The sequence below is a fragment of the Heterocephalus glaber genome, unplaced genomic scaffold (assembly GCF_053883595.1).
Source record: "Heterocephalus glaber isolate CG9 unplaced genomic scaffold, H.glaber_assembly_v1.0 deba00000331, whole genome shotgun sequence".
NCBI classification, from domain to species: Eukaryota; Metazoa; Chordata; class Mammalia; order Rodentia; family Bathyergidae; genus Heterocephalus; species Heterocephalus glaber.
Genome location: NW_028258142.1, coordinates 36,402,231 through 36,978,946, shown reverse-complemented (window position 1 = coordinate 36,978,946; position 576,716 = coordinate 36,402,231). Strand labels below are relative to the sequence as shown.

At 39.9% G+C, this 576,716-nt stretch overlaps 1 protein-coding gene and 3 pseudogenes across 7 annotated transcripts; 2 read left to right on the top strand and 2 right to left on the bottom strand.

Annotated features, from left to right (window-relative positions):
• Positions 1-65,101: 65,101 nt before the first annotated feature.
• LOC101720819 (serine/threonine-protein kinase 17A pseudogene) lies at positions 65,102-66,399 on the bottom strand (annotated as a pseudogene).
• Positions 66,400-185,794: 119,395 nt separating this feature from the next.
• On the bottom strand, positions 185,795-202,783 carry LOC147830106 (uncharacterized; annotated as a pseudogene).
• Setbp1 (SET binding protein 1) lies at positions 202,094-559,094 on the top strand. Of its 6 annotated transcripts, none has more exons than XM_004855072.4 (6): positions 202,094-203,297; positions 223,906-224,560; positions 378,910-378,963; positions 455,532-458,988; positions 530,180-530,350; positions 553,746-559,094. In XM_004855072.4, the coding sequence occupies exons 2-6, from the start codon at positions 224,075-224,077 to the stop codon at positions 554,357-554,359; spliced, it is 4,782 nt and encodes a 1,593-aa protein (XP_004855129.1). In that variant the 5' UTR covers positions 202,094-203,297; positions 223,906-224,074; the 3' UTR covers positions 554,360-559,094. The 6 variants fall into 6 exon arrangements, with proteins under 6 accessions (XP_004855129.1, XP_087049359.1, XP_021092245.1 ...); XM_087193225.1 differs by lacking the exon at positions 202,094-203,297 and adding an exon at positions 203,804-203,938; XM_087193233.1 differs by lacking the exon at positions 378,910-378,963.
• Positions 419,644-455,521, top strand: LOC106010269 (NADH dehydrogenase [ubiquinone] 1 alpha subcomplex assembly factor 4 pseudogene; annotated as a pseudogene). The gene is made up of 2 exons (XR_015442769.1): positions 419,644-419,740; positions 420,479-455,521. The product of XR_015442769.1 is annotated as an NADH dehydrogenase [ubiquinone] 1 alpha subcomplex assembly factor 4 pseudogene (transcript).
• Positions 559,095-576,716: the final 17,622 nt, after the last annotated feature.

The window sequence follows — 576,716 nt, the reverse complement described above, 5'->3', positions numbered from 1 at the left end:
TGTGCCTTAACAAAACTATCCCAGTCCTTCCCTCTGTAACAAATTTTGAGTTTTTGTTCTAAAACTTCATTAGTCCAAGCAAAGTCTCCTGGAAACTATTTCATTCTTCATAACCCATAACCTCAGGGAGAAGCACACATTCTCAAAAAAAAAAAAAAAAAGGAAAAATAGAAAGTCTTATTGTGGCTTTCTGTGACTCTCTTATGCTCAATGCAGGTGCCTACACAAGGCTGCCGAGCTTCAAGTTCAAGGCTCAATTCCTCTTAGTGCTTTTTCTGTAAGCTGCCCCTTTCTCTTCCTGAGAACTTATGGACTTTAAGGATTATTAGTGAGTAGATATAGCAGTTCACAGACTACTTCCGAAGGACCAAATTCCCACTGGTTGTTTTGTTGAAACTTTCTTTGTTGTCCAGCTCAATAAAGGAAGTATACAATATAGTGGAAACAGCATTTCAGGAAAACTGGGTTTGATTCTCAGCTCTTCTACTAATCAGCTACATGACATTGGGAAAGACATTTAACATCTCTGGAGCCACTTTCCTCATCTTTGTTTTTTAAAAAGTTGACTTTATCTCTGTGTTCTCATCCAAGTCCACTACTTTGTGTTTATAGGTCTTTTACTAGTCTGATAAATATTTATTTTCTGCTCCTTTTAACAAACTTTATGTTGAACTCTAGAGATGTAAAAATACATAAAGTATCTACTTCAAAGCATGTAATCTAATTGGTATGAAATCTGTATGAATAAGTAAGTGTAATATTTACCACAAGTCTTATTATCAAGGTTCCTTGATTATGAGGAAGTAAAGTAGAGTAGCAAATGAAAAATTCTTCAGATTGTGAAGAGAAAGTGAGTGGTGAGTATCGGATTCATTGGATTGTATTTACTTTTCCATTTTTCAGTTGTCTCAGAAAGACTATGTGAGAGTATTGCATGTAATTGTGTATATATATATATATATATATATATATATATAGTCATTCTTAGTGATAACTGTTAGATAGTTGAGAACTTACTCCATGCTGGTGAAAAATTTGATGTTTAGCATTTATCATGTGTTGTCACTTTTAAATTTAAAATATCTGTGGGGTAGATACTTAATTCTAACTGCTGAAATAAACCCCAGAGTTAAATATCAACACATAATAAATGGCTAAACCACAGTTTAAAAATTCAAAGTTTGAGTGGCTTTTGTTGTTGATTTCTGACAATTTACGGCTTAAAATTCAGGCTTCTATCTTGCAATGCTGCCATGTTAAATGCACGACCCCCCTCCCCCGCCGCCCGCCCCAGATTGTTGTTGCAGGGAAGACAGAGAGAATCAAATCTCATCTCATAATACTTAGTTTCTATTTTCACTTTCAAAAATATTGAACTACTTACAGGGTTTTTTTCTCATTAAGTTTATTGGTACATTTTAGGTATACAATATGATGACATTCATCAGTGGGATCTTGTACTTTTACATGATGTATCTTGGTTCTTATTTTTTTCCCCATTCCCCTGCCCTCCCTTCATCCCCTCCACCCCTCCATATTTACAAAGACTGTTTCCATTTTTTCCTTTTCTCATATTTTTCCTTTCCCTTCTTTCCTTTCCCCTACTCCTCTTACATGTTTTTAATACTCATACTATTTCATTTATTCTTGTCTTTGCACATGCTATAACTTTAATCTCAAAATAATTTTTATTTTTCTCATCATATAAAATTCCTATTATACTTTGATAGGCAATACTCTTGCACATGTTTTTTTAATATTGTATACATTTTCCACCACTCTAGGGAATTTGGTCTTCCTTGTTTGGTGAGAAATAGTAGAAGCCAGAAGTCAGACAGACAGACAGACAGACACGTAACATCTTCTCCCCCAATATACATTGTTCTCATTCAATTGAATATATCAGAAACAAATCTCATCTTTCACCTCACTTTTTCTTTTATGACCCTTAGTATTTGTTGATAACATAATTTTTCTTTTCCGTGATCTACGGTCCTGATTCCTTCTGCCTTGAAACTAACTTCTTAACGGCCATGACAATCTTCTTTCTGCAGCATGGCTCACATACATTCTTTCTTCTCATTCCCATGACCTTGGTCACAGGCACGAGTCAGATCCTTGCCACTTGTTTCACCAACCATTGTAGTTGCTCTATAATCTCTAGCCACTTCCCTCTTCAATATATATTACTTCTGTTCCTAAGTATATTTATTTTTAAAAATTTTATCTCCGTAATGGCTTACAGAGTGAGAAACTGCTTAATAAATTACTTTGTCCTGAAAATAAGGATAAATATTTATTAAATAATCCTATTGACTACCCATGTGTACTTATAATAGGGATATTACAGGGGAACATATTACATGGGTAAAATGTGGAGATATTACCACAAATAAATTTGCAATATTCTTAGAAACTCAAAGCTTTCTAGAATACTGAAAAATATTTAGATGTAACTTCAACTTTTGTGTGAGTGTGCGTATCTACATTTATATGCCTACATAAACACACAAATGCATGCACATGCACATATAGATAGAAAAATCTATCAAGTAATAATAAAATTATCCCATACCTAGCCTTTTCTTCAAACAATGTAAAATTTCTTAGGGAGATTTATTTCATAAGCCTACCTAAAAGCATGCCTTAGAAAGTAAATATGAAGGAAATATACAATAAAAAAGTCTCTGATCAAAAGGAGTGAAATAAAATTCAGTATCCTTCTGTCTAAAAACTATGTGTATGTTTTACTGATAACTTTTTTCTCAATTAATGAGCATAAGTTCAAAACTGCACAAGGCCTTCCTTTCAAAGAAGTAAATTATGAAGAATTGCCTTTAAAAATTAATATTCACATCTTCAGGTGAGAAGAACTTTCAAAGCTTGGTTTGAAATCATAAATTATTTTTTCAAATACACAGAGAAATTTAACCATCTAAAACCATAAGACTTCTTTATGTAAAATATAGCAATATAAACTGAAAGGTGAATAACAAAATCAGAAATAATACTAGCAACATAAATAAAAGGGCTAATATCATCAATATAAAAACAGTTGTCATAAATCAATAATATTCCAGGAGAAAAATGATCAAGTGATATAAATATATAATCCACAGAAGAGTAATTATAAATGACTCATGAATGCAGAAAAAATATTCAATCTTACTAGTAATGAAAGGAAAACAAATTAAAATAAGGTACAATTTTTTACCTATCAACTTGACAAATATCTAAATGATAAATAGTGTTCAATTTTGGTGAGACTGCAGATAAACAGATCTCTCACATAAAGTTACTGAATGTTAGAATTTGTTTCACTTTTCCATAATATATCTGGTCTTCTAACTCTACTTACTAAATTATATTCTAAAGAAATAATTACAAATTTATAATATATAAATATAATAAACTTATAATATAAATTTAAAATATATGTAATGATTTTCATATTGCTATTATTTATAATAGTGAAAATAGAAATAACCTTAATGGGTTTTTTGTTCTTGTTTTTGGGGGGTTTTTCAATTTGTTTTGTTTTTTTGGTACCTGGGAATCAAACTTAGAACCTTGCACTTTCAAAGCAGGCAGCAGAACCACTGAGCTAAATACCCAGCCCCTGGAACTAACCTTAATATTTAAAAATAGGACACTGATGAATCTATTGTAGACTGTTAAAATGACTTAGATATATACAACTTCGATATCAGCAGATGTTTATGATACACTGATGAGATGGCAAAACAAAATAAGTAGAATATTAATCCATTCTTGAGGAAATGTATTTGTTAATAAAATTGCAAAAAGATTAATATAGACAATAATTAAGATTAATAATTGTAGAAAGATTAAATCTGAAAGATTCATTTATTAGTGATTATTTTCTTTGTTCTTATCAGTATTTTAATTTTTAACATAAGCACAGATTACTTTTATAAAGAATATTTAACTAATGCCATAGCTTTGGGATGATAGAGATTTAAATTTAGAAGGAATTATTAAAATCTAGTCCAACATGGAGATTAGTTTAATTCCCATTGCAAGTGTCCCTAATGATGATAAGAGTGCTTGTCCTGAATATTTTAAATGACTAGGGGAAAAATACTCTACATTCGAATTTGGAATCTTTATTTTTTTCCAATGCTTTTCTATCTAATAGTCTTAGTTCCATGTTCTGGACAATAGCAGAGAAATCTACCTCTTTACTTATATGACAAATCATCAATTCTATATTTTATTTTATTTAAATTCTTTTATTGGTACATTTTAGGTATACAATACACTTACATTTATCATTGGGTGCTTGTACCTGTACATCATGTATCTTGGTTCTTATTTTTTCCCCATTAACTGTGCAACCTTCACCACCTCCACCCTTCCCTATTTACATAGATTTCATTTACATTTTTTTTCTTTTCTCATAATTTTCCCTTTCCTTTCTTTCCTTTCCCCTTCCCCTCTCAACACCCCTACACCTTTGGATCCTTTTCCTATTTCAACTTATCAATTATTCATTTTAATCATTTTAATCCTTACTTACACTTTCAGTTTCTCACTCTAGAGAAACTATTTGGTATTCACACATGTGTGTCCTATTTATTTCACTTAAGAGTATGCCCTCAATATGAATCCATTTAGCTATAACTGTCTCTAGTTTCTTGTTCATTTTTGGCTTAGTAGTACTCCATCTTATAAAAAAACCCCATATTTTCTTTATCCAGTATCCAGTTTGATGGGCACTTGGGCTGTTTCCAAGCTTTAGCTATTATAAACTGTGCCGCTATAAACATAGGTGCACATATATTGCTGTGGTATGATTCTTTTAATTCTTTGGGGAAGATACCCAGTAGGGGAATAGCTGGGTCAAATGGGACCTCTAGTCCTAGTTCTTTGAGGTATCTCCATACTGATTTCCACAGTGGTTGCACCAGTCTGCACTCCCACCAGCAATGGAGAAGGGTTCCTTTCTCCCCACACCCCTGCCACCATTTGTTATTGGTTGATTTCTTGATAGCAGCCATTCTTTCTGGGGTGAGGTGGAATCTCAGTGTTGTTTTCATCTGCATCTCTCGAATGACCAGCAAGGTTGAACATTTTTTTCATGTATTTATTTGCTGCTTTTATTTCTTTATATGAGAAATGTCTGTTCATTTCAGAAGCCCATTTTTGAATTGGGTCTTTGAATTTTGGGAGTCTGATTTTTTTCAATTCTTTATGTATTTTGGATAGTAGACCTTTGTCTGAGGTACAGCTGCTAAAATTTTTTTTCCACATTGTAGGTTGTCTCGTAGTTCTGTTGGTGGTTTCTCTTGAAGTGCAGAAGCTTTTTAATAAGATGAGATCCCAGTTGTTGATTCTTTCTGTTAGTTCCCATGCCACTGAGGTTTTGTTCATAAAGTCTTTTCCTATGCCAATGTCTTCAAGAGTTCTACCTAACTTATCTTCCAGTATGGAAGACCCAAAAAACTAGGCCAAAAGAATTCTAGACCAAATTGACAGTTTCAGTAGAGTAGCTGGATATAAGGTCAACACTCAAAAAACAATAGCCTTCTTATACACAAATAGCAGACTCACTGAGAGAGAAATTCGGGAAAGAATTCCTTTTACAATAGCATCCCAAAAAATGAAATATCTAGGAATCAACCTCACAAAGGAAGCAAAAGACCTCTACACTGCAAACTACAGCACTCTGAAAAAAGAGATCAAGGAGGACATAAGAAAATGAAAAGACATGCCTTGTTCCTGAGTAGGAAGAACCAATACAGTGAAAATGGCCCTACTTCCAAAACTGCTACATAGATTCAGTGCAATCCCAATTGAAATTCCAACAGCATACTTCACAGACCTTGAGAAAACAGTTCAAAAATTCATTTGGAACCAGAAGAGACCTAGAATAGCAAAAGCAATTCTTGGCAACAGAGACATGTCTGGGGGTATCACATTCTCCAACTTGAAACTATACTACAAAGCTACTGTGATAAAAACAGCATGGTACTGGCAAAGAAACAGACCTGAGGATCAGTGGAACAGATTAGAAGATGCAGAAACAACTTCAGACATACTCCGCCACCTCGTCTTTGACAAAGGAGCCAACCACCCTCATTGGAGGAAAGATAACCTATTTACTCAATGGTGTTGGAAAAACTGGATTTCAACCTGCCAAAGATTAAAACTAGACCCATACCTATCACCATGAACTTAACTAAGATCAAAGTGGATTAAAGATCTTAATATTAAGACAGAAACAAATCATCAATTCTTTGAGTGAAATGATTGTATTCCTTCTTGCTCATCTTCACAAAGATATCAGACCCCATGATAGGAAATATTATACATGAGAAAGAACTTCTGAAAAGGAAAATACCTCTTTTTAAACAAAAATGATACCTTTAGACTTCATGGAAAATATAGAACTTTCTGGAGATTTCATAGATTAAGCTAAATAATAATGACCAAGGAAGAAAAAGATTGGAAGCTTGAGATCCATAAGTTTAAATACAGTTTCCTCTTAATAGTTAAATATCCAATTCAAGAGAGGAGTATAGAGGAATTAAATTTTACCTTCCTTTTCTTGTATGCTTACACTGTCCCTCCCCTTCTCCCAGAATTCTTTGCTGTTTTAGGAAATGCCAAAAAAAATTAAACAAAGCATTGTTTTGTTGCTGTTATTCAAAGTTTTAATAATGCTTCTTTTTTCAGTTTGTTCATTTTTATTCCATGAGCTACTTTATATGCAGATTTCAAATCTCCAATTGTACTACAAGCCATGTATGTAAAGCCAGGAATGTACCTTACTCTCCCTATGTTTTTTGCTTCATAAAAACGCATACTATACATAGAACAAAATACTTTGGCTTCATAAGCAAATGTGATGGTTTTTTATCATTAGTGATGACTCCTTCTGAGAAAGCATCATGCTTCTTGCCCACCCCATGCATGAAAATCAATATTCTGACCTGTTGGCACACTAGCAGGAATAATAAAATCATAAGCTGTGGTTAGTATTTGAGACCTTACAGAATGACTCCTAATTTCAAATTATGAACTGAGGATTTTCAAACCCTGGGATCTACTTTGATCCAAAAGCTCAATTTGTTTTTAATTTCCTCTTGATCATTCTAACTGAAGAGAATAGCCACAACATCATCCTGTTAATGCGGCTCCTTCACAAAAGAGGTAGCAAAAAAGAGAGCAATTAGTGTTTCCAAAGAGTTTCAGAATTGCTTTCCCTGTTCAGCACAGTAAGGACTGGTTGAAAACTGACTTAGTGAAGAGCTCAGCCAGTTAGTTGACTCAGGATCCTCCTGTGGGGGGCCCTTAGTGCACAGGGCCTGATCTGACTATCATGTTATATACTATCACATCCCTTGCTAAGACATATCAAAGGAACAAGATTGGAGGAAAAATACATAGTAGACCAAAATTATATATCAAATTATATATCATGTACACCACATATTTACAGTAGCAACCTTCCCCTCATCATTTCTGTCACCATGAAAGTATGTATCTAGTTCTATTCCAATGTGTATCTCTGAATATATGCTAATTTAAACAATATATTTGCATTTTCAGTAATAAATACTTCATTATTAAAATAGTTTCTGGAAAAACATTAAACAATGGCAGGGCCGGGATTTAGCACAGTGGTTCCATCATCTGCCTTGCAAGCACAAGGACCCAAGTTCGATCTCCCATACCAAAAATAAATAAATAAATAAATAATGGTTATTACTGCAAACTTGGAAGGCTCTCAGTTGACTTTGAATTAGGGAATCTTCTAAGCCCTTATCAAATAATGTTTTCTTATTCAAGATCACTTGGAATGGCATCACGAAACAGACATACCCTTGGTCTGAATCAATTACCTAATTATACTGTATTTCTAATTCATTTAGCATAAACCACTAAGTTGAAATTCTCTTTGCTAAAATTTTAAAGAGGAAGTCTGTCATTATGAATGCAGTGCTAAAGGAAAAAACATATGGTCATTTTTGCTACTCTGACAACTACTTCCACTTCATGCCACTGCCACAGGACAAGCACCCAGTATCAATCTCCTCCCTACAATGCCTAGATATTAGCATGTCTTTAGAGGCAAGAAAAGTACTCAAAATTTGCTAACAAAAGAATAATACTAAATGGAGATAGAAAACTGACTCCATCCTGAGCCTTCAGCAAGGAAGTTAAAATCAGTGATATGAAGAGGTTCTTGGTAAAGGACATGTGATCAGGAATAGTGAATAGTCAAAGAATGCTTGCCTTAAAAAGCCTAGGGATTATTGTTTTTAAAATCTTTGACAGTCGATTTAAGCCCTTGAGTGTATCACCAGCCACATCACATCACAATTTATCAGCAGATTACTATAGAAGATGCATAAGATATCTCAGGGAATGGTGAAGCAATACTGAGCAGCTATTGTTCTCCTTTTATTAATTAATAGCTTTCCAATGCATAACTTGTATATATAACATCTTGGGTATAGTTAACTATCAGTGGCACCTGATTCTCATGCAGAACTAGAATGTATGGTCTATGAGAAGTAAAATGCACACAAATTCTCTTCAGCCTCCTCCTCATGAATGCCACATCCTCCTCAGAACCAAGTCCATGACTGACAAGCCCAATGGAGAAAGAGCAGAAAACAGGAAAACATGTATTACACATTCCCCTGCATTCATCAGACCGCCCTTCAGAAAGGGGAAATAACAAAGAGTGAATGGTGGGAAGTCATTTTATCTGCTAGAAAAATATGCCCTGTTCCCTACTCAAAAAACAAGTGGTTGTGAAGCAACCACATTATTTAAAGCTACAAGGCAAACAGGAAGAGGCAAACCAAACACACAGGCTCTGAAACTTCCCACAAGCATGCCCCTCAGCTGGGCTCGTTTGCAGGCGTGATGGGCATGCTGACAGGCACTAGTGCTTGCTGTGAACTCAAAAACTTTCTTGATGAGAAAGGAAAGAGGAAAGAAAAGTGCCAGTTCCTCTTTAGCAAGCTAATGATTCCTAGAATTAACCACCATCAGTTTAAGCACTGCCATCTGAGAGAGAAGCCCAATGCAAAAACACAAGCTTGAAGTTATAAACACTGCTAAAGAGTAAGAGGTAGAAGGCTGCCTATAAAACTCTGGAAAACAGCAGTACTAAAAGTTAATTGGGAATATGAATGACTGGAGTGGCTCTAGAAATGCAATCATTGGGACTCATAAAGTTTACTTGTTGGGCTAAAATAGTCCTTAGTTTTGAAATGTGTAATAGGAGTGGACAGGCATTCCAGGACAATTATATGGGATGACACCTGGCCTCAGATCTTTTTAGTCACATTTTTAAATACCTAGAGCCACATTCCATGTAGCTCTGAGCTATTATTTTGTTGTTTGATTGATCGGCCTCAGGACTGAGAAGAGAAAAGGATGAAAATTGTGACCAAAAAAGCAATTTAGATGTTTTGTAAAGCTTTACAATAGCATAATGAGTTTAGCATTAATGTCATCACTTTATAAGTGAAGGTTCTCCAATTGGAGTGACCGGCATGTCATCAGGAGTCAGTTGGGACCTGGTCTACTTGACAGCACACAGTTGTTTCTTTTTCCTCTGAGCTATAATGTAAGACACACAGGAGCTGATGGAGGGACATGCAGCATGATAGTGACTTTTCACTACAGAGAAAGAGAATTTCTTTTAGTCTAGAGCAAGCAGTCATGGAGGAAAGTGTTCTCCTTGCATACAGCAAGTTTGAATCCAGATTCATCAGAACCCACAAACCTTCCTTGAGACCCTCACCTTCCAAATCTGGGTTTCAGGGAAAAATGCACCAGTTGGCTGACAGTGATATTAATGTATGTTTTCCCATTTCTCTCACTCCTTTGACAAGATGTAGTGTCACAGAGAACCAAATTAACACACCAGGAGGCTTTGTCATTAAAGAAATACAAGTGTGCTGTGATTATTGCTTGTCAGAGAGCAGAGTGTGTGGTGCAAACAGCAAACCTATTCTCAGAACTAATATTCTTGCAGACAGCACAGCTCCATCTCAGTGTATCTTGAATTGGGAGATGGAGTGTAATTTTTCAAATCTTGAGGGATAAAATGATTTCCAAGCTAGGTACTTAAAGGTATAGCCAGCCATAGATCGCAATGAAGACAGCTGTCAATGTTGCCATAATTATGAGAAAAAAAAAGAGAGAGAGGGAAATATGAGGGACAGAGAAGAAAATCACAAGAAGCATTTCTACCTCTGTTTATATGAACAGAATATGCTATTTGTGAGACTAAATCAGAAAGACACTTAAATAGAAGGTTAAAATGAGATTATCTGAAGCAAGTTATCAAATAAAAACAGGCAACTTACTGAAAACACTGCAAGAGTCTTCACTGTATTGTAACTGTTGTTTACTTTGCACTCAAATTAAGGTGTTAATATTTTGGCAACTTTTAAAAACTATATTTACAGTATATTTGTTGTTTTGCTATTTGATTTAAATCTATGAATTACAGAAAATAGGTGCTAGTCCAGGAATCAAATATCCAGGCCCCCTTGCATATATTTCCCTGGTTCATCTATTACTCTTTGATAAATTATTTCATTCCTTAGAGTCTCAGTTTTTCCATCTGAAAATAATAATAAAATAATATGTGTAATGACAACTATACAGAGAGAGTTGTGCATATTAAATGGGACAATTAATAAGGAATTTCATTGCGATCTCAGATCTGCCCTTCCTAGGGCTGATAGTTTCTCAGTAAGCACCGAGATAGTGGAGTCACATTGATAGCTTGCAGAAAAGGACAGGTACAGGAGGTGGGAAAGGACATATGTAGCTATAGTTGTGTCAGAAATGTACCTGAAATAGCAGTCATTGAACTCATCAAAAAAATTGATTCAGTGTTTTACTTACATCCCAGAAACATGACCTGTACCAACATCACATAAAACATAAAATAAAAATAAACAATTCACTTTATGGTCTCAATTAATTGTCCCACAAACCAATGTAATATTCAATCCTGGATGAAAATAGATAATTACACCCATTACAACATAGTTCGGATCTAAAAATAATCTGAAAGATTGTAACCAAAAGCAGTGATTCAGAGGAATCTTTATGTCTCCAAACTAAAATTCTTCAGGTTCCCATGAGAGACAAAAATGATCTTCTACATAATGACCAAATAGTAGAGAACAATGACTAGGGAACATGTACTGGCCAATTGTGCAAAGAATAATGGTTAAAAACAAGTTAAGAATTATTTAGTCTTTCTCAACCAGCAGAGGAAGTTTGTAGGGACAGAACCCAAACCTCGAAGAATCAGGTTCCAGAACTGGTGTCAGGCAGAATGGTTAGGAGACAATCCATCACAACAAAAATGTATTGAGCAATTTGTACCCATAAAATGATTCAAAAAATTTTTTAAACCTAACAGTTATATTGTATTTTACTCAGCCCCAAACCCTACAAACATGTCAGTCCAGGGAAAAACAATGGTGGTTTACATAAAGAGAGGAAGTTGCAAAAGTTTAAGAAAATTTTGTAAGGGTCACAGGGATATGTCTAAGAAAATATTCTTTAAAATTCTTATGACCATAGTCTTCAGTTGAGTTCCATGGGAAAGATTTAAATTTAAATTACTACATTGGTACAAAAATATGAACATTTAAAAAGAGTTTGTGAAGATGATGCTACAGCAACTAATTGGCTATGATTGTCACATGGAAATATAAACCAGCAAAATGAATTTCCAGGGCATTCTTAACACATACCCATTGTAAGATATACAGTAGAAATGGAACTCATTTCATATTCATGAAGCTGGAACAATTATTTAGGCAAACTGACCATATATATTCAGAATATATCGCAACCAGAGAGAAATAATTAATTTTTTTCTCTAGAATCGGAGTGCATATCTTGGACAGGAAAGTAGTATTCCTTAACAATAGTTCCCTCAATATGTTTATTTCTCAGATTCTCTCAGCTTATATGATGGATGTGAAATCTAAGTAATTCAAAAGTCAAGTGTGTAAAAATCTATAACTCTATTCCTTTATAGCTGAAATTAACCTAAATCTCAATTCCCACTTCCAATAATGATAGAAAACTGAGTAACTTAAGTCTAACCAGTCTCTTTGAGTTTATAAAGAATCTCAAAGGAATCAATTCTCAGTGTTTCCATTCTCTTTAAAACAGAGTAAAATTCCTTCTGAGCCAATGTTTCCAATTTTGATAGAGTAAAATTTATCAAATTTACTTTTATGTTTACTATTCTTGGGGTCACTTTTAATGTCTCTGTCTAACTCAAGGTCATGGAGACAATATCCTGTGGTTAATTTTGGATAGGATAGTTTTTGTGCCTGAATCTGAGCTTCATCTTGAATTACTTTTAGTGTGTGCTGTGATATCTGAATCAAAGTTCACCTTTTTTTTTCTATGAGTTTATCCAGTTGTTTTGACACCATTTTGTTGGAAATAGTTCCTAAATTGTTTGAGCATCCTTGTCAAAATATTGACTGTGTAAATTTGGGTCTATACCTAGATTCATATTCTGTAAAAGATGTGTAATCCAGTAGTTTAACTAGCCCAACCTTATTCTTTCCCAAGATGTGATATGGATTATTTTAAGCCTTAGATTACTAGAGGAAATGTCTATATCAACTTTTCCAACCCATACATGTAGCATGTCTCCATTTTTTCATGCTTTGAGTTATGTCCTACAAGATTCAGTGTCAATTTTCTGCATTCCTTTCATTATATATAATGGTTTATATCTACTTGTCTCCCCAAAGCCTCCTGCACTCAAAGTTGGGGCTTTTGAAAAGCGATTGAATCATGGGAGCTTATAACAGACCTGCTATTAGGAGTTGGGGTCTGGTTAGAAGAGGCAGGTCACTAGGGGTGTGACCTGGAAAGGTGTATCTCCCTCCTTGCTTCCTCCCTCCCCTCTCTCCTTCCTGCATTCTAGGTCCTCAGCAGCTATTCCTCAGCCATAACCCTGTGCTATGCTGTCATGTTTTGGAGCCAGCAGATATGGACTGAAATTTCTCTGAACTGTGAGACAAAGTACACCTCTCCTCCTTTAAGTTAAGAGTGTTGGGCAGGGGATTTAGCTCAGTGGTTTCGCTGTCTGCTGTGCAAGTGCAAGGACACGAGTTTGATCCCTAGCATGAAAAAAAAAAAAGACTATTGGGTATTGGTGCCTCAGTGATGAGAAAAGTAACTATGACAGTATTCATTTATAAATTTTTCATATGTGCATATGTCCATATAATTTTCTTCTAAATCTTTGGAGAATAATTTGCTCACATAATGCCCCTTTATAGCTAAATGCTTTATTCGGAATGCCTTTCTAAAATACACATAGCCACAGCACTCTTATCAAATCATGAAATTTAAAAATTGTACAATATGGTTTATTAATTTTCCCAATTGTGTTCTTCATAGTAAAAATCAAATTCCAGATTAAGTTTCCATCCAGTTATTATCTCTTTTAATCTAAAACAAAGCTGTCTAATAGAATTTATCTTGACAATAAACTGTTGCATATTTGCCCTGTCCAATGTGTTAACCTCTACCCATATGTGGATAATACTCTAAATGTGGATAAAATGTGAGAAATTTATTTTAAATTTTTACTTAATTCAATTAATTTATTGAGACTTCACTAGTCACATATTAATGGTGGCTATTGTGAACATTTCTGGGATAGTTCTTCATTTTTTATTGTTTAATACGGCCTTGATATTCTTGGTAAGGTTAGATATTTCATAGACAGTCTCTCAGTTTGAGTTTGTCGGATGTTTTTTCATGATTAGACTCCAATTATGAATTTTGGGGAGAAAAATGTTGCAAATCATATTGTGTTCTAAGTACCTCATATCTAGAGGCCCTAAGATATTGATTTTAATTACTTGTGATTTTTCTTTCAGTTACTTAGCTGACAGTGTTCATCACTGTTAGTTAAATAGATTTCTCTTTGTATTTAAGAAGTATCTTAAAGCAGGGCATGGTGGCAAACACCTGTAATCCCAGCTACCAGAAATGCTGAGGTAGAAGGATTTCAGGTTACAAGCCAGACTGGGGAATTATTCATATATGTGTATACATATAATATGCTAAATTTTTAATAAATTGTGCCACACAGAAAATGTTCGAAACTTCTTCTTTTTGAACTCTACCTTAATTGACTACATGTATATATAAATATCAGATAATGGTTTTTTTCCCCATTAAGTTTATTGGAACATTTTCGGTATAAAATACAGTTACATTCATTATTGGAATCTTGTACCTTTACATGAGTCTCTTGGTTCTCTTGTTTTTCCCCTTCCCTTCCCCTCCCTTCATCCCCTCCACCCTGCCCTATTTGCAAAGAATTTGTTTCCATTTTTTTCCTTTTCTCATATTTTTCTTTTCCCTTTTCTCCTTTCCCCTACCCCTCCCACTTCCCCTGCTCCTTTAGACCTTTTCTTCCTGTTACACAATATCAGTTATACATTTTTTAAATTAAAATATCAAGATCTGGGAGACATTACCACAGATTTTACAGAATTTAAAAGGATATAGAAAGCATATTATAAAAATCTTTTTTGAAATAAATTTGACAATTTCTAAGTACCTTGGAAGGCAAATTAATGAAACTAACTCTGGAGGAAATATCAAATCTGAATAGCACCGATTAAAGAAAGTATATTCCTAGCTTGAAATCCTACCTATATGAAAACAGCAGGCTCATATACATTTTAACTGTTAAATTATATCAAACACTAAAAGCCAAAAAAAGAAGGAACACTTCTCCCCTCATTTTAGGAACTCAACATTGTGCTAATCCTAAAACTGGATAAAGATAATAGAAGAAAAAAGTATGAACATAGAAATTTGTTTAACAAAACAAACTATTAGAAGTCAGATCTGGGAGTATGTAGAAAGTGGTTTTGTTATAGGGATGGCAGTGTTGGTTCAGCATTGGAAGATCCACCCCCAAAAGTCATCATTTTAACAGAGGAAAGGAAAAAGCCATATGATCCTGTCACTAGTTGGAGAAAAAGTATCGGTCTAAATTCTACAGCTGTTCATGGTAAAAGCTATCAGGAGACTAGAAGTAGAACAGAATCTTCTCAACAGATTAAAGACATGTACTCCATACTTCCAGCGCGAATGCCTTCTATGAATGGAGAAGATACAATGCTTTCTCCTTAAGGTGGAGAACAAGGGCAGATATGCTTACTCTTCATCTGTCCATTAAACTGTGAAACCTAGGCCCCACCAAAATAGTCTGGCAATAAAATGGCACAATTAGGATTGGCAAGGTAGAAGCAAAATCTTTATATGTAGATGAAATGATCTACAGAGAACATACTAAGAAATCTCTAGGAGCCTCTAGAACTTGTATTTGAATTTAGCAGGATTAGAACACACAAGGTATATATAAAAATTCAGGTCTGTGTATACTTGCTATAAATGAAGAATTGGATATTGAAATTTAAAAGTTATGTAGGAGTACAAAAGACCTAGAAAAGTTAAAAAAAAAAAAAGACAGTCTTGGAAGACATTTAGTACCTAATTTTAAGACTTCTTCTAAAGCTACAGTAATCAAGGTAGTGTTGGTGTAAGGAAAGACATATAGATCATTGGAATAAAACAGAGAATCTAGAAATAGAACCACACATATATGGTCCATTGAGTTTTGAAAGATTATTTAACATTAGCATTTTATAGAATATAAACTCAATTCAAGAGCTGAGGAAGAGATAGTGTCTTCAGTAAATGGCACTAGAGCACCTGGTATCTGTATATAAAAAATTAACCTCAACCCTTTATTTCCATACATGAAAATAACTTGAAGGGATCTATGAACCTAAATATGAAAGCCTAAAAGTATAAAACTTTAAGAAGAAATTATAAGGGAAAATATTTATGAATTCAGGGTAAGCAAGAACTACCTAGGATACAAATCCATGATGTATAAAAGAAAAAAAAATTGATGAGATTCCATCAAAAGTTAGAACTTTAAAAGACCTCATTAAAATGAAAAGTAGTCCTTAAACAGACCATATTTACAATGCATATAACCTATGACCAGAATATATAAAGAATTCTTAGAGCTCATTAATAGACAATCCAATTAAAAAGTAGACATAAGAAGATGATAAATAGCCAGTACAGCACAAGGAAAGATGTGCAACTCTAGAATCAGAAAAATACTAATCAGTACAATAACAAGATTGAATTATACACTCATTAGGGAGATGAAGTTAAAAGTTTTAAAAGCCTTGTCATGACTTTTTCTTTTTGTTGGATTCTCCCCCTTTGCGTTTAATTTGTCATGCCCAATGGATTCATTCTGCTGGGTTTCCTGGGGTTGTGATCCTCATTGTCTTTTCCTAGGGTACCATCTAAAATTTTTTGGAGTGCAGGTTTGATATTCACGAAGTTCCTGAGGTGCTTTTTATCATGACAGTATCTTATTTCTCCATCAATTTTGAAAGATAGTTTTGCAGGGTACATCAATCTGGGTTGGAGGCTGTTTTCCTTTAGGGCTTGAAATACATCACTCCAAGCTCTTCTTGCCTTGAGGGTTTGCATTGAGAAGTCTGCTGTGATTCTGATGGGTTTTCATTTGTATGCGATTTGTTTTTTTTCTGCTTGTAGAACTTTGTTCTTCTGTTGAGTTTCTGGAATCTTAAAAATTATATGCCTATGTGTAGATTTTTTTTGATCAAGACTATTTGGAGTCCTATATGCCTCAATTATCTGTGTGTCAAGTTCTTTTCCCCTCCTTGGGAAGTTTTCTGGCATCACTTCTGTGAACACTTTTTTTATGTCATCTGCACTCTCTCCTTTCTTCATTGACTCCAATCAGTCTTATGCTATTCTTCTGTGCATCGTCTAGCAGCTGCTGGATTGATTTCTCGTGTTCCATTACAATTTTAAAGCAATTTTTCTTTTCCTGGTCACTAATTGAAATCTTTTCTTCTATTAGCCTGGGGAATTTAGCATGACCCTGTCTCAAAATAAAAAAAATTTAAAAAATGGGTTGGGGATGTATTGCAGTAATTGAATGCCCCTGGGTTCCCAGTGTCCCCCCCCCAAAAAAAAATGAATCTTGTGCAGAGATATTTGAGACTGCATAAATATCTTTGACTCATCAAATTTTCATGTTACTTTAATATTTATCAATGATTCTTGTCTAGGTTATTACCACAACTTTTAAAATTGCTTTTCCCAAAATTCCTAATTATCATCTGCTGAAGGATTCATACAAAATAAATTATTCCACCATTACCATACCAAAATTCTGAATTACCTCAAACATGAATTCTCTTGGTGCAGAATTATTGACTGAGAAGGACATCAACTAGAATAGGTTGAATGTAAATATATCCACTGAAATATGTCAATGGAAAAGATTACAGAATCCAAACTAATAAATGTCATTAAAATGAGTAAAATAATTTTATTTGAAATAATGTGTTGTTATCATTATTATCCTCATCTACTTGCCATTTTGGTTGTGCATATATGTACAAGATATGATTATCTTGTTTAATCCTTAAAATAACCCAATAAGATAATGTTGTTAATAACCATTTGCAAATGAGGAACCTGAGATTAGGGAATCATTAATGTCTTAGATCATACAAGTGCATCAAAAGTAGTCCCCCATGACTGAATGTAAGAGTGTATGTATTCATCATTCTAACTTTATTGGAACTTTTCTATTTTTTTTCTAAAACTTAAGGCTATAAGAATTAGTGTTATTTTTTGAGATTTTCAGTTAGCTGGTTTCAAGTACCAAACAAGTAGCTGAACTGGCATTTCATTTGTGTAAACAGTGTGTTCAAAGATAGAAGTTGAGTGTTATTAACATGAAAAAAAGAAGTCAAAGCTGCTGGGAGATATATCTGAAAAAAAGACCAGAAAAGAGAAGCATTTAAGTTATGCATAGAAAACAAATTCTTTCAAACAGATCTTTTTCTTGAAGGGTGAATTTCTGAGAACATAATGATATTTCTGGCTTCTCCACTGAGCCACATCATACATACCAAAAAATACAAGACTATTTTCTACCCCTGCCACTCTCATTCTTTAGATATTTGCCTATATAACTAGTACAAGGCACTGATACTAGCCTGAATTAGTAATATGCTTGAAGAGAGAAAATATATTTACATTAGATTTCTAAAAGACTTAACTAATTTTTAATTTTGTTCAAAGACCAATTATATGATTTGTGTAGGTCTGGACCTTATCAATAAAAGGATTTCAGTTCAATGATGATGTAGGATTATGAAATGCTCACTGGGTTGCCAGTAGGGTGGAAAACACCAAATCACCCCACTGCAGACAGGCAGGTCTCCGGACACGGTCCTGAGGTCGCCAGTTGTGACACCAAATCAGCCCAAGACTGTGCAGCAATCCACTGGATCTCCCCCCGCTACTTTGGCCTCTACTCTGTGCAGCCACCTGGTTCCACACTACAAAGACGCAGAGGACACTGGACGACCAGACCACTGTACTGGAGCTAATCAAGTTCTCAGCATTTAAAGAATTCTTCCCCAGAGGTAGGGGCTTCTGAGCCACCGTCCCACTGCTCCTGGTCCAGAGGAAGGGGCTGTCCAGCCACCATCCCTCCCACTGCTCCCAGCCCAGAAGAAAGGGCTTTTGGGCTGCCATCCATCCCACCACTCCCGGCCCAGAGGTAGGGGCTCTGAGCCGCTGTCCCACTGATCCTGGTCCAGAGGAAGGGGCTTCTAGGCCACCAAATGTCCCAATGCTCCTGGCCCAGGGGAAGGGGCAGCCCAACCACCATCCCTACCACTGCTCCCGGCCCCTGGCCCAACTCTCCCAGCTCAGAGGAGGTGAGCCATGTGGACGCCAACAGCTCCCCCCTGCCCCCCAGTCAAAATGAGAAAACACAGAAATAGGTCTCAAAACCAGACTTCCAGATCTCCTACAGCAACCCCAAAGGGAAATGAGATGGAACACTCTGATACTCAACCACCTGGACCCACTGAACTGGCAACAAAAGGGGATCTGGAAAAATGAAATCAGAAATAATTTCTCAGATAACAGGAGAAATTGTGCTCCTAGTGCAAGACATGATTAATAAAACTAGAGAGGAGTTGAGGAACATGATAGAATCCCAACATAGGAAACAAATGGAATCCTTAAAACAGATGCAAATAGATTTCCAGGAGATGAAAAACTCCATTGAAAGTCTACACAGCAGAATGAGCCAATGTGAGGACAGAATTTCAGATATAGAAGATAAGATTGCAATTAATGACCAGGAAAAGAAAAATTGTTTCAAAATTATAAGGGAACATGAGAAATCAATCCAGCAGCTAATAGACGATGCAAAGAAGAATAACATAAGATGGATTGGAGTCAATGAAGAAACAGGAGAGAGTGAAGATGACATAAAAAATCTCTTCACAGAAATAATGGCAGAAAACATCCCAACCAGGGGAGAAGAGCTTGACATACAGATAAGTGAGGCATATAGGACTCCAAATAGCCTTGATTAAAAAAAAAATCTACACATAGGCATATAATTGTTAAGATTCCAGAAACTCAACAGAAGAACAAAGTTCTACAAGCAGTTAGAGAAAAGAAACAAATCACATACAAAGGAAAGCCCATCAGAATCACAGCAGACTTCTCAACACAAACTAGCAAGGCAAGAAGAGCTTGGAGTGACATATTCCAAGCCCTAAAAGAAAACAGCTTCCAACCCAGATTGATATACCCTGCAAAACTATCTTTCAAAATTGATGGAGAAATAAGATACTTTCATGACAAAGAACACCTTAGGAACTTCATGAATACCAAACCAGCACTCCAAAGAATTTTACACAGTATCCTGGGAACAGACATTGAGGATCACAACCCCAGGAAGCAAAGCAGAATGAACCCATCTGGCATGACAAGAAATTAAATGGAAAGGGAGAGAACCCAACAAAAAGAAAAAGTCATGGCAATGATAAGTCAATATGTTTCAGTTATAACCATCAATGTTAATGGTCTCAATTCACCAATCAAAAGAAACAGACTGGTAGAATGGGTCAAGAAGCAAAATCCAACAATATGCTGCAAACAAGAAACACACTTAATTCAAAAGGAAACTCATAGACTGAAAGTTAAAGGGTAGAAAACAATACTCCATGTGACAGGAACCCTGAAAAAAGCAGGAGTAGCTATCCTCTTTGCAGATCAAGTAGATTTCAAACCAACACTGATTAAGAGAGACAAAGAAGGACAGTACAGCCTTGTAAAGGGAAGAATCCAAGAAGAAGAGATGACAATCATAAATATCTATGCACCAAACACTAGTGCACACAACTATATAAACCAAATATTAACAGACATGAAAAGTCATACATGCACTAATGCAATTGTAGTTGGGGACATCAACACCCCACTGTCCCAATAGATAGATCAACTAGACTAAAAATAAGCAATGAAATACTAGAACTCAATCAAACTCTTGAACAAATGACCTTAACAGATGTTTACAGAGTCTTCCACCCCACAAAATCAGAATACACATTCTTCTCAGCTGCACATGGGTCATTCTCCAAAATAGACCACATACTCATGCATAGAACATGTTTAAGTAAGTGCAAAGGAATTGAAGTTATCCCCTGTATATTATCAGACCATAGTGTGATGAAATTGCAGATCCATAGCAAAAGAAACTCGAAAAATTTCATAAACATATGGAAATTGCACAACACACTTCTAAATAACCAATGGGTCATAGAGGAAATTAAAGACAAAATTAGACAGTTCCTTCAACTAAATGACAATGACAATACAACATATCAGAATTTATGAGACACAATGAAAGCAGTCTTATGAGGGAAATTCATAGCAGTGAATACACATATTAGGAAAACAGAACGAGCCCAATTACACGACCTGATGCTGAACCTCAAGCTTCTAGAAAAAGAAGAGCAGGATAAACCCAAAGCTCATTCAAGGGAGGAAATTACAAAGATCAGAAGAGAAATCAATGCAATGGAGACTAAGAGAATGATACAAAAAATCAATGAAGCCAAGAGTTCGTTCTTTGAAAAAATCAAGAAAATTGACAAACCCTTAGCCAACCTTATCAGAAAAAGGAAAGAAAAAGCCCAAATCCATGCAATTAAGAATGAAAATGGTGAAATTACAACAGACTCAGCAGAAATCCAGAGGATCATCAATGTCTACTCCCAGAACCTATATGCCAATAAGATGGAAAACACAGAAGAAATGGACAGATTCCTAGATACATATGAATTACCAAAGTTGAACGAAGAAGACCTAAAAATTCTAAACAACTCAATATCAATCAATGAAATTGAAAACGTAATTAAAAACTTACCAACTAAGAAAAACCCAGGTCCTGATGGCTTGACTGCTGAATTCTACAAGACATTTAGAGAGGAACTACTGACACTACTGTTTAAATGCTTCAATGAAATTGAAAGGGAAGTACTACTCCCAAATTCATTCCTGGAAGCAAGCATCACCTTGATCCTCAAAGCAGAGAGAGACCCAACCGAGAAGGAGAACTATAGGCCAAACTCACAAATGAACATAGATGCAAAAATCCTTAATAAGATACTGGCAAATCCAATGCAGAATATCATCAAGAAGATCATATACCCTGATCAAGTGGGATTCATCCCAGGGATGCAGGGAAGGTTCAACATACGAAAATCAATTAATGTAATACACTGTATCAATAGAGTCAAGGACAAAAATTATATGATTATCTCCATAGATGCAGAAAAAGCATTTGACAAAATCCAACATGCTTTTATGATAAAACTCCTATAAAAAAATTGGAATACATGGTCTCTACCTCAAACTGATAGAAGCCATCTATGAAAAACCAACAGCCAATATCATACTAAATGGTCAAAAACTGAAATCCTTCACACTAAAATCAGGAACAAGACAAGGATGTTCACTATCACCTCTCTTGTTCAATATAGTTCTGGAAACATTAGCCACAGCAATTAGACAAGAGAAAGAAATAAAAGGAATAAAGATAGGAAATGAAGAAGTCAAATTGTCATTATTTGCAGATGACATGATACTATATATAGAGGACCCCAAGAACTCCATCAAAAGTCTTCTAGACTTAATAACCAAATTCAGTCAAGTAGCTGGTTACAAGGTCAACACATAAAAATCAATAGCTTTCCTCTACACGAATGACAGACTCACAGAGAGAGAAATAGAGCAAATAATTACTTGCACAGTAGCATCCAAAAACTGAAATACTTAGGAATCAGCCTAACAAAAGAAATCAAAGACCTCTTCACTGAAAACTATAGCACTCTGAAAACAGAGATTGAAGATGATATCAGAAAATGGACAGACATCCCCTGCTCCTGGGTAGGAAGGATTAATATAGTGAAAATGGCCATACTTCCAAAACTGCTATACAGATTTAATGCAATTCCAATTGAGATCCCAGCAGCATACTTCATGGACCTTGAGAAAACAATCCAAAAATTCATTTGGAATAAGAAGAGACCCAGATTAGCAAAAGCAATTCTAGGTAACAGACATGGCAGGGGGTATCACAATCCCCAACCTGCAACTATACTACAAAGCTACTGTGATAAAAAAACAGCATCATACTGGCAAAGAAACAGACCTGAGGACAAGTGGAACAGATTAGAAGATGCAGAAACAACATCAGACACACTCAGCCATCTCATCTTCGACAAAGGAGCCAAACACCCTCACTGGAGGAAAGATAGCCTCTTTAATAAATGGTGCTGGAAAAATTGGGTTTCAACTTTCCAGAGATTAAAACTAGACCTATATCTCTCACCATGCACTAAACTAAAATCAGAATGGATTAAAGATCTAAATACCAAAATAGAAACGCTCAACCAGTTGGAACAGGAGTTAGGTAGAAGTCTTGAAGACATCGGTGTAGGAAAAGATTTTATGAACAAATCCTCAGTTGCCCGTGAACTAACACAAACAATCAACAGGTGGGATCTCTTCTTATTAAAAAGCTTCTGCATGGCAAGAGAAACCACCAGCAGTGTGAAGAGACAACCCACAATGTGGGAAAAAATCTTCACCTGCTCTTCCTCAGACAAAGGTCTACTATCTCAAATCTATAAAGAACTTAAAAAGATCAGACCTCCCAAATTGAAAGACCCAATCCAAAAATGGGCATCTGAAATGAACAGACATTTCTCAAAGAAGTAGAAATAGCAAATAAATACATGAAAAAATGTTCAACATCACTGGTCATTCCAGAGATGCAAATGAAAACAACACTGAGATTCCACTTCACTCCAGAAAGAATGGCTGCTATCATGAAATCAACCAATAACAAATGCTGGTGGGGCTGTGGGGAAAGAGGAACCCTGCTCCACTGCTGGTGGGAGTGTAGACTGGTGCAAGCACTGTGGAAATCAGTATGAAGATACCTCAAAGAACTAGAACTGGAAGTCCCATTTAACCCTACTCTTCCACTGCTGGAGATCTTCCCCAAAGAATTAAAAGAATCATGCCAAAGTGATATATGTCCACCCATGTTCATAGAAGTGCAGATTGTGATAGCTAAAACTTGGAAACAGCCCAAATGCCCATCAACTGGAGACTGGATAAAGAAAATGTGTTTTTTTTAATAAAATGGAGTACTACTCAGCCATAAAAAATGAGAAATTAGAGACATTCATAGCTAAATGGATGCACATTGAGACCATAGTCTTAAGTGAAATAAATAGGACACACATGTGTAAACACCAAATAGTTTCTCTAGTGTGAAAAACTGAAAGTATAAAAAAGGATTAAAAAGATTACAATGAATAATTGATAATTTGAAATAGGAAGAAAAGGTCCAAAGGGGTAGGAGAAGTGAGAGTGGATGGGGAAAGGAAAGAAAGGAAAGGAAAAACTAAGAGAAAAGGAAAAATTGGAAACAAAGTCTATGTAAATAGGGAAGGGTGGAGGGGGTGAAGGGAGCACAGGGAATGGGGAAAAGATGAGAACCAGGACACATCATGTACAGGTACAAATACCAAATGACAAATGTAAACGTATTGTATACATAAAATGTACCAATAAAATATTTAAGAAAAATAAATAAATAAATAAATAAATAAATAAAAAGAAGAATCATCCATATACTTAAGTATTTAGCTCATTTTAGTTTCAGTGGATTTTTGACACACCTGCTATTCCCTCCATGTGTCTGAATATTATAGTTGAGAATAGCTGGCCTCATGACTGCTGACAATTCCTCCACTTTAAGTATTCCTTAAATTCTTTCTTGACATTGATTTGATGACTGGCTACATGAACATGCCGTGCAACATAGTTATATAATAAATAACTGGGACAGGCTTGACTATTGTATTTATTAGCTCATGAAGATGTTTTAAAATAGAAGGGTTTTTGGTAGGAAAATGAAAATCAAATATCAGTGTCAAGGACCAGGGATGTAGCTCAACCCAGTATGCAAGAGGCCTTGGATTTAATCCCTATAACAGCAGAGAGAGAGAGAGAGAGAGAGAGAGAGAGAGAGAGAGAGAGAGAGAAGAAATCAGTATCAAGAGAGGAAACAAAATGATAATGTCAGAAAAGACATTCAAAGCTAAGTGGATGCACATTGAGGCCATACTCTTAAGTAGGGGAAGTGGGAGGCGTAGGGGAAAGGAAAGAAGGGAATGGAATTAATATGAGAAAAGGAAAAAAATGGAAACAAAGTCTTTGTAAATAGGGAAGGGTGGAGGGGGTGAAGTGAGGGCAGGGGAATGGGGAAAAAATAAGAACCAAGATACATCACGTAAAGGTACAAGATCCCAATGATGAATGTAACTGTATTATATACCTAAAATGTACCAATAAACTTAATGCAAAAAAATGATAATGTCAGAAACATGGCAGTCACCCTTAATGGAAAGGACATCTTGAGGTAAAACCATAGCTAAGTGGAATAAAAGACACTTGGAGTCCATTTTCTGCCCAACATGGTAGTTCTCAAAAGAGTGATATAATATGATCTTAGATAAAGGGTTCAACTCTGGTGTTAAGCATGAACAAACAATATGATAAAGGCAATGAAAGCTACATGGAAGACCATTAGTAAGGAAGAAGAATCACGATGTACATAACTCCACAAAGGTTGTTTTCTGCCCAAACTTCAATTATAGAATTCTGCAACCCACAGTATTATTAAATTTTTCAAGACAAAATAACCTCTACATTAAAGAAACAAGACTTAAGGAAGGTAATCAGAAATCAACTTATTCCTCCAATCACACCACTCCCACCCAGACTTTAAACCTCTCTAGTGCTTCACTGATAATTCTTACGCTATACAAATTGCTTATTGAGTGCTTCTAGCAATACAAAATGAGCCCAATTTTGTAACTAAAATTTCCAATCTGATAAAGCTGCAAACTGGCTTTAAAATGCACACCTTTCCATTTCACACTGCTGCAGACATGAAGCCTACAGCTAGCCAGGGAAGTGGATATCATTAGTGCCTTAAGCTTTTCCATGAATCTATTCAAATTCCTTCCATTTGGGTTCAAGTAAGGGGCAAGTCACCAATATCTATCTCCAAAATGTCCTCAAATTATCAACTCCTAACCATTTTCATGGGTGGAAGGATTAGAAATTGTATGTCTAATTGGTGTTTATTTGACAATCCTGCATCCCTCTGTCACTTAACCAATATCTATTGAAAACTATTCATGTTAGTCTGACACTGTGTTAGCTCAAAGTATCGAAGAGACATGAGACAAAATTCTTATTCAATTTGAGAGTATTGTCATGAAAATGAAACAAAAAATTTACAGGAGAATGAGATCATTAGTAGTAGAAATAGGGAAGTTTTTATGAAGGATATGCTTTATTTATTGTGACTTAAAGGAGAGATGGATTTCCAGCAGCTATAATTGAAGGAGAAATTCCTTTATAACCACTGACAGAGTACAACTATAACTAATTGGTCAAATGGTAAAAGAACCAGATATTTTAGAAAAAAATTAATATGTACTTGACCTGTGCTATATGGAAATTATTTACATTAGCACATTTTTACTTTATACCTGCAACATTCAAATAATCTATTAATTGTAAGAATACAAAAACTGAGAAGTTAGTCCCTTGGAGAAGGACAGATATGTTTTCCCTAGCTCCTGGCAGGTAGATCATAGGCACTTCATTGAAACTCAATCAATTACATATTTTCCCTGAGACTTTAATTGGGATTCAATAAAGCAAAGACACAGGGAGCAAACTGAATGCTTCTAGCAACGGTAATGGCATTCATCTCCTGGCAACCATGGCAGTGACAACTTCTAATAATCAGGCCTAGTGTTGTAGATCAGATTCTTTCTGTAGCATCTTCTTGGAGGTAATTCTAGCATACTTCACTTGTCTACTTTGGCTTCTTCACATTTTCTGAGGTTGGTTGTTAAGCCTTTCCAATTATTCCCAGAGTTATCCGGTATCCTTTCAATAAATTCCTTCTTGGATTAATTTACTCGTTTTGTCTGTGTTGTTTCCAATCAATGACCTTGGTGAATAAATGTGTCTTTTATTTCTTGTTCTTTCCTATTGACATAATAAGCACTTAATTGTTGAACTGTACAGAACTGAAAAGTTTCTTGCCAAATTCTGAAAGCTTTTAAGTCTTTAAATAGACTATTTTGTTTTTATTTTTTAAAAATACAAATGGTATTTTTAAAATAAAAATGGTGTTTTAAGAAAAACATCATCTAGTAAAACTTTTGTGTTGATGTTCTCAGTATTCCCTTTTAAAATTCACCTATTTCTGTGGCTTCAGAAAACATCTCCTTACAAATAATCTTTATTTCTATTTATGTTTTTCTTTAATGTTTTCAGTTCACTTTCAAGTGCTTAATGAATGTTTTCATTTGGGTGTGCTGCCAGCACTTCAAGGATATCATTCAAAAATTAAATTCCTCAATTTATGTCCTAAGTCAAATTTTTCTTGACTTTCTTATTTTTCTTAATTTCATGACAAGATCTAAAGCCTTAGAGTCACCCTTGACTCCTTTCTCTCCTCTTGATTCCTTACCAAACCAACTACACTTTACTTCAGTGTTATGAGCTTTTCTGTTGGTCTCTGAGTCTTCAGAACTTTATCACTCTTATTATACTCTTATGGGACTTAATATATCTAAATCACTTTGTGAAATGGCCAGAAGTAAAAAGCTAGAAGGAAAAATACTAGAAGGAAGGACTAGGCTATTATTCAGACCTATCAAAAAGGATTTGGTCTGACCATTAGAATGGAGAATTTTAATTTCAAGGATGGCCTTGAAAAAAGATTTCATAGAGTAGTGGTAATAAACATGAGGCTCTTACAACTATAAGGAATTAAATGATCATGGTATAAAAGTTGGGACTGTAAATGCAGGCAGTCTCTTGAAAATATTGAGAAAAATCAATGACAGAAAGGGGGACTAGATTTCTGGAAATGTTGTACCTATGTAGTGATTATGAAACATGAAAATTGGAGCCAGACTGCTGGGGTTCACGTCCTAGGATCATTATTCCCTATCATAATCATCAGCACACAGAGATCACCACTCTGTGCCTCAGTTTCCACATCTGAAATGGAGCTAATAGTGGTAATTTCAATAAAGATTAAATGAGTTTACATGGATAAAGCACTTCTGAGAAGGTCAGAGGGAGAGAAAAGCAACTCAGACAGTATATTCATTACTTCAGGGAGAAGATGAGGATATGATAAACACTTAGTGTTGTGCAATCCAGATGTTGTTCTGCCCTGGCAGAGATAGTAGGCAGATTGTCTAGGTGCAGAACTGAAGATAAAGGATTTTTTGCAAACGTCACAGGGATGCTTAGTAATCACTTTGGTCTTGGCTGAGTAAGAGAGACTTAGTTAGACTACTGATGATTTCAATCTTTAGGTCCTCCTCCATCCATAAATCAATAGGCATGCCAAATCACAGGGACCCAAACATGAGCTTCTGTGATTTGCTACTTGTCCCTTTTTGTCAATGGTGGAGTATAGAGTGTGTAGTTAACAAAAAGAAAGAATAAGGGATAAGATGTAGGCATACATTTACATGGCTTAATATTCTAGAAGAGGCCTCATAAAAGTTTTGTTTAAAACCTATGGGCCTTTCCTCAGTGTGGTTTGGAAATATTTATGCATCTCAGAGAGGTATGTAAATTGGAGAATCACATCACATTACACACAGATCTACACTTTATCTGCTCTGGAGTTGTCAGATTTGACCCTTCCCACCAGGAAAATGTGTCAAAGAACTTCAGAGAAGCAAACAGACCATGGGCCTTAAAAGGTGATCAGTTCACTCTTTTTCATTCCTACCCCACAAGTCAGACTTGAGCTATATGCTGGTCCTGGGATCAATTCAGTTCCAAATGTCAGTGTCTCACAGGCAACAGCCACCACCCATTATTCTGTACAGGGTGGCTACTGAAATGGCAATGCCTCTGGATGGAAATCAGAAAACACTACAAACAATGCCTTATAAGTGAGAAAACTGATAACCTCTTACAGAGCTTTGGCATCTGCCTATCTCATTTCCTTCTAATAATAATTCCTCTGTTCAAGGAAGATAGAGTTCACAAACCCCATCTTATAAATAAGACAATTGAGGTTCAGAAATACTTCATACCTTCCCATAATTTGTATTATGCATTAAGACAGCCTCTATGAACTGAGTTTAGTTTCTACTTCTACAAAGGAATACAAAGCAAGAAAATTCACAACCTGCTAACCTATCTTAATATCTATGCAGGCAGGGATTGAAATCTAATAATCTTTATATTCTCAACATTTATCCCAATCACTGACACAGGATACTCACTCAGTTTAGATACCAAGTATATAAATATATCAAAACCAAATCAAATTATTACATGCTTCTTTGGGGTGCTGCAATTCTCACCCAAGAAACAGACTCAATTATACTCTATTGTTTAAACTAAAGGGCTGCCAGAGGAAATATTGACCCAAATAATAGGCAATTTCATTCCAAAAATATATTCATTCTTTGACTAAGGCTACAATGATTATTTCTCTAAGGATAGATATAGTACACAGAATATATTCGCCTTTACAAAGTTCCCCAAGAACGGGAATTGTGTTATCCACTTCTTTCTGTATCTCAATACATTGCACAAACTTCTACAAATACTTGGCACAAAAGCAGTTCTAGAGACAACATTTAAAATTATGAACACTTTTCATTAATGACCTAGAACTCAACCAAGTCATAATAATTTCTGGGCAAAGGGAATATGCATCATTTTGTACTGAAAGCTGTGGGAAAGACAAGATTTTCAGACAAAGCAGTTTCTTTCTGTATGCTTACTTGTTAAACAAATTATGTTAACAAATACACAATATGAAAAAGTAAGTACAGATGTGGTTTATAAAAGTTGTAAGATTTCAGGGAAAGAGATGGACATGGTACAAGTGTCAGGTCTTCTTTGGAAAAGTGGTGTTGAGACTCATCAAGAAGAATGCTCCGTCAAAGTTATCAAATTTGATCTACTTTCCTTATAAACCACCTGCATCCTGGAGGTACTCATGCTCTGGGAGGTGGTAAGCCTTACTTTATTAAATTTCAGATACAATAGTTTTGCAAATCATAACACTATAACCATATTTCTTTTTTGGTGGTAAATTTTTGATTTTACATAAATCCCTCAAAAACATGACCACCAGAGTCTAATCATCAAAATATGAAAAGGAAACAGAAAGAATTGGGATGGTTTAATGCTTAACAGCACCAAAACCTGTCAGAAAGTGATTATGGAGGACACATTGACCCATCATCCAAGTAATCCTGTCACACCAATCACACAAAAATCCCACCAAACTGCGTCATCTGGACACACAATACAATTTCTATCCTGAATCCAACACATGCATATAAATGCTCCAAAATCAATTTGAATTTTCTCCTCTTTTTTTTTGTACCAGGGACTGAACTCAGGGCCTTGCACTTGTGAGGCAGGCATGGTGCCACTCAGCTAAATCCCAGGCCCAAGTTTTCTACTCTTATGGGAGGTAGAAAACAATATTCACTAAACAGCTAATGGTCTCTCTCTTTCTCTCCTGAAACATAATTTCAGTTTCATTTCTTCAAAGCCACTAAGGTATCAGTTCAGTCATTTCCCAAACAGCTCTTTGCATCCATATTTTTTTCCTTTTCTTCTTTCATCTTTCTGTTGGCAATTAACTCTGTTAGAAAGTAATGTCTAGGTATAACTTTTGAAGTATTGATAACAAATACAACACTGTAGATATTGACAATTCACCCATAGCTATAACATTAAAAATAATTATTTTCAAATTCCACAGCAACAAAATATTAGAGAAGTCTTACTGCTCAGTGATTTAAGGTATTTAAGGGAAAGAGACACAAGCACACAAAGCTCTTGGCACACCATCCTCTCTCAATTCTCTCTGTCCCCAAAGCTTAACATTTTGCACAAACTCATCCACTTGACCCTAGAGCTAAGAAACAGAAGGAAATCCACTACTTTGAACATCCTTTACTCCCTCCCTCCCCTATCTGAGCTTAGTTTCCAAAGGCTAACACAAAAGGCATATTATATGTCATCAACTCCATGGCCCAAAGGTACCTGACTTGGAACTGGGAGCTTGTCCAGTCCAGACAGAAGGAAAATATTACCCTCCTATTTAATGAGCCAGTGCTGAAGGATTAATCATTAAGTAAATAGCAACAAGCCAGGAGGTTTGCAGAAGGGACAGAGCCCCACCCCATGTTCTCAACTTTTCTGGGATTCAGAACGGAAATTATTACAGGAATAGTTTGGAAGGGGCTTCACTAACAACCACCTTTCAGGACAAGATAGAACAATGTGTGAAACCTCAAGTATGATCCAGCCAAGAGGGAAGCTCATTGTCAAAGCCCTCCAGAGAACATAAGTTCTTTTTGTCTACCAGCAGGCATCCAAATGCACAATGGATAAAACCTGGAGAATATTCACGCCCTGGCCATGTGTTGCTGTGTGGCTTCAAGAAAGTCACTTAACCATTTTGAGCTTTGGATTTCTCAGCTTAAAAGTAGATTATGTTACCATTATTGTCAGGTATGCTGTGACTATTCACGCATGGAAAATAAAAGTCCTGCCACATGTCCTTACTGTGAGGTCATATTCAAATAAATGCTGTCTTTCTTAAGAAAAACGACTTCTGTAATCTGAGCCAGGAGACCTGAGGCATTTGCCTGTACCAAACAGAATATACGCCTTCTCTTAGGAGCTAGAAAAGGCACTGCTTTCATGAATAGTCTCACCTTGGTGCGGCAACATGCATGGGCTAGTCTATGCAAATAGATGGTGTTGAAAAGATATAGATATTTCAGGAAACCTGTTACCTCAAGGGTGATTCCCTATTTTAAGAAAGAAGTTAAATAATAATCTTTATCTGCAATTGATTTCATCTGTGCCATGTTTTAAATTTACCTATTCATTTGTAGTTATAAAAACATTTACTAACCATCTAAAGTGTGCTGAGCTCACTACTCAATGCTATAGAGAATAGAGCAAACACAATCTCTGAATTTATGGTAATTTAAAATATTATACTTAAGGAAAGAATAGCACAAATAAAAATGTAAGTCAAGATATGAAGTAGAAATGTGAAGGGAGAAGTGAAAGCTACATATGCAAGGCAGCGGGAGCAGAATAGTTATTAGGAGGCTGTCTTCCTGAGTTCAGGGTGAGCTGGAGACAGGAGGTGAGGGCCTCTTCAGTGCTCATACCTGATAACATGCTGGGGGCCAGGCTGTCAGACAGCATCACTTGGGACACCAATGCCAATGGTGAAGTGTGCTGAGTCATATGCACTGTCCATTTCCTCCAAGACTCACTGGACACTCAAATGGCCTCAGCTTCAGAGAATAGCCTGGTCTGCAATCCCACTCCTCAATCCTTTGCTCCATTTCAGAGGAAGCAGAAAGAAAGCTGTCATAAAGAGTCTTTCCCATAAAATACCATCAAGAATGAGGAGGACTACTTGATAGTTTTGAAATTTCCTAAAGTGTTCTTTGTAGGATGGTAATTGTTTAAAATATGATTGAACTGCCATGCCAGGTGAAGGGCTTTGACAGTGCTGGGCACAGCACAGCTCATGATGGTGTCATTTCCATCAGAAAAGAGAAGCACCAGAAATCCATTGCCACCAAGGAGCTCTACATCAAATATACAAAAGGTTCACTAAAATAATCCTAAAGTCTGTGCACTCTACGTTATGGCAGGAAGAGTGAATGACAAGTCTGCAGGAGTATGGAAGAGTGAAAGAAAAGGAAAAGATTTTGATGCAAGATCAACCATCAAATGACAAAACAATATGAATCTACTTTAGTTGACTTCTCCCTACCTACCTTTATGTTTTGAATGAGAGCACTCTCATTTTTTCCATCCAATCCTGGTGGCCTTTGGAGTCCCCATTTCATCTGTCAACATTTTGACTCTGCCAGTTGTGAAAGAAAAGTACCGTCCTGAATAGGAAGGAAACCAAACATGGAAGGTTTCATAAAGGGTACCAAAAAAGGTAGCCTCTTTTCATAAAGGCTACCGAAAAACAAGCAAACAAAACTGAAAAAGTTAAATAAAATGTATATGTATGAAAGAATGTGATTTATTATTAGATGAATAGATTAAATAATACATGATCAAATTGCCCCCAAAATGCAGTATTGCCATTGTCTGGGATCAATAGATAAAGTATTATAGAGGAAAGGAGAGACTAAAACCCAGTCTTGAAGAATATCAAACAGGAGAATGAATCAAGAGCAAATATGAGGGCAATCCCAGTAAGGAGAACAGTTTTCTAATTTAAGCAAAACTGTATAGATAGGATGAACCTTACTTTTGTGAGAGATAAGTAGTAGCCAAAATGATTTCCTGTCTCTAGGTCTTCAGAGTATAGTCTGAGTTTTGAACAGCCTTCTAACTGCATCCTCTCATGCTTTGTACCCTTTCATCCTCGTCTATATGTCATTTTGTCAGGAAAGCTTCCCAGGACACTTAAGTTGGGACAGTCCTTTTATACTCCTGGCATAATAGTCATCATATATACCTCCAGCCTATGCTCTTAACATCTGTAGTGAATCTGTCATGTCCACCTATATGTGCCCCAAGCAGTGTTTAGCACAGAATAAATTTTAAATGGATGAGTGAGCAGATGATTATCAGACTTTTAACACTAAGATCTAACTGCAAGAAGTAACATCACTAATATAAAGGTGAAAGATGTTTCAAATCCTCCAGAAATCAGAATCAAGGGGGGCGGGGGATGACATGCAGAAGACAAATTACAAAGTAACATTATGAAAGCATTTCATAGATACCCATGGTACTGCTGAAAGTATGAAAGGAGGCATCAACACTGCTAGGAGGGTCAGGGTAGGCTGCATAGAGGAGGTGAGCTCTTCACTGAAACTTAAATGGTAGTTCTCACTCTTTAGCTAGCAGAGGGGAAAGCAGAGGATTTGAAACCTGAGGAGTGTAGTGAGCAGTAGATTAAATAGGAGCTTCAGTGATGCTTTGAATTACAGTCTTTGTTTTATCTACAGAGACTCACAGCCAGAGCATATTGTCACAAGCTAAAGTCTAAATTGCTTTAGATCACAAGTTCTCAAAGGGTAAGAATCATGACTCTGGTAGGTTCCCTCAGAACTTCATGCCTCTTGCACAGTGGGTGTTCAATAAATATTTAATAATAATGAGTTGATTAATTGAAAGCATTCATTTTCCATATGCACGGGTAGAGCTCTCTTTTCACTTTAATTGCTCTTGCATTAATCATCACTTAGTAGCATTTCTTAAATAGCAGTTTCATTCCTTGTTAAGTGCTCTGGCTGCCTGAGTTTCTAGACCTCAGGTAAGTAGCAGTATAACACCACTCTCACTTTAGGTAAATGATTTTGTGACACTTCCTATGTACAACTGAAGCAATAGAATTCTGGAAGCACACTTGTTGAAAAATAGCATCTGAATGGGTATTGGAGAGGACACTTGACACTAGAGAATGTGGGGGTATCCTGGCAGGAATCAGGAGCAGTTTCTCACACAGCAGAGGCCAAAATAAAATCAGAACAAGTCCTTCCAACAAATGTGTGAAGGAATGGTTGGGCTCCTGGCTGGATGGTAGCATCCACGGAGAAATCCAGGACTAACATTGCTGCTGTTGTGTGTGTTCGGGTCACAATGCACTCCACACAATGGAGGAGAAGAATGGAAGCTCACCCGTATGTCTGAGCATCTCTGCCAGCCAGAGCAACAGTGATCAGACCGCTTAGGCCCTGAAAGGCCAGTCTCACCTCAGCTGAGCAAAGCATAAAAAGCAGCCATGACTTGGGCCAGGATAAACCTGGAGGCCGGTGCCCCGTGGCAAATCTCAGCCAGGTAATGAAAGAGAAGTACAGAGGACATGAGAGCTGGTAAGCAGAAGGAAGCAGGAGAGGGAGAACATGTACTGCGTTCTCATGAGCTTCAGTGAAGAAAATGTTTAAGAAGCAAGAAGGTCAACTACTGCCTCTGAGACCACCCAGAGTCCAGGAGTGAGCAAGCGATCACTACAGATCAAGGATGAGACTGGGACTTTCAGGCAGGCTTCCTGGAGGATCTTAATTCAAACTAATAGGTGTTAAGTATTACATTCCCCTCCTTTATTCATGCCATAGTACAGCCTGTTATGCATAAAACATCCAGAGCAAAATTTTCTGAGTACAATTCAGATTCTATCACTCTCCTATGTAAAGCTCCCCAATGGCTTCCAACAGCATCACACCATGATTATCATAGCACAGAGGTCTCAAACTCAAAGAGTCTAGAGGGACCAGACTGTAAGTGTTAAACATATGTTATGAGATTGGAGGAGCCTCTAGGAATTAGAGAATGTGTGACCCATTTAAAGAGAGCTGATGCTGTTTGCCTCTAGCCATGTGTTACCATGTGAAAATGTGAACCTATAGTTGCTAGAACTCCTAAGTTTTCAGCACAACCTGAATATCCAAATTTTCATGTGATATCTAATTCTGGAATATTGGATCAAATTTATAAAATATAGCTCACGCCAAGAAAAATGTGTCTGCATGATTGTTCTGTCTTCTAGCTGCCAGTTGACCTCTTCTGGGATAGGGCTTAGGCCATTCTACAATTAGTGTCAGATAAAATTATTTCATGCTTGCACACAGGGGTTAAAATTGTCGGAAATATAATCAGTGTTGTGAAAAGCAAATGGCAAGGTCAAAGGGCTCTGCTTATATTAGGCAAGGTTAGAGGGCTCTTGCAGAGCCCTCTGTTGGCACTCAAGCCAAGACACCGCAGCATCTCCCCAGTATCTGAGCATTGGATAATAGCACACAGAGGGGCAGTGTTGGCACTTTGGGATAAATAAGTGGGTTGGGGGTTGCAGTTTGGGCATTCGTTCTCTAAAACATTCACTATCACTGCCCTAGAGTGTTAAAGAAAGGAGGTAGAAGGGGAGATAATTCTGTGAGATGAGACCACAGGGTAACTGGTAGGTGTCCTTCAGAATCCAGAGGCGTGTTAAGAATTTGAATTTTGTTCTATTTTTATTGCGAAGCCATTGGAGAGTGTCATGACCAATGTCTTTAAAAGATCACACTGGACATTATGTGAAAAATTGACTTTAAGGACAAAGAATGAAAGATGTAGGCCTTCTAGAAAGTAAATGCAGTAGACTAGGCAAAAGATTAAAGTATCTTGAGTTGTGTTTAACAGTGACGAGTTGCTATACAAATGCTGAGGCATATAAATGAGAACATAGAATAAAGGATTTTAAAAATCAAGGTCAAGTATTGAGAATTCAATTCTTGAGGAGAGTACTGAGGGTGCTAGTCACAGAATTGATGTGACAGTAGAGAATTAACATATTGGGTTACTTGTTTGTTATCTATTTTCTCCCATTGAACATAAACATTATGAGAAATTGTTTCTTTTTTTCTGGACCATATCACTACTACTACTATAAGATAATTAAGCATCTTGACGAAAGGCACCATGCTAACTTGACTTTGAACATGCAGTTATTAGCATATCATAGTCTGTCAATAAGTGATTAAAGAATGCAATGAATAAATGATAGAAGAACAATGTATTGGATAAAACAACCTGGATTTAATGGAAAGACATTGGAAGAGTAACAGGCAACAAAGTTGCTGCAATAATACAGATTGGAGAGTTAAGGCATTAAATTAGAAGAAAGAACAGAGCAGAGAAGAATAGAATCTGTATTTCTGAAAGAAATCAACAGAATGTGGTGACTGTGGTAGCCCATTGATTATAAAGGATAAAACTGAGAAAGAAGTAAAAGATGATGGTGATAGATATGGTGGATTAACAAGTCATATTCCTTCCACTCCCTCCTCATATTCCCTATCCAGTGTGTTTTCCTGGCCTGCAGAATTTAGAGAAGTAAAAAACACATTTTCCAGAGGCCCTTGCAGCTAGTGTTCTATAGGTTTAGAGGTTTGGTGATTTACATGACAATGGAAAGCATAACTGAAGTAGAGACTTCACCGCTTGCCTTTGTTATTCTGATGGCAAGAACAGCAGAGGAGACATTAGGTTTTTTAATCCCACATTTAGCAGAGGGCTCAGGGTCTATTAAATAGGTACATGTGTGTCAAGAGTCAAGGAGTGGAACTTTCATCCTGCTCATGAAGATTAAAGCTGGTTCGACTGTGGTCCTATGACTGACAACAGTAATGGCACCTTAATATAGTACTTTGCTAGCCAGGGATTTACCTCAGTGGTTCCATGCCTGCCTCACAAGCATAAAGGCCTGAGTTTGATCCCTGGTACCCAAAAAATTATACAGTACTTTGCTGGTGATGACCACTTCTAGGCCATACCAGCTTTGAGATTATGATAGTATTGATTACCATGAAGAATCGTCAGCTTCTTTGGTGGGCAGAAATAGTATATTGGTTTTGGGAGCTATTGCTAAAAACATAGCATATATTTTATTTCTTCAGCCCCTCTGGTGATTCTGTAAGTCATTTAATTCATCATAATAAGCCCCTTATTACTTAAATTAGCCAGCATGGTTACTGTTCTCTATAACTGATCTATAAGAGATAATAAGAGTATTTATGGATCTGAATCTAAGAGACTGGGACAGTGGATGAAACATGATCAGAAAGGAAAATTAGGAAGATGAGAAGATGACAGAGTCAGAAAGACAAAGAAAATACTGTCTTGTCTTAGAGGAGTTGAAATATCCAGTTTGATGGTGAAGGAAGCAGAGTCAACACAAGATAGAAAAACTACAGTGCATCTATAGGTAGCAAGGAAGTATGAATAGAGGAACAGTCTGGAAGATGAGCACAGAAACACTGAGGAGCCTGTACTGGCCAGGGTAGCTCTGGAAGCAGGCAGTGAAGTAGGAGTGCCTAGCAGGATCACTGAAAGAAGAAAGAGTCATTGGAAAGCATTCTCATAGCAGTTTAAGTGAATTCAATGTTCTGTGTTACGTTTGAAAACTGTCATCAAAAGGGTATGTGGGATTGAGCCATTGGATACACTGGCTCTCCTGCTTGCTCCATGCAATACAGCAGAAATGCACAGAATCACTTAGCCACCAACAAAACACAGAGCATTTAGACAGCAGTGGGACAAAATGCTTTCTCAACAGAACTTGAATGATCTAGGAAAATCCCATAGAATGAGGTACTGGAAATTGTTTTCTAAATGAAATATCAGAATGATTTAGAGATTTACAGAACTATTTTAGGTTTAGCAATGTCCTTGGTTTCCAGACTGTTCTTGCCAATGTTGCATCAAGGATTACACAAAAAGAGTATAATAGACATGGACTAAAAGAAATAGAGAAAGGAACATGGCTATGAATCTGTGTTTGTGGGTAGGGTTTGCAAGGATTTATAATTTTTCATTTTATCTATCTGCTTGTGTATTTATTTGTTTGGGTTTTTTTTTTTTTTGCTTTATTTTTACCCTGACCCATCTCACAAGGCACTTAAGAAAGAATTATGCATGATATAGCCAGTGCTTTTTGTACTTTTTTTTTTAATATATGTGTTGGTGATCATTATCTAGATAATGTACACAATCTGTTTCCCATCCCACATCTTTGTCTATGCTCTGTCTCTACTGAATTTATGAAGAACTTTTGATAAAAAGAAAACAAAATATGCAAGCATCAAAATATTCACCACTTACAGGCATCATTCTGATGTAGAATATTGTATAAATACTCTATTCAAATATGTTCATTGTGGCAATCCCACCACCTCCATAAATTCTGTTGTACAAGAGAAAACACACACCCTTTCAATTTGATGTTCTTGTCTGCAGTGACTCAAAGGCAAAAGCTACAGGCTACAATTTGCTGTCAGGCTGTCAGGCTCCGAACCTTTTGGGTGGGCTGTTTCATTTGTCCTTTCTAAAGTTGTAATCTCTGGAATATTGGGGTTACCGAGACTTAAGTAGAAGAGAAACACAATGCTCTAAGAAGAAAGAAGGAGATTAATTTTTACAGCTTTCCAATGTGTGTTAGCATTGGAAACACAATAGGACTCTCTAGTTTTCAGTTTGAGAGTTGTGAGAAGCAGTCTTCACAGGACCCACACACTTTGCCTGCATCCAAGCATCTCTACAAATCCACTTCTTGCAAGGATTATGATGATGATGGCTCTGTTTTAGGTTAAACTATGCCCCTTAAATTCATAGTTTTAAAGTACTAGTCCCCAGTACCTCATAATGTGATACACTTGGAAATAATTTCACTGCAGTTATAATTACTTAACATGAGTTATAATGGAGTAGTGTGGGTCATTAATCCAATTTGACTAATGTCCTTATAAAAAATAGAAATATAGATATCAACATGCACATAGGGCAAGTGCCATGAAGATAAAGACAAACATCTATAAGCCAATGAGCATTAAAGAGTACCAACAAACTAGCAAAACCTAGGAAAGAGGGATGGAACTAATCGTCCCTTGTAGCCCCTGCTGGCACTTCGATCAGGCACTTTTGGATTATAGAACTGTAAGACAGTAAATTCATGTTGTTTAAGCCAGCCAGTCTATGGTAATTTGTTATGACAATTCTAGGAACTGATACAGACAAAGATTCTGAGCATACTCACAAATAACTAATAACACTCCCATACACTATATAATGCTTTTTTTTTTTTTGATACGGGGGATCAAACTGGGGACCTTGCGTTTGCGAGTCGGGTGGTGGAACAACTGAGCTAAATCCCTGGCCCCATTTTATAATGTTTTTAAGTTTCTTTCCCAAAGACAAGAAAAAGGTAGAACAAAGTTTTGGGTTTTTTTAAAGAAACTGATGAAAGTGATATAACATACCCCTCATCTTAAATAAAAAAGTAATGAAAAAACTGAGACTAGAAAATTTCATAACTGACTTTCTGGAGATTCTGTGACCATTGATCCCTCACCTATGTTAGGAAAATAGGAGGAAAGGGGGTGAATCCAACTCTCAGATACTCGCTGTTCTCCCAGGCCTGGGTTACAAGGTTAGTAGTGCATCTTCAACAAGAAGATGCTGAGCCAGGCACAAGGGTCACCCTTGCAATCCCAGCACTTTGGGTGGGTCAGCTAGGAATATGGCACAGCAGAAACATTCGGGTGGAAAGGCATGGCAGATGAAAGTGGCTCGGCTCATGGCATTCAGGAAGCAGGGAGAGAAGATCCAAAGAGAAGGGGAACCAGCAGCCAGACCTAGTGCCCAGGGTCAGAGTCATGACCTACTCACTCAACTAGGCCCTACATCTTGTTTTCATCACCTCTCAATAATACAGATTATGATTTCATCAATGGATTTAGCCATGATGAAGTAAAAGTCCTTGTGATCCAATCAACCACCCAATGCCCATTAGCTTACAACTAAGTCTTAGCCACAGTGAGTCTTTTGGGGGCACATTTTAGATAATAATTATAAAAGAGAATAAGCAGAGCATGTAGTTTTGCTCCAAGGAGGGCCCATGTGTTGGCCAGAGTTCTTTGTAACCAATAGAAGAGAATTCTGGCTTCAATAAACACAAAGAGAGAGGATTTGGATTATTCAAGTGGTTTAAGGAAGACTCAAGAGATCAAAATAGACCTCAGAAAGCTAGGAGCCAAGCCTGTTCCTAGGATTTGGGAAGCAGGAATTGTTAACAGAATAACCAGTTCCAACAGTTTCTGATTCCATGAATCACTTCATTTTTAAGACAGATTCTAGGAAATCTTATTTGATCAACCTTAGTCCCACACTAGCCTCTTTGCTAGGGAGACCAGTTCATCTAACATATATTTTGTTTAAATCACTTCGTGGGGAATAGGGAATTCTTCAAAAATAAAGACACTGAAGTGCTGACACTAAAGTAAGAAGTGGCTGCCAAGTGGCGCAAATAACAGATGTCTGTAAGAGGAACTAGAATTGGCTGGGAAGATGGGGAATACTCCTGAGAGGAAATGAACAACAAACATGCTGCAGAAAAGTAAAAGTTGGTGTCAAGGGTTTAAGAGAAGAGGAAGGGAATGGAGGTGCTGTGGGCTTTTGGAGAGCAAGGACAAAGCCAAGGAACAAGGCCTGAGGACAACAAGTAGAGACTCTCCGGGGAGTGGAAACAAAAGGAAGAGGGCAGTCAGCTGGATTGAGTAAGGAACCCCTTGGCTTCTAAGCAATGCAAAGAGTGTGGGAAAGAAGGCCCGGGGAAACCCACGGAACAACTGGATACACGACTTTGTGGCAACAGTGAAAAGAGAGACAAATAATGTGGCACAATGGATAAAAGTAAAATGGTACACTGTGTTTGGCACATCATTAATACAGAAAAAGTATTCATTCCTTTATGCTTACATAACAATAATAGAACAGGAGAGGCTAGCACCTTCGTCCCATGAAGGTGTCCCCTGTCTGAGACATGGGATAAGAAATGCTATGTGAACTGCTTGGGATATAGTAGACATTTTTCCTGTTTGTTCTCCACCTCCATACCCATCCTTACACTAATTTAAATCAAAACACTGCAAATATCACCTGACCTAAGGTAATTATGCTAAGAACAAAATAAAAAGACAATAAAAAATAGATATGAAGATGAACGAGTAGTTTGAGGGAAAAAGAGGAAGGAGTCTAGAACCCCACAAGTTTCTGATGTGGGAGGATAAGTAGATATTAGGATTATTTGGCAAAATGGGAAAGGGGGTTTTATGGGAAAGGTGATAAATATGCTTGGTTTGGGCATTTTGAGGGTAAACTATCTCAGATATGATTTCGTATTCAGTTTGGAAGGCTGGGTGCCTTGTCAGTGTGCATGTGACCTGAACAGCCCTGAGGTTTGAACTGACAAAGAAGGTACCGAGTTATGGGAGCTTCTGAGCTATAAATCACACTTACCCTTATCTTCAAACCCTTTATCTATGCTGTACTTCCTAGGGCATACTATTGTCTCTCTATTTAAATCCCCGTGGACATCTCTGACATGAAGATGTCCCTACTAAATTGCCTTTCCAAGAGGAGAAGAAAAATATTTTTTTAAAAAGGAAAGGAAACCCTCAGGGAACATTTAATGCCTGAAAAGCATTTCTCCCTGAACACCTGGACTTTCCGGGATATAAATAGGTTCTAAGTCTTTTGAAACTAAGTCGGGGGGACCTGGATCCTTATGTGGCCTCCAGAGCCAAGTCAAATCTCAGCACTCCACACAGTGATGAATCATCAAGAATGGAGGGAAAATCAAATTGGAACTGTGACTAAGCTTGAGGAGTAATTTTTTTCTTGTTTATGATGTCTTTCAGATCTCACAACATCTGCTTGATGAAAACTTAGCTGGAGATTTTTTCCTAGCTAAAAGATTTTCTAATTTCTTATACTAGTAACTGTACATTGTATAATGTTTCCCTGTACATTCTACTCTTTACAAGACTAATTTTATATTTCTTTAATTTCCCGTTAACCTTATTGTACATATGCTATCTTCTTCATTTGAAATGAAGCATCATACATTCTGAGTGGTTTCCCTAAGGACACTCCCTGGTTGTACAGGTCAAAAGGAACTGGATGCTGGGGTCTTTCATTCTGAGGCCAGTGCTCTTTCCAATGCATCTCTTCCATGTGTTTGCTTGGAGCTTTCCCTTCTCTTAGAGCAGACACTCATCAGAGCGTATACAACACGAAAAGCAGTGCAATCGGTGAGAAGGCTCTTAACATCCACCTGCTCACTCGTCCAGAGAATACATGGAGCAGCTCAGGCAGCACTGATTACAAAGGTCAGTAGCCAAAATGAGGCTGAGAGCTTCACTAAGCAATAATCAGGTGCAGGCTCTTTTCTTTCTCTTAGAGTTTTTCAATTTCATAGGGCAACATGCTCAAGTGTATGAATTGACCCCGTGGAGTACTGCAGCTTCGTGTTTATGATACTCATATTTTAAAAGTATCTGTGACCCAGAGATCTATAAAGTGATGATATTAGAGAGGATTTGCATCCCACCACATGAAGCAACATGGGGAAACCTGGAGGACATTATGCTAAGTGAAATCAGCCAACCACAAAGAAACAAGTATGGTGTAATGTCACTTGTAAAAGGTACCTGAAATAATCTAACTCACAGAAATAGAGAGTAGGATGGTGGTTGCCAGGGGCCAAGGGTAGTGGAAATGAAAGTTGTAGTTCAAGGGTATAGAGTTTCAATTCTACAAGATGGACAACTTCTAGAGATCTGCTATATAAAATTATGCCTATAGTGACCAAGACGGTTGTACACTTAAAATTTTGTCAAGAAGGTAGATTTATTAGGAGTTCTTACAATAAAAAGAAGATGCCAGGGAGAAAAATATATCACCAACAATTTTAATTGATAACCAAAGAAACCTGGACCTACAAAAGGGAAGCTACTTGCTACACAGCCACAGTGGTAATCAGTGGCAGGTTTGGTAGTGGAAGGGCAGCCTACCGATTCCCAGCCCTGCTGTGTTTCCACACATTGCAGAACATATAACAGCAAAAGATCCACCAAAATAACTGCATTCATTTCTCATTAATCACGTCAGAAGGAAAATTTAACAAATAAAATATCAGAAACAGCCCTCAGGGCACCACTCCAAAGCAGGCCTGAGAGTCTAGGAGCCAGTGATCCCAAATTCTGAGTCAGAGCTTCTCAATGATTCAGTTTTCAATGGTGGATGCCTTGAGCTTCTTACCAAATCTTCACGAGTATTCCCAAATAAACAGGCCGACATGCTCAGTGCGGACCAAAAACCCAGATAGCCCGCTCCTGTCTGTTGGTCTGGGATGGCTGAAAGTAGTTGCTTGTCAGGACTGATGGATACATATAAATAGATGTCTTCTACTCACCTGTACCTGCATTAGAAGAGGTCTAAGTAGGCAACTCACTATTATGGAGTGGCTCAAGGAGCAGGTGTCCAACTCCAAAATATACCCACTATTATGTAAATGTCTAAAATTGCAAATAATTTTAGTTTTATTTTTAAAAGCTTTCTTTGTCTTTTAAAAACCACCTCACAAAGTGTAAATCATCAGAGAACAGAAATGAGATGTACTCAAAAAAGTAAATGCTGCTGGATAATGATAGATGGCAATGAAAAGGAAGGGACCTGTGGAAGTAGCAGAAACTAAATTCATAGGATTAATCTGTCTTTAACTTTTGTTGAGCTCCTAGTAGATACCAGTCACTGAACTAGGTGCTAGGTAAACAAAGATGAAGGTACTGCCTCTGCTCTCAAGTTCAAAGGTTTCATAGCTAAACAAAGGAAAGAGATATAAACAATCACAACACTGCAGTAACATTTGGATCTTAATGGTACTGGGTGCTACTCTGAGAAAGCAGATGAGGCCATCTAAAACTCTTCAAAATGCAGACTGTACTCTCAGAAGAAGTGATGCTTAGGCTGATTTTTATAGATAAGGAGAACCTTACCATGAAACAAGAATAAGTGGGCATTTGAAGCGGAAGGAGTGATGTACCCAAAGGCACAGAGGCAAAATACATTATTTATTCTTAGGAATAGTAAGTACTTCAGGATAAATATAATGACAACATTACAGAAATTCATTTTAAGGTAATCAGCATCGTGTTTTGTTCTCTACTGAGTGGAGTCCTAGGGCATGGGACTAATAGTGCTAAAACTGAGGAAGTTCCAGGCAAACCAAAAAATGTCAGTCACGCTATAATGATCACAAGGAGAAGGATGCTTACATTTGGAGCAAAGTAGTAATGCAAATTGGATAACAGAAAAAGTACAAGTCAGAAACCCTGAGATCAGTCTTGGATTTGCCAATACTTGGAGCCCTCCTAGAATCAAATTTCTGACCTGCCCTCTGGCAATGGAGCTCTGGTAGAATTTCAAATTCAAAGGTCTGAGGGAGGTGCCAATGAACTGTTAAGTAAATATCCTCCTTGAATAGAACATTCCACAAAATGAGAACCCTAACAGTATATACCTCTCACACATATGTCCTGTAAAGCGTTCTGCAGAAGAATTTTTAAAAAATACCCACAGGTGTAAGAATCTGAAAGACTACTACTGCTACAGGGCAACTTACACTAGTCATGACTATAATTATCACTGCCACTTCTTCAAAACTAGCCTTCAAAACTAGGCACCACTCTATGGTAGGCATTAAATAATTTTAAAAGCAGTCATCCCTTGTTTGTCATGACTGTATAGGTGCACGTAACATTGCAATGATCTAGTGTTGCCAATCTTAGTTGCATGCTGGATCATCCCAGATTGGCTTATTCATTCCTTTCTTTGCTGAGTCAATAGAGTGTAATAATACTTTTGCTAACTAATGAAGAGGAAGGAGAATAATGTGGTACACAAACTTATCATTTCACTAAACAACTAGGTAATTTAGGCAATTACTTCCCTGAATTAGTAGGAAATAGATCAAAAATCTAGAATTACTTTTGTAATTATTTTAGACCAGTGCTTGGATTACTGAACAAGCTCTAGACTTCTAATTCAGTTGTACAGTATATCTATCCATATTAATCCCCAAATTCCAAGAATAATCATGTCTACATTGAACGTTTACTGACAAGAAAAAACATAAAAGAATGATCAAATAAAGTTAGAGGGGATAAAAGGTAAGGTTAACAGTTTAGTGAGTTAGCAGAAGAGGGTTAAAGAGGAGTCATGTGGCTCAATAATTGATAATCTAACTAAAATTAATGCTTCGGGGTGCTATCCAGGAAATCTTATTTTATGTGAGTATTACTCTGAAGCAATATTTGAGCAATCTAAACTGAATTTTCTTTTTTTTTTTTTTTTGGATCTTTAAGTTTCTCTTTTACTTCTACATTTAGGAAATCAGCTCTGCAATCCTGGGAAAAGTTCTAAAAAACAATCAGTTCCCTTTCCAACCCCAGTCAGTGATTATTCTCAGCTTCACAGCTTGTAGCCTCTGCCAGGAAACGATGCAAGTGTTCCTTCTCAAAGCAGGTGCAGCAGCCTGACAATAATCCAATAAAAAACCTATTAGCTCGGTCTCCATGACACTCCTGGTATCCATGGGACCCACAATATCTTTAATGTAGATAATAAATCCAGACCATTTCCTTCTGCAATTGCTCCCTATATGGCTCCACTCCTAGGACTGTTCTACTAACCTTTTGTTACTACATTTTCTCATGAATGCTGAATCACTCTCTAATCTTTGCCATGAAACATGTGCAGTCCCACTCAGTGAAATGGATCAATCTGCTTGTGCTGGCCAATTGCAATTGCTTACTGGGCCATATCTGTAGATTGCAAACAGCAGGACTAAGACTGACCAAGTTGTAAATTATCAGTCATGGGTTGACAGTTAAGTAATGATGGGTAAAGAGGGAACACACAGGAAGTTAGTGACCATTGGAGTCACTGTGTGCATCTCTGAGTAACTGCTCATATAAGCTCCAGAAAATTCAGAATGATAGATGCAAACTCAGGGAAAAGTTCTCCAATTCATCCTACATATTGTTCTTTCCTCAGTATTCCTTTTATCAAATATCATCTCAATTCAGAAATCTTGACACCAAATCATTATTTCACCCTGGATTCAAGACTTTCATCATGAGGCATTCTGTATCCACCCAACCCCAACCCTTACTGGGCCCTTTTTAATACTCTGCTTAAAGATACAAAATGCTCACTCCTAAATATATATCATGCTTATTGTCTTATCCTTTCGTTTGCTGGACTATTATCTCCATAAAGGCAGGAACCAAAGTTCCTCTTCCCCACTCCCATATCCTTAGCACTTCATATAGGATTTGGCATCAAATATAAGCATAATAAGAATTTATTTTAGTAATTTTTGCTTTAAAATTAGTGTTCTTTCCCTTCTCTGTATTTTCCTATTTACCAAAGCCCTGCATAAGCCTTAACACTTTTTGACAGATTTTCTTAGGCTATACTTGACTGTATTGACCTCTATTCATCAGAGTCCAATTATGTTATAGAGCTCATGTGTCTTAAACTAATGACTTTGAACGTATTAATACTCTAAGAATACTTAAAGGTGATCTTGACCAACACTTTATTTTTTATAAATGAGGAATTTGAAGACATAAAACATATCTCAGAGCATTGGTTCCCAGATACCTCCCTGATGATATAAAACTCCACAGATCCTCAAGTATCTTAGACAAAATGGTGTACTATTTACACATAACTGCTGCACATCCCCCTGCATGCTTTAAATCATCTTCAGAATTTGTATCACATCAAATATAAAGTAAATCCAGTGTAAATACTTCTTAGGGAATACTTACAAGGGAAAAAAATCTGTACATCCTCAATCAGTAGTGATGCATATTTTCCCTCAAATAGTTTCCATTTGTGGTTGGTTGAGTCAGGGGATGAGGAACCTGTGGATATAGAGGACCAATTGTACATCAGTTCTTTAAGTTTACACATTCCATCACAACCAAGTCTGGAAGCAGACATGCGTTTATGCATCCCAACTGTTATAACTTGGTCTGGGCTGCATCAGGAGACTGCCATGTCTTAAAAAGTTATTAGGTGCCAATCTTTCACAAGAACAGGGCAGATTCCATCTTGATGTTTGATAAATATGGTTCACTGGCATGTTTGTTTTCTGATTTAAAAGTTTGGGATCTAAACAATAAAACTGCAGGATCAATGCTAAATAATTTTAAACGTTGTTATATTTTCTCTTTGTTTCATGTTTAATGAAAAATTAAAGTTGCCTCAAATCTGTGGTAATTTGTCTTAAACTAACAAAAACATCTGGGTAGCTATTAAATGTCTTGCAAGCTGAAACAAATCAACATCTACTCAGAATCAATGATCCTCCTGGGAGTACTTCCATTCACCAGCTCTTCCACAAAATGTAACTTAGGATTATAATAAGAACCTGGGAAAAGAGAAAGGCATGGGAAAAGAAAAATGGGTGCCATTTAATCAGAGGAGAAGGAAGTTCCCAAAAATTCACTGAAAATATTAGATAATACTGTTCCCTGAAAGAACATGCTATGTACACATACAAGGTCCTGACCTTGTACATATTGTATCAGAATAAAAGTGCTAAATAATAAGGTAGGTTGCCAAAACCCAAACTCAGCTACATAACAAACAGATGAGCTAGGTAGCCTTAAATGGCCTGAGCATTTGTGAATATTATTCAGATAATTACAAAAAATCTTTGTAGCTGTGCTGACTGGCAGTTTGCAGCTATCCATTTCCTCTCCTTCCTGGAGATGCAGATCATTTCCATTTCCACACTTCCCTTGAGTTGTCTGTGGTTGTATGGCTCAGATCCAATCCAGTGGAATGAAAATGGAAATAATCTGCAGCATCTGGTTGCTGATAGTATCTACATAGTCTTCTCTGTGTTCTTCTACCTTCTGACTAATGGCCACACTAGATTAATGTTAGCAGACATAGGTGGAAGATAGCAGAATTGTCATCCTTCTCAGGCCCTGAGTGTGTAGAAGAATCACCCTCCTAACTCCCACAGCACCCTTAGACAACTGTTGCTATTACTAGGCGCACTGAAATTTTGGGGTCTATCTGTTACTACAGCTTAATATACCCTCACCAGTTAAAACTCATTCCCATGTTATAAGGTTGTTGTGAAGTACATTTTTTTTGAAAATTATAGGAACATAGTGACACAAATAGGAAGCATAATTTGTCAGAGTTACACATGCATCAATTATCTTTCTATGGTTTTTAAAGGATCAAAAAAGATCCACATATTTCATACTCACATCAATATAAAACAATTCATTACCTTGGTGAAGAGGAATTAAATTTTTTAATGTAGAAGTTTTCAAGTAATACATATAAAATTCCCTCAATCGTTTTATTTTGTTTCTATGATAAAGTCACTTTTAAAACAAGTCAGATTTAAAGCAGGAACTATATAAACCTTATCTCTGGTCTTGATTTCGTTTGGCTAATGTAAATTCTGGCCAAAAGAAAGAAGCAGAATGCAAAGTTCTATTAGGCAGGGGATTTAACCAGAAGCTTCAAGAACTGTGAACGTTCTCTTTAGCTTCTAGACTTTGACAAGGGAGGAAAAACCCTTCTCAGTTCCTCAGAGGAGGTTACGATAACACGTTTTGTTATATGTCTTACTTGTAAATGGATGCTACATGCCAGAGTCAGTTCATTCCTTACTTGATCTCCATATGATATAATTTAGTAGGTAATATGCTGATAACTAACACCTCCTGTGGTAACTCACAGTATAAAAAATGCTTATATTTTCCACTTGGTCAATGGCATTACCATCAGATCTTCACATTTTAATTTGAATCTTGCATAGAAATCACTTGTTTCTGGTTTCACAATATCTCTGTTTCATCATGTGTCTTTCATTTTTTATAAACAGCATTTCAGAAAAACTTTTTAAAGCCCATGTCTGAATTCCTGAAAAACATGCCCAATTTATCTTAATTGAAACTCTTTCCTTAAGAAGCATCCATCCTACCTCAAAGACTGACAATTAATTGTGAACAAGTAAATGAGAGAAATTTGAAAACTGAAAAAGTACTATGAAGAAGATAAACAGGATAAGATGATAGAGAGACATGAGGGGTAGAGGTGAATTTTTCTAGCCTTAGTGACAAGAAGTCCTTGCATTTTGGCTAAGATCTTACCAATGGCAGCGGCAGTTGTGCAAAAGTTGCAAGAAATAAATTTCAGGGAGGAGACATGATCTGTGCCTTTTGCCAAGAATGAGTTCCTTGCGGTCACACTAGAAAAAGAAGGTGAGTGTTGCTGAAGAGTAGAAAAGGATGGATAAAAGGAAAAGAGTGAGTGAGGTTACAGGGGTATTCAGAGTTAGATTATCTGAAGTCCCTCAATCAAGATAAAGACCTTGGGATGTATGCTAGGTGTGATGGAAAGCCAACAGCTGGTGCTAAGCTAGGTTTTCTATTTTGCAGGAGGCTACTTTGGCTGTGGTGTAGAGAATGGACTGTAGATTAAACAACAATGAGACAAAGGAGACATGTTAGGTCCAGGAGAGAGTTTTTTATTATATGGACTAGGATTTTTCTTGTGAAGGTGGAAAAAATTAAGTGGATTGGAATATATGTCAGTCCCTCTGATTTCTTTACAGCTAGGATTTTTTTGTTTTGTTTTGTACACATTTAACTTTAAATGTGTACATTTTACAAACTCTATTTAAGCTTGGGTCTTTCCTCCAGGCTCCACGCTCCCTTCTCATTCTCCAAGATCACTTAGTATTTGAATACCCATGCAGTGAGTGCTGTGGCTTGGATGTAGATTGGTACCCCCAAAGCAGCAGATATTCAGAGGTGGGGCTTGTGACAGACGACTGGATTATGAGGGTGTTATTAGGGAGTGGTGCCTGGTCAGAGGAGGCTGGTCAAGGGCAGCATGACCCAGAAGAGTTTATCTCCCTCCCTGGGTCCTCCCTTCATTCCCTGCTTCCTGGCCACCATACATGACAGCTTCCCTCAGCTAGACCCTTCCTGCCTTGGAGCCACCCTACCATGCAAGGAACTGAGACTTTCTTGAAACTGTGGGCCAAAATAAACCTCTCTTCCTTTAAGTTGAAAGTGTTGCGTATTGGGTCTAAGTGATTGAGACAGTGAATGTTGGTGTATATAAGGTAACATAGACGGCACTCAACAACATCTGACAAGTAAGTTCATATATAGTTCTGCTAATTTCTATTGTTTTTATTTCACATGTGCTATCGTTTTTATTTCATAGGTTTGCAATGCTAGTACAATTATAATCCTCTAAAAGAATAGAACTCTTTTTAAGGGAAGAGGAGGTCTTGACATAATGGCATACTGCTTGACATATATACTTAAATTTAATTTGATATTTTTCAAGTGAGTGAAATGAATTGGTAAAAACAACAATGACATGTCAAATATTCAATTCAGAAAATATTTACTGGATGTCTGCTATAGATTCCTCCCAAGGCAAAAAGCCAACAGGGATATGTTGAATTTTTGTTTTAAATGTAGCACAATAGTAATACATTCATGCAGAAGCAGAGGATTCAGTCCTGCTAAAGATGAAGGTTTTCTGAATGATTCGTGAAAGTTGAGGTTGGCTAAGTATGCCGAGGCTACATTATGAATGACTTCAAAAAATATTGGCTTTCACCCTGCAAGAAGTGCTGAGAACTTTTTTGAGTAGGCAACTCTCGTGACCAGTGAGTTAACATGTTGGAAACACTTATGTGGTGGGTGGGCCCATAATTCAAGCACAGTAGAAGACTCAAAACTGGACAGAGCAGTACGTATCAATCACTTGCATAGAAAGAAGTTTTTAAAAGTAGCTGATATATTTTAATGCCTACAATTTCTTTTGTGTTAAGAATGCTTAGAAATTGTATCTACATAGTCTTGTGTTAAATCTTGCAGAAACTAGTAAACTAATCATTATCTCAATGTTGTTGAAGAACTTGAATCTCAGAGAGATTATATGATATCCAGAGTCACAAAAGTTGAATGAGAAAGGTAAGAATTAATATTAGTGATAATTCAAAGACCTGTACAGGAATTGGTGTTTAAGTGTATGGTCACAAGAGAGGAAGCTGAGTATCTTTGTGTGCTCTCAGCATTGTTATACCAGAAAATAAGGAGTTAGCATTTACTTGTCAGAGCCGAATTTTTTTAAATGGAGTCTATTCTCCATTTATTTGCCATATATTCGCAGTTAACTTTCAGGATAACTTCCATCCTAATATTCTTTCCCAACTAAACATGGTTCATTTTACCACATTTATCTACAAGTGATCTTTATTTGGAAATATCCAGTATATCTTTCAAAAACAATAATTTTGTACCACAGAGAGTAAAAGATTCATTGTATTTTTCTTCTCTAGTTGAATATGCATGGACAGTTGGCTACCAAACCTAAGTTACAGAATTTTATTACATATAATTTAGTACTAAAGAATCAGAAACAAAAAGAATCAGAGGCAGTGTATGCAGTTTGTATGATCGTTGTTTCTATTGTTTAGCAGAAAATGACTGTAAGTTTAGAACCTAAAATGTAATTCATTTTTTATTATTTTGAACTTTTTTGTATACATTTCATTTTGTAGCATAAATCTAGGCACCTGTTGCTTTTGGAGAATCTTTACTTCAGTTTGTGAATGCACTATCCCTTACTCCTCAGTAAAAGTTAATTACCATTTTCATATTGCAAAGAAAAAATGTTGAAGTACTCATTGTAAGGTTGGAAATGGAAGGACTCTTTGTAGTGTCTCAGGTGTGTAATTCAGAATGGAAGAGCTGGTGCAGAGGTGCACATCTGTGATCCCAGCATTCTGGATGGAAGAGGCAAGAGGGTCCCAAGTTCAAGCTCATCCTGGGAAATTTAGGAGACCTTATCCAAACAAAAAAGAATGAAAGAAAAATCTTGATATCATGATATTTTATTCCTATCCACACACTAACAACCCACCCTTCTTTACAGATATGTCCAAGGAAGAAAATGAGTCTCTGGTTTTTCCACCCTTTGTCCAATTGAGGTTAAATTTCCCCAAACTATGTGTTCTGGTTTATATGAGTCTCTACATGTTTTTTTTCTATGACCATAATTTGTACTTGTAATAACCCCAGCATATAAGGATACAAGGATTACTATTCCCATATAGTTTCCAAGTTCAGGGACCTTGCCTAAAATCCCACAGATGGGCCTTGGCAAATCAGGTCTCCAGATATCTTGTTCATCCATCCTCTTCCTCCTAAACCAGGCAGCCTCTGAGGCTGAGCTAACATTTTTCTCAGTTAAAGTCATCCACATTAATTACAGCTGTTTTTCCAAGTACATGGATGGGGTAACGAACAGGTGTCCTTAACCCTAAAGAGGAACAAAGGCACAACCTCAGAGAGTGACAACGGGAAGCATCTTTGAGGCAATTCACAGCATTAGGCCAGGCCTTCTCTGCTGTGACAAATGGAAGCCAGACTGGGTAATTACCTCTGATGTTGATCCCTGTAGATAGCTACTTTCCCCGAACCCCTCAAATCACTTTGTCCTTAGAAGCATTTTCTTCCTTCTCTTACCCTACATTTTCTGACTAATTGCATGGTAAATGCTTTGAGGGCAGGGACAGGGTCTTCATTGTCCCACATAACTGGACTGATTGGCTCAGTTGGTGCTAATGAACACAAGAGTGTCATTTAGGGTCACAGAGGGGAGAGAAAACCATATCCATGATGTACCAGAACCTGTTAAAGGTTCTCATTTATAGATGCTTTTGGGTAAGTGCAGATGCTCACTAATACATTTCCTTGACTTAGTCAAAATTCAACTCATTCTTCAAGATCTTATCATTCCATCCTCTTCATGAAACATTCCTGAGCACACCAAGTGGATTTTCCAATTTAATAGACTCTCCTAAGCTATAGATAACTCACTTTTGGCCTCAAGCCATCTCCTGCATTTTACTGTTATTTTATTGCATCTCAATTAAAATTAAAGGCCAGAAGCTATTTTTTTTTGTATTTTCCTCCACTCATTCCCCTTCTTTCCACACCCTCACCTTCAGCAGATATGAAGGCCTGGCACATTTCCCTGGCTGAAAAAAATCTTTTGCCCAGATTTAGTCATTCTAAACAGACTTATAAAGGTAAGGGCAATGAAGAAGTATAAAACCAAATTGTTGAATATCATTACAGTTTTGACTCCTGGTGCAGAGCAGACCTTTGCCCTTTAGAGTTCCACAGCAGTGGAAGCTCCACCACAGCACACATTGATCCTTCCTCCCATCGCCATTTTGACTTTCTTGCCCCACTGGACCATGAGATCTGGTTAAGCAGTAAACAGGCATTTCTCATTTTTCTTTGCCTCATGATCTAGCAGAGCATCTTAATTAATAGATCAAAAATCAACCCAACTATTCAAAGACTGCTTCCCTTTGTACTGTTAAAGGGATTCAGGGAAGAGACTGAGCAGTGTGGATTTGAAAAGCCAGGTAAGGTTGCATGGCTTACTGGGACCTGAGAGAGTCTTTCATAGATGAATAAAAAATAAGGGGACAGAGAAAGTGAGTGACACAGAAAACCATGCCCTCGAAGTATTGGTACATTATCTATGAGGCATCAATAAGGACACTAAGACATATTCCATCATGGCTAGCTTAAATGAATCCAGATAATTCTATGAAAATTGTTGACAAGAAATTGTCTCGTGTGGTAAAAGTGTTTCCATGTTAGGATTACCATGGTGTTGACACAGAGTTATGTGGCCTTGGGAAGTCGGGTGAACTTTCTTAATCTCAGTTTCCTTATATTTAAAATGGAGTTAGTGATATTTGTCCTACTTCTCTGAAGGTGAAAGTGAAAAGCATATACAATGATGTCTATAAATACTGAGAAAAGCACCAGGGCAAGTGTGAGGAATTATCACCTAATTTTCCCGCTGATCTTGGAAGGAAATGCTGCTTTCTGAGAAATGTGTGCACCCATGGAAGCCACTTGCTCTCAACCCTTTTTCCCAGAGTCAAAGCTCCCAAATCATAAGGCAACAGGTGCAACCAACCTTCACAAAAATATGGTTCTCTTTTCCCTTTCTTTCTCTATCACCCTGTAGAATTTTGGGTCCAAGGAATACTCACAAACATCAACTTGAAATGATCTCTTTGGAGGGAATTACACTCTTTCATGCTGTAAGAAATCCATTTTAATCATCATTATTTCTCCATGCAGAAAGAGGGTTCTTTCATAAAATTTGATGAATAAGTGAAACTGCACACCAACAGACTTGGAATTTATTCATTAGTTAATTTAGTAATTTATATCAAGAATGTATCCAGGTAATTTAGGAAATGGCTCCTCTTTCTTGTGATTTAGATTCACTAGTTAATTGGTTTCTCTGCCTGATTGCCAGTAGAGACACCTACATTCCTTATAACCTGCATGTCCATAGATAGAGTGAAGTTATGAATTTGATATGCCTCAGGGGGTGGGCAACCAGCCTGTGTGCACAGGGTTCCCTTGGATTCATTTCCTAGATTACCACTTCAGAGAAAGCCAGGCTGTGACTATCTACACAGCACCTACATTCAGGAGCTATTTAGGTTGTGCGTCCAAACAATCCATTGATTCAGTTGCAAGTATCAAGAGTTTGACTAGATTTCTGGGTGTTTAATGGAATTGATCAGTTGATGCACTTTAACTTGATCCATTAATGCTATGGAGTTAGACTCATTTTTGAAAAATATATATTCCCTTGAAAAGACTGATGATTAATTTTAATCACCTTCCCACAAATAATCAGCTTAGACCAATATAAAATAAAAAGGTTGCTTTAGAAGCCAAGAGATCTCTGGGCTTGTCCAGTAGACAAGTAACCTTCCTTGTTATCTAATTATTTGACCATAGAAAATGCATTTACCCTCTATACCCTACCTTCTCTCCTCATCACCATGCTTTCCTTCACTTCTCACTTCTTACCTCTTGTAAGTGACAACTGTAAAGAAATAGGTCTTAAATTTGTGTCTTATGAACTTCTGAAGACTAATTAGGGTTCTCCTCACTGTATCATCCTTGTTTGCATAGGCTTCAAATATCTAAGCTCCTGCGACTCATTCTGTTATATGTGGATTCTGTCTCAGAGAAATAAAGTGTGTGTGCAAGTGTCCCCAAGAGAATTTGCATTTAAGCCTCATACTTGACTCTGGGTAGAAGCTATACTGGTGAAGAAGCAGAAGACTAAGCAAAAGACGAAGATGTGAGAATTTATGACACTTCCATAGAACTAGATGTTGCTCAATTTATCTGGATCATAAATTGGGAGAAGATATGAGGCAATAGTTGGAAATGGGTAACTAGGCAAGGTCTGTGACATAATGGCTCTCGTGTTTATTTAATACATGATAGATTCCACTGTATTCTAAGGCTTATTTTAAATGATAATAAAAGCCATTACAATTGAACATCCATTCCTGAGCCTAGAAGCTCCTCATGGCTATAAATGCAGAAGGGGTGCCAATGACAAGGTGGTTGGAAGGAAAAAGAAGTCTGTGTTCCAGCGGGAATACTGGCTGGGAAGTTGTCAGACCAATACAGAAGAGCTCGGGGCCTAAATAAAAGCAGTGAGATGGACGGGGAAAAGGAATTATTTTCCTTGGCATGGCTATTACCTGAGAAACCAAAGGCGAGAGCCTCCACCCTTGTTTCCACATGACACCACAGCTCCCTTGTCCTAATTTAGGATTGTGGTAAATTAGAGTATATTTCACATTATTCACTTTTCTAAATTAGCTGTTACAAAACATGTCAGAGCTGAACTCCAATTAATGAACCCGCTGCAGGCTGGGCTAGTTTTATGAGATATCATAAGAGGTTTGATGATATGACAGCCATGGGGAGGCTCCAGGGCCCACAGGGACTCCTCAGTGGATAGATCCACGGCAAAGCTGCAAGCTCAAGCCCAGCTCAGGCAACTTAGGGAGAACTTGCTTCAAATTTTTTTTAAAAATAAGTTTTGAGAGAGGCAGGGAGAGAGAGAGAGAGAGAGAGAGAGAGAGAGAGAGAGAGAGGGAGGGAGAGAGAGAGAAAGAGAGAGAGAGAGAGAGAAAAGAAAAGAAGGAAAGAAAGAAAAGAAGGAAAGAAAGGGAAAGAAAAAGAAAAGGTTGCCTTGTAAAATATCAGTGAATTATAAAACATAATACACATGCTCATCTGCACTATCATTATGTAAGCACTGTGGTACTACATAATGGTTTTTTTTTATTTTATTTTTTTCCCCATTAAGTTTATAGGTACATTTTAGGTATAAAATGCAGTTACATTCATCATTGGGATCTTGTACCTTTACATGAGTCTCTTGGTTCTTATTTTTTTCCCCTTCCCCTGCCCTCCCTTCACCCCCTCCACCCTGCCCTATTTGCAAAGAATTTGTTTCCATTTTTTTCCTTTTCTCATATTTTTCTTTTCCCTTTTCTCCTTTCCCCTACCCCTCCCACTTCCCCTGCTCCTTTAGACCTTTTCTTCCTGTTACACAATATCAGTTATACATTTTTTAAATTACAATATCAAGATCTGGGAGACATTATCACAGATTTTACAGAATTTAAAAGGATATAGAAAGCATATTACAAAAATCTTTTTTGAAATAAATTTGACAACTTCTAAGAAGTACCTTGGAAGACAAATTAATGAAACTAACTCTGGAGGAAATATCAAATTTGAATAACACCTATTAAAGAGAGTATATTCCTAGCTTGAAAACCTACCTATATGACAACAGCAGGCTCATATACATTTTAACTGTTAAATTATATCAAACACTAAAAGCCAAAAGAAGAAGGAACACTTCTCCCCTCATTTTAGGAACTCAACATTGTGCTATTCCTAAAACTGGATAAAGATAATAGAAGAAAAAAGTATGAACATAGAAATTTGTTTAACAAAACAAACTATTAGAAGTCAGATCTGGGAGTATGTAGAAAGTGGTTTTGTTATAGGGATGGCAGTGTTGGTTCAGCATTGGAAGATCCACCCCCAAAAGTCATCATTTTAACAGAGGAAAGGAAAAAGCCATATGATCCTGTCACTAGTTGGAGAAAAAGTATCGGTCTAAATTCTACAGCTGTTCATGGTAAAAGCTATCAGGAGACTAGAAGTAGAACAGAATCTTCTCAACAGATTAAAGACATGTACTCCATACTTCCAGCAAGAACGCCTTCTATGAATGGAGAAGATACAATGCTTTCTCCTTAAGGTGGAGAACAAGGGTAGATATGCTTACTCTTCATCTGTCCATTAAACTGTGAAACCTAGGCCCCACCAAAATAGTCTGGCAATAAAATGGCACAATTAGGATAGGATTGGCAAGGCAGAAGCAAAATCTTTATATGTAGATGAAATGATCTACAGAGAACATACTAAGAAATCTCTAGGAGCCCCTAGAACTTGTATTTGAATTTAGCAGGATTAGAACACACAAGGTATATATAAAAATTCAGGTCTGTGTATACTTGCTATAAATGAAGAATTGGATATTGAAATTTAAAAGTTATGTAGGAGTACAAAAGACCTAGAAAAGTTAAAAAAAAAAAGACAGTGTTGGAAGACATTTAGTACCTAACTTTAAGACTTCTTCTAAAGCTACAGTAATCAAGGTAGTGTTGGTGTAAGGAAAGACATATAGATCATTTGAATAAAACAGAGAATCTAGAAATAGAACCACACCTATATGGTCCACTGAGTTTTGAAAGATTATTTAACATTAGCATTTTATAGAATATAAACTCAATTCAAGAGCTGAGGAAGAGATAGTGTCTTCAGTAAACAGCACTAGAACACCTGGTATCTGTATATAAAAAATTAACCTCAACCCTTTATTTCCATACATGAAAATAACTTGAAGGGATCTATGAACCTAAATATGAAAGCCTAAAAGTATAAAACTTTAAGAAGAAATTATAAGGGAAAATGTTTATGAATTCAGGGTAGGCAAGAACTACCTAGGATACAAATCCATGATGTATAAAAGAAAAAAAATTGATGAGATTCCATCAAAAGTTAGAACTTTAAAAGACCTCATTAAAATGAAAAGTAGTCCTTAAACAGACCATATTTACAATGCATATAACCTATGACCAGAATATATAAAGAATTCTTAGAGCTCATTAATAGACAATCCAATTAAAAAGTAGACATAAGAAGATGATAAATAGTCAGTGTAGCACAAGGAAAGGTGTGCAACTCTAGAATCAGAAAAATACTAATCAGTACAATAACAAGATTGAATTATATACTCATTAGGGAGATGAAGTTAAAAGTTTCAAAAGCCTTGTCATGACTTTTTCTTTTTGTTGGATTCTCCCCCTATGAGTTTAATTTGTCATGCCCAATGGATTCATTCTCCTGGGTTTCCTGGGGTTGTGATCCTCATTGTCTTTTCCTAGGGTATTGTCTAAAATTTTTTGGAGTGCTGCTTTGGTATTCATGAAGTTCCTGAGGTGCTCTTTATCATGAAAGTATCTTATTTCTCCATCAATTTTGAAAGATAGTTTTGCAGGGTGCATCAATCTGGGTTGGAGCCTGTTTGCTTTTAGGGCTTGGAATATGTCACTCCAAGCTCTTCTTGCCTTGAGGGTTTGCATTGAGAAGTCTGCTGTGATTCTGATGGGCTTCCTTTGTATGTGATTTGTTTCTTTTCTCTAACTGCTTGTAGAACTTTGTTCTTCTGTTGTGTTTCTGGAATCTTAACAATTATATGCCTATGTGTAGATTTTTTTTGATCAAGGCTAGCTGGAATCCTATATGCCTCACTTATCTATATGTCAAGTTCTTTTCCCCTGCTTGGGAAGTTTTCTGCCATCACTTCTGTGAGCAGTTTTTTTATGTCATCTGCACTCTCTCCTGTTTTTTCATTGACTCCAATCAGTCTTATGTTATTCTTCTTTGCATGTCTAGCAGCTGCTGGATTTATTTCTCGTGTTCCTTTTCAATTTTAAAGCAATTTTTCTTTTCCTGGTCACTAATTGCAATCTTTTCTTCTATATCTGAAATTCTATCCTCACATTGCTTCATTCTGTTGCACAGACTTTCAATAGAGTTTTTAATCTCCTGGAAATCTGTTTGCATCTGTTTTATGGATTCCATTTGTTTCCTATGTTGGGATTCCATCATGTTCCTCAGAGCCTCTATTTTTTCATCTGTGTCCTCTCTAGATTTATTAATCATGTCTTGCACCATGAGCAAAATCTTTGCTGTTATCTGAGTAATTATTTCTAATTTCATTTTTCCCAGATCCTCTTTTGTTGCCAGTTCAGAGAGTCCAGGTAGTTGAGTATAAGATTGTTCCATCTCGTTTCCCTTTGGGGTTGCTCTAGGTGATCCAGAAGATTTTGAGGCTTGTTTATGTGTCTTCTCATTTCCCCAGGGGGAGGGGGGGTGCTTCTGGCACCCGCGCGGCTCACGTTCTCTGCCCTAGAGGCTTGGGATGGCGGTGTGGGGGGTGGGGAGATTCCTTCCAGGTGCTGGGACCGGCTCAGCTTCTCTGCCCTCAGAGCGTGGGATGACTATGTAATGTTTTAATCATCTATTATTGCAACAAACCACCCCTAACATTTAGAGGCTTAAACTAACATTTAGTATTTTTTTCACATCTGTGGGTTAGCAGGCTAGATGATTTTATTTTTGCCGGTCACAGTCATTTGGCTACCAATATCTCATGGCTTGTTAAAAATTACTATCACCTATCTTTTGTTCATCTTTCATGAGACTTTTAATCGGCTAAAATATTAGACTAGATTTCTTCAGAACATGAGCTCTCAGATGTCCAAGTGTGAGACCAGAAGCCATGAGATCTCTTAAGGTCTAAGCACAGAAGTCACATAACTTCACTCTGCCACATTTTGTTCAAACAAATCACAAGGTCAAACTAGATTGAAAAATGGGAAAAGAGCATATGCTTACATTTGATGAGACTTGAAAATAATTTATTACATGTGAATATAATAAAAATAACAACATGGTCTAAAGTTTTTTTCTCAGGCCAGGATCACACATAAACTTTAGAATGTATTAAGATCTAGGCCTAGTATCTTATTTTAAACTTTATCTTCTGACTCTTCAGATCCACAAAGATCTGGAGTACAAGCCTTCTTCACCACTCCTTCCAGAATTCACACAATTGTGAGATGGCCAGCTGAGGAGCAAGGAAGCAGTTTTGCAATGGGTATAGCACACTGTGAGTTCACAGTGAGGCCTGGAGTCTCCCTGTTGCTATCACACCACCAGACACCTTGTAGCATCTAACAAAACTTCAGCCCAGCATGCATAATATACTGCAAATATATAGTAATAAAATTTTTTAAACAGAAGTCCCTAAATGATAATAAAAAGCTAGCTTCATCCAAGGGTATTTGCATGTTTATCAGCAGTCTGCAATGCTATAAATCAAAGTATGGAGATGGGAACACCACTGCATGTAGGGTAGAAGATATTTTGGATGGAAATGCTTTGGCTCATACTCTTGAGCAAAACAGGGAGCACATTTTGGGTTTGTTTCTGTTCTGTTTTGTAAATGGGGTGTGATTTCTATGCAAGTGGAATATCTTGAATAAGCACAAAAATTAATTTTTGTAAAAGCTATGCAATTCCACTCAATATTGATTTTAGTTACTCCCTGTTACCATGAAAACTCAACTAATTGACGACTTCCATGGCTCCAGATAGAAGGTCACTTATTTCAGACTTGATGTCACATAATTCAAGTTTGAGTCAGGATCCACTGTCATGCACTTGGGCACATGTTATCTCTTCAGGTGAAAAGCTGAAGAGTCAAAGAGCCAGTCAGTCTTAGCTGAGCTGCAGAGGAAGTGTAGACTGTGATTTTGGAGGGCCAAACAGGCCCCTTCACCTAGACTTCCCTCACTTGCACACCTGAAGCCTGTAACCCCTGCTCCTAAGATTCATTACCTTGAGCTTTAAAACCCACAATTTTCCTATCAGTGGGCATGGCACAGATGAAACCTAAATGTATTTCTGGGCTCACAGATCACAGGCCATGTTCCAGCTAAACCCTTAGCTGAGAGGAGTGTTTCATGAACTGATGACAAGTTTCCAGGGACCTATGATCCCTGCAAATATATGCAAAGCTTCAGATATCATTGTCTCTTCCTCCTTCCTGTCTCTTTGGGGCATGACAGAAGCTTAAATTCCTACAGATGTATTTTCCTAGAGAAAAACCAAAGCTTTCATCCTGATCAAGTCCTTGATTCAAAAAGATAGGGTGATAAAAGGCCTCAGGATGTGATGAAGTATGGAAGCAGCTCAAGATTAGCTGCTGGAATGCAAAAGATGATCAAATCTGAAGAGGGAGAGACAGTGACCTTGAGACCAAATTCCCTGTGGCCACAACTTGGTAGAAGACTCAGGTTAGCTTATAATCCCAACTATCACTTGCAGTAGTCCAGACCCTGTCCCCACCATTGTGGAATCTCTAATTCACACCCCAAATCCCCAGCCTAGAGATATTCCTGTTCTGGAAATACCTTGGGAATACATTGGAATACCTTTCAGTATTCATATTTTACATAGTTTAGAAACACTCCAGAGAAGGCTGGACTATTCATATAGATAGAAAAACTGTTTTATTTCTCATATGTGCCTTTTCCCCTCTTACCTGATGATTTGGGACAGAGAAAATCTTTTCTCATTGTTGCAGGGATGGGGAGGAGCAGGGGGCTGGTTCAGGTCTGACAGCTTGGCTCTGGCAGGAAGGGAACAAGTGGGGCAGAGACAGATGGGACAGACCTAAAGACCATGTCAGAATGACAGTAGCAAAAGCAGGCTATTCACAGTAAATATACTACTTACTTGTTAACTGGTCACTGAGTCCTTCAGAGAAGCACAAGGCATAACTTTTAGGGGAGATTGATACCCATCCAACACCAGTAACTGGGCAACATCCACTCACCAACTACCTGCCCCTGAAGGCACAAGTAATGCCTGCAGATTATCTTGTCCTTGTGTCTCACTATAATGCTTCTACCACACATGAATTCACATATATTCACAATCTGAAGGTGGACCAAAAGAAAATGAGGACACAAAATGTCACTGAGCCTATCACATATTTTTCATATCTTAAAAGTCATAACTGCTCATTATGGAAGATACTGAAAGGTAGACCAAAAAGAATAAAAAAGTATTCATACCTGTACCACCAGAGGTATCCTCTAGGTATATCTCTCTCCTGATGGGACACAAAATTGTACACACTGCATACTAACTGCTCCAGGCTACTCCATTTCCAGAGTAGCAGGAACAGATCTTGGAACAGTGCTCAAAGATAATAAAATGGACAATCAGTGTTTCCTGAATTGTCACCGTATGCTCTATGATTGGTCTCTTTCAAACATACTAATGAGTGCTTCACATTAATTGTATTATATGGTCAAGCAACTTTGACATATGCTGGATTTGACAAAATACATGTCTTTATCACTGAGTGATTAATATAAAATGTACACTGTGTGTTCCTAAGACACAGAGGTTAGGAATTATTTCTCAGATGTAGTTTGATCATAGAACTATGTTAGTCAGGTTTCTCGTCACTGAGACACAATAACCAACACTCACAGCTTAAAGGAAGAGAGGTTTAATTTGCTCACTGTTTCAATTCCTCTTCCACTGGCTTGGAGGCAGACAAATCATGGTGGAGGAATGTGGAGAATCAAAGCTGTTTAGTTCATGGCTGCCAGGAAGCAGAGAAAGGGAAGATTGCCAGAGCCGAAGGGATGAGGGACCAAAGCTGTGTTAAGGTTTAGATCTATAAACCACCCCCACAAATTCTCATGTGTTCAGAGATGAGGATTCTGTTAAGGTGATTGGCTCTTGGGGGTGCTATACTCATTTGTCATTCATCCACTCATGAGTGCTGCTGTGGGAGGAGAGGATGGAAACAAGAAGGTCACTGGCAGCTTGACTGGAAGGATATAGCTACCTACCTGGCTCCTCCCTTCTCTCTCTGGCTCCTAGCCATCATGATGTTGTTGCCCATCAGCCTAGGGTCCTTTTGGTCCATTCAGATGGAAATTGTGATTGGCAAAGTGCAGCTCTGCCAGCCACTCTGCTAGTCGTCCTGATGTCACGGAATGACACCAGATAATGCTGGATGCCAACAGTTGATAGAGCCAGCTGCTGGTCACTGCCACTGCTGGCCACTGCCTTTCGATGCCAGCTTGACTCTACCATGTACCATAGCTTGACTCTACCAGGTGCTGGTCTCTGCCACTGATTTTTGTTGATCCCTGGTCTCTGGAGCTTTTCAGTGCTAACAGCCCCTAGAGTTTCTTGCTCTTTCCTTGGAACTGACTACTGTCCACAATGTTCAGAACAAAAATCCAAACAGATTTATAGGACTTTTGGATTTCACACTACTGGAGAAATAAATCACAAGCAGGTTTACAGGACCACCAAAGTGAGTCTTTATTTCAACAGGGCCTATGCTGCCAGGGGGGATATTACACTGGAGGGAGTCCTCAGCTAACTGGAGAAATGTATAGGGAGTGTTACTTATGTAACAGCTACAGAGCTGTGATTGGTCCAAATACAGGCCCATGGTTCCAACAGGGCTCCAGGACAGCCTCAACTGTTACTGCAGTGATCCCTTGAAGGGACAGGGCTAAAACCAGGGACTCTTGTGGAAGTCTAGCTGTAGAGGTTGGGTATGTTAACACTAACACAGAGCTTTCCCTTCCTGGTCTTAGACACAGCCAGAGTGCCCTCTCCCTTCTTCAAAAAGACAACAGTAGCATCTGAAGTGGCTGGAGCAAGGGAGAGATGCTGCCCTAATAGTCACACTGCTCTCCTGCTGGACTAGACTACAGGAGAGTGGCTGCTAGATAGTCAGGGAGGACATTGAAGCAAGTTGTCCCAGTCCGGGGGTGAAAAGGGAGGGAAAAGGGCAACAGCTGCCAGCCAAATCACACTCCCTCCAGCCTGCACAGGAAAAATAGGAGAATCACGTACTTCACACCTGTCTCAATCTGAGCAGCTTTCCTCTGCTATGCCCCTCGGCCATGCTGTTTCTGCCTTAGAGCTGGCAGATTATGGAAGAAACTGTGAGCCAAAATAGATCTTTCCTTCTTTAAGTTGGGGGGTGGGTACTGTGTTTCAGCAACAACAAAATGACTAAGACATCACATCTGCATGTCCCAGCCAGACACACCCAGAAATGTGCTCAGCCAATCAACTTGAAACTCTGCCCTAAATGCCACGGAGCCCTTCTCAAATACATTTCATTTGACTTCTGCTTTATGAATATTTTTTAAAATGTTGAAATAAAATCAAGGAAAACAAATTCTGTGGTCAATTCTGCTCTATCTCTTTCTCAGTATTTGATGGTAGTTATCTACTGTGTTTCTCTGTAACAAATAAACTCTAAGGTGAAAGATCAGGTATTATCTCAGTTTCTGTGTGTATCAAGAATCCAGGAATGGCTTCCCCAGAGGCCCAAGACCAGGCCAGCATCTCTCAGTAGGGTGCAATCAAGTTGCTGGTTAGGGTTACAGTTATGCCAAGGCTCAGCTGGAGAAGAGTCTGCCTCCACTTCACTCATGTGGTCACTGGCAGAATTCAGTACCTTTTGGATCAGTGGACTGAGAGCTTCAGTTTCCACTGGCTGCAGGTTGGAAGCTGCCCTCAGTATTTTGCCATGTAGACCTCTGTGGCTTGCTTCATCATAGCAAGCACATGAGGCAAGAGAAGTGAAGAAAGAGGAGAGAGAGAGAGAGAAAGAGTGTGTGTGAGAGAAAGAGAGAGGAGGGAGGACACACAGTAGATGTAACTCATTATCAGAATGTCTTGCATTTGCCATATTTTTTTTTGAAGTGTAATTTTGGCACTTTTACTTGATTTTTAAAGTGAATACAAGTATCTTTGCACACAAGTTCTCATTCTAGAGAAACAGGATGTTAAAAGGTACAAACATCTTTCTTCTTAAAAAGAACACAGAAACAGATAGCTTTACCTGTCAAATCCTTGGTTGGAAATTTTATAAACCTGGTTTGATTCACTTAACTCCAAAACTTTTACAAAATTATTTTTGTTTCTGTCAGTTTTACCTGGCTATCTACTTCCAATATACATACATTTGGCCAGAGGTCCATAAATAATATTAACATTTTCAATGGAGAAATCTTAAAGTTTTAAAGGGAAATACAGCTCAGTAAAGAAATTCTCCTGGAATTTCTTGTAGCAATGGTTCCTCAAATTTAATTCATTTGGAAATGGCTTTTTGCTCCATTTTCTCTTTTCAGACTGTCTGCATTGTCCTAAAGTATATGAAGTAACTACAGTTAACTCCTCAGTCACAAATGGTCCCTCACATTCTGGCTTCTCAGTTTCTTCATTAATTTCAGCCACAGAATCACCTTCTTGGAGGATGTCTGCTGCTCCCACTGTTCCCTTCACCTTGAAAGGACTGGGAATATTGCTTGGTGTCAACCATGGGTGTCTAAGACATTCCTCAGCAGTGGCTCGATCTTCAGGTTTCTTAAGTAAAAGTTGCTTGATGACATCTACAGCTGACTCAGATACACCATCAAATTCTTCCTCAGAATAGCTTATATTTATCTGTGAGATGTTCAAGAACGTTTCTTGTTTATTATCGCCTAGGAAAGGCAATATTCCTGTAAGCATGATGTATGTTAGCACTCCAATGGTCTACACATCTGTTGCCATGGTGATAGGATCATAACTAAGAATTTCAGGAGCCACATATTCAGGAGTACCCATAATTTCTCAAAGCTCTTCACTATTCTTCATTAGTCTTGAAAGGCCAAAATCAACTATCTTAATGTCACCCAAAGGAGATTCACTGGTCAGCAGAATATTCTAAGGCTTCAAATCAAGATGAACTACATCATGAGTGTGTAAAAAGTGGACACCTTCTAAAATCTGTCTCATGAGCCTCTGAACATCCTTTTATTTAAAGGTTTCTTCTCGGTCTGCAACACACTGGTCAAAGATTTTGCCCCCAGCAGCGTATTCCAGAACCAAGAACATTTCTGAGGGAGTCTCATATACTTCATGTAAACTAATGACCCAAGGATTGTCCTGTGCTAGTTCAAGTACAGCAAACTCATGAATTATCTCCATCCGACAATCTTGGCCTTTTCTTTTTTTTTCATGAACTTTGCTGCACACTCTTTTCCAGAATCTTTCTTTATATATTTGCTCACTACGGAAAATTTTCCCCTGCCCAGGCTCAGGCGGTGGCCATCCTGGAAGGGCGTGGTGCACACCTCCACAGATCTCCCTCAGCAGTCCATGAGCCTGGAGCAGTGGTGGTGGGCCTGCCTGTACCAGAGCCTGAGGCGGTGGCCGACAAAGAGCCGCCGCTGCCTGGCTTCTCTAGAGCTGCCATATTGCTTTTTAGAAACATACCACTAGGTCCAGCCCACGCTCAAGGATAGCAGAATACAAAGAGCTTGACTATCTGGAGGCAGGATCACTGGAAACTGTTAAGAAGCAGCTTGTCACAACTATTAATAAAGATCACAGGATCCTCAACTTGGTAGAACATATGGAGATTATCTAATTTCTGTATTTAAAGTTAAGAGAACTGATGTCCTGAAAAGATAAATGCATTTCCCCAGATCACAGGGCACAAGGTGGCAACCATCTCCTAGCAGGGACATCTGAGGCCTAGTTTGGTGCTTTTTTCACTATAGCCACTGCCACCATGTCTATGTCTGTAATATGGGGTGATGACTGGGTTGCCCTCCCCCTAAACAGCTGTGAGAAAACAAAGCGTTCAAAGATGTGAATATCTTCTAGAAAGCATAAAATGGCAAAAGTTATACTATTATCCTTATTATTCCTCTGGCAAGTGCTTAAGCTAAAGATCAATTAAATTTGTGAGATGAAATAGTAATCCTCTGTTCCCTGTTTATTGTATCAGTCCTAATAATCTCAAGTTTCACCCTGTGAGGATCTTTCTCATTAATGACAATACCTGTTCACCATAAAACCATGATGCTTCTTCTAAGCATCCCCCATGTGAAAAGAATAGATCAGGGATACTGTAGAAATCTAAGCATTGTGGCATCTCTTGGATCTCAATTCTACCTAGAGCTAGAAAATCATACCATGAACTAGAAAAGAGGTTCACTCCCACCAGAGTCCTCCAGGATCCCCACCTACGCAGGACTTTCACACACACCTGCAACGTTACCTCACCTAAACCCAGCGCTCTCATTTGTTGAGGATCTGTGTTGTGCTGACCACTTTTTCTAGCGTTTTTTATGTATGGAAAATCTTGATATTTGAACACACACTGAAGTCTATATACGATATAAATGAGAAAAGAGTAGGTTCAATCCCTTGGCAACTTCATAATCAATGGACGAATGAAGAATTGTCCCAAGGCGTACTTAACATCAAAATTTAAGTTCATGTTCTTCCTTGTGTCATTATGAATTTTCATTTTCCTAGCTGTATTCCCCATCAATCCAAAGCAGTTTGAAGGAAAAACGTTGCCTTCTCTGTAACCTCAGTGTCCAGCACAGTGTTGGAATTAGTATCAGTAAAATAATTAATGTGCATTGCCCTTTTTAGGCACATTTATCATTTTACTGTCTTTCTAGATCTCTGAGGGCAATATCATGCCTTGTACTTCCTTCTGCAGCTAGGACAAGTACTCTAGTGGATTTTTCTTCACCCTCCCTGTCTCCTCATGAGTGCCAGGCTATGACCCCAGGAGAAAAACTCCAGTTCAGTGACTTGTTGTAGAAAAGATTGTTGGTGCCAGAGATCAAACAGCTTATCCCAGGGATCCCACATATACCTGCCAGGGGACAGCTCTGGGTCACACTGTTACTAAAAAGAATAAAATGTGCATCGCAGTGTCTGTCTTTGCATGCAGAGCCTGGTGCTTCATACCAAGAACTTTGGTCTAATTTATCCCAAATTGTCTCCTCACACTTCAGAGAAGGCAACCTCTTCTTTTAGATTCCAGATTACCTGTTAGTGTAAAGACAGAAAAGTGAATCAGGAACTTTGGGATAGTCTTTATACTTTCTCCTGAGTCTTATTGTTCCAAAATATTTACTCTTCCAAGAGTCTGACATAGTACCTGTATAGCCTCCTCAGGCTCCCTATATTTAACCTTATGTGAGCCTTGAACATTAGCCCAGGTCAATTATATATATAATTGAAGTGTTTGTTTATAAAGCTTTCATCACAATCCACAAAACAACAATATTACTTTGTCAGTCCACATTACCAGGGAAAATCTTCCTGCTGTTTTCCCAGCTGTCACTAACGTTCATTCACCTTGTCTCTAACTTCATGGCTCCTCGCACTAGCTCTCTTCCTTCCTGAGGTAATTGAGAACAGGAATCTCCCAGTCAAGTCAGTTCCCACTCTTCTAGCCAAATGTTCTTTATTTCACTTATTCACTGGACTCACAAACATCCCCAGAGTTTATAATAATCCAGGGAGTCACTGAATTCCAATTTAGTATTTCCTTTGCCACTAAATTCATCTCTTTATTACAGTTGAAGTCTTAACAGTATGCCTCAGTGCCAGATCATATAACATTTATCTCACAGCTGAGGTGCAAAGAGGATATTCCTCAAAATATCTTGCCTTTTATCCAGGAGCTATAAATATCAAGAAAAAAAGCCTGGTTAATTTAATGTCAGCTCCTGGCTCCAGCTGTGCTGTCTACAGTTATGATAACACCCATCATCTGTATCATTAAAGCCCAGGTAAGGATTTATTCAATGCATGTAAGATTGTGATAATACCCTCGTTCTCTTTGTGTAAATTTTCAAGAGTATTTAGCTATTTGAGGTAAAATGTTAAAGTGGTTTTACATTAGCCAACATTGACATTGAAAAACCCTCATTTGCTGAAAGTTATTCAAATATACAGAATAAAGAAGTCAGATCAGACAAACTCCAAGAGAGGAGACCACCCAAAACCAAGATTAGCATCTGATAGAGAAGAAATGGCAGCCTCCTAGGTCCTCCTGGCACTTTGCTCTGAGGTAGCTTTGTCTTTCCCTTTAGTGTACCAGCCTCTCATCTCGTTCTACATAAGAGGATCCTCCTGCACCTTCACATCAGTGTCTAGCAGCAGCAGACTTGGGGCATTTGAGGGTTGGGCCAGGGTTGGACCACTGGATCCTCATAGCACATAATCCTGTTTCTCCCCTGGGCCTGTTTCGGACAGCTGGGCTTTTGGTCAAGGAACATGTTCAAGTAGGTACAGAGCATTTTATATACACAGCATGTCTAAATATATAACCTTTTTTAAAATTACAAAGACCTGGAGAAAATGCAATTTTAAAAACTTGAAAGCTGTGGGAAAAAATGAAAAGTAAGTAATTGTTTTCATTTTTTTATGCCCTCTAGGATTGAAGCCATTTGGGTTAGTTTAGGAATGTAAAATTGATCATTTAATACTTAAAACACTTCTAAAATTCTGTTTTGACATATTAAATGACATAGTCTTCCTAGGTTTAGGAAAATGAAATTATATTTAAAAGAGAATAAAGAATACTGAGTCTTAAAATAAAAAAATGAATCACTATTTTTTGTGTGACTTGTTTCATGTTTTACTTCCAGACCTTCCTGTCTTCAAAAACAACACTCTGTTGTGCTCTAAACAAGACAGTTTAACTAAACATAAAACAGTTTCAGCAAAACTTCTTACTTTACATTCACTATATTGTTAAGTTTCATATTTAAAGTGAAAGAGGTGACTGGTACTCACTTATATAACAAATAAGGAAAACTACTTGATTTTTAATACTCAGCTCTGACCTTATTTTTGCCATTTATTCACTGTGTTTAAAGAAAGTCTATCAAGCTCTCTAAGTGGTGGTTTCTCATTTGGAAAGGGAATCAAGAGTATCTTTCATATTTGCTTTGTAAGCTTTTTATGAGTCTCAAATAAGTTGATAGAGAATTTCCTTAGTGAATGGTAAAATCTAATTTAAATTATTCATCTTCCAGTACCTACACTAAAATGATGACTCTCTTGACATTGTCCATAGTAATTAGTAAAGATCAAATGTATTGGTTCAAGTTTTGAGCACCCTATGTAGCCAACACTGAATTAACTGATTTCACTCTAGAACTAAGGTGAGAGGAGAGCTTTTCATCACTGCCCCCAGTAACCAATAGAAGAGTTCAACACAGTAGATGACAGAGTCTATTTTAATGCATAATATCATTGTATCTGCCCCCAAATGGACAGATTCAGATATTTTTCTTTTAGTCTTTACATCTTCTATTTCTTTTTCTTGCCTTATCACACTGCCTAGCATTCAGCAAAGTATTGATAATTTTGCTTTCCCATGATGTTCATGAAGATTTCAGAATGAAACACCCCTCACTTTACATTGACATTTCAATTTGATTACATTTGGGTAATGACTTTTGGCATAAAGACTACTGAAATGATTTTGTGTTTTTCAAAACATCCTATTAGAAGGCACAAAATGCTATTAGCAATATCAACTTCAATTACCTTAAGTGGATATCTGTCAGAATTTTTCACTATAAAGTTGTTATGTTTTCATTAGTAATTAATAAATATTTTAAGAAACATTGAGGCAAAGTAAAAATCCTGTTAACCCTCAGACTTTGACTTATTAACTTCATTCTCTGATAATTTTGACCTCAATTATAATAATGACGGTTGCCACAAAGTAATTTCCTGGGTCCATCTTTTTTGCTACATTTTGTCATTGGCTTTCTACTGTAAGGATGAAATTTATCACTTTGTTTATCATTTGTTTATTTTTATAGAAATATGACTCATAGATTCTTATTCTATTCGCTTATAATTATTTACTATCATTAGTGGTTTTGAGCTTAAATTGACCCAGATTTGGCCAGTGGGTTCATTCTTGTGTCCTTTTGATATGTCACCATTATTTTGAGTGCTTCTTTACTTTTTTGCCCAATGAGACATCCAGACTTGTTTTTATTTTCCATCTCCAGTCCTGGATTCAGTAATTTTTCCAAGGAGCCCTGTGTTTGGTTGGTGGAGAATGATACTAGATGCAAAGTCCTCAGCTATGTATAGTTATTGTTACTTTATAGTTTTTGATTATGTATTTTCTCATTCCTGCCTTTATTTTTTGATTGAAATATTTATTCCACTTGCTTTAGATATTATTATTAACATTTTAATTTGTTCTAATCAAATTTTCTTCCTGTTTCTACTCTTTTCTTGCCTTCTTTTGAATTAATCATGTCTTTGTTATTCCATATATTCTTTTTACTTCATTAAATAATTCATGTTTTCATTATTATTGCTGTAGGCGTTATCTTAGAGATTATAATATCCATCCTTCCCTAGTTAGTGTATAATATTTTTTAAAGTTGTAAAACTAATATACTCCTCTTCTCCTGTGTTACTGTTTTCATGAATTGTCAGGACACATATATTTCAAATCTCACAAGATATTCTTATTGTTTTATGCAGTAAATATTTAATTAGATTTCCCTGCATATATACTCTTTTTAGTGTACTTTATTTCTCTTTACAAGCATTTTCCTTCTGTGAGGAACACTCCTGTAGTATTTCTTTTAGTACAGGTGTCCTGGTAATAAATTATCTCAGATTTTGTTTGTCTGAAATGATTATTTCATATTTATTTTTTAAAGGATTTTTGATGGGAATAGAATTGTAGACTGAGAATTATTTTCTTTCTGATACCATCCCACTGGCTTTCTGAAGTTTATTCTATTTCTTTTTGTTAGTACTTTGAAGGTAATCTGTGTTCCATCTCCGCCTGATTTGAAAATTTTCTGTGGTCTCACTTTTTTGCAGTTTTACTGTACCAAGTGTTTGACTTACACACCCCTTCTAATATGTCTCAATATCTTATAATGTAGCTTACTTTATCCATGCAATCTTTAGCAAGATAATCAAGTCATTAGGATAGACTCTAATATGACTGGTGTTCCCTATGAAAGGGGGAAATTCAGACACAGAGATGGAGACTCGTGATGCCTATGTTATGATGTCAGTTGTGTGACAGAGCAAGTGTGCCAGAGAGCTTGTTTTTATAACAAAGCTACTCTCCTGATAATCCATTCATCCATAAATGGCTGCAAAAGACACACCATTAGTATATTTCTGACTATTAAGTTTCCATATATGAATTTGACAGACAAACCATAGCAGTATAGTTTTCTTTTTCTTGCCCAGTGCAGAGGCCAGTGCACCATCAGATAAGATCATAAGATATCTATGCAAAATAGATATCTTAGTGATTGTAGCATTTTGGAATTTAGAACTTAATGTCTTTGACAAACTCAGGGAAATTTTCAGACATTATCTCTTCACACATTCTCCTACTATCCTATTCTCTCTTTTTTCTCATTCTAAGAAGCTAGTGTATAATAGATATCTTCACCATAACCCATATATTCTTACTTTTTTAAATTCTGTAGTTTTCTCTTTTTTTTCTGTGTTCTATAATTGAGATATTTTCTAACAACCTATTTCTTATTCTCTAATTCTGTTTTGGCTGCTAAAGTACACCAATCTATTAAATTCTTAATTTTAGTTACTGTATTTTTGATTTCTAGGATTTCCTTTTCATGTACCCATGCCAGTTGACTAGGTAAATTACTCTATCTTGAATATATTAATTACAATTATTTTAAGACTACAATAATTTTAACCTGGATTCTCCATTATTAATTTTTTTCTCTTGGCTTTTGGTCTTTCAGTCTTGTTCAATGCCTCATCCTGTAACTTTTGATTGAATGTTTGATATACTTCAGAAGAAATTACAGTGACATGATACAACACTGCCTTTCTTCAGATAGAGTATTAGCATACAAGACTGACCAATTAAGGAGTGACCTGTTTCAGGCTAACTCTTTCCTCTTGGGCAAATTCCTTTCAGGTGTCTCTCCAAAAGTCAGGGTGTTTGAACACAGGGGCCCCATCTTCCTTAATGTATTGTGAATGCCAAACCTTGACTCTAGTACCACAAGACTGCTAAAGTCGAGTCACGCTGAAAACACCAAATCAGCCCGCTGCAGACAAGAAGGTCTCCAGACACAGTCCTGAGGTCACCAGTCATGCTGAAAACACCAAATCAGCCCACTGCAGACAGCCACCTGGTTCCACACTACAAAGATGCAGAGGACACTGGACCACCAGACCACTGTACTGGAGCTAATCAAGTTCTCAGCATTTAAAGAATTCCTGCCCAGAGGTAGGGGCTTCTGAGCTGCCTTCCCACTGCTCTTGGTCCAGAGGAAGGGGCTGCCCGGCCACCATCCCTCCTACCACTCCCAGACCAGAGGAAAGGGCTTTGGGGCTGCCGTCCATCCCACCACTACCAGACCAGAGGTGCCAGAGGTAGGGGCTTCTCAGCAGCCATCCCACTGTTCCTGGTACAGAGGAAGGGGATTCCGGGCTGCCAAACGTCCAGCCACTCCCAGCCCAGAGGAAGGGGTTTTTGGGCCACCATCCCTACCACTGCTCCCGGCCCTTGGCCCACCTATCCCAGCTCAGAGGAGGTGAGCCGAGCAGATGTCAACAGCACCCTCCCATCCCCATAGTCGAAATGAGAAAACATGTAAATAAGTCTCAAAACCAGACTTCCAGATCTCCTACAGCAACCACAAAGGAAAACAAGATGGAACACTCTGATACTCAACCACCTGGACCCACTGAACTGGCAACAAAAGGGGATCTGGAAAAAATGAAAACAGAACTAATTTCTGAGATAACAGGAGAAATTGTGCTCCTAGCGCAAGACATGATTGATAAATCTAGAGAGGAGCTGAGGAACATGATGGAATCCCAACATAGGAAACAAACGGAATCCATAAAACAGATGCAAATAGATTTCCAGGACATGAAAAACTCCATTGAAAGTTGACATAGCAGAATGAGCCAATGTGAGGGCAGACTTTCAGATATAGAAGATAAGATTGCAATTAGTGAGGAGGAAAAGAAAAATTGCTTCAAAACTGTAAGGGAAAATGAAAACTCAATCCAGCAACTGCTAGATGGTGCAAAGAAGAATAATGTAAGTCTGATCGGACTCAATGAAGAAACAGGAGAGAGTGGAGATGACATAAAAAAAACTCTTCACAGAAGTAATGGCAGAAAACTTCCCAAGGAGGGGGAAAGAACTTGACATACAGATAAGTGAGGCATATAGGACTCCAAATAGCCTTGATCAAAAAAAAATCTACACATAGGCATATAATTGTTAAGATTCCAGAAACACAACAGAAGAACAAAGTTCTACAAGCAGTTAGAGAAAAGAAACAAATCACATACAAAGGAAGCCCATCAGAATCACAGCAGACTTCTCAACACAAACCAGCAAGGCAAGAAGAGCTTGGAGTGACATATTCCAAGCCCTAAAAGAAAACAGGCTCCAACCCAGATTGATGCACCCTGCAAAACTATCTTTCAAAATTGATGGAGAAATAAGATACTTTCACGACAAAGAGTACCTTAGGAACTTCATGAATACCAAACCAGCACAAAGAATTTTACACAAAATCCTGGGATCAGACATTGAGGATCACAACCCCAGGAAGCACAGCACAATGAACCCATCTGGCATGACAAGAAATTAAATGGAAAGGGAGAGAACCCAACAAAAAGAAAACGTCATGGCAACGATAAGTCAATATGTTTCAGTTATAACCATCAATGTTAATGGTCTCAATTCACCAATCAAAAGAAACAGACTGGTAGAATGGGTCAAGAAGCAAAATCCAACAATATGCTGCACACAAGAAACACACTTCATTCAAAAGGAAACTCATAGACTGAAAGTTAAAGGGTGGAAAACAATACTCCATGTGACAGGAACCCTGAAAAAAGCAGGAGTAGCTATCCTCTTTGCAGATCAAGTAGATTTCAAACCAACACTGATTAAGAGAGACAGAGAAGGACACTACATCCTTGTAAAGGGAAGAATCCAAGAGGAAGAGATGACAATCATAAATATCTGTGCACCAAACACTAGTGCACCCAGCTCCATAAAACAAATAATAAAGGACATGAAAAGTCATGTATGCACTAATACAACTGTAGTGGGGGACCTCAATACCCCACTGTCACAAACAGATAGATCAACTAGACGAAAAATAAACAATGACATACTAGAACTCAATCAAACTCTTGAACAAATGAACTTAACAGATGTTTACAAAGTCTTCCACCCCACAAAATCAGAATACACATTCTTCTCAGCTGCACACGGGTCGTTCTCCAAAATAGACCACAAACTCACTCATAGAACATATTTAGGTAAGTGCAAAAGAATTGAAGTTATCCCCTGTATATTATCAGACCATAGTGCAATGAAACTGGAAATCCATATCAAAAGAAACTCGAAAAATTTCATAAACATATGGAAATTGAACAACACACTTCTGAATAACCAATGGGGCAATAGAGGAAATTAAAGAAGAAATCAGACAGTTCTTTCAATTAAATGACAATGACAATACAACATAACGGAATCTATGGGACACAATGAAAGCAGTCTTACTAGAGAAATTCATAGCAGTGAATACGCATATTAGGAAAGCAGAACGAGCCCAATTAAAGAACCTGATGCTGCACCTCAAGCTTCTAGAAAAAGAAGAGCAGGACAACCCCAAAGATCATACAAGGGAGGAAATTATAAAGATCAGAGGAGAAATCAATACAATGGAGACTAAGAGAATGATACAAAAAAAATCAATGAAGCCAAGAGTTGGTTCTTCGAAAGAATCAACAAAATTGACAAACCCTTAGCCAAACATATCAGAAAAAGGAAAGAAAAGGCCCAAATCCATGCAATTAGGAATGAAAAGGGTGAAATTACAACAGACCCAGCAGAAATCCAAAGGATCATTAATACCTACTTCCAGAACCTATATGCCAGTAAGATGGAAAACACAGAAGAAATAGACAGATTCCTAGATACATATGAACTACCAAAGTTGAATGAAGAAGACCTAAGAAATATGAACAACCCAATATCAACCAATGAAATTGAAAATCTAATTAAAAACTTATCAACTAAGAAAAGCCCGGGCCCTGATGGCTTCACTGCTGAAATCTACAAGACATTTAGAGAGGAACTACTGACACTACTGTTTAAACTCTTCAGTGAAATTGAAAGGGAAGCAATACTCCTGAATTCATTCCTGGAAGCAAGCATCACCTTGATCCCCAAAACAAAGAAAGACCCAACTGAAAAAGAGAACTATAGGCAAATCTCACTAATGAACATAGACGCAAAAATCCTTAATAAGATACTGGCAAACAGAATGCAGAAGATCATCAAGAAGATCATACACCCTGATCAAGTGGGATTCATCCCAGGGATGCAGGGATGGTTCAACATATGAAAATCAATGTAATACACTGTATCAATAGAGCCAAAGACAAAAACCGTATGATCATCTCCATAGACGCAGAAAAAGCATTTGACAAAATCCAACATGCATTTATGATAAAAACCCTATAAAAAATTGGAATAGATGGTCTCTACCTCAAACTGATAAAAGCCATCTATGAAAAACCAACATCCAATATCATACTAAATGGTCAAAAACTGAAATCCTTCACACTAAAATCAGGAACAAGAGAAGGATGTTCACTATCACCACTCTTGTTCAATATAGTTCTGGAAACATTCGCCAAAGCAATTAAACAAGAGAAAGAAATAAAAGGAATAAACATAGGAAATGAAGAAGTCAAATTGTCATTATTTGCAGATGACATGGTACTCTATATAGAAGACCCCAAGAACTCCACCAAAAGTCTTCTAGACTTAATAACCAAATTCAGTCAAGTTGCTAGTTACAAGGTCAACACATAAAAATCAATAGCTTTCCTCTACACGAATGACAGACTCACAGAGAGAGAAATAGAGCAAATAATTACTTGCACAATAGCATCCAAAGAACTGAAATACTTGGAATCAACCTAATGAAAGAAATCAAGACCTCTCTTATGAAAACTATAGTACTCTGAAAAGAGAGATTGAAGATGATATCAGAAAATGGAAAGACATCTCCTGCTCCTGGGTAGGAAGGATTAATATAGTGAAAATTGCCATATTTCCAAAACTGCTATATGGATTTAATGCAATTCCAATTGAGATCCCAGCAGCATATTTCATGGACCTTGAGAAAACAATCCAAAAATTCATTTGGAACAAGAAGAGACTCAGATTAGCAAAAGCAATTCTTGGCAAGAGACGTGGCAGGGGGTATCACAATCCCCAACCTGCAACTCTACTACAAAGCTACTGTGATAAAAACAGCATGGTACTGGCAAAGAAACAGACTTGAGGACCAGTGGAACAGATTAGAAGATGCAGAAACAATGCCAGACACACTCAGCCATCTTATCTTCGATAAAGGAGCCAAATCCCCTCACTGGAGGAAAGACAGCCTCTTTAATAAATGGTGCTGGAAAAATTGGGTTTCAACTTGCCATAGATTAAAACTAGACCTACATCTCTCTCCATGCACTAAACTAAAATCAAAATGGATGAGAGATCTCAATATTAAAATAGAAACTCTGAACCAGTTGGAACAGAGGTTAGGTAGAACCCTTGAAGACATTGGTGTAGGAAAAGATTTTATGAATGAAACCTCAGTTGCCCTTGAACTAGCACAAACAGTCAACAAGTCAGATCTCTTCTTATTAAACAGCTTCTGCACAGCAAGAGAAAATACCAGCAGTGTGAAGAGACAGTCCACAATGTGGGAAAAAATCTTCACCTGCTCTCCCTCAGACAAAGGTCTACTGTCTCGAATCTATAAAGAACTTAAAAAGATCAGACCTCCCAAATGGAAAGACCCAATCCGAAAATGGGCATCTGAAATGAACAGACATTTCTCAGACAAAGAAGTAGAAATAGCAAATAAATACATGAAAAAATGTTCAACATCACTGGTCATTCAAGAGATGCAAATGAAAACAATGCTGAGATTCCACTTCACTCCAGAAAGAATGGCTGCTATCATGAAATCAACCAATAACAAATGCTGACGTGGCTGTGGGGAAAGAAGAACCCTGCTCCACTGCTGGTGGGAGTGTAGACTGGTGCAACCACTGTGGAAATCAGTATGGAGATACTTCAAAGAACTAGGACTGGAAGTCCCATTTGACCCAGCTATTCCACTGCTGGGGATCTTCCCCAAAGAATTAAAAGAATCATACCACAGTGATATATGTCCACCCATGTTCATAGCAGCACAGTTTGTGATAGCTAAAACTTGGAAACAGCCCAAATGCCCATCAACTGGAGACTGGATAAAGAAAATGTGTTTTTTTTATAAAATGGAGTACTACTCAGCCATAAAAAATGAGAAATTAGAGACATTTATAGCTAAATGGATGCACACTGAAGCGATACTCTTAAGTGAAATAAATAGGACACACGTGTATAAATACTGAATAGTTTCTCTGGTGTGAGAAACTGAAAGTGTAAATAAGGACTAGAATGTATAATAGGTAATGTGAAATACGAAGAAAAGGGGCAAAGGGGAAGGAAGTGAGAGGGGTAGGGGAAAGGATAGAAGGGTACGGAATTAATATGAGAAAATGGAAAAATAGGAACAAAAATCTTTGTATATAGGGAGGAATGGAGGGGTTGAAAGGAGAGCTGGGCAAGGGTGAAAAATAAGAACCAAGAGAGACTATGTAAAGGTGCAAATTTCCAATGCTGAATGTCATTATATTGTATACCTAAAATGTACCAATGATTAGAATGAATAATCGATAATGCAAAATAGGAAGAAAAGGTCCAAAGAGGTAGGGGTAGTGGGAAGGGCAGAGGAAAGGAAAGAAGGGAAAGGAAAAATGCTGAGAAATGGAAAAAATGGAAATAAAGTCTTTGTAAATAGGGTAGGGTGGAGGGGGTGATGAGAGGGCTAGGAATGGGGAAAAAATAAGAACCAAGACGCATCATGTAAAGGTACAATTCCCAATGAGAAATGTAATTGTGTTGTATACCTAAAATGTATCAATAAAAGAAATTTTTTTAAAAAAAGACTGCTAAAGTCGGTTAAATTTTGGCCTCTTAGCAGCAGGTTTTTGTTTTGTTTTTTTCTTTTTTGCATGATTTCTGAGAGCATTGCCTGCCAAACGTTTGCTTTGGACTACACAAATGTCTCAAGGGGAAATTGTAAAAAAAAAAAAAAAATCAAGTTCTCCTCCCTGTGGTTTCCTTTTCTGCAGGTTCTTTCTCCTCCTTTAAAGGAAAATAGCTGTCTTGACAGCTCTAGACTCCACATTGTGCCCCCTCACACATACACAGTAAGCTGGCCAAATCTCTAGGCTGCCACTTTCTCTTTGCCATTGCTGCCAAGGTATGTGAATCAGTAAAGGCCCCTCATGAGGAGAAAAAGCAGCCATAAATGCCAAGCTCAGTTCAGTGCAATTCTCTTCTCTTCAGGCTCATAAACCTTAATGCCTGGTTCTTCTATTTGTTTTGTAATGCTGCAAAAGACCTACTTTGTTTCCCTCTCCCCACTCCTTAACATAGGTCATAGATTTCTAGGTGGAAAATCTTTTCTGATACCATCATTACCATCATAGTCGAAAGTACAGTGTTTCCTCTTTTTACTGGCTGCTTTAACAATGGAGATAATCATCTCTGCCTGCTTTTCCCATGGGAAGATCTTAAGTTAATTGAACTTGGAGAAAAGGAAAGTAGTAAGGGGAGGAGAATTATTAATTTAAAATTTTATTTGCCAAATCTTGAGTATTCACTTTCTGAAAGACATTGTTCAATAAAAGATAAAGGAAAAAAGAGGAGAGGGAGGGAGGGGAGAAAAGAAAGGAGGGAAGAGAGGAAGAGAGAGAGAAAGAGAGTGAAAGAAACTTCCTAGTTCCATGAGGCTTTCATTCTAGTTAATTTAAATATATTGGGAAGTAAATAAAACTTACAGATAACTACTACTCAGAGAATTAAAATGAGGTGAAAAAACACTACTTGGAAAGACTTTCTAAGGAGAGGATATTATTAAATCTGGGATCAAAATGATGAGAAGTTTGCAACTATCTTAATATCAAGTGGAATAACATTCAAGTGAGGAACAGTTAAAGGTAAGTCTTCTGAGAGAGAGTCGAGTTAGCTAAATACAACTATTAGTATTAACAATCTTCCTTCTTTCTGATGGCCTTCTAGACCCCGCTACTGGAGAAGCAAATAGGAAACTGGCTGGCAAAGGAGATTGTGAAATATAACTTGAAGATTCAGCCCCAACAACACAGAGTAGAGTACAGAAGAATCAGTGTGGGCTAAGAAGCAACAGTTAAAAACTTCCTTTATGAAAATGAAGATATTCTCCACCTCTTCACAGAAAAAAAATTGATACAAATTTCCAGAATTCATTGTTCTATCTTCAGATGATATTATTTATAGCTAAGTCAATTTATTCTAAAACCTAAATGATAAAATTTTAAATTAACCATAAGTGATGCTTCTTATATGGAAGGGAAGGGCCAGGCATGATGGCACATGCATATAGTCCCATAACTCAGAAGGCAAGAGCAGGAGGATTCCAATTTTAAGGACAGCTTGGACAACATGAAAAGTTCAAGATCAGCCTGGACTACACAGTAAGACCCTGTCTGAACAAAGAAAAAGGAGAATGGGAAGGGAAATGGACAAATTTAATGTATGCATATGAAAAAACTGTAACTAGTCACGCAATTATACTTGATATTACAATATTCATGGTTCCCCACCTATTATTGTGTTTGTGTTTTTCTTACTCTCGACTATCATCACAGCTGGATGGGATCTTTTATTTGGGGACAAACCAACCTGTCATTCTTGAAGGCTGTAAGTTCTATCTGTATTTGGTTACTAAGTTTTAGTATTGGGGAACTGAAGCACTAAGTGTCACCCTCAGGAAACCTCAAGTTTCAAATATAGTTACCTCTGTCTATAGTGGGGAAGAATTCTTTTCCTCCTTGGGAAGAAATCAACCAACCAGTAAAATATGGTTCTTCCATTGCCTATTGATTATGTAGCATAAATGTCAGGTATCAGCCTTACCTTCCAGTTAAATCAAATTATTATTGTTTCTCTAGGGAAGTTACTTGTCCATTGACAGCTGAGGTCTCTAAAGTTATACAGCCAGGAAGTAAAAGTCATGCTGCTACCTGGACACTAGTGCTTCACCACCTGTATGCCAAAGAGGGTGCAGAGTAAACATAGAGGAATGCACAAAGGAGAGGAACACTGACACTTTTTTACAGCTCTTTGATGTTTGTCCTCTATAGATGAAAGATGCAGTAAGAGATTTGCCATTGACATGGGCTCCCTGATTTCAGCTGAAATGATAATATCCCAAAGAAACAAAGCTCACACGGAATGTGTATCTTCCAAAGACAAGATAGGCGCAGTCACCACAGGGGCAGCAGAAAGAGTGGCTCCGAGAATTGTGCCTGGATTGTTTCAGGTAACTAAATGATCATGCTTTCTTTAGAAATAGGCAGCTTACTCTAGCTATGCTTGATCTATATCTTGCCATTCTTATAAGCACTTCCTGAGCTTTTAATGTGAAGTCATCACTTAACGTTGTAAAGAGACATTAGCGGAAAGAAAATAGAAAATACAAATGAATTTTACCCTTATATATGCTACTAAAATTGACATGAACATGGGTAAGAAATTTCTCTTCATCTTTCATAATTTTAAAATGAGAATAATGAAATGATATAAAATGATAAAAATAGATGTGCATATTAAGCACCTACAATGTACCAAGTATTGTTTTAAACATTTTATATAAATTATCTCGTCCAACCATCTTATGAGATGTGTCCTATTGTTAAACCCATATTGCAGATGAAGCAACTGAAATGAATAAAAGTTACTAATGAATCAAGCATCAACAGCTGATTCATCAAGTGGTGGCTCAGAGCCTTAATCTCATGCCACTGAGTACATGAATCCTTTCTGTCTCAGTTTTAATGTCTGTGGTTTTCTTTTCCAAGTCAGCACTGAGATCTCACAACAGCCCAAGCTGATCTCCAGGAATGACCAATTTTAGAAAAACAGAAATCAGCTTTCTGAAATTGGGCTGATTGTGTAACTTAACTCAGTTGGACTAAATTGTAAGTATTTTTTTTTTACCAGGCATCCTTGCTCCACAGGCTTCTGGGCACTAGAACAAAAATAACCAAGTGCATAATGATCACAACTGGGACAACTTGCCCAAACAAATCTATGCCAAAGCACACAGGAGAGTAAGGGAAATAATTCTCTCTCAACACCCCTACACCCCTACACCCCTAATCATTCTGGGACACTTCATAAATAACTGCCAATGAAGAGACATAGTGATGGATAGGTGAAGGCTGGTGGTCACAGTGTGTCTCAAGGGATGACGCTGGCTTGAATGTGGGACACTCATACTCTTAATTCCTGCCTGACTCTAAACTTCTGCAAAATGATGAACTTGCTATTATCATCATGGAAAATTAGCACTAAAGGAATCACCAGGTTCAGATTCCAGAGTTGACACGTGAGAATGGAAGCCCAGTGAAACATAGCCATTCCCAGAGCTCAGCCATTGTCACTACCCAGACTTCTCTGTCCACACAATATCCCACTGCCAACCAAGTCCCTCGTTATCTAAACATCAATTTTCTCACCTGTAGAATGGGAATAAGCTGACCTAAAGTTAATACTGGAGAAGTTGTTTTTATAACCATATACATAGAAATGCCAGTGGTCTGAGGGTTTGGAATGAAAAATGTTCCTTCTCCCTGGGTGATCATTTCCACAGACTTTAGCAAAAGAGTGCCCTAAGGCTCTCCAGAAACCTCTCTGGAATTCAAAGAGAGACACACAGAGATTAATCCATGAGGGACAGAATGAAAATATGGGAAATTTTTAGTAGACAGTGAAAGAGTTTTTTAAAAGCTCAAAATATCATTTGATAAACCACAGATATTCTCAAGGGGAAAAGATGATTACTTTATTTCTTGTGTTATCGAAGCCCACATCAGACAGAGCACTTTAGGATGTATCAGGTGGGGTGATCTGCCATTAACAAAAGTTGTCCAAGGTGAGATTTGAATCCATGGACTTTCTGCTGTGTGTCTTTTCTCCTTCTCAGTCTAGAGACAACTATTCCCATAGGGACTAACTGTTCCTGATGACTTCAGTCTGCCAAATTTCAAATAAGGTGTGTTTGGGCTAATTGTTGTCATTTATTGTACAGCTACTTTCTCCTACCTATGACTTGACATTTCTTATAAACCAGAGATAGCACCCAGTGCTTAATGTGTATTATGCATGTAGCCTATCCAAGAGCATGATAAAGAAGGTTAGTGTATGTGACTGAAATGTTATTATAACCTTCATTTACTTCATGAAAATACTGAGGCCCACAAAGGTTCTTGAAAGAATCAAGACCGAAACAAAGACAATCTAAATATACTATCTGCACTGCTCACTCTCTCATTTTTCCTTCCTATGTGCAATGGACAAATCTCATGAGTTACTTTGCAAATGTATAATACTATTTTTACAAAGATTTGAGAAGTTTTCATATTGGTAAAATATTAAGCTCATTCTGTATAGTTTTAGAAGGAAAAATTAGGCTCAGTGACTAAAAAGCATAGCCAGATATCAGCTGAATGTAGAGAATTTTGTGTTAGTTGGTATGGCCCAATAAATGGAAGTAGCTATAGTGTACCCTGAGTTAGGAACTCAATTCGTTCTCGAATTGAACTTGAGTTGGTCAACTGAAGGCTCAGGCTCCTCTACATACCCTTCGAAGTCTCTCTCCTGCACACAGGCAGATCTCAGTGTCCTTAGAGAGATATTGGCCCAGGATTTCCCAATTAACTCCACACAGGAAAGGATGTGGTAATGTTCCTTCCAGAACTCTTTAAGGGTTAAATCTGTATTTGAGAGCATCTGGAAACACAGTGGCTGGCATTTGAGTCATAACTGAAGACTTTGTTTGTAAGTTAAAACTAACATTCCAGCTGTAACCCAAGTTGTTTGTATGTCAGCCTGGTTGTAACTTGAGGGTCCACTCTATTTTGTAAGTGTAGCCACAGAAATTACTGTTCCACATTGCCAGGAACCACACCTTAGGGATTTCTGTTCTGAAGCCCCAAAGTTATATGTCCCCTGAAATGTCTCAGTTTGGTGACCAGAAGATATCAGTAAATGACAAGTGAAAATATTCTTTGTCTAATACAGCTTTCCATGGAGATTCCACACCAACAGTGGACTGACCAACCTCCTAAAACACTAATTGAGAAGAAAAATAAAGCAATAATGACAAAAACACACAATTAGTGAATTGCAGAACAGACTTTCTTTTCTGGGCTTATTCTTTTTTAAAGTCATCATACTATCTCGTCTGAAAACTTTTCTCTATTTCATTCACTAAGTTGAATTCTTCCTTCTTCCCAGGCCATCTCAAGTCTTACCTCTGTCACAAAGAGCTTCTCTGGACAGGATCAGGCCTTGACACTGGCCCAACCCACTTCTGCATTAAACTCCAGCAACATTCCTTTTTGAAAGTCAGTACTCCCATATTGTAAAAAGCCCACAGAACAAGAATATTCAAGAAAAAACTTCAGAAAAAAATACGTATCCTGAAGATAAATCCTAAAACAGTTACTGCCAACTTAAGAGAGTAGAAAATATGACACCCGATCTTCAGACAGAACCCTAGCAGTCAACACAGTAGCAGGCACATTGTAAGTATTCAAAAATATCGATCAAAGGAAAGAAAAATAGATGGAGGAGGGAAGGAAGGAAGCAAAAGTGGGCTAGGCACATTTGTGTGATAGTGAAGAGAGTCGACAAATAATAAAAATAATGAGTATCTATGTTGGGCAATGGTATTAGGACAAATGGTCAGTGTAGGCACCAATTCTGAAGAGCCCTGAAAGGCTGGATAAGGCCTGGAAGCTAGCTGTAGAGACATCTGTAACATTTTGGACAGCATTAATGCTTTTTTCATCTTTTCTATTAGACTGCAAGTCATGTAAGAGTAGGGTTTTCAGCTTATCCCTCTTAATAACTCCAGCTTATTTAGTTTAGTGTGTGCAATAATTGCTTGAAAAATAACTAAATGAATAAATAAACTTATGCCTGCTTGAGACATTACAGAGATTGATTTTTTGTACTTAGCCAACATTCTGGTTCTCACCAAAATGTTGGCTGTTCTCTCACATAGAAAATCCAAGGTAATGTGACCACTTCTCCAACTTGATCACTACAAAGATAAATTTAATGAATTTTCCCCTCTGGAGAGTATTTATCATTAGATCCATCTCACCTCTCCAGTGCTATTTCAAAACCCCTAGTCTCAGGCTTCATAGGGAGCCAATTTCCAAGACTGAGTCATGCGCTTGGAAGAGAACCCAGTGGAAAGCTTCACAATTAGAGAATTTGAAAATGTACCCAACCCCTGACAAAACATTTGTATGAATAGTGTTTTAGTCCATTTTTTTCTTAGTAGATTACTCTTAAATCAACTATAGCTTGTCCTTCAGAAGATGTGCATAATGTATTTGAATTTTTTTAGAAGAGTAAAAAGGGGTAGGGAGAAAGAGAACTTGATCAGACAGTCCTAGCTTTAAACACTGTCGCTTCTACTCACTAACCCTTCAGTTCTACACAACTTTCCTTCTTCAGGACTCTGTTTCTCTATCAGTAAAATGACAATAATGCTGCCTAAATTTCTGTACATTGTAATATCAACATTTATGCACATCAGTTCTAGCTATATGTATATGTATATAACTTTTATATAATATTTAGTGTAAATATTAACAGGTCTTAATCTAATAGTAACATAGATGTTTGTTCTAAGGGAAACAACCCTACCTTCCCTAAAAAAATGTTCCCTTCAATTTCTTACTCTATTCTTCCATTAAAACATAACTTTCTCCTTTGCCTTTTTCTTAGAATCCAGCATTTGGCAAATAAGATACATTTTTAGGCTAATACATTAATAGAACACTCTTATGTGATGGAACATTTCCATTTTAACCAGAAAATTTTGGATATCTTATCCTTAATAATATATTAATTTTAATATTAGTAAACTGGCAAATCTGGGTTGGTGAAAAGCCAGTAGGAAAAAATCTTGGGTTTAAAATTGTTTGGGGCAGCTTTAAGTCCTTAAAATTTCCTCTGCACAATTGCCTAGCTGGCTTGGGTAATCAGAATCTCATCACTGGGCCAAAGCCAACAAAATGAGTTTCAGTAGAATAAACATGAAGTCCTACATTTAGATTTCAAAATATCAACTTTACAAATAGAGGATGGTAATTATTTTGGTAATACTTATGTGCAAAAGATATGAGTGTTATTTGACCACAAGCTGGTGTGTTTAACCCTAACATAAAATGAGGTCAGATATACATCTGAGAAGTTGACACTATTTGATGGTCCAAGATGACTCTACTGGGATGATTAAACTCTATCTAGAGTAAGGGTAGAATTCAGGATGCCCTGTCTGAATGGCCAAAACAAGACAATGAAAAGTCTAAATGTCATGTCAAATGAGATTCACCTGATGTAAACAGGTATTGAAAACTAAAACTTTATTATACATTGGATCCTCAAGTTACAACCGGCCTGACATATGAACAACTTGGGTTAATTAGATTAATGGAAGATTCATCTACCTCTTGTTATCTATAGGATGTACCCAGGTAAACATCCAGATCTCAGCTGTATTGATTTACCACCAACTTGAGTTACAACCAGCCCTTGGGAACTGATCAAATTTGTAAGTCAAGGGTCCACTGTGAATGATTAAAGTGTTCTTATAAGGAAGAGAATAAAAGGATGTGCTCTGTGACTTCAAAGGACAGAACTAGACTGTCACTAGGAATTGTGGAGATATACATTCTGCTGCACATAACAACGTTCTAGTAAGTAGAAAAATCAAGAAATGAAATGCTCTGTTTTACACAGAAAATATTACTTCTGTCTGCAACTTTAAGGGCTAGTATAGTTGTTGGCACATGAAGAGGAAAAAAGGATATAAGGGAAAAAAAAGGAAAAGAGGAAGAGAAGAAGAGAGGGAGGGAGAGACAGAGGGACAGAGGGAAGGAGAAAGAGAAGTTGGCAGCCAGAACCAGCAATTTCTGCTCTCAATTGATCAGGAAATTTTATCAAAGGCACTATACATGCCTTTGCCAGAAAGATTCCTGTCACCACCTGGACCACATCTGCTTTAAACAGACTCTCAAAATGAAATTCCACTTAAAACTTAACCTATATTTGAAAGACAGGCCATGACAAAAGTGTTGATTTTCCTAAACTGAAAAATTAAAAAGCTTATAAATGTTTATATATGAGGTATGATAAAAACACAGTGAAAGTATAAGTTAACAATTTGAAATTTTTTCAGTAAATCGCACATTGCCATTAATCCTCTTTGAAATATCCCCTACACATACACAAACACACACACACACACAAACACACACTTCAAACACATTTATCCCATCACTCTTCCTACTTTCTGCAGCAATTCTGTAAGTCTACTTTCATGAGTGTCTTTTCGTGGCTACCTTGATGTACTGAATTAATTAAAAATGTTTACCTTTCATAGTCATTTTGACTTCGGAGAACAAGAAGAAGTCACAATTTCTGTCAAATGAAAACATTAAACTGTGTCTTCATCTACTTTATTCAACAGACTTGGCACCATGAGACTTCTGGCTCTTCCCCCACATCAAAATGACCCTTAAAGATGAATATTTTGAGTCTATTCAGGACATCAAGGAAACCATGACAGTGCAACTAAACACACACAAAAGGACGTCTAGAACTGCTCCAGAAAGTGGCAAGAACAATGTGATAAAAGTGCCCAAACCAAGGGGAGTATTTTGAAAGGGATTAATGACAATGAGTTTTTTTTTCTCTAATGAATTTTTAATATTTAAACATTCACTGTATTTTTCAATCACACCATATATATTTATTTCAGATATATTTCTATTGGAAATGTTAGACATAGCACAGTTGCCTTACTTCAACTAGGAAAATAAATAAAATAGGCATAAGCCATTATTCTGTAAATCTTTTTAAAATAATAGTTGGAGCCATAAAATATAATAATTTTAATACAACTATATTTTCTTAGACCTTAAATTATATCCATTCATGTCCTAATATTCAACAAAACTTTGTTGAGTAAGATACTGAGTTTATTTGTACTTTGAGGCTTTACATACATAGTGTAGCTCTGAATCTAACAAGGAGTTATTATTACATTTAACAGTGTTGTGATATTAATCTGTTTTCTAGATGTTAACAGACTGGAAACAAAATTGCCATTCCATAAGAAACTCTTACTGACTTGAAAATATACCTTAATGATCCACCATCTGTTTTTGATAGACCTGAAGACTGTTAGTTGTTTGGTAGACTTCTGCTTGATTGAACTAAATTTTTATTTTTAAAATATTTATTAGTAAATATTTGCAATACTTAATGATGATATTCATCATGGGGAATTGGTGCATGTACATAACACATCTTAATTCCTTTTATTTCCACTTCCACTCCCCTCCTTTCCTCTTCCCTCCATCTCTGATCCTTTTCCCATTTTCAAAAGATCTATCTCCCTGTTTCCTATTGTCTTTTATTTTATTCATTATTTATACTTCAGGTTTCTATATAAGGGAAACCATGCAACATTTAAGTTTTTGTATTAGAGTTAATTCAATTAATGTTATTGTTTCAAGATGCATTCCTTTCCCTAAAAATGACTCTATTTTATCCTTTATGGCAGACTAGTAATCCATTGTGTATAAAAACCAATTTTTCTTTTTTTAATTTTTATTTTTATTAGTACATGTTTACAGTACATAATGATTTCATTCATTGTGGGAAGTTGGTACATATACATAACACATCTTAACTCATTTTATATTTCTTTCCTCTACCCCCTTCTCCCCCTTATTCATCTGCTGATGTACACATAGGCTGCTTCCAAAATTTAGCTATTGTTAATTGTGTTTCTATAAACATGGGCATACACGTATCACTGTAATATAATGTCTTCAGCCCTTTCGGGAATATACTTAGAAGGGAAATAGTTTGGTCAAATAAAGTTTCTAGCTTTAGTTTCTTTAAGAATCTCCAAAGTGATATCCATAGTAGTTTACTAGTTTACATTCCCACCAACAATGGACAAGCGTTCCTTTTTCTCTGCAGACTTGCCAGTGCATTCTTTCTAGAGTAAAATGGAATCTCGGAGTTGTTTTAATTTACATTTCTCTAATAGCTAGAGCTGTTGAACATTTTTAATGTATTTATTAGCCATTTGTACTTCCTTTGAGAAGTATCTATTCATTTAGTTGCTCAATCCTTGGTTGGGTTTTTATTTTGGATGTCTATTTTTTTTAGTTCATTATATAGTCTAGATATTAGTTCTCTATCCAAGGGGTAACTGGTAAAAAAAATTTTCCCATTCTGTAGATTTCACCCTGTTGGTTGTTTCCATTGCTATGGAGAAGTTTTTGAAATTGATATAATTTATTTGTTGATTCTTGATGTTATGTCTTGTGCAACTGGAGTTCTATACAGAAAGTCTTTGCCTATGCCTATGTCTTCAAGGATTTTACATATTTTATCTTCCAGCAGATTAATGTTTCTTTATAATATTTAGATCTTTGCTTCATTTTGATTTTAATTTAGTACATGGTGAGAGTTATAGGTTTAGAGTCAATCTTCTGCATGTGGATAGCCAGTTTCCCCAGCACCATTTGTTAAAGAGGCTCTCTATCCTCCAGTGTGTGTTTTTGGCCCCTGTGTCAAAGATCAGATGGCTCAATGTGCCTGGAGTCACTTCTGTATCCTCTATTCTGTTCCACTGATCCACATGTCTGTTTTTGAGCCAGTGTACATGCTGTTTTATCATTGTTGCTTTGTAATATAACTTGAAATCTGGGATTGTAATGTCTCCAGTTTTGCTCTTCTGGCCCAGTATTGCTTTTGCAATTCTGGGTTTCTTCTTGTTCTGTATGAATTTTAGGATGGCTTTCTTTAATGAAGAATGCTCTTGGTATTTTGATTAGTACATTAAATCTATGTAACAGTTTTAGAAGTATAGCCATTTTCAAAATTTTTTTCTACCTATCAAAGAATAAGGGATGTATTTCCATTTTCTGATGTCTTCTACAATATCCCTTTTCAGAGTACTACAGTTTTCATTATAGAGGTCTTTCACTTTCTTTGTTAGGTTAATTCCTGAGTATTTAACTTTTCTTGAAGCTATAATGAATGATACTGTTTTCCTGATTTCTTTCTTTGTGAGTTCATTATTAGTGTACAGGAACACTTAATTTTGCATGGTGATTTTGTGTTGTGCTACTTGGCTCAATTTGTTTATTAGTTTTGGGAGTCTTTTGGTCGACTTTTTTGGGGACTTCTCTGTGAAGAATCATGTCATCTATGAATAAGGATAATTTGACCTTTTATATGTATCCCTCTTATTTCTCTCTATTGATTGATTTCTCTGGCTAAAGCTTTGAATACTATACTCAGTAGTGGTGGTAGTGGACATCTTTGTCTTGTTTCTGATTTTAGAGGAAGATATAAGTGACTTTTAGATTAAAGAACAATCTGAGAGGTGGAATCAGGAAATCTGGATTTGGATCCCAGATCCACTGATTTATAAAAGTGTTTGATCTTGAGCAATTCAGAGCTCCCCTGAGCACCAGTTTCCTCATATCCAAATTTGAACAAGTTTTTCTCCCAACTTACCTCTCTTAAAAAATTACCTGAGCTATCCTACATGAACACAATTACACACAATGTTTATAGTGCCCAAAAACATTTTTAAATAAGCGTAAGTATCATTGTCCCTGTACAAGTCTTTGAGCAAACAAAAATATTCTTACTCCATTCCCAAGGAACAACATGAGATTTGGGTTCCTTCTCAAACTGCCTTCTTTGGAGGCAACCACTATTAACACTGCTGTGTTGCTGAGCAGGAACATCACACAGAGATAGTAATGGGAATGGGAACAAGCTCAGGGATAGATGTTCTCTTTTGTTGGGAACTAAAACATTATTATAAAAGAGCAATGTTCTGCCCATTTCAGAAATGAGTTTGTTTCTTTAAGTTGTATTTGTCTTTAGTTTCTATTATGCTTATCTTTTAGTTTTCAATAATGAATTTCAAAAGCTGCTTTTGATATTTTTTATCACTCCACATAGCTGGCAATTTAATTGAAGTTTATGTAGGCTTCATACACTCTGCGAATCCAAGAAAAATCCTGATTCTAAGGGTACTTTTATGATACCAAACTTTGTGCCATTATGGGATAAGGCAATGCCTGCAGAGTTTTATATTCTGACTCTATTCCAGTCCCCAAACTAACTAGCTGAATAAAGCCCCCATAAAAGACATTCACATTCTAATTCCAAAACCTATGTAAATGTGTCTTCCCATAACTATGACAATGTTAAAGATTTGGAGACAGAGAGGACCAATGTAATCACCAGGGTACTGCTCTTATAGGAGAAGTTCTGGAGATTTAAGAGTGTGAAGGAAACGCTGATGCCAAATGTGGGTCAGAGTGGTATGGGGCCATTGAGCCAAGGAGTTCAGATGACCTCCAAAAACCAGAAAAGGCAAAGTAGCAAATTCTCCACTAGAGCCGCAAAAAACAAACAAACAAACAAACAAAAACAAAACAAAAGCACAACCAACCTTACTGTCACGTTGATTTTTATCTCACTGAGCTTAATTTGTATCTCTGGCCTCCAGAATTATATGAAAAGAGATTCTTGATATTTTAAGCCATTAAATTTATTATAATTTGTTCCTCTCCCAACAGGAAATTAACATTCTAACTGTACAAAAATGTTTATATGTCTAAAATAAAATAGTTGTCTCAAACATCTAAATATCTAACATTAGTTCTCACATCCTCCAGGCAGGCACTATTTTACATTTGAGAAAATCCAGTTTTTCTTATGGCAGTATAGTTAGTGGTTACATTGATAGTGTTTTGCTGTTTGTAGAAATAAGTTTAAATTGTTTGTGTTTTGGTTTTAGTTTCTGTTATGTTTATTAGTCTAAAGAAAAGATTATATGCTTGTACTATTTTTTTTTTCTGGAACAAACTAAAGGAGGAAATTCATGAATGAATGTAATGAAAAAAGTACTGGATTTGAAGCCAGAGACTTGGTCTTTAGTCCCGCATTTGGTAATGAGTAGTTACTTCAAAAATCACTACCACCCACCTCCATATTAATTTCCTAAGGCTGCCATTAAAAAATGCCCAAAACAAAAGGCTTCACACAATAGAAGTTTATGCTTACACACACATTTCGGGAAGCCGGAAGTCCAAGATCAAGGTGTTTGCTTCGTGTGTTTAGTTCAGAACCTCAGAGAATCTGCCCCATGCTTCTTCTTAACTTCTGCAGTTTGCCAGAAATCCTTAGCATTCCTTGGCTTTTAAGTGTATCATTCTGACCTCTGACTCTATCATCATGTGAAATTCCTCCCTGCTGTCTCCTTTGTATGTTTTCTCCTCTTATAATAATACTTACTAATCATTAGATTTAAGGTCCACCTTAATTATGACCTCTGTATTTGGATTCTCCAGAGAAGTAGAAGCACTGAGATGCTTGTGTCTACACATAGAAAGAGATTTAAGGAATTGACTCACACACTTTGGAGGCTAACAAGTCCCAAAATCTGCAATTGGCAAGCTAGAAACCCAGGAGAGCCAATAATACAGTTCCAGGTGAAAGGCCAGAATGGCTTCAGATCCAAGAAAAGCCTATATTTCAGCTTGAGTCCAAATGAAGGAAAAAACAAAACAGTATCCCAGGTGGAAGGTGGGAGGTAGTCAGGTAGTCCTTCTCCCTTGCATGGGAGAGGGTAAGGTTTTTAAAAACTATTAAAGTTAGAGGCCAGCAACTGATTGAATGAAGCCTGCCTACATTAAGAAGGGCAATCTTCTTTACCCAGTCTATCAATTTGAATGTTAAACTCATCTAAAAAGACTCTCTAAGAAATATACACAAGAACAATTGACCAAATAGCCCAGTATGCTGTAACCCAGTCAGGTTGACACATAATCTTTACAATCGACTCTATTTCCAAATAAAGTCACATGTGAGGTCTCAGGTAGATGTGAATTTGGGGAATGCACTACTCAGTACTCTATATTTACCCTCTCCATTTCCCTTGCTGGGAAGTCAGGGTCTGAGCAAGGTCTTTACCACTGCAGTGCTACTGGAGAATTCTCTGCATGATAGAGGCAGATTCTCTTGGCAAGGTGCTCCAGGGTCTGACAAGATTGGAAAATGGCTGTTTTAGCAAACTGGACAGATTTCTTCAGCCCTGGCCCTTGCTGAGCTCCACATCATAGATGAGCCCTGTGAATTTTCAATAGAGGAGACACTGCTTTGCTTTTCCAGAACTTGTTTTTTCCTTTTTGTCTCTCTCAATGTATGTCTTATAACTCTGAATCCAGAATTTCTTGGGACCCATTTTCTGAAACACTAGACTAGCTCATTAATCCCCAGAGAGGCTTCAATTTCCAATAACCTGTGGTTCCATAAATTAATTAGTTCTCCAACTTCCTTTAAAGAAGAAAAATACGGTCGGACTCCCAGTGTTGGTTTCACTTATATTTATTATAATGTTACTTAAATATGAATAAACATAAAGCTACCTATAAATCTGTTATGCTTCTGGCTCTTACGGAACTATAAAACCCAAACAAATGTGCAAACTAATTTTGAAGAAAATCAATAAAATAAAAATTAACATCAATTTTATGTCACGTTATTTTGCTGGAAATATCACCACTTATGATGCACATATAGTATGTTCTGTCCTGTGATGTTCAGTAAATCTATTACAAAGAGCCACAGGTGACCGGATACTTTCACCATTTTTTCTCTATTCAAATTCTAGGAAAGCTTTATTTGCACAGTTCCCAGGGTTACCATTTACCTTCTTATCCTGGTGGGAGCACACCATTTAAATATTTTTATACTTCTGTTCTTAATACTTATAAGCATTAGACAGTTCTCCTTTGTACTAATGCAATAATAAGCACAAATAGAAGTGAACCCATGCAAATTGTGCTTAGGTTTACAAAGTGGCAAATCAAAAAGCCTAAAGTGTCTTTGTTTTATATAATCATTATCCTTTTACTAAAACTGAAATTTTAAACTAAATATAAAAATAAGAGATCACCTGCAAATTCCTTCAACTTTTACTGATTTGGGGCACATTTCTAAAGTGCCATCTACAGATGCTTATGTTTCACTCACCTGAACCAAAAACTGCCTCAGTGGTTAGCCTGAATCTTTCCTTGTTTCTCTTCCCATGAACCATAGAGTCGATAACACACATGAAGATGACACTCAATCACAGATCTCAACTATTTCTCACTATTGAGGAGACCATGACCATTAGTTCTCCTTTGTATGACTTTAGGAATAACTGTGTGACTTCTGCACTCACAATATTACCTACAGGAAGAAAGGGATGAACTCTAGCAATCTCTAAAAAGTGAGTCTTAGAAGGCATGCACACAAATCTCATTAATTCAGACCAACCTGGTCTATGAAATGGCCGGCAGGAAGTAGAGAAGTCTAAATTCAATTTTTCTCTTCATTATTTAGTAAACATAACAAATCAAACTAGCATAACACGGTGTTAAGAGGCAGAGGTCCTTAATGGGCTGTTTTAATGAACAGGTAAGAACAGTTTAAAATTAGCACAATGATTGTTTTCTTGCAATTGATTCTCTGTTACTCTATTAAGCACTTTAATTCTCTGCAATCTTGTTTATCCCAGTAATTTGCTAAGAAAACCCTTTCTTTCATAGGTGGAGTAGAAGCAACATTTAGCTCAGTCTGGTCCAAGTAAGCAAGAGTTTCAAATTAGTAGCATCTGATTTAATTAGGTTTTACTAATAGCTAGTCGGGAAAATGCATTAACTTGCTTAGCCCACTAGGGGTTCCCTTTGTGTTCTGACATTAATTGCTGCCATTTACTTCATTGCCTGTTGCTTCCTTCCTGGCTGCCTTCTCATTTACAATAGTGTGGGGAACTTTTTGACAAACCTCACTCAACCTCAACAGCATTTCCAGCCCAGCAGATGGTGAATAAAAGGTGATTTAGCTGTCAGTCTGTGTGATGAGATTAGAGGGTCACCAGAAGGCCACCACACCAAAAGCACTGCTGCCTTTTTGTCCCTGCAGCAAGTCCTGAAGGAGCCATCAAATCTATACACTCACCATTCACATTACTTCTTGAGGATTGTTACAGATTTAGCGTATTTTTCACAGTGTCCCAGTCTTTCCTATTTCCACAGTGCCTTGTCTCTTTCTTATTGCTGGGACAAAATACCTGAGGCCTTCAACTTGAAGGAGGAAATGTTGACTTAGGCTCACTGGTAAAGTTCCCTGGTTGGCTGGCTCCAAGGCAGAAATGGGATAGTGAGGAGGCATGGCAGAGGAAAGCTGCTCACATGACGGCAGTGAAGAAGCAGTGAGCAAAGGGAGGAGCCCTGAACCAAGGTATGCACTTTCAGATCCCTCATCCTGTGACCTGCCTCCAACTAGGCCCTACCTTCTAAGAGCACATTTAGCTCTGAACTCATTTATGAATTAATCCACCAATGAGTATAGCGCCCCCGGGATCCCATTACCTTTTAAAAGCCTCCCTTCTATACATATGAGGCTTTTGAGGGACATTCTAGATTTAAACCATAACACACAGTATTTCTTCTGTCTTTCTGTAAACTCTGTATTTCAGGGTATTATATACCCCAGTTTCTATCACATTCTGTGAAGGTATGCCATATATTTGCAGCTAAAGAAAATTTGGAGGATAGAGATTACTTTTCTCATGTGTTTGTTCAGCCCTTACCTTCATCCCAAGCTATTAACACAATATTGATAGACCTAGAACAGTGATGGCAAACCTTTTAGAGACTGAGTCCCAAACTGTGACACAAAACCCACTTATTTATGGCAAAGTGCCAACAACACAATTAAACCTGACTACTGGGGTTTTAGTTTAGAAACAACAACTCTATCTTACTAACTTTTGTCTTAAAAGAAAAACACAATAACATAACTTCACCACCACTGACCTGGGATCATGATATTTGTTCTGTAATACTTTTAAAGTAGTTTAGACAGTATCTAACACTTAAGTTCTCAAGGGAAATTAGAGAAAAAAGTGTGAATACTGCCATCACTAACGTTTAGAAAACATATATTTTCTGATTGTCCATTCATTTCACAAGCATGATTTGTGCTCCTACACAGAATCAGCCATGGTGCCACAGAGGAGGAGCTATAACAAAGAAGAAAAATGTCCCTATTCTCCCAAAGGTTTCAGTTGGCAAATCTGGGTCCTGTAGCTGTAATGAAGTGAGCTCATTGTGTTCCTTGATCTTCACCTCTAAGAAATCATTTTTTTTTTAATGAGAGGGAGAACATAAACAGTGTTTGAAAGAACATTAACAGTGTTTGGAAAAAATTTATATTCTGGAGTATTTCAACCAATCGCTAGGATTACTTTTTCTCCTGACTATAATATTAACTTTTTTTTTTTTTTGTACCAGGGATCAAACTTGGGACCTTGCACTTGTGAGGCAGGCACCAGAACCACAGAGCTAAATCCCCGGCCCTCCTAACTATAATATTAATAATCTTAACTAGACTCAAAGAACATTTATTTGATTCTCCTCTGGTTCTAAAAATACAGTGACCTGAATGCCAAAAATCTGATTTGTAATTTTCACAGCTGAATCACATCTATTTCCTTCCAATAAGATACTTGTGCACACTGTCACGTGCCCAGCCGCTGTCCAACCTAAAGCCCAGCAGCTCTCTGAGGAGAAGTCAGGGTAGCTTAAGTTTCATGAATAGCAGGACTGAAAAAGAACATCTCTGAAGTAGAGGATATTCAATCAATAGACAGAACGTTCGAGTAGAAAACTCTTAAAATTCTTTCCAGTCCCAGATTCCTTCATGCTAGGAGTCTTTTGGCTCAAGAAATGTGACAGACATCCTAGGTAGACTTTGAAGGTGAGCCAGGTGTTCTAATTTCCAGCTTTTGATTTTATAAAGCATTATTTGCTGTCCTGGGTCTGTTCTTCAGCTCAAGAAATAAAATAATGTTGCCTTTTCATTAAGGAAAATAATTTACAGGGCAAACAGTAACAGGTTAGCATTCCATTTACCTAAGCACAATCCCCAGGTTGTAGGCAGCATATAGATATCCATAAGTGTATAGAGGTAGTCACTGCTGGAAAGCTAAGAGCAGCCCCTTGAGAGAAGATTTGGCCCATGGACAATATCACTTTCTTTTGATTTGGGAGCATCTGAGAGGAACAGGCAGCAACCACCTCCCCTGAGCTTTTCTGTAGGTAAAGAATAAAGACTTGGAACAATTTAAGAGTGGATGAGATGATGGCTTTTCTGTGGCTAGAAAGTTTACTGGACATTTTTTTAAAGGCTTAGTAATTTCTCAACAGTAATTCTACATGTAGGTGATTTAAAAATAGGCATACATGAAAAATACGAACCTGCCACCATCAAGAACACTCTGGCTCAAGCAGCCTGAGGCTCCTCGGCTGTGTTCTGGTTCCTGCCCACAGCACAGTGAGGTCCCGGGAGTGGCTTGGAGCCCCACCTTCATCCGGTGCTCCGCTTAGCCATGCAGGCGCCCTCAAGGCCCAAAGCCCCCCCCCCACCTTCCTGCTCTTCAGAGGCACAGGGGATTATACTTCATATAGTTAAATGTGATAGATTAGTAACTACCACAAATTATCATTTTCTAAACTGCACTTGATGCTATGGTATTGCTGATTGTAACATTTGGCCTAACGTTGTGATTGATCTAATCAGTTTTCCTTCCTGGTATAAGGAAAATAAAATAGCCTCAGAGTCATTAGAGCCTCAAAACCTAAACACAAGCCATATCTGGAAGACACCTCTGAAAAGCAATCATTCCACGAGGGTTTTAAACACAAGCAACAAAGATACCTGCATTAAGCAATTTTGAAATATCAACCCAGGAATTAAACCAAGGACAGTACCAAAAACAAAAATGAGAAGACATTTAAGCAACGCACAAATGCAGGCTTCCCCACCACAAAAAGGAAATTCTGGGGGAAATGAGGTAGAAAAGTCGGGTAATCAACCACCTGTATACCCTGAACTGATAGCACAGGAAGTAACAAAGCAGATACATGAGGCTCTAGAAAAATTCAAAGCAGAAATAATCTCCCAGATAAATACAGAGATGGTGAGCAGAGTGAAAGACATGATTAGAGGCTCTAGAGCAGAAACAGACAAGAAAATAGATGAGATCAGAACCATGCCGGAAGCCATGAATGGCCAGCATACGAAAGAAATGGAAACCATGATCGCCCAACATAAGAAAGAAATGGAATCCATGAAACAGATTCAAACAGATATTCAGGGGATCAAAAACTCCACTGAAAGCATGCAGAGCAGACTAAGAGAATCTGAAGATAGAATATCAGATATAGAAGACAGGATTGCAGTTAAGCACCATGAAAACAGAGATTTCTTAAAAATAGTAAGGGACCATGAGAAATCAATCCAGCAGCTGCTAGATGATGCAAAGAAGAATAACATAAGACTCACAGGAGTCCGCAAAAAAAAAAGGAGACGGTACAATTGACATAAAAAAACTGTTCACAGAAGTAATAGTAGAAAACTTCCCAGACAGAGGTGGAGAATTGGACACACAGATAAGTGAGGCATATAGAACTCCAACCAACCACGATCAAAAAAAATCTATACCTAGACATATAATAGTCAAGATCCCAGAAACCCAACAGAAGAACAAAATTCTACAAGCAGTTAGAGAAAAGAAACAAATCACCTGCAAAAGAAAGTCCATCAGAATCACGGCAGATTTCTCAACACAAACCCTAAAATCAAGGAGAGCCTGGAGTGAAGTATTTCAAGCCCTAAAAGAAAATAACTTCCAACCTAGACTGTTGTATCCGGCAAAATTATCTTTCAAAATCAATGGGGAAATTAGATACTTTCACGACAAAGAACACCTGAGAAATTTCATGAACACCAAACCAGCACGCCAAACAATTTTATGCAATATTCTAGAAAAAGACAATGAAGGTCACAACTCCATGAGGGCGAACAGAGAGAAGACACCACGCAAGTGTTTGTTTACACCAATTTTAAAATAAAGTTGAACAAATCAAAAAAAAAAAAAAAAAGAACACTCTGGCTCAAAAAAACAAAAGCTCTCCAGCCAATCTGCAACTAGAATAAGGGCCAAGGATTATGGTGCATGGAGCACAGGTGTTTAGGAAGTCTGTATTAGAGAATAAAAGCATGAAACTGAGTTTAAATCTCCACTTTGCCTCATGTTAGCTACATAACTAATCACTTAATCTCTCTGTATCCTGATTTTCCCATTTTTATAAGATTAATACAATTCTTCAGATTGTTGCTTTAAGATGAAATGAGATTAAAAATTGTAGTGCTCTTTTTACACATTTTGGTACTTCACATTATAAATCCATTTGGATTTCATACTACATTAATCTGAAACAATCACAATATGAAAATTCACTAATTACCTTTAATTTGATCCTTTTATTTTATATGAATAAGCCATGATTTTTAAAGAGGACAATTTTCCAATGATAAATGTAAATGTATTGTATACCTAAAATGTACCAATAAAAGAATTTAAGAGAAAAAAATAAAAAATAAAAAGAGGACAATTTACCCAAGATGAAATAGCCAAGTAGTCTCAGAGACAGAACTGTGAATGTTTTGACTTCAGGCTGTATTATTTATTTGGTATCATGCCCATGTATATTAGGGCTACATATATACATCTGAAACAACTCCAATTTCTGCATGGATCTAGTCTCATAGCTCGTTCCTTATTAAAAGGACAAGTTTCCAAATTGTGTTACCCCCTCTATAAAGTAAAATAGCTTTCATTGATCGTGCATGATCCTGTGATCTGACACCTGTTTCATCATCTGACCCCTAAGATCATATGTGTGTGTTCTAGATGAAGCTGCCTTATATTTCTTGGAGTCAGTCACTGGCTGTTCAGTGCTGCCTGGAATGACATAGCTGAAATTCATTTATTGGTGTATTATCTTTATTGTTTAGTGAGACCTTTTAATCTCTACCCCATCAGTCATCACTGAGAAATGAAGAACCACATCAAGATAATTTGTGCGCTCCATACTACTCTCCCAGGATATAAATCACTGGATCAGTCAGTCCATGATCTTGCATGGGTCAGCAGAAGTTCTTGGGTTAAAGAGTAAGAGATTTTCAATGGAAGGATGACTGGGGAAGCTGGACTTCTGCCTCTCCATTGTCCATCTTTTTATGAACTGAGATGTCAAGAAATTTAGGCCGTGGGCCCATCTGAGAAGCTGGGCAGGTAGATGAGAACAGTCCTACCTCAGAGAAGGGAAGGCCCAATTCCCTGATAATCTTTCATCATTTAATCCCTGGGAACACATGAATGGCTTCTTCAACATCATTTGCTTGCTAACTTATTTCCATTTGGGAAGCCTAGTACTATATTGACTATATATTATAAGATGAACCCTTTTGCTTCAAAGCTTCAAACTAGGACCCATTACTCCAGTGTCAGCAACTGTTTTGTGCCTCAAAAAGGAAGGAAAATTAAGTCATTTGAATTCTAAATTACTTATGCAAGACCATAAGGATGAACTTGCCATCCAAGCCACCAGAGGAAAAATTAAGTTCTTCATTATACATTAGTTTGTGAGTTTTTAGGCTTGAGAATTCTTCCTTATTGTCATTATTAATACTAAATTTCATAGAGATTAGCATCTGCTTTAGTGACACTAAAGATGAATTTTGCCCCATGTTTTGAGTCTCTTTTTTGATTCAGAAGTATATGAGCCTATGCTTATAATTATCCATCCAATTAACAGCACTTCATTTGTTTGTTAATGTCTCCCAAGCCACAGCTTCGACCCTGGGTTCTCTTTAGTGCCAGTGTTGTATTTAAAACTAAGCATTAGACATTTAAGGATAAATGCCTGAAGATAATCTGCTGCCACCTTAAGCTAATATATTTAATATTAAATTTATATTTTCTCCAAAGCATTTCATACTGTATCGTAAAGTAGCTACTGAATGAATACTTGCTGGGCAAATCAATAAAACTCTTCCTGTTGGTCTTGATATTAACATTCGTCATTCTATCATTTCCCAAGTTCACAAGCCTCAAATATGTTGTCTTCTTTGACTCTGCCCTTTCTATGAACCTGAAATCCAATCAATCACAGGTGTGTCATTCTTTGAGACACATACATCTTTGTCAACACAACAATCTTTGTAAGATTTAGGCATCTTACTATTTTGCAGCTTTTTATTGAACTTTCTATTCTGAATCTTTCCTTCACTGTAATCTATCTTTTTAATTAATCTCTAGTTGCAATCTATACTTTCCATTGAGGATTTCCCATTTCTGCAGTTTTAAAATGCACTGGACAGTGTTTTAAGATCAGAGAGAGGTGGTTTTTTTAAACTGCTTTGCAGTCCCATGAGAAGGCACTGGGAGCCCAGTGGAGCTTTCAGGGCTCTCATGCCCTCTTCCATGAGAAGTGATCTTTTTACCCTTACGTGCATATTGAGATCTATAAAAGTTTGCTTTAAAATCTTCTACACTGGAAAAACAATTTTGAAAACCAATGGCTTGAGTGTAAAAGGTAAAATTCCTCAGCCTGATATTTAAGACTTTCTCAATCTAGCCCCATACACCTTTGCAAATACAGCACATTTTATTTCTCTTCAAATTCAGTTTTCTCGTTGACTCTCTCAAAAAATCTTAGGTACTTCCACCTTTTCCTGTCATCACTTTTTACTGAAACATTATCCATCTGTGATTGTTAATAGTTCTCTGATTCACCACCTATTTCTACTTTTCTACCCTTTTAGTATAAGAAAGAATTGCACTTCCTAGGATCAAGCCTGTGGTTGAGGCCAATGACTTTTGAGTGTAACTGACATGGGTCACTTACAGAGTAAAGCATCAGTTGCCAGTTTTAGAAGGTTTGAAAATCTGCCCTCTCGTTGTGCCTGGCAAGACTCCAATGAGTGGTTCCACCATCAGCCTTGGTCCCAGATTAAATATGAAACTATGGAGAACCACCAATGATAGAATGAATGACAAACAAACATTTGTTATTCTAAGTCACTGAGACTGTAAGATTTTGCTGAGTCATTGTGATCTTTCCTAAGAATTACTTTTTCTTCAAAAACAAGCTAAAATATTTTTCAAGGTGATTAATGAAAATATTTTATTATCTACTCTGAATTCACTGCTTCTGCTCAAGAAAAGTGCTTTCCAATGAATTTATATCTGTGCCACATTAAGTAGCCAGTCCAGAAAACTCCAAGAACATTTATAATTACTCATACTTACGGCATTTATATCAATAGCCTAGTCCACATTGTTAAGTTTTTTATGAATGTAGACACCTGTGTTTCATATAAACTATAAAGTCTTCAACATGAATATCCCCTAGTGTAGATCAGGGTAGAAAGAATATTCTACTATGTGCTTCTCTCCCAAACTTAAAGTATTTATTCCAGATGGAATTTAGTTAGTCAGAGTCTGTTGAAGAAAGTAATCTCATAAAAATGTAAACATATACAAACTCAAAATTAATTATGTGTGGGTAAGAGGAGAAGACAAAGTATCTCAAAGGCTACTTGAGATATTTTTCATTCACTGCTGTCCCTTCTTACTTTCCTACCTATAAAATCCCAACTCAAGAAAAAAAAAAAAAAAGAGCTTTTAAAGGTCTACTAAAAGTTGAAGTTGGGATGGTGACCACACCCTGATATATCTCACACTTTTCTTCTCTGTGAAGTCCAAGATTATGTCAACTTCAACTTTCTTCTGTTATGTACTCCCCAGGTGTCCAGCCCAAAAGTGCTTAACAAGCAGCCATTTGTGGACTGATGAGATTGTTTTTCAATTCCCCCGTGAGAACAGAATCACTTCTCTGAGCATATTAGTTGAAGCATACAATTGATAAATGCCCAGAATTCCTAAAAGGAGCTGATAGTGACTTATACTTATTTTATAATAATAGCATACTCGGTGTTGCTTTAAGCATTTTATATGTGTTAATTTAGTACAGTACAGTGGTTAGTAGAGATGTCTAGGTCCGGTTGCCAGATTGGGAATCCTTGCTCTTTAATTACTACCTATGAGACCTTAGCATGCAGTTCTTCAACTGCAAAATAAGGTGACGATCAAGATTGTGTCTACCTCACAGGGTTGTTGTGAGATTTAAAGAGGTAACCCATACATAGGTGGTAAAAAGCAGTCCACAGTACAGTTCTCATATGCTGTTTGGCCAGGCAGAATAAATACTTGTGATCTAAAGGATTTTGCAGATGTGAAATACAACCGCAAACATTTCTGCTTGTTGAGAGAAGCCTGTTGGGAATGGGTCATCATCTTCTATGGAGATGAAGGACTAGGCTCCTGACAGAGGTTCCTGTGTCTGGCTGTTGCTGCTGCTATATTGCATTAGAGAGTTCTTTTCTCACTCAAGGGACAATCATAATATACTTTGCATTTCAGGGTATTTCATCCTAGACTTTCAAGGACTGTGATAATAACTCTCCCAGCATTTGTTTCCCACCAATATAGGCCAAGCTATCACCGGATAACGCTTTATGGGAATGGCCCAATGCAGTTAAACAGGACAAGAACCAGGTTAAATACAATTCTCCAGAGAGGAAGAGAGGATGTGGCTCTAACCTGCTATAATTGCTTTTAGAGCATAAGCAATCGCTGGGATGGAAAAGACAGACTGTGTGGAAGGTGTGTGCCCTGGAGATACTCTCAGGAGATACTCTCAGTAGGAGATACTGTGTCATCCAAAGCTGTAGGCACAGCCTGTAATTGTTCCACCTCTCAGAACATACACAAGAGGCAAGTCAGAAGTGAGCATCCTGGCTTGGACAGGGCGTTTCCAGGTTTGGGGCATGCGAATGTGAGGATGGAAACTTTCCAAAGGCTAGCTTGCAAGGTGGGGAGGAAAAGAAAGTCATCCACCTTGCAAAGGGCTCTGCTTGGTTGATTTCTTCTTCTGTATTGGCTGCCAAAAAAGTGTGTGTGGCAAACTCTGAATGGTGAATGATAGTCCTCTTCTCCAACTCACGGAGTTTACAATAGGACAGAACAGAAAATAGTTGTGTTTTTGCAGTGTATTTATTCTGATAGTTTAACTATATTACCACTTTGAACAATTAATATAAAAATCAATACTACTGATTTATAACTTCAGCTTTCCAATTTGCATTCCTTAAGTAATTTTTCCCAAAGTCATATTTATACACAATTCACACATGAATATGACATAATATATTTAACCTCCTCCCATGTTTAGGTTGCCTCTAATTTCTTAAAATTGCAGAAAGCAATGATAAACATATCTGGCCTCATATTTTTATCATCATTTATGTTTATTTAGCACAGATTCCTGCTAGAGGTATCTATGAGTTAAATGGTCTGAGTATTTTAAGGTAAATTACATATATTTCTTTTTCAGAAGCAACTGTATGCTTGCACAACTATATGTGAAAGAGGTTAGTTTGTCCAAGCCTCCTAGATTTAAAGGAGAAAGAAAAAGAGAGAGATTGATGAAATATATATAAAGAAAAGTTAAGCTAAATTAAGTAGCTGAAGATTCATCCACATGGAACAACAGCATGCATTGTATAATGTCACAAAACTTTAAACACATTGCAAGTCTTATAATTGATGGGGGGTAGGAAATCAATGAAATTGGCAATATTCAAGGAAATCTCTAAGAAGAAGCTAATCTTAAATTGAACTTGGAAGCATAGTTAGTATTTATTCAAATAAGCACAAAAGAAAAACATAAGCATACCTTGGAAATGAGAAAGGTTTGGACAAAGATAAGATGCCAAAAAGAGTAAGAAACATTTAGGGATTTTTTCCCAATGAACATTTATTTCCACATCAATTCAAACAATATTTACTTAATACATAATTGTGTACTTGGCAGAGAGGTAGGTGCTGAAACTACAAGGATGAATAACACACCTTTGGTCTCCAAGTGAAATAGCCTCCTAACTGGCTCCTCTGCCTCCAAGCTCAATCCACCTCTATCCATCACTGACCCAGCCATCAAAATATCCTCCAAACTGTAAAACTGTTTGTATTACTCCTTGGTTTTAATCCACAGATCATTTTTATAGAATTGGGAAACTTCAGTGGCTTTGCAATGCTTTAGGATAAAATCCAAAGCCTTTAATGGGGTTTTTGTGGCTTTTTTCCATCTGGAGGGTCCTACCTCTAACATCTTGCTTCTCTCTTTTCTTTCCAGAAATAATGTTTCTTTCAGTTTTTTATTTTTAAACTGGTCAAATCCAAACTCTTCACACAATATGTAGACTCCTGGAATTCACCAATGCTGTTTCTCTTGAAATATTTCCCCTTGGCCTCCATGAAAGAGTCATATCGTCTTCCATGTAACTAATTTCTGTTCATCTTCTAGCTGTCACCTGTGGGAAGTCTTCCTTTGGCCCTGAGTCTGAATTAGGTTTTCCTGCTATGTATTCTCAAAGTAACTTCTACTTCCTCTGGCATATCTCTTACCACATTGTATTTGCATATTTTCTTTCTCTTAGCTCCCTCAAGATTACAGTCTCTATAAAAACACAAAATTTGTCCTTCATGCTCACCTCTAATTTCCTAATATTGCATTCTGCACATAGTATTTTCTCAATAAATATTTATTGATATATTTTCAAGTGAATTTCATTGCAGGAGGTTGAGGTAGTGATGTCAACTGAAAGTCTGAAACATGGAGTCAAACAGCTAGCACAGGTTCTAAACAGAACAAAACTCAGGCTCAGAAATCGAAAGTTTGCATGTCAATATAATAATGTATTCAGTTTCAGTAGATAATGTATCTGAAAATGAGCAAATTCCAACAAGATCCTAACTAGGAAGTATCAAAGTAATATTCAGATCCATGGGCCATCTCCATCTTTCTAGCTGGATGACCTGTGCAAATCAGTTACATCTCTAACCCTGAGTTCTCTACACCGTAAATAAAGAAGCAAATGATTCTCTCCCATGGTCATAGTAAAGAGTTAAAGAAACCAAAAGTGCAGACCACAGAATATAGCATCCACCCAACGCTCACATTCACTCAAGGTTTATTTCCAGCCACCTTTCATTTCTTCCCCTCATCCATGAAGAAATTTGGTCAAATCACTTCTTATTGGGTTTTAATGATCTCCACTGCAAACGTAAGGTATTGGGAAAAACTAGTCATTGGCTGAAATAGTCCAATCCAATTATTACCAAGCGAACTTAGACTGAATACCTCTAAGGGTATGCAGGAAAGCCAGCTTCTTTATAAAGTTACCCACGTGATTGTACAGCAGTCAGTCCAGCTCAGAACTGTAGTTCAGTGTGTTGGAAATGCTAACTTTTTCCAGGTCTAACAGGCAACAGTTTCATTTTTTTCTCTCTTTTTCTCACATGGAAAATGTTCATTCAATCAATGAGAATATGACTCACCTATCTGGCACTTTTTGTTCCACCAGCTGAAAACTATGCCACAATTAGCAGTGAAGTCCATGTGTGCGCGTGTGTGTGTGTGTGTGTGTGCACGAGCGTGCATGTGCGCATGTGTGTGCATATGTGTGTGCATGCTGGTGGAAGAGGAGGCAGAAGCATGGAGAATATTCTGTCTCTCTCAACACTTCCATTCCTGACCAGCATGAGTTAGATCTCCAAACAACGAAGCCACAGCACTATTGAATGCTGAGTCACTCCTGGAAAATGTTCTTAAAATGGGGACAAAGTGAATGTGTCCTTTATTCTTCTGCTGTTATTACATCAACATCAATCACACTGGCACATTGGCTGATGATCATTGCCCTACTGAATCACCACCAAAATATATGGTCATGGAGGACTGTCAGAACCAGAAAAGGTTGGTAGAGACAAAACCAAGGCCAGTCAGAGCTCAGTTTTAGCTTAAACAAGAGCACAAATAAAACAAAAGCCCATAAAGAAGGAGTTGAACATACCTGCTATATCAACAGAAAACACAAATAACTGAATGAGGCATAAAAGCAATTCAAAGCCCATGAAAAAATTTCAGCACAAAGTTTGTAGAATTATACAGTAAATACTTTCAGTAATTCTATAGACACTTCTTGAGCCTCTTCTATGAGGCAGATGTTGCACAAAAATTGTGGGTAAAACTATATTAAGACATAGTCTGAGCCTTTAAGGAACTTTCAGTTTATGAATAAAGAAACTTGAAAGAATAGTCACAAAGGACTACTTTGTTTTAACCATATTATAAATGGCATCTCCACCAACTTATTTAAGAATTCTGCATTGTATATTATTATTCTACTGAGGTTCTGCTAGTTTTCATAGCTTACCCAATATTTAGACCTCATATAAGGAAAGCTGGAGGATAACTTCTTTATCAATAATAGATGGGCTATTAAAAACCATCACATATTATACAGAAAATACTCGTGAACATTTTTGCCCAGTGAAAACTATACTTCAAGTATTTGTCAAAGGAATAACTTCATTATCAATCATCAAGCCTGATAAGTTTGTCTGTGACAAGGCAGAAACTTACTGGTTAGTTGAGTTTTAAGGTCAACACTTCTGATTCTCAAAATGCCATTTTCAATGTTAACCCTAGAATGAGTCATTTCCAGCCATGTAAATGTCTTCTTCCTTCTTTTCAAGCTGGAATAAGCAAAGAACTTTCCCCTCATTCACATTCACATGTTGGGTAAAATAACAGACTCCAAGGAGTCCTGTAGAATACGAGCAGGATGTCGGCAGGCAAAGGGTCATGCCAAAAAAAAGGGTGGGACACAGACACAAAATTCACCCAGTGGCTGCAAGTACAAAGATCCATATATTCAATTTCTGCCTTTACCAAAAACAGCAAGAAAAAGACATCCCAAAACTAACAATCTATCTAGGCTAATAATTGGACAACCAAATATTCACATCTTCTCCAAACACTTCTAAAAATTCTCATTACCAGACCTGGAAAGAAATAGAAATAATCTTTGTGTCTGATTTAAAATAGGTTTCCTGATTCTCCTGGGCTTCCACGTTTAACAGCTCATTCCACAAAAACAATCTCTCTTCCCTCTCTGCTTGGCCTAGAAAGTTTCTGACTTTATTGGCTCATTTTAACACAGGTACTGCCCCCCTTGAAGTGACCTGTCATCACTGAACTTTCAATATATGAATCCCAACCACTCCCTTGCCCCCAAATTAACTGAACATATCTCTCTGTTTTGACTTGCATTAGATCTTAGATCATAGCTACTAAACTAGAAAAGGTTGCATTTCACTTCCTGGCATTATTGGACAGGTTGAAAATCATACCCACCCTAATTAGCACATGAGTTTCTGGATTTTAAGTATGCCAGGCAAAGGGAGATATAAAGAATGAGAGAGAGGGAAAGGAAAAGGCCACTAAGGGAAAGAAATTGAAGGAAGGGACCACGGATACAAGGAATTTGAATGACCTCATTTTTGTATCTAATCAGCAGAGGTGTTTTTTTTTATTTTTGGTACTGGGACTCGAACTTGGGTCCTTGTGCTTGGGCAGCAGGCAGCAAAACAACTGAGCTAAATCCTCAGCCCTTATTTTTGTATCTAAAGCAGGTACCACCTAGAGAATTAACTTGTAGAAAACTGCTTCAATAATTAGCCTTACTTATTGGTTAATAGGAAGAATCATTTCTGTTCTTTCTTACTAGTTCCTCTTTTTCACTTGTTTTGAGTAGTGGAAACACAACAGGTTTGGAAGGTTGGGAGGCACTAAAATATCTCTGGCCTTGCCATCAGCCATCAATGGCAGTCAAGGCAAGTGTAATCCATCTATTATATAAATGGACAAGAGAAAATAAGGCTTTGTTTGAAAACTTCTAAGCTCAGCTTTACTCTCATAGCAAAAAATAGGAAACATATATATGTAAGTATATATGTATGTATATATATGCATATATATATATGTATATCTTGTAGACATATAGGTATGTATCAAATGCTTTCAGTCCTCCAATAAATAAAAAAGGCCTTTTAAGAAAAAGAAACTCCTCTCTAAACTCTCCATCCCAACAGATTCCTGTGTCACCCACTTTCTTCCTCCCTCCATAAAGCTAACACTAGTGCAGAACCAATCTCTAGCATGCTATCTAATACATCAGAAGCAAACAGTAAGTCTTGGTTTTAAACTCTGCCTCTTTGCATTCTCTGTCCTCCCTACACACCCCCCTTCCTCAGCCCTGTAAACAGCCCTGTCCTAAATGAACCTTCCAGGCCAGTCTGATGGTAAAGGAGAAATGTTTATCTTGGAGTATAGAGATAATTGACAATTAGAAAAGAGGACGCTTTTAGCTCCTCCTGGTCAGGGCACTGTGCTTCTGGACAAAGTGCTCTTTTCTTTGAAGCAGGGTGGACTGCTGAGTGACTCAGGCAGGGATGTGTGCATGTTTATACTTGGAGCTTACCAGAGAAAAGCATCGGAGCTTTCTGGCACAGATTTCCCTACTGGCTGGGGCCAAGGAATATCAATAACTCACAGCAGACATAACCAAACGATTCCAGCCTCTCTTGATGAGAATCCCCAAAGTGTTGTCCTCACTGTGTTTGATTGCAGGTGCTGACATAGCATAGAACTCAGAATGACTTCCAAATCTTGTGTTAACTGTCGCCTTGGAAGGATGCTCCAGACACAAGTGGACTTCCCCAGACTCGGATCTGAAAAATGAGGGAATTTTTGCAAAATTGTGTTTCATTTTCCTTTTTGAAAATTATCATTACACTCCCCTGAACTAAGGTATATCATGTAAAGGTACAAATTCCTAATGATGAATGTCATCATATTGTATACCTAAACTGTACCAATAAACTTAATGAATAAAAAACTTATTTCCAAAACACTATAGGATGTGACATAGTCTAAACTGAATAAAAAGGAAAAAAAATCACATAGAAATAATTATCATTACACTATATCTCAAGCATGGCTTGCTCTATTATAAATTCATTTTTATTTTGTTTTTTGGGGGGGGGTTTGTTTGTTTTTGCTGATTTCTTTTACTATTTTCTTTTCCTAACCTTGGAACACATACTATTACTCTCCTCAATAAGAATAACTATTCTGTGTTTACTGAGTTTTCTTTCAGCTTTTACATGATCTTAAAAGCAGATATATTTTATATAAATTCATGTATTTTCAATTGTTAGAAGTTTTTGTAATATGTCCCTTATTCTGTTTCTTGCTTTCTTCCCTTACTCTATTTTTCAAAATCATTCATACTCTGTGTGCATTTAATATATTACTCCTAACTGCATTCAACAGTGTCCATGTACCCCATCATTCCGCTCCCATTCTCTGTGTTTTAATGTGTTCTCCAAAAATCATGTGTTGGAAACTTAGTTCTCAGGGCCACAGAGTTGGAAGGTAGGGACTAGATAAGAAACAAAGAGGCAATAAGGGTCAACTGAATTAATTAATACCATTATCACCAGAGAGTGAGAGGGTTTATTATAAAAGGGAAATTGCTCCACTTGCTACTGTGATTGGGTTTATTATAAAAGAGGTAATTTACTCCCCTTTGTATTTCCCTTCCACCTTCCATGTTAGAACACACCAGAAAACCCCTCACCAGATACAGGCCCTCAATCCAGAGTTTACCAGCTTCTAGAACCATGAGCCAGTAAATTACTTCTCATTATAAATAGTACAGCCTCAGGTATTCTGTTATAGCAGCACAAAACAAAAACATCTCATAAGTCCAAGAGTCAATAAATCACTTTCAAAAGAAAATTGAAGAAGTGAAGATTTGCCCTATCAGATGCCAATACATGCTGCAAAGCCATAATAATAAAAATGATGCACACAAGGATCAAGAACAGACAAATAAGCAAAGCATGGTAGCACACAGCTATAGTCCCTGATACACAAGAAGTTATAGTAAGAACATCCTTTGAGGCCAGAAGTTTACTATCAGCCTGGGCAGCATAGTCAGAGACCCTGTCTCAAAAAAAAAAAAAAAAAAAAGAGAGACAAATGTATCAATAAAGAATCTACAGAAAGGGCTGGGGATTTATTTAGCTCAGTAGTTTTGTTGCCTGCTGCGCAAGCGCAAGGACCTGAGTTTGATCCCCAATACCAAAAAAAAAAAAAAAAGAATCTACAGAAAGATTACTGCATCTATAGAGACTTGCTGTACAGTAGAAGGTATCATAAAAATGAAAAGGGAGAAACTTCTCAACTATATTTGTAAAAATAATTAGGTTTCTAACATTTCAGTGTAATATGGTTCACAGAAAAATTAAAAGCCTCCTCTTGGCAAGTAAAAATATAAAATGACTCCAAGGAAATGTAAATAAGGAATTTTGTAACGTAAGGACAGAAAGATGCTTTTTTTTTTTTTTTTGCAGTACCAGGGATTGAACTCATGACCTTGTACTTTCGAGGCAAGTGTGGTGCCACTGAGCTAAATCTCCAGCCCCCAGAAAGATGCTTTTAAAAGAAAACTTAAGCAGCCACAGAAGTGTGGTCCTGTAGCCACAGATACTCAGGAGGCTGAGGCAAGAAGATGGCTTCACCCAGAATTCAAGGCTAGCTTGGACAACATAGCAAAATCCTACGGATAGAAAGAAAGAGAAGCAAGGGAGAGAAAGAGATTTGAAAGAAGGAAATTTCACAAATGCAAATATAATTCAAATATGGGTAGTTTATGAATAATTGAGTTTATCTGTTCAATGAAAAACACCAGTGAAAAAGTTATTTTCTGTATTTTCCATTTGGATAGTGAATAGGAAATTGTTACATATGGCTTCTTTTCACTGGACCTGCTCGAAATTAAAAAAAAAAAAAAACACTCATTCATCCTTTCTGTTCAAAATTAATGAGCAAATCAGCCTTCACTCTATTCCAGCTCTGTGTGATTTTACAGATATTGACTAGAAAGAGTTCATGTTTTCAATCTAGCACAAACTAGTCACCTTAAAAAGGAAAAGAGAGTCAGAGAGTGATTTCTTGTTGTAGCAAGCAAGATTGTGCATATGCAGTGTTTTAAGGCATCAGAAAATAAAAACCTATTTCTTTCTTTTCTGTCCTGGGCTGGATACTAAGCATGCATGGAATTCCTCACATAGTTCCTCTGAAAGAATTCTGAGCTTGCAAGACTAACAGAGTTGGCAGTGTAGTAGCAGCAGGGAAAGATGGATGAATTCAACATCAATTTTATCTTCACTCTCAAAACAAGGTTCCAGAAAAATGACTATTTGCTATTTAAGGTAGCAAATTCCTTCCAAGCTTCCTTAGCAGCACAGATAGAATAAGAACTCATTCAATCATAGACACTGAGAGCTAGAAGAAAACAAGAGGGATTAACAAATCCAAACATCCTCCAGCAAGGAAACTGTGGTAGGGTGTTCTTCAATGCCTTGCCCAACATAATAAAGCCAGTTCACTGATCTAGGGCTATGACCCAGATAGTTGTCTCTTTGCCCTGTTTCCATTAGCTGAGATGCCTCAAAGTACTAAAGTGCTATCGCATGGTTAGTTGTCAGATATTTTTAATTTTTAAGTGAAACAGTAGTAATTGACATCTGTCAGACACCATTCAAACTAGCTCGAAGTAGTTTATGGTGGTTTCAAAGTGTAATTGTGTAACATTGCTTTTGATGACATCATACTTTGAGAAGCTTAATTTTCACCTGTTCTTGTAATTAATAGCAAGTACAACGCAAAAATCACCATGTACCAAGAAATGAAGATGAAGGTTTCCAAAGTTTGAGAATTTGTATAGTATCCAAAATGCACATGCACACACACATATTCCATTAGCAAATAATTGTGCATATTTAAGAATAAAATTAAAATACTTTTGTTCATATACATGTTTTTAAATAGCTACTAAGCTGTTAGAACCAATATTTAAGTTGTTCGAATTTTAATATGTAAGTTATTTAATGTTTATTTATTTATTATTTATCTAATAGACAGTATGTTTAGGCATTTTTTTTGGCCCAGGTACTCCTTGAAAAAATTTCTGAATTATAAAGGACATTGAGAATAAAAAATAAATAAATTGACAGGCAAAAACCAAAGGAATCTTTTGCCTTATTTTAGATGGTGAGAGGAGAAACCTATTCTAGTTGCAAAGATATCTCTTTAGAGAATTTGAGGCTTGGAATGGGGAACTTGGAAAACTCTCACCTCAACTTCAACAAAGTACCTTCTTATTTACTTGTTACACACTTTGCACATTTCTATCATATTCCATTGGGAAAATGGATTGAGTGACTAGGAGCAGATGGACTGAATTCACTGGTATAGAAAACTGCAACTGGATTGGGATCAGGAGATAAATAAATTGTTCTTATTAAAAATATCAGATAAACCATGATCAGTTTGCTCCTAATCAAGAAGTTCATGCTAAAAACACAACACCGAGGAGAACGAGAGCAATCAAAAAGAGAGAGAGAGAGAGAGAAATAATAGATTAAATAGAAAGCTGCTCAAGCTTAGCTTCAGCTCCCAAATTGATTTAGATTCAAACCCACCAGCCCTTACTGGTCCCAGTTTGATTTGGCTGTTACTAGTGCTACCATATGTCAATTCACTTGAACTTGAAACTTAGAATCACTAAATGTTTCCTCTGCCCATCCTACCATTTACAGCCATTTCAGGTAAAAATTTGTATACATCTTACCTGAACAATCTCTCTCATACCCACTCTCTCCTGTCCATGACGATGAAGCTTCCTGAAGTGAAAAAGGCAACATGTGTCAAGTAAATAGATAGAGAAGATAAAGAAGAGAACTCAGGAGAACATACTTAATAGCAGGTGAAAGAGGGACTCCATCTAAAGAGATAAGAAATCAGTTACCTACAGAGAATTATCATGGAATTCAGGGTTATGGTTACCAGTGGATGAAAGGGCAGGAAGTAACAGGTTGTCTGGCAAGTGTCACATTGTGTTCCTATGATGGTAATCACAGAGAAAAGGAAAAGAGGCAGGAAAGTTATGGCATCTAAAAAAATCCACACCCAGTTGAATATAGAAGAGATTCATAGGATGACTTCAGAACACTATCATCTAGAGAGTAAAATATTTATTTTGAACAACAGAAGAAAACAGAAATGAGTAATTGAACATTTGTATTCTTTCTACATTCCTATAAGGCCTATCACAAGTTCTGGAAAAAACTATTTAGAAGGTGTTCACGAGGCATCTTGATGATAATGAGACCTATAGAAACTTACTATACATTTATATAACCCAGTTATAGTCTGTGTTGCTCAAAGGAACAAAAATTTGGAGTTCATCAAGAACAGTTTTGGACATAAGGAGTATTAACGCACCATGATACTCTGGATCTCACCATTCAAACATTGGAAATTGACAATTTGTAGGCTACTTCTAGCCCACAGTATTCTTTAGTTAAAAAAACTTTGTGTGTTTTGATTGTGAATCTTTTTTTCTTTTTTTGGGGGGGGGGGGTGTACTGGAGATCGAACTCCGGTCCTTCTGCTTGCGAGGCAGGCGGTGGAACCACTGAGCTAAATCCCCAGCCCCAATTGTGAATCTTTTACCAACAACTAAAACTCAAGAGACTTCACATAAAAATCTTCAGTTCTAACTTCTCTTTAAAATATCAGAATGTTTTTCTGGTGTAGACTATTATTACAGTGATATCAATCAACCATACTGAATGAGAGTTGTCCCCTGGAAGGCCCAATCTGGCAGGATTACCCACTGACACCCCAGGACTGGTTATGATGTATGGGTAATATGGTTTTTGCACCTATAGGAGAGCCATCTATACATTCTACAGATGAAGAGCATCTTGGAAACCACAGTGAACAAAGACCCAACTCAAAACCTGAGTACTATAAGACACAGAAATGGTCCTAACCTATCACATCTCAACCCAGATATATTTGGAATTTATGGAACTCAGGCAGGCTAGAAAAAGTCCTAAGCGATTGATGACTCTAATCTCAGGCCTATTGATTATCTTTGGGTGAGATTTAACCAATGTGCCCAGTTTCTCTCATCTTTGCAGCTATGGTAAGGCTATGTGCCCTACTTACTCCCTAGGGTTCCACTTACAAAGACTGAAATCCATTACCTTTTTTTAAGTGTTCTCTAAAAATACAGAAGACCTTATAATTTGTAGAGCACTGGAGTCAACCAAAAGTCATATAGCTAATTCCAAGTTCTATGCCCAGTTCCACCACAAGCCAGTTTTATGAACTTTCACAAGTTTCTTAAACTTTGTGTTTGAAATGCAAATATTATTTTCCACGATCTTTGCAAGGTTATTCTCATTCATCATTTTTTAAATGTTTTTCTTGAACTAAAACCTTTATGAATTGGGCCAAACCCAAAAGTGAATTAAACTAATATTGAAAGAAAATGAACTATTGGGCTGGGTCTCGGTGTCAGCAACACACCAAGATGTTGATAATGTACAGTCATTTGAAACCTCAGTACCTCCCAGCTTGGCCCAGAGCAGGCCTCATCAGGAGGAGAGAACCAGAGCAGAGTTGGAGAGGAAAAGTGGAGATATAAATGACCAGAGAAGTGCTTCCAGGGCGCTGAGTCAGCCAAAACAGAGCCTCCTGCAGAGCTCAATGGCTCTTTTCTCAGTTGCCTGGAGCATTGGCTGGCGGCTGCCTGGCACTGCCTGCCGGGAAGACAATTTTTAGTCTATCGATTCATTTGAGCTGGGCAGTTTGCCCTGGTACTTAGGCACTCAGACAAACATGCCCTTAATCACTGGCAAACCCAGCGATGTAAGGAGGGCCAGTGGCTCAATCAGCACCTCAGGCTGACCAGAGGAAAAGGATGATCTATAAAGCTCAGGGTGTCAGTCTCTGGGAATTCACCAGATCTATTATATTTTATTTTTTAAAGCCAGAGCCCTAATTAATCCCTGACCTTGAGGTGAGGAACATTCTAGCTCAGGAGCACTGCACTCTTTCCTTTGCCTTCAGTAAAACCAAGAGCAGCTATGGAGCAGGGTTGCAGGGGGAACTTTATTCACACTGTCCCCTCTGCTTGTCCTCCTGGTGTATTTATCCTACTGTGTAGACTCTTGTGTTGATTTCAGACCCTTACAGTGACTCTTCTCAATGCCTTGCTTACTGACTTCTACTTGCGACCATCACAAAATACGGTTGGATGTCTGTTTTCTATTTATATCCTCAGTAAGAATTCCTAAAACTGTAGACATCTCTTAATTATTAATCTCTGGCATCTAGCAGTTTCAGGTGTAGAAAACACCCTTGACTCCTTAATTGCTTACCTGAAGGAAAGAAAGAAAGGAGGCAGGGAGGGAGGAAAAGAAGGGAAAGGGGGGATGACTACTCTGATGAAAGTGAAAGCAGAGAGAATAAAATGGTATACCCAAACTTATGACTGAACTCCTTGAAAACTGTGCTAACAGCAGAACTAGGTGTCTGAATCTATATAGCTGGTTAAATCAGGTGTCTAAATAGTCAGTATAGTTGTTTGACAACCAAAAGTAAAATCATGTGAGGTCACTAGCATACAAACATTTTGAAAGCTTGAAGCATGTTATACACACAAGGGATTACTAAAGTCCCTATCACTACTGTGAAAGGATTAGCCCTACTTCCTCTCATCAATGGCTCATTTTCTTGTCCCAAGCCAGAGGCTGTATGTCTCAAATAGGAAAAAACAAGAAAAGATTATCTCTTTCCTCTCCTTTCTTATGCTGTAAATGAAATTTTTTCATGAACAGAAAACTTCTGATACAGACAGAGATTATATCACATTTTAATAATAATTATGGGAATTCCTTAATTGGACAGAAAATTATTGTGAGTCCCAAAAACATTTCATGTTGGATTCTTATGAGAACTTCTTCTGAAAGACCAATTGGATAGGACAACTTCAATTTCAAGATGGTCAAACTGACAATCATGTAGGTTAAGTGACTTGCTCAAATTATATAGTTGGTAAACATGAGAAGAATTCTAAGCACAAAGTAAATATTGAAACATATTTGCAGAAATATAGTATTGGAAAGTATCTATGAAGTGAACAAGCCCAACTTCTTATATAGTACCAAAAATCCTTCTAAAAAGGGACACACTTAACAACAGATAAGTCACTTAAATAGCCTTTATTTTCCAGGAACATGGAATGATTATTTTCTCATAATCGTTACTCTCAGAAATTAGATTTTATTGTATAAGGGAGGTAGTAATTAGCATGTATTTCCTGAGGTTTTATGAAGACAATAATTGATGATGTGTATAAAGTTTTTAGCAACACAAGCCCTAGCACATAGTATTTAGTAAGTGTTGGCTCTTATTATTCTATAATTTTTGGTCTACTTTTATTTTTTTCTGGAACCTCTCTAACCTTTCATATCTTTTTGTTTCAGATTCATTGTTTTAGGGACAAATCTGTTTTCATGATTCTCTGAATTATGCTTGGAGGAGTGGAAATTGTTGGTTTTACTCTTAATCTCTGCATCAGAGAGACTCAGAGATGTGAAGGATCGACAATAGCTGAATCAAAGACAATGCCTTCTGAGAAACCTAGATGCTTTCTTCCAGGACCTAAAAGGTGACTATTTGGCAACTTGACATTTCAACAGCATGACTGTATAGCTAGCATCCAACATACTAAAAAATGTATATAAAATTACCACAAAACAGCTTTACAGTGACAACTAGCTCAGTACTTAAGAAACTCTGATTCAAAGAATACTACATATCATGTCTTCATTATGTTTTTTAAAACAATTTTTAGTGAGAACAACCCAGAATGTAGCAAAAACATTCACTGGAATATAGAAGTTATTTGAATTCAAATTATGTATGGTATTTATGTAATGCCTTCCATTTCATTTTTCTATTTATGTTTATTTGTTTAATGCCATGTTATTTAAATTTCACATGAATATAGTTTATGAGAAAAAAGTACCATACTCGGGGCTCCTGATCACAATTTTACAGCAAATGCATGTAATCAAGAAGAGGTTGAAGATCCCAGTGAGAAGCCCTCATGGACCAGAGCTGCATGGGAATGTGCAGATCCCAACCAGGGTCCTGCCCTGAAAAGAGCTGCACAGGCCCACAAGTAAGAGCCAGAGGCCCACCCCAATTCCATTAGTAAGTGCACACAGATCCCAGTGAGAAGCCTGCAGGAACCAGAACTGAGGGGGTGCGTGCAGGTCCCAGCTAGGGCCCCACCCAGACACCAGCAGATTTGGCCCACAGGCCCCAGCCAAAGGCCCACCTGGAAGAGAGCTATACAGGAGGTCAAGCAACAGGCAGAGGCCCACCCAGATACCATTGATAAGTGCATGCAGACCACAGCCAGAAGCCTGCTCAGACACCAGTAATTTGGGTGCACAGCCCCCAGCCAAAGGCCCTCCCAGACAACAGCTATGCAGGGGGACAGGCTCTAGCCAGAGGCATGCCCAGATACCATCCCAAGTGTGTACAGCCCCCATCCAGAACCCCGCCAAGACAACAGGGCAGCACAGAGATCCAGAAGGCCACCATTCTGAACCCAGGAATTGGTACAGTGGTAAGCAGCAGAGAAAAGGCTGGTGGCTTGCTGAGAATTGAAGATCACTGGGCAAGCAAAAAGTAGCTTCAACAAAGATGCAGCAGGGTGCATCTGTTGAAATGAGAACACATATAAACAAGTCTCAAAACCAGACATCCAGATCACCTAAGGCAATTCCAAAGGGCAAGGAGATGGAACAATCTGATACCCAATCACCTGGCCTCACTGAACTGGTAAAGAAAGAGGATCTAGAAAATATGAAATCAGAAATAATTTCTAAGATAATAACAGAGATTGTGTCCATAGTGCAAGAAATTAATAACTCTAGAACAGACATGGATAAAAAATAGAGAAATGAGGAACATATGGAATCCCAGCATAAGAAACAAATAGAATCCATAAAATAGATGCAAACAGATTTCCAGGAGGTTAAAATCTACATTGATCATTAACACAGCAGAATGAGCCAATGTGAGGACAGAATTTCAGATATAGAAGACAGAATTGCAATTAGTAACCAGGAAAAGAAAAATTTCTTTAAAACAATAAGGGACCAAGAGAAAACAATCCAGTAGCTGCTATATGATGCAAAAAAGAATAACATAATACTGATCGGAGTCAATGAAGAAACAGGAGAGAGTGCAAATGAAATTTAAAAACTGTTCACAGAAGTAATGGTAGAAAACTTCCCAAGCAGGTAAAAAGAACTGAACATACAGATAAGTGAAGCATATAGGACTCCAACAAGCCACAAAAAAAATCTATCCCTAGGTATATAATATTAAAGATTCCAAAAACCCAACAGAAGAATAAAATTCCACAAGCAGTTAGAGAAAAGAAACAGATCACATACAAAAGAAAGTCCATCAGAATGACAGCAGACTTCTCAACACAAACCCTCAAGGCAAGAAGATTCTGTGTTGAAGTATTTCAAGCACAAAAGGAAAACAATCTTGAACCCAGATTGATATACCCTGCAAAACTATCTTTCAACATTGATGGAGAAATGAGATACTTTCATGAAAAAGAGCACATTACAAACTTCATAAATACCAAACCAGCACTTCAAAAAATTTTAGACAACATCCTAGGAAAACACAATGAGGATCACAACCCCAGGAAGTCCAGCAGAATGAATCCATCAGGCATGACAAGAAACTAAACGTGAAGGAGGAGAATCCAAAAAAAGAAAAAGTCATGGCAATGATAAGTCAATATGTATCAGTTATAACCATCAATGGTAATGGTCTCAATTCACCAATCAAAAGAAATAGACTGGCAGAATGAGTCAAGAAGCAACATTTAACAATATGCTACTTACAAGAAACACAATTCAAAAACAAACTCATAGACTGAAAGTTAAAGGGTGAAAAACAATACTCCGTGTGACAGGAACTCCCAAAAAAGCAGGAGTAGCTATCCTCTTTGCAGATCAAATGGATTTCAAACCAACACTGATTAAGAGAGTCAAAGAAGGACACTACATCCCTGTAAAGGGAACAATCCAAGAGGAAGAGATGACAATCATAAATATATATGCACCAAATACTAATGTGCCCAACTATATAAAACAAATACTAATGGACATGAAAAATCAAATAAACACTAATACATAAGTAGTGAGGGACCTCAATACCCCCACTGTCACAAATAGATAGATCAACTAGACAGAAAATAAACAATGAAATATGAGAACTCAATCAAAATCTTGAACAAATTGACTTAACAGATGTTTAATAGAGTACTTCACCCACAAAATCAGAATACACATTCTTTTCAGCTGTTCATGGGTCATTCTCCATAATAGACTACATACTAGCTCATAGAACATGTTTAAGTGCAGAGAAATTGAAGTTATCCCCTGTATATTATCAGACCATAGTGCAATGAAATTGGAGGTCAATAACAATAGAAAACACAAGAATTTCATAAACACATGAAAACTGAACAACACACTTCTGAATAACCAATGGATCACAGAGGAAATTAAAGAAGAAATCAGACAGTTCCTACAATTAAATGACAATGACAATACAACATATCAGAATCCATGGGACACAAGGAAAACAGTCTTATGAGGGAAATTCATAGCAATGAACACTCACATTAGGAAAACAGAGCACGCTCAATTATACAACTTGATGCTGAAACTCAAGCTTCTAGAAAAAGAAGAGCAGGACAAACCCAAAGCTCATACAAGGGAGGAAATTATAAAGATCAGAGCAGAAATCAATGCAATGTAGACTAAGAAAAGGATACAAAAAAAAAATCAATGAAGCCAAGAATTGGTTCTTTGAAAAAATAAAATTGACAAACCCTTAGCCAACTTTATCAAAAAAAGGAAACTAAAGACCCAAACGCATGCAATTAGGAATTAAAAGGGTGAAATTACAACAGACCCAGAAGAAATTCAGAGGATCATCAATAACTACTTTGAGAACCTATAGGCTGATAAGATGGAAAACCGAAGAAATGGACAGATTTCTAGGTACATATGAATTACCACAGTTGAATGAAGAAGACCTAAAAATTTAAACAACCCAATATCATTCAACAAAATTGAAAATATAATTAAAAACTTACCAGTGAAGAAATCCTGGGTCCTGATGCCTTCACTGCTGAATTCTATAATAGATTTAGAGAAGAGCTATTGCCACTACTGTTTAAAGTCTTCAATGAAATTGAAAAGGAAGCAATACTGTCAAATTCATTCCTGAAAGCGAGTATCACATTGGTCCCCAAAGCAGAGAAAGACCCAATCAAAAAGGAGAAATATAGGCCAATCTCACTAATGAACATAGATGCAAAAGCCCTCAGTAAGATACTGGCAAACAGAATGCAGAAGATCATCAAGAAGATCATACACCATGACCAAGTGGCATTCATCCCAGGGATGCAGGGATGGTTTAACATACACAAATCAATAAATGTAATACCCCATATTACTAGAGCCAAGGACAAAAAACATATGATCATCTCAATAGATGCAGAAAAAGCATTCGACAAAATCTAACACACATTCATGATAAAAAAAAACCCTACAGAAAATTGGAATAGATGGTCTCTAACTCAACCTGATAAAAGTCATCTATGAAAAACCAACAGCCAATATCACACTAAATGGTCAAAAACTGAAATCATTCAAACTAAAATCAGAAATAAGACAAGGTCCACTATCACCACTCCTGTTCAGTGTAGTTTTGGATACATTAGCCACAGCAATTAGACAAGAGAAAGAAATTTTTTAAAAAGATAAGAAACAAAGAAGTTAAATTGTCATTATTTGCAAATGACATGATACTCTGTATAGAAGACCCCAAGAACTCCACTAAAAGTGTTTTAGAATTAATGAACAAATTCAGTAGAGTAGCTGGATACAAGGTCAACACACAAAAATCAATAGCTTTCCTGTACATGAACAACAGACTCACTGAAAGAGGAACTGGAGAAACAACTCTCTTCCCAATAGCATCCAAAAAAATGAAATACCTAGGAACCAACCTAAGGAAAGAAATCAAAGACCTCTACTCTGAAAAGAATAGCACTCTTTAAAAAAGAGATCAAAGAGGGTATCAGAAAATGCAAAGACATCTCTTGCTCCTGGGTAGGAAGAACCAATATAGTGAAAATGGCCATACTTCCAAAACTGCTATATAGATCCAATGCAATCCCAATTGAAATTCCACTAGCATACTTCAGAGACCTTGAGAAAACAATCCAAATTCATTGGAAACAAGAAGAGACCTAGAAAGGCAAAAGCAATTCTAGGCAACAAAGACAAGTTGGGGGACGGGTATCACAATCTCCAACTTGAAAGTGTACTACAAAGCTACTGTGCTAAAACAGCATGGTACTGGCAAAGAAACAGACCTGAAGGCCAGTGCAACAGAGTAGAAGATGCTGAAACAGCTCCATACACACTCAGCCACCACATCTTTGACAAAGGAGCCAAACAAACTCAGTGGATGAAAGATAGCCTCTTTAATAAATGGTGCTGGAAATACTGGGTTTCAGTTTGCCAAAGATTAAAACTAGAACTATATTTCTCATCACGAACTAAACTAAAATCAAAATGGATTAAAGAGTAAAATATTGAAACAGAAACACTAAACCAGCTGGAAGAGGGGTTAGGTAGAACTCTTGAAGAATTTGGTATAGGAAAAGATTTCATGAACAAAACCTTCATTCCACGTGAACTAGCACAAAGAATCAACACAGGCCATCTCTTTTTATTAAAAAGTTGCACAGCAAGAGAAACCACCTATGGCATGAAGAGACAATCCACAATGTGGGAAAAAAATTTTAATTGCTGTTGCTCAGACAAAAGTCTACTATCTAAAATATATAAAGAACTTAAAAATATCAGACCTCCCAAATTTAAAGACCCAATCCAAAAATGGGCATCTGAAATGAACAGACATTTCTCAGAAAAACAAATAGAAATAGAAAATAAACCTATGAAAAAATATTCGACATCACTGGTCATTTGAGAGACGCAAATGAAAACAATGCTGAGATTCCACCTCACCCAGAAAGAATGGCTGCTATCATGAAATCAACCAATAACAAATATTGGCAGGGCTGTGGAGAAAAAGGAACCCTTCTCCACTGTTGGTGGGAGCATAGAATGGTACAACAACTGTAGAAATCAGTATGAAAATACCTCAAAGAACTAGCATGGGAGGTCCCATTTGACCCAGCTATTCCCCGACTGAGTATCTTTCCAAAAGAATTAAAAGAATCACACCACAGTGATATATGGGCACCCATGTTTGTGGCAGCACAGTTTGTAATAACTACAACTTGGAAACAGCCCAATTGCCAATCAACTGGAGACTGGATAAAGAAAATGTGGGAGTTTTATATATATAAAATGGAGTATTATTCATCCATAAAGAATTAGAAATTAGAGACATTTATAGCTAAATGGATGCACATTGAGGAGATACTCTAAAGTGAAATAAATAGGACAGAGATGTAAATACCAAATAGTTTCTCTAGTGTGAGAAACTGAAAGTGTAAATAAGGATCAAAAGGCATAACAGATGTTGTGAAATAGGAAGAAAAGATCCAAAGGGGAAGGAGAAGTGGGTGGGATTGGGGAAAGGAAAGAAGGGAATGGAATTAATATGGGAAAATGAAAAAAATGAAAACAAAGTCTTTGTTAATAGGCAGGGGTGGGAGGGGTTGAAGGGAGGCCAGGAGAATGGGGAAAAAATCAGAACCAAGAGAGATTATGTAAAGTTGCAAATTTCCAATGATGAATGCCATTATATTGTATACCTAAAATGTACCAATAAAATTAATTTTAAAAAACAAAAGGTTGAAGTCAATTGTTTATATTAGTCCTAAGATTAGAAAGTGTTTAAAGGAATAGCTATGCAACAATATGCATCATTATTCATAAAAGTAGAAAAGTTATTCTTTTAGTATAAATAGGAGTTATTTTATTCTTTTTCCAATATGAATTTGAAATTTGATAAAAATTGGATCAGTTACCTAAATCTGGATTATCTGCCTCTCTTTATACAAACTAATGTATATTTATTATGATTATTGTGAAGAAAGTAGGTGGAATATCAATAAACTTACAAAGCTGATGGAAATAAAGTAGGTGGAAATAAACTCTGAGCTGATGGAAAACCAAATCAGAAATCCATCTGAAAATCTTGCCTTCCTTTATAGCAATGGACCAGATCTTAGCTGGATCAGCCAATGCTTTCACGTGTTTTCATGGGACAGACAGAGGCCAACTGCCATGTAACCAAGTTCCACACCTCACTTCCTTTAGGCAGTGCTGTCATGTGCATGGTTCAATTCACACTTTGAAGTCTGAGACTATTCTGCACACTTGCCCTCCCTTTAGAAATGTGGAAACAAACTGTGAAATATGTCTTTCATGCTTCTTGGTCATCTCAACCAGAGATTAGTAGGTACTCAGGACTTTTCTGAGGCATTTTTCTTCCAATGGCAGGATTTTCTTTTCTTCCCTAGAGACTGAATTATGAAAAGCATCAGGTGGCATATAGAGTTTAGCCTCACAGTTCTCTCCTGAGACCATAGAGATAAGAACCTTTCAAGAGTATTTTGAAAAAGTATACTACCCTCTTGACTCCATTCTAATAATGTCCCTGTGATCCTGGAGTTCTGGCCTGGCAATCTGAAACATGATTTGCTGCAAAAATACCCTTTCCCAAATGAATGACTAATGCAGTGTTTCCTAAACATATATGAGTCATGAATTTGATGGCCAAAATGATTCTGAGTGGTCACCAAAATATTTCATTTTCCTTCTAGGAATCTGGAAAACTATATCTCTTAACATTTTTAGATCTAATTGAACTATGTGATGACTTATGACTAATACAATGTTGGCAAAAGTGGTATAAGCACTTTAGAAGCCCTAGGGTATTATACAGAATAGTCTACATTTTATGCCTTTTATCATTGTTAGGTGGGTGAAGGCAGAATACTGTGCAGAGCATTGAAAGATGCTGTAGAAAGAAACTCATACCTCACTTACTCCTATGGAGCTGCACATGCTTTCCAAACTTACCCAGCTGAGCTGAGTTGGTTGTGAGTGAGAAAAAAATGTTTATGGGATTTTGAGTTGTTTGTTACAATATCTAAAACCTTTAATTCAAATTCCTTGAAAATATGGTGAAAGACATGTTTCCTCTTAACAGAGCATTCCAAATATGTACATACATACAAAATGTGATGTGTAAGGTATCGGTGACTACCCATGAACTTCATAACACTTTTAATTGGAATACAGCCTCAAATGTAATGTCAGTGTCAATGTAAGTACCATCCTATCCCTAGTAGTATGTTGAACATCTTCTACCATCACATCCTTCATAATAATTATCTTAGGTGTAATTAATTGATGGTCTCCCTCACATCATACCCTAAATAACTTGAAATCCATGTTAACTCATCGCCTGACTCAGAAAAGAGAGATGTATAGATAAGTGAAACAGAAGAGACAATGATATTCCAGGAGCCCAATAATGCAGAAACTCTCAGTTCACACTGGGAGAGACTGACTGAGCTGTTAGCATGGTATTGGTTCCCTAGGACTGAGGATGACCATGAGCAGTGGAGTTCAAATGATCAGATTTTTCTGACTTCCGCATTCAGATTTATCAACTTCCATGTTAATAAAGCAGGATTTTTAAAAATAGATTCTCTGTCTCTTTTGTACTGCTAGACCTGGGTGGGTTTTGCAAAGTTGTACCTGATATTGGGAAACAATTAATAAGAAACCCACTCTAGCACTAATATTGTTGCTTTCCATAAACATGCTCACCTATAACTTCACTCTTTCTGCCTTACGTTTTTTCACCTACCTTGTATTATAATCCATATCTGTGTTACAATGTCCCTTGTTTCTCTAGCTCCCTCAAGTTAATAATGCTTCCTTGTATTAAAAGCAGTGTTAGTATCAATGATATAAATAAGGCTACATTTTTCAAAGATATTTATAGGATGTGGTTTGAAAATCTTCCAATCTGCAACTTTATTTAAATGTTTTGTATAAATCAATGTGTATTCACCATATATCTGCTTGTTGATGAGTTATTTAATTATTTACTGGCAATTTGAGAAGCTTCCTTTACCACCAAATGCAATGTGGCACTATTGACAGTTATAGCTAAACTGCGATGGCTAGAAACTCGGGCTTTTCCAGAGTTCCTTTCCCTCAAATAGTTCTTGGAATCACTGCAGAGACTTATACATGTCAAGAATCAGCAAGCCCAATCAGGATCATCCACAGCCTAAAGGCCCCATTTCCTCCCCAGAGTGGCCTCTCCAAGCTGCATTAGGCTCCACTGCCTGAAACTGCCAGGGGACATGGGAATCTGTCCAACCTTACACTTCCGAGCCTGGAATGAGCCTGCTGCCCAAAATCCATGTGACAACTCTTCTGACAACAGATTGTCCTTTCGCCATTGTAGTGCTCTGGAGATGAAGGCTGGGAAGGAGTAGATTCACAAGCAAGGGTCATGAACCCAAAAGTGTAGAGCTTTTGGTAGTACAACTCTGAATCCATATATGTACTGTTAGTCAGCTTTCCATTATTATTATCAATTTACAAAGAGAAAAGATTTCTTTTGGCTCACAATTTTGAAGATTTCAGTCCATTATCAATTGGACGTGTTGCTTCTGGCCTGTGACAAACTAACACATCTTGGTAGGAGCACATGGCAAAGCAAAACTCTCCCCTCATGGCCAGGTCACAGTAGTGAAGCAGAAGAGACTGGTATCTCAAAATTGCTCTCAAGGGTCTGCCACCAAGATCCTAAGATTTCCCACTAGACCTCACCTCATAAAGGTTTTGTCACCAACCAATAACACCAAGTTGGGGAACAAGCATTTAACACATAGGGCTTTGGGGACATTTAAGATCCAAATTCTAGCACATACTCAGCCACATTTCCCAGAAGCACTGGCTCAGAGCAAATCCCAGCTGTAGCTGCCATACTGTATTCAGAACTTGAATTTCCTGGGACCAATTCCTCAAACTCTGTGTCCATATGTTCACACAAATGCATAGGAAAATGGTGTCATTTAACTCTGTTCCCATTACATTCAGTGCAATAAACTCTAGCATGGATGTAGTCAGGTTAACTTCTTAAAAACGTAATTAAATGCTTACAGAGTATCAAACAATAGATACAAATTGGTAGTTCAATAATGTGATTTCCTTTAAATTTCTTATGAAAATTAATTTTTTAAATCATGATGCATATTTTTATTCTCAGGAAAAATAATGCATGGTCATTTATGTATGTGCGTATGCTTAAAATATTCACTTATTTTCATATGCTAAAGAAGAAACCATTATCCAAGTACAAAAAGAAGTCAAAAGAAAGCCATGCTTCCAAGTCTGTTGATTGTTAAGAGGATATTGTCAGTCATCCACAGTACGTGGGGACAACCCTGCAATCCCCTCATTTTAGGCTGAGTCAGGGGGATCCCGAGTTGGAGACCATACTAGTCTACATAATGAGACCTTGTCTCAAAAAAAAAAAAGGAATGCACTATCTTATTGTCTATTCTACTGTCTTGATAAATTAAAAATTTAATGTTATCTTCATAATTTTAACCACTGAAAATTTACTTTGTCCCTATGAATGAACAATGCATGAATCGATACTATTGATACTGCTAACTTTATTTTTCTAATGTCTAAGGAAAAGATTTGAACATGGTATGAAAATGTCAATGACAATGAAATTTATGTTCAAATTTTATTCACTTCACATAGACTATAGGCACAGACTATCAAGAGGTCAGATTATTTTGAATACAAAGAAATATAGCTTTGGAGTTTAGTGATCTCATTTGTATTCACAGCTGAAGAATAGTTAACAGTACTGGATTATTCAATAATCTACTAGAGGGATAGAATACACTGTAAGAAACCTTATGAATTTTGGTTAGCATCCAAAAGAATTTGAATAACAATGTAGAAATGTGTACACCCTTAGGTTTTCCTTATCTATTCATTATTTATGTGGTAATAAAACAATAGTAATAACTTACATTTTTGTAGTAATTCATTTCAAAGCACTGTCTAAACCATTGTCTCATCTGATTTTCCAACATCCCTGTAAGTAAAACAAAATTAATATGTAGTTTTAAGATAAGGGAAGAGAATTATAGGCAAACATCATGAATTTTGTTGAAATCAAAACAAACAGAAAAATGGATGCCAGAAATACATTCTACAAAATCATAGTTGAGGTATTTATACCCTTCACCCCCTCTAAATCAGATAAACCAAAGTTTGAATCTGGCTCTAGCTTCCTGAGTAATCTTTGGCAAGTTAGTTATCATTTCTATGCCTCAGTTTCCTTTTGTATACAATAAGAAAATTTCTCACAACTTCATTAAAGTTTTTGTGTAAATTTATATAAGAACATATATGTAAAAGTACCAGACCCTATATAATGCTCAACAAATATTCATTGTTTTTCTCTCCTTTCTTATTTCAAGAAAACCCTAGTCATACTGTCATAATGACCTTAAATATAAATCTCTAGAAGAACCACAGTCGAATTAGGCAGAGATTAGGTTGGGTATTTATGTTGGGTTAGATATCCAGTGTCTTTGGGTCATCTGCTGCCTATTTCTGACACTTCTCTACCTTGCCCAACTGCACCGGACAGACTGCTTCATCTGCAGTTTTCTTCCAGGGGAAACTGTCTCAAAGTATTTACCTCTTTCCATCCACCAGGTCATGGAGTCCCTTGGCATGAATCATCCCAGTCACCTTGATTTCAAAGACTAATGTAGAAAAGTAATCTTTTGGTTTGGGTCAGGGCCCTACACATTTCCAGATCATTATATGGCTTCTAATTCCCACCATTTGGGAGTTTTCTGGAGATTTCAAGGTTCCATTATTGTCATAGGTGGCAAAGGGGTCAGTGTAAACGTAAGTAAGTGGCCAGACATAAGATACATGGGTCAGAACTTTTATCAGCTTCTAACTGTTGAATCAATAAAGCCTTTTTCCATCTCTCTGAGCCTTCTGCTCATAATATTTATAATAAAGAAAATACAGATATATAAGATCCACCTTTCCAATGCTATGAATTCACAATACAAATTTGCTTCTCAATTTGGGGCTGAAGAGTGTGGAAGAACAAAGCCACATTAATTTCAATTTTAAAATAAAGTAAGATGAAATAGAAAGCTTCATGCGGTGAAAGGATTAATGACATCTGTCATTTGTGAAGGTGTGAACCAAGTTGTGAAAGATTTGTCAACCAGCCAACGAGAACACTGGAGAAAGCCCTAGATGATGTGGGGAGATTTGAGAGAGTGAGCAGGCAGAGCGTGAGAGAGGAAGGTGGAGGCAAGCACACCTTCAAAGAAGCCTGAGAGCTGCCTCAGGAGAAAGAATCAGCCAAGAAGTCGGCATGTCCCTCCTGCAGAAAAATGTGCCTTGGACACAAAGAAACCAAAAGGTCTGGGCTGGCCTGTTCATCCCAGGTCCCTCCTTCTGCACAAGTGTCTCCCACTCATCATCAAATCATTCACCTTAATACCACATCCCCTAATATTCCTAGGGGATCTTATCAGAGGCTCACAATGAGGTATAACTTGACAGTAGCTTAAGAGCTATGAGGAAATCATAAGAGGGCAAGACTGCTGCACTCTAAGCATGTGGAAGGAGAGAGAGCCCTGGCTTTAGGGAGCCCCTGTTTCATTGAAGATGATGTGCAAACTGTAGCACATACATTTCACATTATCCTAGTAACACCACGAGGAGGTAATTATTGTCTCCAACTTCCAGATGAGGAAAAAGAGACTCAGAGATAAATAATTTTCCAGTGGTTACTCGGCTGGTAATTAACCCCTCTAACTTTAAAACCTACACTAAAAGTTCATTACATAATTACTCCCTTCCTATCGTACCTCCCAATACATGCAAATTCACAGAGTTACAAAATAAGGTTTATTTGGAAAGCATTGTCTAGGCCTTCTCCACACAAATGAGAAAAGCTTTGGTTATGTGGGGTGTGACAGATTAAGATGTGGTCATGATAGGCTGAGGCCAGAGTGGAATTAGTCTTGGAGTTTTAATGTAATGTTGTGAATGATAGAAGACCATTGATATTTTGGTGGAAAACAAGAAAATTGTCACCTAAAAATCCTGATGGACTCTATCACAGTAGTCTTTGGATAGAATTCTTTGTCCTTCCTCTTTTTCAAATACATTTTTATTGTTAATTGACATATAGTGCCTGTACATACTTATGGCCTACTGTGTGACATTTCAAAGCAAGTATATAATGTAGAATGATCTATCTCCTTAGACATGTATTCTTTCCTCATGTTAGGAACATTCAAAATCCTTTCTATTTGACATTCTGAATTCAATTAATTGTTGTCAGTTATACTTATCCTACTGTGCTACAGTACTAAGCACACAGTCCTCCTATCCACCTCCACCCCTGTTCCCATTAACCTTCCTCTTTCTATCTTCTCTCTCTCACATCCTTCCCAGGCTCTGGTAACTACTACTGTCTTTTCTACTTCTATGAGGTCAGTGTTTTTGCTTCTGCCTACAAGCTAGCACTGCCTCTTACCTCATTTGAGGTTTATATAATTTTATGAGAATTATTATTCTTCATAAGCAATATCAATTTGAACAGGGCAAGATCTTCCCAGGCTACCAGTTATTTAGATTAAACCACTTGGGCACTGTCATCAAGGTATCAGGTCCAGAGGTCTCAGATGTCCGAATCATTCTTCAAGATGAAAGAGGGAAGGAATGCAACTTCAGACACTCTTGTTTGTTTTACACATCACATTACAGTCAGGAAAATGTTCCCTTCAAATAAATGTTCTGTGGTGAAGACCTAATCAGGAAGGTCCTGCACCAGTTGCACTCAGTGAGTCTTCTCTTCCCCATCGGAATCCTGGACTTACATTTCTTTCATGTTTTAGGAACCATACCTCCGCTTTCTAAACCACAACCTACCTGGTGTAAGTTCCATTTTCTTCCATTGTGCACTGTAGCAGAAAATCGGAAGCTCGTGTATAAAAAGATAACAATAATAATAATTATGAGACCAGCTCCACATGACAATACCAATAATAGCTTTCAAAATCCTTTGAGTGTAAAAGTCTTATTTGTTTTATGAGCCTCCACGTGGAGCTTGTCTTAAAAATAAAAAACATGAAAGGTTTCTTGCAGCTCAGATTTCATAAGAAAAGAATTGTATCCTTAATTAAGATTTATGGGCCTCTGTAGGGCCCAGCAAGAAGAGAGAAATGGCTCAGAAGTGTAAAATCTAACAGTTAAAAATGGGGAAATATGATTAAGAGCCTTTAATTCCTCCTGTCTCTTTTTCAGGGCTTCCAGTGGCCCCAGGCAAAAATAGGCACTTACTGTCTTTAAAGCAGCATTATTCTTGGCATAAAGTGTTTATGAATCAAGATGAAACTCGTAAGGAATAATAATATCAACCTTACTTAAAAGGCTTCTCTTGGTAGAAACAATATTTGGTTTAATGGGAAAAAATCCTAAGAGAAAAAATATGCATATAATGTTATATATAAGGGATTATGCATATAAATTGACATCTTGCCTGGTGTTACTGTAGCATTTTCCAGTTTTCATAGCATTATATGCTTGATCTCATGGATCTTCCTAAGAATGCTAAGAGGCAATTAGTGAAGATCCCAAAAGTTCTACTCTGAAAGTGAAAATGCTTTTTCAAGATCTTAGGTTACTTATTCAAAGTCAGGAAATGGATATAAATAGAATTTTGAGTCTAAATCCAGTGATCCAAAAGTTTTAATCTAAATTCATGCGCACTGCATGATGTTGCAGTGTTCTTCCTCTAAGAGTATATTTGTGATATCATTTCTATATCATGCATATATTTTTAAAGTTTTTAAAACATTTTTTTTCGTACCAGGGATTGAACTTGGGTTTGAAAAACATAGTGAATAAACCCTAACACCATGCATTTCAATGTTCTAAATATCTAAACTGAAAAATAAAGATATCTTGTATATTGACATTGAAAAGTAATTATGAATAAAATAGATACAGAAAATGCAACTCACCAAAATTCAGCTCAAGTCCCCCTCGACACATTCCTTGTCAATCATAATTGACAGCAAATTACTCCCAAAATACCTGTAACTACTATTGCCCTTACCATTATAGAAACAATTAATTGTCCCATTCTATGTTTGTTACTTTATCAAAAATTATTCTAAAAATAATTATTCTATCTTTCCATTACATACAAATAGGATAAAGTACTTTAGAGAAGATATTGTGTTATTTGTTACTATGCTAGCTAAAGTTGGGAATGTTGTCAACCTATGGTTTATCTAGTAAATAGGACTTACTTTAATTTTTAAAATTACTTCCTTAATACTTCAAGGCATGCCCTTTTTATGTCATACTTTCATACTATTACATAAACCGCCCCTTTCATGACTGCATGCTTTTAATAATTCATCACTGCTAATCCATGTTCTCAAATTCAAGTTCCAATATAACCTTATTGCTACCATCCACATGATCATAGTATCCCTTCCAAAGAGAAAGGAAATTTTTTTGTGGGGGGTGCTGTACCAGGGATTGAAGTCAGGACCTTGCGCTTGCAAGGCAGGTGGCAGAACCACCGAGCTGAATCCCCAGCCCCTAGAAAGAACAATTTTTGTGAGTGTTGATATCCAGTACTGGACTTTTTGACCCAAAGACAAACATATCTGGAGATCACTTTTTAGCGACTTCAACTTTTTAGAGAGAATGGAAGCCAAAAAGTAGATGAAAGAAAAGTTTTTCAAAGGGCAGTCAATATCTTCATAATCTATAAAAGCAGTCTTTATGCCCTCACCACTCTCTCCTGATAATTAATTTTTTGAAAATTGACTTCCTAAATGTCCTAAGAAAGATAATTCCTAAAGTGGTATCTCTAGCCCTGAGATTATTCCAAAACACTAAACATAAAGATTCATCTACTTGAAAGACATTGCCACCCAGCACTGCAAACCTAGTACATCTAAAATTGCATTCATGACTGTGTTTCCTAAATTTGTTTTCTTTACATTCTCTATCAGTACTTGCCCAATTCATTCTTCCTCTTGCAAGAACCCATATATTTCTATCAATGACCCTGCCACTTTTCAGTGATTTGATTGAATCCCATTTCCTAATTGCAGACTCATGATCCCCATAGCTAAAACATTATTTCAGCCTCTTTTGAACTTCTAACCTTTTATAATTCCAGTTGTCACCCAGGTATCTAACATGGTGATCTTTATGAGGTCCAAAGAAATGCCTTTTTTATCTCATACTTCAGTAGTAGTATACAGATATCTAAATAAAAAATACTTAGAGGAAGCAGATTCCAAAGTTAGTTGTATATGATGATCTTGTGAGATGCACAAGGAAAGAATTAGAATTTTAATTTATCATCAAATTCAAAAATTAACCACATCAATACATAATATATAAATTTCCATATTGAACACTGTGTGAAATTCTCATGTCCTATTTATTGTAGAGGAATTCTCAGGAAAGAGAAGAAACGTTTCAAAGTGGGAGCCTTGTTCTTTTTTTTTTTTTTTCAAGTCAGGCTGCATGCTGCAGTTTATTTGTACTTTGTTAAGTGTGTTTGTGGATAATGTTGTCTAATGCTGACTGTATTACTTCAACAATAAGGTAAACAAGCTTAAAATATTCTTGGCAAATAACCATGGGTTGAAGTTAATTGTAATAATGTAAACACAAAGGAATAACAGGAAACTGGAGCTAAAATAGCTATAGGCAATATAAACTCTTCACTAGGAACATTATCAGTCAGAAACAATGGATCATTTCATTAGGCCTATTTGAATGCTATGGCTTTTATTTAGATATCCCCCTAAAGCCTAAAGCATCTAAAGCCTCATGCAGTCATAGCTGGGGCCTTTTGGAGGTGGTCAGATCTAGGGTGTGTGCTGCTGGGATTAAGAATGTGATGCTGGGATTGATTCACGGTGCAATGCTAGGATTAAGCCTGCCCCACTCTGATTCTGAGTGCTGCCTGCCCTAAGGGTGGGAAGCCTGGATAAGATATAAAGGACAGAAAGGAGGTTACTGCTTTCATTTCTTGTAGTTTGCTGCCTTGGTGTCTTCTACCTTCTGCCTACCATGAACTGTTTCTCCTCTGCCATGCCACCCGGCCTTGGAGCCAGCCAACTATGAACTTTAACCTCTACAAACTGTAAGCCAAAATACATGTTTTCTCCTTTAACTTTGGGTATGGGGTATTTTGTCTCATTAAAAGGAAAAAAGGTAACTAAGGTGTGCAGTATATATTTTCAACTTCACTTTAGTAAAAACAGATCCTTAGGTTCTAGGTATTGATAGTTATGAAGCCATCGTATTTAAGGAGATCTTTTATAATATTCTATATTTTACTTTGCATCATTTGAAAATTATATCTTGAGTATCTCTGTAATGTTAACAATCTACCAATACTATGGAAACTTTTTAATTTATGAGTGAATCACTATTCATATGTTGTAGGTGCTTTTTGTACTATTTTGTTTCATTTTCCAGTAAGGACCCACAATGAGATACTTTGAGACTGTTGCACTAGAGACCTGATTCCATCATCATAGGCCTTTGGACAGCTCAACAGTGGAAAGGTGCTGGTGTTGGTGGTAGTATAAGTGCCGGGAGACACAGATATACCAATAAAAATCTCAGACACAAATATCCAACAGTACAACACATTCAGTTTATGTACATTTTTTTCTCCACATCATTCCAGAGCATCAAGATCAGAAAGCATTAGGAAAGCATAGAACCAGAACTTCTAGGCAGTGATAAGCCTTATTTGTTATGTCAAAAATCTAGCTTCTGCTTACCATGACCACCTCATTAGCTCTAATAAGTTTTCTCCCTTGGAACCCTTTGTATCCCTCCCCTTTTTCTGACTATACTTAGGGTCACCCTGGATCATGGCCATAATTTAATATCTATGAACTCAAAGGAAAATTGTAAAAGTCCTAATTCCTTTCTGCAAAGAGTCTTAGCTTCCACTCTATAGTTTCATGGAAAAAATGTGGATACGATGCTGTCTTCTAACCTCCACCTAAAGATGTCTGACACAAATAAAAGTACAAGTGATGAAGAAGCTAGACTCTTACCTATTCTGTCAATACTGAGTCTCAATTTCTTTATAGGTATGGAATAGTTCCAAGGATCTTTTCATTGTCTCAGTGATAAGTTCCATGGAGGACCAGAGAAAACAGCATATTGTACAGAAAGGTTTGGGCCAAAATCTTAGGGAACAAATAGTTTGGGTTCACCTCGCAATTGTACCACTGACCTGATGTACTAACTTTAAATAGTTGACAAAGTCATTCTAACCTCAAATTTCTACTCTCTGAAATGAATTTAAAAAGAGGCTCTGAGAAGTTCATATGATAATACGTACAGGTTAATTTATAAGATAACACAGTTAACCTTTACATGACATCTAATAATTGTCAGCATTAGGAATTGTTGATATTATTATCTATTTTCATAGTTTCCACAAAATACCATGTTTCTCCATATTTTTTGCTTAGTGGATAAATTAAGAAATATATGATGAAGAAATATATGAGTAGATAAATAAATAAATGAAAATTAAAGTGGTTTGTAGTTCGTATGTGTTCTCTGCAATGCTTCACCATATTGCAAACATTTTTGCTTCCCAATTAATATAAAATGAACACAATAATGAAAGAGAATAACTGCTTCTAAGAAGCCAAAGCATAGTTTCTTGTGTTAGGTTTACTTTTTGTTTTTTTTCTTTTCTTTCTTTTTTCTTTTTTTGGTTAACCTTAGGTTTCCATGACTTTAAGAAAAATGACAAGAATAACAGACAATAAGAATCTAAAAAGTGACATGTTCCCTTCCTCCCTATATAATTTTAAATGTATGTATTGCCTGTTTTCTTCTGGAAAGGAGTTGCCTATATTCTTCCAACGTGTTTTTAATCTTCAAGGAACTCCCAGGAATGATTCTAGAATTTTTACACTGATATGGACCCATTCTCAGCATCTCTGTGTGGAAAACCACCTCCAGTGTTCCAACTGCATGGTTTCAATCTAAAAAAAAAAAAAAATCAGAAAATGTCTAGGCTCAAACAGAGCTCTAGGGACATGTTGAGAATACCAAGCTGAAAGTAACTGAAAAGGTGAAGACATTGCAAAGTATAGCAATATTAAACACATTGCAAGAAACAGCTAAAGATGTGACCAAGATATTCAGTGTCATAAACATACCACTTGAACATTGATTGTTTCACTTCTTGAAAAATGTGCTCATTTCACAGGTGTGAGAGCACAGAGTGAAGGTAGGGAAAGTATCTTTTAAGTGCACAGAGGAGAAATATGAGGTACACAAACAGTCTTTAAAAAGCATGTCTGAATCTTACAAAGTATATTAAAATATGTGCATGTATTGAGCCCCTAACTGGGTGTTATATCACTAATAATATGTGGCACTAAATCCATAGATAAGATACCCAGGTATCATAAGGTACACAAATGTGGGGGCATCAATAAATGTGTTTGCTTCTACTTGTGATCCTGATCCCCATCCTTCTAAATGCATGTGGTGGTAATACTATCTTTCATTTTTCCTTCAGGAAAGAAGAAGGTATTAAAGGTCTCTGCTATCCAGTTAGTCATAGCAAATAAAATGAGCCATTGATGTGGCTCTCTCCCCATACCCAGCCTTTTCCTCCAGCAATCTAGGCACCAAAACCTTAGAAACGGTCAATTAGTATATCATTCAGGATGGGAAGATAGTGCTTTGATGACAAACACCTCAATAATCTAAGTGTCTATGAGCAACAAAAGTTCATTTCTTTTCCACAGTGCATATCCATCTTGGGTGGGCAGAGGGTTTAGCTCCACCACATGCTCATGTCAAGCCCGAGGCTGATAGAACAGACATTACTTCAATGTTGACAGGCACCATAGCATGTAAAGAGTGTACTGTTGAGACTCTTTGGTAATTAAATTCTTTGTCCTGGAAGTGACATAAAACAATTCTTCTCACAACTCATTAACCAAAAGTAGTCACATGTTCTCGTCCAACCATAAGGGGACAGTAAATTTAATCTTCCTTGTGCCTGAAAGAAAGAGAGCCAGAAATAGCTGTGAACATCAAAAGACTTCCTCATCCAGAAAAGATGAATAAATTTCCTGTTATAAACTTGAATTTACCACCATGGGAAGAAGGGTGCAGGGATAATAGAATCTGATCTTTGCCCTCAAAAAGCTAACAATATTTTTGGAGAAACAGAATATCCAGAAGAAAACAATAACAGTTATCTCATAGTAAAGACATTCACAGCCAGAATGAATATGAAACTTCAAATTCTAGAATACAAGGATAGCATATAACTTCCTGTTTCATATGCTACAAACTGTAACAGAGATTTTGAAATTATACTCTTCAGATCATTAATGATCCCATAATACTAACACATTCCACTTTTAAATGTGTTTAAATTACTTTTTTAAAAAAAGCATTATGTTTTTGGATTTCTTTCTCTTCACTTCCAATACAATTAGCAAAATTCCTTTCATAGAGATTATTTTACACACACAGTGCACACAATAATTTATGCACTTAATAAGAACTAATGAATAAGCAAAGAGAAATGAAAAACAAAAGACTCTAAGAAGCAACACTTGACAGTGAGATAGTCTTGCTCTGAGTACAAATATATACACAATATTCAAGTTTTTTCTTCTACACTTCTGCAAAGTTTTACCTGTCAGGTTTTTGGACTATATCAAAACCAAGAATGTGCAGTTTCAAAGCACTGGCATATAAGAGAAGTGTAAAGAAGAGAAGAATGTATTTTATCTCAACTGCTACAAACCTACTATGCTCCTTGGGAAAGTAAGTTTTACTGTTTTGTCACCTGTGAATTGGATAGTAAAACTATACTTGACCAAGTGTAGTGCCCCACCCTGAGCCTATATTTCATTTTATGGAAAAGCTATTTTTAGCAACTGAAAGACACTAGAAAAATCATAAAATACTAAAAAATGAACTAGTATGACAGGAAATCATAGATATTTCTAAATAATAAAGATTTTTCTATTTATTGCTAAATCATACACAAAAATTTCTGTCAATTTATTTGATTTTTCTTTCTGAATTCAGTTTTTAAGGGAGAAAATGTATCATTCAAGAGATGCAGATGATAACTACACTGAGATTCCACCTCACCCCACAAAGAATGGCTGCTATCATGAAATCAACCAATAACAAATGCTGGCGGGGCTGTGGGGAAATAGGAATCCTTCTCCATTGTTGGTGGGAGTGCAGACTGGTGCAACCACTGTGAAAATCAATACGGAGATACCTCAAAAAACTAGAATTAGAGGTCCCATTTGACCCAGCTATTCCCCTACTGGGTATCTTCTCAAAAGAATTAAATGAATCATACCACAGTGATATATGCACACGCATGTTTATAGCAGCACAGTTTGTAATAGCTAAAGCTTGGAAACAGCACAATGATTAACTTTCTTTGTTGCTTTCAAATGGAAGGAAGAGTATCAGCTCTGAAAGATTGTATGAATGTAAAATTTCTTTTTTCATAGGAATAAAGGATGTATTAGTTATTGGAGACATATTATATGTTGTGAAATATAGAAAAAAGTACCTAAAATGTGTTCAGCATATTCAATGAACAGAAAACTTACACACATGAAATTAGTTCATAATTTCAAGAACAGGTAAAAAAAAATAAAATATGATGTTTTATGTGTTTATACTCTAAAAGAAAAAGAAGTTAAGAAAATGTTAAGGAGAGGACTACCCAGACTGACTTCTAAGGTACCCCCCCAAAAATTGAGAAACACATGGATCATGATCTGAAAACTTTTGAAGCATAAGTTGTATGCCAATAGAAAAAGGACTTAGGGAACAAAAGAAGACAAAATGCTAATACTGATTGAATGAGCAACATAGTAAACATGTTCAATTTTTAAAAAGTAGAACTCCTTCCTAGCAGGATGGGGTAGTTTGTGAGGTTTCACAGAGAACAACTAGAAAAGCATATATAAAAGCATGTATTTAAAGCTATCAAAACCTGCCAAAGCAAGGATGATTACTTGAGCCAGATTTCCAATGAGTGAGAATGGGAAGGTAAACTGACAATCTGCAGCTACTCTTTCCCTGGAAGTACTGGCTGATTTGGAAGCAGGAGAGGAGAAACATCCAGTCCAGTCATTGTCTGGTCAAAAGATCACCACTTGGGGCTGGGGATTTAGCTCAGTGGTTCTGGCACCTGCCTCACAAGCACAAGGTCCCGAGTTCGATCCCCGGTACCAAAAAAAAAAAAAAAAAGATCACCACTGAGGATAAGGTACCCACCAGAGTTGGTAAATTCACAGGACTGAAGACATTCATACACATCTAATTCATCCTTCAAGATTTTAGCCAAATTCTGAAGCTAAAGAAGAATCTGTGGCCTCTGAAAAGTAGAGAACTTTTGTTAGTATGGAAGTCATAAGGACAGAAAGATCAGAGTTCAGGAACCATATCTCAGTCAAAAATTCTCTGAAGAATACATCCTTGGAGAGGAATGATACAAGCCAAGTTGAGCCTTCCAAAAACTTCAACCCAGACTTAGTTGAATGATCAGCCACCACTGAATCTGCCTAATAGTGGAAAGGCTGAATCTCAGAAGGAAAATAATGCTATTTAAAATTATTAACAAATTTTATATATGATACTAGATATTCAATCAAAAACCAAGGATGTGATGAAAATTAGATCAACATATTTATAAACTGAGGAAAAACATAATAATAAACAGGCAGATAACATAAATACTGCCATTGAAAAGGCTAAAATATTTGATGTTAAAGTGATAAATATATATATTTAAAATAGTCAAAGATAGAGGTAAAATAGTTCATGACAGAAAATTTTACAAGAATCAATTTACAAAAAAAAATAGAAATTCCAAAGCTTAAAAATAAAATTCCTTATAAGAACCCAGAAGTGTAATTAAAATACCAGTATGCCAGCACTGGATTAAATAGATACAGATATAGGTGACATAGATATATAAATATAGAGAGCATCCAAAATGAAGCAGAGAAATTAAAAACAATGAAAAATACAGAAAAGTACATAAAATCTCTATGAACACACTAAAAACAAACATAATTAGAGATTCAGAAGAGGAAGAAGGAGAAGACAGACAAAACAATATTTGAAGAAATCATCAATTATACTTTCACAGACTAGCAGCAAACAAGTAAAAAGTATCTTAAGTATACAACTTAGAATTCATAACCACATCAAAATCATCAAATATCTAGAATTAAATCTAGCAAAGCATATCCAAGACACAAACATCATAGACTATGATGTATTATTAAGAGAAATAAAAGAAAAACATAATAAATTGAAGAACATCCCCTGACCATGCATTGGTATATTCAATAATGTAAACATTAATTATCACAAAACATTCAAGAAAGTCAGTTCAACACCAATAAAATTTCCAACAGGGGAGAGAGAAAAAAGAGAAGGGAGAGGAGAGAGAGAATGTGTGTGTGTGTGTGTGTATGTGTGTGTGTGTGTGTGTGTGTGTGTAAATTGACAAGCCTGCACCCAGAAGAAAGCTCCCCCGCCACCATCCCAGGCTCCTAGGGCCAAGAAGGTGAGCTGGTCCCAGCACCCGGAAGGAAGCTCCCTGCCTCCAACCCAGGCTCCTAGGGCAGTGAAGCTCAGCCAGTCACAGCACCAGGAAGGAAGCTCCCCTGCTGCCAACCCAAGCTCCTAGGGCACAGTAGTTGAGCCACATGGGTGCCAGAAGCACACCTGCCCCCCTCAGTGGAAATGGGAAGACACATAAACAAGCCTCAAAAACAGACTTCTGGATCACCTACAGCAACCCCAAAGGGAAATGAGATGGAACACTCTGATACTCAACCACCTGGACTCTCTGAACTGGCAACAAAAGAGGATCTGGGAAAAATGAAATCAGAAATAATTACTCAGATAACAGCAAAGATTTTGCTCATGGTGCAAGACATGATTAATAAATCTAGAGAGGACACAGATAAAAAAATAGAGTATCTGAGGAACATGATGGAATCCCAACACAGGAAACAAATGGAATCCATAAAACAGATACAAACAGATTTCCAAGAGATTAAAAACTCCATCAAAGGTCTGTGCAGCAGAATGAACCAATGTGAGGATAGAATTTCACATATAGAAGATAAGATTGCAATTAGTGAGGAGGAAAAGAAAAATTGCTTTAAAATTGTAAGGGAACATGAGAAATCAATCCAGCAGCTGCTAGAGGATGCAAAGAAGAATAACATAAGACTGATTGGAGTCAATGAAGAAACAGGAGAGAGTGCAGATGACATAAAAAAACTCTTCACAGAAGTGATGGCAGAAAACTTCCCAAGGAGGGGGAAAGAACTTGACATACAGATAAGTGAGGCATATAGGACTCCAGTTAGCCTTAATCAAAACAAAATCTACACATAGACATATAATAGTTAGGATTCCAGAAATCCAACAGAAGAATAAAATTCTACAAGCAGTGAGAGAAAAGAAACAAATCACATACAAAGGAAAGCCCATCAGAACCACAGCAGACTTCTCAGTGCAAACCCTCAAGGCGAGAAGAGCTTGGAGTGATGTATTTCAAGCCCTAAAGGAAAACAGCCTCCACCCCAGATTGATGTACCCTGCAAAAACAACTTTCAAAATTGATGGAGAAATAAGATACTGTCATGATAAAGAGCACCTCAGGAACTTCATGAATACCAAAGCAGCACTCCAAAAAATTTTAGACAATACCCTAGGAAAAGACAATGAGGATCACAACCCCAGGAAACCCAGCAGAATGAATCCATTGGGCATGACAAATTAAATGCAAAGGGGGAGAATCCAACAAAAAGAAAAAGTCATGATAAGGCTTTTAAAACTTTTGACCTCATCTCCCTAATGAGTGTATAATTCAATCTTATTATTGTACTGATTAGTATTTTTCTGATACTAGAATTACACACCATTCCTTGTGCTATACTGGCTATTTACCATCTTCTTACGTCTACATTTTAATTGGGTTGTCTATTAATGAGGTCTAAGAATTCTTTATATATTCTGGTCGTAGGTTATATGCATTGTAAATATGGTCTGCTTAAGGACTACTTTTCATTTTAATGATGTCATTTAAAGTTCTAAATTTTGATGGAATCTCATTAATTTTTTTTCTTTTATACATCATGGTTTTTGTATCCTAGGTAGTTCTTGCCTACCCTGAATTCATAAACATTTTCCCTTATAATTTCTTCTTAAAGTTTTACACTTTTAGGCTTTCTTATTTAGGTTCATAGATCCCTTCAAGTTATTTTCATGTATGGAAAAAAAGGGTTGAGGTTAATTTTTTATATACAGATACCAGGTGTTCTAGTGCCATTTACTGAAGACACTATCTCTTCCTCGGCTCTTGAATCGAATTTATATTCTATAAAATGCTAATGTTAAATAATCTTTCAAAACTCAATGGACCATATATGTGTGGTTCTATTTCTAGATTCTCTGTTTTATTCCAATGATCTATATGTCTTTCCTTACACCAACACTGCCTTGATTACTGTAGCTTTAGAAGAAGTCTTAAAATTGGGTGCTAAACATCTTCCAACACTGTTTTTGTTTTTGTTTTTGGCTTTTCTGGGTCCTTTGTACTCCTACATAACTTTTAAATTTCAATATCCAGTTCTTCATTTATAGCAAGTATACACAGACCTGAATTTTTATATATACCTTGTGTTTTCTAATCCTGCTAAATTCAAGTACAAGTTCTAGGGGCTCCTAGAGATTTCTTAGTATTTTCTCTATAGATGATCATTTCATCTACATATAAAGATTTTGCTTCTGCCATGCCAATCCTATTCTAGTTGTGTCATTTTATTGCCAGACTATTTTGGTTTAGACCTATGTTTCAAAGTCTAATGGACAGATGAAGAGTAGGCATATATGCCCTTGTTCCCCACTTTAGGGAGAAAGCATTGTATCATCTCCATTCATAGAAGGAGTTTTTGTTGCAAGTATGGAGTACATGTCTTTGACCTGTTGAGAAGGTTCTGTTCTCCTTCTAGTCCCCTGATAGCTTTTACCATGAACAGCTGTAGAATTTGGTCCAATACTCTTTCTCCAACTAGTGACAGGATCATATGGCTTTCTCCTTTCCTCTGTTAAAATGATGACTTTTGGGGGTGGATCTTCCAATGCTGAACCAACACTGCCATCCCTTTAACAAAACCACTTTCTACATACTGTCAGATCTGACTTCTAAGAGTTTGTTTTGTTAAACAAATTTCTATCTATCTTCATACTTTTTTCTTCTATTACCTTTATCCAGTTTTACAATTAGCACAATGTTGATTTCCTAAAATGAGGGGAGAAGTGTGCCTTCTTTTTTCTGCTTTAATTGTTTGATATAATTTATCAGTTAAAATGTTTATGAGCCTGCTGTTGTCATATAGGTAGGTTTTCAAGCTAGGAATATACTTTCTTTAATAGGTGCTATTCAAATTTTATATTTCCTCCAGAGTTAGTTTCATTAATTTGTCTTCTAAGTTACTTCTTAGAAGTTGTCAAATTTATTTCAAAACAGATTTTTGTAATATGCTTTCTATATCCTTTTAAATTCTGTAAAATCTGTGGTAATGTCTCCTTGATCTTAATATTGTAATTTAAAAAATGTATAACTGATATTGTGTAACAGGAAGAAAAGGTCTAAAAGAGCAGGGGAATTGGGAGGGGTAGGGGAAGGGAAAAAAGGGAAAGGAAAAAATATGAGAAGAGGAAAAAACAATGGAAACAAGATCTATGCAAATAGGGAAGGGTGGAGGGGGTGAAGGGAGGGCAAGGGAAGGGGAAAAAAAAAAGAACCAAGAGACTCATGTAATGGTACAAGATCCCAATGATGAATGTAACTGTATTGTATACCTAAAATGTACCAATAAAGTTAATGGGGGGGAAGAAAATAAATAAATGAATAAATAAATGGATAAATAAATAAATAAATAAATTGACAAGCCTATTCTAACCTTGATAGTGTCATGGTCATGCAAAAAAAAAAAAGGACGAGGATAGCATGATCTTAAAGTATAAATATATTTCTTGGTCTTCAGATGAAGGATTTATGCTTATATATGGCAAAATTTATTCTAATATTATAGTATGTAAGAAAGTGTGCTATTGACAGAAGGATAGGAAAGAAGAACAGAATGAAGACTCCAGAAACTGACCTACACCTAACACATGATCTAATGTATGACAAAGATAACATTATAGTACCTTGTTAAAACAATGGACTTTTCAATAAATTGTGCTTACAGGCAAAAATATGTCATACGTAAAATATCAAACCTAGAGGCACTGTATATTTAAATGTTAAAGCAAAATCAATAATTATTTTAGAGAAAATCATAGGGTGATATCTTTATGTCCTTGAAATAAACAGAGATATGAAAAGTGCTGAAAAATTCTAATATATTGGGTTAATTAGATTAAATTTAAGAATTGTGTTTATGAAAAGAAGTCATTAAGAGTTCAAAGAAAATCAAGTGAGAGAGTATTTCGAATACTGGAATCCCAAAAGATTCATCCCTGGCATATATAAAGAACTCCACTGCATCAATAGGAAAGACAGCAGGAAAATGGACAAAATATTTGTAGAAATACTTTATGAGATCCAAATGTCCAAATGTTAAATTAACATATAAAAAGTAGTCAATCATTAGATATCAAGGGAAGACAAATTAAAACTAACATAAGATACAACACACAATGGATAACATGAACAAGTACAGATAAAAGATCCAATTGTAGATCAAAAACCTGGAACTCTCAAAACTCACTAAGGGGAGTGTTACTTATCAACAGCCACTTGAGAAAACTATACCTACTAAAGCTAAAGAAGCCTTATGGAGTTTTACTCCAAAGCATAATCTTAATGGAAATGTGAACAATAGGTTTACAAAAAGACCTATACAATAATAGTCATAGTAGAACTCTTAATAATTGCCCAATATTGTAAATAACAGACTCTGTAAACAGGAAAATGAATATATACAATATAACCCACGATAATCTATGCAGCCATGAAAATGATTGAACTAAAACTACATGGAACTATGTGGATGAGTCTTATGATACCAAGTAAAAGTTAAATTGGTGTTTTGTATAAGTTAATATATGTGTGTGTGTGTATATATATATATATACACATATATAATTCAAACACAGGCAAAATCAACCCACGATGTCAGATTATGGTCTTCTGTGGTCTGTGATTAGAGCCCCATGAGGGAAGGTTTTCATCTGCTCATGATATTCTGCTAGTTGTTCAGGATGCTAGAGATAAGTGCATGTTCACTTTGGGGTTTACGTCCTTTTTATTTTTTTGGTGGGAAGGGGTTGAGACAGGATCTCACTATGTAGTTCAGGCTGAGCTTGAAATCACTATGTAGCTCAGTCTGGCCTCCAACTCACAGTGATCCTCCTGCCTCAGCCTCCTGAGTGCTGCGATTACAGGCATGCACAACCACGCCTGGCAAAGGCTTGATATTTGACTTTTTTTGAGACAGAGTCTCACTATGTAATCTAGGCTGACCTTGAACTCACTACGTAGCCTAGGGTGGTCTCAAACTTGCAGCAATCTTCCTGCCTCAGCCTCGTGAGTGGTAGGATTAGAGGAATTCACCACCATGCTCAGCCCCTTTTCTCTTTCTATGATAGGCTTCAATAAAATTTTACTTCTAAAAAAGAATAAATGGGAACTTTGCAAAGGCTGCATTTGAAAAATCAGAGAAAAAACTTTGGTTGTTAAGTAAGTAAATTCACATTTTTAATGACACAATTTATCACAGATATTATTACAGCTTTACTTCTTAGAGCACATGACAACCTTAAAAATCAAAATATTTGTATATATATGAATCAAGCCTTTTTCAACGCCAATTGAGAGTAAAACTGCATCATTCTCAATATTCATGTGTTTTATCTTCCATGTCACATACTTCCCCTGGAGTTCCATATTCCTAATCAAAACATCAACCATCTTTGTTATATGTGTTACTGACAGAAAAAAAATTCTCTTACTAACTTCTCTGTGCCAGGAAGAAGTATGGTAAGAGCATTTTTGGTTTACAGCATTTCACAGAATATGTATTTCAAATGGGATCCGTATGTCCCAACAAGGTTCTATGTCATAGCTAAAACTTCTACCTTGTGATATTTTTAAAATAATTTTTTGGTACATCTTAGGTATACAATATAATGACATTCATCATTGGAAATTTGCACCTTTACATAATCTCTCTTGATTCTTATTTTTCCCCCTTCCCCTGCCCTCCCTTCAACTCCTCCATCCCTCCCTATTTACAAAGACTTTGTTTCCATTTTTTGTTTTTCTCATATTAGTTCCATTCCCTTCTTTCCTTTCCCCTACCCCTCTCACTTCTCCTTCCCCTTTGCACCTTTTCTTCCTATTTCACATTATCTAGTACACCTTTTGATCCTTATTTACACCTTCAGTTTCTCACACCATCTACCTTGTGATATTGCCATACATGCTAGTACTAATATTGACTTTCCAAAACACTCTTAATACTTTATAGTGTACCATGTAGTATTTTGTGAGTTTATCTGTTAAGCAGAAAATATATCTAAAAAGGATGAAAGATTTTAAACAGTTTTGAGAGGTCAAAGCTAACCATACCTTGAACACCATTCACCACAGGTGGTCAATGGCCATATACAAAATGTGAACCCAAATTCTGGGGCTCCCAGCATTCTTTGTTCATGCTCTGCAAACCCTCCTTCTACCATTCCAACATGCCATCATAGATCAGGAAGAAATATAATCTGAGGAAGCCACTGCCTTAGCAGTAATACCAACAAAACAAATTGAATCTACAATGAATTAGTGCTTTAATTAAGACAGGGCTGAATTTGATAGGGATCTGTGTTTTCTTGGCCTATAGGAACTGATACTTATATTCTGTGCCAAAGAAATTTCTTTTATGAAAGACGAACATTACTTACGTATTGGCCTCTTCCTGTAACCTCTTTTAAAATCTAAATAGCCCTTAAAGGACTAATATATTTAGTTCTGAATACTTAATGTAGGCTTGATTATCAGATTACTTTCTTCTTGAAGGACAACCTAAGACCACAAGACCATGAAAATTATACATGGGGCACTAACCAAAGGTTAAAAAAAAAAAAGTGAGAAGTGGAAGGGTAAGTTAGAAATACAAACACTGTCTCCTTCAAAATTATCTCAGGAGCCAAAAATAAAGGAAAAACATACAGACTGCTGTTCTCTGCTTGTAGCTGCCCCTGGAACACAAGATCCCTTCCCATGTGGCATTGAGGTTGATATTAAAATTATAATAAAATATCCTGAATCCCTTTCGAACCTAAAGACTGACTTTTAGGCCCCAGGGGTTCGGCAAAGATGAAAGGATGGGAGGCCTCATCTGTCTCCATTGAAGCTGGAGCTTATAGCAGCCAGGCCTTTCACCCCATATCTGACAAAGCGATCCAAAAGCTGTTTCCAATCCTGCAGACCAATCTCCACTCTCACAACACTGTCTGCACACAGACTTGGGAGTTGCCAGCTGCCTTGATTCCAATGATGAAGAGAAAGTTCTTTCAGTGGGCTCTGTTGCCCATTCTTTGATCCAGTTTTGTCCTTGGGCCAGTAGGTGGACTAAACCACCCCTAGGAGATTATTTAACAGATGGCCCCAAAAGGCAGATTCTTCCTTCCTTTATAAGGAAAAAAATTTATAGGAAAGTAAATTTTCTGTAAAAATACAAATACAAGGAGGAATAGCAACTCATCACCTGCCCTGAAAACCTTTTAGTGAGTTAGTCAACTCAAACTTGAGATAATTAGTGCACTTAGCACTAAGGACAGACTCAAGGTAAACATCAGCTGATAGAGTTGGGAGAGGAAGTGTGAAAAAAAATCAGGACTATGTAGAGTAAAGCCTAAGAAGTCTTAGCATTCCCATATTTAAAAGAATAAATGAACAGAGTAAGAAATAACAACACTCAAAATTTCCATGAGAAAAAAACTTGTGAAATATTTTGATAACTGTCCCACGAAAACTGATGGAGACATATGCTTTGAACTTGGAGAAAGTTATCAAGATAACTGTTCTAGAATATCATCAGATTTAACTCACACAAATTTCTACTTGTCAGATAGTCTAATTCTGGCCTTTGTGTTCCCAGAAATGCCAATTCTCATTGGAATCCATGCCTTCTATTGAGTTAACCAGGGTCTGAAATTGACAGTCCTGCCTCCTTTGCTTCTCTGTTTGTAGATTGTGGGATTTTTGCTTTTTTTCTTTTTGTCCCAGCTCCACTTTCCAATGTGTGCTTTTTCCTAATTTCTTCTTCCCCCTTCCCAAAGAGAGACTTTGAAGGAGAGATAGAGAAGCTGAGAGGTTCACACAGGGTGAGAAGGAGCAGAAACCCTCAGCCTTGCTTTGCTGAATCTGGATATCCATCCTTCTGTTTGCCTGTCCCTGCCCCATGCCCCCAGCCAGCACTCAGGAGTAAGAGCTGATGCTATTACCCAGATCTTCAGGAAAAAACTAGGACCCCATCTATCTATTTTTTCTGGAGTTGGAAAAATGAATGTTCTCATCAGTCCAGCCTGAGGAAGTTTAGAAATTTTTACATAGGACTTTTTCATGAAACAAATGGAAAAAGAAAAGCAAAGAAATACCTTTGTTAACAGTGTACAGGTGTACTTCACTAATCAACCTCAAGATCAATTATTATGGTCTGAATGTATGGAAAAAGAAAAGCAAAGAAATACCTTTGTTAACAGTGTACAGGTGTACTTCACTAATCAACCTCAAGATCAATTATTATGGTCTGAATGTATCCTATCCCCCCCAAAATTCAGAGTTGGAACCTCCCCACAAAGTGATGGTATTAAGAAGTAGCATCTTTGCAGTTCATGCCACCATTGTCATCATTACTGGCTGCCTTGCAAAGAAGAGAAAGGCCCTGCCCACACTGCCACTGCCACCACCGGCCACTTCATGCACCCCTACAGGAGAGAGGCCAAATTATCACATCCTATCTGGCTCTGCTCTTGAGCACAGGGCAACAGACGTGACAACCTAAAGACCAACCTGATTGAAGATGAGACCAACCTCCAAGAGCAGAGATTTATTCACTCTAGAACTGAAGTGGTAACCTACCTCAGTGATCTGGTGAGAGACAGCCTTTGGAGACAGTTTTAGAGAGGGTGAGAGCTAGATAGAGATCTCCTGAGATCTTCCAAGAAGGTCAACCTCAGACCAGGAAGACCACAGGGCCTGTATTCTGTGCTGGGAGACCAGGTTTGGGTGGGTGTAACCTTCAGAGGCAGTGGATCTGAAGGAGATGGCATTTAGTCTAGTGACCTGCTTGAGCTTGTACATAACTGCCTACAAGCAGCAGAAACTAATGGTCTAATTTACTATAGATCAATATCTGGGTTACATAAGTGTCTACACTAAGATCATAGCTCTCTTTGCTTTGGTTAAGGGTGATTCCTGAATGGTTCATAGGATTTGTAAGTATCCAGTTTATATTTAACAATAACTTTACTATTATAGCTAAGGTGACATAGTTGTCACTGTCAGTTGTTTTTCTCTGTACACCTATATCTGGATTGCCTGGGGGTCATAAACAATACTGTATTCCATTCCTGAAGAACTGAGTACCAGGCCAGAAAAGCTGCAAACTCTATTTCAGAAAACAAACAATAACATACAAACATGAGAAGACAAGGCAACATGCCTCTCCAACTTCCAACTCCCCCAAGACCAATCCAGGGGTCATCTTGGAGGAGGAAATCATAAGCCACACAGCATAAATATCTGAAAAGACATCAATGGATGTAACAAACAGTTCAATAAGATGCTTTTTGAATTCAAAGAAGAAATAACTAAAGAGATAATGATCCTAATGAAACAAGCAATCAGCAAGTCTAAAAATGGTGGCACTAAAGGAAGAGATAAAAAACATGAATTCCCAGCATAGAAAGAATGGGAGTCTATAAAAAGTTCTGAATAGAATCCAGAAAATTAAAACTACAATTGAAAGTCTGGGCAGCAGAAGCAACCAATGTGAGGATAGAGTGACAGATTTAGAATACAGGGCTGTAGTAATCAATTAATGAAAGATACCTTGTAAACTACAAGAGAATAAAAAATGGATCTAAAAACTGCTAAATGACTTAAGAGTAATTGGAGTCAATAAAAAATCAGAAGACAACGCAAAGGGCATAAAAGTCCTTTTTACAGAAGTAGTAGGAGAAAACCTTTCAGACATGGTAAAACAATTTAACACACAGACAAGTGAGGCATATAGAATCCTGAATGGGCATGATCAGAAAAAAAAAAAAAAACACTCCCACATTACATCATAATTAAAATAACCATAATCCAACACAAGAATAGAATCTTAAACACTTTTAGAAAATAAAATCAATGAATCACCTATAAAGGGAAACCCATCAGAATTACAACAGATTTTTGAACACAACCTTACAGGCAAAGAGAGCTTAGACTGCGCTGTTTCAAGTCTTAAAAGAAAATAACTATAATAGTTAATGTGAAATAGGAAGAAAAGGTCTAATGGGGAAGGGGAACTGGGGAGGGGTTGCAGAAAGGAAAGAAAGGAAAGAAAAAATATGAGAAAAGGAAAAAATGGAAACAAAGTCTTTGTAAATAGGAAGGGTTGGAAGGGTTGAAGGGAGGGCAAGGGAATGGCGAAAAAAAATAAGAACCAAGATATATCATGTACAGGTACAAATTCCCAATAATGAATGTCATCGTATTATATACCTAAAATGTAACAATAAACTCAATGAAAAAAAAGAAACAAAATAACTTTCAATCCAGACTGATATATTCCGCAAAATTATCTATCAAAATTGATGGAGAAATAATATATTTCAATGATAAAGAGCATCTAAAAATTCATGACCATCAAACCAACACTCCAGAAACTTCTCAAGAATGTCCTAGAAAGAAACAATGAAGCTAACAATCCCAAAAGGTCCAATAGAATGAATGCATCAGGGAGGGTTAGCAATTAAGTAGAAGGGAAAGAGTAAAACACCAACAGGTAAATAATACAATGACAGGAATAAGTCAATGCCTATCAATTATAATTATCACACTGAAAAGTCTCAATTTTCCAATCAAAAGACACAGATTAGCAGAATGGATCAAGAAACAAAATCCAATGATATACTATATTCAAGAAACACATCTAATCTAGAAGACTGTGAATTCTTGAAGGAAGCCAGTAGCCAAGTGAGACTGGTAGACCTCAGAACTGTAGAACTGTGTTCAATTTCTGTATTAACCAATTATTAACTCTATTAACTTGGACACATTTCTTATCTTTTCTAAACCTTAGGTCTTTAATCTTTAAATGGTAATAACTTGATATCCATTTTATAGAATTGTTTCTAGGACTATATGAATGGCAAGGTATAAAAATACAATTAGATACTATATATTTCGGTAGGATTACTTACCTAAAACTAACGAGTACTATTGGTAGAATGAAATTTCACAATCTCACTTTTGTTTTCTATTACCCTTTAAATTATTTCACCCAAGGATGTGCTGGTAACTGAAATTAGTGCTAGTGTTATAAGTAAATTTTCCTGTGTGTTGAAAAAAAAAGAAACACATTTAACCCAAAAAGTAATTCAGAGACTAAAAACCAAAAGATAGAAAACCATATTCCATATAACAGGAAATCAAAAACAAGCAGGAGTGGCTATTCTCTTTTCAGACAAATTGGACTTTAAGCCAAAGCTGATCAAAAAAGAGCCAAAGAAGGATGTCACATATTGGCTCATGGAACCATTCAATAGGAAGAGATAACAATTATAAACATGTATGCACCAAACCACAGTTCATTAAATTTCATAAAATGTTCATGGATCAATCAGATAAACATCAATACAATTATAGTGGGGAACCTCAATGCCCTACAATCACAAATGGGTCAACTAAACAAAAAATCAACAAAAAACATGAGAGTTGAGCCAATTGGACTTAATAAAAATCTAAAGAATGTTCCATCTAACAATAGAATACATATTCTTTTTGGCAGCACATGTTACTTTGTCCAAAATAGACCACATATTAATAAAGCATGCTAAGTAAATACAAAAGAATCAAAATTTTACCATGCACATTTAGTAGTGCAAAGAAACTAGAAGTCAGTAGCAAAAGAGGTAGCATTTTTGGAAGATAAATAGGTGTTGCATGTTCTAGCCTCATAAAGGAAATTAATGCCCTTATGAAAGAAGCCTGAGAGAGTTTGTCCACCACTTTTACCTTGTGAGGACAAAGGAAGATATCATCTTTGAGATGCAGAATAAACCCTCAGCAAGGGGCTGGGGATTTAGCTCAGTGGTTCCGCTGCCTGCCCTGCAAGCACAAGGACCAGAGCTCAATCCCCGGTACCAAAAAAAAAAAAAGAATAAACCCTCAGCAGATACTGAATCTACTGATCTTGGATTTCACAATCTCCATAACTGTAAGTGATAGATTTCTGTAGTTTCTAAGTCAGCCAGTCTAAAGTGTTGTATTATAGCAGCTCAAGTAGATGAAGACACTAATAATAATAGGTTTTTTTTACAGCTAACCTACAAGTGGGTGGATGCTGAATAGCTCCAAGCCCTGCAGACCACCAAGTAGCTTTTGGTTGGCACTGCCTCCAGCTGTGATAGGATCTGGACCCTCCCAGAACCTTGTATCATTGGTTCAGTATGTAAACATCCTGTGCCACTTCTAGCTCTGAGTAGGCTGTAGTTGAAATCTCTAGTCTTGAAAAATAAATGTAGTATTTGTGCTTCAGGGTGTCTGTCTGGCTTTGAAAGACATCAAATTATCTTTTCAGCTAACACTTTCATACTCCTAGTCTCTGACTTCTGTATTTGTAGTCATTCTTTTAAAACAGTTTTCTCTGGTGAATTTTTGGGAGTCCATTCACTCACCTGTAATTTGGCTTCCACACATACATTAACACCTAAGTTCACTGACAATAATGTCTGAAGCCTGGGTGTCTCAAACCAAGCCCTCTGTCACTACAGAAATGTCTCCAATTTCTTATTGTTTTAAAGCAGTACTTCTATTTGCCATTCTCTGGAATTTAGTGAAATATGGTATTCAGATCTGGGCACCAATAATTACTGACAGATGTCTCTAGAAGATTCACAGAGAACTGTGTCTACATCAATGGACGCTTTACTGCAAGGGCCTATTTGTCACATTGGAAAGGATTGGTAAGGGAATTGATACAGAGTTACATTAATCAAGGTTCAGTCATGGAAGCAAAACCATCATGGCCATCATGAAATAAGCATCTTATTATAAGAATTATACCTTAGATGATTGAGGGCATCATTGAGGAGGTAAAGGTCCAAAAGAGGGAGTGAATGAATCAAAGAGTATCATAACTGAGCCATGTTGTAAATGAATGAACTGTGGATTGCATGAAAGACTTCATAGAAGAGATTCAGGAATTAAGCCAAGCCTCAGGAAACTATTAGGGTAAGAATAAAGAGAAAAGAGTGCTTTGAGCTGCTTATATTGGATCTCAACCGTCACTATATATTAGAATTACCTTGGGAGATTTTTTAACTTCCTTCTGTTCAGTATTCACCCCAAATCAATTAAATAAAGTCTCAAGATATGGGGCCTAGGTGTTGGCATTTTTTCAGAGCTCCCCAGGTGACTCTAATCTTTGGGCAATGTTTCTAATAACCACTAAACTAGGTGGAGCAAGATGAGCCGGGCTCTCATTATTTTAATGTTATAATAACACTTAACACCTGCAAGGTCTTTTCATGCCCCGGCATTTAACTTGAAACATATATTAATTACTTACCAGAAGGAAATCCCAAAGGTCTTCCCTTGGCCCCAATCATAAGCAGGAACATGAACAGCTGGGGGCTCTATCCATGCCTCTGCTGGCAAATGCTCACAGCTGTGCCTCCTGCCCACCCACAAAGCAGAGGATGGCAGCGCTCTCCCGGGAGCTCCTACAGTACTTGTTCATGCATCTGCTGTAGGTGCCCATGGATATGCAGGGCAATATGTCTGGTTCTCTTTAGTTTATCCCAACAGATAATGTAGCAGGCACTGAGCCTAACTCACACTTGGATTCACAGTAGTAACTAGAGTGTCCAGTGCTTTTTGAGTCACTAGAAAAATGAACAAACAGATGAGAAAAAAGTTAGCCAAGGACATGCATTCAGCTTCCATATCCCTTACATACTGAAGATGTTCTCATAAATTCTCTGATCTCCTGGATCTAGATCTTGCCAGAATAGGCAGACAATACTTTCTAGCTCTCTTATGTCTTTACTCTCCTCGTTAACCTTAATGTCTTTCTGATATTCATCTATGAAATGCAGACAACATCCTCAGCCATCCCAGTTCCTCTGGAAGCACCCACATACCTGACAGACCATGATCCCCACAGCTGTTTAGAATGAATGCAGAGCCTCTAAACTTCTATCTATATCCCTTAGTAACCATTAGACTTCCATTTATTTATTTATTTATTTTTGGTACCGGGGATCAAACTCAGGTCCTTGCGCTTGCAAGGCAGGTGGTGGAACCACTGAGCTAAATCCCCGGCCCTAGCCTTCCAATTTATATAAAATGTACTGATAGAATACTTCATTTATAGTCAAGATACTTCAATTTCCATTTTGAAACAGTTTGCCCTAATGTATAGAGTGTTTCTGTGGTTAATACGAAAATGAAGACATATCTGCGTCCAGCAATTTTAGAGGTGTTTCATGTCCTTTGTACAGGATTTTCTTACAAACTTTTCAGTGACCTTCTTAACCTTCAGTTTTGTAACTGGTTCTGTTTGATATTGTATTTTTTTTGGTCAGGTGTGTTATTCTTATCTCTTGCCAAATGTAGAAGGTTCTTGAAGGCAGGGCAAGGCTTTTTTATTTCCCATACATCCATCATAACAACTAGAAACTCCATGAAAGAATGAGCTTTGTTTTGTTCACTGACAGGTCTTCTTCTCCGCCTTCTCTGTCCCTGTACCTGGGACACTTCTGAAAAGCGACAGATACTAGACAAACATTGTTGCAATAATGATAGTAAGATAAGATGCATTTTTATTGTTGTATACAGTCTGCTTGACTTAATAATTAATATTGATTCATATCTGTTCTCAAAACTACTCATGGACAAACCTCCAATTTAACCCAAGTACACCACTATAACTCAAATGTTCCATGCTGTATTTTTTCTTAAACCATATCTAGAATACCTGACATTAAATGCCTTTAATCTGACATTTCTGACTACATAAATGAATCCCCTACCTTGTAATGCCTTTATGCCACAAAGTATCACTTTCAATGAGATATCATTAGTTCAAAAAGATGCTTTTGTCCTTGAAGCCCAGCAGAAGCCACCACATTCTTTCATTGGTTAAGCTCAGTTACATATTGGAAAGAAAATAATTTACACGTGAGTGTGCATAAGGCCTTCACTTGATTTCATAAAGTGTCTACATTTCTAAAGAACTCTTCTTAGCCCTAAAGAAATTTTGAGATGAGACAAAAAGAAGTAAAGAGTTGTAAACTGACGACCTTTGGGGCTAGGTATTTACTGGAAAGGCTTTGTTATGATGAATGAGAAAGCATTTGTTTTCATTTTAGCAATTATTTTTCTAAATCTCAAATTTTTATTGAAAAGATGATGGTATGCCACCAAAACATCAATTTTTAAATTTAAAATCTTTTTTTCTCTATTTGGGAAGGATTAGTACAGTGGCAGCTAAGAGAGACAAGGGCTAACTGCAGGAAGTCATTGAATCCACACGTGGTTAAAAGGTGAATGTGTAACATCTGTCACAAGCTATTTTAGTGTTCATGGAATGTATTATGATTAAACAATAATTTGTTTCATGAAAATCTTGCTAAATTTAGATTATTTGCCATTAAGCATTTTCTTTCTCAGAGGAGTAATTACACAAATAGTATTCTGTATTCCTCAATATTTGGAATTACCAGTTTAATGAATCACTATAGATCTTTCCAGTTCTTACAGACCAGAAAATAGACATTACTCTAAGTATAGAGGGCTTTAAAGAAGAATTAGGGACTTAACTTTAAATGACCTTGGAAAGAAAATTCCATGGAAGCCTATGCTAAGTATCTCAGCCTAAACCTCCAAGGCCAATAACTCATGACAACTTGCCAGAAAGTCCCTTAATACACAAAATCTCTATGAAGCTCTCACAAACATTCTCAGACTGCAGCAGTAAAGACTGATTCTCAAGAGCTTACCATAAAATTGCTATGGTTTTCACATTTACTCATACATCTGGCTGCAGTTGTTTCCCCAAACTAGAGACTCCCAGTTTTCTTTTGTCTACCCATTTTAAGCAACTGGTAAATACTAAATTAAAACTACATATGAAAGAGGATATTGGGAAAGATTTACTTCGGCTTCTCCTCTGCATTGCAGGAGACACCTTAGCAGAGTATAGAATTCATCCCAAGTTTACAATAGACAGTCTGGCACAGAAAAGCTCCTTTGTTGACTTAAAATCCCAATACAGCCACTTTGCCCACTTTTAGATATCAAATGAGAGACTGACATCTAACAAGGTAGAATAAACTATACCTTACAAAACAATATCTGCTGATTTTTCTGCCCCCAAAATAGACACTTTAGCTTTCATTTTTTAATCTCAGGCTAAATTTCCTTTCATACATTATAATTTAATCCCTGAGTTCTAGATCATTTCTAACTATCACAATTTTTATTAGAAAGAGATGATTGGAAATGGAGAGAACTAGTATATATATAAAGCACAGTAAGGCAAGAAAGAAAATATGTACAACTACAAAGTTCTCATTCCTCCAACTGATGATAAAGCTAGAGTAGTTTAATAATTTTATTCTTAAACCTTACATTTCATGTTCCCTTTGCCCTCAGTCAGCAACTCAGTTGGTCATGAGTCAATTTTTACCTGGTGGGATATGTGATGGCAGATGGTATGGGAGATACTCATTGAGGGTATGGAAAGCAAATACAAATCTAGGCTGCATCTATTCTGGTGAAAATAAACTGTTGTTCTTTCTCCAACAGAAGAGGTTCGATCAAACCTTCTGCCACCAAGTGACTGGCTCTTCACCCAGGGAATGGTGCCATGTAAAGGTGCCATTGTCAGTACTTTCTGTAGGAAGGTTTAACATTTAGAGCAGACTTCATGAAAAAAAGTACAGTAGAGTAGCCAAGCAGACTTAATGAAAAAAAAGTATCATGTTTTGCTTGTGCAGAGCACCCATTCTGCCAGCATGCACATACTAGAGTCATGAGACCACTGAGCGATGGCTAGGGTCTCTGGGGAAGAGGGCTATCTGACAAACAAAACAGTCCTCCACCAGACCTTTAGGAACTACTTCTGCTTTTTAGAGGACTTTTAAATGAGATGTAAATATGGCCCATATTCTCTACCCATTATCTGAGAATCTTACACAAATGTTTACCCAGGCTTTGTTATGACCAATATTTTAGACTTTTTTTAAACTAAATCCATGACTATCTAGCCAAACCCTAAGTAAACACAGCCACATTTCCTTTGAAAAAATTTTTAAAAATGCAATGCTCAAAATTATCCCACTTAGAAAATTTATCTTCATCACAATTTTTAGTCCTGTCTGGAGTGGGGTTGTTCTTCTCAGCTATTCACTTTTTGGGTGGTGTCACCAGGTTATGAACAGTCAGAATAAAACAGATATATATTTTCCCTTAGACACCTCTTAGTAAAGAACTCCTCATAGACCCATGAGAAAAAAATGTGTTTGTTGAGGAAGAAGTGTCGCTGACACTAAAATAAACACTTTTATTACCAACCCTACCATAAAGAATTTGGTAAAATAACTTAGAGTTATGACCATAGACCTCAAGAATCTTTGAAGTGTCTACTCTTGCATTTCTTAGAACTCATCTGTACACATGAAAAAGCCTGAGTTATCCTTCTGAATGATGAGAGACATACAGTCCAGGCACCTCCATTGCTCCAGATTGCAGTCTGTTAACAGCCACACATGTTAATGAGACAATCCTAGATCATGAGCTGACCCTCCTGGTGACAATAGTTATATGAACAAATCTAGCAGAAATTAGTTAAACTGGCCTAGACCAGAGGAAATCATCTAACTGATCCATAAGTTGTGAAAACTGTAAGATAAATAAATGGTTCTACTGTAAGCCATTGTATTAGTAAGACCTTCCTATGAAATTTGTGTGAACGCCTCCTTGATCTCACAACTCTTGCATCCTGCATGTCTGTAGAACCAGGATCATGTAGGTAATGCCATGGTCTATTGTCAGTTGGAGCAATAGCAAGGCCCCCTTGGAACATGGCTGTAGTGGTATTTAAGTATGCTTAGATGGCTGAGCACAGTGAAATGAATCCCACAGAACCAATTCCTTAGGTGGCCCTTCTCTAGTAGGGATCCTAGGGACATGCTTCTCAAATGAAAGTAATATGTTTCTTTGGTCTCTATCCTGTGATGGATGGGGTCTTGTTGATTTCTTAGATACCCTCAAGGCATATTCTGTTTCTGTAAAAATCATTTGGCTTCTTTTAAATGGCACTAATCTCTTCAAAAAGCACACCTCCTTTTGCGCCAACTTTACACATGGTTTTTTGGGGGCCAAATTTAAGTTTTAATTGCTCTGCTCTACTCTATGATTCTCTTTGTAGATCTACCCAAAAGCAGCTTGGAGTACCCATGCAGCTAGCAGTACCTTTATCACTGAGCTGCCTGAAATGTCCTGAATCAGATCAATTAGTTTGTAGCCCTTAAATTCAGCCTTCTGTAGTCTCAGGCATGGACAAATGGAGACCTTTTGTTTTTGTTTTTGTTTCTGTTTCTTTAGTTTTTGCCAGAGTATAACATGCAGGTACTTTAGTCCACTTCCCAAGTGTGCTCATTCCCCAAAACCTCCTGAGTCTGGCCTTTAATGTCCCAGGTCCTATTAGCATTCTGTTCTTCTGAGCTCTGGCAAGAATCTCCCATCAAACTCTGCTTACAATATTCTAGGGCTTGTCTAGCCTGCATTCCAAATCTTTCCAAAATTCTTCTTCAAATCAGTTCAAAGGTTTCTGAGCCTCATGGTCAGGAACAGTCAGAGCAATAATCCCATTTCTCCCGTACTTATTTTCTATATTAGTCAGATGTCTTGTTGCTGGATGAACTACTTGACACCCACAATTTAAAGCAGAAGAGGTTCATTTGTTTCACAGTTTCAGGGGATTTCAGTCCATGGTCAGCTTCTTCCAAGGCAGCAATATCATGGTTGAAGGGTGGTGCAGAGTAAAGATGCTTATCTCATGGTGACTAAAATAAAGAAAAAACACTAGAGCAAAAAGTCATCAGGGACTAGATGTATGATTTAGATCTGGAATATCCACCAAATCTCATATATTCAGAGGTAGGGCTTTTGAAAGATGATTGGATCATCAGGGCATTCTACTCAACAGTAATGAATACACAACTGAATGTCTCATTAGGAGATGGGGCCTGATCAAAAGAGATGAGCCACAAGAAAGCTATGTCACCCTTCCTGGATCCTCCCTTCTCTCTCTGCTTCCTGGCTACCATGACATGAGCAACTTTTCTCCATAATAGGCCCTTCCACCATGTCAATTCTGTGTTTGACTCTGCCAACCATGGACTGAAACTTCTGAAACTATGAGAACCAAAATAAACCTCTCCTTCTTTAAGTTGTGGATGCCAAATATTGTGCTTGAGCAATGAGAAGGTAACTAAGACAGTACCCAATGCTATGCCTCCATGAACTGCCAAGACACCAAAAGTGTGCTTTACTAACCTGTTTGACATTTCTTAATCCAATCAAATTTATGTATCAGAATTTCTAGTCACAGCCATTAAGTTTGGGGTTCCTTGCCATGCAGTAAAAGAAACTGATATAGAGTTAGCAATGTGTTCATGTACTTCAATTACATATTGATATTTCTCAGTACTAAATATAGATCTCCTCCCTACTTCTTTTGAGAAAGATTCATTCCTCAAGTCCTCTATAAATTCTAGAAACGTACATTTCCATGAAATTATAGAATGCCCTTGAGTATACCAAAATTCATGACATTGCGGGTTATATAGTAACTAATTAAAAGTGGATAGTTCATGTCACATACCTACATAGCTTCCCATGCTTAAATATTTGTTTCTGTCAGGGCCCTGTAGAAACCAGAGTCTGCTTTTTCTAAAAGAAATATATCTATTTAAAAAGAACAGCATAACTTTGCTCCAAGCTTTAAGAATTTAGGCTAAGACTCTCCTGTTGGGATTACTAGCATTTCCTATCTTTTAAAATCACTTTGAGTGCCACTAGATCTGCTTGATCCTATAGCTCAAGAATCAGACAAACTTATGCCTGGTACAGAGCCTTTTTTCTATGTGGGCCCAATTCAAAACCTGCACCAGATAAATGGATTGGGTTAGCATGGATTTAGATAGTATATGTTATGTCTGGAATTTATAGAGAAGTCCAAGTGTGAATCTTTCTAAGAGGGAATAGGCATGAGAAATAATAATTTGTTCCTCATTTTGCAAGGGAAATCTCAACAGGCTCTAAATCACTGAACACCTAAAAATTTCCTCAAAACATATGATACCTGAAATTTTAGGCTTGTTTTCCTATCTTTTGGCATGGACATGACATACCAAAACCTCCAGATATTTTTTACAGTATAATCATCATTTCCAAGGTACATGGCATAACTAGTCTTATGGAATAGCACCATGTTCTGTGTAATGGTGAGACAATCAAGGTCCCTGTGGGATAAACCATGAAAAGCATTGGTACAGTCTGAAGCAAGGGTAAAAGTATACTGATTTCCATGCCAAGAAAAAGCAAACTCTTTCTAGGATTTTTTTTTTGTCATCAGGTACATAAAACAGCAAACAATTATCAGAGAAATAGTTGAATACTAGGTATCAGGAGTTTAGTTGATTTGATCTAGGAAGAAAGAAAGAAAAAGAAAGAGAAAGAAAGAAAGAGAGAGAGAAAGACAACAACACAACTAAATCTGAAATAGTAGGTACACTTGGAACTGCCACTTAATTATGTTCACAAAAATGTTATTTTTATTCTCCAAATCCAATCAGTCTTTTAAAAAGACCAAGTAAACATATTTAATATCTCTAGCCACACGACTGAAATTCTCTTAATTTTGTTTTGCTCTTTTGTTAGAAATAAACTGTGACAATCTCGTGTATCATTATAGCTATCTTTCTACAGATAAAGAAGCCCAAATGAAAGATTTTTGTCCCTTCTTGAGTATTTCTTTTCCAATGATGCATTCAGAAACTGAAAAAATAGCTATTAGTGTTTTGGGCATCACTAAACCTATTCTGAGAACTTAAGCTAAAATTCCACTTCTACTTAATATTTATAAGCTTTTCTACATTTGCAGAATACATTGGTACTTTGAACTTCCTAGAACTAGTAGTATCAATTCACATGCCCAGTAATCAGTCACAATATTTGTATATCCCAAACGTGAGTCAACTTTATTAATGACTCAAAGCCAATTTTGGGAAGACCAGGAAAATCACAGTATAAATCTTGGCAGTGCAACAAGAGTATTTCTTCAAAGTTCACAACTTTCCCTTTATTTGAAAGCTTTGAGATATGTTAAAGAAAGTTAAGAAAGAGAAAGTTATGCCTTAGAATTACATGAGAAACCATAACTTTCTACTGTGGTTCCTCAGCTGCAATTCAACATTACACCCTTTACTCCATAATCCATTCTCACACATAAATTACTATAAATTGACAAAATATCAGAATTCTCTTTGTTTATATAGAACTTTCTCTCCATTCAAAAATTATACTTTATCTTATCCTCTTGGATTTAACCAGAATTTGAGTCTAATTATGAATCTAAAGGCAAAGAAATGTGGTGGGTCGGTCTTACAGAGAATTATCAATCATTTGTAAGGTGGACATCTCAGTTGACATCATTGTAGGGGGTCGGGCAGGAAAAGAAGCAGTAGTGCTTCTGCTGGCAAGAGGGGTCTGGCAGATTTGGGGTGTTCAAGGTACTCAGATTTATTAAAATTTCCCCATATGATTTCAAACGTGCACACCTTGGGCTACTGCATACCTTGGGCAGTCTGTGACCCATCTTGCACTCAAAGTTATTACTACCTTACATTATAACCACATTAGAGAATCAATTTGACAGATTGATCCTTAAAGTACTATTACCCTAGAAACACTTGTACTTTTTAAAATTTCTATTTGTTGAAGTTTAACCAAGAAGTAGAAAGCACACTAAGTGCAAAGAGCTGAAGTCAGAAACAGGAGCTTAACTAATAAAAGAGCTTGGAAGCCCAGATTGGGGAAGATGATATTAAAGATCCTACCTGATCTACCAAAGGAGAAAACTTTGAGGACTCTCTAGAAAACTATCTCATTTTTCAAAATTCCCTGAGAAGATCATACCATATCTCTTTGTTCTCAGTGGTGAGCCAAGTGGTTCTCTAGATGTCTTCAAGAAATTATTGTAAATACCTTATGAATACCTAGTTCATGAATCTGGCTGAAATTACTTAATGAATAGTTTCTCTCTAAATGATTGTCATTGCAAAACTCTTAACTGAGCTTCAGAACAGGGAGTCTGAAAAGAAGAGTCTCTCACTTTCTATAATGTAGAAGGGAAGAATACATATACTGAGTTTGCGATAGACAATCCACTATCACTTTCATGTGATATACCATTAAGTCATGTATTAGAAAATGGATTCTACATCCTATAGTTCACCCTTACTATGTCTCACCTGCCTAAATCTTACCCAGGCACCTACTAAAAAATGGGAAAAATTCCCATGCACTTACCTTGGCTATCTTCCTTTGTAGTCCCGCATTTCAAAAGAGAGACCTCATTAAAAAAACAATGTTTCAATCATCTCAGTTATTAGTGGTGATGATAATATTTCAATGAATTATCATGGCTCAAATCAAACTAGAAATGTACTCACAGAGTGAAAACAGAAGCCGATATTTGGAACATGGTTAAGGCACATGAGTACTTAGATTAAATTTAGCTAGACTCGAGTGTGTTGTTTTAACATTGAGTTCACCTGGCATGGGATATAGGCTAAAAGATTAAATTGGAACCCAAAGTGATTCCAAGAATTAAAATTAAATAAATTTTCTTGTTTAGGGATTTTAAACTTGCTAATCAGCCTGACATTACTTTCAGATATTTATTAATTCTCTCTTCTAAAAGAATATTTATCACAGCATGTAAATAAACCACAGAAGAGTTTTGCTTTAGAGATAGCAGGAGAGGGCTAGGGGGACACTGTTTACTTTCTAAAATCTATATTGTGTATATATAACTTAATCAAAGTAACATAAAGTAAGTAGAAATAGAAAAAGGGTTTGATATTTGGGTTTAGCCAATGTTTTTCTTGTCTGTACGAATCCAGTGAGTAGTACATGCTTAGAAAGCCATGTTGGGAAGGATTCTGACTTTAAGAATCCTTAACTGGGGTTGGGAGAGTACCATGATCAATTACTGTACTTATGTCAATGATAGGTAAAGAGATAGGTAAATGATGGTGGCATACACATGTCGTGAAAGTCTTGCTGGCCTATCAACAGATTCAGCCACATATTCTTCCTTGAATTATGATTTTTGTGTCACTCAAAAATCACCTGGAGAAAAGCAGGCCATGTATTATTATTCACATTTTATAAAGGTGAATTCTGAAGCTTGGAATATTGAGTGGCTTGTCAAAATCTTACCTATGCAGAAGCCATAGCAGAAAACACCTCTCTGGGACACGCCTCCTAGGGCTTTTCTAATAGTCCATGCAGAATGGGAAGAACTAGTGTACCTATAACCAAAACCAAGGGAAGGCATGAGAGTTACATTTTGAAAATATTATAACTAGTTCCTCCACAAGCTAAGACTGTGTTCAGCATCTGAAGAAGAAAATTACAGAGTGTCACTTGCTCATTCCTGTTTCTGGCATTTGAGGTCAGTGCATTGTTTATGGGGACACACCCAACTGACGGCTGAATGCTGACTTGATGACTAAGGGCCTCTGCTGGCAAAGGAGGAGAGGGGATTAATAGGGTGAAAGAGAAATAACAATGCTGACCTAATTCACAGGGATATAATTAACAAATTAACCATTGTAAAGTACTTTGAAAACAAAGTGTGATATAAATGCTAACTAATATTACTAGCAAAACTAATTTTGCCTTGCTATTCTGTACCAAATTTCCCAGAGTGTTCACCAGACATGCTTTGCCCTGCCTGCACAGTTCTGTGAGGCAGCATGTCAAAGATTTCAACCAGATAGTACACTCATTTTTCCCACACCTACTCTTGATCTCCTTGAATTCACTTTCTCATCTTTTTTTACTGGCCTTCACTGCACAGAAACCATGAAAATCTCTTTGGTTCACTTACTGGCATTCCACAAAATGTCACTAAACCATAAGCAATTTCTCTTTCTCTATGACTGTTTCTCCTTTGTGGCTGTTGAATGTACCTGAGCACAGAAGCCATGCCACATGCCAATGGCTATTCAAGAAATGCTAATAATATATTACCACCTAATAATTATCTGGCCCTTTTGTTTCTGTGAAGCATTCTCCAAACTATTGTCTCATAAAAACTGTATGAGGAAGGTAGGAGAGGGCTTGTCATCTTGGATAGTTGAGTCAACTGTTATAATAAGTGCAGTAACTCTCTTAAGTTTCTGGTAATATGGGAGGAGAGATTTAGACATCCAACTTTATAATTGCATAAGATTAGCACGGTGCCTGATACACCATAGGCTCTCAATGATATTTGCTAAAGTCACAAATGTGTGAAAAGAATGATGAAGAAATGAAAGCTCATGTTGAAACCCTCAACCCAGTGCTCTTTCCACATAGTTCCAGTGATGCCATCTTCTTGCCCATTTCTGTGTAACAGAACAAAGTTCTATACAATAATATATATACAGCCTAGAGAAACAGTGCTGGCATGAGCAAGTTCTGTGCCAATTCCAACAACAATCTTTTGAGACTAACAGGAGAAGGTGCCATCAATTCCTGTGGAATTGATGCTCCATAGCCACGATCCTTCAGGGAGGAATAATGTTATTAGACATTTACCATTATTATCAAAGAGCATTTTTTGAGGGCCAATTATAATAACAAGTTTCATTTCAAACTGCTTTGCCATTTGAAAAGTACTTTCCCACTCATTAGTCCATTTGATCCTTCTAATAATGCTATGGAGAATGTGTCATCATTATCCCACATTTTATAGATGAGAAAAATGATCTAGAAGGAGGTTAGGTAACCTGCCTAGGGTTATTTATCTCAAGAACAGCAGATTTGGTCTGAATATAAACCTCCTGACTTTGAAATTAGAACCTACTGACTTTGAAATTCTACTCTTTGCATTATTTTCCAAAAATAATAGATCCATTTCTAGGAACATTTCCAGAGAAATGTGAAATTCACACCACCTCAATCACCTTTGCCCACATCTTCATAAGCCCACCTACTAACCCCACATTTCCACAGCATTGGGGTACTGTGTTTGACCATTGGTGATACGCAACTGATGAACTTGATTACATTCACTTCCAAAGCAAGTGCATGGATTTATAGCTTGTTCATAGATGCATTTTCTTTCAAGATGCACTTTTAAAAAATAAGATGTTCAAGCTTTATGTTTTAAAAGCATGTTGTCTACCTAATTATGAACAAATGACTAATGGATATATTTAGGAAATTAAGCAGAGGGAGCATTTGGATGTGCAGAGGCCAGACTGAGAAAGGACTGTCTCCTTTTTGTGAATTGCTAATCCAAATGATTGGATTTTCAAAGCTTTAATTTCGTTTCAATCTTTTCTGTAATAAGTTCTCAACTCTTTTCTTATCAGCTTGCAGGATGCTGCAATGTGATGATAAATGAGAATGAATGAATTTGAAAATTATTCAATTAATCTCCAATCTGTGCTTTCAACAAATTCACCTGAGACAAAGTGGGCTTCACCCTTTCCACCGCAGGTAAGAGGCATAGGAACAACAAAACTTCATCTCTCCTCCAGATCAATTACTTCATGTACTAGAGAATATCCTAGTTTTAAACTTTGCTAGCATTTTTTGCTTGTTGCTTTTTGTTTGTTCTTTTCTGTTGTGTTTTGTTGATAAAGTAAAGCTAACTTACCAGCGTGGACCAATAAGTTTTTTACTTGTAATTCAATGTAATTCAGACAATTACTAAAGATCTGGTTAAGGGAGTTATATTCTTCCACCCTACTCTCAAGCTTGCTGTCATTTAGTTTAGAGAGAGAGTCATGTGGGAGGTGGAAGAAATACTCAAGTTTGAGAATCATCACTAGAAAACACATTGAAGGTTGGATGCTAACACATGGAAACCACTGGAAGCAAAGTGTATCACTTTTTTTAAGAAAAAAATCACAGTAAAATAAAACAGACTACTTAAGACTTAAAATAACCTTTGTGCTCCCACACTTGCAAAAGCAGAAAATAGGCATCAACTACCAAGAAGCTCTCAAAGAGGACAATCTCCCACACCAACTTCAGATGTAGCCATGAAAGAAAAAGTTCAAGGGAATGACCAAAAACAGTTCACAAGGAATTTCTCCCAGAAGCATAATCAATATCTTGCCTAGAAATTCTCAATCCCTGTTACAAGGATTCTTCATGAAGGATGCCCAAGAGAATTCCATAACTATTGGGGTACTCTGCAGGTAGGAATCTTTGCAGATATCACACTGTCCTTGCTCCACAAAGTACATTGAGGATATGTGGAGGAGGGTGGAAACTGGAGCATAGAAAACTTGAATTTTTTGGTCTCTATTCCATAGGGAGTCACACAGGGACCTCGTGGAGAGAAACTGAATCATGTGGAGATCCTAACCTTAGACCTCCAAATGTTGTATGGAAGAATGTTTGGGAATTTCTCCCATGGATGTGGAGGAGTAGTCTATCTAATGGCTCTTGAGTACCTAGGGGAGGAGGCCCACTCAAAAGAGGTACACACTCACTCTTACTCATTTCTGCTTCAGCCCTAGGAAGACTACGTGCACTCTGCAGCCACCCTTGAAATTCCATAGGGCTATGCTCCAAGTTTCAGCCAATAGGATAGAATCACATGCACCATGGCCAGGCCTGGCTCATCTTGTGTCTCTCTTTTCCATTGACTATCCAGAAGAGAAGGGTCCAATAGCAAAAGTGGCACCACAACCACAAGGGTGGAAGATAGCCCACCAAACACAGTGGTGAGAAGAAATTCACTTGTATCACATTTAGATTTTAGAATGTCATTGTTTTGAAAGTACATACACTAATGTAATGTAATGTGGAAAAAAAGAATTCAGACTTCTTTGATGAAACCAAAGAAGGAAGATCTCTTTGTTGTTTGATCTTCTAAGAAGGATAATACTAGCTTAATGGATATGTCATGAGAATGAAATTATATAATACCCGCAAAGTATTTAGCAAAATACTCAGTACAAAATAAGCATAATTGGTAGGTTGCTTTATTAGCTATGAATTATATGCAGAGTAGTTTTCATGGATGCAATAAACCATGTCTCTGAGAAAAGAGTAGAATTAAACTTCTTAAAGGCAAACTTTATATCTGATTCATGATGAATGTCTCAAATGCTCAAACACGATCTTCACACTTAATTGTGGGTAAGGGTGAATTGCATACAGTGAAAAGGGTAAGGAAGAATAAGAAAATTAATGATATTAAGAAAAAACAAAGATTAGAATGTAGATGATATTAATAATTTAATTCATTTATCACTTGGTGTGATATATTTGTGGTTTTGAAACTACAGTATATTGAGAAAATGCTTATTCTCAAATAAACAAAGCCATATCTTAATAGTTTTCACAAATTGACCCTCAAAATGTTAGAATATTGCCTGAATGGTGCCAGGGTAAAATAAAATTTATGAAATGATTTTTGTACAACCTCAAATTATTTGAGGATGACCCTATGTAGAAATCCACTGATAATTTCTTACTTGGATATATTAGGAAGAGACATGAACACTCACGGTTAAACATAGAGGAGACTTCTTTACGTCATTTGGGTATAGTACATAGCACCTATATAAATACTTTTTTCTAATCTTTTCATATGATGCAAGTTGAAAACAGAATTCAGTATGACAGATACAGAAAAAACAAATTATAGCAGCAATGTTTTGAAAATTCAGTCTTATAATTAAAACTACAGTGGAACATAATCTCTCAGAATTAGATTTTTATATTAATGCTATGTTTACTTAAGTGTGCATTTGTTACCTATGAAACATGATAAGATGCAATGGAACAGATACAAATAGACGTACATGTCACTACATTGGACTAAATGCCACTGGTTCAAGGAGAAATTTTAGCTCTGCTGCTCCCTTCCTTGCAATTTCTTGGAAACTTTCAGCCTCAACCTCATTTCCTTCTTCTGGATAAATGAGTGACCTTTGATGTCTCTTGGTGCTCAGGATGGATTGCCCAGGCACATTTCCAAAAACTCTACATTCTTTGGTGAGAAGATGTGATCACTTCTCATTGTGGAGCCTTGTTACTAATTCATGTGAATCATGGAAGAGGAGAGCTGTGGGTGGACCTCGTGTTTCATAAGCAGTCACAGCAGTGAGCAGGGTGGAGATTGGGGCCGGGATCCAGGGCCAGCAAAACTGGGAAAGGTGCTGATGGAAGGATGATTCGCTCTTGGCTTCTGGGAGGGTGTGTTGTCAAAAAGTCTGGGCTACGAGGCTAAATGCCAATATACATATTCTTTCCTATGGCCTGACAAGGAGACAAGCACAGATTCAATCAAAACTTGTTTTAAGAATGTACTGAGAACACTGGCCCTGCACTCTGGGAACTGACAGCCTAGGGCAGATCATCTTGGCTCCAGCTCCAGTCCACCTATACTTCCAGAAAGCAGATATCCCTGAGAGCAGACAGCTTGGGAAAATTGGTACCTGACTACCAGGTAAATATTGGCAAATACTACATAGCTACACAGGTCAAAGGATATGCTCCAGAAGGTCAGTTGCACAGCACCCGGTAGTAGTGAGAAAATTGTCGTGGTCATGGAGGGTTAATAAATGTGGTCTTACTGAGAAGAAAACAGCAAAGGAGGAAAGCGATGTGAGGAAGTAGTCTTCACATTACTCCACTTCCCTTGAAAGTTAAGTCTTTTCCTCACAGGTTCATTCATTCATTCATTTCTTTCTCAACATTAGTTAAGTACTAATGAGATGGCTAAAATAGTCTAAACACTGGAGAAATAATAATAATAATAATAATAACAACAACAACAAGCATAGCTCTGTCCTAACAAGTATGAAGTGTACTATTAGTAGGAAAGCAGACAGTATTAAATTCTTTAAAAGTAAAGAAAAAAATGTGGTTTGTCAGATGATGACAGGCTCAATGGAGGGGAAAAAACAAACAGGAGGCCACAGAGTCAGAAAGGTGCTGTTCTCCAGAAGATAGTCATAGAAAGTTGCTTCTGAAAGAGGATCATCTGAACAGAAACCGGAAGGAAGGGAGAGAGAGAAAGGCTAAGTGGATAACCAGAGATGGAAACCTTCCAAGCAGGGTGAGCCAAGGCCAAGGCTTGGTGGGTGTGTCCTTGCTGGTGTGTGCATCTTTGGATGACTAGTGAGATGTGGTTACAAAAGTCCAGTAATACCAGGCATCCCGGGCAGTCGATGCTCTGTGATCATCTATCCCCGAGAACCAACAAGAATTCAGTTATGGTGGCCAGCACCCCACCAACCTCCCCTTTGAAGCACACTCAGCTCTCTGCCTGAGGATTTACCTCCAGAGTCTGGCAGTCTGCTCCCCGCACCCACTCAAATGCACACAAAGTACCAGTTTTAAAGTACCAACACATGGCTGGGGATTTAGCTCAGTGGTTCTGCCTCCTGCCTTGCAAGCAGAAGGTCCAGAGTTCAATCCCTGGTACCAAAAAAAAAAAGTACCAACACACAAGTTTGAAGCTGACCTGGGCCAAACAGTGAGTTCAAGGACAGCCTGAGCTACATAGTAAAACAGTGTCTCAAGAAAACAAAAAATAAAATTCCTAAAAATTAGACTTCTTTTTTAAAGCACATTATAATTTTAAGTACTTTATGTATTGCCAAACACTCTACCATGAGCTTTAACTAATTTATATTCATATGTGATTGAGTGGTTTCCCTTAATCATGAGCAATACTCTCATGTTCTTTTGGAGAGAGAGAAGGGGGAGAGGAAAGGAATTTTGGAGCCTATCACAATCCTTCTATTTCCTCTAGGCTTAATTATTTGATTTTAATTTAATTTGATACTTAATTTTTGGAACCAATTGATTATTAGAATTTAATTAATTGAACATTTCCATGTCTATTAGGAAGACTCTAATATATAAACTGTTTAATATTCTTTCCTTAAAATGAAACAGAAAACTACCACCACTCACAAATTCTGTACCAATTTTCAAAGGATTCCTAGATCCATTTTTTATTATTTAAAAAATGATATATTTCTTATGAACATAAAATAAACCAAGGTGACTTCTGTAATTTTAACAGAAAGTCATTTTCCAATAGAGTATTCTATAAAGTTCCACAAAAACAATGCATATATCTCATTTCAGAAACTCAGATATCATATTGAAAAATAAAACAGAATAGAGGAAGCAGAAACAACCCCAGGCACATACAACCATTTCATCTTTGACAAAAGGACCAAAAACATGCACTGGAGAAAATATAGCCTCTTTAATAAATAATGCTGAGAAAATTGGATATCCACATGCAGAAGATTGAGTCTAGATCCATATATCTCACCATGTACTAAATTAAATCAAAATGGACCAAAGATCTAAATGTTAAAACACAAACACTCAATTTGCTATGAAATAAAATAGGTACTACTCTTGAATACATAGGCGTAGGCAAGAACTTTCTAAACAGAACATAAATGGCACAAGAAATAATACTGAGAATCAACAAATGGGATCATCTCAAATTTAAAAAGCTTCTGTGCAGCAAAGAAACGATCCATAGAGGGAAAAGACAACCTACAGAAGGGAGAAAATTTTTTCCCAGCTATTCGTTGGACAGAGAACTAACATCTAGAATACATAAAGTGCTAAAAAAATTAGACTCCCCAAAATAAAAGACCCAGTCAAAAAAGGACTACTGAAATGAATAGACATTTCTCAGAAGAAGTACAAATGGCCAATAAATACATGAAAAAATGTTCAGTGTTGCTGCCCACTAGAGAAATGCAAATTAAAACTACATGGAGATACTATCTTATCCCAGAAATAATGGCTATTGTAAAAACATCTAATAATAACAAATGCTGGGGAGGATGTGTGTGTGTGGGAATTCTTCTACATTGTTGGTGTGAATATAAATTAGTACAACCACTATGGAAATCAGTGTGAAGATTACTCAAAAACCTCAAAATAGAAATCTCATTTGACCCAGCCATATCAACCAGTGATCAATAGAAAAGCAGTTTAATGTAACATATATAAATACATAAGGATTTACCAGGTAGGTTCACAGTGGCCACCCACAGAGTCAGGTGTGGAAGAGGGTTAAAAGGGCTGTCTGAGCAATGGAAATCTGAAGGATCCAGTCAAAGACTGAAGGCTGGAATTCATTATAGAGTCCTCCTGTGCAAGTCCATATCTGGAAGCTGAAGTGTCTGCATTGGAAGGCTGAAGACTGGTCGAAGCCAGTTAACGACATCCAAGGTGAAGGTGAAGACTGGAGTTCCTCAGAAGAAAGAGAAGCAAGGCTTCCTTCTTCTCCCTTTTATCCTATCCAGGCTACAAGCCTATTGGTTGCTCTCCTCACACCCAAGGTGGGTCTTCTCTCTTTATTAAATCCCTTCAGCCACAGCCAGAGCTATACTGATCCAATTATTTGGGCATTTCTTACTCAAGTTGCACAATCAGTTAACTATCACACCAGCTATTTCCTTCTAGGTATCTTCCCAAAAGAGTTAAAATCATTATACTACAGGAAAACATGCATACTCATGATTATAGCAGCATAATGTGTGATAGCTAGATCTTGGAAATAGCATATATGTCCAACAACAGATGAATGAAGAAGGAAAATGTGGCATTTATACGAAATGGAGAACTACTCTGCCATAAAGAAAGATAAACTTGAGGCATTTGAAGGTAAATTGATTCACCTTGAGAACATAATGTTAAGTGAAATAAATCAAACATGCAAGCTTAAATATTGCATGATTTCTCTTATATGAGAAACTCAAAAATATATATATATATATACAAATAAAGAGCAAACTAGAAGGTAAATAAATAGGAAGTAGAGAGAAGTTCAAATAATTCCCCAAAATACCTATTCCATTATTTCAAAAATATTTAATATATATACTAACTTGATTCATTTATACTAGTAGTTTCTTAGTTCATTGAAAAGAAGCTTTTCTGCTATCATCTGTTTCTTCTTTGTAAAATAGTCTTAATTTGTCTATGTCTTATACTCTGAGTAACTTTTTAAGATTATGATACATGGTCTATGAACTATTGTTACTCATTCTTTTGTTATGAAATTTCATTTTATTTTTTATAAAAACGGAGATAGTGTTTTCATCTTTGCCAATCCATTTTAGAAAAATAACAGCATTTTGTGTTGTTTTAATTTACATAAATACCTGTAATAACTAGTAAAAACAAAATAAATTATATTTGTATATATGTGTGAACACACAAATATAAAATGTATGTTTATACTCATAAACACACTTTGTTTTCCTATCTTTAGCATTTGCTCCATGTTTTATTACAATGGAATACCTCTTTTTATGGATTTAAGAAAGCTTTTTCATAGTAAGTATTAACTCTTTTGCAATGAGGAAGGAATCAAGGAAAATAATTGTAACATGGTAAAATTTATTTACAAAACTGAATCCTAGTTTTATAAATGTATATCCTTATTGTCATTTCTTTTCACTTCAATTTCTTGTAGAAAATTTTAATTGTTTATGCTTAATATAATTGTTTTAATACCTAAAGTACTCTATGATTGGTTTTATACTGATAAAGGATTTTAGAGGTATTATGCTGAATTTTCTTCTAGTTAGATTATGGATTAATTTTATGGCGTTTGGATTTCTACTCTATTTGGAATTGTTTTCATGTAAAATATAATATTCAGAGTTTCATTGTAATATATTTTATTTTCTTAAATTGATAGCTACCTACATCAATGTCATATGCTGAATAACAAGAATAATAACAATAGCTCACTTTTAAAAAAGAATTTCCTATGTACCAGACCTTGCTCTAAATACATTTATACACATTAACTGATCTCTCAATTCCATCTTGTTTGAAAGTGTCCTTTTCACCATGGAGTAAATTATTTTATGTCTTGGGCCTGTTCCTACTTTCAAATTTGATCTCTAAAGCAGATGTTTCACAAGCAGCTAGAAAGAGCTTCCCTGCTCTGATCTCAACAGGGTGAGCGATCTATACAGTGAAGGAGGCAGTTTAAAGCTCTTTGAGGCTGATTTTTTTCACTCTTTGCCATGTACCTTTTATTTGTGCTCATAATTGACAAGGTGTCATGTCTGATTTATTTTAGTTTGGCTATTTTTTCTCCTTGTAAAAGTGATACATATTCTAAAGGACGATATAGAAAACCTTGAAGACTACAAGACAGATATAATTCAACCATTTTTAATTTTTTAGAGGATTTCTATCAACCATATTTCTTGGCATAGGTAGAGAGGGAAATGGGTTGTTTTTCACAATGGTGATTATATCATATAATTTACTTTTGTTCATATAACGTATCATCATCAAAGTTTTCAGTTAGCACGAAGCTTTAAGATTATTATTCTTTTAATGAAAGTACCATAATTAATTATTATTCTAATAGACATTTTGGTTGTTATATTCTATCTATGTAAAACTACAGTGAATATCTTTCTGCATAAAGTTTTCCTGTATTTAAAATGATCTCTTGGGCCAGAGATTTAGCTCAATGGCACTGCACCTGCCTGGCAAGTGCAAGGTCCTGAGTTCAGTCCCTGGTCCCAGAAAAAAATTAAAAATTAAAAATATAAAAATAAAATGATCGCTTTTGACATATGTTTCCACAAATGAATACATAGGGACAAAATCCATGAATGTCTTAAGAATGCACACTATAAAATTATTCTCCAAAATACTGTGTCAGTGTGCATTCTCTCCAACAAATAAGTGACCCTGCTTCACAAAGTTAAGTAGATATTACATGTGATCACTTTTGCCTCCAATTATATCAGTTGAGTTTTTACTCCACAGAGACTAATTATAGGCTCTTTTGTTTTGATCACAAATCCCAGCCCTAATTTAAGCCATTTATTTTAGAAATTTGGAGAATTTGTCCTAGCTATACAGGAGGCTAATTCCTGATGCACAGCTGAAAAGGAAGCACCTGTCTCCATAATCCAAAAGGTTTTAGGCCTAAGTGTAAGAATGACGTTCCCTGGAGTTCTGGGTATGCAAGGAAGGCTCCATGGTTGAGGATCCAGATGTTCTCAGGTCTTTGCCATCATGCTGGGGAAAGATAATCTCTCAGAATTCAAGAAACAAAACTGAGAAAGTCGAGATAAGGCTAGTGAAACTGGGCTGGGTTTCATGGAAGAGACTATTTCTACAGAAAAAAAATAGACCTCTGGACAAAATAGCAGTCCAACTCTCAAAGAAAGGACCATGACTATGGAGTTGAGCCAATATGAGAGAATAGCAATTCTGGGACCAGGGTCCAGCTCACTAACTCCTGAGTCTCCCTGGAAACAAAGGCTTTTCCATTGAATCTTTAGGGGACTTCACTTAAAATTCCACTAACCTAGGTCACTAGTATACTTCTTCCTTTACCATACTTGCTTTGGGAACCTAAATGAAGATAAGCTTACAGGTGAGAATGAAGATGGGAGCCAGTTCTGAAAAGCAAAGAGGCTGCCTCAAAGGAAAAGAGGCAAAAGACTGCAAAACATGCTCAGTTTTCATTTGAATACAGAGCATTGCACTCAAAATGCCCCCAGTAGGTCTTCACAAATTGAAAGGATCTGCAGTAAACAATCTGAGCCCTCACCCCCACTAGATATTTTAGTGGCCTTGGACAAATTTCTTAAAGACTCTGTCAAAGATTCTCAGTTCTTAAATGAGGACCAGCCTACAACACTCATTTGAAGACAATGTGAAAATAAATTGTGGTATAGTCATGAAATGGAATATAGCTACATAACTGTGAAAATGAAGGGATAATGCCTGTATATCAAAATAATGCATCAAAATATAAAAGTTAAATAATTCCAAAATGATATTGATAAATCTTAAAAATATAAAACTGATGAAAAAGTCCAATTACATGTAAAATAGTGTTCTTTTTAAATGACATTCAAAATGAAACGACATATTCTAAACACCACAATTTTAAATATACATATATAATAAAACTATACTTTAAAAAGAAGAAAATTATAACACGAAATTCAGAATACATATCATATTGAATTGGTTGGGGGGAGACAATGTGCATGATAGAGGAAGGAGCCAATATAGGCAGATAAGAGTTTCTGCTAATATCCTAGCTCCTAGGCTTATAGTAGATTTATGGAGGTAATTATGGATGAATTAAGTAAATGAATAAGCCAAGAAATACTATCTTACTGATTTTATTTATTCATTCAACAAGTATTTAATCAATATCTATTATGTACCACAGTTACAGCTAAAACAAAGCATAACCCATCCCTTTGCGGAACTGACATCTCCATTTGGAGAACAGGGAAACTAAACATATAATAAGTAAGTGCACATTATAAAATACTATTTGTACTCAAGGAACTGCTGAGCACATTTCTCTACAAAAAGCTACAGAGTGATTCACTTGTGCTGCACAATCTCATTTAATTATAGAATGGTTCGCTTGCTCTTGCATGAGGTTAAAAGTTTTTCCCCTAGTTTCTTGCTAAATTGTTTCTATATTATCTACATTTTAAAAATATTTTGCCCATTCCTAAGAAAATGATGCGCACACAGAAGATATTCAGTAAAGCATTAGATTAGAATGTATAAAATTATCTAGATTAAATAAGTATATGACCTGCCTATTTAGTGCTTTGGAAACTATAACATCTCCACAAATGCAGTGCATTGTTAACTACATTAATATGAACTGGGATTATGTTGTGGGTGAGGTATTACTAATAACTCATTCTATGTATCAAGTGACAGAAAGGGGTGATCATGTGGGCACTCTGGAACATCCTTGGAATTTGGGAGGCTTGGCTCTGCATTACTGGGCTACCAAAGTCATTTTCTTGAGCCCCTGAGACCCTCAAGGGGAATGCTGAGCCTGCAGGGAAGGATTGCTGTAGGAAAGGATTGTTCTCTTGCCCTTCAGCAGGAGTTAGCTGTGCATGTCTTCTTCAGCTGTGAATGTTCATTATTTCTATTTGTACCTGAGCTTATATTTATGGATAATCTATTGAAGGAGGAAATATGGCTCAGGTGAGTGGGAATGACAGGGCTGTATTTAATAGCTACAGGAAATAACCTTCTAACGGCCAAAAGAGTGTCATATCTCATGGTTATGATGTCTTCAAAGGGTGATATTTCTGGCTGTGTCATCATAGCTGTGAAAAGCATTTTCTCAGCATCTATGAAAAATGGGAAGACAGTGGAGTGATGGAGGTGCACTCCAGACAGGTTAGTATTAATCACACCAGCCCAGCCTCAACTTCTGTCAACATTTAAGGAAATCCAGTTAGGGTTAGGGGAAGGGGAGGGCAGGAAAGATACAGACTTCCCAGTTTTCAAAGTGAGTGATTGGTTCGGGGTTATGTAATGGGGACCTTGCCTTGGGGACACAACTTAGTAGAGCTGGTGTCCTGTGATTATCTCCACTTCTCGTCTCCATAGCGCCATTCTTCCAACTCCTTATTCCACGTCTAACATCTTACCCCATCTATGAACCCTAGCAGAGAATCTCATGTTTCCAGTCCACCCATCAATGGGAGCTTGGTTTCTTCTGATGTACTTACAATTATGCTGGATACTCTGGAAATTATAATACAGAATCCTGACCCTTTTCCTCAGGTGATACTTCCTCCAGAAATATAAATTATCTCACTTTACTTATTTTGTAACCCTTGAATAAAGACACTCCCTGCATAATGTAGCTCAGAACATATTTTTGATAAAGGGTTGTCTCTGAGTTTTAGCATAATATAATGATTACGTTAGGACTCTCAATTCATCCTGTCACCTCCACCAGTGCAGTTCCTGGAAACATCCCCCTTTTTTCTACCTTGCTACCTTCAAGACCTAACATAGGTCATACTTCTTTCATGACTCTCATCCATAATGCTTTCTTCCTTTTCTTATGAGTTTTTATTTATAGCACCCTAGCATAATCTATCCCCTACTTTTGACCCTGATTTTTATCACTATCTTGGTACAACAAAAATGTCTTGTTTGTTGAGTATTTCTCACATTTTATCCCTGAAAATATACAGGAGCAAGGGAGTACTGTGGATGTCATTGTACCTCCTGGCCCAGATTACATTTGGTTAGAGCCTCTTGGTTTGTCAAATTTGATTTCTGGTTAGAGACCTAAATCACCTTCTTTCTTAGTCACACTTTGAATTTAGTTAACCATTTTACTCTTACTGTATCAATAAGAACAGAAAAGCTTTATTCTCCCCCATTTAGCATAAATAAGGAAAATTAGGCTTGGGGCAATTTTTTCTTGTTGAAATTCACATATACTGCATGGAATGGTGTTCTTTTTCCACTTTTTTCTCATAAAGATATGCAACGGTATCATAAGGTAATGCAAGAAAGAATGTAGATGACCTTATGCAGTTCATTTCTAAACCATAAAGTTCTCAGCTATAGGAAAGATCTACAAAAATATCCCTACAAGGGCATATTCAAATAAACCAGACAAGACATAGACATGTGAAAGAATAGTTTGAATAGGTCCCCAAGTAACTCTGGTACAACTTCCTTGTCCTACCCACAACCAAGCCCCTTAGTCCCCACATACACTCGAAATCCCTATCATTATTCAAGAAATCCATAAAATATGGATGAGTACTCTGTTCCTATTGTGGAATTAGATCAACATGCATGATTTGATTCTTCATTATTGTTTTATTAGTATAATGATGAGGCCACCAATAAAAGTGACTGATCACTTTCCACATAAACAAACTTCTTGGATCTGGCCCTGCAGTGTCTCTGGTCAGCAGCCACAGTAGTGGCCTGACTATTTGCAGACTGACTAGGGCCCTCCAAATAATAAAGGAGGAATGTTGACCCGAAAGAACTTAGCTACACATGTCATCCACAAAATATGCAATGCAGAGGGTGCATGGGCAGTTTGATGCTTTTTGAGAACTTTGGCAAAATATCTTGTGGTTTTATTGCTGAGGAGAGTTGTATTTATGCCAAGTGGATAGCGGCAAAGTTGGCGGGGGTAGGGGGTCATCATGCCTGTGTCTCTATAAACAAGAGCTTAACAGGAATTAGGATCTGTTCCATGGCTCTAAAAAAGCATATCATTTACCAAGATTCATGGACAACAACTGAAGTATTTTCCCCTTAAAGCCATTTGCAACTTGTAAAAATCATTCATCTTTTTGATTTCCCAAAATCTAAACAAATAGGAATAATTCAAGTAGAGAGCCTGGTGGAAAATATTACACAATGGACTCCATGCATGCCTAAGCCTTCAATCAAAGGCAGGACAGGTAACCTGGTTCTATTTATTTACTGGGGTTTCCATGAGCACATAAGAACAATATCCCACATACTGTGAACCTTTCTTATTTCAAGTTATATTTGAGTATATTTATTCATCTCAGGCAAGACTTCTCTGTTAAAGTTTCTGTTTCTAAAGAGCCTTTGGGTACTGAATACAGTGAGCTTTTAGCTGTTCATGAAAATATTCAGAAAATAAATAATTAAAGAGAGTTAATTTTATATATACCCACATATTTAACCATCAATATTTATTTTCATTTTAATCAATTTTCATGTAAATATTCATTCTTACCTTTTCAACCTAGAAAAGAAGTACTTTTTAATGGGCATGATTTGATACAACTAAATCTTCACAATAAATTGGGGTATATAGCTGTGTATTCCCAGCATAAAGGTCTCAAGTGCTATGCTTTTAAGTTCTGAATCTGCTATGACTCACTTCTCTGACCCTAATCTGTCACTTTTGTTAGGCAGCATATCTGGCTATGTCATAACCTTCTCTAGTTCTACTCTTAACACTGACATAAAATCCAAGCCAAGTTGGCTTTATGGAGGCTTTCAAGTGACTCTAAGACTCAAGTTCTCAAACCTTCAAATAAATATTTGTGGAATCTATTTTGCTACCAAGAGCCATTGTTTGCTTCTTTCAGTTTCTATGTTGTTTTCTAACAGTGAGATTAAAAACAGTGAAATTTGGGCCAGGGATTTAGGAGAGTGGTTCTGATGACTGCCTCGAAAGCATAAGGTCCCAAGTTCAATCCCTGGTACCAAAAAAACCAATGAAATCCCAGATAAGTGATGCGTTCCTAACCTTTGTAGACTATATTTTGTACATATCTACTGGCTTTGTAGAATTTTCACAATGACAGTGAACATAGAAACTATCCAATAATAGCTATCACTGTGAAAAGTCTAGAGAAGCCAGCTTCTCAATCTCAATAGTCTCAAAGGGTACTCACTACAACTAGGATGGGTACCACTCCTGTCACCATCTGTAAGAGTGGCGACTGGGGTACTCAGAAGTGAAGGCATTCATCCAAGATCACAAAGTTCTAAAGTGAGATTTGAATACAAATATAGCTTGTGTCTAAGGGCCATGTTATTTCCACTGTATTATGCCATGGATAGTAGTAATTCAAAAATTTTAAACTATGGCAAGATTACCTTGAGTTTGTATTTTCCAGTGTTTTGGCTAAATGTTATACTTTCAGAATACATGGTAACCGTTCCACATGATTTTTTTAATGGCCACATAACACTATTACTCCAAAGCTACTGAAAATAGCCATAATGGAGAAATTCTTCCCATCAGAAAATAGAACAAAGGGGCATAGGTTGCTGAAGTAATTCTGGATTCCCCCCCCTTCCTCTCCACCTCCATTTTGGGTAAAAAATACATTTTTATGATTCAAAAAACAAAAAAAAATTTTCAGAAATTATAAAATCAAAAGGCAATACTACTAGACATAAAAAATCAAATAAACACAGATAAAATTGTAGTGGACCTCAGTACCCCACTTTCACAAAGAAACAGATCAATTAAACAAAACAATTCAACAAAGAACTATCAGAGCTGGACCACACCTCTGAACAAATGGATTTAATAAATATCTAGAGAGTGTTCTACCCTTCTACAACAGGATACGTATCCTTCACAGCACCACAGAGAATATTCTCCAAAACAGGTCACATATTAGTACATGAAGCCTGATTAAATAAATACAAAAAAATCAAAATCATCCCATGTTTACCATCAGAGCATTGTGCAATCAGTTGCACTGTGCAATCAATTGCAGAAGAAACCACAGAAAATTTATAAACACCTGGAAACTTAATAACATACTCCTGAACACCCAATAGATCACAGAAGAAATCAAGCAAGAAATTAAACAGTTTTTAGAATCACATGACAATAACAATACCATACTATGTGACATAATGAAAGCAGTCCTAAGAGGGAAGCCTATTTCAACCAATAGAAAAGCAAAGTGAGCTCAAATAAAAAGCCTAATGATGACTCTCAGGATACTAAAAACAACAACAGCAATCCAAATGCAAACCAAATTTAAGGGAGGAAATCATAAAGATCAGAGGGGAAATTAGTGAAACTGAGACTAAAACACAGTGCCAAGAATCTATGATTTGAAGAGTTGGTTCATTGAAAGAATAAGCAAGATGGAAAAACCTTTAGCTAAACTTAAGAAAAGAAAGACAGAAAATACTCACATCAATGCAAAAAATGAAAAAAAAAAACCCGAAATCACGACACCATCAAAGTTTAGAAGAGAGTAGCTATCATAAAAAAATTATGCTCCAAAATATTAGAAAGTCTTGAAGAAATAGATAGATTCCTAGACCAATACAAATTACCAAAACTAAACCAAGATATAAAAATTCTGGAAAAATCAATAACAAGCAAAGACATTCAGGCAGTAATAAAAAAAAAAAGTCTATGAACTAAGAAAAGCCCAGGAGCTGCTAGATCACTGATGAATTCTACAAGATCTTTAAGGATGTTATAACACCTATACTCCTGAAACTCTTCAATAAAATTGAAAGGAAATTGGTGCTTCAAAATTCATTTCTGGAAACCAGTGTCACTTTCATCCCCAAACAAGACAGAGACCCAACTAAAAATGAAAATGACAAGCCAATCTCCTTAATGAACACAGATGCAAAAATCCTCAGTAAGATACTGGCAAATAGAATGCAACAAGTCATCAAAAGAATAATACATCCTGATGAAGTAAATTTCACCCCAGGGTTGCAAGGATGGTCCAACACATGCAAATCAATAAATGTAATGCACTACATAAACTGAAGCAAGGACAAAACCTACATAATTATATCAACAGATATAGAATAAGCTTTTGACAAAATCCAACACCTATTCATGATAAAATCCCTGAAGAAAATAGGTACAGAAGGCCCTTACCTAAATCTGATAAAAGCCATTTATGACAAAACACTGGCCAATATTCTATTTAATGGGGGAAACCTGAAAGCTTTCCCTCTATCTAAAATCAGGAACAAGACAATGATGATCCTAGTCACCACTTCTGTTCAACATAGTCCTCAAAATATTAGCCAGAGTAATCAGGCAAGATAAAGAAACAAAAGGGATACACATGGGAAAGAAAAAGTCAATGACATGATCTTCTACATAGAATATTCAAAACATATCACCAAAAGACTCCTAGAACTAATAAACAAATTTGGCTGGGTAGCAGGATACAAAATCAACATGCAAAAATCAGTATCATTCCCATTCCCATACATCAGCAATGAACTCACTGAGAAAGAAATTAGAAAAACAATACCATTCACAATAGCATCAAGAAAAATTAAAAACCTAGGAATTAACCCAACCAAGGAAATCAAAGACTTCTACAGTGAAAATGACAGTACTCTGAAAGATGAGATTACAAAGAACATCAGAAAATGGAACGATATCCCCTTTTCTTGTGTAGGCAGAAACAATATAGTCAAAATGGCCATATCCAAAACTGATATATAGATTTAATGCTATCCCAATCAAAATATCTACAGCATTAGTCACAAAACTAGAAAACACAGCCATAAAATTCACATGGGACCAGAAGAGATTCAGTGGCAAAAGCAATCCTGAGCAACAAAAGTAAAGCAAAAGGCATCACAATACCTGACTTCAAGTTATACTATAAAGTGATTTATAAAAATGGCATGGAATTGGCAAAAAAAAAAAAGACACATGAATCAATGGAATAGAATAGAATATACAGAAACAACCTCAGATATATTCAGCTAGTTGATCTTTAACAAAGGGGCCAAATACACATGTTGGAGGAAAAATAGCTTCTTTAGCAAATGGTGCTGGGAAAACTGATTATCCATATTCAGAAGATTCAAATTGGGCCCATATCTGACACAATATACTAAACTAAAATCAAAATGGATCAAAGATCTAAACATTAAAACAGAAACACTTAACCCATTGGAAGATAAAATAAATAAAACAAGTCAGAAGTCAGAGGTTAGGCAAGAAATTTCTGAACAGAACTCTCATTAAATAACAGCAAAAATCAACAAATGGGATTATATCTAATTAAAAAGCTTCTGCACAGCAAATGAAACAATCAGAAGAGTGAAGAGACAACCTACAGAGTGGGAAAAATTTCTGCCAGCTATGCTTCAGACAGAGGGCTGATGTCTAGAACATATGAAGAACTTTAAAAATTAGACCCACTAGGGCCGGGGATTTAGCTCAGTGGTCCCGCCTCCTGCTTCACAAGTGCAAGATCCTGAATTCGATCCCCAGTACAAAAAAAAAAAATTAGACCTACCAAAATAAAAGAATAAATAATGAATAGTGAAATGAATAGACATTTTTCAGAAGAAGATTTGAAATACTGTGCAATCATAAAAATCAGTTACAGAATATTTGATGATATGGGGAAATGTTTGTGTTGAATAGCTAAATAAAAAAAAGAAATCAAATAATAAATGCTGGAGAGGTTTTAGGGGGAAAAGGAGCCCTTTTGATAGTTGGTAGGGGTACAAACTGGTACTACCACTATGGAACTCAGTATGGAGTCCTCAAAAAACTAAAAATAGAAATCATTTGACCCAGCTATTCCCCTTCTAGGTATCTTCCCAAAAGAGTTAAAACATTATATTTCAGTGATACATGCACACTCATGTTTATAGTAGCACAACTCATAATAGCTAAATCTTGGAAGCAGCCTAAATGTTGCTCAACAGATGAATGGGGGGAAAATGTGGTATTTATACACAATGGAGTACTGCTCTGGCATAAAGAAAGAAAAACTTGAGTCATTTGTAGGAAAATGGATTCACAATTCACCTTGAGACCATAATGTTAAGTGAAGTATATCAGAAATGCAAGCTTAAATATCACATAGTTTCTCATATATGAGCACTCCAACATATAAATAAAGTACAAAGAAATCAATAATGATGAAAATGAGTAGAGGGAATCTAGATATGGAGAGAGTGAGATGAGCGGAGAGGGGGAAAATACCAGAATTTGCCTTCCTTCTCTTTGTCTGCATGCTCACCTATCTCTGTCAGCCATGGCACACTTGTACATGCTCTGAGTACTTATTTGGCCCCATAGAAGTGTTTCATTTCAAGAAATAGCATAATATTTACTCATCCATCACTTATTTTACTAACAATATACTTTGGAGACCTTTCCCTATCACTACCTGGGAGTGAAACCTTTTTAGTTTCAGTTACCCTATCTTATGATGGTAACAATGTATTTGAGCCTTCTCCCATTGATGGAAGTTGGTGTTGATTTTCTTTGTTTTCTCTTACAAACAATGATACATGAATTATTTTGGACAAAATTAATTTTGCACCTGTGACAACTATGTAGGAACAATTCTGACAAAATGAAACTCTGAGTCCAAAAGAAATACACTTGTAGTTTTGGACATTCTCCAGTTGTCTTCAAAATTTGCCTTTCCACTATAAATGAGAGTGCCTGTTGCCACACAGCATGGCAACAGAATATACTATCAAACTTTTAGATTTTTCCCAATCTGGTCAGTAAAAATTATATCTGAGAAAAATTAAATTTTAATTATGAGGGATATAGAGAATCTTTCCTTATATTTGAGACATTTACATGTAAAGCATTATGAACTGTGAACTGCCTATTCATTTGCTTTGCCCACTTTCAATCAGATTTTTACTTTTAAGTTGTCTAATACTTATCTCTAATCTGTTATTTACCTTTTGACTCTGTTTATGATAGGGTTTTGTCTTTGCCATACAGACCTCTTTTTAAAATAACATTACAGTATTTTTAATCCTCTCTTTATAGTTTCTGGATTTTGAGTGTTGGTTATATAGAATATATTTGACACATTGGACACTTTCTGGATTTGATGGTGTCTAAGATTTCCCTGTAGTGTAAAGCACACAAGAATATGACTCAGTAGCCGGAGGATTAAGCTTAGGTGGGCACTCATTGCTGGGAAAAGCAGCAAATTACGTGACCTCTGTGGATACCAAGCTACAGATTCAACCATTATCCAACCTCTTGTTTTTTGGGTGGATTAAGTAATTAGCTTGTTTGGGAAAGAGAAATGCTTTTATAATTGAATAACCAAATTAATCCTTAATTGATTGAGAATAAATAAACCCAAGCAATTTAACTGTGCAATAGTTGGGTCGGGATGCCAAAACAAAATACCATAGATGGCATGATTTAAGTAAATAACAGAAATTTCTTTTCATATACTTTAGAAGCTCTCACCATGTCCTCAAATCTTCAAATGGTTGAAAGAGTCTCTCTCTCCTCTCCTCTCCTCTTCCCCCCCCTCCTCTCTCTTCTTTCCTCTCCTCTCTCTTCTCCTCCCCTCTCTGTCCAAATTCTTATACAACCACAAACCCTCAAGATTAGGGCCCATCTTTATGAACTCATTCAATCACTATTGCCTCCTAAAAACACATGTTCAAATATAGCCACAATGAGAGTTAGGGTTTCAATATATGAATTTCAGAGCTCAGATAATTCCATTCATAGAAAACTGGATAAACAAATCAACCAACTTTGCAAATCAGAAGAAAAATTCCTTTAGATACAGATCAAACATCAAAACATTAATCATTCAAAATCATTTGAATGACCACATCAGAGCAATAAAAAATAATCCAGAGGTTTGAATCCTGAGGTTTTATCATAATTAACATATATTTCGCATTGGTTTGGCTTCCTTTTTTAAGACAGACTATAAATGAAGATGGAGACTACAGGACTTTTCCAAGAAAAGCATATTGAGAGAGTGTGATTGAAGCCCTGATGGACACAGAACAATCATGCCTAATGCTGTCCACCTGCTCCTCTCTGCACCAGGTGAGGGTGCTGAAGAAGCCTGGCTCATCACCCCTGCAGACTCTCCAGGCCCACACCATGGGGCAGTCCCAGGTTCCGGAGGCTGTTTTCAATCCACATGACAAGCAGAAGAGCCAAGTCTACAAGTGTAGTAAAAATATTATGAGGCTTTCCATCAGCAAAATGCAAATATAAAAAAGTAACAATATTCCCTTCATCCATTAATTTTATAATTCTTTTGAGACAACCTGTAAAGTTTTTTGTCCTGGTTTTATTTCTCTCTCTTTATATGCACACATAATATTTCCCATTTATTCTTTATGTTTACAGATAGTCTCCTTGCTCCATTACTTTCTTAAATCAGATGAAAATTACTTGCAATGTTTCCAGGGATAAACAGGAATAAAAAGAGAAAAAAGTGGCAAATTGGACACCCGAGACATTAAGCAAGACATTGTCACATAGTTTAACCATCTCTTTCTGAGGCTTGGCCAGACCTTGATCAAGCTGATTAGACTGTGCAATGACCAGTCTGTTGATTAAAAAAATAACAGTTGATACTTACTGCACTTTTGCTTTCAGAAGTCTGCAACATTCGCAAGCTAATTTGATTATGATATTGAGTTGAGTTAATAAGTAGGCTAAAATTTTACCCTCATTTTCTAGATGGCTATGGACCAGACAGGCCAACATACTTTGTGTCCCACTTACAACTTGTATTAATCACTTTCCTGTTGCTGGTATACAATGCCCAATATCCACAACTTAAAGGAGGAGTGGTTTATTTTGTCTCCCACTTTCAGTCCATGGTCAGTTGGCTCCAATGCAGAAACTCAGTGGCAGAGGGGCATGGCAAAGGAAGAGATGCTCAACACATGGCAGACAGAAGCCATGAAGCAGAGAGAGAAAGGAGGAGCCAGGGAAGGAGATACACCCTTCTAGGTCATGTCCCCACTGACCACCTCCAAGATCCCACCTCTTAACAGTATGTTCAACTACTGAACTCATTCATGGATGAATCCACTGGTGAGTTCAATGAACCCATGATCCAGTCACTTTCCACCCACATGAGGCTGTGGGGGACACTTTAGATTTAAACCACAACACAGCTGTATTATGGTTTACATATTATGTATTACATCTTGCATATTCGAACTAATAGATCATTTTGGCATGTGCTGCCTGGATTTAGCCAGAAGCTGGTTAAAATTGCATGGTTGACCAAACTATTGTTAGTCAAATATAGTCTCAGGCAATTGCTACAGAAAATGGTGTTGTAGATCTGTGTAGACAACTACTGTTATGGCTTGTGTGTAGATGTTCCCCCAAAGTCTCATGCAGTCATAGGTGGGGATTTTTCAGAGGTATCTGGATCTAGAGTGCATGACATTGGAATTAATTCATGGTGCACAGCTAAGATCAAGGGCACTAGGATTAAGGGTGTGAGTTTTGCCCACCCTAAGTAGCCTGGATAAGATATAAAGGATAGAAAGAGCTCTGGTTGACCCTTTCTTGCTTTGCTACATTCTCCCCACCATGAACTGTTTCTCCTCTGTGGTGTCCTCCTGCCATGGCACCCTGCCTTGGAGCCAGCTGATTTATGAATGAAACATCTACAAGCTATAAGCTAAATAAACTTTCCTCCCTTAATTTGTCAGTGTCAGGTATTTTTTTCTCAGCAATGAGAAAAGTAATTAACACAGCTACACTAGTCATTCTGATCAAATTTATTCCCAGAATTATCTGAGTAGGTTGATTCAAAAAGGTAGTTCATACCTGTGTCTATGTAGACCAAAGAGATACCAAGAAACTAAATCAGTGAATTGTAGATTTCTGGTCAGATTTTTAACTGCCTTGAATTGCTAAAAGTTAGCCAAAGTTGGATCTCAATATATAGCTGCCTTATATACATGTCTTGCTGGCAAGCTGAGTGTTCTATGAATAGTCTTTTAATTAAGTAGCCATATGTAGGGCTGGGGATTTAGCTCAGTGGTTTCGCCGGCTGCTGTGCAAGCGCAAGGACCCGAGTTCAATCCCAGGTACCAAAAAAAAAAAAAAAACAGTAGCCATATGTATTATGGGTCCTGCTAGAGAAGGCAGAATGGAGGAGCCTGGTAAGGTGGGGTGATCTCAAGGGGCATAAAGAGGAATGACAGACATGTATGACAGGTCACAAAGATAGAAGGAAACCATGAAGAAGGTGCCAAAGCCTACATACAACCTAACCACACTGTGACACTCAGTTGCTCTTTTCAATGACAAAAGTTCAGGCAGTTGGAACCATAAAATCTGAACCTTTAAAATTCCTGTATAGTTATCATCTTTCTTGTGACATTTGTACACTCCATTATTTTTAAAGAATTTGAAAAATGAAAAGAAGAAAGGTATATTTGTCCATGCCCCCCACCTACCCAATTAAATACTTTGGTAGCTGTAGCATTCTTTCCTCCAGAAAGCAGTTGCCTTATGCTAGTATTGGCTTCTCCATGTGTCCCACTGTAGAGATTCACCCAGGACTGAGCTCCAAAACCCAAGAGTTCTCCTTCTTGCTCTCAGTCATCTAACCATGCTAGCCTGTACCCTGTTCCTTTCCCTCCGGGCTTGGTTTCTAGATTTCTAAAGATTCAGGGAGCTAATTGGGTAGACTTACTGTGCCAGTGTGTCATTAATGGATGCCAGTGTGCAAATGACTTCTCCCTTTATTGTCTCCTGTGTGATTTGTATACTTTAGCTGTGAAATGCCTTCTGGAACTCTGAAGTTTGACTCAAATGGAAATATAGACCATTGTGAAAGCCAATACAGAACTCCTTGGGGGCATCTGCATATCACATGAAATAGGCAACCACTATTTGCAACTAACACTGTCAGCTCTATTATCCAGAAAGCAACAGCCAGGGATAAAAGAGCCAGAACTCTAACCCAAAGTAGTTACTGACAGGCCTGGATAAAACTTGGTTTGAATGGTCTTCATAAACTAAGATAGGGCAGGCAAACATTAAGGGTGAGCTATGGAAGTCTCACAACAGCCCTGGCCTGAAGTTCTCTGAACTTTCTTTTTTGCATGGAGGAAATGGTAACAGCTGAATTAGGTCAGATCTGCTGCAGTGGCTTAAATAAAATAACAAAGGCAAAGGCTTGTTGTGCAAAGAATTACAGGACACATGCAACCCCCTGAGACTATCTATGCCCAGCCATCCATCTCTGGCCAAGATGAACCTTAAATGTGTCCCAAAAGACATCTGCCTTCACCATGATTCTAGGCTTAAAGATTATGATTTTGGATGTTTCAGTCTCAAAATGGCTGGCAGAATCACCAGTGTCTTTGCACACCCCTGGCTGGTGGGTGAGTGATAAAGGGACAAAGCTCCAGCTGCTCCCATGACTTCTGGTTGAAATTTTGACTTTGGAAATGGGGTGTACATGATATTTACTAAAGATACCACATGGGTAGAAAAGCAATTCATTTTTACCCTTAATTCTACAATTCATTTTTAGAATTTCTCCCCTCTTTCTAGTCTAGCTGTTCCTAAAAGCCCTTGTGATCTCAAAATAGAAACTATTAATGTTAAAGGATTTCAGCCAAAGCCCATGTTCTCCGTAACTTTCAGTGACTACTTAGCCTCCCTCTAAGGCCTTAGGTGACCATCCCAAGTCACCCAGGGAGTCACACAGGCCTTTTTGCCCTTTTTAGGATTATAGATGGATCACTTCCCATTATTCTCTTCCTATAGATTCATACAAGCCATTGTACTGCCTCAATGTTGAGGCTAGATGTTTTGAATTCAGCTTTATCTGGTCTGTGATTTGCTTCCTCCTTTTCCCTCTCACTGTTGGTTTTTCCAAGGAGTTCCCCAAAGAAGAAAGCTAACAAGGCATGTAAGGGAATACTAAACTGAGACTCCAGAAACTGTTCCAAGAAGTACTCCCACACATTTACCTTTTCTACCAGCCAAAGCAGGGTAGGGCAAGTGCTGTGCCACACCCCACAGGGCACAGGCAATAAGAGGGAGGAATTAACACTCTTGGAGATACATAGGGCAGTCATTAACAGTCTAGGATGGATTTATTAATACCATTCCTAGTTTCCCTTTGGAAAAATAGAGTTCTCTGAAGTGAAGGGAAAAAACAGAAAGCAGGAAAATACTAACTGAAAAAAGAGGATGGTTACAGGTGTGAAACATAGAAAGCTGTTGGAACTCCTACAGTTCTTGGAGTTCTCAGGAGTGGGTCTCATGCTGCCTGGAATCAATATTTTACTTCAAACCCTAAAACTTTACTTATGGTTAATACCACAGAACTTTTGCCATTTCGGTATAAGACTCTGGCAAACTATTGATTATTTATTTGTTATTTATTTGTGAATTAACATTTTATTTCAGAGCTAAAACAAATTAGTATTCCCTATTGGCCAGTTCTGGGCCCTATGAGACATTAACCTTAGTGTATAATTTTCAGGTTTTCATTTTAGGTAAAAACTAATATTTTAACATGAAATCCCTGTGACCATATCATAACACATTGAAATTAATCAATGGATAGTCATTTCACTCAATAAGATAGATAACTTGAGCTAGGAAGAGCCTCATAAAAATATGAATTCTTCCTAAAGAACCAATCAAAAGCATGTGATGAGTATTGACTTTAGAATTCAAGTACAGTGAAATCCTACCTACTCTGTCCAATGTAATCATTAAAATATGGAGAAGTCATTATGGCTACAATAGGAGTTTATTCAGGTACAAGAATATTAACATGATATCCTGATGAAAAGTTTTGATTAGATAGCAGTGATTTAGGCAATGAGTAAAAATGGGTGAAAAAATTCTAACAATAAGAGTTGTCGTTCATATGTAATCTGGGAATATGATACTGTACTGATACAAAGCTCAAGATGTCAGCCTCCTTTTACCTTCTTCCTTTTAGTAGATCTTTTCAACATCTTTGTCAATAGATTAGCAACTGCATTATAGGTGCTGCCTTGGAAAAATTCCATGGGCCACATTTAGAATTACCAATTGACCAGAATCCCTGATCATGTCTTGACTTGACGTCCTGAATCGATTCAAAACATTTACTTTTCATGGTCATTTTTACTTTGGGGAAGAGCCAGAAGTCACATGGTGGCAGATCCTGTCAATAAAATGGATGAGAAAACACAGTAATGTTTGCACAATTCTGCCTTTCCATTGGATGGCACTCCGCAGCAGCATTTATTATATTCTTGATCACATCTTGTAAAGTCACAAAAGAGGGCTTCCAAGACTGCTTCAGAAAGTGTCAAGAATGATAGGATAATTGTGTTCAAAGTGAGGGGGAGTATTTTAAGGAAGATTAATGGCAATGAGTCTTTTACTGTAATACATTTTTAAATTTGATATTCACCATATTTTTGTATTACCCCTTGTGCCTATTATAGCCAGATGTGGAAATCTTTTCCTCTACATAACTAAAAGATTACTATAAGTCATCCTAAATTTTAACCTCAAATTTTCATTAACCAGAGACATGCAGCAGGATGCAGAGAGCTGGAAGAATATTAATAACAGAATAGAGGGAAATGCAAGCTGGAAAGGGTCTGGTGAGAGGTTCCAATGAATCTGGTACCACCTCGCTGAGAAGATGATGAAATAAACTATTCCCTCACCTGGCCAGGACTCATGCATGTCTTAAGATGGTTTGCTTCACTTCTCTGAGCTTCTCTTTCCTACTTGACCCTTGGTGTGTATGACCAGGCAGGAGCCCATGTTACTTCAAGGTGGAAGGGATTAGGCAGATCCGGTGAAAGAATATAGTCACTGTAGGAAGATATTGGTACTAAATACAGAAAACAGTTCAAGCCAAAGGTTGTTGGAGGAATCAACTCTTAGGAACCAGTTGTGGAAAGGAGAAATCTATGGCCAGAAAAATCTTTAGCAGTACTTGATATCCAATAAAGATTTTGAAACCACTGCTAGGAGGTGTTTATTTCTCTTTCTTATACACTTAAAATTCCCCAGGCAAGACAGAACCCTTTTGTTTACAGAAGTAATATAATAATTCTGATTTTTCCCAAGATAACCAATTTACCCAGCTAACCAAAGGCTCATCCTTAAGTAGAAGCTATTCACTACTGTAAGTGAGATAATCCTTTCCACATAGAAGGACCTATTCATCAACATCTCTCAACTTGCTGCCTCAATTTTTCTGGCTCTTTCATACTTCTTCACAATAGACATACTGATTGCCACATAAATTTCAACCTCGTTCCAGACATCAAACCAATCTGATTGAAGGAAGAACTCCAGTAGTCTCTTCATTCTCTCTTTCAACAAAAGGGACACTTGGACACTGGTCCGTGTATGAGCAACTTGCATGCATAAGTGTTACATATTCACTCCCTACAGGGTAAGCTATCCTTGCACTGATCATGGGACACATGAGTCACTATCCTATAGGGGCTCCTTTTTCATCACTAGACTTCACCCTCCCTCCACTTGAGTTTCAGAGCCAGAGATACCTTCTTGGACCTCACTACTCCAAATGGGGTTTGTTGGTCTTCATTTTTGCTTTACTTTTTATTATGTCCACTGTTTACAAAAACCTGCCCTGCTTTCACCCACTTTGCCAGTCCAAGTCCCTGCCCCTTTCAATCTCCTCCTTCTCCTAGTGCAAAGAGCAGATCTTTCAGATTCTAACTGTAAAGTTTTGCCAACATATTCAACCTACTTATTATCACACCCAACTCTTTATCTTGGAGCCTTTATCTCAGCTGTGACTAAACACAGATACCATTATAGCCTTGCCCTACCCATCTCATTGATCCACGGCTTTCAGGGAGCTGTTTCCCCAAAGTCTGCCCCACCTTCTTAATAAATATAGCTCTAAGCTTTGATCCTTTTCACACCTGCCCTGGCACAACTAATAAATATGAATCTTGAGATAAGAAATACAACTACCTTTTATCAGCCTTGTGTTTCACACTTTTGAAAAAAGGCTTACTCACCACTTTTAATAAGAAGCATACTTATTTGAAGCATATAGTATATAAACACGTCAATATCATATCTTATGCACTAAAGCTAAACAAAAATAAATTTTATGAGTTTGCTTATTTAATTTCAACTTGGTTCTCTCAAACCTGAGCATGTTGGTTACAGATGATCAGCAAGCACATACAGGTAGTTTCAGCAGTCAAAGCATTACACACATTCTTTAAAGGAGAATGGATCACTAAAACCAGTTTTTATTTATTTCTTTTTATTTTGTAGTGGTACTAAAATTGAACTCACCTCACGCATGCAATGCAAGTGTTCAACCACTGAGCTACATCCCCAGCCTGTCTTAATTTCTGTTTTGAAATACATACCTTGCTAATTTGCCCAACCTGGCCTCTGATTTGAATTCTCCACCTCAGTCTCCAGAGTAACTAGGATTACAGGCCTCTACCATCATATTTGGCTAAAAAAATTTTGAGTGACTTGAAGAAAGAGTGGTTTGTACAAGAAAGAAAAGTATCTAGGTAATGTGGGAAACACTCCCATCTTATGCATCAGGCACTGTATTCAGTGTTTAATTTGTCTCCTTGAACAGGAGAAGGAACTGACTGCTGAAAATTTAAGAACTAGTATGGAAATACATATACACACATGCAATTTAAATGACTAAAATAATTTTCAGACAGGGCTTGAGGGCGTTCTTTTCAAGCATGAGGATTTCTCCCCAATTTTTATTGACAAATGATGGAAGTTGATTATAGACAATGTGATGGGTATCTGCAGTATTGTTGTTGTGGCTTGTGTCTAGATGTCCCCCCAAAACCTCATGCAGTCTTTTTCAGAGGTGACTGGATCTAGAATGTGATTGATTCATGATCCAATGCTGGAATTAAGGGTGTGTGATTACTAAATCAGTCCACTGATTGATTTAGCACTGCCCTAATCCCAGTAGCCTAGATAGAACATAAAAAGGGCAGGAAAAAAATCTGCAAAGGTCCCTTGTTGCTTATGATACCATGGGGGCTCCATGAATTGTTTCTCCTCTGCAATTCTGTCTGCCATGCCACTCTGCCTTGCAGTCAGCCAATTATGGACTGAAACATCTACAAACTGTGAGCTAAATAAATCCTTTCCCCTTTAACTTTGGGGGTCAGGTATTTGTCTCAGCAATGAGAGAAAAGTAACTAAGACAACTGTCCATGAGGGAATTTACTCACTTATAGTACTGTGGGATATTCCAGAAGTAGATGACACTGGTAATCAACTGAGCATCAGTATAAGCAAAGTTGCATGTTATTATTTTCAGTCATCATTTCTGACCGATTCAGAATCTTACTCTTCTTTGTATACTTCACAGTGCCTGCCATTTTGCCCAGTAGCTTGCAATATTAATGGGTGGATGGATTCTACATTGTCCACTATAAATATATGACGCAATAATTGATTTTGCTTTATAAAAATGTACAATTATTTTCAGGAAGGCTTCACAATTCCATACAATGGCTTATTCTTAGCTCCTTAACATATTTTTTTTGTTTTCTCCTCTAAACCATTTTATTATTATCAATTATTATAAGATAAAAATTTGTATAATTTGAGTAAATGTAAAGAGAATATTGGTCTAAACAGGTAGCATTCAACCCTATTTTCTTTCCTTTGGGCCATAATTCAGATTTAAAATGGGCAATCACAACATGTATGACAAATTATTTTCTTAAAGAAAACATGCCCACATTTCCCTGCCGTGAAGGATCACTAAAGTACCCATTTGCTGAACTTCATAGTTCTCTTTTTCCTAGTGTGAATTGGTCTGCCTAGAGTATAATCAAGTCTAGCATCTGGACTTAGTCCAGTGAGCTAGTTCTTAAGCTGGCCTTGTTATCTGCATGTTTATCATGTTTGTTACTTGCATGTTTATTTTTCTGGTTCTCAGCTTTCTCTCATCTCTACAATGAATTGTTTAGTCTAAATGATCTCTAATGAACTGGGAAATCTATAATTTGAAGTTTCAGTGTTACTGTGATTCATTTAGTTTAGAAAGCTGAAATCAACAAACTCATTGAATACATTCTAAAGAGGTGACGTAAGGAATATCCAGGTGTTTCTGGGCTGCTTCCTGGCTAGACAGACTTGAAGTAGAATAGCTGTAAGGAGCAATGGATAAGAGAGTTGGCTCTGGAGTCAGATTACTGGGCTTCAAGTCCCTGTGCCGATAACTACTAGCTGTGCAACTTTGAGCAATTTGTCTCAGCCTCCCCAGCTGGTTCAGATCCATGGAACTTTTGCTGAATCATTTGGAAATGAAAGGACATTTTTTTAAAGATCTGCCAGGTATCAGGATTTAGTGTGTCATAGCACTATATTTGGTAAGTACACTGGCGTGAGCAGTTTAACTATCAAGGAACAAAGAATGACTGTATATTCAGATCTGAGTCTGGAATGAACCCATTGTCCAGGAAACAGAGTTCAAGTTAATGTTTGCCTGCAGCTATCCTCCTCCCATTCTAAAAGCAAACCTTCCCTTATCTAAGTTTTCTAATGCTCATATGACATTAATTAAGGCAAGAGCTAACTCCAATTAGCAAAAAAGCTGCAATTCCACATGCTTGTAAAATACTCCATAGTGAAAACTGACTCATTCAGATAGATTGGCTACCCAACTTCTCTAACTGTGCCCCATTTTTTAAGGGAAATTCAAATTGTCTGTAGAAGTTTATATCTTAACCATAGTTTACTCAGATTTCTTTCTTTTCTCAACTCTTAGGTTTACTGCACCATATGAATAGACAGCAATTTAAAGATCATCTCATCTAATTCCTTTCCGAAAAAGAACCTCTCTTAGATGTCCATATTTGTCAGTAACTGGCACAGTGCCATAGTATCTCTTGTATTCTTTTCTTACTGGTTCACATGTAATCTTGTATGCTAAAACAAACTGCAAGCTGCACGTGGGTTAGGAAGAGCTGTGTACAGAGACCTTGCCTGCTATTCATAGCTACAGCTGGCCTGGGGCAAGATGTTAAGACTGAACCATAACCTGTTTTTTCTTCAACATCAACTATTAAGAAACGGCGGTGGTGAAATAACAGTTTGGTTCTAACATTGCATGAGTCTCTTTTAATAGACTATAAGTTCTCAGGAAGAATAATACATCTTAATAGTTTTTATATCCCTATTACCAGGTTCAGCCTAAATACAGCACGTCCTCAATAAATGTGTATTGATATAAAAAGTATGTTATGTATCTTCTCTACCCTTGTAGCACCTAGCATAACATTGGCTACATAGGTGGTTTGTGTACATCATCTCATTTAACTGCATTTAATCTGCACTATACCCCTAAAGAGTTAGTGACACTATCAGGATCATTTTTCAGATGAAAAATCTGAAACCCAGGTAGGGAACTTGACTGATTTTCCTCAAGGTAAGCCAAATTCAAATCTGTCTAACTTTAAGTCCAAGTGCTTTCCATGTTTCAAGAGGACTCTGGTATTGCAAATCTTTAAATTTCCTGAGACTTTTTTGATTATCATTCTAAACACCTTTGGATGTTCATGACCTACAGTTCCACTGGAGAAGGGCTTGTGGCTGGTGGGTCAGAGATATACTAGTCCCTGGCTTTAGCCATGGTGTGCATCTCTGGGGACTGGGAGGCAGTCTGGTATCTTTTAATGAGGAAGTTGATCACAAAATTGATCACCAATAAACTTAAGGGTTGTTATGGAGGGTTAGAGATACCCAAGTCAATCCAAGCCAAAGGTATAAAGGAGCAAAACCAAGAATCTTGCAGAGTAAATTTATTTCTCAAAACATAGAGCAGGATGATAGAGAGAAAAACAAGTGAGAGTCCACTGCCACCTTTGAGAGGGAGAATTGCTGTTCAACAACTTCCTGCTTCTCATGAGGCCTAATGATTTTTCCTATATATATGTCTTCCATGAGGTTCCCTTTATTTATTTAAGAAACTCCCCTCAATTTGAAGAAGTCATCCATATAGTACCTGTCTGCCCATCACTTTGTCTTCACTGGCCCAGGTATGGGGGACTTTTAGTCAGGGGGAAGAGTCTTCACTGCCCCATGATTTTCCTCCTAGATATCCTTGGGCTCCTATGACATGCAGTGATGTAAACTTCTCCTAGGTGTACTATGAAGGGATTAAGAACATATCAGATCTTGCTGTAGATGCCAGGCACTCTGAAGTTCCGGTAACAATAGATCTACCAAGGAACCAGAAAATGAAAATCCAGAAGAACGCTCCTCCTGACCTTATTGCATTTCAGATAGTGAGAGTCACTGTCTTGGAGGGTTCTCACAAGGAGCCATGTGCCAGGAAAGCTTTTTAAAGTGAATTTCCTGTAGCTAGGGAGGCACAGGTTCCAACGTTACAATCCAGTTACTGTCTGACTTAGGTTTCCCTTCCTAAAACAATTACATTTGTTCCTTGAGGCTAAGCAACCACAGCAGCATCAGAGAAAGGGGCTAGAGTACAGAATCCCTTCTAAGTGGAGCTAAAGAGTGGGGGAAATCAGGAGTAGAAATTACCTTCCAATATCCTAGAGAAAGACAGGTATAATATGTGCTTCAAACCTGGTAGACAGGCTATATCAGAGGTGTCCCACATCATAGTTCAATAATCAAAACCAGTATTTGAACAAACTCATTTAACTTCTTAATGTAACTTGACACATGATGTTTCCTGTGAACATCTTAATGATTGATTTCTTAGGGCAAGATTGTGTTTTTCCAATTACAGAAGAGGAAACTGAGGTAGAGACAATTGTAACTGTGTTCTCAGCTCTACCTCCCAGTTAATGTCAGAGCAGGACAAAAATCCAAGACAGCTGCTGGTACCCTTGTTTCCCTGTTTGCTTGCCTGATTGGTTCATTTATTTATGATTCGGGACTGATGTTTATCTAATATGTGTGGTTGTATAAGATGGTGCTAAATACTGAAATTTTTATATAGCTGCTGCTCCAGGCCCACTCTTCTACGCCCCTCACCCTGTCACTCTGTACTCCTGAACCTCCACAGGATCCAACAACAAATTGGATTTCATCTGGCTGGGCAGAGCCATGTGCCAATGTCCTTCTTGATGAAATGGTTCCATGTCATATTGGTTATTAAATATTTTTGACATTAAATTCATGCTCCAGGTACAACTGGACTCCAGGTACAATTTTATCCAGTGAAGATACAGCAATGCACTGCAAAGTCTTGACCCCAAGCATGCCAGAGCCTGTGCATTGGGAGAAAGTAGAAAAATAGTCAGATGATCTTTCCTGCCATACTCTGTAAGGCAGGGAGCTCATCACTATGTGAAACAATATGTGATCATCTTAGATCTAGTTGTAGTGTTTTTCATTATATAGAGCAGAGATCTACCTCCCCATAACCTCAGCTGACTGGGGCTTGTGATGCCCCCCAGGGCAGGGTCAAATAAACTAATCCCTATTTTCCCTGATGCTTTTCTTGCATTTGACAACAGCTTTCATATACTCCTCTGACTTTTTCCTGTATACTTTCTCCTGCTGAGACTCCCTTGTGTCCTTGAATCAAAGATGAAGAGATTTCTATAGCTGTCTTGGTTCTCAGAAGACTTTAGAATTCTCTCTTTCTTCTTTTTCCCAGAAGTAGAATCTGAGGAACACAGAGATGAGACCACCTGCCAAATAAGCTTAAAGCTAAGTTTTCTTAATGATCTGATGTATAGTCTTTTTATTGCATCATGAAACACATTTCCAATTTCTACATTTCCAGAATTGCTCCCTAACTCTAAATATGGTACAGTCACTCAACACTTCATTATGCCTATCCTCTCCTTTAGTTGGTCACACTTTCTATTAATGCTACCTAACCTGAGTGGGTAGAAACTTTACTGGCATCCAGATCACAATGTTAAGGTATTGCACTTTCAACTGAATCAGTGATTCTCAAGGCTGACTGCATATCAGAAGCATCTGGAGCATTTATCAAAAATATCAATGCTAAGTCTACTCAAGAGTGATTAAATCAAGATAGATCCCAAGCATCAGTAATTCTCCCAGTAAGTACTGTTTTACAGTAAGTGCTGAGAAGCACTGCATTAGAGAATACTACCTCATTTTCCCAAAAGGTGAGAATCAATATTATATTTAAACCCAGGAAGGGAAGGTGATTGGTTCTGAGCATTTGATTACACTATGTTAGCTCAAATTTTTTTTAATAAAAGAAGAACGACTGGCTTGGCCTCCTTTCTTTCTATGCTCAAGAGATATAAACTGATATAACCTGCTTTTGTACTTTGACCCATATCTTGAACTTCTTTCAGGCCTGAAGTCCCCAAGTCTTGTAGGATGTGAGTATCCTGAATAGATATCTTTGCATTATCTCTGGCTTAGGGCCTGTGCAAGAAAGAGTCTCATTATAAACATCTTACAGCAGGGGCACACAGATGCCCAGAGCACAAACAGTCCAGTTGGCAGCAATCAGCTTTTTGGTGATGTCAAACGAGTATTTGTTCTCATCCTCATTTATTGACAATGTCCATGCAAAGCACAGCTCGGTCCTCATAAATTTTATATTTGGTTGGACAAATAGGTTACAGATAAATAGATATATGTATGCAAAAGGAGAAAGGAAACATATATATATATATATATATATATGTTAAATTCACAGAATAAATAAGTCACAGCTTTGAAGGAGACATGACTTTTTGTTGTTGTTATTTTTTGTCTTTTGATTTTTTTGGTACCAGGGATCATACTCAGGACTTTGCACTTGCGAGGCAGGCATGAGAACCACTGAGCTAAATGCCCGACCCCACTACTTTTTGTTTTGCTTTGTTTTGGTACCAGGGATCAAACTCGGGTCCTTGCACTGGCAAGGCAGGTGGCAGAACCACTGAGCTAAATCCCTGGCCTGAAACATGACTTTTTACTACACACCCTTCCTGTCAGTTCTGCATCTGTGCTTGATCCACTTTGCAAGCCTCACCTTTCAGATACTGCCTTGCAATAGTGTAGTTGGAAGTTTGCATGGGAATCTTTTCCACTAGTCTTGATTTTTTTGAGGAGAGGCACTGTGTCTTTCTCATATTTGTATCTGTAGTTGCAACCACAGTAATTGATACATCACCCTGGGCTATCAAATAATTTGCTGAGTGACTGCATGACCTGACAATGGATTGTGCATGACGAAGTGGTTTATGTTGTGCACATCCTCACAGGTGCCCAGATCACCCCCTTTGATTTCCTCAGTAGTTCCAGGGCCCAGTAAATTGGTACCTTAGAAGTGCCTAGCACTATTTGCAGGTCTACTTCTTCACCTGCTTTAGACTTTCTATGTTTCAAGGCTTAGTTCTCAGGCAATCAAACAGTGACTTATGAGGAAAAGAAGATTAAAAAATTAAAGATTAAGCTAGAATTTGAAGACAGGACTCACTGTATGTATGTGTGTATCTATCTATCTATCTATCTATCTATCTATCTATCTATCTATCTATCTATCTATGTTCCTTCCCCTTTTCTGAAGTCTCATAATGAATGATAGGCTATGTGGAAGGAAGGAACAATGGTTGAGAAGTCAAAGTACATAAAATCTACTTATGACTTTCACTTTTTTTTTGACTCAGGACATTTCATTCTTTCTTAGCTTTAAGATGATGAGATTCCACTAGGTTATCTCCTGGGTGAACTTTCATTGCAGTATCATTCTTTACACTTGCTTATCGTCTATTACAGTGATTTTTAAATAAAGCACATGCTTCTTTATCTCCTTACAATACTACAGGAAGGAGGACTCATATATGACTACAGAAAGAACTTGGGCAACAAACTTCCATCCTGATTCAGATGAACAACAGCCAGTCATATGCTTGTTGGTGAAATCTTGTAATTTCTGGGACTTGCTTTCTCCACTGGAGATGTAGGAAATGGCCCACATGCTAGCAGAGTCTTCTGTGAGCCTTAGTTTAGGTTTCAGAAATCTGGGCGCACAAGCAAATGGGCAAAAGTTGTCTGATTACAAATGTTCAATTTACATTGTATTTTGTGCCTTGATTTCTACCTCCATCACCAGCCCATGTGCTCTGCTGATTTTTTTCTAGTTAAGCATTATTTTCCTACTAAAAACAATGCTCCAATATAAAGGCCAGCTGAGGACCTACTGAAATGTTACTACAAAAGAGATCTTGCTGTAAAGAGTAACAGAGGAAAAGTTGGTAGCCAATCAGAACAGTCCTCCGGAAAGAAAAAAAGAAGAAGAAGAAGATAGTGAGAGCCCTAGGGGAAGAAGGAGCGGGGGAAGAAGGACCCTTCAGAGTCAGAGGGAACCCTGACCAGGATGAATGTCTGGGGGATCCACCTACCCAATCTCTCTGGCCCATTGCACTGCAACACTCCTCTGGAGAGCTGCAAGAGTGTAGAGATTCTGTGACAGAATCCTGACAGCAGCCAACCCACCTGTGCAGTGAGGGGGAAGCCTCCCCACTCGGTCCAAATGTCCTGAAAGTGTCCTATAAAATGTGACAGTCAGGAGTCCTCTCGAAATCTGAATTCTATCTCTAGCTCTTTAAGCAGACCAATCGCAGACTGTCGTGAACCTGTATCTGTCCTATGTTGTCTTGTAAGGTAGTCCTGTCTCTGCGGCCTTCCGTTCCTCAGTTGCCCTGAGAAGGCCCCCTTCTGCAGCCCAAATACAAACACTCAGAGAGGCTGAAAATATCACATTTTGTTAGCACTGAAGACACTGCCGAGGTCATGCCCAGCCCCCTGTAGGGAACTGTATGTCGATGTGCGTTGTCTGTCCACCCTTTCATCAAGTGTCCAGTTGTCGCAAATAACAAGCAAGTGCACACTAGCATCTGAATGCAGATAAGTCGCTTAACAACAACAAAAAATAACCCCCTGAAAGTGAAATGTAATTACCAGGGTAGAAAAAAATTGCACCCAGTTAGGAGAGCCTATCACATCTCACGTCTCATCGCGCAGGTCTCCCAACACTGCTCCTGTTGTGTCAGACAGTGGCAGTGTTGAGCCCGAGAACCCGCGCCCAGCCCGTGGCGGTCCCCGCGGTCGCTCAGTCTCCGCGGCCGCCTCCGACTCGCCGGAGCCACTGGGCCGCGAGGGCGCTGGGGAGCGGGAGGGGCGCGGGCAGCGGCCAGGGTCCCCGACGGGCCTCCACAAACTGTGCTCCTTCTGCCCCGGCCACAGCCCCGCTCCTTCCAATTGACCGAATTTCACCAAGAGCGGGGGTGGAGGGAGAGGTCGCCCCCCGCTCGCTCGGGCCCGCGCCTCCCTCAGCTGCAGCCCAGGGGGGCGGCCCGCGCTCGCCGGCCGAGCCTTGCGGGCGTCCGTGCCCCCTCCGAGGCGGGTCGCGCGGGGTGGCGGTCCCTGCCGGGCTCCGCCGCGCTGCCGCTCCGACCCTGCCCCCTCCCCCGCCCGCCCGCCCGCGCCCTCCCCCTTCCTTTCACCAGGACTCCGGGACTCGGGAGAGGGCGCGGGAGGCAGGCACACGGGCCCGACCCCACTCCGGCGCGCGCTGGGGACGCGGGCGGGCGGCGAAGGGACACGGCGGGGGCGCGGGGCGGGCGCGGTCATGCAGCGGTGGCGGCGGCGACAGCACTAGCGACCGCGGGCAGACGAGCCAGCGAGCGAGCGGCGGGCAGGGCGGCCCGGCGCCGCGGACCGAACTGCACAGCTCAGCAAAAGCGTCCTCGCCCTCCGCGCGCCGCCTCCTGCGAGCCCCGGCCCGGCAACATTTTTTAAAGCTCCAATCCATCCTTTGAAGAGAAGGGGAAAAAATAGCATTGGTCGGAGAGACGGGGATATATGTGTGTGTGTGTGTGTGTGTGTGTGTGTGTGTGTGTGTGTGCGCGCGCGCATATATATGTATATAATTTTTTTTGGCTCCTGCTAAAATTAGCCGGGCTCGCCTCGCGCCCGTGTGCGAGTGTGTGCTTGCGGGCGTGTGTGTGAATGTGATTACTCCAGGACTCCTCGGGCTCCGGAGACGCCATTTTCCCCCTTGATATCTCTCTCCATAAATCGGCGGCGCGGCGGAGGCGGCCGCGTCGGGCGGGAAGCGCGGGGTCGGCCGGGGCGCCCGACGCTCACCGCCGCCTCCGCGCGCCCGGGGGCCCCGGCGCCCCCCCACCTCGAGCGAGGGCGGCCCGCCCCGCGGCTCCCGTTTGACAGATGCTCTTCGCCATGGAGTTGCCGCGGCAGCACCTATGGGGGCTCGGGCGATCGACCAGAGCCGGGATCTGAGCGGAGCCGGAGCCGCCGGGACATGGGTGAGCACGCGCGCGCGGCGACCTTGGCCCGGGAGCCCGGCGCCCAGCCTTCTACCGCCCCGCCGCCGGCCCCGCGCGCCCGGGGCCCGGGGGCGGTGTGTGTGCCGAGGGTGCAAAAGTTCACGTCACCTCGCCGGGGCTTTGACTTTGTACCAGGGAGGAAGGAGGAGACGCGGCCAAGGGGATGGGATGCCGGTCCCCGCGAGGCTGCCCGGGATGGGTGCGAGTCTGGCCGGCCCGCGGGTGGGCAGCGATGCTGGCTCAGTCGGAGTGGCCCGTTGGTGGCGGCGATGGTGGAAGCGTCGGGCCGGAGGGCTGGGAGCTTATTGAGTTTCGCCTAATCTGATCCCCCCTTCCCGCCCCCTGGTTTTTGCACCCTCCCTCGGTCCTGCGCCGGCTGCCGGGGCTGGCGGGTTTGGCGTTGGTGGAGTGGACTCAGGAGGCGGAGGGGGGAGGGAAAGGGGTGGGAAGGCGGCAGGGTATTTTTTTTCTCTCTTTCTCTCTCTTTGTAACTTGCAGGTTAAGTGGAGCTAGAGAGCTACATTGTAACCTAGTTGGATGGGGGGGGGGGTGTGTGTATCAGAATCTAACGTGTCGTTAATAGAGAGAAGAACAGGCAAGAAGTGGTCCAGCCGGCGAAGGTTGGTGTACGCTTGTGTTCGGCTGTGTGTTAGTCTTTCTCTTAAAAATCTTAATGGTTTTGAGTGCTTTTCTGGTGCTCTCCGGTTAGGGGATTCTGAAAAGACAGGACTCCCCTTTAAAGCAGACGAATGCACGCATTGTTGTGCGTTTCAGGAGAAGCAGTGTGCTTGGGAATTAAAGGAAGGCTTCCCCGTTCGGTGGTTTCCAGTGGGAAATCACTCCGGAAAGGAAGCCCTTCTGTATCGATTTATTGTTTTTGTCTTCCCAACCATTATCTCTTTGAGCAAAATATTGTCTGAGAAGTTCCACAGAGACAAAGTCAGGTAAACTAGACTGGGCAGATCTTTGGCAAGATGGTGATAACGGTGATGCTGTTTGGGGTGTCTGTTTGTGATGGAAGCATTGTTGGGTAATTGCAATTTCTGATCGGTAGAGCATGCTGGTTCTAAAAAAATAAGTTACTGCGAAATGCCTTCTTCCAGCCCCCTCCCCTACACATTACTGTCACCCCTCCTCCCCGACCCACACTGCTTACTACAATTCTGAAATTGGATCCAACTGGAAATATTTTCTTTGGCGATGGGAAAGTTGTGCAGTTGGAATTAGGAGATGAGGCTAGAGGTACTGAGAGCATGTCTGTGTGTGTGTGGGGGGGGGGGGTTCTTATTGCCCCCGGTGCTGTTTTTATTCTTTATGTGTCTGTGTGGGATTCTCAGCGTGTATATCTGTTTAAAAGGGCTGTTGAGGGAAGGATTTCCGATTTGTTTCCGTTTCAAATAAACTGTCCTGATAATCTCATGGATGACGTTTAATACTCAACGGGCAATTTGTGTGTCTCTTTAACCCAGCAGAAACTGTTCTCCTGAGGGGAGTTTATTCTGGGATTCTACAGCAGCTCCGTGGCCTGCCCAGCCCCCTAGACGCACCTTTCCCAGTAAAGTTTGGTTGGAGTCCAAGGTCTCTTAAGGAAATACTGATATTAGTTCTTTTTCTTTTACATTCTTTTCTCTTCTTTTTCTTTTCATTCCTTCATTCTTCATGCTGCTTTTCTCCTTTTCTTGTAGATTTGCACTAAAAACTTTCATAAAGTAGTTGTCACCAAAACTCCCAGTTTGGGTCCCATCCCCTCACTCCCCTGTAGTTCTCACAGGTAAATCTAGGTCTCATCTGGATTCAGTTCCATTTGCCAAGCGTACTTGTGTGTGTTTTAAGAGGAGGGGGGTGGTGGAGTAAAAGGACTTGGAGAGGAAGAATGTTGTCCATGCAGGCCATATCTGCAGCGCTGAGCCCAGACCAGGGTAGCATAACTTCACTTTGTACACCCCAGTTGGATGTGTTGGCTCTAAGATGGGGGGCAGGGCCAATGGGCCAGGGGGCTTGTGAGGGAGGAGAAAGTTTGTAGCTTCAAGATGTAGCCAGTTTACAATCCCTGTTCCCTCCCTCCCTTTTCTCTCCATTTTTTTTTTTCTTTTGGCTTCCACTGTCCTTAAACTCCTCGAGGGAGGGAGTCGGGAGTCGGGGTCTCTTTTGCTCCAGTGTAGGATTCCCAGGTTTCAAAGGAAGTTGAAGGTGTTACATTTTCTTCTGCGTTTAATCTCCTTGCCTATTACCAGAAAAGGGTGTTAGGACAGAGGGTTTGAAGCAAATCAGAAGAGGAAGAAGAAAGCAAGTTGAACACAGAGCATTTGAAAACTGTAGGGAATGTGGCCTCAGGAGACAGGGGGGCCAAGTACTCCTAGTGCACACAGGCACTTCCTCCCACATTAAGAAAAACCATCCAGGTCTTGAGAAGTTGAATTGGTGTTAGAGCTGGGCTGTGGGAGCTGTAGCCACTGTAGTAACCCGAGTTGAGCTGGGGGAGGTGGTGAGCAAATGCAGTCTGGAGCCAGAGGAGGGAAAGGGACTTGTCTTTCATAGCAGGGAAAATAGATGTGTGTCACTGGAATAAACAAACTGGAGGTGGAGGAGGGGATGGCTTGTAGTGAATGTGAGGAGGAAGGGTTGTCTGAGAGGCAGCAATGTCTGTTAGGAAGGGGGCCACTTCTAGCCTGGGAGAAACTATCAACTGCCTTATATGTTCATGAATGGGTCAGGCCAGGGAAGGCTTGTAATCTGATCTTTTGCATGTTAACATCAGAATGTTACATAGGATGGCTCTGCGGGGAGGCCCAGTTCTGGACTTCTTGCAGGGAAAACCTGCACATATCCTCCAGGGAACTGAACAACCCCTGGTACCCTGAGGGCTTCTGGTTTTGAACTTGCATTGCTTAAGCAAGCTACTTTGTAAATCACCTAATTAAGTGTAGGTTGGGGAAGAGAAGAAACCCTGCTTGGGATCTTTGTAGAATTTATTTGAAAATGGTCAGTGGGGAGAGGCAGAAGGCTAGATTTTGCTGAAGAAGAAGTAAGTAGGTAGATACTTCCCCTGGGTTCCCTATTCCTTTTCTGCTGTTATCTTAACTTTGAATTCCATTAGGGGCTGAATCAATACTTCTTTGGCACAAAAAGGTACATCCAGGAAAGGAGAGATATTGCAATATGGCCATTATTTTTAGTTGTGTGTCAATTTCTGTTCTGAAGCTTCTGTATACTATGCAAAAAGAAGAAGATGAGAAATAACTAGACGGATGGGACATCTTTCTGGGTTCTGTGGAGACACTGAAACTTGGCTGGGCCCTGGCCTCCCAGAATGCCAGTTTTTCCCTTGGAGACTTGAAGTTTTAATTGAAACCAGAAAGCTATTGAAGGCAGATCCAGCCAACGAAACTCTGTTTTCTCTGAAGCTCAGGGATGGGAAAAAATGATTTTTTGCTGATGGCATTTCAAGTTGCTTCAATTTTGCTACTTCCAGAAGAATGGAGGAAATTATTATTAACGCATTGCATTAACATTGTAAGGAGTTGCAGTACCCTAAAGATGGGATGATGGGATTTGATTTGTTCTGGGTCCAGGGTATGGGGGTGTCCTAGAAGAGGGTGGAGGTAGAGAACGCAAGAGGCTGCTCTGGTGCTGGAAGATTAGCAGCTTGAAAATGCCTGTGATAATCAGGTGACAAAGGGAAAGGGTTTAGTTTGGTTTACAGTTTTGGAATTTCCACCCCTGATAGCTATGCCTCAGTGCTTTAGACCTGTGGGTAGTGTACATCCACAGTGGAGCAAAACTGCTGCTCTTATGACAGAAAGCAAAGAAGAGAAAGAAGAGACTGGGGTCTCCAAATCCCTTTCCAGGAATGCCCCCAGTGGCCCACCACTTAGGAAGACCTCCCACTTAGGCCCTACCTCTTAAAAGCTTCACCACCTGCTTCTAGTGCCACCCTTGGGATCAAGCCTTTAATATATGAACTTTGGGGAGGGGACTCAACATCCAAACTATAGCGCCCTGTGAGCTTCCATAAGATTTTGAGCTAGAATTGAGTAGCAGTGCCACCATCATGCCTATTACTATCAGTTTTATACTTTGTCTAGAGCTGTTTCTAAAGGCAACCCTGGTATTTCATGGACTATTCATGAAGTTGCAGACACTTTGACCAGTCAGGCACTTGGTAAGTGCAGAAAAGAAAATACCAGGTAACCTACAGAGTATACTTCATGACTACCAGGGCTGATACCTACTTACGTTATTGCTTGACTCTGGATTTTCATTTCCTCTTGCACTCATCCTTCTACTGGGTTTTGATGCCTCCTTAAACACACCAAGTTAAGGCTAAAGTTTGGAGGGACCATACCCTTGGATGCCATAGTCTAAATTAGCAGCTTTTACATTTCTCATCTAGAAGTTTCATAGGTTCGGGCCAGAAAAGCTTTCCATTTAGAGATGTTTTACTCCATTACAGGGTAACTTTTACAGTTGAGAAAACAGTTTTTGTAAGTGGTCCTTGGCTTAGATGCCAGCAGTTGACTTCTTATCCTGTTCAGAGCAAATGATGCTAGGGTCAAGTGAAGAATGTGGGCAGCCCTGAGGAACACAGGATTCCTTGGGAGGAAGCAGCCATCTCTTCCCCAGGAGCTGATGATGGATTTTGATACACAGACCATGTAAAGCAGTTACAGGCAAAGACAGCTGAACTGACCCTCAGCTAGGCAGAGGGCAGGAGATGTATGCTGAGAACTTTGTCAGATTGGGAAAATGTTTCCCTGATCCATTTTTTTCTTTTCTCACCCAGAATACTCCCTTTATACGCATGGAATTTTGTTCCTTTCAAAAATATCTTCATATCACACCTGACCCCTTGGTTCTCTTGAGGAGGGAAGCCAAACATGCATATTATCCCCATTCAAAAGATAAGGCCCTGGATACACTGGGTTGCCTGAGATGACACAAGTAGGTGGCCGACCTGGGTCAGACTGCTTCTGTAAAGAGTGAACAGCTTCACATTGGATGTGACAAGATCTGTGTTGGATCTTGTCTCTACTACTTCCAAGTTAAATGACCCTCCCAGCAGGTTCTTTAACCTCTTTGAACCTCTGTAACCTAATCAGGGAAATAGGGACAAAGATGACTTCACCTCCTATTTCCTACAGGGTGGAAGAATTAAATAAGACGAGCTAATTTCTGTGACTGAACTCTGGGAGGATTTCCAGGAGGCATCCTGGAAACTGGTGCCTGGGATCACTACTGTATGGCCATAGTCCAGAGATGAACAACTCCTTGGAATGATCAGAAATGCCACAGGGCCCTGGGTGCTCTAATAATTCAACTGATTGAATGGTACCTATGCATATGCTGATAACTCAGATGAATTATTTTATATATATTTACTTATATATGCATATATGTTGCATTTTTAGATGCCTACTACACAGTGTCTGAGACTCAAAGTCTTATGTGATGTCCAGTTGGACTCAAGGAAGTGATGGTGCTCAGGAGATGCCCTTTAAGTAAAGAATTAGGAGAAGCAAAGGGAAAAAAATGCAACTACACAGAGAAGAAAGGAAAAGGGAAGAGAGGGGAAAGGAGGGTCTCCATCAAAGTACCATAGCGTTTGAGCAGTAATGTCCGGGACATCGTGTCTGTCCTCTCCAAAGAAAAGATTTATTAACAAGGTTATGTCTACCCTGGCAAATCCAGGAAGTTCTCTGAAATCGGGGAAGTTCACAGAGTCTGTTGGCTCCCGACTCTCCTTTTCCCTCCTCTCACTCTTTCCCCATGACACCTGGCTAGCCCTGTGGAGCAGCCTGCACCGGGTGTCTTGCAGTGTTTTGGAGTGAACGCCATTTGACGCAATGCACAAAGCCCTGCTCCTGTTATACTGGTTTCCTCACTGACCCTGGGCACCCTGTCACCTGTCACCTGCCCACTTTCACATCTGTTATTGCCACCCTCTCTCTGGAAGGCACCCTGACTGGTCCCTTTTAACCAGGGCATCTACCTCTTAGGACAACCGGCACCACCCTGCCTCCTCAGTGGGGACACATTCACTTCTCACCAGCTCTCAGCCTCTTGTCCCCAGTTGCCAGAGTACTTCAGTTTAAAGCAAATGCCTGGCACCCAGTTATGCTGCTTTGCTGTTTGTTTCACCTGCCTCACCAAACTGAGTCCTTGAAGCAAGGGGCCAAACTTGTCCTTCCAAGTCCTGCAACTATTCACGATTGGGTTTTGTTGCATGAATGAATCACAGCATTTATGTAAAAACAGAATATTAAAAATAAGTGTTACTTAAGATGTACTAAAGCCTGGCAAATGAAGCAACACTATGAGGACCTCTTAGAGTAATAACTACTTAGGTTAATGGCTTTTTGTATTTTTTGGCTATCATTCAGGGAAATTCACCCAATCTCAGTTTTTCCCTCAGAGAAGAGGTAATATTTTACCACATGTGCATCCTTTCAGTCACTGATTCATTCATTCAATCATCAAATATTTATTAAGTGCGTGCTAGAGTCTCGTCACTACTCTAAAACACACAGCTCCTGACTTTCTCTGAAAATCCCAGTTGTGTTTCTGTCCACTGCACTCATTTTGGCACTTAACCATGCAGTTGCCTTTGTGGCTCAAGTCCAAGTGCTTTTCTACTCCTCAGTGACTGGGTGAGCCTGACCACAATGGAAAGTACTAGAAAAGGCTGAGCAGAGGAAAGCACCCAACAGGGAAAATTCCATAGAGAGGCTTGAAAGTCAGGCTGCAGGCTGGTCTGGCCACCAACTAGCATATGATGTGGGTTAAGTTGCTTTTCTTTTCTACTCTGCCCTTGACCTATTGTAAAGTGAAAAACTTAGGGTTGATATGGACAATCCCTTCTGAAATTCTGGGACACTATAGCTAGATGTGCTTTTAAAGTTGACTCGAAGTTCAGAGCACTTCAGACCCTTTTAATGGGATCCCAATAACGGCTCGAACCAAACCCACTGAGAGTTAATGCACTTTGCTTGGCATTTGATGTGGTTGAGTTACTGAAGGAGAAGGTGGTGCCTTGGGGTAAAATGAATTGGGAGAAACTGCTCAATTAGAAAAGAACAGGCTTATAGGAATAGAGAGAGAAGGGGATGGTGAGCTCCATGAAGAGAGATGCCACAATGAGTCATGAGGAAGGAAGAAAAGACTTAAATTATCCTCACTTCTTTTAAAGACTGGTCCACTTTAGTGAAATAATTGAGTTGAAACAAGGGAGATGGTACCAAGTCAGCTTCTAGAAAGTCCAGAGTTAGTGTCTCTGTCGGGACCTAGCTACTGCTTCCCGCTTCCTATGTCCAGTCAGCATCTGGCATCTCTGGTATTGATTCTCTATTCACTGCATGGATTTAGGGTCTCGGCATCATTTCCTCATATGGATTCTAAACATCCTCAAGTTATAATGCTGGGATATCCTTTCCATCCCCATAGCACCTGGTCTGCCCTGCCACTGGAAGCCACTGGCATCCTGTGTTCAATATGGACAAAGTATGGCTTTGTGTTCACTTTGAGCTTAGAACACAGTTTGTTCAAAGCCAGAACCCTTTATGATGATGTTGGATTGGGATGGGATCTGAAAAATTGACTTTAACCTAATTCACTGTGAAAGTTCCATAGGGTTTCTGAATCACCTTGGGACATATCAGTTGCATACTTAGGAAAAGAGAGCCTCTTCAGACTGCTAAGATGCTGCAATACTTTTACCCTCAGGATCTTGCAAAGGATTTGCAAACGAAGAAAAAAAAAGAAACAAGCAAACTGTGTAAAAGCAATTTGTTCATTATTCCTTCTGTTTGCCAGCGATTCACAGCCTTGTCAGTAGAAAGGAACTGCATGGAGTTTGAGCGTGGACTTGGAAAGACGTAGAGATTGGTGAGACTGAATTTGATGGATCCAATGTAGTAGCCTGAAAATGCTCATTGAAGACAAAGGGGCACCCATACACTTGTAGCAAGCAGAATAATGAAATCTGGATAACAAGTCCTGTGCGGTTGGTGGTAGCTATGTCCATGACCTATTGTTATTTGAGCAATGAGATCTTTGATTTTTTTAAAAGTATTGATTAATAGCAGTGGCGGAAAAAAAGATGATTTGATGTGAAAACTCTGTGGGCTTGCTTTCTGCTTGTTACTCTGTACTCTAGAGTTCTAGTACCATCAGTTTTTTGATCCACAAATATTTGTTAAAGTCTGAGCATTGCACCTCTGTGAGCCATTGTGCTGGATACTCTTGGGAGAAAAGGTCTGCTGTGGGATGTATCTTTTGCCCTTTGAGAATGGACAGTATATTTTGAGAGACATGCTTAGTGTAAAGGAAAACCATCACTCTGCAACTAAAGTAGGAACATGATCCCAAGTGGAATTTTGCTACACTTTGCAGAGCTAAAGTATAATCAGGGAAGGCTTCAAAGTGAATATGTTTGAGATTTGATGGAAGAAATGGGACAAAAGAACATTCCTCATGGGTAAAATACCTTTGGCATAGGGTCAGAGGTAGGATGAAGTTTAAGTGTGAATTTGGAATCACCTCAAGGAAACAGATGCTAATGGTGAGTGTGTACTGCATTTGGTGGGACGGAGTAACATAAAAAAGGAGGTCCAAATGGTTGATATTGAAGATCAGACACCTTGCTGCTCTGAAGTCTTCTGTCCATAACAGAAAAGAAAAAGCCCAGAGCCCTCTAAGTTGGATAGAATCTACTTGCTTGGTGTATTCATTCAAACTACCAACTTTTCAGCACCCTGATTCAGCTAAATTGTTTTGCTCATTGACATTAAGAATAATGCAACCTGGGCCGGGGACTTAGTTCAGTGGTGCCACGGCCTGCTGCACAAGCGCAAGGACCCGAGTTCGTTCCCCGATACCAAAAAAAAAAATTCAAGAATAATGCAACCACACTCTGATGAATGCCACAGGACTCCCAAGAAATGGAGGACAGGATGAAGTGTCTGCCCTTAATCTGGGTGGGGGATGTCCTAAGGTTTCTTGAGAAACAGCGGAGGAACGGTTGTCACCTATTAGGCTGAGTACTGAATTGTAATAAGAGCCCAGGGGGTCACAACCAGGGTTGGGCAGATCAGAGAAAGTGTCAAGGAATGGGTGGAGCTGAAGCTGAGTCCTGAACAATGGGACAGGACAGTCTTGGGTAGGGGCAGCAGGGAAAATGATGTACTTGGGATTGAAAAGGGAGAAAGAAGACAGTTCAACATAAGGCTCTGGGTGTCAGGGAGGAAGACAGCTCGATGGAGTCCTGTAAGAAACATGCCAAGGCTCCATCTCCCCAGACCTGAGCTGAGCAGCTGTGATCACAGTCATCCAAGTGCAAGAAGAAAGGCCTGAGGAGCAGGAGAGAGCCACTCAGAAATGTCAGCACACAGCACATAGGAAGAATCCTACCATCAGACCATCTGCCTGTGCCAATAGGTCCTGTACAACTCCAGTTTATCTGTCTGGAATTCAAAAGAGTTGTCTTTAAAAGAAACAAAAAATTACATATTAGCATTTGGACTGAGGATTGGCCAATCTGGCATGTAAAACTCTATGATACTGTAATTTTTCTCCAGTTTACTGTACAATAGGAGAAAGACATAAAGTTGCAGTACCAATGCAAGACTTAAAGGACAGCTCCATATAGCTAGAGAAGAAACATCACAAAGGAAGGGAAGTGAAGCTAATATTTGTTTAACTCTCTGGTATACCTAGCATCTCTTACAGCAGAAGCATAAATATGTGTCAGATTATACTTTATATTCAAATGTTGGTGAACAAAGCAATTCCTGAATCAGATGGTTCAGAAGTTGAAGAACTTGATTTAAGACTGAACAAACAATAAGATCAACAAGAGAGGGTTTTGAAGAAAGACTAAGGAATTTATGCTCTGTTTAGTCATTCGGTTTTTCCTCACCCATGGCCTCCAAGTAAGTTTGTTGTGTTTACCCCAAATTTACAAATGATTAGTGGAGGATCCGAGTCCAAATGGCCACTAATGCTTGTTATTTGGAGACTAGAGGCATCATGAGCCAAATGACAGTTGGAGTCAGACAGACGATCTCTGTGATTTCAACAAATCCTTCAACTTCAGTTTTCTTGTCTGTAAAACGGACACATTACTGGGTTAAGTCAGATAGTAAACTTGTGGTTAAATCAGATAACACTCTTAAATCAATTTTAAAGCATGAAGCTTGTTCAAAGGTAGGATTATCTGTTTTGCCATGAGGATCTTCTCTAGCTATATTGAGCTGTCTTATGCCATGAGGATGCACTATGGTCACAATACTTCCTTATAAATCCATCATATTTAACCTATGTTGACACTGTACTGTATGTATTTTTAACTTCCTTTCCCTGTACGATTCTATGAAGATAGAAGGAAGGACAAGTGATAAATGTGATGCCCAGAGAGTTGAAATGATGTGGAAAGTCAGATGCCTCTGGTTTCAGAACTTGCATATGTAGAAGCAACTATGAGCTTTTGATAAAAAGCTGGCATCACTTTGTGTTTTATCTATATTATGATACAAAAGAGACTTTGGGAACATGTGCAATCATGCACAGTTAACAATGGGGATGCATTTTAGAACTGAAATGTTAGGCGATTTTGTTGCTGTCCGAACATTGTAGAGCATGCTTACATAAACCTAAATGATCTATGTCAGTCACTTAAGATGATCCCTTGATGCAATCAGGAGATGTGGTGCAGGAGACGGATGAGGGTGCTTCCAGTGTAACTCGGCATACTATTTTACAGTCAACATTTTTTAGTAGAAAGAGTTGACTTGAAAATAATAAAAAGGCTAGAATAGCAACCAGTATCATAGTCATTTATTATCAAGTATTATACATCGAATATAACTGTATATTCCATACTCTTATATGGCTGATGGTGCATTGGGCTTATTTACACCACCAGCATACAAATAAGGTTGTACTGTGACATTATAACAGCTACAACATTGCTAGGTGATGGAAAATGTTCAGCTCCATTATAATCCTGTGTGATCACAATCTTATATGTGGTCACTTGTGGAATGAAAAGTTGTTATTCAGTGAATTACTCTATCTGGAGTTGATTGTGGGTCAGACACAGGCGATGTGGGATCTTGAGCAAATTACTAACCTCTGTGGACCTTCATTTCCACACTTGTACATTGAGGACAGGATCTTCTTTATTGTAGAGCTGTTGCATAAATTAAACTGATAATAACTATAAAGGGTTCACCACAGGCCATTGGTAACATTTACACTTTTTTAACTACAAGCATGCTCTTCCTGTACTGTGTGGATGAACATAGGCAACAGGTGGAAGAACTCAACCTGAAAACCTGTGAGCTGGCCTACCAGTTCTATAGAGATCTTTTCCCAGGAGCCAAGACCCAAGGCTCATCCTTTTGTGTTGTGTAGCTGGTTCCCAGAGGAGGCAGTGTTTTTGCCGGTAGACCTGGAACTGTTGATTAATAAACATTGCCCAGCCTCTGGTCTCAGAAGTTTAATTCCTCTTCTTTTCCCTGTCATGGAGACACCCAAACACAGGTCTAATATCATATGCTTACTTTTGTGTTTACCTCAATCAATCCAGCTGGGCAGAGCTGAGGAACAAGTAGGAGCTGATAAAGAGGTGGAAAGAATCAGCCCTGCCTTTGAAGAGCTTCTAGTTGTCAAGCAGAGGCAAGTCTAAGTACCTGGGAAAACTAGGCTGAGCTGGAAGGGATCACAGAACTCACTCATGTTGCCCCTTCATCCTAGCAATAACCATGGGGAGACTAAAGGAGAAAATGGAACTTTCTAAGGCTTTTCACTTCCAAATGGCAAGACACACCGTAGTATTGAATTTGGAATTCCTGTCTGAAAAAAGTGCTATTTCCTCCATGAAAGGAATGGGGAACAGGAATATAGCAGTACTCACAAAGCAGCAAAACACTCAAGTTAGCAGGTGCAAATTGAATGGGGTTTCTGTGCATCCCACTGTGCATAGAGATGTGGGAGGTTGGTCCCTCAGGTCGGTCCCTAAGGTAATAAAGTGGGATCTGAAAAGAGAGGGCAGGTCTTAGTCAAAGGCTAGCCTGGGTGCCAAGACTATGGGCTGAATCAAATTTAACATAATATGTGAGCACTTACTATGGTGATCTCAATATGTCCTTTCATAATTACTATCTCATTTAATCTTCAATTACTTCTCAAAACAGCCCTTGAAGTAGGATTATTACCCAATTTCCAATTGAGACTTGAGCAGATTAAAAATGTTTCCCAAGAACAAAGTTACTAAGTGGGGAAAAAAAGAGGCTAAGTAATCTAATCTCAGCATATCAAGTCCCTGCTACTTCTTTTCAAGAAGAAGATGGTCTGGACAGTTGTTGTACAGTGACTCTCTGTGTTCACTCTGCTCTGAAATGTGTGGAGACCTATTTAAAACATGACCCCTTCCTTCACAGAGCTCTTGATCTTGTGGATAAGATAGACAATTAAATGAAATATTGAGACACAGTTTGCCAATTACTTTAATGACCAAATACCCTGGAAATAAGAGCAAGATCATCTCTGTGTGTGTGTGTGTGTCTATGTGTAGGGGAAGTTGTAATAAAGGTGGGTTTTGCCATCTGTATGAACAAGGTAAAATGACCCTGTGACCCTATTCTTGAGTAGTAACTTAGAGATAACACAGTGGAGAAAGAAAGAACAGGCAGCCAGGACCTAGTAGGGAATTATATATAGAATCATATATCAGTGGAGCTCATGAGATGCTGCTGGAGAATGTGGTGGATGAAGGACTCAGGGAAAGCTTCTTGGAGGAGGTAAAATGTGATCTAGGACATACCAAAAAAGCCACTGAATAGGAGATTTTTCCTTTGCTGTAAACCACTGTTGTATCTGCAGTGTTGGAGAGCTGTCTTTAGTCTTGTTGATTGAGAGATGGGTTAGGTCTGGATCACTTGATCCGTTTGCCATTGTTTATGGAACATTTATTCTGGAGCATTTCTGCAGCAGGAAGGATTTCAGGAAACATCACTCAGACATAGGCACCTGAATCTAATGGTGTCTGGGTGGTCTTCGATCCAGCCTTTCATTTGGCATTCTCTGAATGAAGAAACTGGAGTTTCTGTACATGTAACAGGACTGTGCCAGTCTCTGGGGGTGGTGTGGTGGATACAGGTCTGACCCTCAAGGGTTTCCTGTCAAATGAAAGAGGCAAAGGTAAAACCAAGATTGGCACAAGTGTTACCTTACATAATAAGTGCTAGGAAAGATATGTTCTGTGGTACAAAGGCACAAAACAGGGAGTCCTGACCTGATTTGTAAAGCTCAGAAAAAAGTATTTGACCTCATCCTGAGCCATGAAGAGGTGTTAACTTAAGGAGCAGGAGGAGGATCCCAGGTGCAAGCAGAGGTGTGTGAAAAACTACTTATGACTCTCGCCGAAATAACTCAGCAGACATAGAGAAGTATGGATAATCACTTACCCCCAGTGCCAAAGCCAGTCTTTTGCTATAATCTGACAAAAGATTTTTATAACTATAGGCCAGTGAGCATAGGTGGAAAATACAGCTGCTTCCCTGTACTCATATAATCAGGTAGGATCACACTCCATCCTTTTATACCATTTTCCCTTACCAGATCAGATATTCACAATTTCCAGGCATGGGGATATGGTTCAGTGGTAGATCACCTCCTTAGCATGCACAGGGCTCCAGAAATGATTCCCATCCACCCAAAAAAACAAAATGAAACACACAAACACAAAGAATGAAATTCACAGTTTCCGTCAACTACAAAAATCGACAACCTCTGGGTGTATTGCATGGCCAGCTTTGATAAAAACAACTGAAGACTCTCCCCTCCCTAAATCATATTCTCAAAGGTTACACTTTTGAAAAAACAAAAGGGCAGGATTGGAAAGGGGGGAGTTTTTGGGGAAAGAGCAGTAGGGCAGTGACTTCTGGGTGGAGATGTTTCTTCAAGAAAGTCCTGAGGGAGACATAAGAAATTGTCATAGTAATATTGTGGCTCTTAGTTGCTCTGAGCTTCAAAAAATCTGGCAGAAGAATCCCCTTCTAGTTCAGCCAAACAGTAGTGGATTGACATCTACTGTCAGCGCTGTTCTTGTGAATGTTTAACATCCCCTTCTTCAGATTTTTCATTAAAGCTCTGATTTGTAAAGTTTGTCAATTCCTGCGGTGAAACACTCCTGCTGTGGCTGATTTTCAAGCCTCTGACTTGATGCCACTGAATGTGCAGTTGGGAAGAGAGACCGTGTGGGCTCCTGTTAACTCCTGGGACTGGGCTTCAACACACCTTAGTCCATTAGAACCCAGGCATCCCTTGTGACAGCAATACAGGAAGGTTTGATTGGCTTCATGATGGATTCAAAGGCTACTCCAACCCAGACCAGTGGCTCCTCTGTGGCCAGTTCTTCTCTGTATGACTCTCCATCAGAGTGAGTTAGGAGACTCTCCAATAGGAGGCCTGAGGGGGAAAAACTAAACAAGACAAAAGGAAGAATAAAACGGGATTAACTATAACAACAGCAAAGTAAAAATATTCTAAAGCTGCCTGACATCTTCAACAGGAAGAAACATGGCATCAGTAGAATAGAGTCTAAGGTACCCAGGAGGAGCAAGCTGGGGTGAAAAAGCAGCACAGCAGCTGAAAGAAGGATGAACAATGACAAGAAAGATTACAGGAATACAAAATGGGCAACTGCAGAATTAAAAAACCACAGTGAACTCAAGGCAAAGGGAACGTGTAAAACACAATTAACTTGGCATCGCAGAAGACAGATTAGGGTATGTTCTCCCAAAAGGCAAAAGAAAGAAAGAAAATCAGAGAGATGATAATAGAAATGGAGAACAGAAAGGAGAGTTGTAAACAAAGAATTACGAGAAAAGAACTTAGGAGTCAAATCATTGAATGGAATAAATAAAGGAGTAATAAAAAAGAATGTTTCTGAACTAGAGAGAACCTATATCTGCATATCCAAAAGACTTGTGGTGTTCCAGGAAAATTAGGGGGAGGGAAATGCACACTATACTCACTTTATGATTAATAAAATTCTAACACAATGAGAGAGAAAATCTGCAATTACAAAGGCAGAAAACAAAGTGCCTACAAAGGAAAACTGCAACCAGTCTCCGTTTTCTCTTGCTATAGATGTGAGAAGATATTCCAGTGAGATTTGAGGCAGTAAGTTCTAACTTGAGAATTACAGAGTGCATCCTGTGTCTTCCACATGTAAAGACGGAGGGAGTGCTTGGTGCTGTGCTGATATTCACAGTAGGGAGCCCAGGGAGGGTCCAGGATGAAAAGCAGCATGGGAGGGAGGGGTGTTGGAAAAGGATAGCAGTGAGGCAGGGACTCTTTCTGGATTTGTAAATGTTTGACTTTAAGATCTTGGGAGGTGTATGTGTTATTTTAAAATTTATTTTTAAATAAGAAGCAAAGAGTTCATATAACAAAATCAAATAAAAGCTGTAAGTTAGTGAGGGAGGTCAGAAAGGTGTTCTGTGTTTTCATTTTGTCGATGAGATGCTGAGGCTGAAACCAGGTTTTGAGGACTCCCGAGAGACAGAATGAGGTCTGGAATTGACATCTTTTGACGCTTGTTGAGTATGGCAAGGACTTTGTCTGTTTCTACCATATTGTCCCTTTAGAAAACATCAGTCAGGGTAACAGTGGATTGAATGTGGATGGTATCCAAGAGCCTAACAGAATAGGGAGGTGGATGATTCTGGAATCCCAGCTCGAGTTGTGTTTTTCAGTTATTAATTCAGTTACCCAGCGTGTCTGGAGTATTTGCTATGTGTTGGGTACTGTGTTGGGTGCATGGATGGGTAAAATGCAACTGATTCTTATTTTCAAGAGACTCAGAGAACTACTGTAAGTGGCAAATACTTTCCATGGAGAATAGCTGACCAAAGGTAGTGGGTAAGCCCACTGACCAGACCACGTATAACACACTAGTTGTCAACTTCCAGCTCTTCAGAAGCACCAGGAGGACTCTGGAAAAGCCAGAGTGCCTTCCTGACTAACTCCACTGAGCCTTGATTTAGTAAAAGCAGATTGAGAATTTGCTTTCCACCAAGCTCCAGGATAAGTTAGAGTTCCCCAGGCAGCAGATGGAGACTATGTTTTAAACAAGGAAAGGCATCTCCTATCTTGCAAATTTTGGAGAGATATATTCTTTGGGAGTCCTTTGGATATGAGGAATGTCTAGGAGAACAAGATTCTCCCTGGCCACTTAGAGAAAAAAACGCTATAGGCTCCAATAATTGAAATACAATTTGCAGTGTTCCTGTATGTCTGTGATGCGCAGAATAAAGTCACAAGAGTGTCGAGGAGGGAAGAGGCATTGATTCTGCCCTCCTCCCTTCATTGTTGAGTAAAGTGTGGGATAAGGAACTCAGAGTGGCTTGTGTAGCATCTCGCTCCTTGTGAATGGCCGAGCCAGGTGTAGAGAATAAGTTCATACACTCCTGTCCCAGTATTCTTTCCAAGATTCCCATTCCTCCCTTCTGCTGCCTTGGGGCCTTCTGAGCAGTTATTTCCCAAGCAAGTTTATTATTCCAGTCCCCCCACCCAATCCCTGCAGGCAGCCATGGTAGGGTTAACTTTGTTGGACTGGAGGCCCGAGCCAAGTACAGAGTGTCCATTGTGTGCCGCCCCCTCAGGAGGAGTCTCATACTGCTGGAATGTGACAAGGCCAAGCATTTTCACCTTGCCTGGCTTCCCCAGTTCTGAGTATGTGAGTGTGTGCATGTGTTCACATGTGTGTGCCAACCAGGGTGCTTCTCAAGAGGACTGGCCATTGTCTGTCAGACTCACCAAAAAATTGAACTGTGAATTTAGGTTGGCAGGTACTTGCTGGGGACAAGGCTGAAGGAGAACAACAGCTTTGTGTCCCGGGGAAGTAAACAGACAGGTTAGGTTTCTTTGCTTTTAAAAGCTTGTTTATTTTATTTTTGGAAGGTGAGGGGCTCATGTGGACACAAGAAGCTGGGTTATTATTCTCAGGACAGGGAGGGAATTTGGCAGGGGCTGCCTTGGTGGATGGAGCTAGGGTTGGAGGAGGTTGAATCTTAGTACTTTGAATAGCTGTCAGGGGGTGAATTCATTTTCATCCAGAAAGAACCTCTTGAAACCTGCAAAGTGCCCAAACCCATACTGGGTGCGGAAGTGAATGTAGGCATTATACAATGCAGCAGACCTCAGCCTGAGAATGAATTGAAGTTGTTACAAAAACAAGATTTGTGTGCTCAGAGCAAGTAGTGAACAATGCAAGACTGGTATTTGGTGGCAAAGTGTACAGCTAGGTGCAGTGTAAGTCAGATTAGGGAGTGAGTACTGTCGCCTGGAGTTTGCAAGATGTTGCCATGGAGAAATGAAGACTTGGGCATGACCTAGGTATGGGAAGGCTTGGGATCTGTTGCTCATTCATTCCTTCATGCAACAAACATTTAGAGAGCATTGCACAGATCAGTGGAATGGAATCCAAGAACTGAGTCTGGAAAACTATGAATGTAGAAAGAATACTGTACATGTAATGCTGCCATGGAGACAGGTGTGACTTGAGTTGACAGGGCAAATTGAGGGCTAATGAGCTGGGAATCTGGACTCTTAAGGCAAGACCAATATGGAATGTTTGGGATGGATGTGTTCCTAAAAGATGGGGGGTGTTTAAAACTGGATTACTGTTTTATCTATAGTATACATTATAAAAAATTCCCACTGTCCTGGTTCAGGTCCTCAAGCAACTGGAGTCAAATTACAGCAGGGGGCCAGATTTTCTAATGTCCACCCTGCCTTTGATCTCTGCATATGGTGTGGAGCTGGATTATCTTTTTAAAGCAAGAAGGTGTCCCTACAGACAACCCTGCAATGGCTTCCCATGATCTATTAGATAAAATCCAGACTCATTAGTGTGCCATTCAGTGATGTCCGTGATCTGACTGTAACCTTTTATTTGCTGCCTTAAGTCTCATCAGTCTCTATTTTGCACTACACCCCTTAGCCACATCAACTTTCTGCTTCCTGATCATAACCCTGGTGCTCCTGAGATATACCTTGCTGTGTGCTCTTCCTTCTATCTGTCCTGTCTTTCTTCTTTTCACCCTACCCATAAAGAGCTCATGATCAAAACCAGATCTTGTGCTGTCCTTGAAATCTGCCTATGTTGTATCCTATCAACATGTATCCTGTGCATATGGAAAATACTTTCCTCTCCTGGCACTTCTGTCCTGTATTATAGTGCATATATATTCTGCAATGATGAGAGCTGTTTTTCAAGTCTCACTTCAAGAGTGTCTTCATTGTGCCTTAGGGTCTTGACTTGAGAAGAACTGAAAAAAAATTGAATTGAATTGAATTTTCTCTGGATCTCTTACTACTTAAGTTTTAGATTTTGGAAATTTCTACATCTAATTACTGATTCATGTAGTTAAATATAAGAATCTCTGAAATGAATCACTTTTTTAAATGAAGATAGTTTCTTAATATTAATAGTACCATCACTTCATATCCCCATCCATTCATCTACAGTTTCAGTATTGCCTTTTTTTTCTCAACATAAGATCTACCACCTGCATTGTCCTACTCTGGCTTGAAGGTCCAAATGGATTTAGCTAAGGAATTTCTTAGCAGTCTATGCCTCACCTTTGCCCTGATCGAAGGATAACTTTTTCGGTAGAGAGTAGGTAATTATAGCATAATACTGGTGATTTCCACCAAAGGGCATAGCCTTGAACATTACTACCCTTAGAAAATATAGTTTGCAATTTGTGTGGCTCCAGGGTGCAGACAGAGAAGGATCAGCTGGACTCTCTTCCCTCTTGAGAAGCAGGGACATGCTGTAAGGCACCTTGATGTCACCAGCAGCTATTGTAGTACTTGTCAGTAGTAAAAAAGACCTATATGATTTCCTAAAAATCAAAATGTTTTGGGCATGTACGCAGATCAATCCTGATGAAACAAAGAATGTAATAAATAAAAGAAGCAGTAATGTCATCTGGTCAATCTACCAGCCAGGGAGGACTTTACCCACAGGTGGCTGTTCAGGGTTTGCTGAAAGCATCAGCAAAGCATCCCATTCCCACTAGGGCACCCTCATCTCTTCCAGAAAAATTGTATTCTTTGGATTTTCCCCTAAGTGGAAGAGGCTGTAAATGTGCCTTTTGCAGGGCTGGGCAATTTCCAAGAGCAGAGCATGTTCCTGGGCTTTCGCCCTGGGGAGAAAGCCAATGTGCCCTCAGCCACCTTCCTGTCTGGCCTCTTCATAGGGCGGCAGCAGAGGGTGTGGTGATTCCAGAGGGAGAGACAGGGACCTAATCTTCAGGGCTCCAGTTCTTTGCTTTTCTTCGCGTGTCTTTGCAGGCATCTTTGGGCACTCTCTGGGGACACATTTACTCACCAGGTCTTTCAGTGGATGGGCTCAGAAGTAGACACCTCAGCTGTATAGCAATGTCCTCCGCTAGAACTGGAGAGTGCTCAGGAGATGAAGCATGCTTGGGAGGGACATGACTTGTACCCAGAGGGTAGGAGGACACGATGTCCCCAGTTTTGTGAACCCTGAGGGCTCTAGGATTTCTCTTTAGAGTACCTTCTTTTTGGACTTTGAAACAATGAGTCAGAAACTGGGAATAATGGGACATGGGTTAGTAAGAGGCATGATAGTGAAGCTGGTTCTGTGATGGTTTGCAGAGAACCTGATTGTTTTTTTCTCTTTTACTGTTGAGGAAGGCAGAGATGAAGATCTTAGGGGATTCCTGACACCCATGCACTTTCTTTCTCTTTCTCTTGCTGCTATTTATACACAATGTCACTTCATGTAAGGCATGAGAAAGAAATTAAAATTGTCTAGAATGGCTATTTTTATCTGAATAGATGAAAATGATTATCTTTCTCTATTCTGATGGAAATATGTTTTCGAATTTGTTCTGCATTAATCATAGTGTTATATGTGATTTCCCATTGAGATCTTTTTGTTTTCTTTTTTTGAGCTTTGCATTTGTTTTAAGAAACAGAGAGAAGACTTTGCATAATTGAAATAATGCACAATAAAAATGAGATAGAAAGAACAGTTAAGAGGTCCACTAAATAAATGTCCTTCCTCTAAGGAGTGGAAGCTTGGCCTAAGCAGCTGGGGGTTTTGATCAGCACTGCAAACTGTTCTTCACATGGGAGAGGGAAGTGCTGCAAGAAGCCACTCAGTTGTGGTTCCCACAGACCTGAACATGAGTACTTGAGACTTCCCTTTCGTCACGGCTGGTTTTGCTAGTGACTCAGCCAGCTGTGGCTTCAATGTAAGAAGCCTCTATCTTGTTACTAGCTGAAAGACTCGCCCCTCTTATCTTTATTTTAGGGCTTACAGTCATAAAAATGCATAACAATACATTATGAAGGCATGTGTGAGTCTGTTTGCCCCTCCATTCCAATGTAATGCAATTTGGGGATGTGCCCATCCTGGTTGAATTTCTTTCTATCATTTTTTTCCTGATGCTATAGATAAGTGAAAAGAAAGTTCTGGAACTTAGATCGACTAACTTTTAGGGTCATGCTCCTTCCTGCCACAGCTAATTATCTCTTTGCTTTTCAGTTGCAGATCTGATCTCTTCTGAACACCTCACCGTGTCTCCATCCCTGGGACTCTGAACCCAGCAGCTGGACTAGTTTGCTCTTGGAATTTTGGGTGTCCTGTCTTCTCGCTTTCCTTTTGCCTGTCTCCCTTCCCCCTCCTGAGAACTCCTGAAGACTGTAGGATTGTCATGGAGTCCAGGGAAATCTTGAGCAGCTCCCGGCAAAGAGGGGGTGAGTCAGAATTCCTGCCAGTCTCCTCAGCCAAGCCCCCAGCTGCTCCTGGCTGTACAGGAGAACCTTTGCTGTCCAGTCCAGGACCTGGAAAGAGCATTCCAGTGGGGGGAGAACGCATGGATCCAGAGGAGGAGGATGAACTGGGTTCAGGGAGAGATGTGGATTCCAACTCCAATGCAGACAGTGAGAAATGGGTGGCAGGAGATGGCTTGGAAGAGCAGGAGTTTTCCATCAAGGAGGCCAACTTCACTGAGGGGAGTCTGAAGCTGAAGATTCAGACCACAAAGCGGGCAAAGAAACCCCCAAAGAATCTGGAGAACTATATCTGCCCACCTGAGATCAAGATCACCATCAAGCAGTCGGGGGACCAGAAGGTGTCCCGTGCTGGGAAAAATAGCAAAGCTACGAAGGAAGAAGAAAGAAGCCACTCCAAAAAGAAGGTAGGAATCCCTGTCTTGTAGGCTTTTGGTTTCTGTTTTTGCCATTTTATCACCAACACTTAAAAGTCTGTTTATGCATTACTTATTTACTCCTAAATTGTCAATCTTCTTAATGGAATACTTATGACCTCCAGAAGAAATGCCTCTGACATAATGCTGGTATAATATCAAATTTATTATTATGTTTTCTCACCTAAAAACAGCTACTAGAATTATAATTCAAGAGTATTAGTTTTTATTATAAAGCAGCCAGTTGGATAGTTCAGCTCAGCTCTTAACAGAAGTTTGAAGTTTTTAAAAATTTTCTGACATTTGTATCTGTTCTCATAAAAGAGTGGGATGTTGAAAAACTGGTCAGTCAGAGCAGTCAAGAGCTGTGAAAACTTCCTTTTGGTTTCAATCATTGCTACTGTCAGTCTTTCTAAGATGAGTCGCTCATCTGACCCAGAAAGCCTGGTCTTCACAGTAACTGAGGCTCCTGCAGGGCTGAAAGATGAGCGTCCTAAAAGCCCTAATGAGCTTTGGGTGGAACTAGAAAAGGCAATGGGCAAGCAATTGGCCTGAATCATGGATTTTGAAGGCTGCATATTGAAAGAACTTGGTTGTCATTTTCCTCCCGAAAGTCAAATGAGGATGTGCAGGGCTGACTGAGGTGGTTGGTGGTGTTAGTTTGTCAGGAATGAATGGGTCCGTGTTTCACTGAATTTATTTTGGGAGCTTCAGCAACCTCTGTTCTTGGAGGAGTGTGACACTCAGCTGTAATAACAAAGGACTGCCTTAGTGTAGAAAGCTTTTATTTTCAAGAAACTTTAGGGGCCTCGGGATAGCCCCAAAAGATGCATTTGGTTGACAGAATTTTGAGGTTCTAGGTGGTAGGTGCTAGTCAGAGTCTTTGTCTCTCTCCTTGACATTTGCTAATTTATGTTAGCTTTGGCCACAGTAGATATTTGGCACAAATGAAGTTATCTCTTGCCTGATAGCCCAAAGGTAATCTGTAGTGTTTCTGTTACCAGTGGTTTTTTGAGCCATGGGATAGTCGTTTTCTTTTCTTTTCAATTTTTAATTGTTATTAGTATATGTTTGCAGTACATAATGATTATGTTTATTGTGAGTAGTTGGTACGTGTAGTCATTTTCAATAAAACCACTAAGAATCACATTAATTCTTTAGTGTAGGACTGTGTCCATCCTCATGGTAAGTGGTTTGGCTGATTTGTTGCATTTAAAATCCAAATACATGGGCTAGAAAAGACTTTCTAAGGAGACTTAACTCCCCACAGTACCCAATAAACCTGTCCTGGTTTTAAAATCAGAAACCTTGCATCCAGCAGTCCTCTTCCAGCACTCAGAAAACCAGGACTGTTGGTCACTCTACTTTGACATTTTGGAGCACGAAGGAATCTTTAGAAATTGGCTTTTTAAAAAATTTTTTGCCAGAACATAGAGGCTATGCTTTCCTTGCCCCCATTACAACTTTGCAGTTCTTTCAAAACCAAAGTCATCTTGACCCATGTAGAAACTTTTGAGATTCTTGGAAGAAAATGCTACAAGCTCTACTTAGAATGTGAACTGTTGCTTTGGAGTTGGGTCTTTTCAGCCTTGAAAATGAGTACCTTTGTGCCTGGCCATTGAGATGTCCAGTTCTTCCTGTGTTGTTGGGATTTTGTGGGGGTGGGGACAGTCTGGAAAACTTATTTGTGCTAACTCCTTCTCCTGCATCGCCATTACCATCAGGACTGGAGCAGCTGCTCACAGTTTCGAGTGTACAAACCCAAATTTGCTGCCTTATAAAGACAATAAGGTTTTCAGATCAGTTACCACCTTCTCTAAAGTCATACATTGTTTCCAAATATAACCTTCTGTCCATTGGAATAATGCTGTGGAATAATGCTGTGGAATTTGTGGCATAAGGGTGATTTCAAAACCAAAATGTGCAATGGACTTTAGTTTTTGTGGCTGACTTTCTTAGGCTGGTCATTCTCACCCAAAAAGCACAGTGCCCTTTGAGGGTTTTCCTGGAAAGAGAGATGAAATCACTTATTTGAATATGTGATTTACCAAGAAGTATTTCTATGCCTGAACAAATGGAGGGAGTAGAAAAGACAAAGGCAAAGGGCTGATTTTCAAATCACAGGGCTATTTTATAACACTATCATGGGAGTATCCAACACCACCTTATAATTCTTAGAAGCTTGCTTTTCACTGTGTATCTCCATCCTCCCTACTTTTTTAGTGCCTATTTTTATTAGTACATGCTTTCATTACCTCATGATTATAGTCATCTCAATTCTTTCTTTAATCCCCTTTTCCTCTACTTCCTCCACCTTTCTCTACTCTTGATCTCCTTCCCATGTGAAAAAGATCCATCTCCATACTTCCTATTATCTTTTATTTTGCTCTTTATAAATATATTTTGAGTTTCTCTTATAAGAGAAACCATACAATATTTAAACTAGTGTGTCTGATTTATTTTACTTAAAAGAAAATGTGGTATTTATACATAAAGGAATACTACTGTGCCATAAAGAAGGATAAACTTGAATCATTTGTGGGAAGGTGGATGTACCTTAAAACCTACATATCTTTATACCTACTACTGTTACTTTCCAGCAACAAATGAGTAAAACTATCAGCAGTGAGTTGCAGTTAGTTGATAGACGATAAGAGCATTCTTTGATCTCTATTGGATCAGAGTATTAGCATTATTACCCTTTATTTTCCTGTTGCTTTGCACCTAGAGAGTAAGCAAAAACTGAAGCTAGACCTTAGGAAGTGCCAACTTAGCCAATCATTTGTATGGAAAAGTTTGAACTCACAGAATTTATTTTGTACAAGTGGGAAATATATGTTTAATAGTATGGATAGAGAAAGTATGAAGATGGCATTTTGTAAGTAACAGATTAACATCTAACCTTGAAATCAGATCTTCTATATCAGTTATTAATGAAAGGAGCCCCCCTTGAAGAAGTGCACAGAGGGTGGTCCCAGGAATCAAGTGTTCTGTTAAGAGCTGGGAAGAAGGCCTTGTGGACCTGGTTCTTGAACTGGTGGGTATTCCTGCTTGGAAACCATCTAATGTGTGTGTTGACTTTCAGCAAAGGTTGGACAACTATATGGGCCACATCCAGTCCTTGTCCTGTTTTTGTCCACCCCACACGCAAAGGATGATTTTACCTTTCAAAAGATTAAAAGAAAATCAAAAGAAGAGCAATATTTTGAAATATATTATACTTCTTTGAAATTCAAATTTCACTGTCCATAAATAAAGTTATATTGTAACTGAGCCAATTCCATTTGTTTACATTTTGTCTATGACTGCTTTTGCATTGCAATGGCAGAATTAAGTAGTTGTCACTAAGATACTGTGGCCTGAAAAGCTTAAACTATTTACTGTCTGGTGTTCATTAATCCTTGACTTAGGGGAAAACAGAGTTTCGAGGTAACATGGGTTTTATTTTTGTTTTGTTTCTAATGACTCATCCTCCAAGTTTGGAGGCTGGGAGAAATTGGGTGTTAGATTATGTGCTTTTTTTTTTTAAGTGAACCAATTAATTTTGTTCAAGTGATTGTTAGACAGCTTCAGGCAAAAACAGCTTATATCAGATTCCACATGATTTTCTTTTTCCTCAGTTTTTGTAAAAAGGAAACTGTAAGAAAATAGTAGTGCAACTTACACATCACACGCTAGTTCTCTGCTAGTTTAACTCTAGCTGTACAGTCTACAGCTTTGGGATGAATGGAGTCCATGTTTGACATCATGTAGGACATTAGTCTGTATTTTAAACCTAGGACAAACCCTCCAAACTGGGGTGGCACTGTAGATGGTCAGGGAATTGTAACCTATCATTTAAGTGGTGGGATGTGAGGATGGAGCCAGGAAAATACCCAACACTGGCTCCAAGATGCATGGACTTTTTTTATATATATATACAGGGGATCAAACTCGGGACCTTGAGCTTTCAAGGCAGGTGGCAGAACCACTGAGTTAAATTCCTGGCCCTGCATGGACTTTTTAAACTAGGGTATAAGCTTCTCTTTGGCAGGAAAATGGGCAGGGAATTGAGATGGCCTTTAGGAAGGTATTTAGGACAAATGGATGTACTTGAAATGTGAAAGCAGTATTTGGGAAGAAGTAGAGGCTGAGGGATGAGCTCAGAGGATACTCAAGGGCTTTGTGAATGGACTGCACAAGTTCACATTGTTCCTTGTCAGAGGACCAAAGCTATAGCATCTTCAAGTTACTCAGGTAAGTGACACAGTAGCGTACTTATTCTAGTTCCCTTCTAGGTCAGTCCATAAACACAACAGAGAATATTAAGAAGAGTATCTAGCAGCAAGTTCGGGTACAAAACATCAGCATCAAAAGTTTAAGCAGAGACAGGGTTTGGAAGATGCTCTTAGCCAGGCAGAGCTCAGCGCCCTTCTCTTCCTGAGGTCTGCAGGATCAGAGACACCTGTCTAGATTTGATAGTGAGAGAAGGAGAGGCCAGTTTGGGTGGACTCTATTTGTCACCAAATGGCTTTATGAGTTTGGATCTGATGTATAACCTCCCTGAAGCCCTGTTTCCTCATCTGCCAAGTAGAAATACAATTTCTACATGTTATAACTTGAAAGCACATTTTTGCAAAAAAAAATGGCTAATTTTATTCTGATGTGAGCATGTATTGTAATAATAGTGTCAATTTTCTAAGCGATATGCTAGCCCCTCTGCTAGCTGTTTTTTCTTATAACAATTCTTATAACAATTCTCCTGGGAAGATATTTTTTTACAGATGAGGAAATTGAAGCTCAGATCACTTCAAAAGAGTAAGTGTTGGAATGGGCAAAGTTTGCCTTTGAAACCAATTCTGTTAGACTCCAAAGCCATTGCAGCATTTGAGTTCCTCAGGTACCACATGGCATAAAAATAAACGATGGTTGGAAGGTAAGGACCATGGGCACATTTCCCCCACAGTTTCCCATGTTAGCTAGAGTGGTGGGATCATAATCTGAATCCTTTTCCTTAATTTCAAGCCTTTCAGGATATTCAAGGGGACTTCAAAACCCAAGTAGTTAAGGCCTTATTTTTTCCTTTATTATGGTTAGAAGTTTACTTGCTTTTGATGAAAATACAAGTTCTATTTCATTACTTTGGACTTAATTTTCCCTCACTGTCAACTCCCTTAGGAAATAATGATTTCCTCCAATAGCAAGGGCTTCTACTTTACATCCATCAGTTGCCTGCCATGGTTGGAGAAATGTGCTCAGGGTTTGTCCTTTGCAGCTCCTAAGTCATGCCCCTAGGCCACCACGGTGCCTGTGAAGACTGGTGTTCTGTCCTGAGTGCAGCCCACTTGCGAAGGCTGACAGGTCTTGCTTTTATTTACTTAGTCCTCAGACAGCAGCTTCTTTGTGCCGGACACCTAAAGGATGGGTAAGGGAAAGGTGTTTCAGGTGCTGTAGATGGAAAACGAAGTTGGTACTGGATTATAGAGAGTGGTGAATAGCGAATAAATAAACAGGCTGGATTTAACTCTGTAAATAAAGGGGATGCTCTGAACCGGGATGGTGGATGGTTTGGGGCCTGTGAAGTGGTACAGAGATGCTTAAAGTGGGAGATATGAGAAGGAGCCTTTTGGAAGCATAGTGAGAAGGGACTGATCCATGATTATCCATTTTCACTGAAAGGTGCTAAGTAGCACATTCCTCTCTTGATAGCAGTTTGGTGTACCAGGTAGGTGAGTAAGAGGCTGTGGGATGCTGTGCTGGCAGGGGATGAGAGGGGCTTGCTTTGGCAGGGGCTTAGATGGCCTGAATATACATGGTCTCTGCACATATACATGGTGTTGTCCTTCTTCCATGCTGGTGGGTGGCCTGGAGCATCTCAGAGAGCCTTCCCCTCCTTGTGATTCAAGTGTCCTTCCCCTGTCATCATTTTGCCTGTTCCCGTCTCTGCTCATACCTCCCCGTGTCGCTGGATCAGGCTTGGCCTCTCTTCTGGGGTGGGGATGTGGTGTTTCTAACTACTGGAAGCTCGGACTTCTCCTCCACGGCACTGTCACCAGGCTGAGAGAGCAGATCTCAGCAGCGTTTCTTAACAGGAGGCTTCATTACCCCTCTTGTTTAATTTTTTTGTACAGAGTTAAATTTTTTCTTTCTGTTTAAGCAGCATATTCCTGTTTATGTAGGACAGAGGGTGGTGAATGACTGTTGGGGTGGACATTAGTCTCCCCAGGGCAACAGGAACATTTGACAGGTGAGGCCAAAGGAGTGAGAGGAAGAAGGTCCAATGTGGAGATGGGTGCCCTGGGCACCCGCTCCGCCTCCACTATTAACAATTCCACCAAGAATTTTTTAAAGAAAGAATAAAAACAAGAGCAGCTTTTGACCTCTAACACCTTATTTCCGTTCTCAAACTAGAAACTTTAGGAGTCATTCTGTGTGACTGGGCAAGTCTTTCTCTTTAAGAATCCCGGTTACTATAAATGTAGATGTTTAAACTCTGGTTAAAGCCACTGTTCCACCATCAAATTATTTCTTTTTTGGCCAAAATATCAAAAGGCCTGAAGTCATGGTACAGTAAGTGTCAGAGCTGAGCCTGAAATGTGGTGAAATTTAGCAAGCTTGGATTCCATGAAGATATTCTGGAATATTTTTTTTGCCATCCCCCCTTTACTTTACCTGTGTATGCTATCTTCTGGGGTTTAAAACATTGATCTGGCCTACTTCCCTTTGGTTTGGCATTCCGTTGGCAGTCAGCTCCTCTTTGGATTTCTCAGGGATGTTCTTTGGTGAACTCTGCCATTGAGGATCAATGTGGCACAGTAACCAGCAAGAAAATTGAGCTCTGTTCAGAGAAATAACCCTTCTTTCCTTTGATCAGGGTAGTTTGTTTCTTCTCTGAAATTCTAGGAGGAGACTATGAGATATGTTGGAAAGAACCTCTTCTCTGAGAGAGGATTTGAACTTGGATCCTCATCTCAGGATGAGCTTCCTCTGCTCTGGCCTGCAATAGAACTTGGGCTCCCACACTTGCAGGCTCTCTGACCTCAGGCCCTTTCCTGACTGCCTGAAAATCAGGGGCAATGGCAGCATGCCATGGTTGATGACATTGTGAGAATGGAAAGCACCCTTCTGCACTGAAAACTGCCTATAGGCCTTGCTCTGATTCTTGTCCATCACCTCCTGCTTTCTGACCATGCATAGGAACTTCCTGAGGCCGAGCACAGAGCCAGCACACAGGGCCCTTCAGTGGCGCTGGGCACCAGCAGGCTTGGGCTGTCTTGAATGCCCTAGCTGTGGACAGTGCCAGCATCTTACTTTTGATGCCCCCACAAGTGTTGGCTAGTAGAGCCTATCACTAATGCGTTTTTTGGGGGGTTTTTTTTTTGGTGGTGATGGTGGTCAGGATTGCTATGATGATTTATTTAGAGATGGTTCAAAGATCTTTTATCTTTGTGGCCATTTATCTCCCAAAGCAGGATTACTACTGAGCACAAAGCTTGACTCAAAATTAAAGTTTTAAAGTGGTGTCAAAGGAACCACCAAGTAGGGTTCAGCTGATGGCTGCTACACCGCTGCCCTTTGCAGAGCAGCCCTCCCTTCTCCATCACTGCAGTTTCACACCCTCAGAAAGTCCCCTGATTGCTGCATTTCCTTTTTGATTTTTAGCAAAAGTCAAGAGAAACAATCCCTTCTTTTCCCTCCTCCTCCATCCTTCGACTCTTCCAATTGCTGCAATTTTAAGTTAAAAACAGCTCACTGTCAAAGTTCACTATGTGCAGCACCCCAGACCATCACCCACCTGCCATCGCTTTGCTCAGGAAGCACCGGGTTTTACCAGGGGCATCGGGGTGGGGGGAGTGTAGGGCTGTGGCAGGGAGGTTCTCAGAGTTGGGTCAGAGGCCCTGGTTAGGCTCCTGTCCATTAAACAAAGACAACGCTCAGCACTAGGTGTTGAAACCCTGCATTTGGGGGGGGCGGGGGTTGCCCACAATGAACTAACAATTCATGTTATAATTTGCACAGGGCCGACACTTTGGGGAATGGGTTTCAGCTTGTCTGCCCACAGGGTGACTTGACTTGAAGGCTGGCCATAAGGCTCCTGGCACTCCCCCAAGGAGGAGGAATCAGTGGCTGCAGGGAGAGCTTGCCAGAGGAGAGGGCGGAAGTCCACAAAGCCAGGTCCTTAGGAGATATATGGACAGACAAGGCTGCAGACCACACAAACTCTCAGTCCCACACTGCCATAGCAAGTGTGCACAAGAGTCTGAATTATGTGTCTGCTGGGGGAACACAGCAGATTGCAAGCTAAGGCTGCCATCCCCAAGTGCCAGAACCTGGAGAGCCAGAGCTCTGAGTTGCAGGAAGTGTGGAGGCTGGGTTTCTCAACACAGTATTTCTGCAGATCTTGCTCTGGTAAGGCAAAGGTATCCTTATGACCTTCAGTGGCGTTTCTCTCTGAAGTCACAGGTTGTTAGGTCATTTTTTTGTTCTTCCTGCCTGCCTGTCCCTCCAGAGCCAGATTCCCTGGTTCCCCATCAGCCCGTGACCTCACCAGGGAAAACAATGGAGGCCTTTGTATATTATGAAAAGTCCATGCAGTCCCCACCTTGAGAGGCCACTTGATAATCATCATTAGTATCAAATGTAGCTTGCTTCACTGTGTTTTCTAGACCTTTATTGTGTTTTATCCCAGATGGGCTGCTTTGCTTCTCAGTTTCTAGTTGATTTCACAGTGAGGAACAAGAGGTGAAGGAGCCAGTAGAACATTCTGGAAAAGAGCCTGACAGTGGCTTTGTTCCTTAAGGTGGACCACTGGGCCTTGCTCAGTGAGAGATGATCATCTGCAAATAAAAACTTGTGCAGAGGTGTGGGCAGTTGTGTTTTTGAGGCCATGTAGTCCTTTAGTTTAGTGATGTGATTGAAGTCCCAGCTCAGGGATTATGGCACTTTTCATGGCCTAAAGCAGTTGATTCTCATCGTGGATAGGGGTGTAACTGAAGGGCAGCTGTACGAGTGTCCAGTGAGACCTTCCATCCTTGTCGTTTTGGGGTCAAGGTAGTGGAGACTGATTTATTTGGGTGTGTGTCTCTTCCTTGCACTGTCACCCTCTCCTTTCTTGAGTGCTGCCATTTAAATAAATGGCTAGGTTTTGAGGGCAGTGGGCCATATGGAGGAGGTTGGGAGGTGCTGGACCAGCACCAGCTCAGTAAGCAGAGGCAGGAGCTCTGAGTCAAGGGAAAGGAATGGGTCCACAGTTGCGTCACTTGCAGAATCATTGGCATCACAGAAAGTAAAAAGAGCCTCCAAGCATCTCTACTGCAGCAGTCTCTTAAATGAGGAAAACGTACTTTCCAAGATGCCTAATGTGCAGTTACTTGGCTGCTGATCAGAGCCCTTCCGTGAGGAGACTTTCCACTTCTTACGGCGTCTCTTGTTTTAGAAAGATCTTTCTTGTAGTGCACTAAAGGCATCTTCTTTAAACCCTAAATAGTTCCACTTCCTGAAAGTGTTCTTTGGATTCCTGAATCCAAAGCACCCTATTCTTGTACTAGGAGGATTGGTTTGCCAGTGTCTCTTCTCAAAGGCACAGGTGGGAAGCGCTCACAGAACAGAGTGCGGTACCAGGAGGTGGTCCAGTCTGCAGAGTGCAGGAGATTGTTACTTCTGCTGCTGAAGACACAGCTATGCCAGCTTCCTGGCAGCTTTGCTACTGTTGATGTGCACTGAAATCAAAGTAAGGAAAACACCAAATAAAGTGACCTATGCTATTTTACTCATTCAAACATCATATCCTGGATTCTCTGGGCCAAAATTCAGGTCTTTGCATTATTATAATTATTCCCGTTTCTTCCTGCTGAATAGTTCTAGGCAGAGATAGGGATCAAATGTTAGCCAGGTCATTTAGTTTGGGTCTAGGAGCTGCACAGCAGGCACGGAATCAGGGCATTCATGACCTGTAGCTGCCCAGCCAGTCAGAACTCCTTTTCTATGCTTTGTCTTGAGTGATCTCACTGGACAACACTATCCACCGTCGCTGAATCTGGTTTCTCCTTTATATTAACTGCCTTCTTTGTCTTAAAAAAAAAAAGAGTTGATAAATGCATCTTGTCAAAGTAAAGTATTTTCGTTTCAGTTACGTTGTAAGCTCTCTGAGGACAGGAGTTACATCTTTTATTAAAATAATAGACACTTATTTTATTTCCCCAGCCTAGATGTTAAACAAGGGCAGATAGCTCTGTGGAAAGTACTTTCTTTATCAAAGCAGCTTCTTCTGCCTGGTCACCCCAATGCGTTCTGCATTCCTTCTTTAAAAACATCTGAAATCTTTCCTCTGCCACCTTTTTGTGCTCCCAGCCAGGTAGACTGTGGCAGAGCTGAGGTACTGAACTTCTGCCCTGATCTACGGAGTTGTAGGGCATGTTCAGACCAAGTGCAGTGCAAGTTGTAGAAGATCTTGTTAGGGAGAATTGACCTCAGGACACTTAGGGAAAAACCCAAGGCAAAATAATAAATATGTATCAAAATATGTGTCGCAGACAGTGCATACTATGGAAAATTGATAGCACACATCACCTTGATCTGGCACTTTTACCAGACATACCCGCCTATTCCTGCCAGTCACTTTCTGGTTTGTTTTTTGATACTTCAGTGAAGTAGCTGTTAACCCTTCTGGTTTTATAATCTAGAGGAGCAGACCCTGAGAGTTTTTCAAAAGGTTTCCTAAGATTACAGGTAATTGCTGAGGATTATTGGGGACTCAAATACTCAGGTACCCTGGTTTCCAGCAGCAGGCCTTATTACTGAAACATCCCACCATTTCTGCCTTGCATACCTTAAGGGGAGACTAGCTGACCCCATGCAGCCCTCCTGATGGTTGCTGCCACTCAAGCCCAGGCTGTGAGTAAACGTGAACATTGCACCTTTGTCCCAGAGACTTACTCCCTGCTCCTTACCTGGACTGGCTGCAGCCATGGCCCTGCTGGAAAACCCTCCATGGGTCCCAGCCACAGCAAGGTGTTGGCTCAAATGACACGCTGCTGGCACAGCACAGGGCTGTGGGATAACAGGTTCACTGTGACCTAATCTAGAAATAATTTACAGCGTGTTCTAAAGTGTCCTAGTTTTGAGTGAGGATGAAGACTTCAGTGAAAGGCTCAACAAGTCTCCAGGTGCACTGCCTTTGGGGAGGGTGGCTAGTCCAAGCTCGAGGTTTTGAGTTCAAGTGCTGACACTGCCTTTAACGAACAAATTTGTTTTCTCATCTTTAAAGAAATATTAATAATACTGCTTTGCATTCTACATATAATTCTAAAGATAATCTGAGTGAACTGCTGTAAAGAGGTTCTTATACGTTAAATGGGAAATAGAACTGTTACTATTCTTTAAAACTAGTAGGTTTCTGACAAACAGTAGTCTGACATTAAACTTTTCCATTGCTTCTTCCAACATTCCCCTCAATGCCTGGCCTTTCTCCTCTGCTCCTAATAGAGCCCCCAGACGTGGCTCTGATGGACAACAGCTGCAGGTTGGAAGTGGTCAGCCGCTGAGCCCAGATACCCGCCACATGGTGTAATTGCCCTTTGTGAAATTCTAGGGTGAGAGGTCAGCCCTCTTTGCCCATCTTTGTCACTTCTCAGTCAACTGTATCCTGGTGGCAGTTGTGCTATCCCAGCATCCTTCCCCTGCCCCCACTCCCCTCCTGGAGCCCAGGAAAAAACCATCTGCTGAGTTGGCTTTCAGAAGATTTTTTTTTTTTAAATACCAATTTCCCTTTGTTCTGAGGCAACCTCCAATCAGGGCTGGTGTCTGCCAGGTTTGGCGAAAGGCTGGTATTGTATTTCATGCTCCCAGAGGAAAGGTTGTCCACTTGCTTTTCTTTTTGATTCGATTCCCTGCCATTCTCCAGGACAGTCAGAGGTTGCAGCTGCCACCGTCAGCTGTAAATGAGGGGAGTCCTTGTTTAAGAACCTCTATGTTAATCCCTTGGCAGGGGGAGAAAAATGAAAACACAAAACCCAAAAACAATACAGAGAAAAAAATTAAAGCCACTACTAACGAAGTCTTCCTGTTCCCAAGTTCCCATGGTGCCCTATGAGTCCACCCAGCTCCTCCTGCTTGTTTTAGGAGAGGTCCTTGGAGGCTTTTGGACAAGCCTCAGGTGTCCAGCCTCGGAGATTTCCTGGTTTCTTGCTGAAGAAAATGACCTGTGCGTCTGAAGCGTGGGAGAGGTGTGCTTTTGTGGGCAGCTTGAATTACTGGGCAACCACCCTGGCTGTACAGGTTGCTTTCCTGAACACAACAGTGGACATCATTTGGATACTTAGAGTAGCTAGACCCCTGCACACATCTGCCACACAATGTCTACCAGATCCTCTGCACAAGCACAGTGTAGATGCTATTGTTCCCATTCCATACATGAAAGCAGCAAGGCATGGAAACATTCAGTAACCCACCTGGGTCTGCAAGGCAGCCAGGATGCAGTGTCTGCTATATGCCTCCTTCCCCTCCCAGGCAGCTGACCGGGGCTCCCCAGGCAGCACCTATGTGCATGACCCACAGATGAGAAACAGGAACCCTCACCTGATGACCTCACCTTCTGGAAGACCTACAGTGAAGACTTTTCTCATTCCTTCCATTTATCCTTCTGCAAAATGAGACCCAAGAGCTTGATGCCAGGGCAGCCAAAGAAAGGGTTTGGTCAAATCTTGTGAGAGCTTCACAGGATTTTCTACTCCTGGCACTCATGCTTTTCTCTTTTTTTCTGACATGTTTCTCCAGATTACTAGAGTTTCCCTTGGGAGACTTGGGAGATGCCTGGATGTGTTCCTTCAGGCTATCCTGTGACTCTGTAGCCTGTGGCATCTGCCCTTCCTGCTCACACAGCCATCTCTACTCAAGGGATGTCACTTTACTTGTTCCTTCATGGTGATAAGAAGAGGGGTCAGGGAATGAGCACATAATGGATTCAGTATATTGATTAACACCCATAAAATTCATAAAACTGTTCTTCAATATACCACTTCCTCCCTCCTTTCACTGTTGGGTTCAGACAGCAATCCAGAAAACTTAGAACCTGATGATTCTAGAGCAGAGTAGAATAGAAAACAACACCAGAGGCGGGAGCGGGGGAGGGAAAATGGGGGGGGAGGTGAGAGAGACCGGGGTTCAGAGGCTTTTCTTTCTCTTAGGGCATGGTAGTTTTATACATGACTTAAAGGGTTTTTTGTATATGTGTGTTTGTGTGTGTGTAAGAGCATTTGTGTGTATTTTAACTTCTTAAAATACATCATAGGTTACTATTAATGTGGAATATCGGAAATATGGCAATGTCACTGAGCAACGAACTCAACTTTGCTGTATCTAATCAATCTTTCTGTAGCACCTTGCCATATGAAATGACAAGGTTCTTGCTGAGTGCTCTTCCATGCCATCCTTTTCTAATGCAATCTATGTATGAAAGCAAATCTTGTCTGAAGTGGTTCGGGAGACATAGCAGTTAGCACATAGACTTATTGGATGAGATGAGGAAGGTGGTAGGTAGTGAATGTCCACAGAATAGGGGGGCAGCAGGCTCAGCCTCGTGGGCTCAAAAACTGCCCTTCCACTCAGTCTTACCAGCTAATACAGGCTGCACTTGGGTTCGCCAGGGTCCTACTCCAGATTCCAGTTTCACCTAAGGTTGCAGATCTCAGAGCTGTGAGTACAGGAGGAGCAGCAGAAAACAGCATAAAGAACATCTGACTTCTGAGCAATGGGCTCTACTGAGCCTGAGATGGATGCCCTAGCAGAGAATCACAGAGCTTGGCTGAGTAGTACTTAGATGTCCCTACTGATACTAATTATCCCATATAAAGTGCTATCTTCTCCAGCACCAAGTAATTCATTAATTTATTCATCCATTCAATCAAAGATGTTTTCTTCAATAACTGTTGGATGCCAGGCAATGTTATTGAAATACATCTGGGTATTGTTCCTTAGATATTTCATTGGGGTAATGTCTGATATGTACGCTACATCAAAGTAGAAATCCAGACAGAAAGACTTCTCCATAGCAACTCAGCTGGGAAGAAGCATATCAAAGACTTTCAAAAAAGTACCTTGCAAGTGACTGGTAGATTTGATTGAGTGATAGGGACAGTCTGAGCCTAACTGAAAAGAAAGGCAAGAAGCACCTTGAAGCAGAGTGAGATGAGATGTAAGTGAAAGGCATCCATTCTGGTGTTCATGTGAAGACACATGTGGCTTCATGGCATTGATGCATTTCATCTATAGGATGTCTGTGAGATGCCCAAATAGAGGGAGGAAGGGAGAATAGCAAGTTTGGCAAGAAAGCTGAAGGAAGATACAAGTCACACATTTTGCCAGAGGAACAGAATCCAGGAGAAGCATCAGAAGTGACAGAAGTACTGATCTGAAAAACAATGGAAAGTAACAACAGTGCAACACTCCTTTCTTGGAGGAAGTCAGGTGTAAGAGTGGAGGGCCAGCAAAGGCTGGGCACTCCCAGGGGAGGACAGCAGGGCCAGCATCTGAGAGAGAAAGTGTGCACGGATGGAGGACAGGAATGACATGGACTTCTGCAGGGCATCAGCTTTCAGGTGCTGGGGGAAAAGGGACTGCCTTCAAAAGACTCATAACTCTGAGGGAACTCTAGAAGAGGAATGGAGAGTATCCTAGAGAATCCTAGCCTGCCATTCTGGGACCTTTGCAAAAATGCTTGTTGTTCCAACCAAGGTGCTAGCAGCTTGCTACTAGTATCAAAGCCACTGTTGACACCTTGTAAGAGGCCACTGTGCAGGTGGGCTTGGACTCAGCCTGCCCCAGGCTGGCCAGCTGTGTCCACTCCACCTCCAGGCAGGAGTGAATGTTCAACCTTCTGGATGCCTGCCTTTCCTTCTGACTTCATTCCTGAATGACAACTGACCTTTGCTCCCCATTGTCGACTTGCAGCATTTTCCTCTCTCCCTGGGTCCTGACAAAGGGAGCAGTGGCTGCTTCTGCTCATCTTCTTTAATGGAGGGAAATATTTTTGGTCCTTGAAGCTTGTCCTTGTGAGGAAAGGACAGTCAGAGATGGGGACTGCAGATCACAGTGGACAGCTTGCCGATGCAGAGGCCAAGCAAATATATGAGGAGATGAGGGCTTCCTGGACATCTGTACCCTTCCTTCGTTTTGTTTCTCCCAGGACCTCAGCAGAGGAGTGTGGTGTGGGTCTGTGTGCCTGCAAGTGAGAGTTCAGTATTGCATGTGCACATGTGTGCGTGTAAAGCCTCCGCTGATACAGTAAGTATGAGTGTGTATGATCAGATAGAGAGAGCACTGACCTCAGAAGCAAGGGCTTTGTCTCTGCCCATAACCACCTTTTGTATAATGACCAAGGATGAAAAAAGAGGGAACTCATCACATGGGTGCTTGGAAGGGAGAAGAGCACAGAGCCATTGCTGTTGGTTGATGTGGACTTCCTTGACATTTTGTTGGAAAGGTCAAGCCCAAGCGTGATTCTTATGCTTTGCCAGATCCTAGGGGGTGTCCAGGGAGTAAGTCTGAGGAAGGATGCAGGAAGCTGGGATGCTTGATTGGACTTTGAAGAAAGTATAAGATTTAGCAGGATAGGAAGTGGCAAGGGAGATTGCTTGAGCCATTGTGCAGGGCATAAAGAACTTGTGGTGTGCCTTGGGTGTGGTGAGCAGACCAGACCAAATCTGAAGTGGAAGATAGCCTTGGTCGGCCAGATTTGGGAGACTGGACTCTAAGTACAGCAATAGAGAGAAGAGAATGAAGGAAAATGCACAGAGCTGCTGCTTTGGGAAGTCACTGCACAGCCAGCATTGGAGGGGAGTGAGCCTCGAGACAGAACCTAAACCTATGGCAGCACCCTGAGAAGGGCACAAGTGCCCTTGGCTTTTGAGATCATGCTAAGAGGCCTAGAGAGCCTTCAGGGAGGCGAGAAGGAGTAGCTTTGAGCATCTTGATCCCTGCTACTTGGAGAAATTCCATCATTTTCTGAAGAATTCATTGATTTTTTTTCTTAAGAATTCATAAGTGTCTTACTGACACTTAGGGAAAGCTGAGTGGAAGGGCCTTGAATAAAGAAGAGTTCAGGTATGCACAGAGGATCCAATCCGTCCTCTTTTCTTGGCACTTTATTCCCATTGGTTGGTAACTCTTGTAGAGCACACACAGGAGGGGACTCCTCAAACATACCTTCTTTTGATATATAAGCTAAAGTTTACTTGCTGTATTTCAAGTTGGTTGTCACCAGTAGTGTGGGAAGGTTTGGATTACATCTTATCGACTCTCTGTCTGTTTCTAGACCAGCTTGTTCTGTCTACATTGTGCCACTCATTCTTGTCCTATTGCTGAATTCTCCAGCTTGGCACAGGACCCAATAAATCTTTTCTACCCTTTCTCCAGATAATGCTTTCAGGGAACTAGGCAGTTGGGGAAAGCTAACATATGTTCACTTCCACCACAATCTCCTCTTCAGCCTATTTTAACCACTTTAAATGGGACCCATCCATACACAGTGTAGATGAACAAGTTGCACTTTTTTATGTGTTAGAAAGGGACACAAATGCAGATGGTCATGATGGGGAAATTTCCCCACCCTCAGAAGGTTGGGGAACAGGGCAATGGTGTGAAAGAATGAATTAGTTATGGCAAATCTTGTTAGTGTCCATTGTAAGCAGAGAAGCTAAGCCATCTGTGGCCACTTGCAAAATTGTTCCTTGTTTGTTCAGGCTCCCCACTGAAGCAAATCTTTCTGGCTTCTGATAATTTGCATATTGTCACTTGTTTGCCAACTAGAGGGTGTCTGGACATGTGTATGTTAGAGGGCATCTGTGGGGACATGTATGTGTGTGCTGAAAAGAACCCAGTGTTGGTATGCCTCTGGGAGCTGGCTTTGAGTAGGTTCTGGGCTTAGAAAGAGAAGGGAATCTCAGGGTATTCTGTTTGTGTTCATTTGACACATTCCTAGCTCACATCTCCACTTGTCTACTTGAGCTCCCATCCCTTCCTGCTCACCTAGCCCTCTTGCTGCCCTGATTTTTGCATAATTTTGTCTGCATCTTCTGTGTTTTGTGTGGAAAAGAGGCAGAAAGTGGTTAGGCTGTCTCTAGGCTTAGAGTGATATCTTAAGGTAATATTTCCCACCAGTTTGGCTGACTCACTCTGTGCTGAAGATACTGTTGTTCCATCTCCATTCATTCTCCATGAGTTTCCTATAGACTGTCTGTAAACAAGTAGTGTCCAGGTGCTGCAGGAGTCCACACACTGCATGGCTACTGTGACTCATCCACATGATGAGCATTGGATGCACCGGGAATGGAATGAACCAGGCTCTCCAGGACCTGTGTGTAATTACCTGTACTGGGTCTGGTAGCTACTGAAGGCCTTGCACTTGAGGGCTGTAGAGGACAGATGATTATGTAGGACATGCAGTCAGAAGGGCTCTTGTGCTAGGCTTCTAGTGTGTCCAAGCTGGCCAAACAGAGTCAAACTGAAATCCTTTCAAAAGTAAACAGCAGAAATCCTTCTCCTCCTCACCACAACCACCTCTGGGAAGGATAATGTAAGGGGTCAGAATCTGGGACAAGAGCTGGAGTTCCTCTTTGTTATATTTCTAGTAGCACCAAAAATTAGCTTTATTTGTGGCTTTGACCACTTAATTGGCTGAAATTTCCTAGCGCCTTAATTTCACCCTTGAGAAATGGGCTTTTCCTTTTCCTCTGCCTCTCACTGTCTTATAAGGGAAGCAGATTCTGACTATCCGGAAAGTCATTACTTTCATCTATTTTGCAGATCTCTTTAGACTATCAAGCAGTATTCTTCATAGTTTTATAAGAAGGTCAAACTGGTTCCCATTGCCTGATGGAAACACACAAAGAATGTGAAAATAGAAAGAGACCTTGTAAATCCTCAGAGCAGGTGAAGACATACACCCCAGATCAGTGGAGTCTTGTGATCTGTCTAAGACCACATAGCTAATCAGTGCATGTCTTTGGTGAACAAAACAAAACAAGTAACATTTTTCAGGTCAACACAATGCTGAATGTTAAAATAGGGACAAGACACTCCACTGCTGTGGCTAGTAGTGGCTTCTGCTTGAGAGTCTGCCCTGCCTGTTTGCTTGGCCCATCTTATTACAGTTTGATGTTTTTCTCTTTAACCCTCCTGAGCCCACCATGCCTTTCCCCAAGAAAATCAGATAAAGGAGGCTTTTATTTCCCAGCTGCCCTGTCCATACAGCATTCAGAGAAGAGGGGCTGGTGGTGGGGGTGGGGAGAGGAGAAAGCATTTGTCTTTCAACATTGGTCTGACAGGAGAGTTTCACTACCAGGCATTTTGAGAACCAGCTAAATAATGGTCACAGCCCAGACAAAAGATAAAACTGACCCACTAGTTCTGCAGTTACTTGAATGTGATTCACCCTGCATAATACTGCCTGAGACCTGAGTGTCTCCTTATTAACGAGCCAAGAGACAGAACAATTAATTAAAGGGAAGGAGTGCTATCAGACAGGAAACTAGTCTTTGCAAAGAAAAAGTCCTGAAATGTTTCCTATCTCCCTCAAATACAGAAACACCCGGAAATGGCATTGCCCACATACTGTGGACCCGTGTGAGGAAGGATGAGGAAGAAAGAATGCTAGTGGCCCTGAGCCAAGATGTGGGGTTTGAGAGGTTAGCAGGAACCGGGGAAGTTGCAGTGATTGGGAAGAGGGGCCAGGGAGAGGCAGAAAATTATTATTTGTAGTTTTGCTAAGAATGAGTGTTGGGAAAAGTTGACCAGCAGCTCTGAAAGCCAGCCAGTGTGCCTTGAATGTCAGCATCATGCCCAGTGGAGAGAGCCAGGATGAGGTGCTGGGAGCCAGGACTCGATGAGAGTAAAGGCTATGTAGCCACATGCTGGGGGCCACATTTAGGACAGTGAGAGTCTGAGCCCATTTACAGGATGTCTCCTGAGTACTGTAGGGGCTGATTCTTCTAATCGTATTTGGATGACACAAGCCAGGAGTACTCTTGTGCTTCTAATCGCTTTAAGGGTACAACTATACCTCCACTTGGATAAACTTAGTAGCTGGGGTGTCAGGGTAGTGTGGAGTGTCTAGGCTGTTAAGATGAGAGAGGTAAAGGCGGGAGGATTTGAAGAGAGCAAGGTCAAAGGTGAAAGGACAGGGGTTACCAGCAGGGAAAGGGCCAGGATTGAAATATTTGCTGAAGGCTGACAGGCAACAGAATGGAGGCAGACAAGTGGCAAATTCCTGTTTTCTCTTCTAATTGAGAAAATATTTTGAGTGGTATTCACTGAGACTGCATAATAAGTAGGGGTGGGGGCAGGAGGTGGAGAAAAAGAGTATGACTGTGAGAGAAGATTATTAAATTACTGGTGGAAGCCAGTTCATGCCGTGGTATCCATGTGCCACCTTCCCTGGTCTCCTTGTCCGAGCAGCTCGACATTCATTTCTTCTTTGTTGACTCATTCAGCACACGTTCGTGGAGAATCTACTGTTAATGAAAGGCTTGGTAACTGCCCTCAGGAGGTGGCAACAGACAAATGGACAGGAGCCTGGTCCTCCCTGGCAAGGGTGGGGAGGTTCAGGAGCAGGTGATTCCAACACAATGTGACATCCTTGATTTGATGCTGCTATTGTTTTCTTTCAACACCTAAATCTTGTAATCATCAGTGTCTGCTCAGAGTCTAGTGACTGATTTTATATAATTTCACTTCTAAGAGAGAATATAACGTGATTACAGCACTAGGACTGGCTGTGCCAGGGCAGTGATTCTTAATGGGGTTGCCCTGCACTGCCCAAGGAATTGTGTACAACTCTGGGGCGGGGTGTGTGCCCAGAGGGAGAGCCAGGGTTTGCGGAAGTGGTTAGGAAATAAAGCAGCTGTGTCTTGACTCAACCACAGCCAGCTTCTCCTCCTCCCTGCTTGGCCTTGCTTGCTCTTGCTTGCAAGAAATAGTTGTAGTATTTCAGGAGCATAAGCTTATTTAGCTTTCTAGGCTGGCAGTGAGGGGCAGTGCTGGTGATTTACGAGGTCCTTTTTGAATTAAAGGAGCATAGAGCTGGGAGGGCCTTGGGGTCATTTTCCAGAGAGGGAGTCCCCAGAAGTTAAGTGACATCCTCATGGTGCCATGTGAGGTTCTCCCTAGGCTGGGATCCCTACCCCTACCCTGGCCCCTGACTTCCCAGCCTACTCTGGGTACACTGCCACCTCTTCCAGGAAGTGATGACTCAGAATATTTTCATCAGCATAGCTCACCCACCCCCCTCCACTTTCTTCCCACAGACACCAAAGCCAGTTATAGATTCAAGCAGTTTCAATCTTAGACAATTTCCTTTTTAATTTAGAAATCAATGGTTAGAAAAGGGAGCTAGGGTGTGACTGGTGGCTAGGGGTGCAGAGGGAGGCCAGAGAAGCTTCAGAGGGGGTGGACTTCTCCTGGCTCTCAGATGGCCTGAAGAAATCAGAATGGAGAACCTTCGTTGGACCTTGAGAAGGTCTGTAGAAGATTCCTTCTGCGCTGATGTTCTTTCACATTTTAGTTCAGAAAGGAATCTCTTCCCTTCCCATATGGGAACTTTTCCAAAAATTTCATGTAATTTTTAAACTTTAACAACTAACTTGTGTGAGTTTTAATCAACAATTTGTAAGTGATATTTCGAGATTTTTGGATTTTAGTTCTGTAGTCCTAGGTATGTATTAGTTTTTTTCTAAAGAAATTAGAGACTTTGCTTTGTTGCATAGCCTAAAGTTTGAAATCATTGATAATAGCTCATGAATTATTGAATAATAGCCATCTTTTGAGTTCTGTATGGTAGGCAACCCTCTATGTGGGGGTTGCCTTTACTTACCAAGGTACATGTAATCCTCTCAGCAATTGTAATAGGTAAATCTTATTTTTCCTACTTTCCTGGTGGGTAAACTGACATTGGGGGGTTAAATAGCTTGACAGTAGCACAGAGTGGATGTATAAGAGATTTATAGCACTGGAAGTCAGGTCAGTCTTATTTTTATAGTTCACATACATAATCCCAAAGCTGTAGAGAACCTTCTATTCACAATTAAGAGGTTATAAATTGTAATAATGTTACTTTAAAAATTTCATCAAGTGTTTGAGTCCAAATGACCTGAATTTGAAGTTTCTTGAATTTTTTAAAGTACACAGTGGCTTCATAAAGGCTCTGTTTTGCCAGGAATGTCGCTCAGCGGCACAGAGCCTTCCTGGCAAACATGAGTCCCTGAGTTCTATTCCCAGTACAAAAAGAAAAAAAAAAAGAAAGAAAGAAAAGGCCCTGTTTTAACAAATGCCTCAAGCCACGCAACCATGGCACTGTTACACGATTTGCTTTTAGAATAATATGTGGAGAAGAGCTCAAGATGCAAGGGCTGGCTAATCTGTCTGGTGTGAGCCATGTATGCCCTCTGGTTTCTTCCTTCACATTCTGGGGTCAGCAAGGGAGATGAATCCCTTTGTTGTCAACCTTGCCTTCTGTGGTGAGGGAGCTGTGGAGATAACAGCCATCAGAGGATCTGAAAGTTTAAAGCCTCATGCAAATGCAAAGTGAATGTCAACAGCTATTTTTTCTTTTTTAACAGTCTCAACTTCCTTTAGTCTCACTTCTCAAACTCTTCTCCTTGAAGTGCTTTTCCAGAATGTTCATTTGGTAACTCGAGTGAGGTCAGTTTAGTTGGAACATTCAGCTATCTCAGCGTTTTAGCTCTCTGAAAGAGTTACATGTCTTTGACTCAATTGCTTGGTCATGATGTGTGTCGGAATGTGTGTGTGTATGTTTGTATTTGTGTCTTGATATACAAACAAAAACAGTCTTTTAAAGTTTTCCTGTCAATGTCCTCATTCCTTTAGGATAAGAAATTATGACAAATGATGTTCCTGTGGGTTCCAGTCTTGAGGTAGGGCTTTCGCATCCTACCCCTTTCATTTGAAACCATCTTAAGGATTTATTGCCAAATGTCTGTCTTGGGTGTTTCATGACAGTGCATTCAGATGGCTTCTCAACCTAAGTTCTAGAGTCAGTTTGTGCAGTGCATGGCCAACTCACCTTTTAGTCTGTGAAGGAAGTAGGCAGATTCTGTGCACTGCAGAAGGCTGACAGATGAGTGGATTTACATTTCCAGAATGTTCCCTTCAACCAAGAGTCACTTAAACAACCACTACTGTGTCTTCAAGGCCTCAAAACACCTAATGTGAAATTCTGCCACCATTGTAAAATCAGATTCTTGAAGGTGAAAGGGACTCTTTCTGAAGTTCTCAATAAACATATTTCCAGCCATCTCTCTTTATTAGTGACCTTTCTGTTGTTGAACACCTCTGGGCTTAGATGGTCTTTCCTTGTTGGGTCAAGGTATTCCTCTTTGTAATCTCTACTCAGTCTTCCACATAGGTGTTACCACTTTTCTAAGAATCCAGTCTAAAACCATGAGCAATTGTGTCCAGCAGAAAAGAGACTTCATTTGAGGGGAGGTCCTTAAAAGTCCCATTCATGAATTCCATTGCTTGCTCTGCTGTCATTTATTAGATTCACTCTGGAGAATTAACAAGGGCTACCACAGGAAGAAAAGCAAATTCTTCTCTTCGCTCACTTAAGACTCATTACTTAGAAATATGCTAATTCTGAGAGACAGAATAATGTGCCTTTACTCCATTGTGATTGCTTTGCACAGCTTGGCTACTTTATTCAAATTCCTGTGTTGAACTGTCTGATTTATTCCAGAGAGCAGGACAATCAGAAGATAGGCAGAAGTATAAACCTTCTGAATGTTTAGTGGCTATTCACTATTAGAGACAGGTGTTTCTCCAAACTGGTCATCTCCCTGGGTATAATTACATTTCTCTGGGCTAAATTTAATTGCAAACTATTAAAAATTACAGAAGGCATGGACGTTTGGAGAAAATGTCATTTTTTATTTCATGCACAAGTAATCAAGTTAAAGTATTTCTATTTTTTAATGTTCCATAGTTACCATTTATTTATTCAGCTAACATTTGATGGGTGTAAATTCTATGGTAGTCATTATACTCAATATTAAGGTTATAAAATCAAATAAGTTACATCATCTGCCTTTAAGATTCAGACAGTCAGATAGGCAAATAAAATGGTAATTATAAAAGAATGTACTAAATGTAGTGACTAGAAAAGATAACCCTCCAAATCAGATTGGGAGCAAGAAGAAAAAGCTTTTGGGATGGAAGGAAGCTAATCCTTAGATCAAGTTCAAGGGACAAGAGGAGTTACAGGAGAACAGGCATTCCAGGAGGAAAACAACCACAGGCTCAACAAGCATAGGTCGTGGAACAACAGATTGGTCAAGAGGAATTGCAAGTAGTGCTGTTAGGGTGGATGATGACGACAGTGTGTTGCTAGCAGAGGTTAGGACTGAGCAGTGGGACGAACACAAGAAAGAATGAACTAGTATTTGTTGCATCTGTACTTATTGCCAGATAGAGTCTAAGCCCTTGTATTTTATGGAAACTCCATAAATCCCTGGAAGATAGCTGCTATTATTACCTATAACTTACCTGTACCAGAACTGAGGCACAGGGACATTTAGCCATTTGCCTGTTACAGAACTAGTAAGACATAGATATTAGATTTGAGCCTATGAAGTCTGGTTCTTGAGTTCATTCTTAGAATCACTATTTTAGTGGCCACATATACAAGGTATTACTTCTCAAAACTCTGATTTATTCTAGACATGGGAATGACATGTGCAGAGTTATGTTCTAGAAAGGTCACGTGGAGAACCATGTGGTGAGCAGATCATAGGGTAGAAGGACTTAAGCAAGAGAGGCCAGCTGGAGGCCTTTGACATTAAAGACCTGAAACACACTGGTGACCAAAGACATCATCAGAAGTGAGCTGATTCAGAAAGCATTAAGCTGGTAGAATCTGTACTACTCAGTGGCTAATGGGATTAGTTGTTGAATGAAAAGGTAGCATTTAAGATAGTTCTTAGGGCACCAGTCTTAAAGAGGGGCAGGTCTGGAAAAGGATGCTGGGGCAATTCAATGTGGGTCCTGTTGATTGTCAAGGGCCTGTGCAACACCGATGTGGTGATGCTTGGTAGGCAGTTGAGTGGCTGAGTTCTGCAGAATAGTTTAGGCTTTAAGATCCTAACAGTTAAAATCATGGATGTGGCATAACTTGCTTGGAACAACAGCTAATGTTGGGCTGTGGAGAGATCTTTGGGGATTACAGCCATTTAAAAGATAATCAGAGGAAAAAACCTTCATGAAGAATGTTTTGTCCAGAGCAGGAGAAACCCATGAAGTCTCCCAGAGGTTGTGATTTGTGTTGCACAAATGTAAGCAGCACAGGGTCACTGTGACTTTTGAAAGAATGCTGAAAGTGTAGTTGTGGGTTCAGAAGCCTGTGAGGAAGGGGATGAGGAAACGGTTATGCAGACCAATCTTTCCAGAAGCCTGCCTATGAGGTGAAGTGTAGTTGTGCAGCAGCGAGTCCCCTTCTTTATAACACATCATGGAACACCTGCAGAGGTCTGCAATAGTGAGACAGGTACATGACCTGCCCTTGGTGCATGGGTAGCACCAAATTTGCTTGGACACATATTGAATAGGACTCATCTTGTTATGTTCAGTTTTCTGCTGGCACTAGGGAATTTGAAGAATACTTATATGAAGTAATGTAGATTCTTCCCTCAAACAGTTGTTATTCTAGCTGCGACAAAAGACAAACATTGAACTAAGAGTAAAAATGAGCCAAACTACCAGTCAACGGGCTATCAGAGAAGGGAGAGGGCAGAGTTTGCCAAAATCCTTGGGGATGCATCGAATGAACTCTGTCCTCAGGGACAGAGCCATGGTGGGTCCTGGGAACACAGTGAGAGCTGCCATATGGATATATCGATGGGATAGTGTGTGAGGGTTGTGGAAAGGAGGCATTGAGAAGCTCAGCTCTTTCCTGGACTGTGTACCTTTTTTCAGGTCCCTTTTTAGGAATTTTGTACATGATCATAACCTGCGTGGCTTGATCTCTCCATCCAAGAGGCTCTAATATACTGAATCTGCCTACCAGGAGAAAGCATTTGACACCTGCCACATGTTATCCTTGCTTCATTTTTTAGGCCCTCAACAGCTCCTCTGTCTTTCATCATTCTGTTGAAACAAGAGCACCATCAAGGGGACAATGAGGAAATCTATGTGTGGAGTGGAGGAAAACAGAGGCTTAGGTAGTGTCAGTGATGCCCATAATAGGGTCCTACCCGGATTCTTTGAAGAAGAGACAAATGGTGTTCTGTTCTACTACTGTGTAAGAAACCACCCTAAAAACAAAAAAACTGTCCATGCTTTCTTATGTTCTCAGTGCTGTTGGTCAGGAAGTGGGCATGGCTTCTGCCCCTGGATTAGTAGGAACTCAGCAAGGGTATCTGGGACAGGTAAATTTGCCAGGCTTGTGGTTGGGGTCTTAGCCCTAGCTTTGGCCATTTTGCTCAGTGCTTCTGTATGTCTTGTTTCTGCGAATGGGTGCCTGGGTCGGGAGAGCTGGAGCAGCTGGGGCTGCCTGGCACCTCTCTCTACATGACTTCTCCATGTGGCTGGCTGGAGTTTCCTCAATGGCATGGCAGTTTTAGGGTTTCAGAGCTCTTACATGTTGTCTTTTCTTACATGTTGTCTTTCGGAGAGAAGCAGGTGGGAGCTGCAAAGGTGCTTATGTTCCAGCCTGTGAATTTCCAAATGTCACTTGCGCCACATTTTCTTGGTCAAACAAGTTACCAACTATCAGGCTCTGCAGAAGCCCTGTTTTCCCACATGGCCCCAGGTAAGAAAGGTATTACTTGTTTGATTAAATGTGCACCTGACAGAAAGTAAGGGCCACAGAACAGTTTAAGAGATTGTCACAATTAGTGTGAGGAAGGTGTGGTCTGGTGGCCAGAAGAACCCTGAATTGGGAGCCAAGAGACCTGAGTCCTGGCTCAGCTTCATCTCCATCTAACCAACCTTGCAGTAGCTTTGACGTGTGGATGAAAATCCTGGCCACGATGGTTTCATGTTTTACTTACTGAGCCCCTGGGGTAAATGGAGTTAGGTTTGATTTTAAAAGACAGGGGAATAGTTTTTTGCACACACACACACACAGACACACACACATTACATACCACACATCGTCATATTATCTATAAACTAGAGACAAGTTTGGATGATTGACTACAGCTAGACAGTTCATGTCTCTTTTGCTCACCAAACACAGCCTGTCCTGACACACTTTCCTCATCTATCATCTGTGTTTCTTACCTGGTTCAGGTGAAGATGATATGCAATAAAATGTTCCCTGTTGGTTCAGAGCAGACGCTTCAAAAGAATTATCTAGTGGTTCTGAGGATTTGCCTTGATTAGAGTCAGAACTTTCATAATATCCAGATAAGGCTGTTTCTTTCTTCCTTATGCCATGTTCCATCCTATTTTTACACACTTTCCTACCTAAAAACTTTTACTAGTTGATTGTGTGTGTGTGTGTGTGTGTGTATGTGCGAGGTGTGTGTTCTCAGCATTTGGGTTGGTGCTGTCTAGCGTTATTTGATATATCATGTGCTTGTGTGAGTATGTGAATGCACTTAGCTCTCTGAATGAAGGGTTTAGAGTAAAAGTTGACCTAAAAAACTTATTACTCATGGACATAGATGTTAACCTATCCTCATTTTGGGTCTTGAATTAGCTGTTCTTTATGCTTAAGTTGATATTCTTGGAATTTACCTTAAAATGAGCAGTCTGTGGGATCCTGTTTCCTTTAACATGCTTCAACTTGACTGGCAGCAGCTGACTGAAAGCCCTTGCTTCTTTCTGCACAGACAGTCAAAAACTCCTAGCTCCAGAAACTTGGTGGGCTGAACAGGTGTCCAGTGAAAGAGGGAACCCAAAGCCTATGTCCTGGTGGATAAATAAGTAAAGATATCTGTCAGAGTCCATTGAGTGCTCTTTCTTCCCCATGCATGGATAGGAGAGACCATATTATACATAGTGTTTGTTTAGATTCTTACTGCTAAGAGTAAGTGCTCTGTAAACATGCCATATTTAGCCATTGCTGCATGTACTGCTGCCTTTCTGAAGTCTTTAATTTAATGAAATGAATTACTTTAAAAAGATGTGCTGTGCAGCCTCTTAGAACATTAAACAAGAGCAGTTCAGGTCTTTTCAGGAACCTGAAGCCAAGGGATGGTTTGTTTTTTTTTGGTCTCCAGGAAGAAGTGACACAGAAGGAGGAATTGACCTTTCTACTTTGGCTGAAACCCACCAGGTCCCTTCCTGGTGCTCACATTCCCCAAGTGTGTAACTCAACACCTGTCTTTCTGTAGGCAAACAGAGCTCACAGTGACAGTGGAGCCCCTCCTGCCCCAATCCTGCCAGCAGCTCAGCACCTTTTACCTATTATTTCAAACCCTGAAAAACCAGAACCGCAGAATAAATTTTCCCCAAGGATTCTGATTTAGGGCCAAGAAAAAATTTAATCAGAAAAACAACTCCCCCAGGAGGTCCTGGCCTTGGCCCATCTCTCCATTTCTAGCTCCAAATCTAGAGGAGCAAAGGTGTAAGGATTTTAGAGAACTTTAAGACTCCCTGTGGCTCCCCCTGTGCAGGAGAGGGAAATGTGGGCTGAATGATGTCCTCTCTTACTGTCTGAATGCTAGCCCATCTGAGCTACACAACACCCCCTGCTATTTCCGTCTGACATGGCCAAGCTGAATCTCTCGTAAGTAAATAATTAATTTGGAAGTTGGGGATGTCAGTGGAAAAGTTGGCAATGAGGACTCAAATAACCAGCCCCAAAATGTGATAGCTGCTCTCTGGCACTCTGAGAGAAGAACTGTCAGTTCTATTAGACCTGGACAGTCCTGTCTTCCAGCCTGTCTCTCCACATTAAAGTCAACCAACTGTATCTCTCCATTTTTGGATCACGTCGCTGTTTCCAAACACTTGTACACATTTGAAAGGCTGGTGTTTTCTTTCTTAAATCCACCAGGCCTATGCACGTCTCCATGACTCAAGAGATGAGTCTGGCCTCCAGTATCACTGTGGATATGGGGAGGGGTCAGGCTGTGAATAAACCATTACGTGACTGATTCTGTATCCTTTTCTTTCACCACAAAAACCTCAATTTCCCTTTTTGTGGAAAATGAAAACCCTCTTTCAGTGCCCCATCAGTGAGACTGTGGCCATTGAATTACATGACATCCCCAGGAAATTTTAAAGATTAATTGGCTTTGGGGAGGTCTGGCAGGGTGGGACGCTTTCCCTGTCCATGAGAGAAACAGAGGTATCCACTTGCATTCCTTCTGACCTCACTGCCAACTTCCAGTGTAGATGAGGAAACTGATGGGCCAATGAATGATTTGTGAATCCACAGACGTGTGGCTGAGAGGCCCTAAGGGCGTCAACCACAGGATCCATTGGGTCATAGAGTTCCCTTGCTCCCACTGCAATTCAGGGCTTCCATGGAGCTGGGGGAAGGAGTGAGTGATGATGGGGCCCCAAATCACAGTTGGAAGCAAGCAAGGACAAGAGCAGGAACTACAACTCAGAGAGCCTCCACAGGCCTGGTACAGGAGGCTTTCTGTAATGCTAGGATGACATCATTTCTGGAAGGAAATAATAGAACAAAATCAGACAGAGGCAATATAAGAATTTGTAAACTGAAAATATGATATGAAGGTAAGATGTGATGCTTATTGGTTGAAAGATTTTCCTTGCCCTTTAATGCATCTGCATTTGTCATTCATGAACTGTTAATTAAATACAAACTCCGATTGTCTCAGTTTCTTGTCGGGGCCTTCCCAGGACTGCATGTATATCACAGTTATTTGCTATTCCAGCTCTCTTGTATACTCCTGGACTGTTATAGAGTAATTTAGACCCGTATAAAATGCTGTTGCTTTTGCAGGACATAAAAAGTTAAAAAAAAAAAAAAAAGCAAAACAAAACTTAGTTTGGCATTCAAACTATTTGAAGACTTATCTCTCACCACTTTCTGAATGCTCTGTTCATTCCCTGATGGGACTTCCATACTTCTGTTTACATTACACTGACCTTAAATGTCCTCCCAAAGCCTCATGCACTTCATGGAGCTTTAGGAAGGTAACTGGATCATGGGGGAATGATAGACACCAGTGAATCAGTCCACTGTTGAGTTTATAGCTAAATGTGATGTGGGGAGGTGGAAACTGGTCAGAGGAGGTGGGTCCTGTGAGGGTGGCCTGGAAGGGTCTGTCTCCCTCCTCGTCCTTTGATCTCTCCTTTCTGCCTGCCATGCCATGAGCAGTTCTCCTCTGCCGCACCCCTCTGCCAGGCCACCTAGCCTTGCAGCCAGTGCACTATGGACTGAAACCTCTACAAACTGTGAACCAAAATAAACCTTTCCTCTGTTAACTTAGGGGTACTGGATATTTTGCCCCAGCCACAAGAAAGCAACCAAGACATTAATACTCACCTGGCCATGGAAAGTCCTTTCCCTTCCTAGACTCCCCAGCTTGTACCTTTCTTACTCCTGACCTTCTACAGCACCTATCATCAGCATCGGTTTTTTATGACAAAATATTACACTTACTGTTTTGGACTATTTAAGTTTTATTTATTTGTTTACTTTTTAAGTTTCTCCTATTTATATTAGGAATTTTGGGGGAGACATAAAGATTTAATGTACTAGCACCCCTCACAACATTTAGTATGAAACAAGTACTTGATAAATACTGATTGAATTTATATTATTAAATTTTAGACATTATAGAAAAGTAGTGTGTTCAATTCTTATTCCTAAGAAGTTTTGTATCCAGTGAGTACGAAGAGATGGGTTTATCTGTACATCTACATAGAAATGTTAATGGAAAGCCAAAACTCAATAAAAATTTTCAGTATTCATTTAGAGGAGGAGTATTTGTGTAGGTGAAGGGGATTTAGTACCCAAAGATGCCATCATCCTAAGTCAGAATACCATAATGGGGAGGACTGAACTCCTCATGGCCTCCTTCCCCAACCCTCCCACACCATCCCATTTAATGTCTGTGGCAGCTCCCGCCATGTTTCCCAAATCCTCCATGGCCTCATCCTTGAGGATACAGTTCTATCAAAGCATCCCTAAGGTCTCCAGCACACTCTGACCTCTCCTTTCTCTAATAGTGTGTTGGGAGGATATTTCTGTCTCCCTAATGACATCAGCCGACTATGATATTTTGTTGCAAGACACATGGATGGTGGTATAGATTGTATCATATTTCACTCCGTCCATTTCCACACTATTTTCAAATCATCATATATTTCAATTATATATAGTATTGTTATTGTATGTATATATTTTATCACTTTAATAACTGACAACTTCATCAAAGCAGAGGTCTTGAGTTACATTCTGCTCATATTCCACAGTGCATTTAGAACATTTACTATGTTTTTTGATAACTGGCCCACTGCCACCATAATTCTGTTTCTTGAGGAGTTTTCACAGCTTTGCAGTTTTTTAAAAAATTTTATTTTATTGGCACATTTTAGGTATACAATATAATGACATTCATCATTGGAAATTTGCACCTAGCTTTGCAGTTTTTGAAAGGAAAGTGTTGCTGGGAAGGAAGAGAGATTTATCTGGAGTTGTCTCAAAAGCATTTCCTGACCTCCACTGTGCCCCGGGTATCCTTGATATCTCTGTGCTTTGTACTGCCTCTCTTGGACACATTTTGTTGTCTTCCTTCTTCAATTCTTTGTTTTCTCATTTCTATCTCTAAGTGTTGACCACCAGCCCAACATACAATAGACACTTATAAATCTTTGTAAAAAAATGAATGATAAATGAATTAGTGGATGGATATTGAGCTCTTAGGAGCTCAAAGTAGGAAGGGGTGAGAATGACTTGCAAGTCTGGCAGGTTGCAAGTCAGTCCAGGTGGTCTGAGCTGCGTTTGTCTGGGCCAGGCCTTCTGGAAGGCCCATTTTCATTACCCAGAAGAAACAGCTTTTTCTACACTATAGAGCCAAGACTTCTTGGCTGTCTAGCAAAGCAATGACTTAGTCTCTAGAAGTACAGTGGAGCAGTGGTTGAAATGGGTACAGCTCACTCAGACACAAGTGCTCGGTATCGGTTACCTCTGAAAAGCCAGACACTGGCAGGCTGGGATCACACACATTCTCTGTCCTGTCTCTGTCTCTGTCCACCCCCCACTACTGATTACTGATCTGGCTCATAAATACATTGTGCTTATTTTATATTATACAAGCTTGGGAGAGGCCACAGATGTAGTGAAAAGTCCATTAGGTTTTAAGTTAAAAAACACAGATTCTATTTTCAGTTCTGGTTTGTGTTGAATGTTACCTTAGAAAAATCCCTTCATTATTCCCTACACTATAGGATAAAGGCACTGTACTACATGGTCTCAGAGTTCAAAGCTAAGAAGAGATGGGTTTCCTAAGATAGAATGGCTTGCCTTTTGTATTGCTCAGCTTTTTCTTTGCTGGGACAAAATATCTGACACTTGCAACTTAAAGGAGGAGAGATTTATTTTGAATCACAGTTTCAGTGGGTTTAGTTCATGGTCAGCTGGCACCAAGACAGAAACAACATGGTGGGAGGCCCTGGTTGGCTCCAGCTATTTACCAGTTGGCAACTAAGAAACAAAGGGAAAGAAGGAGCTAGGAACAAGAATACAACCTTCTAGGTCACACCTCCAGTGATCACCTCCAGCGAGGGCCCACCTCCTGGCCACACATTCAGCTGCTAAACCCCTCAGTGAATGGGTCCACTAATAAGTGTAGTGCTTCCATGATCCAATCATATTCCAAATACATGAAACTTTTGGGGGACATTTTAGATCCAAATCTTAACACTTTTGAAAGTAGTGAGCTTTCAATTGATAGAAGTTCTGTATCAGGGATTCTGTGTCTTGGAAGTGAGGTTGTGTTGTTCCTTTTAACCTGATTAGGGATCTTTCAGCTGATATAGAATCCCATTAGCATGTGTCAAACTGATGTCAGAGAAGAAAGAGGGATTATATGTTTTTCTCTGTGCAACCTACAAGTGAATTAATATCTGCTTTGCTATTTTGTTAATGACGTTCTCCTCATTGTCCATCACTTTTCAGTGATCTTTTTTGGGGATCATCGGTTAACGATCCATGCATTGAAAAGCACACATAAATCCACATGTCTACACACATACGCACTTTCTCTTCCTGCACTGAGACCCTGGTCCTGGGTATGCTTTGTGGCTTGCTGGTTTAATCTGCTGTTGAAAAAGGGCCCAGATTCCCTGTGGTGGGTGTGTCCCTCTGTTGGAGACTCAGGCCATGGAATCTCCAGGGGCATTTAATGATTCATTTGCCATTGTTAGGAGAGTGACTTCTGCCTGGTAGTCAGGTGAGTCTTGTGTTGTCATTTCTTTCCACTGAGTCTTTGCAATCCTGTGCTGATGTTTTTGCTACCAGAGACCTTTATTAACATTAAAATATTTCAAAGCTCCATAGGCCCCAGAGGAGAATGATAACAAAGTCACCTCCACTATATTTTAGCCCATTTTCTTGAAACTATAATGACATGTGTTCATATTTTAAATGAATGTATTAATGTTTTTAAAAAGAGAATGTATGGATATACACATATGCAAGTCACTCTTGTGTTAGTTTCCTACTGCTGCTGTAACAAATTTCTACAAACCAAGTGACTTAATGCAACACAAATTTATTATTGTACAGTTCTGGAGGACAGAAGTCTGAAGTGGGTCTCTCTGGGCTGAAACCCAGGTGCTGGCAGAACTGTATTCCTTCTAGAGGCTCTAGGGGAAAATCTGTTTTCTTTTCTTTATTGTCTTTAGAAGCTGCTGTCAGTCTTTGGTTCATGGCTCTATTCTTCCATCTTCAAACTGAGCAATATCAGGCTGTGTCATTTTCACACTGCAATCTCTCTTTTCTACTTCTTCCACTTTAAGGACCCTTGCAAATACGTTGGGCCCATCTGGTTTAGCCAAGGCTGTTTTCTTACTTTAAAGTCAACTGATTAGCAACTTTAATTCCATCCACAAACTTAATTGCCTCCTGCCATGTAATATATTCATAGGATCTGGTGATTAGGGCATGGAACATCTTTGGGAAAACATTATTCTGCCTATTTCACCAATTTTAATAGTGCTAATAACTTGTATTAACAAAACATTAAAAAACAATCTTACCTTGATCTGTGACTACTCCTTTAAGCATAAGTCTTTCTTTATACTTGAAATGAAAATAATTACTTTTTATTTAATTCAATTTGCCATCATTTGTAGAACCCTTGGAGTCATAACACCTCCAAGACATGTTTTAATAAAAAGACACTTGTTTTCATTCATCAGAGGTCCTAGAAAGTCTGTTTTTCATTATGAGTGATATCGAAATTTGGATTTAGGTCCTTTGTGTTTGAAATTTTCTGAAAAAGACAATTTGGTCACACTACGTTTGGACAAAGTATTCAAGAGAGTTTCACAGTTTGTTTATTAAATTCACAACCCCAGTGCACTGAGTTATACTCCAGTTTGAAATCTCAGTAGATGTTGTTCTGGTTACTGGGGAAAAACTTGACCTTATGGAGCTGCAGGTATATACATACGGAGTGAAAAGGTTATCATGTCAGCATGTGTGAGGATTAGGGAATAAAAAGTTCAAAGAATTGGCTTTGATCAAATAATAGTGACTGTGTAGAGTTGCTCCAGAATTCTGGAGGGGGAAGTACTCTTGTTTATTGGGAGTCCTCACAAGTCTTTGGACCTTATGTCCCTAGGGACTGTCAGGGAACCCTCCCAGAGACAGATTAAGGTTAAGCACTTACAGATTTGGCTAACTTTGAGTCTAGAGAGAATAAAAGGTTGGCTATTATTCTAAAACGGGGACTGTGGCCAGTAGGATTCTGAGGATTCCACCCATGCTAATGTTACATCAACTTCTCTTGGCATTTTGAAGTGAGAATAGGTGATGTTTCATACTCTGCTGGCAGCTTGGAAAGGTTGTCTTTTTCATCTTCACACTAAGGACCACATTATACATTGTTACCATTACAATGAAAAGGAAAAAGCAAAAAAACTGGATCAGGACAGCTGAAGACTGCCACTGCCTGACCCTTGTGATCAGTTTGCAATGCAAACATGAGGCAATGCCCAACCTACCACAAGAATTGTAAAGACCAAGGGCCAGAGATTTAGCTTAGTGGCACTGCGCCTGCCTTGTAGGAGCAAGATCCTGAGTTCTATCCCTGGTACCAAAAAAAACTGTAAAGACTATAGATGAGGCAGCTGTACTTTGAAAGTGTCAGGTGTCAGTTGAGTTTTCAGTACTTGAAAAGAAGGTGAAACAGAAAGGAAGGAGTAGAAAGCCTCACTGTGCTAATCTGAGATGATTCAATTCAACTTTTGGGGTCTATTTTTTTTAAAAAAACACATCCTATAAATGCACCAGGAAAGAATAAGTTGTCTCTGGCTTTGAGTCACAAATCCTGTGCATTAACTGGTGTTTCCTAGTGGAACGTCATTCATGGGGTTGAATTCGTAGACCATCAAATAAAAGCATCCATGTTTTAGCTCAATGGTGCCACCAGCCACCTCCCTTTGCAAGTGCAAGGTCCTGAGTTCAATCCTGATAGCCAAAAAAAAAAAGCATCTATGTTTGGAGGGTAGGATAAGTAAGTACAATTTGTATGGTCCCTTATCAGTTCAGTTCTCATCTCTAATTATTTTTAATTTAGTGTTTTGTCATAAATGATATTCTACATGTACTAAATTTTATGGGATGGCTCTTTAGGGGAAAAGAAATTTGTACTTGAACAAATTTGAATTTACACCTTAATTTCTCTGTAGTCTTAGGAATGTGAAGTCTACAGTCTTGCATATCTTGAACAGTAGGGTAGAAGACCACAAGGTTATGGGGTATTAAAGCTAGAAATGATTTCAAAATTATCTGCTCCAGAGGTGTATAAAAACCTTAAGGTATAAATCTAGATTCATTTAGGACAATACCGTATTTATATTCATTCAGGAAATAGTTTTTTAATGCCAGACCTTGAGCGTGGTGCTAAAGACACCAGTGTGGAAGACCCAGTGTTTGCCTGTGAGGAATTTATGGTCTGGAGAGAGGGTGGGGCTTAAACAATTAGTGCTTAGTGCAAGATGAACGTGCTGGGTCTGGCTGGTAGGCGGTAAGAGGGATGATACAACAGTAAATCGGAACTATCTGTAAGATTGCCTGGGGTTGGGAGTGGGAGAGTGAGAGAAAGCTGAGTATTTCCTGTATTTGCTTTTAGATAAATAAAATACACTAGATCCCATAAGAGACCATCATTCACTTTCTGCCCCACCGGGGCCCCTTTTCCTTTCCAGTGTCTTGCCACTCTATGACCTTGCCAACCTAAGATCTATTTTTTACCATCATCTTTCTTATTGTTATTATTTATGACGGTCATTGTTTTAACTGCTCCAAGGAGATAATTGGCTTAGTTGCTAAGGCAACCCAACATATTGGGTATAAGAGCAGCAAGCATAAAGGGTTTGCCAAATTGCAGGGCTGGGTGGGAGGTGTGGGGTGGGAGAGCAAGAGAGCTCAGCTGTGGAGCTTGAAAATAGCCATGTTCAAATTATCTCTGCATTTCTTCCACTGAGGAGCGTGAAGCCACTTGGAATCTAGTGCCTGCCAACTCCTCACCCACCCCTGATGCTTCCTATTTTCAACCCAGCCAGTGCACTCCTTTGCTAACCCTCAGTGCTCAGCCAAGAGCTTTCTTGGGTTCCAGTTCACAGACACAACTCCTATTCTGTCTGTTGCCAGTAAGCCCTGGAAATTCTATTGCCCCCTATTTCTGGGGCTGCCAGAGCTGGGGGGGATGCCACACACACAAATCCTGTGTGCCCACCCCCCACACCTCCAGGCAGTGCACAGTGCCCATTTCAAATTGACCTTAGTCCTTGGTGGTCTCACTCAAGGCTTGAAGTCTCCACGCTAACTTGGGGAAGTTGTGAACAGATGACAGTGACCTTTTAAATTTAAATTTTTGAAGACTGAGACACCTTGGGGAACTGTTCCCATTAAGTAGGTAAACTGTAGCCAAGGAGAGAGAGGTTCTGCAGACAGAGTCATGTGACAAAGAATGATGTAGGCCTTGAACCTCAGGCTCTTAAATGCTGTCACCTGATACCTTTATCAGTGCCATTGGCGTTGGTCCTTGGCTGCTGACCATTCAGTCTGTCTTCTGGGTAATTTCACATCAGTTTCTGTGTCCTCTAGGTAGCTCAGTTTTTCACTCCTGTTCCTTGCCCTCTTACTTGGATGGAGCACATGTCCTAGCCTGATCTTTCTGCCAGGGTGCAGTGGCAGAGAGAACGATGGGGCAGGAAGATGCAGCAGACAAGTACAGCGCACCGGCTAGCTTTCCTCCGTGTCATTTGGCCACCCAGGAGAAGCTCTTGCCATGAAATAGGATAATGGGCAGGGGAAAGGGCAAGATGACAAAAGAATCCCTTCCCAGAAGATCTGAGTGGTTGTTAAGACGTCTTTCTGTTCTTCTTTGCTGCTCACCAAGCACACACTTAGCCCCAAGATGTCTGTGGGGAGGGCAGCTGCCGCTGTGTCCTTAGCAGCCTCCAGGGTGTCTTCCTAAGTGTGTCCCAGGGCCCTCTGCAACAGCATAGCCTCAGAGTGATCTATCTGAACAGGTTAAATAAACAGGTCTGTGTTTGGGTTAATTATCACTGGTTCTGTTGCTCTCCATTACTGCTCCATCCGGGACTCTGGCCAAGGAGCAGATGGGAGAGGCTGCATCACCACCCCAGCCTCCTCATTGTGTCTGGCTCTCCCTCCTTCGCGTTTTCTCTTTCTCCTCCTTCCCCCTCCTTTCCTTGCCTCCCTCCCTCCTTCCCTTATTTTCCTCCTTCCCTCCCTCTCTCCCCTCCTCCCTCTCCTAACCCTGCTCCCCTGCTTTCCCTCCCCTTCCTCCCCTTTTTGCTCTCTCTCCCTCTTTTTCTCCCCCGCTTCCCTTTTTGGCTGAGCAAATAGGCCAGATGGCGGTGAGGAGAACAGACAACAAGTGAGGCATGGCATATGGGGAGCTTGTTTAATTTCAGCTCCTGTAGGGAAGTAGATTGGAGGAGGTGAGCTCCAAAAGCAGAAAATGGAAAGGGAAAGGGTAAAAAAAAAAAAAAAAAGAAAAAGAAAAACAACAACAACAACTGACCCTTCCAAGGGGGAAATTGGATTTAATTTACTATTGTTGGCCAGCAGAAACAGTTTAGAAGGAAGTGGATTTAAAACAGAAAGCTCCCCTTTTGAATTTTGAAGGTTCGGTGGCCCCCACCTCCAGTTAACCTCCTTGGCACCCCCTCTCCAGATGGCCCAGGGGTCTGGCTCTGGTCTGGGAAGGGAATAGGGGTGCTTAGGATTTCTTGTATAACATAGCAAATGACTGGTTGCAAATCGAATTAAGGAAGAAATTTGACCAGTCACATAAGGAGAGGGAAAAAATACAGATGTTCTTGACTAAAATAAGGATTCAAAGGAAAAGCTAGTCCCCACTTAGCCTTCTCTCTCCTACTAGTCTTCTCTCTGAGTTTAATGAACCTTTGCAGTTTGATTTTGCTGTTCCCATGAGCAGCTGCTTGTATAGCCATACCTTGTCCTATTGACCCTGGCTGTTCCCTTTGCTTATTTGAAAAGTCCCGCAGAATCTCCAAGTAGAGTGTAGGGACTTCAATAAATGGCCCTCCATCAGAACCCTTTGTTTTCAATCAAAATTTACTGAACTCTCATGGTGGGTGCCAAAAATGTTAAATTTAAAGGGAGATGCTGGCCACATCTAATGGCATATGCCTTGGTCACTTCAGTATGAGCATTCCCATAGATCAGTCAAATGTCTTCTGCCACCCCCAGCACATTTCCACTCTGCCATTGCTGTGGAGCCACATTCTGAGAGCAGGTGGATTCCTGACATCCAGGGCAAGCTGTGTGACCTAGCTCAGTGCAGGGTCTCAGGTGTCCATGTCTCTGGGAACTAGGAGAGACTAGAAGCCTTAACAGCGACCGGAGGAAAAGAAGAATACAATCAAGGCTCCTCCTCTGGAGTGGCACCCCCTCAACCCATCCCCCAGCGCCCCCAGGCAAGGGCTAGGCAGCTGATGGTCCACAGCTGATAACCGGATTAGGCAGCAGAACTGGGCAGATGAGTACCCCCAGAGGCCCTGCCTGGGAACAGAGGCTCCCTGGCCTGGTGTGGGGGATACTACTGTCAACACCCTAAGCCGCCTCAGCCAGGGCCACTTGCATGTGTGTTCACCCTACTGTGCATGCCCTGGAGCCAGTGGGAAATGCTGGAGATGGCAGTTCACACAGGGCACTGCTGCATAGGTCTCCAAGCCAAGTGCTACTGTAGCCCGCACCCACCCACAAGTGTTGCTTGCTGTGGATTCCTCGGCAAGGTGACTGCTCAAAGCCAGGCCAGAAGCAGCCTTCTAATGATTGTAGCCCTGGCTGGGTGAGCCAGAGTGCAGCTACTGTGTGCCCAGCGGAGGAGTCGCCTGTGGAGCCCAATCCTCCTCTTTTAAAAAGTGTTTTCTGGGGTTTTTTTTTGTTTTGTTTTGTTTTTCCGTGCTCGCTTTCAGTGACAGGCTAGTGGTTTGATCTCCCCTGAATGCTGTCCCCTCATTTGGGGCTTCGATTCTGAGAGGATTCGAGGCATTGTCCAGGGTGGCGGGATGTCGGATTGATTTCGGTGCCTTTGTGTGGACGTGGGGCTCCTGAATGAAGCTGTTATACGCGGCTGGGGCTCGCGGGCAAGCTGTCCGGCTGCAAGCTGGGCCTCCCTTTGTTGTGGGGGCCGCATTGAGCCCAAGGAAGAGGCTCATTTCAGGGTGATTTACTACCACCCAAACACCAGCTGTCTGTTGTGGGGCCGCTGAGTCGCCATGCCCAGGCCCCTCTTGTGAAGCTCTGAGTCCCCACCCCTCACTTTAGGCACTTAGGCTAGATTCATATTCATATTCATATATATTCATTATATGCATTTGTGCATGCATATATGTACATTTATGTATGGATATATATGCACACATATGTAAATACACATACATATTCTTTCTGCTTATTTCTTTTTCTTTTTCTTTTTCTTTTTTTGCTTATTTCTTTTTTAATAGAGTGCCCCGAGCTGAGTGAGGGCCTCAGGGGGAAAGCTGCTGGTCTGGGAGCTGTGTGACAAGAGTTTAGCATCAGCTCTGTGCCTGGTCACTTGTGACCTTGGACAAGTCATGTGATCTCCCAAAGCTCTGATTTCTTCATCCGAAAAAGTGATTTTGACTGGAAGAAGGTACTTCTGAATTGTTTGAAATATTAAGGTATTTCAAAGTTGTGAAGCAAAAGAAAGAGGGTGTCTTATTCCCCTAACAAATATGTAAAGCATTGTTCAGTGAAATATAAAACCAAAAAGAATGACAGGCCAGGGTTGTACCAAAAAACACGAGGCCTGTCCACATTGGTGGTGACGGAGGTGGCAGGTGCTAGTGAAGCAGCAGGAGATCCAGTGGAGAGGAGTTTAGAGTCTAGAGTCGGGTCACCAGGTAGATGGGAGCCATGTGTGGTGTTTGAAGTGCTGAATAAGCACCACAGGTGTGCTCAGGACGATGCCTTGGAAGAGGAAAGGTCTTCAGGGAAGCCTCCCAGAGGAGGGGGTGAGAATGTTTTGAAGTTTAGAGTAGTCTGTAAGGGGGCTGGCTAGCAAAATTGTTCCATGGATCATGGGTGGTGTTATAGTCCCTCTGCTCTTGCTATAACAGAATACCTGAACAACAGAATACATGTTCATTTAGCTCAAGGTTCTGCAGGCTGGGAGATCTAAGAGCATGGTACCTTCATTTGCTAGGCGTCTGGCAGAGGTCTTACTGCTGCCTCACAATATGGCTAGGGGCATCACATGGAGAGATGAACTTTTGGAGGACACATTCACAGCAGAGCAGACAGCCAGGGTAGTAGTGGCCCTTCTTTCTCTGGCAGCATTCCTTGACCTGGGAGGTCCCTTGCGTCCAAGAGTGGAGAGAGTGTGAATGGAGACTGGAGACATGATCAGATGTGTGAGGCAGAAGCGTCAGTCACTCTACGGCTTCTTATTGGGTGATTTGAAGGTGATTTTGTTGTTGGCCACAAAACTAGAAGGCCACATAGAAGGCAACTAATAAACTCAAACAAAAAAAGTGACTAGGGTTGGGCATGGTGGTGCACACCTATAATCCCAACTACTCTGGAGGCAAGTTTTTGAGGCCAGCTTGGGCAACTTAGTGAGACCCTGTCTTTAAATAAAATTTAAAAGGCTTGAGGATATAGCTCAGTGCTTCCTAAATTTAAATGCCCATACCTCAAGAAAGGGTGGGGGGGGTAGAGAGAGACAGAGACAGAGACAGAGAAAGAGAAAAGCAGAGTCAGAGACAGAAAGAAATAGTGACCTAGATGTTGGGCATCACAGGAGACAGACAAATGCTCTAAGGGAAGACAGTGTTCTCCTGACCTCATCGGATGCAGGGAATTGGAGAGCAAGGTATGGATCTGCAACAATGGCCATATTTCTATAAAATAGGACAAATAGTAGCACACAATTCATAGCATGTAATAAACACCCAATAAGTGTCATCTCTAATTACTATTATTGCTCTTTGGGTAACTAAATGAATGATTACCTTTAGATCATGTTCCAAAATAGGCAATACAGGAAAAGAAACAGACTTTATTTCCAGGGAGTGGTATAAAGAGCAGAATGATGTGTTTTTATTTATTTATTTTTTTGGTTCTGGGGATCAAACTAGGGTCCTTGCGCTTGCGAGGCAGGCGGTGGAACCACTGAGCTAAATCCCCGGCCCATGATGTGTTTTTGACATAGCCAAGATTATACAAGTGTAATCAAAGGTAATATTTTGGCAATAGGTTTGAGTTTAAATTGTCTTTGTTCCCTCACAATCTTTGGCTTAATACTCAGAACCTACAGGGTGTTTAATAGATGTTTGATGAACTTATACATTAATATGTATTCTGGCTCTTAATCAGAAACTATGGTTTAAAAATAATCACTTATTCCTAAGCTATAAAGAGAGTACCAGTCAATGCAATGCTCTGAGAACAGTGGAGTATGGTGGAGTATGGCGAATGTGGAGATGGTGGTCAGATATGGCTATAAGGACAATAGGAGAGCCATGTGCACATGTGATGGGAGAGGATTCTGAATATTGTTGCTGCTGTATTAACACTGCCTAGGATAAAGAGGAAGCACAGGTGGAGCATTCTGTGGAGGCACATAGCATCTAAGTTGTGTTGAAGTAGCCACATGCCTTTACACAGTGTCTGATGGCCAGAGACAGACCTTGGCATAGCAGTGAGCCACATGCCAGCCCCAGCCTGCTGGTGTCTAAGGCTCTGCCCCCAGCCCTTAGGGAAGAAGGACGTAGTTGACCTCTTGAGGGCCTCTCTAGATGATGACCCAGTCTCCAAGGCCTTGCCTTTCCCCTCATTTCCTTCCCGGATACCTTCATGACCCACCAGAGTTTTGATATTGGTTTCTCCTTCATGTGGGTTGACAATCTCATGGGCTCTTAAAATTTGAATTTAGAACAACTGTAGGCTGCAGGAGATATTACAGCAAGTGCTACAGCCTTCCAGCATACCAGAAAGAGGGGACTGAGAAGAGCCTTAGAAATTCCCAGGAGAAAGTATCCTGCTTTTACTGAAGAATAAAATATCTCTAGCAAAGGGAGAAGCTGATGATGGCCCAAGCCATACTGCAAATATTTAATGGTCAATTATTGTGCATCTCCATTCCAATATGTATTTTAAACCAAAAGTAAAAACAAAATAAAATATTACTTGAGTTCCCCCCTTCAAAAAGGAGTAAGAAATGATTATTTTGGCAACCCACTACCCTTAAGGTGAGGCGGTCTTTTCTCAATTGATGTGCTAGATTATTCATAGAGGAAGGCATGTACTCAGATGCTAGCAACCTTCTCAACAAAAATAAAGATCACACAGTATCTCAGTAACCTCCTTGCATTGCCTGGGCTGGTACGCAAGAGAAATATACTGTTGACAGAAGCATAACTTAAGAGGGACATTTTACACCAGTTTGCAGTCCAGCAAAGGAGAACATACAAAGAGTATATGGGCTTAATATTTTTAAAAATTGTAATGTGCAGTGTTTTCTAGACTAGAACCAAGAAGTCCAGAGAATGAGGTCTTGCAAATCTGTCTCTGACACCTGGCCTCCCAGTTCGGAGCTTCCTCTGCTTTTTATGTGCTGCTTCATATTGCTATTTTTATGTGAAATTGAATAGGTTAACGCACTTCTGTGTTTCTTACTTTTTCCATGAGAAGAACGAATGACTGTATTTTACAATATGTGGTTTGTGGAACTCAGTTATTCAGAGTGTTAAGAGATGGTAAAGGCTAGAAAGGATTGGATGGGCAGAAATGATGGGGAAACACCTGGTTTTAGAAAGCTAAACGGATGTCTTTGCAGTGCAATGCTTCAAAGTCTTTAATATGTTAATGAGCATCCTGGATTTCCAAGTGTAGTGGAGTTTACGATGTTTCACAAGTTTATTAGGTCACAAGCTGATACCTGCTAGACTCCTGGAACCAAACTCTCAACTCTGATTCCTGTGCAGTCAGTGGTCCTGGCAGAGAAGCTCGGACCTGAGGTCAGTGGGCCTTAGTAAAGATGCTGCATTAACCCTCCTGCTCTAGGAGGCTGGGGAAGTTGGGGAGGCTGAGAGAGCCCTGGGCACAGCAGAAGATGACTGGGGAAGGGACCATTGTGAGATACCGATTCCACTGAGTGTCACTTGTCCTGCCTCCCTGTCCCTGAAAAAGGAAAGAAGGAAAACAAAAAGGGACAACCATTTCACTGCTTTCAGAGATCTAGTGCCCTAAGGAGAGGGGAGCAAATCTCTTTCTCTGAATTGGGATAAAAAATGATTTTTTTGTTTCTTAATTAGGAACAACAAGGCTTAGAAATGTAGGCCGTGCTAGAATGAGAATAAGAGGAATACATGTGAACCTATGTTTACTTTTCCAGGGGAGGAAATGGGGACCAGAAAGAGGGACAGCAGAGTGTTACCTTTGTGTCAGCTTTGGCCTCATTGCTTTCTGTAAGAAAACATCAGGATGAGTCCTGATTATGGTTAAATCTCGGGTAGCTCAAGAGGCTGTGATTTTGCAAAGGGTGGACTGATGACATGAGCTCAGTCTAAGGTGCTTGGGATGCCCCTGGGAAAGAGGGCTGTATGTGCTCAGGGCCTATGGCTGTATGCGTGTTCTTGCAGGCACATTCCAGGAGCAGTGCAAGTAAAGGGAGCTGTGTCTTGAGCTCATTTAGCCTCCACTTCATTGGCTTGGTATTCCTGGACCTTGGATCCAGACCTAGAGATCAGCCTCTGATAAGCTGCTTTTGGCAACTTAGTTTGTGTCTGTTATTTATCGGGCAAAGCAGGATGGATCATGTAACAAGGCATATTTTCACTTGCTGCCTGGGCATGTGGGAGGACATACAAGTAGACACACAGACTGATGGAGAAAGGTGGTGAGCAAGTGTCTCACAAAGGCTCCTGGCAGACTGTTTGCTTGTTCTCCTCACCATCCGCCTTCCCTCATTTTCTCCATGACACAGAGGCTGCCTGTTTGTCAGCAGAGTTTTCTGGGTGTTTATTAAGGGAAGGCATCATGGTAATGCATACTGCAATGTGTAATGCACAGGCAGCAGCAATTTGGGCTCTCTCAGCCTTTACCTCATTCAGAGCAACGTATCCTCAAGACAGGTGCTTAACTACACTCATGACCTCTACATATCAACCTTTAGCTCTGCTCCACTCATTACCCTTATCTGAGACTTAAAAATAATTGAACCCATTTTATAAAGGACAAAGTGAGGCACAGAAATGCAAGTGATTCTCTGGCCTTCGGGGAGAGAAATTGCAGTGGAGCCAGTGTGTACCTCCAGTGTGTATCTGATATTGTGATTAAGGATTAATCCCTTCCTTGCCCAGTACATCAATGTCTCAGGCTGCTCACTGCCTATCTCATTGTTTTTCAGGAGAAAGGTAGTGAGTTGGAAACCCAGACTCTGGGAGGTGGAGTTTATTATTGAACTCTGGGAAAGCAGTTTCCTCTTTTAGTGAGAAAGTATGGAGGGCCTATGCTGTGCACAGGGACTTTTCCAGGCAAATGAAGACAAGGTGATGTAGGAGTGGCCTGTTTCCTAATCAAGCTTGCAATTTGTGGCATAAAGCCAAACATGAAAACTACAATACTGTGTATTGTCAAACCTAAGATATCTAAGATGATTTCAGAGATGTTGGAAGTCGATACCACTTCTAAAGCCATCTCACTGGGGGTTAGAGCTTCAGTATATGAACTTTGAGGAGATGTAAACAGTTCTCAAAAATTGTGAACCAAATTAAATTCAGTTTGGCTTCTGGAACTTTAATCAATGGACAGATTGAGCAGTATTTTAGGGTTCAAGTATGACAGTCATCAGGTAGATGTTTGAAAGGACATGGACACCCAAGTTGGCTTTTAATCATGTCAAATCCTACTGGATCTCTGGGTTTCACATTCCAATTTCACTCCACTTTCACAGAGTTCCACTGTGAAAAAGAAGAGAAGAAATGATCCTTCCCCTCAGAAGGTTTCACTAGGGCATTGACAACTTAAAGTTATAAACAATTTTTAAAAGCAAGAGTAGGTAAGACAGTCTGTATTATAAATGTGAGAAGGTAGGAGGTGTTCAGTGTGAGCTACTTGAGCAGGACCAGGCCTTCTAGGGCAAGTGGGAATTGTGCTGAACCTTGAAGGAGGTGGGGGCTGTGATTATGGTTGGGCTGATGGAAGGGAAAGGCATGAGCAAACATAACCACATGAGGGTGAGACAGGTATGGGGGGCCAGCAAGAGGTGTGGCCAACTGAGCAGGGTTATTAGCCTTTAGTTATCTCCTGTGGCATGTGGCAAACTGTTTTTTGTATTATGTTTGGTAGGTTGGTTGTTTCAGGTGTAGTGAGTGCAGTGTGTAGACATGGGAAGGAGAGTAAACGGAAGAGGGTGGGAGAGCGGAGAGGGCCTTTCACATTGGCACCGCCACTCTGCTCCCCACAGCCAGCCACTGGGAGTCTGTGCAGGGCAGGTCACACACTCACACTCTTCAGTTGTACGAGTTTACTACTCACATAGTGGCAAGAATGAGAAGCTATGAGAGAAAGAGCAGAAAGCTGGAAGGAGGGAAAGTAAATGAGGGAGTCTTATTGGCATGGCGAGGGGCAAGGAGTTGATATTTGAATCAGTGCTTATTCTTTGCTTTACATACACCTTCCTCTTTTTCTACCACAGTTTTGCAATTAGCCATATATGACTTGGCTTGTAATTTTTATTGCCATTTGTAGTTATTTTTGGATAGTATTGTTATTTGATGCATCACTCTTTTGGTTATTTTATGTATTTTAATTTGATTCATTTCTTCCCTAATGCCAGGTACATGAGGTAGGGACTGTGTTTCTTTGTATGTCAAAGTGTATGGATAACAGTTTTCTTTTTCTTAGTAAATGGTGAATACTGCTGACTTAAATGCATTTGGTAAATAGATGTATTAGTCCACTTAAGCTGCTGTAACAAAATACCGTAAGTAGGGTGGATTAAATGATAAACGTTCATTTCTCACAATTCTGAGATCAGGGTGCTGGCAGATTGGCTCCCTGTGAAGGACTCTTTTCCTAATTAGCAGAGAGCCACCTTCTCCTCATGTTCTCACATGGTGGGGAGAGAGCATCATCTCTCTCTCTTCCTTTTTTTGGAACACCACCAATGCCATCATGAGAGTTCCACCTCATGACCTCATCTAACACTATTCACTTCCCAAATGTTTCACCTCTAAATGTCATATTGGGGATTAGAGTTTTAGCATATAAACTTTGGGGGCACACAGTCCAGTCCATAGCAGCATGATACAACTTCCAAATAAAGGAAAAAGAAAAAAATATATAGAAAACTATTTGTGTGTTTAATTTTGATTTATTCTATAGATCACCCTCTCAATTCAGCTAATTTACTAATTGTGTATAGGACACTACAGGACCCTAGCTCTTGAGTCCTTGGCCATTGGAATGTTAAGTTATGGTCAGTACTTGGGTAGTCACAGGGCTATCTCATCCATATTGAGAAGCCAGGGTAGATGTCTCTAGATGGTAAGAGGCAAAGTGTGCATGTCATGGTTAGACACATAGGCAAGAAACAGGAATACTTCTGAGGAATGTGTCAATTCTTGGGGAATGACCCAAACAAAGTGCTGGTGGGGAGAGATGGAGCAAGTTTCTGCCCTCCAGTAGTGGTGACTCTGGACTTGACAGATATCAGTTGCTATGTCTATGTCATGGAAAAAAATGAATGCTCTTGACACATTGTTCATATTTTATATATTGCCTAAGGGCCATGTGGATACCATGAGAATGCTGTGTCTCTGATAGGAAGCTTAAACATATTTAACAAAAGCTCAACATTTACAAAGAAGGTTAAACAGAAAAAAGACAGAGGTAGAAGCATCACAGAGAGTTAAAGTTGACTAATCCGTGGGGCTTTAAATTTATGGTCCAAGACCACTGTGAATACCCAGATAGGCTCTCCTAACCTTTCGGAACTGGATGCAGAATTTGTGTGTCTGTGCATCTGAGCATTTCCAGGAGTAGCTATTCCTGACACTTTCTGTGACTTCCTTCAAATTTTCAAGATGGTCTGGGATGGAGAAAAATTAGGAATTACTACTGCTTTCAATCCCAAATCTGTGGGTGGAGAAACCAAGGCTTAAAGAGAGCTAGTGGCTTTTTCAAGGCCTCCCAGAGCTGCAGCAACTATGCAGATATTTAGTTTACAGAATAGCATTCTCTCCACTATTACTTTCTGACAGATCAAGAAGTCACCTTTGCTTGCAGATTATTTCTGAAATCCTACTAAGAAGGAGGAGCCACTAAAAAGAGATTGGAGATTGATTTCCTGCCAAAGTCTCTAATCTACCTAGGCTGCTCTTGTATTGGGACCAATTTGAACCCACCACAGGCTAACCAAAGAAGAACAGGGACTTTGTTCAATGAATGATATAATCTTAGAAGGATAATCTGGATATATTTATAAGGCAGATATGAAAATGGGCACTGAAGGTATTTGCCCTCAGTTGACATCCCAGGTGTGTGTGTGTGGGGGGGGCAAGTATGGTTTGCCTACTGCTATAGTAATGGCTGTGCCTAGCCTTTGGTAGAGTTGTATATTAGAACCAGTGCCACCTCCAAAATACTCAGAACACCTCATTGTTAACCCCCACCCCCACCCCACCATTATTTCATTCTCCCACATGGAAGAAAATCCCTCAAGTTCTTTCCAGAAGGGTATTGTTCTCCCTACCCTGTGACTGATGTGTTGGACTATCTATAAGCTAGATTGAAATGTCTTAGGTGAACATGTCATTAATTTTGTGTTGAAGGTGAGCGGTAGTGTCCTGAGTGGAAAAGAAGGTCAGGTGTCTAGGAAAAGAATAGCAGAACACTAAACATGCTAAACATGATGTGTATTAATTAGACCAGAAGCATAGGGCAAGGGAGGACTAGGTTTAAGTTAAGAAGTCTGGAACATTCAGATAGACAGGTCTCTTTATGTCTGTGTGCTTGACCTCTTAAAATAAGCACCTCACACTCAGAGTAATGGACACAAGAACATGTCATTGTTTGGCCCCAGAAATGGAACTCCATCTCAAGAATTTATCTAGACCCAGCCACTCAGACCAATGTGATTGTCGTCACTCTCTCCACCTCTTTGTTGCTCTTGTATCTCAACTTCACATGTTCATCCCTGCCCTTGGTGACCAACTCATCTTAGAATTTAAATTCCTCTCTCAGCTATGATCCTGGAATTCACTACACACAAACTGGTAGAAAATAACTGGTAAAACGTACTCCATTTTTAGGCTGCTGATGATGGGAGACTTAATCAATAAGTTGATATAGATCTGCTGATCAATACTCTATTGTGGACTCATTCTTGAATTTCTTGAGCCCATCCTCCAAATGTCCCATGCTTGTAATGCATGAAAAGTAAGAACTATTATCATGTTTATAGCACATGAGTCACTAAATCTTCAGTGTGCTTGTTTCATACTCTGAAAAATGAAGGGACTTGTGTGAGAATAACTTTTATGAAAATATCCTTCAAAATGAAAAGTTGACAGGTGTTAGATTAAAAATGAGGACTGAGCAAAATTCAGAGATTAAACAAGAACTGCTTGGTTAAAAACAGTTATATAAGTTTCTTTGTAAGGCATCTTTCAGAACCTTCCACGCACTAATGAGTCTCATGAGTGTCCAAGCCTGAGAAGTAGCATGCTGTGCTCCCCAGACTTTATGTGATTAGGGAACACTTTGAGTTAAGTGAAATATTCCACAGTACTCCCTTTGAGAAGAGCTGAACTAGTTGGTTTCGGGCAGAAACTTTGGGGATCTCTGTACTGCCAAGTGCAGTCTTCATTCAGAGTGCCTGGGGACTGGCTGTGAAGGACAGGTTTCTGCCCAGCCATCAGCCAGGCTGCAGTCACCACTAGGAGAGCTTGTCCTTCTGCTGTGGCTGTCACCAGGTGGAGGGCACCTTCTGACCACGCCTGACATTGAAGAATGAGAGCAATTCCCTGAAAACGTCTCTCCCAGCGCCCCTCCCCTTCACTCTCCTTCCCTCCTGCGCAACATTCAGGGCCTCTGCCTAGCAAAGCTCATTAACCTCTTTAATGATACAGTATTCTTTTTCCATATAAACCCTTGTCCTGAAGATTTGCCATTCTGCATGCTTCCCAGGAGGAGGGCATTTACTCCTGGGCTGATCCGTGAGTTGGATCTTGTCCCATCATGTGGAGTGCATGACTGGCACTCTGTGTCCGGTGGAGAAGTGCCAGCTAGGGCTCTGGTGGACAGTTGTGTGGGGGTCTTGAATTGTCAGAATGACTTCACTTATTCACAGATGCTACATTTTGGTGCTCACAGATTGTTTCAGTGGTCTAAAGTCATTTCCCAAAATGCATATTTGGCATTTTAAACTCTTCTTAGAGGAGAATAGGATATATCATTCAGTTCACCCATCTGACTTCTGAGCCATCAAAGATCTGATTCATTTGTTAGGACAACTTCCTTTAATGTTTTAGAGGGTTGGTTGGTGAAAAGAGTTTGTGCTTCTTTCTGAAATCTCTCCGAGGACCCTGTTCCCTCTGCCTTGGGCCTGGCTTTACGGCTCCAGTTGGGCTGTCATCTCAGTTCTGCCATTTACTAACAAGGTGGGTTACATTGGGCCAGTCACTCAGTCTCTAGTCCCTTCTGTCAATGATTTAATGATCTGAATGAAATACTCTTAAGCTTCATCAGTGGTTTCCCACTTACCTGCAGTGAACAATACAGCTGTATCCACGCTGGGACACATTCAGCTCGTGGTGTCGCAGAGCCTGTCTCACTGCTGATGCTAATTCTCTAGAAATGATCTGTCTACCAGCTAGCCACAGGTGCACACACACACACACACACACACACACATACACACACACTCACACACGGGTTTGCATGAACTTACATACTCCATATCCCCTGCACTGAATCACATTGCATTATTAATGAGATTTTAATAGCATTATGTTAATAATAATGGCTAACATTTATTCAGCACCTTCTGTATGCCTCCCTCTTCACTATCTGCTTCATCTGTAATATCTTAATCTTCCCAGCAACTGTGAAGGAAGTAGTTAACAGGTGAAGAAGGGGAGACTTACCAGGTGTTAAGCAACTTGTCTGAGGTCATGCTCCTAGGACTTAAACCCTGATTCCAGATCCCAGGCTCTTAAGCACTCTGGTAGAAAGTATAGGAAAGCTGGCCGAGGATTTAGCTCAGTGGTTTCAACGCCTGCTACGCAAGCGCAAGGACCAGAGTTCGATCCCCAGTACCAAAAAAAAAAAAAAAAAAAGAAAGAAAGTACAGGAAAGAAATTTACAAATTCTACAGTGCTTTGTAGATCTGGTGCTATTACAGTTGCTGCTAAGCTTCTCACAATTCAAAGTGTGCCACAGGGTAAGGAGAAGAATCAAAGTCCTGAGGAATCCCAAGAGCATCCTTCCTATTTATTGGGGAAGTGCGTTGTGACCAACTCATATTTGGTTGAATATGTGCCTGCTCAAAATGTTTCAGAGGCTTCTAAGTGTGAGGAGACTGAAGGTGTAGCATGACTATGAAGAGAGAAAGAGCTGGGAAATTCCAACTCCCAATCTCCTCCCATTAACACCCACTTAAACCCCTGTCTTATTTGGACTCTGCGCTAGAGACAGGGTACAAAGACTTTTGAAGATCATGTCAGGACACCAAAAAGCTTAGAGACTGAGAGGACATACTCCTAAGCTTTAGCAAAGTTAAGGAAATGATCAAACAAATCAGTTCTCAGATTATTCCCTTCACTAACTGGTGCTGTTTGGGGGATAAGTTAACTGTAGCTGAGAATATATCTAAATCCTAAATTCCAAAAGTCACAGGGCCAATGGAGATTTTAAAAAAGATTTTGCTGCATATTTAGTACATTGCATTGGTGAACCATTGCCCATCCTTGAAAATCTATCCTTTCTGACTGACTCTGTCTCCTTTCTTACTTGGCTTTCTTACTTACTTCTTTCTCTTTTCTTACTTGACTGCTAGGCAACTATGGACCTGCACTTCCACCTATGTTTTTCGCATTAGAAAATGCAGACTTAAGTGAAACAACTGAAAAGGCTCCCTGTGGTCCCAGGGATGCCTTCAGGGACCACCACAGATGCTGTATTTGTGTGAACCTGGCTTGCAGTAACTACTTTCTCTATAGAAAAATCTAAACTCTGGCCTATTCAAATTGGCAAATATCATTGTTCTTCCAGTAGTCCATAACTGATGAGTTAGGTCCTTCTGTGTCATGAAAAGGGGACCGACCACATGTATTTCATATGTCAAAATGAGCTGGCATTGGGGTCGGGGCAGTGGGGCTGTGCCCAGGGCATGGAGGTGCCAGCTGCTCGATTTCATCTCTGAAAGCATCGTGCACTATCCCTGTCTCACATCAGGAGGTATATTTTCAATCTGCAAACCTTTATGGCTCTGTAGTTGCCCCCAAGAAATGTCGTCTACAAAGCTTTACTGTGTGTGGGATACACTGGACAGGTAAAACATAATCCCTCACTGAAACCTTAAATTATCCAAACTGAAAGAACTTTCCGGGTCTAACTGGCCTTTCTCACTGAGGTGGTTTGTTTTCATTTGCTTCATTTTTCCTCTTTTGGCCTTTGAGCTGACTCTTGTCAGTTTCATTCCTATTTAAAGTTAGTTTCACCTTTCAGTTCCCTCGGCCTTATAGAGTTTCAGTTCCCCATGTGGTGTGTGGGGTGAGGTGTGGAAGGGAGGTTTGTAATTAAGTCTAAAATAAGATTTCCCTGAACTATAGCAAAAATATTGGACAATGAAAGAAAGGCAATGAAGAATGAATCTAGATCTTACAACATTATCAAATCATTTATTGGAATCCTTTAAGTCTTGCATTCTTTAAGCTATTACACTAGACTGTGGCTCTCTAATCTGGCTACAGATTACAATCACTAGAGAAATTTTGTGAACAACAACAAAAATACCAAAAAAAACTTATGTAAGATTCTTATCCCATCTCAATTAAACCAGACAACTGAGAAGGGTGCCTCAGGGCCTGGTACTCTGCTCCAGGTGTGGTAATCTGTCTATGTTACCAGGGTGGTAATAGCTGGCCTACAGACTGGCTGTGGGCCTGGCATCCTTTTCAGCTGAACATTGAAAGGAATTGTTGTCATGGTGGTGGCCCTGATTAGAGCAGCAATAACAACAGTAGAGCAATGTGAATCCATGACCTTGGAGGATAATTATATTTTCTGTGGATCCCCATCTTTTTTCTTGGTAAACATTTGGTGGTTCTCATTGTAAAGGTGACATCTAGGATATTTTCAGCTTGAACTTCCCACTATTGCTCATCAAGATAGAAGGAAACTACTCTCCTCAAGCCTCAGATAGCTCTCCTTAGATGGGGAACAGGGGAAACTGTGAGTGTATCGCAGAGACCTGAAAAGTGTCCTTGCTCAAACATGGTCAACCTAACCTTTAAAATGTCACTCAGGGCCCAGCTCTGCTTGATAAATTGAAATCTCTATGTAACTATGGCCAGCACAAACCAAATTCAACATCTCAGTCCACTGATCTAATTTTTAATTTCTAAGAAAGGCTTTCAATCCCAACGTTTTTCATTGTCTTTAAGTTTGTTTATTTATTTATTTATTTTTTTAAATTTTTTAATTTTTTTGGTACCAGGGCTCGAACTCTGGTCATTGTGCTTACGGGGCAGATGGCGGCACCACTGAGCTAGATCCCCGGCCTTATTGTCTTTAAGTTTAAATGCTTGTTCAGAACCATTGCAGTTTATACACCTCCTCTTTCCTTTCCTTTTATCTCTTCTCTGGATCTTGCCAACCCAAACATCACAGAACCACAGAATTTAATGTAAATTTCAAATGTTCTTTGGGACAACAATGTATTTTTCAGTATTTCAAAATCAATAAACCTGGACTTTGTGGTTGTTGTTGTTTGTTTGTTCTTAGGGGGATGCAGAGCTAGGGGGGAGTGTATAAAATGTTTTGTAATACAAAATACATTTCAATAACATTGTATGCTGGTTTCCACCATGCCATTTTCAGTTAGAGAAATAAAGGAGTCTCAAATACGATTCCAAGTATGTTTATGGTATCAAACACATTTACATCCTTTGCAAATGGCTGAGAAATTTGATATAATAATATCCATTGTGCAAGAGATCTTTTCATATTGAAGCAAAGTATGAAAATGGCCATAACATTTGTGAGCGTCTACTTTTTCCAGGAATTGACGTAGATGATTTACGTGGACTCCACTCTAATCCTCACCACAAAGTCGACTGTATTATTTTATTTTACTTATAAATAAAGCTAAACAAAACTGAAGTTTGGCAAGATTTTAAAACTTGCCCAAAGTCACACAAGAAAACAGCAGAGCTGGGAATCAATCCAATCAGTCTGATCGTAGCTTTCTTCCAAGCACCTCCCTAATTCTGAAGAATTCACTGGCCCCAGTCAAAGGAACAAGTTCTTGAAGGAGGGCATCAGTGTGTTGTAGTGCTCTTATTAGGTCTATGCTCTGTTGGGCCAAGATGTTTCCTAAGATGATTGGTCATGTTTTTGCTAGAGACCTATGCCATGTATGTACTGCCTTTGAATAGAGCTTTGGTAATCATTATTGTATGTGATCTTCATGATAACCATATTTAGTAGTCAGAGCCATTGCTTTTTCCTCTTTTTGCCCTGGTGAGCAGAAATCAAAGCAATGAGAAATCTATTGCCCTGTTCATATTTATAAAAATTTTAAGTACCAGAGCCAGGCCTTGGGCTCATGCTTTCTGACTCTTGGTCCAGTGGTCTTTCCCTTGCAGTGAATAAATGTTAGCTCTTTGTGTGTGTCTGGGCCTCATTTTTGCACCCTGGCTGACCCAGGCCAGCAGAGGCGCAGAGGTGCCTAAATTAGAACTATTAGGTAATAAGCTGGGCTGGCTGGCTAGACTGGTCTTTCTAGTTTTACCTCTCATTGTAGACAATCCATGGTTCCTTCTATCAAGCTTCTAAAGCTTTTTTTTGGGTCCTGATTCAGGCTCTACTTACTTCTTTTCTCACTCTTGGCAGGCTCTTCTCTCCTGTCTCCACTACTCTAGCCAGATCCTTGCAGTTTTCTCTCTGGGCTAGCTCAGGATCCACTTCCTCAGTACCTTTCCCTTGACAGCAGTCAGTTCTTAGTATCTCCCCAGGCAGAGTTTCTATGGTGTTGCTATCCGAACAGTAGAACTTATTAAGAACGTAGCACATATAAGTTTGCATTTTGTTCAGGTCTTCAGGTATATATAAAACTAGGGATATTTGTGTATTCATTTCTGTGTGCCAGCTATGGAGAGGAAGATGGGGGTGGGGTGCTTAGCATGGTTTCAACCACAAGCAGGTCATAAGAGTGGGTCCGTTTGCTTTTCTCTGGCTTACCAAAGTAGTATTTTCCAGATCACAGGACATAGTGTGATATGGAAAGGAATGAAGTGTGCAGGAATGGATCAGGAGTTTCCCACTGAGGCTGGGAATGTGGGAGTAGTGCCCAGAGAAGGCAAGGGAGTGCAAACCTTTTTCTGGGGTGACTGAGCCAAGTCCTTCAAAGCCTATTTAACAACTGTGTCACCATCAGTGATTATCACTGTCCTATAACCACTTCTAGAGTGGATCTGGGGTTAGATTTAAAGGTCCCAAACTGAACTCAAATATTGACTTGCTTTTAGCTCTTAAGCCCCATCACTGTTATGAGTCATTCATTCATCCTCTAGTCACTGAGCAAGGCCCAGTGTCAAATTATACAAAGGATAGAGGGGTGGTGAAGATGCAGTATTTGCCATGGAAGAAATGTTCAGTTAGTAGGATGCAAACAGTTATACACATGCGCACACGCACGCGCGCACACACACACACACACGTATTAAGTTATGCATGAGCAGCAGAAAGAGTAGGAATTTCACAGAAATCTTCACTGAATTTAACAGGGCCTCAAAAGTGTCTTAAATAGCCAGAGGTAGAGAGAAATCCTGCCAGTTTATTAAGGAACTGTTCCAAATGTTGAGGGAATATGAGGAACTACATGGCTTAAAGTAAATGAGATAGTTGGCAATTGAGGATATTGAATGCCAAGTCATAGAAGTCAAACTTGCATGGGAAGAGGACATACATGAATGGGACAGAAAAATGTGGCATAATACTAAAGAAAATATCTAGGTGAGTGTCACAGTGTCTTCATTTTAAAGTGGAAAGAGGTACCGTAATTGCTCACCTCTAGTCCTTCTGGCATGTGTGAGGAATTGGGAGGTGATGGCATCAAAATGTCTGTATCGCTTAGGGGAAAGAAAACATCACCAGCAAGACCTGAGTCTGAGGTTGGTGGCTGCAGTATGGACTTATGTGTCTCCTGTGAACAGTTTGGAAACATGGCCTTGGTCATTTAAAGCAGTGCAACTGTTTCTCCAGTATTTCTGATACCTACTGGAAGCCAGAATTTGAACAGTCTTTAGAGAGAGAGTTCTAACCTGATGATAATATTGAATACTATCTGAACTCTTAGCTGCATTTGACACATTGATCCCACTCCACTCCTTGAAACACTCTTCCCTTGGCTTCTGGGACACCACTCTCTGTATTCTCCTCCCAGTCAGTGGTGGCTCTTTTTCTGAATCTGCATCCTGGACCTGTCAGCTGAACTCAAAACTCATATCCATTCCATTTTCCACTTGGATGCTAGAGTGATCATTTAAAGTTCAGTCAAATTAAGGTGCTCCTCTGCCGTAGACCTCCACCAGTGCTCCTCATGTCATTCTGTACAAAAGTCAGCTCTTTGCTATGAACTGTAGAATCTTAAGTGAGCTCACTCCTGTTGCTTGTCTGGCCTCCTGTCACTCTGGTCTACCTTACAGAATAATCTAAGCAACAAACTGCTTTAGATACTTGGGATATGGTGTTTCTTTTGCCTTGGGAGGCTTTCCCCAAGATATCTACCATGCTTGCCTTTGACCTCTCTACTTGAGGATCAGTTATCCATGATATCCTCTTGACTACTTTCTATAAAATAGCAAATACCACCCTTTCTGGCTGTCTCTATTCTTCTTAACCTGTCTCATTTTTATAGCTAGCATTTATCTCCAAATGATATTCTATACATTTTGATTGCTCTTTTGTTTGTTATCTGGTGCTCTGTGCTAGAGTAAAAGCACTTTGAGGGCAAGGACTCTGTTCTGCTCACGATGTCTTTGAAGCCAGAACACAGTGCTTGGCGCATAGTGGATGCTCAATAAATACGTGTAAAATGATTTGGGCAATGATCTCCTCTAAAACTAGAACTCAGAAGAGACGCTCTGTGTTAGGATCTGACCCTGAATGAATCTTGTTAAAGGTCACAAGGAAGGACAGTCCTTAGGTAATAAATATTGGGTGAAGACCATGCTTGGCCTCAAAAATAGGTTTTAGGAAGTTCATAGACCACCGATACCTTACCTATCAAATAGAAATAAAATCACTTGAGGAGGTAGATATACTTTTTCCTCTCTGGAAAGAATGTAGACTTGACTCCTCTTCCTTTCTTGGAGAAGAATGTGTGTTCAGTCAATTTCTTTTTCTCTTTCTTTGGCACAAGATAGAAATGTAGAGGCTGTGTTGTTTCCAGCATTACCCACGCATTTTGTAGGTGCATGTGAAGGCACTCAGCTTTATTTTGGCGCTTTCTTATTTTATCCCCTCTTGTTTATGTAGTTCTTTTTGCTTTGTTTTAAAGTGATAAATGGCCAGCAACTTCCCTGAACCCTGTGGAACTAGTATCCAGGCTACAGAATAATTATTTAGTGAATGGTGAGTCCAGCTTATGTTGGCGCAGATCAAATTAATCATTATTAATCATGCCCACTCTGACAGTAACTTCATCCTTTGCAGAAGTGCTGCTCTTTATTGAGAAGTAATAGCTGTGAAGAATGAATGAGGCCCAGTTACACATACTACAGTTTCCCCCATTCCTCAGCAGGAGTGATGGCGGCACATATTCAGATTTTAAAAAGAGACCAAAACAAACAGGCACCCATGAGGCATCTCACTACTGCTGTCTACCATTCTAAGTCTAGTATTAGAGAAGAGAAGGAAAAAGAAGAGAAAGGGAAAAGACAGTATGTTGCCTGCTCAGTGGGAACAAAATAAACAGAATAATACTCTGGGAAGCGGGATTTTTAAAATCAGCACATAGTAGGACTAAATCACAAACTTCCCATCTTGGTTTCTCTGCCAACACTCAGCTCTTGGGATGGCAGCCTCTAAACTTCTAGGGTCCTTTCTCTCTGAAAGGTCCTTTCCATGTTTCAGTGTGTGGAATAACTTTTAAGAACAAGATCTACTCTTTGCCCAGGGAAGGTTGATAGGGAGCCTACTGCTGAGCTTCAGTACAAATGGAAAGATAGGATATTTGGAAAACAGAGCAGAACGAGATGGCCAGACAGTGACGAGAGAGTCAGGGGCCCCTGGCTTCAGTTCTCATTGTATGTCTTTAGGAAAGTCCTTAACTTCTTGGAGACTTGATTTCTACACCTGTAAAATAAGACGGTAATATGGAAAACTAACCTTAAAAAGAAAGGATGATCTGATACACACTATAACATTGCGAACCTTGAGGACTTTATGCTGAGTGGAGTAAGGCAGTCACAAAAAGACAAATACTATATAATTAAGCTCATATAGTGGACCTAGTGGACCTAGAGAGGGAAAGTCAAAAGGTGGTTGCCAGGGGCTTGGAGGGAAGAAGGCCTGGGGTATTTTATTGAATGGGTGTAGATTTGGGGTTTTGTAAGACAGTAACGGTTCTGTGAATGAGTGATGGCAATGGGAGCGCAACAATATGATTGTACTTAATGCTGCAGACTGCACACTTAAAAATAGGTAAGATGGTCAGTTTAATATATTGTACCACAATTTAGAAAAATTGCAAGTGGAAAGATAATAATCTCTAAACAATTTATCTTTTAGTATTGATCTGTCATAGTCCCTCAAAGGGGTGAGGAAGCCTAAAGCTAGAGACAGCTTTGGAGGCCTTAAGAGTTATCGAGGAATCTGTAGATTACAGGGGAGTAAAATAGATAGACAGGTGGAATGTGCTTGTTAAAATCTGGTGTGTTCACAGTGGAGTCACCCATTATGATTTGGGACCCCAAATGCATGTATTTCTAGTTCATTCAGCAAAGGATAGGAAATCAGCAAACTCAACTCAACAAATTGACATTCACCCTCGGAACTCTTTATCTCCTTAAAATGGTTGGAAGAAATTATTGTGAAAAAGAGATTTATGCCAGGAGTGATGGCACATGCCTGTAATCCTAGCACTGGGGACTCTGAAGTGGAAGGATCACCATGAGTTTGAGGCCAGTCTGGGCTATATAGTGAGTTTAAGGCCAACCTAGACTACATAGCAATACCTTGTCTCAAAAATCAAAACAAGAACAGAGAGAGGGAGGAGAGTGAGAGAGAGAGAGAGAGAGAGAGAGAGAGAGAGAGAGAGAGAGATTGATTTAATGGGTTACTGATTTGCATTAAATATTATATATGCTGATAACATTAATCTTCAAAGTAAGTCACCATTCCAGCATGGTAATTCTGGGCTAAGTGCACTGTCTGATACAGTGTAAAAATTCTGTCACTGTTATGTCTTTAAAAATTTGACATCATCACTTACAGAGTGTATAGAAAATGGGAATAAAATGAACTAACAGAAAATTGTAGAGTCTGTCTTACACAAGTCTTTAATATACTCATTTTTTTCAGTTGGACAATCTGCTTTCCCAAAGTTCACAAGCTGACAAGTTAGAAGATAGTCTATCTTCTCTTAAAATGGCTTAGTGTCTTAAAAACTTTCAGTGAGATGAAAACTTGGAACTCTATTGCATCATGCTTTATCACAACCCTTAAACTAATGCTTTGGAATGTTCTCATGACTTGTGTTTCCCATAATAGACTATGAGTTCCTTGGGATCAGAATTCTTGTCTCTTTTGCCTTGGTGTCTCTATACACAAACCCAGTAGGTGCTTAGTAAATGAACCTTAAAATGCATAATGGAGATCTGTAGATTACTCCCTAAGAAGAGAACCTGAACTTTTTGTCAGCAATATATAATCTTCTAGAGTCTGAAAGAGGCCAAGTGTCACCTCTCATATGTGATTTGGGGAACCCTTGATACCTCAGATTCAGATGTTGATTGCCAAAAGTTTCTGAATTGGTCAGAATTTGTTCCTCTGATCCTACTCTAGTCATAGGAGTTTAGCATTTTGGCAATTTATTTATTTTACATATTAGGAGTAAAAGTCTTTCCTAAATATACTTTGAAAGGCACACACACGCTTAAAATGTTAGGAAATGCTTTCACTGTGTGTGTGTGTGCGTGCGTGTGTTTGGTGTGTATTATGTGTTATAGACATTGGGTTAAGGTGTAACTTTTTCAGATTTTGTTATTTCCTTTAACTCACCATTAAATTTTCTTCCTTTTTTTTTTTTTTTTTTTGGTGCTGGGGATCGAACTCGGGTTTTTGTGCTTGTCCAGCAGGCGGCGAAACCACTGAGCTAAATCCCTGGCCCTCTTCTTCCTTTTTTAAGGACTTCAACTACTTACAATACAGATTACTTCATTAACATCCATCAAGACTAGTTAAGGACTTTGTAACTGTTTACCAAGTTTTGTTTTGTTTTGGTACCTGGGATCGAACTCAGGACCTTGCGCTTGTGAGGCAGGCGGTAGCACCACTGAGCTAAATCCCTGGCCCTTTACCAAGTTTTTTGGTGATTACTAGATGTTTTGCTCTTTTCCTTACAAGGAGATTTGGGCATCCTGTTAGTGGATTTATAGGGCTCATTACTTAACCATATCAGACAGTGAATTGCACAAGAAACATAGTTTCTAAATCATTACAAACCCTGTAAAATGTATAGAGATGCATTTATCAAAGACTGTTACTTGAACTGTTACCCCTGGTTATTTAAGGAACCTTCTGCAGTAAGACAAAGATTTCTTGCTCTGTAGTCACTTTCCATACCCATATGGGGGTGATGAGTAGAAGGTAGGTTGACAGGCTCAGTTCCAGAACAGTCCTGTGAAGATAGGTGGGTATTGGGACCTGTTGGATACAACACACCTGCTGGTGATTCCCCTTTGGAGGGAGATGCACTAGGAAGAGTGTAAGAAAAAGGAACAGCTGGAAGGTCAGCTGAATGGTCGCAGATGAGCCAGGGAGCTGGAGAGAGTGCTGAGTCTTTGATTTGGTGCACTAGATGGCCCAGAAAAGGAACTCCTATGGTAAGTTCAAGGGGCTCAACAATTGGGTACTTTTCCTGGGGAACTGATAGAGCCATTACATTTAAAATATCTCCACTTTTTGTTTTTACATTATTTTGTATTGTTTCTCATGTTAGTTCCACCTGTGGGAACTTTGGACTTAGTCTGAGACTGTTGGTTGGTATTTAATGTTGGTGCTAAGAACTGCAAGTCTCTTGGGAGCAAAAAAGGAAGAAGTCCTGCTATTATCTTCAAACTATAAGAGTGTCTTTTAAAAGTATACTGTTATCTCTGTTGTTACTGGATAGTGATTTCATAGCAATGTGTTCATTGGAAGAGGTGCATCTGGATTGCCTTGGCTCAAGCCTAGTCTTCCTGGAAATTTCTGATCTTCTAAATTTGCTACCCTCTTCTTCTACCTTATGTGCAATTCAGTGTCTGGAAATAGGTCTTGGAGAGACACTAGCACTGTCTTATACCATGCTCTGTCTTTCTGCCTAGTGGAGTGGCAAAGGCTGCGGGGTGACAGGCTGCCTTGCAGGTACTCACATACGTGTGCAGCTGTAGTAAAGCCTTCCTTTAGCATTAGGATCTGCAGCAACTGTATTCTCACATGCCATGTAGACTGTGTAAACAGAGTCACAAAGGCTCATAAAGACATTTTACTGTAGAAATCTCTGAATCCTCACTCCCAATCCCACCATCCAAAAATAGCCCTAGACTGTCTCTAACTCCTAGTGGATTCTGAAATTCCTTCTAAAGGAAGAGGAAAATGTTCTTCCTGTCATCCTTCTTTGCCTCCTGTGAAACCAGCTGATAAATAACTCGCACAATGCCAATTCTATGGGAAGGATATTACCGGTTTGTTTTCAAACAGAAATATCAGTATTAACATATATCAATGAGAATTGTTTCTATAGAAGTAACTGAGGGAAAAGACTGAAGACCTTGTGTCCATTGTGGACAGGTGAGGGAGAGCATCATGCCCAAAGAAAAGAAGGCAAGTGTTGCCTAGAAGTCTGGAGCCTGGTAACTAAGCCCCTCCTTGGTTTGCCCAAGGATAGCCCTGGGGAACAACATGATTATATGTCCTCATCTTCACTTGGTGCATGACCTGTTAGTCATCAAGCATGCTTTTCTTTTACTGACTTTATATGATTTGTTTTTACTTACCAAGTTTTTCATCTTTTTATTGCCTTCGATTTATCCTTGTAGCCTAGAATTTTATTATTGTTACACTGTCCTTAGGACTTACAGTGGCCTCATTTTTTTATCTTTCTCACTTGGATGCTGCATACATGAGAAATTTCTCACACTATTTTTGTTTTTATTTGTAGAACTTGCAACTTGTTTATTCTACAGCCTTAATTATTCGGGAATAGCCAACAAAAGATTTTAAGCCATTCCTTCAAAAGATTTCAATTATAAACAATACTGATGTAGATGTCAAAGTGCTCAGTAAATCAGATCCCATCAGAGAATAAGGGACACAATATTAGCAGAATGAAAGCAGTCACAAATTTCACACAAAAGATGGTAACAGGGAAAAGTATATTGTAGAAAACCTTCTGGCAGTTTGGCAAGGCCTGATGATGAAGGTGTGTCCCCAGACCCAGGAAGGTCTCTTAAACACCATGTGGAGGAGGGTTGTGTGGTGCTTGGGATGGGGGACACTGGGTAACTTGTGGTTCATGGTGACTGTGCAGTGGTCTGCTACATACTGAGACACTTGTTCAGTACACTGATTTCAATAATGTTGATTTCCAATTTCTTGTATATCCATTTGCAGACTGCATCAGAATTACTTGGAAACTTACAAAGCATAGATATTCATGACACATTTCACACCTTTTGAGTCAAAACGTTTGAAAATGAAACTGAGGAATACACATGGACAACATGTATGTATAAACACACATGTATGCATACACATACATAAACAACACACACATGCACACACACTTTTAAATTTCCCAGGTGACCCAGGTAATATTAGTCTGTTTTTTGTTACTATAATGAAGCTCTTGAGGGTGGGTATTTTATAAAGCAAATGGATTTATTTAGATCAAATGGAGGTTCAAAGTCCACCATGGGCCTGACCCCATTTGTTCAGCTTCTGATGAGGACCTCATAGTAGACACCATCACAGTGATGAAAGTGTGGAAGGAAATCACATGACAAGATAGGAAGCCACAGATTCAGGGGTCTGACCTGCTCTTTTATGAAAACACCTGAAATAGATTCCATGAAAACTCTATTAGTCCCTTCCAAGGGACTCACAGTTACCTAACCACCTCCCTCACTGGGGACCCAGCTCCCAGTGCATGAACATTTAGGGGACACACACAGAGGTCATATTCAAGTAGCCAACATGGGAGCCACAGGGGGAGCAGGCAGACAGCCTCTCTGAGAGAGCCTGCAAGTCAGCCAAGCTCAGACCAGCCACCTGATCAATTCTCTTTAACTGCCTTGGATCTTGCAAAGAGGTCTTTTTATCAATGCACCCCACTTCCACCCCCACCCCACCCAGGTGAAATCTCCATGGAACTGAGTGAGGGATAAAGACACCCACCATGAGGAAGACACAAAGATACCACTCATCTCAGGCTCTCCTGGCTCTGTGGGACCATATCATGCCTGGGAAAGAGCAAACAGAAGGTGGAGGCAGGGTTGTGCTCTGTGTCCTCATCAGCATGTGGCCCTTTCCACTCTTATCAAAATCTGCTTGGGTATTTCCTGCTGACAAGGCCCTGGAGGCACAGAGAGAGCAGAGGCTGCCTGGGCAGGGAGTGGAGGGAGGAGGATTCAATATCAGCTCTGTGATCCCCTTCCCGACCCAAGAGATAAATATTGTGCTTTACAGCTTCTGTGATGGAGCAGACTTCCTATGTGTATGATTCCAGGAAGAGAGGTAATAAAACCTCTTGATACCTTCCCTCCCTGGCAGCATTTATTTGTCTAGCAGTCAGGCTGGGTGCTGTTCCTACAGTACTGGCGTTAGGTTGACATTTATTTTGACCTTTAAACTTTACGCTTTTCCCTTCCTCCTCCTCTCCTCTACACAGGCCTCCCCACCTCCTGTTGTTTCTCAGCATGTGAGTTTGATCTTCCACGACCTGGGCTTTTCCAAAGGTTGACTCTCTGGGGTTGGGATTGGGCGGAGTGCTGGCGTTTCCTCTTTTCTTTGCGCAAGGGTCATAGCATGACTGTAAAATTATTGTCTGGCAGCAGGGAGAGCTGCATTTCACATGTGGGGAGTGCTGAGAGTTCTGTTTTTTCTTTAAATAAGAAAAGGAAAAGAAAATACCTCCAGGACTCACATCTGCCTGGGGAGTGCAGGGCTGGGCCTCCTGCATTGGTTGGAGGTCCTATCCTCCTCCTTTGGAGCCCTGCCCTGCCCAGCGGGCACTGGGAACCAACCGCATCCTTGGGATTGCTGGTGCTTGTCAGGGAGAGGACATTCTTGGCTCAGCTTCTTCAGGTTATGGGCTTATTTATGTGAGAGTATAACCCCAGGGCGGAAGGAAAATTCCACTCTTGTGCAGTATGATGTCTCTGTTCCTGGTCACCCTCCCAAGATATGATCTGTTGTGGGCTTTGGACTTGGACTGACTGGACTGGAATCCAGCTCCACTAAACAACCTTCGAAAGTTGCCAGTTCTCCACCTCACTTTTCCTCTCTATTTAATGTGATTCTTGTGGACATTTAGGGAATTAAATATATAGACACATATAGGAATATTTGGAAAATTACAGGGCATCTTCAAAAACATATGAAGATGGGCTGGGGATTTAGCTCAGTGGTTCCACTGCCTGCCTTGCAAGCGTAAGGATCCGAGTTTGATCCCTGGTACCAAAAAAATAAATAAATAAAGATTCCTCCTTCGCTATCTCTTACTTGAAAGAATCTTTAATTCTATTGGTATTTTCAGAGGTCATTTGAACTCCTGAAGTTATAAACTATACCCTTTTATGCACCAATATGTAGGAGAGGTTAATTTGTTCTTTAAATTCCTTTTATTTGTTTGTCTGTTTCTGTTGTACTAGGAATTGAAGTCAGGGCCTTCTCATTGAGATACCTTCCTGACTTCTCTTTTAATTTTTATTTTGAGAGAAATTCTCTTAAGTCACGAAGTTGTCCATGCTGGCTTTGAACTTATAATCCTCCTGCCTCAGCCTCCTAGAGTGCTGGGATTACAGGCATGTGCCACAGTGCCCACCTTCCTTTTATTCTCATGGTATCTGTTGAGAACCGTATACGCTTTGTACTGGCCTGTAGAATGGATTGCTTTTTTCATTCATCTTCCTTCTTTACCTTCCCCTATTAAATCAGGGTTCATAATTATCCATCTATGACATATAGTGATTTTAAAAAAGAAGAAGCAACTGTCTGCAGAGGCAGCATGCTCAGTTAGGACCCTTGGTCTCGCTACTGCATATGGAATGGGCTTGTGTGCTTTTCTCTGTCAGTGTCAGTTCTGCTGTGAGTGATCTTTCCTTAAAATGGACATACATGTAAGGGGCCTCTTGGCTTTGATCCTACCTAGGAAGTCTTCAGTGTAAATATGTCCCTAAAAGTCTCCTGACAAGGTTGGTTCATAGCCAAGAATAAGGAAAGGGGAGTGTGTGTGCTCGGGGGGAGACACTGCTGTGCTGGGTGGAGAGCTGTGGGGTCTGCTGAGGACTGATCTTTTCCTTCATGACAGATAGCACACTGGGGCTTTGTTTCAATGCATTTCTGTGACATCAAGAGAAACCACTAGGACCCTACAGAATTTGTTGGGCTAGCTAAGGAGAATGTGGTTTTAAGGTGGGTTCATACATAAGAATCAAAGTAGATTAGTGAATCTCTCTTTCTCTCTGTCTCTGTCTGTCTCTGTCTCTCCCTCCCTCCATCCCTCCCCCTCTTTGTATTCATTTCTTTCCTGGCATGATCTGGTGAGGTGAAAGGCATAGTTCGTAGGTGACCCATTAACATTGTCCTCTTCTCTTGCCATAGCCACTTATAGGTGCCTGAGGATAACGTGGGCATTGAATCAGATTGAAAACACAAGTGTGAACCATTGGTAGGTCATAGTTATAGAAAGCTAATATGAGAAAGAGGAAGGGAGGTACAAGATTTATGTACCTGTTCCTGCTAGAAATGTGCTTGGTTTGCTCTGGGCTGAAGCTGTGATTTTGAAGACTTTATTCTTAGAATGTTTACCATTTCTTACCTAAATGTAGGCATGACTGGTCACACAGTAAGAGGAGTCCCAATAAGAGTGAGGCCGAGATCACAGAAAATGTCCTACCTTGAGAAGTTTATTAAAACACATTCTCCTGATCTTTATTTTTGGAGGTATTCTCCAGAAAGCAAGAGTATGTCATATGTACATGTAAGAGGGTCTAGATTTATACATCTTGCTAAAGATATGCAAAAAATGTTGATGCATCATCTCTCTTAACCTATTGAGAACCATTGATATAAAGGATGACCACTAACTAGGACACATGGAGGTATTTGGCAAGTGTTATCAGTGCCGAATGTGACTCAGTAGTAGATAATTTGTGGCTAGGTTGGGAACATACAGGATTATAGGAACTTGGAATTAGAGATAACTTGGAGGTCATCTAATCTAACTCTTTCATTACACTCTAAAAGATATGCTTCAACCTCAGTATGAAAATAGCTAAACAATCTGGAAGGACCCGTGCTGGGATTTTGAATTTGGCCATCTGATCCCAGATCACACACTCTTAACACTTAGGTTCTGCTGCCTGTCTCGAAAGCGCAAGGTCCTGCATTTGATCCCTGGTGCCAAAAAAAAAAAAAAACCAAACCACTTAGGCACCCAGAAAAATGTTGGTAACCTCTCAATATGGGTAAGTTACATGCCTCTAAGTACTTAACAATATTTTCATAGGATTCTGCACTTTTACTTGTGTTTTATCATGAGGCAAAACTTCAAAGTTGGTAGAATGCTTTGCAGAGAGGATAATGGCAAGGTTCCTAGGGATAAATTTAGTTTTTTAAAACTTTCCTGGAAATGGTAATGAAAACTCTCAGAACTCTAATATTTTTAAGTCAGTGTACCTTGCCTTATTATGAAAGGTCGTGTCAGACATTCAAATATTTAGCCTGTGGCCTACATCTTTTTTCCTTCAAATTGCTATTGGGGAAGTAATTTCAGTGCTTATTGATTTCAAGTAATTTTGACCAATTACTTCATACAGGCTTCGTGCAAGTTCCAGTATCTACAAGATGGATAAGATGCTCTCCCTGTCCTCAAATAGCTCACCATTCTCTGGGAGAAATAGCTCAAAGGATATGGATATTTCTATGTGACCCATATAATCAGTATAGTATAAAAGGTACTGTGATCACATAACCTGGGAAACCAGAAAGTTTTCCGGGGAGGTAACATAAGCCTATGACATCTACACACCTTGCTTTCCTCACTGTGCCCACAAGAATTTAGGACTTAAGTTATGGCTACATATTTTTCTCTGATCATTCACTCCATTGCCTTGTTCCTAACAAATAAAATACCACTTCCATTCATGTTTCCTGATCCCTTCAACACTTTTATTTTACGTCTGAATTTCTTCACCCAATTCAAGTAAGAAAGATAGAACATAATTTTAAATTTAGGGATTCCCAAGCTTGAAAAACATCATTTTTGATCATTTTTTAAATTGTCTTAATCTGAAAAATAATGAGTCAGAAGGATTGGATTTAGATGAATGAAATTAAAGCCTACAGGAGTTGGAAGGGACATTTAGCGCCATCTCACCCATTCTTGCATGTGGCACAGGATAGATCTATGACCCAAAGGACCTGTGTCCTCTCTCAGTCACAAAGTCAGCTGCTGTGGGGCACATTCCTGCCAAGCTTCTTTTCTGCCCTTTGATTGATCGCTACCTAAAGTGTTCAAATTGTGATCACTTTGTCTTTACTGAGTGACCCTATCTTACATCTATCCCTGAGCTGCCCTCAACATTCAGTGAACTAGGTCATTTTAACTTGTTATTGAATTGGACCTCTGCTTTATCCCATACAAAGTTATAAGATATGACCATCCATGAGTAGTTACCCTGACAGGGAAACAGGAAGGTGTTATACCTGTCCTGAGGGTGGAGTGGACAGGCTTGAGCAGGAAGCACCTTGGAGCACTTTCACCCTGGTGTTTCTTCCCTCTGTCTCCTTCCATGAGGGCACTGAGCACTCAACTCTAGGGTTTCTATTTAATTGCCACTAGTTGACATCTGGACTGTAGCCCCCCCACCCCTCCTTGCTCCATAGCACAGCCAGGCAGGGGTTTCCATTTGGATGACCATTCAAACACTGTCCAGATTGATTTTTCCTTAAAGGCCAAAGAATATAATTTCTAAACCAGACAGAATCTATTCTTGTTTCATTTAGTGACAATGTGAAGTGGAACTGCTGGGATGGATTCTACGTAGCCAGTTAGAAACTCCCCAAAGCCAGAGGGGCAGGAAGTTTCATGGTAAATATTTATGCCCCTGGGCTCCAGGACAATTGGAAAGTGAGTTAAGCTTTCCTTTTCCCTCTAATTCCCCATATTCATCACTTGAGCCCTGCCCTTAGGGCTTATCCTTTATGCCTAAAGAAGTCCTGTCTTTTAATCTCTTAGCCAGGAAAAAAATAGTAAGTGAAATATAAAACACCTTAAGTAATGCCCCAGGGAGATAATATCCTGCAAATGTAGGGCTTAGAGGTTCCTACCCAGGATGAGTGGCTCCACAGCTGCCTGTCTCTGATACTGACCAGTTTAATAGAAGGGACTCCTCCATATAGGTCCAGAGAACTTGGGTCTAGTCCTGGAAATACTGTTTACATTTGTCTTTTTATGCCTCAGTTTCTGCTGATGGGGTAAAAAGTTGTTTTTAATTAGGCTATTTTCCAGGAGATCAAGAGGATAATATAAGACAAGGAAGAGGTCAAAATGGGAGCTATAGTGCCCTCAGAATCAGCATTGTCCTGACATCTGACATGGCTGAGTCACTCTTTCAACCTGGAGTCCTGCCTTTTCTCTCTGTCTTCCTGAATATGGGAGGAGAAACCAAGAGTTGAAGTGTTATGTAACCCACAAGCTATTCCACCATGCAGAAGTGGCAGAACTATGTTACAAACCCAGCTCAGTCTCCCACAGAAACTCAGACTCAGTGCCTGGCATATGATGATCCTTCCATTGGCACTATGATGTTGTGGCTTTTTTGTGAGGGTCATGGGTGTACAGTACTTCCTTGTGGGTCTGATGTTGCTCCCTGGCCCCATGCCACCAGAGTGCCCTGAGGTTGCATCCTCTCATCTGGTGAGGAGACCGGCACCTGTATTCTCCCTCCTGCCCTTCTAGTCTGTTCTCTGCTTTGGAGCTGGCACCACCACACTCTCTGGAGTCTTCTGTTTAGCAAAATGCTCAGGCAACTCCTGGGCATTAGTCAAGCAAGAAGGTGCATGTTAGACTAGGCCACGTGTACCAGTTCATATTGGGCACTGTCAGAGTACTCGCTAAAGAGTACTTGCCAAATTCAGAAGTAGACTTTCACACAACGTATGAGAAGCTAAAATATGCCCATGTGGTGACCAGTGGTGAAAGTCTGACTTCTCAAGTGCTTTTGTCTATTGGGTCAGACTGATGCTGATTACACTTTTAGAGGCAAAGCAGGAACCAGAGAGCCAGCCGCCTGGCCATTTCTGAACTTGACTGTTATATTTACAGTCTCTAAGCAAATTTCTGGAATTTCACTAACAAATTCCCTGGGGCATGGAAATCAAGCTCCTTGTGTGTGTGGATGGCCTGAGGGATTGGCTGGTGGGGGTCTCGAAAGCATCTTTATCTACCAGGGCCTCTGCTTCTCCCTGAAGAGATGGTGCCAACACTGGAGTTGTTGAATTTGGCTCCAGTTGTGGGGGCATTGATTTGAGCTGGCCTTGTCTGAGCCCCAACTGCTAGTTCCTTTTGCCAGATAGTCCAGAGGGCAGTACCCTCTGGAGGACAGAGAGCAATCCCCCTGCAGTCCCTCTGCATTCCCAGCCTGGAGGCAGCTGATCCCCGAAGACTTGGGCACTGGCTCAGTTTGAGCTGGGGGTGGCAGAGAAGGAGGCATCTAATCTCTCACCTTGTTCCTTGAGTTTTCTGCTAGGTGAAATCGGGCTTAGTGTTGAGAAGTTCATTACAAGCTAATTCATGAGGCCTTAGAGACACTTGCTTGGCATAGGTATAAGAAACTTTCAGGCACTGATTCTAAGTATTCTTTTTTTTAATTATTTCATTATTTCACTCTTATTTTTACTATGAATATAAAAAAGCAAACAGAAAGCCTGTTTTATGTTTTCTGGTATAAAAATTTAGTTATACGTATGCTAATCCAGTGATAAGACACTCCAGTAAGTGACTTATTTTTTTATACTCTCCAGAGTTCCTACTTCAGTTTTGGGTTCTTCCTTTCTTCCTCAATTCTGCTCCCCTTTAGGCTAGTTCAGAGGAGAATTGGGACGAGGGGTTGTGAAAGGCTCCCAGAGAGGGCGGGTGGGGGAACTTTGATTCCAGCATGAGAACTGAGGCAGACCTAGGATCTCTCCAGTGCAGCCCTGGAGGAACCCATGAGGTCTGTTTACTCCGCCCAGAGCATTTGATCCCATCTAGTGTGAGGTGATGTCACCGAGTCAGCATCTCAGAGCTGGCCAGCTGAGTGGAAGGAGCAGGATGAATAGTGGGTTGAGGCCTGAAGTATTGGGTGGCCACTGAGCAATGGCTGGAGCAGCCTCTGGCCACCGCTGTGTGTTGATTTTGTAATGAGATCATTACCTTGCCTGGGCTGTTAAATTCATTTTAATCTTCCTTAAGACGGGGATGGACAGTGTTGCTTTTGTAACTTCAGAGAGTCACTAGACAGGTTAGAGGAGGCTAGGTTTCCACCCAGAGAAAATCATAGCTCTGTTAGGGAGGCAGGGGATGTGTAATGTTTCTGTTCTCTTCTAATGTGCACCACATCATTGTCATCAGAGCCTTGTGCTTGGTGGGAGTGTTGGAAGGCTGGAGCCATGAAGCCTCCACAGGTGCATAGATCTGGAGAATACTCACCGTTTATATAACATAGCAAGCTCCCAGATTCTGAGTGGAGATTGCAGAAGTGCAAAAAGCACACCTCTTATGCTGCTAATGTCAACATATGTATACACTACCTCCCTCTATTAGTTTCCTTTTGTGGATAGAGTGAGTCTTGCAGCTTCTTTTTTCCCCAATAACAATGACCGACCAGTGATACTTTGGGACAAGCAGTTGGCAGGAGAGCATGAGGAACAGAAAAAGGGAGGGAGAGAGGGAAAGATAGAGCAGAAGAGAAAAGTGGCTTATCCAAGCTGCCCACTGCTAACCGTGGGAAGACTGTGATGAGGGTGGCATTGAGGATGAGTCTAAAAACATATTTGGGAGCCTGTGTTGTGAGTGAATGCTGCATCAAGCCTTAAGTCGCATTGCCCTCCTTCTGCCACCTATTTTTCCCTGTAATTATATTTTTTTCTCTCACCTTGTCTTAGTAGTCTGAGAGAGTAAGATTTAAATTACAGCACTAAACTCTGTCTCTGTCTCTCTGCCTCTCTCTCTCTCTCTTAAATATTTACTTTTTCCAAATACCAACTTTTTCAGATTTTAGATAAGCTCTCTTGTTCTTGAGCTCCAGAATTTACTAATCAGGTCCTCATTGGAACTTTTTCATCCCATTTGTAGTTTTGGGGCATTTCTGATTTGCAAGGTCCATATATACATTGTATATTCATTGATTCATCCATTTAATCAATGGATAATCATGGAAAACTGGCAGTATGCCAAGATCTGCACTAGTCCCTCTCCTCACAGTAAACTAGCCAAACACTGCAGTTGCTCCACTGGATTATACTTCACAGGGCATATATAAAGAACATATATAAAGCTGCTGAATGTAAAGCAGAGGAAGGGGGGTCCTGCTGCAGCATGTGTAGGAGAGTCTCACTGAGTATTGGGTCATGAAGATCTCCCTAAAGAAGTGTCCAAACAGAGCTGAAGAAAGAGGAGTTGGCCAAGTGAATGGGGTGGTGAAAAATCCCGGTGGGGTGGGAAAAGATTTGCAGAGAAAGAAAATGGCTACTTCCAATGATTCTAAAGCTTTGGGGGAACTGACTGGGGGCCAATATAGCAGGATCATGACAAGTAAGGGTAGAAGGAAGCCTGATGGGCTGGTGAGCTGGTGGGAGGGGAGTGTGAAGGGATGTATGGTAGGGGTCTTCACAACTCTGAGCCCTTTATCCCATGGACAGTGGAAAATCTTTGAAGAATTTAAGCAGGGGGATGACATGACCTTAGCTCCTTCTCTCAGTGAGTGTCCTGGGTACCATGGAAAAAAAAGGATTGTAGGGTCATGAAGGTGGATATGCAGAAATGTGCTTCACCTTAAATGCAAGGAAGACTTGGCATGTGATATTCTTATTAATGTCATTCTCACCACCATGTTTTTAATGTAGCTCACTTTTATCCCTAAAACAATAGGGTTTAGCAGTGCTTCTTCAGATACACACACACACACACACAACACACACACACACACACACACACAGAGGCACATGCTGTCACCCAGCCCTCCCACACACACATGCACATGCACATTCAGACACACACATGCTGAGGAGAAGATCCACATCTTTTTCCTTTATGGATGTCCATTGCCCAGTATAGTTCCTGGCATAAAAATTGTCCAATTCATGTTTGCCAAATTAATGAATGAAGAAAGGTTTAATCCCTTATCAGTCTCTTCTCTTGAAAGAATTTTCCCATTCAGGTTTCCCTAGATGCCTAAAGGATGTGTGAGAGAGGACACTATCATAATGCAAAGATCTAAGCTAGAAACCTGGGTTTTCATCCAACCTCTGCCTTGGAGAAGCAGAGCAAATGGGGCCAAGTTGCAGCTCCTTGATACCCTGTTTCTTCAAGTGTGAAATGAAGGAGTCAGGCTGTGGAAAGCCTATTAATCACCCAGTTTCTGTAAGCCCATGACTTACAGCACTGTAATACTGCCTATGTTAAACACAACCCTTACTGTTGGCAACCCTCAACATTTCAAGTTTGTTATAAAATGTTCTTTACTAGAGGGATGTCAGGAAGCGAGACCTACTTTATTGCGGGGTTTTGCCTGATTCTCTTCTGGTCTGGAGGATTAGGGAAAATAAAGTAGCTATTAGGAGTGCAGAAGGACCTGAACCAGAACGTCAGAAACCACTTAGAGGAATACTGCATTCAGTAGAGCATGGGCAGCAGAAGGGAGTCCAGTATACAGAGGGATTTGTTTTCTTCTTTCTCTCCCATAAAAAGACAGAAAGGGAATAAAAGAAAAACAAGACCTGAACTTTCACATCCTGATAAGAATTTCCTGGTATTTAAATCATATGCAGGCATGCATCTTTGCTACTAGCCTACAATGACTGTGTGTGTAGGGGGGGGTATCAGACAGAACAAAAGAGCTCAGAACTTTTTTTTTTTTTTAATGTTTATTTACCTCCTAGGAGCAGGGAAAAAGTCAAGAGGAAGCAGAAAGAGAGCTCTGTTTTGAGTGCTCAGTCTAATAGCTTTAAGGCCCTATGGAAATGTCTAGGTTGGATGTGTTCTTTTCCCTCTTGTGAGACCCAGAGAGGTCTGCTATTTTAATGGACTCGAATGGTTCCAGTGGAGAAAACCAGGTGGTCTATCAGGCTAAACTCAGTCAACCAACAAGGAGTGGCAGAGGCCTGTTATGGGCTCCTCCGTGTATTTTCCAGGGGCCAGCAGTCACACGTCAGCCTCTCCTTCCAACCACTGACATTCTGGAAGGGCAGACCCCACTAGCTGATCAGCGAGAAAGAAGCAGTGAAGGAGGGCAGCATGTCAAAGCTGCATGTTCTGGTGATAGTTGTGCCTCTCATAGGGGAGCCTTGATAGTTTTCAGATACTCACCTAGAAGAGACTTACTAAACTCCAAAGATTGCCAGACTTGCAATCAGAATACCTAGACTTCTGGGATTTGGGCTAGTCACATAATCACAAATTTTCTTCTGTGTTAATTTGCTATCCTTATCTCCATTCACATTCTCAGGATTATTGAAAGGATAAAATAAGAGAATGGATTTGAAGTTGCTCTCTCAACTCTAGGAAATTTGACACACATGAGGGATCTTACATGCTATGAGAGTCATATAATGAGTATTTTGCACACTTTGGTACTGAAAACACACTATGATAACTCAAAGTTTGGAGACCTTTGAGGTGCCATGGTGTATCATTAGCAGAATCTTTCTGCTGTGTCTGTATGGAGGGAAAGTGTTTCTAGTGTAATCAAGGGTTGTTTCTCCTACTGTGGGAAATCAGAAGGAAGGAAATCAATGAGAACTATATTCATGAGACAAATTCATAAATCATCAAGTGTTCATGAAGCTTCTCAGATGCAATTTCTTTAACTCACAAAATAGAAAGATGCCCTGAAGACCTATCTGAACTAATGATAATCATACAATATGATAGAATGTTGGTGATACAAAACAAATAACAAGGGCAATAATATTTGTATTGTGCTTTATAGCTTTCCTGGTGTTCACATGTATCATAATATTTAATTCTTTTTTTGCAATCTTGTGATATAGGAATGAAGGCATTTTTATTTCCTCCAATGTTAAATGTAGATCATTAAACCTGAGAGTTTAATTAACTCATCCAAGGTTGCAAAACCTGTAAGAGGTAAGGCTAGGGTCAAGCCTGGATATTGCTACTGTAAATTCTTATCTCCATGGTGCTAATGCCACCACTTCTTTACATTAAGCCTTGGGCAAATGGTTTGTTTCACCTATACTGCAAACAGATGGTTTTAAGACCTTCCTGGCCATTCTTTGTTATTCTATTTTATAAGGACTAGCCCGGGGCCTCCTTGGAACCTCAAATCTGCTATCATCTTTATCCAAACACTGTTCCCTGCCTTCATGTGCTGCCCCTTCTTGTCATTTGTGCCTGGCATACATCAGAGGCTACTTCAACAGTTGTCTCAGTTAAGGTTCCCATGGCCCAATCCTACTCCATTACAGTGACTTGTTTTATTTACTTCATAGTATTTACCATCATCTGAAATGTGAATATTATTTATATTTTACATTATCATTGTCTGACAACCTGTGCTGGAATTTAAGCTCTTTTTCTTTGTATTATATGTTAAATATCCAGAAGAGTGCTATTGCACATAGTAGGGGCTTAATTTTTGTTGACTGAAATTAGCATCATGTGAGAGATTTACAACTAAGTGAAGATTACATAGTCAATGAGGAACTGAACTAGGGCTAGAATTCAATCATTGAGCTTCTAGTTTGTTGTTCTTTGCACTTGATATTATGCTGCCAAAATTTGTGCATATTTATACCTGGGAGTTCCTGATGACTGCTGATAAAATTTAGAGTGATTGTGAGGCATTTGTGAGAAACCCAATGCATTTCTTAAGGGACATGAGGAAATCCCTGAGGCTTAGGCTGTTCAGCTTGTGATAACAGAACTTTATAATCTATGTACTTGGTATATTTAACATCAATCATTCTGTATTTGCTTAACTCAATTTTTAAAGGAAGCTTATTTTAGGAGGACTTTCTGTGATTTTTAAAGGATGCTTATTTTAGGAGCACTTTCTGTATTTTTTATTGATGACATTTGGATTTTTACCATATAAACACACCATCATGCGCACATCCTCACAAGAGCACATAAACAATGACATGTGTGTTAGATTTTTGGTCAAACTGCATGTATTTTCTCTCTGACAGAAGCTGAAAAGGCTTTATGTGTGAGATTATTAAACACAGGAAGTTGCCAAGGGACATGGCAACTTCTGCGATCAACCTCAGAAGGTTGCAGTACTTTTCTAGATGAACTCCTTCACTTCACTTACCCATTATGAGTCTGTCGGTTTAGTGGAACTTTTGGTAGGGAGAATCAGTCTATATGAATGTCACTTAGATCACTTCCTGATTGTATAGTTTATTTACTGCTGTGTGAAGCACACTGTTTTTCATTTGCCCTGTTTTCTCTTCTGAGCACTCAGGAGATTCCCTCTGGATCAAAATCTTTTGAGTGTTGAAAAACAAAGCTGTGTTTATTGACTTCCCAGTCTCTGGCCTTTCTTACGTCCTCACTCAGACTTCATCTTCCTTCTAGACACCAAATGTTATTAATCACTTTCAGATCATTGTCCCATATCCTTGTCAATCTTAGTTTTGTCTCTTCTCTTCTGATACGGAGCTATAACATCCTCAACAGGACAAGCCAGCTCACCATTGTCTTTTCTCTTCTTTAATGACATGCCAGAGTTTTGTCTTTTTTGGTTTTGTCAAAGTGACTTTGTAACGAAAAGGATGGTGCTATTGTCCCATAAGGATACCCAATAATCCTCTATCCTAAATCAAAGTATTGCCTGTATTATTGCAATGCAAACCTTTTTTTTTTTTGGCTTTCATTTTTCACTGCCGAGTCTTCCCAAAGTCTCTTGTATTCTTCCCTATTTCTATATGTGACCTTCTGTCATTTTCTATTTCATGAGGAGCTTATATGTTCAGTATTAATTTTTCAAATGTCACTGATGAGACTGGGCTGTTCTCATTTGTCCCAACCTTTATTTCCTATCTCTAAGTCAACTTCCTGTCTGTGACAGTGCATCTTCTTTATTCTTTGGAAATGCAATGTATTAACTGTTTTTAGTTGGTCTCTTTTTCAGAGTGTTTGAATCTGCAGAGTTAACATCCTGGGTTTTACCTGTATAGATGTATATTGCCCCTCACGAAGGACAAACATTTTCCAGGCTTTTGGGGTTAGCCTCACTTTAGTCCTAAGCTCTTGCACACACAGAAATGTAAACACATGATTTGCTGGCTTTTTAATTTTTTTCTTGGATTTACATCTTTTTCCATACCACCTCAGGAGGGCACCACACTGTACTACTATACAGTCATAAACAGAAGTCACTAACAAAACCAAGGGCAGATGTGTTATGTGGAACTTGGAGAACTTACTTTGAGATAAATATGCCTTCATGGTAAAAACAAAGGAAACAGCCAAGGTGAAGATCCTAGGTAAGACCAATGGGGAGGAGGAAATGTGTTTCAAGTTCTCTCTCTAGACAACATCAACTCTGTTTGGCAAAAACAGATACCCTGGCAAAGAAACAAAAACATTTATGGTATCAGTTAAGCATTCTCTGAAAGTGTAGGGCTTGCTTCTTTCCTCCCTCACCCATGAAGAAGTTCATTGGTTCAGTGGACCAGGGTTGAAAGCCACATGAGACTGGGGTGTAGAGGTGGGGGGTTGGCAATGTGTTGTATTGACTTTCACTTGATTTACTCAAGCAATTGAGTTTGTCTGGGGAAATGTGATCTTCTCCATCAGCTGTCATGCTGAGATGCCCTGTCATGCTGTGAATAGTTTTCAGTTCCTGATCCTTTTCTCTAATTTGCTGTCTATTCGGAGAGCAGATAAATGATGCTTTGGGTACCACGAAGGGAGGGCCATCTTGCAATGCTACTTGGGAATCGGTTTACAGACTTGAAGCCTTGTCAGTTTAATTCTGATGTTGTGTTCTCAGGTCTAAGCGTTAGTAATGCTTTCGAAAGTAATTTAGATTTTTCTTTTAGGAATGATTGTACTTTTGAGGAGATGAACATGAATAGTGCCAGGACTAGAAAGGGTACCACTGTGTAGGCAGGCGAGTTTCCTTAGTTATGTTGATATGGCTTAATTCAATATCATACAGTAGCAGTAATTGGAGGAATATTTCATGTAAATAGCACCTGTCAGCCTAAAGTAATTTCCATCTCTGCAAACAGCACTGCTTTTCTCACAAAAGTGCTGCTGAGTCAGAGATGGAAGTGAAACAAACCCAAGAGTCCGAACTTAATACACAACCAAAGGGACTATTATGGTGGGAAAAGAAAGGGCAAGCCCCTCACTGTATGAGACCCATGAGTTTCGGACGATCTAAGTAGAAATTGAAGGGTGTTTGGAAAATGAATACTTTATTTTTTGTAAAGCATCATTGTACTGTAGTCTTTGGCCATTTAAAGAAAGTAAGAACACTCATTCTTTTAGAAAAGGAAAGAAAGAAGAAACAAAAGACTTCTTGCGATGTGAATTAAGGACATCTCCTTTGTCTGTTTTGCTCATTTGGATGTGTATGCATTAGCTTTAAAATTTTTTTTTTCTCCAAGCTAGGAACAGAGCTATGCTTTAGAGATCAGAGATACAATGTGCTCCCAGGGGGTGATTTCCCAGTTGATGCTGGGTGGAAAAAAGCCTTAGAGGTATTGAAAAAGTCATCCTGAGAATTGTCAGATCTTAATTTTCAGTGGGCTCCCAGGAAATCCTGATCTGCTGATGGAGAATGGTGTTGTTTCTCCTGAGCAGATGTGAGGAAAGGCTGCCTCCTCCTGTGTCCCTTGGGGCTTGTCGAGTGACTCCAGGGAACAACATATGGCTTCTGATGCCTGTGCAAGTTAAGTCACTGTACAGTAGATAGCCTGTTCCCTGTTGAGCCCTCAGGGGATGCATAGCTCCCCACCATACCTCTGTATTTTCTCTTGACTAGGATTCTGTGGAGGGTGTTCTGGGGTTAACTCTGGACAGCTGAGGCCATTAGCAGAGTGAAGGGAATGCAGGCCTGGAAGCCTTCCCTTAGCACATGTAATATTCCATGGAGCCTCAAGACCTTGTCTTTGCAGTATTTCAATTCCATTATGTAGTTTGTTCTGCTACAGACTCTTATAAGCAGGCACCAGAATTGTGTAAGGAAAAAAGCAAGCACTCAACACTAATTTAATTAGTAAAATTATCAGTCATAAAAGGCATCATTTAAATGTAAAAATGACTCCCCACTCAAAGCAGCTTATTTTCCCTCATGTTTTAAAACAAATTGTTGATTAAGAAAGTCTTATTTTCCTTAGATCCTGTGTACTAAGGGGTAAATGTTGTTTCCTGACAGCGGTGAAGAAGTGAAACGAATCATGCAGAAAAAACAATGGGATTTGACTTGACTTTACCCAAATAGCTTTGAAACATTTGATCTTTCAACTTCCCAGTTCTAACTTTTCCCTCTGTACTATGAAGGATGAGGTGTTTGTTGGTGCACCTTCCTTCTGACTTAATGCCTTCAAGGTCCTCAACACTAGGGCTGCCTTAAATTGATCTATTGGAATAATGTTTACTTGCTGTGTATTTCAGGAAGTGTAGGCATCTCTACTCTCAAACCTGATTTCATTCACCTTATTGGACAATATAAGAAAAACAGGCCAGGATGTAACTGATGTTCTAGAGAGTGAGACTCACTTGGCACAGTTTATTTTTATTTGCTTTACTCTGCTTGCCTTCTTTAAAAATAAACAAAAGATTTTTTTTTTTCTGCTGACTCCCTGTCCTTATCTACTAATACAGAAGAAGGAAGTAGATGGACCCTGGGCTTTCAGCAAGCTGAATCTGAACCAACCTGTGTGTCTAGTATATTAACTCCTCTCACATTCCTGAAATTTACCCAAACCAACTAGGACAAGCCTGGTTTATGTTAGTTTTATTTCAGAAAGTACTTTTCCACACTGATTCTCCTGATAAGGCCCACCCCGGGCTGCTTTGCTGGCCTCGGGAGAATCAGAAGTTATTATGAGACAAGCTGTGTGATCCAATTCTCCAGACGAACCCAGGAATGATGTCATTCACCCAGATCTATTCTTTAAAGCCAGTCCCCACCCCTTAGGAGACTTTTCTCACCTTTCTTTTGAATCTCAGTAGCTGTTGCACAGATTCCACTTCCTGTGATCCCTGAAGGAAGAACAAGTTGTCCTTTATGAGGGAAGAAATAGCCAAATGTCCCACTGTCAGTTTTTCTTGTGATTGCTTTTGCTCTAGAAAGGAGAATTTGGATACTTTGGCTCAGCTTTCAAATACAACACAATGCCAATCAAAAAAAGAATTCTAAAAACAGAAAAAGAAATCAACCTATTCCTCAACAAGTGTTCCTCAGTTCTTTCTTTCTGCTTCACACTTTGAAAGATAGGAGGCAGTTCTGAAGATACTGTGCTCTACCTGTTAGTCCCAGATGGGCTTATGCTTATGATGATTTTGTCTCCTGATTTCCCCTGAAGAAGGTATTTATTAGATAATCATTCATTAATTTTCTCAGTTTGATTAGCCAAAGGCAACATGACCTTCTGATCCACGATAACCAGTGTGATCATTTACACTGACATGCTGTAAACTCATGTGAGCTGAGAACTGTGCTGTTTTTAGTCATCCTGGGCAGCCTCATCCCCAGTAAGCTGATGACTCCACCTTACTTTTAAAAATAGATGCTAGGATTGATTCACAGACCTGTAGGGCATGGGCTCTCAGCATTAGCTGCATATCAGAATCACATAGAGGAACTTTTAAAAAGTAGATACCTGGATGGGACCCTTATGACTCTGTTTTTGGTCTTGGAGGTGCTGCTGGGCTGTAGGGATTTTTCAGAGGTGCATACACAGGTCAACCTGAGAACTGCTGTCCCAGGGCCTCCAGAATCACCAGGCCAAACTTCTTGCCTCAAAGAAATTTGCAGTTAGTTTGGTAAGATAACATGTACAATCCTTAAAAAAAGAACAGTCCAAAACAATATATAAAATGTTTAAATAAACTCTACACGCAATTTTAATGTAAACAGTTATTGAAATGTATTTATTCAGAAATACAGATTGGACATCTACTGTGTGTCCACCCTGTTGTAAGGGCCAAGGGCACAAAGGCAGCAGAGCTGGTGAGGAATCTGCCTGCACCAAACTTATAGAAGCTCAAGGACACTAAGTTAGTTGCCAAGGGGGAGAGAAGACTTTAGGGAGCAGTTTACACAGTAGATAGGAATGGAAGGATGGATGGAGAACCATGGGGTGGTGAGGGGCATTTCCTGGGAATACAAAGAAAGAAGACTGAGTACACTCAGGCCACTGTGTAGCTTTTGGTTACCCTGAGGAGCTTAGTGCACAACCTTACTCTTTCCTAAGTTTCTCGTTAAATACATGTGTTCTAATGAAAATACGCAAGTTACGGGTATTCAGCTTCTTCAAGGAGAATCTCAAGCATGTACCTTTGAGTGAACTTTTCCCCTATTTGTTCATGTTAGCAGGGTAAGAAATGCTAGAGCAGTGGTTCTTTTTTTTTTGGTACCAGGGATTGAACGCTGGTCCTTGCACTTGCGCAGTGGGTGGTGAAACCACTAAGCTAAATCCCCGGCCCCGAGCAGTGGTTCTTAATAGAGCAACTTTGCCCTCTCCTCTGCCCATGGGATGTTTGGCAATGTCTGGAAACATTTTTGACTGGCATGAGTGGGTAGGTAGTGCTACTGGGATCTAGTAGATAGAAGCCAGAGATGTTGCTTCATATCCTAAAATATACATCAGCCCCCACGAAAAAGATTGATTCAGCTCCAGGATCAAAAGAGTGGCATTTGAGAACCACTGTTCTAGAGGTAGAGAGAGATGGCAGAAGAGCTTCCCGTGGGAGGATCTCTTATTATAATGTCTCTTAGTCTAACAGAAAGCTCTCCCCACACATGCATACACACCCACACAGACAGGACATACAAATCAGTGCTTTGATTGTAGTCCTCACAATAACCCCCTGGGGAAACTTGCATCTTCCAGGATAGGAGACATTTTCAGGGTATCAAAGACTTTCTGCATACCACACACTTTCCCTGAGCTTTCAGCACTTTGGAGAAACTCCCATGGAAAAGAAGAATTGCTCTTTAATTTTCCATTCAATTTCCTGCTCAGTTTCTAAAGAAGTTGGGCTTTTCCCAGTCTAAGATTGGAACTGAAAGTCTGCTTTTTCCTCTGGGGGCAAGAGAAGCCTTAGGAATTCCTCTTTGAGCATTTCCAGCTCCTGAATACAGTTTTGGCTCAAGTCTTGAAACACACACAGTGATATCAGCTGAAAGTGTTGCTTGTGCAGTTGCTCTAATGCTTGGTGGGGTGGAGGTGGGGGCAATGGTTCACTGTTGCTTTTCCTCCTTCTGCCCTACAGTGGTTAAGCCATTGGTTTGGAGCTGGAAATCAGCTCTCAGACATGGAATTGTAGGGACATCATTTCACCTCTGTCCAGCTCTGCACCATCCTCTACAATCTGCACACCCCATTGCTTTTGGGGTTTGTATTTGGGTTTATTTAATGTATATGAAATGCCTGATTCAAAGTAGGTGGTAAATAAATGATAGCATTTAAAATGTTATTATCTGCAAAGGGAGTGGACACGACTAGGTGATTCCTCATATCTCATGCAGCTCCAGTACTCAAATATATTGTCATGTTGGAAAATACAGGAGCTTGGCCTGCACTACAATAAGGAGGAAGGGTTTTGTATTGTGTGAGACAGAAGATACAAATGTCTGCATGAGTTCCAGACAATTTTTAGGTCGCATCAAACTCCCCGCTGCTGGAAGGAGCAACAAGAGCTGAGGGCAAGGTGAAAGTGTCTGTAGTCTGGCTGAGAAATGAAGTCAGAGCTGTACCTGAGCCCACCTCCCAGGGAGTGAGAGTTACACACAGCAACCTGGGCTTTGAGTCTTTACCAGTAGAGCCAGCCCAGGGCAGCTGCCAGTTCCTGCTGGCACATGTAGTTTCATGTCGCCCCCTGCCACCTGGAGCACCTGAACTGTGGCCCACATTCCTTCCACTGCCAACCAGGATGTGTTAATTGCTCTTCTCCGGACCGCTTCCCTCTCTCACTCTGCCACCCCTCCACTCACACCACAGGAAGAAAGTATGAAGATCCTGTTTGATGTTGGCTGATGTTGGAAGTTTGCCTCCCATCTGTTTTACTTCTTCCAAAGGAGAACAACCTGAATACCACACACAGTGTTATCTAGCTCTGACTTTGAGGAGGAATTTCTCCCCTTAGGGCTCTATTCCTAGTGCACCATAATCTAGGGGTAAAAAAGAGTTTATCCCAGAGAAGCCAAATCAGCGGAGAGTTATTCAATGTCTGACTGCCTGTTATATTTAGAAACTACACGGAGAAGAACTTGCAGAATGTTAGAACCTTCCAACAGTGAGAGGCCCTGTCAGATTCTCCTTCTGGCTACTTGAAGTGTCCAGATGAAGGCAGCGTCCTTGATTATTATTATTTGGGAACTGTGAGATAGGCAGGGAGTGAGCAGTGTAGCTAGAGTATTACAACCGGACAGTTAAAGTCTGGGCCTCAAAATTATTTAGGCCCCACATTTTCCTCTTTTTGCAGATGCATGAGTTAGACTAGATGACACTTGGTCCTCTCACCATGTTTTGTTATCCATAAAATGAGGTGACTGGACACAATCAGTGCTCAAACCTTTGCTTAACACTAATAAATGAGAAGCTTGTTAAAAATATAGATGCTGATGCTGCATGGCCAGAGATCCTTATTGAAAAGTTCTGGTGCATGCATATTGGGCATGAGTGCATATTGTCAGTAGCCTTCTTCAGGTGATTCTAACTGCCAGTTTTAGTTGAGCAGAAATAGGCCATTTCAAGTGCAATCTCAAGACCGGTTCTATAATCTATAATCCTATAACAGACTTGAGAAGGTATAAGATGAAGCCAAGGCCATGCAGATGGCTAAATAGGCAGCAGAGTTCTTAGCAGAATCCAGGCCTTTTGAACTCATGTCCAGAGCTTTTTGTATTCTCCAATTAGAAAAATGGTTAGAGTTCATGGCTTGTTTTTTCTCCTCTTTCTTTTCTTCCCTCTCACTTCTTTTCTCCCTTGGCTGAGCTTCTTGTGGGCCACAGGCTTATGGAGAACCTGCTTTTTTTAGCTCGTAGTGTACTTGGAATGTGGTGTATATTAATTGTAAAGAGAAACTATTCTTTAATTCTGAGGCCTGTAGCCAGGGGTAAGTTGGAACTGGTTTGTAAGTTGTAGGCCACGTCCATGATTTCTGTAACTACTGTGGCTGACCAGTTTTGGGGAAACTGTTGGTGGGTAAATATGAAGACCCTTCCACAAAGGAGTGGTAAAGGAGAGGGCAGAGGTACAAACAGCACCTTTCTCTTGGGACACACTGTAATTCTTGTAGCTCTTCAAAAATATCTAGGATTTCATCCATTGTACCACATTTTACAAATTTCATCATCCATAGTGGTTATGTAGTATTTTAAAAACATGTTCTTAAAAAGGATCTGGAATGAATTCTAGGAGTGAATTTAGATACATTCGGAGATAATTTTTTCCAGTCATCCTAGAGATGAATAAGGGACTTACATGATATGCTCTACAACCAAGAGGCAGGATTGGGATTAGAACCTTGGTCTCTGAACTCCCAGGCCAAGGTACTTGCAATTGGGGAGAGCATTGGAGATGTCTAGGAAGATTTGAGCCTGCATGCAATTTAAAGATTTTTCCAGTATTGTACATCTCTCATTTTATAGATGAGGATATTGAAGTTTGGATTGTAAAAATTACCTGCTGAAGATCACAAGGCATTAAGAAGAATCCCAGTACTTTTGCTGACATTCTTACACATTGCTCTGTCCAAGAAAACACATAATTTTCTTAGTCACCAAATTAAATAATAGGCTGATGAGCTGCTCCTCCTCTTACACATCCCACCTCAGGCGTTGGTATAAGTAGTGGTGTGGAGGAGATATGTGGCTTGGCATCCTGCTTCAGTTCCTGTGGTGATGACTATTGGAGATGAGATGTGTCTTAGCATTTGAGATTCATGTGTCATTATTCTCCCATGGGTAATAAAACAAGAAAACATTCATGGACACAAGATCTTCTAACCTGATGTTCCAAGCAGGGCTCAGATCTAGTGGAAGATTATAGTTTTCCTAGTTTGGGCAAATTTGGCAGAGATCTTATCTTTGGTTTCCATAGAAAAATTATTTCTGTTCTGTATGACAGCAAGGTAATAAAGTGCTGCATTTCCCTCTGTGCAATGGACCTGGTGTACAGAAACGTGGGGGCTTCTCAGGAGATGGTATTGTGAGTAACTTCATTGCCTGCTGTGATATTGTACAGATAGTGGATTTTCTTAGGGTTCCGTCGCTGCTTCCCATGAAAATCTTTCTCTTGACTTGTTAAACTGCCACATCTAATGACAATGATCACAAAAATGGTATGTGTGCTCCTTTCGTTTTGCAATTTCAGTTTCCTCTTGGGTCCCACCATATCAGTGACCCCTATAGGATTATTTTTCATTCATTGCCCTTTGATGCATTTAAAACCAAATCTTCTTCCTCAGTCCAAATTCCTTTAGAGATAGATGTTAGCAGAAGTAAAGTGGGAGTGGCTGAAGCATTTAGATCAGGTTTCCTAAAGTGGCAAGGGAAATTGTTTTCCCTATCTATGTCTCAGTTTGCCCACTTGCAGATTCTGGGTTTTCTGAAGCTGTTTATTAGCTGATGCCACAGATGAACAGTATCTGATGAAAACTTACTGATTTTGAAGTGGAAAAACCCATAGATATCAGGTATATTTGTAAAAGCCTAACAAAAATGGACATTGTTTATGCTGACCCTGAAATTTTAAAAGACTGACATCATTTCACCATCTCCACATACACATTCCCTTGGCTTATTGATAGAATTCACAAAACATACTTACTCTTCTGTCCGTAATCACAGAGATATCTTCAGGATCTTCAAAGATAGATAGAGTAGTTAACCGAAATATTCCCAGACTGTGATTTTTTTATTGTTTCTTATGCTGTGTTTTTCTATTTAGTTTTCTTTCTCATTTTCAGGATGCTAGTTCTTTGCTTAGTAATATTCATAAATATAACCAGTTCTTTTGCCTAACCTTTCAATTTAATCTGCTGTGGATAGGAACTAACACAATGAAGCTACTGAAAAATATGCTGAAAGTCAGATCAAACTAATCCTTTTTTAAGACCCAATTAGGGACTAGGGGTGTAGCTCAGTGCTAGGGGTGTAGTTTGTGCATAGCAAGCACAAGTTTCTAGGGTCAATCTGCAAGTAGCCAAAATGGAATTCACCATTACAGATTTTCCGTATCAATTAGTTTTGGTGAATTTGTGTATTGAATATTCAGAAAATGAGCATGGATGTTTTGTATATTGAGTTTCTCTTGTGATTCTGTGTCCTCCCAGAGCTACAGAGAGAATGGGAAGAGTTATGTTCATGAATGTCACACTGGAGGAGACCTCTGGATTAGTCTAGAATTATCTGGGGCAGCCTAGACCAGAGCTTGTCAACCTCCACTGAATGCGTGTGAGAATGTTCGGGGGAGTTATTAAATGCCAGGGCCCATTCCCCACCTGAAGATTCTTATCTGGGGTGAGGCCCCCATATTTGTTTTAAGTTCTTTATGCCATGTTAATTTCAGCAGGAGTTAAGACCAGGCAACTCTACAAGCCTCCCATGTCACAGATCACTAACATGAGACCCAGAGACAGAAGGTGACTGGCAGAACAGTACTTACTCTCAGTGCCCAAAGGCATTGACAGTCCCTGAAATGGCAAACCACTGTTAGGATGGCCTTCTTAAAATTAATAATTTTCTAAATAGCTCCTACTCCTTCAATTTTTTTCTCAGGTGATGTGATTTCAGGATTTTTCCAGCACACACCAATTCACACATACATAAAACACAAACACACTCATACGCACCACACTTTTAAATTGAGGGTACTCAATAGTGGCAAAACGATAATCCTTCTCTTCCTCCATCTCTCACTGTCCTCCTTCTCCTGCCCTCTTCTTTTGGGCTTTCTCTGCCTGAAAGTGTAAACCAGGCCTTTGGAATGCACTTGCTCAATACTGTTCCCTGAACTTGATCTGCCACTAATGTATTAATTAGCTGGGGCAGTGCACCTTAATGAACAGGTTCTAGGCAGATGCTGGTGTGTGTTAATGCTTAACCCAGGATGCAGCACTGATCTCATTTGTGGCCTAAAAGTAAAGAGCAAATTGTGGTTGATTGTATTTTTATAGATGTTTTCTTACTTATAAGTGTTGACATATTGGTTTCAATGCCATATGTCAGAGTATTTGCTATGAATTGTCTCACATATGTTTAAATTTTTGAATAATAGCATTTACTATGTAAGTTAGAGTGCCTAAGCTTTTTTTTCTCACATGCATGTGTGATATGGTTCAAATCTATCTCAGAGTCAATCCATTCTGAAGTTATCTCAGAGCAATGTGGTATGGTTAGCTACTCCCTGTTCACCATGAGGAATAGGCCATTCACTTTATAGATGTGAATATTGACTACAAATAGGGAAGGTGCCTCCCTCAGGCCACACTGAGGTGAATGGTAGAAATGTGCTGAACTCAGTTCCTGTCCTTCTGTTCACTTTTTCTTCCTGATTCAATGAAATGTCCTGCACTAAAGAAAAGGTTGACTTTTCTGGCTCCTCTTGAGTTTCTTTATTACTCCTTGAGCTTTATGAAGATTGCAAAGAATCAGACATATATAAGGTAGGAAGGGAAAAAAATGCTGAATCTAAAGTATCACTTTCTTTTGAGAAGGAAAGACATATTTCAGGCATCAGAGGCTTTCAGCAGAGATACCTTTGGGATACAGGCAAACCTCCTGTCTTTGATGCTGTGTGTTTGTGGGGTTAGCCCCACAGTGAGGCTGGATTTAACTTTTGTGCCCAGGGAGTGGATAGAGGTCATCACTTGAGTCCCACTCAGCTCTTCTACTAAGCACTCAGGAGACCAAAATAACTCTCTCATTTATCTGCTATTCTAGGGCTTGAGCACTGAGCAAAAATTATCTGGAAATGTCATTTGCCCAAGGTCATCCCCAGACTAGCTCCAAGTCAATGCATCTGCATTTCATGCACCCAGCTTCACTAAAGGCAGTGCTAGGCCACTGCTGGGCTTCCCCCATTCTTTGTTTCTACAATCAACCAAAAATGCATCTGTTTATTGGACTTCATCTGCATATTTACCCTTGTGTTGGGCAACAGGGACAAAGTCTGGCTGCAAGAAGCTTTTATGTGTTAGAAAAGTAAAACCAAAACTTGAGGATTTTACTAACATGATTATTACTGTCATTATCTTCTTATATTTGTGTAGCCATTTAAAATAGCAAAGTGGGTTCCTCGAAATAGTCAGAAAGCCAAATGGGAAAGGAAGGGCTGAGACCGTTTTTGTGAGAGTCAATAGATGTGAAGAAAGAAAGCATGGCAGGGTCTTTCTCAGGCTGTTCTCTGTCTGAGTTGCTTTAGTTCTTTTCGTTAACTTCTTTCTCACATCCCATATAAATCTGGCCTAGTTCTGACTTTGCCCATGCATGGCTTTCTCAGGGAAGCCTTTCTTGACAAACAAGCCCCACAGCACCCTCAGATCACAGACATTCAGGCATTTGTAGAAGCATAAGTTACTCTTAAATCTGCTCTCAGTCAATACTCATGCTCAAGTGCATGCTTATTGGAGGCATGCCAATCTACCTTCATGTGTGAGCTGGGTGGAGCCAAACTGCACAGGTTGCTGCCATATCTCAGGGGCAGTAATACCCCAAGAGAACCATAATTACTCTAAGGTCAGCATCATCAGGAGGATTTGTGCCAGCAGGTATAGGTTTGCTGGAGTTGGGAAGTTAACTGGGGCCACAAGCCAGTAGTGTTGGAGGAATACCTGTTAAGAGTGCTGGCCTTGGCTAAACACACAGTTAGCCTAGGGTACCCCAGCGGTGAGGAAGCTGGGGAAACAATACCTCTGACCTCACTCAGCTCGAGCCTTGGTATCTCTGCCCACTGCCCCTCCTTGTCTGAAACTAGAGGGAACAAAACTCAGCAGAGAGACCTCACCTTCCTAGGTTGGGGTGGGGGCATGGGAAGTAGACTTGAAGAAGCAAGTGCAAGTTGTCTAGCCCAGTGGGGGAGGTATGCTAATCTTCTGGCAACTCCTTCTCAGATCAGTACCTTGGAAACTGTGGACAGCTGGCCACAGCTGACTAATCATTCCCTACCATGGTTAATATTTACTCCTCGTTGACTGCTGGGACCTTAGGAACCAGGTGTGCTGGGTCCAGAGAGATTGTCAAGACTCAGCTGGTGGTTGTCAGTGGCTCCTCTGGCCCTGGGGAAGTGGATTTTTATTTGATACTGAGAGATCCCGAGGCTGATCATTCGCCAAGCTGTGGCTGCTGCTGTCTTAGTCCAACATACACTACTGCTTGTGTCATTTGTGTTTTGTTTTGGGGGCTTCCAGTTTTTTAAAAGTAGTAGTGGAAAACCAGTTACATTGGGATCCTGCTTACAATTCTTTAAGACTTTTATACCCATTCTCTGACTTGATCTTCACAGAGACCATGGTGGCACAGATTGGATCAAATGATTGAAATGCAAATCAACAGTTTCAAAATGGAAAGGGCAGGAAGCACTCCTGATTCATCTAAGCCAGGAGTGTGCAGGGGTGAGCCAGTGACTGGAGAAGGGGAGAGCCTTCCAGACACAGAGGACAGAGGGAGTGCATGTGCTGTAGGCTGCTCTAAGGACCCAGATCAGTGTAGGGTGGATGGAGTTATGATGGCAGTGGGAGACAAGCCTGGGAGCAGTGGGCACTTGCCCCGAGGCCTAGCTGACCAGCAGAAAGAGACCCCCTCACCTTTCCATCTAGCTGAAAAACAATGGGAGCCTTAATGGGTTCAGTAGGAGCATGGCAAGATTGGATTTGCTCGCAAAGGGATGCTTTTGGAGGCTTGCTGGGGAGAGGATAGTAGCGAGCCATAAAAAATGGGACCTATTCTGGAAGTTGGGTGAGGTTAGGGATGGGGACAAAGGTTAAGAGAATCAGATAGGAAGGGGAGCTATTTGAAGGCAGAAGAAAATGACTTTCAGAAGTCATCCAATTGAAATTTGTGACAGGAGTGCTCTCACTACACAGTCATACTTGCCAACCGAATCCTAGATTCTTTCACCAATGAGGAGTATGTTTGTGTGTGTGTACATGTGTGCATGTGTATGTGTGTGTTTTTCATCATTGGGACCATCTATTTTCAAATGGTCTTTGAAGGTTTGGAAGCATTCTATATATTCTTTTCTTTTAAGCCAAATATTGGCCATGTCTATTGGGCTTATCATCTAAAAAGAATGAAGTGCAAGAAAGTAGGTAATGTAACACATACCTTTTTATAATTCCTTGGTCTTTTGTTTAGTTTACATAGTATCCAAAAGATACATTTCCCACATTCATAGTTAAACTGTTACTTTTGCAGGCGGACATGCCTGTAAAGTCATTAGTGTATTTATGGGGAACCATCTGGCCACTGGAAATGATCCATTACATATCCTAATGAGAATGTTCTCTTGGCCCTTCAGTCAGTCCAGGTTAAAGAAATTGGACAGCCAGTAGGTGAACTCTGGCTACTGTAAGCTCCTCATCCCACCTGGCACTGGCTTCCTTACCTGCTCTCTATGGCAGGTGGTCACGACTGGCATACTCCCTCTTCCAGGGTCTCTCCTGCTTAAGTCTCAGGCCCGGTCTGGGATTTTATCATCTTTTCCATCAAGTCACTGGCCCTGCATCTATTTCTGAACCAGAGACAGCCATTCTTCTGAGGATCCAGGCATGCTCGTGCTGGTTTCTGCTTACTGTTCCCCATCTTGTTTCATGGAAGAGGGACTTAGCTTTTGGATCATAGTTAAGAGAGTTATTTATGGTAAAAAAAAGTTTGTGCAGACAACCTTTGTTGCAGGAATACACTGTGGAGAATCTGTTGAGACTTCAAGGCCCAGGATTGGGAGCTTCAATTTTGTGAAAGCATCTGACTACATGCAACCACAGAATAAGGAACATTGTGGCTTATTTTGTCTCTCCCAACTGGGATGCTCTCCTGCTTCTGCCCTGCTTATCCATACCCTGTTCATTCTTCCAGAAAGGGGTCTTCCTAGGCTTCTTAAATTCCAATAGTCTCTTTCTCTCCAGCATCTATCTCGAGGCCCATTCATCCTTGTATAATTGTGGTTACACACACACCATAGCTTAATCAGTTTAAGAGAGAAGGGGATATCTATGTGGGGTCTTGTCCCACAGAATCCAACAGGGGCCTTACCCAGAATAATGATTCACAATTACTTTGTTCAGTCCAACTCTCTGAACAATTCCAAGACTTGGCACTTCTCCTGGAGATGGCAGATCTTAATTTTTTGCACAGGTTTTGCAGGTTGGTCACCTGCCAGCCCTACAGTAAGTAAGCTATTCTTTCTCAGCAGGAGTCAGCTGTGCTCCCCAGGTATTGGAGGAAACATAGCTGTTTCTCTGGGTCAGTTGGGCATAAGCGTACTGGAGTAGGCACCAGAAAGTATTCTTTCAAAGCATAGTGTCTTGTGTGAGGTTGAAGTGAAGACCAGAAAATCAGGAAAGTTCTCAGGAGAGAACATACCATATAAAGTAAAGGCCAATATTTGCTTTCAGGGGTTGGGGGAAGGACATCCTTAGGAATCAAGAATAATGACTTTGGTCTTCTGAAAATTCTATCCTGTTAAACAGCAGAGCATTAAACTATGTTAACAGTCATATCAGTTATGTTCAAATTGTTGTTCCTTTGTATATAAACACAGTGAAGCTCTTTAGCTGGAAGGTCTGGGCTCTTGCCCAGGCTATTCCTGGGTAGGTAGTAAAATGTCTCCAGGACCCTGCAGCAGCTGCCCCCATGGAACACTCTGGACTTGAGTTACAGCTGAGCTAAATATAGCAGGGGCTGCCCTGTCCACAGCACTGCACTTTATGGCCAGGACGGAATGTGCTGTTGGGGGTGTGGGCTTTTTAGATTGTCCACAGATTCTGCTTGAGATCCATGTTCTGCTCTCCCTTTCCTCCATTCACTTCTTTCCACTTGCCATGTTCCTTTCTTCTCCATACTAAAGGTTTCATTTTGCAACAAGGCAGACACCTTTTAACTAACATGCTTAAATTCTCTCTCACATTTCCTTATTTTTCTGTCCTATCCTTTCTCTTCACCTCATTTTGCATTATTCTTTTTTCTCATTCTTTGCACTCCTTTATTTTTTCTATTATGCTTTCATTTTGTCCATATCTAAACTGGATATATTCTTTAAAAGAAGCTACCTCATCTGTGGCTGCTTGTTTTCAAGGAGAAGTAATCTCAGATTTAGACAATCAAACATCTTTTCATTAAGGAGTGATGTCTTTTCATGGTTTGCTGGACAATGACTGAAGTATGTGGGGAAATGGCATGCATTTTTTCCCTCCTTTTCCATCCATCCCTCTTTTGGCTAATCAGTTATCAAAAAAGAAAAGAGATTGAACTTAAAGTAACTAGGGTACAACCATCCATCCCTCTTGGCTGACCTGTTCCCCATATATGCACTATTTTGAAGAAAAAGGGTCACTGGAAATGGAAAAAGTGGACCAAGTTGTTACAGAATGGAATGGATCAACCTCATATGTCTTCCAGCAAAGATCTTGGTGTGTACATGCTCACATGGGTTATAAGGTGGTGTTGGGAATCAGATTATGCGAATGAAAGGAGAGAAAAAATAAATTGGCTTGGGCCAACAGACCACAATGAAAATGTTATAAATTCTTCATCATTTTGTTTTATATTCTGCCTCAAATCAAGTGTACCCCATTTCAAGTATCATGTATTTTCCTGAAAAGATATATGCAAGATGAATTTTTGCAAATTGAACTGTAGAGTTTGTGGATAGTGTAAAGAAGAACATTCTGGCAGAATATTACATGTACAGTGGAGTAAAACAGCTGTTTAAAAGCAATCCTGTTGCTGAGTCATTTTGCAAGGACTGGTCATTTTGTGTCTAGGTTTTCACCCCAACCGTTAATGAGTACCTTAAAAATAATGCTTTTATTAAAGAATATCTATGTATTTTCAAAACTTGTGGTCAGTGAGAAAATTTGCAGTTAGTGGAAGCCCATGAATGTGATTCATCTTGTCTCAAACACACAAATTCAGACCTAGAGCACTAGAAGGGACCTTGGGGACCATTAAATGCAGCCTTTTGTTTTATAAGGGAAAACCCTAAGCTTCATCTGGACCAGTGATTTCTGAGGCTGTGCAGCCTCTCCATGAAGCTTTGGTATGGGATGTTCCTATGTGGCCCATGTAGAGACGTGAGCTTCTCCTGGCGGAGCTGCACATCAGTCTGTGTGACTTGCTTTTTCCAGAAGATACCGTCAGATGTAAATCATGATTAGAAATCTCTTTGGGGGCCTCAGACACATTTTGCTCCAGAATCTTGGTCTCCTATAGGAAATACTAGATGTACTTCACCTCTTGGTTACAGTGTTCTGCAGTTCCCAGACTCTGTACTTGTAACTGACGTTTGAGAACTGATATGAAAGATTTTCCCTCTCTAGGGATTTTAATGTATTGGAAGGCTTTGAAGATGAAAAATCCCTCAAGGCTCCGAGTTACTCAATAATAAAGTAATCAAAGTACTTTCAGCATGCTGAAAATTAGCACTGGGAACATGGACAGGAGAGCCTGCCCAAGGCCACTCAGGGATAAACCTGAGGTTTTACCTGGTTCTGTGTGTTCCACAGTACCTGAGCCACCATGGAGCTGCATTTAGGTCCATGTATGCATATGAATAAGTGTGTGTGTGTGTGTGTGTGTGTGTGTGTGTGTGTGTGTGTGTGTGTCTATCCATTCCTACTCTTCCTTCACCATTCACAACCTGGGGGCTCTTCAATTTCTTACTCAAATCCTGCTTCCTTCACAAAGCCATCTTCGGCTTCTCCAAAGACACATTCACTCCTGGATATCTCCTTGCCTTAACTTGGAGGTGTTCTGTTGTCCTTGTAACTTTACACAATCTGTTGAATCTGTTCTTCACTTCAGACATTTAACTTTGTGCAGTTTACTTCTGAATTGGATTACCTGCTTCTTTTAGGCAGGAACTGTTTGTTTATTTTTTCCACCTCTGCAGATTGAACCCACGAGCATTGCATCGCCAACTCTCTTTTAATTTTAAATTTAAAGTTTTGGTTTTTTTCTTTTTCTTTTTTCTTTTTTGGTACCAGGGATTGAACTCAGGACCTTGCACTTGCGAGTCAGACACACTGCCACCGAGCTAACTCCCCGGCGATTTGATTTAATTTTGAGATAGAGTTTCACTAAGTTGCCCGGACTGGCCTCAAACTTGTGACCTTCCTACCTTGGCCTCTCCAGTTTTGCAGATGTGGACCACCACACCTGGAAGAACTATCATAATCTTGATTTTCCCACAGCTTGAACAAGGCTCTGAGCTCTGCTCTGAAATAGTAAAGTTAGAGCACTTTAGGGTGGGCATCCTAAAAGGTATCAGCTGGCTCAAATCATTTATTTAACACATGAGAGAATGCTTTCTTGCACAAGGTCAACTAGATAAGTTAGTGGCATGGCTAGAGAGGAATCAGCATGTCCAGCCTATTAAATTCCAAGTCCCTGAACTATAAGCCAGGGTCAAAGGCTTCAGGTCCCCAGTGCTTGGCATAAAGTATGCTGGGGAGCCAGAAATCATTCCTCAGATCTGCCTTTCCTCTTATACACTTCTTGATGTTCCCATTATTTTAGAGTGTCATGTATATGCACATGCACTCTATTAAATGAAGAAAATGCTACATTAGGGGACTGAGAAGAAAAATAAAAATGTGGAAGGAAAATTGATCTACCTGTGACAAAGGCAAGAGAACTTCATTTATTTTTTGAAATTGTTTTTCCTTATGGATAACTTTCAAATACTGTTTTTGTTTTTCCATAAGGCCTGTGAATTTGTCCTCTGCCACTGGCATATTTTTAGCAGGAATGATAACAAAAGCTTTCTAATATATCATGTCTAAATCTTTCATGGAATATTGTTCTGTTTTCTCTTGGGGAAAGATTCATTGTAACTTCTGTTTCTCTCTCTCTCTCTCTCTCTCTCTCTCTCTCTCTCTCTGTGCCTTTAGTCTCTGCTATCATAAAGATCTGTGTATTTCTATGTATTTGCTTCTCCACTTATTTTGATTTTCTGCTTATGTGACCATTGCTAGCACTAAAACTTTAAACTCGTGGAAAACCAGCCAACATCTTCCACTAAGCATGGCTGTGCCACAGTAAACCTGCATTACCCCAATAAATGACGAGCTCCTTCTCTTTCCAGTGGTGGTGTCCGAATGCACTGCCTTTAGACTCAGAGGACTCGATTCCTTGCTGCTTGTCACCTTGAGATGTCTTATCTTTTTTGTGCTTAACTCCTGCATGCTTCTTTGCCAGCCCACACAGACAGGTTCATCTCAGGCGCCACTGTCACTTGCAGTAAGCCCTAGACAACCAGTGTAAAACCGGGTGCAGAACTGTACTAAGTATGTGAGTCCTTGATGCACTGTGAGCTCCGGCAGGGCAAAAATAAGAATCTTGTATTTTTTGGTGGCAACCATTTAGCACAGCACAATCTTGGCAGTGTAATATGAGCTCAGAAGGATTGAGCCCCATAGCATAGGGAACAGAATATATTAAGACCACATTGTACGGTGCCTATATATGATTAGTTTCTGGATTGTATATTTACATTGTAGATCTAAGGTTTCTGGCCACTGGTTTCATTTTTCCATCATAATAGTTAATTTTTGTATGTTCTCTCTTAAGACATTAGTAGCTCTTCTATCAAAAACCTTTTTAAAATTTGCCTTACTCAATTTAGAATCATGGAACCTTTTCTATCCTATCTTAAATTATCCATGCACCGTCTTAGAGATATTCCCATTCATATTTGGTGCCTTTTTTCCTTTGGCTTTGAGATGTTTCAAGCTAACAGTACTTGGCAGTTTCACTTCAATTTTGAGATCCAGAAAAAAGAAAAGCCCCCCACCCCCCACCCGCCAACCAATGTCTTATCATTTTGGATTTATTTGCTGAAGGCCCTTTCTGCCTCCTTGTTTAAATTTTCAGTTATTTCCATTATTGGGTAATTAGTAGAATAACTCACTTCTGAAAGATTAATATTACTAATTTGGGGCACTTCTGAAACACACCTTCCTCTTGGGCTTCAGGAGAAACCATTCCCTTGAGGCCATGGTGGTACCTCAGAAGGAAACTAAATAATGACCATTGTTATCATTGTTGTTTCTTCTCATTAAGTTCTTCTGACAGTAAGCTGTTTCCACATTTTCTTGTATGTGAATTTAACCAATTTTGGCAGCCACAAATGTGATTTCTGAATCCTCTCTGAATTATCTTGACCTTCTGATTACCAAAAGAAGAAATGGATCCTTTGAGATGTGACTGTGGTATTGTGGGAGGAGTCCAAGATTAGGACACAGAATGCACATCTAATTGTTCATTGTCCTTTTGTCCCTTCTTAAACTCATCTTTTGTTCCTTCAACACTCATCTTTTTGGGACCTGTAAGAGACACAGTAGATAGATACATGGCTAGCAGGTCAAAGTGGGGGAGCTTGGACAAGGACACCGGAAAGAAATATTGGATTTGGAATTTTAAGGACAAGTAGGACTTGGCTAGCTAAAGACAGTGTTTCTATGATGAGGGGAAGATGGAATTCACAAGGGCATGGTGAGGAATAAGGAAAATGTAGCATTTATATACAATGGACACTACTCTGACATAGGGATAAATTTGTGTCATTTGTATAAAAATAAATGCACCTTAAGAACATAATGTTAAATGAAATAAATCAGACCCACAAACTTAAATATCACATGAGAAACCCAAAGTATAAACACTTTAAAGAGCTAAAGAAAAGACAGACAACATAAAATAGGGAGATAGATCTTCAGTAAATGGAAAAGGGATCTCAAGTTGGAGAAGAAGGAAGGAAGGGAGGGGAAAGGGAACAAAAATAATTATATTGTATAGATATGCCTGCTCCCCACAACGAATATAATCAATATAAACTGCAAACATGTGCTAATAAAAACATAAAAATATTTTAAAAAAAAACCAAGGACACAGTGATGTGCATGATGGCAGCTTGGAGCAATGGAGGGCAATAAACTTGTCAGTTTCGTTCACTAAGGAATTTGGACGTCACCCTCAGGGCCAACAGAAGCCCTCAGAACTTAGAAATACAGCAGAACCATCTTCAGATCTGCCCCTTAGGAAGGTATTGCTAGTGACCGAATGGAAACTAGATAGGAGGCAGAAGATGTGGAGAGCTCCATCCATCGGGAGGCCCTGTGCTTCGTAGCTGCTCCTTTTGTACTTCAGGTTCAGGTGGTATCTGCTTCTCTGTTAATAGCTCCTCATGCTTCCTGTGCATCCACCCCCACCCTAGGAAATGACTTGGCCTTAACAATCTTGATTTGGGCATGCCATCTGGTTCCTGTTAAGACCCTCCTTTACACTTCCTGATAATTGTTTCTCTGTTCATCTCCAGATTGCTCTGAGAGCATCCAGAACACAGAGGCCATCCATATGTCATTCATTTTCAAGTCTTCACTTGTTCAGTTGAAATTTATCATTTTCTAACTAGGTTTCATTGGAAGCAATGACTTCAGAATGGGAGGAGGTCAGAGTCAACTGGAATGCTCAGGAATCCCTCAGGGCTGAGCTGAACTGAGCTGATAGGGATCTACTGGATCTGTGGCAAGAAATTGAGGGTTGTCATAGGAAGAACTCCGTGTATTGACAGGATAGCAGGCAAGACCTTGCTGGGTCCCCTAGGAGATCGGTTTTCCTGGAACCAAAGGTAGTCCCTAGGGAGAAGCAACAGGAAGCACATTTCAGAAACCCTATTTCCCTTCCAGAGCTTGTTTCTCTTTCTAATTACATTTAACCTGGGCAGATCTTAACGTGGATATGTTGACCACAGGTCATCTCTATGGTGAGGCTAACAAAGAGGTTTTAAAAACTGGGCAAAGAAGAACTGTTTTCAGAACAAAACAGTTTCCACTGACCAGCTATTTATGAGTTACTGAGAGTTGCTATAATTCCTCTCTTTCCCCATTCTTACCACCTAACCAAATCCTATGCAAAGCGGTGTGAGCATCCAGTGATGAACATTGCCTCTGGATTCTAATTGTTGGCACCAGAGTCCTGAGAGGTAATTCCTGGCCTTAGTGCTGCCACTTAGCCCACTTATGATATTGCCCTTTTCTGCTGTGCTGCTAGAAGGTTCAAATGGGGACAGTAATAACAATAGATTAGTAATTTGGGAAGCCACGTTGTTTGAAAGCTAAGTAGGTAAAAAACAATTAGATAAATTTGGGTAATATGATGTTCCAAATAGCTATTTGAGGATCTCAGAAACATAGGATTTCTCTTCATCCTCATATTAAGGCAGCTCTGGAAAAAACCCTGAAATTAAAAAAAAATTAATTCTATCCATATGCATTACCCTTATTCTCCTTGTCTATATATACATGCCCCTTAGAAGAGTAATGTGCATGTTTGATTCCTGACCTTAGGATTTAAAAGGACAATTAATCTGCCATCCTGAAAGACTCCTTGGAACTGTGAGTGGAATGGATATATGGGGTGGGGGGGGGCAAGCCCATAAAAACCAGGTCAAGCAGATATTCATGGCCTTTAGCGTTTGCTGGATCCAGGGAACAGGCTCTGACAAGCAATTTGTCCTTAATGAAATCTCCAGTACACATAATATGGTTCTTTTAAATAAGAGCTCTGCTCTCATTGGCCACAGCTCATTAGCTAGGTGTGGGTGCAAAGACCTGAGGAGGGTATGGAGCAGAGAAAACACCAATTCAAAATTAGGAGGGACAGTACATGGACGATCAGTCCAAAATGGATGTGTGAAACTGAAGACTCTGTAGGGTAGAGGACAATAAGAGGTTATGAAGTAGAAACACTCAAATTAATCCTTTTTCAAGAGAAAATCTAATGCAGAAAGCAAGAGTCCCAGTACCTTGATAGAATGGATAGTGTTGAGACTGGCGTGACCTCCAGGCTCACTCCTACCTGCCCTGCAAAAGGCAAATTACCCTTACAGCCTCCCTACCAGGAGTATTTTCTCCCCCATTTGTGCAGGTCCCCATGGGTTTAATGGATTTTATTACTACATTTGTTGGAAAGGAGAGCAGTGGGGAGCTCTTATCCTAGGTACCCTTTTCTTTCTCTCACAAAATATCCCTACCTTGCCTCTCTGTACACTTTTTCAGCCTGCTTTATTTTCCTTTTGTAAGGCCTCTGAAATAGCCAGCAAAGGGCCAGGAATAAACAATCAACATTTGAGACCCAGTTGTGCTGGGTCTGAGTCCTAATTCCATCTGGCAAGGGCCTACCTTCCTAAGTATTTGTTTGAAATGGGGATATTGAGCTGGTTATTGTACAAGGTGCTTTCTAAGTTCTAAAATTATGTAATTTTTAAGAAAGAAAATTAAAAGTGCATTAGAAACTCTTTAAGTTGGCCAGGGGATGGTAATCTTACAGTATTGGCTGGAAGTGATGAGACTGTCTTCATGGTTTCCTAGTGTCCACGCATAAACAGATTTATGCACCATCTGAAATAAGGGACCCCTTAGAAATGAAAATATGCAGGAGGTGTTCAACCTAAGACTTTGCAAATGATTATTGCTACAGCTGAGTGTGTTAGTTGGCTTTCTGTCAGGGTAACAAAATATCTGAGATTATTAACATATAAAGAGAAAAGGTTTATTTTGGCTCAGGGTTTTGAAGGTTTCAGTACATGATCAGACAGATTTGTTGCTTCGAGTCCCCGGTGATGTGCTGGACAGCAGTGATGAGAAGCAAATTCCTTGCTTCATGGCCAGGAAGCAAAAGAAAAAGAAAGAGTAAGAGACTGGGACCCTACAATCCCTTTGAAAGACACACCTCCAGTGACATAAAGACTTCCTGCTATGCCTCACCTCTGAAATGTTCCACTTACTTCCCTGTAGCACTACCCTCAGGACCAAGCCTTTAGTGCACCACATAGGCCTTTGGGGACAGTCCACATCCAAACTACTGTATAGCACTCAGTGAGGGATATTTGATTTAGGGAGTGGAACACTCAGTTAAAGTGTCTTTCACTTTTAGCATCTTGTCCAGTCTGGTGTCTGGGAAGTCATTTTAGAAAACTTTACATCTATAGAGCTTGATGTAACTAGTTTTTCAGGTAGCTCATTGTGAAATAGAAGTTGAAATGATAGCCCATAGACTCTGATTGCCTGCTCAGAAATGTCAAAAAAGGAAACTTTCAAGCCTGAAGGGACACTGGACATCATCTAATTCAGGGAGAGGCTTTAGGTGATAAATCCCTTCAAGTATTATGCATAATTGTATTCAAATATAAATATGTATGTTTTCTGGGGATACCATGTAAATTTCAAAGGATTGTAAAGGGGGCTCATGACCTAACAAGGGTTTACTTTTCTCATTTTTCCAAATTATAAAGCCCAACTCCAAGAGGGGAGGTGCCCAAGAGTTCATGTTTATCCCTGAGTCAGGCTTTCAAAATAGATTTCCTGAGAATGATTTTATTGCTCATTTGGTCTGGGGTTTTGGCAGGTAACTTGCTATAAGGCATGAGACCAGACCCTAGATTTGAAAGTTTTGAAAACATAACATACCTCGTCTACTTATAAATTGATAAAATCTGTCTTCTAATAGATTTTCCAGACTACAACACTGCCCTATCCACTCATTACTCTCTGAACATTCATCCAAGCAGCGTGGTATAAATGAACACATACACACACAAATGCTTACACACGTTTGTGCTCAGGACTACACATACTCATGCTTGCATGTGTTCACCCACACCTCTGCATATTTACATGATTTTTCATGCTTTGCAAAAGGTGAGAGATGCCAGTGAAAATACTTAGGGTTGGTGAATTTTTTGTGCTTCCTGAAAATGTTTGTGAATTTCCTGTAAGGTTGGTCATTATTTGCCCTCTAACCACAGTGCACTCATGTGACTATGACGATGAGTGCCACCTATACCCACCCGGATATGAACTCTATCTTACCAAGTAGAATTTGTGTTTTGAGTATACAGTATTCGTCATGGTGGTTGAAGATACTAACATAGATAAGAAACAAAGGAGGTTGAAAGTGATTTTACTTCAAGTTGCAGCTAAACCTGTGAGTTCGCTGGGAATGTCAGCAGTTGGTTTTCTCCTACCATAAGGAGCAGTACAGCAACCCAGAATCTCATGTACCCACACGTGGGTGAGGCTATGTGTACACACAAGACCTCAAGTTGAAACATTCCGGTGAGGATCGCCAAAATGGATCAGCTTTCGCAAGCATGTATACACACACACCTGTAGAAGTAATACACTGTACAGTTTTGAAAGTGACCTCACTCTGAAAATGCTTGAATAAATTTATCTTTTTTCAAATTCAATCATTTTAGTGATGTACAAGATTCCTTGGGACATCTATGATTTGACTAGAATTCTGATTGATTTTTAGTAGTCTTAGACTCCTCTGGAAAATAGTTTGAGGGCCATAAAAAAGCCTTCAGTGAACAAGAGGAAATGGCCTCTCAAGCAATTGTGGGGTGAACTATTTTATTGAGTGGACAATAATGTTTTATCCTCTCCATCGCTGTGTTGGAGATACACTGCACACCAGCATGGCGTCCTGTGTTGTCCATGTGTGCAGGCCCAGGAAGGATCTAGGATCCACTGTTGCCCTGGTCAAGCATCTTTTCTTCCCTCCTGTGGACTTCGAGGCAGTTGCCTGTCTGTATCCACACTGATGTCCATGCCCAATTTCATATTGAATTTCCTCCCACTGACACCTTGGAAATCAAATTTGTAGATGTGAGCATGGGTGAATCCAGCAGATATGAAGGGAAGAGATGGCTCACCAGGCAGCATTTCCTCAGCAGCTATGACAACACGAGGGGTACACAGAGTATCCTATTGCAGCAGGCTGGGCTTCCTCTTGCTTTGGAATTCATTCCTGTGCCTTGGAAACTCCTGGGCCAGGTGTCCGGGGAGTGCTAAGACCATCCCTTTTGTGACATTAACAGTGGATAACAGAGGTTTCCTTAGGTCCATGCTGGTGACATGTTCATTTTGAGCATCAGTTATCCTTAGGATAGAGAACACACAGGCTAGAAAAAGAGAGGAGGGTGTTAGCCTACTGTTTTTGGTTCTTTTTATTTTTTAAAGAAACAAGATGCCTCTCTCTCTCTCTCTCTCTTTTTCTTCGGTACTGGGATTGAACCCAGGACCTTTGCAACCCCATCCTACCCCTCTTTTTTTTTTTTTTTTTTTTTTTTGGTACCTGGGATCCAACTCTGGACCTTGCTCTTGCAAGGCAAGCGGTAGAGCCACTGAGCTAAATCCCTGGGCACTTACCCCTCTTTTTAAAAAAAACTTTGCAACAGTGTCTCATTAAGTTGCTCAAGTTAGGCTAAAACTTGTAATCCTCTGGCCTTGCCTCTCAGAGGGCTTCAATTACAGGTGTGCACCACCAGGCCTTGCTTGAATGTAGTAGTTTCTTTTCAACTTGACCATAACTGTTTCTCATAGTATTGTTCCTGATGTTCTAGTCAAACAAGCCTCGAGTTGAACTGTCCATTCTCTGGCTGGGTCTGTTCAGTGTGTCTTTGAAAGGAGATAGCACCTTTGGAAGATGCCTGGAGATGATTCCTCACCTCAGACATCAAAGTGTGTAACACTTTCAGCTGTTGCCTGGGCTTTCCTGAAAGAAATTCTTCCTTCTACTAGAGGGACAAGTTCTGGGCAGAGATGGAAAAAAAGAAGCCAAGGGCCTCATGCTCAGCCAAAGGCTTCACGGCCTCCTGAAGCTTGGATTTCCTGCAAAGCACGAGTGTGAGAGTTGGACATGTGCTAGACTGGGAGTGCGATGCTTTCAGTGAGATCTTTGACCTCAGTGCTCACACCTGTAAATGAGAAATTGAATGCAGCTCCCAACACCGTCCAGGCTCTACATTTCTGATTTTACTATCATTAGAAAGGGAAGGTTTCTGAACTTTGCCTTTTGAGAAAAGAGAGTACACGAAGACCAGTGCAGCTTGTATTATTCAGTAACTCACTTATGTGACAAACAGTAATTCTGCAGAATGTGCCAGACACTGTGCTAAGTGCCACAGATGCAAGGCTTGAGTTATAAATTCAGTGTCCTCTGAGAGCTCACACACAATATACCACATCTGTTCCGGGGCATGGAAGCCCTGATGGGCTTGCTACTTACATATAATCCATCTGCTGGGGTGATAGGATAGTGCTGGGGATCTTGTCTGCCAGATTGTGCTCATGGGTCCCTTGCTCCTGCCTTTGGGATCAAAAAAACACCATTGGTCAAGTCCTGATGTCTAGCAATTCCCATAAACTGGAAATACTGATGAGCCTTGTTCTCCATGTACCCCATCAAATGCAAGGGCCAGGCAGAAAGTAACCTGAGGATGGGATCTGTTGTTTGGCAAGGGCTGGAGGAGCAGATAAGGGGCACCTACGCTGGTGAACATGGGGAATTGGGGTCAAATTGGCATGGGATGACAATTATGGTCTCAGAGGAGAATTTTCTAGGAGCTTCCTCTAACTTATTTGATTTGGGAAAAGTTCTATAAAAGTAGAAAAAGAGGGCTGGGGATTTAGCTCAGTGGTTCTACCACCTGCCTCGCAAGCACAAGGTCCTGAGTTCGATCCCCGGTACCCTCCCCCGAAAAAAGTAGGACAAGAACCTGCCTCATACAATAGTGGATCAGAAGCAAGAGAGTTGGGCTGGACGTGCAGGTTGTTGTGTGAGTTTGGGATACATTCTGAGCCAAAGAAATCAGACAAAATTAAACAGAAGGCTGGTCCCAAGGACCAGTTGATTATCACTTATTTCATAAAATTTCAATTTATTACAATCCATTGAGTAAAAGTTAAATGTGGCTCCCTGCATATTCAGAATTGAAAAAGATCAAATGTGGTCTGTTTGGCTAAATTTGATGGCAAATTTTAGATAGTGTAGGAAGTAGGAGGTCCAGCGGTAAGTAGAAATTAAATAACATTCTTCTGTTACTTAATTGAATTTTTCAATTCTTTAAAATCTACCATGTGAGCAGAGGTCCTGAAAGCTTCAGGGAAGGGACACCTGCAGGTTCACTGCAGCTGTGCACTCTGATTACAGTACAGAGCTTGAGCAGCTGTTCCTGGTGTTCCAGAAGGTCAGAGTCTGAGCAGGTTTCAAAAATTTGGCTTGCATGTAATAATTGGATTTAGGGAGAAGGCTTTCCTGGTAGATGAAATTGCCTGAATACCGGTGTGTGGAGGTGGCTGTGAAGATGATGTAGGTGGATTTCAGGGTCCCTGAACCCTGTGTAGCTGTTCTTCGTGTCAATTGAAATGGCATAAGTTTGGCCATGCACTCTGCTTCTTGTGTCATTGTGTAGCGAAGACTGTCTCATACTAGAGACCCTCATTCTTAGGTAGGCAGATGTGAAGCTATTGGCTTTGAGTCATATTGTGCCAGAATCTAAGTGGAGAGGTGGAAACTTGGATCCCACCTCTCTTTTTAGTCCAGAAATGAAACAACTGCAGTTAACTAAGCTCTTACTATGTGCCCAGAGTGTGGTGGACAAATGAGATAATAGAAGATAATGTTCTCCCCTTATGTGTGCATCTCTCCCTTAAGGAGGAAATGAATATAGTGTATGATGAAAACTCCTTCAGGACCTCAGGACTTTTGAATGGATCTTCCAGCTGGGGCTTTGAATCCAACCAGAATTATGCCTTGGATTTGGAAGAGAGGGGGCTGTAAGGGGAGGCCCTATCTACTTCCCAGTGGTGGGAAGGGAGAACGAGTTATAGACATTTGGATTGCCAAATGAGAATATTCTTTCAGTGTCTTCTATTGCTGCCACTTTGCTCATTTTCTGGAGGCAGGGATATATGCTTTCCAGGAAGCTGAGGCTTCAGGACATTGTTTTTGCATACTACTGACACCTATGTTTTATGTGCCTGTGCTACCTATGTATTGTGCTTTCTAACTTGTATGTCTTGGTCCTGCTCCTCTGGCCTCAAGGTTGCATGGATGATGTCGGGAAGGAGGGGCCCCTGTATTTAGGATGAGGATATGGCCAGGGTCACTCCCTCCATGGGGCCGTCCATCAACACAGTCACAATCGTCAAGACTGTATTTGCAGCACTAAAATATTGTTTCTGCTACCAGGTAGATGAGGATATTGACCTTCAGGTCCAATGACGGCCTAAGGACACATGGAGAGATGCTCAGTGACAGGGGACCGCAGCCCTTCTGGGCCTGACAGAGATGACGCTGGAGGACGGAACCTTCCCAGCCCTTCTCCGAGTCTATGGCAGGGCTTCTTACTGCCTGAGGAATGAGCCCTCCATGACACCAGGCTATTTCTTTTGCTGAATAAAAGTGATTTGATTCTCCCAATCAATAAACAAATTAGAGAAACAGTGGAGAGAGCCTGGGAACCTGGGCCAACAGAGGAGGGAAGGAGGCCTGGGGAAAAGAAGAGGAGGTGGGAGAGGGCAGGGCGGCATCCTATAAAAGCCGGGGCAGGGCAGGTGGGCCCGGGGACCCAGCTTCCCCTGGTCTTTTTCATTCCATGGTGTCTGTGTCGGCCTGGGAATCTGTTAAGGGGTCGGAGGGAGGGAGGACTGAGCCCTGGGGTTGAGAGGAGGAGGGGCCGGGCAGCAGGTGCAAACAGAGGCTACAATGCAAACCCTCAGGAGGATCAGGGCGCCAGGCTGGAGGGGCAGTTGTGAAGCACATCTTGGGGAAAGACAGAGAGGGGCAGGCAGCTGGCCATGAGGGAAGAGAGTGCGGGGCGGGGGGGGGGGGGGAACCCTGAGGGAAGGGCTGGCCGGGCTCTGAGAAAGGCAAGCAGTGAGCTCTGTATCTCTGCTGTCGCTACTAGAAGGCTCATTTCCTGCTTCTGTGTGGTCATCAAGCAGGACAGGAGCCAGGCTCAGCCCACCAGTGCACTGGGAAGGAAGAGTGTGGCCCTTCCACGAAGAGTCTTCTGCTGCCCAGTGAAATAAGTGCTGCTTTTATAACAACCAGGGCCTTGTGCTCAGAGAGCGGGACTCCTCACTTCATTACCCCACATCATCTGCTCCCCTGCCTTCTTATTCGATGGGTCCTGTTTAAAAGAATTCTTAGTTATATTTTTTTCAATGTCTTTGAAATTTGTCACTTCTTGCACTTCTCTTTCCTTCCATGGGTGCTCTTGTTTCTTCCCCACCCAGAGCAGAGTGTGTCTTGGTGAGTGGACAAGAATGCCTTAAACAGGTATGGGTGTGGGGTGAGATGGTAACATTGCCCCTGGGTTAAATTCAGACAAAACATAAGGCTTCCAAGCTCCTCCAGTGCATTCCCTCCATCAACCGGGAAGCAGATCTACATAGCAGCACCAGCCCAGCTGCTCCATGAGGATAAACCAAGAGGCCATGGCTCCAAGGTTTCATGTGGAAAGCTGCAGCCTTTATTGCATTCCAAAGCAGCTTCACTTCAGACAGCTAAAGCCCAAACTGGGCAAGTGATTTTCCTAGAGTGGAGCAGTTAAATATTAGAATCTTAGAAATAAAACATCGAGTCTGGATCTTTGTCCACTAGACCACTTTCGTGCAGGACTCAGGCAAGATTGGAGCCAAATAAAGAGTGATGCCTTGAGTGTTGCTCTTGTAGGGACGAGTGAGGTGCCTCTGAACACTCTGCAAGGTAACAGAGCCTTCTTAGTGTGTGATGGATGCAAAGCTGTCTCCAACCAGGAGGTATTCTTTAGCCACACTTCCCAAACAGAAATCAGGACATGTGTCTTTATGGAAACAACAGGTAATCAGAGTATGTGAGAAATCCCAACTGTCTCCCCCAATCTGGTGAAAGTATATAACCTTTCCAAGTATCTTCAGATCTTCTAAGAATAGCTAAATCATTATATATGACTTACCTAGTTTGTTACTTATTTGCCCTATGGCTTGAATGTATTTTTAACCAATTGTTTTTGGTCACTCAGCATCAATATTGAGTTTCATAAATTAATACATTTAATCTTCTGGTAAAGCAAAATTAAATAACTTCCTAAAAGAGTAAACATACAGAATGTGGCAAGGCAGGATTGGAACCTTTTCTAGCTCCTCATTTTCTACTCTATTAGTCAACATTGCCTACTGAGAAGAAAAAAAGTATTTATTATAGAAATGTTTTGTTACAAAGCTCTTCACATACAAAAAGGAAGTTATGCTGATGGAGATTCATAGCATCATAAAATCACTGGACCTGAAAGAAAGAAGGACTTAGGAGTTCCCGGAACTCACCCACCTTGTTTTGCAGAAGAGAAAGTGAGGCCAGCTGGGCAGTGACTTTGGTCAAGGTCAGGTGGCCTTGACTCTGACTCCTAACCTGGCAGGTTTTCTACTCTGACATGCAGACTCCTTGAGTTTAAACTTATTGACCATGGCCACTGGGAAAATGGTCAAAAGGTGCCAAGGCTGCAAGTGTCTGTAGTGGGTTTTGTTTAATGTCTTAAGTTCCACACTCATCTCCCAGTGATCCTAACTACTTCGAAAAAGATTGAAATCATACCTGCCTAACTTGTACAAAATTAAATGTGGCCTGCAGAGAGCTCAGGGGCATGAATAACGATGCCTGTGATATTTATCATGACAAAAAATTTGCAAAAATAATTTGAGATTTCTTTTTATGAAAAGAAGAGAAATCTAGCCATATCCCTAAGGTCTCACCAGGCCAACAGTGTTGGACTGTGTGTCCTTCCATCGTCCTTCTTGGTGGAAATGTGCTGCAGTCCTCTCATCAGCACAGAGATACTTTTGCAGTCACATACCTTAACATTGTCACAATTATTTCCCTGTGTTTTCTCAGTGATTTTAATTATTAGATAATATTTCCCTGTTGGTGTAGAATCAGCCCTCTGTGTGGGATTCAATCTTGATTGTGGATTCAATCAATCTCAGACTGAAAATATTCAAAAAATTCTGAACATGCACAGACCTTTTCTACTTGTCATTATCCCCTAGATAATACAGTGTAACAGCTATTTATGTTGTACTTACATCGCATCATATATTATAAGTCATCTACAGATTACTTAAGCATGTGGAAGGATGTGTGTAGAGATTATATGTAAATACTGTGCCATTTGATACAAGGGAGTTGAGCACCCTTGGGTTTGAATACATATAGGGGTGGTGTCCTGGAACCAATTCTGAGCAGATACTGAGGGACGACACCAGATACACACAGACCTCACATCAGAGCTGGCGAATGTTTACTGCCATTCTGTCATCTGAGAGCATTGGTATAATTTTCACCTTCTCATCTTTCCTCTCCATATCATTGGCTCTTTTCTTTTTATAGTAAGTCCTATTGTGTGTTACCTTCATTGTAGACTGTTATAGCACACTTTTGGAAGTAGGTGGAGGTGCTTTGTTTTCTCTTGCTTAGTTTTTATAACCTCCTGAGTGATGGTTGGAGTACCCCAGTTGTACAGACACCAGTACTTGGAAGTTGCATCCTACTCGAAGTCTCATAGAAGGCTGCAAGAAGGAGGGAAGCTTTGTATCCAGTGTTTCTTCCCAGCATCATAATGAAGCGTGATTTTGTGCCCACACTGAGGCCACGCAGAGGGTGACTATCTTGATCTGCTTTAGCTAATACTGCTGTCTTCTGGTTAGACTAGAGGAAGCAACAACTTCTTAGTATCACTAACAATTTCCATTGAGAATGATTCTTTCAGAATGAGTAAGACTGCATGTAGCCTACATGTCCACCCCCGAGGACAGGACTGATTGTAATGATCCTCAAGCAGCGCTGAAAGGTAAGGACACATAGACATGGGAGGGCCCATAAGAATTATTGTTTTACAGAAGATAACACCCTTGTTGTGCATGTCACTGGCTGCTGGTGGTGGGAAGAGCAGGCAGCTGGGAGCTGTACCAGGCCTGCCTGGTTTGAAGGCTTAGAAGCCTGGCTGGTTCCTGGGGGAGTGGCAGCTCAGGCTGGCTGCTCTTTCTGGCCTGCTCAGCAGGAGGACATTCCTCTCCCAGGCAGCCCAGGCTGGGCTTGGAGCCACCCAGCTGAGTGCCACGTGGCTGGGGGGCAGTAATATTGTGTCTGGAGCCTGGGTTAAAGAGCCCTGTGCTGAACCTACAGCCCAGTAGCTTCTGTGTTTTAGGGCTTTAATTTTTTCTTCAACCATACAGAGAGTTGAGAATTGGAAACACTCCAAGGGAAGATCCTAGAATGCAGTGCACACATCTTATCCCCAGTTTCATAACTCTTGCAGCTTCTCACTGGGTGTTTTCCTCCTGGCCACCATATGCTGAGAGAGCTGGCACCTGCTGGCCTTCAGTATGGCTGGGAACTATGAAATCTAGCCTGGCCCATGCTTCTCTCCCAAGTCCGGTACTTTTGAATGATGGTGGGGGGCAGTGGGGACAGGAACGGAGACTCAAGCTCTTTTTCTTATAAGCAGTGTAGGCACAGGGCATAGCTTCAGTCTTCATTCTAGGGGAAGCTGCAGCACTACCTGCTCTGCTCACTCCATCATCCACATCTTTTTGAAGTTTCAGCCCTGGGCCCTCATCCTGGGCATGTGGAGATGGAATGACTCTGGTCCTCCAGTGGACAGAGATCATGTCTCATTCACTGAGAATAGAAGGCCTTGCATCTAGCACAGCACGTGGGACATGGGAACTGCTCAGTTAACATGTGTGCCACCAACCAACTGGAGGTACAGTCTCTGCTTTCAAGGAGTTCACAGTTTAGTGAGGAAAGGAAGATAGATAAATAATCACAGTGACTTTGTGATAAGTGACATGATGGAAATATATTCTGGGCAACTTAGGAGACATCAGTGTAATGTTTCTTTTCATTGAAGTAAGAGGATTGCAGCTTCTTATTGGCAGTAAGGATTCTGCTTCCACAAGATATCCAAAGAGATATATTGCTTCCCACAAAGATGTATTGACTCTGTGGAAACTGCATGGGTTGTTGGAAAGCAGCTTTGGGTGTGGGGAGGGAGAACTTTGTCCCAGAACGCTCTTGCTGAGTGGCCATGGGCATAATCATTTTGTGCCACAATTGTTTTCATACATAAGATCTGGATATTAACTCCTTCTCTTCCTAGTTTCCTCAAGGCATTGTTTAAAAGCTTCTACTGGCTCCCTGTAGCCCACAAAATAGAATCCAAATTCTGAAAGGTAGAATCCAGGCTCTTCCCAATGTTGACTCCTCTGTCTTTCCTTTGTACCTGGCATTATTTGTTATCTTCCTGTATCCCCATGCATCTGTGTAGGATGCTTTCAGAATTGGGTCTTCCAGAGACTTTCCCAAGTCAAGTGGCACTCCCTTCTCTTGGCGGAAAAGTTGCTACTCACCCCTGGCTGGTCCTGTGCCCCTTCAGACATCCTTCTAATGCAGCACTAACTCCGTTTCTCATTTCCTGTTATACATTTGCTTTCTCCCTGTGTATGCACAAAGGCTTTGGATCTCCTCCTACCCCAGCCTATGCCCCTATTTCTGGAACATGGCTGGGTGTTAAATAAGTGCTTGAATGCATCAGCATAAACCGAGCTCTGAATATTGGTCATGAATGCATGGAAGAGAACCAAAATTGGAAATAAAAAAGAAACAGGTGTTAGTTGAATGTTCAAAAAAATATGAATCAGAGCTGGTCAGCAAATGCCTGGGTCCCCTTGGTGTATCTGTTTATGTATGCTGGGAATCCCTGCCTTGGGGAGGATCACCCCATTTCTGTGATAGCATACCTCCTTCTGTTGCAACTGTGAGGCAGAGGGGTCTGTGGTTCTTTAGAGCCACTATCTAAAGGGTGTCCCTCTCTGCTGATTAAATCTCTACTTGGCTCTCGCTTTATTTCTTTGATTTCCTCGTAGATGTTCAATCATTATTTTTTGATTGAGTGATTGCATTTCCTAGTACTGTCTTTTGCTCTGTAGAATGGAATAATCCATTTTAAAGCATAAATTTCATGATTGATAAATGGAGAAAGATTGCTTTCTGTGTTTGGAGTCCTTTACTTTGGCTAAGTAGCCTTATTGTGGGACTAGGGTTCCTTAACTTCAGTCTGTCCACCCCTGACACCTTCCTCACCAAGCAGGCCAAGTACTACTTCGGAAGTTATAACTCTCTGAGGGCAAACATATCTTATTCCCTTCTCTGTCTTCCATAGCACCTAGCAATGTTTTGCATACAAATATTCACCAATTTAAATTTACCTTCTTTGCCAGGTATGGTGGCAGATGACTAATCCCAGCATCTAGGAGGCTGAAGCAGGAAGATGACAAGTTGAAATCCTATCTAGCAAGACCTTGTCTCAAAAATAATTATGTGGGGTTTTTTTTGTTTTTTTTTGGTACCGGGGATCAAAGTCGGGTGCTTGCACTTGCGCAGCAGGTGGCGAAACCACTGAGCTAAATCCATGGCTCAATTATGATTATTTTAAAAAGAACTGGGAATATAACTCAGTGTGAAGGCACCCTGGTTTAGATCCCTAATACTACAAGAAAAAAGTTGCCTTCCAAAATTGTTGACAGTTAACATTTAACCACTGACTAGTAAAGAAGTTCCAATCAAAATGTCATGAAATAAAGAATGTTTATGTTCTTTAGATATTCACTCTAAAATTTCCTTTAAAATTCACCACCTCTCCTGAGCAAGATGTATTGGTGACTAGGCTGGGAAGCTAGAGAACAATTTGAAACCCATTCTACTAACCTCTCCAATGAGGCTCATTCTCCACCTGACCCCACTAATTATATCATAGGTGTCTTGAATTATGATAATAAATGGAACTCAGACTTTCTTCCTATTGCAGGTACATGGAAAAGCAAGATTCTTTACAGGTAGTACATGGCAGTGGCCAGTCCACTGTTAGAAACCTAGGCCTCAGGTTGAGGTAACCCCAGGCACCTACTGCCTACCTATGCATGAAGCCAAAAGGAGCCAAGTGCAGTTGTTTCCAGTTTGGGTATAGAAATAAGGGAAAATTTACCTTTGCCTCATTCCTCATGAGTTATTCATTAGAATAGCTTACTGCCTACACAAAATATCAAGCAGATTCTAAATCTTAGCGTGTACATTGGTTACTTGGAAGCTGTTAGCATTTAACAAGCTAAAAAGAAATAGATATCCCTGAGTTTGTTTTCTTACAGGTGTTATTAATGAAAAAAGATACATGCTTCCATCCATCTGAAGGAAAACATCCAACAAAACAAAACCCAATTATAGCTTCTTTCTCCCTGCTCTGGCAATAAGCGGTTATATTTTAAGTAGGTAAATACACGAGGAACATACCTTTCATTCAGCAGGACATAGATGGCATTTATTTTTTTGGGCCTAGCTCTCTTGTTCAGTGCTGAAGACATTTGCTGTGTTGAGGACTCACATTCTTTATGCCTGTGAGTTGGGGGCTTAGGTCTGCACGCCGAGAAGGCATCTCGAATGTGCAGCAATGCCATGACTGAGGACTAAGGCTCAGATCCAGCAAGTACAAGCTCAGCTGCAGAGCAGACCTATTGCTTTTTTAGAACAGAGACTTTCATGCAAAAGGGAATAGTAATAGTGTTTATTAGCTAAAATGCCAAAATATCAAGCCAACAGAAAGGAAGGTAACATATATTTAAGAGCCAAAAAAAATGTTTGAGGACAATCCCTTTGATTTACAAATAATGAGAAATGAATCTATTGCTGACCCCAATCCATAGTTCTGCTTAGTGATAAATTCTTAAAGAAGTGCGCAACAAGGTCAAAATATTTTGGTACAGGATTGGTTAAATTTAAGAGGAAATAATTGGTGATCAATCCCCAGGGATCCCAAGTCCCAGAAAAGATGACTCTCCCCATTTGGAGGCATTGCTCTACGCCTTTCCCTAAACCTCAAGACCAGGTGACTTTGCATAGAGGGTGGTGGGTGGGGCGCATGGCCTGGCATCGATCTTAAGGGCAGCTCTACTCTGCTTCCTGGCCCCTGTGCGTTTGGCCAGCCCTTTCAGACCTATCTGGAGCCTCACCTCCCAGACCTACCTCATGCCACACCACACCTCTCCAGCACTGTGACCGCTGGCCTCTAGTACTCTGCCCTGGCACTAATCTTTTACTGCACTTAACGCTGCAGCTGCTGAGTAATTCACTTGTATGGCTATCCAATGTGGCATGTGTTTATGCCTTTCTCTATCCTACCCTCCCTGAGGTAAGTGTCTCCATTAATGCTCCATAGGTAGCACTAATGATAGACTTGGAGATTGTTCTTGTATAATCTTGAAGGTGCAATCTTCCATTCCAGCGAGTGTGCTCTTTTCATTCTGATGGACCCACTAAATATTTAACACTAGCAAAATAGTTTTCTGAGTGACAACATAACTTTTCAGCTGTCTCTTCTTTTTTCTTTTTGCTCTTTTGGAGCACTTGGGAAGAAAGGGGATTGGGAAGAGAAGTAGGAAGAAAGAAGAGAGAGAAATGCAAAGGGAAAGAGTACCCTGGGAAGCAGAGGAAGAAAGAGAGTGGATCTCTATAGGAAGTCTGTAAGGGAAGGGACTCTCAATGCAGTAAGATAAATGGTACAAAGAAGAGTCCATGGCAGCTGCTCCTTTCCTGCAAATTCATGGGAGAACTTCTTCCCAGCTCTTCACCCAGGAGAGGAGGGAGGCGAGAGGAGGAAAGGAAAGGAGTTGAACTCTCCACCACGTTTCCCTGGTCCAGTGGTGGCAAACTATGGCAAGCCTGCTGCAGAGGGCTATTTGTATCACTGAGAGCTCTAAAAGGTTCTCTATCACTGCCTTAGTCAGACAGAATTACTCTTTTTTCTTCCACTCAAGAACTTGCCCAGGTGGAGGCATTAAGATAATGGTTGGGGTAGGTAGACATATATACTGGTTATTTGTCCAGGAATTATATTTTGTCTATATTCAAAGGATTTTAGAAGAGTAAAAACATAATTGAAAAATTCAGTGATGGGAAAGGCAAAGCAGATATCACCTAAAAGGAGTGGAATCTACCTGGTCCTTTCACATCCTTGTCCATTTCCATCAAAACTAAATTGGGATTTAAGTTTTCGGAAGCTAGGATGAAAAGGAATCATCTTCTATGACATCTTTGTTTGTTAAACAAAAGGCATAGATTTATCTAAAAATACCAGAATTTTGTTTCATCTAATAAAAGATACAGAAGTTTTCCAAAAGAATCTTTAACATGATTTGTCTCAGACGATATTTACAAGGGCAGTTTTAGAAATGGCCAGAACGCTAGTCCAGCAGATGGCTTTCAAACTGACCCTTTGGAACTATAGAGAATACAAGGTTAAATTGGAAATACAGTTGTATCTCAAGTACAACATTGTATGTATCATCCACCTTGGGATAGTTCTCATCTGACCCATCTGTCCCAGGATACTCACGAAGAGAAAGGAGAAAAATAAATTCCTGGATGATGCAGATTTCTTAATATGCATTAGTTGATGGCACAAATAATAATAGAATTAATACTAATATGCTTGTGTCTGCTAGGGGGTCTTGGTACAGTCTTTTGTCAAAACCTACCAAAGCAGCATAGGAAAGCAGAACAGCTACGGTCCTTGGTATAACAACACTTGAGTTCAGCTCACAACACTGCTGCTCACTAGTTGTATGATCCAGGGTAAGGAAATTAATCTTTCTGTACATCCACTAATAGAGTAACTACTTTGATATTTTAAGGATTAAGTGGAATAATGTGTGAGGAACAATTCAATACTCAATGAATGCCCAATATTTATTAGTCTAATATTTTAAACTAAATATGATGGGAAATGTGTGAAGTCTTCTCTTAGGAAGATCAAGGGAAGCCAATAAACTCAAAGTTCTTTGCTCAAAAGCAAAATGTCAATGGTTCAAAATATATCTGGCCCTCTGGAGTCTCAGTGGTTGCCTCCTTCACTGGGACAAAGACAAGGGTGGTGAGGAGGTATGGAAAGACCCCTCAGCCCTTCCTGGCCTCCTCTGCCTCTCCCGGGGATGGCCAGTGCCTGGCCTCCTGTGCACAATGCCTCATTGCCTTCGCCTCTCTGGTTGCTTTGTACCTGTTGGCCTGCCCCCATCAAGAGCCTCTTTTTGGCCTCTCTTTTTTTTTCCACTCTCAAAAGACCCCAAGGGGGTCCCAAGGCCCAGTGGCTGAGCTCCCAGGTTGCCTTACAGAGGAGGTGTTGTTCAGTAGAAAGGCATGTGGAGTCCCAGGGTGAGAGAGAGAGGAGGACATTATCAATCATGAGCTGTTAAAAGCCAGGAGAGAGAAGGGAGAGCTCAAAAGAGCAGGGAGGACTGAATTGAAGTGGAGGATTTTTTTTTTCCTATTCCTGTTGTTGTGTTGTTGAAGAGAGCGTTCTTGGACATCTGCCCAGACACATGCTGAGTTAAAGAAGCAGCAGGATACATTCTTAAAGAGTGAATTGGGAGAGGGGAAGGAGCTGGGGGTGAGGAGGAGGAGTGAAAAGGAACCAAGGAATGAGTCCAATCCCTGAACAAAGGAGGCCTCTGCAGACCAGACCAGCCCCAGCCTGGCCCTTCTGGGGTTCAAATGCTGGTTTGTTTAGCACATAATCAAGGAACTCCAAAGCTCCTTAATAATTGCTTTGGCCCACAAATGGGCCACAGAGAGTAACTGCAATTTCTTGAACCGTCTTCTTTATATCCAGTGCAGACTAAGAATGCTATGGGAAGCTTCTCTTTCTCTCTCCACCAGCCCCAGTGACACTCACATAGGAGCCCAGTTCATGATTCAGAGTGAAAACATGGGCCTGGGTTCACAGACAATAGTATCATGCCCTACCTGCTGACAAATGCCTGTTTCTTTTCAAAGAGAAGAAACTGATAAAATTAAGCAAATAAAACAAAATACCTCCTGGATTCTATGGTTGGATAAGGAAACTTCTTATTAATAAACATCCCAATATACCACCGTAAATAAGAAAAACTAAACCACTGTGATGATGATGGGACAGCTGCATTCTAACTCTGTTCCTTCCTCACTAGACTAGACACTACTACAGTGTACTGGACAGTGTGTGTGTACTGACCAGACTGTGGAGTAGCTCAGCCAGTACGTGTCTGAAAGCCAGGGCACATCCAGGAGCATCCCTCATAGCTCATTCACTTGTTCTATTTTTGTTTTTCTGTTGCTCGATATAGATGGGAACTATCAAATGGAAATTCACTGAAAGTCCTTTGTGGGTCGGTTTTATGCTAGGCTTTGGGAAGGTGTAGGTATGTTGGATTTGAGCATGGCCAATCATACAGTAGATGGCTAGTACTTTCAGCAAAACTTTGACAGACCTTTTCCCTCCCTGGGTGAGTGAGTTCATGCCATAAAAGGTACCATTATAATCCATAGAGCCACTGGGGAGCCAAGCATTAGAGTCAAAAGATTATGGATGAGAATGGCATCCCGGAAGTTCACATTATGTACTCTATGTGCCACATTTGCTCACCCTAAGATTGAGCCTAGCTCTTCAGTAGGCATTGACACTGCCTCTGTAGTTCCACAGGGGCTAAGGGAGAAAAGGGGGAAAAAAGTAAAACAACCACATAGTTCCAGTTCAACTTTAGCCACACTTGGAACCTTTTATCAAGGACCTGAAATAAAGAAGGCTTGCATACTTATGTTCAAAGCATGAGAGATTAAAAGGCTAAGTTTTCAAACACAAGCTACACCTTATTATACTTCCAAGTAACAATATTTATTCTCTCAAGACTATGCACTTAGTATTACCATTGTTGAAAATATTATTAAAATATCTTTTTATTTTCTTCTTTTCTCTTAGTCATGAGAGAAAGAGACAGAGGGAAAGAGAGAGAGAGAGAGACCAGGTGCGCAATATTATGTAGCCAATTCTTCCCACAGGGCCCAAGGAGTCTGCACTTAGGAAGTTCCTATACTGAAATGTGGCAAAGCAGGTTACTCATGTCCTTGTCACACACAGTGAGAGCTGTGATGCTCAGGATCTGTGAGCTACGGCATGTCCAGACTTGTCAAATCTGGCAATAAGGTTCCTGAACCACTAGTCTTCATTAAATGTAGTAGGTGAAAATTCAGATAACACTTTTTCTTTGTGGTGACTTCAGGCACTGCTGTGCAAATTGAGATTTTTTTTTTTTTTTTTTTTTGGTACCAGAGATCTGACTCCGGACCTTGAGCTTGTGAGGCAGGCACTGGAACCACTACGCTAAATCCCCGGCCCAAGATATTTTTGATTCATTCTAATTTGTCTTATGTCATATTGAAGATTGCTTCTTGCACATTGACTGTTTTTCCTATTCTGTGTAATTTGAAGGGTTGGACAGAAAGAGTACATAGAAGAGGCAGAGAGGGAAATGACTAAAAAACAAAGGAAATTTCCAGCACTTGTGTTGCTTTGCAGGTTGAGACATGCAAGGGACTGAATTGTGCTCACCCTAAATCTGCATGATGAAGCTCTAACCTGCAATGTGACTTTGTTAGGAGTGAAGAGGTAACTGAGTTAAAAGAGCTTTCAAAGGTGCACCACTGAGCCCATAGCATTAGTGCCCTTATAAGCAGGGAGCGTGGAGCATCCTTGTTCTCTCTGCTGTGTGAAGACAGAAAGAGAAGGTGGCTCTCTGCAATCCAAGAAGAGATCTTGCTCCAGAAACTGAATCCTGCGAGTTGAGTATATCTTATCTGAAACGCCTGGGACCAGAAGTGTTTTGGATTTCAGAATTTTTTCTGATTTTGGAATATTTGCATATACATAGTGATATGTATCAGAGATGAGACTCAAGTGTAAGCAGGAAATTGAGGTATGTTTCATACACATTTTTTACATAGCCTGAGGGTAATTCTATACAACATTTTTAGTGTGCTCTTGTGTTTTGACTACAACAAGTTACATAAACTCAAATGTGGAATTTTCTACTGTGGCACCATATTGGTGCTCAAAAAGTTTCAGATTTTGGAACATTTTCAGATTAGGGTTACTCAACCTATATAAACTCGACATACTTTCCACCTTTTAGATTTATGAGAAAACTAACTTGTCATTTAAACCACCCAGTCTGTGGTATTTTGTTATGCTAGCCTGAGCAAAGCCAAGGCCCTTTCTCCATTTACATTTACCACATAAGTGGAAAAGAGTGAAAAGCAGTAGAAGTTTCTTCCCTAAGTCCTCTAAAGAGGCTGACCTCCATATAACAGTGGGATAGAATCTTAGGATGTAAAAAGAAATGGTTCTTGGTACAAGGGCTGTTTGGATTTATTTGAGGTTTTTTGAAGCTGTGCATGAGACGTTAAGAAGTTATGATAAACTTGAATTTCCAGTGTACTTTCCAATTTTTCAAGGTTGTAAGCTCAGCGCATCATATACATGTTACTGATCTGTTTTACTACAGTGACTTTGGTCAGGTATCACTGAGTTCTGCTAATGAAATGGGTCTAAGCTGAGTTTATTTAAGCTTGTTAACTTAGCAACTGAAAGAATGAACATTTACACACACACACACACACACACACACACACACATACATAGGAAGAATATGAATAAGTAAATTAAATTCTGGGGCCAACCCTATCCCAGTTCCAATTCGGATGAAGGAAGAATAAATGTGATCAGATTTCTGTCTTGGAGACATTTTAAATTTCAAGTCATAATTAGGCATCTACTGTCTATCTGTCACTCTGCTTATAATTTGAGAGTACCCTCAAAATGTGGGGAAATAGATTTTGATAGTAAGTAGCCATGTCCTACAATGTAGAACTCTTGGGGAAAATAGAGTTCCAAAGATCAAACCAGGTGACTTTCTACAACAGAGGAACAAAATGGTTCGTTGTTTGGGTCCTTGTCTTTAACTCTTTTGACTTGGCACATTCTCACTTCTAAAATTTGGCCATGCATAAGGCCAAATTGTTACCCAATTTTGTTTTGAAAGCCTCACATTTCTCTATACATCCACATTCCCTTACCACTGCTTAACCTCTCCCATCAAGTGGAAATTGCCATTGAGTAAATCTAAATAATTTAGTAAGATATTAATCTTGAATTATTTTTCTCCTGAAGGAGAGAGCACTGTATAGTATTATGCAGTATTTTCCAAGTGGTTTACATAGGGAAACTCATTCCTTTGAATGTTGGTAGGAATTATATTTTTTTAAAAATTAGTAGTTAAATACATTTGAGGAGCAAAGTGCTCAGATTCCTCATGGTAGAACTTCCTGTGTTCTTTGATATAGTACTGAAATCTGTATTGTGAGTCTACAAAAAAGAGAAGAGGGGAGGTGATATAATCTCCACATTTATTCCCTTTTGATCTGATCCACCTGAACACTTTTTAAGACCTAAGGTCAAGGAAACAAAACACAGCAAACAAAACAAACAGCATTATGCAGAATACATCAACTTTGAGAAGTGCTGCTCCAATTTCAAAAGTAATTACTTTCCCTCCTCTTCTTCCTTCACCTTTTTTTTTTTTAATCCAGGGCCACTGATCTGTCTACATTGTCAGGCTTCAAAACTTAGCTGTTACACAAGGCAGCAACTTAATATTGGCTGCATTTTACCCAACTATAAAATATGTGGACCAGCCAAGATGATTTCAAGGGGTCTTTACAATTGTAATTTTATTTGACTTTTATTATAAAACTTTAGAAGCGCCTTTCAAGGGAGAATGTCAGGAAAAAGAGTGTATGTAAAGGAGATGTTCCGAGCTTCTCCAACCACACTGAAAAGTTTCTTGCCTCCTTTTGCACATACACGGGGTGTTTCTGCTTATCATTGTGTGCAGTGCTCTCTTTTTGGACTTGATTAAATTGAAGCTGGGAGGAGAAGCCCTCAGAGAGCAGAGTTACTGGGGACAAGATTCTGATTCTTTGGCCAGAATATACTTTTATTTTCATTCTCTGTAAACAGTGAATACAGGAAAACCACACACAAGTTTTAAAACATAACTATTGCTGGAAGACTGAAGGTTACTGTGTACTATTGGGGGCCCGGGGGGTGGGGAGAAACTCTATACATTGGGAACTTGAATTGATTCCAAAAGTCTGGATCCACAAAATAGTACATTGTGTTTTCTCCAGTGTGAAGTGTTTCCTTGGTTTCATGATTTCCTTATAGAGGGAGTGGATCCTTCCACAAAGCAGTGGGAGGACAGGGAATATGTATCATTTGGAGAAACTTAAATTCAATTTTCTGCTCAGTGACTTTCCAGAGTGCTCATTTGCTAAGGCCTGGTATAGAGCTGTCTTTTCATTCTTGTTTTTATTCCCAACCCTCCTTTTAAAAAATGAAGAACAAGCTCAGTTGTACATTTTGGGAATCCAGTAGAGGCCTTTTTGTGAACATTGCCAATGATGAACTGTTTGCGTCCTGGCCTTACCCATGAAGAGAAGTGAAGAGTGGAGCATAAGCTCAATTTGCCATGTTTTCATGGACCATTTTAGACATAAAGATCTCCCCGGGAATCCCTATAGCTTTTCTACTTGTGTTCTCTGTGAACAAAGACATGTGATCAAGACATGCGATCACTTATGCGAGAAAGCTTCCCAATTTCTCTTCCAAGGCCTCTTTTTTCCATGATGTTTAGTCCTAATGCTTTCAGACTTCTCTGAATATTTCTCCCTTTTGATACCATTAATACCTTTTAGTTATCTCATCAAGTTGTGATGTTTAATTACATTTTACTTAGATTATTCATAATTGTCCCACACAAGAGTAACGCTGGTAATACATGGGTTGTTGGAATCAGGTAGAACTTACTGTATATTCTGATTCCATTGCTTATAAGCTGAGTAAGTTAATAGCCCTAAAGGCTTAGAATCCTTACTTAAAATTTAAAATAATTGTTTCTTCCTCATAGAGTTATGGAGAGGCTTAAGTGAGGTATGCAAATTAACTCTTTTGTACCATGTTTGGCCCATAGGAGTATCCCATAAATGAAGGCTTTTATACTCATTGGTTTTGAGTTACATGAGGCATACATATAAATCTGAATCAATAACATTCAGGTGACTATGACACTGATTGCACTACAACTCCACTGTCTCCCATTTTCTACTCCCTTGATCCCATTTGTAAGCCTTGTGGCACTCTTCTTCAGGGTGTCTATGACTCAGTGTTCATCTTAGTTGTCTTTGTCCTATGATGTTCTTGTGCTTTTACTCACAGGAGCAGGGACCTTGACTTCTACTTGTTTTGTTTCCCTAGGTGATAAGTGCAAAATTGATATTTAACAAATATTTTTTGATTATTCAATAGACTGATTTAGAAAATGCTAAGAATGATAAGCAAAATGCTTGCCTCAGTTTGGAATAATGTGTGGCTTTTGGAATTGAGGATCCAGGAGGGAGCTTCCTTAAGGGTCTAGGGGTTCCTTGATTGGCAGACTAGGATAAACATCATTTATAGATTAGAAGCAAGGAATTAAAAAGATCCTGGACTCCTAGCACAGGAGAAACTCAAGCCAACCTTGCTGTGGTCAAACATCAAAGAGGATAATTATAACTCGAGTGCATTTTGTAGCATGCAGATTTCTAAGGCCTAGGACTCCTAATTCCTCTGGTTCTCTGACCACTTTCTGAGAAACGCCTGATCAGAGAAACACACCCATCAGAATGACTTTCTCTAGCTCTTTCTTTGGTAAGGCTGAGTTTCCTCAGAATCCCAGGATGTAAATCAGCTATATCTGAATAGATATCCATAACTCTTTGCTAGGTACACCCTACGTCCTCAAACTCAGTGTCTTTAGATCCTCCTGCTCAGCCTCACTCCCTTGCCCTGCCCTTCTGAAGAACAGCTGATGCATCCTCTGGCTTGAGATTACAGGGCCTGGCCAGGGGCACTGTGCTTATCTGGGCCCCTTTGGCCCCTGAATGAGAAACAGCTGCCTGCCAGCACCTCGCCTGCTCCCTTTAGGCTGGTTACACAAAACTCATGCTGTTCCAGGTCTCAGCTCTCCCAGCAGTCTGGCCCCTGAGGCATTTCATATTTGGTTTTCAATCACAGCGGACAAAGGGCTGTGTCAGGCCAGGCCCACCCCTCCAAGCCCAGTCTCACTCCACGCCCTTTCCCCTGGGCCAAAGCCTGCCACTGTGCCACTGATTGTGTGTACTGGGGCAGGAGGGTGGTAATTGCCTGCCCTGACTAGGAGACAAATACAAGGCAGTGTGTCTAAAACACACACACTGGGCATGATGGAAGCCCTGTGCCTACACCAGGACTTGCACATCTCCATCATCTGGAATTCGTGAGAAATGCAAACTTCTCAGGCTCACCTGAATCTTTCCATTTACTCTGGAGGTGTAGCTCAGCCATTCAAGTGTTTTGAAATGTGTGCGCCTTTGAGGATCTTTGCTTATACTGTGTTTGATGTTCAGCAGCAGTTTGGTTTGGGTTGGAAATTTCTTTCTGTAGAAGGGAAAGCTGCTGAGGACTTCACAGACTCCCCCACTGCCACCACCACCACATAGACACAATGTTCTCTGGGAAGTAGTAGTGTGGTGCTTTGGTGTAGCCAGAAGCCTGGGAGAATGAGTAGAGTCCTTGGAGGGACAGGGATTGGCCTCTTGCATCACAGGGGGATTGGCCTCTTGCATCACAGGGGCCTGGGAACTGCACCTGGTATGGCAGGAAAATCTCAGTTTTTAGAGCCCAGGGAACAATGGTCAAGTCACACATCCGTGCCTGAGAGGGGAGGGCTGGAAGTAGTTTCTGCACACAAAACAGATGTGCAAAGATGGGTCAGTCACATTAAATCCAGTGAACACTGTCTACAGATGTTCTTTCCTGGCTCAGGAATGATCACATTTAATTCTAAAATTCCCTAGCTCATATCTTCTACTCCAAGTAATAGTTATTTTAGCTGGAAAAGGGAGAAGATAAAGGATCTTTCAAATTACCAGATTTGCGTTTGATTCTGCCTGTAGGAAAAAGTGTGGCCTTTTGTTAAACAAATAACTCGTTTTGGTTATGAAAGGTGAGGCCTGCAGGGCATAGCATGAAAGAAAACAAATTGTTCATCCTAAGATATGATTGAAAATTTTGATGTGACAGCAGAGTAGCTGAAAGGAAGGACTATGGAAAGGAAAAGACTTTGCTTTCTGTCAGAATGCAAATGTGAGAATACAGCATTGGACTCCAGGAATGAGCAGAAACTTTAGGCATCAGATTTCCTGTTTCACAGAAGAGTATGATCCATTGTACAGACAGCCCTGGACATATGAGGATTCAACTTATGGTTTTTCTGTGTTGCTGTGGTGTGTAAGCTTACACATTCAGTAGAGACTATACTTCAGATTCTGAATTTTTATTGTTTCCCAGGCTAGCCTGGTGCTGTGCATTAGTATATTCTGGTAATGCTGAGCCGTGGCAGCAAGGCACAGCTCCAGACAGCCTCGCCAGAATCAGGGGTCACAGCTAACACTCCACACTGTCCTGTGCTGCTAAACTGCAAGGTTTGACAGGTTAAGTGGATTAAACACATTTTTGACTTACTGTATTTTTCACTTGGAATGGGTTTACATAAATCCATCCCAAGTTGAGGAGCACCTATGTCCAGATCTCCAAGGATGGTTCAACTAAACTTTGTCTAACATGGATCCTTGCTTATGTGATAACATAAATTAAACCTGAGGCACAAATTTGCAGAGGGAAAAAGTTTTTATTGGAAAGTAAGAAAAAGTAGTAAGGAATACTAGCTTGAGGAGCGGACAAAGATCAAGCTGGCCCCTTAGTAAAGGAAAGAAAGAGAAAATAAGGAAAAGACTCTGGCTTGAGCATCTGGAAGGGCCTCGTGCTGATCAAGTTCAGACTGGCCCATAACAGAGGACCAGAAGCCACTTTTACAAGGTGCCATGCTGGGCTGGAGCCTTCTTGATCATCATTTCAGTCGTGGTTTTGTAGTTCCAGAAGATTCCTATGGATTGGGGTGGGGGGGTAATTCAGTTCCCATGCGATAGTTGTTCTTGCTTGGAAGAGTGACCACATCATGGGGTGGTCTGCAAGGCTCAGCTTTTCCTAGAAACCTAGATGTTAGGACAACATCTGGTGACTTCTAGGCATTGCTCAAGGAGGACCTAGAACTGAACTTTGTAAAAGCTGGTAATTGGATCTCCCTGTAAATCCTGAAAATTACTCTAATTACTCTTACCTTGGTGTCCTCAGTTGTCCTCAGTCTTGAAGGGGGATGAGAGAGTAGATACATTTAGTGCTCATAAATCTTGTAATATACAAACTCCCAGAAGGATGAACATGCCTACCTGCAGAGCTGAGTAGGGCTTTATCCCAAAGCTTTAAGGTAATAAAGGAGGCATAAAATGAGAGCAAAGGTGCCAAGCTTTATCCTGCATTTACTTCCCATTGGACATTCGTAGGGTCAGCCTCTAAGTCCCTGACTGTTTCAAAAGAAAACACAACTCATGCTTTTAATAAGTAACAGGTTAAGGGCCCAGGAGTTTGTTTCTGTCCCTATGGTGGCCTCTGATTGTCAGAACTATGGGTTAACTTCAGTTTTACCTTATATGTATAAGCTTCCAGAGGGCTAGGGCCTCATTTCCTGGCTTCTATCCTTTGTGAGAGCTTGGTGGTAGGCATTCGTACAGAAAGCACTAATGAGATACTTATTGGTGGGAATGACAACACAGGAAACAAGTCAAAACATGGGACATGGGAATAAATGGTTAACTCCTAAGTTTGAATTAAACTGACAGTATAGGTTGTAAAATGATAAATGCCAACTCAGAACTGTGAGTTCAAAGAAGGATGTCTCAGTGTCTGCTGGAACAGGAAGGGTGCCTGCGAATGAGTAGAAGTCAGCTAGTCCTAGAGATGATTATTGACCCCCAGAATATATAGACGAACCACAGAAACAGAAATGGACTCATCAATTCCTCTGCAAGTGTCCTTAGTCAACAGGGAGCAGTAAACATAATAACTAATCAATCAAATAATTACTGCATACTCATCCAATGCCAAGAGATACTGGGGGGGACAAGAGATTCAGAGACAAACTAAGACCGAATTACTTGACCTCCAGGAGTTGTATAAAAAGTGACCAGCAGGGAGAATACATAAATTAGAATCCACTCTTGACACCTTGCTCACCAAGGCCCACGTGGAGATAAAAGAGCTTAGAAGAGGAGTGAAATCAAAAAAGGGTGAGAGAAAGGAGCCAAGGACAGTTCTCTAGAGAGGATGCAGTCTTGAACTCTTAAAAAAGGAGCAGTTTGAACAGTTTTCTAAACAGATGAGGAAGGCAAAGGTATGGCTGGCTTATGAAGTGGGATTTGGGATGGACAAGAGCCCAGCTTGGGAGAGCCTGCATCGGATCAAATGGGCTTTCTAGGAGCTTCTAGGATGCTTGGATTTCCCAGAACAGCTGGTAGAGGCCATTGAAGAGTATGCAAAGGGAGAAAGGTAATGAAGGTAGTGTTTAGGAAAGGCACTGCATTGTGAGGGCAACAAAAGGTCAAGCCACAGGCAGAGATGTGGCCACTCAGGGTCCAGGACAGCTTTCCTGGGGCCTCCTCCAAGGGAGGACTCTTCACAACCTTTGTACCTCACTGAGGCCTTGGTGGTGTGTGGCTTATCCACGCCCTTTCACTAAGCTAGCCCTCCCAAGTTGCCAAGTCGGTAGTAGGTACTGACAGCCTCACTACTGCCTTGCTCCTTGCTCTCAGCTTTTTCCATTCACTGCCTGTACTACTTCTAGAACCTTCCCTTTCCCATCTGATTAATCACTTAAGAGTTTACCAGAGTGTCACTCATTTGCTTACGTACAGACTCTTTTGAGTCCGACAGGTGTCATTTCAACAAATCGATTCTTGTATTGAATAAATTTGATAAAATTGTTGTTTTTATTTCCTATTATATTGTCTTATAAAAATTAATGAAAAATGCAATTTTTTTTCATCTTGTATTTAAATAATTGGATTGATAAGTGGTTAACTTTGAAATAAAGATTTGCCAAGTAAAAATAGAGGACTCCCACAATTTTTTTTCCCCATGAATACTTATCTAAAGAACTATTGCTTGTGCATCTGAAATTCAACTTTACCTGATACACCTGTATTTTTTCTGGCAACTCTATATCCCATATCTCAAGTGATCTCACTTTGGAATTACAGGTCCACCTTGTACAATTCTCCAATGTCCCTTTCTCATATGAAGGTCCTGAGGCTCCTAAAGTTCACCCAGCTAAGGAAGAGCAAATTTATGACTTCCAGATCAGCTTAGTGCCCATTTGGCAACCTGTTCTCCATAACATGACATGGATTCGTTAAATGCATTGGCTTTTCTAGAAGTCTAAGGGTGAAAACTCATGGTGGAAAAATGTGTAAAAATGAAAATTCAAGTGCTATTCAAATGAGAATTTATTCTGGGCCTGGAAACTTCTTGGAATTGAGCAGATCTCTCATGGCCTCCTCTGTTAGCCAGGGAAGCCCCCTTGGCTTTCTGACCCACCCAATAATCACACGCTCTATTTGGCCCTGAACGGCAGTCCTTTCTGTTAGAATAATACCTTGTATTTTTCTGAGCTCATCCACAGGCATGGTTTCCTAAATCTTTGTAAGCTTTTTTCTTTTAATTGTAAATGATATTTATATACTTCACATGTTTCCAATTTGGTCCTGCCACCAAACAAAACAGAAAAGTTTCTACAAACACTGAATTACACATCAGCTCTTTATAAACAGTGCAGTTAAATTTTTGTTCTTATCTTTTTTCCTTCTGCTCTCCTTCATGTTTTTAGAATGTCATACCTTCTCCTCAGTTTTATTTGTCTAGCATACATCTGTTTAGGCATCACTGTTGTCAAAGAAAGGTTGTTTGATTGTTAAAACCATGAAAGGGAGGTGCTTGGAGTTCCCACAGGTCCAGCAGACTCCATTATTGCTGGAGCTCAGGGATGTCTAGTCCGGGGGCTTCTCTGTCTCCCTTATCTCCAACCCCCAGTTTCCTCAGGGTTCCTTATGCTTCCTCTTTCTGGTCTAAATGCTCTGAAGACTTTCAACAATCATGGCTTGCCCACTATTTCAAAGTATTTTATTGTCATAGTTTTTGTTGCTTCTCAATATTAATCTGAGAAATTCTAGGTGAACATGGATATTATCTACTTGACAGGTGAGTACAAGAAAACCAGAACAGTGAACTTACCAAGCACCAGGGCAGAATGTGACAGGTGTCAATCTTCAGATCTTCAGTTCCTGGCCCACTTTGGGCGGTGATCTGTTCTTAGAAGCTTCTCTAGTCATGCCTCGCTCATGAGATCTAAGGAGTTATTATATTCCTGTCTGAGCCACTGCAGTTGTTGGGTCCTATCACTTACACCCCTAATTTTTTTTGCAGCTGTATGTGGCCATGATTTTCTCAGCATCCATTTTCATTTCCTCTGAGAATTTTTCCATGTTAATTTTTTGAATTGTTTGTACTTTCCAGTCACATGAAGGACCACTAGAAGGCAAGATGGGTTCCACTCCATAGGCTTTGTTGGATGTGTTGGAAACCAGAAGTGCTGTGGGTCACTACATAACAGCTAAGGTTATAGGTCCCTGTTCAACCCAGGTAGTCTTTGATATGTACTCAGCGAATACTGACATACAAGGAAAACAGTATGATCTAAGTATATAGCATGAGTTCTTCATTTAGACTAAAAAAAGATGAAGCAGGCTTTCTGGAGGGAGGACAGCCTTTCTCCTTGCCATGGAAACCCCATGACCTGCTGATAAATTATCAGCATTATGATTTCATCCATTGGGAATCATTTTCTTCTAAATATTTTATTAAATGCATATATTTTATTTCATAATAAATATGAGATTATTGTATATTTTAGTCCAAACAAAACTAAGAGACTCTACCATTTATACGTAGCTTTCACCTATAACCTTTCTTGCGTGGAGCAGGGAAGCCTGATCTCACCACAGTGGACAGTGCAGGTGTTTTGCCTCAGGCTTCATGATGCTCATGTCCCTTTGTGCAGGCAGGAACAGGGAGGACAGATGCATTCCTGGGATCAGTGTGACATCTGGCCCACTCTTCCAGACTCAGGTCTTCAAAGGCATTTTGTTATTTCTTGGAAAGTGTTATAAGCTTTACATATTTTGACCTATCCACATCAATTCTAAGACATAGATATAGTCTAAGTGCTGTTTTGATTGTCCGTCATTTTAGATTATCTACCATGGAGTCATTGATATGTACAGAGATGAGTGCAGGTACACTTCTTTCTCTAGGCATAGCTACAGAGATCCTGCTGGTTTGCTCCCATGCTCTTGGACAGGCTGTGTGTGGCACATTTCTAGAATTCTCAAGCCCTGCTCCTATAGTTACTTGTTTTCTTTCACTGGCCCGTGCCTCCTGGACACTTTCTCCCCCTTTTTGCAATGAAGCTGCTCCAGTTCAGAAATTCTTCCAGTTCCCATCTGCAGGGGTATCCCTAGCTGCCCCTGTCATCTCTAAAACCCCTTTAGTGAGATACACTTGACACCCAACTACATTGAAATTCACACTGTATTACTTGCTGCATGTTATCCACTGCCAAATTCAGTGTGAAGCCTCTCGCTGCTTATCACCTCTCCTTTGTACTGACCTCTATATTATGATATGCTTGCTCCAGACACGTGCAGTATCTCCCATGGGTATGAATGGCAGGTTCCAATGTAGGGCAAAGCAATAGAAAGATCTGCCCTTTCATCTATAGTTCAGCTCAGCTCTGGCTTTCATTCAGAAGAGAATGGGAAGGAGTCTGGGAACCATAAAACAGCCCTTTACACAGCTACTGGGAACATCCAAAACCCCTGGTATGAGTGTGCATAGGTTACCTGGCCAAAGCTGAGCAACTCTTGGAGTGTAAGGGAGAAAAATACTTATGACAATCATACTACCTTCGCTGCACTGCTCACTGAGGTGACTTACTCCAAGACCTTGTTTATTCTTGCTTAGAAAAGAAGTTCTTGCCATTGTTCTTGTCCTCCAGCCAGTGTGGGGTGGAATGGATGGGGATTGTCTTCCCAGACTTTCCTGAATGCAAATAAGCAGATCAGTCCCATTTATCACCCCCACTCTAAATCTCATTGTTTGTTCCTTTGGAAAACGTGAATACTCAGACCCTCTCTCTCTCACACACACACACACACACACACACACACACACACACAGAGTCTACACCTCAATAACGTAATGCCTGGAGCTGACAGTTGTGGCATGCAGGAGCCACGCAGAGACAGATATGACGAAGATGAACTGATCCCATTTTTAAGAGAATGAAATAAGCTCTTTAAAACTAATAATCGGGCTCTCTTTTAGCTTGATACACACTAAACTGTCGGTTTGAAGAATGAGACCCTGATGTGACTTCTCACCAATGAATGATTCTCTTCGTAATTTAAAAATAAACCAAGCCTTCTCATTGCTAGTTTCCAAGGAATTAAGCAATACAGAATGGACAAATGAGAGGCCTGGAAAGGGCTACTCCTGCAAAGCCTGAAGTTCTCATCTGGTAGTATCAAATAGTTCAGGGATGTGAATGAAGCACAGAAATTGTACTCTCTGCAGTGAGAATCCAAGGTGAGGAGGCAGAAGTCATTCTGTTGAAATTGAAATTCTAAGCCCTTGTCTCCATATGCACTCCCAGAGGATGGACACAGGCTGATGTCCAGATATACACAGGAGGAACTGGCTTCAGGATGTAGGATAAACTCTGGTGCTGCCCTTCAGCCCACACTGACATTCGTAGCATCTTCTGGAATTTCAGCTCCTGTGACAAGGGATGTGGAGAACTGTAAGCATGGCCCTGCTCTCAGGAATCTTTTATTTTTTGGGGAGTCCAGTCCTATACTGGGTAGAATGAGCTTCCAGCCCTGGGGATGACATGAAGGTTGAGGGAAATGTGCAGTATAATAGGATATCCGTTCTCCCTGAGGCTATAACAATTGGTTGAGGTGCAAAGATGATCATGAACAGAAGTAGAGATTTGAGATTAGAGATTGTGATAAGGACTCTTCCCAGTACAGCTTTGAAGGGTACCTGTGTGTAGTCAGCACAAGGGGAACACTTGTTGAATGAAGTGATGGATGAATGAAGGAGGGATCAGATTGAACATTTGTTACATACTCAGGAATGGCACAGAGGCATGTGTATATTAAACCTCCTCAGAAAGAGTGAGTGGAGAACAATCATAATGACACATGGCTTTTGATAGCAGCAGAGCAAGAAAGCTCATTCTCTGGGGGCAAGTTACCTTCTTAATCCACTTTGCATTTTATTCTACTTTACCTATTTATTGAGTGCTTGTGTTTTGTTAGAGGAGACACGTGCTGGTAGCGGGATTCACTCCACAGGTGTCTGTCAGTCAGGGATCTAGCAGCCTGTTTTGTGTGTACTACTCTTCATAAGGCTTTCAACTTCTATTTTCTCATTACCTCAAAGGACATGATCAATATGGCAGACTGATCATTTCCAGTTTTACAGATGTGGACTCTGAATCCGCATGAACTGACTTGTCCAGCTTCTCATAGACAATGAAAAGCAACTCTTTTGGCTCACATTTCAAGGTGTCATCAAACATGATGACCTCCTGGCTAGACCACATTGGTGACACAGTGCTACTTCTGCAGGGCAGTTCAAGCTGCACAGCATGTGTCTTTTGCAAAAGGATTCTGCTAAGTCAAATATGGTCCACTTTTAACACTCTTTCTGCAGTGGATTAAGGAAATTGATCAACGTCTGCTCTCCTTGGGTCTGGGTTGTTTTCTTGTTCTCCAGGATTCTTCTTTATGCTAAGACAGTTCATATCTTAAAATATACTTATCTTGAGCCAGGTTTCACTAGGTGAAATAAAGGAATTGTCTTTGGTTCTCCTGGATGGTGTCCAGACATCTGGAGTAATGAGAGGGAGACAGGAATGAAGAAATAGCCCAACTCTCATATTCTTAGTTCTCAAACCTGCCAAAGGTTTTGCAGAATTGTAAAAAGTATTTTATAACATAGAATGTGTCTAGTTCACTGGCACTCAGTCTTGGCAGTGCATTTAGAATCACCTAGAGAGCTTTTTAAAATGCCAATGCTAGAGCCTTACCATGCTCCAGGAGTCAGTTTCAATTGGTCTAAAATAGGTCCTGAGAATCAAGTGCTTTTAAACAGCATCTGACTGATTGTAATATATAGCTCAAGTTTGGTACTTCTGATTTGTCTAACCTTAATATAAAAATAATGAAGTTGATACCTGCAGAGTTTACGTTAATTGCCATATATTAGTTATATATTGATGGTTTAAAATTTCCTTAAAAATTTGTAGTTTAGGGCCAGAGATTTAGCTCAGTGGTTCTGCAGCCTGCCTTGAAAGCACAAGGTCCTGAGTTCGATCTCTGGTACCAAAAAAAATTGTAGTTTACCATGATAAATATTTACTACCTTTCAAGTATTCTTTGGGTCAAAAATTTGTAAGGAGCCTAGCTGAGTCCTTCTAGCTCATGGTCTTATGAGTTTGCAGTCAAAGGAGATGTTGGCTATGGCTGTAGTCATGTGGTAGCTTGATTCGTCTATTGGATCCCCTTCTGGTGTGGCTCATTCACACACTGACAAGCTAGAATTGACTTTCGGCAGAAAGTTTCAGTTCTTCACCATGAGGTTCTCTCCATGGGACTCCTTGAGTCTTCACAGAATAACAACTCGATTTTCTTAGAGCAAGTGATGCAAGGACGAAGCCACATGTCTTATTATCTAATCTTAGAAATCATACATATCTCTACTGCCACAGTCTGGCCACTAGAAGGGAATCACTAAAGCTACCCCTACTCAAGGGAAGAAGGATATGCCTCCATCTTTTAAGAGGAGCAGTGCCAAAGAATTTGTAGACATATTTTAAAGCCACTCATGGACAAAGTCATGTAGCTGTAGTCATTGCTAGAGCTACCAGTCTCTTGACTGCTAGTTCAGTACCCATCAACTAGTCTCATCATTAATTGATTGATTGATTCTAAATAAGGAAATTCCCATAAATATTTAAGATCTCATCAATTACCCTCTTCCTATGAACAGGCTGGTTCATCAGCATCCTGAGAAAGGTCCCTTGTTTGTTAGGCATGTGACCATCTCACTGTGATTCACTTTAACTTAAGCACCTCTTTTCACCTATTAGAGTCCTCTGAAGGATCGGATTACCTTGCCAGTGGAAATATATGAGCTCCTCATGTGATATACCATAACTGCAACAGCACATCATATAATTTTCCCCGAAGGCTTGTTGCAGCCTATGTCGAGTCATTTGTATTTATGACAGCTTGGGCGTGATTTAGTGCGACCTCACTTTGATAAAAGCCATTTAAAGCTCATAAATATGGGTGACATGCTGCCTTCCTGGCTGGGGTTTTTAAGGAGAGACGGAGATTTGCATTGCCACTCAACTTTCATTGTTCAGGAAAGGAAAAACCAAAGGAAAGAGCGAAAAAGAAAGAGAGAGTGGGGGGAGGAAAGAGTCGAAGAAGGACAGAGATGGACAGGGACAAATGAAGGCCATTGCAGGATCTCACTTGAGCTGTGGGCATCAAGCTCCCTGCATGTGCATGTGCTCATCTCTGGGCTTTTGCTGGATGCAAGGGCCGGGATCTGTGAAGGGCACCAGCTCAGAGGGAGGGCCTGGGGAAGAACACAGGAGTGAAGAGGTCACCAGACGTCAAGGACCATTTACTTCCTCCTTTAAAAGCATTGTTCAATCACCACCAAATTATAGTAAATTGTCAATTTTTATTGGACAGGAAAGCCCTATAGCTTCACTCTGCACAACACAGCTTTCCACAAGGTAGAGTAGGTGACTACTCTGTTTGTGAGATCTGAGGACACCAAACTGGGGCTTCCCCAAAGTATCTTACAATGACCCTGAAGGACATATCATCCTATCATTATGAGCCACCTTTTTTTTGGCTGGGAGATTTGTCCAGGCCCTGGATACCTGCCAAAGCTACCCCTTCATTCTACACATGATGAAGCCAGGATCAGCTAGAGAGACAGGCTAAGGTCAGGTGGCTCAGCCCACAGCCATCCCACACCTGGGAGACCCTGGGGAGCTAAACTTTTAGTTGACTTTTTTCTTTCTCTGGGATTATTGTGTGCACATGAGGAACTGGGGCAGAGGGTGCTGAAAGGACAGGTCACTAGGCAGTCCTGGAGTGGGAGAGAAGTCCAGATGCCTCATTCTGGGGGCCTGGAAACAGCTTTTACTCTGCACACATCTTTTTTTATGACCCATGCAGTGTTTTATCAAAACAAACAGTTTTGTCAAACATATATTCAAACATACAATCACACCCCACCAGAGTTAGATTTTTTGGTTTCCATTAACTGAGCTGGAAGGGGTCCTGCAGCTCCCCAAGTGACCCATTGCACATGCTGAAATTTCATTTTACAGATGGGAAAACTCAGGGACTAAGTCTCAGGGGGATGATGTGCTTATCCAAGGAGGGACATATAAGGCTAGTGGCTGAGCAGGGGCTATAGTAGAATTCCTCTGACACCTGTCTTTCGAGATTGTGCCTGACAACCATGCTCACCCAGGCCAGCTGCAGTCCTCCCTGCTCACATGTCTCTCATGGCCATGTGCCTCTTCCGGTAGTTCTTGGTAAGCTGTATCTCTCCAGCAAGAGGTGATGCCCTTCAAGGGCAGGCACATGGAAGCAGTAGATAATGCAGTTTCAGGGGAGCAGAAGGGGAGTCATTCTTCATTCACCACAGTGCCCACCAGGGCCTGGGCACATGAGGAGATGGAGTGTCTGGTGCACCTTCCCTGATGGTGATCCAGGGGTCCAGGAGCAGCTGACAACTCATCCCCACAGCATCTGCCTCAGAGTGTTGTCCTCAGCAGACAGAAGATGATATTTTTCACAAATTAAATCTCTGTTTAGGTCCTATTAATCTCTCAAGTTCACACACTCTTTTTGTCTTTGATCCAGATTTCTATTTTTCCTTTTTCCAAAAGCTTAATTTTCACTCCTCTCATTTTTGTTGTTGTTGTTGTTGTGGCCTTTGACATGTTTCTCTGTGTGTGGGTGTGTGTACTGTATTGTTTGTTTAATAATACACTTATTTGAGAAAAGGGATTTTATTTTATCCCTCAAATAAGTTGGTTGTTAATTGAAGTTTTTGATATGCAAGAAAGGATATGTTTGATATATGCACCTGTGTGCTATTTGATTTTTAGTTTGTCCAAGTGCTGCTAGGAATAGGAGCCCCCTGATGCCCCTATTGTTCCTCCCTAGCTTTACTGTGTTACCTTCTCCCTTCTTCCTTCTTCCCTCTCCCCTGTCTTCTTTCTGTCTCCTCTTTCTCTGTCTTCCCCACTCTCCTCTGCCCTCTGTCATTCTCTATCTGTCTCTTTGTCTCTCTCTGATCCCCCCCAAAAAACTATTAAGCTGCTACTACCACACCACCCTGAGTTAGATAGATACTTCCTGCTTCTCACTTTCTCACTCAGTGGTCTACATTTCTAGAAGTTGTCCTGTACATGGACATGTGTGGAACGTGAGTCTGTGTTGGGGAGGATAAGATAGAAATTAAAAGAAGTTCTGCTGCCTGCTCAAAGGGGCACAGATCACAAAGCCACAACCCCTGGGATTTGAAGCCAGCTTAGAGGGCTCCCTGAGGCCTCCACTCATCAGCCTATAAGGGAGGAGAAATCATGGACTTGGCCCTGTAGGTTCTTCCCATCAGTGAGAGCAGCAGGTTAAAAGCACCAGTCAGCTGGACAGCTCAGCAAGGCAGTGTATGGTAAGCATCTCCTGAAAGGTTCTCAGTAATTGAAGCTCCCAGATTCAGAAGAAGAGATTGCTGTAAGGTAATACTGCCCAGTGAGGCTTTACAAGCACATAGGAACTTCCTGACCTAGACCAGCAGGAGGGCTGAACAGGCACAGGGCTTGTGGACACAACCTAGAAAGTTTGCTTTCAGATATGATATATATCCACACTTGTTCCAGAAGCCAGGAAAGAGATTGATTTTGTGGAGAGAAGAGTCTTGATAGGAATCAGTGAGAAGTAAGTTTGGATCATGTGAGCAAGAACTATTATTTCTGAATAGTATAGAAGAGTTATTGGGTATACCCGGCTCTTCTCTTTTTCTATAAGGATATAGCTAGAAAGTTCATTTGTAGTGAGTAGAGAAATAACAGATACTGTGTTTTCTTCAAAACTTACAAGAAATTTGGCTGATTGTGGTTATTGTTCTAAGTGGTGCTGTTACTAAATTGGCTTCGACCCCCCAGGATTAAATGCCCCCTGGCCCAGGGTTCTTCCAAAGGCCGGAGCCTTTCCAGAAGTCTCAGGCAGCCGTCCAGCTTTTCTCTCCTTTCCTCATTACCCTCAGCCTCTTCAGAATTGCCTGACTGCAGTCATTTACACACATAAATTTCCAGGAAGTAGGAAGCTTCACACTTCATCTCATTAACCTGCATGGTGCCAGGAGCTGAATCCCCATTCAGGGCATCAAGGTGTTCTGTGTGATGCCCTTCAGCAGTCAATCTCTGGTCTCTGGGGGACTAATTTCCCTACAGGTTTGCATAACGCACTGCATTTGCAGGAGGGAGACCGTGGCTGAGTGACTCCAGGGCCATAGGGCCCCATAGGGATGGCCCATTTCCACGCATCCAGCACTGCCAGGAGTGTGGTGCTTTCTGTCCCATGGCTCTAGGGACGTTCCCCCTGTGCAGCTGGCACATTGCTCTCTCCAAGGTTTGTTCCAAGCAAAGTCAGCCCCCCAACTGCCGCTTCCTCATATCTAAATTCTCCAGTGAGCCTAGTTTTAATTAATTACCATCTACTTTATACTCAAGAGGGAAACCTGCTTGGGGAAGTGTGGGAGGGGATAGATGGAGAAATTCAACCGAAATTCTCAGGTTGCAAAGCGTGTTGTTAGCAGGAATACTTGTTCCTATGGTAAAGGAGGAGAGGGTATCCAGCTTTATACAAAGCTGTGTCTAAATCAATCTTTTCTTATATACTCAGTACCTAACAGAGGGAAGCCTCATTGTACCCCAAACTTCCTCTTGGAAACTCAGGCCTCCCCATTTTTAACAGTTATAGGAACCATATTTTTACTTGCTTCCAGGGCTTCACCCTTAATCTGATCCAGTCTCTCCTCTCAAAGAGGCCATGACTTGATTTTGCGGGTAAACACAGTGATTATTAATCCAGCCACACTTCTCAACCACCTGTGGAGTTTGTAAAAATGCATATCCTACTTTTTTTCTAATTTTTTTAAATTTAATATTCTTATATCATGACTTTTTGAGATTTAATTCACATACTATAAATTTTACCCTTTTAGCATATACAACTCAGTGGGATTTTTAGTGTATTGCGGATGGTACAAGCATCAGCATTATCTAATTCCAGAAAGATTTCAACCTCCCAAAACCAATCCCATTAGCAGTCTTTCCCTACTTCCCCTCACCCTGGCCTTAGGACAATACTAATCTATTTTCTGTCTCTATGGATTTGCCTGTTCTGGATTTTTTTTCCTATAAATGGTATTAGAAATATATGCTGAGCTCCATTCTGAACCTGTGAATTGAAATATCTGGGACTGATAAATTTTGTTTTGTTTTGTTTAAGTCTCGAGGGCGGTTAAATGGAGCCAGTGTTTAAACACTCTAGGCGAGACATGAAATATCTTCACATGGACTCCCCATTTTCTCTAGTGAACAGTGTTTGCTCAGAAAATGTGTTTTGAATGACAAAGCTTACATTCTAGGAGAACCTCCCGAAGCCTAGTGTAATTAGGATTCACATCCCCCACAGATAATGATTATCCCTAACTTCTCCAATTAGATGTTTCATCAATACTTTATGGAAATCTCAGTCAAAATCCATTTTAGTCTCTCCTTGTTCAAATCAATAAATTGAATGAGTCTGAAGGACTGTTATTATCTCCCAGTTGGTACAGAACTTTTCCACACAGGGCTGTGGCTGGAAGCTCATGAAAGGAGCTTTCCTTTCCAGAGAATTCGATCGTGACAGGGATAGTCCGGATCACTCAGAACAACTTAAATGAATGGCCAGACTAGGGTCTCACGTGAGTACCAGGACCAAAAATGTAACAGTGTTAGAGTTGGAACATTGTGTAGAAGATTAAAAACAAGCACAACACTGCAGTGATTAGAAAGACATCATTGAGGGTTAATCCACATGCTGTTTGTAGGGTCTGTTCAGTAGTCCAAGTCTGCTTCTCTACTCCCCAGGAGTCCTGCTTGCAAAGGAGCCAGTCCCACGCAGGGACTGCTCAGGTCATGCCTGTCTGCCTACTGCCTTATACCAGCAGTGGCAAACCTATGGCACATGTATTGTTTGTTTTTCTTTTAAAACAAAAGATGTTAACTTATGAGTTTTTTCTCAACTAAAACCTCAAAGTTCAAGTTTAATTGCAGTGTTGGCACTTGGAGATAAATAAGTGGATTTGGGATTGCAGTTTGGGCACTCATTTCTCAAAGGTATCCCTTATACATTTCTGCATGGTGCCTGGATGGCCATCTATCACATTAGTATCTGTCCTCTTCTTCCGCGCCTGTGAGGATGGACTGAATCAAGAGGCAGCAAGAAAAAAATACTTGGAAAGTACACAGGGCCACCCGATGAACATGCAAATTGGGTGTGTGATTGTGTGCATAAGTGGGCATGGCTGGATGCAAACTTGTTTCTACGGCTGGGAAGATGAAACACAGCTCTCCTAATGGGGAATCAGATAGATATTTATACATTGCTGTGTTCAACAATTCCTTTTTGAGCCCCTAAAATGCATCAGATGCTGTTGGAATAAAGCCGTGCACAATATGTGCTAAGTCCATGCATTCTTGGGGTTTATTTACACTGAAGTGCGTAGGGTAGTGGTGACCAAAGCAAGGTGGACAACAAATGAGTTACAAATATATAACTAAATGCTGGATGGAGATAATGTCACAAAGATCCAGAGGATGGAGAGTCAGAGAAGAGAGGACCACAGAGCCATGTAGAGGGTCTAGCAGGAGAAGCCTTTCTGATACCTGTCATGACCCACAGGAAGGACGGAGGGAGCAGGTAATATCCCAGGCAGGAGCATTCCAGACAGGGAGAGTAGCAAGAGCAAAACCCCCAGCATTCAACTCTGGCTCAGTATATTAATCACCCTGACTGTGCTTAAAAACTCTCAGGATCAGGCCCTACCATAGCTAAATTAAATTTCTACTGTATGAAAAGAACACCATGAGCCAGTGTTTCAAGGGTGGGATGATCAGTGTGGAGAGGTGAACAGGACTCAGCCAGGGTGCATGTGAGTCTTGAAGCCCCCACAGGATGGCAGATATTGTTTTAAACGTTGGAAAAGCACTAGGCAGTTTTGAAGGAACAGATGAGATGAGCAGATTAGCACAAATAGGTCTGTGTCCTCTCTGGATTTATCAACAGAGGCTGGGCATAGCATGCAGGGAAGCTGTCTTTACTTACATAGAAGTACTCAGAATTAATTCCTGTTTGGTTATATATGTCCAGAGGAGATGTATAGACACATGGGCTAGAAGTCATAAAACTAGAAGGCCTCTAAACTCAGCATGTTCTAAATTTTTCCCTGGCCTTTTAGATGGAGACAGTAAATGCACATCTAGATACAAGTACAGGAAGGGCTTCCAACCGTCTTCTTTCTTCTTGAAGGGGTGGTTTTAAAAATGCAAACACAGAGAAACCGATGAGAAGAGTTGCAGATTACATTTCTGACAATGCATAATCTCAGCTTGTTTGAGCATTGTCATTAGGAAGCCTTCTGATTATTCTGGCAGCTCTGGTTTCTAACTCCCCGTGGACAGAAAGAGGCATGAAGAGAATTACATTTCTCCAAGGGTGGGGTCAAAGGTTATTTCGTGCCTTGAACAGCTGGCTCTAGTTCTATTGAAGTGCTGTGGCCTCAAGTGTTACTAACAGAATAGCTGATGGCCTGTTGTCAGTTTCTGTACACTCACTATCTATTACAAATTAAGCTGAAATTGTGAATTCTCCAAATCAGGGAAGAAAACCTCCACCTGCTCTCCCCAATCTCTTGCATTCATCACAAGCCCCTGATACCGTAGCTTTGTAAAGGCTGCAGGCACGCAGCATGCTGTGTCCTGAGCAGATGCTTGTGCCACAGCCACCCCAATCTGCTGCTAGGAGGAGGAAATTGGCACAGGGCCCACATGCCCCTGTTGGCGATATATTAGTTAAATACCTCTGGGCATTTCATGCAGTCTCGGCTATGATGACACTGCTGAAAAGACAGACATCTCCGTGCCCTTGCTTCACACCCTCTGTTCTACTCCCAGATCTCACAGTTCAGTAACAAAGGCAGTGAACTGGAAGTTGGAGACTTGAGTTTGAAGCCTGGGTCTACCACTAACGAGCGTTGTGGTCTTGAGCAGGTGATTAACCTTTCAGAACTTCAGTTCACTAATCTGTAAAATGAGAGGATTTGATCTGAAAATGTGCTAATGTTTCTTCTGGCAGCCTGAGCTGGGGCTGGGTCACCTGGTTGGCAGGGCACTGAAGTGTGAGTGAACTAGAGGGGAAGTGCCTGCGACAATGCAATGGCTTTGCCAGGGGTGCAGGGTGGCAAAGCCTCTGGTAAGGCGTCGCTGACATGAGACGAAGTGGGAAGTAGTGAAGGTCATAGGGAACCGAACACAGACTCCAGGATCAGAGAGGCATCTCCATCACCTCCCGACTGTATCTCAAGAAAACAATTTGACCTCACTGAGCCTCAAATTGTTTTGCTTTGAGATGGGATGACTGTGCTACTCAGAGAGATTATTGTGTGACATCAGTGAGATTTGTATAAAGCACTGGCACAAGTAAGAGCCCATTAAAAGCCAGTTATTGCCATCAATCACCCATCCAACATTGGGTAATTATTATTTATACCTTTGGAGTTACTGGTTGGTTTTCCAACTAATATTCCAGCATCACATAGAACTCAGCAAGAAAACGATTAGTTCCCTTATTATCCCTTGCTATTGCAAATGTTTCTAAACTGCCCCAGATCTTCCCACTTGGTTCTCAGCTCCAACAGGATGTCATTATTGGTGCGAAGGACCCCACAAAATTGTCTACAGACTGAATCTGGAATGTTCCTCTATTCCTAAAATACTAGTGAAAACTCTATCGTAGACTTATGACATACCAAGGAATTTGCATCCTAGGTGCTTATAGAGATTAAAAAATGCACAAAAGACTCTCCTTCTTATAGGGGGTAAGAATGGGCTATCCCTCAAGGCAGCCACAATGACCCAGCATTGTCCCAGGTGCCACACTGTACGTCAGAATTAAATCACACCATGTGTTCACTCCAGTCTCTGTGTTTTTTGTTCACCATTCAGCAGACATTTATTGCAGGTCTGTCACATTTGAGGACTATACCTGGTCCTAGAGACAAATAGAAACTCATAAAAACCTAGCCCTTACCCTCATAGAGCTCCCAGTCTCCTGGAAAAGACTCAGAGCCTGTTTCAGTCCCGGGCAGGTGTGGAGGGTGTCCTGAAGACATGAATCGGGGCTCATATGCTCACATCATATGACAGTGAGAGGAGTTACCCAGTGACCCCAAGAGCATCAGAAGGACAATACATGCTGTGCGTTAAATAAGTGGCACAGATAGTGCTTGATAGAACTGTTTAGAGAAGGAGAGTCCGTACAAGCCTCCTGAAAATGTTGAGTCTTCATGTGGATCATGATGGTGTTCATAATCAGGATTGGCAGAGAAAAGTGGGATGTCAAGCTTTACTCGGGCAGAATGTATAGATAGAGGATGAGATCTAGGCTGGGATCTTGTTATTTTAGAGAGAAGCAACTCAGAAAGCTACAGGAGCTGTATGCAGGAAGGAATAGATGAACTGTTAAAAGGCCTTGGAATCTCTCGACTCTAGCTCTTCCAGGTGCCTTTACTTTTTTCACTGCAGTGGTCTTTCTTCTCTAAGCGTTAGCCTGCACAGTCTCTTAACCAGCTGTGTTTCACTTCAGGGAACTTCCTTTGTCCCTCTCCTGGCCTCTTCCCTTTTGCACTCTCCCTTTCTTTCCTTCCACATACACAGTGCCTGCCAGGCATATGCTGTGCTTCTTTCTTCTCAGTCCCAGTGTCTTCTCTGAGATAAGGACATTTAAGAATCCTTCACGCATTCAACATTGAATGTGTCTGACTTGCTATCGGTCTATTCCTCCTCCTACCTCCTCCATTTCTTGGGCTTGGAATACCAGCCTCTCAAAGGAAACCTGGGGATGGCTTCCCGAGGGACCTCCCAGAGCTGCTGAGCCTCACTCAGGCAGAGCTACATTTGCTGTTCCCAGGCTTTGCTCAGGGAGCCCATCCTCCTCTTGACTGCTAACGGCTGCCTGCCCTATGCCCCAGGTTCATGGCTCTCCACGCCCTCCCAGGTGCAGGCTGCTCTGGGAAGCTGGTAAGAGCCTCGCTTTGATCACATATACAATAACCTCAGTGCCAAGGCATCCATGCTAATCACTTTTGATTATGAATGGATTAAAAAGGACAGCAGCTGCACAGGGTGGCTTTGATTCAGGCCTGCTCAATAATGAGATGTACAGGCACAAGCCAGGAGGCTGCAGCCATCAGCCCTGCCCAGACCCCATGTGTCCTCCTTCAGAGCTCCCTCTGGGGTGGGGTCTGCTCAGAGACACAGGGAAACAGAGAAAACTTGCAACTTAAACTCAGTGGCCCTTCTGTCTTCACCCTTGTTCCAGATACTCCTATGGCCCAGCTGCACACTGTGCCCTTTGCCAATGGGTCAGCTTTGTTCTGCACCACAGATGTAGGAAATGTAGCTGGCCCCTGGCATGTTCCTAGGTGGCAAGGTGCGAAGCCATAGGTTTCATGGAAGCTGCTCTGCAGAGAAGAGTTGGAAGCCCAGCTCCAGTGTAGCCAGATCCTCAGAAACCAGAGGCCAGTAGTGCCTCCCCTCCCCCAAAGCATGCCCTTATGTGGTCACTGGGTTTATCAGAGAAGAAATGATTATAGTGCCTGCATTGAGATCCTTCATGTGTACATATGCTTGCATCTGTGACCTCTATGGTGAGCATTTTCCCCTATCTTGTGAGGTAGCCAGGATTTGGGGACTTTCTTTCAGAGATAAGGGAGCTAAAGTATAGACAAGTGAAGGCTTTTCCCAGGTGCCGTTTGGTACCCGGTCTGGCTCTGTGGGAACCAGCCAAAGCTCTGTCATTGCCAGCCTCCTTTTCCCCATATTAGAGGATGTCCTGAGTCTTTCTGACTATGGACTCATGAAGACCATGACTGCCATGTGTGTCCATTTTTGTATACACACTGAACCATTCATGGCTCGGTGGAATATGAGCAGCTGTGCTGGCCAAGTTGCAAGACTTAGGGAGATAAGAAGCATTCGGTACCAAAGCCAAGAGTTCTCTGGGCTGCTGGATTCACTAATAAATTTGACCTTGGTGTATTTGATATTTGGCTAAAAAAAGTTTGAAAGAGCAATGGGGAACTCCCAGTTCCAATAAAAGCCTCCACAGAAGAGCCAGTACTTCCAGATAGCACCTGCCCATATTTCCCTAAGCCCAGGAAGGCAAGTCATGTCCACCTTACACTGAAGTTACAACTCAAAACCTCACCATAGCAGACTCATGGCCAAAGCCCTTCCACAGTGCCATATCCTCTCATGTCAAAAGACTTCAGGGGGTCCTGAGCTTTGAGGACAGGTAAGGGAGATGAAGGTGTATGAAGTTTAACACCAAGCATCTCTTCTGTTAGTGTGATGCAGGATGGTCTGCCTGTCATCCAAGTTAAGCAGCCTACTTTGAGTGGATGGTCTTAAGCAGATAGGCTCAGGGATACAGCAGTAGTATGCTATAACCAGCTCATACTGAGCCCAGCTATTCCCAACTCTACAGTCAGTGACTTTAGGTTGGTAGCTTGAAACCATGAGTAATCCCACTATGGTGGCCAGTGCTTCATATCTGGGCCTTTTTTTTCTCTGTAAAAAGCTAGTTATTCAAGATTTTCCACAACATGGCTAGTTAGTAACAGTTTTTCCTCCCACTGGCACTGTAGGCTCAGATCTGAGAGCCACACTTTGAGGGGGGCTTTTGTAATCTAGATGGTGATGAAGTGGGAACCAGGCCTACAGAGGAAGCATTGAAGGCACATGGGAGATTCTGCCTGGGAAGGCATAGAGACAGTGCACATTCTCAAATGTATCAAGGGCCTCCCACTGGCAGAAGGACTAAGCAGGCTATGTGCCCACGGGCAGGGATGGAGAACATGGGGAGAAGATGAGTCTGAAATCCCCTGGGCCTGGTGTCTGGATCTAACTTCGGATCTGAGGCCTATAGTGAGTTGCTCCGTCTGTTTGCTCTCATCTGTAAAATGGGGCTTCACGTTATTTATTTCACAGGAAGATCTTCGAATAGAAAAAAAAGGAAAAGAAAGCAGTTAATTCTTGTTCCTCAGAATTAGGGCACAAGTTTCAACGAGGTATATTTCCACTGAATCAAGGTGTTACTTGCCAAAGACTAATGCTGTGCCTCTAAACTAGTGAGTGCCACTTCCCAAAAATGCTCAAGCTGGGTCCCATCTGTCAGAGAAGTTGGAGAAGGGGATTCCTGCATGGGAGGAGGCTGGGATGGATAATCCCTTCCATGTGAGGGCTTCTGGAGCCAAGAGAATGTCCCTGGGCAAGTCACTGACTGATTTTTTGCCTCATTTCCTCCATCTGTCACTCAGCCTAGTTTCTGCCCCTTCCTGTTTTTCACTGTTGTTGAGAGAGTTAATTGATCATTGCTCATATGTTTTTAGGTCTAGAGAGTAGAGCTATTTTATCAAATTCATACATCATCTTTCTTTTTCTAATAGAGGCACTTTGTACCTTGAAATAAGGCTATATTCCTGTAACTTGATTGTGGAGAACACTTGTCATTTTACATCCAGTTGATTAAAGAAGGTTATAATTAAAAGATAGCTCTATTGTCAATCTCTCTTAAACTTAATGTAGAAATAAGTTTGTGTGACTTAGAATCAGAATGCTTAATATTATGTGGTATTGAAGAAAACCTTAGGGTGACTGGGGAGCCAGGCTGTTGTTCTTGATACTCACATGCCTTCCATTTAGATATGGTAAAGGTAAACAGGCACACACAGCCAGATATGGCTTCCCTGCTCTGCTATCCCTCTTCTACTCCAGAGCCTGCCATGCTTAATATAGCTCCCCATGTAGCTAGGAGGTCCCCTGCCTCTATCACCCTTACTCTTTTCTAAAATCTGGAATTTCTTTTTATCAAAGGGCAATAGAGACTCCGATTTTCCTTGCCTACTTAGAAATGAAGCACAGAAAATGGTTATCTTGGGAATTCTTGCACAGTGATGATGGTATAATTCATTGATAGTGGGTACTTTTGTAAAGGCGAGCTTAAGTAGGGAGGGATGTGGAAAGCAAAAGTAGAGCTGTTAGCCTCTGAAAGGCCATGAGAGATGAGGGCACGGCTCCTTGTAAACACACACTTAGGCTTAGATAACCCAGTTGGTGCCAAGAGCCCTACCATCCCACCATTTTTGCTATGATATCACACCCTCCAGTACCAGTTGAGCTGTAGGTGATCCCTACCTGCTATAATAGACAATTTGTATGAAGCCTGGTGATGCATTGGAGGAGTGGGAGACCATTTCTCAACTTTTCCAGATTTTCAGAAGCTGTCAGGTCCTGAGGGGATCTGGCAGAATTCCTCATAGTAAAGGTGGGGAGTAATAAGGGTCAGTCAAGGATGTGACTTTCCCAGTGTCACACTACTGTTGGATTGCTGCAGGAGAGCACATTGCCAACCCCTATGGTGAGCTTTTCACTTGGTCTATAAATAAAGGGCTACGCATATGATTACTAACAGGGTCTCAGACTGAGTTAGCAACTACTTCCAGTCTTGCTGATGTAGCATCTGTGTGTTATATTCACTGTGCTCCATCTCAGTGGGTAAAGTACAGACAGACATTCCCCATCTGAGTCAGCCAGAGATTCTGGGCAGGTTTATCGAAAAATGGGTGGACTGTAAGACAGACACATGTGATTTCAGGAGAACAATGAATGTGTGTCTTATTGTGAAAGAAGTCTGTGGAGATACAATCTACTGAATTGGTTTGATGAAAAGGTAACCTCTATTTCTAGATACCTCTGTGTATGATCACAGAGTTCTTGAGAGTGAAATCACAGATAGCATTGCATTTTTAGCAAATTGTGGTTGGTTGAGTAAGGATTCCATGAGATGCAAACACACACGTATGCACCCCAGCCAAGAAGAGCTATTGGTGAACCAGCTATTTCCCAAAGGCCCCCATAAAATACAAGAGGGAAAGATTTTTAACAAAGTACCAGGGTAGGTGTGTATTCCAAGAAGCCAAGGACTGCTTCAGAGTTGTTGTTCTGGGAATCATCTCCTGTTTTCCCAGAATATTTTGTTTGTTTATGTACTAGGAACATCTGCAGAAGCTCTGGCAGATCCTGTGGAATATCTTCAACGACAATGATGAAAAACCAATTTGGAACTTTCAAGTATCTAAGTCTTCAAGGAACCCCGGGTCACACAGGAGGCCAGGACCCAATCCTTAGCACTTACAATGCTGAGGACAGTAATTCGAGAATAGGGCCTTCTGTGTGGGGTATTGTACATTGGTTGGGCAAATAGTTTTCAAATTGCAATTCAAAGAGATTATTCATATTAACCAATAGCAAAACACATAAGCAAGTACATTCTACTTGGTTCATTAAAATAAGTTAGCAGATAACCTGTTCTGATGTCTTCAGAAATACTTATTTTGATGAAAAGCTTAAGCAGAGGTATTTGATAGACAAAGACTGCCTTTTACAGCTTTTGTATTATGACGGCTGTTTCTTACTAAATAGACGAAGACCTCACTTTTGACTCACTTTGATGAGGAGAGTTGTCTGTTTTCCCAGAGTTCCTGCTTCTTGCTCTCCCACTCCCTCATTCTGTCAGGGGCAACTCTGTCCTTGATACTTGTCCTCCTTGTAATTCTCATGCTATGTGGGATTCCCAGATAACATAATAACATGTTTTATGCCTACAGTAACAAAGATAGCTTGTTTTGGATTTCTTATTCTTTTATATTGTTAAAGTGCTCACTTATATGATTATAATATTACTCTTCCACAGGATGCAGTTATCCCCTTCCCATTACTGGTTACTTTTTTATATATATAAACATTTACCTATTGTTTGCCTTAGCTTGTGTCTCTAAAAGATGAAGGCCTTTTCTAGGTAGGATTATCGTGGTCCCTGACAGCACTCAGGTTACTGGCAATGGCACATACATAGAGGAGTTGAGAATGAACACAGACTTGGGTTTCAAATGGAATTGAGAATCTCTCAATTATAGCTGGGTAACTTTGAATAAATTACCTATTTAATGTTGCCGAGTTTCTGTTTCCTCATTTGTTAAATGGCATAATTATAGTACTGCCATATAAAATTCTTGAGAGAATTTAATGCCATGCGCTCATCCCTGAAAAGCATTTGGTAGTGCATGGGGATTCCCCACCTCTGAGATGGTGCCTGGGACTTGGCATGGCCTCATTTGCTGGCAGGGAGGAAGGAAGGAAAGAAGGCAGGGCTGGGGAAAAAGGAGGAAGATAAACTTGTTTAGGGAGAGAAAATATGCCTGATAATATTTCCAATATTTGACTCCAGAGTTTCTGTGGTCAGCTGGATTCAGGAACAAAGAAGCTACTTTTGGGCAAAGTCAGCCTGACCTCAGAAAAATTTGAGGAGAAGATCAAGATGGCAGAGATATTACCTTAGATCCCTACCCTGTGAGGTTGCCTAAGACTTACGGGAAGAATGACTCTTACCTTCAAGGTGAGTCAGCAGGGCATGGCTGGCTGTGGTTTCAATATCCCTGGGGGCCCAGGCTGCCTCCCTAACAAGAGTAGGGAGAAACAACAGTCCGTGAAGAGGTTATGGATGGCTTAGACAGAGAACTAGACTCATTATGATTCCAAACTATGTTCTAGTTCCATTTCTCCTGCTTTTGGTCTCCTTAACCTCCAGTACATAATTTAACCAACTGGAACCTCAGTTTGCTCAATGATATACTGGATAATAATATAATCTGCACTGTCAGTGTGATGATAAAGAAGGCTGATAAAATAAAGCACATCTGAGACAAGAACAGACAAGAAGGTGTCCTGAAAAATCATATTTTTCACATTATAATTACCTGGAGGATACCTTGCCACTGTACTAAGGCTTATGGAAGTGTGACTACCTGGAACTACAAGGTTCAGATATAACTGGGTCCAACTTGGCTTTACTCTTTTGCGATATCCACCTGTAGTTGTGATTAATTGCTCCAGTCTTTGGCCTGAGGGATCCAGATTCTCTGCCAAATTGGCTATACTGAGCAGAGCTTTCGACTCCAGTACTCAGATACTCTCTGAAGCAAGTACCTTTTCACTTTTCCATTCTCTACAACTGAGTGAGCCTTGTGGTGTAAATCAATTTCCTGAGATTCACCAAGGGGATGATTAGAAAGCTTTGATACTCTTCTTGGAGCCAAGCGAGCAGATCGTCTGTTCAGTTCTAAGCAGACATTCAGTAAATGATGAGAAGAGGGAAATGAATATGGATATCCTCCCAGCCTCTAGCTCTGTGTAGCATATGTCTAAGGAGAGGAACTTCCTTTATTGGATTTTTACGGACTTTGGAAACAGCCCATGAATGCTTGTAAAGTGATATCCCAGTTTCACTTGTAGGAAAAGACCTACAGCTCAGATTGTGCTCCTGAGACTCGGCATATCTCTAGCCCTTTCTAGCATCACTAGTGCTTCCTGAACTTCACATGTAAAGCGCAGACATCATTGTCTGCAAAAAGGGTAAAGAAGGGAAGAGAAAGCATTTTCCCCATGAGTAACTCATGGCAAGTATTAAAGGCTCTGTTCTTGAGATGAAGTCATGACACACTCCCAGCTCTCTCCTCCGAGGGATGATTACCTTGGCATCTTCAAGTAGTGAGCTAGTTTTCTGCCTTTCTCCAGTTAATACTGTTAGCACTGTGAGTGGCTTGCTTACCTATGGAAAGACCCTTTCTCTTAAGATACAAGTTTTCAAACTTTCATTTTCATAAAATGTTCAATCATATGTATCTTAATGTGGAAGTCCAATATGAAAGTGCCAATAAAACTGGTGCTGTTCTGCATGAAGTGGAGTTGGGGTCTAGAACACTCCTCCTCATCTCCTTTTACCCAGTTCCCAATCTCCAAGGCCTTTTGTGAAATCCAGGACTCCATAAAGCATGGGCTGAAAATCATTGTTTTATGGGTTCCCTTTGGAGAATTCATTTGAAAATGTTGGAAGCATCATGGGGAACCTGATAAAGGTGATAAACAATACATATTCCAAAAATACCTAGGGGCTTGGAGAGTATTAAGATACAGTGAAAAAAAATGAGTTATTTTAGCCAGATTGACCTGCCATTTTACTACTTATGAGTGATGAACCTCAGAGCCTATTTAACACTCTTTAGCCAGTTTTTACTGAAATGTTTAAAAAGTGTGATATTAACATCCATGTCACCAGTTTATACTAGGTTTACCTGTGTAAATTTCTCACCCATTGCCACATGATAGTCCCTCCATGAATTTTAGTTTTCTTGGTCTAAGCAACAGTGCATTTGAAAAAGAATTCTACTGAGAAGTTCAGAGAAGGGCAGGATGAGTTTCTGTAGGTTCATCAAGTTCAAATAACATAAAATAAGACTCATCATTTCAGTGAGTTCTAGATTAGGGCATTCAGAGCCTCTTCTTTCATTATGTCTTGGTAGTTACAGCTCTAATCTGCAAAGTGGAGGATTAAAGACATTCCCACCCAGAAGATGAAACAGCTGTGACTTGGACAGCAACCAAATATGCACACAGCTTTAAGAGCGTGGGTTATATATGCAAGGCTACACATGGGATCTTAAAAAAAGAGAGAGAGAGAGAGAGAGAGAAATGTAAGCACTCTTTTGGCTGCATCTTTAGGGGAATTTGTTACAGACCTTACCTGTAAATATTAGAACCCTATAATTTAAAAAATAATAAAAGACAAATATAAGCAATCAAGACCAGGCTTGCTCGGAGCTATATACAAAGTTATTATTAGTCATCCTTGTTGCTCTTTAGGCAGAGAGCTTGAAATGAAGACTGGAGATGTCAGTGCTTTCAGGTTTAACCTTTAAATTTCCAGGAGGCTGAGAGGATTTAGCAAAAAGACACAGCTCAACTAGGATGGTAGCTTCAAGTATATAAATTGTTTCTTAGGCCAGAGCGAAGTCATCCCCTTGGCAGTTAGAACTAATGCCTTTTGAATTGGAAGGTTGTTTACCTTTAGTTCAGATGTGGATTTGACCTCTGCTTTGCTGGATGGTGAACTCATGTAGCAGCATTCTGAGTAGCCATCTGCCAACTTCCTATTTGTAAAACCAATAATGCAGCCACAGTACAAATCTCTTGTCCTTAACTCTGACTTCCTGATCAAGAATACTGCCAGAATGTGTAGAATGTGTAGACAAACTCTTAGAGGTGTGTGTTTTGGGCAGAAAGTTGCTAGTGTCCCTTACATCTCTATTTTTATCCCTGAATGAGAGGGGAAATTAGGGCTGCTGGCAGGGTGGGGCCAGAGGGAACATAGAATTTGCTCAATAGATTGTTAAGTGAGGTCTTAAAGGATTAAATTGTCCCATAGAGAGTTGCGGGAGAACCAGGGCTAGGACAAACGTTTGTGCTAATTCCATTTCACCTCCCTTACTCTAGTATCTGTGCTTCTGTCTGTGGTTATGGTGAGTTGTAGACTCCTTCATCATCGTTGGTGGCTGCAGAGCCTATTGCTTGGACTTCTTTCCTTCTCTGTCTTGAGCCCTGACGTACTTGCAGTTCTTCCAGCTCTTTTCACGATCCCCCTCCCATTCTCCCCCTGTCTGGACACTAAAACTCCTTTCGGTTGTACGTATGTGGCTGGATTTGTTTTCCTGATTTTCCTTTGGGTAACTCACTTAATGTTCCTGGGCCTCAGTTTTCTTTTTCGAGGGAGAAAGTGAGTCTAGTTAATCTCTGTAGCAGCCTCAAACACACACGTTATTGGATGTTTATCTCAGCTTGTGGGAGCAGTTCCTACCACACAGGCTGCTCTAAACTTTTCTGTGGGTTGAGATACTAGATTAGGGTAGGGTTCAGCCTCAGTCTTACAGCCAAAGTTAGTAGCAAGTGGCACTTCACAAAATAAAAAGAAGTGGAAGATCCATTTTATGTAAAATAGGACAAGAAAACACTGAAAAGATGGGAGATGACATGGAAGACATTAATGAAAGGATGGTGTCTTTGGGGGCAAATTTGAACATGGATCATCTGTTCTCCTTCTTTGCCCCGTTCTTCACCTACCTACTTACCTGTCCATCCATTTCCCATGCCAGCACCTTTTTATCTGGCCCAGAAGGGAGAAAATACCTGGGAAGAGTAAAGGATACCAAGAGTCCCAAGGCCCTTGGATGCACGTCTGTGAGCCCAAGCCCTTCTGGCCAGCATGACACATGTCCTTGTCCCCTTTCATGTCAGTAAGCCCTTCCCAGACTCATGTGTACTGTGTCAGCCTGATGAATATGTGGGGGTATCTTGGGTCCCTCTCTACCCTGGTGTAGCAGGTTCTTCTGATTATGGGCCAGCACAGGAGAATAATTTCCCTAGGGCAGGAAGAAAGAGGGAGAAAATGGTATCCATCCTTCCCTCTCCTCCTGTGGGGGAAGTTTAGAAGCTATGGAGTTTGCTGCAGGAGAGGCTGTCCTAGGCCCAAGGTGGTCACCAGGGCTTGCTGGCTACCACTGAATTGTGGGTGCTTTGTGCCCACTGTGGCTTGAAGGAAGCCAAGGAAGACTTCCACTCAGAAAGCAGTGTGAGAGAACAGAATTGTCTTGCTTGGGGAAGCTGAAGGGATTTCTCCTCACATACCATGAGTTTCCACAACCCCCTTCACCTTCCTCCAGCCCTCCCTTTGAGCTTGGAGAGATCAGAAAACCTTGAATTTATGCTGTGAGAGAAACTGCAGCTCTTCAAAAATGAAAGGCGGGGTCATCTGGCTAATATGTGAAAGTGGACTGTTCCAGAGAGCAGCAAGACATGTCAGGAATGAGATTGGTCAAAGCAGCCAGCAACACTGCCATGCTCCACCAGAGAGATGAAAGAGCTTTCTCCTTCCTTTGCCTTTTAAATGTAATTCTGTCTTTTCTTCTCCCCCATACCCTCTGAGCCCTGTAGCAGGGAGTGGTGCAGACATTTAGCCATCCTGGGAAAAGGCAGAATCGTTTTCGTTAACTTCAGCCTGATTGAAATCCCTAGAGCCATGGTGGTTTTCATTTTCCTCCGTCTCTCTCTCTGCCTGTCTTGAATCCCTCCCTGTACAGCCAGGCTGCCATGGGCAGTGAACTGTTTCCCCGTGGGACAGAATGGGGATTGGGTCCAGTGGGAAGGGACACCAGGAAGGGTCTGAAGCTGTGTTTTTAAAGTCAGTTTGAGCAGGAACACACTTATCTTTTCTTACTTGCCTTGATTTCCACCGAATTCCTGAGCATTTCTCTTCCACTTATGGTTGAACTGGACAGAGATGGTTATTAACCGAGGCTTCTCCACAGTGGCTGGGTTTTCAAAGACCACTGAGTCCCACTGTAAATCAGCAGTGTGACCTTGAAAATCTCACAGCTTTTTTTTTCCTGCAGAGTAAGAGTTACCTGTTGGGTACACAATGATATCTTCATTTCTCCTAGGGACCTTTAGCTGCCTTGTTCAGGTCCTGAAACTGTAAGACTAGAACTCTTTTGAGGGGTCTTGTTTAGGTGATCTGTTGTTTTTAAATACAGGAAGACTTTCTTGTCCAGTATTTCTCTAATCAATGTCTGAGCACCATACTTAAGAGCCCTTTTTTGTTTCCTGGGTGCAGGATGTGTAAGCTTCTAGGAAGCCATCCACTTTGGGGAATGTTAATGGTCAGGGACTGCTTTGTCAAGAGCTCCTGCATTTGCTTAGGCCATGGCTAGAATGAAGGAACTATGGCATGATGCTGAGGAAAGACAGGCTTCTTTAAACTGTTCTTTCAGGACTCAGAGTTAGGAAGGTTTGCCTTTGGCTTTTTCCAGGTCAGATAACACCTTCCATGTATACTAGATTTTGAATGAAATATTCAAGATCTCCAAGGTGTAAGCTTGGTAGTAAGTGGTAGATCACTTGCTTGCACAAGGTCCCAGGTTTGATTCCTCAGTACAGAAAATTAAATAAATACATAAATTAAATAAACAGAATCAGAACCTCCACGGTAAAATAATTCAGCAGTTTTAGAAGTTATGTGATTGCCATCCTTGATACTACCCCATGAATCCTTTCACTCAGCAGCAGATGAGCTAACACACCTCAGCTGGGGATGAACCCACTGCACCTGCAGGAAAAAGATAGCCTCTCTCTCTGGCTGGTAGTGGATTCCTTCACTCTTCAGCCTCTTTTATTTTCCTACTGTTCTTTAAATTTAACCTCTGACTCCCATACTAAAGTATAAACCAATATTCTCTCCAAAGTCAGTAGCATATAGAGAAGAGCTTGTTCTCATCATGGGAGCTGATTAATTCATTCAAACATTGGAGTGCCTCCTTCATGCAGGAAAAGTACTAGGTGCTGAGTGCCATTTCCTTTTGTCAGCTTGAAGGGTGTCTCAAGCTGCCTCTCACACTTCTCCACACTCTGCAATTTAGTCATTCTTGTCCTCACCACAGGATTGACAATATTCTCCACTTTCCTTTTATGCCATTTGACCAACAGGTTATTTAGTGACTAATTGTATGTCCAGACTCTACTCAACACAAAGAAAAAAGAAGAATTTACATAAGATGGTGTGTTTTGTTAGACTTGGTCTTCTTAGGCATGTTTTGTGTTAAGTGAAAAAAAAAGAAGACAAACTGCATGCAGCAGCACAAAACAGAAGTTTAAAGAATTAAGGACTGCACTGTGCACATCTGACTCCTTGAGAGAAGGAAAAAGAGGATCAAAGGTTTCCAAGGAGAAAGGGCCAATGCTAACTTTGTTGAGTTAGAAATACAAGGAATCATAACCAAAGATGCTGTATGTCTATTTCCAGTTAAACAAAAGGATCTATCCATTTCTCAATCTCAACCCCATTGACATGAGGAAATAGTAAATATTTGGAGATGGTTGAACACATCTGTGATTTAGTTTCAGTGGCAGGATCTCAAGACTAGGAGGAATCAGAGTTTCTGGTCACATGGCTCCTGCTTCCCTGGGAGCCCTGTTGCAGGTGATGGAAGGCTTTTTGCTGGCTGTCCTCACAGAGATTGGAGACTTTGGGCTCTGATTGCTATATGTGAACTCTTGTTGGTGACTTCATGCCTGCAAAGGTTTTGCCTGTGCCACACCTCACCCTATCTAACCTTTCTGTCTCTCCTCCCTCTGTGCCCAGCTCAAATTAGCAGCTTAGGTTGTATTGACAAATCAGAAGAGTGAATGGTCATTACCAATTAAATAAGAGTGTCTGAGAGGAAGGGTTAGTTAAGGGTCATCCATCGGGACACCAGTGTCATGTTACTGTCTGTGGCTCACTTAACTACTCTTCTGGCACTCAGCCTTGTTCCTATGCCACATCTCCATGACTGATCTCCAATGTGCCTTAATTCGGGGGCATCTTATTATGGCAGAAAAAGCCTCAGCTTTGAGAAAATACAGCTTGCAATTTAAATCCCATCAGTGAGACCTAGAAAATGTTATTCCATTTCTGTAAGTCTCAGTTTTCTCATACATAAAGTGGAGACACTTTCTATCTCAGGAGGGAGTTTTGTAGTATAAAGCAGCAACCAGTGTACAGGGACTCAGACAATCCTGTGTTTATCATAATCCTCTGCCTTTGTCCTGAAGGGAACTGTGGTTGGCCTTGGATGGATGCAGATGGGGAAGTTTTGGGGTTAGAATGTCTCCCTCTCTCTCTCCCTCTCTCTCTCTCTCTCTCTCTCTGTCTCTCGCTGCTTTTGTTCTTTCAGCTGCTCCCACATGAAGCACCTCATTAGCCACCTTTTCATTCTTAAAGCTAGTTCAAATTCCATGCTATTTCAACAATCCCACCCTGACCTCCCATGCTTTGTCTTTAAACTTTGACACACATACTCTGCTACACACCACTTGAACTAATGGATACATGTCTGACCTTTGACCAAACTGTAGGTTCCTTGAAGGAAGAGACTGAGTCTTATGATTATGTTTGGCCTTCAATGCCTAGGCAAGTGGCCTTGTGAGCTCTTTCTTGGCTGTTTCATTACAACCAGAGGAGCCAAAATGGCTCTCTACCAAGATGGATAATCTAGTTGACAGGCAGAGCTAGATGAGGGAAAAAACTATCCCAGCTCTAACACCACTTAGGCAGTATTTTTGACAGAGTCATTGAGGGAAGCTAAAAAGTCTTGTAGAGCTTTTCCCCAGGCTGGAGGCACTGAAGCCCAGCATGACTCCTTCTTTTTCTTGAACCAAGCAAAATATTGTTACAGTAAACATAAAATCTTTCCTATTTTTCACAAATGCTCTCCAGGCCTAGCAAAGCTAGCCATCACACTCCTTGAATCAAAATAAGTATCTTCCCTTTTCTCCTCATACCCCTCTTTCTCAGCATTTTAAAGCAACAATAAAGACTGTAATTATTAAGTAATCATTTACTTTTACTTAGTGTTTTCTAGGGCCAGGCCCTGAAGAAGATGCAAAAATATTCAAAAAACAGAACTTTACACTTTAGCGTTGATTACACAGAGGTGCAAAAATATATAAACCTTACTCTCATCCTATTCTAATTGTTCTATGTGACTGATTGAAATGTAGGCTATGAAAACCTAAATAGCTCATAAAATCATAGGCAACATGCCAGGGAAACTGAGTCACATAGCTAGGAAGAGGAAAAGATCACTTTTACTACACTGATTTTAAAAAAGAAAAAGAAAAAAGCTCTCCTTGAGAAGATGCATCTTTAACTATCTCTGAAACAGTAATTCTTAACTTGTATTACAGACTGCTTTCCCAGTAGGAAGAAATCCAGAAATCTTCTCCTTAAGGAAGTGTATATACCCATAAATTTCACACGTAACTGTAATTTCTGGGAACCAGTGTACCGCTTGAAGTCCAGCCTTAGCCCATAACCCTTAATCTAAGACCTGTTGGAGACCTGGTGGTGCATGGAATATGGAAGGGGGCAGCTGAGGTGTGTGTGTGTGGTGAAGTCAGAGGCTGTGGACCCACAGTGGGAAAGCTGGACTCCTAGGTGAGAAGTGTCACATTGTGCTGCTGTGACTGTGCTTCCTGAGCTCTGGCCCAGGCTCTGGTGAGTCCATGGCAGGTTGGTTGTCCTAGGGATGCTGCATGCAAACTTTGAGAAGTAACACTAAGGAAAATGCCTTTGTTCTTTTCCAGCTCCTCACAGCCAGTGATCTTGCAGCCAGCGACCTCAAAGGATTTCAGCCACAGGTGAGTTTCCCAGATGGGTTTAGGAGATTTAAGAGTGTAAACTGTTCTGTAATTTGGATGTGAGCAAACGAACTTGACACCAGGAGAGAAACTTCCAGCCTGGATCTCTAGCTTCTCTGACTTCAAGTATTGACCATTACATGACCTGGTAGTTGCTGTCCCTTTCTAGCTCCTCTTTCAACTGATCACTGACAAACAACTTTTTTTCTGTTTTTTCTGTCTTAATGTTTTATAACTTTAAAAAATCTAGATAAAGATGCTTGGCATATCGGGTGGTTATTGAACTTAGGAAATGGAGTGAGATAGGGTTGAGGTTCTCCCCTGTCTCTCTGGTTTTTGGACAGGATATTCACATCCCTGCAGTCTTCATGTACAAACGCTTTGCAGTCATGCAGCCATGGTGGGCAGGTTTTTCTCTGAGGCCCACAGAGGCAGGTGGTTGAGTTTTACTGATTTTGGTTCGGAAGTTGGTTACTGTTGTCTCTGGCTAGAGAGCTGTTTCCAGGATGCCATGGGCAAACCTAAAAAGGGTAAGGCAAAGGCTTTGTGGGCATCTGCTTCACAGGAGGGAAGATAATAAATAGTCCTCCCTGTCTCTGGAATGGAAATAACTCACACACCACATACACAGACATCCGGGCATCTCTTACAGATCTGAGTGCTGAAAGAACATTTATACAAAGAAAGGCAAATCCATGAGTGATGGCTGTGGTGTTCAATATATGCTCCCTTTCTGTATGAAACTTTGTGTCACTCCCGAGGCAAGTCTTGCCTTACCATTCCACAGTACTATGCCTTTGTGGGGATACATATCTCAGTCAATGGCAATGAACTTCTGTGGGGGGATGAGCAATTGTGTAATAGCAAGAGTTCCATATGTTTTGAATATTTTCTTCTTAAACATGGTTCACATCCATGAGCCCACTGTCCCTTCAGTACCCTTCTGTTTGTGGGCTACTTCCTCTGAGTACCCTGTCACCTCTAAGGAAGCTGAGAACCCAAGACCTCATGCCTCATGCCCCACGTCACAGGGAGAGTGGGAACAGGCACAAGGAGTGGACACTGAGAGACTGGAGGAAGAGGATTAACAAAATCAAGGGCCATTGGTGAGAGTGGAAAATAGATTCATGTTCCAGCATGGAGTGTTTTCATCACAGCTTGTCGGTCCTTCTGTCGGACATGCACAGAGGATTTAGAAATAGATAACCAGTTAGCCTTTTGCCAGTCACTGAAAACTGATAACTAAAGAGCCGCTTCACATATTTATACAAACTTCCTGCAGAGCAAAGGGAATGTTAAACAAAAGCCAAAGAAAATCAGCATTTACCCACACCCTGCTCACCTACACACCCCCACTCACATATTTGTATGGTGACATCTCCACTACAGATTTTCTTTTATCTCAAAATTTATTTTAAAAACAGGAAAAAATAGGGCTTTGTGTTATACTGTTTTGTTTATTGGAAAGGTACATAGTGGAGAAACAGTTTATGAAAGATGAATGAGTGTATATATATGTGAGTGTCTTGTGTGTGTGTGTGTGTGTGTGTGTGTGTGTGTGTGTGTGTGTATTTTAGAGATGGCTTCTTTCTGAGGTAATTATATTCTCTCCATGTTTCTTTTGTTAGATATTAGATTTAAAATGAAGTAGTAAGCAAAGGGAAAGTTGAACATATTTAAGGTTTTTCCATTACTTTTGAAGGCAGGATCAATAAGGGCCATTTCCATGCCACCCAACTCTACTTCTGTTCCTTGTTTCCACATTATCCCATTCATGTGTGATCCCTTTCAAGCTGGAAACATCAGTGTGTATTTTTCACTTTTTAAGATGCCTGCACCTAAGGCAGAGAAGTCCGGGAAACTTCTGGCCAGTGGGAGGTGCCCAGACTAAAGTTAATTCTTCAGTATAATTCCTAAATGAAAAAGTCTGGGATGTGTCTCTAGAGAACACCACCCTTTGGGGGCTTTTCCAGATAGAAGCACAAAGCTGTCCACATGCCATGGGCAGTCCCTCTACACAAAATTGTTGACTTGTTATTTTTCCCCTTTCTTCTTCAGTTTTCAGATAACACTGAGCCCTGTGCCTCCTGATACCTGAAATAACTCATGAGTATGTCACTTTCTGTCAGGAGGTACTCAGGAGGACCACTCCCCAGGATAACTGTGATCAGCCTCTCGGCTTTCCTGTGGTTCACATTTATCACTTGAATGTGTAGGGCTCTTCATTTTTCCTTGATCCCTGTTCCTGCCAAAACATCTTTCTTTGTTGTTGTTGTTAAATTCTTTTATTGGTACATTGTAGGTATACAGCACAATTACATTTCTCATTGGGAATTGTATTTTTACATAATACATCTTGATTCTTATTTTTTCCCCATTCCTAGCCCTCCCTTCACCCCCTCCACCCTTCCCTATTTACAAAGACTTTATTTCCATTTTTTCCATTTCTCAGCATTTTTCCTTTCCCTTCTTTCCTTTCCCCTGCCCCGCCCACTACCCCTACCCCTTTGGACCTTTTCTTCCTATTTTACATTATCGATTATTCATTCTAATCATTGGTACATTTTAGGTATACAGTATAATGACATTCATCATTGGAAATTTGCACCTTTACATAGTCTCTCTTGGTTCTTATTTTTCACCCTTGTCCGGCTCTCCCTTCAACACTTCCATTCCTCCCTATTTACAAAGATTTTGCTGCTGTTTTTCCATTTTCTCATATTAATCCCATTCCCTTCTATCCTTTCCCCTAGCCCTCCCACTTCCTTCCCCTTTGCCCCTTTTCTTCCTATTTCACATTACCTATTATACATTTTAGTACTTATTTACACTTTCAATTTCTCACACCAGAGAAACTATTTGGTATTTATACATGTGTGTCCTATTTATTTCACTTAAGAATATCGCCTCAATGTGCATCCACTTAGCTATAAATGTCTCTAATTTCTCATTTTTTATGACTGAGTAGTACTCCACTTTATAAAAAAACCACATTTTCTTGATCCGGTCTCCAGTTGATGGGCATTTGGGCTGTTTCTAAGTTTTAGCTATCACAAACTGTGCTGCTATGAACATGGGCGCACATATGTCACTGTGGTATGATTCTTTTAAATCTTTGGGGAAGATCCCCAGCAGTGGAATAGCAGGGTCAAATGGGACTTCCAGTCCTAGTTCTTTGAGGTACCTCCATACTGATTTCCACAGTGGTTGCACCAGTCTACACTCTCACCAGCAGTGGAGCAGGGTTCCTCTTTCCCCACAGCCCTGCCAGCATTTGTTATTGGTTGATTTCATGATAACAGCCATTCTTTCTGGAGTGAGGTGGAATCTCAGCATTGTTTTCATTTGCATCTCTCAAATGACCAGTGATGTTGAACATTTTATCATGTATCTATTTGCTATTTCTACTTCTTTTTCTGAGAAATGTCTGTTCATTTCAGATGCCCATTTTCGGACTGGGTCTTTAAATTTGGGAGGTCTGATCTTTTTAAGTTCTTTATAGATTCGAGATAGTAGACCTTTGTCTGAGGAAAAGCAGGTGATGATTTTTTCCCACATTGTGGGTTGTCTCTTCACACTGATGGTGGTTTCTCTTGCTGTGCAGAAGCTTTTTAATAAGAAGAGATCCCATTTGTTGATTGTGCTAGTTCACGGGCAAATGAGGTTTTGTTCATAAAATCTTTTCCTACACCGATGTCTTCAAGGGTTCTACCTAACCTCTGTTCCAACTGGTTTAGAATTTCTATTTTAATATTTAGATCTTTAATCCATTTTGATTTTAGTTGAGTGCATGGAGAGAGATATAGGTCTAGTTTAAATCTTTGGCAAGTTAAAACCCAATTTTTCCAGCAACATTTATTAAAGAGTCTATCTTTCCTCCAGTGAGGGTGTTTGGCTCCTTTGTCAAAGATGAGATGGCTGAGTGTGTCTGGTGTTGTTTCTGCATCTTCTAATCTGTTCCACTGGTCCTCAGGTCTGTTTCTTTGCCAGTACCACGCTGTTTTTATCACAGTACCTTTGTAGTAGTGTTGCAGGTTGGGGATTGTGATACCCTCTGCCATGTCTCTGTTACCTAGAATTGCTTTTGCTATTCTGGGTCTCTTCTTGCTCCAAATCAATTTTTGGATTGTTTTCTCAAGGTCCATGAAGTATGCTGCTGGGATCTCAATTGGAATTGCATTAAATCTATATAGCAATTTTGAAAGTATGGGCATTTTCACTATATTAATCTTTCCTACCCAGGAGCAGGGGATGTCTGTCCATTTTCTGATAGGTATCATCTTCAATCTCTCTTTTCAGAATGCTATAGTATTCAGAGAAGAGGTCTTTGATATCTTTCGTTAGGTTGATTCCTAGGTATTTCAATTTTTTGGGTGCTATTGTGAGTGGAATTATTTGCCCTATTTCTCTCTCAGTGAGTCTGTCATTGGTGTAGAGGAAAGCTATTGATTTTTGTATGTTGACCTTGTAACCAGCTACTTGACTGAATTTGGATATCAAGTCTAGAAGACTTTTGGTGGAGTTCTTGGGGTCTTCTATATAGAGTATCATGTCATCTGCAAATAATGACAATTTGACTTCTTCATTTCCTATCTTTATTCCTTTTATTTCTTTCTCTTGTCTAATTGCCGTGGCTAATGTTTCCAGAACTATATTGAACAAGAGTGGTGATAGTGGACATCCTTGTCTTGTTCCTGATTTTAGTGTGAAGGATTTCAGTTTTTGACCATTTAGTATGATATTGGCTGTTGGTTTTTCATAGATGGCTTCTATCAGTTTGAGGTAGAGACCATCTATTCCAATTTTTGTAGGGTTTTTATCATAAATGCATGTTGGATTTTGTCAAATGCTTTTTCTGCATCTATGGAGATAATCATGTGGTTTTTGTCCTTGGCTCTATTGATATAGTGTATTACATTGATTGATTTGCGTATGTTGAACCATCCCTGCATCCCTGGGATGAATCCCACTTGATCAGGGTGTATGATCTTCTTGATGATATTCTGCATTCTATTTGCCAGTATCTTATTAAGGATTTTTGCATCTATGTTCATTAGTGAGATTGGCCTGTGGTTTTCCTTTCCAGTTGGGTCTTTCTCTGCTTTGGGGCTCAAGGTGATGCTTGCTTCCAAGAATGAATTTGGGAGTATTGCTTCCCTTTCAATTTCATTGAAGAGTTTAAACAGTAGTGTTCCTCTCTAAATGTCTTGTAGAATTCAGCAGTGAAGACATCAGGGCCCAGGCTTTTCTTAGTTGATGAGTTTTTAATTATGTTTTCAATTTCGTTAGTTGATATTAGGTTGTTTAGAACTTTTAGGTCTTCTTCATTCAACTTTGGCAATTCCTATGTATCTAGGAATCTGTGCGTTTCTTCTGTGTTGTCCATCTTATTGGCATATAGGTTCTGGAAGTAGGTATTGATGATCCTCTGGATTTCTGCTGGGTCTGTTGTAATTTCACCCTTTTCATTCCTAATTGCATGGATTTGGGCCTTTTCTTTCCTTTTTCTGATAAGGTTGGCTAAGGGTTTGTCAATTTTTTTGATTCTTTCGAAGAACCAACTCTTGGCTTCATTGATTTTTTGTATCATTCTCTTAGTCTCCATTGTATTGATTTCTCCTCTGATCTTTATAATTTCGTCCTTTGTATGAGCTCTGGGGTTGTCCTGCTCTTCTTTTTCCAGAAGCTTGAGGTTCAGCATCAGGTTGTTTAATTGGGCTCCTTCTGTTTTCCTAATATGTGTATTCACTGCTATGAATTTCCCTCGTAAGACAGCTTTCATTGCATCCCATAGATTCCGATATGTTGTATTGTCATTGTCATTTAATTGAAGGAACTGTCTGATTTCCTCTTTAATTTCCTCTGTGACCCATTGGTTATTCAGAAGTGTGTTGTTCAATTTCCACGTGGTTATGTAATTTTTCCAGTTTCTTTTGCTATGGATCTCCAATTTCATCGCAGTATGGTCTGATAATATACAGGGGATAACTTCAATTCCTTTGCACTTACTTAAACATGTTCTATGTGTGAGTATGTGGTCTATCTTCCAAAATATCTTAAAGAAAAAAAATCATGGTTTCCTCACCAATCTTTGATGACTTTGAAAATGTGAAAAGTGGTGACCATTTTGGCCTGGACTATTCTGTGTCCCTGTCTTCTCTGCATCCAGAGAGAGCAGAGGAGGATAAGGAGGTAGATACTTAACCTTTTCCCCCTTCTTATTGATTTCTGAAGATACCCTGCTCAATCCTGGAAATACCTAGAAGCCATTGCAGGGATAGTCTAGAGCCCATACTGTCTAAGCTACTGTATGCTAGTGGCTGCTGTCTTCCCAGAGTGGGTAAGCTTGGTCTCTGGGACACACGCTGGAACTGTCTCTGGCCTGAGGCTGGGGCTGGAATCCAGAGCATATTCTCAGTGTGCTTTCAAAGCCCAAATGTAGAAGCTTCTGAAATTCTCGCTTAAACCACTCTGACTTTTCTCTCTTCTTTAGTTCCCTCCCCCAAACAACTCCTTTTATCTTCTAACATCTTGCTCTTGCCTTTTGAAGCAACACAGACACACTTGAGTCTCCTCCTTTCTAGTTTTTGAATGAATGGAAATGAGGACCTTCATCTGCCTTTGTTGGGCTATTCCTGTCTACCCTGAAGAGGAATCAGAGTTGGCATCGAATTCTCTCAGTAAAGGCCAAAAAATCATGTGCTTTCTTCTCTACTTTCTTTTTTATTTCTTTTTTCCATAATATAAAAATGATAAATATTCACTGAAACCAGGAATGCATAGAAAAACATAAAAACAAATCTCCTGTTATTTCGCCTCAGAAACATACAGGATGATATTTTAGGGTATAGTCTTCCAATCCTTGTTCTAGGGCACGAACATCTACTCGATTTTCTAATTGATGTCACCTTTTATAGGCTTTTTTGTTGCCTCCTTTTTTTTTTGTTTGTATGGTTTCCATGTCACTGGAAAGTCACCTAGTAGGAGGCTATTCTTGTACCAGTTGCCGGTGTCATCATTTATTTACACTCCCCTCTTGCTTACCTTTTGCATGCTGAGAGCGTCAAGAGAAATCTAAGGCAGATGCTAGGACCCAGTGCCCTCACCTATGACACAGATAACACCCAAGGCTTCTTGCATTCATTTCTTTTCTTTTTCTTTCTTTCTTTTTTTTTGATACCGGGGATCAAACTTGGGACCTTGCACTTAACGAGGCAAGCAATAGAACCACTGAGCTAAATCCCCTGCCCCATTCATTTCTTTTTTATTTCTTAGTTCCTACAGAGATGTGAAGGTTACTTAAACATTATAGTAAAGTTCTCAAGTGCTTGTGCACATTCTTACAAGGGCCCAGGTGGAATGTGGTAAAGAACAACTATCATGAGACCAAATCAGATATGGGCTGTCTATGCCCATCCATTGTGTTGCAAAAATGACCTTACAGAGAAGCATCCCCTGCAGAGGAGAGTACAGGCTCAAAGACATGGTCCTCCCCTAAATATAAACACTCCATCATCTCCGAAGAGAGGTCTTTCCAAGAAAAAGTGGAGTCTTAATGTAAGGAAGGGCAGAGTGTAATAGTTGCATACAAAGGGTAGCCATTTCTAATGTGTTTCTAAATGTTAATTACCATTATGGTCAAGTGCACCGTGTAGTGAAAAGTGAGAAAAAAAAGAAATGAGGGCACACAACAAAATATTTTTAATATGGATTACACAGAGCTTTTGGTCATTTCATTGTCTTTTCACTCAACAGATTTCCATGCAAGACCTTTGTATTGGGCTCCAAGCTGTGCCCAGACCTCTCTGCAGAAATTGACAGTTTGGGTTGTTCTAGTACCAGTATCAACTTTGTGACCCTGGAGGAATTAACTAATAACTCTTATCCTCATTTACCTTATTAGGCAAGATCCAGTTGTTTGGCTTATTTCGCAGATTGTTGTGAGAACTATGTGAGATAATGCATGTGAAAAGAGCCTAGTATGATGTTTGGCATACACCATGAATTCAGTGATCACTTCCATTAGATCATTTCCATTATTTTAATTAAAAATTCATTTATCTTATTCTCATATTTTTTCCTTTCCCCTACCTCTCCCTCTTCCCCTACGCTTTTAGACCTTTTCTTCCTATTTCACTTTATCAATTATACATGTTGATCCTTATTTACACTTTTAGCTTTTCACACCAGAGAAACTATTCGATATTTACACATGTGTGTCCTATTTATTTCACTTAAGAGTATGGCCTCAATGTGCATCCACTTAGCTATGTCTCTAGTTTCTCATTCTTTATGGCTGAGTAGTATTTCATTTTATTAAAAAAAAATCTTCTTTATCCAGTCTTAAATTGATGGGCAATTGGGCTGTTTCCAAGTTTTAACTATTATAAAGTGTGCCACTATAAACATGGGTGTGCATATATAGCTATGTTATGATTCTTTTAATTCTTTTGGGAAGGTACCCACCAGGGGAATAGCTGGGTCAAATGGGACCTCTAATCCTAGTTCTTTGCGGTATCTCTATATTGATTTCCACAGTGGTTGCACCAGTCTGCACTCCCACCAACAATGGAAAAGGGTTCCTTTCCCCCAACAGCCCCACCAGCATTTGTTGTTGGTTGATTTCTTGGTAGCAGACATTCTTTCTGGGGTGAGGGGAAATCTCAGTGTTGTTTTCATCTGCATCTCTCAAATGACCAGTGATGTTGAACATTTTTTCAGTAAACTTAATGGAAAAAATATTCAGATAGCAGAGAAATTACATCTATGCAGAACAAGCACGGAAGTCTTGCAGGCACAGGTGTAGTGTACTTGGGCCAAGATAGATGAGAAGGATGTGAGGTAGTAAACTCAGTCCAGGGCAGGGAAAGCCTGATGAAAGGTAAGGTAAGAGTGATGTTGTGTAGGTTGTGTGCTGGAGACTTGGAGGTGGTTTAATTTCTCTGCCTGCCTCAGTGGAAGTGTGCTGTGCAATTACTTGGAAATAAAGATGGAGTCAAATTTCAGTTCTTAGAAGTCTGGGAAAAGAGACTTAACAAAAAATACTATTATTGAAATTTTCACCCTTACACAAAAGTAAGCATCAAAGTATAATTGGGCCAGGGATTTAGCTCAGTGGTTCCATCGCTTACCTAGCAAGCACAAGGACCCGAGTTCGATCCTTGGTACCAAAAAAAAAAAAAAGTATAATAAACCAGTATATCTACTGCCCAACTTCAATGATATGCTGTTAAAAAAAAATTTTTTTTTTTTTTTTTTTTTTTTTGTGGTACCAGGGATTGAACTCAGGTCCTTGTGCTTGCAAAGCAGGCGGCAGAACCACTGAGCTAAATCCCTGGCCCAAAAAAGTTTTTAATTGGTTGCATGTGTTGGTTTCTATAGCACATGTATCCTTATCATGAACAATTTTAAGCTACCAATAGCTTTAACAACCTGTTCTCAAAGTCAGAACTGATGTGAACCGACTCCCACATCACACTTGTCCAACTTCAACCATTAATAACATTTTGCCAACCTTATTTCATCTATATTCACATTTTATTGTAGTTTTTGATTTTATTTTTGCAGATGATATTTTCAAACAAGTCCCAGTCATCATGTTATTTTACTCATAAATACTCCAATAAAATTGTTTAAGCAATAAAGGCTTAAAAAAATCACAACAAGCCATTATCAGATTTATGAAAGTTAACAGTAATTCCTTAATATTTTCTAACACCCAATCCGTATTCAGATTTTTCTGGTCACTTCAACATGCCATTTTACAGTTGATTTGTTTGAAACAGGATGCAGAGTTTGGATGTTTGGCATTTATCTGAAAACAGTGAGATTCACTGAAAGTCTGAGGGCAGGCAGAAATGAGAACTGTGATTTAAGAACACTGCTCTATTGGTACAAGGTGTGATGAAGTGAAGAGAGGACTAGCAAGCAGCCTGCACCATGAGCCCATGTGAGAGGTCATGGGAATGAAGCTGGGCTGGGATCGGTGGAGAAGTTACTGAGGCGAGGAATTTAATAGTTCCAAGGCAACATCAGTGGGTCCAGCAGCTGCTTGGCTGGCTGGAAAAATGGGAGTATAATTAACCGAAATGAGGTATCAGAAGAAAAGCAATGTTCTTTCCTGAGTTAAGAATGATTATCCTCCTTGAGTGAACCTTTATTTTCTTGGACCCCAAAATATCTCCTCTATAGCAAGTACTGGACTCCATGAATCCTAACTCAGAAATTTTTATTGCAAAACTCCCAGAAAGTTTGTGAGGGGAAGCTATTTTTCTGCAAGTATGAGTGTGAGGTTTCTGAGCAGAATGAAACCCTATTTGTGACCATCATGACAAGAGAAAGGATATCATGAAGCAAAGCAGGTGTCACAGCAGTAGCTGATGCCCTGATGGTTGTGTTTTGTGATTTTATTTGCTCCAGATGAGTATTTTTACACTGAGAAATAGATCCAATGGGAACAGCGCAGTCTTTTGAAACTCTTCTTTCAACCTTGAAATCCCTAAGTTTCTGGATTGCTCATTCTTCTAAGGTTGATCATAGTTTTTAGAACAGAATCACCATTATCTGACTTGACTCTAAGTGGACTTGAGCTGTCTACAAGTTCAGTATCAACAGTTATAAAGTTTAAAATGGTAGCTCTGGGGTTTTCAAAGTGTCCAGTCCCTGCTAGACTCAGATGAAGTGGGATTGAGGACATGTTCACACTGCCTTTGCTTGAATATGTGTATGCCAAGGACTTCTTGCAGGTGTACTAAGCGATACATGTATTACCTCGTTGAATCCTTATATTGCCTTTGTGAATCAGTAATTATATGTATCCCCATTTTATGAGTAAGCACATGGAGGCACAGAGAAGCTAAAGTCCAAACCCCAGAAGTGGCAGAAGTGAGATTTAAACACAAGACCCTGACTCCAACATCTGTGTTCTTAATGTATGCTATGGCACCTCGAATTAGACATCATTTCCATCATTAAGATCATTCAAATTTATTCTGGCCATTGCTAATACAAACAGCTCCATCTTCATTTTTTGTGTGTCATATTGAGTTTTCTCTGTCTTTGCCAGATTCTAAAAAAAAGCAATTTCTAGATATCAGAGCAATAGAGACACTTTCTGCAAAGCGTTTTGAACCTTCTCATTTTGGCAAAGAATTTCTGTTGCTCCCATTCTCTTTTTCCCTCCAGACTTCCAAAGAGAGAGTCATGGTGGTTGCCCATCCACAGAGGAAGATAGGTGGTCAAGGCAGAGGCAAGTGGGGCAAGCACACAGCTAGGAGGAAACAGGTTGGCTTGTTTTGCATTCCACACAACATTTACTTTGTTCTTTGGGGAAAAATTGCTCCAAAGCCTTGTAATGTACAAAGAAGTCCTACCACTGGTGCTTCCTTGCTCTTCCTGCCACCATTACTTCTCCTATTTTAAAACTGAAAAGATACCTTGGGTGCAGACCAGAATTATCAGGGTACTTGTAAACTCCACAGGAGTCCAGGCCTAATCCCAGGAGTTTGGCTCCATTTGCTGAGCCAAGTCTAGAGAGTGGTATTTTCAGAAGCTCCCCAGGGTCAGTCAAGCTCCTCACTTTCTAGAAAAACACTACAGCAGAAAGCAAATCCAAAGGAGAAGGGGAGATGGGTTTACCATTCAAATGGTGATTCCTATGCCAGGAGTTTGTCATGGCTTTCTTTGTTCCCTGGAGCCCACTCTTCACAGCAACCCTTTTATCTGTTGTCTTCTGCTCGCACTTCTCAAGTGGAGAAAATATGGCTAAGCGTGGATTCTGCAATGCCCATGTCTGTGTTCATCCTTGCCATTTCCTTCTAACAATTGGGATTTGCCCAAGATTGCAAACTAGCCAGCGATGGTGTTGGGTTTATGGTATTCTCTTCTTGCCATCTCTACACTCTTTCTGAACCCTAAAGATATCCAAAAAGTTCAAGCTTTATGACACTGGAGTGCATCTAAGTGTCTGATACAACTCATCTCCTGACTTCTGGAGTGTTTAGAGCCTGGGTGTCCTCCCGTTGGCTGAGGCATGCCTGAGGCCTATGAGTTTTGATTTGGCTGACTATGTGCGGCAGGTTCGGGAGGGTGAAGCCAGCATAGCACTGGGCCCTCTCCTACAGAATTGTCCGTGCTCTCCTACACCGACTACGCCAGGGCACTGCACAGTGGAGTCATGAAAAATGTTGCTAGAAATCAGATAATAATGTTACAAGTTTACAGTCTTCTGAGGCCACATTATTAGGTGCCCAGGGCCGTAGGTTAGACATGCCTGTTCCAGAGCCAGATCTATCCCAGTAGTTCTACCTCAGGTTGTTCCTTAGTAAACACAAGCCTGTACTCTAAATGCCTTTGACCTGAGCCTGGGCTGTGGACCAGGGTGACCTGTCAAGTATCTGCCATTGGTGTGCCATGAGATACCTCTGGTATCCAGAAGAAAGACTTGAGAAACTTTAATGACAATTTGATGTTGCCATGATATTTGGGCATGAGATAGTTTTTCTACTGATTTAGCTTTCTTGCATTTTACTAAAGGATCCATACAAAAATGTGGGTTGGAAAAAAATACCATTTTACCAAAGGATCCATACAAAAATATGAGTTGGAAAAAAATCTTCAACAAAGATTATTCGATAAGCTCTGTTCTGATTATCTAGTGCCAGCCTGTCCTAGTTTTAATAAAAGGATAGGGTTTGAATGAACTCTGTCTTTTTCTTCTGTGAGGCTAAATGTGAATATCTGTATACATTATAAATAGTAGTCCCCTCTTAAAAATATTAGTTCCACCTATAAAAGTGTCATTTTTAGGATACCAGCACAAAACATGGATTGCTTCCTATAATTCCTTAGGCAACCTATTTAATTCTTTCTTTTACTAGACATAAACATCTGTGATAACAGAGCATTCTTAACAAAATGTTTACTCAACTGCACACACACAAACATACACATTGCACTAAAGCCCAAACTAACACTATAACTTTTCTTATGTGAAACCAACAGCTTTGTACTATAAGTATACACTTTGTACACTATCTGCCTTGACAGTGTTTTTTAGTAGATTTTTTTTTTTTAAGCCAGCGTTGGCATTTGGTCTGGAGAGAGAAGCTCACCAGGTGTTTCCCAGAGAGTCTGGCATTTCAGTGGAATATTCTGAAATATTAATAAGTTCTCCTGGGGTTCTAATTCTCTTTGGACTTCAGTATTTTGTTTCTTATTCCCAAGATGTTCTGACCATCTGAGGACCAAATGCAGGTGAGCCCGACTTAAAATAAGCTGAATGTGTGGAAGTTTACACCCAGGAAAACTGATAAATGGCAGGCAGTATTAGGGGCGGATATTCATATGCAGAGATATTTTTCTACTTTATCAAAGGAATTGATATAGGGTATCTCTGCTATTATATTAAAATATGATGTAGACTTTCACAAGCTGATTTATTTTTTCCCTGTTCAATTCATTTTATTTTTTCTATTAATTAATGAATTTTATTTTATTTTTCCCATTCCCCCCCTCAAGCTCCCTCCTCTTCCTATGTACAAAAGCTTTGTTTCCATTTTTTCCTTCTATTTTCACTTTTTTTGTTGTCTCTTTCTTCCTTTCTCTTTCCCTCCTCCCTTGTTCCCCTTCCCTTTTTAACACTTTCTTCCCATTTCTCATCATCCATTATACATCTCAGTCCTTATTTCCACATTCAGTTTCTCACACCAGAGAAACAATGTGGTATTTAAACATGTGTGTCTTATTTATTTCACTTAAGAGTATGGTCTCAAGGTGCATCCATTTAGCTATAAAAGTCTGAAGCTCATCCTTCTTTATGGCAGACTAGTACTCCATTGTATTAAAAAACCACATCTTCTTTATCCACTCATCAGTTGATGTTTCCAAGATTTAGCTATTGCAAACTGTGCTGCTATAAACACGGGTGCACATATATTTCTGTGGTATGTTTCTTTTCATTCTTTTGGGAAGATAGCTAGCAGGGGAATAGCTGGGTCAAATGGAATCTCTAATCCTAGTTTTTTTGAAGTATCTCCATACTGATTCCACAGTGGTTGCACCAGTCTACACTCCCCCAACAATGGAGAAGGGTTCCTTTTTCCCCACAGCTCTTTCAGCATTTGTTATTGGTTGAGTTTTTGATTAACAGCCATTCTTTCTGGGGTAAGATGGAATCTCAGCATTGTTTTAATTTGCAACTCTCAAATGACCAGTGATGTTGAACATTCCTTCTTATGTTTATTTGCTGTTTCTAATTCTTTATCTGAGAAGTTTCTATTCATTTCAGATGCCCATTTTTACATTGGGTCTTCAAATTTGGGAGGGCTGATTTTTTTGAGTTCTTTATAGATTCTAGATAATAGTCCTTTATCTGAATAGCAGTTAAAATTTTTTTCCCACTCTGTGGATTGTCTATTCACTCTGCTGGTGATTTCTCTTGCAGTGCAAAAGCTTTTTAATAAGATAAGGTACCAATTGTTGATTCTTTGTAGTATTTCCCATGCAATCTGGGTTTTGTTCATGAAGTCTTTGCCTATTCCTATGTTCTCAAGTGCTCTACCTATTCTCTGTTCCAGCAGATTTAGTTAAACTCAACTTTTCATAATAGAAAGGAGGTGAGGGCAACAAGTGAGAATTCCCTTTGAACAACAGTCTCTTCTCTTTCAAATATAGCTTTCTCTTTTACAAAACAAAAACACAAAACCTTAGCAACAATGACTTGGGATTAGATGATTTCTATGATCCCTTGAGATGCCAAAGGTTTAATTGTTCTCTAACTCCTTCCACTGTCTGTGTTTCTAAGATTTTTTATATTCTTGTTTTTCTCTTCAATCCTTTTGCTAAAGGGGCCTACATATGAGCTTAAGAACTCTCTTGTAGTTCTGCTCACTTGCTGCCTGGCATCTTTGAGGTTTTGTATTGTATCTCAAATATTGGTGTGTATTAGTAGCTTGAGTCACGGATTTTCCTAGGTCTGAAATTTTAGTATGATGCACAACTTTACTCTGTGAGTTGTTTGGTATAGGAAGGATTGTCATGGAGTCAATGTAGACTCACCATTAGGCCTTGAGAGATATCTTCATAATCCTTTATCAAGAGAGTCCCACACCTGCCTCATGAAGAGGAAAGCAGTTTCTCCAGCAAATGAACAGTTTCACTTTTGAGGTTTTGTTCAACACTACTGTCTGCCTCACACTTCAACTCTCATCTCCCCACCTACTTACCCATCCTCTGTCCTCTATAGTGTATCAAACAAAAGGACCCACTGAGAGGTGTCAGAAGACAGTCAGAAGAGAGGGGCCTCATAGCAGAATAGTTTTCAGACCTCAAGTGGCTTCTTCTAGCCATCCGATGGTTTGTTTTTGGAGGTTGGGTTCATTCTTCAAACAGCCTCCACTTAGCATTTTTCTGGTATTTCTTTTATAATGGCCATCTTCTTACCCAGCTGTCTCCAGTTCTGCACATGGTTTTTCATCTGTCTTTCCCTCTTTGCAAACAATGTGCGCCAGAGCTTCTGGCAGCACCCATGTGTCAGCAGGGGACCCAGACCAATGGCTCAAGGGCCAGAAGAACTTGGAATGATGTTGTTGTAATGTTCACTACCATAAACAGTAAAAATTTGATGCCTGTTTAGTAACAAAGGATAAATAAATCTCTCCTACCTTGCTGTTCCAATATGGAGCACATTTGAGAACATTTCCCATTGTTTGATAATTTAGTAGTTAAAAAGACTGATTCTGACCCAAGACTGATAAGTCTGAATCACAGGTCTGTCATATCCTAGCTGTGTGATCTCCACAAGTTATTTAATTTTGCATGGCTCAGAGTCCTCTTTAGTAGAAGAAGGATACCAACCTCATGGATTTTTAGGAGAAGTAAATAGGCCTGAAGAACAATGTCTGGCATCTAGTAAGTACTCCACAAATGTGCACTGTACCTTTTGTTACTCTTATAAGGTGCATAATGGAAATTGATTGAACACTGCTAAAGTCAGAGTTACAGTACAAATTGCAGTTTCCAAAGACACTATGACTAGAGTTTTATATTACCAAAGGAAAAACAAAAGCCATATACTTTTTTGTTCTTTTGTATTAGTATGTATTTGTGACACATAATAATCATATTCATCTTGGGGAACTCATCTTGGGTAATAGATAGCATCTGATTTATTTTTTCTTCCTCCTCCCTAATCCACTTTCCCATCTCCCCCCATACTAAAAATAAAAAATCTAGATCCATCTTCTTCTTTCACTAATCAGTTCATGGCACTAGACTTTAAAGAGAGCAATGGCAGGTGCAATGGGCCTGCAAGAATGACCTCAGGAGAGCGTGGAATAGTTTAGAGTCTGGCAGAAGTGGATCGAAGGGTAGGTAGGACAGGAAGAAGATACCCATAAGCACCTTTGCTGACTTTATTCCTTGTTTCTCTCAACATCTACAGGACTTTTGAAATTCACATGTTGTCTTTTACTCTTGGAGAATAAGTGACTATAGAGGTATTAAAAGAGCTGTAAAGTGTTAAAAAGGATTTTTAACAAAAGTATCAGGAGCATTTTCAACCACTGGACTATTGCTTCATTTCAACAGTGATCTTCGGCATATTTCTGAATATCCACTTTGGTTCCTGCTCTGGGGAAGAAACATAGGCCCAGTGATTTATTGCCCGAGCCACTGGTGAGGCACTGGGCCACAGGACATTGGGATGGATGCTGGCCAGGGAGATCATGTTAGGGCATAGGGTCTTTTCAGTGTTTTATACAATGACTTTTCACACTGCTCAATTCTTTTCTCTATGAAAAGTAATACAAGGGGTGATCAGAGGAGCATGTAAGCTTGGGATTTAAAGAGCCATCTGAGAGCTGTGTAGAGGAGCCCAACTCTTGTTTCCAGCACACAGTCCGTCACCAGTGTGCTAGCAGGGCAAGTAGCTCGCTGATGGGAAAAAGAGAGATCTGGGCCCAGACACCAGCCTTATCTGTACTGTGAGAAAACTCAGCTGGCTAAATTTGGCTTTCCTGCCCCTGATGTGGGTAGGAACAGAAATATCAAACTGGGGAATGGAGGATGAACATTGTGTAAAAAAAGAATCTATGTGCTTCTAGCCAGAAAACAGTAGATACTCATTAATTATTTGATGAGCCCATTCTAGGGCTGTTTGTAAAGCAAAAGTCAAAACAGAATCCCCCAAATAAAAATTACACATGTATTAATTCACATATTTCTTTCATACCTTCTGGTCTTAGGGGTATATTGAAGATGTTATCTGTTACTTCTCTAATTTTTGAAACAAGTAACTTTCATCAGCACAACCAAATCTTTAAGGATTATTTGCCTTTCACTATGAGTTTAGATTTATGATATAGATTTGTATTTTTACCTTTGGACCTGGAACCCACAGAAGACAGCTTTGAATTAAATCAGTTGGATTGTCTTTCCTTGAGCTTGTTGCATTGCTGGCATCTTGGCTTCTTGAGAACAGTGGCCAAAGGTAGGGGTAGATAAGAATAGAGGGTACTGTAACAAGAAAAGTCTGAAATCTCAGCCTGCAGGCATCTAGAGAGGGAGGTTTTCCTTCTTGATAAACTCCAGCAGAAAAGAGCAATCAGCTAAATGAGAGCTGGACAAATTAAATGGCTGAGCATTATTTCAAAAGAAAGCTCGGGCAGCATCAGAAATTCCCCATCAGCTGTAATAACGCCAATTACTTTGCCAATTGCAGATTCCAACGTGATGTGTTTAGTGCAATCAGGCGTCGGACTCTTGCAGGGGCCTGGTGGGTTTTGTTTACTGTGAATGTGCATTTGTAGAGAATCTTTTGCACCCAAAGGCTTAGCACTCCAAATGTCCTTCTCTCCGTCCAGATCATACACAGCTGAGGGAGATTATTTTGGAGATGGAGGCAGGGACAGGCTGGACCCAGTGCTTCCTCTCAGAGAATGCCTCGGATTTAAAAATAAAGAGCACAGCTGGGTTTGGTAATTCTTAGCGAATGTGGCAATTTCCAGAAAACCTCTCTGTAGATTAACCAGCCAGTTAATAAATATATATTTCTGATTATGAGCAAGGCTGCTTGGCATGCTGGAGTATTGGACAGATCACCATTAAGCAGCAATAACAAATAGGAACCTCTGGGAAGAGAGAATGCGCCAAGAGTTCATTAAGCCTTAAATACTGACAAGTGGGGGTATAGGGCTTTCCTTGTCTCCCTTTGAGAATCATTTGGTGGAATGTCAAATATACAGATCATTTCAAATATGAGAAGGGATCATAAGAGAAGGGATGCACCCCACCCCCAGCATTTTAGCAGGGAAAATAAAATGTAGAGAGTGTGCAGGTATGTTCATTTTCTGTTTACATTTGGCTCCGTAGAAATAATGGGTGTGTGGCTCCAGCTACTCTGAGAGTGAGCTGTGATTCTCCATTTACACTCCCAATTGAGGAAGGTGCTAATCACGGGCATTTACTCAGTGGCTCAGCCTGACTGTCAGCTCTAGTGGAAGCCGTATCCATGCTACTGGGGGTGTGAATGAAGAGCTAAAAGCTGATTTGATTCCACTTGTGCTCAGCTGTGATCTGAGGCCAGAGCCTGGAGAATGGGAAGCTCTACCCTCTGCTTAGTGAAGACACTTTTGTGTCTTACTGCTTTTTTTCCGCTTGCCTCTTCCTCCTTCATGCCTACAATAAAGACTGCTGCACCTGCTGAAGAAAGAGTCTCCCAATTCAAAGGCAGCTAGCTACCTGTGCCTCCAAGTCATGGACTCTGGGATTCCCCAAGCCCTCCCTCTCTTAGCCTCTCAGCTGCCACTGGAGGACTCCCTGCCCAGAAGCTCAGAATGGGGGCAGTCTGATTTTAGATTAGATAGGAAGGCTGATGGGAGTTCAGGCAGCACCAGAGAAGAGGTCATAGGATATCAGGTTATCATGCCAGGGCTCTTGCTATGGGCTTCAGTAGCCTTGCTCCCGGTTCATTCCAGGAGAGTGTGTGTGTGTGTGTGTGTGTGTGTGTGTGTGTGCGCGCGCGCGCGCAAATGCATATGGATGTGTGCATGCATGTTTGCCCTAAAAGAAGTACTTCAGCTAGTGCATCAGTTTGACACTAGCCTTTCTGCAACCAGCAGCTGTTCAGATAATGTTCCTGCCTCTCAGATAAGAGGCAGAGCTTGTCTCCTGCACATCTCTGGGGATAGGAAAGGCCCTCAGAAACCATGAGATAACATATGAAGCAGTAAATGCAGGGAAGGGCATCAGATCATGCCACATTTGCACAGCATCAGTGACCACAGCCAATGGCAGAGAGGGAGCAGGTACATCCAGCTGCTTCATCAACATGAATTGGAAAACATACAATGGTGTCTTGGTCTGTGGGGAGACTCATGTGTTCACCCATGAGCCCCAGAGGACAGCTCTGACTTGGTGGCATAGCCTTCACTGTGAGTGGGATGTTCCAGGTGCAGCTCATCAAATGCAGCCCCAGTGAGGTGTGATCATGTCTGCCCTCTGGAGACCTGGCAAGGTTAGAGGCACCGAAGTAGCTCAGCCACTGTGAAAATAAAATATGCTCTTGCAACATTATTCTTTCTCCATCTTTTACTATAATGTCTTTAAACTAAATATATACCTTGAAGAAGCTTGTGCCAATCTTTGTGATTCCACTTTCCATGAATGTGTGTCAGTCTGGAACAGCTAATTTGGCTGTGAATTAACATATTCAGTCATTCCCAGTAGGTACATGGGACTCCCTACCAAGACTTACAGCCACAGAGACTTTGTAAAAAGCCATTTTATTCCTTGCACTCATGGACAAATGACAGTCATGCTAAACTCTTATACAAGATATTAAGTGACAAAAACAATATTTATTTAATAATTTCAAAAGTAACCTAGTAGTTGATGAGTACCAAAAAAATAGGCAGGGATAATTAACTCCATTTTAAGAAGAAAGAAAAGAAACTGAGGCAGATCAATAGATTTTTCTCCAAATTGTCAGCTCATACGTGGTGAAGTGATAGAACAGAGATTCAAACAATGGCTTCAGACTCTTAGACCCGTTTTTCCTCCTGCCCTTTGTTGTTTCAGACATCCAACAACAGGGCAAATAGTACTAGGTACCAGCGGCATCTCTATATATTTCTCTTTTCTGTATGCAGGAGATTTAGAATTGCTGCTAAACTAATTATCCCCCAAAGGAAAAGTAGAGTCAGTGGGAGTTATTTAAAAGGAGTGATTTCCAGTGTATTAGGGAGAATTTCCCAGCAACAGAATGCACTCACTCCCATGTGGCTAGTTAGCACCCAATCTCTGGATGCTTGTAGGAAAGGCAAGGTACAGGGTTAGCAACATCTGAGACTGCAGCTCAGCTTCCACTTCTGGTACCTGTGTGACCCCGTCAAGTTGGACAACCTGCCTGAGGCTTGGTTTTCTCCAGTGAGAAATACTCACCTCACCTGGTAAGAGAAAGATTAAGTGTATATGTAAGGGTCCCGCTCTCTGGCGGGAAGAGTGTACTCTCTCAGTAAACATGAATTTAAGTCCTCTCCAGCTCAGAATTTCTCCAAGTCATTGTATGCTCTGTGTCTCACTTCCCCAACCCCCCTTCCAAGTCAACATTCTTTCCACAGGTGAGGAAAGCCAGCCCCGATGTGTCCTTTCAGTGACAGCATGGGAAGCTAAGAAACCACAATCCCCACTCCTAGTCCTGGACCAGAGCTTCAAAAATTCACTTTGGATTCAGATCCCAGAAGAAGGTCATTAGAAAATGAGAACTGAACTCCCAAGCAACTCTGAGTAATTCACAAGTATGCCATCAGGGAGAAAGTTTTTATGTTTGCCAGAAGATGATACATGGAAAATGAGTCAGTGAAGATATTCTTGTCCAAATAAAACTTATAGTCCACTATGCTGGACCCTGCTGGCATCTTAAAAGGTTTTTCTAAACATAAATGACATGAGTAATCTGAGTCTCTCGGTACTTTATGAAATCAATGGCTAATATATACCTGTGGTATCTTAAATTTCTGACTACTATAGTAATAGATGTTCACTGGAGGAAACATGCAAAATTAAAATTAAAGGAAAGAATTAAAAATCACCTGAAATGCTACTTAGGAATAACCACTGTTAACACTTTTTTGAAGTATAGACTATGAATTCTATTTTATATGAACACACACACATTTAAATGAGACTTTGCCACTTTGAGCTAAAGGCAAACAAAACTGTACATCTAAGATTCTCATGATATTAAATATTTACTTTGCAACTTTGGGTCTCAGTTTCCTTATCTATAAAGTGTAAAATGACCTTGACCAGCATTTCCTAAACCACATTCCCTGGAATTTTATGAATATTTCTTGAAAGAAACTGATCTGCAGTCAAATAGGTTTGGCAAAGGCCAGGTTAAAAATCAATATTGAATATTACCTGTTGTGTTCTCACAGCTCTTATTATTGAATGAGAGCATGAACCCCATGACAGGGACCTGTTGGAATTTAGAACTCTTTTTCACCGCATACCTGCTAAAATATTGTAGAGGTAGTAGTCTTCAAAATTCCTTGGGGACCACACTATATCACAGTCACTAAGGGTTTCCTATTTCAGTGTGTTCTGATTCCTGACTTCTGGCACACATAAATATTGAAACTGATCCCCTAGACTACAACCCTGATAGGATTAAAAAGCTAATCCACGGGGCCCTGCCCTCCATGTATTTGCGGGAAGCCAGGAGCTAAAAATTTCCAAGTGGCTGTAACATTAGACCTGAGAAAATATGCATTCCATAACTGAAATCAAGATCATTAACAAGCAGGATGCAGGAGAGCTAAAGGTTTTGGCTGAGGAGGGTCTTTGAGCACCAGCCATGAACCGTGTGTAGGCAGCTAAAACACATGCTCCCAGGCTGAGCTCTAACTCTTCCCATGTGCCCATTTCTTAAAAAAAAAAGTCAAGGTGACTTGCCCTGTAAGAGGCACCCTAATTCTGTTATTCCTTTGTACTGTATTTTGCTTGTTTGAGTCTTACATTCTATGTAGATAATTTCCACAAATTCTTGGTCAGTAGTCATCATAGGCCCTAAACTATCCTCCGTACTTGCTGTGTTGGGTAGTTTGGATCAGAGGACAGAAGTTTCATGTGTGGAAAAACTTTGAAAACAATTATAACTGAGTCCCAGCATATGTTAGAAAATTAATAAGAGCTCGGTGGGGGGTCACAGGAAGACTAAAAGTGATGAGCAGTGTGTCCACTGTGTGTCAGTTTCTTTATGTACCAAATGGGGGAGGGGACAGTATCTGTGCTTGAGTTATATTTAAGATGTCTTTCAGCCTCTGGTCTTTTATCTTTTTCTATTCATTTGCTTCCATTTCACTCCTGTAAAGATGGGACTTCTAGAGGAGACAAAGAGTACAAATAAAAGTTTGCATAGCTTTTCCATAGCTTACCTTTTAGGACATTGGCTTCTTAAATTTTTACTGTATTCTGACCTGCTAGTATCAAAAGTCTCCCTCTGTCTTTTTTCTCTTTCTTCCTAGTGTGCTTTTATATTTATATGCAGAAGTGGTTTGAATTTTTAATAAAAAAGAGCTGTTTAGAATATGTTGCCTTCTATTAGAAGGATCCTGTTACCTCTTGGGTACTGTACAGTGGACCCTTGGATTAGGACTGGCCTGACATATGAACAACTTGGGTTAATTAGATTAATGAAGATTCATCTGCCTCTTGTTATCTATAGAGTGAACTCAGGTAAACATCCAGATCTCAGCTGTATTGACTTACAACCAACTTGAATTACAACCAGCCCCCAGGAACTGATGGAGTTCGTAAGTCAAGGGTCTACTGTACTTATTAGCTGAATGAATGAATGAATGAATGAGTAGCATCACTACCTGGTATTTGGGAGCAGCTTGGACTTTGGGGTTAGATGAAATTGGGCTGAAATTTTGTTCTTTCTTGTAGTGGATACATGACCCTGAGAAAATTACTTCTACTTTCTCATTTGTCAAATGTGGCCCTTAACTCACTTTGGGAATTATTGGAAGTATTGGAGACAAACAATATAAAGTATCTGATACAAGTTATGTTCCCGGGCAAAGAGATTTTTGTTTGTTTGTTTGTTTTGATTGTTGTTTGTTTTTAACTTCCATTCCTTATTCAGTGCCTAGTTCCAAGTGGGCCTTAAGAAGGTATTTGATGACAAAAGAGAGCTGAGCACCATTCATCTGCAGGCTGGTAGTCATTTATACACAGGAATTATCTCTCCTTCATCTACTGGGCTGCTGTTCTTGGCTGGGGAAGTATCCAGTCTCCTGACTGGCACATTGTCTCAGCCAACCTAGTGTCTACTGCTCTCTTTCTGGCTATTCTGAGCATGAACAAGATTACCTGGGAATCCCCATCCTCATAGACGCCTACCCTTAGGGCAGAGAAAGCAGCTCTGGTAATGACATGATTAAACAGAGGGTTTTTCTCTGTTTTCAGCCAAGCCCTCAGTAGAAGAAAAACAGGCTGAGTGTACAAAGTTTGAGGCTAAGGATTGTGGAAGATCTTTAGCATAAGAATACACGAGGATCATTTATTTTAGGGGAAGCACTCAGTGGAAAACATTTTCAGACCACTGGCCACAGGAGACAACACAGGCAGAAAGTATCATTATAGTGAACATGTGGCCATCTGTGTTCCAGTTGCCTAGGTCTTATCTGAGTAGGGCAAGGACAGGAGAAAGCCAAAGGCCCAAGTATAGGTGTTCAAACAAAGATTATATAGAGGAGTGGCAGCAGTATATTTATTTTCACATGCTGGAAACTAGATTCCAAAATGAAAGAGCTTAGCAGGAAAAAGATAGGATACTAAGGTGTGAGATAGTGGAGCCAACCTAGACTAGATCTGGAACAAAAAAGAAAGCCATTTTTTCCTGGACTCAGATAAAGGCTGAGGGCCAGCCAGTCTCCCTCCCAAAGGAAAAGTATCCCAAATCCCTGCAGTAGTGAAGCCTTCCAGATGTAGCTCCATCTACCAGGAATGGTGATCAATTTCTACACCAAACTCCTAGTGACTGAGGTTGTATAAGGTGAACCCAAAGCCATGCGCTTCAGTTGGTGAGAAATAGAACTAATAAACTTCAAATCAAGGACTTTGTCCTTTGGTAAGTCAGTTAGCTCCGCCTATCCTAAGGTGCATTCTTAGCAATTAGTCAAATGTTCCATCTAGGCCACTTTTAGAACCCACTCAGGAGTTTTGGTCAGCTCAGTGCTTGAAGGAGCCTTTTCACATGATCCCAAGAAGTGGTTTTTCCTAGCTCATACTGTTTGCACTCTTCTTTAGCTACAGATTTATCTTCCCTAAAGCCCTGTGAATTGAATTGATATCAAAAGGAATGGGCTTTCCATTTTGTGCAAAGTAAAAAAACTTATATGGCAGATAAGGGAGCTTTGTGTTTTTATTAAAACTGTGTGGATCAACCTGTTCATTTCCCCGGACTTACCTTGTCTACTAAGTCCTAATGCCTCTCTGTTATTTTTTCCTTTGGGTGGGTTTAGATGAGCAGTGACTGTCATTGTTATGGCCAGTGAAGATTAATAATATTGATGTCATTGACAGATCACTGAGGGGGTTGGTGCATAGAAAATGATTGATAGTAAATTGGAGGTTCAAGAAAAAGGTAGAAAGAAAGAGGTCTGGTATATTAGTCACTTTCCTTGCTGCTGAGATGCAATGCTGAACACCTACAGCTTAAAGGAGGAAAGAGATGTTTTGGGTCAGTTTGTAGAGCTTTCAGTCTATAGTCTGCTGACTCCAAGAGAACAGGGGCATTTTAGAGAAGAGCTGCTCACTGCTTGGTGGCAGGGAAGCAGAGAGAGAAGGGAGGAGCCAAGGAAGGAGTGAAAACCTTCCAGGCCAAGCCCCCAGTGGTCTTCCTAGTATACAGCAAGTCAGCTACAAGCATACACATCTGATCACCTTCCAAAAGATGAGCACATGAGCCTCTTGGGGGACATCTAGATATAAACCATAACATATGCAAGACTTGACAACCAGTCCTTCGTGGAGTCCAGTCAGCTCATTGCTTTAGTTGCAATATCTTCCTCCAGAGAGTTTACCCAATTTGTGTACAAACAATGCCCATCTATTTCTTCCCAAATGTATAAGATGTTTTGTTAGATAACAACATGCTTGATCATTCACCATCAAGGGGAAGCTTCTCTATCAAATGTATTTATTCTGAAAGAATGACAGCAGATATCATTTGCCCATAGGCCTTAATTGTTTGGAAATTGAATATCTTCCCTAATAGGATTTCCTTTTCCTCCTTGTTACTATAAAGCCACACCTCTCCTTCCTTCTTCCCCTGCAGTCTTTCATAACAGAGATAAATAATTTTTTCTTGCTTTTAGAATTTCTGATTCTTCCATTAATCTCTAGGGAGATTAATGGAATGTGGTTTTAAGAATGTTCTACTTATTTGCCAAACTAGGGGATAAATCAAACAAAGAAGTTAGCAAACTTCAGGCTAAGATGTCCATTCTTTCTTTAAAATATTTGAAGACCATCATCAGAGTTTGATTCATCGTTTCTACTCAAGCCTGTCCTATAAAGAGCAAAACATGAAAAGATTTGGATTTGTTAATTTAGACAGCTTTGATCCCTGTAGATTCCATTTTGGCCCTAGTCCAGTGGTAAGTGTGCTTTGGAGTCATAAGAAATACTGCCACTGGCTGCAGAAGTCATGCCCTGTTCTAGAGACCCAGGGCATGGCTGGGGTGGACGAGTGTCTGCCAGCTGTGAGCTGTACTGATTTGCCATTAAAAGTTCAAAACTGACTGAGATCTATGATTTGTGCATTCTGCTGAAGAAGTCTTAGCAGATTGCTAGATTAACTAGCGAGATTAGGCAGACTGATGTACATTTAACCCAGGGCAGATTTCATATCTACATATACTAAAAGGACAGATAAAGGTCACTGTGAGTTCAGATGCTGATAATTCAATGCCATCTATATGGCATGGTGCACAGCTTTTATTTTATTTTATTTTATTTTATTTTTCCACTAGGTTTATTGGTACATTTTAGGTATAGAATACCATTACATTCATCATTGGGATCTTGTACCTGTACATGACATATCTTGGTTCTTATTTTTTTACCATTCCCCTACCCTCCCTTCACCCCCTCCACCCTTCCCTATTTACAAAGACTTTGTTTCCATGTTGTTCCTTTTCTCATATTTTTTCTTTCCCCTTCTTTCCTTTCCCCTATCCCTCCCACTTCCCCTACTCCTTTAGACTTTTTCTTCCTGTTTCACAATATGAATTATACATTTTGATCCTTATTTAAACTTTTAGTTTTTCACACCAGAGAAACTATTCGGTATTTACACCTGTGTCCTATTTATTTCATTTAAGAGTATGGCCTCAATGTGTATCCACTTAGCTGTAAATGTCTCTAGTTTCTCATTCTTCATGGCTGAGTAGTACTCCATTTTATAAAATAAACACATCTTCTTTATCCAGTCTCCAGTTGATGGGCAAGTGGGCTGTTTCCAAGTTTTAGCTATACAAACCATGTCGCTATGAACATGGGTGAGCATATATCACTGTGGTATGAGTCTTTTAGTTCTTTGGGGAAGATACCCAGCAGGGGAATAGCTGGGTCAAATGGGACCTCTAGCCCTAGTTCTTTGAGGTATCTCCATACTGATTTCCACAGTGGTTGCACCAGTCTGCACTCCCACCAACAATGGAGAAGGGTTCCTTTCTCTCCACAGCATTTGTTATTGGTTGATTTCTTGATAGCAGCCATTCTTTCTCAGGTGAGGTGGAATCTCAGTGTTGTTTTCATCTGCATTTCTTGAATGACAAGTGATGTTGAACATTTTCTCATATGTTTATTTTCTGCTTTTACTTCTTTGTCTGAGAAATGTCTGTTCATTTCAGATGCCCATCTTTGAATTGTGTACACAACTTTTACTGATAATTGACCAATAGAGAATTTTCTAAACTTCCCACTTCTATGAATGTGTCCTCTCTTATTGGATAGTATAATTTCCCCAACATTTAACAAAGGACGTTTTTTCAATTAACATCTCTATTTACTTAATCCACAAAAACTGTTTACATTTACAGTGTAAAACATGATCTTTGATATATGTATACATTGTGGAAAGGAAGGCTAAATGAAATTAAAATATCCATTATCTCTCCTACTTAGTATTTCTTTGTGTTAAGGATATTAAAAATCCATTCTTAGTTTTGAAGTTTAGAATACATTGTTAACTACAGTTTCCTCATTGTACAGTAGATTTCCTGAACTTACTTCTCCTAATTGAAATTTTGTACCCTTTGACCAACATCTCCCAGACCTTATCTAAACCTCCAGGGATTTTTTGTTTTATGTCTTCTTGCTGCAGTAGTAATAAATCTTCATATAAAAAGCATGACAAAAACATCTTTGTGAAACATAAAGGGCCTCTTAGTTCTATGTGCTGCTATATTCTTCTGCATCGTGGAATTTTCCCCATATAAGTTGTCCTGTTTCTCTCCACTTGTTGAGAAAACTATACCAAATTGAGAAGCCTCTTCCACAGAAATATTCTAAGAGGTCAAGAATAGAACATCTGGAGATGTTTGTGTAGATCCTAGTGAAATGATGTATCAGCTTATTATTAGAACAAATTTTCTCATCCCTCTTAAATCTTTAATATAGGAGATCTCTCAAAGTAGCCTAAGCCCACATCTAGCAGAAGAAAAGTGAGAAGCAACCTACAGGATATAATTTATCTACCCAATCATGTTATTATTTAATAGTGCTTTGTTGCTTAAAAAAATAATTTCCTGATGATAACCGCATTTTATTTTTACAACAAACCAATGACCTAGTTAGAGCAGTTATTGTCATCCAAGATTTAAATGTAGCCAACTGAAGATGGCGAGATTAAACAATTTTCCCAAGCTCACAATCCTAATAAGTGACCAGAGTACCTTGGAATTTACATGGATCTTCTGATTCCAAGTCTAGGATTCTTGGCAAATAGAAAATGCTAACACCTTTGACAAGAGGAGTCAGTACATCAACCCAAAATGAAATAAAATAAAAGTACTCATGTATTTGACTATCTATGTTTGATGTACATTTTATCACACATCATTTTAGCCAACAGTTTTAAGTGCTTGCTGTTTATAAGGCATAACAGTACTTAGATTTTAGTATATTTAGGGAAATTGATCTGAGAAATTGACCTCCACCCTTCAGTTGAGTAGAGTTCTGATTTGTTTTCCTTCCTTAGATTTATTTCTTGAGTAGAAATGTTCAGTTGCAGGGCGTTTTAGTTACAGATGTAAACACAGGTGATGTGAGAACAAGCTGAGGAGGAAAGAACGTGTAACAATATGTCCTTCATGTCTACCCTGAACCAGACTTTGTGACAGACTCTTACTGTTCCAGTGTGAGCCCTTGCCTGGTTTATTCCAAAAATAGTGACCAACAATAAGAGCATCAGAGAACAATATGAAACAAGTCAGTACACATCTAGTTTTAATTGTACTACTTCTTGTTGCACACGATATTATCCTTTTCATTCTCTCTGTCTACTTGTCTTTCTCCTCTCCATGCAGATACCTGTGTGCCCAGGACAGGAGCGGGCTGGGCTGGGCTTATAAAAGCCTAACTCTGGCCTGAGCAGAAGGTACATAGTGGGACTTTGCTCCTGCTGTGGCTTCTGAAGTCTTCATGGATGGGTCTGTTCCACAAAGTACACCAAGGTTCTTGTCACCATGCAGTGAACAGAGGCTGCAAATGTCCTATTCCTGAAAAAAATAATAAGTTGGAGATTTGTGTGATCCCAACTGGCTATGAATATTTATCAGGTTTCCTGATCTCTTGCTTAAGACTTCCATTTCCCTGTCTCTATTTATCTGACAGAGTCCTACTTCAGAAATGTCAGCTGATCTTGGTTTCTGTATAAAGGAGGTATTTCTTTTCTTTAGGTCACATGCTTTTCACAGAAATTTTGTTACAGACATCTTGAGATAAGAACTGTAAAAGGCATTATTTTTCAACATTTGAACATTACTTTTCATTTTCTCCAAGGAGTTTGCACATGATCGACAGACATATTAATCAAACCCACCTACGAGATGAGAAACCCAGACTCAAAGCTGAGAGGAGGGGAGTGCCCTAGTGTGAGAAAAAACAGCAGAAATTAAGCTCAAATGTCTCAGAAAGTGAATCCTGTATAATCCTTTTACATTCAAACATTTTGACAGGTTTTAGGCATGAGAGGCAGAGTGAGGAGTTTACACAGAGCCCAAACTGTCTCCAAATTGTTTGCTATTAAAGGGGCTGAAAGAAAAGGAAACAAAACAAAAATAAAACTCCACCGTAAAGGAGATGGTCCACCCACAAAGACCTGGCTGTTTTGTCAGGTTATATGAATGGTTCTATGAATGCCCCAGTTTTGCTTTGGTCATGCTCAGGAGACCTTGCCACTGGTTCTGTGTGGGAATTAAGGACAAGAAGCAAAGAACAGTCTCTAGGACTTAAATAGACACTCCAGGTAATGCAGACAGTGCTGAAATAATGTCAACATGTGGACTGGAGATGTGGCTTAGTGGTCAAGGACTCACCTGGTGTGAGTTTGATCCCCAACAGCCCCTTCCCTCCAAAAAAGAAATACTGTCATCTTTGATTTTTACGTGGCTTTAGGCTTTTTAAAGCCCATATACATATGCCACTGTGCCTACTTTTCGCTCTGAGAAAGCTTCTAAGTGATTTGATCCTACTGTCAATTCAAAAATCCAATTAGACACACCAATTAGGTCATCTCATCTCTGCTTGAATGTTTCCAGTGATGGCAAGCTTCCTGCTGGGCCAGGCAACATATTTTGTGGCCAGACAGCTTTTATTGTTAGGAAATTATTCTCTATATAGAGTTCAAATCTATCTCATTGAAATGTCTATCTAGTGGTTGTATAGTAACACCTACACAATAATTTTTCTTCCTCATCCACACCATAGTTTTTCAACTGTTTGAAAGCAGTTATCAGACCTTCCCTAAATCTTCCCATCCTCAAATTAAACACCTCGTTTTCTCAGGCAAGTTTTTATTAATATGGTCTTTATCCCTTTCCAACTCTGTTCACCTTCATTTAGAATAGAATAGATTCTTTGGGTTTCTCCATGACCCTAAACAAAGTCCTCAGAATTTGACACAGCATACTTTGTATGCCCTGGCCAGACAAGTGTGGGTGTTAGCATTTTCCACTGGAACATTCTACTTCAACTCCTGCCATCTAGGATTATGATGACCATTTTAGTGGCCATTGCTAACTCAAAAAGAACTTAGGACCCAATGACATCAGCAGTCCTTTTCCCAGAATGACTGAGTCATTTCTCCTCATTCAAGTCTTCTCATTCCTTGAAAACAAGCAAACAACCTAAGTGAACGATTGGAGTAGTTAAAACAGATACTATCATCTAATTTTAAAAAAAGATTAGGGGGCCGGGGATTTAGCTCAGTGGTTTTGCCACCTGCTGCGCAAACGCAAGGACTAGAGTTCCATCCCCGGTAGCCCTCCCCGAAAAAAAGATTAGATAACGTTTACCAACCACTTATCAAATGCCAGGCATTAGCACTGTTCTGAGCAATTTTCCTACACAGGTGCAGTGATGAAAAATGTATTTCTTACTTTTTCACATGGTCAAAACAGTTTGAGGCATGGCCTCTTGTATGTTCAAGACTTTTTCTGTTTGTGCTCTCTTTCTCTTCCTTTTTTTCTTTACTGGAGATTGAACTCAGGGCCTTCACAATAAGCTATACCCCAAGCACTTTTTATTTATTTTGAGGCAGGGTCTCACTAAGTTGTTAGGCTTCCCAAGCTGTTTGAACTCTGGATCCTCCTACCTCAGTCTCCCAGGGTGCTGGGATTACAAGTATGATGCCACCATGCCTGGCATGGACTTTGTCCATTTCCTTAAGGTTAAACTGGGATTATAGGACACACTTTAGTTTTACATCTCTACCTTTAATCTATAGCTACTGAGAACACAACTTGCAACTAAGTAGAGAGTTTAAGCAAAGAATCTTAGAGAAGAGATGTTGATTGAGGGCTAAAATAAAAAACAACTTCAATTTCCACTGAATTTTTACTCAGCAGCCTCATAGAATCCCTAACTCATCACCTGCAGCAAGAAACTTCCTCTCTCTTTAAGGTGTTTGTGTGAACCAACTAAAGAACTCCAGAATTGGTACTCTTTTACTTTGTGAAGCTTGGCTAAATGACTTCAATTTACCCATCCATTCAGAAATAACTGTAAAAATAAATTTATTTTACATGTGCCTCCTAGGAGAGACTTTCAGTTTGTCTCCTGAGTAAATAGAGAATGCCTAAACTTGTATTCCTGGTGATTTTGCTTGGATCTTTTTTTCACCCTTACATGTAGCAACATCCTTTAATTGACGCGATGATACTGTGCTTGTTGGCCTGTCCTGAAGTTTAATTTGCATGCCTAAAAGATGCTTCTGTTGCTCAGATAAAATCATCACATAAGAATGAAAATAAATTTACAACATTAATTATAACCACATAGAATTCTATCAGTTATCTCTATAATGGTATGTAGACTATACACTGAAAAATAGTCAAATCTCCGTAGATATTTCTAATCATCTTACGCATTTGGAAAAAATGTAATCTCCAATTTTATTCAATTAAATTATGTGCAACAATGAGGCAAGTGCAGTATGAAAATCTCCAGAAATCAACAAAGGACTAGAAAGACAATCTAAATGGCTTTCAGCCATTAAAAACTGAAGACCCATTTAGTTCCAACTCCCTATTAAAAACTTAACTGAAAAATTATGACTTTGTATCAAATACTGTGGAAAAAAGTATTCTGAGTTTTGAGAATTCTAAAAACTTAAGAATTTGGCTTTATTTTCCCTGAGTATGGATCTTCAAATATAAATTGGGTTCAAATAATGCTCAGTCTTCTCTGTTGAGTGATTTTGATTGCACCACAAAACCATGACCCTCACCCCTCACGTTCTGGTAATAAACTTTGACACAGGAAGTGAAATGGCTGCCCAAGGTGACACAGCGAATTGTTGCAGCCGGTAGTTGGACTCATAGTCAAGTGCTCTTTCTGTAACCTCATGCTGCCTCCCTGTGGGAAGGTGGCAATAGTGTTAAGATGTAATCTCTTCATAAATTGTTATATTTTCCTACAACTGGACTAGAATTTTAAGATGGCTTATAAACTTAACAACCCATGTTTACCAGATAATTTGATGATTAAACAACCTGTCTTAAGGAAGCTGAAATATTGAGTTTTATTTATTTCATCCAAAGAGGGGGAAAAGCACTTTGTGTGTATTATAAGCTATTAAATATCAAGAGACAAATTCAAAGACCTTTTTAAAGGGGATTTGGTAAAATCTTTAGTATAATGGCTGAGTGAAAATCTGTTCTCTACCCCTCCCTGCTCACCCCACCATGCTTACACACACTTCTTGATATGAGCTTCTCTCTCCACCAGTGAGAGTACTGGAAAGGAAAATACACTCACAGCAGGACTGCTACAAGGTGTGATCAGATAATGTGGTGAATGTTTAAATTTTGAAAATTTACACCAAAACACACATTGCCAATAATCTCCCTCAGAATACTCCCCCTCACTTCAAACACATATCCCCTCATCCTGGCCACTTTCTGAAGCACTTCTGGGAGTCTTCTTATGTGACTGTCTTTAGTTGCTCTGTCCTGGCTGCCTCGATGTCCCAGATCAATTCAAAACATTTACCTTTCATGATCATTTTGACTTTGAGGAAGAGCCAGAAGTCTCAGGGTCCAGATTGCCCTAGTAAATAAGGCGGATAACTATATACTATATGTTTTTAATTGACAGAAATTGCTGTAAACATCAATTGTAAATTGCTGTAGAAAATGGTAAAAACAATAGGATAAATGTGTCTAAAGCAGAGAGAGTATTTTGAGTGGGATTAATGGCAATGTGTCTTTTACTGTAATAAATTTTAAATATTTCAACATTCACCATATTTTTGATTGTGCCATGTACACACCTGTAACACTTATTCTTCTCATGTTGCAGATTCTTTTCTACTTCACTTCAGCATGCGGCCTTTGGTCAAGGTTGGGAGGTGCACTGAAGGTCCACCATTCTCGCTTCCAGTCACACCATGGACTCTTTCTGACAAGAGGCCATTCTGTCCCTTCTAATATTTCCAGTATTTTCTCCATTTTTGAACAACTCTGAGTTTTCCAGAAAACCTTTCATATTTAGCTTAAATCTTTCTCCTAATTACTTTCACCCATGCACTATTCCTGCCCACTGGAATCCTACATAAGATATAAATCTAATCCCCTTTCTATGCCTCGGCCCTTGATATATATGAAAAAAATCACCCCATGCTATGCCACCAGGTAGCTTGTGTTCTCTAGGCTAAATCTCCCATCTGTCCTTCCTCCTGCCATATCATTCTGCTTTCACCACCATCCTTATCAGCCTTTCTCTACATCGGCTTCAGTTTGCCAGCGTTCTTCTTCATCGTCACTCTCTGCTTACAGATATTTAAGCAGCTATCAATCCACCCCACTGTACCATCACACACATGAGGTTCTATCACAACTGTGAGGCTTTATCAGAAATGTTTACCCAGCTGTCGCCCCAAGCGTGTTGACTCTCTCCTGTTGGGACTTTGCTTCACTTCTGGGTGGGCAGCTGTGCAGCCCTAACTTTTGATTTCCTGCCTTGTTGCAGAAAAGCACGTTAGAGGTTAAGATTGCTTTTGTGTGCCAGAGTTGCTGTTCTCTCTGCTTTTAAGCTCCACAAGGTTCTTTGGGGGCTATTTAAAATACAAATCATTGAGGTAGGTCCCACAGTCTGTGGCTATGAAATGCCGTGTGCTGCTTCTCAATCCCACTGTCAGCTGAAGCTTCGGGGCATCCCTGTGTTTGAGGAAAAAACAATCTGGGCCTTCTGTGTATAGAAAGGGTGAGGATCTAAAGCTCTGTGAAGACAATATGGTGCTTCTATTGATCCATGCGAGTTGAACATATGGAGGCTCGGAGAAAAAAATAAAAGCCTGCCCTATTTAGCGACCCAGGCTGATGAGAAGGTGTGTTACAGATCTGTATTCCGCCCAGCATGTGGGCCGGGACACATTGGCTCATTTTACTGATGAGTTTCTTGAATCAAGCAGGGCCATCATCTCTTACCAGTTTACAGCATTAATTGAGTTGTGTGAGAAACTCTGCAGGTGCATGCGTGAGAGGAGAGACAACCTGGAAACACAGTTCCTGTTTTCCCAGCTATGTAGAGTGAGGGCAGCAGCCGCATGGAGAGCCAGGACAGTATGTGAAAAGGGGCAGCTGAGCAGTGGTGAAACAAGGTCATCTCTGCAGAAGGAGGGAGCCATCTCCTGCCTGCAGGGAGAGGGTGGAGGTCCTGTCAGGGTCCAAGATTTGGGGGCTTTTTTCTTTTAGTTATGGGGACAACATTCACTAAAGCAGAACTGCAGACCCATGGCCTGAGAAAGGATTTCATTGTACTCTGGGTATGTTAAATTGGTATAATTCAGATTTTAAAGTGTTGAGATGTTCAACATATAACAGTGTTACATGGAGACAGTAAGCCAGAAAATTGGAAGTACCGGCCATCCCAGAACCACTGGTGGAGTGGATGTGCTCATTGTAGTTGCAGCATCTAGATTTCTCAGTGGTGGCACTCGGATGAGATTCTGGTTCAGGACATTTTACTTAGTCTGGAACCCAGCATTGGCACAAGTACAGAGGTACCCATTTCACTGTTCCTCTACATTCATTCTGGATTCCATAACAACAACTCAGATTGATTTTGGGTCTTTTTAGCCATACCACTATCTGACCTTCTGTATTTAAAAAACATAATCTTTAAACTAGATTAAAATACTAACCACCAGTGAGTTTTCCAGAAGTAATATAGCAATACAGTGAGTGTATATTAAAAATATAGATAGCTAGTCACCTGGTTTTTAGGTTTTGGTATTTGTGAGACTCACCTGGGAAAATTTAAAGATAGGTAGATAGGAAAATACAAAGATGATTGGGAATAGATAGATACAGATATAGATTCCTGTCTCCGAGTTTCAATTTGCTATGGTTAGAATGAGTCTTACCCAGAAAGCCACACTTTCATAAGCCTTGCAGGTTAATCCAACTCAGGGCTTGTAGGTCCCTATCTTCAGAATATTAACTGAACGAAGATTGTCTCAAGGGGCCCTGATTTCCCGAGTTCCCCAAAGGAAGCCAGGAAGCCTGCTCCAGGCTTTTTTTTTTTTTTCCTGTCTCGCTGTCTTTGTGAAGAGGCTCCAGGTTCTACTGTGCATAGTCTTGCCAAGCAGAGTTTGGAGCAGAGTAAATTCCTTTTAGGATTATAGGATTAGAAAGCTGAAAGGTGATTCAAATTCTTGATTAAACAGAAAGAAGGAAACAGGAGGGGATGCTCCCGAGCACCCACATCACTCCAGTGTGTTTTCTCTGTAATTAAAGGAAGTGATTGCAAAATATTTGAGAGGATTAAATGCTCAGAGAATATAGTGATCAAATAACATGCAATGCTGTATTCTTTACAGTGATCCCTGGCTTGGCTTTGCACATGGTTTTGAACGGCTGTCACTTAAACCTCAATACTGAGGGAAAGCGCAAATGGAAATACTGTCTGCCATGAATTTGGAATATAGCCCTGGGGCTCAGATTGGGGGACACTGGACTCTAGTCTGGAGTGCTCTATCAATTTTTGAATGACAGCAAAATAAAGAATAATGTCTTTATTGCTCAAGTTTTGTTTTCTTTCATAGAGTTGCAACAATAATCCCTGTAATGTTTTTCTATGCATTTGCCTTTATTGATATTCACTAATCCTTATTGGAAAGCTATTTCAAATCCTCTCAAGGACCAAGAGAGCAAATTTTTATATAAAGAAATAATCATTGATTGAGTGGTTTGCAGATGCCAAGCATTTTGGGAAATATAGAGATGAATTTCTCCCCAAAGGAGATTATAATTGGGCCTGATGGGAGAGGGGGAGTCACGGTATAAGGATGTGAGAAGTGGGGTTGGGATGGTTTCTCAAGGTGATTCTGTCTCCAAAGGCAAACTGCCATAGTTTGCTGTGGTGATGCATTTTGGCCAAGTTGTAGGAGTCTGCTTGGTCAGCCAGGTAGGAGGGAGCCCCAAACCTCAGCGCCAAGCAGGTCAGGACAGGGATCAGATCAGGACTGATTTCAGGGCCTCTCCACCTGCACAGTCCTGAAGGCCCATCAACCCCAACCCCAACTGGGTTTAATGCTCTCATCCTGCCATTGGAGATTCTTCTTAATCTTTCAACAAGGGGCCTCACAATTTCATTATGTGTTAGTCTCCATAAACTATGTAGCTGATCCCGACTTAGACTCTGTGTGCCCTTAAGCAAGTCACTCATCCCTCTGAGTTCAAAGGGACCCAGAATCTACTTATATGATTGTGAAATAAAATACATACATGTACATACACATCTGTATTTTACATATATGTATAATGCATATATAAAATGTCATCTTTATAGATGATGCTTAATCAGCATTACATCTAAGAGAAAGAAAGAAAACTGGAGCTGAGGTTGGCTGGCTTTTTACGCAGTAATCTTTTAGACTTTGCAGGACATACGGTCTATGTCTCAGTGGCTCAACATAGTTTGACTCATTGTAGTTTGAAACATTAACAGATAGTACATGAAGGAATGAGTGTAACCATCAGGCAATATATTTTTTATTTTGAAAAGTAGGCGGCCATAGTTTGTTGACCCCTGGACTACAATCTAGAGAATTAGAAGTCAATGAAAACTGAAACCAACAGGCCAGTGGTTTCATAGTTTAACCCCAAGCAAGAAGTAGCAGTGTCATCTGTTAGAAAAGCAGGGTCTCTGGTCTTACATAGAACTTGCTGCGTCAGAGACTGGAGGGCAGCCTCAGCAATTTGTGTTTAATAAGTCCCACAGGTGATTCTGATGGGTGGCTCAAGTTTAAGAACCACTTCCCCTAAAACAAACACAGTCAAGATGTCAGATTTAAGACTATATTCATTTATTGCTGACAATTGCAAAGGCTTGCATCTCTATGCTGTATTATAGTTGTGAGTGGACCTCAAGGTTTTCCTTCTAATTGATGCCTCCAACCAGTGTGGCTTCCATAAAAGAATAACTTCTTGTAGGAAATGTTTTCAGAGACTGAATTCCACCTTTCTTCCAAGGATGATATATAACTAGTACTATTCTACCTGCACAGGGGGAAAATTCATTCATCACATATAATGAATGCCATAGAGCATTAGTTCTCAAAGTGCAGTTCCCAAACCAGGCCCACCAGCATCATCTAGGTACTTGTTAGAAATGAGGCCTCCTCTGGGACTCGGGCCTGCTGCTTTGTTTTCACCAGCCATCCAGGTAATTCTGAGTACCTCAAGTTGGAGAACCACTGGATTAGATCCTGAAGGCTTAATTCTCAATCCTGCATGAGAAGAGCTGCCACAACCATCAGTGAAGAAAATAGGGTAGGTGTTAAAAGATTCTCCGGTTGCAGTTGGCTGCTACCAGGAAGGGTGTGCATTTGCACCCAAGCCTCCCAGTTCTGATTTCCAGGGCCTTTTATACTCTGCCAGATATACTAGAGACAAACACAGTCCTCTTTCTGTCCCTGGCTTTTAGAGTTAACATTGAATTAACTTAACTCCACAAGAACAATAAACTGCACGTGGGTCTTTAACGTATAAAACAGAACAAAAACTGCTTAATTTGACACCCTGAGAAGAATCAGCATCCTCTCTTGAGCTAATTGTGTTATTTTCATTTTCTTCTGTTTCTGTTGGAGGAATTAACTGCCTCTCACAGTAGCAGATGCCGCCTTCCTACTCGATGCCCTGCAGTACTAGGCTAAAGCTCCTGTATGCTCTTCTGTCTAGTCTGGGGTGAGACTGGACTTCCCTGCCCTTTGTTCAGGCAGGAGCAATGACAGTGAAATGTGCAAAGAAAAACATAGATTGACTTTTGAGAGTCTAACTTTTGAGGCCAAACAGACCCGTGTCATGAATTCAGCGTTTTCCTCACTGTATTCTTCACATCATTTTTGCCTGCATGTGAATGGCCTCTGGCTTCTGAGGGGCAAGACCTCAGCCTGTGATCATAGGGGTGGCATCTTCTTTGTCTTGGCTGAAGCTTTAGGAGGGGTAGGAGGTAGGGGAAGTGGGAGAGGATGTTAAGCAGTGCCCTGTCTATAGCATTTAAATCACCCAGTGGACCAGAAAAGATCCCCCGGACTTGATGTATTCCACTCCATAGACTCTTGTCTTCCTTGTCATAATAGACAACATTATAAGGTTTGTCCATACCTACATTGTGGGAATAAGCTAAGTGGAAAGATTTGATACTGGTCTGACCCACTCTGTAAGAATTGTGACTTGATCAATTAGAAATATTAGGGCCAGGGATTTAGCTCAGTGGTGCTGCCACCTGCTTCACAAGCGCAAGGTCCATCCAGAGTCCAATCTCCAATACCAAAAAAAAAAAAAAAAAAGAAATATTACCCAGGTATAAGGGTTTGTAGTAGCATATGCATTAAAAATCACCACTCTTGTTTCCAGAAGGATGGAGGGGGTGAAGGGAGGGCAGGGAAATGGGGGGGGGGGGGAAGAACCAAGATACATCATATAAAGGTACAAGACCCCAATGATGAATGTAACTGTATTGTTTACCTAAAATGTACCAATAAATTTAATAAAAAAAAACACTCCACCATCCTTCTTGTGTTCATTCTCCACCAACTTTATATTTTAATACATCCTTTTACAAATCCCTTAGAAAGTTTTATTCCCCAGTGACTAACTCATTTATAGAACCTACTTATAGAGCTGCTGGTTCAGTGTGGTAGCCACTGTCCGCAGGTGGCTATTTAAGTGAAATTAATTAAAATCAAATATAATTTAAAATAAATTTTTAATAATTCTAGCCACATTTCAAGTACCTACTGGTTCACTAGTTTGATATGGGAAATGGCAGCCATACAGAATAGTGCCAGTGTATAATGTTCTCAATACTTCAGAAAGCTCTGTTGAACAACACTGCTCTAGAGCATTGCTCTTCTCTCTCTCTCTCTCTGTCTCTCTCTCTCTCTGTCTGAATCTTGACTGCCTCTCTTTCTGCTGCAATTTATGATGTTTTCTCATGTCACCTTAAACCAGGACTTGTATTATGTATTTTTCTGTACATGATACATTACCATTATGCCAAAACCATTTGGTGTATGTACATTTCAGTTGAATTAAGACTTTAGCTAAATTGGATTGAGGCTCTTGATGCTGGGATTGTAGATATCAACTAGTGAGAGAGAATGTGGAGGAAGGGATGGGAGGTCAGGGTGGGATATGGAAGGCATTCTATCAGACCTTCCAGTTGCCCTGAGTCAGAAATGATATACAGGCATTTTCTAACTAATTTTGTACTATGAACATGTTCAAAAATATAGAAAAATTGAAAGAATAATAGAATTTACATCTACATACCCCCGTCTAGATTGGAATATGGCCAGCATTTGCCAAATTTATCAAATTCACTGACTCACTTGAAAAGTCAGTTGCAGACAGCATGATTATTGACTCTTTTTGCTGTAGGGTGTGCCTCCTAATACCAGGAGCATCCCCTTACAGAGCCACATTGCCATATCACACACACACACACACACACACACACACACACACCCATCAGGCATTTACTCACTACAGGTACTCATCACAGGTACTCTGATGTGCATCTGTTCTTTCCCATGTGAAAACAGGGTTTGAGGAGCACTGCAAGAGCCCTTCCTGTCCCCTGTGCAGAGCTGTTCCTGTCTTATGTGTCTCGACGTGCTGTGCCCAAAGGATCCAGGGCATTGTATCTTCCCTCAGGTGCCCTGAAGTGTCAGGGGAAGGGTGTAGAAATAGATCACTATCTGGTATTATGGACAACTTGAATTCTCTTCACTTAGCAGGAAAGCCTCTCTTTGGATAATGCACAGCCGCTCTCTGAGAGAGCTTGTAAACCAAGCTATGGAGATCCTAAGGGGGCTTTTAGGAAATGACTTAGATTATGAGAGAGAAACAAAGAAATATAAGGACCAGTCATTGCTCTCAAAGAGCCAATTAAACAATCAAGACTTCACTTGGACAAAAACCAGGGACATTATCAGTATAATACCTACCACATTGTCTCTTTTCTATGATGAACTTCTTGTAGGCATCTTCATCCATGGTGCCTAGCATAGAGTAAGTAAAAGTAAATGCTTGTTGATATTCAAATCTCATAGCAAACATTAAAAAAAAGTCATCTAATGTCACATAGTAGATGCTCAATAAATATTATTCTGGTTAAATTTAATTGATTTATAAGTCTCTTGCCTGGGAACTCTGACACTTATCTGTATTGTTTATTTGATAGTTTGAAGATGGTATTTATGGGGCCAGGAGCCATATCTTCTAATTCTCATTCTACGTAAAATCTGCTACAGTATTAGTCCACAGTAGGCTAGCCATATATGTTTGCTGAATGGATGTATGAATGAATGAATGAATTTGAAAGAATTGAATTGTACAAATAGGAAGTATAATTGCTTTAGAGATCAAATTTAGCATGGATCCAGGCTATAAGATCAACAATACTACTTCTTTCTCAGAAAAAGGACGAAATCATGTGCCCCCTGCACCAGGAGTACCTTTTCTATTTATGGGTAAGATTTGTGGCTTTATGACAACACATATATACAAAACACCACACAAACACAGTTTTTCTTTATCATTCCATGCCTGGGAGTCAGTGCTTACTAGTTTTTGTTTTCAGGTGTATAGACTCTATTTCACTTTGAATATCAGACATAATGGTGCTGATTTAAATGCCCTCCTTAATGTTTTTCTCAGGGTCGAAGGTGCCAAATTGATTATATATGAGATTGCTATTATAAAAAAGAAACCTTTCCTAATTTAAACCTATTTTCACAGACTTAGCAATGCAAAAGTCTTGTCATTATATTTAAACTAGGTAAATGCTCGAGCACAGGTTGTGCTAGAATGAGTCTGATTTGATAATAGCGCATCTGAGAAAAGGTTGTTTGCATAGCTAAGGTAGGCAAGCCTGTTATAAGAAATATACAAGTGTTTAGGTTTCAGGTCAGCAAACAGCCACCAGAGACTGAGAGAGCCGGGCTCCTTCCATCTAGTGCCTGTGTTGTCTCCTCAAGTCTTGTCCTCTCCAATCAAATTGGCACAACAGGAAAATGGGGGAGGGGAAAAAGGGATCGCATGTCGTTGACCGCTCTGTTGGTCACATCTAATTTAAAAGAGTCTGGAAAATATAATCTAACAGTAAGTATCCTTAAGAAAGAACTGGATTTCTCATAAAGAGTTGGCAATCCTTGACAAAAAGTTTTAGATGACTTCAAAATAAAAAGAATGAAAGGAGAGAACCTGAGTGCATCATGTTACAGAGAGCAAGGGGGCTGCGGTGGCTGGAGCGGTTAGGAATTTCAACTTAAAGAACCGAACAGAACAGGAAATCAGCAAGATGAAGCCGTCTGCGGCCCGGAGGCACCTGTCCACTTGCAGCGACCTGTGAGAGATGAGCGACCATCCGGAAATTAAGAGAGAAATTGCTAGGAAAAATGACAAGCTGCTGCCATTACTGAAAGATGTGTGTGTTGATTCCAAAGATCCTGTATCACCTCTGCGGGTAAAAGATTCTGAAACATGGCAGAGACAGAGGAATCCAGATTGCCAAAGGGCCATCACTTGCGTATGGATATTAAGAACATTCCCAAGGGCAAGATTTCCATTGTAGAGGCCTTGACACTTCTCAATAATCATAAACTTTATCCAGAAACATGGACTGCTGAGAAAATAGTACAAGAATACCATTTAAAGCTGGAAGATGTAAATTCGCTTCTCAAGTATTTTGTTACTTTTGAAGTCAAGATCTTTCCTCCTGAAAACAAGAAAATGATAGAATCAAAATGAAGAAAATCATGAAATTACTTTTCTTATGTGTACTTCTCATCCCCTTGCTTGCTTATTTCCTCAATTTTAGCATATTAAATTATAGAAATTACAAAAAACAAGAATAAAAGGAAAGAGCAGACCCTGTGAATAGAAGTATAAGTGTCCACAGGCAGAGAGGCAGGAGTTTTAGGAAAGCATACTAGGCCAGTCCAGCTGGAGCAAGTCTCTGAGCACCATATTTTAAAGGGAACATTGAAAACTCCAAGCCAGAAGAAAGGAGGACAGACCGAGACAGAGTCCAAGAAGCATGTCTAGGGAGAAAGGAAAACCGGAATTGGGGTGTTTTGTCCTGCACAAAGAGGTTCGGGAACATGTCTGAGATTGCAGAAGATCTGTATAAAGAGGAAGTGAGCTCTTTCTGTTCTGTACCAGAAGGCTGAACTGTGACTCCTTCAGAATATGAAAGGATAAGAAATACATGAATCTTACTCATTGTATTCTCAGTTCCTAGCACTAAGCCTCACACATTTCAGATACTTGGTTACTATGTCTGGGTGGAATTATTAATTAAGGACCCAGGTTTCAGTTCCTCATCCTAAGAGTTCCTTTGAAGGAAAAGAGCTCCGATACCAAAGTCACTGAAAAATCGGCATCCGCACCAGGAATGGTGCAACCATGATACAAACCTGGGTGCTGCAGCAAGCCACAGCAGTGCAGCATGCAGTATCCTCTCCTCAAGCCCTTCCACCTTTGAACCTGAGATTCTTCATCCCAGATCAAGCGTTTGAAAGGCCACTGTATCACAGTAGGTTTCACCATCCCAGCCAACAGCAACAAAAATCCACAACAACAAATGGACTTGGAGAACTGTCAGGGAGATGTTTACTCAGAATTGGAAACTGCCTTTGGAAATTCTTCCTCACCCTTGCCTCCTTGCCAGGATTTGCCAGATGCCAGAATTTGACGTCCACAACCTTTTAGTTACACACAGCCCACCAAAGGTGGACACACCGCCGATGGTCCGATCACCTGTTGAGCACCGTTTCTTTTTCCCATGGCCCAGCAGCAATCCTGCTGACAAGAAAGGTCAGTCTCTGTGTGATAAAATTCACAAGCTCTGCTCCAGAGCTATCTTAGCTTTCTGTGGATGGGGTCACTAACCCCAAATAAAGATTCCAGGAAACACTGGAAATCTTTATGTTTCCAGCTGAGTCTGGAAACAGTGTGATTCTTGGAACTTAAGAGGGGCCTGAAACATTGCAATTGTAGCAGTACAGACTCCAGGGAACCTTCTCTCTCTTGTCCTGGTGTCTTAGCAGCCACTAAAGTGACAAGAGTCCCCTCTGTCTGCTCTTAGTGTTCTTCATGTTCCTAATGCTTTTTTGTGAAGCTAGTTTATCTACTGAGACTTGAAGAGAGAAAATATCCAGCAAAGATACTGTTTTAGAAAAACCATCACTCACATCTCACTTTCAAGAAAGAGACAGTCAGGGACAGAGAGCCTCCTCTATTTTAAGGAAAAAAAAAAAGCCAGACATGGTGCATATGTGTGTAATTCCAGCACTCTGGGAGGCTAAGGCAGGAAGATCACAAGTTTAAGCTCAGCCTGGGATATTTCATGACTTACTGAGAACTTGTCTCAGAAGAAAAAAAAGAAAAATAGGACTGAGGTTCATGTAACTCAGTGCAAAAGCCCTGAGTTCAGTCTCCAGTACCAAAAAAAAGGGAAGAAAGAGATGAGGGGAAATCTTGGTTCAAAATAATATGAGGAGGACTAAATGGAGGCAGGAACTAAAAAATTTAGATTAACTTCATATACATATTTGTTTTTAATTCTTTTTGTTCTATTATGAACTTTAAATTGTTGATAAAGAGGAAGATAACTCAACAAGATGTGAAAAAACACCAGGATAACAGCAGGGAAATCAATCAACTTAAGAAATAACTAGTTCAGTCAAACTAATCCAGTTTGGGATGTCAGATCCACAACTGATCACCTTGGGAACTCTCTTAGGCTCTGTTTTGTTTGTTTTTAGAAAAAGTATTGATGAGGTATAGTTGCACATCACAAAATACAGCATTTTAAGTATATAATTTACAATTGTTTAGCAGTTTACTTTTGATACTACTAATCTTAGAACATTTTTCTCACCTCCCACAATAAATCCTGTATCTACCAGCAGTTACTTTCCATTCACCCCCCTCTCTAGCTCCTGCAAACACTAACCTACTTTTTGTCTTGTAAATTGGCCTATTCTGGACAATTCATATAAATGGAACAGCCTTCTGTGTCTAAATTTCGTGGTCTTTTGTGTCTGACTTGTTTTTTTCACTCAGCATAATACTTTTAAGGTTTAGCCAGGCTGTACTGTGCATCAGTACCTTTTCGTGGCCAAATAGTATTCCATTATATGGATATACAGCATTTGTTTATACATTTATCACTTTGTAGACATTTGGGTTTTTCCCCTTCATTTTTTGGCTGTTGTTAATCAATGCTTCCATTAACAGCCATGTATAAATTTTGGGGGGAACATGTTTTCAATTCTATTGGATATATACCTAGAAATGAAATTTCTGTGTTATATAGTAATTCTATGTTTAACTTTTCTGAAGAACTTCTAAACTGTTTCCAAAATATCCATTCCATTGTATCTTCTCAGTGGGGCTTCAGTTTTTAATCTGTCTTCCTCATTTGATATTATGCACATCTTTTTTATTAGAGTTACATTGGCAGGTGTAGAGGAGCATCTTATTATGGGTTTTGGTTTTATTTTGTTTTTGTGGTGCTGGGGATAAGACCCAATGCTTCACACATGCTAGGCAAGTGCTCTACCACTGAGCTACATCCTCAGCACTTATTTTTTTTAAAAGAAGTTCCCACTAAGTTCCCCTGGCTGGCTTTAAGTTCGGGATCTGCCTTCCTCAGCCTCCTAAGTTGATGGGGTCACAGTCATGCACCACCTTATGCAGCTTATTGTGGTTTTGATTTGTGTTTTCTCAGTTACTAATAGCATTAAGCATATTTTCCTGTGCTTGCCCTAGATGCACACGTTTGGGGAACTGACAGCAAATAAAATTTTTCCTATTTTTAATTGGATTATGGGTCTTTTTATTGTTGTATGGGAATTCTTCATGTATTCTAATTACAAGTGCTTTGTTATGTGATCCAAATCTTTTCCCTTGTTCTCCAGGTTGTCTTTCTTTTCACTTTCTTGATGGAGACTTTTGAAACATAAGTCTTTGGATCACAACATTCAGTTTATATACTACTCTTGTTGTATGTACTTTAGTGTCATATCTAAGAAGTCTTCACTGAAACAGGGGTCAGGGAAAATTTATTCCTAAATTTTCATCGAAGAATTCTATAGTTTGAGCTCTCACATTCAATTCTGTAGCTTATTTTGAATTACTTTTTGTGTATGGTATAAAGTAGTAAAGCTATCACTACCATACCTTCTCTTTTCCCAGTTCTCTTCTTACTTCCTCTTTCTTCTCTTGCTCTTCCTCCTTTCTTTTCTTCTCCTTGTCATCTTTTGCATGGGCTTATACAGTTGTTACAGCCACATTCAGGGAATAATCTCTTCTTCCCTGTTGTATTATTTTAGCACCCATGTCAAAAGTCAATAAGCTATAACTGCAAAAGCTTACTTTCAGACAACTAATTTTATTCTATTGATCTTTGTGTCCCTGTTTATGCCAGTATCTCATTCTGGATTATGGTAGCTTTGTAGTAAATTTAGAAATTCAGAAGTGTGAATCCTCCAACTTTGTTTTTCTTTTTCAGGGTTATTTTGGTTATTCTAAGTGCCTGGCTCTTCAGTACAAATTTTAGGATCACTGTGTTAATTTCTGCAAGAAGTCTCAATTTACTGCAACTCCTAGCTTTGTAAAGATTGACAAACCCTGTATTAAACTAGCATAATCATTGTCCTCCCTCTGGTGACATCTCTCAATTTATGCAAGCACTGGGATGCTGTGCCTGCTGCTGGGGCCCCTCTGCCATAATCACAAAGTTCTAGATCTAAAAAGGAAAACAGTCTCATCTCCCTTAAAGTGGGATGGAGTTTCCACTAGAAAAGAGAAAAGAGAGGAGCAGTTGTAAAAAGGGGAAAAGAATGAGCAATGGAGCGAAATGGGGAGTTTGGGGGAGTGCTGGCAGTACATAGAGAATCAGTTGGAGATGGCTGGTCCCTGGGGAGACTGCTGAGTGTAGGGCAGCATAGGGGATAATGTGTTCTTGCTTGCTGCAGACTCCGCCCACCTCTAGGTGCCATTATTTGATGCACAAGAATCCTTCAGTCTCCTTGGTCTACTTGGCTGCCTTTTATTTTGCCTGTGAACCCCAAATGTAACCTAGAATGATAAAACCTAGTTAAGTTCCAAGGGCTTGAGGTCGCTCAGTTAAGCTGTCTTTCTGAACTCGGATGGAGTGTGCTAAGCCTTCCTGCTGCTAGGTTCAGTGGCCTGAAACTGAGAATAACCCTACAACAACTCGTCCTTTTCCTACATTCTTCCTGCTATTTATTGTGAGTGATATTGCTGTCACGGCAATCTTAGCTACATTTATGGAAGGTAAGATGTTGTGCCCTATCTGTTACATGCATATTTCTTAATTCTCACCACAGCCCTGTAAAGTCGGGACAGTTATTATTATTCTCTATTTTACAGATAACAAAACTGAGGCACAAACAAGTTATATCTTTTGTTCAAGTCCTAAGGATGGAAAGAGGGTATGTCCAGAACTGATCTCAAAGATGTCGTGCTATACTAAGTCTTCCCTTTTACTTCCTTTTCTTGTCTTTTTAAAATTTAAATTAAAGTCTCTATTTTGAGGAATCACAAGTTATCTTACCGTTCCTTTGGAATTCAAAGACTCTAAAAGGCAATAGCTTAATTTCAGTTCTTCAAGGAACCATCCTTCAAGATTCCTGCTTTCCTTTCTCTGAACTCTTTTTGCATTTTTTTAAGAAGTCAGCACTTGATTCCAGAACCACTGATAGGTTTGCCTGAGACCTGCTGGCCTTCTGGCTTCCTGGCCTCACCAGCAATGCCCAGATGATTCCTCTTCTTCTCCAAGAGTATTTAACATAGGCAATAGGCTGTGTGTAAAGATGTGCCCACTTATTTATGAGCCCTTCAGGATGTAACCTGTCACCAATGCTGCTGCTGTGCTATACTCGTGAGACATATTTGGTGACTGAAAGCAATAAGAGATAGATTCAAGAGAGGATGACAGAGTGAGGGGATGGGAAGAGTAAGGTATATTGGACACTTTTCCTCTCTGTGAGCTTCCTCTGGGCTAAACCTGCATTGACTTACTTTTCCCAAACCTTTATATCTCCAAAAGAGTCAAAAAGATGGAAGATACTGTTACATAGATGACTCAAAGCTCACACCATATCCCCCTATGCTGTTTCTCCCTGTGTAAATTGAACCAGATTGGAGCTGCCTCATATTTGGTAAAGAGCATACCAGAATAAGAGCCGTGTCTCAAAATGAGAGAAGCAGGCAAGTGTCCTGCCAATGCTCAGCATCAGGGGTCTCTGTTGGAGTAAGGCCTTAGCTTTCTTCTCCCAGAAGAAATTAAATCTCTTTTCCTGTTGGACTGAAAACTGATGAAGAGTTTGTTTTATTTTGTTTCCTATGCATACAGGAAAGCTGGCTTTATTTTATATTGTTGATAGTTTCTACTTTTAGATCTTATCTGGGGCCTGCCCACATGGAACCTAGTCTCTGATTCCTTCTTGGCAATCTACAGACCCCGGATTACCACCGGCCCCTCACTCCCTGACTATCTACACTACACTGCTCATACCACTTTTTGAACTTACAGGGCAGGTGAAGGCCAAGGATATCAATGTAGCACTTTGAGACTTTCTCAGATTCTTGTATTTGTACATGAATTATTACCCTGGATCACAAGCTGTCTGAGTGTGCCATTTCTTTGGAAAGAAGGGAAAAGTGAGAGATACTTTCCATAAAATAGAAGGCCCATTAATCCTGGCCCTGAATTTGAGATGAGAGAAGAGGAGTTCATGACCTGGAAATTTTGCATCTGTGATGAGACATTTTGGTCTAATATGATCACCCCTACTTTCTACAGGATATCTTTAGCTCATTGAGGCTTTCTTTGCTGAAATACCCACTGCTGTTTAATTGGAACCTGCCTTGGAGTATATAGGTAAAACAGCATTTAAAGTTGAGAGGCCCTTAGAGACTCATTACTCAGCCTGTTCATTCTACAAATGATGTTCTCCACTGTAAAGAATGTTTCAAAGGATCTCAGCAGAGTCCAAGTTAGAACCAGAAAGTCAGACCCCTGATGCCATGACACTGTGCCTACCAGCTACCTACCTCTGGGGGAACATTATTACATCATCGAAATCATGGGAAAGATGCTCCTCTCTGGGTCTTCAACTATAAAGTGCTCTCGCCATTCTGTTTCACCTGCCTAATCTCTAATAGTACTGCAGACCCTACTCGTGGGGCTGCTGGAACTCGTCAATGAAAGTCTTCATCAGAGAGGGCCTGCTCTATGTGACCCAACATCCCGTACCTATTCTGTAGCAGACATTCAACAGGTATTTACCAATACTTAACTGGGTGCCAGGGTCTGGAACAGAGATTATGGAAGAGGCACAGATATAGAAGACTTAATATCTATCCTTAAAGAGTTTAGACAGTAATGGAGGAGAGACAATTCATGTATGGATGCCCTTGGTCACACTCTCACAACTGCACAAATTTTAAAGCAAAGAGTGACAATTATTATGTGACAGATTGAAAGAAATTTCTAGAACTTTTGGACAAGTGAGCTTTCCTAACAAAGATGAAAAATTGGGACTGTTTAAAAGAAATCAACATTCAGCTCATCTTTCAAGTACAATGGACCCTTGACTTACAAACTCAGTTCCTTCATAAAGGCTGGCTGTAACTCAGTTTGGTTAGTTGAAGGCTCAGGCTCCTTTACACAGCCTTCAAAGTCCCTCTATTGTGTCCAGGCAGATCTCAGTGTCCTTAGAGAGACATTGGCTCAGGATTTCTCAACCCCACATAGGAAAGCATGCTGTAATGTTCCTTCCAGAACTCTTTAAGGGTTAAATCTGTGTCTGAGACCATCTGGAACCACAAGCAGCCAGCATTCAGGTCATAACTCATGACTTTGATCATAAGTTAAACTAAAATTCTGGTCATAACCCAAGTTCATATGTCAGGCCAGTCGGAGCTGGAGGGTTCACTGTATGGGTCAAGTTGACTCATAGGAGCTTTTTTTCTAGAAGATGTGTTTATTGTTTAATTAATGTTGGTCTTCATTCTCACCTAAATCAGAAGCTTTCCAACAGGGTTCATGTCAATAGCATGTAGTGATAGCTCAATGTATGTTTGTGTACATTCTGTATTTCCTTGCTTCTCCTAGAAATCGTATCAGAATTATCCGTGTAACAATGAAAGTTAATTGAGTCTGCAAGAAAGCATATATGGTGTGAAAGGGATGCTACTGATTGCCTTCCTTCTGGAAGCCTGCATTATTTCTTAGTGCTCAGTGAGCATACCTGAATATGTATGTTAAGGTAACACTTCTTCATGGAATACTTTGTGTTCAGAAGAGTTTTACCACTTCCTCTGAATATGCTCATGACAGTTCTCAGCCAGTTATTCTTCTCTGGGATCTTTCCTCTCTCCTCCTTCATCTGTCCTGGTGACTAGCCTTTCTCTCAAGCATAACCAAGAATGCAGTGGGATCAGGTGGTGCCTGTGTTGTCCCAGTGCTCTGGAGCTCAGGGCTTGGTACTTCACTTCACTGTCAGCAACCACAAAACAAAAGGTTTCCTCTGCTGGGTGTTGGCTTTTAGTCTAGAGAAGTCATGAAGCCAGGGAGCTAAGCACTTTAAAAAAGGGAGATGATATTATCAGAGGAAAATTACTGCTGTGAGCATGCCTTGACCCAGCTCTGAGACACAGCTTGCCTGCATCCAGCAGGTTTTAAGGGGAATATTCCTCCACAATGCAAATTGATAGGCCTCTGCATCAATGAAGGTTAAATCTCACTTGCAGTACCAGAAAACCCACAGGACAAATCTCAAACAAGATGGAAACTGAGTTTTTTCTCTATCAAGAAAGTCGAGGAATAAGAATATCATGTCATTAGTGCCACAATTCTATCATATCCCAGTTCTAGATCTTCTTCTGCCTGTCCTTCTGCTTTGCCATCCTTAGATCAAGCCTTCTTGCTGCCAGGGTACCTCATGGTTCAGGTGTGAACTCTCCTATTGAAACTCTGAGGGCTGGGAGGCTCCTGAAAAACAGAGACGAGACGTGTGAATGGGGTTCAGGTCACTTTCATAGGAGTGAATGAGGTTAGGACCGAAAGGTGGATATGAGTTAAACAAGTCTCAAGGGGTTGGGGCTGAAAATTAGAAGGATGGAAAGGTCTACAGTGGCAAGGAAAGTTACTTCTCTTCTCTGCAGCCAGGTATAGAACTGGACCATGGGCCCACACTGGCTAACTTTCCCTGTCCCACTCAGAGCCTACTGGGTCCGCTGGAACAGTGACTAGAGTGTGCATGTCAGGCTTGGACTCAGAGCTGTGTAGACACTGATGTTTCCATGTGCTCTCAGACATCATGGAATTGACCACAGTGGGCACAGCCAGCTGTATAAAGGTTGCATTGACACCATACCATAGATGAGCCCATTCCATTTTTAGTTACTGAGGAGGCTTGGCTTCGTTGGCTTGCTTTCTCTTTTCATCATGCTTCCCCTCCTTTCTCAGCCTTTTGCAATACAAGATGTGAATGCTATTCTGGTGAGCTTAAAAAATAATAGAGGGCTCAGGATGAATGCTCAGAGCTGGCCTTTTAGTGTCTGCAACTTTTGTCCTTAGATAAGAAACAGATTTTAAACTCAGTGTAGAGCATCTGGAGGCATCAAAACAATCAGATGTCCCTCTTGGCATCCCTACCCCAGCCCAAGACATGGCTTTCTTTTATGTTCTTTGTATGTGGTGTCCTTTTGCTACCTTTACATGCTTTGCACAGAGGTCTTTTCAAAGGAAATTTGAATGTGGTGAATAACCTGGGCTGAGAATAATCATCATTTAAAAAGTGGCACTGACTGTTGTCATTGATTAGGAACACACTGGCTTAGGACAGAAGTTGACTAGTGAGGCCAGGCCCTGCCCTCTAGGAACTAGTCTTATTTTTGGCAGCACTGAGTACACTTAAGCTATTGGGGAAATCACATGTCATATTTTGAATTGGCATTTCAACATCAAGGTTTGAAGTTTGATTTTTAGCTTAGTTTCTAGTTCACTCTTTTTTTCTAGGTAGGATCAAAGTTACATTTTCTTTATATGACAAGGAAAGATTGGCAGTAAATGAATGGATTTGACATTCTCTTCACTTCTTGAGTGACTGTCACCTTCTAGATTCAAATAAGAGAGACATTTCACCCAAGAGTCTATGTAATTAAATGATGGTGGGAAGTGATAGAAAAAGGTGAGGATAGACACTACTGGTGGTTATTGATTAGTACGGGTTTGGAACTGAAATGAGATTTTAGAAGATTAAGATTTTGAAAGTCTAAAACTTTGTCATGACCAATGCCCTCAAGTTAGAGACAAAGTAATTTAGCAACAGAAAGGGGACTTGAACTCAGCACTCAAATCCCAGAGCATACTCATGGCAGTGAGCTTTCTCTGCTCTGTCATCCCAAGCCTGGCCCCAGACACAGGTTCTGAGAAAAGGTGCCTCCGCAGCTGGTCCAGGAATGAGCTCTGCTTTTCTGGATCAAGGCCCTATTTTAACTCCTATAAACATGCCAAAGGAGTCTTCATAAAATAAATGGCTCAGGGTGTAACTGAAGTCCATGCAACATGAGCATGGGTTTTTCATTAATTTGAAGATACTTGTGGAAATACATGATGATCAAATCTCATCTACTGCATCCTCAGTGTAGCAATCAAAAATGCCTGATCTAGTGGAATGTCCTCAGGAGACTGTGGGGAAACCTTTGCTTGTTTTATTTTCCCTTATCCATTATGCTCCAGATAGCAACTCTCCAAACCAGACATGTAATCAAGAACTGATTCTCAAAGGATGTATGTGTTTCAGGGAAGAATTGTAAATATTTCCTTCCAGTCAAAAGGACATTAATATCAAGTAGAGAGTACAAGTCACTCAACTAACCAGTGAGTCAATTAATAAGTATACACAGGGTACTACAGTGTGCCCAGCCACCTGCTGAACACTGAAAATATAAGAGGAAACATGACCTCAGTCCTCAAGGGGCTCAGAGCATTGTTTAGATGAAAAAGTTATAAACAGACATAAATAATACCATAACTGTGGGCTCAATGTGTAGTATTGACTGTTAGTAGCAGTCAGATGTTGGACACATGACATGAGAGATGGATGAACAATAAAGAGTTCAGAAAGCTCCAGGCAGGCACCAGAGCAGGGCTTCATTCACTTGAGCAAAATGTGGTTAAAAGCTCACAGACACTTTGGCCCCTTCTGGTGTGCCCTGGGCAAAAAGCTTTGCTTCCTTGATCTCATTCTGTCCTTCTGATAACCTATGAAGTGACTGTTATGATGCTCAATTTACAGATAAATGTGTTTTCCGTATCACATCACTGCTAAGTATCAGTTAAGATGTCAAAGACTAGACCAATTCCAAGGCATTTTTGCTTAACAACTCTTTTCCTTTCCAACTTTCTACTTATTGGAGCTCCTCTTAGTCCAATCAAAGACCCGTTTCTCTATTTTTTTTTTTTTTTTGATGATTTCCAACTTCCAGGCTCGTTAGAGTTTGTATGACCAAGAATGCTGATTCCATGACTGTTTGGAGGAGGAGAGTTAGAGAAAAACCACTGGATGATACTCATAAATGTTTCCTTCCTTACTTCTTTCTTTCATTCTGCATGTATTTAGCAAGTTCTTCTCAAGTGTTCTTGTCCTAAGCAGAGTTTATGTAAATACTGTTGCAGCCAGGTCACAGTAGAATCTTGCACCAAGGCAGCACCTCATATAAAACATGACTTGATATCTCCCTATTGGGGAACACAGGATCCAAAAACTACTGGGACATGGAGAGCATAGTTCCTGGGGAGTATAATGAGATTGACTGAGTCCTAAATTGAGTCACACCTGGAACTCCCAACTTTGTTACTAATTCTCAAAACCTCAGACAACTCACTTGAGGTTTAGGGTCTCTTCAAGTATAAAATGGGACTGATAGCCCTCTCCCTTGTCGACTTCTGAGGAGTGTGTGGAAGTATGAGAGGTAATGAATGTGAAAACTTCCAGAAAATGTAGACCACCCCAGGCCTCAAGATACATACTTGCCAACTGAACTAGTTTCCTGATTTCCCAGGCCTCATCCATCCACTCATGGCTATTATCCAACTTGGCAATACATTGACTTTACCATGCCATATTAATTGACTGTGGGGAACTCAATTAGAGAAAGAAATTAATAGTCATAATGCTTTGGAGGTAGCCCCATTATCCAGGAACCTCCTGAATGTTCCTCTGGGTAGACATTGGTGATACTCAGGAAGCTTTGTGGGATACAAAGAGCTTGGATGGGACTCCTGTGAGATAGCTAAGCTGGCAAGCTTTTCTCATTAGGCTTCAGCTTCCTTATTTGTCAAACAAAAGGGTGATTAGACTTAGTTGGTTGTTTTTGAGTGGTGCTTTCCAAGTGCTTTGTAGGGCGCATACTGGGGTCACTGCCTAGGGAGAAGTGATTTGGTATAAAATATTTGGAAGTGTTTCCAGCTCTCTGATCCCAGGGTGGCTTAGCTTTTACCTCCATTTTTAATTCTCAACTGAGATTTCATTGTAACTAAGGGACATAAAAACTTCACAATTTTCTTTTCTTTTCTTTAAACCTGGGGCCAAGTGGTATCCAAATGCCTAACTTAGGGTTCTTTGATCCAGTTAAAGAATGGATTGGCTTCCACCTTCTTCTCTCACACACATGTAGGTATGAAGGAAGGCTTCAGTGCTCTACTCATCCCCATCCTTGTCCAGCAGCAAGGGTGAGTCCCCCAGCACTCTCTCTCATCCTCTCCTGTTTGTCCCAAGCCTGGCCGTCTCTGTCTCATGCACCAGAGGGTGTGAGGTGCTGTGGATCTCTGTGCTTTCTGTTTCTGCACTCAAAGCCACTGCCTGTAACAGCTCTGAGGCACTGGATCTCAAGTGAAGGACTCTTAACATTCAGCATGACTTTTGGAATTCCCAGATGCTGGGTTTGGAGGAGGAAGTAGCAGAGAAAAAGCAGCCTGGAACTTGTCAGCCATGCTGTAGTAACCTTGAGTCTCACCTGAAAAGACTACTGGTTCTCACGTACCCTTACATGGACTTGCTCGCCATGGCCTGCCCAGAGCATTCTGTCTTTGATTTGTATTTTGGAGGGCTTAGTAAAATAGATTAGATGTATGAAAGCCAAAATCCTTCCCAGAGCTACTGAGTCATCCATATTTTCTTCTTAATAAACAGCTGTCAGAGAATTTGATTAAATGAACCCCCACACAATCTACTTCAAAATAGTAATCCACAGGACGGCCTGTGCTTGTGCATAATCTGTGTTTATATTTGGATCTGGCCATCTTTCTCTGGACTGGAACAAGTGCCTCAGCCTGAGGAAGAGACACCCAGGCTGAACTGGAGGGATCTGGAGCTCAGGACCCTCCATCCAGGGCTTCTCTGTGAAGGGCTTCTCAGCAGCTACCTAACGTGAGTTCTAGGAGAGGATCCCAGTGGCAAGTGCACTTGACTGGGAACTAGGGAACATGGAATTTATCCCATCTCACTACAAACAAGCACAGAGCTGCCAAGAAATGTAAGAAGAGATAACTTTAAGAGTCACAGCCCCTTTATAATTCTAGGTGTCAGGAGGGGTGGATGGCTTTTGCTCAGAATTGCTGAGGAAAGAAACCTGGAAGTAGGAAAAGGTTGGATCAGGCAATCACAAAAAGTTCTTTCCAACTGCGAATGTTTTCAATCTGAGCCTTCTTTACCTAATCTACAGAGTTGTTAAAATCAAATGATGTATGTAAAAACATTTGACTCATAAAATATGACATGGGAATGTGAGAATTTAGATTCTAATTCTCCCCCCTTAAACAGAGATGGCCTCTTGTCTGCACTGCCACTAGGTCAGACCCCACAAATAGCCTCAATGGAATCTTTACTGGAAACTGCACTTTCCCTGGAGCAGTTCACTGAGATTATCTCAACAATTAGCAAACTATTACCCTGGGGCCTCACATCTGCCAGCCCCACCCTGGAGTCTGCTGGAGATAAAGAAGTAGCATTGCCAGTTTAGCTCTTCCCTGTGTCCATTTCCAAGCCTTTATGTTTAATGATGCCTATCCCTGCACTAACCCTGAGGTCTGAGAGGGCAGAGCCATGTGCCCCCCATTCTCCACCTTGTGCTCCTCATCTAGCACATTCAGTCTGACACATAGTGAGTGTCCAGTAAGCATTTGTTGAATAAAGGCCCAACACACTAGAGTAATCAAGGGATCAACTATAAGGTTGTGACTCTTCAGGTACTAGCTATTTAGAGAAGAGTTTATTTCACTTAGACCTCTGTTTGGCATGCTCCCATATCTGATCTGATCACATCTAAATCAGATTCCCCCATCTTTAATCTTTGTCTCCATATCCTGTTTTATTTTCCCTTAATAATGAATGCCATTTGATTAATTTATATATATGTAAAATATTCATATGTATGCATATATACATGAGTATGTATATATGCATGTGGTTGTATATAATTAGCATGTATATTTTATATGTATTAGATATATGTGCATATATTTTTGTAAACACACACATAGAAATACAATATTTATTTGTAAACATGCACCCATGCTGTTTTTTGCTTTTGTTTTCTTTAATTTCCTTTTCCCCTACTGGAATGCATGCTTTATTAGAGTAGGGAGGATGCTTTGTCCACTTTTGTCCTAGTCCATTTTTAGTAGCTATAACAGAATTCTAAAGTCTGAGTATCTTGCAAAGCACAGAAATGTGTGCCTCAGAATTCTGGAAACCATGAAGACCAAGATCAAGGTGCCTGAAAATTAGGGATTATTCTCCCTGTTTCTGAGATGATGCCTTAGTCCTCCATAGAGAAGACACACTATATCCTCACATGGCAGAAGATCAAGAGAGAGTTAACCCTCTCCCACAGCCCTTTTTATAGCACTGTTAATCCATTCATAAAGGTGGAATGGATTAGTTCCCACTTCCCAGTACACTGGGTATTACATTTCCGACACATACATTTTGGTGAGGACAAAGGCCTTCATCTCTGTATCCTAGAATGGGGCCTGCCATCTAATTGTTGAATGGATGAATGAATAAGAGAATGTTTGTGAGAGAAATGGACCTGAGTTGTGTCTTAGAGATTGAATATAATTTGGCTAAGTCCAATAGGAGAGAGATAATCCTGCGAGGAAGGGAAAGAGGAGGATCAGACAAGCTAGTGAATAGGATCAGAGCAAGAGCCCAGTGGTTTAATATCATCTCTGTTCTTATTTATCATCATATGGGCAGCTGTCAGTGGTTGTTCACTGTGGTTTGCTGGCTCTGTCAGTAGGGGCCACAATGGTCCCTGTCACATATATTAGAGCCCTCAAGGAAAACAACCACTTACCAGAAGTGTATAGAGGAGTTTTGCTGCTCCAACTTCCCCAAAATTCTTAAGGTTTTAAGAATATAATGGATTTTAAACTACTTCCCAGCATCAGGATAGTCAGTTTAACTCTTTGCAAATGACTTACTTACCCCATTGTGCTTCTTCATTTTCCACATTTGTGTTCATACCTTTCAGAGTATTAGGAATAATTACAGAGAGGGTGTACAGTAGAAATTTAGTTGAAATGAGAAGCCTGAGGCCTGTCTTTGTTCTGTCATTCACTAGCTGTGTGACCTCTCTAGTTTCCAGTTTCTGTATTCATATAGGTAGGTGATCAGGGTAAATTCATCTTAAGACACTAATTCTCAAATTCTATAATGTTCTCTTGTTGTAATTGTCAGCTCTTGATTAATAAACACAGCAGTTTCTAGTCCAGTGGCAGTACAGTGAAGAACCTTCCTACCATGTAATAAATGATGGCAAAGCTCCCAGGCTAGCCAGCTAGTTGAGGCACAAATGTGCTGAACTCCCATACTGAACTCCCACCTATCTCCAGAATCACTGATAATCCATTTCCTCACATTTAGTCTTGTGAGCCCAGTTCACAGGGCAGAACACTGCCTTTGGGGCATGGGTTGAGGTCTTGGTGGCAGCAGGCCTTGGATCATTCATGTTAGGGCCAAGGGAGGGGAAACATGGATCTCTCCAAATTGAGGTTAGGACCCTGGGGGCACGGGGAAGGCCCATAATCAAAAGAACAAAAATACTTTACTTTCATTGGTGCTTTATAACTTCTGAAATGGCTCCACATTTAAAAAAAAATCATCATAGACAGTAAAGGTGCCATTGCTAGAAACTGTGCTAAAAGCTGTGGGGATCTCTTCCAAAGATTTACAGTCCAGGAGAGAACAGCAGCAAGAACTATCCTATAAAGTGGACTCTGCTAGGCCCTATAGGGTAGATGCAATAAGTATCACAGGAGCCCAGGGATGGAGGGATAAGTAGCAACATCAGGCTTTATGAACAAGGTGATATTAGAACCAGCAAAAGCCTCATGGAAACAAGGAAACAAAAACAATATAGAAAATAGCTTTCTCAGGTAGAAGGAACTGTAGAACTACTGTCATAAAAATTGAGGGCCCTTTGTGATATAAACATTCTACTATGGCACACATATTTTCAGACATCAGATTAGAATACTCTAACATTAGAAATGCTCAAACTTTCTATTTCATTTCCATTCCTACATAAAAATAAAATAAATTGGCTTGAGATAATCTCTTTATTTGCCTGGAGTTATAGATTATTTTAGTAAGGAGCACACACATGTGAAGAAGTGAAAAGGATATGTCAACCACACCTTACTCAAAGTCTTATTGCTTCCTCACCAAAACCCCATGGTAGGCATTCTTGGGCTCTAAACCTCATGGTAGGCATATATGGGCAAATGGACACTTTGGTATGTGATGCTGAAAATCCCACATGTAGTAATTATAGAGCCAGAACAAGAGAATGGAAGAATTCCATCTGCAAAATGATAAAACTGATAGTCCATCTAATAAAATATAGTCTAGCTGTGCTCATAATCCTCACTAAGAGCTTAGGAAGAGAGATATTTTCTTTTCTGTCAAATGTTACCATGTGAGCTACAGCCATTGTTGGAATGTAATGTGTTGATATTGCAAATTACCTTTATAAAGGGTTAGAGTAATTATCCACACACCCCCACCCAGTCACTGGGGTTAGAATCTTAGCTTTGTGTCGCCCAGTTGAAAATCTCTTTTCACCAGTTCTTTGGAGCAGCTGTTGAAAGGACAAAGGCTTCATTTTAATGACAGTGTTTTCCTTCCCTAGCTGAAGTGAACCCTAGTGAGCAGACACATAGCATTGATAAGCTCTCATCTCTGGGTAAAGTGTCTCTCTTCTTTCAAGCTGAAGGGGCTCAGCATCTGCAGCAAGGAAATCTAATTACATGGTGCATGTTCGGGCTTCAGATGCTGTAGGTTGTAAAATGTTGGAGAAGCTGAAGTATTAAGATAGACACTTAAAGAGACCACCATATCCTTTGTGTTCTCTGGAGTGATGAGAAGTGTAGTGTCAGGGACCTCTCGTGGGAATAATTAATGCAGAGATTCCACTGGTTGCTCCTCAAACAATAGATTAGGCTAACCTTGCAAACAGCCACTTGCCTAATCACCATCCACCAGCTGCCATATTGGTTAGTGTAAAGCAAAGAATGATGGTTTAATGGTATCACAGATATCTATGGTTGGAGTGGAGAAGAGAGCTTGAGGCTATTCATCTCATGATATGGTTTTATATTTGGAGAAATAGAAATGAAGTGAATCTCTGAAGATCAAAAACTGTGACCCTCTAACCATCTGAAAATATCTAACTTCCCCTGCACAAAATAATTTCAGTTCTTCGGTACCACTTGGGTGGCCTTAACTCCTCTCCTGCTAGGCAGAAGGGCTGACCACCTGATTGGCAAGGGAGAGTATTCCTATTTAACTGGTGAGCAAACTAAAGTCAGAAAGTTAGGCAGATATGTCTGAGATTTGGCATTGGACTCTGGAGTAGCAGGCAGAATTCTTGATGCTTCTAAGTCTTTCATGGCATTGAAGCATTTGGCCATTCACTTGGGATAAATTTCCTCTGAGCCCACCATACCCTTTAAGATAGCTATCTTCACGGCCAAGAGGTTGCTTTTGTGAGTCAGCTGGCAAGTCAGGGTTACTAAATTTGGGACCAGAATTGAATAAAATCAACTATTGACACATTGTTGATCATGTAGCATTGAACACTAGCTGGTGAGCTTGATACTCTTTTCTTCTCTAATATCTATGAACGTATCTGAATCCTTTTACTCCTCTTACAGCTGGCCAAAGATTTGATCATTTGTTGTTATTACAGATGGGATATCCAGTAAGTTAAAACCCATAACCCATGCTCCTATAGCATCCTCTCCACAATGCCCTAGTAGTGCTGGGAGGAGGCAGCCCAAACTATAAGATACAAGGAGATTCACACCACTAATGAAGGAAGCCAGCATGGTGGTGGTTTGAGGGTTAAGGAATGAAGGCATTGGATGCATTTTTAGAAGCTCCATGGCTACCAGGGAGATCCACTCTCCAGTCCTGTTTTTCCTTCTGTTGCCAAATTTTCTGCTTTTCAGGAAATCCTTGCAGCCTGTTCTTTATTTGGTTGTCGATGGACACAAACAGGAAAACATCAAGAAGGCCCACTATATATGTGAGACCCTTGAGACTGTCGCCTCCTTTCAGCTTAGAGGGAAACTGCCAGCTAGTTAATAAATGATGCCAGGTTGGGGGTTAGGCACCTCTGTGCTTCTAGGTCCCCAGGCTTCTGTCACTCTGTCCTTCCCATTGATAAACAGGCTCTGGGATCAGTGAGCCAAATGTTATCTACAGCCTAGGGCTCAGTGTAAAATCAGCTCAAGTGAGCCTTATAGAAATGGCTAGAGAGAGACAAAAACCTTACCTGTATTTAGGGTTTTCAGGAACAAAATTCTTCTATCTTTAATCCTAAATGAAGATGAATTAAACTTTATATAATGGTAGAGTAGCTTCTGGTACATCCTTATCATATTAGCTGTTTAGTTTTATGGGGAAACTGAGGCTCAGAGGAGTAGTGCATGCACTAGAAACCATGGTTCCTGGTGCCCACCATAATGCTCTTTCTACTGTGCCCACCACCTCTTGAGCTGCCTTGGCACCCCAAGAGCTGATGTTGCCAGCTTGGCAGGACATGGGTTCATTCAGAAGAAACTTGGAAATACACCACAAACCCTAGGGATGTCTCCATGCCAACGCCTCTGATTATGTGATGAGAAACAGACTCCCAGTGTACATCACTCACCCTGCTTTGGGGAGAATGGATACAGCAAGGTACCCGTTTAATAAATTACTGCTTGCATGGCATCACACGTGTCCACGTGTGATTCAGAAGTGCATAGTTAGTTCTCAAGGACAAAGACAGAGGAACAGGACAGCAGTTAAAGAGAGAAGTGTGCCCAGCATGGGGAACTCTACTCCATGCACCAACTGTGTTTCTTTTCCTCCCTGAGCCTCAGTGTTTTTTTTCTTATTTCATCAGAATGAGCTAAACTTTCCAGGGTCTATTTAATGGCTGGGAAAGTTGATACAATCCTGCCTGATTTTTTTTTTTCTTTTTAAACCACAAGACCCAAACTGTTGGGTACATACCCATGAGGCATTAACCATAAAGCAGAGAGACAATTAAACCTTAGTTTCATCTCCAAAAATGTATGCCCCACACACCCTGCTAAATTCACACATAATAAAATACTTAGGAATCATCTTTCATTTCCATTTCCATTTTCATTGTAAACACGAGGTTTTGAGGGAAAGAGGTGGGGACAGAGAGGGACAGAGGCTGTAGCCTGCACCGGAGCAGGGCCCATTCTACCCGCAGACTCACCGCAGAGAAGCCAGGCTGGGTAGGCAGGCTGCTTTTATGATGGGAGAAATGACTGTTTTTATAGCACACTAAATAAAATCTGCTTTTGGAGCTAGCGGTTTATTGCCAGAGTGGGGAGGGCTGTTGTTTTTGTATTCTGTTCTCTACTTCCCTCCTCTTCCCCTCCACTTCAACTGTCACATGGGAAGGAGGGTGCTGAGGTTTCACAAGTCCTTAGAAAGTCTGTGTAAACAATATGTCTTTTAAAATTATACTGAAACTTGTCCTGGTCTATTGCTGCATCTCACGCTGATTTCATAAGGAGTGTGTTCAGCATGCTTGGCTTTCCCAAATCATTAGAAGAGTTCTCAACCAAGCAATAACAAACAACAGCAATAATCTGCATTTATTTGGTGCTTTATGGTTTCCAAAATGTTTTCTCACCCATTAGATCTTCAAGGTAACCTAGAGAAACAGGCAGGACTGGAGTGATCATTTCTGTACTATAGAAAGGAAGATTAACACCCAAAGAAGTTAAGTTACCTGCCCAAGATCATACCACAAGTTAATATCTCAGCAAAACCCAAAAAGCAGATTAATTAAAAAATAGAGCAAATGAACTCAAGATCTTCACTTGGGAAATGTGGAGTTGTTGGAGGCAGTACAGTGAGGTTGAGGTGAGGCTAAGAAACCAGTGAGAATGCAGATGTTGTAGAAGGCAGGTGTCTGTTGACCTGTAGCTGCAATGGACCTTTTTCTTTGAGAGTTTTATGCCTTGGTGCATAATCACCAGAGCCTGGGGAAAAGGCCTTGTACACCTCAGGCTTCCAGGAGGCCACAGGAGAAAGCTTTCCACTGTCTGATTTTTTGTCTGACAGTTAATGCCTCTTCATTCAGAAGGGCCAGGGCATCATAGTGTTTCCTGATCTGGGATATGGTGTTCTTGTAAAAAAAAGTTTCCTCTAAGGAGCTGTCCTGGCTCCCTCTTCCTCTCTCTTTTCTTGGATTCAGGGAATTCCTGAAAGCCAGCCCCAGGTAGCCTGGCCTGAAGCATGGTTAAGCCAGAAGGGCAAAGAAAGAAACCTTCAAGGGACCTGCTACTAGAGCAACCATGGAGAGGCAGATGTCTGAGTAGGACCCTACTAAAGAAGCAAGGGGAGAGATCTGGGCCAGGCTCTGTAACCAGCTTTCAGAGTTGATGGAAAGGCAGACACAATTACTGAAGGGGAGAGTCCAACCATAAACCTGAGCCAAAGCTGCAAGTTGGCCTTAACTTGGAGGTGGGTTCTTGAAGCCAGAGCTAGTGGGAAAGATCTGGCAAGGGAAAAGATTTAGTAAAGTGCATGGGCCTGCAGGGTGTCCTTCCATCATCACCTGTGGTCTTGTTTTTGTGGAGCAGGCACTGGCAGGGAAAGTGGAAGGAGCAGCCTGAGGTCAGAGTCAGAATGCTGTGGACCCAGCTTCGACATGGATTAGCAGTGTGAGTTAAAGCAATCCATTATTATTCTAAGGCCCAGTATCTTCAACTGTAGAATGAGAACAGGGTCCAACATGCCTCACCACTCCAAGGTTTCACATCTTTGAAAGAACACCATGCCTCATCTGTAGCTTGATCAAATATCTTGTCATGAAAGAACTACACTGATGATGAGTATGATACCAAAATAACCGTTATAATGGACTTCTGTTGAACATTTACAATGTGTTCTGTGACAATATTTTTTAGCAACTTTGTCTTAATTCTTATCATAGGCCTAATTTCCCTATTTTATAGAAAAGGAAATTGAAACACAGAGAGGGCAGGGACACACATCTATTATAATTTGGTGTCAGCAAAGGTTTGAACCCAGTCACAGTACCTCAAGAATCTGGAGTTCAAACTGCTAAACACTTCTACCCCACTGCCTCTCAGAATGAGGACAGAGGCAATCCACAAGTGACAGACACCATGCCATTTTCAAAGGAAGCCGCCTAGAGAAAGTTCAGGAGCATAAACTAAATAAGAAATTCCAAGGGCTGTCAAGAGGAGTTGCATGGGGCTCATGTGACTGTGCCAACAAAGGCATCAATTGTTGGAAAATTGAACACATTCAGGACAGCACTGTAAGGAGGGGCAGGAACAAATCCAAGTAACCCCACCTGAGGCCCAGCCGCCATCCTCCTCTGCCAACAGCCTTTGTGAAGTGATGACTTCATCCCTGTGAGATCCTGCTGAATGACTGTTGTACCACATGCTTTCGGTCTCCAGTGTTCACTGGGAAGCTTTGAAGGCTGAAATCTTAGGTGAATTCAGCATGGTCTTGACATTTTACACTCGATTTATAACCACTGGGTATTTTAGCAGTAATGGTAAAAGGCACCAGTTCTCTTGTCAAGAGCACTTATAAATAAGAATGAAGGAAACATGAATTAAATAGGAAAAAGGACACATATCCCGATCTTTTCTTCTTTCTTTAACACACAAATATGATATAATCGTGGTGCTTGATCTCTGAGCCCTGTCCTGCTCTTGTCTGCATTGCTGGATTCATACTGTTCTCCCTCCAGCCCCTCCACCCCAGCACCAAGCTGAACAGTTCTAATCCTCTCCCATGTAGAAGCACCTCGGCTGCAGTGATGAACATACTTGATTGCAGTGGGGTCTCCAGAACTACCTGTTAAAACACAAGAGTCCTGGGCCCCAGCCAGGATGACACCGGCTTGCAGAACAGAGACCTGGGGAGGTGCATGGAGCAGATGCTTGTGGATGTGCATTCTCATCCACAGGCAAGTTTTGGAAATGTCTTTTTTTTTTTTTTTTTTTGGTGGGGGGTGAATTACCAGCATCTATTCAGTCTGTTCCCTTCTTGGGAGGTAGGCTTCCTGATCCCTTGCCATGCCTGCTCTGCCACTGAATGTACCAAAGGCTTTTTAATCCATTTCCTATAGACATGACATCCAAACCTCAGTGCTCCACCCCACTAATTTTGCCCCTTCATCGTATGCTAATAATTCTGTGTCTGTGTCTTCCTTTCTCAAGAGAGGACAAATAAAGAACAAAGCCACAGAGGAGAAGAGCTAGCACATTTTTCAAACCAAAATGCTGCTCCATACTATTCTCTGTTCCAATCAGTGTGTAGCCAGTGCTCAGTTCCTTCAGTCCAAAATGTGTCTGAGGCTCAGACTGTGCCCTTGTTTCTGCTTGGTCACTGGGGAAGCCCAGTGTAGGGCTTCAGGACCCAGCTGGAGGCCAGGGACCCTTGCACAGGGAGTGCAAGGCCTAGTGCTGGGAAAGACTAAGCAGCATTGTTGCTAGTGGATTCTGAGGGAGCAGGGCAATAAGTGCACTGAATAAGTGCAATAAGAGCCCTCTGCTTTCCTCCTGGAAGGACACAGTGACATGCTGTTATGCTTCATGAGTCCCTCCAAGCCTACTCCACAGCTGCCCTGGAAGTGACTGCCATATGCACCAAAGTAAATTTCTCTTTTAATTTTCTGAAGTCCACTTCCAGCTATTCTGGAAGGTTGTTTTTTTGTTGTTTGTTTTGTTTTTGTAGGTTACATAGTTGAAAGACCAGTTTTTATATTTTTCCCAGTAGTAGCACATATTTAGACCTGTGGGATGAGCTCTTTGCATCCTTCTGAAAGCTCTCATGGAAGAGAGAGCGGGTACTCCCTTCAGGGTACATTTGTTGTTGGTTGCAGCAACCTCTTTCTCAGGTTCTGGCCAGCACAGGAAGGAGTGCCAACATTACAAGGGCAGAGGGACTTCAGCTCAAGGTGGGAAAGAACTATCTGATAGGCAGAGCATCATATTTCATGCATTAGTGAGCTCCTGCAGTTGCATGCTCCCGGGTAGCTCTCAGAGAGGCCATGGAGGGCAAGTTTAAGCTCTAAATGCTAAGTTACCAAGCAGGTGAAAGGTGGCAAGAGCCTGCTTCCAAGAGGACTTCCAGAAGTGGCTGCAGAAATGTCTCCTCCCTATGCCCATTTCTGCTGGAGGTTGTTTTTCAGTAAAGCAGTTTACTGAAAAATACAAAATACCTATGGCCTTCTATGGGCCAGGCACTGGGTTAAATACTTGATACTCATTGACTTCCGTTGCTCTGGGCTCCCCCACTGAGATAGACACCACTGCTAGTTTCCAGATGAAGAAGCTCAGCTCCAAGAAGCCAAGTGGCTTGTCCAGTCCATGGTGGAGCTTGGGTTGAAACCTGGAACAGAGTCTGGGCCTCACCTCACTGCAGTCTATCCATTATTCCATGGATCACAAGAATAGTAGTGACTGTAGTCCATGGCTTAAGAACAAGACCCTTGTGTATCCAGTAGTAGTCCTTGGGCATCTCCAGGGATCTTGTTAGAAATGCATAATCTCAGTCCCATCCCAGACAAAATCAGTGTCTTAACAGGGTCCCCAGGAAAGTTTTGCACTATTTAAATTTGAGAAGTCCTGGGTTTCAGTCCTCACCCAACTATAGGCTCTGGTTCTTTGATCAGTCCTCCAGTCCTCCTCTCTCCCCCTCTCTACTTGAGGTATGGAAGGAAAGAGAACAGTGAACAGATTTTAAAATGTAAAACAATCTCCTGTATTACTAATGCTTGATCACATCCATTTCACCCCCAGATATTTTGGTTAGTCCTGATTTGTGCTGACAGGGAAAGGAGCAAGGGCTACTTGGAATGGAGCAGTAGGGGAACAGCCGAGAGAGGCAGTGCACACTGTGGTCAGGTCCACATCAGGCCTTGGGTCCCCTCATTCCCTATTGCTGCCAGTCCCCAGGGACTTGCCTCGTGCTCCTATTGGCTTCCCTCCTCTATAGAGGATAACAAAGGGTGGCTCCTCCACCAGGAGTGTCCTGATGTGTCCCTGGATGTGACAGTCCCTCCAGCCAGCACCGATGTTATTAATTTTTAAAACAAACTTCCTGATTGAGGTTCTGGCTGCCTCTAAATTGTTTCTACAAGGAGACTGTGTACTAATTAACCCATAGAAACAATCAATGATGTACCTTTTTCAAGTTTCAGGGTGATTAGAATATGAAAATGAAGAGCACAATGGTGCAGATGTTTTAAAATCACAGCAGACAGCAATTAGTGACACAGGAACCAGCTGCTTATCTCTCCAGATAAAGCCTCTTAATAGGGAATTACACTGGAGGAGTCATTACCCAGATGGATCACACATGATTTACAGAGGAGGCGGGGCAGAGTTAACTCTGATTTGTGAGCTAGGTTCTTGTCAAGCTTCCTTGCTTACCTCTGAGGAAGGTGAAAGGTGAATCCATGGCTGAGGCACAGGCAGCTTCACCTTGCTACCTATTGGCCCATATTGGGGATGTTGCCCAGGATGAGAAAAGGGAGGACAACAGACCTTGTAAAAGCCACAAGCACCTGCCTCCTTGATTCTATTGTTTTGGGATCAAATCAGTGAGCTGGCCCTGGGCCTTAGGGAGAAAGAGGACTGGGGGAAGGGGAAACAATGAGTTGCTGGCCTCTGTAGGTGGCCAATGGAAAGAAAAGGTGCCTGTTTCCTGCTGAGTGGCTTTGGGGTGTGTGTGTGTGTGTGTGTGTGTGTGTGTGTGTGTGTGTGTGTGTGTGTGTGTGTGTGTGTGTGTGTTTTGGATATAGGGAGTTTTAATGATCCTTTTTTATGTATTTTTCTCATCTTTGATTTTTTACATTACTGAAGCAAAATTTACATGTACTGAAATATATGGGTGCTAAGAACACAGTTCCAAGAGTTTTGGCAAATGTGCACAGCTGTGTAACTCAGATTCTAGGACATAGTGTGTTTATATGGCTCAGAAGCTTCCTTCATACCGTTTCAGCCCTGCCCATCTCCATCCCAAACCAGTCCTCCCTCTAGGCAAACCTCACTGTTCTGATTTCTATCAAAAATAGATTTTCCTATCTTAGAACAGTAAATTGTGCATTCTTTTGAGTCTGACTTTGTTTTGCTCAGCATAATTATGTGTGTGCTAGTGTGGGTGTGTATGTGTGTGGTGTGGTTTGTCCTTATTATAGAATGTGTCCCTACATGGTTCCTTTTGTTGATGAGTTTGTCTATTCTGTCAGTCGACACCTGAACTTTTCCAGGTGCTAGTGACTCTGAATAATCTGTTGTGAAGTTTTTATAAGTTGTTTGTAGATACATGTTTTCATCTGTCCTGGGTGAATATGTAGGAGTGAAATTGTTGTAAGGTACATTTTGCTACAAAAAGACATGGCCATTGGCCAGGCATAGTGGCACACTCCTACAATCCCAGTACTTAGGGAGACTGAGGCACGAGGATGCAAGTTGGAGGCCAGCCTGGGCAACTTAGTGACTTACTTAGACCTTGTCTCAAAATCTCAAAACTTAAAAGTTTAAAAGGGGGTGGGGGATTGCTGAGGATATAGTCCAGTGGTAGAGCACTCCTGTGTTCAATTCTGAATGCCCTAAAAAAAAGACACAACCATAACATTTTTCCAAAGTGATTTTTACCATTTTGACTTTGCATCTTCAATCAGCAGTGGATGGAAGTTTCAGTTGCTCCACATCCTTGTCAACACTTGTTTCAGTCTTTTTTCATTTTAGCCACTCCAGTGAATTGAAGTGGGAAATCATTGTGGTTTTAATTGACATTTCCCTAGTGACAAATAATGTTGAAGAATATTAATACCAGTTCACTGGTCATTCATTCTTGTTTTATGACTGGGTATAATCTGGCAAAGGCATTTTATGCTTATTGGCTGAGGTGAGTTAGTTGCTATGTTGATTAAGTCTGTATATTTTTTCCTGAATTTTAGTTATTTTTTTCTAGCAATTCCTGAGAAGAATTAAAGTTTTATTAATTGAAGAATCATCTATATCTCCCTTTAACCTCTTATATTTTTGTTTCATGCATGTGAAGTTCTGTTATGAGGTGTAAACAAATTTATGATTATTGTCTCTTCTTGAATTGCCTCTTTTATAATTTTGAAATGTCCCTAATTAACTCTGATAAAACATTTTATTCTGAAGCCACTTTGCCTGATATTAATTTAATCACTTTGGCATTATTACATGTAGTGTTTGTGTGTATATGTGCTCTGTTATTCTCACGTTTAGTGGTGTGGTATCTCTTCATCCTTATAAGTTATCTGTGTCTTTATATTTGCTGTTTGTCTCTTATGAACTGCAGATAGTTGAGTTTTACTTTTTTACAGTCTAACAGTCTGCTTGTTATTAAAATGTTCAATTTACTTAGAGTTAATCTAATTACTGATATTCTTGAGTTTAAATATACTGTGCAGCTTGTTTTCTGCTGGTCTCATCTTTCTTTATTCTTTGTTCTCCTTTTCCCCCTTTTTTGCTTAATTAAGCTTTCAAAAACATTCTGTATTTCCTTCTGTAGCATTGTAGATGGGTTATTTTGTTTTATTTTTAGTGATTACCCTAGAGGTTATAATATGTATGCTTGAAGTAGTGTAACCTACTTTGAACCATTACTATACCCCTTCACCTGTAAGAACACTACACCTGTATACTAACAGATACATTCTCTTGTTCTTTGTTTTGTTGTTACTGTACATCTTAATTCTAGAAATGCCATATACTGTCAGACACATTGTTATTATTTCTGTTTTAAGCAGTCAATTGGCTTTTTAAAAGATCCTATGAGCAAGATTAAAGTATTGCCTATATCCTCACATGTTTACCATTTCCAGCACTTTTCATTCACTCATGTAAATAAATGCCTTCCTTCCCACCTGTCATCATGTCCTGTTAACCCAAAGAACTTGCTCTTACATTTCTTATAATTCAGATTTACAAATAATGGATTCCCTTGGTTTGTCTTTTTTCTGAAAATATCTTTATTATCCCATTATTTTAAAAGATACCTCCAGTGGAGGTAGAAATTTAAGTTGACTTATGTTTTTATTGCAATATTTCTGCAATATTGTTTCATTGACTTTTGGCTTGTGTTTGTGTTGATGCAAAGTCAGAAATCATTGTTTTTGTCTTACCCTAGTATAAATAATGTATCTTATTTCTCTGGCTGCTTTTAAAATGTTCTCTATCTTTGGTTTTCATCAATTTGTTTATAATATACCTAGATGTGGTTCTTATATTTATTCTGGTTGGGGCTTGTTGAACTTCTTGGCTCTTTGAACTTGCAGGCTAGTCCTTCTCTCTTCTTTTGGTATTCTGTGTACATTAGACCTATCAATATTCTTCCATATGTCACTGGAGTGCCATTTTTTATCCACCATCCCCCCATCACTTCAGATAGTTTCTACCATCTTCTTTTCTTGTTCACCAAGCTTCTCTTTTGCAATGTGCTGGAAGCTGTTAAGCACCTCCAGTGAGTTTTTCTTTTTAGATACTCCATTTTTCATATTTAGAATTTCCATTTGGTTATTTCAGTGTTGTTGCCATCTCTATGCTGAGACTTGCCATATGTTCATTAATTTATGTGCATCTTTTCTTTTAAATGCTTGAATATTTTCATAAATGTTGTTTTGAGGGCTTTGGATTTGTTTCTTTTCTTCTAGTTGTGGGTCACATTTGCTTAATATATTTTTTTATCTGTCCTGGATATTGTGTGGATGCTCTAGTACAGAGAATATAGATTTTGCTATTGTCCTTTAAAGAATTTTGACTTTTGTTCTGATAGTTAATTTTCTGTCACCTTCATCCTACTGAGAATTCTTTTTAGAGTTTGTTAGGGAAAACTAATACTACTCAGAAATAATACCATTTCTGTTATGTAAATGAAATACGTGGAGCATTCATTAAAGCCTCCCAACTGGCCAGTGAGAAATCCAGCATTGCCACATATTATGTGACCTTAGGACTCCACATTCAGCTTGTAGACCCCTTATACATAGTTGATCTCTACTAGGCTTTATTGGGTTTTACCCTCAATACAGATTAAACCTTGTCCAGAAACTTGAAGGAACTTCTTCCTATCAAGATTTCTAGAGTTCTTGTCTACATAGCTCCTTCCTCTCAGATACTCTGTCCCCCAAATTCCAGTCCTATTCTGGGCCTCAAACTCTAGTCTCTGTTTTGTCTTCCCAGTGAAATCACAGCCCTGAACTCTACTTCCCTTTGTCCTGGTTTAGGAAGTGCTCCTGGACAGAAAACTAGGCATACTCTGGGGCTTCATGCATTTCCTTTCTCTAGAATCACAGTCAGTGTTGCCAGTTGTTCACTAGCTGAGAAGAGTTCTTTCAAAAATTGTGCTCAATTTTATATCCATCTCCATGGAATGTGGGCATCCAATACCTGTATTTCACATGGCTGAAATCTAGTCAGTGGTAACATTTAATTATGCAAAGTGACTGTGTACTCAGAGAGGTATATAATAGGGTTCTTTGCCTTTATAGGAGCTGCTGTCACCTCCATTGCAAGGAGTGCTTTAGTATCATTCACTGCCCTCAAATAGCAAATAAGAACATTTGCTATTAGAATCACATCCAGGTGACTTCCCAGGGCAATCCATGTGACAAATTATGAGAACTGGTTTAGTTCACATATTTAATGGGAAGCTTTATGTAGATTAGGATCTGGGTAGCTTTTCTGTCCCAGGAATCAGAGGATCATAAAACCATGGTTAACAAGGTACTTAGTGACATCCTTCTCTGTCTACCATTAGCAAAAGCGAGGATTAAGTGGGCTGAGGAGAGATGCTTAGGGGCAAGTTCCCTGGAAGCTGCATGTGTAATTCCTCTGACGCATGAGCCAAAATGGATAATTTTTTAGTCTTTTTTAAAGTGACAAAATCATCTCTTTCTTTTCCTAAATGAACCCTTCCCTAGGCTGCCCATTCAGTTGGGAGCTTCGGGGTTAAGAAGATCTGAAAAATCTCTCTTGGCCCATCCACTGGCTATAGCTCAGAAATGTCTTTGCAAAATCCAAGGACTTTGTGGAACACATTTGAAAACCACTGGGCTGGAACATCTCCTGATAATATTGGCATCTCTCTGGTCCCTAAACCAGACCATGTCTTTGATATAATCCAGTGGTTCTCAACACTGTGTGTTCATTGGGATCATCTGAGAGCTTTGGATAAAGTACTACTAGTCAGACCCTACCTCCAGAGTGTTAGTTTAATTACTCTGGGTAGATCCCAAATATGTTGTTTTTCATAAAACTTCTTCAGTGATTCTAGCATAAAGCTAGAGTTGGGAACCTCTGAACTTAGGTTTGTGGTTACAGTCCTTGTCTCCCATATTCAGCTCTTGCTGGAGTTAAAGCATTTGCTTCTAGCCCCACAGATGGAGTAGTAGGATTTCCCCAGAGAGATTGGCCTGCGTGAGTGGGAGAAGCAGAGACCCAAGGGCCAGAGCTCATGAGCACCTGCATGCCAGGATAATGCTCTCATCCCCATCTATCCTTGGTTCTTGTGACTCCCTCACTTTGAAGTGTGCTTGGGATACCTACATAGGGGACTATGTTAGTTTTTCTTACTATGTAAATTACAGAGTCCATGGGACAAAACAGGAATGTTCAATCTTGCCAGTTGCATATCCTAACAGGCCTATAGTGGTTTGCTCTGCATATTTACCACTAAAAAGTGCTGCAGATGTCATAGTAATCACAGAAGGCCCCACCCCAGAGAAATTAAGGTGTTAAAACATTATATCAGTCATGTTTAAACTTGGTTGTATGTAAGAATTTGGGGGGAAGCATGCTAAAGTGCACATTCCTTCTTCCCATCCCAAGAGACTGAACTAGCAGATCTGCAGCAGGGCCCAGGAATCTGTGTTCATAACAGCACTTTCAATGACACAGTGATCCCAGACCACATCTGGAGATGAACCAAGTGCCAAATTACAAGATAATGCTTCTCTCCTTGCTTCATACCCAGGCATATTTTCCTCCTCCTGTAAACCAAAGTATCTCACAGACAGTAAATTTAAATTATTGCTGTCAGCAGAAAGCAGCATGGACACAGCCAACCCAGAAGAGCAGTTTATTTCCCACAAATTCACAAATTAATGTCTTTTCCCAAATTCAAATCACGATCTTCTCATCTCCTTGTGACAAATTTTGCTTTAGGTAAATCTGAGATAAATCTGGGTTACTCATTTTTTTTTTCTCCCATTTGGGAGGAGTTTGAAATTTTTACTCAGTTATCTAATGCTTCTTTTTAAAATTAAGTAGAAGTAAAGTGCTTTTCAAAAAGAAACTTGGTTTGTGCAAAGTTTAAATATGTAGGATTTATATAAAAGATATGGAGGAGGAAATAGCTACTTTACAAAGAATTCTTTGTATTGTGAAAGGACTAGGCGCTGTGAGGACACCCTTAAAAAGCAAATCTGTCCAGCATTTTCAGACTCACTGACAGACATTGGACCTAGGTTCCATGTGCATGGAAAACACCTTTTTATGAAAGTGAGCCACACCTTCAAGATAGCTGTGCACTCCACGAACTTTCTTCCGCTGGGGTGCAGGGGAAAGGTGGAAAGCAGCTGATGTATATACTGAGCTTAGTTTAATATTAAAAGTTTTCCACAAAACCTATGTGCCCCATGAAGAATATCTCTGCCTGTTCCCTCAATTATTAATGGTTTTTTGGAGACAGCCCTGCTGAAGGTAGTATAGAAAGCCTTAGAAGACTCAAAGTCCTACAAAAACAAATTTATTCTAGACAGTAAAAGTGACATGTGCAGTGTAGGTTAGTAAGACTCAAGCCAAAGACCCCGAAAGAGAATTCTATCCCTAATCCCCTAGAGAGGAGTGGGAGGAAGAGCGTGTATCCCTTTCTCCAGTTTGCTGTGCTCATCTCTGTCTGGATGGAGTAAGTGCTCAATTCTCAGCAAAGGACATATTGGAACTGACAGCCTCACTATTGTGTATGTAATATGTCATGGCTGACAGATGAAGAATTGGGATTTCATGAAATGCAATGGGATATAGCCATCAGCCGGAGCTGGAGGAGGCCTTGTTCCAGATCCCTTAGAAAGCTCTCCTTCTCCTTCCCCTTTGCCCCTTTTCTGCCGCCCCAGAGAGTGAAGGGTTTAAAGCACCATTTCCCCCCATTACTCCTGATCCTTTGTTGTGCTCCCCTTTTGTCCACCCTGCCCTTTGATTGCTGAGTTCTCCCAGCAGGGCAAATTGCAGCTGAAAAGGTCTGAACAATGGGCTTAGGCAGTGGTCCAGGGAAGCACTAGGGACCTGCAAGCTTAACCGCATTACTCTCAGCTGGTTTGCCCTGGGTGTAAGTGAGCAGGCCCCACCTTTCACTGCCAGAGTGAGATCAACCCCCCTAACAGACAGTCACATGACCTGCCCCCAAAGCAGAGCTAATTGGAAGGTGAAATAATTCACAGGAAATGGGGGAGAACTAACAGGAAAAATTGCATTGAGGGGGAGTTACCTTACAAGTGCCTTTGGCCCTCAAGTGTTTGGAAAGGAGTTTTTCCTTCAACACCTAATGCATTTTGGCACTCCTGTTTCATTATGAACCATTATCAAATGAAAGATTAGTGATGTGTTGTCTTTTGTACGCAGTGATATATTTTGCCATTGTAACAAGCAACACATCTACACTTTTACTTATTAATTCAACATACATTCATAAAAAATTCTGTGGGTGCCCAGCTTTGTAATATGCCCTGAGGAGAAGATAAATAATAAGACATACTCTGACTTCAGACTTCTTACAGTCTGGAAGAAGGTGACAGACAACTACACAAATAAATGCCACTAACATTATAAGTACTGTGATAAATGTCTTTGTGGGTGTTAGTGGTATATGCTGAAATGGAGCATAAGAAATTTGATTGGAGGCGGTGGTTGTGTTTGCAGACAATATGTTGCAATATACAATTCATTCATCTTACTCTTGACAAAATGCAATAGCTGCAGTAAAATGTATGTTCCTTTACTTATCAAACAAATGTTTGTTGAGGGTCTCCTGTGTGCCAAGGCTCTGTGCTTTGTACCTTGGTGTCAGTGTATGCAAGTCAGAAAGGAAAGTAGGGATTTAATTCAATTAGCACACAAATCAAATGTGAATTATAACTATGGTAAGTGAAATACGTACTTTCATGAAAACTTACAACAAGGGTATTTCTGAAAGGTCTAGGGCCTTCCCTAAGATTGAACTAGACTATGACATGAAGAGAAAGAAGATATTAATTAGCAATTCACTAGGTGCCAAGATTCAGAAGATGAAAAACAGAGAAAAAGTAGTAAGAGTCAAGGAACAAGACTTCAGACCTCACCTCACTGTGATGCCCCTCAATGAATTTCAGTGACCAGAGCTAAAGTTTGAAGGAGAGAGGACCACTGCAACTGTGTTTTGCCCAGGCCCAAAACAGTAACATACACCTTTAGGTTCACTGTAATGTTCAATTATCACTCCCGCTAACTCTCAGACAAGCCTCAGTATGAGTAAAATGTCATTATCCTAAGAAGCAGAAAACATAGCCTTGAAGCCCTCTTCTAGACCTACAATCCTATGAGTACATACATAGTGTCAGTTAAATCCACAGCATAAATGGTGAATTAGCAAAGCTCTGAATCATAGAAGATAAATGGCATTTCATATTTTATGCCGTGAATAAGATTTCTATATTTTCACAGAAACTGGAATAGCAGCGTATGTCCGCAGCAGTAATACCTAGTAGACATGGTCAAGCAGCAGGATTAATTCTTTATATGTTCATGTTGGTGATGGTTCTACTATAAATTGCAAAATGATGAAAAAACATTAAGCAATTTTTTGTTAACTTTCTTCTGGGTATTTATAGGCTTAGCTTGGGGAGACTGTCTCATACTTTAAAAAAAATATAGTGCAGTGATGTAAGTATAAACAGGATTTCACAAAATCAGTGAGGCAAAAAATACCCTGGGGATTCTAGAAACAAGTGTGAGGGAAACCCTAGTTGCATTACGACATTGAATTTTGCCTGTGATGCTTTCTGCCATCTGTGTTTTGACTCTTAACAGGAACTATAAGAAATGTTTTTTAACAAAACATAAGTTCCATAACATCAATTCAAAAGAGAGACAGAATGATAGATGATAAGTAGATGGATAGATAGAGTGATAGATACATAGGCAGGCAGATACATAGACAGATGAGACCAATATCCTACAGGCTAAATGTTCCCAAATTTCCTATGTCAATCATCATACTTCACTTCTCAGTGTGGATATTATCCAAAACTTTCTTCAATTTACTAACATTACCTCTTCTGAAACAAATCCTACTTTAATGGATTCTGTGGGTTTACTCCTGTATGTATCAATTGGACCTACACTCAGCTTTAAGGAATGCTTCTTTGTATTAGTAACATGATTTAAAAAATCTATCTGGAACAGTGAGATCCTATCTATATTAAAAATAGTTCTGTTTGCTTTGTGATTTTACACACACTGATTATGCTGTGCTACCCTTCCTAACTGAGGAGTTTATCCTAAGGAAGGTGCTGAAGACAATCCTTCAGAGTCAGTGTGGGGAAGACACAGCTGCCAATATTCAGAGGAGTGATCTTGAACAACAGGGATTTTTTTCCTGGTACGTTTCCCCAGGAAGCTCAAAGTTCCTTTTGAGAACTTCCAACAGTTTTCTCAAAGAACAATACATGCCTAGTATAAGCTTATAGATCCCTTCACATGTTAATCCCTCCACACAGCGACACACCTAGAGAACACAGAAATTTGAAGGCTCAGGACAATTGTTTTATGTTTCTTCTTGTCTTCCATTTCTTCTCCACATCCTTTACCTTTAATTCCTTGATTTGTGCTATTTTTACTTGCTGTGGTGAGTCCTCAGCACCTTGTTATTTGGCTGTGGAGATGTTGAACTCTAGGACAAGGTATAAGCTGAAAATGAACAGGAATTGGAGGACACAAAGGAATTGGGGACAAAAATAAGAAGCAACCTGGGTTAGACAAAAAAAAATGAAAGAAAGAAAGAGAGAGAGAAAGAGAAAGAAAGAAAGAAAGCATGCGAGAGAAAGGAGTGAGGGAAAGAAAAGAGAGAGAAGAAAAGAAAGATAAAAGAAAGAAAGAAAGGAAGGAAGGAAGGAAGAAGTTTAGAGGCTCTCTTCAGTTTTGCCACTCGAGAAGGACTCTCCATTATTTAGCCTTCAGCTTCTTCCTTGTGAAATATAGTCATTGAACTCAGAAACCGTTAGCCACCCCACTTCTCTCTAAGCAGTTCTTACTTTCAGGTTGCATTAAACCAAGATAGGTCAAGCTTCTTGTAATTTAGAGTGGAAAGACAGCAATTGAATAAACTATCCTTATTAATATTCAAAACCAGTGCAATATACATCTTTACTACTACAATTGGGAAAACCTCTGAGAAGCATTTTGGGATTAAAGGTAACCATTAAAATAGTCATTGGTTTCCAACTTTCAAATAATTAAGCCTTTTGAAGTTTGAATTTTAAGTAGCTCCAGCATGCTCATCATTGTTTCTTTTTTTCTCTCTCTCTCTCTCTTTCTGTCTCCACTTTACCCACCCTTAGGCTTATGAGAGGCCCCAGAAACACCCACCTCTCCATTATGAACCAGGCCTCCCACAGGACTTCACCAGTGACACCTTAAAACCAAAGCACCAGCAAAAAAGCAACAGCCAGAACCACATGGACTGGTCCACCAACTCTGACACTGGACCCTCCACTCAGAATTGCTTCATCAGTCCAGAGTCTGGCCGAGAAACTGCAAGCACCAGCAAGATCCCAGCTCTTGAGCCCGTGGCTTCCTTTGCAAAGGCCCAGGGTAAGAAAGGCAGTGCAGGGAACACATGGAGTCAGTTGTCTAGCAACAGTAAAGATCTGCTCCTGGGAGCTGTGGTTCCATCCCCCAGCAACCGCAGCTCACCAGCCCCTCCTAGCAGCGCTGCTGAGTGCAATGGGCTCCAGCCCTTGGGAGATCAAGAAGGAGGTACAAAGGAACCCCCAGAACCACCTACTACAGGCAGCAAGAAAAAGTCAAGTAAAAAAGATATGATAAGTCAAACCCTAACAAATCCAGACCTGGATTGGGTCAAGAGTGCCCAGAAAGCATTTGACAACACAGAAGGGAAAAGAGAGGGTTACTCTGCAGATAATGCCCAAGAGGCATCGCCAGCCAAGCAGAACGTGAGTTCTGTCGGTAATCTTGAAAGTGACACTAGTCATGTCAGGATTACTATCCCCATCAAAGCACCCTCTCTAGATGCAGCCAGCCATAAGAGGAAAAAGAGACAGTCCATTAAAGCAGTGGTAGAAAAGATCATCCCAGAGAAAGCACTGGCTTCAGGAATCTCCATGAGCAGTGAAGTCGTTAACAGGTTACTTTCCAATGCAGAGGGAAATAAGAAAGACTCCCGTGTCCCTAAGTTGGGTAAAATGATAGAGAATGAGTCCCCCTCAGTTAGCCTCGAAACTGGTGGAAATGCAGAGAAAATCATCCCAGGAGGAATGTCTAAGCAGCGGAAACCACCCATGGTCATGACGTCCCCCACATGCACAGATCACTCCCCATCAAGAAAGCTGCCCGAAATCCAGCATCCAAAATTTGCTGCAAAACGGAGGTGGACATGCAGCAAACCAAAACCCACGAGTATGCTCCGGGAGGCAGTCATGGCCACCTCTGATAAGCTGATGGTGGAACCCCCGTCTGCTTACCCCATCACCCCAGCCAGCCCTCTGTACACCAACACCGACAGTCTTACTGTGATCACTCCAGTCAAGAAGAAGCGAGGACGACCAAAGAAGCAGCCTTTGCTCACAGTGGAGACGATTCATGAGGGTACTTCCACCAGCCCAGTCAGCCCCATCAGCCGAGAGTTTCCTGGCACCAAGAAAAGAAAGAGGCGACGCAACTTAGCTAAGTTAGCCCAGCTGGTGCCAGGAGAAGACAAACCCATGAGCGAGATGAAATTTCACAAAAAGGTTGGAAAGCTTGGCGTGTTGGACAAGAAGACCATCAAAACTATCAATAAGATGAAAACACTCAAGAGGAAAAATATCTTGAACCAGATCTTGTCCTGTTCCAGCAACATTGCCCTGAAGGCCAAAGCTCCCCCAGAGACCAGCCCTGGGGCAGCCGCAATTGAAAGCAAACTGGGCAAGCAGATTAATGTCAGCAAGAGGGGGACCATCTACATTGGCAAGAAGCGGGGCAGGAAGCCAAGAACAGAGCTGCCACCCCCATCAGAAGAACCGAAAGCAGCCATCAAGCACCCCAGGCCTGTTTCTAGCCAGCTGGATGTTCCAGCCGTGCCTTCCAACTTCCAGTCACTCGTGGCATCCTCACCAGCAGCTATGCACCCACTTTCCACACAGTTGGGTGGGTCCAATGGCAACCTGAGCCCTGCCAGCACTGAAACCAGTTTTTCAGAGTTGAAAACTATGCCAAACCTCCAGCCCATCAGTGCTCTTCCAACCAAAACCCAGAAGGGAATTCACAGCGGAACCTGGAAGCTGTCTCCACCCAGGCTGATGGCCAACTCCCCTTCACACCTGTGCGAGATAGGCTCACTAAAGGAAATCACATTGTCCCCTGTGAGTGAGTCCCACAGTGAGGAGACCATCCCAAGCGACAGCGGCATTGGGACAGACAACAACAGCACGTCTGACCAAGCGGAGAAGAGTTCAGAATCCCGACGGAGGTACTCTTTTGATTTCTGCTCCCTGGACAACCCTGAGGCCATTCCGTCTGACACCAGCACAAAGAACCGGCATGGCCACCGGCAGAAGCATCTCATTGTGGACACCTTCCTGGCCCATGAAAGCCTGAAGAAGCCAAAGCACAAGAGGAAAAGAAAAAGCCTGCAAAACCGTGATGATCTCCAGTTTCTGGCTGAACTGGAAGAGCTCATCACCAAATTCCAAGTATTCAGGATCTCCCACCGGAGTTACACCTTTTACCATGAGAATCCATATCCCAGCATTTTCCGGATTAATTTTGATCACTATTACCCGGTGCCATATATCCAGTATGACCCGTTGCTCTATCTTCGTAGGACTTCAGACTTGAAGTCAAAGAAGAAGCGTGGTAGGCCTGCAAAAACCAATGACACCATGACAAAGGTGCCTTTTTTACAAGGGTTCAGCTACCCTATTCCCAGTGGAAGTTACTATGCAGCCTATGGAATGCCTTACACATCAATGCCTATGATGAACCTGGGTTACTATGGTCAGTACCCCGCTCCTCTGTATCTATCGCACACGCTTGGAGCAGCTTCCCCGTTCATGAGGCCAACGGTGCCACCACCTCAGTTCCACACAAGCTCTCACGTGAAGATGTCTGGGGCAGCTAAGCATAAAGCAAAGCACGGAGTACACCTGCAGGGGCCAGTTGGCATGGGCCTCAGTGACATACAGCCATCGCTGAACCCTCCCAAGGTGGGTAGTGCTAGTCTGTCCAGCAGTCGGCTCCACAAGAGGAAACACAAACACAAGCATAAGCACAAGGAAGACCGGATCCTGGGGACTCATGACAACCTGAGCGGTCTCTTTGCAGGCAAAGCCACAGGCTTCTCCAGCCACCTCCTGACCGAGCGGTTGAGCAGTACAGACAAAGAGCTCCCGTTGGTGAGTGAGAAGACCAAGCATAAGGAAAAACAGAAGCACCAGCACAGTGAATCTGGCCACAAGACCTCTAAGACCAACTTTGAGGTAGACACCCTCTCTACACTGTCACTTTCAGATGCCCAGCATTGGACGCAGGCCAAGGATAAAGGTGACTTGAGTAGTGAGTCTGTGGACTCATGCACTAAAAGGTACTCTGGCAGTGGTGGAGATGGTGGCAGCACAAGAGCAGAGAGCTTGGATGTGTTCAGTGAAATGAACCCTTCCAGTGACAAGTGGGACAGTGACGTGAGTGGAAGTAAAAGGAGAAGCTTTGAAGGTTTTGGGACGTACAGGGAAAAGGACATTCAAGCCTTCAAGATGAACCGCAAGGAGAGAAGTTCATATGACTCTTCCATGTCTCCAGGTAAGGCCAAGTTTTCCTTCAGACTTGGACTACATAGTTGTTTGATTGCTAGGCTTTGAACTTCATATGCCAGCCATCTTTGGCACATTATGGTCACTAGTTTGCAAAGAGGTAGCAACTAAATCATAACTGGTCTTCATGCACATTTGAGTTTGCTGTGCATTTTTTATATTGTTTCCTTTGTATTTACTGTCTTTCCTCCTGCCTGCAGCCATTGCCTAGGAAACTATGGACCCAGAGGCAGCTCCCAATAACTGGCTATGGTATAACCATGCATACTTCTTTATTCAAAGTGCTGTTCTTAGGTCTTAAGTCCTGATTATATAGTACAGTTTGCTAGTTGGATAAAATCTGTAAAATTTATTAGAAACACCAAAAAGACAGAAAGAATGGCAAAGCTGGTGGGAGAGAACATCTCATTTATGTGACATGCTGTCTCCAGAAGTCACTCATCCTAGGTGAGAAATCTCCAGAAGAGTCATTGGAAGCTGTTAAGATGACCAGTAAATCCTGAAGTCTACAGCCTGGGTTATGTTACCTTTTCTTGATCTACCAGCGTTTAAAAGGCTGACGTGGGAAGACACCCAAAGTAAAGCCTTAACTGCATTTACACACTTCTCATTTTCCCACACTAAGAGGAAGGAGTCTAGCTAAAGATATTATGTGTTTCCCACGTCCACAGAACCTTTTTCACTGTGTCTCTTCGTCTGTCCACTGAATGGAGATTTTGTTCACTGCTCTCAAACTGAAATGTCCATTGCTACTAGAGAGACCCTCCCACCTTTGCCAGTTGCTGGCAGAATTTCTTTCTAACATTCCCACCCACACAAATCCTTCCTCACACTTGACAAAGGTATCCCTGTGTTCCTGGCCGTACATCATAAAGATAAGTCTCTTATAGGAGAGCAGAGCAGATATTCACTAAGAAAATGGTAAAAACTCTTTTCTTACAAGTTGAGGAAACTACAGGTATACTTTGTGTTGTCCTTGACCCAAATAGTATAAAACCTTCTGATCAAAGCCCAACTTTAAGGGACTAATCATCCATGTTTAAGGTTTGGTTATAGCTTTCACCTCTGCTTATGTTGTATATCCCTCCCTGTCTTCTCTCTTCCCAGGGAGTCCATAATTAGCGAAGGTGAGAGCAACCTGTTCGTGAGAAATGAGATACTTTCTAGGCCAGCAGATTTCAGGAAGAAATATGACTATGAGTTAGGAACCACTTAAAAATTGCCCCAGATTGCCACTAGCTTGTGAGTTGTTGTAGTGGTAGATGTTCTTCTTGGTTAATGAAGAGACCAATTAGCAGTCATGTCCCTTGCACTGGCTGAAGGTGATAAATGATACACACTCCATGCCTGCCCAAAATGGATGTGGTTTTGCCATTTCTCATCCACAGAATTTATTAAAGATGTTTTATTTTGTGCAGAGCCCAGAGTAAGCCCACCTGAACTGAGGGTACTAAGTTAAACTTACACATGAGAAACACTGGTGATCTTTATCAGCACAATGGAACTGACCTACAAGATTTAAAGTGGCCATGGACAGGGAGTGTTCTTATTTTTTTTATATTCTGGGTATTACTTAGCTAGAAAATAGTAGTAGTAAGTTATTGCTAAGAACTTGCAAGCAAGAATCTTAATTTCACAGAGCTGAGAAGCAGATGTCAGAAGCTAAAACCAGTCATTGTACATAAGTTTCTCAGCAATCATACTGGGATTGTTGTTCTGTGGCCAGCTTTGCTGGGGGCTAGTTGAACTCCCAAAGTTTCCCAGTTTGTGTTTGCATTTACGTGGTGGTTGTCATTTTATTCAAAATTTCCCCACCTTTCTCCACCATTTCTCATTTGATCTTCAGCCAGCCACATGAGTGGAAAGGAACAGGTACCATGATAGACCAGCTATGTGAAAGAAAGCTGGGTTCAGCCTAAAGGATGGGTAGGAGGCATGGATCTGTTGTAAACTCCCTGTGTGGCCTCAGGCATGGCATACCACTTCTTTAGGGTACTATGGGTAATGCGAGTTATAGGGCCCGACCTCTTGTAGGCAGTGTTTTGCTTCTTGAAGCCACTTAACACCCATTGCTTATAACAACCTTCCCACAATCTTGGAATACAGCTAAGGGTAGAGTATCCCATCTCTGAAATGCTTGGGACCATAAGTATTTTTAGATTTCAGATTTGGGGGGGATTTGGGGACATTTCTATCTATATAATAAGATATCTTGGGGATAGGGTCCAGGTGTTAATATGAAATTCACATATAGTTCATATGTACCTTAGTTTGATGGTAGCTTTATACAGTATTTTTAATAACTTTGCACATGAAACAAAGATTATTCATAGTATAGAACTTTCCACTTGTGTCATATCAACACTCAAAAAGTTTTGAATTTTGGAGCAATTCAGATTTCAAATTTTCAGATTACAGATTCTCAGCATGTAGTTTCATTGCAGTATTACAAATCAGGACACTGAGGCTCAAAGAGATCAAGGGACCTGCCCAGGTTTGAGGAAGCTGTCTCCTTTGATTCTAAGAAGCCCAGGGCTTTACTCACTGTGCTGAAGCTCAATCACACATCACCCAGCTGGTTACTGAAATAGGTCAAGAACACAGGTCCTGGTCCTCAGCTCAGTGCTCCTCTGGGTCACCCTTGCCTTTCTCTAAGAATCCATCCATCCTCTGAGGATGTGCCTTCCCCTATGCATGTGCACAGTGATCATGTGATGCTTGCACAAGAAAGGAGGTTTTTTAAAAAAGGCATCTTTTTACTTCATCCCAGCCAATGAAAAAGAATCCTTATGACTTAACTTTCCTAAGTATCAGCTGGGAAGCATCTCCACAGACCAGCTTCCCACCTCTCTCCTTAAAGAAATCCACTTATTTGAGTTACTTTTACCACTCCTTTGTGCCAGTCTCTGTGTTATATCATTTACTTTTTCCCCAACACATTAATGAATCACAATATTTAGTGGCTTCTATAGCTATATTGTTATACATGATGTCCTTGCTCATCTTGTTGAATATCTTACCGGGACAGACCACATTCACTAACATTTCCCTCTCTTCCAAGCTTTGGCCTCTCTATGCTTATATATCCCAAATGCCCGTTCTACTGCTAAACCTCAAAGCATCAGGGGAAATGTCTTTAGCAGCACTTGGAATCCAATGTCAAAGTTTGTCAATAGCATTCACTTTAAAGCGATACACTAAAAAGCGTTAAGCTCTGTGAGTAGAGAGTGAGCAGATGATATGAGGCGTTGGTTACTGGAGGCATTAAGAGCTTCCAGAAATTTTATTCCAGCAGAGATTTTGGCTCTGCTGGATGATACTGAGGGTTGTGATTGGAAATAAACATCTGGACTTCTCACAGCTTTTCTCCACTACCTTTTCCTTTGCCACTCTGGTATCCTTTCCTCAACATCTGCAAAGTCTTATTGCACACAAACTGTTCTTCTCTAAAATAGATATATCACAAATATAGATGTCATCCTTTCGTCTGCTGAAGACCAGATTTAGGAGCTGAACAGAAAAAGGGCTTTCAGTGTTCCCTGAGATCAGAGCCGATGAAAGGTGCCATATAAATGTAAGTCATTACCATTGTGGAGAGAGGAATTAGAGAGCCCATTTAGCAATGGCAGCAGTTGCACACTCCATTTCCTCTTCCTGGCTTGGAAAATCCTTCATTCTGCATCCCTTAGCCCAGCAGATGGCTGCATTGTCTTGTTAGCTCTCTTACAGCACACCAAGAGCTAGAAGTTGTACAGACTCTTGACCAGTTTTCTGCATCTTTTTCCTTCTGCTTCTTTGGTTTTGGAAGGCACTGACTCTTTTGGCCTGTTTTCTGAATGCATACCATCTGCTAAATCTCCATTTATAAAAATGCTGGCCTGGAGCCAAAAAATGGATAAATAGTGGGAAGGTGCAATTTCAGAATTGGAAGAAGCTTTATCAGCCCCACTTGAGCCTCTCTGTCACCAGGCATTGCTATCTCTTGCACATGCAGCAGATTCCCAGAAGAGCAAACCTATCTAGAGTTGACAAGACACAGTTGGAATGATGTCATGTGCCCTCATAGCCACATTCCCATAAGTGGAAGAAGTCTATAGTCTGAGTGATGTCCTTTCTTTTCAGACCCCTTGGAAACAGTCTTTGCATACTTTGATCTAAAATTATACAAGTACAGAGACATCACAACCACTGCTGTCCAGGTAAAGGGAAAACAATGAGAAGAATCAATTTACATGTGTTACTTCTTAGTCCAGTGTCACTGTTAGACAAGCAAGCCATTCCTAGTCCCCAAATGTCAAGTACTTGCCTCATACTGATGAATGCAGAAAATTAATCCCGAGCTCACTTCCCAGATATCAGAATCCTACCATATAGGTAGCTGGACTCCCTTGAGCCTGACCTACTCCACCTCTTCTTGCAGCTTCTGTTTTGCCCTTTGCCAGCTCCTCTTATCAGCACTGAATAGCATTTTGGGAAGCAGTCTCCTCTGTCACTCAGCAGCAGGAAGAGGATGCCCAAGCCAAAAATAATACACAAAACTCCTCCAAGCACTTATCCAGAGGAGGAAATTAACCACATGGGTGAAAAGTTCTGAAAGCTACACACACACACACACACACCCCATGCGAGGGACATTTTGTAGAAATGGAAAAAAAGGACAAAGAGGACTCATGGGAAGAAAAAGTTAAGACCAAAAGAAAAGGGGGTAATAAATGGAAATCTGATGAAATATAGTTTGTGAAACTCTAATTCAAGTTAAATTCTGGGTCCTCCTGGAGGAAGAGATAAAAGTCTATTAATTAGGTAATGGCTGCTGTATAGCTCAAGTGGGATAATGGGCACCTGGCCATGTTTTGGGTCCTATACAAAAAGATCTTTTTTTCCCCCTTTTCCCTTCCCTTCCCTTCCCCTCCCTCCCTTCCCTTTCATTCCCTTCTGTCCCCTTTCCCTCCCCCTCCCCTTCCCCTTCCCCTCCTTCCCCTTCCCTTTCTGTCTCTCTCTCTTTCTTTCTTTCTTTCTCTTTCCTCCCCTTTTTCAGTTTTGTTTTTCACTTTTAGTTTCCCAGGTAAGACTATGGCAAATAATAAATTATGATATTAATAAATAATAAATAAATTATTAATAAACTGACAAAAATAGCATGACCATACTTAACAGTTTATGATTCTAAAACTTTCATATTTATTACAGTGGAATTTGAATATGAACATGAATACACTCAGAATAGGAAATCAGAAAGAAAATACTCAAGATATTGGCCACAAAGCCCAAAAAATAATTGTTGATGAAGTTTCAAAACTTTCCTGGTCTGTGTGTTAAGCCAGGGGACTTATCCCATTCACCACTGCCTCCAGCCACTTTACTCAGACAGTTGTTCTCACTTCTAAAATCTTGAATCTCCTTAAACTTAACTCCAGCCAGCGCTTTGGATTGCTTCTTATGAGGCTGAAATCACAGTCATCATTTTAAAAACAAATAGGTTGGGGCCAGAGATTTAGCTCAGTGGTTCTGGAGTCTGCCTCACAACCACAAGGTCTGGAGTTCGATCCCCGGCACCAAAAAAAAAAAAAAAGTTAGGGCACTAATATAAACAATTGTTTTGGGGCCAAGAGAGCACATGGTTGTATGTGTAGTTAGAATTAAAAAGAATTTTAGTAATATAGAATAAGCACTCCATTTTGCATCCTGAGGCTTAAGAAGGTCAAGTGACTCATCTAGTTGTTTGAAGAGCTCAGGCTGGGAAGCTTAATGTCAGAGAGAGGAAGGAAAAGGGAGCTAGAGAAGGACAACTAAAAAAAGGAGAAAGGTGAGTCATGGGAGAGATGTTAAGCTCTATGTATTTCTTTGCCATGAGCAGTTGTAAAAGGTGAGCATCTCTTTCACAATAACTTTGTTTATAGGCTATCTAGGGGACCCACATTTGGGTCTGGAAATGATCTTTGTGGGCTGTGATTGAAGTTATTTTTTGTTCCTTTTCTGTCTTACATATACTTATTTTATTGAGCCTCCCAGGGTTCCTTCTAAGGTTTCTTTTTGCAAAGTAAGAATTAATCAAATTACATTTTGTAACCCATAACTTTCTGACAACAAATATTAAAAATAAAAAAACAATTTAAGACTCACAGCATCTTCTTTGCGGCACTGCCATCAGAAATAGAACAGTTCCACCTTTGGAGCATGAAGTCCCTAGGCCATTTATCTTCCCACAGTTGGCAAATGTCCTCCTGTCCAGTTAGAAGTTTTTATTTATATCCCTGTGGGGTTAGGGAATTATGCAGATTCAGGTATATGTGCAAGGAGGGTGTAATTTCCACAGACATGGCTTAATATAATAGGGAGTCTTTCTTGGCTGGAGAAATCATTCTAGCATGCTTTCCAGAGCGTGGCCTGACACTCAGCAGAGATAAGGAAAGCACTTTTGGTAGGAAATCATCTCTTCACTCTATAAATGAACAAGTAATGAGACAGAATGCTTGCTAGGATTGTAGTCTAGCCTCAAGCCACTTAGCTCTTAATGCAAATTGACTAAATTCAAGGAAAAATGATAGACAAGAGAAAAATTTTAAATCATTTACTCAGTGTCAAGGATGTACTATAAGTTTTAGTGCAGTTCTGGAAAGAATTAAAAATAAGCAACTCAGTGTTTTTGCCACCAAAAAAGGTTAACAGTCCAGGAGATTCCCCTATAATCTAGAAGAAACAACCTACAACTCATATACTATAAAGCCACCTAAAAGGGTCATAAGAAAGTCAATAGAGAATCAACTTGTGCCAGCCAAATATGGAGAGCTGTTCCATGTTTTCTGTGCAAGAGGAGAGTCAGGATGAGGAAGTACTTCTTGAGATGAGTCTTAAAAGATGGAAGAGTCATTTGAGAAGCGGAGATTGTGAAAATGATGAGATCCACACTAAACACAGCATAGAAAGGGGGCCACGTAAACAAAGGCATTTAGGCCAGATACAGTGGCACATGCCTGTAGTCCCAGCACTCCAGAGGCTGAGGCAGGAGGATCACCATGAGTTCAAGGCCATCCTGGGCTATATAGTGAGTTCAGCTACATAGTGAGGGCCAGCCTGAACGACATAGTGAGACCCTGTCTCAAATAAAAGGTATTTAGGTAGAAATACCCTAGGAACATTTGGGGAATTGTTTTATTGAAGTGTATATCTGTAGTTGGAGAATTGTGCAAATAAGGTGATCAGAGAATGTTGTGGTCATGGTTTGGAGGTGTCTTTCCCACATTTGGAAGTAGCTGGTGGAAATGCACTTTTTAAATCGCTAAAAGTCATGAAATTATAACAATATGTTTTTTCCTCACTATTCTTCCCCCCAATCTGCATTGGGCAACTTTTCTCCCTCCCTGCATTCTTCCTACCACTTCCATGTTTGGATGGTACCCACTGTGCTGCCCTTCATTCCCCACCAACCTACACCTAGATCATGAGCATCAAAAAGACATCCATATCTACCCAAGTGATGCAATAAAAACATATTATAAAGGAGTCATCATTGATTCAGCTCTTTCTCCCTCTAGCTAAAGTCAAAGATGATTCTAATATGTTGGCCCCAGGCCATTGAGTCATGGCACATGAGTCAAATTGCAGTTATCAGAGAGAGAATCTGGTTGACGTATGAGGCAGTGAGCTGTTACATCAGCAATTGACAGTGGGGCACAGAGCTAGAGATTTACCAAAGGAGAGACTTATGGGGAAAGAAGAAAAAGCTATAGAAGAGAGGACCCTATAGCCAGCCTTAAACAGAGAGGTGGATTAAGAAGAAATCAAGAAAGATAAGTGAAGGGTTGTGGAAATATGGAAGCAGGGGGCGAAGATTGAACCCAAAAAGTGATCTGTAGAAGCAGAAGCTGGAGACTTCATAAAGAATAAGTGTGTGCAAGCGTCTTGATAGCCCAGAAGACATATATTTACAGCTTAATGGGCTGTGCTCTAAATCCAGGTGACAAGGAGGGAAAAAGTGAATGATGAGAAAATGGGGCTACATGTGCAGAAAGCCTTGCTGTATTTCCAGTAGTGCTCCAGCTCCTGAAGAGACTTTTTTTCTCAAGTCAGTCCTTGATAAGAAGTGACACTACTGTATTCTCAGTGGGCCCAAGTATGACATCCTCCAATTTTGGGAACACAAACACAATGCTAGAGGCCTTTTACTATGTCTTTCCACTTCCCCACAAAAGCCATGTGTAGAAAAGCAAAAGGTTATAGTATTTGAAAAGGAAAGAGATTCCCAGGCAGCTCCCCTTTCTCTGCCTCTTGGATACACTGGCAATGTTTGGCCATAATAATGACTATTTAAAGACTTAGGAAAACTTCCCTCTATGGTACCATGGTTGTCTGCTGTGCTTCTCTAATATGTTGAAGAACCACCCACGTCATCACAGGCTCTAATAAATGTATTTGTTACTGAACATTTACTGTGTACAAAGGCTAATGCTTGGTGTCCCAGAGCTCTTTACAATTTTGTGAAATAAAATATATATGTGTATCATAAAAAGCTTATGCCCTGAAAATGACTGGGAGCTCTCCAGTCACTCAGTACATAACACAGTGACATGAGTAATTCGGAAGACTAGAAGAAGAGAAAAAGCAAGGAAGAAATGAGAAAGGTAGCATGGATAGAACAACCAGAGAATAAATGTAGACAAAGTTAAATCCATGTTAACTCAGTGCCCAACAGTGGGTACTGTAGAAATCCAGAACCAGAAATAATAAGTGTTTATTAAAAGACAGAACTCTGGGGTGGAATTTTGGAGAGCGGTGCATAATGAGAGAACATAACAATAGCAGGGGAGAGGGTGGACAGCCTGAGTGACCATGTGCAGCAGAGTGGAGGAGGACAGCAGGGTCAAAGGCCAGTAGAGGTAGAGATGAACAGGGGTGGAAATATGTGAGGGGACAAGAAAGCACCTGGCTAGAATGAAGTTAGAAGTTGAGTGAGGATGAATTTTTAAGAGGCATGGCTGTCATGAACAGAATAGAATGTACAGGGAGGAAGGTCAAAAGTATGACTCAGCTTCTGAGTTATCCCTCAAGAACCTTTGCCAGGTGGATTAAATAGTGAAACCAAACTGAGGCACTAGCTAACAAGCAATTCAGTCTTTGCTGAAACTTGTTTTTGACATAAAGGAAGATCTTTAGAGCCAATGTTAACCAAGCCCTCGGTGTGAGGCGGAGCCTTCATTTCACCTGGGGACAGAGACACTGCTGCAAGAGGAGAGTTTATTTTCACAGCTGCTGAGCTACATCGCTGCCTCTACTTAATTGGGCTGGGATGTTGATTTTTTTCTGCTTGTGGCGTTCCTTGTCCTCAGGTCTTCAGACTCTGGAATCTAACCACTGGATCTCCAGTTTTCAGGCTTGTGAACTAAACATGGGCTTTCCTGACTCTCTAGCTAACAGGAAACAGATCAAGGAATTTTTCAGCTTCCATGATCACATGAGCCAATATCTTGTAATTCTGAATATGCTATTCATTCCAATTCTCTGAAGATCCTCATTCATATAGACTTTTGGAACTTGGAGTGATACTAAAGCAGAGATTAAGATGTTTAGCACAAATCCAGGGTCAAAGAAAGACATGAAAGAAGTCAACAAACATCTAGTCGTAATTTTACTACTACTTGCTGTGCACATTATTACCCTTTTCCTCTTTATTCTCTTCTACCCACTTGTCTTTTCCTCTGCATCCAGATACCTGGGCATCTAGGACAGGAATGAGGTAGACTGGGCTCATGATCACCTAACATTGGCCTGAAATGGAACTTCTGAAGTGGATGGGTCTGTTCTGCCTAAGTAAGCCAAGGTTTAGGTCACCATATAGTTCATACAGGTTGAAGATGTCCTATGAAAGGAAGGAAGGAAGGAAGGAAGGAAGGAAGGAAGGAAGGAAAGAAGGAAGGAGAAAAATAGTTTAAGAGAAAAGAAAAGGTATGTTTAAGCTCTGTGTGATCTCAGTTGGCTGTGAATATTTATCAGATTTTCTGGCCTTTTGCTCAAAACTTCCATTTCCCTTCCTCTGCTATGTGATGAATTCAGAGTCCTAATTCTGAAATGCTAAGCAACTTTGGTTTCTGAGAATTGGCTCTCTCAAGTGAGTCCCCCAGGACCTCATGTCAGCTCCACCTGCACTGTGGAAACCACTAAGACCCGAGAAACACTTCATTCATGTGGCCTGATTTTCCCCAAGGCTGGGGTTGCAACTTCTTGGTCCTGAGCAATACACCTCTTCTTCATTTTTCATTTTGACGATTCTTTAGACAATAATAACTTCGAGCCAAAATCTATTATATCCATCTCCTCCTTACAGCTCTAAATAAATATATTAACTGTTGAAATGGAAAAAGGAAAATGTAGTAGTTTTTCAGAAAACACCTATGAAGGCAGTCATAGGTAAATAAATAATGGATGCCAGGTGTAGAAATATCAATTTCTACTGCATCAAGCCCAAAATCATCTCACTTACTAGATGCTTTGTATCTACCTTAACAGATACCTCTTTGTTTCCTGATCATTTTTGGCTTATTCCCTTGCTGTGAGCCCTACTAAATCTCTTCTTTATCTACAGAAGATATCATAATTAGCCCTTCATCTGAGACTCCAGTCGCCACATTGGCTTTCTTCATGTAGATCTTCGGTTTTTCCATCTGATTCCCAAATAGTACCAATTTCCTTAACCATTCTGGAATCTTCTGCTTCCATGACATAATTGATTTATTCAATTTCATTTCAGTGCTTAATTATATATGATCTTGCACTTTTTACCTTTATGTTGGATAACACTATCTTGATCACTTGAACAAAATTTGAGTTGGGGGAAGGTCAGGATCGTGCCATACTTACACAGATCTTAATATGATGCTGAGCACAGATACTATTGACCAGCTGGCCAATTGCATTGATCCTTGCAGATTACCATGGGTTCCTTTCCTATACTTTGAGAAGCACTAATTTACAAATAATTCTGCAAAGTCAAAGGCAGCCTAGTAGAGAGGAAAAAAGAAGCTCAGGAGTTCAAGTCCCTCCAACATAGATTTGGATGCTAAATCCCTCACAAGTAGCATGACCTGAGCCATTTAATGCCTTTGGTCCTTCTTTTCCTCATCTGAAAAGTGAGGTTATGAATACCTACCTCGCAGACCTTTAAGAGAGACAAGTGGAGTCCACACAGGACAGGCGCATCCACCACACTGCTTACCGCATAGTTGCTAATAACGTTCATTTCCTTTCACTTCCACTTTGGATAATTTATTCAAGCACAAAAAATACAAAACAGCAGATTGCTATAAAAGGATCCTTCTTTAAACAGCAGGCTTTCCTTAAAAAGCATGCTCTTACTGGGATGAAGTTAACTCTCTCTCTCTCTGAACCCACATACACACATGGAGCGATAGTGATCAGCTGAACCACAATGATGTTTGATGATGAAGATAAGGTGTCAGGTTTACAGTGGGTTAGTAACAACAGTACACATTTTAGCCGAAGATAATGGAAAGTTCACTGTGCAGGCATCATCCAGGGGGCTCACAGGTTCTCTTGAAAGGAGTAGCGATTTTAGTTCCTTGGTATAGACACGTATGTGTTTAACACTATTCAGTAGCACCTGTTTTGTAGATCAGTTTATTTACTAACCCCAGTCATTAATATGCAGTCATAAGAAAAGTAATGAAATGTGCACTCATTTTCCACTACAGCTGTAGCAAAGTACTATGAATGAAGCAGCCGACAGCAGTACAAATATGTTATCTCTCAGTTTCTATAGGTTAGAAGTCCAGTGGGCTCAGCTGGGTCCTCTGAATGAGGCTGTAGGAAGCTGAAATCAAGGTGTGTGGAGGGATGTGTTCCTTACTAAAGGCTCTGGGGGAGGATCAGCTCCCAGTGGCAGGTTTTGACTGGGTGCTATTGGCAAAAGGAGACCACTGGAATCAAAATAATGTCATGTGTCTTATATAGGTTCCTATGGTCATGATACTGCTTACTTTGATGGTAAGTAATGACTCACCAGATCACCTTGTAATTTTGTAACATCCCCAAATGGCTTGACAAAGCCTTTCTTCATAAGTAGGCAACAGTGCCTTTTCCTCTAGTGGCTACCTGAACGGGGGAGTTTTAATGACACTTTCAGAGTGCACTGGTGAGTCAAAGCAACAACCAAAACCTGCATGTAATCCAGGAATTGCTTGCACACTAGGAGGAAGTGGCTGAAAGCATGTAAAAATCCAAATACTTCTCACTCTTCATTTCTTTTCACAGTTCAGACTCGGTGTTCTGTTTCATGTGGAAAGTAAAATAACTTCTTTGCTTGGATTTCATGTTGACATTTCTTTTTGGTGGGAATCAGGGTGGGGGTTCACTCCAAGCACTTGCTGCACCTCATGGTACCGCTTTGTGGCATTTTCATAAAATACCAACCACCAGAATTCTCATAATCACAAAAACATGTGCTTTCTCCTCAGATCCACCAAAATTCTTTCTCTCATTAAAAAATAGAAAGTTCAGAAATTAAATTAGAAAGTTGAACTCGATATCTTTAAATTCTTTTGGTTTCAAGAAAAAAAGAAAGCTGCAGTTTTCCTAATTTCCTTTCAGTTAAATGTTACTCCTGAATGGGGAAAATTGTACAAAAATGTCTGGAGAGTTGAGACTCTGACATGAGGGGAGGATTTATATTTCCTTGCTATTAAAAGAGAAGAAGAAGAAGAAAAAACCCTCAGTTATGTCTAATCTTTAGGAACGCAGTGCCCTGTCCAACCCGCAAACTGTTGGCAGCATCATAACTACACACGGAATGTTCTTTTAAGCCCATTCACCCTCCCAAACCTTTCCTGTGAAGTTTTAAGTCTCAGCATTTAGAGACGCTTTTATTCAAGTAAAGTATCAACTTTAGGTTGGGTCTTTTGGCATCAGTTCTGCTGGTGGCAGAGAGATGGTCCCAATAAAAGCAAGCCTACTTAGCTGGCTGGGGTCTAGGTTGGCCTTTATGTGTGAAATCCCATTTGTCTCTCCAATACCAAGTACCTACTTTGTGAAACTGTGATTTAATAGCTCCCTGCGCAGAGGAAGTTTTATCCACCCCCTCACAAAGAACAAACGCTATGCCTCCTTGCACTGCCTCAGCTTGCATTCATGGCTGGCCTCCTGGCTTCCTCCATACAACTCTTCCTTAGGTGCTTGGCAAAGGGCAGATTGGTGTGGGCTCCGGTATAGGTGCACCTGGAGAAATTGCAAATAATGTCCATGTGGGTCACATAGACAACTAGATGCCTCAAATCCAGTACTTCTTTGAATCAAGGAATCCTGATTTCCCACAGCTGATTATTCTGTATGCTTTGAGATAGAGACTTCTAGTTTGTTTTTTTTTAATGTACTCATGATCATTCTATCCTTTGATCATCACAGCCTCATAACCTGAAATCTCAGATAACTTCTTCAGGGAGTGGCCCCAGTAGATTTGTTCAATTACTCAGGCCAAAGAGTGATGGGTACCTTCCAATTTAGGGTCATGAGCTCTCACTGGAAAGAACTGGAAGAAGAAAAGAGCTGACTAAAGAAATAAAACCTAAAGCCTTGGGCAAATGAATGAAGCCACCTCTGTCTCTGTTTTTTCAAGTCTAAAATAACAACTGTAGTAGTTACTACCTCATAGGGTATGCTTGCTTAAGAGACTGTGCCTTAATGCCTCTCTCATATGAAACATGCAAAACACTGTTAGCAGTCAGAATTATTATTAAAACATGTATTAAGCACCTATGTATACCAGCATTTCTTTCATGTTTTGTATATGATGATTCCAATAGCTTTTCAATAGTAGCATATAAAGGGTGATTGAAATTTATAATGAGCACTTAAAATTTTAAAAAGTTATTACAGTAAAAGACTAAATAAAACTCCCTGTCACTTTGAATACACTTATCCCATTGTTCTAACCACTTTCTGAAGCAGTTGTAGAAGTCCTCTCTCGTGTCTTTATGAAATATGATAAAAAATACAGTGAGTGCTATTGCCGCATGCCATCCCATGGAAAGGCAGGCTGAGAAAAACATTACAATGTGTCTTCATCCACCTTATTCACCAGGTTTGGTATTGAGCGACTTCAGGCTTATCCCTAAAGTCAAAATGACCATGAAAGGTAAAGGCTTTGAACTGATTCCATACATCAAGTCAGCCATGACAGCAACTAAAGACACCCACTAAAGAGAATTTCCAGAACTGCTTCAGAAAGTGACAGGAACTATGGAGTAAATTTGTCTAAAGCAATGGGAAATATTTTGAGAATGAATGGCAATGTGTAATTGACTGTGGTAAACTTTTAAAAATTTAAATATTTATCATATTTTTCTATCACACAGTGGGCATCACTTTTGGTATAATTTCAAATGCATGTGATTGTTTTTACAGAAATACATATTAAGCCCCTGCCTTTGTATCAGAGAATACACAAAGACCCCTAGAGAGGGAGATGCATATGGAGGGCAAAAGGTCACTGCAATGCCTGTGTAGCCAAGACGATTTGTGGGCAAAGGGAAAGATCAGTCAGTCTTCCCTGGATGGCTAAAGACTGCAGAGTTTGGACGAAGCTTTGAGGGCCTGGTGGCTGGATGGAGAGAAAAAGCAGATCCCAGGAAGGGGAAGCCTTAGAATGAAGACAAGAGCCTTGAAACAGGCTGTGCTGAAGGGGCCGCCCTGTGGGCTGTGCTGTAAGGGGATAGCCTGAGTGAGCTGGGGAAAGAAGAAGTGGGGAGCTGCTGTACCATGCGGAGGGGTTGTCTTACCACTGAAGACTCTGCCCTTTGGAATGCCAGCCAAAGGCTTTGAGCTGGCAGGGGCCTGAGGGTGAAGGGACATTCTCCCAGTTGTGCCCTGGAGCAAGTGCTTTCCAACCGTGGTCAAGGAACCTTTTGTTTTGTCTTGTTTTCCCTAATCCATTTGTGTTCAGTACTTATTAATGTAGAACTTACGTGCATTTCTAGAAAAATGAACTAAAGATAAAAATGCAGTGATTTAAAAATACAAGTCATGGGCTGGGGATTTAGCTCAGTGGTTCCGCCGCCTGCCTTGCAAGCAGGAAGTCCCGAGTTCGATCCCCGCTACCAAAAAATAAAAAATAAATTTAAAAAAATAAAAATACAAGTCAAATATTGTTTATGATTAGATTTATAAATATAAAATTAGATATTTTATCCAACTGTTACAAAAGTTTCAAAATGTTTTATTTCAATTTCTGTACTTCCAGTGGCCTGGGTACAGGCACTGACCCCTGGGCTACATTTACATATTAGTGCTTCAGGAAAGTGGCTCTGCCAAAGGAATAGAGAATTTAGGGCAGAGCGAAGAGGAAGGAGGCAGGAAGAACTCTAGGAGAGCATATATATATATGTCTTTTTGAAGAGAGGAAGGCTAGTAACTGGTCTTTTTGAGTTAAAAGCAGACCAGTTTCATCCAAAAAACAGAGCTACCTTATAAATTTCATTTTCAATGTACATGTAAAATATGCTGCATAGAGAAAAGTAAAATCAATAAACAAAGATACCTGAGTAGAAAGAGTATAGAAATAGGCCTGAAGTAAATGTCTTTAAAATGTGGATTACTGGCTTTTTGCCCTTGGTAAGTCTCTATTCCTCACTTTTCAAAATCTAATTTGACCAATTGATTTGACTGCTTGTGTGTTACCCTGTTATCAATGGCTCAAGGTGTATCAAGATCAGGAAGGAGTATAAAGATGTGATTGGAAATCTTCACATCCAAGGAGAAACTATCTTTCCCATTCAGATATTTGCATTTCTCTGTCCTTAAGGGTCCTTCTCATTATGAAAGAATCAGTCAGAACCCGGGCCCACTGTCTGTGTCTTCCATCTACACATAAGACTCTGTTGACATCTCACCTATGGGACCATTTGCTTTTCATTTGCCATTCACCACTTGCCATGAGGTAGAATTTGAACTCAGTTTTGGAGCCTTGTTAACTGATTGCCTTATGCCAAAATAAACTGATATTTAATGCCATCTACAGCTTTTCTCATGTGAGAAGTCCAAGTGTTTTACAACTTCTATAACTATTCATTGAATTATTAAAGTTTGAGTATAAAGATAATAGCCTAAAACTAATTCTTGGCACTGTCCAATGCCATGAGAGATATATGGTAAGTGTTATGTGAAATCAGAGTTCCATTATCAAATGCATTTATTAATTACCAGACTAATCAAAAACTTATGATATTATATAACATCATATAACATTTAACACACTGATGAGTGAAATGATTCTGTCTACAGCAGAAAAACAATCACATCTTTCCAGCTTAACCTGAATGTGTATTTCTTAATTTTCCAAATCTACCCATTAATAGCTCAAGGAATACTAACATTCTGTGGATTATGGTCTGGGAAATATTGTTCTACTTTAGATCCCTAAAATTAAAAGTAGCAGAACAGAATCAAAACTCAGCGTGTGAAGAGTCCTGTCTGAGATCAAGCAGTAGTGGCCAAACTTTGCCTAAACAGCACATCTCCATGCCTGGGACTCTGTCCTCTACCCTGAAAAGTTATTTCCCAAAATACCTACTGCCACCTTCAATAGATTATAGAGGCACATTCAGTAGAAATGAGACATGCTTTGGGAGAGGGGTGTATACACACACACACACACACACACACACACACAATTTATACATATATACACTCTTGGGATATCAAAGCCTCTTTGCCATAACACCCAGGAAATATGCTGGAAGAAGAAGCAGGTGTGAAGGACCAGCAGTGGAGAGCCACAGTGGCTTTTGGAGGCCCCTTATTTGCAGTCAGTATTAATCCTGGGCTGTTGCAAAGGCCAAAGCTTGGCTCGCATTTGAGATCTGAAGCTCTGACATTCAAGAAGCTCCAAAGCAAATGAACCTGAGTGAGCAAATAATTAAACTACAAAGAAAAAGCCAGTATTGAAAAAAAATGTCAGCAATCTGGTGTCAACTCAGGAGCACAGGGCTGTTGGGAAGTAACGGGGCCTTTATCCACTCAGTTGTTCCTATTCTGAACACAATCCATTCAGAAGCCTGTGAGTGAGCCATCCTGTATTTGGGGCCTTAACCTGGCAATCAAGGTACAGATCCTAAGGGCTGAGATGCATTCAGTGCAACCAGGTAAATAATTGGTCATAGATATAACTATTGATAATAAGAACACTGGTTTCAAAATGCCTAAGTTTGAACCCATTCAGTCACCCTCATTGATGGCAGTGTTCTACACTTGTCCCTTCAACGATGTGTTAAAAGAGGTGCACTGTTGCAGGGACTTTCTGATTCCAGTGCCCACAGATGTGCTTTGGGGCATGTTCTGGTCTATTTTAGATAGCTAAAGAAAAATAAATGGAGGAAGTATATGTGGACAATTGATATATTTCTGAAAAAGAAAAAGAAGCAAAGAAGGAAGGGATGGCAGACAGGCTGAACCTAACTTTGGTTGTAAGCCCTGGCCAATGTACACTTAAGAATGAGCACAAGCCAGAAAAACTGGCTGCAGCTGGCAGATATCCCAAATCATTCTGTAGAACGAGGGCCCAGGAGTGGGGAAATGCTTCTTGATGGATGAATTGGATTGTGAATAAAACGCTGCCTTCCAGGCACTAGCCTTTGAATTACCCTGATATGTTGATTTAATTCAGAACCTTGATGTTTCCCGAACATTGACTTTTTAACCTTAATTGTCTTCTGATTTATTAGTAGATCACTGTGTTTTTTATGTCTCCCTGGTAGAAGTTAAAACCTTGTTTCCCAGAAAGATCCCATAACTAGGGACAGATCTTAGGGCCACTATGCTTGGTTCAAAGAGGCCAGTGCAGCCTGTAAGAACAGATGTGTCTGACCCGCTAAGAGCAGACTGTTCCAGAGAGCATGGCATTTTACCCTCCAGCCTTTTTCTGTCCCCTGTGTATCTATCTTGTACTGATCATTTCTTGCTATGGAAATAAATGGTGCTTGTGAATCGGTGAAATCTTCCCCAGGTTCTCAAGGGATCAATGTTCATCTACCAAAAAGTTCAGTGCATGTGTTCTCCCTATTCTTAAATCGGGGATTAAAAACACAGCATCATAATTACACATCACAAATACATCATAAATACACATCATCCTACAATAGATTCATCCTGCAACTGCAGCCAGGGCCATATTCACCCCAGAAGCCAACATTAATTTCTGAAGAGCAAAGAAAAAACATAGCTCTATTATTCCCCAGCTTGCAAAAAAACAAAAACAAAACAAAACAAAACTGACAGTCACAACTCCATGACACAAAACACTGAAACAAGCTTGTATTTCAAGAGTATCAACAGAGACTTCACCCTCAGAGGCCACAATTTCCAAGAGGAATCCCACCACATTTATGGCAAGCCAGTTTCTTCCTATTCTCAGGGTAGAGTGGGCAAGGAGAGAAGTGTAAGCCGAGCTCAGAGATCAAGTATCCATCTGGGCAGAGGAAACCATGATACTTTATATTACATCTTATAATGGTAATAGTCACAAAGCCAAAATAACTGGTAGCCGTAACAAGTGCCCATTAGAAATCCAATCCTAAAAGCTTAGAACTGCTCAGTACTCACACTCCTCGGAGCACTTCTCTCCAACTTTATGGACCGTGATCCTCACAGTCTTCCAGTTTTGGTGGGCAGAGATAAATATGATTAGCCCCACTTAACAAATTTAATAGATGAAGAGAGAGAACTTGAAAGAAGGACCATGACCCAGTGTCATAGGTCTATTGTCAGTGTCAAAAGAAAGGTGCACTGATGTTATGCTAAAAGCGTGAGATCCAAAGCTTAGTAAGTCTTCACAGGTGGGATAAGGAGCCATGTTTACTGAGCTCTGATCAGCCATCTCCACAGAGGCTGGGTTGATTCCTCCTGCGATCACATGAGGTGGATTAGAACTGTTAACTACCCTGTTTTTAAAGCTATAGGATATGATACCATTTAACATTTTGCATAAAACATTTTGAATTATCCCTGATCTCTTAAAGGATATCTCAGACTCTTAAAGATTGTATAGAAATAATTATCAGTGTTGAAATAAAGATATTAAGTTTCTAGTGAATAACTTGTCTAAGATTATGTATTTAATAAGAGGCTACATCAGAATTTGGACTCAAATCTGATTTTGAGTTAGTATTGCTTCTCCTCTACCAAGCTGCTGATTTAAACTATGTGTTTAACAAACATTGGCTAGGTATCTGAGGACCCAAGGGAGCTTTTCCTCTTACCTCTGGCATCCCCATCTGGAAGCGGAGCATAGCCCAGGGCTGGACTCTCATGGGACAGATGCTATCACAGCTTTATGTTAAGGATGGCTGGCCCTTTACAGAAGCTGGCCCCCAAGTCTGCACTTACTTCCCACTGCAAAGTGCAATTTCAGTGCCAAAGTGAATGTTCAGTATTTTTGTGCTTGAAACTTGTATTCCTGGAAACTGTCTGTTTATAACTTTACCCATAAGCCTTTCATATGGTCTGGCCCTTTGTTCTATGATGACTTCAAAAGAGTTGCCTCACTGTAATAAAACTCGGTGTTCTACAAATTTTGTCTCAGTTTAAGACTGGGCTCACAATCTTATAACAAACATAGTAAAAATTTCGGAACAGCTTTATTTCCATAATTTCAAATATGATTTAGTAAAAGGTGATTCATGGAGCTGATCACTGTGGATATCAAGGTGATATTTTTTTGTGTGTTCAATGAATCTACAATGGTGAGCCATTGATCAAGTTGGTGGTTTTGCTGTAAAAATTTAGAAAGAAGGTGTTTCGGACTTCAAGTGCTAGCAAATGGAACTCCAATGCTATATAAATCACAAGTGATTTATATAGCGAGGGGCTCTGAGGGAAACAAAACATGGGCAAGGCTCAGAAAAATTTGTTCTATGCAGTTTAATATTCCTTATTTTTTCTTAACACCAACTACTGCACATATGCAATCATCCCTTGGTATCCATGGGGGATTCTTTTCAAGACTCCACTCAGATATTAAAAGTCCTTGGATGATCAACTGTCTTATATACATTAGTGTAGCATTTGCACATAACATGCATATCCTTCCCTATACTGTGGACCATTCCTTCATTACTTTCAGTACATAATACATTGTAAATGTTATAAAAGTTGTTTTCATATTGCACTGTTTAGAGAATAATGACCCAAAAAGTCTACACATGTTCAATACAGGTGCAATTGTTGTCTTTTTTAATATTTTCAATCTGTAATTGGTTGAATCCACAGATGTAGAATTCACAGGTACAGAGGGCCAACTGTACTGGTGCAAAGATATGTGTCATATCCATTATCTATTCATGTTCCTGATTTAATAGATTTGTAAGTACAGTAGTTCCTTCCTAATCACTGAGCTCAAGTTTCTGGAAACTTCTGTGAATATGAATTTGGAGGTAAGGAAACTTCAGAACTGACCTAGTGCCATGAGTCTATACTTTAATCTCAGATGCTGATGAATCCCAAGAAGACAATTAACAGGTTCCAAGGATAGAGAGTGCCTGGGTGATGGGGGAATCTTCTAATAGTGGTGTTAGGATATATATTTTATAAATTAATTACTGAAATAAGACTCAGAATGTCTGTATTTTGCAGAATAAACTGTTTTTAGACCTCAGGATTATTCAGTTACAACTTGCATCTTTTCAAAACTATGATGTAGTAGGGTTTTAAATGAAAGGATTTTTCCACACTATGTATTAAGTGAGTCAGTTTCATAGATCATAGAATCTCAGTGTTAGACCTTAGAGGTCATCCAACTCTGAATAGCTTCTGTGATTCACATTTACGTTTTGCCATATTCCTCTGCTTAAAAAAAAAACCTGCCCTCTAGAATCTCATTAAGTGTGTAAGGCAATCAAACCATTCCTGAACAGCCCCAGCCTCCGCCACTGCTCACTTTTATGACAAGCAGGAGCATAGAAGGGAATCTCTAAAGACCTGTTCCATTTCCTCAAGCATGGTGGCTGTTCACCTTGACTAAATGCATAGATGTTGGAGGCCATCAGCAGGAATCCAGGTCCCCCACTCCTGGTGCCAGCTTCAGAGTCTGTGTCTTCATCTCTAGATTGATGATATGTCCATATGTAGCAGGAGGCACATGCAAAGCAAGATCCTAGGGAAACAGCAAGAACCCTGGATATAAAAGCAGAAAATATACAGGGTCTTTAAGTCCAGCTCTTTTTCCAAATGCTGGTATGGACATGGGCTCTACAAATCAGTACTTCTTCCTTGACCTCAGTTTATGCATCTGTAAAATGAGACAGTTATTGACAGAGGATCTCAAAATGTGGTGCGTCACTTGTGAATTTGTTTGAAAAATTCAGATTTTCAGGCCTCATCCCAGATCTACTGAATTTGAACCACTGGGGCAGGATACCAGTGGTCTGTTAAAAACTGATGCAACCTCAAAGTTGAGAACAAAAGTTCTGAATGATCTTCAAGGACCTTAAGTCCAGATTCTGCAAATCTCTGAGGGAGAGCACTGAAAATTGCACCTAGTCCACTTGCCTCTAGTGTCTCACCACAATCTTTCAGGTTCCAGTGGTTCTCTCTCTCTCTCTCTCTCTCTCTCCCTCCTCCCCCCCTTCCTCCCTCCCTCCCTCCCTCCCCTTGGATAAGTGAGCCACAGTACAAAGCCAGTCTGCTTCAGGAGGTGACTCCAACTCCCAGACCATGTACCTCCCTTAAAAATCTATGTCTGGTCTTACATGGAATCAATGCTTACAGTCACCTTGTGTTTAAGCAAATTGAATAGAGCTGGGAGCTCCAGCAAACCTACTTATTTATTTCATGACAAGGGAAACAACTTTCAGTTCTGCAAATCTTGACACCTTTGTCAATAAAATCACCAGATTGCACAATATAGAGCTGTTTCAGAATTCATCTTTCTGACAGTAACAGGACTTTCCAAGAGAAGAGCATCTAGGGGTTATTATGGCAGCCACATCTTTGCCCTGAGACTACTGGCTGCCTGGCCTGCATTTTCATGTTACACCAGAACCACTCAGTGGATCTGCATGAGCACAGAAATGAATAAGGAAAGGATCTGAAAGCAAGTGCCCCTTTTGTAGTATATTTTCCTTTTTGCATATCTAAAAAAGGCAACTAGATTTGGTATTTTTAAAGAAACACTTAGTTTTAATAGCTGATTAGCCTGCAATAAGGTCAAACTTGTGTTTTGTTTCTAATTAGCAATAAAAACAACAGGGTATTATGTTTGCGTTCCTTCACTGTAGCATCTTTACAAGATTTTCTGTTCACGCTGTTTGAAAGTGCCACATACATCGGAAATGTGCATTTATATTCAGAACGGGCTTATTGTAGGAAGCATAAAAAGCTCCCCATAAAGCGGAAGTTTGAGGAAGGTGGGGTGGAGTTGAAGTAGTAAAAAGCCCCTCAATTGCTTGATTGTGTGAATTGAAGTTGCTGGTAGAGTCAGTCCCTATTTGTGGTTTCACGGCTCTGATATAAATGACACTTCCAATAACATTTTCCTATACAGATGTAAAATATACAAATTGAGTGAGGAAAATGGTAGCATCATTGAAATGCATAAAAGCAAAAAGCCTAGGAAGCAAGCATATGGCAGGGAGCCTGGCTGGGGAGGCAGGGGACCTCGCAGGAGGATCTGCACACCTTGGCTTTCTAGAGCAGTCACCTCAGGGGCCCAGGGCCCAAGCTTCATCCTTCCACATCTAATTTGGATGATTCTGTGATTATTATATCATTTAGAGTATTCCCTGCCTGGTATTTTTTTTTTCTTTATTCATGGCTCTGGTTTGACTTGCTTATTTCCTTCCCTTCTGAGTTTGCCATGAGTTGTTGAAAAGCATTATTAAACCAAACAACAGCATAGCTTTTTCATTGTATCCATACCAGGAGAAGAGTGAACTTGATAAGCAATAAGCTAAATAGTCATCCACATAGATCATTATAGAGACTGGAACTCTAGGGTTTATGTATTTTTATTTTTTTAATTTTTTTAATTTTTTTTTATTTTTTGGTACCAGGGATTGAACTTGGAACCTTGTGCTTTTGAGGCAGGTGGCAGAACCACTGAGCTAAATCCCCAGCCCTATGTATTTTTAATATAGCAAAAACTTTGATGATTGTTTTTATATCATTCCTGCCATTGTATGTGATAGGATCTCAGCTACCTCATGAAGGCTGCATTCGAAACCTTTTTTGACCTCTGTATTAAAGACTTTGGAAATGATGAGGCTTCACTGGGGAGAGGGGTGCTCCACACTTTAGTGAGGAGCCTTGGGTTCCAGAACCAATTTCCTAGCTAAATCCAGTCCATTGTCCTAACTTTGAGGGTACTTTGGGTTCCCATATATGATTTTCTAGATGGCAATGCTGAAGCCTAAATCAATTAGTCAAATTGCCCAAAGTCACAGGAGGTCTTTATCTTCAGCCATGATTATCATTGTAGTTACAGTATGCAGGCCCCAGAGGAGTCACTGAAAACCTCTTAGCATTTCCCATGGAGTCTCCACCTGCAGACCCCAGCCTTGTGAGGAACTCATGGGGGTTGAGGTGGGGGAGAAACCAGGCCTATTGAGTAAATCATGATTGGGATGACGGGAAAGAATAGGAAGGAGAACAGGAGGGGAGACACAGTAGTATACAGAATCATGATGTTGGAGGCATTTATTCAAGCAAATGGCTTTTGTGTACCTCAAAACATGATTATGGAAAAAATATATGCATAGCCTCCCTCCGATACATTTTCTGTTACTTTTAGGGTTTAATAATAATAATTAATCTTTAGGGTTGATGAAATGTTAGGTACTATCCTAAGTGTTTTATGTGCATAATTTTACTTTTCCACTGGCCAGATCTAAGAACTAGGTACTACTGTTATCTCCATTACGCAGATCAGACAAATGAGGTGTGGAGAGATGAGGTCGCTTCCAAGGTCATAGAGTTCATGGGAATGAAATCAAGCTTTGATCTGAGCCATCTGACTCCAGAGCCTGTGCTCCTCACCAGGGCGCCATCACCCTCACCCTCCCAGTCAGAGCAGGGTTTCCAGGCTCATTGTCACTCTCTCATGCTGCAGGAGCGGTCCTGATTGTTCTAGCCCAGTAGCTACAGAAATGGCAAGCAGCCTCTGCTGGCTTCAGTGTCCTCTTCTGGGCTTGGGGACAATTATTAGTCATCAACCTGGTTAAGTAACCCCATCTGTTACCCTTTACCTTGATGGTATGAAACTTTGGGAAGAACCGGGAGATCAAAACCTTATTCGCCATCTATCTTTGCCCAAGTGATGCTTCCCCTTTTCCAAGTTTCAGTTTAGTTTGTTAAAAGCTGATTTTTTCCTACCCTGGCTGTTTTAAAAAAGCCATAGAATCAAAATATCACATATAATATAACTATAGAATGACATACAAGGACCAGGAATCATTTTCATTGTTATTATTGTTATAAGCAGCCCCTAGGGAGATGTGTTCCAAGACTTGCAATGGATTCCTGAAATTACAGACTGCCAGACCCTATACATATTATATTTTGTCCTAACCCACATCCCCATGATAAAGTTTAATTTACAAATTAAGCACAGTAAGATAACAATAGATAATAAAGTGAAACAATTACAATGAGGCACTCTAATGAAAGTTATGAGAATGTGATTTCTCCTTCACCCATGCTCTCTCCCTCAAATTTTCTTATTATACTGCACCATCCTTCTCCTTGTGATGATGTGAGGTGGTCCTGTGCCTGTTTGATGGGGTGCAGTGAGGGGAGTGGTTTAGGCTTTGACCCATAGCATCATGTTACGTGAACACAGGCACTGTGGTGCTACCACAGTCCGTCTGATAAGCAATCCAGCTGCTAGGAGACAGGTAGCATATACAAAATGAATACATAGGAAAAGATGAAAATTCATACCCCAGTGGGACAAGGAAGGACAGAACAAGATTTCATCACACTACTCAGAACAGCATGCAACTTAGAATCTATGAATTGTTTCTATTTTCTTCTTTTAAAATATTTTTCTTTTTATTTTATGAAAAAATAAAATTCCCTAACCAAATGGAGAATAACAACAGTTATTGCACTGTATATTGTTATCTTCAAAGTAGTTACTAAGTATAAGACATGACCCAAAAAGATTCTTAGAAAAAAGAAACAAAATAACGCAAACTTTCTTTTCAGTGAACAAGACAAAATCTTAGTATACATGAAACAAATTAGCATATATATTGAAATATTTTTAAAACAACGGAATATGTAATTTGGGGTAGTGTTTCCATTTTCATATAACTTGTATCTTGTTCAGAGTCCCTTTGATTAGATTTTATTTCTCTAGAGCTGTGTCCTTTCTGTGTCTCTCTCTTAAGTAGATCAGACAACTCTTTGTGATGACATAACAATAATAACAACAATTATGACTTCATAAACGTATTAATACTGAGTATGGTAAACTATGGAATCAATCAAGAACACAGGCTTATTTATTTTACATGAATCTCACACAAAAGCACTGTCCTTTGTTTGATAATTATTTGTCTTCTCCTAAGTGGTCTTAAACTTACAGTACAACACAGTTTTTATGTTATCTAGATGCTAATATACCTATTTGTCAATAATCAGTCTATAACCCATTATTTAGTATCTGCAGGGTTACTTTTAATCAGATTTTAGGGCTATGAATTCTCCGTTGCTCAACCTTTAACCAGTCACATTGTTGTAAGTACCAGTTTCCTCACAGATTTGCAGTGAAGGCTGAAGAAGTCCTGCAGACAACGCTTGATATAAAACTTTCTATTTAAAAACAATATTTGGAGCAGAGAATACGATATCCAATTCTGTGAAGGAGCTTGTTCCCAGAGGAAAAGAAGGGTCCTTTTTAGACTTTTTGTTTTAAGGAAAACGAAGAAAACATATGCATTATGCCACAGAGAAGCCAAAAAACAATTAGGAGAGGGCATTGCTCCTGGCATGCATAAGCAGGCCTCTTGGTTCCAGTAGGTGTTGCTCCTCAGGGTACGACTATGTTACCTTGTCCCAGAGATACGTTTCCATACTTAATGTTCCTTCTCCAGAACAGCCCTGGGTTACTTTGCTGACTACTCTCTGGTCACGTAGACTCGAGACTGATAGGGATAGTAGAACAAAACACGGCAGCTTGTGAAATGACTAGCACTCAATCCCCCAAATGAGGCCGTTTCTCAGTCCAGCAATCATCGCTGGGCAGCACAGATTTTGGTGCAGCTGCCTCTGCTCATAGTGTTTTAGAGCTTTTTTGGTGATTCTTTCAAGCCCTGCCACATTCATCTGAATATCTGAGATGTCTTTGTCTTTGGAAGAAACTGTGATTTATGGAAATAGCCAAATCATTTCAAGCCAAGTCTGGAGGAGAGGTCAAGATGGGTAGTGTTAGTTTAGAACAACTCATTTTAGATAGGAGTGCTGTCAGAGTTTCCTCAAGGGTAAGTGGTTGGGTTCTCTCTGTGAAGAGCAAGCAGTTTATTATCTTCAAGCTTGGGATAGAAAAATACATGTAATTACAACAAATTTATTATCGATAACCTCAGACCCTAACCCCATTTACTATTGCATTTTAGCAGAGTTACATGTGCTCACATGAGTGACAGCCTAGGCATGGGTGTGATAGATAATATATAAATATATAGATTAATCCACTAGACAGACAGGCATATATAGACAGATAAAGTTATATACCCTATTTCTCATGGGATATTTTTTGTTGCCTTTTCCCAGGCATATTTTCCACAGTCCTCCTATCAATGTGAGCCTTTTTAATTGTTGATATTTCTCTAATATAAACAATTCTTGACCTTTTTTTTTAAGGTTACATACTTCTTTTAGAATCTGTTGAAATTTGTGGACTCTTTTTGTAGAAAAAATAGAAATATGATTTGGAAAGAAGGGGAAATTAATATCATGTTCAGGGCATTTGGCTTAGGATCTAGAAAGAAAGCTGACTTAAAATTCACATCATTTATATATTTATAAAACCTTGTTAAAACGGCTTTTTGGTAGAAAAGTTATTTATTGTATATCATGACATTTGCAATTAAAACACCATGAAAGGTTTTTAATTTAAAATGCAGAAGGCAAGAAACACTTTAAAACCTTTCTGATACGAAATATTTAAAAGCTGAATCAAGTATAAGAAATCTGTTTAAATGCATATTCAGTTTAGGGGTGAAGTAGGGATTCTTAGAAGCTAAAAATGATCAAAAAGTATTAGTAAAAATAGTAAGTAGTCTGAAAGTTGATAACTTTTCTGAGCGGATCTGCCTGTCCCTGGTTGTCCACATTGTTGGGTTTATTTGGCTGCCCAGGGGTAAGAAAAGACACATGTAATTGCATGTGGAATACCTGATCCAAAATCCTTTCAACAACAGAGTAAACCTACCCCATAAAGACAGAAAGGAATCTTGCCTCTCTCTGCTCTGGATATAGGGAACAATCACCTCTGAGAAAGCTTAACCTTAAAATAGTTTTTACATGAATGATGATCAAAATAAATATGTCCTTTGTGCCCAGATTTTTAGTTTAAATTATATCAAATCCTAGGCACCTCACCTGGTAGATGGGAGTTCATATTTTCCCTGGAAAAATTCACTTAGTAACCATGACTCAATGGATTCTCACAGATAATATCCCAAAAGCATGAATCATGATATAATATCATAATGCAAAATGTATGAGGGAACAAGCTTTTATAAGTATCAGTAGAAATAACAAAGAATACAATTAGAACCACTATGTCTGCAAAAATATGAATCACCCTCAACTATAAACTAAGTAGTCTTTAAAAATAGAAACTAAAGAAGGGCATCAAATGAAGAATAAGTACAATAGACCATGAAATATAACAAGGTAGCCTTGAAGATTGCCCAAATAGAAATTATAAAAATGAAATAATTAATAATTTAAATTAAAAACGCTATAGATGATATTTCAAATTAGGTATAACTAAAGAAAGATTAACTGGAAGATAGGTCCAAAGAAAGTATATATAATGTAGACAGAAAGTAGTGGAAAATGATAAATTAAGGTTAAGAGAATCATAAGATAAAGAGTAGATATTTTATATCTTTTATTAAAGGTCCAGAAAAGAGGTTGTAGAAAGAATAAGGAGAAGAGAGTACTGGAATGTATCATTCCTGATCATTTCCAGGATTAATGAAAGGCATAGATCTTCAGAATCATGAAGCCCAAGAAAATTCAAATAGAATGTTTTTTAAAATTATTGATATAAATTCACCATAATTATGGGGCAGCCAGGAGATAGATAACATTAAAAAACAACAAAGAAAAATAATTGTCCAATTTTTAGTTGACTAACCAGCAGTAACAGTGAAACCCAGTCAGGAGTTGAAAATGACCTTTAGAGGACATGACTTGTAATTCTAAAAAAACGTGTAGAGCAATACATCTTTAAAAAATAAGAATAAAAATATTTAAAGTCTAAGAAAACTCAAAATGGTTTCCACCAACAGACTCTCCCTAAAGAGATTTCTAAAGTATATACCTTAGAAAGAAAAAATATTATCTCAGAAATCTGATACATGAAGGGAAATAATGAACAAAGACAGTGGAAAACTGTGGATAAATTTAAATTTAAATACACAAACATTGGCTGTAAAAGTAACACATATAATGTTCAACATGTAGTGTTAGGAAAAAGAAATACTGAATAATGTAAATAATTAAGATCAGCATAAAATACCTGCAGCATTGCTTAATTGTTTTGGAAAAGGCTAAAAATACTAACTTTCAACATTATTACATTAAATTATTTTATAAGATGTCTAGGATAGGCACTTAAACAAATAGTATTGAAAGTGTAACTTACAAACCAATACAAACGAGAAAAAAAGAATGAGAAAAAAAAATGAAACATAAGCCAAAAATTATATGATATAAAGCAAAACTAATCCAAATACATCAGTAGCAACAAATACAAAAGTTTAAAAAATCATATTGAATCTTCAAATCATAATTAGAAATATGCTAGTTATAAAACATACACAGAAAGTATATTAGAAATATGTGACACAAAATAAAAATATGGAAAAAGATGCTCCAGATCAATAAAACTAGCAAACTAGTGTCCTTACACTAATATTAACCAAAATAGCCTTTAAAAACTTTTACCTTAAAGAAAAAGTGATTGGCAATCAAGAGTTATAGCTAGGCATAGTGGCACATGCCTGTAATTCCCACACACAAGAGGTTGTGAGGCAGGAAGGATCACCAGGAGTTCAAGGCCAGCCTGGGCTATATAATGAAACCCTGTCTCAAAAAATAGACAAACAAACAACACCCCCCCAAAGAAACAAAAAAAGTTATAACACAACCTGAATGATGAAATATTTTGTGAAAACCAAGAAAACATAAACTTCCTACTTGTACGTATATATGATAGATTAAAATAACATACAGCAAAGATGACAAAGGAGAAACTGACAAACTTGATCACAATGTGGAATATGGAAATCAGACTTTGTCAATAATGGATCAAGTAAACAAAAAATGGATTGAATATGGATATGGGAAATTGGAGAGAAACAGTTAGCAAATGTAATTTTAATAAGCATGCATAATTGCCATATTGAAATAATAGAAAATACAATAAAACACACATAGAACAATCATGAAAATTGATGGCATATAAACCACGGGACATATCTAACAAATTTTGAAGAATTAATGTCATAGAGTTCATATTCTCTAACAAAAGTCAGTTGGATTAAACTCAATAACAAAGCGATAACATTAAAATTCACAAAACATTACAAATTAGAAAATGCTTCTAATTAACTCATGGGTCAAAAAATTTAAAAGTGAATAGGAGTGAAAATACTACTTATGAAAACTTGTATGAGGCTAGGCTGATTCATGGAGAGATATTTATAAACTTAAATATTTCCATTACAAAATGAGAAAGACCAAAACAAAAAAGAGTTACCACACAACTTAAGAAATTGGAAAAATTTTAATGAATATATGCGAAGAAAGTAGAAGAAAGAAGATCATAAAGATGAAAACCAAAATTCATACAGTGCAAAATATAAATATAATAGAAAAGGTAAACAAGTCAAACAAGTTTTTAAAAAGTTTGATAAAATTAATGAATATCTAGCAAGAATAACTTGAGTGTGAAGGGAAGGATAGAAAGCAAAGCACAACAGTAGGAAAAGAAGGAAAGACAATAGTGGGCTATGGAGGGTATGCAGCTGCATGTGGCGTTATGTGAAAAGATCGGTATATTATGAAAAACTTGAACTCTTATACAACATACTTGAACTCTTAGATAAAGTTTTAAAAAGAGTAGAACTCACCAAGATTCTACTCAAGATGAAATAAAAAACTTGGTCTTTTTCATCATTTGGTCAATTCAATCAACATTTAAAATATTCTCAACAAAAACTTGGTCCTAAAATTTTATAGTTAGTTCAACCGGGAATTCCATTCTTATACAAACCTGTAGAGAACATAAAGAGCGAACTCTTTCCAAGGTGCAGTTCTTGATTTCTATCAAACACAAAATGAGAAAAAATGATAATAACAGTCCAATTTTATTCATAAACATAGAACAATAAAAAACTTAACAAATGCATTTAAAAGATAATACATTGTGACCATGTTTGATTTAACTCAGGAGTACAATTTTTATTTAACATAAAAAATATATTACTATAATCCCCCATATTAAAACAGCAAAGGGGAAAAGAAATTATTATCTCAGTTGATACAGAAGTCACTTGATAAAGGACAACATCCATTTCTAGTAGAAAGCTCTCAACAAACTAAGAATAGAAAGAAATCGCTTCATTATAATAAGAGATACCAAAGGAAAAACCCTACACTAGGTATCATACCAGCAGTAACAGATTCAAAGCCTACCCTTTGGTAGGAACAAGGTAAAAGTGCACACTGTCTTCATGCCTATTTAAAGTTTCATTACATGTTTCAGCCATAAAAATAAGAAAGCAAAAGAAATAAAAAGTCTAGGTTTGAAACGCAGAAATAAAATTGCCATTATTTGCTTATTCTATGATTACACTGAAATTCAGAGAGAATATATAAACAAGATATCAAAGTCAATGACAGCATAAGGCTGAAAGTTAGTCAATAAACACGGAAAAGCATTTTGGTGTACATTTCTACTTATTGTTTGTATATAGAAATTTGTATTCATGATAACACAAAACAATATGGCATTAAGAAATACATCCAGCTCTTCTGCTTTGGAACTCGTCATTGGGGTAACTGAATCTATGTTCCTGGGCTATAGTCACTCATAGTTGGCTCTGAATAAACAAGTATTTTCTTTAAAAAAAAAAGAAAAAGAAAAAAGAAATAATCCATATATATATATATATGATTGCATTTTTCAAAATAAGACTTAAGTAAATTAAAAATAAAATTTAGAAAATATGTGTTGGTGAATAGAAAGACTTATTCTCATAGAAGTATCTGTTTTCTCCAAACTGATATATAGATTTAAAAGAAATCTACTGAAAATTTCAACAAGTAGATTTTTGGAACTTTATAATTTTAAAACTCACATGAAAACTCTATATGGATATAGAATAGGAATAGCTAAAGTGCCCTTAAAGAAGAAAAGATGAGAGAATTGCCCTACCAGATATTATGATATGCAAAACCCATATTCAAATGATTATCTAGTTAAATGTAATAGGTGAAACTTCAGACTTTCAGAAAATATAGAACAACACTTTATGACATTAGAATAGGAGAATAATTCTTAAGACAAAAATGCAAACTATAAAGAGTTAATCTTATTATATTGATGAAAAGTTTTTATCAAAAGACTTAAAAAAGATAACATCAAGAGAAAAATAAACAAGAATTTAGAATATTTTTAAAACTCCCCCAACTTAATAAGAAAAAGACAACAGCTTAATTAAAAAAAAATTTTGGATAAAAGATATGGAAAAGCATTTCACATGAGGGAATCCAAGAAAAATATTCAACATCATTCCTAATCAAGAAAATGCAAATAAAAAGCTACATTTATCAGATTGCCAAAAATTAAAATCTGATAATACAAAGTATTGGAAAAGTTGGAGGGCAGTGAGAGTTCTTTATATCCTACTAGTGGAAATGTCAGTTGACACAACTATTTTGGGAAACAATATGGCATTAGATAACAAAATTAAAGTTGTAATTAGGGTCTTCACATCTTGCCAAGCAGTTCCATTCATAGTCCAGAGAAAGAGAAACTCTTGTACACATATGTGGAAAATAAATGCCAGAGTACTCATGAGAAAATATTTCTTGCAATAACTGAAACACTGGACACAACTGAATGCTCATTGACAGTAGAATGGACAAATTTGAGGGTATTCATACAAATGAAGACTCTTTGCCAAGAAAATGAATGAGCCAAATCTACACATAATCAGCTTGAATGAATCTTAGAAATAGGACGTTGAGCAAGCAAGGCATGCTTTACTTCTATAAAGTTTAGTAATATGAAAAAAATATTTTTCAGAAATGCATATAGACACTCATGCACAATATAAAGATGTTTTAAAGATAAATGGCATATGCAGTGGTGGTTCCATAAGATGATACCGTCTAGTGACATGATAGCCACCTTAGTATGGAAAGTCTGCAATGTTTACACAATGACACGATCACCTAGCAATGCATATATCAGCTCTATACTTACCATATCAGTACCTGACTATATGATAAAACTACAAAAAAGGGAGGTTGGATAAAGATCTGTGTAAGGTTGCACACTGCACAAAAACATCTAATCAAGAGGCTATTGGAGCAAAATGCAAACCCTTAAAGCTACTTCTAAGCCTTTACCATTCTTTAAATATACATGGACATAGGGGCCGGGGATTTAGCTCAGTAGTTTAGCCGGTTGCTGCCCAAGCGCAAGGACCCGAGTTCGATCCCCAACACCAAAAAAAAAAAATATATATATATATATACACATATGCACATACATATATAATGAATGACATGTATAGTAGAGGCAGTTTATGTTTGCATATGTATGCAGAATATATAAAACTACTATATATGTATATGCTTTATGCGTATGATGTATGATATATCTTATAATTGTAAAATATAGAATTTATTTTCTATATAGTTAATCACTTCTTCTTTTGGAAAATATATACTATGTGTAAAGATATATCTCAGATATAACCTTACTGAATAATTTGAACTGATATTTACCAGGAAAATGTCTGCTTTCAACTCTGAGAAATCAAAACTCAATAGGTCCATAGTGAAGTTTGAATGAGGCTACCTCGAAAACCCAATACAGAGTGGCTATAAATATTAAAGATCAAGTGGCTGGTGTCCTTATTACTTTTTCTCTCTCTTCTTACTCTAAAAATATCAAACACTTACGAGGCTGTAGGGAATGGCATATTTAAATAAAGTCTGATAGCCAGAGGCAGTGCTTGCATTGGAACATGAAGTCTTCGCAAAAGAGACTCTCAGACAATCACTGAAACTCAGGCCTGCCCACCCTGCCCTAGATGGTCAGCCATGACAGCCTGTCAGTGAATGAGGTATTCAGCATTTCAGTAGAGGACAGACTTGTAGTGGAGTTCAGGGGACAAGGCAGAAGTTATCTTCTCCTCCTAGACTCATTAGCTCTGCTGAGCCAACCTTAGGAGGCAACCCTCTGCCTGAGCATCATGGGAAGGGTAGGCACCCACTGACTTTCAGGCACTCAATAACTACCCACCCAAGATAGAATGTTTGAACAGTCTCTAAAAATCCTCCCCATTTGTATCTAATTTCATGAGTGCCAAAGGGCTTTCACATGTCTGAGCCCATTTGAGCTTGTGGCACTGAGGGAGGGGCAGACCTACAGGTACTAGCATTTGTGACAGGGAGAACCTCACACCCCAAGAGATGAGATTACTCCTAATGAATGCAAATCAGGCAGATCTTGTAGGTCCTACTCCTTTCTCTTCCACTCTGCACTGGATTGAGTTAAAGCAAAATCAAAGACAAGGGGACAAGGGTGAAATGATAAAGAACTGGCTAAAAAAAAGGAAAAGGAGGAAAATGGCAAACCAGCAGACATTGCTGTGCAGGAGCAGGAAATGAGTACAGGCAGATATCGGCTGAAGGATGTGTCCCAGAGTACTCCCTGTGAACCCCATCATTTTCAAGGGGAGATCACATTGAGTGGGGTGGGGAGCAGCATTGGCCATAGCCGAGTGATGTGATCCAGACTGAACAGGATTTCTTGAGAGCTGAAGTTTAGGTCTGCATTTCAGGGCCATATCTGTTTGTTCTGTCACTGCAGTCCCATCAGCCTAGCAGCAACTGCACCTGTGAAAACATCAGTACTCTAGAGATAGCACTCGTGAGCACCATGATGTCAAGATGTGCCTAGACCTTCCCAGAAACCTGCCATCTCAGGAACCACTTTCCAGCAAGCACACACCTTCTAGCATTGGAACAAACCAAAGCCTTATGCTTGGCCTATTTGCCAGTTGGCTCCCAGCTCTAATCCTTAAGTACTGCAGCCCATTGCCAGAATGATGCTGAGTACTGTGTAACTTTTCTGCAAAGTTCTAGCCAAGCCCTGGAAAGATGCATTTGAAGATAAGAGCACACAGTTTCCCCTTAAGTGGAGGTCACTATACAATGGTGTAATTCTTGGAATTTAAAGATTCAGATTTTAAACTAATGATTTGAACTCTATTGCATTAGTGTAAGTTGGAAATGGATATCATATCTTTAATGCTAATTAGGCATTGCATTACTTAGTCTTCCAGGCCTCATGTAAATAACAATTAGCAATAATTTAGCAGTTGTACATGCTGGCATCTTCTAAGCCATACCATTGTATACCATTCCAAATTCCTTTGCATTAATTAGGATCATAAGCCAATCAGTACTAATTAGGAAGAAAATAAGTATAATAAATAAATGAAACAAAATTAGTGATTTGTATCTGGTCAGTAGTTCTTTCCCTCTGCAGTTCATCAAATAGTCTTAATGCGTAGGAACTTCTAGTAATTGAAACTAATTATGAGGTTTCCCCTGCTACTTTGAGCCTCATGTTCAAATCCCATGAAGCTCATTAAATAAGTAACAAAACTGGAATCTTTAGCACATACTGTAACTTGGATCATGTTAATTAGCACCACACGCAAAAGGCAGCAAGAGGCCGTTTAGCAGCCCCTGCAGTAGTTAAAGGGAAGGGAGACTGGGATTGTTATAGTTCTTTGGGGTTTGTAAAAAGCCAGGCCAGTGGCAGGTGGACAGCGTGGTGAGAAAGGCTGTGTGGTGATACACCTGTGATACATCCATCAGGGCCAGATGGTATGGGGAATCTAAGGCTAAGCTACCCCAGGACTGAGACATACCCAGCAGTTCCAATTGGGTATGGAAACATATGAGTAGGGTATGACTCATGACTAGCCCAGTTATTAAGGAATTTCTCCCTGCTCTAGCAACTTGCCCCACACTTGTCTACTCTCTGGGTACCTTTCCCATACCTTAGGCCAGTTCTAGAGCTTGTCTCTTCCGGGTTGAGTGGTGAGCGTTAAAGACCCCACAGAATTCATTTCCTCCATACAGCATGAAATTGTATATACACATAAATGCATGTGTCTGTTTCTAGTTAAACATATGTACCACTCAGCAGACATATTGACTATATTCACAGCTTCCACGCTGATCTAAATGACTGCCGTTCCTTTCCATATACAGCTAGATCTGTGGATAGCTTTTGAGTCCTTGATTAGAAGGTGCTACAGAAATACACTCACCCACAGTTGTGTCTTTCGCCTTCCTATCTGGACTGTGCAACAGTCTAATGTTAAGCACTGGGATGATACTGGGAAAGGTTGGAGACAGGAAGTGAAGCCACAGGGATATTGGTTTACAGTGTACCCACGTACAGTACTAGAACTCCATAAACAATATTGTTTACTGCTGTTTTATGAGTAGTTCTAAAATAACCCTAACAGAAAACACTTGTTACTCTACTTGTTGTCAAGTTTGATGGCTTGTTAAGAAAAAAAGACATGACAAGACCTTTCCAGACAATCAGCTGAATCACAGCTAGAGACCTTTTGAGTCATTCAGATTAACCTTAATATTTGGGGATAGAATCCCATTTCATATGCGATAAACAATTATTAATCCTATATGTCCTTTCAGCTTCAACCAAGGCCTCATTCCTTTGTAAAGCATCTCCCACTGTTTGAGCTCACAGAAGTTACTGCTTTTTAATTCTCTTTTTACTCCTATAGCACTGAGTGTAATTATGAGACCTATCTATTCAGGTTCCAAGTTTTCTTATGAAAATCTTATGGGTATTATTAGTTACTCAAGAGCAAGAATCTTCATGAGCCATACCCCTTTTCAGCCCATTAAGAGCTAATGTAGGCTGAGAACAAAAAGTTGCCCATGTGCTCTGATTTAATGATAATTAGGCATTTGTAAGAGCACCCAAAACTCAGCATAAGTATGACTTTTTGAAGGTACAGAAATACAATGTCCATTACTTTTCTACAGTTCTACAGTGTTCTACAGTTCTACAGTTTTTACAGTGTTCTACAGTATTCTATATATCGTGCAGTGCGAGTGAATGGAAAGGTGAGAAATCTTCAATCTTAACTTAATCTACTATATGATACCTGAAGAGAAATCCAGGTCATATGCGGTGTGCATCTATTTCACTGGCATTACTTTATTTGATATTAAGTGATCATGAACTTGGAGCTGTGTCTACACAGGCACAGTGGGACACCAAGTTAGAACAAACACACAGATAACTCATGAAGGGAGAAATAATAGTTATTAGTTTGTCTGCACTGCTAAAATTAGCTGACCTGGATAATTCATTTCGTACTGGTTGATTCCTTTTTTCTGTGTGTGCACAGCCTCCAACAGCACACACAGTACTTTTAAGGACATGATTCTGTATCATATGTTGGATGATAATTGACAGTGAAACTAATAAGATAAGAATTAAGCCCTGCCACTAGTGGTTTACAGTCTAAAACAGCTCGTGACTGAACATAGTGAAATTAAGGACAGCCAAATTAAGGTGTTTAACCAAGAGAAGGATCATAAGCAAAACACAAAGGGCTTGTTGAACTTTCTTTTTTTAGCCACAGATTAAAGTTGCAGTCAATATTTCTTCATCCCTAGTTCAATGCTACCTTATATAACACTGATCTATTTGCATGCCTGTATCCCTTCATAGCACTGCATTCTGACTTCCTTACTGGCATGGAGGCCTGCAGAGAACGTCAGCTGGTGTTTAAGTAAGAGCTAAGAGAGATCTGATTTAAGAGTAAGATGTTTAGGCTGAGCTTCTAAAGCCACAGCAGCCATCCCCAGTGGAGGGTGAAATGGGTGCCCAGTCTTGGTTATTGAGGAACCTGTGTAAAACATCTAAACTTAGACAGACAAGAGCACATTAAACAATAGGATCAAGTTACTAAGCAGAGGCAAGGGAAAACAAAACCAGGGATAAGAACCAGTCCTGGGGCAGAGCTGGAACCACAGTGAATGGCCTGGTTGTTGGGCAACCTGTGTATTGCCCCGAAGCTTTCTGAACATGCTCCTGCCTGGAAAGAGGACATGGTGAGGTGAGCATTGAAGACTATAGTTAAAGACAGGTCTGAGGATTCTTACAAATCTCACTACCCCCACCCCCACAAATCTGCTCAAAATGTATCTGTCAGAATCTTGCTAAACATAATTTTTAAATTTAAAAATACACATGTATATTTCAGGCTTCATAGGGAAATCCTTCAGAATTCCACAGCTTTTTATCTTACAATTTTCTCTTTGAAAAAAAAAAAACAAAAGAAAGCAGAGAAAATTGGAAAGGAACATAACTTAGACTTTACACAGTAAGTGAAATGTTGCTGAAAATGTCCATGCCTAGATTAGTACAACACTGGAAATGTACACAGCACTCACAGAGAGACACCCAAGAAGTTTCCACTACAAAGAGTGCATGCTTCACATTTTGATCTGTCTAAATTCAGTACTGAATGACAAAGACAGATTGAGCAACAAAAGTGAGGAGAGGAGACATTGAAAGTGGAACCCTAACAAAATGAGGATTGCAACAGTCAAGGTCCTGGCTACTTTGTAGATCAGATACTGCTTTAGCATGTGTGCATAAGTTCACTTATCCATTCCTTCTCCATTTGCTCAGCACCTCCTCTGAGTCTAACCCTGCGTTCCATGCTTGAGTTACCAAGCATAGTAGTATAGCCTGGGACCACACCATGAACTAGGACTCAGACCAACTTGGGTCCTAGTCACAGCTCCTCCATTTGTTAAATAAAACTCTTTTTGTTAAGTCACATAACCACTTAAATCTTTCATTCCCCTTCTGTAAAATGAGAACAGTATTATTTCCCACCTTCTTAGCTGTTGTGAAGATCAAATTTTCTAATAACTGAGCCACTCTTAGGCCAGCACTTCCTGTGAAGTGCACAATAAATGCTAGCTATTTGTGTTGCTGAGGTAAAATTCAGTATTTGACGACGGTGGAGGATAGAGACAGGCCATCCTTGACTCAGAGTAAGAGTTTTCAAGCAAGGAGAGCTGTCTTTCCTTAGAATGGGCAATCCAAGGAGGTGGTGAAGAAGCTTTCTCTCTTGTGTTTCAGCAGAACTCAGATTTTTGATGTCAGGAAGTTTACAGAAGGGACTCATATCTTTGAGAAGTTTGGGATGGGTTTGTTTCACAGTCTTTTCCAACTTAGCTGAGCCTGACATTCTCCAAGGGCATTGAAGCAGGAAGGAACTAACATTTCTTTTGCACCTGTGTCCTGGGTTTCCCAGATATGTTTCCAATTGAGCCTTGCAAAGCCTCTGCAATGAAGATATTGTTATCCTTTTGTAGTGAGGGAAACGGAAGTTTAGCAAGGACAGGTGACATCCAAGATAGTGCAACCAGGAAAAGGTGGGAAAAACCAGTCTCCTAAATAATCGATGCTCTTTCCATTGCACTACCTGTATTCTCAGCTTACCCCTCCTGGACTAAAGGATCCTCAGAAACAAATCCAAGACAAAATGAATCAGAGTGGGTGAATGAACTTTAAAGCTATAGGGAGCTCTCCCTCTTTGCATCTCTAGATCTAGTGCAGTATCTAAAGCTCTTATCAAAAACAATAATAACAGTATCCTGCCTAAAAACACCACAGATCTGATAATTCTGAACAGCCTCCTCATCAAAGCTTCACTTCCCACATTGCTCTCCTTTTAAGAAAATAAAGGCCTCTCCACCGTTCTTTAGTTCTCTGGCTCACCACCCCTCTGTTCATCCCTCTCCACTATCTAGCCACACTGACGAAACACAGATGAAAGCCAAGTATTCCAAAAATTCACCCTAGAATCCCATCTTTCACACCTGGATCTGAACAGAGCAGGGGGTACAGGGTGGAGGGGAATCTTTTCTGGTTTTTGGTTTTTTGGTTTTTTTTGTCAAGAGGAACAGGTTACATTCTTGTGTCCCTTGCCATGTTATAAACAAGGCTGAGCGCACAGCATTCCTCCCAAAGCACAAGGTTCTGTTTGTAAAACATAGGCCTGGGCTCCTCTGGAATTCTTGTTGCCTAGACACTGTTCTTCCTATTCATTTGGGATTGGTTTTATTTTGGTGGTATTAATGGAAGCCAGGAATGGAACAGTTCTTTCCTTAAACATCTCTTTTCCTTCATCTCTCTCTCTGTACCCCATATCTTTTATAATTAGGTTTTTAAGCTTGTAAATGTTTCCATTGGCAATGCCAACTTTTAAGTGCTGCCGTAGCCTTCAGTTTGTGCTGGCATGTTGTGGATGCTTCTACAAGGCACTAGACCATAGCAATACCCTTACCTGGTAAGGTACTGTTGAGCTTCTTTCCTGTCTGTAGAAGTTCCTGTTCTGTTCACCTTTTCAGGTCCCTTTTAAAGGGTTAGAGAAGAAATGGATCCTGGGGAGTCCAGTGAAAATACAGCTGAAAAATGGAATGGTGGGGTCCTTAACTGCCCACTGCTTTTTTGAAGATGGGTGTTAAGGATTTGAGTTGTTGGGTAGGGGTAGGGGATGAAAACTCTGATATGTGTATCAGATATGTTAACTATTCATATTAGTCCATGTAAGAAATATACTAATATGTACTTGATAAAATGAATATGTCCTTGTCTCAGTACATCATATCCCACAAAGCTACTGTTACTCAGAGTATTTTAGAACATTTCTGCATTCACTCAAAAGACTTTCTGACATCTTCTTGTAAATATTAAGAATATTTACAGCAAAATACCTCATCCTCCAACAATAGAGAGCGTGTACTTCCAAAAATATGTGTATTTTCAGACGTCACCTTCATCTGTACACACCTCTAATAAATCAGCATGTTTTGCACTTTCCCATCCGTGATTACTGCAGGATCCTGAGGCTGACTTAGTTGATCGGCTCACCATCTGCTTCTGATGGTTGCAAACTTCGAGTGACATTTGAACAATGACAGTATGTTTGGAAAGAGTAATTTACTTTGTGTGATGTCTCATTTATGTATGTGAGTGCAGGCCCACTCTAAGCCTGGTTCTCTTCAAGGAGCATAATTAGACTGCAGCTCATGTAAGTCAAGGCTATCATGAGCCAGCTGCTTGGCCATGTCTATAATGGTTGCAGCCTCTCAGGAAGTGCTCCTTGTTGCAAGCGTGGGAAAAAGCAGCTGGACCACCTGCATCTCCATGGTCAAACCATTCTCCCGTGAGTCCACTAAAGACCCCTCTTCCTTTTAAACATTAGATGCTGGAAGAACAGGGATGTCATGAAAAGATAAAAGCAGCAATAATTTGAAAATCATTTTTCTCAAATCTTTACAATGCCTTGTTGCATAGGGATCCAAATATCTATTGACAGCACTATCTAATGTGCTGATTCTATTTTCAGATTTAGGACAAGTGACTTTTCTTAATTGTACTCTATGATACAGGTGTAGTCCTTAATAAGGCAGTATCCCACTAGAGCAGTGGTTCTCTTTTGGGTATAAGTGTGGAAAAATGTCTGGAGATTTTTATCATAATTGGATGAGGGTTTCTACTGGCATCTAGAGATTAAAGGCCAGGGATGCTGCTAAACATCATTCAAAACACAAGCCAGTCCTATCCCATAGCAAAGAAGTATCCAACCTGAGTGCCAATAATGATAAAGTAGAGAAACCTTGAACCAGAACAAGTTTCACTTGGTGAAAATCAAGACAGTATAGAGCATTAATATGGACATACTTGTAGCTCTAGCAAAATAGCATATATACTCCTGCCTTCTTTGAACAAGACTTAATGTAGGGACCAGTTAGTAAGGCTCACTTCAATCTATAGCATGGAAACAGTTATTCTCAGGTCAGCTTTAGTGGCACACACCGGTAATCTCAGCACTTGCAAGGCTGAGGCAGGAGGATCACTGAAAGTTGAGTGCCAGCCTTAGCTACGTAGTGAGTTCAAGGCCAGCCAGTGCTGCGGCCAAGCCTGAGGATGGCCCTTTGTCTCTTCCCTGCTCCCTTTCTCCTCCCTGCTCCTTTTCCTCCTTAGATTAGAGATATTGCAGACCCTGGATGGCACAGCCCCAGGAGACAGTTACCTCCTATCCTTCCCCATTCCCTTCCTGCGCATGCCCTGATCACGAAACAATTTCGCTAGTCCCACCTAGGCCACGTAAGCCACGCCGCACTATTTGCCTCGCCTTCTCTTCCTGTTTTCCTTCCATTGTAAATAAAGAGTGTGTGGTACCTCAGGCGGCCGTTAGCTCCCGACAAGCTATGGTTTCACCTGGTCCCAGCTAAGAGTAATCTTGGTCTTCATCGTCTTTCCTCATCTCCACCGCTCTCCCCGGCTTTGGACCCCCTATGCAGTGCGGGTTTCGGCAAGCTTGAGCTACACAGTGAGACCCTGGTGGGGGGCGGGGGGGGGGGGGGTCTCCAAGTAGATTTTTCCCTTGGCATCCCACCTTTTGTGCACTAATGTTTGCGGTGCGGATTGGCTTCCCTTTATCCTGGGCATGGTGCAGCCTATCCCATGTAATGCACAGAGGGCAAACGTCATTTCTCTTATCCGTGCTTTTTATAATCTTCACTTTCTATTGTACAACCATCGCCTGTGATAGAATCAAAGAATATTAAATTGGAAAGGATCTTCTGATTATCCTACCAGTAAGGTGAAAGGAATCTCAGAAATTCAGGCAACTGTTCAGGTAGACAGAAATACAACCCAGTCTCCTGAGATCTGTGCCAGTGCTCATCTGACCACTTGGTTTTTCCACACTTCCATCTTGGAAAGCCTATCATACCCAGCTTGTAATAGATTTCTTTACATTCTCAGACAGTAAAATTACAGCTGGCTTCACTCAAGGGTGAGAGCTTATTTCTCTTCATTTCTGGACCCTTCAGAGTCTCTGAAATATAAAGCCCAGTCCCCTGACTTTTCTTCTGAGATTAGAGAATGGTTTTATTTCTTTAATTCACTCCCAGTGTCATTTTTAAAACATCATTAATTGACTTGCAGAACAATCCTGATAAGTTTTTCATGGCTAGGGAACACACCAGAAATATAGCCGGCATGGGACAAAGGAATTTTATGGATGGTGATAGTTATTTTAAAAGTAAATAGGTAGAAGCAGCTCAGTGGTCTGCAGAGTGCTCTGAGGGTCTTAGCACAGTAGATCAGTGAAGGAGTGAAACCAGTATTATGACAAATACTCTCTTCACTACCCAAGACAGATGTTCCAGTGAGAATATAAACCTCAGTTTACTGATTAGTCACATTGTTCCCTTGAAATTTACTGAAACAATAGTCTTGATTCTTAAAATTTAATCAAGTTAAGGTAGTTTCCAAACCATTCTTCAGTTAACCAGAAGTGAAAGAAAATGTAATAGTGATTTTCCTGATGGGAAATCTGAGCAGAAAAATATTCAGACCCCTAGCCAGAAGGTGGGCCTTGTTTAAGATGATACCTGTAGTAATCCCATAGTGACACAGAGTCAGTGGACTCTCTAGGCCACCCATGGAAGCATAAGAAAGTACACACTAGAGCTGGGCACAGGACTTTATGAAGAAGAGGAGGTGTGAAATAAGAGTCAGGAGAAGACATGTTAGCTGTTTACCCATAGTGGGAGTGCACAGAATGCAAAGCCACCTGCATTCTGACAAAATCAGAAAATGAGTTTTAAAGCTATTTAAGGCCTGACCCACCCACCCACTCCAATAAAGTCTTAAAAACTGTCCTAACTAGCATATTTCCAATTTGACTCAGCATTTAACATATAATTGGGTTCTACTGTTTGGCTTTTTAAGTGTTCCTTGTAGGTTTGTTCCGTCTTTGCAAGTAGGTTTGCTAGGGTTGCATAACAAAGTACCACCAGCTGGGGAGCCTTACAGGATAGTCATTCTTTGTCTCATGATTCTGGAGGCAAGAAGTCTATAAGATCAAGTTGTAGGCAGGAATGGTTCCATTTTAGATGTTAAAGAAGACTGTTCCATTCTCTCTTTGTGTCTAGTAGTTTCTAGCAATATCCGGCATTCCTTGGCTCTATTTTTATTTCTCACGGCCTTCTCCCTTTGTGCTACAATCTTCAAGTTTTCCCCTTCTTTTATAAGGACACCAGTCAGAAAAGATTAGGACTGACCCTAATGACTTCATTATAACTCAGTATGTTAGTCAGATTCCCATCACTAAAATGAGATAATTAACTTATAAGAGAAATGTTTTGTTTTGGCGTACGGTTCTAGAGGTTCCAATTCCAACATCAAATGGCCTCACTGCTTTGGCACTCAGATGAGGCCCAAAATTATGATGGAAGTACATGGCCATAGTGGGTCAAACTGCTTACTTCATGAGCTAAGAAGCAAAGGAGAAAATGAAAAGACTGGGATTCTACAATACCCTTCAAGAACACATGTTTTGTGACCTAAGGATCTTTCCACTTGGCTTCCTTTTTTAAAAGTTCCACCATCTCCCAATACTGCCACCCTTAGGACCAAGACTTTAACACATGGACTTTTGAGTGATGTTTACTCAAAAATTTCTGTCTCCACATAAGGTCACATTCTGAGGTATTGAGGGTTAGAATTCCACATATCTTTTTAAAAGGAAATACAATTCAACTCACAAATAGCAGCTAAACCTTCAGGTCTTGAGGGCGAAAACTAGCTAATATTTATGTGGCTTCTGTTGCACCAGTTAAGTGTGCAGCATAAGAATGCTGTTGGTTGATCAGAGGTGTAGTGTGGAGCTGTGATTACATGACTGAAGGTCCACTTCAGAGTGTTGATATCTGGTGGAGCTGCAAAGGGTTGGTTTGCATGAAATTATCATTTAAGAAGTTCCATCAAAATATGCTCCATTTCTATTAGTTATAAATCTCTTTATTATAAACCTCAAAGTTAGGGTGGTTCAGTGACTCCACTGTGCCACTGATGGAAGAGTGAACCTTCTGTCCCTAGGCAGTTTCATTCCTGGCCCAGTACTGCCCCACCCTGTGACCTCTCTTCCTGAATCCATTCCCAGTTCCAGCTGATCCTAGTGAGTAGGTTACATTCCTTTTATGCAGCTGTTATTTTTACCTCTTTGGGTTTTTTAGTATTCTGTATTAGGCAAGTGTTCATTTGTTATTCTGTCGTCCTCTTAATATGCTTACTATAAAACAATAAGCATTTGAGGGCCTTGTTGATGAAATGGAACAAACATATCTAGTAATGCTAAAACATCATTTTGATTATCATTGTTTTGTTCAAAAAGTTACATTGGCTCTGGAGAACCTTCCACATAAAGTCTACAAGGCCTCCAGATGATATTTCTGAATCTTGCCAGTCTTCTTCTATCATGTACTTACCTGAACCCTTTGCATCAACACTTGGTCCCCTGTTCTCTCCCACCCAGGTTTTCATATCGCATAGCTGTCAATTTTTTCCATTTCCTATTTTCCAGCATCATAAGTTTATTTACATATTTAACCTGAAGATATCAAGAATTTAGAACACTCAAAAATAACAAATTTTTCCTTCAAAATGCAATCAGTTGGTCATATTTCATTTGTTTATTAAGGCCAAATTTTTTCTTGAACCTCACATGATCCAGTGAACTTTGAAGCTATTCAGATGATGAAAAGGCATCCAGTTTGAACCATGACATGTTCTGAACCTAAAGTCAAAGTGGATCCATCAAGTGAGTGCCAAAACACCCGGGAGACAGGTATTTGCTCAGAATCTCCTCTAGGAATGATCCAGAAATGCCACCAGAGCTTCTTAGGGCACAGGAAAGGATCCTTCAGAGCCCATGTGTTCCTAAAGCCAGGCTCTACCTTGGCCCAACTGGTCCCTGAAACCTCCCCTGAATTATGGGGGCGTTTTTTGGGTGTTTTTTTTTTTCGGTACTGGGGATCAAACTCGGGTCCCTGTTCTTGCAGGGCAGGCAGAACCACTGAGCTAAATCAGTGGCCCCTCCCATGAATTCTGAAGAAGTCCAAACCCCTACTGTTGTTCATACAAGAGGATGATTCAGATAAAGCCCAAGATAACTATCCATACATCACCTGACACCCTGACACCACTCCCTCCTTTTTTTCTTGTGGTCTGAGCAGCATAAAATAAACTGCATCTTGTCCCTAGAGGGCAAAAGGTCTAATGTTACCAAACTCTTGGATGTTGAGTATTTTAGATAGAGAATGTCAAATGATAATTTACAGAGATCCTGCTGGCTCTGACCAGAGGCTTGTTACTAAAGTGATTTCTAGTCTTCATCAAAGACATGTTCATCAGGGGTTTGACAGAATTTTCACCCTAATTTGCATCTCTCCCCCATCCTTGTATCAGAATTAAATCCAGGTGTGCTTCCAGGAAGTACTGCCAAAGCTCTACTCTCATGCAAATGGTGATACGGAAGATCACACCCTGTTCTTCTCCTCTGCCCCGAAAAAAGAAAGAAAGAAAAAGGAAAGAAATAGCTTACAAATATTCAAAGGAACAAAGACTTCGGAGTTTTGACCAACCAGGTTTCTTTTTCTGGCTCCAAATTTTTACTAGCCCTAGCCTCAGGCAGAATACCAGAGATATCCAAGCCTCAATTACCTACTCTGTAATGGGAACAAGAGCACACTTTAAGATATGTAGAGGAGCAAAAATTCACCCCCAAACTCTTAGATTCTCTTTCTTCTAGCTAATGGCAAGGATCTAATTGCCTTTGGCTGTAAGCTAACAAAAGCAGACCTCTGCCGGGGATTTAGGTCAGTGGTTGGGCTGCCTGCTTCGCAAGCCTAAGGATCTGAGTCTGATCCCCGGTACAAAATTTTAAAAAAAGCAGACCTCAGCAGGTAGGGAGGAGAAGACCAAGCCCACCTCCCCTTCTTGCTATCTAGGTTGGATTTGAAGCTGGTATGTGTTTACAACAGCTCCAACAACAGAGAGATGAAGGGAGGCACAGAACAGCTCGGGTCCCTTTGGCTATGGGGCAGGATGTGGCGCCTCACGCTGAAGCCAGCTTCCACAGACGAAAACGCAGCAGAGACTGGGGAGGCATTTGCCACCTTGCGCTGTGGTGGCAACATGCCTTTTAATGAGGGCTCCTCAGAAGTCGTGTTCTCTGACAGGAGGTTGCAAGAAGAAATGTGTTTTTTCCCAGCCACCAGCGGAACATACAGGGCACCAAAAGGAGTACTGCTCTCAGTGTTGGGCCCTGCAGCCAACCCCACAAAGTGCTTTTTGGTGTTTGCCAACAGGGAAGTTCAGTCTGCAGCTGCAGCTGCAGGTGTTGGCTGCCAGCTTCCCCATGGCAACCCAGGTGCATGCCAGGTTACGCAGCTCTGCCTTGGAGATACGGCCTACATCTCAGATGCATGTGCCCGAAGCATGGAGTAAGCTGTGTGCCCCCACGGTGGGAAGATAATGATTGTGCTGTTTTTTATGGGCCATAATATAACCTCAGCAGGAGGTTCAGTAGTACCAGTGACTTTTAGGGGATGTGGAAGATTGTAACATGCTTTGTTGTTTTTTGTCTGAGAGACTTTGTTTTTCCTTTGTCATCTTTGAGTTCAATTATCATTCATAGTTTTGCTCAGATGCTTTACAAATCTACCAATTATCAACCATTAGATAATTCATGTTTGTATTTGTATATTTTACAGAAAAGTTCACATTCAAAATCTAATTTGGACTTCTCTATGAAATAATGAGACAGATTAGGAATTGCCAACCGTGTCTGTGTGCTGTATAAACTATGGCTCAAAGAATGACTTCCTGGCTGTATATCATGTTTCTTGGGGAGTTAGGAAACCCATATCAGTCTTCTCAATCTTGGTCTCTTGTCCTTTCCAATCTACCAGTTCACTCTTTCCTCCTGCTAGCCCCTGTGTTTTTGTTTCCAGATGCCAGGGAACTGTTTAATCACATGTCTTTTCCTCTGATCAGTTGTGGTCTTGTCTTTGGTACACAGATCAATGCCTGCTAACCACAGTCCTCCGCCTGCAAGGGTCTGTTACTGAGCATGGAGGGAGGTAAAGGAAAGGAAAAAGCCTTGAGATACAAGAGCATCTCCACCTCTCCACCATACCCCTTCTCCACACATTCTTTTACTCTACTGGCCCCCACCACCTTCTCCTCTAGCACACCCCAAAAGGCTTTTTTGGTGTGAACTCATGTGGCTTGCAGAGAATGGAGCTGAGTGGAGCAACAAAGATGGCTTAACTTCTGGGCCCAAAATTACTTGGACTAAAAAATTCATCTGATGATTTTTCTTCCATCATATTAATAAATTCACATCCTCATGGACTATTAACTTCTGATTCTTTTCAATATAAGAGGAAGTGCATAAAAGCAGATATTACCTAAATTGCATACACACACATTCTTACACATACACAAACATGTGCATACACATACTTCTGAATCCTGTTTTCTGTAACTTTTGAGGAACTTTTCACAGTGATATGTCATGATATTTGGGGGCTTTAGGAAGATATTAAAATGTATTTACCAAAAAATGTATTTACATTCCTTGAACAAGTGACTAAGCAGACATGAACACAGCCTATAAGGTTTTTTCAAACCTACAGACACCATGGATCATTGATACTCCTCATTGATGGTACCAAGAAAATGATTCCTAGGATTCCTCTTCTCTCTCTCTCTTAATTCACAACCAACTGAAAATAATAACAATAAAACAACAATACTACCAAAAATAACAATTGGGCATTTACTGTAAGACATTGTGCTAAACACTTGGCATTTGTAAATAAATACTCATTTATTCCTTATAACAACTCTGTAGAGTTGATATTACTAATATTTACAAGTGAGAAAATTCAGTTTTAAGAGGGTTGAATGATTTTTTCAAGATCATGGCTAACATAGCTGGGATGAATTCATGCTTGGATCTAAAGGAATGCAGTGCTCTAATTTTAAAACATAAATGATAATTTTATAACTAGATGCTGATGGGATTACATATGCTGTTCAGTAAGATGACATAATTCATATGATCAAGTAAAACCAGACAATTTACAGATATGGATGCTCCGGGAATGCCAACAAAACATTCAGCAGAGTTCTAGGTTTACAGTCTGTTAAGACTAAATAAGATATAAACATGTGAAAACACAAATCACAAACCTGACTGATTGGGTTGAAAAAGGACTATGTTGCTAGAATGACTGATTTTTAGAGTGGAAGAAACTTATACTCAAGGCATGGGTGCTGTGACTCTAGCGTGCACCATGATGTGAGGTATAGGGTGGTCCTCATAAAAATCTGGTTAACAATTAAACAAACCAGCACCATTATTCAGACTGATCTTCCCAGTGTGAAATCTCTCAAAGCAGCAGCTCCAGAGCCTTAGAGAGTGTGGAGCAGCACATGCCTGTGTAGAGCTTAGATTCTACTGTAAGTACTGACCCATAAGAACAAGATACGTTAGTGGTGATCGCCACATTCCTGCCATCATCCACAAAGTCACTAAGAAAAAGAAAAGAAATCTGAATGATGAAATAGTGCCCTCACTGTCATTCTTTTTTTCTTTTTTGGGGGGTACTGGGGATTGAACTTGGGACCTTATGCTTTCAAGGCAGGTGGCGGAACCACTGAGCTAAATCCCTGGCCCTGTCATTCTTGATTTATATCCTGGTGCCAACCTCTCTTTCCCTCGGGGACCAAGTAACTAGGTCTGCTGACCAACAGCCAATTTGCACAGCAGCCTTTTCATTGCACTAGTCTAGCACTGTGGATGTAAGTCCCAGTGGTCTTTCAAGACCTGCTGCACATAGGTGGCTGTCCACTCCTTCAGTCTGAATGCTTCCTCTCTCCAGGTGGGTAATCTTGAGTAAACACTTATTTCAAAGCAACAGATACAGATGGTATGAATCAAAGAAAATAATCCAGCTCCTAGTAATTCCTTGTAACTATTAGCTCTTTTTGTCATGATTATTGATATTGTCATTGTTAAAAAAAAGATTTCAGAAACATTTTTTTTTTTGGTACTGGGAATCGAACTCGGGACCTTGCACTTGCGAGGCAGGTGGTGGAACCACTGAGATAAATCCCCAGCCCTTCAGAAACATTTTTAAAAAAATAAATATCCCAGTAAAATAAAGACCCTAGGATAAAAGTTAAAAAGGAAAATAAAATGAAGATCTCAGCTTGTATTGAGGTCTCCAGAAATGATAGGAGAAGTGAGCTCTCATTCAGTCTCTGTTCTTGATCCAGAGAGTTGAGGAAAAACAGATCTGAACATTGATATAATCAGATATACCCACAGTTTGTTTTAATCACACATGGTATATTTGCTTTCCCATTGCCGAACAAAATATTTGACACCCACTACTTAAGGGTGGGGAGATTTATTGCGCCTCATGGTTTCAGAGGTTTAGTCCATGGTTGGCTAGCCTCAAGGCAGAGACATCATGATTTCTCATTTTACAGCAGCTGAAAAGCAGAGCAGAGGGGAAGATCACCAGCAAGAAATCTACCCTCCAAAGGCACACCTCCATGACCTACATCCCTCCTCTAACTGGGCCCCACTTCCTGGCCCCTGCTATATATATTAGTGGATTAATCCATTGATGAGTATAACACCTCCATGATTCAATCATCTCTCAGGAATCTCTTGACCTAGTCAAGTTGACAATGAGAGATGATTTTCAGGAAAAAAGGAGAAGGAGAAGGAGAAGATCCTTAGAAACATAAGGCATGGAAATGGATGCTAAGCAGGGCCACTCACTGAGCCTTAGGGTGAGTTAGGAGGTGGAAGGGTGAGGGGAAAACTTGGGCCAGAATATTTATTGTGGTTTTCATGAGGAGGAATAGATGAGGCTAAGAGGGCAGGTATGGGATTGGCTAGTCACATAATGGCAGTGGGCTGTAGGGTATAGCAGTTGCCCCTATTTGCCTGGTATGTGGCCCTGGAGTGATAATTAGGGTAGGAGAATAGTGGCTCATCCAGGACAGCTCCACAAAGGAGGCAGCTGGCAGGTAGGAGGTCTGTATGGGTTGCTTTGCATATGAAAGGTGAATTCTAGAGTTATTTGCAATTTCTAGGGATTAGCTAATCCACCAGGAAGGGCAGTCTCACTGGGGTCAACAAGGGCCCATATGTCAAAGCATCATAAGCAACAGAAAAATATGAATAACACACTATGTGCTGCAGTCTCGGTTGGTAGCAGAAGTAGGATTGGACTTATTTAAGACATAGTGATGGCTTCTGTCAAGATCACAAACACTTTAGCTAACTTCTAGGTTAAGGAGTCCTATAAGTATCCCTGCAGTAGAGGGTCAGACTCTGGGTTGGTGATGGCCATAGTGACCCCTAGTGTTAATAATCAAGTTGATTTAGAGAGAAGCCCAGGAGCTCACACCTCTGGCCCTCAACCCTGCCTAACTGCTCCACATTTGATAGCAGTTGACATGAGTGACATTATGGGAGTCTGGTGGCCTCAGCCCAATGGGACTCTTAACTGGTCTGCTCCTGGTGTTGGTGATCCACCAAGTACCTGCCACAGTGCCAGACCACTCAGCAGCCTGCCTTGTATCAGTCACCAGGCATCTCTGGTTGTGCTCCGTAACCTGAATCTTGAAAGTGTGGCTGGCTGACAGATGAGACTCACCAACCAGGTTTCTTTGGTTCAGTTTTTAAATTTTCTTTCAGGAAAAGGCCTGCAGTGTCCAAGGCACTTGGGAATCCACATATGTGTTTAAGTAACTTGATTTCTTCTCAAGTTATCCCTTAATTCAATAACCCTCTTCATTCTCTCATTCAACAGGCAAATGATGCTTGGCAGAATTTTTTTTTTTCTGAATACCAAGACAGTACAGCAAAATGAATCATTGGGGATTGAATGAATCAAATTTCCTATGGTAGGAGGGGCTGGACTGTTAGGCAGTTAGCGGCCAGGGTGTAGAGTGAGGACATCAGTGAAGACATCCTATAGCCATCCACTCTGGAATAACTGAACTTCATGCAGTTTGTAGTAAAGGGGGGGGGGATGATATCAAGAGCTCAGAAGAACCAGTTTTATCCCCACATCACCCAGTTAGCTCTGGTCTCTTTCATTGGCCACCGAGTCATCCGATCTCTGACCTGCCATCCTACATGAAAAGAGCAGAGGAAGAGATGTTGATGAATCAGGGCACATCCACATCATGGAAAAAATAATGCAAAGATTGTTTTCTCTTGCTGTTGGATCTGGGCAGCCTATTTCAATTTAAGCTCATGCAACCAGAGACAGATTCCTATAGATCAGAATAAGCTAATAAAAATATTCTTGTTTAACTGGGAAACTCAGTTTAGCTTCTGGTTTCCCTCAAGTCTAGTAGCTGCTTACTGAGTCTCTTGGCACACATTCAGCAGACGCAAGTGTAAAAGGAACCCAATGAATCTAGTCCTTGACAGTGTCCAGAAGCAATGGGTGACATTGTTGAGTGGGTAAGACTTTGAAGCCAGCTTACCTGCATTCAATTTCTGACTCTACCACTTTATTACTGTGATAATGTAGGATGTATTACTTACCCTTTTGAGGCCTCAGTTTCCTTCTCTGTAAGATGGGAATAAATAAAATGTTCCACAAATAAACTTGTAAATGTGAACTGAATTAATAAGTATACAGGGCTTGGAGAATGTCCTACCACAACAAACTTGCAAGTCAATTATTGCTCATTACTACTGTCATCACCTTTGGGAGAAAAGTGTCAGGAAGTGGAACTTGTACTTTGCATAGCTAATGAGCACCATCTCTTGCCTCTCTAGCTGGGAATCACAGGTTTCTTAAACAGTACTCCTCGGAGAGGAAGCTAGATTGAGGGGGAGAGGGTCTAGATTGTCTCCCAGGTTTTCCAGGGTCTGAGGCACCGATAGCAGGAAAGAATGGCTCTGAACCTGGGAAGAACAGAAGAGAAAGAGCTGGGTGAGCCACAGCACTGAGATGGAGCAGGGATCAGGATGCCAGAATCACACTAACATCCCAAGGGTCACTTCCACGTTCCAGGCAGGGGTATGGGCAAGATGAGTTTTTCCTTGGGGTATGGCAGGTCATCTCGCATTCTTTCTCGTCTGCCAAATCTATGGGTTGGCAGCCAATACCTGTGTTGAAGCCCCTCCCATCACTATGAAATCTTTGTCTAACCTCATTAACCACATATAAAGTGCTCAGGTGAACTCTTTTGTAAGGCCTACAAATATGTCAAATACATACCTGCTCTTCTTAGGTGACCATCATCTTGCTTCTAAACATGCCACTTATACCCCAGGCCCGTGATGATTGTCAGAATGTCAGAGGGCTTTGAAGATGCATAAAAAGCATTTTATAAAGTAAGAGAGGAATGTTAGGCCACACTTCATACCTGTTATTTTACTTTTGTCAATGTTTCACACCAAAAAGTATATGTCTATTGAAAAGCAATGAGAAAGTAGATGGTAGCAAAAATATGCTATAGAAATAATTTTGGATTGAACAGAGGAAAAATAGGTGCTTTGTATTACATATTTATGACCATAAGTCATCTCTTTAACAGGGGGAGGGGAAAGAGCTTTGACATTGGTTATGAGGATATTATCCTCTTGAGCTGGATGTTTTTATAAAGCATCTCATTGATTCAGTCCTGTGATTACCATAGAGGAATTATTAGCATTTATACTTAAAGAAACTGAGCCCAAAAGTCCACAATCTCCACCCACTGAGAGGGTGCTCCCTAAAACGGACTGCCCCTGGGAGCCATGAAAGATAGCAAGAAACAAAAGAAATCACAGCCCAGACATGGTAGAGATGACCAACTATTTTGTTTTGCTTTGTAGAGGCACATAGTTTGAGCTCTTGCCGAGTTTCATAGGAATTGGTAGGGGAGGGGTGAGATTCTCTCTTATGTACTATTTTAGGAAAACCTGTTATTTAATCTAATTTCTGCAGCTGCCACTGGGAAGCAGGATGGCAGGATGGCAGGCTCAGTGTCCAGGAGACAACACGCCTGCAAAACAGGGTGGGAGAAGCCAGGGTACAAGTGAGAAGCCCAGGGCAGAGGACAGAGCCCCTACCCAAGAGTGGCACCAAGGCCAAGACTGAGCCCACAGGGAAAGTGGGAAGACGCAGCCCCCCCCCACTCCCACCTGGAAGGGTGAACATCTTGCAGAGTTCCTGTGGTGGCAGAACCTTCTGTATCTTTGTTCTCTCTTTGCCACGGCTTGTAAGTATTAGCCTGATGTTGTTTACTTCTTCTCTCAGTCTCCCCAAGGAATATGATTCACACGTTTTCAGATTTATTTGAACAAAATGCAATAAATATGCTGCTTCAATTTTAACTGCTGGCCTGTAGCCAGGGTTTTTAATGAATCTGGCCTGTGCTACTGAAGTGTTCCAGGATCTCCAGGGCTCTGGGCACTGTTTAGATTATACACACTGGTGTGCACACACGTGCATGAGTGCACGCAAGTGTGCGCAAGTGCACATGCGCACACACACACAGCTCCCACCCCCCCACCTCTTATTTCCTGAGGACCAGTGACTCACAGTCAACCAAAGGCTTTTCAGAGCCGACTCTGGTTAAAATTAGCAGGAGCCTTTATTTTCAAGGAGAGAAGGATCCCAAGGTCTTCTTTCAGGGCTGCATGGAAATGCCATCTTTTCATTTCCCCCCCTGGTTGAATTGCTCTACCCACCTCCAAAAGCTGCCACCATCAGCCTTTTTTCTTTGCCTTTCTTTTCGTGCAAACGGTCACTAGACCAGACCTAGCCTGTAGAGACCTCCATATAAAAACAGCTGGGTATGGGGATTTAATGTGGACATAAAAGGACCCTGAATTGATTTTCACCACAACTAAACAGCCAGAGCTCTAGGCTTTGGAGAAGCGAGGGAAACACAGGAAAAGGGACTCACAGCAAGATAGCTGCGCCCAGCACACTTTCTCAGTAAGAGGTGGTGGGGAATGAGTGAAGCCAGAATCAGAGTGAGAGATACTGCCTGGACTTTCCAAGAAATATGGCCAACATAGGGTAAAATTGTGGAATCTGCAAAATGTGACCCCAGCCTCTTCTCTCTGTAAAAGCTATCACAAGGATGTCCAACAGTTCTAAGAATTTATCACCCTAAAGTTCTATGCCCATAATGGGTCATTATAGGTTGGCATTTGGACACCCACTCAGAAGGAAGAGCTATTTTAGGGCATAAGAGGTGATTTCTACTGGGGAAGTAGACAAAGGGGTAGCTTCAAAGACTCCACCTACTGATAGGGTGGCCAGATGTTGCATTGTCAATAATGGACACCACCACCTATTTTTCTTCTTTTAAGGAACAAGCCATAGTCCAGTGATGGCGAACCTTTAAGAGATGAGTACCCAAATTGCAATCCCAAACCCACTTATGTATTGCAGAGTGCCAACACTGCAGTTAAACCTGAATACTGAGGTTTTAGTTTAGAAAGAAACAACTCATACATTAAAAGAAAATCAAATAACACGCATGCCATAGGTTCGCCACCACTGCATCTGATCCTTTCATAACTACTAGTGACTTGATGTGAAGCCTCAGTGTGTCTCTCTTCTCTTGAGATTACTCTCAAAAGCACCTCACAGATTGCTTTACAGGGCAGTTCTGACAACCCTGCACCATACCCAGCTCATTTCAGCACATTCCCTCCTGGGACCTTCACAGTCATAGGCAGAATAAGTGAAGAAAGTAAAATGGCAAGCACCTGAGTAGGAAAATCAAGTGGAAGTCTGGCCATGGTGACCAGAGTCCAGAGATCCTTGGCAACAACTCCATGTCACTGACAGGAGCCTCCATTCTCTCATGAGTGGCATGATTGGACCCACTTAGGGATCCCTCCCTGCCCTGATACTCTGTGACTGAGCTGTTTGTACCACAGACACTCAGTAGTTCTCCCTGAGCCCCATGGCATCTCAGAATTAAGGCTTTCACAATAAAACCCTCCTCCTATTTTCACTCTCTTAAAACAGAATAATATATAGCCCTTGTTTTTCCTGTGATTACTCAAAAAAATCACACACTCTTATTTATAATATTCTTAGAATTGTACAAAATTTCTTATGTAGCCAGGAAAAAACCCCCCACCTTGTTTCCACTTAAAACAGTAGTATTTGGGAAAAAAAATCTTCCACTTCAAACACTTCAAATCTTGTTTCCACATGGCACTACTATAGCATGATTTTCTATGCACTGAGATATTTTCATGCATGCCCTTAATAAACCCTGATGCAGTTCATTTAAACATGTGTCTGTTGATCATGTCTCTTGCTAGCCCTTTGCTGAGAGGACACTTTCAGAAACATGTGGGAAATATAGCACATGGGCTCTTTTCTCAATTTACTAATTATCTTAGCGGGAAGTCAAAATTACTGTGTGTAGTGGTAATGTTAATCATAGCCTGGCTACTAGGAAGGAGCCCAGTGGTATGCTAGAGACCCCATAGACTTTTTTCCTTCAGTTAATTCCCATTTTACAGACAAGAGTGTAAGGCTTAAGTCAATTTGTCTGCCTAAAGAAGAATCATCATGGATATATCTGATGGATCCTGAGAGTATGAAGCATCATAGACCTAGTGTTACATTGTACGTGAGCAGCGCTGTAGAACTGTGGTATAGGCAATGCTCCTGCAAGGTCAAGCGTGTGAAAGTGCCCAGTGAGGAGGACATTCACTGCTTGAGCTGGTACTGAGGAGAATAAATATGGACCAAGCCGGGATGATGGAGGGAGGCACTGGTTCAGAAGTGAGGAGAGGAATATGACTCCCAGTCAAAGCTGTCCTCAGGAACCTGCAGGATCACGGTGTGCCATCCCCTAATCCTTTTTCCCAACAGGAAAGCCTTTGATAAAATCACCGGAGAAAGTAAACCATCTACCTGCCCAAACCTAGAACCCAGTAACCCTCAATGCTGGATGTCCTTCAAGTGAATTCCTGGCTTAAGGAAGGGCTGCCCTCAGATAACTCTGATTATTTTTAAAATGTTCCTTATAAAAACAAACACATTCCACTTATTACATAACCAAGGCTGGAAAAATAATGTTTTACTGTCAGTTTTATTACTTGGGAAATGTAATAGTTTCCAGGTTTGAGAAATATAGTCAGGGATTTTTTACTTGACAAATAAAAATTATATATATTTATCCTGCCTAACAAGTTGTTTTAAAATACGTATACTGTGAAATGATCAAATCAAGCTAAATAATATATTCATTACTTCACAATGGGTTTTTTTGTAAGAGAAATTTTTAAAAATCTTACATTTGCTTCCTTGGCATTTCTTGACCATTTCGTTTGTTTTCTGAATCCTGATTTCAGCCACTCTTCTTCTCATAGTGATGCTCAGTTCTCAGGCTCATGTTAAGCCTGGCATTTATTTCTTAGCTCCGAGTTCATACAGTTGTGGCTTATTTGTACATTTAATCAGGTTTTTTTCTTTTATTCTTCAACAGTTTCTGAAATTTTTAAATCTCACATTAGGTTATTATTATTTGCTTGAACCCAGGGCTAACCAGAGAGAATTAAAAAAACAAGCCCTTTGCTGACAAGCTTTCTAGGATGGTGTCATTGTGTATTTCTAATAGCCATGAGAAAGGAAGGCTCCATAAAAGAAGCCAGGACAGAGAGACTTGTGTTCAAATCCCTGGTAGCATTGAGTTACTATGAGACCTGAAATGTTTCTTAACACTTCAGCCTAATTTTTCTCATATATAAAATATGGTTGGTATTACCCATTTTGTGAGGTTGTGAGAGGTTAGGTTAAAAGTGATACATGTAATCATTTGCTCTTCGACCCAAACATGGATAGTTAGTTGATTTTGAAATAATTTCAAGGATTTCATTAGAAATCAGCTTCTCCTACAAGAAAGCTCTAAGTCAGTGTTACCATGAGGCACCCACACTACATGGTGGAAACACCCAAACAAACCAGGACCGAACTATGTTTTCCAGACCTGTCAGATGTCCAAAAACTATTGCATGTTATTTGACTTATCAGAAAGAAATGGTATCTCTATTATCTTCTCAAAGATAGAAATGCTTTCTACACTAGCCTCTCTGATCTTCTCTTTGGGTGATCAGGGGATTTTCCTACTGTTTACAAGGGCTGATAAAAAAATATAGTATGTGTTTAAATTTTTAAAAAATTATTACAAAAAGACAGAGCCATCCATCCTCTTCACAAAACTAGCCTTTGCGTTGAACACACTTGTCCCATCATTCTAGCTACTTTCTGAAGGAGTTCCGGAACTCCTCTTTTGTGAAGGTCTCTACAAAGTATGATTTTAAAAATATGGTGATGCTGCAGCAGAGTGCCATTCAACAGAAAAGAAGGCTCATAAAAGCATTATGTTGTGTCCTCATCTATCTTAATCACTAGACCTGGCACTGTGAGAATTCTGGCTCTTTCCTAAAGTCAAAATGACCATGAAAGGTAAACATTTTCAATCAATTCAGGATATAGAGGCAGCTGTGACAGCTCCGCTAAAGACATTCACAAAAGAGCACTTCTAGAACTGCTTCAGAGAGTGACAAGAATGATGGGATAAGCGTCTTTGAAGTGAGGGAGAGTATTTTGAGAGGGATTAATGACAATGTGTCTTGTACTGTAATAAATGTGTTTCAACATTCATCCTATTTTTGGTCCTACCATAAGACAGAGGAAATTCTTCTCTTTATCCAAGATACAGAATCGGAATTAGAGATCATGCCATCTCCTGAGTCTCTGTCACTTCACCTTGCACCTTTTTTTTTTTTTTTTGGCCAAAAACTACATAGTAAACCTGTGAAGTCACTTCTGCCCTGTGTGTTTGTAAATAAATCCCTGGGCCAGTGTGCAAAATAGTCCAGACATGAGTGCAGTGGTTGAGCCTCTTGTCCATCCGTGTAAAAATGTGGGGTGCTTCTATGTTGCACTCATCTCAGTATTCAATATTTCTGTTTTTTCAGCTAGCAGAAATTCAGTTTGTGTGTCTTGTCTTCAGTTACTGTGATAATCACTGTCCTTTCTCAATTATTTTACTAATTCTTTCTCATCTTTATGTTGTTCAGCAATGGCATTTTTATCAAGGTCTACCAAAGTCCCTTTTTCATTATACATGCTCCATACATGTCCGTTGAGTGAAGAAATGGACAGATGAATAAGTACACAAAATACATATTCTTAGTACATATCAATGCAGTAGCATATAACTTGTTGGACTGACTTGAGTTTGCAAATTCAACAAACCATGAAAATTGAGTTTTGTAAAACAATTTAATTTGCTATCTGTATGCCAAATAATAACTATCTTCACTGTTTTTAACTCCTTATTAGGACACCATGGTTTAAAGCTAAAATATACCTGGCTCTTTAGGAACTGATGTTAATCTTATGCCTCTCCTTCCCAATTTCTGTTCACCTCTCTAAACTACTTGCTTGATTTCTTTCTGTGTATCTATTCCCTTAGATGAATAAAACATCCACTCCCAATGATTAATATTCAATTGTTTCCTTCTTTCTCCCAAAACCTCTTACTTTCTTCCTATGTTCAAAGCTTCTTTAATAATGTGAGATTGAGCCTCAATAGGAGATTTTTGTGTTGGGTATGAAGTCCCTCAAAAACGATGTCTAATCCATAGGAAGTAAAACTGAAAATCTCTGTGCAACTATATAAAAATCCATATATGCAGAACATAAATATTAGAGAAGGACTTTTTCTTCTTGAAAACATGTTAGAACTTTAAAAAAAAATCCCCCACCTCCAGTTTTCTCTAAATACTGAGCTGCCTTTATGACAGAGTAAGATTTACTTTATAAAAATATGATTTAAATATGGTTTAAATATGCCTTCTAGGCAAGAACCATAACACTCATCACTGTTTCTGCGATAGTGCTTACAAAAGAAATTCAGTTGCAGCTTTTGCCCAGTGAAGGTTGAGGAAGGGAAAAGGAGATGAGTGGAGGAAGGAATTGTAGAATATAACACAGTGCTTAACTATTCTACATCAAAAGTTCAGTTTCTACTCTTAATTTACAAATGTTATATCATGAGTTGACTCCTTTCTCAAAACCCATGGGAAGCAGCCTTTCCCCATTATAATCCAAATTGAGCACATGGAGCACAAGTCACCTCCTCTCCATGGCCGGGTGTTTGTGTGTCTACATGCAAATGCTTCCTGACTCATTACCCACAGGTGAAACTCATGCTCTTAGCACCATTCCCAATTTGACCCAGGCTGCACTCCTGTTTCATTCACTCACCCTGGAAACCTAAACTCTGGCCACTAAGAATTCTTGCCTTTCCTCCAACATCCTATCCTATTTTTTTTACTTTGTTGCTTTTGCACATGCTGTTTTCCTCCCAGAATTTCTTCCATCCCCTTTCATCCAATGCTTCCAAATTGTTTGAGACCCAAGTAATATGTCACTTCCTCAGTAGTGTCCTTCCTTCCTTTACAAGGAAGTCATTCTCCTAGGTAGTCATGTCTCTAGTTCCTGATCCTTTGGTACTTATGACTAAGCATTATCATATCTGTGTTTGCCTCAGGCAATTTGAGGATAGAAATTTATCTTTGTATCCTCATATTTAAACCTAAGGGAAAGATACTATTATTAGTTGCATTATTCATGAGAAGAACAAAAGCACAGAAGTTAAATAACTTGCTCAGGTCCACAGTTAGTGGCTTGTAGAGCTGTGATTTGAACAGTAAGAACATGGGTTCTTTTAATCAATTTGGAATATCCTCTTCCATAAAAATTATCATGCTGGCTATACTATAATCTATGTTAACAGAAATTCTGATTCTTAATCAACCAGGTCAATTATTTTTGTTTTACTTTGAATTATACAGCAAATAATTAACTATTATGCTAGAATATGTTAAAATCACCCCACTAAATCTCTCGCTTAGCCCCAAGTGCAGTGAAAGGTAATGTGGGTGGTGGTACTTTCAGCTCAGGGGAGATTGTTATTTTAATTTAAATTTCTTGTTTTGTATCTTGTTTCTTCAACTACCCAGTTGACTACTCAATAACTAGATGGCTTCTTATACTTTAGAGTCTCCCTAAGGACCTGCAGTCGCTGTGTTCACAGTCGGCATTGAAACTTTTGCTGAATAAATCTAAACATGAACAAAACTGCTTCCTTATTATTAACCCCCAACAATTGACTGAGAATGTAACAACAGGTTGAATATTTAGGAGTGGACAAAACTTTGCTTCCTGGGATGTCAGCTTTCAAATATTTGAAAGTTATTTGGAGTGGCAGAGACAAAGCCATTGCTTGACCAGCAACCAAATGGTGAGCCTTTGGATCACGCATTTGGTAGCCTCTATCCTAATTATCTTCTAAATATCGAAAGTTCCCAGGGCTTATTCCTGGATGGCTGTTCTGAGCATATTCTGTGCTCCAGCTACTGGGCTAAGCATTTTACCAGCACCATCTCATTTAATCCCCACGGTAGCCTCCTGAGGTAAGTGCTTTACTCAACTATTTTTTTTTAGGAAATAAAGAAACTGAAGCTTTGTGGGGTTAATCACTTGAACAAGGTCAAATACCTAGTTAAGTGACATAGCCGAGATTTAAACCAAGGACCGTCTGGTTGCAGGGTCACAGCCTTATCCACCAGCTTACAACTCCTTTCAAGTAGTTTATTTCCCAATTACTGCCTAAACACATTTGGGTTCTGCTTCTGACATGGAATGTTTCTGTCTTCACATCTTTGCTTTACATTCTTCCATTCAGTTCCTCTGTCTTTTAAAAAATAATGACCAAAATATTTCACAGAATTTTTTAGTGTGAACTAGCAGCTCCTATCACCTCCCTAGACTCATGACCTTGAATAGTTTGAATAGTTTCTTCTGAAATGCTTATTCCTTTTTTAAAATACCCTGTCTCCAGTCTTTATTTCTCCCATTTCTTGGACTTCCAAATGAAATTGAGACTACATAGTTCCTTAATCCTATGCCATCTCACAGTGAGTCCCTGTGTACCTGCATTGAACCCCCTGTGAGTCTTTGAACCAACTAAAATCTCTCTGGTAGTTCCAGACCTTCCCATGATAAATTACTCTCTAATCTCAAGCCTCAGCAAAGCTTCTTTGTCCTGGTTGTCCACTTCTTTAAATGTTGTCCCACCCTTCTCTGAATGACTCAGAGACCTCCTTAGATGTCTTAACTATTAAAGTATTTCCTTTTTATATTAAAGCATATTATTAGTTTAGGTACAATGCGATAGTATCTTATCCATTACCTCTGTGCACCATATAGTGGTTAAAACCAATATACCCAAGACAAATTTATTTTATGCACTTTGGAGCCAGGCAACAGTGAAATTATCTTAGAGGATAGTTTTAAAAAATACATTGAATTCATTTCTTGAATAAAGGCTTACAGAGTCAACCAAGTAGAAAAAAAATGTTGAGATGCATTTAACCTCATTAGTTTCAGTAAGACTGACTCCCTCCCATCCATCAGAGTTGAGCTACATTAGTGAAACTCAACTATTTCCAAATCTCATTTACATAATGGACGAGAAGTGAAATGAGCCCAATGCGAGGGGAGCCACCCGGAGGCACTAAAGTTTATCACAATATGTAAGAGTTCCTTTAGATTATTGCATTAAATTTCCACTAACAAGATAACAAATTAATTGTCTGCATTACTGTGCTAGCCCAAAGTCTATAGAGTATGGAGTTTCAGCCAATGAAGGTAGCTGGGGACCTAAGGACTGTGGGAAAGGAGGGATGATCAAGAAAGGTGATGAATGCTACCTAAGCTTTCTCCTGCCCCTTTAAGAAATCCCAGGCACTTCTGTAATCTGATGGTGGACTTTGGCTTTATTAGTGAGGTAAGCGAGGATGAGTAAATCAACTGTATCAGACAAGCCTCAGGACATCTAGAAATTGATCATTCCGCCGAAATAAGCACTCTGTGTTTATTAGCTGGGAGTTCATCACTATCGCTTCTCCTCATCCAATTCCTAAGAGATTTCAAAGCCATCATCATGGTATTAGCTCCTCTGACTGAACTACTAGAGATAAAGATTAGATGATCTATCTAATGATGGGTCTGAGTTTCTGTGGTTTTTTTTGTCTTTTGTTCCAAAGAAGAGAGCTTTCTTAGTACACACTCTGTGTCTATATGTGCATGTCTGCACACAGTCACAATGTGTTTGTGTTCTATAGGATGAGTTCAATAAAGTATGAAATAAAGTATGTGATTTGAAGAAAAACTCTGCATTAAAGCTCTTAAAACAGAAAAACTTTCATAAGTAAAGGGTTGACATCTTAATAAGGGGGATGTATGTTAAATTGATTTTTCTAGCCAGATACAGTGGGTGATATTGCACTGAGAAGAGTAATTAGATTCTATAGTCATATTTATAATCCTAGCCTCGATACATAGCCAGACTTCTGCAGATATATTCATAAGAGTGAATAGATATTAGACTGATTTTTTATAAACCAGTAAATGTGCATTTGTCTATTTAGACATATATTTATACACACATGTACTGAGCTCCTGATATCAAGCTCTTTTCTCAATATGGCTTCTAAATAAGCAGTAATCAAAATGCAAATAAGGTGACCCAGTTAGCATGGAGATCTGTATTACCATGCAGATGTGCTCTGTTACTAGGTACTCCAGAGGTAAAAAGGAAAACACTACAAAAGATGCTTAGATTAAATGACATTGATTACTAAGCCCTTCACATTAGGGAAAATCTAGGGGAGAATCTTCCAGAAACAGTGGTCCTATTGCTTATTTCATATCTGCTCTCCTGGTGTGGTCTGTTCTTAAGCTTCCCTGTAGAATAATAAGCATGCACCAGGAAAGAAAGAAAACTGATTCTGTGAAGTCAGAAAATATAACCCTTACAGTCCAGAGCCCTTGCTGGACAAAAATGATCCAAGGATGTGGCTGGGGTCAGAGTCATGGCTTTGCCACTCTCTGTGTGTGACACCAGACAAAGCCAGTCATATTTCCTCTCTGGGCTTCAGGTGCAGGAAAGACTGTACTAGTTTCCATCCAAATCTAAACTGCCTTGAGTTACTTGCTGAATCTCCTGTGTTCAGCAATTGCTTGTGATATGCTTAATGTACCCTACAGTACCAAGTTCTTAACCTACCTGATCACCAAGGATGTAAGGAGCATGGTAGGTGCATTGTACTAGTAAATTGGTTCTAATTACATATATTCACTGGCTCCTTTCTTATTATTGCCTTTTTCAAATCTCCTTGTTATATTTTCCGGAGAACAGGCACCCCCCATTCTCTTATTTTTTTCCAAACACAGGTGCAATCACAGCAGCATTATGTTTGGATCTCTCTGCCTTTGGTCCTTCTATGATCTCTCTCTCTCTCTCTCTCTCTATTTCTGTCTGTGTGTGTATGTGTGTTTATGTATATGTGCACATTGTATTGTGTATAGGAATTAACTTAAATAAGCAAGAACTCTCATTTGAGCTTAAAAGTATCTGTGAACCTTAAGCTGGGTACAAAATTTGTTTACATATATATACATGTATATACATATATACATATGTATATATACACATAATTACATATAATTATATATATAATTTGTTTGTTTATATATATATATGTTTTTCTAAGAATATCTGATGCCTGCAATAGAAAAAAATTATAACCCATTCTAACTTGCAATGTTTCCTCTTTGTAATTTTAGTATTTGATGTATCTCCTTCTAGATGTTGTCACTGGGCATTTGTAGAAATCACTTTTCTACTGACATGAACTTACCACTGTGGGATCAGGAGAGACTAACTTCCATATCATTGGAATTTACTGTATAGAGTAAAGTACTTTTATGTAAATCTCTATGAGGTGAGCAAATGTTATCATCTCAGACCATTTCTGCACTTCTTACTGATCAGATTGTTTAGTGGTTTTTCTGATTCTTGAAAGTTTAGAATTGGAAGGTAGAGCTAAAAGTAGATTCTTAAAAGAGGAAAATGAAGCAGAATGAGATTCCAAGTTTTTAACTTCATATTAAAAATTATTTCTCTCTGATGCAATATTTTAATGATAACCATTTATTGAATAATTTCTTTATGTTAAGCTTATGCCAGGAAGAAATAAGTAAAAAATATAGTGTGTGCTTCTCAAGGAATTTAAATCTTGTAGAAAATACATGTAACTTGAATGTACAAAGTAAGTGTAAAATGAGACAATTAGTACTTAAGATAATATAGTGCTTTAAAAAATAATGATGATCACTGCAATTGAATGCTTATTTTGCCTTGGCACTGTAATAAATATTTTTATAGATGTATTAGATTTTCTTGCTGCTGTAACACATTTTCATATTCATGAACTTAGTGGCTAAAATAACAAAATGTGTCATGCAACTGGCAGACAGAAGTCCAAAATGGATCTCACTGAACTGAAATAAGATGTCAACTGAGCTAGGTTACTTTCTGAAAATAATAAGGGAGACTCCAGTTCCTTGTTTTTCACTTCTGGAGGGCATCTACATTCCATCACTTATGCCTTCCTCCTGCATCTTTAAAACCAGCGTTGTGGCATCTCCCTGGCCTAGTTTCCATCATCACCTCGCTTTCTTTGTGACTCTTCTGCTGTGCCTTCTTCTTCCACTTCATTGGGCCCTGGTGACTACACCGAGGCCATCTGGATAATTAAGTATATTCTCCCTTCGTTGAAGTGGGCTGATTAGCAACATTAACTCTATTTTCAACCTTAACTTCCCTCTTTAATATTTCACATGTTCTAAGAATTAAAATGTGAACAACTTTTAGACGGAGGGGAATTATTTTCTGTCTACCACACTGTAAAACTCCTTTAACCCTCACAACAACCTCATGTAACAGATGCAGAAACCAGGGTATGGAGAGGTGACACAGCTCACCCCAAATCACACAGCTAGGAAAACAGATAGTCTTTAGGCCAAACCTTGCAGAAAGCTGCCTTAACTATCATACTTCTACACATTTTTATTCACAAAACTTCTTTCTCAGTATAGTACAGAGTAGAATAAAGATATCATATGAATAGGAGAGGTTGCCTTTTGATGCTTGAAATAGCACTCTAGTCATTGCCCTTATAAAAAGTAATAGCTACCTTTATGCCATGCAGAAATAACAGAATGTGATTTTTAGCAAGTAAGAACTGTTTTGACAAATGCCATATCCCTGGTGTGGTGGACATTCTATAAACAGTTGTTGAATTCATAAATAATATGATGCAACAACAATACAAATGATACTGACTTTGGTGTAGAGCAATATTACTTCTAAAATCTTAAAGGCCTCAGTTTCTTCTATAATATGGATTCCCCTTATTGGCCATGAGTGAGGTTCATTTGCACAAAAGAAAAAAGAGCAATGATAACCAGTCTATTAGAAAGGGAATCAAGATTTTAGGAGCATTTTTGTCTAGTAAGTAATTTACTGTCAGTGAAGGAAAGAACATTGAATTGAGTCAAGAGACATGGATTTCAGCATTGCTTCAATCACACTTGTGAGCTTGGACAATCATCTAGTCATCTGTTTCCTCATTTATGAACTGGGAGTTTCATTGTCTACTCCTTATCATCCATAAAGATGCTATAAGGAGAAAATAGCATAATGCATGTCAAAACTCTTCACAAAATTAAAAACCATGAGCTGTTAATATATCTTAATCTCAATTCATGCCAGTGCCTCCATTCTGCAGTACCAGAGAGGTGACTGAAGGGATCAACCCTCCCAGTGGCATCAGACCTCTCCCACCATGCTGACCTAGACTTTGTTACCAGGAAACACAAGCATTTGCAAATTTTAGAAATAGAAAACTAATTTAAATTATTCAACAAGCCTCTATTAATCATACACTGTCTGCTAGACGTACTGTTCTCTGCGGTGGATGTTGCAAAATAAATTATGTGTGATCCCTTGGTGATGATTCCATTAGCTCCTGTATTTTGAGGAAACTGTGGAATGAGGGCCTGCTAAGAAACCAGAGGACCTAGATCTTGCCACACCTCTTGCTAGCTGTGTGATTTGAATAAATCACATGACCTTTCTGATCCTCCATTTTCTCATCTGGAAAAGGGGAGTAAATAGTAGCCACCACATGAATTGTTTTTGTTTTTTCTCCCTATGAAATAATGAGAAGGTAGATAACTAGCTTTATGTTTTGGGGGTTTTTTTGGTACTGGGGATTGAACTTGGGTCCTTGCACTTGCGAGGCAGGCAGCAGAACCATTGAGCTAAATCCCCAGCCCCGATAACTAGCTTTATAAACCTAAAGCAACATACAAATTACTCTAAACGGAGGCTGGTTTTTATTATCCAAGGTCACAGAGCTCATTAAAGGGATCCTGGGAATGTTAGCCACCATAGACTCTGCTTTTCTGTCATGACCCTTGTGACCTTAAGCAACCTGGGGAAGAGGTAATTGAGCAGCAACTACTACTTTGAAAGAAATAGAATCAAAATATTGAAGCTATTGACTCACCCTTAAGGCAGTAAACAGTGCATTGGTCTCTGACCTTTGCGCATCCTAGGGCAGTCAATAACCTGGCCAGTAGATGCAGTGCATGCCACTGATTTTGATTTGGGAGTAGTTTAACCTTGAACTGAGCTTCAAGTAACCAAGGCAACAGGAAGTCAGCTTCTGCATCGCACAAGTAAGAATCCATAAATCAAGTCCCTAATGCAAACACGGTGTGCAGGTAGAGGTTTGAGGGGATAAATGGTCTATGAGAAATTACCTTTGAAAATGAGTGACTGTCCCTTGATAGATTATAGCACAGTTTCAAAGACTTTTTTTTTCTAATTTATCAATAGAGGTCAACAGGTTATAGCAGAATGTTTTCATATAGGTTTAACTTTTTTCTATTTCCTCTTGGCTCTGTCTTTTAATTATGAACAGATGCTGGATCCACAAAGTTATTAGCATTGTTATTTCCTCCTTTTAAATATACACTGCAGGGTGTCTTTGTGTTAAGCATAGGGATACTCAGAAGTCATCAACCATGAGTACTTTGTTTTCTAAATTTAGACAGCAGTCACTTCCCAGATTCAAGTCCCAGATCCTTTTCTCAGGCACCGGTGTAGGCAGGGTGCTATAACTCGATATTTCAGCCAGTTCAGGGCTTTCTGGGTTTTTTATGATCAACCTCTAGCCTCAAAATCCCCTTGCCTATGGAGGGAGAGACACCAGGCTCACGCAGGAAGAAACTCTCCAGATATCCCACCACTTTGGCCTCCCATACCAGGGTGCATCTGCTGCCACTTGGAATGAAGGGAAACAAAGTCTTCTAGGGACAACCTGCCCAGTTCACCCTCTCAGGGAAAGGTCACCTATTCCAGCCCCTCAAGACTTCTGATCTCAGACAAACTCAAGACAACTGATCTCAGTTATTCAGGGCTCTTAAATTAGCCTTTGTTAAAGTTTATCTGGTATTCTTGCCCACATATGCCATTTCTGAGATGATTTCCATTAGCTTTTCAAGACCCAAAAGTGACTAAGAAAACGTCAGGGCTGGTTTTCTTTTTTTCTTTTCCTTTAATTTGTTTTCAAAAATGGACAACTAGCAGGCAGTATTATAACCTAGAAAATCCTAAATTATCAAGGGTTTTGAAAAAGCTAAATAGTGACAATCTGAATGACAGACTGTTTTAAGTGTCATTTTATTACATTTAACAAATTCTGTAACATAAACACTTGAGTAGCAAAGTATGCCCAACAGAGTATGATCAGATCAACTTTAATGAGATGTTGCAGACTGAGACTAATTTAGATTGTGAACATTTGCATGAAAATGGGTACAACTGAAATGACTTGCAATCAGTTTGTTCCCAAGTGAGGGTTAAATATTCTGCTCCTAATCCTGTTCATTACCTTCATTCCCCAAGCATAGCATAATTTAAACAAAGAAGTACCTGTGGCCACAGGTACAAAGATGACAAATGAGTGAGTTTTTTCAGGGGAGCAGTTGTCCACTAAAAAGAACTCTGATGCTGTAGAGTTCCCGAGCTGCTTCCTTTTAGGGGGAACAGTGCTGTGATGATGCAGAGAACCAAAATGGGGCATTGTCCTCAGACTCCAGCCTTCGCTGATAGACTTCTAGATTTCTCCCAAAATTCATTTTCTCAGTGGGGAAAAAAAAAGTTTAACACATGTTTGTGGTTTTAAGAATATTAACAATAAAGGAAGTGAAGGAGTAAATGTGAACACTCCTTCCCACGAATCTCCCTTGAGATCTCCTTCCTCAGAGTAGCAAGTGCTATTCAGATGGGTCTCCTTACGGATGATTCTCTGTGTACTGTAGCCTATACTATCACAAGGGCACATTTTACCAACAGGACACACTGTACACATCTTCATGTTTCAGTGCTGGTGCCTGGCAATCTTTCTGTCATAGAACTTGATATTTGCCTGTCTCTACTCTCAAAAATGCTATAAAATATTCCAAAAGAGCACAAATGATACTGTTATTCATGGCACCTCAAAGCAGGAGTTTCAGAGACCAGAATGGAGAGCAGGAGGAAGGTAGTAGAAGTGTGACTTTCTTCTTAATGGTTACTGGTGGCTCTTCCATGTGTGATATTAGAGCCTCTGCATCCTCAGCATGAAACCTGCTTCGATGGACTTGGTCATGCCAGGTGTTAGAGTGTACCCGGGCTGAACAAGATGATCCTAGGTTTAGCATTTGGCTACCTGGAAACTTCAAGCTCTGACATTAAGACTGGTGTGAGTTTACTCAGCTTTTCCTTAAGCTCTCAGAAATGTGTTTTCCTCATCTGTAAAATAGAGAAAATACTAATATCCACACTACATGCTTCACAGGGTTGCTACAAGGCCCAAGTAGAACTGATCTCACTGTGGCTGTGCGATAATGGTACTCTGGGAAGGAACTGTATCATTTCAGGTTGATTGGGATGGAAAAAAAAAGTTGTTAAGAACTACTGTGATAAAACCCAATTTGTTGTTGTTGCTGTCAGTGGTGGCATGCGGCATACAGATGAAGAAATGGAATAGGTAACCATTTGACGTGGATCAGATACCCTCTGGATCTAGACCTGTGCTTGAGTGAGATGGATGGTCACTTTTTTGCAACTGGAGATGTTGAAGGTGCCCATGAATCCTTAGTCATGTCAAAAAAGAAAACTAAACCTTTGCTTACTGGTGAAAATTGGTTCTGAGGGGCCGGGGATTTAGGTCAGTGGTTTCACCACCTGCTGCACAAGAGCAAGGACCTGAGTTCAATCCCCAGTACCAAAAAAAAAAAAAAAAAAGAAAATTGGTTCTGAGGAAGCAATGGATTATAATAATAATTATGTTATTACCACCACTAATAACAATAATTATGTAGACACATAGTATGGACTGTGTGTTAGACATTGTGTAAGCACTTTACATTAACTGGCTTATTGGATGAACTCAACTCCAAAAGTAGAACTTCTCCAAAGTAGAACTGTCACCATCCCAATTTTACAGTTAAGAAAGCTGACTGTACAAATTTAAAGTTTAAAGCTGTAAGCTTAAAGTGTGAGGAGGTTAAGTAACTTGCTCTTGTTCACACAGCAGGAAAGTGACAGAATCTGGATTCAAGCTCTGGAAACAATATTCCAGAAGACCTCACAAGTGTCTACAAGGCTTTTAGCATCATGGACACATGACTTAAGATGTTTTTTAGGACCAGACCCCCAAACGTCCCCAAATCAGCTCTTTCTTAGCTTAGTGACTGTTATTTCACAGCAATCTCCACAATAAGTTTCCTGCCTCTAGTAGACTGGCCTTTTAAAAATTGTTTTTAAATTAATATGCATTAATTATACACATGAATGGGGTTTGGTATAATATGTCAATACATGCACACAGCACACGCTTTTTAATTTCAGTCTCCCTGTATCCATCCTCCCACACTCCTTCCCAGCCTCTAGTATCACTATCCTGCATTAAGGTTGACTTTTTCTGTAACATCTACATATAAGACAGAACATGCAGGACTTGTCTTTCTGTGTTTAGCTGATTTCCCTTGCAATGTCTTTCAGTTCCATTCATTTAGCTGCAAATGACAGCATTTCATTTTTCTTTCTAAATGAATAATAGTTCAGTTGTGTTTATAAACCACATTTTCTTTATCTGTTGATCCTTTGATGGACACCTAGGTTAATTCCTTTTCTGAATCCTGCTCATTCCCATCCATGACATTGCATGTGCTCTTCTCAGGACCAAGGATACTTCCCCAGCCCCACTCTAGCATGATCTCTGGAAAATTTTGCCTCCTCTCTTCCCACACTGATCTTACAGGCTTAGAATTCCTCAAGCACCTGAGATGAACAGCACGAATGCCTACATGAACTTGTTCTCAAGTCTTCCCAGATGGATGACATGAGAAGACTCCTATCTTGAGAACCTCACAAGTTCCCCTTCATGGTGCACACACAGAGTAACATCAGCAAAAGACAGGCTGGTTGATCTCAGAATGCTAAAGGGTACCTGAGGCCTCTGACTGCTTCACACTTCCAGGCAGCTTATCTGAAACCATCTCTCCTAACCTCAGGCTACTTTTTTTCCTTTAAATGTTTTAAATTTTCATTATCTTCATACCAGAAGGCGGTCGAATCATTTGACTGTTTCCTCAGAGCATATTCAGGTTGATGTTCTTCCCGTTCCTTTAAATCAACTGCAAGTTTGGGGGTTACTGTTTTTTAGGGATGCCAAGTCCCCACTTGAAAGTGGACCAGATGGCAGCATACAGTAAGAACGAGGGCCCAGTGTCCACCATGATGACCAGGAAGAAGCCAGCTGCAGTTGACAGTGTTGCAATTCCGCCAACCCCAGTATTATCACTTCTCGCTGCCTCCACAGCAACATCAGATGCAGGTGAGCATATTTCAAATGCTTTGGGTTCACCATCATGAAGATGGGGGTGGCAAAAGCCTACTAGAAATAATCTATTGAGTACAGTAAGAGTTCTCTGCTGAGCCAAGCTCCCACAGACACTGGACATGGGAGCTGTTTCAACGTTGGGTTTTTCATTTGGGAGGAGGTCTAAAAACGGAAGAAAAAAGAAAGATCAGCTTGGCGGTAAAGAGTCCTCTCTGGTCTATGAAGCACAACTAAATAATAACAGTACTAATTACTCTTCATCAAGCCATAGTAAGTAATAGTTCCTGCATCAGGGATATATATAGTTTTATGTGACTCACAAAGAACTCTGTGAAATAAGTGCTTGTATTCTCATTTTGTAGAGGAGAAAGGTGACTGTCACAGCAACCTGTGGATAGTCAGGATTCCAAAGCCAAGATCACAACCACTGCATTTCACTACCTCCCTTGCTCATCAGGGTTGGAAGATAGTTATCACTGAGTTTCCCTGAGGCACTAATATATTACACCCATGGTTTTACAAATTCCTCAATAGTTCCAAGAGTTCTCACCAGTAGCGGTGCTCTTTATTCAGATATCCTGAGTTTTTCACACATGATCCCTGCCACCTCTACTCTCTTCCCTCCACAATCTCCCCTGGGCCCTTATGCCAATCCTACTTTGCCAAGCTCAACCTTGCTACTAAGAACACAGGTCTTGGATGTAGCTTAGTGCATGTGCTTGGGAACAGTGTTACTTCCTATTCATATGTTGTAGATCTTCAAGGCCCAGCCAGTCATAGCTGAAAATGCCTGTAGAACCCAGGGTCTCTACTGTCCATTTAGTATCTTCTCATTAGAAAATGTCTCCTATGTAACACATTAGAAAATGTCTCCTATGTAACTTCTCCCCTGTAGCAAAACTGTGTCCACACACAGGCAGAGTCCACACTTATATTCTTGCTATCTTCGTGGCACAGAGAATGGTGGCACATTCCTTTGATATTTGTTGAATAAATACATTGGTAAACATATATTTTTCATGTTTTCAGTATTTAAACATTCCTCTTATTATTAGAAGCCCAAATATAGACACGTCATTGATATTCAATTCAACTAATCTCATTTTCTCATTCAGTGGGTGCTTTGGGCAGAGAATTCAAGTTGACTACATACTTACCTCCTTCATGGAAATCATACCAGTAATTAGTGAATGAGTCCAATTGAAATAACAAAAAAATACTTGGAATGATACTTCCCAGACTGAGTTCGGCAAAATATTGGCAAGGATTTTGTGGAAAAAAAGACTTTTCTGCTGTGAGGCAAATATAGGAATGCTCCCTTCCTTCCTGTAGAGATTTTCAGAGTTTTGAATTGAGCAGTGCACATTAGTAGATTTTCTGAAGGAGGCACAGAATTCCACAATTTCATCTGAAAACATAGCTTATTTTCAGGGGATGAACTGTTCATATCTCTTGAATACAGTATTTTCCCCAGTTGTTTGGGAAATCTTGCTCTGAGGTTACCTCTCAAAAATTATCATGAACCTTTGTACCTTTTACTCACGTGGTGTGAAATGAGCAGTTTTTGGTGGAAAGAATAGATACTCGATATCAGAAAGAGCAAGAAGTCCAAGGAGAGGAAGTCACAGAAGAATGAGGAGGAAGACACCTTTGATGTCTGATGGATCAGTAGCACTTTGAGAAGTCAGAGGTGGGCATTGGTGCCTTGGCTGGAACACTAGGAGGACACCACTTAGCTAGAACAGAAGATGTGGCCATGTTCTGCACTACCCACCCTGATAATTGCTTACTCAACCTTGTCAGTTAAGGACCGAGCCCTCCTTTATGGATTCAGATTTTACCCTGTGTCTTTCTGCTTTTGCTTGATATTTTTGCACAGATATTTCCCAGGGGTCAAATACAAGTGGTCCCTTGCTTTCCTTCTGACACTCTTTCCATTCAGTGTGAGAGATTCCATTCTTGGGATCACTTTATTATTTGGGCTTGCCTCCTCTGCTTGTTTTTGATTAGTGACTTACAAATGTGCCACATAGATTAAAGAAACAGGTTGGTATTAGACTTTTAAATCTGCCTGTCCAGTAATCTGAGCTGAGCCAAAATTCTCCCATTTGGGGACACTTTCAAGACAGGAATGGGCTGTTTAGTTTTAGCAGAACTCACATGAGACCCCTTTGAGAATTGCACAGATTTGATCTATTTCCAGGTCTCAGAACTCTGGGGGAGAAACAAGTCAGAGATCTACCCCAGGTGCTGGAAGCCAGACCTTCCTGAGATTTCACTCCCCACAGATAAACAGCTTCCCACAAACCTGAGAGACTTGGGAGCACACAGGCTGGGCTCATGTCCAGTACTGCTTCACATATGCAGTAAAGCATACCTCCCAAGATTCTAGGATTCGCCTGAGGTCATACTATTGGATTGAAACCCAAATTTTCTGATTTACTGCCTGATTTGCAGTGGAACCCCACTTCTGTCATAGGCCCAACATGAGCAAAGGCAGATTGCTTTCTTCTTAACTATGGACCTGGGTTAGTCAGATTTTTGTCCCTATGAAAAAATACCTGAGAAAGTCAATTTAAAGGAGGAAAGATTTATTTTGGCTCATGGTTTCAGCGGTTTTAATCTGTGGTTGTCTAGCTTCATTATTATGGGTCTGTGTTGAGGCAGAATATGGTGGCATAAGGGCATGGTAGAGCAGAGCTATTCGTGTCAAGGCAACCAGGAAGCAGAGTGGGTGAGGGCCAAAGAAGAGCAAGATAGAGTTCTCAATATCATGCCCTTGTGATTCACTGTCTTCAAGGAGACCCAGCCTCCTAAGTCTCCATTATCTCCCAATAATATCATCAAACTATAAATCCATCAATGGACCAGTCCTTGATAAAGTTGGGGCCCTTGTGATCCAATCATCTACCGAAAGCCTCTCTGAATACATGAGGGAGGACTCCTTAGATTTAAACAACCATAACAGGACCTCTATTTCTTTGGCTAATAGTCTGGTGGCATAGATAGCTCCCTCTAACCAAACCAAGATAGAGACAGCTCTGACCATAACCAAGCACATAGTAGGCAGTTCAGTTACTGAGTTTGTTTTCCTTTAATTGGATGCATGCACAATAGTCATATATATTTCCGATGAGACAACTCACTTGATTTTTGCTTTCTTTAGAATGCGGTTCTTCATCTTTCACTATAAGAAAAGTAATTTCGAATTATTTTGGGCTTTATGCAGTACTTAACTGATAACCTATTTTCTAATAAGTTATCATTTCTATGAGATGATTTTGGAAACCAAACAACTTCAGGGAGAAAAAAGGAAATAAGAGTTAAACTATGTGGTTTGTAAAACAAAATTAATTTAAGATATCACTTAGAGAAAAGAAGATGCTTGCTGAAATATTTCAAGTAATCAGGAACTTCTTTCATTTAAAAAATAATAGATGCTGAAGTACTAGATACAGATCCTGACATATACTAGTGGTTCAATAAATAATGTGAATAAAATGAATGGTTCAGAAGAGAAACTGTGTGCTTACCTAGTACTGAACATGGTACAAGACATCTGAGAGACATACTGGATCTTGGAACCATCTAACAATCTAATGGAAAACATCTGACAGGCACAATATCAGACTGTTGGTAAATATTTGTCAAATAATTGATTGGTCTGCAGTATTAACAGTAATTTTTCAAACAGATGACCTTCAGTATAGTTTTAAAAATGAAGATTTCTCACCTTATTTTATAAGCATTACAATATGAGAGAAATGTTTGTTGGTCAAAGATTTAAACATGTCTTTTCTAGCTTAAATATGTGAGACATGGATTTAAACGTGAACAAAGACCCCTTGCTATTTCTGTTTGAGGCAGCATTTTAGTCTCTCACAGTCTGAGACACATGCTGGTTATGAGATTATTGATTTGTGGCAGGAGAGGGTGGCCAGCTGAAAACAAGTCAGTGTGTGAGCTACTTGGAGAGAGGAATTTAGGGAGGGATGGCAGTGGCTGCCACCAGTTCTCCAACAGGTCAGCCTGCGTGATCAAACTGCTCAATAGCTATTGATCTGCTGCAGTCCCCTGGCACAGCCAAGGAGCTCTGATTCAAAGCAGTGCTGCATCATTATTGTGAGTAATTAGGGCTAATGCAGTAAAAGCTTCAATAAAGTTTGTTCAAAGTGATGCATAATTTGAAGCAACTTCTATTACACTTGCCCAATAATGATTTAATAATCATTTCAAATAATCCACACCTGAATAAGTCAGGCTAATTTTTCTTGTCTTCTACATATTGAACTAACTTCTCAGTGAGGTCATGCAATGTATACAGAATTCATGATTTCACCTTTGAAGTGTGTTTTTCTCTTCCCTTGTATTTAATATGAGATTATATTAATAGATAAACTCCAGGTTGAATTAAGAACTCAGTAAAACATCAAAAAAATGAAAATGCTAAGGTTTTGCCCCTGAAAATCTAGACTAAGAATGATGAAAAATCAAGTAGTATATCCTTTGTGTTTCCTCTGTCTCTGCCTGTCTGCTTCTTACACACACACATCCTAGTATTCTCTCATCTTATATTCCAGAAGAAAAAAAGACACTTATTAGGGATGATATCAGTAAATTTCAAGTATTCACAGTGTAACTATGTGAGAAATTCAGAGGAACAGACTGAAAACATTTCTGAGTTTCTGTGTTTTGTATCAAGACTAATCCATTATTCTCCCAAATCATATAATTTACTTTGTTTAAAAATATCAAAGCCCACATAAGTGAAAATATCTAAATTTCACATGTCTATTAAGTTTTTAGACATTTTCCTTTTTATGGCAGAGCCTAATATTAAGTAAACTATTTAATTGTAAACCTTTCAGCCAAATCAATATTAACTACACCTGTAATAGATGCAAAACCTTAAGCTTGAAAAATTATTTACCCTTACAGAAATACTTTGAATTCTTAATTCTAATAGAATCAGGAAGAAACCTAGGGTAAGTAGCTAGACATAATGATCATGAAAATTGCTTCAAGATTCTAAATTCTATGATGCCTGATTTTTCTCTTCTCTTTAACTGCAATCTGTGGGGTTGGCCCCTGAATAACAAAATATCCTGGTGGAAAAAGATAGCAATGAATAAGAATATAAGAATTGTACAGTTATTTATTTCATTTGCTTTTATCTTTAACAGAACATGATCTGAAGCTCCTAACCAAAATTACAGGCCAGTTCAGCCAACACCTGTGTTTCAAAAGAACCAAAGTAGAGCAAATAAATGGGCAAGCTAATAGGATTTGGGTTATCCAAGAATGTAAGTTTATGCACTGAAGGAGCCTTTTCAGATTGTAAAATAAATCCCTGTAAGTCCATACTAATCAGTTAAACCATACAATAGAGAATCTTCCAGAAAGATCCAGAGAAATTAATGCTTTTTAAAAACACAATTGTTACAGATTTCTGGAAAGCATTACCCAGGAGGCAGTGTTGAAGCATCACAGAATGAGTCTGTGTTTGTCCAGAACCTCTGCTGAAAGTGGCAGGCTCAGGAAAAGCTACCCTCCCTTCATTCTGAACCAACAAAGCACCCAGCAAGGTTGGAAGTTGCTATGCTTTCCCGAGGTCCCCATCTCACACCAAAGACTTTCTGGAAAACCTCCATGATTGTTGTTATTATATCCCAAAAGGAGGACGTAAACCTTTTTAATTGAATCTGGACATCGTGGGTCACCGGAACCTATTCTGTGGCCAAGGCTATAACATTTCAGGGAAGCATTAAATTCCCAAGAATCTTCCCTAGCCATCAGTTCCAGCCTCATCTCCTTGGCAGCCATTTGAATGTTCTTTTGGGGTCACCACTCTCAAAGCATAGTTTTTAAAAGTCTTATGTCAAAGACTCATTCAGTTCTTTAAGGAGCAGAGCAGCATGGTGATGAAACTAGTCCAAAGGAGAATTCGAGAAATGGCTATTGTAGTAATGCAGGCATTGGAGAAAGCATGTGAAACAAAATTGCTCAGTTAATGTCCTACTACACAATAAAACCATAATCTCTGTTTATCTTATCTACCGGACAAAATCTTTTCTGGGAAAAATCTACAAGTTATCATTTAGGATGGCAGGTTCTGAACCTTCAGCAGTAGTGTATAGTAAGTCCAACAAGGACACATTTCCCTAGAAAATTAATAAGCTTTGGGCAGACATGAGAGGAAGAGTGAAAGAACATTCACCTATTTGCCTTCTTAATGTCAGCTCAATTTTCTTACATGGGCAAAACTGCTCCAGTTGAATGTATATGTTTTTGCTGCATATTGCCTGTATCATATCACCAGCAGGGTGATCAGATACCTTGGTGTTCATGTCTGTAAAATAGAGGGAAAGTATGACCTAGAGTAGAGGATTGTGGTGAGGAAAATATGAGATAATACTTGTGAAAATCTTAAAGAAGTATTTTAGCAAAACAAGAGTTTCCAAGCATCTTAATGTACAGCAAAGTTCAACCAATGGGTGCTACTGTTGCTGCTGCTATTCTTGTTATTACCTGCTTTCCACTCTGGAATTTATTTTCTTCTGTGCCTACCCTTCATGCCATTTGAATGGCTAATTCATAATTATTCTTCAAGATTCAGCATACTCGCCTTCAGTTCTAAGAAACTCTCTGCCACCCATTTAAGAATCATGCCAATGGGTTGGGGATTTAGCTCAGTGGTTTTGCCACCTGCTGCGCAAGCTCAAGGACCCGAGTTCTATCCCCGGTACCAAAAAAAAAAAAAAAAGAATCATGCCAAGATCAAGTTGAATGCCACAGTCTCTGCTTCTGGTGGCTTCCTCTAGGTGCACTGCTGATTGATCCCTACATTTACTACAGTGTGTGTGGCCACTGAACTGAAAGATCACATATTGGACTGGAAGATCACGTATCCTTTTAGCCAGACCATATTCTACTTTAAAACCGCAAACTCTAGCATGATAATTTTAAATATTGGCTAAAATGCATTGAACAATTGCATCCTCCACAAAACAGCCTGGTTTACAGAAATATATATTCTAGCATGATATTCATTAGAGTTGAGAGGTGATAATTTGCCTTTATTTTCCATATTAGCACCAGAAAGAGCAAATTATACCAAAAACATTTAGCAGAGGGAGCAACCAGGAAGAGACTTGGGGATTTCCAGCCTCCTGTTTCAATAAAAGCACCCAGCCCCTGGTTGATGGACCAGAGCATTCCAGGGGAAGATTATATTCAAAGACAGAGTCATCCTATAAGGTAATATATCTACAAGACAAAGTGCATGTTTCATCAGAGAAGAGAAGAAGAGGGCACACATAAGTATCTTCTTCCTTCACTCACAAGGTCTGTGAAGTTTTCAGGATGAACCACCCCAGTGAAATACTGGAGATTAAATTGGCCTGTGTTGTACTGTAATTAGTTTATATGTGATGGTCTTGCATTGTGTCTGGAATACTGGTTTCCCTAGGCAGTGAGCATTTCCTATTTAGGTTTTGTCTCATTGAATGAGTATTGGGCAAACCATGAATTCTCAGACCCTTGGGATATAAGGACTGAAAATAAGAGGAGTAAACACCGAGACTACTGCTATTGAGCAATTCACAATCATATTTTGGTGTCATGAACATTGCATAGTGCTGGGTGCATAGTAGATACTCAATAAACATCTCTGCACTTAGTTTAACTATTCTTTCTCCTGCGCTGAGAATTTTTTTCAAAAACACAGAAGGCTTAATGACAGGTTTGAAAGTGCTGTATCTGTGAGAAGTTTAACTAAATTTATCTTCTCTGAATGCCTCATACAGATTATGCTCTCATCAACCTCATGCCACAGTCATACCCTCTTAAAAACAGAGTAATGATAATAATACATTTTATCTTCTTCCCAGTGATAGTATCATTCCCACCTCCATTGAAGCCCAGTGGGAGGTTTGGCTGTGAGGCATCAGACGCAGGGGGAGTCAGGTGCGATTATTGTAATGAGGTCTCCACACTCAGTGAAATGTGGAAAAGAAACCCTCCCATACGTAAAGTGATTTCTATTAAGATACTCATTTCATATCAAATATTCAAGCTTTTCTTTATAAGTAGAGGAGAATGAAAGGACGGGGGAGATTTTATGCAGCAAAGAAAGAAAGAACAAATACTTTAGGATCAGTTTTGAGATGAAAGCACAGTGCCTCCCTTGTTCATGGGCTCTTTCCATTAACAGAAGTCTAATTAGATTGTTGGTTTAATGGTGGCAAGATAATTTAGTGGCAACTGAAAGCAACCATGTTAATGAGAAGGGAGCGTAGTGCTTTGGGCTTCCTGTAATTAATGGAGAGTTTTTGAAAAACTTTTGGGTTCCAATGAAGTTGGCAGAGTGAGCCCAGCTGTTGAGACAGGGCAAAGTCTTTCCTGCTCATTGCTGCACAGACAGCCTTAGGCAATGTGGAAGAACTGTGTAATGACTATCATTAAGAATGATTTTGAGTGGTCCCGGCAGGCTGTAGCCAGTCTAAGAGCAGAGACAGAGGAAGAGGCATGGAGAGAAAGGAGATGTGGACAGAGACCGGTGTAAGGGTTATGAGAAAGGTGTAACAGAGAGAGACACTTACCCATCTGCCTTTCATCCTTGGATTCTACCTCACGGAAGCACCAAAGTCATCCCTGCTCATCTTCTCTGGGTGCTTACACTGGAAAAGACTGGACTACAATAGAATAGAACGGTCCTTCCCCAACCACTCCTCTTTCATGTTGCAGATGAGAACAATAAGCCCAGAGAGGTTATGAATATTACCTGACTGGGAGTTAGGAAACTTGGACTCTCTAGTCACCACACTGAGGCAGAGTAGAAAATAGATTTGGAATTCAAGGATTGGGATTATTGTGGAGTCCTTGTTCCAATGCTGCAGTACTTTTTAATTTGCTTCCTTAGGTAAATCACTGAGCCTTCCAGGTCCTTGCTTCCTCATCAGTGAAATCAGAAAAATTATTTCTGCCTTTCAACCAATAACAAGAAAATCTATTCTACATTGAAAACTTAACATATAAGTACTTTGTGCCCCCCCCATGTGAAAAATGAAGTTATATCATGTAATTATTTAATCACATTAAGTCAAATTATGAGTCAGATTGTAACATTATTAACTATCCTTTTGAAAAGTATATTCTTATTCCACCTTCCAAACATCCTTATCTCAAGGCTCAGCCCAAGCTCCTCACACTTGAGAATTAATTGCTACATCAAGTTTATTTTACACAAATATCTGTAAATACCCCAATTGTTAAATAGTCATTACAATTGTTAAATGATTTTGTTACAAATTATCAATATTTTAATCATCTGCCACACTGCACTCAGTCCTCTGAGTCAGATATAATAAAAGTATGAAATTAAGCCCTGCCCTAAGAGAGCTTACACAGTATTTGGGAAGGCCTGACTCAAAAACAGGAGACAACCCAGTAATTTTTAAATGAACAAGTTGAATAATAATCTGACATACTAACAGCTATCATTCAGCAATTTATGGGTCATTCATTTTCAACTCATTGGATCTTGGGGAGTTCTGAGGACAGCTGGATTACCTGGAAAGAAGTGTTGAAATGGACTTGTAAGGATGGGCTGGGCTAGAAAAGCAGACAGAAGTTGGAGGGAAAGGTTTACAACATTTGAGAGATAACTTAGTTTCTGTTTTGCATCAGCTTGTAATTATGTGTGAGTATATGGAAATGATGGCTACTGAGGCTGAAGAAAAGCTTGGAGTCAGAACATGGTATACTTAAAATTCCAGATAAAGTCTATTGATCATGCTACATGCAGCAAAGTGTATTAGTCAGCTTTCCTCTCCCTGAGACACAAACTTAACACCCATGATTTAAAGAAGGAGGGGTTTAATTTGGCTCATTGTTCTGGGAGATTCAGCCCGTAGTCTGCCAGCTCCACAGCAGAAACACCATGGCAGATGGCTAGGAACCAGAGCAAAGGAACAGTGTCCAAGAGGGAGATAAAAGGAAGGGGCAAAGGACTAGATATAGTAACCAAAGCCACGCCTCCACGGCCCTCCCAGACACATCCAGAAGTGTGCTTCAACATCAGTAGCTCTCAAGCCAATCAAGTTTACACAATCAAGTGTAATCATCACAGTCAGTGACAACAAATGTCAGCTGTGAGCCGATGGCCATCTGAAGTTGTGTTTTGGTTGGCTTACACAGGGTTATAAATTTTTAAAAATTAATCAGCATCTTTATCACAAGTTTTACATAGTAATCAAGACTTCTGCCTTTTTGAAACACATACTCCCTGGTATCTTTGTGCTCAGATTCCTAATTGGCAGGAAATGGTTGGAACAAAAGAACATTTGCCCCGTTGGGTGAAAAATATTAACATACTCTCCCTCCTCCATGTTGGACTAGATCATATTCCTAAACAACTTCTCTCAGTAATCTGGTGGAATATCCCTCATCTGAAATGCTTGGAAACAGAAGTATTTTGGATTTTGAATTTTATTCAGACTTTAGAATAATTCCAGTTACATAATGAAATTTCTATAGTGGCTATGGCTTCCCATAGGAAGTCAATGAAGGTGTTTGAACTGAAACAAAACAATATGCAAAAACACTTAGTCCAGCAGAAATATGTGGGCAATCTGTAATACAAGTTCTTTTATTTCATTATGGATTGGAAATGGCTTGGAGATTGTGAAATTGAGGAGATTTTAGCACTTCTATGTAATCAGTAGTAGAAAATTGACATGGAAATGCAGGTTTTCCAAGTCTTTACCCTTCTGTCTTCTTTGCTTTCCTAAGGAAATATCATATGCAACTGGGATTCAAAAAAGGTAGCTCTTGCTTGAATTGTGAGCCCACAACTTTGAAGAGGCCTGCCCTTGGGAAAATTACTTTGTCTCTGAAGGCTTGGTTTTCATCTCTGTCCCAAAGGGATGCTAAAGTTGTCAAGTGGTTGCTACCGCATGTGAAATATTGTACCTTACTCTATAGATTTTCCAAAATAGTTAATTCCTTTCATTTTCTCTTGAGGGCCAAAGGATACATTCCACTTATACAGCATGGTCTAAAGTAGGATACAAAGCATTAGATGGGACAGAAAAAATATTTGTTGAGTAAGTAAATTTAAACTACCCATATTTCCACTAGCAGCAAAGAAAAGTATTTTTTATTCCCTGGATGCCTTAAATTTATCTGTTCTTTTAATGTCCACTGGAACGAAGTCTGTTAGTCTCTTTTATGAAGTTTGGTTTTGAAGGGGACACAAGGAAAGAGCCTCACTGCTTTGCATCGTTCTTAGAATTTCTCACCTGTTGAAGAAACCACTTGTTCAGGAATTTTGATTCCTTGGAACTTACTTCTTTAAACTAAGAGACATTAGATAGCCCTAAGGCAACATGAACTGATACAACCAAGGGACAGTTTGAAAGACAGAAAGTGCTGATGAATGGGATGTGAATTTTGCAATGCTTCCAGCAAGGTGTGTGAACTTTCTGTGTGGCCTGGATCCTGGGCTTTCCCCAGAAAGTTAACAGAACTCACAGTGAAATAGAGGAAGCCTACTATTACCTTTCAGGGGATCAGATCTGCCTTCTAGGCAGTGACACTGGGTACAATTTCTTTGCTCAAAAATACTCCTCCAAATGACCTTCTTGTCCTGCAATGCCTGAAGATACTTTGAGAGGACTTCTAGTGTTTTGAAATCCAGTGTTGTTCATTACTAAGTACCCACAACCCTGGCCTTTGTCTCACACAAGTTGCCAGAGTTAAGTGATTTGAGCTTTACATATGGAAAGTTCATTTTGTTGTGTAATTAATGGGAAGCAGACTTTGGAAGCTGATGATCCAGGACCTTATTTATATGAGAGCATATGTCTGTGTTTTGTTTATGACTCACCCTCTTACTCCATGCATCGTAACTTGCGTTTGTTTACACTAACTTTTCCTAGAATCTGAGCCACATGGTATAGGAGCCAATAATTTATAGTCTGCTAATGGGAAAGATGATGAATGAGCTTTTTCCTCTCAAATTGTCAAATCTTAAATTGAGGAAAAATTATTTGCTGCATTAAGTCTGTCCAAGCTTATATTTGAAAAAGAAAAAAGTTAAAGCAATAACTTATTTTCAAAAAACTACTGGTATAGTGCTTAGAATATGAATGTATAACAACTTGCCAAGAGAGCATTTGACCACTCCCCACCATAAACCATTATAATTTGGATCCAAATGTTTGACAATGAAAAGATCATTCATGGTGGAGGCTATGTGTGTGTGTTGGGGCAAGGAGTTGTACCAGAAATCTCTGAGCCTTACCAATATTTCTGGGACCTAAAGCTGCTCTAAAAATAGTTTTTTCAAAAAGCACATTCACTCCCACCATAGAGATATATATAGACAGACATTCAAACATACAAATATAGTTACATATGTATATCTGTGTAGGTTTTTTGTGTGTAAGTTTTTATTTTTAGAGAATTATTCTATGTATATGTGTGGCTTTTCCTGGGGACCCCATGTCTATAACTTTACATGTTCAAGCTGATTTTCTTAGTGGTTCCTAATAAGTTCCAAAGTTGTTTTTGTTCATGTTTTAGTCATTGAAACACCACTTCTCCCATGGAACATTTTGGATATTAGTCTAAATTTCACAGTGCTTTTAGTTATAGCTTAGAGGATTGAACAGTAAATGGTGCCCTAAGAAAAGTAGGAGATAGCTAAAATACGTGAGGACATAATTTAATTTTCTGTGACTTGGATCTCCTTCAAAAAATCTTTTCATGTTCCACACCTAGACTTTACAGAACAGTTAAGTGGTAGTTTACATCAAGTCACATAGAAAGATTTCAATTCAAGGAAGTCAGCTGAGTCAAGAATTCAGTGTTCAACACAGTGTGTGAAACAAAGTGAAACTCCATCCATATTTATTCCAAGAATGATTAAGATGTGACCCTGGTTTTGTAGCAAAGCAGAATCCCAGATAGAAAGAACATACAGATTAGTCCCAGGATCCTAATACAGCACAGACTAAGTGAAGTGCTTTCGGAGAGATACCAGCAATATAATAGGAGCAGAAGGACTAATGTGGAAATGGGAGTCAATGCACAGCTTTTAGGAAAAAGACTTACGTGGCATTGTAAAGAATAGGGACAATTATTAAGATCTAAGTTATTAATAAAAAAAACTTCTAAAACTGAACTATCAACTGAATTTCAGTGGAAATTTGAAAGGGCTAGAAGTACACCAAGTATTATTTTGCCTTAGGTCTTTTTTCCCACACTAGTTGCCTCTGGATAAAAGAAAGATGCAAGACTTTCCTCTCTCCAACATCAGATGCAATATCCTGTTTGATACTGGCAGAAATAATAGAATTGGGCACACACCTGTTGGCAATGCAAAGTTATTGTTTCTGGGGTACATCTATCATCTACTAAGCAGACAGAGACACAACAATATATGAAAGTCTAAAACAGTGTATATAATTTCTTATTGTTTTAATGAAGAATACAAGTATATTTTATTGTGTAAATTGACATTTTTTTCTTAGAAAGCTTCAATAAAAAGCAAAACAATAGCATCTACTTGAGTCACTTTAATCAAGACCAGAAGTTAAAGGGACAGAATTAACTTTGAGTGTATTTAAACCCTTTGAGAATTCCTAAAACTCTGAGCACTCTGAAAAAACAAAGTGAAGATCTAAAACTTTCACAACAGACTAGAACACTGGAATAAAACCAATAAAATTAAATTTTTCAGATTTAAATGGAAGGCTTGCATTTAAACTAAAAACCCAATTCCACATAGCAGTCGCTAGATTTGATGGCAGTTTATATGAAAGCATTTAAAGGACCTAATTTAGCCTCCATTTAATATGAGCCAATAGTGTAATGTTGTAGAAAAATCCAGGCTGTTTTGAAAATGTAGTTCTTCATTAATATAAATACTGTGACTTCTGATCACAGAAATTAATCAACTTGATTTTTCTGCACTAAATACTTCATACCTGGAAAATCAGTTAAATTGTAGGCACCAAAATTTAAGATCAGCTTTAGCAGATGATAAACTCTCCAGATGAAGGTGATCAAAACGGAATAGACGATAGAGTTCACTTCATAGGAAACACAGATGAAGGATTTGAGCATTTCTTACTTACAAGCGCGAAGACTTTGTATATGACTTTTTACAGATCATATTTATACAGAAGTAAGGACCCTTCAAAGAAATGAAGAGATCTTTCTGGAGGTATAGAACTGAGGGGTAAAAAAGTTAAGACTAGAGTTTCATTCTTCTAATGTCTTGTAAATATATATCTTATCAGGTTATAACAGTGAGACTGAGTATTTCATTTAAAAAATGCAGTTATTGTCAAGGCCCAAAAGAAAACAAAGAATAGATACCTGTCATTTCCGAAATTCTAGCATAGCCTAGAAGGATTTATTTCACCTGAGCCTACATATTTAAAGTTTAGAAGGTCTTTTGAGATCATGTTGGTATATGATTCTTTATTCTTCCCTATATTTTCTTTTTCAAAATTTAGAAGAAAGAAAATCTCACAATCAGGTAAGCATTTGCATGTGTAATGGGGTGTTACATAAGGGATATTTATGGTTAAGGATAAAGCTATACCAGACTTGAGAAGAAAGAGAAAAGAAATATAAAGATCCCTTTGAGAGGGTGAGCCCACCCGCACTGTGTGCCACCTGGCATACTGTGAGACTTAACAGATGTAGCTCAAATGCTTTGGCATTAACTTCATTTCTATCCAGCCTTCCTTGTTGTCTATAGTCAGTGTGCTGGAGCTTAATGCACATCGCAGCAAACAAAAGCCGTAATTGATTATAACACAGTAGGGCTAAATGGCCTTTGTATTCCCCAGTTTACCACTATTGCTACTTCTAATCCACTCCCTAACAAAAATTTAGACAACAGCTCTGACCCTACTAAAAATTAAGACTGAAAGGATGCCTTTGTTGATATTATCTTGGACAATCCCAAAATGAATTATACAGCAGATTGGTGAATAAGGAGCTATAATTTCTTTTGCTTGTTTTCTGAGCTCCTCCTTCACCCAAGTTTCTCAGGCCTGCCAAAATCCAATTCCCTTCTGTAGGGGTTCTTCTACCAACTCTGCAATTTCCTTATTAGATTCAGGTTCTCTCTCATGATCCCACTACTGTTTTTATCTGTCCAAAGCCACAGGTGGTTTGTCCAATAACCAGGCTCATGAGTGAAGGGCATTTTGCATGGCCAAAGAAATCAAGGGTTCTGAAAATTTAGGGACCACTACCTCAATTGCCTAATCCAGTAAAGGATGTCAGCATCAAGTTTCATCCTAGAAGCTCTCCATGGGTATAGGGCTCTTCTGACTACTATGGAATTCCCTGTAATTAAATTTAATAGTGTTCCAGGAATGTAAAAATTAATGTTATGTAGATGTGATCTCTAGGAGTTTACAATCTAATCCAGCAGGAAATATTAATCAGGTACCTACTATGGGACAGAAGCTGTGCTCTCTGTTTTGAGAGGTATAAAGAACAACACGTCTGTCTGTCTGCAAGAAATTTTAACGCTTCTTAGCCCTGAGCTCATAGAAAATTAAGATCTTCTAGGATTAAAGGCTAGCTAAGTAAATGTCTTCAGGAGTTTTAAAAAAAAAGAACAGAAAACTTTAAGGCTGTAGACTCCAATTTTTTTTTGATCCTGTAATGCTGTGAGTAGCATAATTTTAGATGGATATCCCATGTAAGTACATAGAGTACATGCACTCTTTTAAAGCATAAATCTTAAAAGAATGTCATAAACATGAAATAACTTATATTCTTAAGATAATTTAAATTTGTATTTATTATTCATGAATCAAATATTTTTTCAGCCATTAATGTTTTAAGGAGGCCAAGTGATTGAGTTTGCATACATATCTTTCAAATTTTTGTTCAGTTTAAACACTTGCAATAAAGTAAAGTTCAGATTCTGAATTCAGTTTTTTTTACCACTTGTTGTTAGTGGATATTGTAGATCAAAAGTGTATTTTACGTGGATATAGAGAAGAAAGTACATTATTGACTGTGCTTTGATCTTAATATTTTAAAAATGTCATCCATCAGTTAAACAAGGTTGTTGCTAAATGTGGCTAATGATCTTCTCTATTAACAACTAAATGGTCTTGCAAATCAGAAGGCATTCTGTTTTTATTTTTTTGAGTAAATCAAATCTCTGAACATCTTCATTTGGTAGTTAGGTATATGAATTTTTTTAATTTGCAGAATTTAGAGGATTTTATAGGATATAATATATAATTTTCAGTAACAAAATTCCGAACAATGGAAACAATTCCAATCAGTTACCAAAAATTCACTTTTCATAGCACAAGCCTTTTTCCTAAAGCAATTATTTTCTCACCCACTTTACCCCAATGGGGCATTAAATATTTTGTGTTCTAACAACTACTAGGTGATGTTACTAGCAGCTCCATGGATGGCAGTGAAAAGGTGAGAACATTTACAACCCTTGACTTTTTGCACCAAAAAATTGTTAATTTCATATTTGAAAATGGTAATTCTTTTATAAACTTTGCCGAGATAACAGAATTCCATGGGATATATAAAATATTTCATGGATAATCTTCATCTCATTATAAAGTATTTTGATTTTTTCTATTTAGAAGTCTTGCTTTTCTAAGATTAACTATAGTGTGACCTTCTATAGCCTTTAATTAAGACATTGACAATACCCTGAAAGCAACACTCTGATGAAATGCCAAGTCCACCAACCCCTTGCATACATGTGACCTTCCTTTCTCTCAAGAACTTATGCCCAAATGTGACAGGTGACCCATCATCTGATGTGCAGGTCAAGTAAAAACATCACTCTCTTCCCATATATAAATTACTGGAGTGCTTAATTTAGTTCTTATGCTTTAGATACAATATAAATAATGTAAATACAAATAATTAATGTGTTCTTCCTGCAACCAAATAAATAACGTTGCTTACTCTTGGGAGCAATATGCATCCCACTTGGGAAGCTGGGAAGGCAGAGAGGGAGTGAGCAGTGGGAGAGATTGCAGAGGCAAGGGAGCACAAGGCAAGTTTCTAAAGACATAACACCTTTTATGCTTCCAGGAAGATCTAAGAAGATGCTTAAGAGCAAATACCATTTGGTGACCTTTCCCACTTCAGAGGTCACACATGTAAACTTGCTCACACCTGTGCACCCACTGCCTCACCTCTCCATCAGCCAAACTACCTACCTCAACTCCTACCTTGTCTCAAGAGAAATGTGAAATAAGAGCAGAACAAAGACTAGGGTCCTGCAAGCTATTGCAGCTGAGATAGGATGCTCTTTCTTAACCCCTAGGAAGAAGCTATTGTTTGAATAGTCAGGTAGTCATTATTCTTTAAACAAGCTAGTCACATTTGCAAAGAAACCTCCAAGTATACTAAGACAACCGAAAGAAACAGAATGGAAACACTGCCCTATCATGACAAATCCCCCACATCTGCTAACTCTTAATTGTAAATTACTGCTGTACATGTGGAGAGCAGTGCTTGCACTTGTATTGACAACCAGCAGCCAGTCAGATGTCCCCTACCTTGCAGGGGCCCTACCAACAGAGACAACTTGTCATCCTGTTCAAAAGAGCTTTTAAGACCAGGACTGTGGAAGGTTAATTTAAATTCACAGGATGCAAGAAGAACATTTACATACCAAGGCAGCTTGCCTTATACTTCCTATTTTAAAAAAAGCAGCATTAGGAGAATAAAAGACCATTGCTGAGTCAAATCCAAATACAAAGTACATAAAAAATGAACAATTTACATTGGAAAACAATGAGACAATTGAATTTGCTCGAGACTGTATTTGCTGACCACATAGGACATGTCAGACCACATACTGCTATATGAATGGGCCTAAGGTGGACACTCTGAAAGTCTGGAGAAAGAGGTGGCCTTTGCTTGTGAAGAATTTTCTAACATATATCGACACACTAAGCAATTTACACTGCAGCTCTCTGTACTGACTGAGGCAGATGGTGCCCCAACTCTCTCCACCCTCCTCAGCCCCAGACCGCAGAACCTTCTCAACACCTCCCCACCTATCCTTAGGGACATTCAAGCAGCAAGAAAATTTCTAAGGAGTCCAAAAATAAATCTCTTTTCCCCCCAACACACCCAGATCTTTTTTGTAAAGCTTCAAAAATCTCTTGCACATGAACGAAGTACAGTCTACTCACATTAGCACCAGTTTTTGGGAAAACGTCTGTGTGTAACTCAGTCTCGTTAGCCCTTAGCTTGACTCACAGTGCCTATACTACATGTGTAAGCATGTGTACAAAAAGCATTGTTAAACCCATTCTTTGAGTATCGTAAAAGATGTGGCAAAGTCAACAGGATGCTGATGAGCCAATCCTCTGATAAAGGGAGTGAAAAGACAGTCTAGATCTGGACCAAAACCAGCTCAGCCCTTTGGGTGGCAATTTTAAGGGTCTAGAACACCATTTGTATTGCAGAGTTATGAAGAAATGAACTTGTATTTTGCCTTGGACACTCATAATTACTCTTTAAATCTAACAAAAAGTAGGCATGATATAGGACTATTATAGGAAAGAGAACAAATATGGAATCAATCTTGCAGCAAGAGCCCAGAAATTGCTGTCCAATAATGAAACAAATTGAAGAGAGAAAATCTGTAAACATTTAGAAAGACAGTGAAATCATAAGCAATAAGGAGAAAGATTTGTGAATATAAAACTCTGCCAAGTACAAAGTCCTCTTCTCCCCTCCATAGTAGGATTTCAAAATTATTAGATGAAATAAATGTTTTTGAAAGCCACCCCACATTTGGGAAAAGGAGCTGATAATGAGCATAGGAAAGAATTATAGCAGTTTTTAAACCAAGAAGGGAACTTGGAGAACAGCTAGTCCATTCATCTCCTGCGCTAGATGAAGAGAGACTCAGGGGGCCAAGATGTTCATCCACCTTCATTTCCAGCTCCCCATCTGCAAAGACATTTCTATTATGCTACACTCTGTTATTGTTTGAACACAGGAATAATGACTCTGAACTGAAATTGTAGATAATAAACATTAGGACAAAACAAAATTCAGATGGTCAGTAGATGTAAAAAAAACCACAAAAGGAAGGAAGAAGGATACTAAACTTGTAGCACCTGATGCCATCAGTGGAGCTTGGCTCATGATGCATGTTTATGCAGTTGGTCATAGCATAAAACCCAGAGAACTCATTCATTCTCCCATGTTATTAGGGAGGTAACAAGCAGCAGGGGCCTTCCTGGGAAAAGATGAATCCATGGTCAGTCTCCCATGAGCATATCTCTTACCCATCCACAGGTATAAAGGTGAAATAGAAGCCCAAAGGGAAAAATCAGAGCTCCCTCCAGTCCTGAGATTCCACAAAATATTTCCTTTTTGCCATTTACAATTCATAATCTTTAACTACCTTGTGTTATGGCAAAGTAGGCTGAATAGCATTAATAAACCTCATGTACTCATTGCTCACTTCAACAATATAAACCAATGATCAGTCTTGTATCTTCCAATGCAGGTATCTTCCTCCTCTCTTCCTATTTCGAAGCCCATCTCAGATGTTTGCATATGATTTCATCTATATTTTAGCATGCATTTCGGCAATAAAGGTACTTAACAAAAACAGATGATCATAACGCAACAATCACACCTAAGAAAATTAACAGTAATTATATCATGAAATGCCCAGAGTTCATTTATCCCTGATTTATTTTAACAGTTTGCTTAAACTGATTTCCAAATAAGGTCATTTGGGGAGGGGGGTACTGGGAATCAAACTTGGGACCTTGCACTTTCAAGGCAGGCGGCAGAACCACTGAGCTAAATCCCTGGCCCAAGGTCATCTTATCTTTAATCTCTTTGTAATTTACAGTTTCTTCCTCCACTCACCCTGTGATTTATTTGCCTGAGACACTGAACTGTTTACCTAGAGTTTCCCATGGTCACCATTTTATTGACTGAATCCCAGTAAGTCTTCTGTCCTCTGTATTTCGAACTGGTGCAGCCTAGAGCTGTGCTGCCTAATACAGTACTACTAGCTTCAGGTAGCTAATAAAACTAAATTAAATTAAAAATCCAGTCGCTGAGGGCCGGGGATTTAGCTCAGAGGTTTTGGGGCCTGCTGCGCAAGCGCAAGGACCCGAGTTCGATCCCTGGTACCAAAAACAAAACAAAAAAATCCAGTCACATTTCAAGCGCTGAGGAGCCACATGTGGCTAGTGACTATAGTATGAGTACAGATAAAGAATATTTGCATCATTCCAGAAAGTTGTGGAAAGTTCTATTCCAGGGGGTTAACTTTCATAAGGTAGCTTTGGTAGGAAATAGATGTTAAAATCTCCTCCAAGTCTCACAGTTATAAATGACACAGTGCCCCTGACAGTGTCATTTATAAGCACCACAACTGGACACTAAAAATGAAACAAAAATTAGAGGGATTAAAGGGATTCATGTGTTTTCAAGCTTATGTAAGTGGTATACTTACAAATACTTTGGCAATTTTCTTTCTTATTCAACTCTTGTTTGGATGTACCCTATGGATATGTTTATATGTAGCTTATTCATTTTAATTAATTAACATACTACTCGCTATGTAGTTCAGGCTGGCCCTCAGCTCACACTATAGCCCTGGCTGGCCTTGAACTTGTGATAATCCTCCTGCTTCAGCCTCCCAAATGCTAGAATTACAAGTGTACTCCACTATGCCTGGCCCATACACTAATCTTTAAAGGATGTCCTTGTATGTCTTTTACCTCCTGTTATACAGAAGTAAAGGAGGCAATGTTGATTGCCCACTGTCTAAGATGATTTACCAGTTCATGTTCTCACTAATCTAGAAGAATTCCCAATTCTTATCTTTAACCTTATGTAGTTTCAGATTTACTTTTTACCAGTATGGATCTATAGATTTCCCATAATAATAATAATACAAGCACATGAAGGGAACAGAATAGAAAGGGGAGCACTGACAGCTCAATCTGTCATGTTTTGTTTCTTTAAAATGAGTCGGCAAATAGCACAGAGCATTAACATCTATTATTGTGAATGTTGAATGCAAAGGAGCTGATCATGAGATTACCTAATAAGATGTTTTAGGGGAATTCATTTTGGAGTTTATTTTTTATTTATTGACATTTTATTCTAAAAGGAAAATGCTTGGCAGGACAATCCATTGGTTATATACCCCCCCCATAACTTCCAGCTCATGGAGTATTTGAATCAAACTTTATGCAGTTAAATACTGTCAAGTAATTGATTTATTTTATATTTGTTGTGTATGTCAGCAAAATTATTTACTTTATATTTAGCATCCTTCATTGTATACCACATAGAATTTTCTTCTTCGGTGGGTGATGTAAACTAAAGACAGGGCATACTGATAGTGGATTTTGCATTTGAAAAAAATGCTAGAAGTTTTGTGGAGTATTTCTGAGTAGTTTTCATTTACTTGTGAACTCTCTGGACAAGTTAAATTACTTGGCCCTCAAATGGAGGCCTGCTAACCCTTTGTGTCCCCATATTTGCATTAGTTGCTTTAAAAATCCAAACTCAAATTCTTTTAAAGGATAGTACAATAAGGTAGCAATGATTAGTCTGATTTGTCTGTGCAAAAATAACTTTCAAATCCTCCCTATGTCCAAAGCTCCCTGCTAAGCCCAGGAAGGGAATAAAACCAGACAAAAATCAGTCCCTGCGTCTGAGAACTGATAACTAAGCACCCCCATTTTTAAAGACTAAGTACAAAAGTTTTATTTTTATAGTCAGAAGCTAACTCTGGCTTTGTTCTATTTTGATCTTTATAACTTATTTTAAAGATCGCTCAGTAGTTATTCATTGCTCAGTCAGTCTTGCCGACCTTTGGCCCAAAAGCAGGAACATTTTGACCTGGTCTATGCAGCTCATTGCTTCCCACTCCGTGAAGCTAGTGGCATAAATAACTTCAACTAAAACCCTCCTGGAGATCTGTGATGGCCACAGCATGAAGGGGGAATGTGGCAACAGGGAAAAGAATGAAGCAGGAGTGCCCAGGAATAAGTGAAAGTGGTATTCATCCTCTTGACTGTCTTTTTTTTCCTTCTCTCCCTTTAAGATACTGTTTTTCTACTACTAGATGAAAAAAAATGAGAGGGCACAACTAAGACCCTAATATAAAATATGTACCCCTCTAGGCCTACATCCTTTAAGTGAGGTTCTTTGGGGTTGAAGATTTAAGGTAAATTACAACAGCAAAGAATTCAGAGGGGGATACACTTCTCAAGTGTACAGGTGAGTGGAGGGAGGGAGTGGCCGTTGTGATGGAGGGGCAGTGTGCAGGGGTGTGTGGTTGCATCAGCTCACACAGAATTGTGCCTGCTCAGGATCACCGCAAGGAGAAAGGATGATCGAAAGGGTGAGAGACCGTCAGCGTCTTGAAGCCATTCACACTTTATGGTGTCTGAACTTCAAAACGAGGCAGTCCTGAAGGCCATTTTAGTGTCGGCAGTACAGGACTTCCTGAGAAGTTCGGCTCGTAAAATAAAAGCGCATCTGGCCAGCAGCACATGAAAAGAGCCCTTTGCAAACAACAGTTCAGTAGAGGGAGTGAAAATGATTCCGAAACACCTGGCTGGTATTTCCCTTCAGGTTCCCAGAGGGTGAACTGGTTAAAAAAGTCTTGGTTAACGGAACATCATCAGGCAAACTGACAGATTCAGAACACGGGGCCAGGGAGGGATGCTGAAAGCCAGTGCCAGCCCCACCAGTGTCCCAGGAAAGAAATCCTCCTCTCTTGTAAGTGGAGGAGGGCTAGGACAAAAGACTTCAGCTACATATGCTAGATCAACTGAAAGCATCTCTTCTGGTCCATGGTACACTTGTACAGTCAAGATTACAAAATGTGGAAGGCTACATGCCACTTCATTCATCCAATGTCAGTGAAACGCTGTAATGCTAAAGTGAATAGGATCTAATGCCAAAGGGCTGAATGAAAACTTCTGTGATAAAGAAAAATAATGGAAAAGTTTATATTGTGTTTCTGCCATTGCTGCCATTGTTTATGCCATTGCTCAGGGCAGGTCACCTCAACAGCCTGGGTCTGTTTCCACATCTTTAAAATGGGAACAAGAGTATCTCACATAATTGTGAGGACTGAAATACTGTAAATAGAAACGCTTTGTATACTTAACAGCTATCCAATCAAAATGTATTTTTATTATTCTTAATTTAATAAAGAAAAACGCTGGGTGCTGAGTCACATCCATAGCATAATTTTCCATGATTCTTATAGCCAAATAAAGCATCACTCGTCCTTGAAAGAGGGCGAGTTGTAGTCAGCCGGCCACCTGTGCTCAATTTCTTCTCTCTTCCCCTCCTGCAGCCAGCTCCTCCCTGAAGAAGCGATTCAAGCGGCGGGAGATCGAAGCCATCCAGTGCGAAGTGCGGAAGATGTGCAACTACACCAAGATCCTGTCCACCAAGAAGAACCTGGACCATGTGAACAAGATCCTGAAGGCCAAGCGGCTGCAGAGACAATCAAAGACAGGCAACAACTTCGTCAAGAAGAGGCGAGGGCGGCCCCGCAAGCAGCCCACCCAGTTCGATGAGGACTCCAGAGACCAGATGCCCGTGCTGGAAAAATGCATCGACCTTCCCACCAAGAGGGGCCAGAAACCCAGCCTGAGCCCGCTGGTGCTGGAGCCCGCCGCCGGTCAGGACGCCGTCATGGCGACCATCGAGGCGGTCATCCACATGGCCCGCGAGGCGCCGCCCCTGCCCCCGCCCCCGCCGCCGCTGCCACCGCCCCCGCCGCCGCCACCGCCCCCGCCCCCCGCGCTGCCCAAGATCCCCCGGGGCGGGAAGAGGAAGCTTGCGCCGCCGCCCGCCGGGCAGCACGCGCAACCGTCCCCGCAGCCGCCCTTTCCCCAGGAGGAGGAGGTGAAGGCCAAAAGGTCGAGGAAGTCACGAGGGAGCGAGAGCGATGTCCTCCCCTAAGGTGGGTCTGGGCGTCCGAACCTGGGGCTGGGGGACTGAGGATTCGGAGGTGCAGAGAGCCGGGGGTGGGGGTGGATCCCCCACTGCGGGGACACCGAGGCCCTTCTTCCCAGAAGCTGGGCGGGCAGAATCGGGCCGGATGACAGGGTTCAGCCATCGGAGCTCTTGGCATAGCAGAGCCGGGGGAACACCTTCGAAAGGAGCTCGTCTGCTGCGCAGCAGGCCCCGGCCCGGCGGCACTTCAGCGTGGCTGGACCTTTCGCCGGCAGCCTAAGAACCAACCCGGGGGAGGAGGCTGGTGCTCCCAGGCGGCCACCTGACCTTCCGCCTCCGAGGTGCGCCCTTCCCGCGCCGTCATCTGCGGGCCAGGAAGATCGAAAGGGAGACGCCCTCAATTAGGAAACATTCCAAGGGGAGAAAAGCTGCAAATTTGTCGACTGGCTTTGTTGTAACCCACTTCCACTTAATTGGTTTTGATTTCTTTTGGTTTGCAAGTTCTAGGCTTTAGTGGGGAGGGGAGCACCACCGTCATCGCAGGTCGTGACCTGAATCTTTCCGTTAAAAATACAGTTTTCCCAGATGGAATCGTGTGATCAGAAGGTGAAATTCTAGTGATAGGCGACCTTAAACCTGCATTCATATTCTTCTGTATGCCTCTGGCCCCCACACACTGATTTTTAGCATCCTCTGTTCCTGCTTTTCCTTTGTTCATTGTACTCCCTTACCTTGCTGCCTTCTTTTTCTTGGTACACATCTGAAAATTTGTAAACCTGACCTCTGTAGTGAAGTTCACCCTTGGTGTACTGTCCCAAGGAACCTGGCTTTGAATCCCAATCGTTGTGAAACAGGTACTCAGTACTGATAGAGCCTTTTAAATAAGTGACTCAGAGCAGCCCAGGATATGGTGACCCAGGGGTCAACCAGGTTATTTTTATACTTAAAACATAATAGCAGAGGACAGAAAAAACGGTTTTAGTACCCCACAGCAAATGGAATAACTGACAAGCCACCAAAAATTAGAACCCCAGACCCACCAGAAAGACAATGTCTAGTAATGCCTTGGTATGTGATTTTTTTTTCATACAGAGAGCTGTCGTAGGTGTTGAGAAAAGGAAACAAAAAGACAATAGAAGTCCATTGTCTCTTGATAATTATTTCTTAAAAGCAAATGAAAGTAAGTGTTCTTATCTGAAAAATAAATAAAATGTTTAAAGGGTATCACCACTCCAATTGTGTCAAGCCACCTTGGACAAAGTATCCATATTGTGGTTGCCTTAATACACTAAAACATTTTTGTACATAATGTAATTATAAATCTATCAGTCTGCATGGATGCAAACTGTGTGTGACAAATCGTCTTTTAAATGGTCAATTTCAACTGTACATTTTTCATCCAAGTTGTACTCTAGCCATTGGTTTAGCGTGGACAGATATTCCATCTCTATTATCCATTTCCGCAGCCCAAGTAAAACATGTTAAGAGACTCAGAATGAATATGAAGTTATCCCATTGCTGTAGATGTTTTTAAAGTCAGATGTGGAAATTTCAAATTAGTATTTTCAGTTTCCTTCCTCACTCCTCCCCTTACCTTTCCCAAGACAACAAATACCTGGCATGGTAGATTACAGAAAGACACTGAAAGAGAGAATTAAATTTTCCAATGGGAGTTAGAATATCTGGTTTACCTCCAAATTAAGTATTTTTGCAGGAAGTTGGGACCAGCTGGAAATTATATTATCACTTCAGAACACAATATTATTTCCTTACAGAGAGATGGATCTTTGTTGGGAACATAAGAATAAGCGATGGGGTAACTAGGGGAGTAAATTTTAAAAACTCAAGTTAATATGCTCGCCAACATCACTTCTCTGCTGTGGCACCCACAGTTGGTTGAAAGTACCTACAGAGCTGTTCCGTACAATCACTGTGGACTTCACATCGTTTGCAGCCCACTCGTTCAGTTGCATTTAATCCTGGCAGTATGTAAGTTTAAAAGACTGTACTTTAAAGCTTATATCCTAGACACTCAATTTGTGACCTGGGCTGACCTTTGCCATTTCACACAAGTTGAACAGCAAAATCTGACCAGCCCTTTTCAGTCTGTCATTTCCAAGCCATATCTTAGTAGTTCCAAAGTCACCAGGGAGGAAAGTTTAAATCAGCCCCTTGCACCTCACCGTTGCTGTGAAATAGCAACCATTTCCATTCCAATTAAGCCATAAAGAGTTTTCTCTTCCTGTTGGATCTGAAAAATGATTTCCTTCAGTCTTGTAACCTTCTCGCTTCCCATGCTGCACTGTCTCCCAAACAAGTCTGTAAGCAGACTAAATCTTGCAGAAGAGAGCCAGCCAGTGCTTAGTAAACTTCCTAAAAGGAAAACTCAAAGTTTAATTAACTTTCACTTCTAATAGGTGAGAAATTCCAAATAACTTGGGGTACACTAGAGTTTTCAAACCAATGAAAAATATTCTAGGAAAGATTCAGTGGAGTTGCAAATCACACGTGAATTGGGGTCTGTGGTTGGCATGTGAGTTAAATGCACATCTCCACATGCAGACCCTAACAATGGATGGGAGAACTTCAGAGGACCGAAGCTGAGGCATGCTAATAGCTCCTTAGATGTGGAAGCCAGTCCAGCCACTTTAACACTGCTTCCTCTCTCCATCACCCTCTATTCACTCTGTCACATTTCTTTCCTTCAGTTTTTCATTAACTTAACCCATCCTTACAACATTCTTTCTGTTCCAAGGGAGGACTCCCTGCCCTTAGCTGGTTCTCTTCAATCCAGGCTCCCCTTGGGGCCAGTCAGTCTCCCATTTAGTCAGTTGCAGGGCCAAGAAGACAACCCAGCTCTCTTGTACCAGATTGTGGACTTCTTTAGCCATGCAACTCTGCCTGCTGGGGGAGCGTTTTTATGTTAAGAGTGCATCCTTCAGTATCCATGAGACTCCATATACAACTCCACAAAATATTTTATAGTAAGAGAAACCCCTTGATTTTCATTTCTCCCCCTCCTCTCCACCCAGACTACTGTCCTTCACCAAGTAGGTGTGGACTCACTTAGTAAGGAGCCTGATTGAAGATGAGAAAATGATGAAACCTAGACATAAAAGCCTCCTTAAAGGTGCTGATGGATCTTTAACCTGCTGTACTAAGTGGCTGGGTGACTGCTTGCTTTTCAACTCATCTCAAATGAGAAGTTTATCTTCCTCAAATAGCCCATCTCTGGCTACAACCCAAGGAAGAAAGGTCAAAGGAAAGGAGAGTATGTAGGGTTGCTTTTTGACTTGGCAGGGCCAGGACTCAGCAGTCAAGGACAGCCCAGGAAAGGTGACTGAGGCCTGGCAGGAGATTAGTGTGTTAACTTGGCTGCTGTAGATCTAGAGTGGGAGGCCGTGTCCAATGGCAGACAGAGTTTGTGTTCTGCACATTGCTGGGTCTATAAATACGATAAGCAAGTGGTGACAGAATTATAGTGTAAGGTGATGTATTACATGCAAATCATAAAGGGTTTGGTATTAGGACTTAAGTAGAAAATCCCACTCCTAGCTTATTACCCAACAATATTCAGATAATGAGCTTTTGGAGAATATTTTTTTCCCTATCACTAAGAAGATTTTACCTGGTAACTGTTTAAAGTATATACATATCTTTCCAAAGCCTTTAAATGCCAACTGTAGTGTGGAGAGAGAGAGGGTGGCAGGAGCCGAAATGCCTCAAAAGCCATTTAAGTGTTACGTTGCAGGATTTTCAGTCCTACTCATTATGTAAAAGTAGATAAATATAGACATTTTTCTCAACACTACCCTATCGTATCACAATGGTCCAAATGCCAGAGCTTACAGATAATGTCATCACAGTGCCTAGAAACTCAAACTGTAATATATCGTAGCATTTCCTTGGTGTTTCTTAAGGTTTCTTTCCACAATACAAGGCTCCCTCTGCCTCTTGTTTCTTAGAGAGTTCACCCCTCTGACAGTCTGCCTTCCCTGTGGGACTCAGTCATTTGGGGAACAGTCTTAGAAGCACATATCAACCAAGGAAGAAACTTCCTGGATATCTATTGCCCACTTGCCCAGGTATAATAAACACTAAAGGGGGGAAAACTGACAAGAGCTGCCAACTAGTCAACCTGGAAGGGCAGTTCCACCCTAGGTTGGTGTCTTTCTTTTTCTTCCTTTTTTTAAAAAAATCTATTTCTTAAATAATAATAAATGCACATGATGTGTTAAATATGTACATATATATTTCAAAAGAAAAAATGGGCACAAGATTGTCTTACAAGTCGTGCTGGCTAATTTTTAGTTTGTATTCATAAGTGGTTTTTAAAAGCCTTTTTTAAAGTGTAATTTGCATGTTCTACTTTGATTGTATGTAAACATATTTTAGAACAAAAAATGTATTTGTATTTTATTGAATATAGAGGCAAGAAAAATTGTACATTGTTTGAAATGTTCTTTTGTAACAGTTTTTATTCATAAAGCATTTTTGTACATTTAAAATGAACATGGACTTGCTGTTATTTGAGGCGTAGATACATCTGGCATGCTTTACTGTCATGCTCCTCCATGGTCTTAGATGTTGGGTTTTAAACATTTTTTTCTAAAAGAAAGCTCAGTCTTTTTTGCTACCAGATCAGGTTAGCACAGTATAGAGCACTTAACTATTAAAAAAAAGTTAATCCTATTCATATGTTATTCATTGTGTGATATTAAAGACATTCAATTCAGTCTAACATGAGTTGTGAATTCTTTTGTTTTATTTTCCATCTGGTTCACATCACTAAGGAGTTTAATAGCTTTTGGGGGTCTTTGCTCACACCGACTGGATACAGAATCATTGACAAAATTCTAATCAAACTTCTGTCTTTTGTACAGTGCTGAGAAGTGCATTGTGGGCAAGATTTAAGTCTGATTTGCTGCGTTGCAGTTCAGAGAATATTGCGTTACCTGGACATCCAGCCAGGGCTAAGTGCAAACAAAGAGTACTGCAGAATGTTGGAAGACTCAGTTTATTCTACATTTTTAGAAAATCATTATGCATGGGGATTAAGCTTTCTTCTTAAATATCTCATGATGTCTGATATCTGAAGGATGTATCCTTGGCTGCACTTCCAGTTTTACTGGAGTGATAGGAAGGATGAGCTATTTAACAAACCATATTGATCACCTAGCCCAGTGCCTATCTGTGAGTCCTTGCTTCAAAGGACTTCACAAGGCTTACATTTGGGAAATGAACTAGCAGTTCTAAGCAGAGTATGACAGTGATTAGAAAGGTCTCAGAAGAAGGCTGGGCCCTGTACTTCTTCCTGTCTTTCTCTTCCCACCCTTCCTGTTCCAATTTTTAGTTTTCATTACCCTGTTTTAAAGTGTAGTTTGCATATTCTGCTTTGGTTGTATGCAGACAAGCATACAAAAGCACTTGTGCATTTATGGTTGGTTTGTTTTGCCTTCTTTCCCTGTTTTCTGATGTGCCTCTTCCAAAAGCCAGCAAGACAGATAAGAAACCTTATGAACCCCTCCCCACCCCATCCATCAGTCTGATCCACTGTGACATTTATTTTAACATTCAGTATTTGCAGCACCCACAATAGAGTAACAGAAGTGAGGAGGAATCAGTGGAAGTCATCAGAAGTACACAATCAGGGCAGCCTTGGTGTGGATAGACCATTGTGTCTAGGTGGTTTCCTAAGACTTAGAATTTTGTCAGCAACCTCTAACAGGAGAATTTGCTCTCTTTCTCCTCTCCTTTGCCAACTTTCTTGCACCAAATCAGGAAAAATTTAAACATTAGATCGTCTTCTTTCTAACTCTGGCTCTTGAGACGGTTGGTATTTCTGAAATGTGCAATGACTTCCAAAAGTGCTCTTAATCTCTTCTTACCAGCTTCTCACACAGGGAAGAAGCTGTTGCCTTGAAATGGATTGGCTCAACTCTGGGGTTTGTAATCAAGACTAGAGAGCAGCCGTGTGCCGACAAAGGTTCTCAGGAAAGTCACACGTGTCTACACATAAAGCTGATGTGAATCTCAGTCTATAAATAGATGGGTGGAAGGAATATTTAATTCTTAATTCTTATTTTCCTGCAGCTCAATTTCTTTTTTAATTTTTAAGACTCCATTCCATCAGCCTAGCGGACTCTGAATTCCACAGCCAAGGAATCATTTTTCTAACCCGGAGGAGAAGGAAGTAAGAGTCCTAAAATGCCTCACTCCAATTTCCTTCTAAATTATTTCTCTATGCCAAGTTCTATTTCCCTAGTTCCCCTGCATTGGAAACTCAAAAGCCAGAAAGAAGGTCTTAGATTTTTTCTCTGCTCCTTGTACTGTCAGATACATGCTCTGTGGGGATGAGTACAAACCAGCCTGGCTGCCCATACCGAGGGGAGGCACTAAGGGAAGAATGGGGATGTTGGAAATCAATTACAGCTTCAAAAATCTTTCAGGCATGAAACAGAGAGAAGAGGACATGGGAGCTCAGGGATCCGTCCAAGGTCTTTAAAGGCTCCTTAGAGAACAGAAGATAATGAATGGTTGTGAAAGGGATTGGGAGTGGGAACGAATCGTGTGTAAAAGTAGTGTGTACTTTTATTAACATTATTGATACTTTCACTTTTGTTGGAAATGCCAGTATGCAGATTTTTAATTGTTATAAATCTGTGGCAATATACTTTGCTGTCATGAAACCTTTTAATTTCCAGGATGAATTAAAAACTTGTTCCAAAGTGTTATTCACATTCACATATGGCAAAATTGTGAAGTAACAAATGAGAAATGTTAAAAATCTCAACGCAGAGACCACACATTCTGTCATTTTATGCCTTAAATTTTAAGACTGAATTCTCTTCTTTTTAGCAGAGAGAACATTGGAGTAAGATCCAAGAGACCTGGGATGGGCTTTTGGTTGATTAGTAAAGAACTCTGTCCCTGGCAGCAAAATGCCTTTGAGCATCACTTGCCTACTTGATAAAATGATAGGTTAAACTCTACAATATCTGCAGTGCTCTCTAAGTCTAATAGTCTCTGATCCTGTCATCTTTGTACCTTTCCAAGAAGCCCTACCCTTAATTTTCAACTTTATCCTTCACCATTCTGTGACGCTAATGACATTTGGAGTTGCTACCTCAGCAGCCTGTCTTGTCCCAGTAGATAGGGAAGTATGGAAAAAAGTGAAAAAAAAATAGAGGACATATAATCAAATCCTCCCCCTTTCATTCCCCTCCTTCCTTCCTTCTTTTGTGCTTTGCATGCCCATTGACAGGTGCCATAGATAAAAGAATGAGCAAGAAAGATAAGGCCTATTCTCTGCCTGTCCCAAATCCATCCATCTTCAAAGTGTAATTCAAACCTTACCTCTTCCAGAAGACTCATGACCACAAATAAGCAACTTTTCTACCACTCATTTACTAATTGGCCTTAATATTTCCACAGGTGACCGGTAGAATCATCAGTCAAAGCTGTGAGGTAAATTTGCACCAGTTGTTTCCTGAAAAGGGAGACCTGGCTGAAAAAGAAAGTGGAGATCCCAAGTTGTCTCCCCTTGGTGTAGTATCTGCCCAAAGTGGATGTCTTTTTCTTATTCTTCCAAAAGTATTCTTGTAAGACTATAGCATTAAGAAAGAATCAACATATTCTGTATATCCCTGAAAATTACAGTCAGATCCTAGCAAAATTACCTCTACATCTTTTTTCACAGTCAAGCCATCTAGGTGGTTCTTGTCTGAGACCTCTTAATGCCAGCTGTAAGCCCAAGACACTATCCTTCATTTTAGTTAGCAGCGTTCCATACTCCAAACGATCCCTGAATCTGTTCCCAAGCTAAACAATCATCCCAGCTCTTGGCCAGGAGAGGTGGGAAGAAAACCACAAAAGAGACAACAGCTAGGCCCAGCAGCAAATCCTTGCCCATACCATTCACTGAGCTAGTTGACGTTTGGTATCTCAGAATATCTTCAGTTTTCCAGAAACTTTAGAGACTTCTGTAGATTCATAGAAGGTTGCCAAGGAATAGGCAAGGAAGTCCTGTCCAGCCCTCTCCCAACTACCCGCTTCTTCTGCCAGCGTCCCACAAAAACCACAGCACAGTGTCTACACTGAAATTGACATTGGTGCAATCCATAGAGCTTATTCAGATTCTCCAAGTTGTGTGTGTGTCACTCACTTATGTGGGTGACTGTGGTGGTGTATGTATAGATGTATGCAGTTCTGTCACATGTATGGCCTTGTGTAACTGCAACCACAATCCAGATACTCAATTATACCGTCACCACAAAGATGTCCTTATGCTAACTAACCACTCTGTTCCCTCTCACCCCCGACAGCCACTAATATGTTCTCTTCCTCTGCAATCTTGCTATTTCAAGAATGTTACACAAATGGAATTATAAAATTGTATCTTATTAAAAATAAAGTCAAGTTTTAGACTGAGTGAAAGCTATGAAAATAGTAAAGTATGAACCATGCATCTAGTCTCCCTCGTTATGTTCTTATCATTTGTTACAAGTAATAAAGCAGTATCTTTACATGATTAGTAACTAAGGTCTACATTTTACTCAGATGCCCATAGCTTCCAGCTAATGTCCTTTTTCTTTTCCAGGATCCCACTCAGGAAACCACATTATATTTCCTCCTCGTGTTTCCTTAGACTTCTCTTGGCTATGATAGTTTTTCAAACTTTTACTGTTTGTGATGACCTTGACAGTTTTGAAGACCACTGGTCAAGTACTTTGTACAGTGTCCTTAAGTAGGATTTTTCTGATGTTTTTCTCATGATTACATATGAGTGTATGTTTGGGGGACACCAAAAGGCCAACAGAGGTGGAATACCTCCTGTCAAGTGTACATATTATCAATGTGATGTATAATTCTTAATGTTGACAACACTTTTACTCTTTCCTCCATCTGTCTGTTTTAGAGGAAAAGTCACTACCCAGAGTGTACACTTAAGAAGTGTGAAGCTATGTTCTACTTCATTGATTGTTAAGTTTCTACATACATTATTTGGAATCTTTATGCACAGGAGATTTGTCTTTACCTAACACTTTTGATTTTAAGTAATTTTAAACTTATAAAAAAGTTGAAGAAAAACAGCAGCAAGTTCTATGTAATGACTTCACCCAGCTTCCTGTAATACTAACATAGTCCATAACCGTAGCACAATCATTAAATATAAGAAATTTATTTGGTAAAATACCTAACTACAATTTAGATTTCACCACTTTTTACAGTAGTCATTTTTAAAATATATTCTTTTAAAATTATAACTAGTAAAATACACAGAGCATTAAATTTATCATCTTAACCATTTTAAGTATACAGATTAGTAATGTTAAGTATATTTACATTGTTGTGCAACTAATTCCCAAGAGTTCATCTTGCAAAACTGAAGCTCTATGCCCATTAAACTCCCCACACCTCACCCAACCCCCTAACAACCACCACTGTACTTTCTGTCTACAAATTTGACCACTTGAGATCTCGCATAAGTGGAATCTTATCTTGTTTTTCAGCATGTTTGTCTTTTGTCCTCTATTTATTGCCAAGTAGTAGTTCATGACATAGATGTATCAGTATTTGTTCAGCTACTCACCCATCGATGGACTTTTGAAATTTGAAGTATAGATACTACTGCTATAAACATTCATATAAAAGTGCTTATGTGAAAATGAATTTTAATTTCTCTGGAAAAATTGCCACAGACTGTGTTTGCTGGGTTGTATTGTATATGCATTTTTAGTTTTGAGTGGAGCTATCAAACAATTTTTCAGCGTATTCATCCCGTTTTACATCCCCACCAACAAGGTAGGACTGGCCCAGTCTCTGTATCCTCACCAGTGGTTAATGTTATCACTATTTTTCCTTATAGTCATTCTGATAGATATCTAGTTGTCTTAGTCTGTTTGGGCTGCAATAGGTAGATAAGTAGATAATCACAGCTATATAGATATAAGTATTTTCCGAAATAAATTTAATGGGAAAGTCAAATTGATATATGTAATGTGAATGTATATGCATGTGTGAATGTATATATATGCTTCTGATTAATATTTATTTCAAATTCCTGAACTTGAATTGGAAGAGTTTTTACTAAAACTTACACATGTATCTCCTAAAAGAATTTTTTAAAAGACATAATTGTCCCTTTGGTTTTTATCCCATATTACAAATACAAGAGTTTCAGTAATACAGCTCCAATACTATCATCAATATGATTACTGAAAACATGAAAAATGGCAAGTGTGTTCTTCTTTCTACCATTTTTATAATTATCCTATATCAACACTTACAGAACATGAAAAAGATATACACTCACTCCCTTTCACACACATGTAGTCTTAGGTCTGAAGGTCCCAGCTGTCCAGTGGCCACTACCTCTCCCACAGTGTCTGGTAATGCTGGTTAGCTGTCTGAAATGCATTCTCAAGGAAATTCTTAAGACAGAACTCATGGGAACAAAGCTTCTTGAGTGCTTGCATGTTAATAATTTTGTGCCCTTTATAGTGGAAAGTCCATTGGCTGCATATAAAGCCCTTGGCTCACAACTTCTTCCCTTGAGAATTTTAAGTAGGTTGTTCCATTCTCTTCTGGCATGAAATACTGCTTTTGCAAACTTAATTCTTATCTAATTTTCTTTTGCTTATGTTGCTTTTTTTAAAAAAAAAAAAAAAAAAAGGATGCACAAAAAGTTTTCCTTTTCTTTATTATCCACAGTTTTATTAGAATGTATTTTGCTATTGTCAGTATTCTCTTTAAAGAAGTAAATATTTTAAGGAATGTTTTCCCTGAATCAATTATTTTAGTATTATTGTTTCCTGGCTTTGGTTTTCTTCTTTGAAGGCTCCTACTGTTTTCAGGTGTCTTCTTTGTACAGTTTCATTTTTGGTCATTTTATGAATCTCTTTTTATCTCTTCCTTTCATTTCTTCTTAACTTTAAAATTTTTTCCTCTACTTAACCTTTTATTTCTCTTCTAGATTATGTTGTCTTCACTCACTCTTGTATTCTTTCTGGTTTCACCATTATCTTTGACACTGTGTTTTCATTTGTTTATTTTTTCCTGAGTCTGTCACTTCAGTTTTAAGTTTTCCTATTTCTAATTTGTTCTATTTTTTCACATTTTTCAATATTTTAATACCCTTTAACACATTTTGAAACAGTATGGTAGAGGTTTGCATTTTTTTATGGGTACATTTTATCAACATATTTTTAGTTCTATATTTTGCTCTCTTACTTTTAATACATTTCACAGGACATAGTTGCTAGTACACTTTTATTTCTAGTTTGAAATTAGTTCTCCTGAACTGTTAACAATAGACAGAGTTGAGGATGGTTTTTCTAACATATAGTGTTCCATCTTTGCTGTTTCTTTATTTCTTTAGAGTGCTATATTGTTTCTCTTTGCTTTCTAGGATTTCTAGCTCTGTTTTCCTCGCTCAATTTTATTTGAACCTTCTCTCTTTCAATCCTCTCTGTTATCCCTGTCATTCTGTAGTGTCATTTTAAATGACACACAGATTTGATTATTGAGTATATTCTCAAGGTTTGTCCATGTGCTACATTTTGGGTCATTTTTTAAGGAAGCCTAGAACCATCCCTGCTCACGAACTAAGGTTTTCTCCAACTTCAGTTTGCTATATATAAACAAAATCAATTAAATGAATAGGTCACCATTAGTCAAACGGGTAAAAGAAAGAAAAAGAATGTATCTAGATCTAGACAGGCCCTAAATTGACTTTAAGGGGTAGTTGTGGATTGCTGCCCAAAGTGAAGAATGCAGGAAGGCAGGTCTCCGAATGGTCTTGGTTGTCCACACTTTCCCTTCTTCCACTGAGTGTTCTCCAAATATCTGTGGGATGCAGGGAGGGCACAGTGCAGTTAAGGAGGAAGGGTTCAGACCAACCCAGGCTATGGCCTCATTTGTCTTAGAACAGAATGTTCTGCAGTACTTAAGCTCAGCAACTCAAGAGATGCCCAGGGTATAAAAGCTCAGGGTAGAGTGCTTTGGGAGTACCTTAGCTATGGCACAATGTAGGACCTGTTCAGATGAAGTGCCACTCCCACTCTAAGCTGTTTTCCTGAGCCTTGGGAAGCTGGCTCACCATGGATCCTAGGAGTCTGTCTGTTCTTGCTACCTACCTATAATTAGCACATTCCCTTTACCTGGCACGGTGTGCAAGTGTTTTATCTCACCAGACTGGAGACTCTGCAAGTGGCATCCTCTGGAAAGTGTCATAAATGAGAGGAAGAAAATACAAGCAAAGATGTTGTAACAGTTACACATATACTGTTATGCATATAACAGTTATTAGGAACTAGGGAGGAAGTCTGAATGGCTGGTGAGGTAACGTGCTACCGAAGAAGAAGGGGTCAATGAGAAATCAAAGTGAATAAATAGAAGGGAATCCTAATGTTAAAAGGAAAAGTGATGGGAGCTGAAATTGCTGATCCTTTATAATAACATTTTAAACAGTAAACCGGGAGTTAAAATTTCAGAGAGAAAGGTTTGTAGTTTATAGGCCAAATTTTATATTTGGATTATGTAGCTCCTTTCCTGCTTAGTACCTTAGACATAGAATATTTCAAATTTGCTGATTCAAAACAACAGTAAATTACTATAGGCCTGCTAAAAAATTGTCTTTGTGAGCCAATACAAATACACTGTCCATAAAGCAGGTTCAGGCCCTCAAGCAAAGCATATGCAATGGTGAATAACATAGTTGAGATTAAAAATTTACAATCCAGTGCGACTGTGAATGACCATCAGCCTTGTTTGATGTAAAAAAAAAAAAAAAAAAAAAAAAAAAAAAAGTATGTCCCCTTTGAATGTATTTAAGGCATGTTATGTTCAAGAATCACACATGGGGCAAGTTCTGCGGAACACGCCGAATCAGCCCGCGTCCCGGCAACAATCCACTGGACACACCCCACCCCCACCCCGCTCCTCTGTACAGCCACCTGGCTCCACACTACAGAGACGGAGAGGACACCAGCCCACCAGACCACTATAGTGAGTCCTGCCGCTCCTGGCCCAAAGGTAGGGGCTTCTGAGCCGCCATCCCACTGCTTCTGGTCCAGAGGGAGGGGCTTCCTGGCCACCATCCCTCCCGCTGCTCCCAGCCCAGAGGAAAGGGCTTTTGGGCCACCATCACTACCGCTGCTCCCGGCCCCTGTCCCACCTCTCCCAGCTTAGAGGAGGTAATCCGTGCAGGCGCCAAAAGCAACCCCCTAGAGTGGAAATGAGAAAACACATAAATAAGTCTCAAAACCAGACTTCCAGATCACCTACAGCAACCCCAAAGGGAAATGAGATGGAACACTCTGATACTCCACCACCTCGACCCACTGAACTGGCAACAAAAGGGGATCTGGAAAAAATGAAATCAGAAATAATTTCTCAGATAACAGGGGAAATTGTGCTCTTAGTGCAAGACATGATTAATAAATCTAGAGAGGAGCTGAGGAACATGATGGAATCCCAACATAGGAAACAAATGGAATCCATAAAACAGATGCAAATAGATTTCCAGGAGATGAAAAACTCCATTGAAAGTCTACACACCAGAATGAGCCAATGTGAGGACAGAATTTCAGATATGGAAGATAAGATTGCAATTAGTGACCAGGAAAAGAAAAATTGCTTCAAAATTATAAGGGAACATGAGAAATCAATCCAGCAGCTGCTAGATGATGCAAAGAAGAATAACATAAGACTGATTGGGCTCAATGAAGAAACAGAAGCGAGTGCAGATGACATAAAAAAAACTCTTCACAGAAATAATGGCAGAAAACTTCCCAAGCAGGGGAAAAGAGCTTGACATACAGATAAGTGAGGCATATAGGACTCCAAATAGCCTTGATCAAAAAAAATCTACACATAGGCATTTAATTGTTAAGATTCCAGAAACTCAACAGAACAAAGTTCTACAAGCAGTTAGAGAAAAGAAACAAACCACATACAAAGGAAAGCCCATCAGAATCACAGCAGACTTCTCAATGCAAACCATCAATGCTAGAAGAGCTTGGAGTGACATATTCCAAGCCCTAAAAGAAAACAGCCTCCAACCCAGATTGATGTACCCTGCAAAACTATCTTTCAAAATTGATGGAGAAATAAGATACTTTCATGACAAAGAGCACCTTAGGAACTTCATGGATACCAAACCAGCACTCCAAAGAATTTTACACAATATCCTAGGAACAGACGTTGAGGATCACAACCCCAGGAAGCAAAGCAGGATGAACCCATCTGGCACGAAAAGAAATTAAATGTAAAGGGGGAGAACCCAACAAAAAGAAAAAGTCATGGCAATGACAAGTCAATACGTTTCAGCTATAACCATCAATGTTAATGGTCTCAATTCACCAGTCAAAAGAAATAGACTGGCAGAATGGGTCAAGAAGCAAAATCCAACAATATGCTGCATACAAGAAACACACTTCATTCAAAAGGAAACACATAGACTGAAAGTTAAAGGGTGGAAAACAATACTTCATGTGACGCGAACCACAAAAAAAGCAGGAGTAGCTATCCTCTTTGCAGATCAAGTAGACTTCAAACCAACACTGATTAAGAGAGACAAAGAAGGACAGTACATCCTTGTAAAGGGAAGAATCCAAGAGGAAGAGATGACAATCATAAATATCTATGCACCAAACACTAGTGCACCCAACTATATAAAACAAATACTAACGGACATGAAAAGTCATATATGCACTAATACAATTGTAGTGGGGGACCTCAACACCCCACTGTCACAAATAGATAGATCAACTAGACTAAAAATAAGTAATGAAATACTAGAACTCAATCGAACTCTTGAACAAATGAACTTAACAGATGTTTCGAGTCTTCCACCTCACAAAATCAGAATACACATTCTTCTCAGATGCACATGGGTCATTCTCCAAAATAGACCACTCACACATAGAACATGTTTAAGTAAGTGCAAAGGAATTGAAGTTATCTCCTGTATATTATCAGACCATAGTGCGATGAAATTGGAGATCCATAGCAAAAGGAACTCAAAAAATTTCATAACCACGTGGAAATTGAACAACACACTTCGGAATAACCAATGGGTCACAGAGGAAATTAAAGAAGAAATCAGACAGTTCCTTCAATTAAATGACAATGACAATACAACATATCAGAATCTATGGGACACAATGAAAGCAGTCTTATGAGGGAAATTCATAGCAGTGAATACGCATATTAGGAAAACAGAATGAGCCCAATTAACCTGATGCTACACCTCAAGCTTCTAGAAAAAGAAGAGCAGGACAACCCCAGAGCTCACACAAGGGAGGAAATTATAAAGATCAGAGGAGATCACCTCTCGGCCTTTTGGCTAAGATCAAGTATAAAGATCAGAGGAGAAATCAATGCAATGGAGACTAAGAGAATGATACAAAAAAATCAATGAAGCCAAGAGTTGGTTCTTTGAAAGAATCAAAAAAATTGACAAACCCTTAGCCAACCTTATCAGAAAAAGGAAAGAAAAGGCCCAAATCCATGCAATTAGGAATGAAAAGGGTGAAATTACAACAGATCCAGCAGAAATTCAGAGGATCAACAATACCTACTCCCAGAACCTATATGCCAATAAGATGGAAAACACAGAAGAAATGGACAGATTCCTAGATACATATGAATTACCAAAGTTGAACGAAGAAGACCTAAAAATTCTGAACACGCCAATGTTGACCAATGAAATTGAAAATGTAATTAAAAACCTATCGACTAAGAAAAGCCCAGGCCCTGATGTCTTCACTGCTGAATTCTACAAGACATTTAGAGAGGAACTACTGCCACTACTGTTTAAACTCTTCAATGAAATTGAAAGGGAAGCAATACTCCCAAATTCATTCCTGGAAGCAAGCATCACCTTGATCCCCAAAGCAGAGAAATACCCAACCAAAAAGGAGAACTATAAGCCAATCTCATTAATGAACATAGATGCAAAAATCCTTAATAAGATACTGGCAAACAGAATGCAGAAGATCATCAAGAAGATCATACACCCTGATCAAGTGGGATTTATCCCAGGGATGCAGGGATGGTTCAACATATGCAAATCAATCAATGTAATACATTATATCAATAGAGCCAAGGACAAAAACCATATGATTATCTCCATAGACGCAGAAAAAGCACTTGACAAAATCCAACATGCATTTATGATAAAAACCCTACAAAAAATTGGAATAGATGGTCTCTACCTCAAACTGATAGAAGTCATCTATGAAAAACCAACAGCCGATATCATCCTAAATGGTCAAAAACTGAAATCCTTCACACTAAAATCAGGAACAAGACAAGGATGTCCACTATCACCACTCTTGTTCAATATAGTTCTGGAAACATTAGCCATGGCAATTAGACAAGAGAAAGAAATTAAAGGAATAAAGATAGGAAATGAAGAAGTCAAATTGTCATTATTTGCAGATGACATGATACTCTATATAGAAGACCCCAAGAACTCCACCAAAAGTCTTCTAGACTTAATAACCAAATTCAGTCAAGGAGCTGGTTACAAGGTCAACACACAAAAATCAATAGCTTTCCTCTACACCAATAACAGACTCACTGAGAGAGAAATACGGCAAATAATTCCTTTCACAATAGCATCCAAAAAACTGAAATACCTAGGAATCACCCTAACAAAAGAAATCAAAGACCTCTTCTCGGAAAACTATGGCACTCTGAAAAGAGAGATTGAAGATGATACCAGAAAATGGACAGACCTCCCCTGCTGCTGGGTAGGAAGGATTAATATAGTGAAAATGGCCATACTTCCAAAACTGCTATATAGATTCAGTGCAATTCCAATTGAAATCCCAGCAGCATACTTCATGGACCTTGAGAAAACAATCCAAAAGTTCATTTGGAACAAGAAGTGACCCAGAATGGCAAAAGCAATTCTAGTTAACAGAGACATGGCAGGGGGTATCACAATCCCCAACATGCAACTCTACTACAAAGCTACTGTGATAAAAACAGCATGGTGCTGGCAAAGAAACAGACCTGAGGACCAGTGGAACAGATTAGAAGATGCAGAAACAACACCAGACACACTCAGCCATCTCATCTTCGACAAAGGAGTCAAACACCCTCACTAGAGGAAAGATAGCCTCTTTAATAAATGGTGCTGGAAAACTTGGGCTTCAACTTGCCAAAGATTAAAACTAGACCTATATCTCTCACCATGCACTAAACTAAAATCAAAATAGATTAAAGATCTAAATATTAAAATAGAAACACTGAACCAGTTGGAACAGAGGTTAGGTAGAACTCTTGAAGACATCAGTGTAGGAAAAGATTTTATGAACAAAACCTCAGTTGCCCGTGAACTAGCACAAACAATCAACAAGTGGGATCTCTTCTTATTAAAAGGCTTCTGCACAGCAAGAGAAACCACCAGCAGTGTGAAGGGACAACCCACAATGTGGGAAAAAATCTTCACCTGCTCTTCCTCAGACAATGGTCTACTATCTTGAATCTATAAAGAACTTAAAAAGATCAGACCACCCAAATTTAAAGACCCAATCCAAAAATGGGCATCTGAAATGAACAGACATTTCTCAGACAAAGAAGTAGAAATAGCAAATAAATACATGAAAAAATGTTCAACATCACTGGTCATTTGAGAGATGCAAATGAAAACAACAGTGAGATTCCACTTCACTCCAGAAAGAATGGCTGCTATCATGAAATCAACCAATACCAAATGCTGGCGGGGCTGTGGGGAAAGAGGAACCCTGCTCCACTGCTGGTGGGAGTGTAGACTGGTGCAACCAATGTGGAAATCAGTATGGAGATACCTCAAAGAACTAGGACTGGAAGTCCCATTTGACCCTGCTATTCCACTGCTGGGGATCGTCCCCAAAGAATTAAAAGAATCATACCACAGTGATATATGTCCACCCATGTTCATAGAAGTGCAGATTGTGATAGCTAAAACTTGGAAACAGCCCAAATGTCCATCAACTGGAGACTGGATAAAGAAAATGTGGTTTTTTAATAAAATGGAGTACTACTCAGCCATAAAAAATGAGAAGTTAGAGACATTTATAGCTAAATGGATGCACATTGAGGCTATACTCTTAAGTGAAATAAATAGGACACACATGTATAAATACTGAATAGTTTCTCTGGTATGAGAAACTGAAAGTGTAAATAAGGACTAAAATGTATCATAGGTAATGTGAAATAGGAAGAAAAGAGGCAAAGGGGAAGGAAGTGGGAGGGCTGGGGGAAAGGATAGAAGGGAATGGGATTAATATGAGAAAATGGAAAAATAGGAACAAAATCTTTGTACATAGAGAGTAATAGAGGGGTTGAAGGGAAGGCTGGGCAAGGGTGAAAAATAAGAACCAAGAGAGATTATATAAAGGTGCAAATTTCCAATGATGAATGTCATTATATTGTTTACCTAAAATGTACCAATGATTAGAATGAATAATTGATAATGCAAAATAGGAAGAAAAGGTCCAAAGGGGTAGGGGTAGTGGGAGGGGCAGGGGAAAGGAAAGAAGGGAAAGGAAAAATGCTGAGAAATGGAAAAAATGGAAATAAAGTCTTTGTAAATAGGGAAGGGTGGAGGGGGTGAAGGGAGGGCTAGGAATGGGGAAAAAATAAGAACCAATATGCATTATATAAAGGTACAATTCCCAATAAGAAATGTAATTGTGTTGTGTACCTAAAATGTATCAATAAAAGAATTTAAAAAAAAAAATCACACATGGGAAACAAGCAAAGAACAAATGAGCTGAAACTCAGAGGTAAATGTCAGTCCTCAATAAGTACTATTTTTCTCTTTCTTACTCTCCTTTTCTTTGCAACTCTGAGTGTGATTCTGTCCCATCTAGACCAGAGGTTGGTGAACTATGACTCACAGGCTAAATCTAGTCTGTTGTTATTTTTGTGTGACCCATGCTAAGAATGTTTTTTAGATTTTCAAATGGTTGAAAAAAATCAAAACAAGAATATTTCATGTCACATGTAGTCAGATTTCAGTGCCCATGCAGTAAAGTGATGTTTTGACACAGACCTTTCATTTACATGTTATCTGGGATTGCATTTCGAACACAGCAAAGGTGAAATCATTTAACTTACAAAGCCTTCAACAATTGTTTTCTGATCCTTTATGAAGAAAGGGTGCTGACTAATTGGAATAGACTAACTGGAGTCTTGGTTCTTAGGAAGTTTAAAGAGTTTAAACACATGATACAGCTCAGTAGGAAATTTACTCTGCACCATTGTACTGGCTCCTGAAAAGGAACACTAATCTCCGTCTTGTTTTTTATAAGTCCACTTTTACCTTGTCCTTCAGTGACCCTCATCATTTGGACTTGGAGTTCTCTGCATAAACTGTGTTTCTTTAGGCTCTCACTAACCCTTGCATGTTTCAGTGGTGTTTCTGGTATTCCAGTTCAGTTAAAGTCTGCTTGGCTCCAGAATCCCATCCTAAACTATGCTCTATCAGGTGGAAGCAGGTGCCACTCTGCTTCCTGGAGCGTACCGGCAATGAGTTCACTCAGCCTAACTCATGATGAATTGGCTGTCATTGTTATCAGCTGATTGAGTGTCTTCTGAAGTCCAAGGTGAGCATCTCAAGGGAAGAGACTTTACTGAGTAGGTTTTTTTGTCCTTCCTACATTGTGCCAACCATGACCTCTCAGGAGACTCCCAGTATGTATTTGTTGATTGACTGATAGATTGGCAGAGCAGCTGGGCCAGTGAGGTGGCATCCTGTGGTGAAGAAAGATCCACCAGACCAACCTTCAGGTGAGCTGTGCTTGAGGTAGTGTCCATTGTTCTGTAGTCTTTCACCCTCCCTCTTGGTTCTCTGGATTTGAATAGCCTTTAAAAAGGAGAGAAGATGGTGCAAGCAAACAAAAGCAACCTACCTCCATCTGCCTTCAATTCCCAAGCTGGGAAACCATTTCCAGAAGGCCTGGTACATAAGAGCCTAATGTGGTGACAGAACATTCTGTCTTCCTCTTGTTATATGAGCAAGCATGCCGAGTTTCTGGAGACTCATAAATCCTATGGGCCTTTTCCAGCCTCTCTACTCAGGCTGCTGACCTCCATTCCAGGAAAGGGATGCTTTGAAAACCCTTTCAAAGAAGAATATCATGTTTCTGCACATCCAGTCCCCTCACTGTGGACTGATGTTGTCCAGGGCAGGTAGGATGGGCTGGCCAAGGAGTCACTTGTGCTTCCTGAAGTGCTCATTTTTCAGAATTGTGCAGGGAGATACAAGCTGCTCAACACCATTCAGGGTTGTGTTTAAGGGAACTGAGGTAAGTATTATAAATTTATTAACTTGAATTTTCCAGGAGATCCAGAAAAGTGCGTCCCAGGGGCTAACACTGGGTGGCTGCTTACTGAAGGGAACTGGGACAAATTATCACTCAGAGAGGGAACCAGATCAGACACGAGCAGTTCATAGCAGACCTCTAGCAAGCAACTTTCCTGCTGGCCCTCTTTGGAAAATCTTCCTCAGAAGAAAGAAAAGTCTGGGGTCCAGTCTGGAGGTGAAGGGAGGTGTGGAGTGGGGGAGGACGCGTCCAGGCTCTCACATAAACCAGACACATAGCCCAGCACTACTACTCCATACTCCCCCCAGGTGAGGCTAATGATTGAGTACTTCCTCCTTCACCTTCTCCCTCTTTTCCTCCCCTCCCTTTCCCCTCTACCCTTCCCCTTGCCCCTCCCTCTCCCCTTCTTTCTCCTCCTGCTCCTCTTCTTCTTCCTCCTCCTCTCCCTCCCTCTCTCCTTCCTCCTCCTCTTTCTTTTCCTCTTCCTCCCCCTCTTCTCCTTCTCCTTCTTCCTCCCTTTTCTTCTTTTTATCAAGCCTTTTGTGCTCCTGGTCACAGCAGAAACAGTTCATGTCTGGTGTAATGATAGAACACTGGATGTGGGCAAGTGGACAAGCATTCTCTTCAGTTGCCTCTTTTGTAAAATGGAAGATCACAATATACTGCCCAGTGTGACCTTGAAAATTAAATGAGACAATGTCTGTGGGAGTACTTTGCTAACCACTATCCAAGTGGAAAACATTATTAGTAAGCCTGCCAATACTAGATATGCAGCTACTGATACTACAGCTATAGCTACTAGTCCTGCTAAGACTATCAGTACAGTATTACTAATCATGAGCTGGAGGATCTGGAAACCACATCATACCTAAGAGGAATGGTTGAATAAAACAGTTGGAGTCAGCCCTTACTGAAATCTCCGTGGGAAAATAACTGCTTCCAGGAGCCAAAAATTTGTCGTGGAGAAAAGTCTGGAGGCTTGTTCTCAGTCCAGTTTCCCTTCCCTATCAATGAAAACTCAGGACCACAGAGCAGAATTACAAGCAGACATATTTTACTGCAAGACAAGGAGAACTTGCTCTGAATATAATGGCCAAATGGTGCAAAGTGCCATCTTGGGACATAATGAAGACAATGTCTTTGGAAATGGCAAAGGGGCAATGAGCAGCTATCTAGAAAGAGTTAGTCATTCATCCATCAGTTTATATATGCAACAGATGGACACTGAATTGTATGCAATGGTTTAGGTACTGAGAATACCACCATAACTGGGAACCAACTCTTGTTCTCACAGACCCTATGTTAGTGTAGAGCACTGGCACTACAGAGGGGATGTGTGCTGGGTCCCTGTGGCCACTTCTATGATGTCCATCATCAGTCTTTTAAAAAATGACAGTTTCTTAGTAATCCAATTAAATAGGAAGAAGCGTTCAACCAGTTCATATACAGTTTTTCTATATTTAGATCCTTCAGCCTGGCAGAGAATGGTCCGGGCTGTAAGAAAGTAAGGAATGGGAAAAGACAGTAAGGGAAAAGAGCCTCCAATTCCCTGGCTGTCCATTTCTTTCACCAAGTGACACTTGGCTTGGTCAAAAGATGGACCTCCCTTCACAGTGAGTTCAGGTGTTGGCTCACCTCGGGGCTAGACTTCCAGGACAGGCCTCCAAGAGGAATCCCAGAGGGTGAGGGGTCCCAAACCCATATGGTCTCTTGGAAGCTGCTGCAAGGTGAGCAGCAGGGCTTCAGCACCCAGCAAGGGTGACTGCAGACAGGATGATGTCAGTCCCCTCCATCGAAAATATAGATCGCCTGCAAAATGCAGCTTGACTTGCCCAGATGGAAGTCTATAATTCCTCCAGGTGATCTCTCTATAATGCAAACATGCCTAGCAGGAGTCTGGTCCACCAACCTGCCAGGATTCTGAGATCAGAAAATCCTGATGATCCACCCTCCCGAAACTTCATGGCAATCTCTTGCCTGCACTACCACTGACTGGCCATGTCTCAGCCAAACTGCTGCAATAGTCTTCTACTGGATTC

Coding starts and splice junctions, on each gene's coding strand:
- Setbp1 (XM_004855072.4), top strand. CDS start 224,075: ATGGAGTCCAGGGAAATCTTGAGCAGCTCCCGGCAAAGAGGGGGTGAG. Junction 378,964..455,531: donor TCAAAGGATTTCAGCCACAG/GTGAGTTTCCCA, acceptor ACCCACCCTTAG/GCTTATGAGAGGCCCCAGAA. Junction 530,351..553,745: donor CACAGCAACATCAGATGCAG/GTGAGCATATTT, acceptor CCCCTCCTGCAG/CCAGCTCCTCCCTGAAGAAG.